Raw genomic sequence first — 576716 nt, 5'->3', positions numbered from 1 at the left:
AAGCAGTTGGTTCCCACTATACTGACTGCGTGGCGAGTTGTGGGGGCCAAGTCGGCGCCCTGTTCAGGTGTTAAGAACTGCGGACTGTGGGAAAGTGTTGGCCCCGGGGAAGTCCTTGCAGGCAATGCCCTACCTTATCGCGGTGTGTCTACCCTGCCAATAATGACATAGGGTGAGTTGAGTGGCTGATTGGAGCCGTGGCGCATGTACAACCCCCAGTGATCCATCCGGGCCTAGGTGCTGGCCGTGGGGGTCAAGCGAGAGGTCGTGCTGCTGTTGAGGAGACGGTGGGAAGTCCCAGGCCTGGGCCCTCCCCCCCCTCGCCCGATGATCGCGAGGGTCCTGAATTTTTGAGACAGGGACGCGATCCTCCAGGCGGCACGAGCGGGATCCCCCCTGCGCTATGAAAATGCGACGCTCTCCTTTTTTCTGGACTTTACTTAAATGATGCAGAAACAACGACAGAGCTTCCTGCCGGTAAAGAAGAAACTCAGGGACAAGGGACTGAAATACGCTATGATGTTCCCGGCCCGCCTGCGGGTGGAACTCAACGGAAAGGCCTGGTTCTTTGATAAACCTGAGGTGGCATCAGGCCGGTTGGACAGCAAGCGCCCGAGCAAATCGGAGGATCGAGATCGTGGTGGAGAAGACGAGCAACAGTAACGAGAATAGATAAGGCTGTGGGAGCTATTGTGTAGTATTGTACGTCGGGGTGGGGTGGCTCCACAGCCAACTTTTTGTTTAGGCCTGTTTAACTGAAATTAGTGTGGAATGACCAAGATTCGAATAAGTGTTTTAGGAGGCTGTGGGGGGGGGGGGGGGGTTTCTCTGGCCCTCCTTCCATTTTCTACCTTTAGTTAATTTGTAGATTAGTGTTTGGGCGATGGGCACACTGCTAGTTGGGGATGGGCGTCAGCCATATGCAGGGGTGCAGGGAGGGGGAGGGGGGTTGAGAGCGAAGGGGTTTTTTTGGTATTGGGATTGCATTGTGTGCAGTTATATTTGCAAGTCTTTTCCATTTTTTTCTTGCATCCGTTGACATAGCTATGATTGAATTGATTCTGTACCATTATAATGTCTGCAGTTGAACGGGGATCAGGGATAAATGTGCTCAGTTGGAATGTAAACGGTCCAGGGGATAAAATTAAGAGGGGAATGGTAAACCAGCTGATTAGAAGAAATTCCCCAGATGTGGTGCTACTGCAGGAGACGTAATCGTTGCATGGCCTTACCCAAGGGGGGTTACAAACTCATGGCTCATGCCGGATTCACTACGGGATCTAGAGGGACAGGCATCTTAGTTAAAAACTCCTTACCCCTCACCATCCAGGCCACATGGGCTGATCATCGAGGCAGATACATTGGCATATCTGGGCTGTGGGAGGGGAGAATCGTTACTTTTATGTCTCTATATGTTCCACGGGGTCTGCAGGCAGACACTTTCCGAGACCTGGGTGCAATCTTCCTGACGCTGCCCGTGGGCCTACTGGTGATAGGTGGAGACTTCAATGCGGTGAGAGAGATAGACACCCTGCCCGAACTCTAAGGCCGTCCCAGAAGTGGCTCTCAGACTTCCTAGAAACAACTGGGCTTATCGATGGTTGGAGGTTGAAAAACCCAACATGGTGCACCACACGCACGCATCGGCAGCTCACCACACCCGCTCTAGAATAGATTATGTAGTGATACCGGCGGCTCAGGCGGCGACAGTCCGGGAGGTGCCTCACCTGGGGCATGGAATCTCTGACCATTCGCCGATTTGGCTCTAGGTGGAGGTTGGCCAATCTGATGTGGGTAAAATAGCCCCAATTAATGCATGGCATCGAAGGGACACCGCCATCAAGAAGAAAATCGTCACATTTACGGAAAGGTACTTTCATGAGAATGCAGGATCTGTCGACTCTGCTCAGACCCTGTGGGAGGCGTACAAGACGGTTATTCGAGGGAAGGTTTTATCATTAGTAACGGGGAATAAGAGGAAGAGTTGAGCCGAAGTAGACAGGGCAGAGGCGGAGGAGACCAAGATGGAGATTGAGGTGTCCAGTGATGTGACCCCTGAGGGTACACAGAAGTTGAAACTCCTTCAAGATGAATACAGGGACCTAGCTAGGGATCGGGCCAAAACACTACACGCAGATACTCAGAGTAGGATATATGAACATGGTGATAAAGCAGGTAAACTGATAGCAGTTGCAGAACAGTGATTCGGATAGAAAAACTGACCCGCAAATTATAGCTAATGAGTTCTCTGACTACTATAGTTCAATGTATACGACTGCAGGGGTCTACACGGAGGAGGACAGTGCAAACATGATACACGACATTCATATGCCCACACTATCGGAAGATGATCGGAACCATTTAGATTCCCCTTTCACAAATGATAAAGTGGCACAGGCCATCAGAGGCCCGAGGCGGGAAGGCCTCGGGCCCGAACGGAATCCCAAAAGAGTTGTATAAACTGAGTGCGAATAAACTTGCTCCGTTCCTTCGTGCCATGTTTGTAGAGAGTACGGAGGGGGTCAGCTCCCCTATGATCAGCGAGTAGCTAATATTGTCGTGGTCCACAAAGCGGGAAAGCCCAGTACGCTCTGCTCCTCATATAGGCCCATTTCGCTACTAAATGCTGAGCCTAAAGTGCTGGCATAGCTCCTGGCAACGAGACTAGCTAAAGTCATTACTACCCTGGTTCCCTCCGGATCAATCTGGCTTAATGCCACATCGAAATATGGCCCTTAACTTACGAAGGCTACATGGTATACCGGGTGGCGCCCAGAAGATACACAAACCGGCGGTCCTGGTGTTATTGGATGCCACCATGGCCTTCAACAGGATTGAGTGGCCCTTCTTGTTCGAAGATGTGCATCAGCCCTGAGTTCATCAACTGGGTCCGTCTCTTGTATATAGATCCTCTGGCAAGGGTTGTGGTGAACAATCATAGATCAGCTGACTTCCATCTGGGCAGAGGCACTAGACAGGGGTGTCCCCTGTCCCCACTTCTTTTTGCTCTGGCTCTTGAGCCGTTGGTGGCGTGGGTCCGGTGGGACCTGTCTATCAGAGGGCTGCGTTGGACACCGGAGTGAGAGGACAAGATCTCGCTCTAAGCAGACGATATCCTGCTTTACCTTACCTCTCCCAAAGAATCTCTGATTTGTTTTCTCGATGTATTAGCTATATTTGGGAGGTACTCTGGTTTTGCAATTAATAGATCGAATTCAGTACTCTTTGTTCTTAGTGGTGATACTCCAGTGGTTCCGAGTTCCTGCCCGTTACAAATTGATCCGGTAGGATTCCGTTAACTCTGTATTTATGTGACGTTAGACCCGAAGTTGAGATACGCAAAAACCTTGCCCCCCCCCCCCTGACCCGGCTTAGGAATTATGTGGACAGATGGAAGGTGCTACCGCTCTCCCTCCTGGGTAGGGCGGTGCTCTTCAAGCAGATGGCCCTTCCCCGATTCCTATACACGCTTTAGAATGCAATGGACCCGGTGCCGTCGTCCTACTTTAAGGAAATTGAGGCCCTTCAACGGCAGCTTCTTTGGGAGGGCAAGCCTCGCATCGCCTTCTCTAAACTTTCTCTCCCCTGGTATGATGGGGGAATCGGTTTGGCAGATCTGCGGAAGTACTACTGGGCCTCCTAACCCGGCGGTAAACCACACTATTTACGGGTCTCCCGGAGACCCCGGATATGTGATGGACCGCGGACAGGTGCCTGGGGGCGACTTTACGAGGGCACTATATTCCAGGGCCAGCCGATTTCCCCTTGTTGGCCCACCGGCCCATGCAGTACAGGTGTGGCACACGGCTACTCGAAATCTTAAGTGGGACGGTAAACTCACCCTTGCGAACCCAGTATGGAACTTGGAGAGATTGGGTAGCTTGTGGAAAACAAACGGTTTTGATAAATGGGATCTCATCGGGATCTCACAGATCAGGGACATTTGGGGGAAAGACACTGTGCTCACATTCGGTGCTCTTCAAGAAAAGTATCAGCTACAAGAGAGTGAGCATTATCGATACCTACAAGTTAGACACGCCCTACTCACCATATTTCAAGAGGCACCGTGCTCCCAGACGCTTCCCCCCTGGAAGATCGAGTGTTAGATGGTCACCTCCCGGAAAAAAACATATTGTTGATATATAAAAAACTAATGAATAATATGGGAGACCTGCTGGCAACCATTAGGGCACAATGGGGAGCTGACGGCTTTGAATTTTTTTTTTTTTTTTGTGTGTATCTTATATAGCGCACGGCTACCCCAACGGGGTGTCCCGGCGCTTGCATTGGGAACCCGTCCTGGCTTTTCCCTGTGAGATAACCCGTACTGGGCATCCCCAAGGTGAAAGACAGGCATCCCGCCGCGGGGGGGCCGTAGTGGAGATTAAGCAAGCTATTGCCCAGAGTTGCAGAGTGTGAACCCGTGATTCGAGAAGGCACCGAAGTGAGAATTATCGAGTCCGTGGACACTTGGGCTCAGACCCTGCCGTGTCGGGAATTGAACCCTGGTCCCGGGTCTGACCTCAGCTTCCGGGTATGCCTCCTCTAACCATTGAGCCACACTTCTCCAATTAGATGATGAGGGTCTGGAGGGAGGCTGCCTCCTCTCCAAAAGTAGTGGCTATTCAAGTGAGACTCAGGCTTGTGCAATTAAAGATTCTCCACAGGTTATATGTCACGGGGCACCAACTAGAGCACATGGGTGGGGCAGAGAGCGGAGAGTGCCGGAGGGGGTGCGGGGAGATTGGAACCCTCATGCACAATTTGTGGCATTGTGCAGAAATACAGGAATACTGGGTCAAAATTCATGATAAGATGCAAGAGGTGTTGGGGGTGGAGTTACCACGGGAGGCTCAAAGATGTATCCTAAATGTCTGGGAGCCAACAGATTTGATTGTGTATGGTAGACAGTCGGCGACCCTTGTGTGTATGATTGCTAAGCGTAACATTGCTCAGTTGTGGGGTGCCTGCCAACCGCCCTGGGTTGAGAAGTGGATGGAGGACCTGGATTGATGCGTGTATAGGGAGAGGACTGTCGTAGCTAGGGGCTGTCCTGCGAAGTGGGGGTAGGTTTGGGGAACCTGGAACAGTTATCGTGGGGATATATGTGTTCCTCCAGTTGTTAGAGACGAAAAGGCAGCGCATGATTCCCTGTGACCCCTAAAATGCTATCCTGTATGTATTATCCTGTAGTACGGAAATGTATGTATGACAAATGTGGAAGCAGTAAATGTCACCGATGCCTTTTCTTTTTGGTTTTGTTAATAAAAAGATTTTCACAAAAAAAAGCCCAAAAAGGGAGATAATTGGCCAACAGAAACAAAAGGACTAAAGTTCAAATTGATAAAAAATAAATAGAGACCAACAAGAACTAGTAAACAAACCAAGGAAGTAAAGAAGAGAATAATAAAGCCATTTTACATAGACCTAAAAGAGTAAGAAGACCAAATCAAAGATACAAATCACCTGATAGGGTGTACATTTCATTATCTGACATACCAGATGTTGAAAGTAACTTAGAAAATCAAAGTGACTCTGTTGAGAGAAAAAGGCAGAGGAAAAGAAAATAATTGTGTTAAAAATGAAAAGGTAACACTGAAAACTGAAAGAAAAATTCAAACTGAACAAAGATAAGGAAACATAATTAAATAACAGATATAAAGGACACATATTCTCGTGTGGAAAGTAGCAAAGAGACAGTATAGAAAAGGATAAGTAGAAGAAAAATGCCTCCAAGTAATACGTCCAAATGTGGGATGTTACGTAAATGGTGTAGAATGTGGTTAACACGTACTGCTTTATTAATGCTTATATAGATTATTTTAGCAATGTTGATTCCATTTCATTCATGTTATGAGTATTCATATAGAAATCAAGGTAATAATAATAGTGAAAAGATGCATAATACAAAGAATGATGTAGAGTTAGTAGATAACGCTGAATTACATAAAGATAGATTTATTAATGATTTTTCAAAGAATGTTTTTTCTAGACTGTTAAAAGAATATGTAGAAACTATGGATGTCCAAAACTGCTATGTCTGTATGCAGTTGCCTGCGTCTGTATCAGAGGTGGTAACCTACCATCACCTTCCTTTGACTTATGGGATGACTTGTAGTGTAATAGCTGGTTTGTTTTACAAAACTGGGAAATTAGAGTATTATTATTCAGATGTTGATGAAATTTTTGCTAAGGTTCCTCTAGTACATAGAATGAACAAAGTGAAACCTGCTAAAGTTTTAGGTGAATTTTTCTTAGAAATGAATGAATTGACAATGGACTATGGGGAAGATTTACAAGCCCCTTGCGCCACTTTTGCGTCACTTTTCCCATGTTAAAAATGACGCAAAAGTGGCACAAGGGGCTTGTAAATCTGCCCCTATGTGTTTAAGAACAAGTTGACATGTAAATTGAAGAAAACAGAAAAAGGATTTTTAGAAATGGCAGAAGACAGGAGATAAAAAAAAAAGCCACAGCAAGTGAAGTGAAACCATCCTCATTGAATTTTGATGAAGAAAATGTTGTAAAAAATTATGCTAATGTAGCGTTAGGTATCGATCTTCCCCAACAGGGAAAACGTTGAAATTCGACGAGATAACACAGTGTAGGATGATTATTTTGGGGGATGGGGATTTAAAGGGGGAAATGATACTGTTTTTTCATGGATTGTATTTTATATGTGGTAACAAAGCTTATTATAGGTTGCCTGACCATTGGTATGGGGCATGTTATGTAGATTTGGTCTTTCCTAAGATTTATCATGTAGATAGAGGTACTAATGGAATTCATGAGATAGGTAAACCATTAATAAGTAGTAGAAAGGAAAGTTTTCTAGAAATAGTAGGTGATATTTTTGGAGCACTGATACCAGCAGTGGGTATATCATTTAATGCAAACAAAATTCGAAAATTGTCAACTATAGTAGATCGTTTATTGACAAGTACAGCTGGAGGATTTTTAATGGTAAATACAGAAATGGTTGCCATGAGAGCTATGGTAATGCAAAATAGACTTTCTATTGGTATTTTATTGGCAAAAGAAGGAGGAGTCTGTGGAATATTGAAAGTATAACATTGTTGTACTTACATTCCTGATAAGAGTCAGAATATTCAAAGATATATTACAAATATTACTGAATTGCATAAAGAAATGATTCCACTGGAGGTTGATGGTGTTCTAGAGAAACTTGGTAAGAGGTTTTCTAAGGTAAATAATTGGTTTGCTGAAATAGGTAATGTTGTAGTTATGCTTGAGTTGGTACATTCCGACCACCCCTTCCTTTCCCCTCCCATTGGTATCACCTGTGAGAGCTCACCTTACAACGTTGTGAGTGAAGAGTTGTGGGAGACCAGGATGGTTAATAAAGTTGCATCATAATACTCCTGCTCTTGTCATTTTTCAACTTCTAACACTGGCGACGGCTCCTGCGTAGGGGGCAGTTGTGACCATCTCCTCTCTGTATATTTCTCCAAACCACCTTGCTGCCGGATTCTTTGTGTACTTTTAATCCAGAAACCGTGTGGGACACTCATTCATTGTCCGTGACCTGGGTGGGAAATAACCCATGTCTATGTGAGCGATGCTCTGCCGGCAGTAGAAGAATAATTTACATCGGAGCACAACATGAGCAGGATAGCTCCTGTGCAAGCTCATCGGTTGATGCAGGTTTCAGTCAGAGTGCTGTCACGGAGTGTGTTGTGTCTTCCGCACAAGCAGTGAAAAAACAGCGGCTACGTCGGGATAATATTACTGAAAGCATCTAGTCAGGCGGATTGAAGAGGTCATATGTGTCGAGAGCTGGAGCTACACATGCTAATTGGGCTGTCAACGCTCTGGCATATAGCAAATCCTGACTTTCGGGGGAAAGTGCGCCGGAGCTGCACTCTTCAGCAGAAGAACAACCGCGAGGGAAGGTGCGCTGCATTCTTGTTCCTCGAGCAAGACATATGGCAAATCCTGACTCTCTGGGGTGAGTGCGCTGGAGCTGTTCTCCTCAGCAGTGTATGTCCGTGGGGGAAAGTGCGCCGCATTTTGGTTACTCGTGTGAGACGGACCGGATCGCCTCAGCGTTATCCTGGCAGCTAAGATTTTCATCAGATGTCATTCCAGCAAACGGCTAATCTGATGACCAGCGCCTGTCTGGATTTTCAGTGTACGCCATGTTTTGAGGCGTTTGCAGTCCACACATCCTGTCAGCGATACCGGAATCTCCTGTCAGAAAGGGAAGTACGTCAGTTTCACCTTCCCTGAGTGCATGGACTAGGTGCAGTTCCAATTTTAACCTGATAGTGGGAGTGCTATACTTCGTTGGGTTTCCGTTCCCACACAGACTGTTTACTCGGAAATTTCATCAGTACAGTTTCCTACAGAGTGTTTACAAGGGCGGAGAGTAGTAATTTTGACTGGTTTGTTCTGCTGTGGCCCCTGAACATAGTATATAGCCTTTGCTATTGTGTACATCGTAGTAAGGTACAGTGTGCTAACATCTCACATCTCCACGCTTAGACTATTGGGCAGTTTACATTCCTTCCCTGCTATTTTAATATCTTCTCACCTCCTGTAACATTTCCCTGTGTTCCAAATTTAGTTCTCTATCAGTGTTATCTGGTGGGTTTTAGCCAGTTTCTTCAGGATCCTCCACTCTCTGTGGGTGGTAGCCCCACCCTCCCACTCCAGATCATTTACTCCTGTAGGGTTACACCAGGTTGGTGGGGAGGGGTGTTGGTGTGTATCTTGAGACCTCTGGTAACTTTGGTGGGTCCGGAGTTTCCGCCTGGGACCAGTTGCAGCTAATCCCTACCATCCTCATGATGGCGGCTGCAAGCATGAGCCAACCACCCCCTTTCCTAAATGAAATAGGTGAACCGGAAATCTGTTGGAAGAATTGGTTCAAATTATTTGAATCATACATTATAGTCATTGGGGGAGAACGTTTCACACCCTTGCGTAAGCAACATATACTTCTCCACAATTTAGGAATACATGGAAGAAAAATCTATGAAACTTTACCTGAACCTGCTGGCGGAGGGGAAGGGGAAAATGTAGATGTGTTTATGTGTACTGTGGAAAAATTAGAAACGCATTTTGGAGATAAAATAAATGTGTTCCTGGAACGCCAAAAATTCTTTAACAGGGCACAAGGTAAACAGGAATCAGTCCAGAATTACATTGCTGCTTTGTGGGGCCTCACACAACTGTGCGAGTTTGGCAACCTCACAGATTTACTCAAAAGGGACCAGTTGGTGCGTTGCACTAATAACACACGCATCCAAGAGAAACTTTTAGCAAAGAACTCCTGCTTGAGAGAAGCTGTGGAGATTGCCAAATCCATTAACCACACTGCCCAAGTGCATAAAAGAAATGAAGCCTAGCAGCGAAGTAGTAGCAAATGTCAAGAAGAAAGACGAAGAGGGTGAAGTGTACAAGGTAAAATTTAAGGAAAATTTGAACAGCAGAGCAGCTGAGACAGATAGTAATTTAAAGTGCTACAGGTGAGGTAGTAGCAACCATTTTGCTAATAACCTGAAGTGCCCTGCGAGAAGCATACCATGTAAAAAATGTAACAAGAGGGGCCATTTTGCAAGAGTATGCAGGGAAGGGGAACCCCACATACGAAACAGTGAGAAAGAAGGAGGGAGAGTCCAGATTAAGGAGGTAAATTGTGTGTCACCTAGCGAGAAGAAGTATGTCCTACAACTTAAAAGTAATGCAGGATCGAATAACGCCATCTACCCTAAATGTGAAGTACTATTGAACAACAAGAATGTCACCATGTACGCAGATTCATGCTCTCCTTTCACCCTAATAAGCAAAGAAGACTTTGAGAAACTAGGGGAACAATCTATAACATCCTTACAGGAACCTGACATCTCACCCACGGGGTACAGCAAGGAACCTATACCCCTGATGGGGATGAAGGAGATGAAAATCCAATTCAAAAACAGCAGAGCGGTCGGAAAAATATACATCATAGAGTCTGGTTCAAATCTATTAGGGTGGCAGCACCAGAAGGCACTAGGTATCATTCTGGACCCCAATAGCAAAGAGCAAGTTCTACTCACTGGGGAAACCAGCAAGGGTGTCACCATCTGTGAAGAGTTTCCCGAATTGTTCAAAGAAAATTAGGCTGCCTCCACGAATTCCAACACAAGATTAAACTCAAATCTAGCGTGAAACCTGTAGTCCACAAACTGTGCCCAGTGCCATAACTAATGAGGGGACCCTTGGAGGAAGAACTGAATAAGCTGTGTGACATGGGAACTCATACAACCTGTAGATGGCTTGGAATGGTTGGCCCCTGTGGTCCTTGCAGCCAAAGCCAATGGGGAAGGTATCCGCTTATGTGTGGACCTACGCAGTCTCAACGAAAACATTTGGGTGGAGAGGCACCCTCTACCCAACATAAACTAAATGCTCAGCACCATGGGACAGGCAATATTCTTCAGTGTGATCGATCTGTCAATGGTGTATCACCAGGTGGATCTGCACCCAGAGTCAAGGCCTCTCACTGGGTTCATAACCCCCCATGGGGCGTTCATGTTCAAGAGGATGCCTTTCGGACTAGTGTCAGCTGCGGTGGTCTTCCAGAAAATAATGCAGCACTAAATGGAGTTGACCATTCAATGTGTTTCCAAGACGACATCTTGGTCTATGGACGCAGTGTAGAGGAACATGATAACACCCTTAGATTGGTATTCAAGAAGTTAACAAGTGCTGGACTAACGGTACGAAGGAACAAATGCAGAATAAGAGTAACTACCGTTGATTATTTGGGACACTTAATTTGAGAGGATGGGTTCAGGCCAAAAAACAACTTACTCAAGGCAGTAAAGATGCACCTTACCCAAAGAACAAAGAGGAACTCAAGTCCTTCCTCAGGCTCATGGAGTACATGACCAAATACATTGAAAATGTTGTGGCAAAATGTGAGCCGATACGTGACATATCGAAGAAGAACAGGGAGTTTGTATGGGAAGAGGAACACAAAGGTGTCATGGACAGTAACTACACAAAATATCGAGTAAAAATATCGAATTACATAAATACCGACTTCAAAATATAGAATGGACAAAATATCGAATGGACAGAATATAGTCAGCAAAAATATTGAATTTAAGGTAAGTAATGTAATATCGATTTTTATAAATATAGAAAGTCAAAATATCAAAGTATATAATATAGGTTATTAAAATATATCAAATTTTTAATAATATCGAATTTTTTAGAGTGTTTTGTATGTTAGTACATGTGTGAAAAGTGTATATTTTTTTGTAATTTATTTGAAGTAATGAACTTTATGTTATTTAATTTTTGCGTGATTTAATTCTGTAGCGGTTTGTGGGTTTATAGGGGAATAGGATGGGAAGTAATTTAATTGTAATTAATTAAATATTTTAATTTATTTATTGGTATATATTTTGAATAAATTGTTAATTATTTATTAGTTATTTGATAAGGAGACTGCAGGTAGTCCAAAATTCAGCCGCTAGGGCCATTTATGGACTCCCCAGACGAACTAGTGCCTCTAACTTGTTGAAGGAACTGCACTGGCTCCCTATAGCCAAGAGGGTTCTCTTCAAAAGCCTGACGTTAACCTATAAGGCTCTTCATGACTCAGGCCCTAGGTATATTAGAAAGCGCCTTGCTTTTTACAAGCCGAGCAGAGCTCTGCGATCTGCCTCCTTGTCTAAAATGGTCGTTCCATCCATCAAGCGAACCAGACAAGGAGGGCGTTCCTTCCACTACCTGGCACCGCGCGCTTGGAATGAACTTCCTATTGTTCTTAGACAGGCCCCCAGTCTGTTGTCTTTTAGAAAGGCATTAAAAACCTGGCTTTTTACTAGTTAATTTTGCTGTTCCTTTTTTGCAGTTATGTTCCTTTCCATTAAAGGACTTCTTCGCCAAAGCGCCGGGACACTCCGACTGGAGTAGCCGTTGCGCTATAGAAGAGCCCAATTAACATAACATAACATAACAATTAATTTTTAATTGGTAATTAATTAATTTTTAATTGGTAATTAATTTGTATTAATTGATAATTATGTGAATTTTATTAATTTATTTTCCATAGCGGGTTGTGGGTTTATAGGGGAATAGGGTGGGAAGTTACTTAATTGTAATTAATTAAATGTTTTTATTCATTTATTGGTATTTATTTTGAATTAATTGGTAATTACATTTTATTTGTTAACTAATTGTAAATTGGTAATTAATTTGTTTTAATAGTTAATTAATTTTAATAATTAATATTTATTTGTGTTTTTAATTTATTGATTATTATATTATATTACATTGGTATTTACTTTTAATTCCTTTTGAATTGGTATTGATATTACATTTATTTTTATTAATATATTAAATATTTACTTTCCCTACTGTTAAGCTCACTAGAGTGGGAATAGTAGTTTTTAATCCTACGCTATCCAATGCTTTCCCTACTGTTGCACTCTCTGGAGTGGGAATAGGAATTTTTACCCCTACGCTATCCAGCGCTTTCCCTACTGTTGCATTCACTGGAGTGGGAATAGTAATTTTTACCCCTACGCTATCCAACGCTTTCCCTACTGTTGCACTCACTGGAGTGGGAATAATAATTTTTTCCCCTACGCTATCCAACGCTTTACCTACTGTTGCACTCTCTGGAGTGGGAATAGTAATTTTTACCCCTACACTATCCAACGCTTTCCCTACTGTTGCACTCACTGGAGTGGGCATAGCAATTTGTACCCCTATGCTATCCAACGCTTTCCCTACTGTTGCGCTCACTGGAGTGGTAAAAGTACATTTTACCCTCCTGCTATCCTACAGTAAAAATATTGTATGTTTTTTATTAATATCATGTGAATATATATATGTTTAAAAAAATTAAATTTTATGTTCTTTTAGCTTAAATTAATTATTTGATAATTTTAAGGTTATTTAAGTATTTTTAAGTATGCTTTAGTTAATTATTTTTAATATTTAATTTATTTTAAATTACTTTTAAGACATTTACAAAAATTCGATATTTTGACTAACTATATTATTTTTAAATGATATTTTTAATTCAATATTTTTGTACTTGCCTGTCTGTAGATAGGAATTCGATATTTTTGTAGTCGATATTTTATCCTCGATATTTTTGTATGTCTATATTTTTGTACTTGATATTATTTCAGTGATCCGTCATGGACGGACTAAAGGAGGAAATCCTGCACTCACCGGCATTTGGTACTTTCAACACCAGGAAGAAATCCATCCTAGCAACAGATGCATCAAACAAGGGTCTAGGGGCAACCCTCATACAAAGAGAAGGAAAAGAAGAGAAGGTAGTTGTGTTTGCGTCCCGTTGCCTTACTAGCGCAGAACACAATTACTCCATAATTGAGAAACAAGCGCTGGCATGTTTCTGGGCGGTGAGACATTTCAGATTCTTCTTGTGGGGTTTGCCATTCACCATCAGGATGGACCACAAGCCTCTCACCTTCATCTTAACCGTGAAAGGAATGGAGAACTGTACTCATCGCATAAGTAGATGGATATTAGGGCTTGAGAACTTCAATTTCAGAGTGGAGTACTTACCAGGAGACAAAAACAAAATTTCTGACTACTTATTGAGGTCACCCCTGCATACAGAGGTGCAAGAAGAAATACTGGATAACCCCGTTATGGTGGTAGATGACCCGGCCATCTCAGAAGGAGAATGGGACAAGTCTATGGAAGAAGATAAGGAGCTACAGAGGCTCGGAAGTAAGTAAGTGAGCAAGTAAAGGGATGGCCAGAAAAGAAAAAAGAGCTCGAGGAGGAACTCAGGGAATACTGGGAAATCAGAAACGAGCTGAGCATCATGAGGAACAGAGTGCACCGCCAAGGCAGGGATCCGTAAAAGGATTATAAAATTGGTACACGAAGGACACTTGGGGCGCAGCATCACAAGCAGAGAGTCAAGGCGACATTTTGGTTTCCCAAGATGGACACCATGACAGAACAGGAAGTCAATGATTGTGTAAGCTGTGCCAAAAGTGACAAGTCCAAGAAAGTACATAAAGCACCAATATCTCCAGTCAGGATACCGACAGAACCATGGAACAAACTAGCTATGGACATCATTGGACCAATGGACAACCTGGGTATTCAAAGGCGGTTCATGATCATGCTAATCGACTACACCTCACATTGGATCAACCAGAAGTTCGTGCCTCGTGCCGATACTAATACAGTTCTGGAATTCCTGAAAGATGCATTCTCTAAAGAGGGCATACCTTCAACTCTTATCACAGACAATGGGGTGCAGTTCACCTCACGAGCCATGAAGGAGTTTTTAGACAACTTGAGCATTAAACATGGATTGACAGCACTCTATTGCCCAAAAGCCAATGGCCTTTTCGAACGAGCTAACAGGATGATAAAAGAACACATTCAATTAACTGTGGCCAACAGTCACGATGTAGAACGATACTTGGGGAATTGCTTGTGGGCCTACCACTCCTCCCCTAACCCAGTGTCATGTGTTTCCCCATTTGCCTCACTCCGTAGGAGAGAACTATGCACCAAGGTCAACCCGGGTTGGCTGGAGGGAGACAGGGAGGCAGCTCTTGACCAGGAAGAAATCTTCAGGAAGGTAGAGCTGCATATAACAAAATACAAAGGGTGGTATGATCAGAAGCACAGGGTAAAATTACCAACATGGGAAGCCGGCGATGTGGTACAGGTTAAAAGAGATACTAAGGACCGACACAACCAGAGTAAGTTCTATCCCCCGTGTCGCATTGTCAAAGTTTTTAACAACGTCGTACAACTCGAGAATGGGCAGTTGTGGAGCTGTGATAAAATTGTAAGATCTGTATTGTGACTGTAATGTTCTCATTTCTCATATTCTCTGATGTATAAGTTACGTGTATCCTCATGTTCCTGAGCTTCCTGCTTTCCCCTGCCAACTCTAGCATTGTTACGCTTTATATACATCCCCTTCATTGTATAGGAAAGAAGGTGTGTTGTAGTGATGCTCGAGTTGGTATGTTCCGACCACCCCTTCCTTTCACCTCTCATCGGTATCACCTGTGAGATCTCACCTCAGAACGTTGTGAGTGAAGAGTTGTTGGCGTCCAGGATGGTTAATAAAGTCACATCATAAGACTCCTGCTCTTGTCATTTTTCAACTTCCAACAGGTAATTCATTGATAGGGAAAATATTAATACCAGCAACAATATTAGTAATGATAAGATTAGGATGTGTCTGTATAAGAAGAAAAAGAGCTAAGTGAAAAATAAAAATAAATATAGAAAAAGTAAGCAAAGAGAACGTGGAATGGAAGAAATTGAGTTGGAGGAGTTAAAGGAGAAAATGTATAAGAATTCAGGAGGTCAAATCATAAAAGATACTAAAGTCTAAAACAGAATAGCCTGAAATATATTCTTGAAGAAAATTTAGGTGGGATGATTGTGTGGTGATAAAATCACCAAAGGGGAGTTGATGGAGCAGGGGAGAGACAAACATTTTTGTGTATCCCTTGTAAAGTCAGACTCTCATAACTATAACAAAAACATAACAGTGTGAAGCATGTAAGCTAACCAACAAAATGTACTTAGACATTTTACATTACATGTGGGAAACTAATGGCTATTTGCAAAAATAATATACTTTAAGTAGTGTAATTATATGTCGTGGCAAGAGCAGAAAAATGCATTTGGTAAGTGAAATGACGCTACCTGTGATGCTTATGCTAGGTAACAACTGACTAGAAACATTAGAATGGTAAACAGAAGGGCTATAATATAATTCTATACCTAATTTCTGTTATGTTTATTTTCGCATTTGTTCTCATTGAGGCACACGCGGCCTGTCTGTGGAAAATGGCTGATATTTGAAACGTTAACATCAGTTTGAGAGAAAAGGCCTCCACGCATGCGTGTTGTGAAAACAGAAGTAAATAGAATGGCCTATACCCAAAGCAAATGATGTCAAGGTCAGCTTGGCCTAGGGCACGGAAGTGTGCCAAAGGATGCCTCCATCTAAAACCGTGTGAAAGGAACAGTGATGGAGAAAAATATCAAATTGTGTAACAAACGAAGAATGACAAGCATAAATTGGAGATGAATGCCTTGAGAACGTTTTTAAGATGACTTTGCTAAAAAGTAAACTGGTTTAAGCGAGGATTGAATGAGGTGATTATCACTACCCTCTAATGGACCAATCAGAATGAACGGTGGACCCTAAAAGTTTCAATTTTAAGTTAGTTAGTTATAGAAAAAGGGTATAAAAGGGCTAGTTCGAGACAGTGAAAAAGCATGCTCCAAGGATTTCATTTTGCACCACGACATGCTGTCAGTTTAGACAAATTTTATGGTGCTAGAGACTGTGAAATATTTTGGGACTTTAACTTTTGATGGAGCAAAGAAGATGATCAAATGCAGAATTTTTATTTTGGAAGGGAGGCATTGAGGAGAATAGAGAGAAAGTTTGGGAACCTGTGTGAATCTGTTATTTTCATATAACAGACGGGTAATATATTTTTCTAAAGTTCATTTTCTATAACATGTACTAAATACATTGCTTAAACTTTGGTTGTCATAATAAACTTTAAAAGTTCCTTTCCTTAAATGGAGTAGATAAAATGTAATTCAATCTTAAACTCAAGTCTGATTATTTTATATAAATGTCACGACAGAATAGTATATGTTAAATGTTTATAGGACTATTATGATTGAGCTAGTCTTAATCGCCATCAACTGACTTCCACTAGCTTGGTCTATCGACCAGATTGGCGGAGTACCTTGATGTACATGTGTCCTATTTTCAAGTTAGCATGATGATCAAAACTTTATAAATGTATATAATGTATAAAGTGTAGAATCTAGGTACCCCGCTAACCAGCAGCTCGCCTTCTTTTAGTTGACTTGGGAGCAGTGTGATGTGTGTGTATGTGTGACTCGCAGTGGAATGGGCCCCACCGATGAGTAAGAAAAGTTGCTCCGGAGTTAAGTGACATGAATATAGAGGGTTGTTGGGGAGCTCCGCTGGATCACAGTCAAGTCTTCCAAAGAGCCCCAGTGTAAATTGAAGTCACCCAGGAAGATCTGTCTGTCACTTTGAGACAATTAGTTACTGATAAAGTCGGTGAGTTCCTCCAAAAAGGGAGAGAAGTTACCGGGTGGATGGTAGATGACATGGAACCTGAAAGGTAAGCAGTGATGTGCTTGAAGTTCTAGGGAAAGGCATTCAATGTACAGAAGAGGATGGTAGAAAGGGTTTTAATTTGAAGGGAGTTTCTGAAGATGATAGCGACACCTCCCCCAATTTTGTCAGTTCTGTCTTTTCTGAGGATAGAGTAATCGGTAGGTATTAGAAGATCAAACAAAGTCTGAGAGGAGTGATTAAACCAGATCTCAGTGAGGAAGAGCATGTCAAAATTGTGGTGGGTGATAGTGTCGGAAATTTCCAGTTTGTGCTTGATTGCAGATCTGCAGTTGTGGAGCAAACAATGTAGCTTTGACGCAACTGTTTTGGTGATGGGCTGTTTAGGCTATTAAGGGAGATAGGGATAAGATTTTTGTATGAGGGTGCCAGGGAAAAAGAGGAAAGCTGGTTAGATCTGACAGAAGAGATGGTCTGAATAGAGAACTGATTAGGATTATTAGGAAGGGAAAGTAGAGAGGGATTGACATTGGTAGTCTTGTATCTCGCCAGTAAGTTGGCGATGTCTGTAGAGGACAGACTGTGGTTGGCTTTATTGGGGCGCAGGAGCAAGAACTCCTCGGGAGGTTGTTAGGGAAGTGGGATATCTTAGCACTTAGAAGTGAGATGGACGCAACAAGCTGGGAAATGGAAGAGATGAGAGAATCAAGTTTATTTTCCAGGGAGAGGAGGGCTGAGCACGAAGTGTTGGGCGGCTCGCTGGTTAAGGGAGGGAGTGCAGTAGATGAGGGAGGACAGGGAAAGGGGGGAATGGGGGGTATTGGGGTGCAGGGGTCGAAGATAAGGAAAGATGGTGGTGGAGAGGAGTGGATGGTGTTACAGTGATATTTTTATGGTGTTAAGCATAGGGGTAGAGTATAGATCAAAAGTAGGAGGAGGCAGTTTAGGAGTGGAGAGGAAGAGAGGGGGGAAAGGAGGGTGGTCAAAGGAAGGCCGGAGATATGGGAGGATGAGAGGAGAGGTGGCTGTACTGGAAGGGGAAGGAGGGGGGCAAAGGAAGGCCAGAGGTAAGAGGGGAAGAGAGGAGACTGGGCTGTTCAGGGAGCAGAGGGAGGGAGGGTCAAAGGAAGGCCAGAGGAATTCGGGAGAAGAGAGGAAAAAGTGCTGGATAGTTACTGTATGCTATGAAAGGTGTATGTAGGGGAACAGGCACCAGGCAGAGTTGGGGGCATTGGGCTAAGTTGTAGTTGGGGAGGAGTATGGGACTGTAGGGTCAGAGGGAGGGAAGAGGGTGGGAATTACCGATAGGGGAGACAGGGTTGTGAAGCATAGGAGGAGTTAGGGGAGGTAGACAAGAGATGGAAGGTGAAGGAGAAGAATTAAGGATAGAAGGGAAAGGAAAAAAGCGGAAAGGGATGAGGAGAAGGAAAAGAGAGGAAGAAAGGGGGAGGGTTGGGAAAGTTGACCAGTAAACCAGGTTGTAAGAAAGGTGTATTAAGTAGGGGGAGATGGGTAAGATTAGAGGGCTGGAGATGGCATTGGAATATTGGCAAGGTGCAGGGTGGGGAGGGGGAGCCGGAGGTAAAGCAGATGAGATAGGGGAAAGGTCAGATTGGGAAGGGGGAAGAATGGGAGAGGAGGGAGCAAGAGAAGGGGGAGACAAGAGGTAGACCTGTGTATGTATGTGTGTATGTATAACACACTTGTAGAGCGCTTCTGTCACCCAACGGGCATCCTGGCGCTGTGTCTCCCGGGAGAGCGGCCTGAAGGAAGAACTACCTTTCCCAGTGGGCCATGTACACTCACATGACTTGAGCCACCGTGGCCATCTTGGAACGTCTGGTATAACTTTCTTTGTTGTGCTTAGGCAACTGTGCTGGAACTGAACCTGGCTACATGGATGTGAGTATTGAAGCATCAAGACCTCTCAATCATAAAGGGTTGCATTATGGACATTAGGATTTATACAGAAATATCCTGAAGTTGTGTGTGGTTTGAAAATTACCTTTCAACTATTCTTATCACACTTATCTGAACTGTAAAGACTGGGGTTGTATGTTCCGAAACAGTTCCCCACACCAACTAGGATGGATTCTTAAAAGGTAATTTCACATTATTTGTGCATTTCCATACTCTACCTCAGACAGAACCGGAGACTATGTTCAGTTTGATGGCTAAACTGAAAAGTGACATTCTAACAGAGTCTCTTTTCTATGGATTCCTGAACTACTGACATCATATCCAGGTTATTCTCTCTAAGAGACCTTTTCCCTGTAGCTGGAATGTTTGCGTATTAAGAATATGCACCAACCTAACCCTATCATAAAATATCTTGTGTTTTATGGACCTCTTTTCCTGAGTGTTCCACAACCTTGCTTCTTCCCATACTGCATCCTACACCCAACAACCAAATGATGTCCCATTCATATACGTCCCTTCTATTTTTCAGGTAGAGATCAGAACCTAGGGGTGGGTGTGGGTATACAGGGGACAGATAAATTTCATGAGTACTGACATCCTTCCATTGAAAGTGCAGCAGCGCAGAGGGACTCCTACTCCGGAACACCCAGGACCGCCTCCCTCGTGCCCCAGTCTTCTTCCTTGTCCGGTTAACACATATTCACAAGTAACAGGAAAGGGAATGTGGAGTTGGTTCATATAGTCTCTATGATGCCACATCGCAGGCTTAAGGTAAGGTTCGCGGTGGCTTGACAATGAAAGACTGAAACTTTGTTGAAGCTTCCTAGGGGCCATTCATGTTCTGTATGATGATGCCAATAGATCATCATTTCATCACAGATGAAACTTTGCATCTGGCCAATCTGAAGCCTAGGACTTCTTCTCAGAGTGTACAGATTCCAGTCTATCCGTACAGTAACTCTTATATCTAGCTTGAGGTAACACACTGCTAAATTTCTTTAGACTGACTCTCTCCACCTCATTACCATCAGCAAAGATGACAAATCAGAGACATCTACAACCAGATCTGAGAAGAAATCTTGGGCCACAAAGTAACTCTATCAGAAGGACACATAGGCTCCTGCAAAAGAGAACACGCATTTCACCCCCAGAAGACTACTTGGGACAGCAAGCATGTTGCGTTGAGAGACTGCAGAGGCTTCTTTGAAATAGTGCACATCTCCACTGCTCCCAAATGTAACAGACCACGTGCTCACGTGGCATACAATGAGGGAGGAGTTTCCGCAAAAAACCAACAAGCATATCTAATGATCGACAAGGAGCTTTCGAATGCACAAATAATTGACAGAGAACCTGCACCATAGATACATTGAAGGAAGTTCTTATCAAAACTGGTTGGTAATATCAGAACTGAACACGAGACACAAAATGTAAATAAAGTGAGTAAGTAGAGCTGGTACACTTAGCACAAAGTCCTGTGTCCAATATGGGGATGTCATTAATGAGATGTTTTTAATTTGTGTATATGCAGAACAGATTGTGTCCTGAAGAAGTTTTTGTCAATTATTGAAAAACATATATGTTGACATTTCTCAAAACCTGGTGCAGCAAGCACTTTGTTAGATGCAGAAAAGTCCAATGACATAAAATCCATTGGAGGAGACTGTGCAAACAACACACTTGTAGCTAATGTGATGGGATAAAGTGAGAAAGTGGCTCACACATGAACGGCTCCTCCGTTGAGGCGGAGGAGAGTGGCCCCACTCACTTTCTGCACGGCAAAAAAGGAAAAATAAAATGAAATACTTACGTGATGTTATCATTTTATTTTTCTGTGCTGAGGTCGTTTTGTGGGCTGGGCAGCAAAGCGGGGAAGAGTAGTGGCAACCTCATAAGTGCACATGAATGTTTGGCCGTCCTCTGGGTCCGGCCGAACATTGGTGCGCATTTTGCATGTTCTCCACCCTGGCTGCATTACAGCCTGGGTGGAGAACATGCCCAGGCTCCCGTTCCCCATCTGAGCGTCGAACCATGGCGCTCAGAATAATCACACCGCTGCATGGCAGCATTGTGATTGGCTTAGGGGAGCCTTGCTGTTTCCTGTTCGAACAGAAGCAGGTAGAGGACGGCAAGGATGGAAGAGGGGTGGCATCTGTCCAGCCAGCTGGCAGGTAAGTAATTTCTTTCATTATTTTTTTAACCCTCCGCCCCATTACTGTTTCGCGGGAGCAGCCACAACTGGGCTCACATCACTCATACAGTGAGAGGTCTAACTGACATTTCCTTGATGTTAAATAATTCTACTAGGTTTTCTATGTGAGGATAGAAACCTCTGGTGAAGTCACAGCAAGTTGGAGATATTTTAATTAAATTCTCAAACATGTGCAACATTCCGTGTAACCTGTAAAATGTTGTCGTCAGTTCTTATCCATTCAAGTCACAGTCAGCTTATGTTGGCACTGCCTTCCTTTTCATAGTTACGTACCAATTGACAGAAATACTTTGACAAACAATGTTTGGTGTCAAATACAATGCATGGTCAAGAACGGGCTTTGGCTCTCCCATTGCGGTGCCTTTCTAATAGGCACCACCCTGGGAACTCCAAAGGACCACCCGCCAGACCACGAGATAACTCGTAATCTGTCGGGTGGGCGGCGATGAGGTTTGACGGTGAGCAAAAGGAAAACATGCTAAGCAACCAAATATAACCTAACCTTAAAGACATGCACTTACATTGTATACCAATGCACCATACACAGAACACACTCTTTGCTCTCAAGTCCACTCCACAGCGATATTATTTTCAAACAGTGCTCTGGACATGAATTTAGTGCTTAGGAAAAGTGAACTTGGAATACAAACATAGGCATCTAATGGTGAATACGGGAGTGTTTGGCACTTAAGTGGCGGCAGCTGCTGGCAGGCGGTGTGGTTTTTTTGAGCCACTTCCATGTGGGTTGAACAAAAAGAGAGGAGGACTGAGAGCCTCATCTAGAAGGCCATTCCACCACCAGTGCATCACTTTTTTTGACGCACCGGCAACGCAGTGTGCCTGGCCCTATTTACACAGCCATGTAACTTCAAACATGGGCCCCTTCCACACATTACTCTGAGTGAAAGGGGCCTTCCATGGGTGTTGCTGCTGGTGTTCATACACAACATCCATGGAACCTGACACATTCCCAGATTTACAAAGTTTTGTAAATCTAGCATTGCATCATAATCCAACACCTCCCCAGGGGAGACGTAGGAATGACACAATGAGGAGAAATACTTTTATTTCTTCTCCTCTTTCTATGCTTGCTGCATAAAAAGAGACAAATGCCGTAAATTATTGTTTTTGTGAAAGGAAGGTGTCTGTTCCTGCACAAAGATAATCATTCCGCAATTTTGGCACCCTTGCAATATGACGCAAGGGTGCCTGCGCTGGTGCATGGCTGTCAATTATGCGCTAGCGCTGGGGAAAGCAGACAGATTCGTCATATTGTTGTTAATATGACATATACCTGTGCTTTTAAAATGACCCAGATCGTGCAGAAGAATGGCTTACTTGTAATTATTTGTAAATGAGGCCCTAAGAGTGCAAGACAGTACAAAGAAGGATTGCACGGTGTGCTGGAGCTGAATGCTCAAGGCTCAAAGATGGCGCCAGTTTAAGTAACATTTTACCCTTACTGGGGCACTGCTGTAGGCGGAAGGGGCATACTAGGGTGACCCATAAAGCTCTAGGTGGTGCATGGATTAATATTTAGGTGGCAAGTCCTGTGAGCTGATAAAGTCCTTAAGAGAGTTATTTGGTGTGTGGCAGAATGGAGATGAACAACATAGCAGGTGGTGAGATATTTATTTTATTCCTCTCATTATGCTGGATTTCCTTTGTGGGGGAAGACACACCTTAGATATGCATTAGTGATGAGTGGAATACTTGTATTAATCTCAGCCACTGTTAGTTGCTCAGGTTACATCCCAGGCTATACTTTTTTTGCCCCACATCGCCACAGCCAGGAGACAGCCAAATACAAATGAGCCTGGTTCTACTCCAATAGGACTCTCCAGCCACAACTGGCAGGCCAGGTCCCATCTGATCAGGAACAGAAGCAGCCTCATAACTATTTTTGGCCTACTTAAGCCTCAACAATGAGATGTAGCTTGCTTTTGTTGCACAGTGTGTGAGAAAGTGCCCTCTTTCTGCATGGTTGCCCCCACCTTTTGCTGAATTGCTGATGTACTTTGACTGAGTGTGCCCTGGGCTCCTGCTATGTTCTTTCCCTAAAACTGCCTGGAAGCCTAAATCCAAATGGCATCTCTGACCACAGGTCAGCCCCTGGTAAATGGTACCACAGGTACCCAGGGCACTGTGACCAGAGATGGCCTCTAAGGGCTGCAGCACTTATTGTGCCACCCTTAGAGGTCCTGTACCCTGACACTCATGCACTGCCTTTGCAGGCTGTGTGTCTTGGTGCAGGACAAAGTGAAGAGTCGACATGGCACACATCCCTGTGTGCACTGCCTACAACCCACTGCCCTGGCATAGATCAGTCACCCCTCTTGCTGGGTGCACTATACCAGTGGTGAGGGTACAGTTGCATGAGCCCTGTACCCCTACAGTGTCTAAGTCCATTCTTGGACATTGTAAGTGCAGTGCTGCCATTAAGAGTATATGGTTCTGGGACTTTGTCATTACGAACTCCACAGCACCATAATGGATAAACTAAAAACTGAGAACTTTGGTATCAAACTTCTCAGCATATTACACCCACACTGATGCCAGTGTGGGATTTAATAAAAAATGCACACAGAGATACCCAGTGAAAACGAACCCACCACTAATGTCCAGGCTGAGTGGCTGCTTTCAGCTGCCACCATCAGATATTTTTCTGGACCCCTGGGTCGAGAGCCTGCTGCTCTCTGGGGCCTTTAACAATGCACATCCTGAGACGAGGTGCCAAGCCTCCTCCCCCAGGATGGGCAGGGTTCATGAAGGGGAAGCTTCAAAGGCTTGCAGCCTTTGTGAGCTTCCCCAGGCTACATGCTGCTCTCAGCAGCTGGTCCCCGCTGGTTTTGACCCCCACTTTGGGTGGGAGAACCGGCGGGAAAAACAAGTGAGGAAGAGAGGTGTGCCCACCTCTGCCAACTCCACTCCTCAGGTGGGGGAGGTGAGGTGAAGCACAACTCTCAGACCGGCCCATCTTCAAAATGGGGGGACTCACCCAACCAGGGATAGGCTCTTGCCTCCCTCCCACTGGAGGGTGGCATAATAGGGGGTGTACCCACCCCCGGGGAAGGGAACCATTGGTCCCTGCCTTTTACCTACCTGTAATGCCCCTAAATCTAGTATTTAGGGGCACCCCTGAACCTTGCTTCCTTAGACAAGAACCTGCAAGAAGAAGGAGGAGGACAGAACATCCGTGCAGGAGCTAACAAGACGAAGACGTCCACTGACTTGGCCCCAGCCCTACCGGCCTGTCTCCACCTCGAACCTGCTCCTGGGAAATCCCAGTATGTCCTGCATCCAGCAACCTCAAAAACCCCGGAGGACCAGCCTGCCTTCAACTCCAAAGACTTTGCCTCCCGTGCACACTGGATTTGTTCATCTGCGACCTCTGGCCTTGGCCAGAAACCGTGAATCCGCACCACTCTGCACCCACTGTTAATGGCCCGAGCTCGAGTGGGCAAACACCACGAGGAGGTCACCCCGGCAATCCTGACCCAAGATACGGCATCACCTGACATGCCTCTAGTCGATGCCTGCAGCCTAAATACAGAAGGCCCCCCTAACCGTGACCAGGAGCTGGTAAGAAGATCTGACCCTAAAAGGCACCCCTGCACCACCCGAGGCCCCACAGCCTTGTGTGCCCAAACCAACGGTGCCTAGCCAACCCTTAACTTCCCAACTTACCTCTCAAAGTGGTCATCATACCCAGAAGACCTTTGTCTCCCTGCCTGCAGTGCTTTTGCAAACTGGAGGTTCTCTATTGAAACCAACAGGGCGTCCAACGTCAAAACAGCACCCTGCACCCGGCCACCCTAGTGCCGCTGAGGGTGCACCTTTGGTGCTAATTTGTTTCCCATTTGCCCTGAGCTAAAATCCAGGAGCTTTGCTTCCACAACCCAGTGGTCTCCTTGCCAGCAGCAACCAACCGGAGGCCCCCTATACCCCATTGGATAACATTGGGCCTCAGCACTCTGCACCTGCCCACCCTAGTGCCGCTGATGGTGTAACAAGAGTGCATCCTCAACCCTGGGAAACCCCTGAGTCTACCCCCAGAACCTCAACTCCCACTACCAAATACTTATTTCAAAACCGATAACACTATTTTCCTCCATAGGATAACATTGATTGTTTTTCTGTGAAAAGTTTCTAAGTGTGGAGTTTAAGATATTAAGAAATTCTTTATAATTGCACAATCTAACAAAAACGATTTTACTTACCTGTTTTCAGGAAATGTCTCACAGTAGTATCTAGGTATACTACTCTGTGTAAGCCTAGTAATCTCAAAAGTTACTTACCTGCTATTTTACTAAAAAATCTATTCAAGTCTATGAACTGCATTTACTAAGTATTGCATTTCTCTGCATCCAAACTGTAAATCAAATCAAAGTGCATATACAATTATCATTCAAACTGTATTTAAATTGAGTTACTATTGTAAAGTACTTATTGCTTACGGGTGCCAGGCTTGCTTGGTTCCAGAAAATAAAATAACTACAAGAATATTTTTCTACAAAAACAATTGGTCTGAAGTTCAGTATTTGAGTGTGTGAATTTATTTGCTGACTGAGTGTGTACAACAAATCCTTAACACTGTCCTGTAGTGTAGTTCCTCTAATCCCAATAGGCTCTGCACATTGGAATAACATAAACGGTAGTTTAGACGTAGGACTGAGGTCTACTAGGTCTCTACTGAATATGTTAGACTAATTAGGTATGCCAGCTAGCTCAGAGATCACTAGAAACGTTCTCGAATTAACAGGGAGGAGTTAACTTCCCTGATTAGACAAGAAGGGATTAGCTTCTGACAACCGCATAAACATGACAACTTTGCTCCCTCCAGAATAAGGAGTATATCTCCAGAGTAGTGTGAAAACAATAGATAGCTATTTCACTCAGTCAATCGTGCATGCTTAGTTTCACCAGAGTGCAGAGAAAGAGAGAGACGGGCGTTTTCAATAAAAGGTGTTGTTTATTGAGCAGTCTTCTTTCTCATGCAAGAGAAGTGAATTGCCACAATTGCAATACTTGTCATAAATTAAAGTGAGTATAGTAAAAGGAGTATTATGAAATAATACTGTAAAAGCATTGATATGGTTTCTGAGCCATATGAAACTTAAAACGGATAAAATATATACAGTTATATACAATGATAAAAGTTGACTAAACGTACTCAACTGGTGCTTCTAAAATACGCCTACCCCAGTGTACCTAACCTAAGCCTAGTATGTGGGAAGGAGTAAGGAAGTTGCAGTTTAAGTTAAGTTAGTTTTGCCAAGAATCTGAATAAAGAATTCTCTAAGGATCTAATCAGCTCCGTACCTTGGTTTTAGAATGAATGAGGTCTTGTATCTTGTTCTCAGGACTCGATCTCCCAGTAACCCGCAAGGGTGACTGAAACACTGGAGCTGGATTTTCTCGACAGGAGAAAAGACAGCGTCTTTCTCAGTGCGTCAAATGGGAGGGACGGCTTCCTTCGGCACTCGCATCAGCTGGGCTTCGGGTAAGTAGATAGCTGCTCTGCTCCAAACCACTGTGTGTTGCTTAAGGCAAATGCTGGTATATTTATACCTGGAAGGTGCAGTGTTTGGCGTAAGGTTGGACATAAGACGTCAATAAGGACTGTCACTAAGAACTGGCAGTTCTTTCAGGACTCGCAGGAGTTCTAGGACAAATCAAAACAAAAGCAGGGGAAATTCCCGGGTTGCTGGAGGTTTGGTTTGTTTAAAGAACTTGTTGTACTTTCTAGGAGTCTAAGGAAGTAGCCTTGCCGTATTTGGACTGCATTGGCTATGACTAAATATGGATATGATTCTTATGCCTTTATAAAGATATGATTTGTTATAACCACATAAGGGCATAAATCGGGAATATTTAATTAGGGTCCTAGATACGTTCACAACACCCACTCCATGTATAATGTCCAATATTACTAAATACTAAGCAATATATAAACATATAGGAATGCATGTGTTTTCCAGCCCACCCCAAAATACATCAAATGCATTTGAAATGGTATAGATACACGAAAATTGAGTATTATACTGTACGCTTTCAAGCAGTGGTATCATTCAGATAACATTTTGTTCATTTAGAATGGTGACTGAATGAATCACGAAAATTATATTCATGAAATGGCTCTTAATACAGAAAAAAAAGTTGAGACAATTTCATCACATATTCATACAAGATTGTACATGTGCTAGAGGCTGATTTCAAAATATTGTCTCTAAAGTCTCTAAAAATTGAAGTTCTGTTCTCTAAGAATAGTTCTACTTTAAGCAAAGTATCATGTGCTAAAAAAAAAATTATTTCGCTTTCATGGAAAAAAATAGTTCCAAACTTTTTCAGCAGTGCTGTTTATCAAAACTGAAGGCCGAATTCAGAGTTCAGGGAACGCTGTGTGCTCGCTTTTTCAAATATTATTCTCGTTGTTAGGAGAGAACATTACCTCAGCTAGACCAGCAAAAAATGTTTCTACAACAGTAGGTGGAAGTTGGGCCAACGCTGAAAAATCAGAAATAGTGCATATATGCGATGCATTGCCATCATCGGTGTGTAGATCAGCAATGTTCACAGAAGGTTGTACCTGTGTGGTGCCGCTTTCATCTCGTAATTCACCGCCACCTAATCGTAATGGTGAAGTCTCAACGAATGCCGTCATCAGAATCGGTAGCCGCTGGGGACAACACGTTGCATGAGTCGTTACCGGACAAAGCAAAGCATCGATATCCATTGGTACTGCTGATGGTAGTGTGAGACAGACGTCCAACACGGTATCGTATTGCTAGGATCGTTTCTTCCATCGTAGCCTGAGTTTTGTCTGTGACTTGGCTTGCCATATCGGAGCAGAAGGAACAAAAATACAATTCCTGCTACGAGTCTCAAAATAAGAGGCAGGCCACCGAAAAGAGAATGCACAAAATTCGGGAAGATGCCCAGAACTGTTTCAAAGGGTGCAAACAGTCCCGAAAAAATTGTCTTAAATACATGTGCGATGCCACTGGTATCTGACATGTTTAAGATTTGGCTTAACATTTCTACGAAATGCACGGGGCAATTTGTCGATAATAGGGTATGTATCTCTTCCGCTGTCCTTGCAACTTGCAGGTCATACGTCTCTTTGGACGAGGTTAAAGGCACTGTTGTTTGTAAAAGAATAGACTTCATTCTGCTTAAAGTATCAATTTGAATAGAAGAGATATTCACAGAAGGCCATATTGCTGCCTCCATGTCTGGATTGCTGTTTGGATAAAATACTTGCATACAACAAAGGACCCTGGAAGTAACGCTCACAAGATAGGCTTTTTCTGGCATCATGCCACAACAGCTGTGGTCACTTAATATAACGTAGCTACCGTTGGAAATTTGTCTGAAAAAGGGCTCTATCTGTGTAGCAGGGGTGCCGTGCAGATGGCATGAAAGGTTGTTTGATGAACCTTTACAGGCTCCATGCAAGTTAATACCTTGACACAGAAGTGTACCGCTTAGTGATTTTTTACAATTGTCACCACTAAGAAATACCTCTTTTTTCCCTTCACTATAACATCTATGTGTATAAGGTAAATTCCAGGTTGACTTGATGTATCCTTTACCCAACCTTTCATACAGGCCTGCTGGTACATACTTTTGGCAGTATTGAAACTGAAAAGTTGTTATCGGGATTGTAATGGTGCCATGTATTATCCATTCAATGACAGGTCTTTCTGACATTGTCAATGGTAATCTTTCTAGTTTTTCAATGCTCAGCACCGTATAGTCTGCTCCTTTTTGTGCCAACAAGATTTGTCTATCAGTAAGGTTAAAGATAGAAATTAATGACGTTGTGTTGATTAGACGCCATGGCACGTAGCCTGAACGGAGGTTTTGTAACGTGCAGCCTAGCTGTACAATAGAACGTAATTGGGATTGACCATGTTGTAACATTAGCATATCCTGTTCTATTATATCAATAGCAGATGATACAATGCTGTCCAGTGAATAAATTCTGGAGGACAGAGTCGTTAACCCATTGTCCACTACAGAAAGTGATTTTTCCAAATTAATACGATCAATTTCTCGTATTTTTTCTGCAGTTTCAATTTGTGTTACTTTCCAAGCTTCATTGTAAGCTGCGTATATACCGGCGTATATGAAACGTTTTTGACGCTGTTTTCGAGGTCCCATTATGAAATCTCGCAAGTCAGCACCTTTTTTAAGTAAAGTTAAGTGTTGCTTAATTTCAGGAAGTGTGGATCTCTGTAGCCAATCGAGGCATAGTTTTCCTAGTTGTAACTATCCCTGGATGTTGTCTCTGGGAATATATTGGGTCTGGCCTGTTCTGTTTAAACCCCTGTATTTTGTTCAGGAATCTATCTTGACAGTTATTTGTGTCTGTGGGCCAGATCAACCATTTGTTATAATCAGGAATTGTTCTGTTTTGTTTTAAAATATAGGACACGTCTAATCCCTCATCTGTAGTTGTGTTTCTATCAGGCATAGGCTTTGGTATAGACAGGTTGTTTAAATCTTTTATCTTGGCTAAACCAAGACATGTTGTTTGTTGAATAGTGTCATTCAGGAACATTATTTGTTCTGGGATCATGCAGGCTTTAAACAATGATTATAGACCTTGTACCTGCCACTCTTTTGTACCCCAGATGTTTTTTGTCTCAATGTTATTTTTCCAAAATTCAAAACCAAATGTAGACATTTTTTCATAATTTTTTTTAGAATAAATCAGATTAGTATTTGTCAAGATGTTTTTCACTCCGGTCTTATTTAACATTTTGTAATAAAACGTTTCTGGATTAGTATAATTAAATCCTGAGAAGTATGGAAATTTCTCATAAAATGTTTTTGAACTGCCTTTTGGCGGAGTTGGACAATGTTCCCACTGATTATAATTGAAAACATTTCTAGGATTAGCAGATTAATGCAGATAATGATGCCCAAAGTGATTGAAACAATACATTTCCTCATAATTCGATGAACCCTGTAAATAATCATGTTCTGTCAATTTTGCTGACATTTCTAAATCTGACATCATATTATTAATATTTTCAAAGTCCCAATCATCAGAGAAAGCACTAGGTGATACAAAGTCACTTAAGGAGATCTTAATTTGGTTTGGATATTTCAAGAGCTCAACCGGGCCATAGATTTAATAGTCAGTTTTGTCCCATGCTAAACCACCAGGTATAGGGATGGCTGTGATGTTCACTGATGATAGTTCTCTTTTCTCGATGTGAGAAGATCTGTGTGGTTTCAGGACCAAGTTGATGTTCTGCCTTGCTGTGTCCATTGTACTATATTTTCCATCAATAAATCTACCCAAACTTAAAACCAAGATGAGCAATAGAAGTAGGAAAAGTACACCTAACACAATCCATAATTTAATCCATGGTGAAGTTAGATATTTTTCTCTGAGTTGATGAAAGAGCTCTGTGATTTTCTTTTTGAAAGTTTTTGTTGCTGGCTTGTCTCCATGTTCACTTGGATCATCGGAAAAGTCATCAAAATTGATAAAGTAGCCAGATGCAGTTCTGTCAATTGGTGGAATTGCTTCCGGATTTCCATTGATCGTTGGATTTTCTTTTGTTACATTTGTATAGTCTGAGGCTACATCATTGTAGACAGGCGTTTCTTGACGAACTGTTGCGATTTGGGTATCAAGAGGCAAAAGTTCCATGGCTTTGTTGCATAGTCCTTTATTATTCACTGAAGGTTTATCAAATGTGATTAATCTCTCAGTTTGAACCTCTTGGATCGTATCAAGATTTGGTCTTCTGCTATTTCTTGGGAGTCCACTGGGCCTACTACTTATTATTGGCCACATGGTTGTGGTTTCACCAGGTCGATTGATACAACTCGGTTCTCCTTTTTACCAGCAAGGGGCGGTACTACTACTGATCTTGTTCCGCTGACAGCTAAGACAGGTACTGCTTTTCTGTAAGAAGGCCCAAATTCCTTCTTCACCACGATCTTTTCTCTGACCAGATCCCCAATCTTTGGAATCCAGACAGGTCTTGCTGGGAAAGGTGGTTTTTCTTCACTGGTCGTTGGCTTTAGCTTTTCGTTACTCAGACTTTTTCTTGTTTCATTTAAGTCCTATAAAACAGCCAAACGATCTTTGATATCAAAGGTTTTTTGTTTCACCACTGAAGTCTGAAAATCTAAATCCTGGATGATCATTCTAGTACCAAATAAAAGTTCGTACGGACTGATACTAGAGAATTTCTTGGAATGTTATTAAGACTACGTTGGACACTTGTTAGATGTTTGACCCACCCGTCACCCGAACCTAATACCCTCGCTGATATAGATTGCTTTATGTCACGGTTTTTTCTCTCCACTACCGCATTCTCCTCAGGATGGAATGGACTAGAATACCGCAATCCAATGCCCATGCTGGCCATGGCCTCCTTGTAAGCCCAAGAGCTAAACACAGGACCCTGGTCAGAATGTAGCATGCCAATTGCGTATGTGCCGATAAAGACTCGCAAATCTTTTATAACAGTTCTGGCGTCAGCCGAGCGCTGGGGCCACATCCAAATGAATCTGGTCTTAATAATTATGGGATCGCATTCTTCCGTCTGGATGTCTGCGTATAAATAGCCTGATGCTGTCTAATAGAGGTGTCTGGACAGGTGTCTGGTCCGGTTCACAACTGCGATCTCTGTTGCAGTCTTGACAATTCATTGCAAAGTTATAAATTTGCACGCTCATCCCCGGCCACCAGTATTTTGATTGTAATTCTATTAGAGAATTCAGGATCTCTTGGTGCCTCAGACCCAAGCCCATGTGTGCTTCTTGTATCAAGAAGACTCTCCGGTTCGTGTTTGGAATTACTCTATCCCCCACTCCAGAGGTTTGAGCAAACGGAACGGAGTTCGCATCAATTATGTATGTATTTCCGAGTGGATAATTTAGAGGTAACGCCGCATAATTGCCTTCCATTGAAGCTTTTACTGCAAGCAGCGTTTCGCCATCTATTTATTTTTTCGTACGCTTTTTTGTGGCTACAGAAGCCGAGTGATCAGCTGCCGCTGTGGCTCTGTCAGCCAATGAATTCCCTGCAACGTGAACGTCATCACGTTGAAGCCTCTGCGTATGTATCACGTGAGTCTTTTGTAGTTCTTTCTGCAAAAGAACTACTTGTTCCCATAGTTTTTTATGCTTTATTGTGGCACCTGTCTCATCTTTGTAACCCTTTTTAATCCAGGTCTGCATGGAATTATTGTAAGACCGGACGCAGTAATGCGAATCGCACACTATTAGTGTCGGGATCGGCATTTTCAAGCGCCATCTTTAGAGATCTTATTTCAGCTCGCTGAGCTGTACAGTTTCTAAGTGATTCAGTTTTAGTGACCATTGGTCTGAATTTACCTAAGCACCAACGACCTTTAACAATCACGCACGCAGCATTGTAAATTTGTTTTTCCGCAACGTAGTGTTGTGCAAATCTGTCCGTGTAGATTACACATGTGTACTGTTCGAGAGGCAGAATTTCGATTGACAGAGGGCATTCATGTTCGTATTCCAGATCTTCTAGTTTTTTCATTTGCGGATCAAAAGCGTGTTTCACGTCTTCTGTAGCAAGAGAATTTTCCCATTGTATCCATTTTGGATCTAGAGCTATAGCATTTGGAATGCCAGGTCTTGCTACTGCTTCAAGGGCTGATGCTGCTGTAAAAGATATCCTTTTCCCTTGGGCTAGGGCTCTTTCTTTTGCTACAGCAGTTTGAACCGCAGTGAGAATTTTTTCAGTAGAACTGAATTTCATTTCAGCTTGTGTGTACAAGTGTGATTTGTAAGCTATTGGTACCGTTTCTCCCTCATTAGAGGTCAGGTATGTGAATCTGAATCTTCCTGGGATGACTCGGATTACAAGGTTGCGTTCGTTTGCGCATGTTTGCAGTTTTGTTTTAGTTAACATGTCTGTCTGTAATGATTTTAAAATTTCTGTGTGTTTTTGAGTCCAATTAATTGGTTTAAAATCAGGTTTTATTAGTTCGTAGAGAGGTTTAACTCTCTCTGCATTATTTAGAATGTATGTTCTTCGCTTGACATTTTTTCAATGTCTGGATGTGGTGTGTAGCTGGCTAGGACCGGCCAAGTGGCTCCTGGTCTACCTAGTGGACCGAGCCTGGTAATGTGATTTTGATGTTTTAGGGCGCCATTAAACCAGAGCAGGTGCTCTTGGTATGTTAGTGGAATTTCAACTTCCTCGAAAGGAGAGTATTCCTCTGGAGATTCCGCTATTTTGTAGTAGTGAAACTCATGTGTTACAGCATGTGCTGCCGGAAAATTTATCCAGGAATAGAATACCTCTGTCTGCCGATATTCATGTGCCTCTACCACAAATACGACTGTACCACCTCTTGATGTTACACCATTCTCTATAAGTTTTATAGTTATGGTTTTTCTTATATTGACCGGGATGATTATTGCATCCGGGTCGTTATTTTGGACAAGTGTGTCGTCCGCTACGAGTTGAGCTGCTAGTCTAGCTCTCTCCCTTTCGTCCTCACTGTCCGACATTTTTACTGACAGAAAGTTTGCAGAGCAAGTTTTGAGGAAACAAAGATTAGGTGCACAATATTTTGGAACATTGTATCCTTCAACGTTGACTAAACCAAAAACTAATACATAGGAATCTCTTTCTACTAAGTTCTGGCGGATATTAACCTTTCACCCACTCCAGACGTCTTTGGAGTTTTTATGGGAAAAAGGGGTCTGTGTGAAAAGTACGACTGAGTTACTCTAGTATCTTGCGTTAGATTATCGCCTTACCAAACGTTGGGCGCCATGTAGTGTAGTTCCTATATTCCCAATAGGCTCTGCGCATTGGAATAACAAACGGTAGTTTAGACGTAGGACTGAGGTCGACTGAGTCTCTACTGAATATGTTAGAATTAATTAGGTATGCCTGCTAGCTCAGAGGTCACTAGAAACTTTCTGGAATAAACAGTGAGGAGTTAACTTCCCTGATTAGACAAGAAGGGATTAGCTTTTGACAACCGCATAAACATGACAGCTTTGCTCCCTCCAGAATAAGGAGTATATCTCCAGAGTTGTGTGAAAACAATAGATAGCTATTTCACTCAGTCAATCGTGCATGCTTAGTTTCACCAGAGTGCAGAGAAATAGAGAGACAGGGGTTTTCAATAAAAGGTGTTATTTATTGAGCAGTCTTCTTTCTCATGCAAGAGAAGTGAATTGCCACAATTGCAAAACTTGTCATAAAGTAAAGTGCGTACAGTAAAAGGAGTATTATAAAATAATACTGTAAAAGCATTGATATGGTTTCTGAGCCATATGATACGTAAAACGGATAAAATATATACAGTTATATACAATGATAAAAGTTGACTAAACGTACTCAACTAGTGCTTCTAAAATACGCCTACCCCAGTGTACCTAACCTAAGCCTAGTACGTGGGAAGGAGTAAGGGTGTTGCAGTTTAAGTTAAGTTCGTTTTGCCAAGAATCTGAATCAAGAATTCTCTAAGGGTCTAATCAGCTCCGTACCTTGATTTAGAATGAAGGAGGTCTTGTATCTCGTTCTCAGGACTCGATCTCCCAGTAACCCGCAAGGGTGACTGGAAACACTGGAGCTGGATTTTCTCGGCAGGAGAAAAGACAGCGTCTTTCTCAGTGCGTCAAATGGGAGGGACGGCTTAGTTCGGCACTCGGATCAGCTGGGCTTCGGGTAAGTAGATAGCCGCTCTTCTCCAAACCACTGTGTGTTGCTTAAGGCAAATGCTGGTATATTTATACCTGGAAGGTGCTGTGTTTGATGTAAGGTTGGACATAAGACGTCAATAAGAACTGGCAGTTCTTTCAGGACTCGCAGGAGTTCTAGGACAAATCAAAACAAAAGCAGGGGAAATTCCCGGGTTGCTGGAGGTTTGGTTTGTTTAAAGAACTCGTTGTACTTTCTAGGAGTCTAAGGAAGTAGCCTTGCTGTATTTGGACAGCATTGGCTATAACTAAATATGGATATGATTCTTATACCTTTATAAGGATATGATTTGTTATAACCACATAAAGGCATAAATCGGGAATATTTAATTAGGGTTCTAGATACGTTCACAACAGTCCTCTGATACTGCCTTACTGCTCGACCACACTACCACAAATAGAGAGTAAGGTTCTAACTAACTTTACCTCTGCCTACCTTTGAAATTCCACTGGACTATGTGCACATTCTACCTCATTTTCGTGTAATATATACAGAGCCAGCTTCCTACACAGTGAGCATGGACTCCCGAATGGGCATACCTGTCGTACTTAGCATATTGCACTGAAAGAAACAAAAGGTGATGTGTTGAATTCTTGAAATAACGTTAGCCATTACTTGGGGTCACATCCCAGTTTATTGTTGTTTTACCCAACACGCCACCTAAGACTGGAATCAGTCATATACAAACCAGCCTTGCTCCTGCTGCAATAGGAACAATGCAACTTCCCTTCGGATTGGGAGCCCAAGCAACCCCTGACCAGTTTAGGCCTAGTTAGGCCTCATCAGTGAGGTATAGATTGAGTCCAATTGCACAGTGAGGATGGGAACCACATCGGGGCATATCCCAAAATGGCTTAAAAAAAAGGTTTTAGGGGTAATCAAAAAAGGTGTTTTTTGTGAAAACCCTGTAGTACAGCTATGAGACTCTTCTCATTTTAATCTTCTACATTTTCCTTTCGGTAGGAGCATTACTTAAGGCCTAGTGTTCAGATCTCCTTCTCCCGGCCGACATGTTGATAACTGAATTATGCTCTGCGTTACATTGTTTGTGAAAAACTAGCTAATTTCCAACACAAGTTGAAAGATTCCGCAGGCTGGTCAATGACACTGATAGAAAGAAACAGTTCAGTATTGTATGATCTTTAAGCAGTTAAGATAGAATTAAAGAGGATTTTTGATTAAAGGACATTCACCCAAAGGGCTGATCATGAATTACTAGACCGTAGGCAAGGTAAAAGAGACTTTTTTAAAGCATACGACAATTCCAGAAATTGATTGCTGAAACTAGTCGGCCTGAAGAAAAAAGAGCTACCATTTTTATAGGGGTCTAAATGACAAATAAAAGGCATATTGTCTCCGAATCCAGACATCCCGAAAAGTGTAAAGGACCTAATTGACTTAAATGTAAGAATAGATGAAAGGTTAACATGTAGACAATTTGATAGGAAAAGATCCAAATTTAGAACAGGAATGGCCAAAAGAAGTTCCAAGAAAGTAAGAACCACCCTTTCCCCTCTTGAACCTATGCAAATAGGCACAGCACATCCACCCTTATCTAAGGAAGAAAAGATCAGCCAAAGCCTTAACAACTAGACAGATGTAGTGATCATTTTTGTCTCAGACTATACTTTTGTTCTGTCTTACAGACCAAGGCAACAAAATCAGATCTCATTGTCTCATAGAAGTTGTGACAGTGATGAAAAGGAACAAACAGTTTATCCAATAATCTCAAAAGAAAAAAAAATTGTTATCCATTTCAGAGAGTGTTGAGAGAAATATGTCAGTGTCAGAAAAGGTGGATTGGATAGACAAGCATGAGCACTGAAAATCAATTACCATGGTTTGACCAATGTCTATAATGAACTACGGTGGAAATTAGAATTCAGGCACTGAAGAAAGTACATGATTCAAAGTACATGATTCTCTAATGTCAGGTCATCCAGGTGTTACCAAAACAGCCAAATTAATCAAGAGACAATTTTGGTGGGTAAACATGAATATAGATGTAAAAGAGTATGTTTCCACTTGTGACATTTGCTACAGAAACAAGAATTATCATAATATGCTTCGTTTTGTGTCCTGTGCGTGGGGGCCAGCGGAGAAAAGCAGCCTGAGGACTACCCGACCCACAAGCGACCGGCGGACTTTGAGCCCCTCTCCCTTGTCACCGGAGGCTTCATCTGCGGCTCGCGGCTCCCGCTCCGCGGGAGACGCTTTGTCTTGTGTCCTGTGCGTGGGGGCCAGCGGGGAAAAGCAGCCAGAGGACTACCCGACCCACAAGCGACCGGTGGACTTTGAGCCCCTCCCCCTTTCCACCGGGGGCTTTATCTGCGGCTCGCGGCTCCAGCTCTGCGGGAGACACTTCGTCTTGTGTCCTGTGCGTGGGGGCCAGTGGGGAAAAGCAGCCAGAGGACTACCCGACCCACAAGCGACCGGCGGACTTTTAGCCTTCCACCTTGCCACTGGGGGCTATATCTGCAGCTCGCGTCTCTCGCTCTGCGGGAGACGCTTCGTCTTGTGTCCTGTGCGTGGGGGCCAGCAGGGAAAAGCAGCCAGAGGACTACCCGACCCACAAGCGACCGGCAGACTTTGAGCCCCTCCCCCTTGCCACCGGGGGGTTATATTCATCGACTTCACGATGTAAATACCTTGCTGCAGGCAGAACAAGGACCATAGATATTCATACAGTTGCAATCCCAGAACATTAGCAGCATACCACCGCGCTCGGAGGTCTGGTGTGGGGGCACTCGCGAGCCGCCATTTTGTGTATTCCTTTACGATCCGAAACAGGAATGCTTTAAAGATCACACCCGAACACACATTCCAAATTCCCCATCATTTGCTTTCACGGATAACAGCCGACCCTCATCTTACGATTACTTGCGCTCTGTGTTAGTTTAAAGCGCCATAGCCCTGGAACCACCTCATTTAGGCTCCGTTCGAGTTAGAGAGATGCGATCAACCAGCCATCGGCTCTGCCGCACATCATACCTCAGGGACCCCCCACGGCCGTCGGCAGTTTAGTCTTGGCCAGTACTGGCATCAGCAGGTCAATCGTCATCGTTGATGTTGGTCCAGGAGAGCAGGCGGTTGGTGCAGATGGTGGTCGTTGGGGCGGAGGTCTCAGTGGTTGTCGGGGTGGGCGTGGCGTTGAAGCTGTCGTGGATGTCTGCGATCTTGCGGTGTAAGAAGGTGGCCAGCGAGTTGCACAGGTCGTGCAAGGGTGGACCATCGTTGGTGTTGGAGCTGGGGTTGGAGAGTTCCTTCGCGATGTTGAAGAGCTCTTTGCTGTTGTGCGCATTGTTGTCTAGGCGGTCTTTGAAGGAGGCCTGTTAGAACTGGGGGTTTCTAGCTGGCAGAGGTAGGTACCACTGTCCAAATTGGGACCCTTGCTTCTAGTCAGGGTAAGGAGAAAACACTGTTTAGATAACCTCTGCTAACCCCCTTGGTAGCTTGGCTCAAGCAGTCAGGCTTATCCAAAAGCAATGTGTAAAGTATTTGTACTATCACTCACAGTAACACAGTGAAAACACCACAAACTGACTCCACAACAGTTTAGAAAAATAAAGGTATTTAATCTAAACTACAAAAGACCAAAATGACACAAATCCAACATACACAGTTCAAGAATATGGTTGCAAAAGAGTTCTTAAGGTTGCAATAAAATAATCCACAGTTGCGTGAAAAGTTCACTGTTGCGTCACATTTTGCCAACAGTACCTTTTAAAAGCGACAACGTTCCAAAGCAGAAGCTGGTGCGGTGAAAAACAAGCGATGCGTTGCTCCTCAGACCCTGGGGAGGCAATGCAACAACCCCGCTGCAGCAGCGGGCGTGTTGCGACAAATCCGGTCTGTATGGGGAGGAAGGCGGACTTGTATGAATTCCGGTGCGTAGGTTCCGTAGGAAGTTTTCTATCGCAAAGGCACTATGCGATGATCTTTGGAGTTGCGACGATCTCCGGGGCGACTATGCGCGGACCAGCGGTGATCTCTCTCTCGCAGCTCCTCGATGCGATGGCTTCTACGACGACACTCGCAGCGACGTGATGCAGTCCGCAAGCAAGCGGTGCGGCAATCTCACCCAGCGACGACAGGCTCTGCGACGACACTCGCAGCAATGGTAATCTTCCTGCACCGGTCTGGTGCGTCCCACAAATGAAGGATGCGCCGGGTCTGGCAGCAGCAACAGGCGCTGCAACGTAGAGGTGGGAATTTCCTCGCACTGTCGGGGATGCACTCCGCAAGCGAGCGATGCGACAAAACTTGCAGAAAGTCTTTAAAAGCTTGGTTTCCAGCTTCCCGACACAGGTACAACTTCCAGAGGCACCAAAACTGGCCCAATCCCTCTAGGAAGGACAAAACTCTCTCAGCAGAGTTCAGGGAAGCTGGGGGCGAAGTCCTTTTGTTCCTAGGACTTCTTAACAGGGAGCCAGCTCTTCTCAGGCCCTTGGAGATTCCTTCAAGCAAGGGGACACAGCACAAAGCAACGTCCTTCCCCTCTCCTTGGCAGCAAAGCAACAGCAGGTCAGTTTCAGCAGAGCAACAGCAGGACAGTCTTCCTTCTTCAGTTTCAGCTTTCTCCTTGGCAGAGGTTCATTCTTGATTCCAGGATTATCTAATTTTCTGTAGTCAGGGGTCCTGTACTTACACCCCTAATAGTCTTTGTTCCCTTTGTGCAGGAGGGCTCTGAGCCTGGTCTGAACCAGTTTTGGGTGTTCCGTGAGCACTTTGTTTTCCTGGCTTCTCCTTTCCTTTCAGAGTGAGGTGCAGGGTCGTCAGCCGCCCAGCAGTAGGTGGAGCCAGCATTGTGGAAGGCAGGCACAGCCCTATTCAGGCCTAGGTGCTATCTCCTCCCACCACTCAAGTTGCAAATGCAGTCATTCAGCCTAGGGCTGACTCAGCCAGCCTCCTGGGGAATCCCCAGCCCCTGTCACTCGCAAACCAGACAGTCAATTCACAAACAGGCCAAGGCACACAGAAAGGTCAGACAAGAGAACAGCAACTTTCTAAAAGTGCTGTTCTCAAACACAGGATTTAAAAACAACCTTTCCTAAAAGATGTGTTATTAAATTCTGATTCAGGGATACTAGACTTTTATGTCCTATCTTGCTCCTATGGGAAGATATGCTGGTAGCCACTGTAGCCAGCATCCCCCATGATGGCCTATGGGGCAAGATAGCCTTACAATAGTGAAAATCGAAAATGGCTGTAATTCACTACCAGAGCATGTCACCTGCACAAGTACATGCTCTACCTTTCACATACACTGCACCCTGCCCAGGGGGGTACCTTGGGCCTTCCAGTGAAGTAGTGTGGCTCACTGGTTAGAGGTGGCAGACCCGAGAGCAGAGGACGGCCCGGGACCAGGGTTCGATTCCCGGCGCGGCAGGTTTCTGGACCAGGGTCAGCGGACTCGATAATTCTCTCGCCTCGGTGCCCACTCTGATCAGCGATCACACTCGGCAACTCTGGGCATTAGCTTGCCTTATCTTCACTAACGGCCCCACCAGACCGCCGGGGATGCCTGGTCTCACCCTGGAGATACCCATTAAGGGACCATCTCTCAGGGAAGCCAGGAAGGGTTTCGCAGTGGTCGAAGCGCCTTGGGACCCTACGGGTATAGCACGCGCTATATAAATGCCAATACATTCCATAGGGGTGACCAATATGCACAGAAAGGGAAGGGTTAGGCCTGGTCAGAGGGGACACTGACCAGGAGGACATGACAGTTCACAGACTGCACACAGGCACTGTGGTGGCAGGCCTGAGACACCATTTTTGGGCTACTCATGTGGGTGGCACAATCAGTGCTGCAGGCCCACTAGTAGCATTTGTCATCACCAGCCCTGGCACACCCAGTGCACTTTACTAGGGACTTCTTGGTGATACAAATATGCCAATCATGTATATCCAATCAATTCAATTCAAAATTCTTTATTTCAGCTTTGTTGCCATAAAAGAAACAATGCATATACATTACAATTAAAAAAAAATAGAAACAATACAGCATGGAACTTTAAAACCATTAGATAAAAAGGATACATTTCACGTTAGAAGACAATCAATGCACGGACAACATTAAAATTCTAGGATGGACCCCCCACTAATTTCTAAAAGGTAGACCAATTCTATCTCTAGAGTTGACCCCAATTACAATTGGTGTCCCATTTTTTTCCTTTGGAAAAAAATAGAATGTAAAAATCTACTAACACTAAATATTATTGGTTGAGTTGTGTTAGTTGTAAGAATTCTCAAAGCCTGTGTACATGATCTCACGCCTAGCAGTAGGCATATTGGTTTGATCCATCTTTTCCTGGCCTGTGCGTACACAGGACAAAAAAAGAGGATATGTTGCTCGTTTTCTATCTGGTGGCATTCGCACATGGAGCAGAATTCATCTATCGCTGTGGATGAGGTGTTTGAGCCCCTAGCCCAACGTGCCAAAGTTGTCTTTATTAAGAGGTTTCCATATCTAAATTTAAAAAATAAAGTTTTGGCAAGAGGGGGCTCTATTTCATCCATAAAAGTCTCAAATAATGGCACGTCCTTAAAAGTGAGGAATTTTGTTACTAAAGTCCCACCAGTTGAAGCACTTATGATCATGTTAGCAATAAAGGTCCAAAAGGCCCTTTTTTAAATTAATTTCGAGTTGGGTGGAAGTTGGTCGGGGTTCTCCCAAAGATGTTTCAGACCTATTTTGCTAAACCAAGTTTTAACATGTTTGAACCATGGGATAACTTTTAAATTATCAAGCTCCATAATTTCTTTTAGCCCGTCCCTGTAATCTTGTAATTCCGGGACCCGCCATAGTCTAACCCACAGCAACAATGGGAAAATTATAATGTGGTGATCAGTTCTTTTGATGTTTAGGTCAAATTGAAGGGGCACTAGGGGAGTGCCTCTCGGGACCCTTACCAAACTTCTCGTAAAATTATTGTCCAGGACACTAAAAGTGTCCTTGGACCCAGGGCCCCAACTTTCTGCACCGTATAGCACTGCTGGTTGTACTTTAAATTTAAAAAGTTCAATCGCCGGGGACACAGCTTTACTAGTGCTCAGGCTTTGTTCCCTAAGGATAGGTTTTACATTCTGGGAAAATGTCAACTTACTTTTTTCCATTTGAGCTCTCCAAGAAAAATTGGAGTCTAATGTCACCCCTAAGTATGAAAAATGGAGGACCGATTCTAGTTTTACTCCTTTTAAGGTTAGACAGCCTTTATCTGATTTGGTTGGATTTAGGGCCATACATTTAGTCTTTTTCCCATTTATCTCCAGTCCCTTATTACCGCAATATTCACTGAAGGAGTTCAATAGTGCCTGGAGACCTCTTTTAGTTTGGGAAATCAGGATAGTGTCGTCAGCAAATAATAGGGATGTTACCTTTTCACCGTTCAGTTTTGGGGAGTCGTTTTTGCATCCCTCTAAGTATGAGGGGATGTCATTCACAAAAAGAGAAAAGAGCGTGGGGGCCAGTACGCAACCTTGGCTCAATGGGGATTTTTTGGGTTAATTCACCGTTTGGGCCCCATCGAATTCTCGCGAAATTTCCTTCATGTAGCTCTTTAATCTGAACTAATAGATTGTTAGGCAGCCCTACTGCACTCAGCGTTTTCCATAGGAAATTGCGGGGTACTAAATCAAATGCTGCCCTTAAATCAACAAAGGCAACATATAAATGACCCCTTTTAATCTTTACATATTTCCAGTAAAGGCAGCAAAGTCTAAAGATCTGGTCTATTGTGCTAACTTTGGATCTAAATCCAGCTTGGTATCTAGTTAGAGTTGCATTTTCCTCCAGCCAATCACTGACACGGAATAAAATGTGTTGTGCGTAAATTTTCTGGAGTATATCCATTAAACTGATTGGCCGGTAATTAGAGGGGTCCATCCTATCTCCTTTTTTAAAAATTAAAACAATTTCGGCTCCCTTCCAACTTTCAGGGAAGTCTAAAGTACGGGATAACTTATTGCACAAATAATTAATGTATGGTACCCATACTTTTAAGTCGTGCTTATATAAGTCACCCGGGATCTTGTCTAGACCTGGGGCTTTACCATATTTTATTCGGCTTATTGCCAGCTCGGTTTCACCTAATGTAAAGTCCAGATAATCTGTTGGAAGTTCGTAGCTTGGGGCATTCATGTCTATGTGGGGGTCATCATATTTTTTATAAAGGTTAGTAAAGTGGTATATCCAGGTTTGTTCGTCCAAATAGACGTCCTTAACCAATCACAATATCAATTTACACAGGGAGCACTTAGACTCTGACACTGATCAGCAGTGGCAGAGTGTCCAAAGCATCTAAACAAGCAAAAACAAAATCCAGCACAGCAGCAAAAATACAGGAGGTAGAGGCAAAAAGATAGGGGGAAACCACGCCAAGGATGCCATATCTAACAAGGCCCTTTTGGTGGATCTGATGAGGTGATGGTGTCTGCGGGTGGCGTTCTTGTGGGCTGCGTGGCTGTCCGGTGTTCGTTCATGGAGCCAGATCTTCTCCAGCTTTCGGCAGGTTTGCTTGGAGGCCCGGAGGTCTTCAGTGAACCAGCTGGCTTTCTTGTTGGTGTGACTGTTGTAAGGTTTCTTGATCGGGGCGAGGGTGTTGGCGCAGTCGTTGATCCACTGTCTGGGGTTGCGGGCAGCGGGGTTGGTGGGGTCGGCGGGTGGGCTCTGGGCGAGATTGGTGGTTAGCTGTTCTTCTGTGACTTTGCTCCAGCTGCGGCGAGGCATCTGTTGAGTGCGGCGGTGCGTGGTGGGTTTCTTGAAGGTGAAGTGGATGCAGCGATGGTCGGTCCAGTGGAGTTCGATGGTGTGGTTGAAGGAGACGTGGGGGTTTGCAGAGAAGATGGGGTCAAGCGTGTGACCGGCGCAGTGGGTGGGTGTTGTGACGAGTTGTCTGAGTCCAAGGTTGGCTAGGTTGTCAATCAGGGTGGTGGAGTTGGTGTCGTTGTTCTCAAGGTGGAAGTTCAGGTCCCCCATGTAGTCCATGGAGACGAGGGCGTGTGTGCTGACAAAGTCGGCGATGGAGTCGCTGAACTGTGGTCGGGGTCCGGAGAGTCTGTAGATGAGGGTTCCTCTGAGGGTGGTGTTGGGGTCGGTGTGGATCTGGAAGTGCAGGTGTTCGGCGGTGCTGAGGGTGTCGTCAGTGTTGGTCGAGACTCTGAGAGTGTTCCTGTGGACGATGGCGATTCCTCCTCCTGCTCCGTTGGTGCGGTCCCCGTGGGTGATCTTGTAGCCTTCCGGGATGGCTATGGCTATGTTGGGGCCTGAAGCGGGGTTCAGCCAGGTCTCAGTCAGGAAAGCAACGTCTGGGGAAGTTGAATCGAGTAGGTCCTAGAGTTCAACGGTGTGTTTGCGGGCAGAGCAGTGTTCACGGGAGACAGAGTCTTTTCTTTTGAAGGCAGGGCATGGCCTTGGGGTTTTTGAGGCTGCTGGCTGCAGGACACATCAGAGTTTCGCTTCTGCAGGTTCCAGGTGCGGACAGGCCCGCAGGGCTGGGGCCAAGTCAGTGGGCGTCCTCCTCTTGTTAGCTTCGGCACAGCTGTTGAATCCTTCTTTTATATTTTCTTTTTCTAGTCTCTTGTCTGAGAAAGCAAGGTTTGGGGTGCCCCCTAAATACTATATTTAGGGACGTTACAGGTAAGTAAAGGTTGGGACCAATGGGTCCCTTCCTTGGGGTGGGTATATCACCTATCATACCACCCTCCAGTGGGACGAGGGCATATGCCTTACTCTGGTTGGCTGGGTCCCCCTATCTGCAAGATGGCGGGGACTGAGAGTTGTGTTTCACCTCGCCTCCCCCACCTGAGAGGTGGAGTTGGCAGAGGTGGGCACACCTCTCTTTCTCACTTGTTTTTCCCGCCTGTTTTCCCGCCCAAAGTGGGGGTCAGAACCAGTGGGGACCAGTTGCTGAAAGCAGCAAGTGGCCTGTGGAAGCTCATAAAGGCAGCAAGCCTTTGAAGCTTCCCCTTCGTGGACCCTGCCCATCCTGAGGGAGGAGGCTTGGCACCTTGTCCCAGGATGTGCATTGTTTCAGGCTCCCAAGAGCAGCAGACTCTTGACTCAGTGGTCCAGAAACATGTCTGGTGATTGCAGCTGAAAGCAGACACTCAGCCTGGACAGTAGTGGTAGGTCGTTTTTCAGGGGGCATCTCTATGATGCCCACTGTGTGCATTTTTCATTAAATCCCATACTGGCATCAGTGTGGGTTTAATGTGCTGAGAAGAGTTATATAAAACTTCTCAGTTTTCAATGTAGCTATTATGGTGCTGTGGAGTTCATAATAACAAATTCCCAGCATGATATACTCTAAATAGCAGCACTGCACTTATAATGTGTAAGAATGAACTTAGACACTGTAGGGGTACAGGGCTCATGCACCTGTACCCTCACCACTGGTATAGGGCAGCCAGCTAGACGGATGACTAATCTTTGCCGGGGCAGTGGGTTGTAGGCAGTGCACACAGGGATGTGTGCCATGTTGACTCTTCGCCTTGTTCTGCACCAAGACACGCAGACTGCAAAGCCAGTGTGTGAGTTTAAAGGTACAGGACCTCTAAGGGTGGCACAATAAGTGCTGCATCCCATAGACGACTTCCCTGGTCACAGTGCCCTGGGTACCTGTGGTATCATTTAACAGGGGCTAACCTGTGGCCAGAGATGCCAATTGGGTTTGGGTTTCAGCAGTTTTAGGGAAATAACGTAGGCCCTGGGTACCTGATTAGCAGGAGCCCAGGGCACACTTAGTCAAAGCACATCAGCAGTTCAGCAAAAAGTGGGGGCAACCATGCAGAAAGATAGCGCGTTCTCACAACAAGCTATCTTAAAGTCTTGTCTGATTCCTAACAAATTCTGGAGCGTTGGTTGTCAGCAGCATGCTGGTCAGGAGGGGTGCCGGGAAGGATGGGGGCACATACTAGTCCAAGAGAGGAGGCTTTCTCAGTGCCATTTCGAGAATTGGTCTTGTGTGAAAGCCCTTCTTTACGGACTAATGACACCATCCTGTAAAACTGGGCTTATTCATATTGCAGGCTTGCATTATTTGCACCACATGTTAGATAAAAGGGAGGGCTGAGTCTTGAGTGTTGGGGTACTGGGCCAGGGAGAAATCTAGCCAGGATGCTCTAGTGTCTGCAACCTATGTCCAACCGTGAGAGAGCGGGGTTTACAGTTAATCGTCTTTATTCTATCAGGCTCCCCAAAGGTCTCCAGGTGAGCCTTGGCCCCCACCACTCCATTCAAGTCGGCCCCTGTTTTATCTCTGCCAGGTCGCATTGGTTGCCCAGAGTGGCACGGCTAGATCATTTCAGTGTAGATAGGGTCCACTTACCCCTGGGCCATATGCTCACATTTTTTGCAGTTGCCAGGGACATTTAAATGTTGGATGGAAGGAGTCAGGCCCTGGTATGTATGTGACAATCGGGACAGGCACAGGGTTCCAAAGGGACAGCGTGCACTAAGGATCGGTGTGTAGCTCCCCAGAGGGGGAATCTGAAGGAGAGTGTAGAAATGGGAATTTTGCGTATCCCACCGGTACAGTGACACCCTCAGTTTACGGGTTCACAAATGAGGATCAATACTGTAGTGAAAACAAAATACAAGTTTATTACAATCATGAGCGGGCTGCGTCTTACAGACACTGCAAGTGTCTGAGCGGGAACTGTTAAGCATACATTTCAATGAAGCATTTATACAGTTACTTCAAGCCTTGGTGCAGCATGACACTCACTGGAACTTTCCTGTCCTGCCCAAATGCAAAGCTGCTAACTCTTGATAAACCCCCACCCATGTTATTTCCATAGATAGATAAGGAATGTTTACAGGCGTTGGTGGTTTTGTGGTTAGGAACATCTGCGTGCTCGGGCATTTCAACAGGGCCAAGCCTTTATTCTTGCATGCAAGTATGTCGGTACAACCAGTTCTTGGAAGACACGTGATTACCTGGAAAGTCCCTATCTTCACAAAATCCCTCATAGAAACACAAAATGGGTGTCCGTAGGCAAAATGGATGGCAGCATAGGCTAACGTAGCCTGATACATATTTTACTGTTTAACAGACCTCCTTTTAGCCAATGCTAAACACATTTTGTCTAATCAGGTGGCGAGGCAGTAAGATAAGAGGATTGGGCAAGTGAAAGCATGCAAGCATAAGAAGCATCGGTAGGGGTGGCAAGTGAGGTAAGAGTGTGTGGTTGTACTGCTATAACTTGGGCCACTTCACCGGCATCATCATATTGACTTCCTATATCTATATTCATGAAATCGTCTACCTTTTGCTGAAGCTTAAGCTGTCTGTTAACATCATGGATATTTCTTTTCTTAGGGATACAGGACATACACAAAGAGGTGGAGAGGGAGCAAATGATGGGCATACACTGAATACAGAGGCAACTGCCTAGGATACAACCAACAGCGCAGGCTGCCATAATGAGTCATTTTCACCCCCAGGATGTAAGGATACCCCAGAACCAACCGGACCAGGTCCATGTTCCTGTGTCTTGGTGTATTTCGGCCGCCATAATATGTAACTTAGAGATAGCCTGGTAAACGGAAGGTGCGTTATCAGGTATATAAACACAACAATTGGCGCCTATAATGCGGCATGCACCACCGCGATCCGCAAGGAGGACATCTAGAGCGATACGGTTCTGCAAAGCCACAAGTCTAGTAGCTTGGAGTTCCTTAGTAATGTTGCTGAGAGCTGTTGTCGTCTAGTTAACTGCTGCTTTAACTACTGTGGTGAGTCTTCATATGTTCCTTTTATTAAGAGGCGGGCCAACAAAGAAAAAGATACCTACATTTACATCAACGTACTCGTGTAACGAAGTGTCAGCCTGATCTACTGCACTGACATCTATCATTCTTTTGGACCTGGCTAAGGAAGGACTGTGAGGCTGTAGTCGGGTTCTGTGATAAGAAGCAGGGGCCAGATAGACGGGAGGGAGGAGAAAAGACACATAGCATGTCCCGACCACCCCTGTGGTAATAAAAAATAACCCTTATTTCCGCAAATAAAATATGTAATATGAGACGCCAGAATACTACTATTGTTGGGGCCTGTCAACGTCAAAATGGTACTGCAGTAGCTATTACCTATGGGAATGATGCTGACATTCCTTACACAAAGGGGGGTCCGCGTTTCTGTTACTGTTATAACCAGGAGCCCTTTCTCTGATTTAGTTTATATCATTTGTGGTGCAAAAACGTATTTGGTGGTAGAGTTATGGCCACGTATTACTCAACCTCTAGGTCTGATCCCCTGGCCAGCGGAATGCCCTCTCCATCTGGGTAGCAATGCGTATTGAGCTGTTTATTGAGGCCCCCTACATCAAAACTAGAAACGTTGTTCACGTATGCCGCCCACAGGACCCCGAACCCGGTATAAGAGGTGTTCCCCCTTTCTCCTGGTGTGCATGTAACATTCCACACACCCAACAGTTGGACATATTGGCAATGCTGTGGGTGTAATGCAATACTTGGATGAATTAGTTGTTTGTGTAAGAAAGCCTATTCCTTCCCTCTAGCGGCGGAAGGGTGAATTGGTGATGTTCTGGGGGTGTGGGTGTCGGGGGTATAATTGTGTGCACAGGGAATTTTGCATGCAAAATCCAAGCTATCACAAAAATACATATGACACAAAGGGGAGATGTTATCAAACAAATAATTGTCCGCTTATGCTTGAGCCACCTAGATGTAGGGTGTCGGATAATCAGGCGATCATTCTCCATGGTGGACAACTGCAATGTTGGGTTGGAATGTCTCTAACCAGTTCGTTACTTACGACTTGTAGAATAAATCTGTAGATGTCCCTTCTCAACATTTGCAGTCGGTGCCCAACATATATGGCATTCAGTGAGAAAGATGAGAAGAAAAATAAATCATTGAAACATACAGATGCAATTTCGTTTTGTGGCGGACTTCGAGGCCAGGAGCCAAACAAAGTCGTTGGAACTTGCGGCCCAGGGGTGACTATGGTGATGTAGATGTATATCCTATCTGGTGTCCATTTGGCAGTTTTGTCCGTGTCATTTGGAACGTTTATTCAGGAAAGGTCATCCACAAGTTCATCTGCAATAGCTCAAAGGACCGTCAAGTATATTGCACTCTTTAAAGGGTGCAATTCGGGCCCTCTCTAATATCCAGTCGGGTCGGGTATGGGAACTGATGATGTGGTCCAATGCAGGCAACAGCTATTTTACTATACACTGGATTCCTTGGCCAAGTAGTTGAAACTGTTGATTCTATTTCAAGTCCTGGACAGAGTATTGTAATGTGAACGCCAATGGTGCCCGTAGTGTTTTGCACTGTGAATCCTCTTATTCTTTCCATTCAGATACTGCAGGACAGATTCCACAAGTCTGGGGATGGAAATGGTGGTAATCAGGGTATCTCATGGTTTCAGGATGCTCAGGTCACAAACCGCACCGAACCTAGTTCGGCTGCTTCCGTGGTGCAGAGTTTCCTGTCAAATAGACCCTCTAACTGGACCAGACTCGCCGGACCCTTTTTCCCTGATGTCTCTGTTCAGTTGCTGTCCTGAGATCTCAGGTTGTTCCTGTCTCTTCCGATTGTTGTCAGATCCGGGAAGAGTAGTTCCTCAGGAGTGGCAAGGTAGTGGTCCGTCTTTTCCTCGTTGCTAAGAACGATATGTGTAATTCCTGCGTTCTCAGTTTCCTTTGTCTAAACCAGGTCCATTGGCACCTTTTTGCAGTGCGAGGCGTGGACCCAATGTCTTCTGTTGGTGACTCGAAGTGCCGTCCGTGTGGCCAATAGGACCTGCTCGGGCACCTTCCAGGAAAGCTCCAGGTTCTTTGAGCACTGAAAGTTCTTGGTCAGGACCCAGTCGCCGGATTGTAACAGGTGCCTAGGACCTTCAGAGTTGTCAGGCAGTGAATCGTGTACCTGTTTGTGAATCAAAGAAAGATTGTCTGTCAGTTCCTTCATATAATCTAGCAAAATAGGATAATCAAGTTCTTTTATTTTCTTGGGACGTGGAGGACCCCATACATTCATTGTTCTTCCAAAAACGATTTCATACAGAGTGAGGCCGGATCTACTATGTGCAACAGCGCGGGTCGACATGAGTGCTAGGAGTAGAGCATCTGGCCATTTAAGTCCTGTTGATGCCTGTATTTTGGCTAGTTTGAGTTTCAGAGTTTCAACATGTCTTTCCGCCAATCCTGCAGATTGCAGATGGTTTGATAGCAGAGTGAAACTTCTGATGAATGCCTAAACTCTCAGTAATCACTTTGATGACCTGTCCCATGAAATGAGGTCCATTATCACTCCATACAATTCTACAAATTCCAAATCGTGGGAAATATTCTTCCAAGAGTATTTTGGCTGTGGTGAGTGCAGTGTTATATTTTGTAGGATAAGCCTCAACCCATTTGCTGAAAGCACACACTATTACCAAAACATATTTCAGATTATTTCATATTTCGAGTTCAATGAAATCCATCTGTAGGACCTCAAATGGTGCACTGGGTGGGGAGAACCCTCCTTTTGGGGTGGCTACTCCTTTTCCCGGATTGTGTTGCAAACAGATCATGCAATTTTTAACATAATGTTTAGCTGTCCTTTTGATGTCTGGGTGTTCCCATACCCGCTCTAATTGTGTGACTATGCTTTTTGCACTAATTTGGGCTGGACCATGCTCCATGGTTACGAATGGCAATACCTAGGAGCTAGGTAAATTCCACCTGTTCCCATCCGGGCCTTTTCTCCAACAATTTTCACTATCCAATATCCCTGTCTTATCCCACCGTTCTATTTCTTTTCCTGTCGCCATCTGTTGGATCTGCCTGACTTCTTCTTTCACATTAGTAACTTTCTCTATGGTAGAGTACATCACATACATTTTTTTCTGTTGGCTGCGTGCTGTTTCTTTTGCTGTACTGTCAGCAAAGGCATTGCCTCTGACTACATCAGCTACTATTTTCTGGTGAGCACTACACTTAACGATGGCCACTTGTTTCGGTAATGTTAATGTAGTTAACAAGTTTTGAACTAATTCCCCATGTTGTATCTTGGTGCCAAGTGATGTCAAGAACCCCCTCTTCTACCATAGGCGTCCGAAATTGTGTGCTACTCCAAAGGCATACTGGCATTCTGTGTAGATGTTTACAGTTAAACCTTGACTGAGCTCACAAGCCCTCAAGAGTGCAATGAGTTCTGCTGCTTGCGCAGATTTGTAGGGGATGCGAGCTGTCTCCACAATTGTTTGCAATGTAGTGATAGCATAAGCTTCTGTGGAGGTGCCGTCAGGTAACTTAAATCAGGATCCATCTACATATAGGTCACCTTGGGCATCAGGCAGAGGGGTATCAGTAAGGTCCACTTGAACCTTCATTTGCTCCTCAGTGGTAAAAATGCAGTCATGTATGTCACTAGGTTATTTGGAGGGTAATGGCAACAAGGTAGCTGGATTCAGGGTCAGATAGCGGTTAAGTGTGATGTGTGGTGCTAGCAAGGTGAGTTTGTACCCGGTGAGGCGAGCACTTGTCAGGTGTTGTGTCTTAGTTTGGTTTAGCAACACATCACCCGAGTGGGGAACAAGAGCAGTCAATTTGTGGTCCAGTACAAGTCCTATTGAATGCCTGATTGAAAGGGCAGCCGCGGCCACAGCCTTCAGGCAACCAGTGAGCACCCTGGCCACGGGGTCCAAAACTGCGGAAAAATATGCGCAGGGGCATTGGGACGGACAATGTGCAAGTTTTTCGTTCATGTGTGTAGAGAAAAAATGGTTTCGTGTAATCAGGTTTTCCTAGTACAGGGGCAGAACATAGTGCTGCTCGGAGTTGTTGGTATGCGCTTTGACCCTCTAAGGACCAAGGCAAAGAAAATGAGGTATTTTTAGTCGTGAGGGCAAGAGGGGGCTTGATAATGAGGGAGAAATTCGGAATCCAGTGTCGACAATAAGATGTTATGCCGAAAAATGCCCTAACCTCTTTTTGTGTTTCAGCAATGGGTGTGTGTAAGATGGCTTTGATTCTGTCTTTAGTCAATGTTCTCCCCTCCTTCGACAAGAGGTGACCTCTGCTTGACAAAACTGTAACTTTTCTTTGACACTTTGTAGCCCAATTTGGAAAGGCGATGTAATAACATCAACGTAACCTTGGTACACATTTCTGTGTTGTCGGCTGCTATGACTAGATAATGGACATATTGCAATAAGGAAGCACCTGGTGGTAACTGCAAGTTATTAAGTTGACATTTGAGGGCTTGGCTGTAGATGCTTGGGTTCTCTGTATAGTTTTGGGGAGCGTGACAGAAGTGAAAGGACCCAAACAAATACCTGCTGGAGGGCGCAATGGGGATGGAAAATAATGCATTTATGAGATCAACGATAGACAAAATGCACGCTGTTGGTGGGATCATTGTCAATAGTGTAGTAATGTCTGGGACTACTGGAAACTGTGGCACTACTATTTTATTTATTTTGCACAAGTCAATAACAAATCTATAACCTTTATCCGTGGTTTTATCTGAGGTGGAACATTTTAAGAATAGTAAATTAGGACTAGTACAAATATTGCTGTCTGTTTCTTCTACCACCCCTCTGGCAATTAGTTCTTCTATTATTTGGACTAATGCGCTTTCACCTTCCTGTGATATATTGTACTGTGGTATTCAAGGCAAAATTACATTTTGTTTAACCTGTATGTGTACGGGTTCAATTGATAATAGCCCAACATTAGGATCACCATCTACCCACACAGACGGTGGCACGGTGGACAGTTTATGTGGTAATTCATTGGTAATGTATTGCTTACCACAGCCAGGCTTACCATACGTGATATAAACACCATCCGGTGAACCATAAATGCGTGCAAGGAAATGTTTGAGGAAGTCTAATCCCAGCAGATTGTCAGGCCAATTTGGTGCAAGGTGGAATGGTGTGTTGGTGGTGAAAGGACCAATAGTAATATCTAGGGGCTTGAATATGGGACTAAGAATTTGTTTTCCAGCGAAACCTAAAGACAAGTTGTTATAGCCAGACAAGGGAGTCCCAGGGATCAGTTGTTGGGAAATTGCACTTTGTGTAGCCCCAGTATCTACCAGAAACTGTTGCAAGCTCCCCAATATTTCAGAAGTAACATATGGGCCCACCTGATCTACCGGTATAGGAACTGATCCCTCCACTTGTCCTACGCTGTGGTACTTAAAATACATGCCTGTGACATCTGAGTTATTAAAGTCATCTGCATAATAAATCTTTGTTGGGCCAGTATTGTCAAAGTGATTTCGTCTGTCACTAACAAGAGGTCGTTGAAGTGGACCTCTTGTCATTCCTCTTGTCATTTCTCTGCCTTGTTGGCGCAGTAATGGGCATTCGGATCGACAATGTCCTTCCTTTTACAGTATGCACATTGGTTTGGCCCTAGTGGGTCAGCTGTCTGGGAGTCTTGCTTGAACCTTCTCTGGGGGTCAGCTTTGGAGGCCCCTCAGCCCCTACCTCTCTGGCAATCCATAGGCTTGTTGTGAAAATATTTTGGCCTTTAGTTCCATATTTTTACCTTCCTTTTTGTCTCGTTTGTCATTAATTCGATTTTCATTATACAGGGCCATGTCCAGAATTCTATTCGGAGTGGAAGTGGCCCATGTACTCTCGGCCAATCGTATATTTTGTGAAATATCAGGCAACAGGTTGGCTACAAATTTGTCTTCAAATAGGTATTTGTCTGTGTCAGAGGCTGTGTCCTGACCACTGTAGTCATGGAAAGTGCCCTCCAACCTGGTAAAGAAATCAGGGACCTTCTCATCTTTCCTCTGCTTATAAGCTACTAATTTTTCCCATGATATCTTCTTCGGGGCACTACCGTCTTTATTTGGGTAAGCATCTTATCTGGTAAATGTAGTATGACCTGTGGTGGTTTCTCCCCTGGTTTCCTATTGGCATCAGCGGCTTCTAGTTGTGTCCAAGTGCCACTGAAGTCTGCGTGGTCCTGTCTACGAACCATATGCCAGAGGTCAGGGGGCAATGTGAGTCCAAAAAACATGTCAATGTCTGCCAGGGTCATGACACAAGAGGTCAATGCAGCACTCATTTCTTCATAGAATGCTCTTGCGTTTTTCCTAGGGTTGGGCAAGGAAGCTTTAAGGGTCAGTACGTCCGATCTCTTCCAAGGGGAGTAGATCCATTGGAACAGAAACCTGACCATCTCCTGAGGCTGGCTGAAACACAGGAGTCTCTTCCTGCATAGGGAAGGCTCTGGTTGTACCCAACATGATTCTCTTTAGACTCTTTTTATGAGTAAAAATATTCTCCACCGCTTGTTTTAAGGGAACAGTAGTCAACGTGCCTTCATTCGACATTCTCCATATTTTACTCAAAACTTTAGGGGCCTCCTCACCAGTAGTGGTCCGCCAGTCCCCTATTATTGCAGTGGCCATTTCTCCTACCATATATTGCTGAGCCATTTTTGGGTGTTGTGTCAGAGACATGAGAACCCCATCCAGATGTATGTCATCATCTGGGACCCAGTCATGGGCCCGAGTCGCCAATATTAATGTGTCGTTTTCTGTAAGGGCGGATCTATGACTTCGTCTATGGGTGGTGTGTGTAAGTCCGGGTGTGGTAATCCTACTGTTGGACACAGGAGTTGCGTCGGGAGTAGTGGGTAATAGGGGATACATTGGTGGTATTTGGATTGGCGTAAAAGGTGCTGTCGGGCCGCAAAATCCCTGTTGAGATTCGGTGCATAAGGGGGCGTAGATGGTTGACAGAGTAATTCTTCAAATTCCCAGTCTTCATCTTCTAGACCCTGATTGACCTTTCCATCTTTCGCCACACATACCCTTTGCATTTGAAGTCTAAACAGTCTATCTTCACATTCTATATTTCCTTCTTCTTTTTATTTCAACTCTCTAATTTTCTGTAAAATTCTTTGTTCTTCGGACTTCTTCCTATCTCTTTCTTCCTTAGTTTGTTTCTGTTTAATTTGTTTTCTCCACAATCCTAAGGTGTCAAACATACTTCGTCTACTCTTTCTCTTAAAGAGTTCTTCTTCATATTATTGTAATTTATTTAAATCAAAAGTACCATTAAGTGGCCACTGTAAGCTTTTATCTGTCTTTGTATATTTGTTCCATAATGTACTGAACAATATGGGAGAAATACCTTGTTTAATATACATTTCATGATTTGGAGTACCTTCTATAGGCGCCGGCTGTCTTTCTTCCAATATTCTATTTTTACTACAACAACAACAACACAATGTACTAACTTTACTAAAAATAGGCAAGTTTGTCGACCCCTTATTAACAATGTTGTCCAGAGAATCTTATATCAAAACAAAACACAAAATACATTCCTCACATTACCTGCCTAAATCATTTACAAATGTTTTATCAAGACAAAGTCAAAAAGACAACCAATATGATCCTACCTGTTCGCAATTCTTCAACTCCCACCTGTTGATCCTCTGATCAATAGATCACCGTCAGATTTCAACCTAAGAGCCTCAGTTGAGAACCACAGTCGCCACGAATGTTAGGTCAATTGGCTGAAAAATCACCTTGACCGTGAGAACAAGACTCCTTTTGCGGGACGCCCCTCTGTGTTTCTGTCCTTTCGAAACAACCTCTTTCTGGTCCAGCCGCGGTCTTCAATGGGGCCCCCGTTGGGTGGCAATTGTAGAAATTGAAATTTTACGTATTCCACCGGTGCACCCTCAGTCTACGGGTTCACAAATGAGGATCGAAACTGGAGTGAAAACAAAATACAAGTTTATTACACTCATGAGCAGGCTCCATCTTACAGACACTGCAAGTATCTGAGAGGGAACTGTTAAGCATACGTATCAATACAGCATTTATACAGTTACTTCAAGCCTTGGTGCAACACTCACTGAAATTTCTCTGTCCCGCCCAAATGCAAAGCTGCTAACTCTTGATAAACCCCCACTCACGTTGTTTCCATAGATAGATAAGGAACGTTTACAGGCGTTGGTGGTTTGATGGTGAGTAACATCTGCATGCTCGGGGAATTGCAACAGGGCCAAGCCTTTATTCTTGCACGCAAGTATGTCGGTACAACCAGTTCTCGGAAGACACGTGATTACCTAGAAAGTCCCAATATTCGCAAGATCCCTCATAGAAACACAACACGGGTGTCCGTAGACAAAATGGATGGCAGCATAGGCTACCTTAGCATGATACATATTTTACCATTCAACAAGAGGTCCACTGTGGGTATGCGGGAGAGGTCCAAATCCCACCAGATCGTCCGCCTATAGGCCCCTCAGAGCTCTGTACCCCAGTCAGTACCACTCACTTGCCCCTGCTTCACAGGAAAATTTGTTGGCTTGTTCTTACTAGTGGGGCGCCAGGTTCTGTGTTCAGGGCTGGCCGTGCTGGGATCAGTCCACAAACAAAGTCACCTGTTGATCTTGCCTGCTATCAGTATGAGGACGAGGTCAGATTCACCAGGATATCAGATATAATTAACTTCAGCCAGGAGCTTATCATAATTGCACCCCCCATGTTGGTCTACTTGACCACTCCTTCTGCCCATCCGACATCTCTTGATTTGTAGATATGCTTTTTTAAAGACAATAGGATTATTAATTTGCTAGTATAGCCAATCTACTCAATAGTAGGAACTGATCAAGATGAAACTCTATTTATTTTGCATGAACTAGTTCCTCTTGTAACGATTGCATCTGATTCTGCAAACATCTGTTTTATCATGTTGCAGCTGTTAAGATATTAAACTCAACTATGTCCTTATCGGAATTACTTGCATTAAAAAAAAACATCTCAGTGGTATGTGATATTTGTATGGCTATGCAGGATGATTTTTATTTATATGTCAATTAGCAACTTTATTTTCCTGGTCCTATTGTTGGTATTTTTTGCATTTTTCTATTTTCCAGGCTGAAAGGTGACTAGTGTTGCAAACCATGTCAGCTTCATGTTTAGATTTGTATATTATTTTGAATTAACTGTATACAACATGTACAAATTACTTTATATGTTTGGTGAGATCCATTGGAATAAAAGCCATTTTAGAAAACTGCAGTACGAAGTCCACTTAAATAATCCATATGAAACAGGAAAGCAGCTTCATTTGTCAAATGAAGTTGGTCAAAATAAGAAATTCAATCTTATTTCTACTATAAAGAATGACTGTGAATCTGTAAGGAAATATTCTCTTCATTACAACTGTTGGTGCCTTAAAACTTTTGTAAGTAATTTCAATTTACACTTAAGCCAGGGAGGTAATTGGCTCATTTTAGGCATTATTTAGAGCCTGATATGGAGTTAGGTGAATGGGTTACAAATGGGGTGGATATCCATTCTGCTGTATTACAAGTGTATTGTAGTCAATGGCACTTGTAATAAGGCGGACATGGATATTCTCATGTTTTGGAGGAGTAATCTGTACAACAAACTCTAAATCATTCTCCTAATCGCCCTGATTACATTGGATTTCTTAGACTGTATTCTTTTTATATAGTTTCATCTTATTGCCAATAAATATTTTCAGATAAACTGGTTGACCTTGCGCTGGCCTTATTTAAGAGATTTATCACCATGATTTGGAAGTCTGCTCGACCACCCACAGTACTTAACTGGCTTAAAGTGACATATAAATAGGCCCTGGCCGAAGTGGACAGCATGGTGTGTGCTGTTCAGCTCCGATGGGGTGTCGAAAGAGTCGCCACTCTTTGGGACACCTATGTCCCAAATTGTTTGATAAAGTAAATCCATCTCCCCCTTTAATGCATATCCTCAAAATAAAATGGTCCTGTCGATGACTACACTGCCTGGTCAGGGTAGACCTGCTCTGATACCATGGGACCACCTGACTTGGTACTTACACTTTTCTCCATGTTAATTCCCATAGGAAAGTTTAGACATGGCTACAGTCTGAGGGAGCTGTGTTGCAGAGAGGTGTTCAGAGGCCACGCCCCTTTTTACACCTCTCTGCAACGCAACTCTGTGGCGCTTACTGGAGGTGCCTGGTGGGCTAGTTGGTCCCCAGGGACCCTCAGGATTGAAGAGTAATTAATTCCCCAACTTAAAACGCGCCACAGGGCCTGTTTGCACACATGTCACCTCAGGCCCGCCCCCTCACTTCACCACTGTGCAAACACGCTCCATTGCGCGTTTTAAGAGGTAGTTTTAATCCCCCTGCCCTATTATGTACTAGGGCCTTACAGAGGAGGTCATGCTAATCACAGGGGTATCCCAACGCATAGTGTTCCCTAGTGTATGTAGGTGTTTCACTGTATTCTAAGTGTCTTTTAGCATACCACTGGCTCTAGGCGTAGTTAGTCAGTCAGTTACCACCAGTACCCGTCTAAAAAAGTTTTGGGCACAGGATGATTTTGTAACAAGGCCTCTTTCTGCTCTTCTGTTGGTTCTTTCTGCACGTCTTGCTTCTTCCTGCACTTTTCTTCGTCTTTGTGGACTTCTGTTGCTTCTTTCTGCATTTCTTTTGCTTCTTTCTGTGCGGTTTTTCTTCTTTCTTCACATGTCCTACTTCTGTAGGCATAGTTAGAAACCAACATTTAAAAAACCTTTGAAATTCACTTAAGAAAACAGAGGTTTCTGCCACATTATAGTTAGAAATTAGCATTAAAAGAACCTTTGAAATTCACTTTAAAAAACCATAGGTTTCAGGTATTCTATAGTTATAAATTCGCATTTTAAAAAATTAGAAATTCACTGAAAAACCATAGGTTTCAGGGGCGTTATAGTTGGACATTTCACTCGTACAAAACCAGAGAAATTCCCCTGTTATAGTTAGTTCAGCTAACTATAACTCGCGCCCCGCAATGCAATGCTGATGACGTTACATATTACATCACTCATGACATGGTCAGTGAAATCACTCATGACATCTCAAATGACATCACTGATGACATCATCCTTGTGATAGAGTGGCAGACCTCCTCTCACCCTGACATAACCTTTGATACACTTACCCTAAAATACTAAATACCATTTTCAAAGCAATGGACACGCTAATACCAGTTACAACATACCCATTCACTAATTCCAAGATGTACACACACATCCACTCATTCACCAAAAGTCCTATAGAGTCATTCAGACATGCACTCACTCATCAAAGGTACTCATACACCTATACATACACTTACACACCGCCACTCATCCACAGAGTTACTCACACACAGAGTCAAACATGCAAAGAAAGTATCAAACATCCATTTACTTGCCTATACAGTTATACACACAACACCACACTTACTTTTACAGAAACTAACACATACTTACTCTCTTAAACAATCACTTATAGAAACACATACTCATTTATACAGGTACTCTTCCAATCTCTCACTCTCACATATTCTCACTTACTTACACCAATACTCACATATACTAGTTTAAAACATATGTAGTTAATCATAAAGACACTATTGAGACAGTCATTCACTCACCAACACACCCATACACACACTCATCCACCCAGTCCTGCACGCATGCTGTCTTCAACACATACAGTGACTCACTCATCCATGCATCAATGCACAAATACCCTCAACGAACCATACAGACACTCAGACACTCATACTGATACTCAAATAACCCATATAGACACTCATGTAGCTATTCACCAACCCATGCTGCCACTTATTCACAAAATGAGAGATTGATACAGATATTTACACATTTAAAGATTACTCACTAACCCATGTATTCACTAAGATACACTTAATCAGTCAGTTATACAATCAGTTTCACACAAACAAATCATCCATTTAGACACTTATATACCCACGTATTCTTCCATCAACCTCGACATATGCATATATAAAACATATTTATATTTCACTAAAACACACATTCACTAGATGATGTCATCGGTGATGTAATCAGTGATGTCGTTTGAGATGTCATGAGTGATGTCATGAGTGATGTCCCTGACCATGTCATGAGTGATGCAACATGTGACGTCATCAGCAGTGCATTGCGGGGGCGCGAGTTATAGTTAGCTGAACTAACTATAACGGGGGAATTTCTCTGGTTTTGTACGAGTGAAATGTCCAAAAACTATAACGCCCCTGAAACCTATGTTTTTTTCAGTGAATTTCTAAGGTTTTCTAAGTGCTCATTTCTAACTATAACGTGCCTGAAACCTATGGTTTTTTAAGTGGGAAAAAAAAAAAAATATATATATATATATATATATATATATATATATATATATATATATATACACATATATATATATACGTATATCTATATATCCACAGCAAAAGGCAACTTCAGCGAAGAAACCCTGAAAGGACACAATGGGGTGAAGGAAAACAGACCGCTTTTATTGAAAGGAAATTTCGGCATGATGCATTTCGACAAACTGTCTTCGTCAGATGCCTAGTTATGTCAGAATTAAAAGTCCCGCACTTTTAAGTACCTCCTTGGCTCCTGCCAAACATTGGAGTGCAGCTGGCTCTGATTACATTAAGAGTCTTTACCTTGTTAAATGTGCTGAGTTGGAATGTGAATGGGCTGGGTGATCGCATAAAACGAGGGGTTGTTTTACAAATGTTTAAAAGGTGTGTGCCCGATGTCATCTTGTTACAAGAAACTCATCTCATTGGCAATACGTGCCACGCACTCAACAGGAAAGGTTTTAAAATGGTGGCACACTCGGGGTTCTCTTCGGGGTCCCGAGGGGTGGGGATCATGGTGCGCATGTCTCTCCCGTTTGAGGTGGAGACTAGTGTAATTGACGATAGGGGACGATACAATGCCGTCACGGGTAGATGGGAGGGGCGTACCCTGGTTATGGTTTCTGTTTATGTCCCCCCTGGCTTACAATCAACGACCTTTCAGGATCTCGGGAGCGCCATTTTGGGCCTGCCGGAGGGCTTGCTCATAGTTGGTGGAGATTTCAATGCAGTTGCATCGGGGACCCTTGACCGTTTTCCATCCAGAGATCTTCGCGGTGCGCAGTCTTGGCTCCCTGACTTCTTGAACACCATGGGGCTTATTGATTGCTGGAGGCTTCTTCATCGGCAATATTCCTTTCATTCGGGTGCCCACGGTAGCCTCTCCAGGATTGACTACATTTTGGCTCCGGCTGCCCAGGCTTCGGCCGTCTCCGGGGCCCGCTTGATGGCCAGAGGCATATCGGACCATTCCCCGGTCTGGGTGTCCTTTGATTTTGGTATCGTGGCAGCCTCTAGGGTAGCGCCGGTCAATCCATGGTACTTCCGTAACCCTAAAACTCGTGACCTCCTGGCTAAAGCCATTGACCTGTATTTTTCCGAAAATACGGGCTCGGTGACGTCGGCCCTGTCCCTATGGGAGGCCTTCAAAACTGTCCTGAGAGGAGAAGCTTTCTCCTTAATAGCCGAGGTGCGCAGACGCAGAGATGAGGATGTGGTGCGGTTGGAGTCTGAGATTGAGGATCTTGATTCTCAACTGGAAACCGATCCGGCGCCTGCCCTGTTACATGCTCTCTCTCTCAAGCAGGCGGAGTATCGAGCCACTGTTATTGACGCAGCCAAGGTGATGGGCAGAGAACAGCAAGGGAGGATCTACGATGCAGGGGATAAGGCAGGCAAGCTTATTGCTTGGCTGGATAAGAAGGAGATGGCTTCTCGAGTGGTGCCCGAGGTGCTGGGTGACGACGGGGTGGTTGTTACTGACCCCATCGCTATAGTCACAGCCTTTGCCGACTACTTCGAATCTGTCTACACAACGGTTTCTGCCACGACTGAGTCGGATTCGGCTTCTCTTCTTGAAGGGATAGAGCTTCCTTGCCTGTCGGAAGCCGAACGCGACGACATGGACAGAGGCATTACGGCGGATGAAGTGGCGCTTGCGATACGCTCCTTGAGATCTGGTAAAGCTCCCGGCCCCAACGGTCTTCCGGTAGAGCTTTACAAGATTAAGGCTGACACCATTGCTGTACCCTTGCGACATATGTTCCTGGAGGCGCGCGAGGTCGGTGAGCTCCCTCTGGATCAGCGACTGGCCACTATTGTGGTTATTCTCAAGGAGGGGAAGCCCAGAGACCTTTGTAGGTCGTATCGCCCGATTTCCCTGCTGAATGCCGAGCCTAAAATTCTGGCTAAGTTATTGGCCAACCGGCTGGTGGGTGTGATCGCTGCTCTGGTTCACCCAGACCAATCGGGATATATACCCCATCGTAACACCGCCCTCAACCTTAGGAGGCTCCACGCGGTCATGGCACGAGTTGGCAAACTCTGTGAGCCGTCCGTCTTGGCATCGCTGGACGCAACGATGGCGTTTGACTCCCTTGAGTGGAATTACCTGTGGGCAGTATTGACTAAGTTTGGGTTTGGCCCCGAATTTCTAAGATGGGTCAGACTTTTATATGCCTCCCCATTGGCCAATGTCACGGTCAACGGACGTGTATCAGCTTCCTTTGCTTTACGTAGAGGCACCAGACAGGGCTGTCCTCTGTCGCCGTTGCTTTTTGCACTCGCGCTTGAGCCACTTGCCGCTTGGATACGAACCCACCCAGACATCTGTGGGATTAGGTGGTCGCCTGGCTTTGAGGACCGCGTGTCGTTATACGCGGATGATATCCTGCTCTACCTCACCTCCCCTTGTAAGTCCTTGATTGTGGCCTTTGACGTGTTGGGTACTTTTGGTAGATATTCGGGCCTGGTCATTAACTGGTCGAAATCTTACCTCTACGTACTTAGCGGAGAGACCCCGCGTCTTCCCAGGGGCTGCGCTATACAGATCGCGAGGCAGGGATTCAAGTACCTGGGCATTTATATATCAACTGATGCCCGGACGCGATACTCCAATAATTTGCTTCCCCCTCTTGCGCGCCTTCGGCGCGACGTGGAGGGTTGGCGCAAGCTGCCGCTGTCTTTGCTTGGACGCGCAGCATTGTTTAAGATGATGTCCCTGCCCAGATTCTTGTACGCGCTCCAGAACACACAGGACCCCGTCCCTTCCAGATACTTTAGGGAGGTTGAAGGTTTGCAGCGGGCCCTCCTGTGGGAGGGTAGGCCGCGTATTGCTGTTGCCAAGTTGACTATCCCTTGGTACGACGGCGGTATCGCTTTGCCTGATATCCGGAGGTACTACTGGGCCTCTCAACTTGCCGCTCTTAACCATGGCCTCTATGGACCGGCTGACAGTCCGGGGTATGCCATGGATCGGTGGCTCCTGGACGATGGGAAGTACTATAGAGCACTATACTCAAGATCTCTGGATGGAAGAATGACTGGTCCCACCAGGACCGCTGTGCACATTTGGAGGGCCATTACGAAAGCAGAGGGGTGGCAGGGTAGGCTTACTATGGCTACTCCACTTTATGACTCTGACTTGTTGGGCAGGATGTGGCATACGAAGGGGTTTGACCGGTGGGACCTCATTGGAATCTCCAAAGTCGACGATATGATGGCCAGGGGCGAGATAAAGTCTTTTGACGCTCTGCAAACTGAGTTTCAATTGGGAGCCACAGAATATTTTAGATATACTCAATTGCAACATGCCCTTGTGGCAGCATTACCGGTAGGAGAGAAGGTCCCCGAATCGTCCCCGCTGGAAGATAGGGTACTGGATGGCCATATGCCAGACAGTGCCATCTCCCTGATCTATAAAAAGTTGATTAACGTTCGCACGGATCTTCTGTTGGGTGTGAGAGACCAGTGGGTGCGTGATGGTGTCGAACTGGACGATGAGGACTGGCAGTGTGCGGTGTCTTCCCCTAAGGAGGTGGCAATTTTGGCCAGATTGCGCCTGGTTCAATTGAAGATTCTCCACAGAGTCTAGGTGACTGGCCCCAGGTTAATTCATATGGGACTCTCAGTGGACGGTCTTTGTAGGCGTGGTTGTGGAGAACTGGCCACATTCTTGCACATCCTCTGGGAATGCCATGCTATAGCCTCTTACTGGAGACGAGTGCTTGCGGTGATGCGTGAGGTGACGGGTGTAGACCTGCCGGCGGAGGCCCGGCGCTGCCTGTTGAATGTGTGGGGCCCCACGGACTACAACAATGCCCAAACTCAATGGGTCACGCTGGGGAACATGGTGGCGAAGCGGGACATCGCCCAGAAGTGGGGGGCCCCATCTCCCCCCTCCGTGGAATTGTGGAAGACCAATATGGATTGGTGTATGCTCCATGAGAAGACAGTGTACGTGGCCAGGGGTAAGCCTAGGAGGTGGAGAGCGGTCTGGGGGGCCTGGAATGAGTACAGGGATGACATTTGCTTACCTCCCGATGCTGACCCGATAGAGGTTTGTCTTTCTCCCTAGCCCTCCCTTCCAACCATCTTATCATTTTGCTGGTATCCTGATTCTCTTCCCCCCGTAATCGTTTGTTTTATACAGTATAGCTGCTCTTTGAAGCCGCTTGGCCCTGCCTACCTCCCGGGACTATGTGTTGTCGCTTTTGCATTATTCCTTGCCTATTTCCCTTTTCTTAGTGTTCTTTTTCGTTAGTTATCTTATAGGTTTATTGTTCCCATATTATAAAATTAAACCTGATACGTTTCTTTAATCTGTCTTGTGCGCACCTTATATCTGTTCTCTATAATGCTGCCTAGCCTCAGGGATGTAAGGCTGAATAGCTGTGTGCTTTGGATCTTAAATAAAGGTTTTCCAAAAAAACAAAAAAAAAAAGAGTCTTTACCTTTCGGTCTAATGAAGAAAATTACACTTCCCAGAAATCTGCAGAATGATACTTGACTTTCGTGGAGCCTAGATTAAATCAGCAACCGATGCTGCTCATGCCTTATAGAGGTGAGTATTCCAACTTTTCTAATTCTGAAACTGATGTTATGCTCGGTTCTCCTCCGTCCCCAAACGCTAGCCTCCAATACCTCCGCCAGCCGGGTCACGTAACAGGGATCAGTGCCCCTATTACCCCGTCAGATCCGGGTTGCTGCTTTGCAAAAACCGCTTGCTGGATCGGTTTACGAGGCGGTCCGGGGAAGAAACCAATACCTTGGATACCACAACTCTCGCCAGAGAATCCCGGACTCTTGACAGCGGGTCCTTTTCCGCACACTACTGGCCTGCGTGCATAAGATCCACAGCAAAAGGCAACTTCAGCGAAGAAACCCTGAAAGGACACAACGGGGGTGAAGGAAAACAGACCGCTTTTATTGAAAGGAAATTTCAGCATGATGCATTTCGACAAACTGTCTTCGTCAAATGCCTAGTTATGTCGGAATTGAAAGTCCCGCACTTTTAAGTACCTCCTTGGCTCCTCCCAAACATTGGATTGCCGCTGGCTCTGATTACATTAAGAGTCTTTACCTTTCAGTCTAATGAAGAAAACTACAGTTCCCAGAAATCTGCAGAATAATACTTGACTTTCGTGGAGCCTAGATTAAACCATCAACCGATGCTGCTCGTGCCTTATAGAGTTGAGTGTTCCAACTTTTCTAATTCCGAAACTGATGTTGTGCTCGGTCCTCCTCCAGTCCCCAAACGCTAGCCTCCAATACCTCCGCCAGCCGGGTCACGTAACAGGGATCAGTGCCCCTATTACCCCGTCAGATCGGATTGCTGCTTTGCAAAAACCGCTTGCTGGATCGGTTTACGAGGCGGTCCGGGGAAGAAACCAATACCTTGGATACCACAACTCTCGCCAGAGAATCCCTGGACTCTTGACAGCGGGTCCTTTCCGCACACTACTGGCCTGCGTGCATAAGATCCACAGCAAAAGGCAACTTCAGCGAAGAAACCCAGAAAGGACACAACGGGGGTGAAGGAAAACAGACCGCTTTTATTGAAAGGAAATTTCGGCTTGATGCATTTCGACAAACTGTCTTCGTCAGATGCCTAGTTATGTCAGAATTGAAAGTCCCGCACTTTTAAGTACCTCCTTGGCTCCTCCCAAACATTGGAGTGCAGCTGGCTCTGATTACATTAAGAGTCTTTACCTTTCGTTCTAATGAAGAAAACTACAGTTCCCAGAAATCTGCAGAATGATACTTGACTTTCGTGGAGCCTAGATTAAACCAGCAACCGATGCTGCTCGTGCCTTCTAGAGGTGAGTGTTCCAACTTTTCTAATTCCGAAACTGATGTTGTGCTCGGTCCCCCTCCAGTCCCCAAACGCTAGCCTCCAATACCTCCGCCAGCCGGGTCACGTAACAGGGATCAGTGCCCCTATTACCCCGTCAGATCCGGGTTGCTGCTTTGCAAAAACCGCTTGCTGGATCGGTTTACGAGGCGGTCCGGGGAAGAAACCAATACCTTGGATACCACAACTCTCGCCAGAGAATCCCCGGACTCTTGACAGTGGGTCCTTTCCGCAAACGACTGGCCTGCGTGCATAAGATCCACAGCAAAAGGCAACTTCAGCAAAGAAACCCAGAAAGGACACAACGGGGGTGAAGGAAAACAGACCGCTTTTATTGAAAGGAAATTTCGGCATGATGCATTTCGACAAACTGTCTTCGTCAGATGCCTAGTTATGTCAGAATTGAAATATATTCCATATAATTCCATAAATCCCATGGTGGGTTAGCTTGAAAGGAAAGCCTCCGTATTCCAGCCAATATTCACTCCGAAGTACGGTCTTGCTGTTCCACTTGACGCCACTTAACACTCTGCATGGCGTTCAAGTGGAAGTGGAAGTGTTGGAAGATGCTGTGTTTTTTGCCACTTCTGAAGAATAAAAGGTCGTAATGCTGATGTGAGGTACCTCAATTTTTGGGCATAAGCATATGGAACATATAGTGGCCCCGCCTGGGTCACGAGGCACCCCGCCGCTGAACAGCGGCTCCTGAACGCCATGCAGAGTGCTAAGTGGCGTCAAGTGGAACAGCAAGACCGTACTTCGGAGTGAATATTGGCTGGAATACGGCGGCTTTCCTTTCAAGCTAACCCACCATGGGATTTAAAAACATTAAGGAGACGGAGTGGCTATTCATGCTTAATTGAACACTACAAAGACCATAGTGCTTCATTGCCACGCCCACTACGGCGTTCACCCATAAAGCACTAAAAATACGGCACCAAACTGTATCGCTTCGCCTCCTGACTTTACCTGTGATCAAAGGCTATGGAAGCCTGAAACGGGTCTGGATACTTGCTTGTGGCTGTTAGAAGATGCTGTGTTTTGTTGCCACTTCTGAAGAATAAAAGGTCGTAATGCTAATGTGAGGTACCTCAATTTTTGGGCATAAAAATATGGAACATATAGTGGCCCCGCCTGGGTCACGAGGCACCCCGCCGATGAACAGCGGCTCCTGAGCGCCATGCAGAGTGTTAAGTGGCGTCAAGTGGAACAGCAAGACCGTACTTCGGAGTGAATATTGGCTGGAATACGGCGGCTTTCCTTTCAAGCTAACCCACCATGGGATTTAAAAACATTAAGGAGACGGAGTGGCTATTCATGCTTAATTGAACACTACAAAGACCATAGTGCTTCATTGCCACGCCCACTACGGCGATCACACATAAAGCGCTAAAAATACGGCGCCAAACTGTATCGCTTCGCCTCCTGACTTTACCTGTGATCAAAGGCTATGGAAGCCTGAAACGCATCTGGATACTTACTTGTGGCTGTTGGAAGATGCTGTGTTTTGTTGCCACTTCTGAAGAATAAAAGGTCGTAATGCTGATGTGAGGTACCTCAGTTTTTGGGCATAAGCATATGGAACATTTAGTGGCCCCGCCTGGGTCACGAGGCACCCGCAGCTGAACAGCGGCTCCTGAACGACGTGCAGAGTGTTAAGTGGCGTCAAGTGGAACAGCAATACCGTACTTCGGAGTGAATATTGGCTGGAATACGGTGGCTTTCCTTTCAAGCTAACCCACCATGGGATTTAAAAACATTAAGGAGACGGAGTGGCTATTCATGCTTAATTGAACCCTACCAAGACCATAGTGCTTTATTGCCACGCCCACTACGGCGGTCACCCATAAAGCGCTGCAAATATGGCGCCAAACTGTATCGCTTCGCCTCCTGACTTTACCAGTGATCAAAGGCTATGGAAGCCTGAAACGCGTCTGGATACTTGCTTGTGGCTGTTAGAAGATGCTGTGTTTTGTTGCCACTTCTGAAGAATAAAAGGTCGTAATGCTAATGTGAGGTACCTCAATTTTTGGGCATAAGTATATGGAACATATAGTGGCCCCGCCTGGGTCACGAGGCACCCCGCCGCTGAACAGCGGCTCCTGAGCGCCATGCAGAGTGTTAAGTGGCGTCAAGTGGAACAGCAAGACCGTACTTCGGAGTGAATATTGGCTGGAATACGGTGGCTTTCCTTTCAAGCTAATCCACCATGGGATTTAAAAACATTAAGGAGACGGAGTGGCTATTCATGCTTAATTGAACACTACAAAGACCATAGTGCTTCATTGCCACGCTCATAACGACGATCACCCATAAAGCGCTGCAAATACTGCGACAAACTGTATGGCTTCGCCTCCTGACTTTACAGTGATCAAAGGCTATGGAAGCCTGAAACGTGTCTGGATACTTACTTGTGGCTGTTGGAAGATGCTGTGTTTTGTTGCCACTTCTGAAGAATAAAAGGTTGTAATGCTGATGTGAGGTACCTCAATTTTTGGGCATAAGCATATGGAACATATAGTGGCCCCGCCTGGGTCACGAGGCACCCCGCCGCTGAACAGCGGCTCCTGAGCGCTGTTAGACCTGGCACCTTGGCGTGAGTCTCCCTTCCACTTTTTGCTGATGTGCCTCCGATGTTTTGCTGGTTTTCCGATACTCAGGGCACTGCGCCACGGCTGATCCGTGCCGCAGTGCAAGTGCTCCTTACTGTAAATTGTACATGCGATTGGTATCCATGATTGGTTCTTTGGATTTACTGTTAGTCCCTAGTAAAGTGCACTATAGAGTGCCGGGGCTTGTAGATGCCAATACTGCTGGTGGGCCTGCAGCGCTGGTTGCGCCACCCATCGAAGCAGCCGTAAAGATGTGTCTGGGAACTGCGACCGCAGAACCCGCGTGCGGTCTCGTACTGTCACGCTAGCTGGGCAAGTGTCCCCACTTGCCAGCACCGACCCTTCCCTTGACTACATGTTAGTCACCCCTATGGTAGGCCTGCGGGCAGGGTGCGTTGTAGGTGTAAGGTAGGACAAGCCCTGATGTGCGTGGCATGTCCTAGTAGTGACTTACAACCAAGACCGTATTTCACTATTGAAGGCTACCTGCTCCATTAGGCCAGACTGAGCTGCGAGGATTATTACACCCTATAATCCCCGCAGGCTCAAGGAGCATGGTAGCGAGTCATGTTTAGTATGCCTGAACTCAGGATGATAAAATATTTCTTGTAGTCAAGTTTATTTTAGTATCCTGGGTTTGCAAATGCTACTTTTAGAAAGTTAACATTTGCTTGCTTAACCATTTCAGCCCGCCTCTGCTGGTATGTGTATCTGACTGTCTGGGATGTGTGAGTGACAGGGCTGGAGGGATGACAGGTGGTGAATGCGCAGATTACACCTTAGTGGGAGGTAGGAGTGCCTCTTGACTCGAAATGTAGCTGTGCTCGACCACCACAATGCTGGCTCCACCCTCCTGGGGAGCGGCGGATGACTCTGCCGACGCCTGGCCCAGGAAGGGCGAAGCCCCCATCAACAAGGTACTCTGGCCACCCCTGTCCGGACAATGCTGGCTCCACCTCCTGTGGGGCGTCTGATGCGCCTGCCCCTCACACTGAAAGCAGAAGCCGGAGTACACCCACCGGGGTACTCAAAGACTGAGAGTGGCTATGCAAAGGCCCCCCTGGCCTGCGAGAACAAAAGAATTGGCCGTTAAAAGAAGGAGCCCTGCTCCTTGAAAATTAAATCCTGTTTGGGCCACAGAAGGACTCTGCCCTACGAGAAGGACCGTGAGAGACAAGGAAGGGTGCTGACTCTTGCCTGTGTCTGGTGCCTTGCTGCTGAAGGAGAGGAAGGAGAAAAGACTACGAAAAGACTTTTGCTTCACTTTGTGCCAAACTCTGCTAAAGAGATCTCCAAGGGCTTGCAACTGAACTTGCCCCCTGACCAGCGTCCCAGGACCAGTGGACGCTACCCCCTTGGAAGAAAGCGACTGCGGGTGCTGACCAACACCGCAGCACCGACGGAGGAGTCTCCTCCAAGGCAACGACATCCGCCTGACCACCGTGATCGGGGCCCAAAGCAACAGCGAGAGCAAAGTAAGGACCAGCCACCGCTGGCCCGAACACCGTGACCGCAACTGCACCGGGAGCCCGAGAGCAAAGTGAAGGAGGACCCGTCCGGTCCGAGCTCTCGAGGTGACTGCATAACGAGCAGCCACTCACCTGCAAAGACGGACAGTTGCCCTGTGAGAATCCGCAAGGTCGGTAGCCTGCCCGACAGCCCAGCTGTGAGCCCACAGCTGCACCGGCACTTGGCTGGGTACGTCCTGCACTTGGGGACCGTACTGCCACTTGCCACCGCCGCACAGCCACCGCCTCCAGGGACGGAGCGGACGACGAGGAGAGGACCCTGCCGCCACAGAACACCGCTGCCCCGGATGACCAGTGACCTGCTCGGCTGAAGAGCCGCAACGATCAGCGACCCCGGGAAGGCAACGCGACGTGGGACAGATCCCCTGGAAGCCGCCGGCTCCACAAGAACTTTGGTTAACACCGGCCTACGGGCCTCAAGAGAACTGCATAAGAACTGTGGTAACCTGAACTAAGTAAACTTGCAACCGTTATCATAAAGTACGTTGACTGTATTCCCAAGCCTGCTTAAAATCTATATAAAGATATATATTTTTACAGAATACAGTCTGGTCTCGTTGTGTGGTGGGTTGGTTGTAAAGGTGTACTATTGCAAGTGTTTAACCCTATGTGCCCCAAGGATTAGCCTACGACTGCTTAAGCCACACTACCTAGAGGGTAAGCAGAGGTTGTCTGGAAGGTAACCCTCAGCCCTGACGAGGAAGAGAGAGTCCCTGCTTGTCGCTAGTGTTGCACTGCGCCAACTAGAGCCTCCTCCTTCCTACATTGGCAGCAGCGAGAGGATTTCGAATTTACACTTGCGATATCTATACCTGAGCTTCTGACCACTACACAAGGATTACGGTCCAGTTACTTAGCCACAGACTTTGCTTTTTGAATTTTGCCGAAAGAAGATTCCGAGTGCGAAAACCATGCCGGGCACAAAGAGCCTGGATGGAGCGGAGTCCACGACCTCCGAGGTGTTGGAGGTGGAGTGGGACGCCGCGAAGCTGGATAAATACACCAGAGCTGAACTGAAGTTTTTTTGCAAGAAACTCAAGGTTCCGCACGTTGGTTGCAAGAACAAGCCAGAACTCTACAAGGCCCTGAAAGCCTGGATAGAGTCCAGAAAGGCCCCGGAGGATCAAGACGCCCTCGCGGAGCAAGACGCGACGGAGGAGCAGAATGCACTTGGGGACCTGACTGACCTCGAAAGGCAAGACAGCGTGCACAGCTTTGGAAAAGGCCTGTCGCCAGAGGAGCTGGCGGACAGGAAGGAAACGAGGAATCACGAAAGAAAGCTGGCAGAATTGAAAATCCAGCTGGAGCTTGAAACGAAAAGAATGGCGCTAGAAGAGCGAAAGCACCAGATGGATTATGAAGTAAAAATGAGGGAGATAAGTCTCAAGGAGAGAGACTTGGATCGTCCTCCCTCTGGTGGCAGCGCATCGCCAGTGCAGGTAGAGTCAAGAGTGCACATCCCGAAGGACGTAGTTAAGGAGTTCTTTAAGGGGGATGACATAGGACAGTGGTTTAGGGCATACGAGGTAGCCATGTCCTCCCACCGGGTCCCTGACAAGGATTGGGGAGCGGGGTTGTGGGGAAGGTTCCTTAGCGAAGGGAGAGATACCTTGCTAGATTTGCCCGTAGAAAATCAGAGATCCTACGCCCACATGAAAGAAGCTTTAATGAACAGGTACGGGCTTACCCCTGAAATGTATAGACAGAAGTTTAGGGGATGTACTAAGCGGCCTGGGAATACGTATGTGGAGTATGTGACTTACTTTTGCAGAGCACTGGATGGTTGGGTGAAGGGTAGCAAAGTGAATGATTTTCAAGGTCTCTTTGATTTAATTGCATGGGAGCACTTGTCTGATCACTGTTTTCCTGAGCTACGCCAACACCTGATCGATAGCAAGCTGTCCAACCCGAGGAAGCTTGCTGAGGAGGCGGACCGCTGGCTCAGCACCAGGGTCCACAAGGGTCCCGTGGGAGACTCCGCCAAGAGTGGGCAGGGTCCCCAGCAGAAGAGTGGGGGGGACAAAGGGGGAAAACAGAAAGGGTTCCAAAAAGGCCCCCAAAGTAGTTCCCAAGGGAGCCCGCAGCAGGGTTCTCAGCCTCCCCCACCTCCGAAGCAGAATGGGGCCCGACAGGTAAACCTGGTCCAAAGGGGCCCTTCAATTGTTTCAAATGTGGCGAGCCTGGGCACATATCCAGTGACCCCAAGTGTCGCCTGTTTGGAAAACCCGCACCCACTGGTGCTCCGCCCCGACAAGTGACTAGCGTTCACCTGGAAGAAGAAATGATGGTCCTGGGGGGTGGAGATCCCGTTCACATGACCCTAGTCTCGCTAGGAGACAGTGAGATGATCCCTACGAACTACCTGCCCTCTAACACTAAGAAATATGGGCAGGTGGTGATCATCAATGGTAAGGAAGCTGAGGCGGCTCTTAGAGACACAGGAGCCAGTGTGACTGCAGTGAGGCAGCACCTGGTGTCTCAAGAGCAGGTTGTACCCCATGCCTACTGTAGGGTTATCAACGCTGATAATTCAGAGAGTCAGTGTCCGATGGCTCAAGTGCCCTTCGAGTGGGGGGGGGGGGTCTCTGGTACTCTGCAGGTCTGTGTAAGAAAAACCATGCCTGTTGACTGTTTGCTAGGGAATGACTTGGAGCACTCCCCTTGGGAAAAGGTGGAGAAGACGACTCACCTGCGGATGGTGGGTCTGCCTGACTGGGCGTGCGTGACCACCCGGTCGATGGCAGCCAGTAGGGGTGATCGAGAGGTCCTGGGGCCTGAAGGAGAGGCCCAGGAACCGGCCTTAGGGAGAAGGCGCAGGGGGCGCGGGAAACCGGCTCCTGAAGTTCCCACGGTCCAGGAGGAAGCAGACCTTGAGGGGGATGCCCTGGAGCCTACAGGGGAACAGATCGCCGAACTGGGGGACCTGCCTGAGCTGACCCATTGGCAGCAAGAAGGAGGACCCTCCAGGGAGGAATTCTGCAAGGAGCAGAAAGAATGCCCTTCTCTCGTGGGTATGCGGCAGCAGGCTGCAGACCAGGCCAATGGTGTTCAGGCCAAAACACATTACGTGTACTGGGTGAACGACCTCCTGTATTCGGAGCCTAAGGCTGCTGAACCTGGGTCAGCCCGTGTGCTGGTGGTACCCCAGAAGTTCAGAGCCTTCCTACTGGGTCTGGCTCATGATGTGCCTTTAGCAGGACATTTGGGGATGGACAAGACCTATGACAGGCTTGTCACCCACTTTTACTGGCCCCAAATGCATAAGAGTTCAGATGCTTATTGCAGAACCTGTCCAACTTGCCAGGCAAGTGGGAAGACGGGAGGGAAGAACAAGGCTCCCCTCCAACCCTTCCCTGTGGTCGGTACGCCATTCCAGCGAGTGGGTATTGACATCGTTGGGCCTCTGGACCCCAAGACAGCCATGGGCAACAGGTTCATCCTGGTCTTGGTGGACCATGCCACCCGGTACCCTGAAGCCATCCCTCTGAGGACAGTGACGGCTCCCGTGGTGGGGCGTGCACTGATGGGAATTTTCTCACGAGTAGGATTCCCTCTAGAGGTGGTGAGCGACAGGGGGACCAATTTCATATCGAAGTATATGAAGTCCCTTTGGCAGGAGTGTGGCGTAACGTATAAGTTCACCACGCCCTACCATCCCCAAGGTAACGGGTTGGTTGAAAGATTCAACCGAACCCTAAAAGGCATGATCATGGGCCTGGAAGGCCCGATGAGGCGTAAGTGGGACGTCCTCTTACCATGCCTGCTCTTTGCCTATCGCGAGGTGCCACAGAAGTCCCTAGGGTTCAGCCCCTTTGAACTGCTGTACGGTCACCCCGTGAGAGGACCGCTGAGTTTGGTAAAGGAAGGCTGGGAGCAATCTCCCAGGAAACCTCCCCAGAATGTATATAGCTACATGCTGGGCTTCAGAAACCAGACCAGACGCTTCAGACAACTTGCCGAGGCAAATCTGGAAGCGAGCAAGGAGGAAATGAAGCGGTGGTACGATCAGAATGCCACTCTGGTCGAGCTTCAGCCTGGACAAGAGGTGTATGTCCTGGCCCCAGTGGAGCCCTGCGCCCTTCAAGATAAGTGGACAGGCCCATTTGAGGTTGTGGAGCGCAAGAGCCCCGTGACATACTTGGTGGACATGAAGACGCCCAGGAACCCTTTGCGGGTCCTACATGTCAACCGCCTCAAGCCCCACTTGCGAAGGTCCGAAGTGGGCATGTTGTTGGCAACCGATGACGGAATGGAGGAGGAGTCGGAGCCTCTCCCTGACCTCTTGGTGGCCTGTGAGAAAGATGGGTCAGTGGATGGAGTTAACCTCTCACCCACCCTGACCGCCGAACAACAGGAGGACTGCCGCCAGTTGCTGGGGCAGTTTCCAGACCTGTTTTCCCTGGTTCCGAGTGTCACAGATTGGTGCGTCCATGATGTGGACACTGGAGACAGCTTCCCTGTGAAGCACAAGGCTTACAGGGTGACTGACAGGGTCCGGGCCTGCATCAAGGAGGAGGTCTCCAAGATGCTTGCCCTCGGGGTGGTTGAGTCTTCCAGCAGTCCTTGGTCCAGCCCCGTGGTCTTGGTTCCGAAGGCTGCTGCGCCGGGAGCCACAAAACCGAACTCCGGTTCTGTGTGGACTACAGAGGACTCACTTCAGTCACGAAGACTGACGCGCACCCCATCCCCAGAGCTGACGAGCTCATTGATCGGCTAGGGGCTGCCCGGTTCCTCAGCACGTTTGATTTAACGTCTGGGTACTGGCAGATCGCCTTGACCGATGGGGCAAAGGAGAGGTCGGTATTCTCTACACCAGATGGGCATTTCCAGTTCCGGGTTATGCCATTTGGAATGAAGAATGCCCCTGCCACCTTTCAGAGATTGGTCAACCAGGTGTTGGCTGGACTGGACGAGTTCAGTGCCGCCTACCTGGATGACATCGCGGTGTTCAGCGGCACCTGGCCCGAACACCTGCGACACCTCTGGGAAGTGTTGATGGCCCTGCGCAGAGCAGGCCTCACAATCAAGGCAAGCAAGTGCCAGATTGGGCAGGGTTCAGTGGTGTACTTGGGACACCAAGTTGGGAGTGGCAAGGTAGCACCCTTGCAGCCCAAGATCGAAACCATCCTGGCTTGGGAACCCCCCAAGACCCAGACTGCAGTGAGAGCCTTCCTGGGGCTCACTGGGTATTACAGGAGGTTTGTCAAGGGCTATGGCACAATCGTGACCACCTTGACAGAGCTGACTTCGAAGAAGCAGCCCAGGAATGTGATTTGGACTGACACCTGTCAGAAGGCTTTTGACACCCTGAAGACTGCCATGTGCACGGCGCCCGTGCTCCTGGCTCCTGATTTCTCCAAGGAATTCATAGTGCAAACAGACGCTTCAGAGCATGGTGTAGGGGCTGTTCTTTCACAGATGACTGAGGAGGGCTTTGACCAACCCGTAGCCTTCATAAGTCGGAGGTTACTTCCACGGGAAAGTAGGTGGAGTGCAATAGAGCGTGAAGCATTTGCTGTGGTCTGGGCCCTGAAGAAGCTAAGACCCTACTTGTTTGGGTCTCACTTCCGAGTTCAGACGGACCACAGGCCCCTCAGATGGTTGATGCAAATGAGGGGTGAGAACCCGAAACTGTTGAGGTGGTCCATTTCTCTACAGAGTATGGACTTTACGGTGGAACACCGCCCTGGCACCGATCACGCCAACGCTGACGGTCTGTCCAGATTTTTCCGCCTTAGTGATGTGGAACTCCCTGGGGAAGGGTAGTTCCCCCCACATTTCAGCTGGAGGGGACACATGTTAGACCTGGCACCTTGGCGTGAGTCTCCCTTCCACTTTTTGCTGATGTGCCTCCGATGTTTTGCTGGTTTTCCGATACTCAGGGCACTGCGCCACGGCTGATCCGTGCCGCAGTGCAAGTGCTCCCTACTGTAAATTGTACATGCGATTGGTATCCATGATTGGTTCTTTGGATTTACTGTTAGTCCCTAGTAAAGTGCACTAGAGAGTGCCGGGGCTTGTAGATGCCAATACTGCTGGTGGGCCTGCAGCGCTGGTTGCGCCACCCACCGAAGCAGCCGTAAAGATGTGTCTGGGAACTGCGACCGCAGAACCCGCGTGCGGTCTCGTACTTTCACGCTAGCTGGGCAAGTGTCCCCACTTGCCAGCACCGACCCTTCCCTTGACTACATGTTAGTCACCCCTATGGTAGGCCTGCGGGCAGGGTGCGTTGTAGGTGTAAGGTAGGACAAGCCCTGATGTGCGTGGCATGTCCTAGTAGTGACTTACAACCAAGACCGTATTTCACTATTGAAGGCTACCTGCTCCATTAGGCCAGACTGAGCTGCGAGGATTATTACACCCTATAATCCCCGCAGGCTCAAGGAGCATGGTAGCGAGTCATGTTTAGTATGCCTGAACTCAGGATGATAAAATATTTCTTGTAGTCAAGTTTATTTTAGTATCCTGGGTTTGCAAATGCTACTTTTAGAAAGTTAACATTTGCTTGCTTAACCATTTCAGCCCGCCTCTGCTGGTATGTGTATCTGACTGTCTGGGATGTGTGAGTGACAGGGCTGGAGGGATGACAGGTGGTGAATGCGCAGATTACACCTTAGTGGGAGGTAGGAGTGCCTCTTGACTTGAACTGTAGCTGTGCTCGACCACCACAATGCTGGCTCCACCCTCCTGGGGAGCGGCGGATGACTCTGCCGACGCCTGGCCCAGGAAGGGCGAAGCCCCCATCAACAAGGTACTCTGGCCACCCCTGTCCGGACAATGCTGGCTCCACCTCCTGTGGGGCGTCTGATGCCCCTGCCCCTCACACTGAAAGCAGAAGCCGTAGTACACCCACCGGGGTACTCAAAGACTGAGAGTGGCAATGCAAAGGCCCCCCTGGCCTGCGAGAACAAAAGAATTGGCCTATAAAAGAAGGAGCCCTGCTCCTTGAAAATTAGATCCTGTTTGGGCCACAGAAGGACTCTGCCCTACGAGAAGGACCGTGAGAGACAAGGAAGGGTGCTGACTCTTGCCTGTGTCTGGTGCCTTGCTGCTGAAGGAGAGGAAGGAGAAAAGACTACGAAAAGACTTTTGCTTCACTTTGTGCCAAACCCTGCTAAAGAGATCTCCAAGGGCTTGCAACTGAACTTGCCCCCTGACCAGCGTCCCAGGACCAGTGGACGCTACCCCCTTGGAAGAAAGCGACTGCGGGTGCTGACCAACACCGCAGCACCGACGGAGGAGTCTCCTCCAAGGCAACGACATCCGCCTGACCACCGTGACCGGGGCCCAAAGCAACAGCGAGAGCAAAGGAAGGACCAGCCGCCGCTGGCCCGAACACCGTGACCGCAACTGCACCGGGAGCCCGAGAGCAAAGTGAAGGAGGACCCGTCCGGTCCGAGCTCTCGAGGTGACTGCATAACGAGCAGCCACTCACCTGCAAAGACGGACAGTTGCCCTGTGAGAATCCGCAAGGTCGGTAGCCTGCTCGACAGCCCAGCTGTGAGCCCACAGCTGCACCGGCACTTGGCTGGGTACATCCTGCACTTGGGGACCGTACTGCCACTTGCCATCGCCGCACAGCCGCCGCCTCCAGGGACGGAGCGGACGACGAGGAGAGGACCCTGCCGCCACAGAACACCGCTGCCCCGGATGACCAGTGACCTGCTCGGCTGAAGAGCCGCAACGATCAGCGACCCCGGGAAGGCAACGCGACGTGGGACAGATCCCCTGGAAGCCGCCGGCTCCACAAGAACTTTGGTTAACACCGGCCTACGGGCCTCAAGAGAACTGCATAAGAACTGTGGTAACCTGAACTAAGTAAACTTGCAACCGTTATCATAAAGTACGTTGACTGTATTCCCAAGCCTGCTTAAAATCTATATAAAGATATATATTTTTACAGAATACAGTCTGGTCTCGTTGTGTGGTGGGTTGGTTGTAAAGATGTACTATTGCAAGTGTTTAACCCTATGTGCCCCAAGGATTAGCCTACGACTGCTTAAGCCACACTACCTAGAGGGTAAGCAGAGGTTGTCTGGAAGGTAACCCTCAGCCCTGACGAGGAAGAGAGAGTCCCTGCTTGTCGCTAGTGTTGCACTGCGCCAACTAGAGCCTCCCCCTTCCTACAAGCGCAATGCAGAGTGTTAAGTGGCGTCAAGTGGAACAGCAAGACCGTACTTCGGAGTGAATATTGGCTGGAATACGGTGGCTTTCCTTTCAAGCTAACCCACCATGGGATTTAAAAACATTAAGGAGACGGAGTGGCTATTCATGCTTAATTGAACACTACAAAGACCATAGTGCTTCATTGCCACGCTCACTACGACGATCACCCATAAAGCGCTGCAAATACTGCGACAAACTGTATGGCTTCGCCTCCTGACTTTACCAGTGATCAAAGGCTATGGAAGCCTGAAACGTGTCTGGATACTTACTTGTGGCTGTTGGAAGATGCTGTGTTTTGTTGCCACTTCTGAAGAATAAAAGGTTGTAATGCTGATGCAAGGAACCTCAATTTTTGGACATAAGCATAGGGAACATATAGTGGCCCCGCCTGGGTCACGAGGCACCCCGCCGCTGCTTGTCGCTAGTGTTGCACTGCGCCAACTAGAGCCTCCCCCTTCCTACAAGCGCAATGCAGAGTGTTAAGTGGCGTCAAGTGGAACAGCAAGACCGTACTTCGGAGTGAATATTGGCTGGAATACGGCGGCTTTCCTGTCAAGCTAACCCACCATGGGATTTAAAAAAATTAAGGAGACGGAGTGGCTATTCATGCTTAATTCGATCACCCATAAAGTGCTGCAAATACGGCGCCAAACTGTATCGCTTCGCCTCCTGACTTTACCAGTGATCAAAGGCTATGGAAGCCTGAAACGCGTCTGGATACTTACTTGTGGCTGTTGGAAAATGCTGTGTTTTGTTACCACTTCTGAAGAATAAAAGGTCGTAATGCTGATGTGAGGTTTTTGGGCATAAGCATATGGATATGGAATAAGCATATGGAATATATATATATATATATATATACACGACGAAATACAAAAGCGGCAAAGCGGAGGCGTGTATGCGGCCAAAGAAACATACTGCGGTGAGTGAAAGTGTTCAAGGGCAGCATCCTGATAACAGGCGGTGGGGAGGACTTTGGCAGTAAGCGCGAACGGAAAACAATATCTGTTTCGCACTTTGAAATACACAATTACAGAATTGAAGGTCAATCAGCAGGACGTTAGCAGTATAAAAATGTCGGAGGAGACAGTTAAAGAAAGGGAAAAGGCTTCGCTGGAGCTTCTGCACAATCTGCCTAATGTTGCTAGAAAGGAAGTAACTGCAGGCTCTGCATCAAATGCGCAACAAGCACCATTAACAAGTGAAACACAAATAAAAAGTCTAATGAAACGCATGGAGAAGTGCATGAAGAGTGAGTGCACGAAGTGGTGGGAGCATAAATCGCTTTCAATGTATGTAGCAGAGGGGCGGGTCCCACGGGGGCTGAGAATCCTTTTGACCCCCAGCTACGATCAACCACATCAAGACATGTTAAAAGAATGGGGTTTAACTAACCTAGAATCATCTACCAAGTTGATTAACATATTAATCAAATATGCTGAAATAGACCGTCTGCAATTGCTAAAAGATATGGAAAATATCAATGAGGAATTGACTAAATTTGAACCCAATGAACTGATACCGAAATTAAAAAAGGAAATTCAGGAGCGCCTTAAAGTACATGAGGACAAAATCAAAACAAGGAAAGCATGGAAATTTGCACGCGATAAGGACGATTTTGAAAATGGGAAAATCTATACTTTCGCACGCAAGTTCGATAATGCGAGACGCCTAAAAGCCAACCCAAAAGCGACCCCAGTCACCATTGCAACAACAGAAGGCGGCACCAATGCAAGCCATGACACAGAAGGGGGAATTAGTGAGACTGAATCCAACAGCAGCAATGTAAGCAGTCTCTATTCGGATGAAGATCCCAGGGGGGCAGCAGGTGGCTCAGAACCAATCCATGTCCTCAATGTCGGCGAAGAGGTTGATTTTTTAGTCAACGCCCGGTTACAAAGTCTGCGCTCACACAATCAACAGGGGCAATATCAAAAAGGGCAAGGATCAACAGAAACCAGAAACAACGGCGGAAAAACCACAAAGCCAAACAGCAACAAAAAGAAAAAGTTTTGGCGGAAAAACAAAAACCAATAGGAACAAATAACAACACCATTGTGAACCCATCAACTGTGGTATTAACAAAAGCTGAGGAACAACTGCTAAGTTTAGGTCTCACATACTGCCTGTAACAGACTTTAACTATACCTCTACCAGAGTTGATGTTTTCAGATATATAAGAAAACTTAAATTGCGTAAATGTTTCAATATTAAAGATGGCCTCAACGAAGTAGAAAATGCAGCAAGTGCACCGTTAACAACTTTAAAGGCTAGGGATGCGAGAGGGCTCCTAACTTTGCAACAATTGGAGAGCTCACAGGAAAATAGTGATGATAATATGGAGCAGTCCACACAAGAAGAACTGAGAGAAGCATCCATATATCAAGTTGGAGCAGGCGCCAGCCCATTCAAACCAGCCTCCAATTTCATGCCAACCATGCCAAGAGACGCCATCAATTCTTTTCACGAAGTAGTCACGGCAGATCTCAAGAGACTATACCATCAAGTCAAACACCGAAAGAGAATCAAAACAGACAAAGAAAAAGAATATTGGGCATTAATCAACAAATTGAAAAATGATCATCAAATTATCGTATGCACCGCAGATAAAGGAGGCAATATAGTCATCTGGCCCCAGGTTCAATATGTGGAGGAAGCCAATAGACAGCTTTCAGACAAGGTGTGCTACGTTAAAACAAACATGCAAGAATACAACTTGTCTAGAGATCATTTAAAAAAACTTCTCTATAAATTCAAAAGGCTAGAACTTATTTCAAGTGAAGAGTTTAAATTCCTTCATGTTGAACATCCAGTTTTGGCCAAATTCTACCTGATTCCCAAAATACATAAAGGCAGGTGTCCGGTGCCGGGCAGACCCATCATTTCTGCCATTGACAGTGTAACAGAACATCTGGCACAGTATACTGACTATTTTTTACAGTCTCTTGTTACTAATCTGCCTACGTATATAAGAGATACGGGACACTTTTTTCAAAAATTGAAAAACATTGCTTGGTCAGAAGACTGTATATTGGTAACATTGGACATCGAAGCCCTCTACAATAGTATAGATCATGGTAGAGGGCTGGAAGCACTGGATTATTTTTTAAGCACACGGCCAGTGCATTGTTACAACCATAACAAGATGTTGAGTGAATTTGTAAGCTGGTGTTTGCATCACAATTATTTCTTGTTTGGTAAAGATATCTATATACAGAAAAGGGGTGTGGCCATGGGGGCTTGCTTCTCTCCCAGCTACGCGTGTCTTCACGTTGGCTGGTGGGAGAAGCGGGTCCTCATGGAAACACACCAGGCGGTGTTTGCAACAAATGTAGTCATGTGGGTTCGTTTTATAGACGACTAGCAGCCCGCCCCAGCGTTACCTGGGGCAGAAAGGGGCTGGGGGCAGTACACCCGCTCCCGCCCGACCCCCTCCCGCACCGACTCCCTCCCGCCCCGACTCACTCGCGCCCCCCTCCCGCCCCGACTCACTCACGCCCCTCTCCCGCCCAGACTCACTCGCGCCCCCCTCCCGCCAAGACTCACTCGCGCCCCCCTCCCGCCCCGACATTTTCATTTACTGCTGCCTCCTTCTTTCCTCCCCCTGCATCATAGTCTCACTTTCCCTTTCCTTACCTGTGCCGCCGCTCCTCACTGCACAGCCGCTCGTCACTGCACGGCCCTCCTCCTTTGTCATCATCACGCACGTCGTGTCGCGGCCAGCGCTAGGTCCCGGCCGGCACTACTTTCAGGGGACTACTTTGTTTACACACGTAATTTTTTTCATTTACTTTTTTATTTTTATTTATATAGCCTATGTCCATCTACGTACCCTGACATTTTCATAGATGTATCGGGTGTGTAGATTGGCGCTGTGGTTCCCGAGTTTACCTGGCCAAAAGGTGCAAGTTCTCTCTTTATAATAGTAGTATAGATGTGTTTTTAATCTGGAGAGGCAATGAAGAAAGTGTGAAAGAATTTATTATAACACTAAATAATAATGAGGACAACCTGAGGTTCACGCATAATATCAGCAAAACATCTGTGGACTTTTTAGATGTCAGGGTCTTTCACAAAGCGGGACAACTAGCCACCACTTTACACAGAAAAGACACATCTGGTAATACAACCCTACATGCAACAAGTGCCCATCCTCGCCATGTCATTGATAATATTCCATATGGCGAACTTCTTCGGGTGAAGAGAATCTGTAGCACTGATGAGGAGCTTAACACATGTACAGCCCAAGCGTTAGACAGATTCAGGGAGCGAGGATACAGAGGAAACATACTTAAAAAAGCGGTTAACAAAATAAAATCAAGATCAAGAGAAACCCTATTTACACCAGTGGAGGTAAATAAGGTCCCAACAGGAGGTTCGGCTGAATCTCCAATCAGATTCATTACCGCATTTAGTGGCCAGGATAGAAAAATCCGGTCCATTCTCAGCAAAAGTTGGCCTATCCTTAAAACTGATGCAGTATTATCTCATCATTTACCAGCACGGCCAGAGATTACGTTTCGGAGGGGACCCTCCCTACGTATGCACATCTCTAAACCTTGCCCCGAACTACCCATAAAAAAAGCTTGGTTTCCACCTCGGGTAGGATTCTACAAATGCAGCAGCTGCAGAGCCTGCAAATTTGGAATTAATACACAGCAATATTACACCCCATTCAGTCCAGTACCACAACCTATCAAGGGAAATTACGGTTGCAAAACAGAGTATGCTGTTTACGTCCTGGCATGCACCTGTGATCTCAGGTATGTGGGAAGCACCAAACTACCGGTGCATGCCAGGATATTGCAGCATATCAGAGCAATCGTGAACAACGATAGCTCCTATCCGGTAGCTAGACACTTCAAGAGTGTACATAACAACAACCTCCAGTGTCTTAGCTATTATGTTATCACCTCAGTACTCAAACCCAGAAGGGGAGGAGACCGTGATAGGATGCTTAGGCAATTAGAGTCCAAGATGATCTTGGAATTGGATTCTAAGGTACCCAATGGACTCAACACCACGGAAGATCTGTATCACTTTTTGGAAATGTTAACAACTTACAGACTCCGTGGGTAGGTGTATTTGAACTATATAGCAACATTCAGATTGTGAGCTGTGCTTCCAGCAAGCCGCATACAATGAATCAATATCAGAACTATGTCTCTGTCCGACACCCAGATCAGATTTATTTACATCTCTCTTTTTTCTTTTTTCCTTTAAACTGTTAATAACGGGGGTGGACCTTGGTTCTCCCGGTGAAAATTCAGTCACTTTATTGAGTTATTTTGAAAGTAGGTCACATAGGGGTTGCCTTCTATTCTTTGATGTCCCCGAGTGTGAGGTTAGTTGGACTCAGAAAATGAGAGGATTCAAAACTGCATCTAAATATTTTGCGTAATATTGCAAATTTTTTGGCGTGATGTTGCACATGAGAGTGTCAAGTTTACAACAAGCCATTGCACTTTGATAAAATGTAATGTAAAGATGAAATTACATATACATCTTTCTATCCAAACATAATAGTTTTTAAGTATGTATAGTTGTACTTTTAAACCTGTATTAGTGGAAGAAGGCAATGGACTTTTGCATGTTTTATTGAAGTTGGTTTTATATCTATTTATATTGTAAATAGGATAAAATATAATTTTTGGATATTGCAATATATTTATTGGCATTATTTTGCACATACTAAATAAGCGCAAGCACATCGCACTTTATTGCGGTTTTGGTGAATCGAAGAAAACAAGCATTCATGCTGATATTAAACAAATGGATGACATCCTTATGAAATAACAACATATTATTCCAACTACTTACAAATTTAACCATGGTTATTTCACGGTTTATTGAAATGTGACCTACGAGTATTTCTTTTATGTTTATTATTTGTGCATCACATGGTGTATATGATTTGGTTTAAAAAGAGGGCATGATGGGAAATATTTTTTATGTGAGCAAGGGCAACCGCCCGAAACGCGTCATCTGCTAACGCTGCTGTGACCTCCATGTGAATAAAGTACCTTTTGCCAGCACTTCTGGGATTCGTTGGTCTTTTCCTTGAGCAGAAAAACAACTGGTGATTCAAGGTGAACCTACATCGCTTGATATATATATATATATATATATATATATATATATATATATATATATATATATATATATATATATATATATATATATATATATATATATATATATATATATATATATAGATAGATATATATATATATATATATATATATATATATATATATATATATATTTATTTATTTATTTATTTATACCCGGGCTTTATGAGTGCTGGTTCCCTCCAGTAATAATTAGAAACAGACATTGAAACGGGTCCCTATCTTGTCCTTTCTGTCATGACCTTAACTGCAATGGCAAAAATATAGGTCTATTTTTGAATAACGGATGTGAAAAACGTTTAGGTCAAAGATTAGTTTCTGGTTTATATTTTCCATTTTACTTAATAGCGTATTCCCTGAATGTGTTAGCTATTTCCAGGATGTTGTGTTTCTATATTTTGTTTAGCATATTACACTTGTATAGGGCATACTATAAACTGGTCCTACTCCATGTATTTCGAACTGCCACAACTGAGCGCTCTGTAGTTGAGGCTTAAAGCAGAGCCAGTTTCTCACAATGGGTCAAAAATGTGTTCAGAATTTCAGAATAGATGGTCATCCAATCCTTGGCCTCTCTACACAGGGCACAGAGCAATGGTCACGTATTCAGATGCAATTCTACTACTATGAGGATGTCTGTGAAGGCTGTGTTAGACCTTTCATCTTTTGGGTGGTCTTCCCTATTTTTTCTCTCTTTCTGCCTCACATTTTTCCCACCAATTTTTTTTGTGTGGCCATAGGTCTTCCGGGCGCCTCACCACTTCCAATCAGTGCTGAGGCGCAGGTGCGCCTTTCTAAAATGGTGGAATGGGTGAGCTTCGTAAAATGGTCGCCTGTCAGAAATTACCTCAGAGCACTAGCCCATAGGATAGCATTAGGGGGTTCCAGAACCTTCCAGACCACTCTAGTGACCTGGGCTCAGGCTATTTAAGGGAGAGTACTGGGCCGCCATTTTGTCACACTGCTGAGTTGGCTGGAGTGCGGACTACAGCGTCAAGGAGATTGTGTCACAGGCTAAACTGACTGCTCCCAGGGGCTGCGGGTTGGTCTGAGGGTGCTGCCCTCCTACCTATTGATCTGGCCCTGTCTTAGAGAAGAACAGAGAGAACAACGCCCCAGTGTGTCCACATATTAACCATGCTCATGACGAGCTCAGCTCATCATGCAGTACACTGCTTGTGTGCTCATGACGAGTTGAGCTCGTCATGAACAATGGGAATCAAGCACTTTCAGCACTGAAGGAGAATTACTTTAGCATTGATGTGGTTAAGCGGACTGCTCCTTTTTGTCAGCTGGTGAGAGAAACCTTGACCCTGCACCTGGAACCTAGGAGGGTTGGCGCTGTATGCTGAGGGGGCATTGGACTATCCAGAAGGGGGAGGGTTAACGCTGTGCAGGGGTCCCTTTCTGCGACCACTGAAGTGAGGCTGGGACCCAACTTTTACCTTTGCCTCCTGTCTGCCCCTTGACGTTAGTGCGCTGTAATTGCCCTACGTGTCAGCCTCCAGCCTGGTGTCCTGTCAGCACACCTTATCGCCAGCGCTGCACTGTTTATTTTATTTATTTATTTGGGCATTTGTAGAGCACCTGGTTACGCCACTGGCGTGTCCCCGCGCTATGATAAGTGGAGTGGCTGCCCCCCCCCCCTCCCACAGAAGGCTACCTGCTAAAAAGGTGGGTTTTGAGCTTCTTCCTGAACAGGGCTTCAGATGGTTCTAGTCGCAGTTCTAAAGGCAGGGCATTCCAGCATCTGGGAGCGAGGTATCTAAAAGATCTTCCTCCCATACGCGCCTTCCTTACTCTGGGAACTTTTAGCAGTCCAGTCTGCGAGGACCGTAGATTGCGTGTGGGCTCATAGCAGGTCACCAGACTCTGGAGCGGAGCAGGGGCTTTACCGCTCAGAATGCGGTGGCATGTGGAGAGGGCTTTGAACTCCACCCTCTTCTCCACAGGGAGCCAGCGGAGGGTTTGGAGAGCTGGTTTGGAGGGTGACCTCCTGGGGAGCCTGAGTACAAGCCGCGCCGCAGCATTTTGGAGCACTTGCAGGCGGCCCATGACCCTGCCCGTGGCCCCCAGATATAACAAGTTCCCATAGTCAAGTCACGAGGTGACCAGGGCGTGCACCAGCGTCCTTCGAGCAGAAATGGGGAGGAGGTCTAAAACTTTCCTTAAGGCTCTCAGAACACCAAAACACACCCCCGTCACCCGGCTGACCTGGGGACCAAAGGCAAGATCCATATCCAGCCACACACCGAGGTTCCTGGCCTCCCAGCAGGGGACGGGGACTTCACCCAGGCAGGGCGGCCACCACGCCGACGACCAAGCAGATGGCCCTCCCCCCACCACGAGCACCTCAGTCTTGCTACCGTTCAACTTTAAACAGTTTGCGGACATCCAGGTTGCCAGGTCTTGCATGCAATTCCTGAAGATGTCCACTGCAAGGTCGGGTGCACGCGATAGGGAGATGACCAGCTGCGTGTCATCGGCGTAAGACACCAGGCGTAGACCGTGTCCCTCCACAATGGCTGCTAGGGGGGAGACATAGATATTAAATAGGGTTGGGCTCAGGGACGAGCCCTGAGGCACGCCCTGGCCCAACTCAATCTTCTTCGAGTAGCAGTCACCCAATCGGACCTGAAAGCACCTGTCAGACAAGAAGGACCCGATCCAGCCAAGCGCTTCTCCTGTGACCCCTCCTTTATTCAGACACTGTAGCAAGATGGAATGTGCTACAGTGTCGAATGCCGCGCTTAGATCAAGTAAGATCAAAGCCATGGTTTGGCCCTCATCCACACCCTGTCGTAGCGCTTCGACCGCCATGAGAAGCGCAGATTCCGTCGAATCCCCTCCTGAGCGCTGAAGCACCGAGACTGTTAATTACTTCTCCGCCGCTGGCCAGGGTGCTGTGAGGGGCCGAGCCGTGTGGTAGAGGAACGACGTGAGGTCTGAGGGAGACGCTGGGCGGGGTCGCTTAGCAACCGGAATCCCGCCTAGCACGTCACCTCCCCTTCTCTGAGCCGGAGCTTCCTCAGGAGAGGGGAAACCACTGCGGACCTTCAAGAGGCCGGTCCAACTGCCCTCCGAGGTTTCCGGAGGCCAGGAGAAAGAGCGAGAGGAGGCCCACAGGCAGTGGGGTCTCCATTGGCAGCGGCGACATGGCTTCACTGCAGCCCCTACCCCCGCCTCAGGCGAAGTGCTGTAAGGCCTGAGCTGGAGGACAGGGGAACATTGGCCCTTCAAACTCACCCCAAGATTAACAGAAGCGCTGGACGGGCGCAAAGGTATCAGGAAAGGCCTGGCTGAGGGTGGGGTTTGAGAGGCTGAGTACCTTAGAGAGAAGGGGGAACTGCTATGGACGGGGCTACTAAGAACTGAGCCCCTAAGTCGATCCTCTCTCCCCTATGGTAGCGTGACTGAATCTTTTAAAGAGAGTGGGTACCTGACCCCCCTGAAATGAAGCAACTTTGAGCACTTTCTTGCGCAGGAGCTGTGTGAAGACAGCGCACCCCGACTAGAGTACCACTGATGAACTAAGCTTAATGTAATTACCTTCTTGGTCTAATCTGTTGCATATACCTACTAATTCAATATTTAATGTATTTACCTGCTTGGTTTAAACTGCTTCATGTACCTGTTGATTTATGCTTAATGTACTTACCTGCTAATTGCCTATTTAATGTATTTAAATACCTGTTTTCTTTGACTACTGCGAGGTAACGCAATGCAATGTACTGATTAATTGATGCAGTGAATCCAATAATGAAATGCCCGAAGTCCTAATTTATTAACTATTGGAAACTTCACCCCCTTTTTAATGCAAAAGGATAAATACTCTCTATTCTCTATTTAACTAAGATGGTGTGGTGTCATTTTTGGTGGGTTTGCGCTGGGGTGTTGTAGTGTGTGCTGCGCAAGTCCGTCACAATTGCCTTCTGGATTTAGCCTTCCCACTCTGTGCCATGCTACCCTAAGTGGGCCGGTGGTTCTGGTTCCAACAGACGGTCCCAGCGAATTTCCCATGTTAGCGCCACCTAAAACAGAACCAACACCTAACCATGAAAGTTGGGAGATAGTGTGGCATAATATCCAGAGCCGCCGACTTCCGAGTGGGGGAACCAGGTTTGAGGCTTGGGGTCGGCTCAACATCCTGTGATTCTGGGAAAATCACTTAATCTCAACGTAAATGAATGTGTCCTTAACTTGTGCTCATGAAAAGCACCGGTGTTGATGATTAAGTACGGGTGATGAGCACCGGAAATCCCTGGCTCAAATTAAGCACTACGCATGTCACTTTGGTTGGTTGTCTTGCGACAGCCAGCCTTAAATGTGCATATTAAACACTCAAATCCAAGCTGTCTTAGAATTCTGGGTGGAGAGAATGCACAGGGCCCCATTGCTTCAAGGAGCATCGAACCAGTGCATTCCAGCCAATCCTGTTGCTTCTTTCATGCATAAGCAGCATGAGAGAAGCAGCAGAATTGGTAGAGAAGAGTTGACTGGCGTGAGCTCTGGGAGCCTGTGCTGCTGAGATGAAGAGGTTCACCGAACACGAGGCACTAGGTAAGTTAATATTTTTTTTAATCATTTAACTCCCTGACAGGCACTGTGAAAAAGTCGCAGCGACTTCAGTCTGAACTCCAGAGCTTTCAATCGTGGCCTTTTATATACACTGTTTAAAACAGTCCACAATTGAGAGCTTTGCCTTGAGCCTAAGGGCACTGCTGGTTGTTATTAGAGCCTGCCAGTGGGTTAATATTTGGCCTAACTATTCTTATTACAGCTGGCCGCCACTCCATAGACCACAAGCCCATCCGTAGGCCTCAGTAATATTTAATTTACAGTATCACTTTTCCAGAATTTAAACATTTTCAATATTAATTATTTTATACAAAATTGTTGTTGTTATTTATTTTATACAGCTAAATACCATTGAAAAAGCCAGTAGTCCGGGCTAATTTTAAGTGTGTGTCCGTTGTTGCGTTATATATATCTGGATGCAATAACAGGAAGCACAGCAGGGAACCAAAATACTGGTTGAGTGGCACTGGTGCTTTATATGGGAAGGTACTGTCCGGTACTGAATACCTGCACTTCTTTCATTTGGAAGGGAGATTACCTACACTTCTGCAATATTTTCAATGGGAGAATACCGGCACTTTTCAGTGCAAACAGGTACTTTAAAGAGTGAGTACCTGCACTTCTATATTTCCATTTAGAGCACTGGCTGATGGCACACTACGGGAATCACAGAAATGTAGTTAACATGTTCAAGCCAGACACTTAAATGCATAGGCTTCTGTAGTATTAGGCATGTTATGCATTAATACGTTCTTATATATATTGTGGCGTTGAAATGTTAGGGTAGTTGGAGAGCTGGTGTTCAATCTCTAGGGATCTTTTCTACAATCCTTCTTGAGGTTGTTCACAATAAAGAATCTTGAACTTTACCTGGATTTAAGTCGTTACTACAGCAATTTGACAATGACCTGAAACAACCTCTGGAACTCACAGACTCGTATTTGGCAACCTTCATTTGAGGGCTACCGCCGACTCCAGAGAAAGGTGTGAGAGTCATCAACAATAGTGCTGAATTGGATGATGGCATTATTTGTCATATGAGTCGTATTGCACTGGCTAAATAGTACAATGGTAAGGTGGAGAATTCGACAAGTAAGAGTGGAGTTGGTTCTTTAAGTAAGTTTTGGTGGTTAATTGCCTTACCTAATTGTGTACAGGGGGAAGAGCACTTTTGAGGCTGTGGCCAGAACTAGGAATTTGGATGTGAATATTCAGCCTGACAGTGTAAGTGGGAGCAAACCATGGGAAGCTGAGATTGGTAGGAGTGATTTACAGGAAGGTTGTGACAGCATAGTGATAGTGGTAGTGATAGTTGTGTAAAGACAAGCACTTTTAGAAGAACCATCAAGAAAGCTAAGAAATTTGAAGGCTATGAATGCAGTTAAAAACATCCTTTAAAAATAATATGGAATGTGATCAGCATTATTGTTATTTGAGTGCATAGTATTGTGTTATGTTCTTTTGAGCACAAGTATAATTTAATTACGTTTCTCTATAGAAAGGAGGGGATATGTGTAGTATTAAGTATGTTATGTATTTATGAGGTAGAATTTAGATTGTTGAATGTTGGGTAGGTTCTTATATTTATTGTGGGGTTAGAATGTTGGGGCAGTTGCATAGCTTTTGTTGGATCTGTAGTAATCTGCTTCTACAATTCTTCTTGAGGTTGTTCTCAATAAAGAATCTTGAACCTTACCTGGATTTACGTCATTACTACAGCCATGCCCCTTTTAGAGATCCACTCCAACCCTCTTTATTTCATCATACCTAGAGCCCTGGTTTTTGCCACAGCTGATTTTAGTTCCAAATCCGGCTATTGGAAAGTGGGTTATTGGCTGGGGTATGTATGCATCTACTACTAGTAATGAGACCACTAACACAGTAGAAGGTTCAGTAAAGGTCTCAGTAAATTAGCCCTTTGCTCAACCCTTGGGAGCTGACAACGAACAGTCAGGCCTAACTTTAGGAGACAGGAGTGTAAAACATGTAAAAACCCCAATACATCAAATAAGTAATACACAACACACAATAAAAATCCAATGTAGGTAACCAGAGATATTATTTTTACAGATTCCTAGTGCTTAAAAGACTATAGCGCCACTCTGGGCCATCTGGTTGTGCTTGACAGGGACAAAGTCAAAGTTTGAGGCTGACCACGATGGAGCCCTGCTCGGATACACCAAGTGGGAGTCCACAGACAAAATGTTACCTTCACACTTAGAAACTTTTCTGGAGCTTTTTATTCTGATGACAAATCCTGGAAGTCTGGAGCTTTCAGCGGTATGAACCAGAAATTCTGGCCAAGTCGCAGTTGAAGGTGGCCGGCTTGACTCTTGACGTCAGGTCGGTCACCTTAAGGAGCTTTTCCCCAAAAGTTCTCCAAACTTAAGGAGGTGCTTCCGGAAGGTCTCCTTGTAGGTTTAAAGTGTCCACATAATCAATCTAAAGGTCTGGAATCTCCTAGATGGTCTCTGAAATGCTTGGACCACAATTCCTACTATGCACCTGGCCAAACCCTTTAAAGTCCAATGGATACAATCCAGGGTGAGGACTCTTAGTGGAGATGATGCAGATGGGCTTAGTTAACCAGTCATTCAGAGTACCGGCTTTTAGGTGCAAATCCAGATTCCAGCAGGGCAGTCCTTCTTTTCGTTGCATTTTCAGGCAGCAGATCTGATAACTCAGCAGCTCCCACATATTTTTTCAGTATTCTGTGGTGACAAGGAGGGGGTTCCTCTGTCCAATAAAATGCTGGGTGCCACACATAAACATGTAATCTTCCTCCAAAGTGTGGTATCTTCTTGTCCCACAAAGCACTGTACTTCCAGAATCCAATATGGATGACTTCTCTCCAGAGGGGTAAGAGCTATCTATACCCACCCACAGTGTGGCTCATTTACATTAGCTTCCCTTCCCCTGACCTCTGCAAATTCCTGTCATAAGCCTCGCACCTGGCTCGGGCACAGGATGTGGGGGTAGGTATGCCTGGCATTCCTTACTGACCTGCTCTCTGTTTGAGAGTTTGATGTACCCAACCCTATCTACAGGACCCTTCCTCCCCGGCTGCAGGGCTAACTCCATCTTCTCAGGCCAGGCCACTTGCCACATAATCAAAGAAGCCTGGCTAAGCATGACCAATCAGCAGAGACCACTAGAAGGCTGGATTTTTGCTTACAGAAGAGAAAGTTCCATAACTTCTATTCTGTACTAGTAAGGATAAATTCAACAGTGGCAAGTTGTTGCAATTATGATCACCAATTTTTTAAATCCTGGAATGATATTTACTCCTTTCCTAGCAAAAGTTACATCTACATGAAATATTGCAATGTTATCTCATTGAGCATAGTATCTACAATGGGCAGTTTTTCCTCGCCAGGGCATATACAACATATTTTATAATGTCCCTGCTTGTAGTTACAAACCCCCCCAACACACACACTCATCCTTGGTATACCTAGAGGAGACCTGGGGGGCCTAATATGTGAAAATAAGGAAGATTATCACTTTTAAAGTACTATACTCCAAAGTTGAGTTTACTCACGATATACTTTTAAAGACAGTCTGCAAAGCCAGGTTTCCTTTTAAGTGACAGCAAGCACTCAGCAGCGCACACAAGTGCAGGATATCTGCTGGGCCTCTAAACCTCCATGCCCCATTATATACTAGGGACTTCTAGGTAGATTGCATCCCTGGGCCTATTATCTACTTGGGACCTAAAGGGTCTGTCATTGCCAATTGTAAGAATACCCCATTACATGTACTTTTTTACGCAAAAGCAATGGCCCCATGCCTTGTTAGCAAAGCCCAGGGTACAGTTGAGTCAGTTAACAATAGTATCATTCATAACTGAATCATGGTTGGGAGATGATACGTCTCCAGTCCTACATGAAGCCGTTCCTCTAGGCAATCAAACGATCACACAAAAAGGTATGAGCAAAAAAGGAGGTGGCCTAGCTGTTGCGTTCAGGCAAACATTACTTATCACTAAGGTTAACGACGTCTCCATAAAAGATTGTTAGGCCCTTTTCATCAGATGCAATCCTACACCGTCTTCCTCCTGTAACTTCCTGCTCCTTTACAGACCTCCACCTAGCAATGCAACATTCCCAGACACACTTCTAGACACAGTTTCAAACCTGATAACATTACACTCCAACATATACGTTCTGGGTGACCTCAACATTTGGTTTGACAAACCCAATATGCCCCATCCCAAAACAATCACCGCTGGACTAGATGCACTGTACCTGCATCAGGTCGTCCACAAACCCACACACATCGCTGGACACATCCTAGATGTCATTTTTGCTAATACAGAACTAGTTACCTTTCAAACAATGCCTCCAGTCACATGGTCGGACCACCATTTGCTTGCCTTCCAACATAAAACAACCCTAAGCAACGCACCTAAAACCACCTTACGTTCACCAACTATTGACCTTGGAACAAACTCAATTTGGAACACTTAGAAACACAAATAACATCCAGTGCAGATCTAGAAACAATAAATTATGGTTAAAAACTATAGGAGTAGCTACAGGAAGCTTTTGGTATCCCGGTACCACTAAAAACCACACAATAGAACAAAAGAAAACAAGCATCTTGGAGAAATACAGAGATAAAACAACAAATTAGAAAGCTGAAATGTGCCTGGCTCAAAACAAACGCCAATCAAGACAAACTTTGCCTACAAAGAATTAACAGATTATACAAAAAGCAAAGAAAAGATACTATTCAGACAGAATTCAAAATGCTAAATGTGCAAATAAAGAATTCTATCAAATTCTCAATGAATTTCGTAAACCAAATTGCCTAGAAGGAGCTCATCCCATTACTTAAGATTCCACAGACAAACTGGCAATTCATTACACAGACAAAGCAGACACGATGGACTCATACTTAAAACAAAGACAAAGCCTCAGCACACATTTTTTACAAAAGAACAATCCAAGAATACTCTAACCCAATCTCTCCATTCTTTCCAACACATTTCACACAATTAATTTATGGACCTAGTCAAAGCAAGCAGGCCTGCAATCAGCCCTTCTGACTTGTGTCCACCGCAAACCTTCAAGACAATTCTTCTAACAACCTCTGCTGCCCCTTCAGTAAGAGGAATCATCAACAACTACTTAACTACCGGAATATTTCAAGAAGAACTCAAAAAGTCATACATATGCCCATTACTGAAAAAAACAAACTTGGACCCGCTAAATCCTGACACCTACAGACCGATTACAAATGGACCTTTCCTGGGCAACCTGATAGAAAAAGCAGCGTTCACCCAGATGTCACAATTCATGGAAGAGAATGCTATACTTTCAGTCTTCCAAACAGGATTCCATACAATAAGAGGCACACAATCTGCCCTCCTTGCTATCTGGGATGACCTGAAGAACACAGTTGACCGAAACGGGTTTGGTGCGTTACTTCTCTTGGACCTCTCGGCTGCCTTTGACAAGGTTGACGATGACACTCTGATACAAAGACTCTACAAAGTTGGCATAGAGGGGACTGCTCTAGACTGGATCACATCCTACCTTCACAACAGAACTAAAGCCATTCATACCCCTCCTTTCTCCTCCAAACCGTACTTCACAAAAACAAAGGTCCCTCAAGGCTCTAGAATCTCGCCCATGCTTTTCAACATCTACATGAAGTCATTACCGCCACTGAACAATCATTTTCACCTCACATTCGATAACTATGCAGATAATATACAAAAACTCCTTCAACTGGAATGCCCCTAAGACATTGAATTTCAGAATTTATTTCATTTGCATAGTTACTAAAAACCATTGTAATACAGAAAGTTCAATTAAAACCGTAAGAACATAATAAAATATAAGGTGCATATTTATAGTATCCATAAGCATTAAAAACTTTAAATAAGTTGGATTACTAACAGTTAAAAAAAACACTTTGGTGCTAGTGCAGATTGTTGCTGGTGTAAGGAATGTAGTCAATGCAGTGTTTGTTGCCAAATCAATCACTGCAATCAGTGCAAAAAGGTACTTTACGGTGTTTCTAAGCTGCTAACCACAATAGGGGCATCCCAGTTCTCCCTTAGTTGGAGCGGTCTCTTTTCTTTAGTTAGGTAGATGGTGCTAGGATCGCCAGTGTAAAAAGTTGCCGACAATTCTTAATAACTAGGCCTACGTAAAGTGATTACTGGTAGGTTTGCTCTGAATCCCAGGTAAGGCGTGATCTTATTGTGAAATTTTTTGCTCGACTAATGCAAGAAATCTTATTCGTCTGCAATTTAGTTGTGGTGTTCCTGGATCAAAGCACGCCAGAACTGCTTGCCTCCTTTAGCGAATTCCCCTGTGGTTGAAGGGGATTTTTAGCAGCTGTCTCCTTTCCTGCCCCATCTCCGTACAGGAGCATAGTAGATGGATGATATCTCCCTGGCCATTTTTGCACAGGTTGCAAGAAGTTGGAGATGAAGCCCGCAGCCACGGTGGAAGGTTCTGAATGCATGGGATCATGCCAAGGAAAATTTTAAGAATTTTATTTTCTGTGATTTTGGATATCCCAGGTTATTCAAAGTCATCCATGCATGAGATCTGGCTAAAAAGGTGGCTTTATCCCCCACCAATGACAGTTGTTTTAGGGATTTCCAGACCAGCTTTTTAAAGCATGGGTGATGGATCTGCGTGTTCCAGAGGACAGAGATCCCAGTGCTTGTGAGAGCCTCCTGAAGGTAGCTTCTTGCAGGGGAATTCTCCCTCTGTTGGATGTCTTGCCATAAGAGCTGTTTAGAATGTTTGAGGCTGATAATCTGATCTTATTCCAGCAGATGATGTATATACCGTACCTGGCCCATGATTGCCTCAATAGGCCAAACTCGAGCCTTAGTTGCGCCGGGGAGGTGTAAATTGGGAGGCTAAACATGGTTCTAAATGCTTTGACAAGAGTTTTGTCCAGTTACTTGGTGTCTCGATCTCGCCTTATTTTGCTGCCATAGGTTACAGTGGGTAGAATTTTTGCCTGTGCTACTTTTAGGAGGGGGTTTGCGTTGGACCAGTCAGTTTTGATGTTAGATTGTTTAATGTTAGTGCTAGCACCTGCCCTTTTCTTTTAATCTCTTCTTGATGTCATGCGAAGGATCCTTCTTTATCTATGTAAACGCCTAGGTACTTGTAAACCGCTGCTGGTTCTATTTGTGTGCCTCCCAGGTACCAGGACCTTTCTTGTTTCGTCTTCTTATTAATGGTCCTTATCCTTGTTTTTTAAGATTAATTGTCAATTTGTTTCCTTTGGCGTAGTCCTGCATTTCATTAAGATTGTGTTGCATGCCAACTGCAGTGTGGCTTAGCAGAATTACGTCGTCGGCTTACAGGAGATAGGAAAAAGTTGTACTCCCCCACAGCCTGGGCATGTGAGAAAGGTTTGAGTTTATTGTTTGTGGGAGATGTGCCATAAATACATTGAATGAGGTAAGTGCCAGCACACAGCCCTGTTTCAGGCATTTGTTTGTTGTTACTCTTCTCGAAAGGTGGGTCCCTGTTCCCAGTTTCACCTGTACCCAGGTGTCTGTATAAAGAAGTGTTAACATTTTTAAGAGGGGTTGTGGAATTCCCCAGAGGGCTAGCTACCCCACAGTCTTGCCCTATCAACATTATCGAATTCAGCGCTCAAGTCAATAAAACAAAGGTGCAGCTGCATTATCTTGAATATTGCAGAGAAATTGATAGGATGTTGGTTGTTGTACCTGTTTTTTTGCAGAAGCCTGTTTGGTTTAGTGGTATTATGTTGTTGGCATCAACCCAGGCTGTGAGTTCCTCCAACACGGTTCCCGCAAAGTATTTGGCCTTTTTGTCAATCAGTGCCACCAGTCGGTAATTACCAGGCATGGCCTTGTCACCGCTTTTGTTGATTGGGACAATTGTGCAGTCTTTCCAAGATTTTGGCATTATTCCCATTGATCTCACTTCTGAGAACAATGGTTTGAGAATGCTTGCCCACACTGCCGCCCTCTGTTTGAACAGGGCCGGCGGAATTCTGTTCGGGTCCGGGACCCCATCCTTTCTACCCTTTGCGATCTGCGGCCTAACTAGGAGCATCCCTGCAGCATTTGCTGCTCCTCCGGCAGTTGATCTATGTGGGAAGATGTTTGTAGGACTCTCTTCTTAGTTGGAGTGCCCTACGAAAGAACACCCAATAAGGCCTTGTTTTGGGAAATTGATAAGGAACCCGCAATTCTGTGATTGAAATGATCATATAAGAAACGGGCCCGGGTTTCCTCTAGTATGTGGGAAGAAGTGCCTCTATGCTACGGGGCAATAATAGTATTTACCATTTTCAAAAGTGGGTGCTATTGTTATGGTTTATGTTGTTGAGGAGCTTTGCCAAGATGTCATCTTCGTTATTTTTGTTGATATTCCCTTTCAGTTTCTTTAGCTTTGTTCTCTGTTGTCTCAGAGAAGAGAGGAGACTTGTGTTCCCTGGGTAGTGCCACAGGGATCTAATCGAGCCATTTATAGTTCTTTTAAGGCCCTTTATTTTGGCCCATTGTGCTGTTGTTAGCCTTTTATCCTGCTTGGGTGCCAGAGGATGGTTCATTTTAATTTGGACTCAATATTTTCCGCCGCAAATGTAATTCTCTTGCAGTTTGATATGTAGCTGGAGACCCAGAGTGGTGCTGGCTGAATGCAAGTAGGTACAATTGCAGCTATGGAGATTTCTTGTGGGCGATGATCACTGTCCCCTTTGTCTCCCATTCTGAAGCAGAGTATGAAAGGAAACAGTGAGAGACTGACAAACGTATAGTCCAAAATCAAGCAAGTTGATGCGGAAAAATGACTCAGTACGGGGGTAGGGTCATTGGCAAACCTTCCATTTAAGGTCCTGAGGTTAAGATGTTCTAGGTCCTCTAGAAGGCGTCGGTTTTTTTGTTGTGCTTTCCATGGGTAGAGCCACATTGAGTTGGTATGTTAGAATTGAGGATTGGAGGCTCGTTTCATTGCCATCTGACATGCCTTAGAGATATTGGTTCAAGTCTCCTGACAGAATGACATTGGGCGTTTCTACACTACTTAAATAATTTGTTATTTGGGCAATTAGCTTCGCAGAGTCCGTTTCTGTTTGGATGATGTATGCATTAATAATCACTGCATCATCTTGTGCCCCTTGCAGAGAAAGAGTAAATGCAACTGCTGCAGCAACCTCTGTGGCAGGTCTGACTGTTGCTGCTGACACTATGGTAGTTGTAGATGTATAAGTTGTCAGCTGCCTGAGAGATGCCCATATTTCCCGCCTTTTGTTGCTGGTGTGGCAAAGCATAGGAACCCTTGTAATTGTAGTGGTTCTATAAGCCATGTTTCCTGCAGCAAGATTATATCCAACGAATTGAGGTAATGCAGGAATTCCAAGTCTGAGATTTTTGTTGCCAAGCCATTGACGTTCCATGAACAGAGGCGGACCTCAGACATTAGAAACTCACTAATTTTCAGTTGTCTCAGAACCATGGATCAATGAATGACGTGAAGCCATCTCAAATTGAGTGCTTCCAAAAAATAAATACTCACGTGTGCAGATTGGAAACATTCTGACCTGCTCGCGACGTGGCCTGAAGATCTGGGAACAATGCCTAAAGTATCGAAGGAACTAAGAAACCTCTGAATGACCATGGACTTTAAGCCATTGATGAATGCCCAAGTGGACAAACTAGCATGATCAAGCTTTGTTACTAAAAATCCCTGCAATGAATCTTCTCCCATTTGGGATTTCCACACAAGGTCAGGCTACCATCTGCCTTGTCCTGTCCAAACTTGATTACACCAATAGCCCCTACCATGGATCACCTTTAACGACCATAAAAATACTACAACAGATTCAGAACTCGGCTGCCAGACTACTCTTATATATGGTCCGCAAGACCACATCTCTCCTGCCTTGAAAGCCCTGCATTGGTTACTGGTTGCTAGAAGATCCACGCTCAAGCTCCTTTGTATCACCCACAAAGCGATACATGGAACGGGACCACTGCTCGCCAGGAATCAAATTACCAAACACATTCAACAAAGGAACCTACGCACCAGAGTAGCACCTCGCCTCAAAATACCAAGATACAAGAAAAAAACATGGGTGGCACAGCCATCTCTGTTCAAGCAGCCAAACTATGGAACTCTTTACCTCCCCCATCATAAGATCCACAGATAACTAGCTTATCTTATTTATTTATTTATTTTATTTATTGCTATTTTTAAAGCGCGCAAATACCCATACGGGTGTCTCGGCGCTAGTGATCAGAGAACTCCTTGCTCTTTGAGGGTAGTTAGACAGAGGAGAAAAGCCATGTCTTGTGGCTCTTTCGGAATTTGATGAGGGTGGGGGCAGTTTTGATATGCAGTGGGAGGGTATTCCATAATTTGGCAGTAGCTGTAGTAAAGCACCTGTCTCCCCAAGTGGCTTTTTTTGTCCGAGGGACAGACAGCATGCAAGTAGTAGAGGATCGAAGTGTTCTGCGATGCTCCAGAGGATGAAGAGCTATTTTTAGGAACTTAGGCCCTGGGTAATTAAGGATCTTGTAAGCTATACAAAGAGCCTTGAATTTTATTCGGTTCCTAATTGGGAGCCAGTGGAGCTCTTTGATGCAGTGGGATACTGAAGTGAATTTGGGGATTGAAAGTAAAATTCTTGCAGCCGCGTTTTGGACGGTCTGGAATTTGTTAAGGACTCCTTCCTGCGCATTAAGAAGCAGAGAGTTGCAGTAGTCCGTTTTTGAGAACACAAGAGTACTAATGAGAGTTTTGCCAGCTGACTGAGGTAGATATGGAAGAAGTTTCTTGATTTTTTTAAGTATAAAGAAAGCAGATGATGTCACGGCATTGGCGTGGTGGTGGACGGTCAGTTTGTTATCGAAGATAACTCCCAAGTTACGAACCTTAGTCACCGGTTCGGGGGGGGGGTCCTAGCTCCGGTGGCCACCATTGTGGGGACCATGCTGGTTTCAAGCTCCCGAATGTCATCACCTCCATTTTATCGGAGTTAAGCTTGAGGCAGTTTGATGACATCCAGGAGCTTATTGCCTTCATACCCTCCTGGAAGTTGGCTGCTATGCTAGCTCCGTTATCATGTACTGATACATCTTCAGAAAACTACTCAAGAATTGGCTTTTACCCACATCACCACCATATGCAAACAGAAATATACAGCATATCTCCCTGTATATAAGCATTTATTTGCACTATAGATATGTACTATGTATGTGCATTGCTTTGTATAAACATGAAGAATAATTATGTATTTTAAAAGTAGATATTCATTCGCTCTGCTTAACAAATGTACTTATTACTGATAGTTACATTATTCTATTGTCGCAGGGATTCCGTGCTCAGACAGAACTGTGCATAGAGGCTTGGAACCTCAGTGAATTAGGGTGTACCAAAACTCACCTTAGTACCCAAAAATCCCCTACCAGACTAGCTACAGTGTCTCATTGGTTATCACAAACTCCCAATGCTTAGACAAACCAGAACATGAACTTAGTACACCTCCGGTAATGTGGAACACAAGAACACTCTTTCGTTATACAATTATTTCAGTCCAGAACAAGGAGTATAAGAGGACACATGCATATTTGAAATGTTTATTCACTAATGCAGTGTTCTCAAACGCAGTATCTTAACTAATACAAGCAAACATATTATAAGAAACAAAATAATCAGCATAGTCACTAGTCCATAGAACACAAATGGTGCAAGCATAGTATTATGCTAAAATAAATAGGGTTTAACAAAACCTAATTCTCACCCTCCCTAGCTAGTATATTATATTATATCTAGGAAGGTCTCTTGTGGGTTTTAGCAAAACGGCCCCATACCTTGAGATCCTAGTGGTAAGAGATCACATCATCAGCAACCAGCTCTCTGCATGCGAAGCACCATCAAGTGTGTTTGTATGCTCTTGTGCAAAGCAATATAAGACATGCCTAAAGCCAGAACTTGGCTGCAGCTGCATGTATGTTATGTCTAGGAACGTGCGAAGATCAGTGCTCACAACAACTACTGTGTTGAGATGTCCTTGAAGGTTTCAGCACTCACTGTGCAGACATACCTCGCCAAGCAAGACTGATATCAGTGCAACAACATATTATTCTCGCATGAATCGAAAACATTTTACTAGGCTCAAACCTAAAGCAGTAGATATGTGCCGTGTGCAAAAGCAGCAGAAAGGTAAAATGGCGTTTAAACTCCTAAAAAGCTCATGCTAACTTAACACAGTATTCAGGCTACATATATCAATATATCACCCTCCCTTGATCCGAGCACGTATCAGATAAGATAAGATAAGATAAGAAAAGGGACTCAATTGTTGAAAGCAGAGTTCAATAAAACGTTCAGTAAGAAATCGAGTAGGTGAGGAAAAAAAAATGTGTCCGCCCAAAAATCCAAAATCTCACCAGCACGACATCGCAATTCCCACTGTCAGTAAAGCCAATAGATCTGATTAAAAAAAATGTCCATCATAATTCGAAAAAATTCTGAGAGAAGAAGAAAAAATTCATGACATCAAAGGCCCCAATAGTAGTTAGCCTAAAACGGAGTATGAAAAATAAGCAGCAACCGCTTCCAAAAGGAAGTCACTGTTATCGTCCGAAAACAACTCAGCCATCCAATTTAATAGAGAGAAAGAACATACATGCTCTTCAATTACCGGAGCCTCTAGTACCATCAGAGGACAACTCGGTGGGTTCTCATTGAAGCTGTGTGCCAAGAAATCTTGCGCCGCTGCGAATATATTCCAACGACCCAGAACTCCATGCATCGCTGCAAAGGCCATAATCCCTCCATCAGAACAAAGCAATTCATGAGCAACTAAGGGACTCATGAGATGATCATAATCCACTTCAGGAGACATCAAATTGCAGAGACACAAATCCAGGGCCCACGTGAAATCACAGCTCTGGCAATGAAATACAGGCTGGACACGGGTGAAATAGGAAAATCGAAACGATAATCCATATGATGCACTCAGGGTGGCAAGTGGCAGCACACCATAGTATTCAAGCATCCTGTTGCGAAACAGTGCTAACCGCTTCCGCTCGTTTGCGAACACAGGACGGGCATCCATTTTTAATTAAACAAAACAGAAATAAAAAACCAGCAGCCAGCGCCAGTAGAACAGGAAGACCACCGAATAGGCTGAAGAATATTGAATGGAAGAAAGCAGGAATGACTCCAAATATTTTTGGGAAAGAATTCACTAGACCACTGCTTACTGCTTTAAAAAAAATGAGCCAGCCCGAAGTGGAGGATGCGTTAAAGATTGTATGAATCAGCTCACCAAAAAGTAAAGGATGGTCAGTATTTAACAAGGCATGCACTTCTGTGCGGGTGTTAGCTACGTGAAGGACAAATGTTTCTCGAGCAGATGTCAGGGCAACTTCCTTCTGTGACAATAAGGCTCTTATTCTGCTCATCTTATTGAACTCAGACTTCAAGGCCGGAATCCTTAGCCAGATGGAAACAACCAGGTTCCCATACGGGGGTGGATACAGCACATTTTTACAGTGAACTACACGTTCACTGACTGTTACAACATAAGCTATGCCTTTCAATAACCCACAACAATCTTCATTATTTAAAAGTAAATAACTCCCGTTTGCCAACAAGGTGAAAGTCGGGACTATATCAGGCACTGGTGTACCTTTCAAAACACATGCCAAATTAGGGCGGTCTTGATTACAAGAACTATGCAATTGGATGTGTCTACACATCAATTAGTGATCTGGCGTTTCTGTGAACTCATCACCTTTCAGATAAACCACTTTTCCATCTCTAAGACACCTATAAGTGAAGGGGAGAGACCAGGCTTCATGTAAGTAGGAGGTGCCTAGCGTTTCGTATCTGCCTATCGCAAAATACTTCATACAATTTGTAAACTGGAAAAGTGCAAAAGGTAAAGTAATCAACGCGTGGATTAGCCACGTTGCAGCTGTGGTCTCTGCCACTGAAAATGGTAAAGACTCTAATCGTTCAATGTGTAACATGGAAAAAGAAGCATCTCTCATGGAAAGCAAACGTTGTTTTTCGGTTAGATTAAAAGGTGCAAACAGAGATGTGACATTAACATAGGTCCAAGGCACTTTTTCATTTTTCAGCATCTGTTAGGTCCACGCAAACTGCATAACAGAACGCAATTGATTTTGACCATGGTACAAAACAGACACTTCATCTTGTACAATTTCAACAACAGACGACACAATATTATCCAATGTGTAAATTCGGGAGGAAAGGGTGTTAATACTGTTATCCATAACAGCAAGCACTTTTTCCAAGTTAGCCTGGTCAATAGCCCTAAGGCGGGTTGCCGCTTCAATCTGTAATGTTTTCCAGAGTTCATTATAAACGGCATAGATCCATCTTTTAGATCTACCATTAGCCGGGCCTTTTATTAAATCATTTAAGTCAACCTCGTCAGTCAGTTTAGACAAATGTAATTTTACTGACACCAATGTAGAGTGTTTGAGCCAATTCTGACACAATTTGCCTACTGAATAAGTGGTTACAGAATGGTCACTGTCAAAACGGGGATCTACTCTGATCTGTGTGAAACCCTCCGCCAGGCCCAGAAAACGATGCTGGCACGAATCAGCACTTCTGTGCCACATCAACCAACCCTTTCGATCCAAACTGAATATGTTAAAGGATGCATTTAGCAAAAGGGTCTGCAACTCTCTAATTGAAAATTTTGTAGAATTTTCTAAACCCGAATATTCTTCCAAATCAGGGAAGGAAGGAGTATTTAATTTTTTAGAAGTAGCCAATCCAAAGCATGTTGTCTGTGAGATGGTAGAATTCAAGAACAACATATGATTTGGGATGAGACATGCACGGTGCAAAGCCTCAGTGCCTTGTACATGCCAACTTTTAGAACCCCAAACTGATTTAAGGTCAATAGTTTCCTTTCACAACTCGCAGCCACCAATAGCTAGCTGGTCTAGAAAGGACTTTGAATACAATAACTTAGTATCGGTAAGTCTAACTTTGGGCCTGGATTTATCTGTTATTTTAAAATAAAAGGAGGAGGGATTGGACTGATTAAAGTCAGTAAAATAAGTGTACTTTTTCAAAAACATGTTTGAGCTGCCTCTTAAAGGAGCCGGGCAATGCTCCCACTGGGTATAATTCACAGAACTTCTCCTAGAATTAGTTATGTGCAAGTAATGATTGCCAAAATGTTGGAAGCAAAACAAATCCCCATAATTAGCAGATTCTAAATAAAAATCTTCAGCATCAAATGCAGCATAATACTTTAAATCAGCAAAAAAAGCCTCTACGGCCTGAACGTCCCAATCATCAGAGCGTATGTTTTGTTGAACCACATCCCCCATGTTAACTCTAAGTACATTAGGAACATTAATAACTTCAGTCGGACCATGGATTTGAAATTTACTGCATCCCAGACAATTCCATCCAGGACAGGCCTCGCAGTGATGTTAACAAGGACTAAGTCTCTTTTCAATCTGTGGGCTGAATGTGATGAGGAGTGGGGAGCCAATGTTCCATTAGTATGTCTAATGCATGTTCTCTCCTCGATATAATGTCCATTTATAAATTGAAAAAAATAAAACACAAAACCGATTGACATAAAAAGATAGAGAGCAAATAGCCCCAGCCAAATGTAAGTCCAAGGGGGAATTAAAAAATGTTTTTTAAACAATGTCACGTAGGCTCTCAGCCTTGTGGGCTTCCCTGAAGTATGTGAAATAGTATTGAATGAAAATCTGGATTCTGTGGCTAAACGAGTTTGTATATCAGGCATGGACAAATCAGTTGGGTAGGTGTAGTCTGTATCATCAAGGCGAGTACCAGGCAAAGCACTCAATAAAGGACTTGAAACTGTAGGCATCTCGAGGACCACCTCCGGTGCACGATCCGAAGCAGTGGCCAAAACAGAATTTCTCACTATCGATGGACATGAGACTGCCGGTGTCATGCTAAGAAGAATCGGCCACTCTGTATTTTGACATTGTCAATGGAGATATACCTGTTCTCTTTACGACCTGGAAGTGGTGGTAAAATGACTGTTCTTGTGCCCTTCATTCCAAGCACGGGAACCAGAGCACGGTATGAGAGACCAAATTCCTTTTTGTTATCGATCTTCTCCAGAACCAGTTCTCCAATTTGGGATAGCCAGCCAACTACCGGGATCTGCAACGCATCATCCGAGGTGGAGGGCAAATGTTCCTTTGCAAGACTGTCTCTGGTCTCTTGTAGAGTCTGTAAAACATTGCAATGTTCATCTACATCAAAGGAGGCATCCGAACCGACCGCGTCTAGACGGTCAAGGTCCAGGACATACAACTGGATACCAAAGAGCATTTCGTATTCGGTCCGCCCACCCAGAGACCTTCTAGGGAGATTATTAAGAGCATGCTGCACGCCATTGAGATGGGCCAGCCAGTTTCTGCCAGTGCCTATAACTCGAGCTGTCAGTGATTGCTTTAAGTCATGGTTCATTCGTTCCACAAACACTATTACACTCAGGTCCGTATGGTGATGAAAACTTGACTCGAAGCCCCATTGAACTCATGGCATCCCTATACGCCTTAGAGGCGAAAGCAGGACCTGATCCGAATGGAAGGTACCACAGGCAAAAATTCCTACAAAGACACGCAAATCCCTGATGACAATCCGTGAATCAGCATTGCGATGAGGCCAGACCCAAACAAAGCGTGCGCATGAATCAACTGCTACTAAGATGTACTTATACGCAGTATCAGAAGAAAAAGGACTGCAGTGATCTAAATAAACACAACCAAATGGCTTATTAGAAATGCACAACTGTGTCTGGGGCAGACGCGTAGCAGTTGAAGGATTAATCTGCTGGCATATGTCACATTGAAGGACAAAGTCACGCATCTGTTTGTACAGGCCTCGCCACCAAAACGTTGTTGTAACTGAGACACAGTAGCTGAAACGCCCGCATGCGCAGACGTAATCCCTTCATGGGCCGCCGTGATCAGTGAATGTCTGTGATCCGAGTTGGGAATCAATCTCTCTCCAACTTCAGGTATTTTCACATAAGGAACCTTATCGGGACTTAAGTGGTATGTGTACTTCGAAGGGAACCCCTGAGGATATTTATCTCCCTTCTCGGTGGCAGCAATAGCCGCCAAGATGTCGTCATCAATCTTACTTTTGGACCGTGTGACTGCTGCAACTAAATATGTTGATACCGCTGATTTCCCTGCTTCATCAGCAAGCAAATTGCCGACAGCGTGGACTCCAACGCGCTGGTGACCAAGAGTATGAATTACAAACACGAGTGGTAACTGCTCTTTAAGCTCAGCCACTCGGACCCAGATCATATTATGTTTTATTGTGCTACCTTTGGAATCACGAAAATCATTCTGAATCCAAAAGAACAAGTTCTCATTGTAAGACTGGACACAGTAGTAAGAATCACTTTGTCACGAAGGCCTGATGGATCCACAGGAGTCGACGCTAGTCCCAACGCCCCTCCCCTTCAGGAGCCACCCGACAATACAATGTCTAGGTAACCACTAAAACGGAAGGGAAAGGGGAAGTGGACAAAATAACAAAAGAAAAGAGAGACTGCCTCCGAGTGATACACTCTTCGCGTTGGTCCTCTGGGTCTTCTGTGTAATACCTGTAAGGGAACCCTAATTAATACAAATACATTCCTAACCAACATTTGAAGTCATATTCAATACTATTATAACGCTTACCCTTGGACCTTAGGCATTTGCTTCTCTCTCTCTGAATTTCAATTGAACTCGGGTTTCTTATAACCTGTGTAAACACAGTATCATTAGTGTTCCTGAATTACATTGGCATGACTCTATGATATCTCTTATTACGGAATGTATACCTCTCAGAATTGAAGAATGGTCTGTAACTTAAGTCCATAAACGAAGAGTTCCGTAGTTCACCAAATATAAGTTCTGTGGTTCACTTATGATTCCAAACCTAACTAGGTGTAAACTATAATAGGAAGAAGACAACTTCTGGCAGACGAGTTAAGTCACTCATTAACCACTTGAATATAATGACGCCACAGAGAAGCGCTGAATGCAGTTCAAAACAAAAGTCTAGAATTATAGTTGGAGATTCTAACTTCATGGTCCCATGTTGTGCATGCGAAAACTGAAATACTTGTAGTCTGAAGAAATTGAAAGGCTTCTCTGAATTTCGGAACTCCAGGAATTCACTCTGACTCCGCGAACGACTTCAGTTGAAGTGCGCAGTTCGTTATCGGAACGCGCACCTCACCTGCAACATCAGTCGCGAGCTGAGAAGCACTAGACCGGCAACTTCGAACTCTGCCGCGTCCTGACTCTTCCGCCATGTGTGTACTGCTACATTGAAGCTCAATCAAACACCGCTTAAGAAAGATTACTGATACCACATGACGTCTTCTCGAACGCGAGTGTTTACATCGCGTTTGACCTCCCAACGTCATTTTAGGGTTTTCCCTTTCATGTTGAATAGTAGCTAGACAAGTCTTGACAGTACCTCCCTCCAAAGTAGGGCCCCCCAATTTTGGCTTATTAGGGAATATTCTGTGGAAGGTTTGAGTTAATCTTGGAGCATGTACATTTGATGAAGGTTCCCAGGATCTTTCCTCTGGTCCATAACCTTTCCATTCAACCAAGTAATATAACTTTTTTTCTGGAAATTTTAGAGTCTAAAATTCTGCCAACTTCAAACTCTTCTCCTGATTCTACATTAATGGGGGAAGGAGCCACCTTAAGCCTAACATTTTTTGGATTCTTTTTAAGAAGGGAGACATGAAAAGCTGGATGTATTTTCAATGATTTTGGAAGTTGTAATTTAACTACCACTGGATGTATGATTTTCAACACCTTTAAAGGACCAATAAATCGGGGTTGAAACTACCTATTTCCTTTTAATCTTAAATGTATGGTAGACAACCATACCTCATCACCCACCTCAAAACTTGATCCTAATCTCCTTTTTTTATCTGCTTGTCTTTTGTATGACTCCTTAGCCTTGGTTAAGTTTTTCTGGGCCTTGTCGTAAGCTACTCTCAATTCTGTCATGACTTCAGTGATTGCTGGCACTGTTTCATCCATTTTACCTAAAACTAGTCTCTGGTGTCTTCCTGAATTTAGATAGAATGGGGAATACCCAGTGGAATCATGCACCTCATTGTTATAGGCAAATTCCGCTGACCACAACAACTCGGACCAGTTACCCTCCTGTTCCAACAGAAAGAGACGAAGGTACCGTTCTAATTCCTGGTTGACTCTCTCCGTCTGACCATCTGTCTCCGGATGGTAACTGGTCGAATATCGCGTGTCAACCCCTAGGCTATGCATGAATTTTTTCCAAAATTTAGATATGAATTGAGTACCCCTATCTGATATAAGGATTTGTTGAATTCCATGAGCCCGCACTATGTTTTGATTAAATAGCTGAACTAACTGGGGAGCAGTGGGAACAGTCTTTAAGGGAATGAAGTGTCCCATCTTAGAAAAGGAATCAACTAACACCAAAATGACCGTATGACCCAAACTAGGTGGAAGATCTACAATTAAATCTACTGACACTGTATGCCACGGACCTGGGGCATTAGGCAAAGGCTGCAATAACCCTTGAGGAGCACTTCGGTTAGGTTTCCCTTTAATACACAATTCGCAGGTGGAAACATACTGTCCTACCTGAGCTGCCATGCCTGGCCACCAAAAATGCCGTTTTATCAGTTCCAGAGTCTTTTTAACTCCCTTATGACCAGCAAGACGATCATCATGACAACTTTTCAAAGCTTTTTCCTGCATCTCTTTGGACGGTAGGTACGATTTGCCATCATAGAAAGGAAGGCCATTAACCAGAGTTTTCTTGTCATTAGACATAGCCCAATCGGTAAGTTCTGTGGAGTGATTCTTCAAAATTTCTTCTGTAAATTCTTCTAGCTGGATAACTCCAATTACCTTTTTCAATGGAATGATTAGCTCAGGAAGTGGTGGTTTAGTTTCTTCAGAAGAATTCAATCTTGACAAGGCGTCAGCCTTGCCATTTTGAGATCCCGGTTTGTAAGTGATCACAAAATCGAACTCTGAGAAATACAATGACCATCTCAATTGTCGTGGCGTGAGAGTTTTTGCAGATTTAAAAATTGCAAATTGCGGTGGTCAGTGAATACTGTCACACAATGTCTGGCCCCTAATAGGTAATGACGCCAATCTTGAAAGGCTTCCTTAACCGCTAACAACTCCTTGTTAGCTATGGAATAGTTGCATTCTGTTTCAGATAATTTTCGTGATCGGTAGGCTACAGGGTGAAGTTGTCCAGTTAATTTGTCCCTCTGAGATATAAACGCCTCCTGTAGCGAAGTCTGACGCATCGGTTTCCACGTCCTGACTCTTCCGCCATGTGTGTACTGCTACATTGAAGCTCAATCAAACACCGATTAAGAAAGATTACTGATACCACATGATGTCTTCTCAAACGCGGGTGTTTACATCGCGTTTGACCTCCCAACGTCATTTTAGGGTTTTCCCTTTCATGTTGAATAGTAGCTAGACAAGTCTTGACACACTTACGATAAGAGTTGTCACACTAGGATCAGCGTACTCCAATGCAAGCATCAGAGCACAAAGCTCTGCCAATTGTGCGGTGCAGTCCCCTAGAGTCTGCGTGTGCACGGCCCTGGACTTGATCTCATCGTTCACCATGGCACCTACCACAACACAATGGCGCATGTGGAAACGTAGGCGTGTTTAGAACCATGCGCAACCTGCGCCGAACCATCAGTGTATATGATGCAATGGAAATCCTCCAAAGGCCGCATAGCCAAAGGTGCAGGATGAACAAACTCATATTGCAAAAACTCCTGCGACCGTAAGGAGGCATCAAAAAGGAACGTGACATCCGGAGACGTCAATGATGCAGCCCATTGTATCCACCGAGGGTGCAAAGCTTTAGAATTTGGTACACTGGCTTTCGTAACTGCTTCCAAAGCAGGACACGGGGTAACAACCAACATGCGGTTTCCCTGTGACAGAGCGCCTTCCTTCAGAATCGCCATCTGCACAGCCATTCAAAACTTTCTCCACAGTGGAAAATCGCATTTCAGCCGAAGTGTACAAGTGTGACTTGTAAGCAATAGGTACTGTATCTCCTTCGTTAAAAGTAAGGTACGTGAAACCCACTGTCCCTGGGATGATTCTTATCACCAGGTTGGTGTGATTATCACGAGTCAGTAAGTATTTAGAAGCGAGCAGATCAGCCTGCAAAGATTGCAGTATAGCCGAGTGCTCAGGCAGCCAGTTTGATTTTGTAAAATTTGGTTGTATCAAAGCATACAAGGGCTTGATACGCTGGGCATATTCAGGTATGTATGTCCTCCCGAAGTTCAAAAAGCCCAGCAAGGACTGTAATTTTTGCAGAGTTGTCAGAGCGCGCAATTGTGCGCATTTCTCCAAGAAGTGAGGATCCAATCCTCGTCCTTCATTGTTGAGCTCGTAGCCCAGGAACAATACTGTATACTCAGCAATATGCGATTTTGCAAAGTTGAATTTGTAACCGAAGTCCGCAAAGCTACAAATTAAACGGTCAACTCGACACAGATGCTCCCACAGTTCATCATCCGTGAGATAAATGTCATCCACATACGAACAAGCATCTGGGTCAACTCTCTCTAAGAGAGAGACTATTGCGGGCAGCAAACACTCCAGGACTATTTTGTAGCGCATCGGTAAACGTTTGAAATGTTTTTGGCCACCGCCGCAAGTAAAGGAGGTCCATTGGGAACTAAGACCATCCAAATAGTGGGCATAAAAACCGTTGGAAATGTCAAGCGTGGTTTTAAACCGCTTACGCACAAGACTATCCACTAAAGCAGAGCTGTGAGTAGTATTCTGTACTGCACAGGTACGGCAATGCGAGTTTAAATGCCGGTAATCCAATACCAAACGATATGGACCGTCAGGCTTGGTTACAGTAAAAAGAGGATTATTCATTGGTGACACACAAGTTTCAATAACACCCTGATATTCCAATTGTTCAAGGATTTCCTCAACGAAAGCCTTCGCTTCACGCTTCAAGGGATATTGGGGTTGAGGCTGAGGCATAGACCGCAAAGGAATCTCGTGGTGAGGGGATAATTTATCCCATCCACAGTGAGTATGGTACAGAGCCGGCGCAAGGGCCTTAGCCCACTCTTCTGCAAAATTCAGCGCATGCTCCTTCGAGACTGTGTGCCCGAAACTAGGGAGGATCACCTACTCCCCTCTCGGAGCTGCGAGCACAAAAGGTGGGGGCCAGTCAGCCTCCGCTAACAAAATATCATAGGTAGTTGTAAGATTCTTCCAAAATACCCCTTCTATGGTGCGTTGAATGTCACCTTCAATGAATAAGACTATTTCATAGATCCTGTCAGGGGGAGCTACTCTAGTGTCAGCTGTTTGCACAACAACATAACGGTCAGTCGCTGTCACCTTCAGTAGTGGAGGCAGGGCTATGGCTATCTCCGCTGCGCTGTCCAGCAAGGTCAGAGCCCATGTCTGATTCTGAAGCTGGGTTCTCACTATCTGTGGTATGTCTATGTACTGTTAAAGCAGCAACTTTATTTTTCTGAAACAGGGGAATTTTCGGTGTAGAATCGTCCTGCTTGCCTTTGCCGTCTTTCGGGCGGGGCTGGTCGCGTCCTTGCTGGCCGCCCGACCCTTGCTGCCTCCACCACCACCGGATGTAAAAGCCAATGACTCCGGAAAAGAACGAGGAGAGCATTGATCAGAAACCTGAAAACGATCAGGTGATTTAATCATCGCGTGATCGCGCAAATCATAAACACGTTCTGTGGGCGCAGGCAATGGAGACGCAGGACGTGACTCCTGTTTCTGTTGTTGTTGCTTTCCCTGTTTTTGTTTTTTAGGCCAATTTTGTTTTTTGGACTTGGGCTGGTCGTCGGTTTCCGACTTCTGCCCTTGGGGTTGTTTTTTCTCTTTAGTAGAAAAAGGCTTGAGACCCCTACTATTGCGGCCCACGGTTTTGTAAGCCGTCACAATAATCCTCGCCAACTGCCGGGGTTTTTCGGCAATGGGAATCGCCTGCAAAGCATTGCCAACCTGAAAGTTCACTGCATCTCCCTTGATATTAGCAAGTATGAGATCGGAAACCACATCAAAGGTGCCACAAAGACCATACCCAATTCAACCGCAGCCTCCGGTCCGTGGTCATCTTGAACACGTTTAAGGACCGTCGGCAGGACAGACATAGACGGAGTGCCATAACACCTCGCATAGACCGCCGCGAATGTTTTACCCCAGGTCTCACAGTCACCGATTTCGGGAGTCAAATCCTTAGGTAAGCTAATTGTCAGAATCCTGTGTTTTTCACCAGGAGACGTGTTAGGAAATACAGCTTCCAGCTGGTCAAAGTTCTCGGCAAGTAGGAAAGGAAAATCATCCTGTTCCTGGGGACGCTTGCCCATTACAGCGTTGACCATAACGGGACTGAGCTTCATTCCGCCCTGCCCGGCAGGAAGCGCTGCACCACCTGGAGCCCCGCCCGGGAGATTGCGGGCTATGTATTGCACTAACGACCTAATCACGCTAATTGCGACTACATGTAGTCGTCTTAATTCAGCTACGTTACATGCTCCGTGAAGAGGATGAGGTGTAAAACCAGCCAAAACAGGCCAAGTTGCGCCTGGAATGGACAATGGACCTAACCTCTGAGCTGCTAAAGCATGGGGTAGGGCGCCATCAAAACAAACTCTATGCTGCCAAGTATCTATAGGAATCTCCTGTGCCCTATACGGAGCATATTCCTGTGGCACAGCCTTGGGAGTGTACGCGTCGAACACACGAGTATTTGCATTCATAGCAGGAAGGTCACCCATGAGTAGAAAATCTCATACGGGTAAGCCACCTCTGCACTCACTACCATGATCACGGCCATATCATCTTCGGGGACATTATAATTCTGCAAATGATTGCGCACCGCTATGCAGCTATGTTGCGCAATGTCCACCGCAGCCATATTGACACAGAAAGAAAAAAGGTACAATGTAAACTTTGTAGCACAACTGGATAGTAACTCAATGAAACCGTTTTAGAAAGATTCAAGCTTGAAAGGACCTATACGTATATAGGTAGGTTTGTTCGACACCACTGTTAACCGGAAACAATAATGAAGGTGTTAAGGACTGAATGATGTACTACTCAAGTATCATGCTACAAGACCACCAACGATCGGGCGCCATGTCGCAGGGATTCCGTGCTCAGACAGAACTGTGCAGAGAGGATTGGAACCTCAGTGAATTAGGGTGTACCAAAACTCACCTTAGTACCCAAAAATCGCCTACCAGACTAGCTACAGTGTCTCATTGGTTATCACAAACTCCCAATGCTTAGACAAACGAGAACATGAACTTAGTACACCTCAGGTAACGTGGAACACAAGAACACTCTTTCGTTATACAATCATTTCAGTCCAGAACAAGGAGTAAAAGAGGACACTGCATATTTGAAATGTTTATTCACTAATGCAGTGTTCTCAAACGCAGTGTCTTAACTAATACAAGCAAACATATTATAAGAAACAAAATAATCAGCATAGTCACTTGTCCATAGGAAACAAATGGTGCAAGCATAGTATTATGCTAAAATGAATAGGGTTTAATAAAACCTAATTCTCACCCTCCCTAGCTAGTATATTATATTATATCTAAGAAGGTCTCTTGTGGGTTTTAGCAGAACGGCCCAATACCTCGAGATCCTAGTGGTAAGGGATCACATCATCAGCAAACAGGTCTCTGCATGCGAAGCACCATCAAGTGTGTTTGTATGCTCTTGTGCAAAGCAATATAAAACGCGCCTAAAGCCAGAATTTGGCTGCAGCTGCATGTATGTTATGTCTAGAAACATGCGAAGATCAGTGCTCACAACAACTACTGTGTTGAGATATCCTTGAAGGTTTCAGCACTTACTGTACAGACACAGCTCGCCAAGCAAGACTGATATCAGTGCAACAACATATTATTCTCGCATGAATCGAAAACATTTTACTAGGCTCAAAGCTAAAGCAGTAGATATGTGCTGTGTGCAAAAGCAGCAGAAAGGTAAAATGGCATTTAAACTCCTAAAAAGCTCATGCTAACTTAACACAGTATTCAGGCTAAATATATCAATATATCACTATGTTTTTAACATGTATACGAGTGACTGCATAAATAAGAAAATCTTTTATCATAACTATTTATCTACAATTGGTTCACTAGTGATATATAAATATATGTATATATGAGTTAAATTGATTTTAAGTACAACACTTGATTTATTTGATGCATCTTTAATCTACGCATATTACCTTCTTTTATGTAGCTATATACCTTCAATGCACTTATGGATCTATATATTTATTACTTTTCTTCTAATTCAGCATATCCAATGCACCACCCTATTTTTCACCATATACACCATTCAATATATCATCTACCTCAACTCTCTGACTCATCTCAAACCTTTTCTACTACTCTTTCCAATGCACTGCCTTATCTCATGCTATACCTCTATCAAGATTTCCTCTACCTCCACTCTCTCATTCATTCTAACCCCCATACCACTACTATGATCCCCAAAATAACCTTTCTAGACTCTTTCCTACTCTATCCCTCCTTGATTCATCGCTTACACTATTTCGAGCTCCCAAAACAAGCCTTTCTAAACCCTTCATTCTGACTATTCCCCCACCACGTCTCTTTTACTCATCCCATGCCTCTCATACTGCAATGAGCTCCAAAACAAACAAAAACTAAATTCGGAATCTTTCCCTCTTCTATCCATCCACTATCCTTTTCAATCCAAATAACAGACTAACATATCCACCACTCAAATTACTTTGATATTTTTACTATACTCATTCACCACTAATCCTTTATGGGTTCACGGGTAAAATGCTACTCGCCAAAAAAGCACTTCACAACACCTCATCAGGGGTAGCAATCACTATATAAATGCAAACCTTTTTAGGTCTCGCCTTTTCCATTCCGAAGGAATGGAAAATGGAGAGAATTCAAGTGCTCAAAATACTCGTCAAACCAAGGGTTTTTTCGTGCGGTTTTTTTCGAGTTCACGTGGCCACAGGCACGCGCTTTTGGCCCATAAACTTTCACGGCCATCTGTTCCCCAGCTACAGCACCTCCCCTCTCTCTCCCCGCACACAGCCTTACTTGGATTTCTCCTCCCCCCTCCCCAGCCAGCTACCCCCAGGTCGTGTTCCCTCCCACCTTTCCTCCTCTCTGTCCCTCCTTTGTTGTTCTGTCTTCCCTCTTTTAATTCGTTCCTCCTTTCCGTCTTCTCTTTACTTTCTGCCTTCTTTAGTTTATTCTATCATCCCTCTCTAACTTTTTTCTCGCTTTCTTGTATATTAGTATTGTTTTGTAATTGGTGCATGTATCGCAATCAACATTTGTATCTAAGTATGTGTCCGTGCAGGACTTGTATGTCACTGCATTTGCTGTTACTTTTCAGAACGTAGTTTTCGTCAATAAATAATAATTGCTACACAAAAAATATAGTCCAGCAGACGATGACATAGCTGGCGTTGTGCCACATGAATGTGGTCTAACAATGACCTTTTATGTCTGTCAGTGCCTTAAGTAAAACCCGTTTTTTGCAGTTACAAATATCAGCTTCCCATCCGAATCTCCCTTTAAAAAGCATGTGCTTTGTTGGGATCATCATTTTGGACTCTGTATATAAAGGGCCCGTTTTACAAAATGTGTACGAAGAATGCCAAATAAGAAATGAGTAGATTTGGTGGTTTAGATAGATTTCCAAGGGGCATCGGTGCGTCCAGACTTTTTTTCATAGTGCTTTTTTGTTTTAAAACCCTGTGTCCAGACGTAATTCCAATAGCCACAGTGAAGATCAATGCATTTATAGATTTCATTGGGTCGGACAGTTGAGCAAAAGCTTTGACTGTACAATATACATCTTGAAGGGTATTTCTTCGAGTTAACGCGTTGGACAGCGTACGTGATTTCCTACTTAAATGTAAAAGGGTAATCCCTGATGAGGCTTTTTCATGTTTAAATTCATGGAGGCCATGGACAATGTCATGATTTTCATTTAAGTTGTTTACAATGCAGTTTAATTCGGTGTTTGTCTTGGAATTATCATCTGGCGTTTCCTACCTCAATTTACTTTTTTCAAGCTAGTGCAGATCTGATCGCTTGTAAATTAAACATTTTAAAATCCTTTATTTACTGCCCCTAATCTTGACAAACATCATATGTGTTTCTATTTATCCGTCAGTTTGTCTTAGGGGCGAGCAGTAACTGTGGTACGCCGTGTTTATGTGGTTTGTTACGGACCAACAAGTCTTTCATTCACAACTTGTTATATATGGCTGGCCGGCCGTACTTTCAGTTTCCCGGCCGCTCTTGTTTCGTGGGGCGTGCATTATCAGGTACGTGTTGGTGACGATTTACACAGAACGCTTGTTGATGACCCTGGTCTGCTCAGCGAGTGCGCACTCCCGCAGATCGACTTTCTGTTTGGCGTGTTTCCCGCCAGGCTTCTAATTACATCACTTTTTTTTTTTTGCCCGGGACCCCTGCCAGCACATTCTCAGATCCCACAATGCTGCTACGCAATGAGGCTTATCCGCCCTTTTTAGTCCCCTTGTATGCACAGGCGTGTCATTTATTTATTATGTCTGCATCTAAGAACAGGATGCTTGTCTCAGACTGCAACTTCTGAAAGTTGGGGTTATTCAGCTGAACGCGAGCAATGCCTTCTCCTTTGCGATACGTGCATTTAAAGCAAGCCATATATGGGTACTGTGTACTTTTCGTTTTGAGAAGGCGATATTCTGACGACATGGGTCTGTTTGTTTTCTGGATACCGTTATGCAGTTGAAAGGGGAGGGTTTATGGAGAGTGCATACTTTCAGACATATTCTGGATGTTTTTATTTTTGCAGTCGCAAAGCAACCAAACTATTGTCTGTCACAAACGAAACATGACATGTAATTTCGTATTTTTTATTATTAACTATTTGATTCTAATAACTATCCATTTGTCCTCTGGAGGAAGTGACACCACCTGCGTCCTTTAATATTCTTGTCGTTCACCTGTGTTTTAAGTCAACGATCCTGACTGAGCATGCCCCAACTCTTTCCTTCGTAGTAGGACTGACCTTTGCGCCACACCCGTGATTTCTGCGACCTCTATGTAAATGTCACTCGACACCGGGAGAATGTAAATAGAGCTCTTATCAACTGGCATGCTTTTGGTTATATTGTCCCTGTGGTGCATGCTGCTTTCCTGGCTGAAGTGCCTTGGGCTCAGTTGTATATTGAGATTCTTGCAAGATACACTTGTTTTTGGGGCATTTTTCTTTCGTAATTCCACTTAAAGCTTTTAATGACCGTCAATGATTACAACATGGCTCGAGCCCAAAAACATAATGTTACATTCAACCAGGGTTATGATCATTTTACCCAATAGTATTTTGGATACTATGATTTGTAGTCTTGCTTTCATGTTGCATCTTTGAGCCGCTTAACTGTAATGATCTATTTCATATTGGTTTTACTTGATCAATATAAATGGATCGTTGTTCACTACATGCAGTCAGTCCAGCGCCAAACGACCCGCACCGTAATCAGCAGTTGAACTAAGCCAGAACACAATTTGCAGTTTTTTAGATGTTTCTCACTTCAGAAGGTTTGCTGGTTTGTGGCCAACTAATTATGTCATTTGTATAGCTTATTTTTGGGCCATTTATTAAAGTCGTTTTTCCATCACTAAAACTTTCACACAGTCATTTTGGCTAGCCTCCACACAACCACACACCCAACCACACACACAACCACACCACACACACAATCTCACACACAACCACACACAACCACACACCCAACCACACACACAACTACACACACAACCACACACAACTACACACACAGCTACACACACGCAACCCCACACACAACCCCAAACACCCACACACAACCCCAAACACCCACACACACCCCCAAACACCCACACACACACAACCCCACACACAACCCCACCACCATATACGCATACAACCACTCTCACATACAACCACACACAACCCCACCACCACTCACACATACAACCACTCACACATACAACCACTCACACATACAACCACTCACACATACAACCACCCACACATACAACCACTCACACATACAACCACCCACACATACAACCACCCACACATACAACCACTTACACATACAACCACTCAAACAACTACACACACAACCACACACAACCGCACACACACATCTGTCGCCCTCACTCTATCTATTCCCCTCACTCTATCTATCTATTGCCCTCACTCTAACTCTCTGTCACCCTCACTCTCTATCAATCTATCTATCGCCCTCACTCTATCTATCGCCCTCACTGTCTATCTATCTATCGCCCTCACTCTGTCTATCTATCTATCTATCGCCGTCATTCTGTCTATCTATCTATCGCCCTCTATCTATCGCTCCACTACAGCATCACTCAGGGGCACCACAGCATCACTCAGCACCACCACAGCATCACTCAGCACTACCACAGCATCACTGGTTCAAATATGTTCTCTCAATGTTTGAAGCTTTATTGCAAATGTCACAAAAAAAATGTTAATATTTCACTTCTGTTCTTGGATTTTAGTCACTGAACATAATCTTCACAACAGTTATTTGCAAAAGTATAAGCTATTGCCATTAAAAATTACAATCACTTTTATTTAAGTATTAATTATTTTAAAAAATTAAAAGCCAATGTTAATTGTAATATCAATACATCTAAGTAAAGGCAATACAAAACATGTGCCCTTACAAATACTAAAAGTGTCACATATGCTAAAGTTAAAAGTATTGGCATTGTAAATCACAAAACATAAATATAAAATGTCATTTACAAAACCAATAGCTCCAACTTTCCTACTGCGAGACCTATTGGCAACGCCAGTGCTTGTTCCCTCTTTTATCCCTCCACTATCCTTCTCAATCGAAACAAGCATTGGAAATGCAATAGGTCTCGCATTAGGAAAGTTTGATCTATTGGTATTGTAAATGACACTTTTTTTATTTATGTGTTGGTTTTGAAAGTAGCAAAATTAATAGCTTTGTCAGTTACAATGTCAATAGTTTTAACTTTTGCAAATGTGACACCTATAGCATTTGTAATGCAATGCGTGTTGTATTTACGTGACTTAGATGTATTGATATTACAAATAACAATGGCTTTTAATTTTGTAAGTAATTAATACTTAAATAAAAGTTATTGTAATTTATAATGGCAATAGCTTAAACGTTTGTAAATAACTTTTGTGAAGATTATGTTCAGTGTATTTTATTGTGACGACAATCCAAGAACATTGCATTTGCACCTACACACACACAGCCACACACATGTAGATGTGGTGGTGGTGGATCTGGGGGATATGGTGGTGGTGGATGTGGTGGTGGTGGTGGATGTGGTGGTGGTGGATGTGGTGGTGGTGGTGGTGATGGTGGTGGATGTGGGGGTGGATGTGGGGGTGGTGGTGGATGTGGTGGTGGTGGTGGAGGTGGTCGATGTGGTGTTGATGTGGTGGATGTGGTGGTGGTGGATGTGGTGGTTGTGGATGTGGTGAAAGTGGTGGTGGATGTGGTGGTGGAAGTGATGGTGGTGGGTGTGGTGGATGCGGTGGTGGATGTGGTCGTGGTGGATGCGGTGGTGGATGAGGTGGTGGTGGATGCGGTGATGGATGTGGTGGTGGTGGATGTGGTGGTGGTGGATGTGGTGGTGGTGGTGGATGTGGTTGTGGTGGTGGTGGTGGATGTGGTGGTGGTTGTAGTGGATGCGGTGGTGGTGGATGCGGTGGTGGTGGATGCGGTGGTGGTGCATGTGGTGGTGGCTGTGGCGGTGGATGTCATGGTGGATGTGGAGGTGATGGTGAATGTGTTGGTGGATGTGGTGGTGGCGGTGGATGTGGTGGTGGTGGTGGATGTGATGGTGGATGTGGTGTTGATGGTGGATGTGGTGTTGATGGTGGATGTGGTGGTGGATGCGGTGGTGGTGGTAGTGGTGGATGGGGTGGTGGTTGTAGTGGATGTGGTGGTGGATGTAGTGGTGGTGGGTGTGGTTGTGGTGGTGGATGCGGTGGTGGTGGATGCGGTGGTGGTGGATGAGGTGGTGGATGAGGTGGTGGATGAGGTGGTGGATGTGGTGGTGGATGTGGTGGTGGTGGATGCAGTGGTGGATGTGGTGGTGGTGGATGTGGTGGTGGTGGATGTGGTGGTGGTGGAAGTGGTGGTGGTGGAAGTGGTGGATGTGGTGGTGGATGTGGTGGTGGATGCGGTGGTGGTGGTGGATGTGGTGGTGGATGCGGTGGTGAAGTGGTGGTGGATGTGGTGGATGTGGTGGTGGATGTGGCGGTGGATGTCATGGTGGATGTGGTGGTGGATGTGGTGGTGGATTTGATGGTGGATGTGATGGTGGATGTGGTGGTGGTGGTGGATGCGGTGGATGTGGTGGTGGTGGATGTGGTGGATGCGGCGGTGGTGGTGGATGCGGTGGTGGTGGTAGTGGTGGATGGGGTGGTGGTTGTAGTGGATGTGGTGGTGGATGTAGTGGTGGAGGGTGTGGTGGTGGTGGGTGTGGTGGTGGTGGTGGATGCGGTGGTGGTGGATGTGGTGGTGGTGGATGTGGTGGTGGTGGATGTGGTGGTGGATGTCATGGTGGATGTGGAAGGCAGCAAAAATGCTTGTTAGTATGGAGTGCTAAAAGGTAATATGCGAGAAAGTTATTTCAAAAGTATTGTGTGTGTGAAGGAAGAGTGTATGGGTGAATGGCAGAGTATGGATAAGGAAGAGTGGGGGGCAAAAGATATAAGAGCAGCAACTTGTTGATAGTAAAGTTATGGAAGGCAAAAGGAATGTGAGCATATTTGTAGAGGCGAACTAAATTGTTTTTGTGTGTTGTCGTGTTATTTAACAGAAATAACTAACAATTGTAGCATTGTAATAACATATAAAAACAAGTAAACAATAATGAGAAGTAGTAGAAATACAAAAGTTGCAGTACAGCTCCAAATTGTTATATTAAAATGGATGCTGTAGTAGGTAGAGACAGGGAGGGAGAGAAGAAGATAGTAGCAGTTGCGTAAGAGTAAGGTAGTATTGTGTGCAAATGGTATGATGTATTATAAAAAAACAATAAGGGCTTAATGGAGAAAGGGAGGGTTAAGAGCACAGAAGATGGCAAGCAAATAGTAGTGGCATGTAGCTAAAGCAGAAGGGACTCAAGAAAAATGGAGGTAGGGAGGGAGAAAGCAGGAAGTGCAGTATGGTAAAGTGTTAGTTTGTGTTAAAGCAAATAGTAGCAGATGCACTGAAGGCGCCTTGCAGTCTGTATTTTTTTTTTTGCAAGTAAATGGTCCGGTATTTAATTAAAATAAAAGAAGGGACTTGTAGGACACAGGATGAAAGGAGCGCACAGGACGTTAAGCAAATAGTAGCAGATGCATCGAAGGTGCCTTCCAGTCTGACAACACAGAATAGATGGTGAGGTAGATTAGGTTAAGGAGAGGCCGCGCATGAAGTAATGAAGCGGACGCGCTTTGTGGTGGGGGAGGGGGGTGCATCTGTTCTGTTAAAGTGTTCATGAGTCTGTATGAACGGGCTTATATGTTTGTGTGTGAATTTTATAGTTGTCAAATTCATTGTAGTTGAGAGAGGCAAACAGAAAATACAGAATGACAGAAAAGAGACGGGTGAAAAGGAAAGCAAAAAAGAGACGGAACCAGCTTTGCAAAGGGGCAGATGGAAATGATCTAGACAAAAGACGAGAGGGAAATCTGAGCAATGCAGGCAGAGAGAGAGTGAGGGTTCGAGAAAAGAATGAGGCGTTGCGGTTCTCTTTCTCCCTCTGGTCCCTCCTACCTGGGATGATCCCTCGCTTGTGAAAAAGGGAGAAGAAACGGTTTTCACGTGAAAGGGCATGTTTTGGGATCAACTTCAACTACACACGTGCAAATTGTGAGATCGGGAAATGCATTGTGTCATTCCTTCAGAGGAATAAATGGAAAAAAATGCTTCAGTGCGGCAGCGCTGATTGAGGCGAGTATGTAAGAGGAAAACAGCTTAGGGAGCCACTAGAAGCTTTGCCTTCATCCAGAGCGATTCTGGCGGGCTGAGATTGGGAGGGTTTCAGCGCTGCTAACTTTTCGCTGGGATTTCACGTGGTGCGTGCGCACACAAAGAAGGGAGGGGTAGTGAGAGAGAGGGAGGGGGAGAAGAGAGGGGGTAGTGGTACACGAGTGCAAATTGTGACAGATGCATCGAAGGTGCCTTCCAGTCTGACAACACAGAATAGATGGTGAGGTAGATTAGGTTAAGGAGAGGCCGCGCATGAAGTAATGAAGCGGACGCGCTTTGTGGTGGCGGGGGGTGCATTTGTTCTGTTAAAGTGTTCATGAGTCTGTATGAAGGGGCTTATATGTTTGTGTGTAAATTTTATAGTTGTCAAATTCTTTGTAGTTGAGAGAGGCAAACAGAAAATACAGAATGACAGAAAAGAGACGGGTGAAAAGGAAAGCAAAAAAGAGACGGAACCAGCTTTGCAAAGGGGCAGATGGAAATGATCTAGACAAAAGACGAGAGGGAAACCTGAGCAATGCAGGCAGAGAGAGAGTGAGGGTTCGAGAAAAGAATGAGGCGTTGCGGTTCTCTTTCTCCCTCTGGTCCCTCCTACCTGGGATGATCCTTCGCTTGTGAAAAAGGGAGAAGAAACGGTTTCCACGTGAAAGGGCATGTTTTGGGATCAACTTCAACTACACACGTGCAAATTGTGAGATCGGGAAATGCATTGTGTCATTCCTTCAGAGGAATAAATGGAAAAAAATGCTTCCGTGCGGCAGCGCTGATTGAGCCGAGTATGTAAGAGGAAAACAGCTTAGGGAGCCACTAGAAGCTTTGCCTTCATCCAGAGCGATTCTGGCGGGCTGAGATTGGGAGGGTTTCAGCGCTGCTAACTTTTCGCTGGGATTTCACGTGGTGCGTGCGCACACAAAGAAGGGAGTGGTAGTGAGAGAGAGGAAGGGGGAGAAGAGAGGGGTTAGTGGTACATGAGTGCAAATTGTGAGATTGTTAAAAGCATTGTCTCATTTCTTCAGAGGAATAAGTGACTCCGGGGAAAAGGGAGGGGGCGGAGCGGGTAAAAAAAAAACAAGACGGAAGGAAGGCAGAGAAGGGGAGGGGGGAGGAGAAATGCGACACGGCGGGCAGGGGAGGGGGCGGAGCGGGGAGAGGGTGTGAAAGCAGCAGGGGCCTGGAGTGCGGCTGAGGGAACTTAAGAAATGCGACACGGCAGGCAGGGGAGGGGGCGGAGCGGGGGTGTGGGAGGAGTGCGCCTGAGGGAAAATACATGCAAGCAGGCAGCTGGGGACATGTGCACGCGCTTTTAAGCTCAATGCGCATGCGCATTGAGCTTAAATTTCACGGGCACTGCAAGGAATCGCCACGATTCCTTGCAAGTTGGTTAAAGACTGTTCAAGCCCCCATAGTCTCGCAAGCTCGATGCGCATGCGCATCGACAGGCGAGACCTAAAAACTGACCAACATATCCAACACTCAAGTGACTTTCATATTTCACTATACTAATTCTTCAAACTTCACTTTTGTTAACTAATGCCCCATAGGCTTTCAACCAGTCTCCTCTCAGCTACCTCATGTATTTTGGTTCACCAGTGTCACTTTTGATCCATGTAACTTATTGTTTGCTTTTGTATTTTGTTCCCTTTGGATTTTGTTCCTGTATATCATTATTGGTCCTTCTGTGAAGCGCTCTGACACCTTCGGGTAAAGTCCGCGCTATATAAAATTGCATAAATAAATAAATAAATAAGTAAAGAGTTGTGATTAGAAACCTGGTTTCCGTAATTAAATCTATGTGACAGCGTAACCGATCAGCTCTGTTTCACGTTTATCCATCAGTATTCTCGCTGCTATATACGTTACTTTCGTGCGCTTTTCTTATTATTTTCGCTCAACGAACTGCTCCCTCTACGTCGCCTCCGAGAATGCATTTAACGCATTCTCTCCATAGAGACGTCACTGTCCCTCCTCCCGGCTGCGCATTTGTAGTAAATCCTCCTGTCATATGATCGGCTAGTCACTCACCCTGCGCCAAAGGCGTTACTTCTTGTATTCTATAAGCTAGTTTACGGCACTGGGAGTGCGCGGCCGGGGCATGCGCCTTCTGTACTGCGGTAGTGAACTACGCACGTAGCGGGAAGACTACGATTCTCTGCAGCTGCGGCAGGCATTCTCCCTGTCAGCTGCCTTCATCGGATATGCGTGTTTTACGTAGCGCGACCCAAGATGGCGGGTTTGAGCGAGGAGGAACGGGCAGAGGAGACCAGGCGGCGGCTTAGGCAGCGTTAAGAGCGGTAAAGCCGGAGAGAGAGCAGCAAGGAGGGCCGAGCCTGACCTAGCGCCCCCGGGGCCTTCAGGCCTCCCCGTGGGGCTCCAGTGAGGTACTACCACCTGTCCGGTCCCAGTGCTCCCCCTGCGGCTCCTACCCCCTCCCTCGGACTGTCGCCACCCACTGGGCCGTCCCTGCCTACAGTGAACCCCCTTAACCTATTACTACTTCGTGCTCCCTCTGACCTGTCACCCTTATTACGGCATTCATTGCGCCAGGCCTGAATCTGCCCTCGCCCGTTAATCATCGCAGCCCTGCCCTTCTACGTGGTTTACGACCCCTATACCCCAATCTAGTGCCTGCGTCTGTCCCATTTTTATTATTTTTGTTTTGGTTGCCACCTTTCCCGACCTTGTGCCTGCTTCTGTAACCGCCCCATTCAGCCCCTGGAGCTCCATACCCATCCTCCCTGTCCTGTTTATAACGGCCTACTCGTCCCCAGTCCGCCTTCCTGCCTTTGCTGTCGGCCCTTTCTCTTTAAACCCGCGACCGTAGAACGCCCTGCCCGTGTTCCCTTGGACTCCACGTTCACACCAGCCTGTGCCCCGCCGCTAGAGAATGATGAAGCTGAAGTCCAACCAGACGCGCACCTACGATGGGGACGGCTACAAGAAACGCGCGGCCTGTCTGTGCTTCAGGAGCGAGAGCGAAGAGGAGGTGAGAGGTCACATGGGGCGGAGGGTGTGATGGTGCTATGGGGCGATAGATGGAGGGGAGAAAGGGTCCAGGATAACCTAGAGCTTAGGATAACCTCTAAAAGGGTCGGGCGATGGGGGCGGGAGTGGGGCCGTCAGTTCACTAGGGGAAGGTGTAAATGTAGCATAGAGAAAAAGTGGCCAGCTGATGGTATACACTGGCCTGTAGGTGCGATGGAAGGTGTGGGCGAATAGGTGAAGTGAACTGAAATGTACATTTTGGGAGGTTAAGAGAGATCATTGTAAACGAGGAGACGGGGGAGCAGAGGGCAGTGGGCTGGGCTTGAGCTAGACATAAAGCATTGGTGCCCCAAGAGAAGGAGGTGAATAGTTTCGGAGGCGCTCTGACGGTGAGACATTTTCGTCGAATATGATGAAGTTGACAGAGGAGCCTGGAAACAGATTCGGTGGTCTTGAAGAGTGGAAAAGATTTTACAGCGGTTGCAAGAACAGAGGGATATATAAGTAAGGCCGTCCTGTGGAGAATCCTTTGGTAGTCAATGGACTTATGTAAAAGTCCGCTAAAGGGACTAAAGAAAAAGGAAGCTTTAAAACATCTCCGATGAGGACGGAGAACGAAGCTGAAGAAAATAACAGTAAGTATGTCAGGGATGCTTAGGTAGTAGTTGAGGAGAAGGACCTATCTGGTGCTGTGATTACTTTGTGAAGGTAGTTGGGTTGTCAAACATTCGTGGTTAGATCAAGAGAATCGGAGCTGGCACAAGGAGCAGATGAGTACCTTTGAGGGAGGGTACAATAATGCCAAAATAATTGTGCTGAACATGGAGATCTTTTTCTGGTATGACCTCAATGATATTAACTTCCCCCAGAGTCTACAAAATATAATGTCCACGTTTTGCTACTGCTATTTGTCAAATTAGATGTAGGTCTATCTAGCAAGTGAAAGTAGATTCCCTTGCCCTCCATTTAACCTTTGCCTTCGATAATCAGACAGGAGGGTTGCAATTTCAAAGGAGTCTAATTAGATAATAAGGTGATAAACATGTATCTACTCCATACATTTAAAGGGAGTTGTACATAAAAGGGATGCCAAGGAGATATGTAATGGTGCTCCTAAAACCATTTTATTTATGATTTGTGCCACATAGGTTCACCCATTTAGTGATGGTTTACTTGGAACCTTGCTTTCTGTTATCTAAATATTTTTTTACACTGGTGTAGTTTTTCCTTCAGGTATTTAATGATTTACTTTTTATTACGTATGATAAATTTAGGGCAGATAATGTTTGCCATGTCAAATTATTTTACACTTTGCCCTACCTATTTTCAATACCACATGCCTGCCATGGAGTCAACATTTATCAGGTTTTTGCTTTACCCATGTTTCTATCCTTAGCTTTATTGCTTCTTTAAAAAATGTTCTCCTTCAGACAGCTTCTCTGATTTGTTAGCCTTTCTTAGACTCTATATACAGGGCGTTAGTATAACCGTAGGTCACCGGGGAGAAGTCTTGCATGCCTCCTTAGGTTTACATATCAAAGTAATTGTTTCTATCTCGTTGTTTAAAAAAAAAAATCTATCTATCCGTAGTTCCACTCTTAATTGTAAATGTCCAGGATGTTTGATCATTTTACAGTACTAAAAAAGGTACTGCAGCTATCTAAGCAAGCATGCTTGGCTTCAGTGGCATTGTTTTGTGGCGATGTCGGCATAATTGTTGGCAGGTATAAAGCCTCTAAATTAATTTTAGCTTTACGACTAATGCATGTGCCCAGTAGCTGCAACCAAAACTGTGCTGAATCTCAACATCGTACTTCTGTCGCTACCAGTTTTGTACGAAATGAATCATTTTAACTCTGTATTTTGTGAAAGGTGGTTTCTACTAGGATAAGTATTGGTACTGTCTCATGACTGATAAAGCCAATGTTTTACATTTGCCAGTAATTATGCTTAACATATTGACTTGTAGATTGCAGTACCATACTGTGTACAAATCCCAGATGAAAATTCCCCAGTTAGATTACTGTTGAGTGGCAAAGTTCGTAAACAATCTATTAGAAACGAAACGCCTTGCCACTCTTTTTTTTCTCCACTCTGATTTTTAGGTCGAGCCTAGACAGCTTGCATGCGGCGTCTACAAGACATTCTGTAATCACTGTATGGCCTTTCATCCCGCCTATTGGCTCTTTTATTGGTTGCTTGCATTGTACTTTAGAAAGCTTTGCTTTCTATTGGTTAATCTTTCGTTTTTGGTCCTCCCTTGGGTGCTTTGTTCCGTCCCAGCGGATTTTACTCATTGTTCTTGTTTGTTTGCAACCTCAACGCTTTCACGGTTTCTCCTGGCCCGCCGTCGCACACAGCAGCAGTAGTATTTCACTCATTGTTCCTTTTTGTTCTTATGGTAAGTATTTGTGTTTACGAGCTTCAATGCCTTTTAGAAATGTATTGAACTATTTCACTGCATCTGTGTGGAATGGAAGTCCTTCCTCAGTCTTTTGTATGAATTCATGTTTTGCTGAGAGATGAAAGGCAGCATGTTTTTTTTTTTTTTTAAACTCTTTCATTTGCTTACATGTGCGCTACATTATTTCAAACATTTCTTCAAAGGCTGCGTTTGTGCAGTGAAATAAAGTACTGGGTTATTTTACAGTGGTTTCTTACTTGTTAAACCGAGAATATTGGTACATTAGTTGAAAAACAGTTGCTACAATAGAGTTGCTCTCTTTGGTGATTGCTTTTGTGCGTTTAATTATGGAAGTCTGCCCACAGTCTTTTGCATGAATTCATATTTTGAGTGCCATGGGCAGCCAGGTATCAATTTTAGTCCATAACACTTACTGCAGATTTGTGGCTTTGTAGCGCTGTAAATAGCAGGCGTGCTATTACCTGAACTAGCAACAATAATTATATCAACTTACGAATTTTGAGGCTGCGTCAGTCATAATGGAAATCCACCCAGGAGCCATTCGATTGTGTATGCTTTTAGCTGACACGCGAATTGTTCACCAAGTTATCAGACGAAAGAACATTCCTTGTGAACCTTCCACATCACTTGTATGGGCACACTAATGTATTTAGATTAGGTGAGTGAATAACACTGCTTGTTGACATAGTGCATATCGCAAACTGAATTGTTTCTAGGTGGTTAAATAATGAGTATTGTAATTTTCAAACCATGTAACCAGAAGTACAGCAAGGGTTTGGGAGGCTTTCGAGATTTTTACTTGTTACTTCTGTTTTGTGACCTTGTACACTATCCAAATGGGTTTTAAGCCCTGGATGGTGAATACACATGCATAGGTAGCCAATGGCAGCGCGTCATAAAGATAGATGTGACAAGTTGTGTGTGTGTGTGTGTGTGGGCGACTGTGTTTCACACCTGTAGAGTCCTGCGTGAATATATGGCACAAGTTTTATTCTTATGAAATTACCAGATTGTGTCACTGGAGTGTGATGTCACCAACAGACTCGTCTGTGTGCTTCCAATTTACCTTTGTGAGTGAGTGTGCAAACTCCATGTTCATTCAGGCGTTGGCTTCTCTGCTTAGACTGTCAGTGAATGTGCTGCTGAATGCCACTTTGGTAGTAGTTAATGCAAAACAACACCTGCCAGGCTGAATCTTTAAAGGAACAATCCAGTGTAAAGAAAGATAACAGTAGACATATATATATATATATATATATATATATATATATATATATATATATATACACACACACACACAATAGGCATTCCAGAATGTTCATTTGTTTGATGTCAGCTGAAGTTTTGAGACCAATTGTGACAATAATCATGTGTTGCCCCTTTGATATCATTTCACAGAGTACTGAAAAATATCAACATTGCTAATGTTGAATATAATTCATATTCGTATATGGTGTTTCCTGCTGCAGCCTTTGGCTTTGTAGTTCATAACTGCTGAGTATCATATTAGGCAATTAGCTGCCTTGAACATATTAACTGCAGAATGAGCACTGTTATGGTTCAATAAGGTGACCTAGTCTGAGCTCCCAGATATATGCAGCTGTGCAACCGGAGCACTTTCCACATAATTATTAGTTTGTCATACTTTCCACATAATTATATTTTGAAGAGTTGAACAACAAGTAGTTTCTAGCTCAAAGGTATAATAATATATTAGTATTCACAGCACATAGGTTCAGATACTGTGCCTGGCAGTTTTTAAAGTTAACTGGTCCCCTTTCAGATGTTGATTGCTGTAATTAGCCATTTAAAGAGGTGACAGTTTTGCCCAGATAGCAGGAACTTCTCCAATTTGATGATCTGGAAAAGGATGTTAGCCTTCAAACAGGATACAAAAAAACGAATACAGTGAAATAATTTGGTGAAAACAATCATTCCTTCTTAATGGTTACTGCATGCACAGTTAACCTTGGACCGCGCTGATGCCTCAGCGTGGCGCAGCACCACTGCCTCAGCACCACCGCCTCACTGTCCCTCAGCATCACCTGAGCCACACCTTAGCACCACTTCAGCATTAGCGCAGCATCACCTCAGCACAGCACTAACTCAACATCACTCTGCAACAGTGCAGCACCACAACATCACTCTGCATCACCTCCGCACCAGCTCAGCATTACTCGGCCCCACCTCAGTCTGCCCTTGGAATCTGGCATCTGTTGATTCTCCCCTACTGTTCATCTATTGATCCTGTTGTAATTCAGGTACTGGTTCCCAACCTCTACCCCCATAACAAAAAACAAAGAAACTTAAACAAACGAGAACTAAAACAGGCAGGAAGAAGTTACCAGCATTAAAAGGACAAAAAAAGTAGAAGACATTTTTATGTTAATTGTTTTTTTAAAGGGGTCGTTCAGTTGTACATAATGTCTTTTTGGTTATATATAAGATAACAAAAATCCATATGACACTTTTTTATTGTACCTTTTCAACATACTGCACAGGAGCCCCACCGCTCTGGCTAAACACTTATAAGGTCCCAAAGGCAAGACCTTTTGGCTATGCCAATGCTTTTTTTTTGACAGAGAATGACAGTTGTCTGTATGAAACGTTTCAAGTATTTCACATTGAGTTAATGGACTTTCTGCAGTGGTTGGAGTGCAATTAAAAAGATCACAGTTTCAGTTTGGAGATGGACAGGCCCAGCTTTTCACCCTTGAAATGAATACAATTATTACAATTTGGGCGCGTAATAGTTACATTTGTTTACCTTAAAACTAGCATCATGCGGTGAGAGTGACTTTTGTTTACAGTGGCAACAGGCGCGCGCGTGCTGTACACAACACATTGGTTATTAATCATTGTGGCAGTGCTGTCAATACAGCCGAAATCTCCTTAGAGCACTAGAGCACCGAAATGAGCAGCGCTATACATTTGTACTGTACACAGAAGACTGCGTCTTACCCTGCTTTCTTTGCTAAGTCTCAATGTATAGAAGTCGTTGTAGCCTTTGTCTTTCAGATGTTAACATTACCGGTGAGTTGTTCTTTGGATGTTTATGGTGAGCGCCCTTCTCACTTCCTGTTGAGGGAAAGTCTCATAATTGAATATTTATTGTGATATCTTTGCTTCGTTTTCACCATTTACCCGGTTACCCTATACGAAACACTGTTAACCAGCGATTCCAGTGCTCTATTTCCAGTAGTTTGTCTCGATAGTCTCTAGTTTCATGTGCCTCCCACCGACACCCTGATGCAGCAATATTTTAGACGATTTACTATTGATGTTCAAGGATTATGCCAATGTCTTCTAGTGATGTAACCAGTATTTATTCTTCGTGTTATACATTGTTGTACCCATAGGACCCACACCCAGTATTCATTTTCTCTCCACTGTCTGTCAAATGGCCCTCTTCTGCTTTGATAACATTTCAAAGTTATAACCTGCATTCTGTGCCACTTTTGATTTTTGCACTTCGTTGAATTTAAATTTGTTTCCAACTTTTTATATAGCGTTGGCATTTTTTTTTTCTTCAACTTTTTATGCGGTTTTTGCTTACAGCAGGTTTATTTTTTCTCTAAAAACCATCATGACTTCCAACCCATACACTTACATAAATCACATCACGTAGGAAAGAACTCGTGACCCTTGAACCCTAGACTAAATTCTACTTGTACCCCATTTGTCACCTCGTTTATGAAATGGCTGGATTTCCCTGCACCCGTTGCCAGCAGTCACTGAGTCAGCATAATATTCGGTTTACCTCGCTACCTTTCATCCCAAGGCTGCTCACGTATATACACGACCGTTCTCTGCAAACAGTTTCAAAGTTCGCGTTGTAGTCTGACTACAACACTCCACGCGTTGTAGTCCACTCCAATTTCTGAGGCTTGTACCAATCACCTAGTTTTGTTTGTCCAGTACGGCTTTCTCGCTGGGAGCCCTTGCTATTGTGCAGTCTCTAACTCCCTTATCTTACATTATTTGATTTAACTTTTCTTTGCAAATGAGTCCGTGATTTTCCACAGCAATATTATCAGTTTGGTGGGACTATGGTGCTGCTTCCTCTATGCTCCCTGTTTTGATATGGAGTACGTTTTCCGGTCCTGTACAAACTCTCCTCTCCCATATGAAAGCTGTATCACCTTTATCCGTGGATCCATGTCAGATCTGCAAGTAACTACCGCAAGCTCCCGCTGCCCTCTTTATTCGGCGTCGGCCTGCTTATTTTTATTTATTTATTTATTTTATATGCTTATAGAGCGCCAGAATAGACCCCCAAAGGGGTATCTCCGCGCTATAACTGCAGATGAGGGTGAGATATAATAGTGTGTCCGAAGGTAAAAAGGACAGTTAGTTACTGGGAAACAGGTACGTTTTTAGGTTTTTCCGAAACATCATGTGGTTAGTGAGAGACCTCAGTTCCGGCGGCAGTGAGTTCCAAAGTGTAGGTCCGGTATGAGCCAGTGCGCGACCACCTGGCCTGGTCTTCTTAACTCTAGGTACTTTCAGTAGTTGCTGGTTACTGGAGCGCAAGGAGCGCCCAGGGGTATAGGGCTGGAAGATGTCAGTCAGATATTTAGGGCCCTTCCCTGTTAAGCTCTTGTGGATGGTACAAAGAGTTTTAAACTGGACTCGCTTCTTTACTGGAAGCCAGTGAAGTTTGGTCAGTAGGGGGCAGGAGGGTGTCCTTGGTGGAGCGTTCAGGACAATCCTCGCTGCTGTGTTTTGGATAACCTGCAATTTCTTGAATTGTTCCTCGTTAGCTCCAAGGAGCAATCCATTGCAGTAATCTACCCTACTGATAACACGAGCCTGCACCAATTTTTTTTCTGTGGTGATCCGGTAAATAGGGGAAGACTCGTCTTAACATCCCTATAGCCCGGAAGCAGGTACCGGCTACTTGATTGACATGATCCTTGAAAATGAGTTGTTGGTCAAATAACACTCCCAAGTTTCTAACCTTGCTTTTGGGGGTGGGGACAGGTCCTAGTTCTAGGGGCCACCAGTCCGATGACCAATGTGCCGTCGCTTGGCCGAACAGCATCACTTCGGTTTTCCCGACATTACACTGCAGACAATTAGATGACATCCATTCTGCAATGGCTCTCATGCCATCTGCAAAGGATCTTTTTATTGCAGGTGTAAGATTTTTGAAGGGAAAAAGGAGTTGGGTGTCGTCAGCGTACGACTCGGGGGTGAACCCGAAAGATCTTGCTAAGTTGGCAAGGGGGGCCACTTATATGTTGAAAAGTGTGGGGCTCAGACAAGAGCCCTGTGGCACTCCCTTGTTGAGCTCCCTGTGAGTGGATTTATGGGAGCCCAGCCTAACTTCTTGGGAACGCCCAGACAGAAAGCTCTCCAACCACGCCAAAGCCTCTCCCTCTATTCCTACCTCCTTTAGGCGATGGAGAAGCACCCTGTGAGACACCGTATCAAAAGCGGCGGAGAGATCCAGCAGCACCAGAATCATAGAGCAACCATCATCCAGTGCCATTTTGATGTTATTGGTCACTGTTTGAAGTGCTGATTCTGTGCTGTGGTTCGGCCTGAACCCAGATTGAGAGTGGTCCAGGCCTTCCGTCGCTTCAAGATGTTGAGAAAGATAGGTGTTCACGTGCTTCTCCGTGATCTTGCCCAAGTATGGTAGAAGAGAGATAGGACGTAGGTTGGAGAGGTCTGTCCAGGGAGATGATGCCTTTTTTCTTATCGGGTTCACCACTGCCTTTTTCCAGTCTGCTGGGACCTGGCCTGTCCTAAGGGAGATGTTAACCACTTCCAGTACGTGGGGACCCAGCAAAGAGATCATAGGGCCGACCATTTTCGCAGGAATGAGGTCATTAGGGGATCCTGTTTTTATATGATTGCAGACGGTAAGGAGCTCTGTATTATCAATGGGAGGGAAGGACGTCAGAGAAGGTTTATTGTATATGGCAGGAGTCGGGGTTGAGCATATATTGGTGTTATTTATGTTGTTATTATTGGCTGCTACTATTCTTTCATAGATGGTATTTATTTTATCTTCGAAGAATAGAGAGACTTTATCGCACAAATCCTGCGAAAAGTCATCGGAGCTTTCACATGCAGTAGGTTTTATGAAATTCTGCAAAATATTAAAAAGTTCCTCAGAGCAGTTGCCCGCTTCTGCTATCTGTTGTGTTAATTGTTGTTTCCTGGCCAACTTTATATTTCCATAATACTCTGATTGAGCATTTAAAAAAGTTGTTCGGCTATTTTCTGTTTTCGTTTTCCTCCAAGCCTTCTCAGCTCGTCTGCATTTTTGTTTCTCTGCTCTCAATTCCTTAGTATACCATCTTTCTTGTTTCGACACCGGATGTTGTTTATGTCTTTTTAAAGGAGCTATAGTGTCGATGGCTTGTTTGATAGATTCATTGAGCTTGGCTAAGGCCATGTCTGCTGTGTCTGATTCCTGAATGTTGGGATCTATCCATGCTTCTTGGACTTTGTTAACGGTAACTTTGTGCCATTGACGTCTCCAGGAGGGGGAGGAAGGAACATTCTTTGTAGGTCTTACAGGAGTTAATAATATGAATTCCAGCAAAGAGTGATCTGTCCAAGATGTATCTTTGGCTGGTGAGCAGATTATTTTGGCACAGTTAGCGAAAAGTAAATCAAGCATGTGTCCTCCTTTGTGGGTAGGTCAGTGATTTTTTAGTTCTAAGCCCAAATTCGAGAGATCTGTGATTAAAGCCGTGGATTCGGTTAATATTGGTCGATCTACGTGTATATTAAAATCACCCAGAAGCAGAAAATCTTCTTTTGATTTTAAGTGGGGGGCTAATATTTCTTGAAGGGTGAGTGTAAAATTAGGGTTTGATCCTGGAGGGCGATAAACCAAGGCCCCTTTCCAGGTGAAATGGTTTGTTAGAAGGATTTTAAAAAACAGAATTTCTAGCTGCGAGGTGTTGTTCTATGATGGTTAATTGTATATGGTCCCTGTGTATAATTGCCAATCCGCCTCCTATTTTAATGTCTCTGTCTAGATGTTTAATCTTATATCCGGAAGGAATCCCCATTGCTATTGCTCTGATTGTATGGGGTTTTAACCATGTTTCCACAAGAAAACATATATCCGGTTGGTTGGAGTAAATTAAATCCCAAACCTGGTGTTGGTGTTTGGGTAAAGAGCGTACATTTAGGAGGAAACTCTTCAAACCCTTGGGGGGGGGGTATTGGAGTCTGGGGAGGGCGCATTACTGTTAGATAAGCGCCGACATTGAAGACAGGAGAAACCACCCTCAATACGCTGCCAAGGTATGATTGTACTACAACGAGTAGGTGGTCTAAGGCTTAGTAGCGTTTGGGCGGTATAGGTAAACGTTTGGTGGCCCTTACCGGTGGTATCTCGTAGAGCAGGGACAGGGTCCATCGCCCCTCGCCCCGTCCTGTCGCGGACGGGCGCAGACGGGCTTTTCTTCGGCGCTTCTTAGGCGCGCTCGAAGGCGCCCCCTGCGCGCAACCGCTGCGCGCTTGAAGGAAGGGCGTGGCTAAATAGCCCGGAGTGAGGTAGCCACTAGAGCGCTAACCTCAGCTCCGGCAAAACCGGAAGTGCTGCCTGGCTCTTGCCTGTCCGCCCTCCGCACAACGGCACTGCTTGCCGAGTCGGACCGGGGCGGGCAGGCTGCAATATCGAGCCCAGGCAAACTATTAGTTGGGAGAGAATGCAGGTATTAAAAGACACGAAAAACTGTCAGATCGGAACTGCTTAATCGGAACCTCTCTAATGATTGATCATGGCGTTCTGATGTAAATACTGAATAACATGTATTGGTTCAACTGCTGTGTGTGTATGTATGTATATATTGTGTGTTTGTAATGGTTTATTTTTGTGGGAGGGACTTCTGAATGTGTTATCACAGTCTCAGTTTTGCCCCTCAACTTTCCACTTTCATTGATTTGACCAGTTTCCACATGTTTTTTACTTGCACCCCAGGCCTCCTTTACGTTTCTTGCCACGTTAGATATATTTTTGTTTATCAGCTACTGTTGTTGCTTGGATTACCGAACGTTTTTCTTTTTGCTGATGATTATTCTAATATGCTTAACTACCTTGAAACAATGCTGTAAAGCGTTCCGATACCCACGGGTCTGATCAGCGATATATAAAACTCCTAAAATAAATAAATTACTGCCAATACCATAATACCGGGTTGGCTTGTCAGCATTGATTTAATTGAACAACTTGGCAGACATTTTTGATCTTTGTTGGACCTGGCCCTGCTCAGGTGCGGGTGGCATGACCTCGTAGTAGTTGGCAGCCATCTTGTTAAGTAGCTTTTCGATCCATTCCCCTTATTATTTATCTGACCCGGGGAACATAGGAGAAATATGAGACGGACACCCCTAAATTCGGAATTACGTGATACACTCTTTAGAAAGAGTGCTCTCCACCTACTAGGTCTAGAAATAGGACTTCTGGACTGGGACTATCTTCCAGGCAACCTAGCTGGACGATACTGCTAGGATGTGTATTCCCTGTCTGGAGACAGTGACAGGGCCTGGGGAAACTCCGCCATTTGGTATCTGCTGTCTGCCCTTTAGATTAGAGGGGAGGAGTAGTTTCGGGGCTGCTTCCTGGCCCCCACAATGCCCGCGCCGCTTCCTGCTGGGCGGCTGACGACCCTGCCTTCCTGCTTCAAAGGATGAGGTGGCCCATGACGGGAGCCACCCCCAACCGGGCCTAAGGGAGGGAAACCCCCGGCCTACATGAAAGGAGATAAAAGACATTTTGAGGGATAAAAGGAGGACACTGGAACTAGAGAATCAGATCTGCTAGGGGAATCTCCGAAGAGGTACCCCCGGGAGCCCTCCTAAGGCACGACGAGTGTGCCCATCACCAAGAGCACTGCTGATGCTGTCGCGGCTCCAAGACCTCGCTATCCACAAGGGCCCTGCTGACGCTGTCGCGACCCCAAGCCTTCACCATCACCTGAGCCATGCTGACGCTGTCGCGGCTCCAAGTCGTCGCTATCCTTAAGGGCCTTGCTGACGCTGTCGCGGCCCCAAGCCTTCGCCATCCCCTGAGCCCTGCTGACGCTGTTGCGGCTCCAAGCCTTAGCTATCCACAGGAGCCCTGCTGACGCTGTCGCGGCTCTCAACTTGCACCACCACCGAGCCTGCGGACGCTGTCGCGGCTCCAAGCTATTACCAACCCCCAAGTCCGACGGACACTGTCGCGGCTCACGCCTGTCTTCCACCTGTACGGACCAGCAGCAACATAGGGTGCTTTCCGCACTCCTGCCCGCACTGCTGAGTGCGTCACGAACTGTGAGAACTCCACATCGAGTACCCAGTGTACTCCTACCCGCACTGCTGGTGCGCCACGAACTTTGAGGACAGAACCAGGATCGCAAAGCCTACTTCAGGCCGCACCGCTGGTGCGCCACAAACCCCGAGACTAGAATCACAGCCTCATCGGAGGTACTGTGGAGATTGTATGGTTATTCACCTACTGAGAGAGTTATATAAAGAAGTCTATATTTTTACTAGAACTCTGTGTCATGTCTATTTTGTTGTGGGTCTCCTCGACCACTATGTGCAATCCGAAATACTTGGTCCGCTAACTAAAGAGAATAAACCTGCCTGCCCTCGCTACCATCCTCTCAAGGGGAGCAGGCATCATTTGGGGAAGGGCCCCTCCCTCCCTTCCTGTACGTGGGAGTGGGGTTCCTACTGGACTGGGGTGCGACCCTCAGCCAGGTGGGGTTTCCATTTCTAACACTGGTGGCAGCGGTTAGGATAAGAACTTACGACTCTGAAGAGACGAAAGTGCCTTTAGGATTCCATGTACCAAGAAAAAGTAACTGTTACCGAAGGAGTACAAACTCCAAACCACCACGCTTGATGTGGTTAGACTTTTTTTCCGAGATGCCGGCTTTTGAATTCATGAGGAACCGTGAACATTCGCTGACCAGGAGAGTCACCGAGTCCATGGCATCTAGCATGGGTACTTGTCAGGAAGACGGATTCCAAAAACCCTTTACAGACAGCGTACATGGGCGCCTGGGCTCAGAGGGGAGGAGGGACTCTTCCCCACCCGGCATCAACGATCCTCCAGCCAGGGGGCTGTCACCTGCGGAATGGGAAGACGGAGAGAAAGACAAGGAACATCAGATCGCAATGATAAACCTAAGAGCGTAGAAAGGGACAAACGCCTCCAAGCCCCGAAGGAGGAATCTCAGAGGAAAATGGAACAAATGAGAATTGCGCATGAACTAGAGATGGAAGAACTTGATGCAAAACAAGAGGCGGGAGGCCCAACAAAGCATGACGTATAGTACTTTCCATCCATGAGCATCATAATGCTCATGGATGGACATCCATCCATCCATCCATGAGCATTGCGGAGGAGGTAACCGAGCCCCGTGCGGCAGAGGACAGAGAATATTCCCCTCCTTGGGCTGAGTGGGAAGCAGAGTGCACATTTTTAACTGCTGAGGCGGAGAACTTGAATGCCGCAGCAGACCGCCACGTTGGCCCCTTTCCCCGCGCTGAGGTTGAAAGGATGTAGGCTTCAGTTAGCAGCAACCCAGCTCCACTGGCCAACACTGGGCTGAAAGAAGAATCCCGCCCAGGTGGCGGCAACAGAAATGCCTCCGTTTGTGCGAACTTTGTAGTAAACTACGACCCAGCTGGTGGCCGCCGAATTTTATTCCTAGACACTGAACTTCAGGATGAAGTCAGCCCAGTGGGCCACCGCAAACTTCTGTTCCATACAGAACTAAAAGAGAAACTCAGGCCAAGGGAGGGCCGCAGCCCCGTAGCAAATAGAAGAAGGGGTCTAAGACGCACGGCCACCAAGAGGTAGGCCCCCCCCCCCCCCACTGGAGGGAGGGGCACCACATCCCCCAGGGAAAATGAGAGAATAAGCTAGCTCCTGTGGGACGCAGGGTGTTAGAGAAGGAGTCAGGGACTGACCCGCAAGTTGGTGGTTCAAGGGATAGGGGCTCCCGACTGACTCCCGAGGAAGAGCCCAGAGAGAGAGGTTCACCAAGGGGTACGGGCCGGGCACCCGAAAGTCAGGTCAGAATAAAAGAAAGGGTGGTAAAAAACGACCAGGGACTGTCCAGCCCGTATCAGGATAGCGGTGTAGAATATATAGGAGAGGTCCTACCCGGTGGGGTGAAGGGTAGCCCAGGAGAAGAACCCGATGTAAATATGGACGAGCCTAGCTCAAGTACTGTTGTTCCAGAGCCTTGCCAAACCCTGTTAGAAAACTAGTTCCCTGTCCTCAGGGAACCCCGGTGGCAGCCATTATTTGTTTGAGTCCCAAAGGATTTGGGGAGGGCCTTGGATGGGATCCCCCGGGAGTAGGGGAATGCGGAGCAGCCATACGTAGGGCCCCCGTAGTTCTAGTGGCCCGCAGTCCTTCCCCGAGTGGGAGGGTACCAGCATCTGAAAGGGGGTGCAGAGGGAGGGAGGCCTCTCCTCTACCCCTAGTTGAACAGGGGGGTTTGGACCCCAGGTTAACTATTTTATTGCAAGAGCAAGATACCCGTCTAGTGAATGAATTAAGTTCGAGGGGCACCTCTCCCGGTGAGAGGGTACAGAACCCCCTAGAGAAAAGCTCAAGTGTGGGACCGCCCACCGCCGCCTCCCAAAGAGCGGCTTGACGAGGGCCCTTTGACGGCCGGTTGGTGCCCGGTGAGCATACCTACCCAAACCGTAAGGGAAGTGGAAAGAAGATGCCCAGCACCTGGGGCTACCGTCCTCCACTCTCCGACTCCCCCAGCAGTAGGGAAGATTAGCAGGTGGGAGGACTGGCTCTTCCCCCAAATAGCGGCCATTGGGCCCCTTAGTTGGTTGTCTTGTTTGACTGGGGGTGGAAGAGGCTACGCCCCGGCGTTAGCTGGATGTGTACTATGGATGCGGGGGGACCGCCTTGTATGCAAACAAAGATTAGGGATTACCCCGATAATGGCCCACAGGGAGAATACTGGATGGGAGGACTGGCCCTCCCCCCTGTTAGCGGCCATTGGCCCCCCTAGTTGGTTGTCTTGGTTGACCGAGGGTGGAAGAGGCCACGCCCCGGTGTTAGCTGTATGTGCACTATGGATGTGGGGAGATACCCCTCTATGCAAACAAAGATTAGGTATTACCCGGATGATGTCCCCCAGGGAGGATACTGCTTACATGGGCTTTGGACTGGAGTAGACTGTTGTGGGCCAGGTCCCATGTTATATCGCCCACCACAGGGAAGCCCATCCTAGTAGTGATTGGTCCCCCCTGTGTTTGGCTGGAAGGGGGTTGTGTTGGACCTGGCCCTGCTCAGGTGCGGGTGGCATGACCTCGTAGTAGTTGGCAGCCATCTTGTTTAGTAGCTTTTCGATCCATTCCCCTTATTATTTATCTGACCCGGGGAACATAGGAGAAATATGAGACGGACACCCCTAAATTCAGAATTACGTGATACACTCTTTAGGTAGAGTGCTCTCCACCTCCTAGGTCTAGAAATAGGACTTCTGGACTGGGACTATCTTCCAGGCAACCTAGCTGGACGATACTGCTAGGAAGTGTATTCCCCGTCTGGAGACAGTGACATGGCCTGGGGAAACTCCGCCATCTGGTATCTGCTGTCTGCCCTTTAGATTAGAGGGGAGGAGTAGTTTCGGGGCTGCGTCCTGGCCCCCACAATGCCGGCTCTGCTTCCTGCTGGGCGGCTGACGACCCTGCCTTCCTGCTTCAAAGGATGAGGTGGCTCATGACGGGGAGCCACCCCCAACCGGGCCCAAGGGAGGGAAACCCCCGGCCTACATGAAAGATCAAAGACATTTTGAGGGATAAAAGAAGGACACTGGAACTAGAGAATCAGATCTGCTAGGGGAACCTCCGAAGAGGTACCCCCGGGAGCCCTCCTAAGGCACGACAAGTGTGCTCATCACCAAGAGCCCTGCTGACGCTGTCGCGGCTCCAAGTCCTCGCTATCCACAAGGGCCCTGCTGATGCTGTCGCGGCCCCAAGCCTTCGCCATCACCTGAGCCCTGCTGTCACGGCTCCAAGACCTCGCTATCCACAAGAGCCCTGCTGACGCTGTCGCAGCTCTGAGTCCTCGCTATCCACAAGGGCCCTGCTGACGCTGTCACGGCCCAAGCCTTCTCCATCACCGAAGCCCTGCTGACGCTGTCGCGGCTCCCAGTCTCTGCTATCCACAGGGGCCCAGCTGACGCTGTCGCGGCCCAAAGCCTTCGCCTTCACCTGAGCCCTGCTGATGCTGTCGCGGCTCTCAGCTTGCACCACCACCGAGCCTGCGGACGCTGTCGCGGCTCCAAGCTATTACCAACCCCAGAGTCCGACGGACACTGTCGCGGCTCACGCCTGTCTTCCACCTGTACTGACCAACAGCAACATAGGGTGCTTTCCGCACTCCTGGCCGCACTGCTGAGGGCGTCACGAACTGTGAGAACTTCACATCGAGTACCCAGTGTACTCCTGCCCGCACTGCAGGTGCGCCACGAACTTTGAGGACAGAACCACGAGTACGAAGCCTACTCCAGGCCGCACCGCTGGTGCGCCACGAACCCTGAGACTAGAATCGCAGCCTCATCAGAGGTACTGTGGAGATTGTGTGGTTATTCACCTACTGAGAGAGTTATATAAAGAAGTCTATATTTTTACTAGAACTCTGTGTCGTGTCTATTTTGTCGTGGGTCTCCTCGACCACTATGTGCAATCCGAAATACTTGGCCCGCTAACTAAAGAGAATAAACCTGCTTGCCCTCGCTACCATCCTCCCAAGGGAAGCAGGCGTCATTTGGGGAAGGGCCCCTCCGTTCCTGTTCGTGGGAGTGGGGTTCCTACTGGACTGGGGTGGGACCCTCAGCCAGGTGGGGGTTCCATTTCTAACAATCTTTTACACTGATTAATTTTTCCGAACGATTCAGGCCTTCATCCTGTAAAATCATTTAGATAGTTACTCCTGTTTGAAATGTAAGTTGTGTTGGAATTAAGCCTTTCATTATGTTACCCATTTTATAATCTCTAAAACAAAGATTTCCCCCACAAGGTAAATGGCTCACAACAACACCAGCTTTTTAGGGCTCGGGCCTAGCGTACACTGCAGATGCGGTGTCGCGCAGTGAGAGTCCTTTTCCCGTCGTTTTGAAAATGGACCTGGAAATTCCATGCTGCTCGTGCGTGTTATTTCCAAGGTCCATTTTCATTGGCCTTTGCGTGCGTGCTGTTTTTTAACCGAACATGCAATAAGCCATAGGCGGTCGCGTAGCTCCGCCTATGGCCTATTGGTGTCTGTTACGTGCACCAGAGGCCATATGTTTTGAATTATCACAGCTTGACAGCCGCGATAATTTAAAACATATGCTCGCAGTGGCGTGCGCGCCACTCGCAGGCTTTTTTTTTTTTTTTGTAGTTTGCGATCGCTTTAATTTCTCGCAGATTCGTCTTGAGCTAATTGCTACTCTCTGTACTGCAGAAGTATTAAGAATAAACGAGCGGCTAATGATGCACTTAGCGCTGAATGCTGCAACATTGAAGAACTCTTGTAGTTTCTATGTTTTCCAGAGGATGCGTTTCCAGTAATTGACTCGAGCGGAGGCAGAGCAGAGCGCCTATTTCAAAATTACATCTTCTGTTTTTTCGAGAATTGAATTTGCTTCAAGTCCTCCATCACCAACAAATATGTTCTAAAAAGCAACTTTTTAAACGGTTTAATTCAGTTCCCTACGTTTGTGAAAAGACTCTGGTGGTTAACCCGCTCTGGGCTCGCGCACATTTCTTGGGAGCAGGGGCGTGCTTATTCCGATATTTGAGCCGAAAGAGAGGCGGGCGAGCGATGCGAAGGCAGGATGTTCTGTGATGTTCTGCTGTGGGTGCAGTTTTCGTCCATGGCCCGAGGGGTGTTCCCGGCAGACCCGCTGTGCCAGAGCAGAGGTGCTAGGAACCCCAGCAGCATCTGTTGCACACCCCCCTTTCTCACGGGTCCTGTCTCAGCCATATACATTGTCATCCTGGCTCCTCCCTCCGTCCCTTCTTCTAGCCTGACGCTGACCTTGGTACTTTTTTTTTTTTTTTTTGCGTAAGACCTTTATTAACACAACGCAGTTTACACAGCATGAGCCTACAACCCTGGGGCCGGCTCGCCACGTTAGTATGATCATCAAGCAAATCTTAAACGTATCTCCAAGAACCGCACAGTACTTCAAGTTGAGCCCCCCCATACACCTCCCTTATGACTCTCAGCCGACAAATGATGTGAGTTTCACATTTTATCATTTTATAGATAAGGAAAACAGAAGAACAACATGCCCCAACTAAGACCAAACAGTACCATCCCTCACATCCTAAACTTCAATAGTGATAGTTATTCCAGTTCTCACCAATAGTCTGCCGCCTCCAGGCATCACTCAGCGCATCAGATCCCAGACATGCCCGAATGGGACTAAAGCTATTCGATTCTTCCTCACTGTCCTGCAGTGAGGTGAGGTAGTCCGTCAAGAAACACCAAATGTCCTTCGGCCTGGACTTCACTGGCAGTAGCTCCTCATAAGTTTGCAGGTTGTCACGACAAGTGGACATGTCATGCAGCCATGTTTTCTTCGTCGGCACCTTGCGACTGTGCCAACATTGCGCCACCTGTCTTTTTGCTAATAGTAAAGCAATCGCACAAAACCTGCGCTTCAAAGCCCTAAATTGGGGCACTATGCCTAGTAAACAGATCCGTGGTGTGCACTGCACCTCCTCCCCCCATCATTACAGTTAGTGTGGCAGTGACCTCCCCCCAGTACTTCTCCACCTTAGCGCAGTTCCAGGCTAGATGTGCAAAATCCGCACCCTCCCTGTTACACCTCTTGCACCTGTCCTCCTCTTGTAAACCGAACCGAAGCAGCTTGGACGGTGTATAGTAAATTTGGTGAAGAAATTTAAAATGGATAATTCTTAAATTGCCGTTGGGCGTCAGTATCTGTGTTAGAGCACAGGTGGCGCCCCATTCCTCATCCGTCAGTGGAGCATCTAAAAGTGCATCCCACCGCCCCTTCGCCTTCCGCGCATGTCCCGCTAGTTCTGATTGTGCCGCAGTGTATAGCCTGGATACCAAGTGTGAGAGGTCATTAGTGGTGATCAGTAATTGCAGTGGTGCAAGGCATTCTGGCTCTGTGGGGAATGTCGGGTAGTGTTCCCTCAATGTCCTAGTCAGTCTGTAATATGTAAAACGAAACATGGGAGTCTGATTCTGAATGTAGGACAACTGGTCTGGTCCCACAAACGTGCCTTCCTTAAATACATCCCCCATCTTGTCAATACCCGCCCTGCTCAGCAGTGACATACCAACCTTCTCCCCAGTGACGGACAATGCCTGATGGTGGTGTAATGGCATGGCCGGTGCGTACAGCGGAGTTTTGTGAGCAAGCTGCCCTAGCTTGTGCCATGCTTTGACCGTGGTCTACAGTATTAAAATCATTGGCATGTAAAGGTGGCCGTGTATGCGAGACGATAGCTGAGAGAGGCACAGGATACGCATCCCCCACCTCTATGGCCGCATGTGTGAGGTACGGGACCGAGTGGTACCAATGTGCCGCATATTGCGCCTGCGCGCAGAGGTAGTAGAGGAGAAAGGCACACTGAACCCCCCCTTGTGCAAAAGGAAGTGTGAGGGTCTGCAAATCGATACGAGCCTGTTTGCCCGCCCATATCAAGGTCCGCACCAGGGAGTTTATTCGGCGGAACATAGCTTGTGGCGGCGTGATTGGAATGTTATTAAACATGTATAACAGTTTGGGCAGCACGTTCATTTTGACGATAGCTATTCTGTCGGCTAGCGACAGCGGCAGGTGAATCCAGCGTTGAATTTTGTCCTCAAGCCTGGAAAGTGCCACCCCATAGTTCGCACGCAGCACCACCTCCGGGTCCCTGTAGTACATGACCCCCAGATAGCGAATCGGCTCTTGTTGCCACTCCAACGGGAAATCCACTGCAAAGGGCGTCGTGGTGTCAGTGAGGGGTATTATAGAGGATTTAGCCCAGTTAATTGCCAGCCCTGAATGCCCACCGAATCTGATGTATTCCCTGAGAAGCGGGTTAAGATGGGTCTCAGTGTCACGGACATACAGTAGCATATCGTCCGCATAAAGCGATATGTGAAGTGGCCTGGCCACGAATTGCAATGCAGACTCCTTATAATTTTGTCGCACTATGCAGGCCAGCGGCTCCAGTGCTAGAGCGAACAATAGAGGCGAGAGCGGGCAGCCCTGCCTCATGCCCCGCTCGATGCCAAATTGCTCCGAAACATAGCCATTGATTCTGATTCTGGCACGCGGTTGTGTATAAAGCAAGGAGACCCACTGCACAAACCGCTTAGGGAACCCCATTCTATTTAGGACGGTGATCATGTAGCGCCATTCAATGGAATCGAATGCCTTCGCGGCGTCAAGCATGACCGCCACCGCCACCGCCTTGACCGAAGGCTGAAGGTAATGCGAGAGTGCAAACAGGGACCTAGTGTTATGTGAGGTGGACCTAGTGGGCACAAACCCAGATTGATCCGGAAGGACCAGACGGGTCATCAAGGGGGACAAGCGACCTGCTATGAGTTTCGCAAGGATTTTCGAATCGACGTTGATCAGGGATAGTGGTCTGTAGGAATCGCACTCCTCTGGATCTTTGGATGGCTTTAGTAAAGCAATGATCATGGCCTCGCGCAATGTGGGGGGAAGCACCGACTTCTCAAAGGAGGTGCCATACATGTCCACTAAATAAGGAGCGATAATGTCCGCAAATTGCTTATAGAATTCAGAAGTGTACCCGTCAGGGCCCGGTGCCTTGCCATTTGGTAGAGAACGTATCACCTCGGTCACCTCCTCAACAGTGACGGGTCTAGCCAAGTACTCCCTGTGCGCATCCGATAGCCAGCCAATCGCCACGTCATGTAGGTATTCATACGTGTCTTCTGCTGGTGCTGTGGGCTGTGACCGATACAGTGAGCCAAAGGAGTCTACAAAGCATTTCAATATATCCGTAGCATGTGTTTGCATTACACCCTCCCTAGATTTCACTCTAAGTATCGTTGTTGGACCCCGGCCCTCACAAATTTTCCGAGCCAGTATAGCCCCTGGCCACCCGCCAAAGGTTCTAGCCACCTGTTTACGATCCAAGTACTTTATTTTGGATTCCAGGAAATCCGCATGTTCAGTATTCAAATCGCGCAACCGGGGTAGGAGGGAAACATCCTGAGTAGCCACATACTGCGACTCCAAGTCCCTCATCTGTTGTTCGCAGCGGCGGAGTTGGACTCTGATATCTTTGAGGGCTCCTATGGTGGTGCTAATACAGACCACTCTAATCGTGGCTTTGAATGCCTCCCAGAGAAGGCATGGATCGTCAGTTGCCTGTGCATTAATGTCAAAGTAGTCCTTTATCGCTTTTTTAATGGTGTCTACGTACACTATGTCTGAGAGGGCCCGGGAATTAAAACGCCACTGGAAAGGAGTGGGTGTATAACGAGGAATTTCCAATTGCAACAGGACCGGACTGTGATCTGATAATGTGCGGGGCAAAACCTGCAGCTGACGAACCCATACAGCCAGGCCTACGGAACCTAGCCAGTAATCCAACCTGGACCAGCTATTGTGTGCCGCTGTTATGTGCGTGGCCCCTGGCGTTCCAGGATGCTGTAGCCTCCAGAGATCCGCCAAAGCCAGGTCTTTCATCATGTGACAAACCATTTGCCGCGACTGTTTGTGTTGTTCTAGGGAGTTAGAAGAGCGATCCAGCCCATCCTGCAGTGTCATGTTCCAGTCCCCCCCACACAATGTTAGTGCTATTATGTTTTTTGCAAGTGGTCCCAAACTTCTCGGAAGAAGTCCGGAGCGTCAGTGTTCGGCCCATATACATTAAAGAACGTCACCCGTTGGCCTCTCAGTGTACCAGTCACTAACACGTACCTACCAGCGGGATCTTGTGTAACGTGTTGAGCTTCAAAGTTAACCCCACGCTTTATTAAAATGACCACCCCATGGGAATAGGAAGAATAGGAGGCTTTGTATGTCGCCTCCGCCCATCTCGACCCCAATTGTGCATGCGTGTGTGGTGCAAGATGTGATTCCTGCAGAAATGCTACATCTACGTTTCACCGGGTAAGGCTAGCAAAGACCTGTCTGACTTTCCGGGGCTTCGAGAAACCCTGAATGTTCCAGGTAAGAACGTTCAGGCCCCTCCTGTTGGAATCTCTAGAACCCATTGACGTCAATTAATGCATCACATGACATACGTATACAGTCCCACGCTGCAAAAGTTATCCGATCAGGCACAACATAAAGCACAAGCATAGCAATGGCAGGCAAACCCAGTGAGGAAACAAAAAAGATAGACATACGTAATACAGTTGGTCTTTTTGAACCTGTAAACAGCCCCCCTTCCCTCATCCCACCCACTCCAGCAACCCCAACCTGCCGAAGCCAATACCCTTCAGAGCACCATTCCCCCAAACATACAACCAGAAACACAGTACCCATTCTCAGAACTCTTGGTGGGTAATACCCTCATGGAGGTCCGCCAGGAGCACAATACTTCACCCGATGGACGGGTGTGGGCGACACACTACAAACTTTATAAATGCGTGGTCTAAATGCCCATTAACCGCTGTCCCCTCCACTCTCCAAGCACATAGCAACTTTGCTTAAATATAATCAGTGACCTGCCCCCCGCCCTCAACAGCAGTGGTTGGCGCAACCCACATCACTCCAAGCGTTCAGATCGCCCCATACATCGAGTGCATGACCATAATATTAACGATAGGGGAGGCATGTAGAAGCGGGTGTAGAACTGCCCGGCGCCATTCCACCAGGCCGTCTATTGCACATTGCAAAATGTATTCGCGGCCGCTGCACCCCAGTATACACAGTTAGGTGGCGCCTCAGCTGCCACAGCGGGAAGAATCATACTAATCCGCCACGTGGCAGAAACTGCGCCAGGTAGGCCCCATAGCATGAGCTACAACAACGCAAGGGGGGGGCATGGCAACATGGGGCAGCCATATGCTATCGTCACAGTGCAATAATAGAGGTGTGCAGCAGTCCCCGCTGTTCCAATAGCCGCCAGCAACACAGTTATACAGTTGGTGTAGTCCTGGCGCCATAGTCTACGTCTAGGAGTTCAGCACCAGACGGGCCTGTCCAGTGTAGCCATCTGCGGCCATGTAAACACGCTTACCAGTTAACAGCACAACACAACTCACCGCTGTCCGACGGGGAATCACTGCAGTGGTTTCAGTCCGAGTCACCTTGTCGATCGTTTTGCGAGCCCGCTCTCGATTCACGCTGCACCTTTTTAACAAAGTCTTGGGCCGCCTTGGGCGTTGGTAATACTATTGCCTTCTCTTTCCATACCACTCGGAGACGAGCTGGGTATTACATGGAGTACACAATGTTCAGGTCCCGCAGTTTTGCTTTCATGGAGATTGGATCGCCAGTAGGATTTTCTCAATGTTGCTGTTGGCTGTAGGCTCGGTGGCGCCGCCATCTTCCACCACCTCCTCTGTGGACTTCGCCGCCCTCCTGTTTTCAAAGGAGATTTTTGGCTGCTGCTTGTCCGGTTTCTCCATGGTGGCGTTCGGGGACGTCGCCTTTCTGATAGCGGGCCCACTCGCCCTCGTGACTCTCGCCACCGTCTCCGTGATGTGCCGCTCAGGGTGTATAGGAGGTCTCACTTTATGCCCCCCCTTCGACCGGGAGGACAGGGCCACAATCGACCCCCAACTGGTCTTGTGGATATGGGACAGCGTTCCGCTCACGTCTGCAGCAGCGCGGTGTAATGCGGTGAATTCCACGTTGCAGCGAGGAATGCGCAGAGTCACGCTGTTCCCTCGTTCTCCACCCTGTCCGGCGAGTCGCGTGAGGTCGGTGCCCCCCCGCCTAATTGTGAACGCTGGTATCAACTGGCACCTACTCAGAGCGGGCAGCAAGTGCTGTAATTCTGGCAGGCAGCAGATATCGATGTGTAGTCGCCGGTCATAGAGCTCAGGCTGACCTGATTTGCGCTGATCGGAGATGGGGTGACTATGTATTCACTCCGGTGATAGCCGCTGCCATCTTGTCAGGCACTCAATGCTGGGACATAGTAGAAGAACCCGGCGGCGGGGGCCAGTACAGATCCGCTCACAGGTCCAAGAAGCAATCACCAACCTCTGGAGCAACGATGCGGGAGTCGTAGGCTGACCCTACTCCGACGACTCCACTGTTATCAGGAGTTCTCCAGCCGCCGTCCGCCATCTTGTCAGGCGATCGATCTCGCCGCCTCTGAGACACGGCAAAAAGATATCAAACACCGGGCGGCGGTCCGCGTTTTTCACAGCGGCAGATGCAGCATATCTTCCCACACCCGTGGGTGGTCTTGGAGAGTGGGTTAGTGGGGGTCACGTCGGCATTAGCTTAAATCGTGGACGGTCGCCCGGCGGAGCTGCAGCTCAAGCATCCATTCTGCTGTGCGCCCCCTAGCGCCTCCCGACCTTGGTACTTAAACTGGCTGCCCCTTCTCCGTTCCCACCTCCACCGCTGTCAGTGCGTGTGTACCCACAGTGCTGCTCCCATACTGTGTACTACAAACCTAGGGTACCCAGATAAAAAAAAATCAGTGCACCGACTATACCCTACGCAACCGGACCGAGCAGCTGCCGCCGACGGGAATGGTTCCAGAGAGCACCTAAGCGAGGTCTTTGTTTTCCTGGGTGCACAGAAGGTGCCCAGATTAACAGGGAAGGATTTTCGAGTCATGGCCGGGCATTGCTAAGCCCCTCGGAATGGCTAGGAAATCTGATTGCGTAACAGCTCCCACCACCGGGGCTGTGCGGGCCAAGTTACGTTCTCTCTCGACCTGCTATATAAACAGTACATAGAAACAGGCAGGAGTGTGTGTGTGCGCGCAGGGTGAGCAGTGTGTGTAAGTGTGCAGGGTGAGCGTGGTGTGAGTGTGCAGGTTGAACGTGGTGTGAGTGTGCAGGTTGAACGTGGTGTGAGTGTGCTGGGTGAACTGTGTGTGTGTGTGTGTGTGTGTGTGTGTGTGTGTGGAGTGAGCAGTGTGTGTGCAGGGTGAGCACAAAGGACGAGCTTTGGTGCCAGTGAAGTCCAGTTTTTTCAATGGGACGTTGTTATAGGCACCTAGAAGACCTGGCACATGTTACTTGAGGCGCACTGGTGTGGTGGTGTTAAAGACAGAGGCACTGCTTTCAGAGTCTTTGACTCCTAAGGGGGACTCCAATCACCTGCCAGCTCTTTCACAGGAGCGCAACATTTCCATGCTCCTTCGTCTGACCAAGGCTTCCATTCCAGACGACAGACCCCGATGTCTCACAGAGGATCACACAACACCCAACACCCCACCAGCCGTCTGTGCACGCTTTCACCAGGCACCACACACCACCAGCCGTCTGTGCACACATCAATTGTTAACGCATCCACAACGAACTATTGTAGCAATCACAGTATGGCACACTTTACTTTTAAAGATATTCATCTAAAGCGCAGCATGCCACCATTGCTACAATTCAAATCCAACCCACATAATTCCACTACACACCACATGTGTACACTCCATAACACATGGCGAAAAGACATTGCCATTTACAATGCCAATAGCTCAAACTCAAATAAATCCGAGACCTATTGCATTTCCAGTGCTTGTTTTAATATTCAAGTCAATTCCTAGAGGAACATCAAGTATTATGATGTTTACAGAATGCTAGATGACAGCCCTTTGCCTGAATTTATTGATGTATTCCACAAATGTGCAGATGTGACTGCAGGGTCTAACGCACCCAAAATATCTAGCTGTTGAGAATCTGGAATTCCCAGCAATATTTCTTCAAAAGATTTGTTTTACTAATTGAGTATAGAATTTTATCTTCAATATTCGGAAAGAAGGTCAGAATGAATGGCAGTTTCATCACAGTACATAGTGCTTCAAACTGTGCATTTGACAACGGGAAGCCGCTGGAGTGTGCAGGAATTGGTATAACGAAATTGTGGCCGCTGAAATCAGTTGGGCGTCGTCCTTCTTGAAATTGCTCAAGTTTTTGAACTAGCTGGGCTTGCCTGAATACTTACAATTGTAGTAGACCAGTTTAGATGTATTCATAGTTGAAGTCTGCTCCTCAGAACATGACACGCATGTATCTACTTTTAAGCATTTTCAGTTAAAAATGCAAGTTCAATACAGAATTCTTCTGAGAAGTAAAGAAAAGCTGACTTAAAAGAAATACATGGGCTGCATTCTTTAATTAAGCGGAGGTGGTGAGTGGTCCCCCTTCCCCAGGTCATTTTCAGCCCTCGGGACCCCATCCCCCAGGGTCCAATTTATGCATAAGGGGAGGGAGGGGCCCCCCTTCCTAGCTTTCTTTTGGCTCCGGGGACCCATCCTTTGGTGCCCACGGTATATTTTAAGGGGAGGCACGCTCCCTAAGCCTTTTAGTCTGCTCCCAGGACTCAGCAGTTTCACTGCCTGCACCAGCGCAGGCAGGTAAACTTGTCTTTGCTCCTGCCTGGTGGTAGCATTTTTAAAACCCCTGCCAAACGGGAACAAGCACAAAGTCTGCTCCTCACTGAGCAGGAGGTTTTAAAAAATGCTCCGGAGTAGTAGGAGAAGACTTCAGAGCGGTTTCCCTGCCCTCACTGATGCAGGCAGGGAAACAGATCAACTTATTGCTACTGGTCGGAGGGAGCAGCTTAAATAATTGCTTCCTGCAGGCGGGAGCAGTACTGGCAAATCTCAGCATGCAGGGAAACGGCTGGGGCCTCAAAGGTCCTGATACTACACCCCCAACGTAGTGCATGGTGGGTGCCCTGGGGGGCACCCACCTTGAAACAACGTGGGCACTGGGGGATGGGGTCCCCGGGGGCCATAGTAGGGTCATGGAGGGGGCCGTGCATGCAGGGAGCTAGCGGGGGCCACAAGGGTCCTGGGCCTCCCTTGTGCCCCTCCCTAACATTGTGCATGGTGGGTGCCCTGGCTGGGCACCCACATTGAAACAATGCGAGCACTGGGTATGGGATCTCCAGGGCCATAATAGGGTCAGTGAGGGCAGCCGCGTGAACACCACTCTCTTTTAAAGGAGCTACTGATTGAAAAATTAAGTCTGTAAGTAGAAAAGTAGGTACTGTACTGTAAACCGTGTTCTCTCTATGGAGAGAGATTACTTGGTTTTACTGTCTGCTGAAAAAGAAAACAAAGAATTAACCCCTTCCATGCTGATGACGGCCCTAATCCGTCATGCATTTGGGGGCCGTCATAAACCCATTGACTCTTTAAAAGTCCAGCACAGCAGCAGAATCGGCCCAGCATGGAAGAGGTTAATAAATAAAATAAACTACTTGAAGACAAGAAAATTGTTGAAATAAATATCGCTAGAAAATTAATTCTAGTAAAGATAAGAAGACTAATATTACAGCAGTTGTCGCATTCAAAAAGAAAAGAATAGAAGATACTTCAATTAAAAAATACTGTTAGGTGAGCTGGTAAATAGAATAATAATAATTAGGTTAGGCTTAACTTAATTAATTCATTGTATGTTCATATACAGAACACCAGACAGCAAAACTCAACCACAACGAAGAAAGGCTAGTTCAAAAGGATTTAGGAGTACGTCATTTCCAAGGGTACAAATATTAATATCTATAGGGTTTTAAACGGATATAGAGTAGACATTAGGTACTAAGTATTTGTGCTCTGTTAGTTTCCTCCGGTATCTTTCGAGAGATAGTCTATAGAACGGACTGACAAGAAAAGGGTGCTGAAAAGGAAATCTGGAGGTCCAGAGCCAGCCTCTTCTGTTTTTATTTTATCCACTCCCCCTTCCCCCTTTGGGGTTGTTTGGAGACGTCGGTCTCTGAGGAATCCTAGCAGGGAGTTGGGAACAAGCATCTCTGTTCCTATGCAAGTATACAGTACGGGTCTTCTGTTTTTAGTATCCTGACAGAATACGTGTTGACAACCTGAGTGAAGATTGTTCCGCTCACCAGATAGAAAAGGAAAGTGAATGTGATTTACGATTTCACCAGTTGCTCTGATATGGACAGATTGACGTCATTTGCATATGGCATCTAGTTATGCCCTGAATAAGTCCATGTTGATGCATGAAACGCCTAGGCTGTTTTATGCATCTTGATCGGATTTAACCTGAAATGAATAAAAGAAGGATTTATAAGAACACGTCATTGAACATAGATATGATTTTTTCCTTGTTGAGGTTATAGTGGTGCACCTTTGCTTTTTTTTTATGCTGTACTTATTGCTCAGAAGTTAACGTCCTCCTTGCACTGCCATATCTGAAAATACTTTTTTTAAAAGTCTTATTGTGGTCTTATCAAGAACATTGGAGGTCATGGAGCACACCCATTGCTTACCATTGGTTGGCTATTTTGTCCCTTTCATTTACCTTCTTGTTGGTGTCCCAGATGGTCAATCTTATGTTTCTCCCAACGAGCGCAACCTCTTTACTATCTCATTTCATTACCTACCTGTTATGCTTCTACTGCTTGTTTTTCGACCACTGCTTTTTTGTGTATGTTTTTTTCGGAATGAGCACTATATAGGAGGGAAGCCACAATTAAAGAGGGCAGGACCGTTTGGGCATGGCGTTCCCCTCCTTTTTAAATTGAATAGAATCCGTACGGCAGAAATAGCCAGGCCTAGAGATAAGGGTCAGCAGTTTGTGGCCGATTGGGGAGCGGCGGGGTGGCAGAGAAGGAAAAGGATTCTTTTCTTTCTTACGCAGGGAAGACCAGGACAGTGTCCACTTCTCCCACTTCTCCTGCTCTGCCACTGCTGGCTGCCTTCCCTTCCCGTTCTTCCTCTTCTTCCCTCTATTTCTGTCTCTGTTTTGCTCCTCCTCACTTGCTAAATGAAATCCGAGACTTCAAAAAACTACTCCTACCCTCTCTTTCCTCTCCTTTCCTTCATGCGTTCCCCTGTGAAATGGATCCAAAAAAGAAAAACTCTTTTGCTGGATATTTTTATATTCCAAAGTGCAGCCTCGAGAGAAAGAAGGGAAAAGATTTGAAAAATGGCAAAATAAAGCAAGACGGAGTGGTTGCAAAGTGACCAGATTGGTTTTATTCACACTGAAACAGAATAGCGCCACTTTACAGAGTTTACCAGTGAAACATTTACTTTTGTTTTCTCTCTTCTTTCAACAACATTGTTTCCCCCGGTGGGTAAGTGCACCATTCCTGGAGGTACTCCAATACCTGGTTGATGCATGTAGTGAAAAACGTTTCATGGGATCTTTATCAGCTGTTTTTCGTATTTTAGATTATAAAATGTGTAGAGCGGCTCTGTGTACATGGTTTTTAGGTCTCGCCTACTGCTGTATTCAGAATATGAGCATGGAGCAACGCCCTTCTTTTTCATTTGTTTCTCTTACAGTCCTTTTGAAATGCCAGCTTTTGTTTGGCGGATAGGCTTAGTTGTCCCTCCTTTTGGACTTTTGTATCCTCCCATGAGGATTACCCCCATTATGCGTCAGGGGTATTTAGAGAACTTTGATTTCACTCTTTGCTTTTTGTGTGCATGCCTCTGCTCCTAAGTGTTCTGTTTACTTCGCTTCTGGCAGCTTCATTTGCCATATTCCCACCCTCCTCCCCTAACACTGCTCGCCCACCCCCACCACCTTTCGGAAGTCTGCTTAGTTAAAAAAAAAAAATTAAAATACTGCTTCACACTTAATCTACCTGTGCTGTATCTCCCCACCCTCAACCCACAACACTGCTTGACTACTTCTCTGAGATCAGTTTTTATTTATATTAATTCGAATTAGGAGTGCTTGTGCAGGAGATGAAGTGATTTGCCAACAATCACAGAATGTTGAGCCGATGCAGAGGCTCCAATACAGATCCCTAGCTCCTGAGTCGACAGCTCGAACAACTACACCACATCCTCTCTCCTTCTGGGGATAGCCTGCCACAGAATAACCGCTCTGAGCCTGAACAGAAATAAAACTAGTTTTCTATAGGTTACCTCGCTCCTCCTCTTCTTTTTTTTTTTTTTGCCAAGAGGATTGCTTTTTTCCATTTAATTTAAAATACCGCTTCACACTTAATCTCAATGTGTCTCTCCCATCCCTCTCATCCCTCCCATGACACTGCTTGCCCACCCCTCTGAGTTAGCTATTTTTAATTGTTTATTTTAAATTAGTAGAGTGCGGGCACGTGAAGAGATTGTAGAGGGGACGATGTGTACACAGTTGGCTTTGCAATAAACAATGTATTTTAAAACTGTGTTGCACACGTTCATTCAGTGTGTTTATAAATTCGTCTGTAAATGTGCTAGTTTCTTGGCGTACCGCTTTACACTTAATATCCTTGTGCCGTGTCTCCGAATCCCCTCCCACAACACTGCTTGCCCATCCCTACAAGATCGTTTTATTTCAAACTGGCGCTTTCTATAAGAGAACGTGTTTTGTTCTGTCTCAGTGCTGTGCCTGTTTTACTAACTGCGCACATTCTCTTTACAAAAACAACACATTTGTGTTGCTTTTTTTTTTTAGGTGCTCTGGAAGGGTTGTTTTTTTTTTTTTGTTTTTTTTTGCTTCGCCGGCTGCTACTACTTCAGTCGGTGCCTGGCCCCTCCTGAATTGAAAGTGAGCACACCTAGTAGTTTTGTGGTGCCATTTTAGGCTCCCACGCCATCACCTGAAGAGGCAAAGCAGCCGCTGTGTAGCACTTCTACCACTACACTATAACATCTGCTAATGGAGGACCTCTGAGTCGCATCCCTCATTTCTTTTCAATGATGTCTACAGTTATATGCATGATATGGTCATGTTATTGCTGTCACTCTCCAGTCATTATAGAATTTACTACATCTGAAAGTATCTCCCTAATCCAATATTGGGCAATGTACCCTTATTTTGCCATACATAGACTGAATGCATTTGACGGTAGAGTCAACTAAACACAGAGGGATACAATTCTTTATATGTACCACTCACAGATTAGTTAGCAGTTTTAATTAACACAGATTATACTGTGTGTAAACAATGGATTTCTGTTTCCCTTTGTTTCTGACTGCTGTGTGTGTTTTTTCTATGCTGGCGAACGCTTACATTTAATTAATTCTGTGCCACGGTTGCAGTTTTTCTTCTATGTTTGTGGCATATCTTGGTTTTTCATTTTCAAAATCTGCTCATCATTAACCCTGGGCGGTGAACTCCGCTTGCAGAGTTTGTAGAGTTTCCCCGCACTCTGCATTACGCAGAGCTTGCGGAGTTCCGAAAAACTCCGCTTTGTGGAGTGGAGGTTTTTTCCCTCGCTCATGTTCACCAATGTCAAGTTGGGGAGCGAGGAAAATCCCCCTCCCGGCGAGATTTTTCCTTGTTTGCTATCACCAACATTAAGTTGGCGAGCGTGGAAAATAAACCTCCCGGCGAGATTTTCCAACGCGGGGCCAGGGGGGAGGGGATCTGGGTCAGGTTTCTCATTGCGAGTGGTTGCGTATGCTCGCGACTGCTCGCATTGAGAAACTACCATTCGTGTTGAGAAAGTAAGAATCTAAGCAAGCAGCAGAAAAGGTACGCTTGCGCTGTTCATGGTGCTGTACGCGTGTAGATTTCAGTAGTGCTACTCCGCAAACTCCGCAGAAGGGTACGCATCATATCCTGTCACCATAAAGAGCTTTTCTTTCGGATATTGTCCTTTTGATAATCAATACTTCAGTGTTACAACATATCAGGAAGGGACAGCAGGTTTTGTAATTGACTTGCACTAAAGGTTTACCAACGTGCTCGCTAAGAGTTATCAGCTGCATATTGATCTGCTTGCTATTACGGCAGAGTTTGTTTATTCTACATGTGCAAAATCAATGGTTCTCTTGTTCATAAGTCGGTGCTGGAAATGAAGAATTGTTCGATAATGCACTAGCTGTAGTGTAGAAAAAGGCACCATAGGCCTTAATTCAGGAAATCAACCATGGTTTGATAGGAAAAAACCCACTAATTTGGTTAAAATAGGCACCTCATGTCCATTTGCCTCGGTGTCACTCTACCTGCTACACCGTTGATAATGACATATTATAAAATAAATGAAAATGAATACAAACTTTACCTCCCCTATTCAAAAAGAAAAAAGCCTGGAACCCCAACAAAAATACTTTTTGGACGAGTAGATTAGCGATAGGGCTACTCTGTGTGTCCGTTGACATGAAGTACCTCATTTCTTTTACAGTTGAATAATAAATAGTGGTTAGTAAGTGACAGATATAAACGAAGTATAGGTAAATACAAGGATGTATTTACTGACTATATACCTCACAAGCAATATGAAATGTTGTTGCTTATCATATAATACAAGTTACTGATGAATTCTGCATTTATTTATATTATTACTTGTGGACGTGTAACAAAATTCATAAGGAGAGGTGAGCCAGAACAAGGCAAGGGGTTTGGCTTGGACCCATGGGCCAACGTCCGAACTATTGGGTAAACCACCCAAAATGTGACATGTAAAAATATGGGAAGACCACTTGGTGGCCCTCCCTCTTCAGTGTTCTCTCTCGCTCTTGTAGGTGTACTCCCTCCAAATAACCAAAGGCTATTTCTCTCCCAATTCCTGTGTTGCCTCTTTCTTGTAGGTGTTCACGCTTCCTTACAGGTGTCCCATATCTATCCACCCCTCTCCTGGCCCAATGTTCACTCTACCTGACAAATTTTCAAGGGCTCCTTCTCACCGCATGCTGCCTGGTGGCCCCTTTTTCCAGGGTTTCTCTCTCCGTATCTAGTGTCCAATGTTTGTCTCTTTATCTCCCTATCCCTTGTGTTGTCTCTCTCTAATGGCATTCACTCTCCCTTACAGGTATCCCATACAGATTTCTTTTCCTTCCCTCCCCTTCCCTCGTGTTCATTCTCACTTACATATGTCCCATATTGAGCCACTTCACCCCGTGCCAGGTCTTCTGACAATCATTCATGATCTGCCTATCTCCTTGTGTTTGGTGTTCATTCTCTTCAGATTCCGTGATAAGTTCCCGAGGTTTGCCTGTTATCTCCCCATGCCTTCTGTTCTCTCTCTCTTTCAGTTGATCTCCCTGGTAGGTGCCCCCTGTTATTACCCTAAGAGGTGTTTTCTTTCTTCTTATCATGCTCTCTCTGTTTCTGTCAGCTTTAACCCCCAGCCCCTCGTGTCCTCTCTCCCTTGCAGGTGCCACAGATTTAGTTCCATCTTTCCATATCATTTTTGCCAACCCTTCTCTTTCCTCTACCAGATTTCTATTTTACACACTGTGTTCTCTGCTAATGATCACAGGCCTCTCTCTCTCTCTCTTTCCTCTGTCAACTGTCCTTAACCGCTCCGGCCAGATGTTCTGTCTTATATACAAGTGTTCTCTCTACCTCTTTCCTTCACACAGTAAGTGTCCTCTCTCCCATTCCAGGTTTCCCCAGTGTTTTCCAGGTATTGTCTCTTCATACCAAGTACCTAGGCAGACCCATCTCTATCTTTCTCTTCATGGCAACAGCCTCAGCATGGTTCTGTCTTTCCACACCAAGTAGTTATCATAGCTAACTCTCTCTTCACATCCGAGGTGCTATTTCTCTGTTGCTAGAGATCTCCGATTAGCTCCCTCCCTTTCTGCTAGGAACACTTCCCAACCTATGCCAGTGAATCCCTCCCCGACAGACGTATCGGTGCCCCAAGTCTAGCTATTTCGCTCTGTCCATCGCTGTCTCTCTCTGCATCTTAGGGTCTGTGTCTCCCAGTATCTGATTCACTATGTCTGCATCTCCCAAGGTCTGTCTTTCCCAGTGTCTGCGGGTTCTGTGGTCCATCACTGTCATTGTCTCCCAGTGTTTGTGATTCTCATGTGTCTGCCTCTCTCATGTGCATCTTCTATGTGTCTGCATCTCCCATGGTCTGTCTCGGATTCTGTGGCCCTTCTCTCTATCTCTCGTAGTGTCTGTGTCTCCCATTGCCTGTGATTTCCAAAATGCATATCTCTTCCATATGCTTGTATCTCCCATGCTCTTGTCTCTCCCATGTACATGTATCTCCTGTGGTCTCTCCCCCAGTGTCTGCGGGTCCTGTGGTCCAGATCAGTGTCTCTGCATACCACTCCACAACATACCATTCCACATAAATACACTCCATAATACACACTCCTACTCAACATAATTCCAGTACACTCAATACCATATTACTATCCACATATCTCTACATATCATACCTCATAATTCCACTACACAAATCCTCTTCACAACACTCCATTTCACAACTAACAATTCCAATGCAAACCACATAATTCCAGTACACACCACATACTTGCACGTCATATCACTTGGGTAAAATACATTGTTATTTATAGCTCCAATAGCTCTAACTCAAGCAAATGCAAATCAGATTGCATTGCAAATGCTTGAAAAACCATACTGCTTACGTTTTGTAAGGATATGAGCAATGGACATGGCAACGGTTCCCTTCCGGGCCCTGTAGTCAAGTCCTTAACTTTTCAGCCAAAAACACTCTTTGATTTCTGAAAAATTAGTGTAAAAGCGTCAAGGTAAAGTTGTTCCTACTTACATTTCACATGCTTTACTTACTCTTTTATTCCCTATGAGTGTTTGCTTTTTCCAGGGTGTTCTTTCTTTTTATTCAATCTGCATATTACTCCGGTCTAGTGCATAATTTGAATTGAATCGCATCCAGCTGTTTATAGTGGAATACAATTGGGTTGTAGCTGAAATTCAGAACAAGTTTCTCTCAGTGGGGCAGTATTGTGTTTATTGGGGGAGAGGATGTGGCACTATGGCCAATTTTGTAACTGGAGAACCAGGTTCTGCCTTCATGACCAGACCACACTCCTGAGGGAGCACATTCCTTTGCTAGACCTTAGAAGACCCAGCAAGACCTTAGAGTCCCTGATGTCTTAGCCCCAACAGGTGTACTCTAGTGTTGGAACGTGTGGGTTAACCTTGAAGGCCTGTCCACCACTATCTATACTGATGCTCATTGCCAGTCTTGCGGGCAGGCCTACGAAGCAGCGCACCCTGGAGCAACAATGACTCAGTCACTGTGAACACTGGACCCTTGAGGCCAGTCTGCCTCACCCATTGGTACCTCTGTTGGCCTTGTTTCAGCAGTAGTAGTGCAACTCACCAGGGATCGAAAATGCAGGATTTGCATGCAAAGTTCATGGGATCTCTGCTTCTTGCACAAGCACTTTTTAACTTGTTCTGCCTGCTTTGCGGCAACTGAAATTATGCAGCAATGGAGGACAAAATTATGTCGCAGTGTTGACTAAATTCTGCAACAAAAGAAGGCTGAAGCGTAATGCAGTTCATTTTCTGATACTTAATTGTTTTGACATTTGTACTCTACTTAGTCTGTGCAAAGATTTTTCCTCAGTATCAGTGTAACATACAAATGCAGCAGTGAAAAAGGTCCCCAGTCAACCTTTGCAAAGAGCTTTCCACTTCGTAGGAACATTAGTTAAAACATTTTTTTTAGTAACGTTTGATCTGTTTGAGCTACAAACAATACTTTAGTTCAAATTGTCAGATTGTGCAGTAGGTGATGCATTATGTGGCAAATATGGCAGAGCCATAATTATGTGGAAAACTTTTGCAAATTAGGATATATTGCCATTGGTGTTTGAACTGGTCTTGTGAAAAAAAAGTGTTGATGGTGGCATGGCTCGGATTCCACTTTTAAGCATATTTAGGACATTCTGAAATTGGAAACATAATCCACTTTGTGAATGTAATTTAATGTCCATAACCTATAAAAAAACCTTAAACATGTGTATCCCATTGGTTGACTTAAATAACATAATAAGCTGTAACTGGTCAGTGAAATGCCAAACCAATAATAAAAATTGGGATGTTTTGCTCTTTCCGGCCACACCCCTAACTTCTCCTACTGACCCAATCCTCTGGTTATTTCCACCCTCTGATTCTTCCCCCACAGTTCCCCCTACTTTCTTCCCTCACTTTGACCAATGTGTTGTGAAGCTGTCTCCCTTGAGTACTTCTCTCCCCCTGCAGTGTTGCTCACTGTCACCAGTGTGCTTCTCCCTTCCCCCTGCATTTTGTGTACCCTTTTGTGTCCTTCGGTTTTTTTACTGCTCGTGTACTTCTTCCCGCTTCATGTTGCTCTCACATGTTGCTTCTCCTCCCCACCCCTGTCCTCCATGTTACTTCCGCTCCCCCTCCAGCCTGCCTTCTGTCTCCCCTCCTCACCCAGGGCGAGAAAGCAAAAGACAAACAATTGATGGACTGAATGCAGAACAAGTCAAAACATTCACCCCCTGTCAAGAGATCTGGGTTAAATCCATCATTCTTTTGCTCACCATGCCACTCCAGTTTGGACATCGCCATATGCAAATCAGTCTTGTCCCTGTGCGTCATGGGAACAGTCCAGCCGAACTGCCAATCCAGATCCTCCCTGGACTGGAAAAAAGCATCCTAGGACCGGTTTCGGGGTTTCACGCCTCATCAGCCAGGATACCTTTAATCCAGTGGCACAGTGAGCCCGGGACCCACGTCTGGGTATACCGGGTGCACTTAGGGCGAGAAAGCAATAGACTAACAATTGATGGACGGAATGCAGAACAAATCAAAACATTCATGCCCAGTCAAGATATCTGGGTTAAATCCATTATTCGTTTGCTCACCATGCCGCCCCAGTTTAGACCTGACGACATGCAAATCAGTCTTGACCCGGTGCCCTCTTTTTCTGTTACATTTCCACCTCCCCCCCACCCCCCCATGTTGCCCTCCTCTCTCCCCATCCAATATTGCTCGGCAAAGAAAAAAGACAGTAACTGCATCATTTTGTAGGTGCTCTCATGCATGTTGACTGCATGCAAAATGATGCTCCTGGCCACGTGATAGGCATTTTTTCATATTTAGCCACGCAGAACAGCAACGGGGAAACTGTACAACATGGCTAAAAACCATTGACCAAGCCAATATGCCTCAATTTAGACCTCTTGGCTTTGCCAATGTTTTTCTTTTCGCGCATGGACTTAATGGAAGTGCATGTGGTTTTTCGATTTGATTCCCTTGTGTAGGGCCCCTCTGCATTCCATGTTGCTTGAGAGGCCTGTGTGCGTGCTTCTCCCCACTCCCTGCCATGATGCCGTCGCCCTCATGTCGTTTCCGCCCTGACTTCCTTTTGCTTTCTCACCTGTGTGCTTCCCAGCCTATCCCACGTTGCTCTCGCCCATTGCTTCTTCTCCCTATTCTCCTCCTTGGTTCTGCCCCCCGTCCTCCTTCCCATTTCTTCTCTTCCCCACCCATGCCATTCGTGATGCTTCACGCCACTCGCCTTCTGTCACCTTTTGCTTAGTCTCCCCATTGCTGCCCTTTGTTGCTTCTGTCTCCCCATGTGTCTACTGCTTTTGTGCTTTTTTAAAATTCACGGATGCAACTCGATTAAAACAAGCACTTGTCATTTTGTAGGCAGGTGTATGCGTGGCGCGATCCCTGTGACATAGCGTATTTTTATATATATTTTAGTTACGTTTTTTTTTGCCATGCTTCACAGCATATGGGATGCTGTGCATTAAGGCTCAGAACTATTGGCAAAGCCAATAGGTCCCAAAGGTGAGACATTTTGGCTTGTCAGTGCTTGTTGTGGCATAGTGCAGCATCCAGTGTCAGGAGAATAATTGAGCAGCACAAGAGTCCTCAGCAGCTGTGTCTTAATGGCTGTTTCGATGGTGTAGCACTTGCTGTACGATTTACACATTTCAGAGGCAGTGTGTCGTTGTAGGAAATTGATTCATTGTAATTAGTTGGTAGATTATTGGTTTAGCACAGTGTGTAGCGTGACCTGTTGTAAAGTTTTTGCTTAATAGCGTGGACTGACTCATCGTGTAAAAGTATGCCGGGGTTGATAGGGTGGCACATTACGAATGATTAGTTGTCAGTCTGGTAAAATCCAATTGCATGGGTATTGCACAACAGGTTATATCTTCTATCTCCGTTTATAGAGCAATGTATTGACGGACTGCCTGAATGAGAGTGTACAATATGTGGTCAACCGCACCAAAAGGTTTTCCCTGGGTTACCATGAACGTACTAAGTTTATTGAAGTATTAGCACATCATGTACGTATGCAGTTATTATTTTTCCTCCCGGTTTTTGTTAAATAGTGCAAGCTCGACCCAGAGTTATTGGAGCGCTTCATAGGAGCACCAATTACTTCACACTAGGACACGTTCATTAGGTCTCGCCTGTCAATGCGCTTGCGCATTGAGCTTGCGAGAATATAGGGATTTAACGAGAGCTTAACCATCTCGGGCGATTTGATGCTGTGCCCGTGAAAAGCAAGCTGAATGCGCAAGCGCATTGACCGCAAAGCGCGTGCACATCAAAGCCATCTGCCTCCCTCCCATAGGCATCACCCAGCGTGCGCTCTGCCTCAGGCATTTCTCCTCACCTAATTATTCACTGCCCATGGCCGGCCGGACGTACTTTCACTTTCACGGCCGCCAGGCCGTGTCTCGTTTTTAACTTATTTAAAATAAAACTTGTTAAGCTATCCAAGCATTCCCACTTACACCGCAGACGCTCTTCCCCTCTGTGTTCAATCACTCTCACTTTTACGGCCGCTAGGCCGTGTCTCGTTTTAACTTATTTAAAATAAAACTTGTTAAGCTTTCTAAGCATTCCCGCTTACACCGCAACTGCTCTTCCCCTCTGTGTTTAATCACTTCGGTACACAAGCTTCTCAAGTGGATTCTCCTTTGCAGGCTTAGAAATTGGTTGTTTTTACTGCGGTGAGTGTATCCTAACCCCCTTTTTCTGCCCCATGATGCATTTGTGATCTGCTTCACGAGTCTGAAGAATCTGTGTGTTTACTGACAGCCGGTTTTGCTTATATCTTAGCTAATTCATAGAGCACATACTGAGGCTGTCTCAGATCAGAAATCGGGGTGGTTGCATATTACTATCTCAAATCGGTTGTTTGGTCGTGTTTTCACCTAACTTCCCCTGCATTTAACCCATCACGTCCTCCTCTAAGCTCCTGCGACTAACCTCATGGCCCCCCTCCTCTCTCAAGTTCTATTCATTTTCAAACAGGCACTTTGAGTTTTATTTTCTCAGTTTTTTGCTGCAATTATGTAGCGCAAACTCGATTCCAATGGTATTGGAGTCCTTACATGAGCATCACTCACATTGCACAGGAACACTTTCATTTTGAAAACATGCTGCACAGCGGCATTCGGGATTTTAGCTAACACAATATATAGTAAACTAAAAAACATCCCGCTGCCTAGTTTGCCACCTGGCCAGCCTTGATTCTGCACCCCCTCGCAGCTCAGTAGAATGCCTTCCCTGGCCACTTTTTATAAAGGGGATGCCAAAATGCGGACACTCCTCAACCCTCTGCTTCACATGAAAATCTGCGGCTCTCCTGGGACAATAAACCACTCCAGAACAAACATGGAGTTGTCATACGCGGCCATCTATCTCAATTAAAGGCCACATAGCTTCTCTAACCTCTAGGAAAATCTAGCCCTGCTATTTAATTTTGGTGCGGGATTACTGTGTAAAGAAGGTTTGCATAGCGTCTCATCTGACTAACTAGTGCTTTCGTTTAGCATTGTATGTGTTTTCATAGGCTTGTGTGTATGTCCTTTAATGCATGTGCATGCTTGTCTTTTTCTGTTCAGTTCCCGTGTCAGTGTGTGCTTACCCGGATTTCCGTTTGTCTAATTTATGTGGCCTTTGTCAACGAGGCAATCCGCTACTCTGTCCAACGTTTATGAAGACGAGCATTACTGTGAAGGCGCTCGCCGCATATATAATTGGTTTGGGGCTGGAGTACTTTAGTACAACGCTTCCGGGCAACGTATGCCACGGTGCTGCAGAGCCAGTGGTGTCGTACCCTCCTTTATTAGCACCCCGCCTCCATCAGTCCCTTCATCCTGCATTCATGGTCCTGTGTGTAACATATTGCAATAGTGCCTAAAAACAATTCTATCACTATGCCGTTGTTCTGACTTGTTTTTATTATCCTTTTAGGCTGTTTTTTGCATTTCCTAAAAAAAAAAAATTCTCTGTGGAACTTTGGCTTGTGTTATAGTGATTTAAACGTGATTGTAGATTTTTGTTTTCGCTTTTGCGTACACCTTTTCTTTTTGTAAAAAAACGAATTTCCCGTCAGTTGTTTACTTATTTGCATCTCATTGATGCTGGGAAGGAAGAGATTACTATCTTTAGTGGCGATCCTCAAACACTTTATTATAATTATCTTGCCTGTTTTGTTTCTCAGCTGGCATGTCAAGCTGACATTTCACACTCTACCAGACTTTCTGCCGTCCTGTTTTTTTTTTCTTCTTCATTCCTTTTAGCATCCTATGCCCAATTGAAGCGTAATGCAACGTGGCTGCGCGTTGTATGCACCCGGTCAAAAAAACACTTATGTTATGGTGTACATCAGTGCAGCGCAGCGCATTATGCAGTCTTAGTTCTTCCCTGTCCTTCTATGAAATCATCTAAAGTGGCACGTCATGTACTGACTTTGTTAGGCTACTAGGGTGAATTAAGTGTTGTAAATATTTAAACAAATTAGAATAATTAGCCAGCATGAAATGTGTTCACATGTCGCATGGCAGTGCATTTTCACAAAACTAAACGTTTGTATTTACAAGCCTGTTTCTTTTTATAGTCATGTAAATACAACACTTACAAATGCTATAGGTGTCACGTTTGCAAAAAGTTAAAACTATTGGCATTTAAATGACAAAGGTATTAATTTTGCTATTTTCAAGACCAACACATAAAAAAAATTTCATTTACAAAACAAATAGCTCCAACTTTTCTAATGCGAGACCTATTGCATTTCCAATGCTTGTTTTTTTGTAGGCACAGGAAGATCAAGTGATATCCCCAGGATCACATGTTAAGCTGACTTTTGTTCGGGATAGGTTTTATGTATTTTTGTTATGGACGTTCATATGAATGTTTTCCACCTCATCTTATTGGGCATTCTTGTCCTCTTTCATTACACAAACATTTCAAGCAAAAATTATATGAAAGCTACTGCCGTGATATAAATCTACTAAATATGTATTTATGCCAATTCGTCGATCTGCTCATTGTGCAGATCAGTATGCACATCGGGCCCGGTTACAGGAATTTTCATCTGGATGGGCCAAGGGTTCGTTCAGGTGGGCCAATGTAGGCCCAATTTTTTGTCGATGCTGTAGGTAGCCTAGAAGCCCAAGATTACATCACATCTTGTTCCAAACCGGCATATAGAGCACCCAGAAAGTTATTGGAGAGCAAGAGCTGATGCCTATACTCCACAGCCAAACTCTTATAATTTCCAGGAGGCAAGGCTTTAGCACTAGAATTCCAAGCAGATTGAATAGTAGTTGAAGGTTAAGGAGATCCCTTTTACCACACTTAAGCCTTGGCATTTCGCCCTACGAAGATTGGCACTGAAAGCTGGAGCCTGAAGCCTGGCTCTGGCTCAGCTTGAAGTCCTGTTGGAACTTCAAGCCCATAATGAGCTTGAGCGTTCATTACCTTCTGCCTGCCACCCTCAATCTGCCCAGGATGTGGCGTTAGGGTGAGAGACTTCAACTTTGGAACTGAACAGCTAGGCTCGAGTGTCCGAGCTGGCTCAAATATCCTGTGACGCTGGGCAAATCTCCAATCCCAAAAAGAATTGAATGTGGCCTTGTATAATGTAACTGGTTTATGTAAAGCTCTTCAATATCTCCAGGTCAAGTTCACACTATATAAAAACAGCAGAAAACCGCACAGAGGTAAAAACAAAGCACTACATAAAAGCAGGGGCGGCTGGTGACATTTGACAGTGGTGAGGCGTAAACTAATTTGCATATTGCACCCGAGCGAGCCCGAACCTCCTTAACGGGGGTTTAGGGGGGGGTCACAGTTAGCCATTTTTTTTGCTATGCTTTACCGTGTGTGAAGTGCCCAGCCAGTAACTGTGTGGTGTCATTCCTCTAGGAGTATTTTATAGGAATATATCCTATTGAACAAATTGTTAGGTAAACGAATGTAATTGAACTATGGAGAATGTGAGGGAGTCAGATTCTTTGCTTGTGCATCAATATAAAAAAAAACAGTTCAAAGAATGCCCCAAACACAAAACATTAAAACAAATAGACTAGATTACAGTGGTGAAATTATGCACTGACATTTGAACCAAACAATGGATACAAAATGGGGTTTTTGCACTGGTCCCCGCTGTGCCGTTTTCTTTTATTTACTTTAAGCCATGTTGCACAGTGCAAGTGCTGTTTTACATGTCTAAAAACAATGCCTTGCATAGGCAAAAGGTCTTGGCTTTGCCAGTGCTTGTTTCCCATTTCCAGCTCTGGTTAAAAGAGAGACCTAGAAATAGTCAAATGCATTTTGTTGTTAGCCAAACAGCAAGATATGTCATATGACTTATCGCCACCTGCTCGTGCCTCCATGTAAATAAGGGGAGCTTGAGCTGCTTCTGCTGCACCTGTGAAGTGCCTTAAAGAAGGTCTGAAAACGTTTTAATATAGAAACACCAGCATGTTTCCATCCATCCATTTTGCCACTCATGCTTTCATTCGTTTATATGGCTACCCAGGATTGGCTGGGGGGGGGCACCATGACTGCTTGCCCAGTCGCCCTGTGCAACCCCGGGGGCTGCGGCCCGCACCCTGGTCCCCTCTCTAAGGGGAGCTGCACAGGGAAAACAATCTGCGCATGCGCTGGCTAGTTTCTGCCCAAAAATCCACTTGCGCAGCTGCAGCAGGCCCAGCCTCCGAACCCCCCCCCCCCCCCCAGAATTCCCCCCCCCCCCCCCCCCACCCCCCCCCGTGCACTCCGGAAAAGTCTGGTGTCTCCCGGATTCCCGGCCGGCGGGTAGCGCGATTATTTTAATATTTGTATTTATATTTTAGTGACGCGGTGGGTCCATGGGGCTTAGTAGGGCTACGCCCCTACGCCCCAATGGACGCACCGCGCCTGCATAAAAGGCAGAGCCATTTAGTAACGGATTTGTACGAAGTGAAAACCTAAAACCTGGATAAATTGCAGATTGTGTGAGCATGGGCAAATATTTTATATCACCAAAACTAATTTTTCTTAATATTTGCGCATGAAAGGACATTCAAATACATGAAACAGAAATCCAATTATACAAACACCTGTTGTGTTTGATTAAATAGACTAATGTTGCTCTATATTAATCTGGGGTAAATTGTAAAATTGATACTTGTATAGCGCACTACTCGCCCGCAAGGGTCTCAAGGCGCTTGTACGAATACAGCTGTGGAACCCATCCTGGCTTTCCTTGTGAGGCGTCCACTCCTGGGCACCCCCAGGGTGGAGGCCAGGCATCCTTAGCGTTGTGGGGACATTTGTGGAGATTAGGCAAGCTATTGCCCAGAGTTGCAGAGTGGGACTCTATGATTAGAATAGGCACCGAGGCGAGAATTATCAGGTCCGTGGAATTTTGAGCCCAAGACCCGCCGAGGCGAGGAATTGAACCCTGGTCCTGGGCTAGACCTCTTCATCGGGGTCTGCTGCTCTAACCGTTGAGCCAAAGAACGATGGATTTAACCCAGATCTCTTGACTGGGGGTGACATGTAAGATTTATTCAGCATTCTGTCCATCGTTTGTTTGCGTAGCACTTTTAACCCTAAGTGGGATGGGTATGCCCAGACGTGGTCCCTTGCTCACTGTGCCACTGGATTCAAGCTAGCCTGGCTGATGAAGGGTAATACCCAGAAACCGGTCTCAGGATGCTTGTTTCTGGTCCAGGGAGGACCTAGCTTGGCAGTTTGGCCTAGACTGTTCCAATGAGGCACAGGATCAAGACTGATTTGCATATGGTTGTCTCTAAGCTAGGGTGGCATGGTGAGCAAAAGAACAATGTATTTAACCCAGATCTCTTGACTCTGGGTGAATATAGCATTTATTCAGCATTGCATCTATCATTTGTTTGCGTAGCTTTTTTCACCCTAAGTGGGATGGGTATGCCCAGACGTGGGTCCTCTGCTCACTGTGCCACTGGATTCTAGCTAGCCTGGCTGATGAAGGTGACATACCCAGAAACCTGTCCCAGGTTTCTTGTTTCCAGTCCAGTGAGGACTTGGATTGGCAGTTTCAGTCTGGACTGTTCTCATGAGGCACAGGTTCAAGACTGATTTGCATATGGCTGGGTCTAAACTGGGGTGGCATGGTGAGCAAAAGAATGGATTTAACCCAGATGTCTTGACTGGGGGTAAATGTATGATTTATTCAACATTCCCTCCCATCATTTGTTTGCGTAGCACTATAATATTCTGGGCCACATACAACGTCCACGTGACAATGGCCTTACCTGTTGCTTCACTAATGCCACTGTCACCAGTGTGAGTCCGGGGCAGGAATGACTCAGCGCACGTTTAAAAAAAACTGTCATGTAGAATAAATACTATTTAGTGCAGCGCTATATTGTCACATATAAATGTCAAAGCTTCCACGTGTTAAAGAAATATACTTTTTTGAATTTTTAAGAGACTATCATTTTTTACGTGATGTTTGTTGTATATTTTACATAGCAAACATTTTCAGGGCTCGGCATGTACATGAGCTCAAAGAATCCAGCCAGAGCCCTACCTCGGCTCTCCAGGTTAACGTGTTTGCTCTTCCACCTCTACCCCTAAAACACAGCGCCCAATTTCAGTTTTAAAAAGACAATGAAAACAACCTTTCGTAGTTTCATCTATAGTTATTGCTGTCTGATGTCAGGTCTTGTCCATTAGTTAAAATTGTTCCTAATTATCCTGTTTTTCCAACCAACAACCTTTCGTAGTTCCAACGTTGAGATTCAAGAAGCAGTTAACACGCGTTTTCTCCGTGGCCTCTTCTGTAGTGACTGGGTGGGCCAAAGGTCATATTTGGGTGGGCCTGGCCTACCCACTCCCCTCTGCTAGAACCGGGCCTGCTGCACATTCCAGAATAGTCACAGTAAGGTTTGTTCTTTATGTGTGCAGTCTTATACAATCAAGCGGTGGTACTCTAGGCCATATGCAGTGAATAACGGATTGGCTGCGCTTGTTGTAACGTGTCTTGAGCGAATGAGGGCAGTAAGCTGATTTGTAAAGTTAAATCTCCACAGCAAGTTGAGCGATGCTAAAGAATGTCACTGTGAAAAACCGGTTTCCTTAACAGTTTGGAGTGGAATTTATCTTAAATGCCATTGCCTGAAGTTAAGGAAAATAATCCTTTAGCACTGACTTGCGTACTAAAAAGACGTTTTCTATTTGCGTAGTTACAGGAAGAATGAAGTAGGAACACTAGACTGCTTTTTTTTGGCTCTACCTAGGTTGTAGTGCAATGAGTCAAGTGGGTGTAACGCTTCTTAAACGTTCTTTTGGAAACCGTATCATTTTAGAGTGCAAAATATTTGAAGCACCTCCGCCAGACTTTGGCCCTTGTGTAAAGTTAATGATCTTGTCTCTTCCGACGTGAGAACTTAAACACCGCAATGAAGTATGGGCACTCGGCACTCCAAACAAGGGCACAAACTTTGATCTAGATATTCTTAATCCTTAGCGAACTATACACGTGGTAGACTTCTTCATGTAATAAGGTAGGATATGCTTTAAAATAAGAATATTCTTTATTTCTGTTCAAGAGCAAGCTTATTTCTGTTCGCCGTTTAAGCCTATTTAAAAAAAAGTCTTCAAAAGGCACCTAACTGAGGACATTCCACAACCCCTCTTGTACACTCAGCATTACAAGACCCTTTCATGTCCTCTTCCCCCAGCCCCAAACCTCCACTCGCCCCAGTTCTTGTTAGTGTGTGGTTAGCACTTCTGTGCAACCTACCTTACCCTCTCGTGTGGACTGCTGCCTTTTGAAGCGCACATAGAAGCGAGAACCAGCAAAGCCAAAAGCAGGGTGACTGGAATTATGCGGCAGGAGAGGGCCACATTATGCGGCAGAGCTGAGTAAATTATGTGGCAAGAAAAGCCATATTATGCGGTTCGAGGCATGTGGGCTGCTGAATTCATATCTGTGCATAGGTCGCAGCCTAGTGTTGGGTCCGGATGATTGCACATTGTTGACCTGGAAGAGTCTTCGAAGTATCACAAGATAGGTGGCTCCTCCTCTGGACTACAGTGCGCATGGGCATCCCCTCCATCCTCAGATTGTTTTTTCCGCCATTGGGTTTGGATGTTACTATCTTAGCTCAAGTTAGGAAAACTTTCTACAAAGCCAAAAGACAGCGTCGATATAGTTTAGTTCGGTACCAATAACTTTGCTTCGGAAGGACATCGAGGAATCAGCCGGTTTTCTTTCCATACTCGACCCGATCTTCGACCTACGATGGAAAGAAGCCCATTCAAAAGGTGTCCTCTTTGCAATGCAAAATACCCGCACATCGATGTCCACCCGGTGTGCAACAAGTGCCTGTCCCCGGATCACAACGAGGCCAACTGTATGGCCTGTACCCGGTTCAGGTCGAGGAAAACTCTTCGGATTTGTCGCGCGGCTCAATTGGAGTCGCAGAAATCAGCGCCTAAGCCAGTAAACATCTTCAGGACCGAAGACGAGGAGGTCGTTGATCTAGATGATCAGGGTGAACACTCGGATCCTGTTTCGAGCCATGACTCAGAGTATGACGCCAAAGATGAAGAAATATTAGAAGAGGAAGAAAACATCGTCGATAGGTAGGAGACGACGTAGAGGCCCTTGGGGCCGTAGAAGATAGCTCGGGCGAGGAGCTAGGCCTCACCGTCGATACGGGAGTCCAAGATAAAGCACTCCATTAGGCTCAGGTCGAGGGATCGCCACAAGGCCTTACCCGAGATCTACCGACTCGTTCTATAGCCCCGCATAAAGGCCCTGCTACGGACACATATAAAGAGCCATCGGTATCAAAAATGCCATCGGTCGATCCAAAGATTTTGAAACCGAAAGCTTCACTGCCAAAATTGAAACCGAAAGCTTCACTGCCAAAACCGAAACCGAAAGTGCAGCTAACTCTGGTCGGTTCCAAGGCCTCAAACCCCTCGGAGCCGAAGAAACAAAAAAAGGACGTCGATACCGACAAATTCAAAAAGGTCATCGAGCCGAAGATTCGGGCGCCGAAGACCAAAGTCAAGGCTGTCGAACCAGCCAAGTCGGCGCCGACAAAGTGCTCGATCCTCGGTCGACGCCTGCAGCCAAAACAAAGACCGGCTCCAAGGACCCTGTCGAGTCGACACAGCCGACCCCATTAGTGTCCAAAGAGGTGTCGGAATCACTCCAACGCATCAGGGAAAAGGCTACAACGGTCAGACCGAAAAAGACCCCAACCCCAAAGTTGGTCGGAAACGTTCCAACCACTCCGACACCAATCAAATTTGGGTTGCCACCGATGGTGCGACCGAAGATGTTCGAACCAAAAAAGGGTATCGGAGCCAATAAAGGAGTGTCGATGGGGCTACAGAAGAGCCTGAAGAACAGGAGTCAAGGCAGTTCGACTCGGACACTGGTAGATTGTCCTTGTATAAAAGGAAAATAATACCTGAAACACCCATGGAGACATATAGGATTCCATTAAAGAAGAAAAGGGATTCAGCCACATCGCCAGCTCTTGTGGAACCTCTGCAATCCTATGGACAAGAACCTCACTCTTTTTCACCCACATACTCAGATGTGGGTGCAGGGGATGACTAAGACGAGGATGACACTTATCATGTGGACACTGATCCCGATGATCAAACCCAACCATGGGCGGACCCTGCTGACCCAAAAGATCCGCAAAATGCCCCTGACACTCATGCATACAATGTAAAAACATCTCCTACTGAGGACACTACTGCCTTTAACGATCTTATTGAAAGAGCAGCAGGTAACCATGATGTACAACTACATGCTGACCCGGTTGAAGAAGATTTTTTGTTCGACACCTTTTCCACTTCGGAAGGAACCGTCAAGACTCTGCCCATGCTCAAAGGGGTCCTTAAGCATTCTGGTGACATTTTTAAAGAGAACACAAGGGCACGGGTATTAAACCTTAGAATTGAAAAAAAATATAGACCGGCACCTGTGGACCCTACTTATATAAAAGGACAGTTGCCATTGGACTCATTAGTTGTTTCTAATGCACATAAGAGGGCGAACTCCCAAACTACAGGTGACGCTCTCCCTCCTGACAAAGAGTCAAAAGTACTGGAAACTTCAGGAAAAAGAGTGGCAGCGCCGGCAGCTAATATCTGGCGCATTGCCAACACTCAGGCACTCTTAGCCAGATATGACAGGTCCCATTACGATACCCTTGAGACACTGTTGCAACACCTACCAGATCAGTACAAGGAGGGAGCAGAGCTACTAATCCAGGAAGGCAAGCTTATCACTAATGCTTCCATTAAGTGCGCGCTAGACGCAGCTGACACTGCAGCCAGGGCCATTAACAGTAGCGTCATGCTAAGACGACATGCCTGGTTGAGAATCTCTGGATTCAAACCAGAAATACAAACTACTATCCTCAGTCAGCTGGTTAACCCAGACTACTTATTTGGACCTGAGGTTGACACCACCCTTGAAGATTAAAAAGGACAACGAGACTGCAAAGTCTATGGGGGCTCTGCAGTCACAGCAGTTTCGGGGTGGCTCTTTTCGTCGCTCCAATACTAGAGGACCTTCAAGAGGCCAAAACACACAGCAAATACAGTATAATAAAAGAGGTACACAAACCACCTACAATAAACAGAACAGGGGTGGATACAGAGGAAACAACAATTCCAGATCCTCTGCCAATAACAAACAGTGACGCCCTGTCGCTGCCCCCGACCATATAACACCTGTCGGGGGGAGACTCCAACAGTTCCTGCCGGTCTGGAAATCCATCACCACAGACAGGTGAGTAAGAGACATTGTCCAGTACGGGTACTGTCTAGAGCTGATATCCACTCCACCCAACATACCACCAAGACACCGTCCTATGTCCGCAGAGCACTTGCACTTATTGCAGCAGGAGGTCGTCAGCATGCTGCAAAAAGGGGCCATAGAGCTCGTGCCTGTAGAAGACCAAGGCTCAGGGGTGTACTCTCTGTATTTCTTAATACCCAAAAAGGACGGGTCTCTCAGACCCATACTGGACCTCAGGCCTCTAAACAGCTACATTCTGTCAGAGCATTTTCATATGCTCACTTTACAGCAGGTTCTACTGTTACTCAGTCAGGGAGACTTCTTCGCAACACTAGATCTAAAAGATGCGTATTTCCATATACCCATACACCCATCACACAGACAGTATCTCAGGTTCACTATTCAAAATCAACATTATCAGTTCAAAGTCCCCCCTTTCGGAGTAACGACGGCACCCAGGGTGTTCACAAAGTGCCTGGCGACAGTGGCAGCACACCTAAGGAGACAGCACATACATGTCTACCCTTATCTGGACGACTGGCTTATTCAAGCAAAGACGGCCCAGCAGTGTGCCAGCCACATGTCCCGCACCATTCATCTCCTTCACAATCTGGGATTCTCGCTGAATTATCCAAAGTCACATCTTCAGCCCGCCCACGTACGACAGTACCTGGGCGCGACAATAAACACTCTGGCAGCCAAAGCTCAGCCAAATTCAGTGAGGATAGACCGCATGCAATTGCTGATACAAAAATTCAGACCCCAACACTCGCTTCCAGCCAGGGTGTTCATGCAGTTGATAGGCATGATGGCCTCCTGCATCTTCATAGTCCCGCACGCGAGACTGCATATGCGCCCGCTTCAGGAGTGCTTGGCACGTCAGTGGAATCAGGCTCAAGGACAGTTGAAAGACCTAGTGTTGGTGAGCGGTCGGGCATACAACTCTCTGCATTGGTGGTACCCACAAAACTTTTGCAAGGGCCGACCGTTCCAGGAGCCTGTGCCACAGATTATACTGACGACTGACGCATCTCTCCAGGGATGGGGAGCTCATGTACTCCACTACACAGTGCAGGGACTATGGACAGCTCAGCAAAAGAAGATGCACATCAACCTTGAATTGATGGCAATCTTCATGGCAATGAAAGCTTTCAAAGTACACTTGTGCAACAAGGTTGTGTTGATCCGGACGGACAACATGACTGCCATGTACTACATACAAAAGCAGGGAGGTACACACTCTCCACAGTTGTCTCAACTGGCTCAGAGCATGTTGAAGTGGGCCATTCAGAGGAACATCTTCCTCATGGCGGAACACCTCCCGGGCAAAGGCAACCAGATGGCGGATCTGCTCAGCAGGCACAGCCACCAGATGCACGAGTGGGAGATGCACCCATCAGTCCTCCAACCGTACTTCCAGCAGTGGGGTCATCCACAGATAGACCTATTCGCCACAAGGGAAAACGCAAAATGCCAAAGCTTCGCCGCCAGGTTCCCACATCCGCAGTCACAGGGCAATGCGATATGGATGAACTGGTCAGGCAAATTTGCGTACGCTTTTCCCCCAGCACCTCTAATACCGCTAGTGGCACGCAAACTGAGGCAACACTCGATGACACTCATCCTGGTTGCTCCAAGGTGGGCACGCCAACCATGGTACACCACGTTTCTAGAACTCTCCGTGGTACCGCATCAAAGGCTGCACCTCACATCCAGGCTTTTGACGCAGAGCCATGGCGACATTCAGCATCCAGATCCGCAACAGCTCAACCTGGCGATCTGGCTCCTGAAGTCTTAGAATTTGGCTACCTCAACTTGCCGCCAGAATGTATGAATATCATCAAGGAGGCAAGATGGCCCACAACCAGAGCATGCTATGCGGCTAAATGGAAAAGGTTTGTCATATATTGTAACAACAATGACATTAACCCACTGGATGCATCTATTCAAAACATTATCTGTTATTTGTTGCACTTATACAGATGTAATCTGGCGTACAGATCCATTCGTATACATTTATCCGCAATAGCAGCTTATCTGCAAAACAGGCAGCACCTCTCACTATTCAGAGTGCCTGCCATTAAGCTTTTCTGGAAGGACTCAAGAGTGATCCCTCCCAGACACCCACCTTCACTAGTCTGGAACCTCAATGTGGTCCACACCAGACTGATGGGACAACCTTTTGAACCTCTACATTCTTGTGAGATTCAGTTTCTAACCTGGAAAGTGGCTTTCCTAGTAGCCATTGCCTCACTACGAAGAGTTGGTGAACTCCAGGCACTAACCATTCAAGAGCCGTTCATACAAGTCCACACAAATAGAGTTGTACTACGCACCAACCCTACATTCATGCCTAAGGTGATTTCGCAGTTCCACATGAACCAAACCATAGAACTGCCAGTTTTCTTTCCTAATCCAGAAAATGTCGCAGAGAGATCCCTACACACATTAGATGTCAAGAGAGCTCTTGTGTACTATATAGACAGAACAAAGGATTTCAGGAAAACAAAACAGCTTTTTGTTGCCTTGTCTCCACAGCATAAAGGCAACCCCATTTCCAAAGCAGGGATAGCCAGGTGGATCGTTAAGTGTATACAGATTTGCTATGCTAAGGCTAAATGCACACTAACCATTCCTCCAAGAGCACACTCCATACGTAAGTTAGGAGCGTCCATGGCTTTCCTGGGGAATATTCCTTTAGAAGAGATATGTAAGGCAGCCACATGGTCCAACACACATACATTTACAAAACACTACTGCGTAGATGTACATTCAAAACAGCAGGCTGCTGTTGGCCAGGCTGTTCTCAAAACTCTTTTTCAGACTGCTGCAGCTGGCATGGGCAGCCGCCGCTAACAGGAGGGACTGCTATGCAATCTATGCAGAGATGTGAATTCAGCAGCCCACATGCCTCGAACCGAATATGCTACTTACCAGTATGCATCTGTTCTTGGCATGTAGGGCTGCTGACATTCATATCGCACACCCTCCTCCCCGGCGCCTGTAGCAGCTGTAGCATTCAGAATTACTATGTAGCATGGACATCACTCACTGTATTACGCTCCATCTCTGCCAGAATTGCGAAAAACAATCTGAGGATGGAGGGGATGCCCATGCGCACTGTAGTCCATAGGAGGAGCCACCTATCTTGTGATACTTCGAAGACTCTTCCAGGACAACAATGTGCAATCATCCGGACCAAACACTAGGCGGCGATCTATGCACAGATATGAATGTCAGCAGCCCTACATGCCAAGAACAGATGAATACTGGTAAGTAGCATATTCGACATGTTGCGGCACATTTGGTAATAGTATTGCTTCATAATTTTTTTATTTTTTGCACTTGTTTACACTATGGACATTGGTTGCAAAACTATGGACATTGGTTACCACCCAAGTATAGCAATGAGCAACAGAATGGTGACCAGTCCAGCTTTACAAAGGGCCTTCCACTGCACGGCAACATGTTTCGCTGCATTGTTAGTAACTTTTGAACCATTTGAGCTAGAAACTGTCTTTCCTTTGTTAAAATCAGCACATTGTGCAGCAGATGATGGATTATTTGGCAGATGTTGGAAATCTATACTTATGCAAAAATAACCGTACCATACAAATGCATAATTCCATCGGCCCTGGCCAGAAGTTCTCACCGCTATAATGCGAGTGCCAACCTTTCGGCTTTGCCAATGTTTGTCTGTAACTTATTGTTTAAAAAATTGAAAAGAAACTTTGAAAATGCTGGCGGAAGAGCAAACTCGTATCTTATTATATTATAATAAATTGAATGCTTTAAATCTTCATAAATAGCATGGTTTCTTTTTCAAACAAATGCATTCTAATAGATTGCCGAATGACAGAGAAAAACTTCCTTAAATGTGAGAAGTAGGAATAGACACATGTTTCAGTCAAAGGGATCTTAACCAAGCAATGCTCCAGGTCATTGACAATCGCAAGAAGAAGAAAAGGCAACCAATGATGAGCAATGAGTGGACTTGAAAGCTCATTACCGAGGCAAGGCCTATTGGCTTTGCCAGCCTGTGTTTGTCTATTGTAACTCTGGAGCCTTTTTGTAGTAGTGAAAAAATCATGAATCCAATGAGCACTAAGCTAAACAGAAGCTTATCATAACCAGCTTGCAGCAGAAGTTCAGTCCATCACTGTGGTGACATTGTGGTTCATGATCTGATGACTTGTTTGAAATAACGAAAAAGTAAGTGATGAGTGAACTAAATGCCATTACACTGCAGCTGTCACATAAGCTCATTCTTCAGACCCTACATAAGAAACTTTAGTCACTATAAAACACTGTGACAGCACAGCAGCCAGACAGATATCAGAACTGTAAAAGAGAAACCTTTATTACACTGGCCACAAGCAACCTGTAAGAGTACACCAAAGGCAAGACTTAACAAGCATTGGCAAAGTCATAGGTCTCGGCAACAGGGAAGCTGTTAACCTGTTGTATGGCTGGTGTTCATCACGACAGTCATGAAATAAAAGCACTAGGACTCTGCCAGTGCTTACCGAATTATGAGATAGGGCTGCCATTACCACATGTTTGATTATATGTCACTCGGGCAACAGTGCAGTATGACTGTAGATATGCTTCAACTTAGAAAATGTCAGCATTCACTGATAGTAAATTAAAGGTAGATTGCATGCGTTAGTTCACTGACCTGAGGCTTTAAAGAATGGGCAAGTTGATTGTTGGCAATGCTTATATCTATTATGAAAAATGGTATTCGGGTCCAACAGCGGGACCTGAAAGCCCATGATTGTGGGGTACAACGAGCAGAGATGTGGTGGCTTCTCCCCGCAGTCACCCACTTGGGGAGTACAGACTTTGCATACTTTTGTCACGGACAAAACACACTATGTGGAAGGCAAGAAACTACCAAGACCATAAGGCATAGGAAACTCGCAGGGGCCGGTCTTCAGGTATTTAAGTTTCCCTGGCTGCCGGGACAGTCGTATAGCCAGTGATCAAGGGCGTGGTAAGCCCGAAACATGTTTGGCCACTTCTGCGGGGGGAATGAGCGTGATGTTCTTGTTGCCCACAATTAAAGCAACGGACTATCTCTCAGGTGTGTTGGCGTTTCTACATGGGCAAAAATGTGTTGGATGGATATATATATATATATATATATATATATATATATATATATATATATATATATATATATAGTTTTAAGTCAGCTGGCCTCTTACACTGACCCACGATGTATGTGGAGGTGAAGGCCAATGGATCAGCCAATTTTACTTACTGGTTCCTTCAGCTAGCGTGACCTCACAGAGCCTGGCACATCTTTCAAATCCACCTTAAATAATTTTCATTTCCCCATTGGTAAAGTTGGTTTAAAGTCGGCTTAATTTTTATAAATTTTTAATGTTCACTTTAAAAACGGATTATTTATTTTGCATGGACCTCCGGGGCCCATTTTGGTGTTGATTTATGGTCTATCTCCTTTTTAGGGCTCGCCCCACGCTATGCAGTGCGCAGCACTGCTCGCGCAGGTGAGCTGTTTTGTAGGGGGTTTAGAAACGGACCCTGGAATCGCACACGCTTGTGCGTGTGCTTCTCCTTTTGGGTTCCGCTATTGGGCTTTGCGTGAGTAGTTTTTATTTTTTATTTTTAACAGACCATGCAATAGGCCAAAGGCGGGCGCATTACTCCGCCCATGGTCTATTGGTGTCTGTTAAGGCCACCAAAGCACATACGTTTTCAATTATCGTGCCCAGACACGGGAGCGACAATTGAAATCCTATATCTCGCAGTGACGCGAGCCCGCACCACTAGCAGGTGTGTTTTTTGATTTTTTTTTTTTTTTTTACAATTCACTGCCGCTTGTTTAACCCCTTTACTGCTAAGGCTATTTTACTTCTTTTATGTAATTTCCATTGAAATCAATGGAAAGTCCATGACGAGTTACCCTTGTCATTAGCGGCGAAGAGGTTAATGAAGTCTGCAGTCTGTGCCTGGTTTTGTGTATCATGAAGGGGCAACACTGCCATTTTGGTGGTCGCAGGAAGTTTCATTGTTGTATTAAGTCCTAAGATTGAGAGGCAATAGGTTCTAAGGGTCTTAACTTTCCGTTTTGGTCATTTCAATTCCCCTTCACAGTGTCTGGTTGATCATGGGCAGCATAGGGGGTTGGTTTTGGGAAATGTACATCAGTTCAGGTCCTTTCTCACTACAATATATATTTTTTTTATTTATTGACTCTTTGCAACGTAGGAGTCATCCAGTGCAAAAACACATGGGTTCAAGACCGGAATCTTAACAATTGCAGTGTAATATAGTAATTCCCCAGGTCGTTCAAATATACGTTAACATCACATTGTTTCTGGTGCGAGCGGAGGGGGAGGGGCCCCAAAGGTATCCGGTGAATGCAGGCGTCTTGCCGGCAGTAGGGCAGGGGTCAGAGGGGCTGCCCAGCAACTGCAGACTCTTGGGACCCTGTGGCCGCGGTCTCAGGGGACCCTGGGGCCGAGCTCTTCACTGCCACTCCGTCACCCAAGCGGTCCACCTTATCTTCCGCATCTCCAAGTCCATCTCCATGTGCTTGTCAGTGCAAACTCTCCTGAAGCGACACTCCTATGCAACTGCCTACCCCAACAAGTCCACACTTCACTTATCCCACTTAGGCAGTGTCGCTTGTGCCCAGTGAATAGCAACACGGTATATGGCCAGCATCAATCCTAATTAAGCAAACCTATATTTCTTTATTTTACCCTTCTTAAAAAGCAGCAAAAAAACAGGAGGAAAGGTCAGATCACCGGTTCTAGTTTTTTTAGTGGGGATGGGGGATACCCAAAAGTAGCAACCTACGCTCTATACATATGCCATGTAAGAAATTAAAGCAATCCTATTAATGCAGGGTTGAAGAAGGGTACTGACATTCCTCATCCACTAGATGGTCCTTTAAACGATTTGAGAAGGTGGGACCACCTGGAGACTACACAGGAACGAAGCAACAGATAGGAGGACGCTGCTTTGCAGAACAGACTCTCGCAAAGATTTTTATTCAAAGCGAGACAGCGTGCTCTGTACAGCTACTGGGCAACAAGTTTTCTATGCTCTCATGGAATGTCCTCAGCATTAATTTCTTGGGTGGGAGAAGGAACTCGTACCCCGCTAAGTGGGCAACATTTGTTTCACGTGTAAGGTTCCTAGGCTTGCGCTTTTCGGGGTGTGGCAGTTGTCAAGATGCCGTTCCATCAGGCCAATGTTTTTATCAACGGAAGATGGCATTCTGGGACTGGTGGTTTCGATTTTAAACTGCCCATTCAGGCAAAAAAAAACCCACACAAAATAGGGTTACACGAAATGCCAGGTTCAGGCTATGGTGCCCCACTCGACACTGAACCATTTTGTAAAAACACATAATCAGTCTAATGAATCAACTTGGTTCGTGGAATTCCTGCAACTGCTATTAAAAACACGCCCTACGAGTAGCATCGTCATGCATCAAAAACAAATAATAAATTGCATGGACTTCGCTCACTTTAGGCACCGTCCTCTTCTGGGGAACAGTTTACCAACACTTATTATAATCTACGGACCTGCACTGAGTTCCCAAAATCCTTCAACCCCCACCCCACAACACACTTAACATAAATACCTTTGGCCATGATAGTTTAGCGCTAGCAGCAGACGTGGGTAACTCGCCAGGGAAGTTGACAAAAACGCTGAACAGAAAGTAAAGTGACGCGGTCCCTTTAAATGTACCAAACGTAAGTTGCCACTCGATTCTTCGTTAGACCAACCATCTCGATTATCATTGACCGTTGCCCCTGCCTTTCAAGGTTGATTTAAAATTGTGGTTGGTTATAGGCAGTGACTAATCTCACCTCTACATAAGGTTACGCCCTCCGGGTCTCGCTAGCCCTTTAACTCTGTGTGCCTTTTCAAATCCCCTTTCCCTTATCCGATTGGTTGTTGGTGATGAACGTAGAACAGACTCGGTTGTCATGGTTGAAAAGGATGTCTCTGAATAGTAAGATGTAGAGGAAATACCTATGTAGCACGTGGAAATACGTTGCAATGGTTGTAACCTTCAACAAAGCCAGCAACTTTGGCTTTTGCATAGTGAGAGTTGCCTCTCGCTCCACGTCAGGACGGAGACGTGGAATAGTATGTCCCTGTTAAAAGCGTGGTTAATAGAGCATGTGGGAACGCAGGAGTCAGAACTACAAGAAACAAGCATTTGCAATGCAATAGGTCTCGCATTTTTTTTTATTATGGCAGATGTAAATATTTTCATAATAAATGCCACGCAATGGTCAAAAAGCATAGGGCATCTTGCAATAACGTAAGGTCTGAGGTTCCATTATGCACTTGATTGCCAACAGATATGATGATAACTGTGTGAATTAAAAGGAATACTCACAGTGAATACAGGCCAGAGCCGAGCAGTCTTGAGACAATGAACCTACCCATTAAAAAGCTCCTGTTCCTCATAGAAAAGGCACCTTTTAAAACCATGTTAGTAGTTTCTTAACTAAACAACAAGTGCAGCTCTTTTATTTGTCTAGTTGTAATCAAAACTCATTTGAACTAGCATTTGCAATGCAATAGGTCTATCATTATTACAGTTTGAGCTATTGGTGCTGCATTATTTAGCAATGCCAATAGCTCAAACTTAAATAATGCGATACCTATTGCATGCAAATGTTTGTTAAAGTTCCTATTATAAAGACAGTAAAGCAACCTGTGGTATGAGTGCTTGGTTAATTAGGGATTTATAATTTCTCCTTCACAAATAATACAAATTATTGGTAGAACTGAAAGTCTTTGTATTTAAAAACTAACCAGTAGAAAGGCCACAACAGTGAATCTTTTATAAGTTTATTTTTTTAATTACAATGAAGCAGGGGGCATGTTTGAGCGGCAGCATGCTTTTAAAAAATGTTTTTTTTACGTTTGTGGCATAATGTGCTTTAAATAAATAATACAAATTAACCATTGCACCATCTTGCTGAGCCCATCTTATGCGTGTTGCCAAAATTTGCTATAAAGTGAGATGTGTTTGGTAAGATCATTACATTTAAGGGAAGTTGTTCAGGTTTGTGTGCATGATTTTTGTGCATTATTGTTATAGAATAGAAAGAATACCGAAATATATATACCACATGAACAGGAGATCTCATCCATTTATATTGTAATTATTTTAAGGAACTTCTAATATAGGTCACAACTTCTCCAATTCAGAAAATCCCTACAGACATGACTTAAGCAAATCCTAAATAAAGACAAAGAAGTTGTCTGACAATTCCTGCCTAGAGACATAACTGCAAAGTGAGAAATAAGTTAGAGAGCAATACGAAAATATTATCTAATACATGCTTCATTCTATAGCTCAGCGTTTTTCTTTGTTGTTGTCCATTCTCCCGAAGATGCAGTTCAAAAGGTGTGTTCCTGTTTTCTAGCAGAACCACGAAGCTACAAATTCTACTGTTACCCCTTAACACACTATGTGGTTGTGGGTGAAACAATTTAATCTTTCTTTGACTACACTCTAATTTTTGTGTGTGGCATACTTTATCCTCGAACAGTGAAGGGAGTATGTAACCTTGTGACAATGCCTAATGCCCATAGAATGATGTATTCAGTGTATTTATTTAAAGAAAAGCATGTGATATCACAGAAATACAGCTTTTACTATAAAATTAGTAATGCAGGTCTGTACAGTGTTTTGCAGAAATCAGCAAAAATTCGAGGACAGCAGATATTTCTGAGGATTTGTCTTTTTAATTGGAGGATTGAAGGTCTTTGAAAAGACCACTCTTACTATGTTTAATTCTTGCCTACAGACTTTTATCTTGCTTGTTATACAATAGCTGGCCTCCCTCTTCATCCTTATATCTATCCTGGAGCATATTGTTTTAACCAGCCTTTTTGATTGGCTATCTTGTACCATTCAACTGCTCAAAGTTAGAGCTATTATTTTATATTTCATTCAGCACTCCATTAGGGCGCATGTGTTTTTTTGCGCTCTTCCTCGTGTGATGCTTCACTTCTCAAATATCTGCCCCACGCTCTGTGTTGCCCCCATCCCTTCCAGCTTTTCTGTAAAAGCAGAGTGACAGTTTTATTTTTGTTCATAGGGAGCGACTGAATAACAGATTTTGGGAGTTATTATTGTTTTATTCCTTGCATTCCACAAAATTGCATAAAAACCCAGGCTTTGCCACACCGACCTTCATGGAGCTGGGGCAGGGTCTGTCTGCTGCCGCCACTCAGCCTGTGTTTGAGGTAGAAGGTAAGTCGCATGATGAAGAAAGATATGTTTTTTCACCAGGAGACTCCTACATTTGCTTCCTGGTTTACCATAAAGTGACAAATGGGCAGAGCACGTGTCAGTTTGAGTTCTGTGGAAATGAAGTTAGGCCATGGCAGGCGTTTTCCTTAAACTTCCTTGTTCTTTTAAAATACGCTCAGAGTGTCGTCCGTAATAAGTGTTTGGGGAAAAAAAACATGCCATCTGTGAAGATTGAACATTTTGAATTTGTGGTACAGTTTTGAGAGAACTGATAGGTTTGCTTTACCTCGAGTAGTTCGTAATGTTTATTTTTCTTTTACTTTTTTTAGGCCATGCTGTACAAATAAGCTTTGGCAAAGCCAATAAGTTGGAATTCTCAAAGTCGAAGCCTATTGGCTTTGCCAGTGCTTATCTTAAATAATTGTAAACCTTTGCCTACATAGTTAGTAACACAGTCAAGGTGCCTCTAGTTTGTTCATGATATCGAGGTTTCATCTGGGTTTTTCTCTGTGATTGTTAGTTTGCTCCCAAAACGTTCCTTCTTGAGTGTTCTAAGGGTGTCTAGAAGGCAGTTGCACATAATACACGCCTTCACCTTCTATTGTAAGTTAAAACAAACCAACAATTAGTTATTTTATTGGTCTGAAAATTGTACTGCTTGGCTTGGTTTCAAAGTCTTCAGTTTGTTTCCAACCATCTCACAACAGTAGCCTGTCACTCCCAAAAAGTCCCTTTAAAAGATGGTACCCCTAATCATGTTCGCAGATGATACTTTGATTTTAGCCAAAACGGGGCAGGGGCTTCAACTGGCCCTGTCTCGCTTTGAGGAGTTCTGTAGCGATCATGATCTGGTGGTCAACGTAGAAAAGACTACATTTATGGTCTTGCATGGGGCTAGGCCCGTAACTTCAAGAGTCTTCATGAGCGGTAGAATCCTGGAGCAGACTAATGTCTTCACTTACCTGGGTGTTACCTTTGGCGAAAGATTGAGCTGGTCGCCACAATTGAAGCTAACGGCGCTCAAACACTCACAATTATCAGGCGCACTAATCAAGGAACATAGGCAGTCACTTACTAAGCCTATAGCCCCAGTTGTTAAAGTCTACAATACGAAAATAATTCCTGCAATTCTTTATGGGGCAGAGATATTGGGAGCCAGTAACCTGTACCCACTTGCGCTAGCTCAGAGAACATTTTTAAGATCAATTGTGGGCCTCCCAAAATCTAACCCACGCATCCCGCTTCTGTAAAATCTGGGTTGTTGTGCAATAGAGGACATTGCACGATACAGGATGTTGGCTTTCTGGAGAAGGCTCTGGATAACACCATAATTATTTTTATATGCAAAGGGTTTGTTAGAAGTTAGGGGACTGGATGGCTCGAGCAAAATCGCTTGGCTTGTTAGTATTAAATCTTTACTTACAAACATGGGGATGAGGGACCTATGGGATCGTCCAGAGTCTGCTGCATTTCTACCTGAAGAAATGTTTAGAGCAGCGTACTGCAATCTCATTAAAATTAGGAGGTTCTCCGCTCTGGTTAGCTCCTCCCCGACGAGTGATTTCTGTGAGTTTAAAGATGAACCTAGTATGGAAAGCTACTGGGAACTAATAAAGAAACCTAGGGATTGTAAGCTTTACCATCAGTTTCGAGTTGAGTCTCTCCCACTAAAGAATTTCATGTGTAACTGGGCAATGGGGACAAATGCCCGTTTTGTCCTGAATACATTGAAAACATTGGGCATCTCCTTTGTTTGCCCTGCTTACCATGAACCACGTAATAAGTGGCTTAAACCCCTTTGCAGATCTTTGGGAACCAGCTCAGCCTTGTATGCTAAAAGGCTGCTGAAAATTGGCTGTAATGACATTCTAGTTGTAGCGGTTGCTAAATTTCTGAGTTGGTCTTGGCCCATCCGGGAGAAAAATAGGGGGGCTCCTACTGTTGGGTTGATCAATTCCTGAAAATGGCATTTTATGAATTGATGTATTGGTTTTTAACACTAGTTTTTAAACCAGTCTATGAATGCGATATATTTAATCTGGTCTTATTGAATATTTTATTATGTAATACTTGCTATTTATTTTTTTAGTGTGAATAGGTAGTTTTTCATAGTGTTTACAGTGTATAATATGAAATATGTACCTGTATTTTTGTATGTCTTTTAAGATGAAAATCGCAAAAAAGACTTTTTGAATTGAAATTGAAATAAGCTTTGGCAAAGCCAATAAATTGGAAATCTCATAAAGTCGAAGCCTATTAGCTTTGCCAGTGCTTATCTTAAATAATTGTAAACCTTTGCCTACATAGATAGTAACAGTCAAGATGCCTCTAGTTTTTTCATGATCTTGAGGTTTCATCTGTGTTTTTCTCTGTGATTGTTAGTTTTCTCCCACAACGTTCCTTCTTGTGTTCTAAGGGTGTCTAGAAGGCCGTTGCACATAATACACACCTTCACCTTCTATTGTAAGTTAAAACAAACCATCAATTAGTTATTTTATTGGTCTAAAACTTGTACTGCTTGGCTTTGTTTCGAAGTCTTCAGTTTGTTTCCAACCTTCTCACAACAGTCGCCTGTCATTCCCAAAAAGTCCCTTTTAAAAGAGGGGATGAAAGGATTTAAAGTTATCTCCTATGTTAAACATCTACTTACCCAAGCTTGGAATAAGAATTAAAGAAATATATTGAATTAAATGCCTTTGGTAAAGTCCATCCCCACCACCCCTTCTTAATACCAAATCAAAATTGCTTAGCTTGCTTGTTCAGCTCGGATTGTAGAAGCTAAATTACAGAAATGTCAGCTTGAGATAAAATGGCTATGTTCCATATGCAATTATTGAATTAGGATACTTTGCACATCATAGTTTACTAGTTTACCATGTCAAAAACTATTAGTCTAAAGAGATCCTCCTATCCAGTTCCCTCTAAGAACTCTATTTAGAATAGCGGCTAACTTAAGAAATCTGAAGTATGACTCCATCATCCCACAGGCTTGAGGAAATCACATTTTCACTAATAAACTAAAAATAAGAAAGTCATTAAACTTGGTCATTAATTAAAAATGGAAGCTATTGGTCACTATTGAACTTGAAGACTCATGTCGACTCTAATGATTGCTGATATAATTTGAATTGCTTGCACAAGAAAGCTGTTAAAGGCTAAAACATTCTTGTCAAGTGTTACGTTCTGCAGTCTATTGCAGTCCCTGCAGAGTTGAAGAAGGTGGCAGTAACCTTCTTCTTAAAGTATAAATGAAGCTAATTAAAGCCAGGCAAATTTTGTTGCGTTATTTACTTGCCATTTCTCACTAAACAGTTTGAGTGTTAAGTAATAATCCTACTTCAGAATTTCTTTTGAGGACAGTCTTATCAAATCATTTCTTTTAATGGTGATGAGTGATTTCCGATTGTTGGAACCTCGATATGGCTTGTGGGGTGCTGGTTCTTTTGGGCTTATCAACAGTCTTCAATGCTTTAAGCCACCAAGTTCTTCTAAGTCAGCTCAGGCACAAGTATCCTGATGATATTAGTAGAGCTGAAGAGAAGTTGGAGATTTATGGTACTGCCGTACAGTGGATTCAGCCTTCCCGATTACAAGAAGTCAGGTTGTTTTTCTACATACCTCCTCCTCACCTATTCTGGAAACGGCAGCAGAGTCCCGCATGGCTCTCCAATGGTCCCTTATTTTCTGCTTATAGCATTCACAACGGACCATCTTATCCATTTATTTGTGTTAGAAAATTGTAACTGTGCTTACAATGCCCACATTCTCATGCGTTAAATTATCGGAAGTACAAATAATTGTCTACTCTAAAGCCTATCTATGGACTATAGACAAATACATGTACCAGAGTTGGTTAAATGTAACCCTTCAATGGTAGAGCAAAATTCCTTGTCACACGAACATGCATTATTGTCAAACTTGAACAGATAAACCAGCAATAATTGTAAGTAACAAGGAAATTGTATAGGAAAGTGGTAAAGACTGTCTTCCACTGGCCATGTCTGAACTGGGGTGGCGTGGTGAACAAAATAACGATGGATTAAACCTAGATCTGTGACTGGGGGTGAAAGTTTTGCCGATGTGCAACATTCGGTCCATCATATTTTGTGTTTTGCTGTTCGCCCTATGTGGGAAGGGTATGACCAGACACTGGTCCCGTGCTCACTACGCCACTGGAGTCAAGCTATCCTGGCTGATGACGGCGGATAGCCAGAAACCGGGCGTAGGATGCTTGATTCGGGTCCAGGGATGACATGGCTTGGCAGTTCGGGCTTGACTGTTCCCTTGAGGCACAGGGTCAAGACTGGTTTGCATATGGCATAACTTGGGTGTCGTGGTGAGCAAAATAACGATGGATTAAACCCAGATCTGTGACTGGGGATGAAAGTTTTGCCAATGTACAACATTCCATCCATCATCTTTTGTGTTTTGCTGTTCCACTACTTGAACGCCATAAATCAATATTTACCCATAAACGAACAAACCCTATCTAGTTAATGTACTAAGAATATTGCCACCAGTCGTCATCTGGGTTTTCTCTAAGCTGTCTTGTATTTAGACTGTATAGATTTTTGGATGCTGCAGCTCAGTTACTTACACAGATACCCCACCAAAAACCAATTCATGTAGTATTCAGGATCACTGGCTGCCATTGGAAAAAAGCATAATATTAAAACCTCTTCTCATTCATTTTCTAATTTATGTGGTTGTGTAACGCAGGCCAGTTACACATGTGACTGAGCACTAAATAAGGTGGCATAATTATAACTTTCAGTTACTAATGTCCCCATGGAAAATTGTGCTAAGAATACTAGTAATTTTAAATCACTGAGCATAAACAATCAGATTTGCATGTTGAGGCAACTGCATGTTACGGCTCTTCAGTCATTGCTAGGACGCAAAGCTGACATAAGTGGCCTATGGATTGCTGGGTTGTGCACCAGTCAGTGGCCGGATTGGGGCAGAAAGAAATCGAGAAGTATGTCTGCAAGCCTTTAATATTGCAAAATACTTAGTTTTTAACCAGTTTAGTGCGTCGAACATTCCGCCCCAGTGCGGACGTTGGATCGTGCTAACTGGATTCGGACGTCCAACGGTCGTGCTCAGCACCAGCGAGGTAGTGCACGCGACGACCGTTGGACGTTCGCAGCACGGAAAGGGTTAAAATAGTGTTAACATCCATAAAGAGAAGTCAGAGTAATGAGAATTAAGATAGTTTGGATTTAGGAGAAGCCCCATAAAAATTAATATTTTCGTAGCAATAAATGTTCTAAGTGGGCAGAATAGTGTTTGAGATTGAATATAAAGTATGCAAGACTTTAGTAAAGGGTTTGTATTTCTGATTAGGAAATAGGAAAACCATGAGATTCTTCTTGATGGTGAATCCATTGATCAGTTTGGAAGGACTAAATCTCCATACATGAGACACATTTTAAGAAATATTGGGGTAGCTGTAGCCAGACCGGAATTTCTTGCTGCTAAGGGAGCACTCTATTCCCAGATTAGCAATACGTGCCTTAGTCTTTAAAACTAAACTGCTAATCACCCCTAGGTACAGTGTTAGGAAGAAGTAGTGGCGGTAAGGGGTAGTGGCAGTTCCTCCTGACCCGCTAGCTCGCCGGAGGCCATTGCATAGAGCCTGTGCTTTAGCTTAAATGTGCTCTGTAATTTGCTTGTGAATTGCTAACTTTGTTTTATCTGTGTTCAAAACGGAAAAATGTTTACATTTTTAAAAATACACTTCACATTATTGCACTCACTGCTGAAAGCCTATTTGTGTGCAGTAGCCGCATTTCTGTTCCCTTCCTCGTTTTCCCTCTGAATTGCAAGGGGGAGGACACCACTTCCTGTCCAGCATCTGCTTGGCGGTTAGCGCTCTAGTGCCTGGGTCTCTCGGGGCTATTTAGCCCTCGCCCCTTGCTGAGCGCGCAGTGGTCGCGCGCAGCGGAGCCGAAGCTACGCCAAAGAGTGGCCCGTCTGCGCCCGTCTGCGACAGGACGGGGCTAGGGGCCACTCATTCTGTCCTTCTTCTACTATCCACCATGGCCCATTTAGAAGACACATGTCTCGGGTACACTTCTCAATCCTTATTAGCTCTACGACCTCAAGGGTTGCAGAGGTGCGCCCGTGATAATTGGCCATGTTTCGAAGGGCCTTTTTCCTGCATTTCATGCAGGTTCCAAGCCACATCTACAACTATTATTAGTGGATATTCCAAGGAAAGTAAACCAGAAACGAAAGGCTGGAAAAGCTTTCTATTAAATGCTCGATCACTTCCCGGACACCACTCCGAGATATGGGACACTATCCAGAGCCTCAAACCGGAGGTTTGTTTCCTCACGGAAACATGGTTAAAGCCACATACCATCCCGTCCATTACTTTGGGGATTCCCCTAGGATACAAAATCTTAAGACAGGACCGCCCGGACAAAATTGGTGGCGGGATCGCCATCATACATAAAGAAAGGCTTCAAATCTTAGTGATAGAACAAATCCTACAACCTTCCATGGAAATAATGATTTTTAAAATAAAAACAGGACCCAAGGATCACTGGAAAGGTGCCTTAGTGTACCGGCCCCCTGGACCTAATGCTGGCTTTACCCTGGCCCTAACCGAAATATTAGCTCCACATATGAAGGCCAAAGAGAACTTAATCTTACTTGGAGATTTTAACTTTCACGCTGATGTACCGGAACACCCTGATACAAAGTTCCTTTTAGCTGATCTCACCCTTCTAGGCCTTCATCTGCGAAACCTTGGCCCCACTCATAGGGGAGGCCATACTCTGGATTTAATTTTTACTAATCACCCTACCATACACTGCCATCCCCCCAAACTCATAAATTGGTCAGACCACAGTATGTTGGAATTTTCCTTCATGCATCTAGCCAAACCTATTGACCCCCCTGCCACTCTGACTATCAAGCGGAGACCCTGGCATAAAATCACTCCGGACACATTTGAACAAATCTGGAAAGAACCAATAATATCAGATTCTGATAATACTGAGTCGGCTCTATCCAAACTCCACAATGCACTCCTGGATGCTATCAATTTTTTGGCCCCTCAAAAATGTATTTAACAATCTTCTACAGCCAAAAAAGAGATATGGTATACTGAAGCATTAAAACTAGAAAAACAAGGATGCAGAAAGTCGAGAACTCTGGAGGAAAACCCACACTGACGCTAGTAAGGAACACTATCTGCAGGCTATGTCCATCTATTGTAAAAACATTAAAAAAGCTAGAAAGACCTGCTTAACATCACAGCTAGCTGAAGCGGGCAATTCCACCAGGGAATTCTATAAAATCTTGCAGACCTTCACTAACCCTGTGGTATGTGAAAGCCCGACGCATTCTCCCAAGAGCTGTGTAACCACATCTCTCAATTTTTTGAAGATAAAATTGAAATTATCTACAATAAAATCACCGCGGCTAAATACCCTATGGACACTGAGGCCCCAAGTACCCTTCATCGGGGGACACAAAGGGACACCTTTCATGACATAATGTCACTGTCAGTGGCTTCAGGAATGTCACTTTTAAACAACATGAAAACAGTCTCCCCCCTTGATCTGCTTCCTGCTAGACTGACAACCACTTTGAGCAGGACACTATGCCCAATCATCTATAAAATCTTGAACCTTTCTTTCAAAGAAGGGCAACTCCCCCAGCAATGGAAAGAAGCAATAGTGAATCCTATACGGAAAAACTCAGCCTTACCTTGGACGGAACTCTCTAACCTCCGTCCCATCTCTCTATTGACCTTCCTGAGCAAACTGGCTGAGAAACATGTCAACATCCATATCTCTAGTTTCATAGAGGCGACAGGGGGCCTGGACCATTCACAATCTGGATTCAGGCCCAACTACAGCACCGAATCAGCACTCCTCTCCGTGACCGATAACATCAAGATGTCACAGGATAGAGGAGGCTCAATGATTCTGGTGCTGTTAGACCTGGCGGCCGCTTGTGATACTGTGTCCCATAGCATACTTCTGGGCCGTTTGCAGGGAGTGGGCATTGGAGGACAGGCTCTGTCATGGCTGGAGAGTTTCCTTTCCGGGCGATCACAATCTGTCAGCTTGGGCCCCTATCGTTCCACCTCAAGGGTGCTCACGAAGGGGGTGCCACAGGGCTCATGCCTAAGCCCCACATTGTTTAATGTGTACGTGGCCCCCCTTGCTGAGATTGTGAGGAAGTATGGATTCACACCGGTGTCTTATGCCGACAACACCCAACTCCTCTACCCTTTCCATTCTCTTAACTCGGATGTTAAGGACAATTTTGCTGAGGGCATGAGGGCAGTGTCCAATTGGATGGCCTCCAATGTAATGTCGGGAAGACGGAGGTAATGCTTTTTGGGAAAGCTACCATACTCTGGTCTCCCGACTGGTGGCCTCTGGACCTGGGACCAGTACTCTGCCCAAAGCTGACCGTAAAAAATCTGGGTGTGAAGCTAGACCAAAATCTAACCTTAAAGGAACATGCAAATTTAATCTCTGGAGCATGTTTCCACACCATTGGCCTGTTAAGGCGAGTCTTCCCTCTCCTGCCTGATGCGTATAGAAAGACCCTTGTACAGGCCCTGGTGATAAGCCGGCTGGATTATTGCAACGGGCTCCTGATACTAGCTAATGAGGGTGCCTTAAACCGGCTACAGGTGGTCCAAAATACGGCGGCAAGACTAATCCTGAACGCTCCCACAAGAACTCCCTCTAAGCCCCTATTGAGAGAACTCCACTGGTTACCGATACGGCAACGTATCAAGTTTAAAATCTGTTGCACTGTGCATAAATGCCTTTTTGGAGATGGCCCCAAATACCTAGCCCAAAAATTCCAGCTCTATAAACCTGATCGCCTTCTCCGATCAAGCAACCAACTGCTATTAAAATCCCCGCTCATTAAGAAGACCAGGCAAGGTGGCCGTGCTCTCTCCCTTATGGGGCCAACCTTATGGAATAAACTGCCCCTCAGCCTCAGACAAAACACCAATCGCATATCCTCCAGGAAAATGCTCAAGACAACCTTGTTCCTGGAAGAATAATGGCTCATAGCTCATTTATAGAGATACATACCTTACCATCCTGGCGTGCAAAGCGCGGAGATACCCCATTGGGGTCGATTCTGGCGCGATATAAGAAACTAAATAAAGTGTTTTGACTGCCTGCATTAAAGTTCTTAGAGCATCTGAAGGTAAAGGGTTGAATTGAGCTGGTGTTCTGTTTCTTTGTGTGGTTTTACTGACCCTCCTTTAGCCTTTTAGTGCTTCTTGCCTGATGTGTGTTCTTTAAGGTAGTAGGTGCTTTGGTGTGTTGCTTGATTGTGCAACAACAGATTATATGTTTAATATGCACTACTGAGAGAAGGGGTTAAGGGAGTTTGCGCCGCAAACCTTTTTATTACCTGTATTACAGGATGTGATTGGGCAGAGGTTGAGTGCTTCTGCTGAAAGTGTTTGTATTGCTTTGTTGGACTTGTGGGACTGCTTATGCCCAGTGCAGCAGGACAGAGTCGGTTATGGTGACAAGCCAATGATCGATCATGCAGGTCTGATCTGTTTACTACAAACACATTGCAACAAAGGCAGTGGGTCTAGCGTTTTTATTGTGAAAAGCATATGTTAGATCCAGTAGGCATTATAGCATGGATTGATATTACACTAGGTTAAGACCTGTAGACAGATTATTGAAGTATTTAAATGTTTTGATGTTTGCCCAACACTCAACCTCTGCCTAATCAATTTCTACCAAATCCTGGGGTTAGAACATTTTCATTGTGATAATCCTTGATGGGTACACTTGGGGGTGGAGGTCGTGTATTATTTTGCCAACTGTTATTTTAGCACATCATATTTGTAATATGATGCCTGTATGTCTGATGGTTGCCTTGTGGGTAATCTTATGCGGAGTACAATAGGACTGTTTTGGTTATGGTGACAAATGCAATGGATAAAGGTGATATGCCGGATTAGTATGTTGGGAAATATTATGTCCGATGTCATTGGTCTGATCTGTTTATTCTGAAAAGGTACAACTAAGGCTTAACTTATTAAAGGCTGTAGAAAGACATTTGATTATTCCCAATTCGCAGGTGTCTGTAGTAGGCAATGATTATGGTGTTGGAATTTCTTTACGAACCATGGACTAGAAGTTTTGTACTTTGCTCAACCTTGATTAACTTGTTAACAGCGGCCGAGTAGGTACCATGGGCTCTATGGCAAGCAAGGAAAATGGGCTCCCCAGTCCTTTGATTTGATAGTAATCTACAGCTATAATTGGGCTGCATTGGACTCTTCAGACCTCTGGGCCCTAGTACTGTTGCACCTACTGCCCTATTGATTGTTAAACCATTCCATTCCTTAAACATTCCCTTTTCGGAGGACTTGTGTATTGCGTTGCCAATCGTAATCTGTTATTTGGTACATATTTGTAGTTCTATGACTGTATACCTTATGTCCTTGTTGGAAAGCATATGCTAATGCAGTAGTCATTAAATATTAACAGTGACAAGCCAATGATAATCGGTCTGATTGGTTCATTTGGAAAATTACGTCTGTGCCCTAGGTCTGATCTTTTTATTATGAAAAGTTACAACAAAGGAAGTAGACTGGACATATTTATTATGACGGCATATGTTAGTATGAATTTGTAGAGCGCACGTTCACCCTGGGGTTTCTTGGCACTTTGTACCGCTGGGGAACCCGTCCTGGCTTTCCCTGTGAGATGGTTCCTATTGGGCATCCCCAAGGTGAAGCCAGGCATCCCCGGCAGCGAGGGGGCTGTTGTGGAAATTAAGCAAGCTATTGTCCAGAGTTGCAGCGTGGGACCCATGGTTAGAGAGGCACCGAGGCGAGCTTTATCGAGCCCGCTGACATTGGTTCCGTACCCTGCCGCGTCGGGAATTGAACCCTGGTCCCAGGCCGACCTCTGCTTCTGGGTCTGCCGCCTCTAATCGGTGAGCCACACTTCTCCATATGTTAAAGCCAATAGGTCTTTACAGTAGGTTGTTATTGCACCATGTTAAAGCCTGTAGAAAGGTAATAATTTACAGGCGATCTCACAGATTACCTTAGTAGGCAAGAGTTTTGAGTTTAATATTTCCTCCAACAAACCTCGGAGTAGAAGATTTTTATTGTTCTAATACTTGCTAGACTATTTTCGGACGGCCTGACAGGAGGCTCACAATTTTTTTCTCTACAATAACCGTTTCATCTGATGTAGGGTCGTGGGAGTACCTTCTAGTAACAGATTGTGTACCAAGGTAAAATAAAACCATGGTAACACATTCCAAGCATTTAATCTTGGGGCTGTGTGGCACAGGGACATCATGACGCATGGGTTCCTGGCAAATCTACGTGGTGGCATGTATACTGATTATCATGGTGGTTGTGTAATATGCTTTATTTGTGTAATCAGTCTCCTGACACAATGGCAAAAAATGACCGGGCGATGGTTTAACATGACTCGAAAAAGACAGATGTGCCACATGCTTCACCAATATTTGTTCTGGGTAAAGTGAAGCAAGAGCAGCTGTGTCTAAGCTGCTTTGACCTTGATGTTTGCTGTGCTGCTGGATACCCCTGCACAGACACTGTGCAGATGCAGACACTATTTTTTTTATGGTGCTTAACCCCTTCGCTGCGGCGGCTATTCCGCCTCCGCGCTAAAGGGGCGGGGCGGCCGCGCGGCGGCCGCATGCTGGTGACAGAACCGCTCCGTCACCAGCCGCTGTTGAGCTATGCTGGTGACGGAGCGGTTCCGTCATGACCCGCCCCGCTCATTAGAACGCCTGCGCAGGCGCGAAATCAGCGCAGCGCAGGCGCGACGGCTGGGCCATGACGGAACCGCTCCGTCATCAGCACAGCCCAGCTGTAGCTGATGACGGAGCGGGTCCGTCATCAGCAGGGGAGGGGTTAATAAACCAATTTAGCCCATCCCAGATGCTACATAAAGCACGAGTTACTATATCCAATTCAATAGTACTCCAGCTTACTTCCCTTGTAAGGATGAAAAGTGAATCCAACTTCCCAGGATTCAAACTTGCGATCTTATCAACGTCTTTTACATCATGTTGAGTTATTCCCCTGCATAATGTAGACCAGGGGTGTCCAACGCACACCCAGAAGGGACGGATTTATTTTACATTTCCAGAATAACTGACTATGTAAATGAGTGTCCTTTGAATTCAGTACATATAAATTAGTCGGTGTGGACATCTGAAAATCTGGCTTGGAGCCAGCTCTCCTGGCTCGGTGTTGGACATGTATGCGGTAGAGACACACTCTTTGTAGAGACTCTCTCAGGGGTACACACAAACATCCTGCAAAGAGCGAGAGACTGCAGAGAAGCAGGAGCACTCGTAGACCATGCAGACACACCCTGAACACTTCATGCATGCAGCACACACCTCAAGCGGGTATACTGTAACATCCCACTGATAGAGCATGACCAGGGGATGACCTGGGGCAGTTGCATGTCATAATGGATGAGGTTGGGTGTGAATGAACTTCATAAAAACGAGTTCCCTGTGCTCTCTGGGGACTCAGTGGCCATATAGCTAAAATCAGACGATTTCAGAGCTGCATTAAAGGCTCTTTTATGTCGGTTTCTTAATTATGTAGGGTTGCTTCTGTTGGAACTACTTTATTAGCCGAGGGTAAATATATGTTGGAAAGAAATGTTGGAAAGATATTTGTGCAGAAAACCTGTGTTGCTACGATTTACACAGGCCCTCACAAGTACTTCTGTGGAGATCTTCCAGTCTAATGCTCAAGGCTTCACACTTTCACTGTTGATGGCATAACTTTCTGACAGTCGGAGTAGATTAGTTTTACAAAACCCCGAGTAATTGGTCTGGATGGAATCTCTACTTGTCTGATGCAAGACGTGAGCTACTGTGTTGAATGGGTTATTCATGTGTGCAGCATGAGTATGTTGTACTTTTCTGTATGGGGAGTTAAGTTAAGAGCTGGTCTTGCAGATGATAGAGCAGCACCACAGGCCCTGTGCAGGCGGCAGCACTTTGACAATCGTTTCCTGTCTTAAAGGAAAGACCTTATCTGAGGGGAGCCTAGGAGTAAACAGCCAGGCATTAACCCCTTCCATGCTGATGACGGCCCCCATCCGTCATGCATTACAGTGCTCGTGTGCTCATGACGGCTGGGGGCCGTCATAAAGCCATTGATTCTTTAATAAGCCTAGCACACGAGAAAAATCGGCCCAGCATGGAAGGGGTTAAGGCAAATTTAGCTCTCATTGGGCTGATTCACTAGACTGCGTCTTACGGAAACTGACGGCTTGACCCGGAGAGTCAGAAGGGAGCTGCTTAGGCAGTAAGTAGCAACACACGTCACCCATAAAGTCTATTGTTCTTATAGGATGCGTTGCAGTATATTATGAAATACTTAAGATGCCGAGAAGAAGCCTTTTCCTAAGCTTGTTTGGCCCTGATTCATTGCGTCACCCAGACAGGTGGGATGCATGATGGTGGATGTTTTTGGCCCACAACTACAATGGAGGCTCTTGATAATGGGCCCCTATATGCCATTTAGCATGTAGTCTAGGTCCTGTGTACTGTGCCAGTCCACAGTAACAATCCACACATCAGGAACTGAACAGGCATGAAATAATAGAAAACATCTGCCACATATTACTCTCCTCTGAAGGACACATCTGCAGGGGACACTGGCAGTCATCTAAGGGAAGATTGTGACAAAGCCCATCACAGCAGGTCCACTACAACCTGTACCCCCATATTATGTGTATTCAGTCCTAGAAACCTAAATAACAAGCATTTGCAATGCAATCGGTCTCTCGTTTGGGACCTTATATGCATTTAGCTATGCAGCACATTAGCCTGGGTGCAGAAATGTCTACCGCTCTTTAACATGGAGGGAAAGTAAGCACCAAACTGCATGACACGCCAGGTATGGGAACACATGGAGAGAAATATTGCCTTTCAGCTGAAATGGTAGAGTCCAAAGCTCTGTTTGTAATATAAAAGCATGGCCTTCGGTGGCCATATCACTGAAAATACAAGATTTGAAAAATATATTATTGTCTACTGGTGCTCGTGGAAGTCCATTTCTATGGACTGTAATGTAGAGAATGCTAAAGGGATTCTGGTATTTGACTGACCTCTGCTGGTCGTTTCTATCAAAAAAGTTAAATAGGTGCAGTTGCCAGAAATTTTTTAAAAAGAAAGTCCCTCAGTAGAAAGTGATTATGGTATTTTACTGACCTCTGCTGGTCGTTTTCTGTCGACAGTTAAATAGAGGCAATTAAACAGAAAAAAAGTTCCTAAGTGGAAGCAGACCATTCCTAGGGCTGATCTCCAGAGCCCACAGAGTACATACACATTAGTATATTCTTAATATAATATATACTTCTCGCGCACCCCCGCATACCCAGTGTTGACTTTCTGGTGGCCCGCTCTCTTAATCTCCCAGTACCTCTTACTGTGGTTCTCATGTACCGCCCCCCTCAAAGTATGCCATTGTTTGTGTCCACCCTGCAGGATCTCCTGGCCACCTTGGCGGTGAATAACTCTTCGCTGCTCCTGCTTGGTGATTTCAACTTTTGGCCGGGCGACCCGAGGGAGGACTCCTCATCTAAAGATTTCTCTACTACACTTCAGTGTCTTAATTTTTCATCTCATGTTTCGGCCCCTACCCACATTCAGGGCCATATCTTGGACCAAATTTGTTCCTTACGCTGCAACCTCTTACCCACTTCTATTCTCCCCTGTGTCTGGTCGGACCATTCCATGATCTCCTTCTCCATCTATCTAGGTCAAGCTGAGAAAGCCCTCCTGCCTAAAAGCATCTTGGCTCGAAGCTGGAACCAGACTGACCTTAACGCTCTTTCTTCTTCATTGTCCTCATCTGCTCCTGACCTGACTGACCTGTCCCTGGAAAGTCAGGCGGATGTCATCAGCACTTGGCTTTCTTCTGCTTGCGACCAGGTCGCTCCACTTAAAAAGGTTAAATCTGTTCGCCCTCATGACGCTCACAAGTGGTTTACCAGCGACCTTAAATTAGAGCTTAGGCGCTCGGAGCGTCATTGGCGACGCAACTACTGCCCTACCCTCTGCCTCAAACACAAAGCTCTCCTCAATAATTACAAAAAAGCCATTTTAGCGGCCAAAACCAAATACTTCACTGAGAGAGTGGCCCTCTCGGCCAACAAATCCCGTGAGATTTTCTCACTAGTTCAGTCTTTCCACCTCTGATCGCGCCTGCCTCTCCCCTGCTCCATCCCAGTCTCTGTCCCTCTCTGAATGATTATTTCATCAGTAAGATCATTACCATCAAGGCCAACATCCCCATCGTGTCTCCACCTGAACTTTCGGGCTACCCTCCTCTGTCCCCTTCCGTTCTGGACCACTTTCAACCCATTTCATCTGAGCTCTTCCTCGACCTGCTTGTCAAGGTCAAGTCTGGTTCTCCTGCGGACTGTGCTCCCGCACGGATTCTCAGAACTCTCTACACTAGCTGCCCTGTTTCCCCCCCCCCCCCCCCGCCCTCCCTCACTTTCCTCAACACTTCTCTGGCTTTGGGTTGTGTTCCTTCCCCTTTTAAATCTGCTATAGTTTTCCCTATTTTGAAAAAAGCTGGTCTTGACCCTTCTCTCCCATCTAATTTTAGGCCGATCTCTCTACTCCCCTATCTAGGGAAGATTCTCGAAAGCCACGTAACATCCTGCCTCTCCACCTACATTGAGGAGAATCATCTCTTGGCCTCCCACCAGGCGGGCTTTCGTCCCGGCCACTCCACTGAGGGTGTGGTCCTCGCGGTCCTGGATGAACTCAAGGGGAAAGCAGACAGCAACCTCCCCCAAGCCTTGGTCCTTTTGGATTTGTCTGCTGCGTTTGACACGGTCGATCATGCCATCCTTCTCGACCGTGTCAGCGCAGCGGGCATCCAAGGCACTGCCTTCTCCTGGATCGCATCCTTCCTTCAAGGTAGATCGCAGGCAGTTCACCTCTCTGGCTTTTCTGCTCCCCCTCGCCCTGTCACCTGTGGGGTCCCTCAAGGCTCTTCCCTTTCCCCACTTCTTTTTAACCTTTATATCCGCCCCCTTATCTCTTCTCTTCTCGAGCTGGGGGTCTCTGTGTACAATTACGCAGATGACCTCCAGCTCGTCTTTGATCTTTCATCCCCAGCTGACTCTTCCCAAATTTTGTTCCACCCTTATTTTCATTTCCCAGTGGATGAGCTTCAATCATTTGAAGCTCAATCCGGACAAGACAGAGCTCGTCCTTACTGGAGGTTCTTCCAACCCTTGGTCCCCAGCTCACTGGCCCCTCTTTCGGTCCCCCCCACCCCAGTTTCCTCTGTTCGGATTTTGGGCATCAAGATCAGCAATGATCTGACCATGCATGCCCAAATCAGCTCCGTTGTGTCTTCTTGTTTTTCCTCTCTTCGTTTAATCCGCAAGATTTCCCGGTTTTTTTCTGTTGACGCTCTCAAGACCATCATTACGGCCCTCATCACCTCCCGCTTGGATTACGGGAATGGCTTGTACGTAGGCATCCCTGCCTACGAAACTCGCCGCCTCCAGGCTATCCAAAACCAGGCGGCCCGCCTTATCCTTCGCCTCCCCAAATGCTCTCACATCACTCCCGCCCTCAAGTCCCTCCACTGGCTCCCGGTCCATCTTAGATCTTACTTTAAACTAGCCTGCCTGGCCTTTCGGGCGCATGCTCGCTCTGCCCCGCACTTCATCAACTCTCTTATCACCTCTCACACCCCAAGCCGCACCCTCCGCTCTTCATCACTTTCTCTCCTTCACGTCCCTCGCTTCCGTAAATCACGTACTGGGGGTACCCGATTCTCTGTGCTGGCCCCTCAGTTCTGGAACAGCCTTCCTCTCTCCATCCGCTCTATTCCTATTTTTTCCCACTTTCGCAAAGCCCTTAAAACTTTTCTTTTTCTTCAGGCATTCCCTGGCTATATCTCTTGGGTCCCTCTGTAGATACTGATGTGTTTTCCAGCGCCAGGAAGCCGCTTGGCCGCAGAGCGCTTTATCAAGTTTCTTTTTCATTTCATTTCATTTAGTATATACTTAAGTGTGTGTATATATACAAAAGTATAAACTCAAGTATACACAAGAGGTCTCGAATGCTTGACCTAAAAAGCTCCGAATTGACAAACCTGTGTGGTAACCAGCTTAGTGGACTGTGAAAATATCATAAATGGACCTGCAAAAGCGATTAAAGCTGCCGGCTTATTGAAAGTCCTAAACCACGTGCCTATCTCAATACTTCATCCATTACACTTCTAAGTGTTGCATCCTATAACATAACTGCTGCTCAGACTTTATGCTTAGGTGGGTACACTTGTAGGATCAAAACAAAGGTAACACTCTTACCACACACTCTACAATGTGAAATATTTTACCCATGTGGGCATGTGCTTCAGTGCCCCACATAAGAGTATCAAGTGCCAAATCAATATTAGTCAATTGCTTCCTCCTCTGCAGGTTAGCGCCAACCAAGTCCATGAGGAGCATTGCCATCCAGCAAGAAGTTTTAAGTACACTTGTGAAAAATAAGTACTCTGCTGCATCTAATCGACATATGCCCAATTCACAGTGCATATAAGCAATATCTTAGTCCCCCTACAGATGTACCAAAATGGACAACTACTTTACAAATGATCTCCAGCTACATGAGCAAAGCCAACTTCAGTTTGTTGTATGCTAGTGATCTCCCAGAACATGAGCGTGGGAGTTGAATTGAGGGCAAATGGGCCACTGGTATTTGAATGCTTCAAACCTGTGTCCCATGTTGGGTGGGGGACATGTGTGGGAGACAATGGCCTCTAAAAACTATTCTGCGCACATGGGTGGGATTGCAGATGGGGCCCAAATATAAGTGGGCATTCCACTTGATAAGCAGCTGTTCTCGATCTCACAAGTGAACACAGTGATCAAGACCCTGAACTGCCAAATTAACAAGTGAAGAAAGATTCTCCCTCACATATAGTATCTCAACTGAATTAAGATAGCCTGATGGGCTAACTGTAATCTGGTGGGCTCGGTTCAGAGATTACTGAATCTGCGAAATAAAACTGCCAGTTGTCCTCAACCTAAAAGCGTACAATCGCATCATTCCATTAGTGAAGTGCCACCATTGGCTCCATTTTGGGGAACAAATAAAGTTAGATAGCATGGACTGCAGGTAAGAGCTGCTGAAGTGGAATCGTATTATACATGCACCAATTGACCGCTCACAACAGCTATACTTTGAATTACTGCTTCTGTACTGGCGTAATCTGCCCAAAGAGCGAAAAACATGGACAAGGAACAGTCAGTGTACCGCATTCAGTACATCTTGAAATTCAGGCTTAAACTCAACCCATTTACCTACTCTTTAGGAAAGACATGTCTGCTTGATTATTATTCCACCCACATCCCCTGTCCAATTCAATTTTTTAGGTCTCGGCCTAGCGGTACACTGCGCAGCAGTGTTCCACAGCCAGAGTCCTATTGTACGCGTTTTGAAAATGGACCTGTAAATTCCACACGCTCATGCGTGTTTTTTCCTTTCCGGTCTGCTATTGGCCTTTGCGTGTGTTTTAAGTTTTAAAGCGAGCATACCATAGGTCCGAGGCGGACGCATAGCTCCGCCCTGGCCTATTGGTGTCTGTTACTCGCATTTCCTGACATGCTTTCAATTATCGCAGCCAGACACTGCCCGATAATTGAAAGCATATGTCAGGAAAGGCGTGCGCACCACTCGCTGCTTTGTTTTTTTCCCCTCGATTGCTTTGTTTCCCTCAGGCGGCCGAAGAGGCACGGAAAAGGCAGGCTGCAGAAGAGAGAGAGGTACGGTGCTTAATGTGAGCCTTTGGTTTCTGGTGCTGGGCACAAGCACTTAATTGGTTTCCGGTGTCAGAAGCACTTCATTGGTTTCCTTCAATAAATAAATTCCATACAAATCCTCACCTGCATACATACAATTAAAAGAAATTTATAGTGTATGGCTATTCGACTAAGCAAACTCCAGAATGTAATGAACGTATACGTTTTGCTTATTTTTTTTTTTTTTATACTGCTTTCATTGTAGGTTACCAATCTCTCCTAAAATACTCATGTTTAAGTAATTGTAGGCCAGTGATTTATTGTTTTTAACGTAAAAAAGTTCTTTACATTACTCTCACTTTGGCCTGTAGAGAGCAACGCATATGTTTGTTTAATCATTCACCAGAAGGCAGCCGCGGGGCGCATTCGAAACGTATCTGCAGGAGGAAGCTAACGGAAGGTTAAAGACGTGGACAGCGGACTGTGAGAGGCGGCTCAGGGGCACGCAGCAAAAATAGCATGCGTGCCAGATGACGCCATCTTACACTGGCGACAGCTGAGGGTCTGTTGAACATGCAGGCAGGAATATGCCGCTGGCACAGGCGTCTGATATACTGTGCAGGTTCTGTGGTGCTTTTGGGGAGGGAGGGAGGGAGGGAGGGAGGAAGTGAGTTGAGTGTGGTTAGTGTCAAATCAACTAGCACATTAAGACAATTACACAGGGTCTCAAGTGAGCACTTGCTCAGTGCATCGTGAAACCAGTATAACAGCAGTAAGGTCTCATCGAGGGTGTGGGAAAGAGAAACATAAGATGAAATGAAAACTGCCTTGAAGTGTCGGCTATCTTAACGTAGGCAACTATTGTCTGTATGTATGTATGCATGTATATGATGTTTGTATAGCGCGAACCAGGGCATAATGTGACTGTGATTTGCAGATTAATAAAGCGCAGCTTATCACCCGTGAGTCTATCCAAGTGCTGTCCATGGGCACCGGGAGATTAAGTTATTTGCCCAGAATCACATGATGTTGAGTAGACGTTGAGACTCTATCGTGGATCTCCAACTCCCGAGCCAGCAGCTCTGGCCGCTGTGCCACATCCTTTCCGACGTATGCCACTGCAACTCTCTCCCCTGTTTCTAATGTTTCTCATTTTCTGGCATTCATAGGCCTAACTGAAGCATGCCAAAGTGCTTGGCATGGACCTCTCTGTGTTCACGAGGCACACCTCTGGCACCCCCACCCTTAGAACACGGGTTATGGTCCCCGAGGGTTACTTTTGTCTTAGGTGACTGTAAGGAGAGCAGGCCTGCCCAAAGTGTCGATGACTCTGCGTTTGGAAAGATGCTATCGTAGGCCTGCTCTCTGACACTTAGGTGTCTTCATTGCCTCAGCTATACAATCTGCAGAATAAAGGGAGGATGATTAGTCCTCAAAAGGGGGTGTATGGCGCCTGTCTGATAAACATGCATGCAAATATGATATGGCAAAAGTTGTGTGTGTTTCCTGTTATCTATGCTGTGTGTAGGCAGTTGGGCCTTTTTTCCCCCCTCATTCATAAATAAGCGTTGCGGGTTCAGTGATGTAGGCTTTGCGGGTTGAGTGATGATGTAGGCTTTGCGGGTTGAGTGATGATGTAGGCGTTGCGGGTTGAGTGGTGCTGTAGGCGTTGCGGGTTGAGTGCTGCTGTAGGCGTTGCGGGTTGAGTAATGTAGGCGTTGCGGGTTGAGTGGTGCTGTACACGGTGCACGTTTTCAGCAGGCACACTCCTCCAGCCGTCAGTGCACGCTTTTACCAGACATACACACCACCAGTTGCGTGTTGAGTGGTGCTGTAGGCGTTGCATGTTGTGTGGTGCTGTAGGTGGTAGGGAATCAGTGGTGCTGTAGGCGTTGCGGGTTGAGTGGTGCTGTAGGCGTTGCGGGTTGAGTGGTGCTGTAATTTTAATTTGTGTAATTTATATAGCGCGCAGCTACCCCAACGGGGTGTCCCGGCGCTTCTGAGTGAAAGCAGAGTGATAGTCCTGGGGGAATTAACAAAAGAGAAAAGTTTTTAGTGCCTTACGAAAGAGTAATTCTTCCTGGATCATCCTAATTGCGATCGGGAGTTTGTTCCAGAGAGTTGTGGCACAGACCTGGAAGGTTTTACCTCCAGAACGTGCTTTCCGGAATCTTGGTATGGAAAGCAGATGTTGGGAGTTGGAACGGAGGTTCCGAGAGTTACAATAAGGACGAATACTAACAGAGAGGTAGGCCGATCCCCTACCCCTAGTTGCTCGATGGGCTAAGGTCATGGCTTTGAATGCAGCTCTTTGATGGATTGGAAGCCAATGTAATGCTCTGCGATGTGGCGAAATATGGGTGCGTAGGGAAACCCCGCAGACCAGCCGAACAGCCGCATTCTGGACTGTCTGGAGCCGATGTAGGAGGCCCGCGGGCAACCCTAAATACAGGCCGTTCGCATAGTCCAGGTGAGATGTAATCAATGCCTGGACTATGGTTTTCCTGGTATCACTAGGGAGATAGGTGATGAATTTCCTAATCATCCTGATCTTGGAAAAACAAGCGGCTGAAACGGTCTGTATTTGGTTGCTAAAAGAAAGATTAGAGTCCCACTTGACCCCTAGATTTTTTACAGAGTCCTTAGGGACTGTAGGCGTTGCGGGTTGAGTGGTGCTGTAGGCGTTGCGGGTTGAGTGGTGCTGTAGGCGTTGCGGGTTGAGTGGTGCTGTAGGCGTTGCGTGTTGAGTGGTGCTGTAGGCGTTGCGTGTTGAGTGGTGCTGTAGGCGTAGCATGTTGAGGGGTGCTGTAGGCGTTGCATGTTGAGTGGTGCTGTAGGTGGTAGGGAATCAGTGGTGCTGTAGGCGTTGCGGGTTGAGTGGTGCTGTAGGCGTTGCGGGTTGAGTGGTGCTGTAGGCGTTGCGGGTTGAGTGGTGCTGTAGGCGTTGCGGGTTGAGTGGTGCTGTAGGCGTTGCGGGTTGAGTGGTGCTGTAGGCGTTGCAGGTTGAGTGGAGCTGGACTGGGAACCAAAACCGGCCCTGGCAAAGTGCTAGTCGCCCCCCCACCCCCTCCCCCGGCTGTTGTGTGTGCCGCCGAGCTCTTTGTCAGGGCCAGATTTCGGCCGATTTAGTTACAGGGCCGATTTTGCAGCTATGCTGCAAAAACGGCCCTGTAACAAAATCGGCCCCCCAAGGGCTCAAAACCGGCCCCCACCAGTCCGGCACACCGGGGGATTGCCCGGTGCCCGCTACGGCCAGTCCGGCCCTGGGTGCGGGTTGAGTGGTGCTGTACGCGGTGGGGATTGAGTGGTGCTGCAGGCGTTGCAGGTTGAATGGAGCTGTACGCGGTGGGGATTGAGTGGTGCTGTAGGCGGTGCACGTTTTCAGCAGGCACACTCCACCAGCCGTCAGTGCACACTTTCACCAGGCACACACCACTATCCGTCACTGCACGCTTTCACCAGTCATACACACCACCAGTTGTCAGTGCACGCTTTCACCAGACACACACACATCACTAGTTGTCAGTGCACGCTTCCACCAGGCACACCCACCACCAGCCGGCAGTGCACACTTCTACCAGGCACACACGCCATCAGTGCTCAATTTCTACAGGCACACACACCACTAGCCATCAGTGCACACGTCATTTGTTAACGCATCCACACTAACTATTGTAGCAATCGCAGTATGGCGCACTTTACTTTTAAACATATTAATCTAAAGCGCAGCATGCCACCATTGCTACAAAAATAAATTTAAAAAAATTTGGCCTACAATTAATAGACTTTTGTTGCAGTTGGTGTTGCAATATTTAGCAATGCCAATAGCTCAAACTTAATTAACCTGAGACCTATTGCATTGTAAATGCTTGTTTTTTAAAGGTCTCAGCTAGACCAAAGAGACTTGTTCAATCTGTGTGCTTCAGCTGGCTGTAAGGCTTCCCATTGTTCGCTCCATCGTCGTGATCAAATCCTTTGCCCCCTTTTTCCATGGCATTACTAAGTCCTGCCTCTTCCCTCCCCCAGAAAAATGTCATTCCCTTTGGTATCGCTTTGTTCGCCCTCCCCTAGAGCATGGATGAAGTACTTGTGTCCATTAACTGCTTCTATTTCGGGCGCTACTTTTTTCTGTTTTGAAGCACTCCATTCGAGTGTTTGTTTTCCCTCGCTTCATCCTCAGTCTCCTGTTTAGGTCGAGCTAGAGAAAGCAATGCCCGTTTCTGGGAATATGGACATGAGTCGGACGCGCGCTGTTTCTGTCTCAGATTTGTCCTTGTGAGCGCGCTTTTGCTGATGGCTTCTTGCTGTGTGGGCGTGCTTTCGCTTTCGGTTAACGCGCTCAATTAGCACAAACGGACACGCACACACATCCCCTCCCTGCCTCCCCTCCCTTTCCCACCCACCACTTACTGGGCTCTTTCTGCGTGTCCATCTCAGTCTCGTTTCTCCTTGATTTCAGCAGCTTCTGCTCCAAGAAGGGATCCCCAGGGCGGTACCACAGGACGCAGCGCTGGACCACGGGTCGCAGCTCATTCCTCCTTGAATTCAGCGCCAGGGCTATTTCCTAGGAAAACTTCTATGCTCTAATCTAATCGTCGATCAGTGCCTACTAAGAGCCAATCCTGTGCTGACGCCACTCTGAGCGCGCGCTTGTGAGTAGCGTTTCGGGCAGGCGTGCTCTTGTTTTCTCTGGGTCTGTGTTAAGAGAAATTGGTCTGTATGATTAATACTTGTTCTGTCTTGGATTACTTTAATTGTCCGTCAGTGTCATTAAGGCAGCTGATGAATACATTTTAAAATATTTGCTACTGATACTGGGAACAGTACTGGCTTTAACTGGCTTTCCACATTTTTGTACCGGTAGGAACTTTTAAAATACCGGTCATACCGGCATGAAACCGGCCAGGTGGCCAAACCTACTCATGATTGACAACTCGCCCACTCCTGCCGTTTCAGTCTGCGTAACATTGCAAGTTGTTTTTCTTATTTTAAACATCCTGATCGTGTTTAAAGGGAAAGTAGCGTGTCTGAAAGCAGTGTGAGGCTGGCCAGACGCCAGGAACCAGTCCCAGACTAGGCGGGACGTGGATAACGGGAGCGCGCCCCGTCTTCCTGGAGAGTGCTGGTCTAAGATCCCGGCCCGTGGCCGCGGTGCACTCAGGCTCACTGGCCGCGACGGGTGGCGGTGTTCATGCTTCAGGCTGCCGTGGGGGCGGTGTTCATGCTTCAGGCTGCCATGGGGTCAGGAAGTACAACTGCCCCCTACGGCCGAGCTTGTCGTCGTCATCCTCCTCCTCGCAGTGCTTCGAAGCCCAGTGGTAGCAGGGGCTGAGACTGACCCCAACCCGCTGGCGGCATGTTGGGGGGCCGCTGTCCTCGCGCTGTGCCGCCTGGGGCTGCTCTTCGAGTGCACCCCGGTGCTGCTGAGGTGTTTCGGAAGCTGGAAGGCGCCGGCCGGGAGCAGCCGCAGGAGAGGGCCACGTCTGGCAACCAAGTTACACACCAGAGCAGGGTAAGATCACACTGACATATTTGAAAGTGCTTTAAGCGCGATAATGAAGTAAAAAGTTACTTTGAAATACAATATTTGGGCGAGAGCACACTACGCTGTATTCTGAACTTACCTATTTTAAAGCACTTCGTGCGCAATAATAAAGGAAACAATTTAAGAACAAACTCCGGACAGGATGCAACCCGAAATTGTACGGTGTCCGTCTGCTTGCTTTAAAGGTTGACCTAACTATTGTAATTTCTGGTCATTTGCACTCTTTCCCGAAAGCACTCAGCTGACAATATCACACTTACAAGGAAAAAGTGAAAACCAGCAGTCCACTACACCTCTCTCCCGTCAGGTGTGACATCCGACACGGAAATATGACTTCTTTACCGGACGCTTTGATCTTTTGTCTGCAGAGCCCCTGATTTACAATAAATAGAAACTGCAAGTAGGGTAGTGGGTGGGACTGACCCCAACGAGGCTGGGCCTATGTTATGTTATGTTATAACAATTTATTATGCGCACAGCGACTCCAGCGAAGGAGCATCCTGGCGCAGAGACACGGAGCAAACATAACACAACAAGGAGATAATGCCACAGAAAAGTGCAAGAACAGACTAAAAAAACAGGAGGCTAAAACAGGAAGGTCTTTATGGCTCTACGGAAAGACAGCAAGTCCTCAAGCAGCCGAATTTCAACTGGGAGGGTGTTCCAGATTAACGCGGCTCTCACCCTAAAGGAGCGGCCCCCCATCCTGCTGAGCCTAAATCTGGGGACAACAGCAAGGGCCTGACCTTGAGATCGAAGATTGCGGGTAGGGACATAGAAAGAAATAGAGTTGGCCAGAATCTCAGGGCCTATGCCTCTTAAGATTTTGAAGGTCAGACACAAGACCTTGAAAAGAATACGCTTCCTGACCGGAAGCCAGTGCAGGGAGCGGAGGACATGAGACATCGGGCAGAACTTAGGTAGTCCAACAATGGCTCTCGCCGCGGCGTTCTGCACCCGCTGCAGACGAGTTAACTCAAGCTGGTTCGCCCCAGCCAGCAAAGAGCTGACGTAGTCCAGACGAGAGATGATGGTTGCCTGGACCACAAGCTGTCTGGTAGGGGCATCAAAGAACTTAAGCAACGGCCTTAATCCTCTTAAGAGTCCAAAGCAACAGGCTGCGATTTTTTTGGTGTGCCCTATAAATGTGAGACCAGCGTCTAACCAGACCCCTAGGTTCTTCACCTCCGGCACCGGGGTCGGAGTGGGGCCCAACTCCGAAGGCCACCACTGATCGCCCCAAAGCTCCACTCCCTTCCCGACAACCATAACCTCTGTTTTTGTGGCATTAAGCTGGAGACAGTTACCTGTCAACCAGCTGGCCACCGCCTTCAGTCCAGACTGAAACCTGGGGGCATCCTGTTCCGCATCCCCGCTGAGAGTAACCGCCAGCTGTGTGTCGTCGGCATATGAGACCATGGTTAGGCCCCACTGCCTTGCGACATCAGCCAGCGGTCTCACATAAAGGTTGAACAACGTGGGACTCAGCGAGGACCCCTGCGGAACCCCCATGGCCAGAGGCTGGAACCTGGACTTGAAGGGAGGGATGGCAACACAGAAGGAGCAGTTGTCTAGGAAGGAGCGGAACCATTGCAGCGCCTGGCCACCGATACCAATCTCCTCGAGCCGCTGAAGGAGGATGCTGTGCGATACAGTATCGAAGGCGGCGCTGAGGTCTAACAAAATCAGCGCCGCCGTCTGACCAGCATCCAACCTTGCACGGAGATGTTCCACCATCACAAGAAGGGCAGTCTCCGTGCTGTGGCCAGCACGGAAGACATTCTGTGTGGGATCGAGGGCATTGGACCGGGGGCTAAGTGTTCAGACAGGGCCAGATTGACATGGGCCTCTGTCAACTTAGCTGGCCAGGGTAGCAGCGAGATTGGGACGATAGCTTTCCGGCTTAGACGGGTCAAGAGAGGGTTTTTAAATGATCGGAGACACCACCGCCTGCTTCCAGCTAATGGGGACAACCCCCGTCTCTAGGGAGAGATTGACAAGGGAGCGTATAGCCACGCGTCCCAAGAAGGTCTGGTCTCGAAAGAGGGCAGGCCTCACTGGATCGGATGGAGACCCAGATTTAACTTGCGTAGCAAGTTTGTCAAACCCTTCCAGAGTGAGAGGGGGAAATGAGAGCAAAGCGGGCTGGTGAGGTGTCTCCTTAGGACCACCCAGCACTTTACCAGTGCTCGGGAATGTCCGATATATGGCCTGGACTTTTCCCAAGAAATAGGAAGCGAGGGATTCACAGTGTGTGACAGAGCTCTCAACCGTGGAGATAGACCGCTTAGACATAAGATCTTTCACCGCCTTGAAGATAGCCTTCGACGGGTTAGTGCTGTTCCGGAATTCCTCGGCATAAAATGCCGCTCGGGCACGACAAATGGCCCGGTGATAGAGCTTGACGGACGCGACATATGCAGCTTTTAACTCAGCCCCATAAGTCTTCCGCCAAGCCCTCTCCGCCCGTCTACAGGCTCCCTTCAGAGCGCGCAGAGCCTAGGGAAGGAGTAGGAGATGGCAGGGAGGTGAACGCGACCCAAATGTATTGGACCACTTTACACGAGCTCCAGGAACGTTACACAAGTTCTTACAATGCTGTAAATGTTTTCTATGCCTAGTGTTTTTTTGTCAGTGCCACCTCTTATTTTATTATTTCTTAAACTATCCCGTTTGTGTCTGTAACGTGTACGTTTGTAAATCTCCTCATGTAACATACTTGCTTTTAGTGTAAAGCGCTCCGACATCTTTGGGTAAAGTTCGCGCTATATAAACATAAAAAATAACACACGTGTTTTATTGGGGTTAGACACGGGGCGATAAGTGATTTGATCACAATCACAGGATGTTGAGCCCACGCCGATATGACAGTTTTTTTCAACGTAGATTACCATAAATGAAGTCTGCAGTTTTCTATCACCTAACAATGTTTCCCTATCTTTGCAACAATCGCCGTACAGTCAGTGAAGTATTTGTTCTCACACTGCAGCGCCATGTTTGTCCATAACGTGACTAAGAAGAAGATTAATTGCGTAAATGAAGGCTGGCTCTCAGCTGCTCTTAAAACACCCCCCAGGGCGCGCGCCATTGCTCCACTTATCATGGGTTCCACCTTCGCGTGGGAGGCGCTGAACGTATCTTCAAGTGCTCTTATTCAGGTGTCTTGTTGACAGACAACTGTTTGCCGGGCTTGGGTAGAGTACTTCCTAAGCAAGCGTCACATGTGCGAGGAGCGAGACGTAGTGCATATGAAACATTTGAATTGTGCATACACACCTGCATAGTCTGTTTATGTGCATTAGCTTACTTTTGTTTGGAATGATTGAAAACAGCCACATAATTCCAGTCCCAGTCAACAGCATGATCGAAAAATACCGTGGCTTTGAACATCCCATAGGAATGAATGGGCCCAACTTGCATTGGCAAAGCCAACAGGCTTGTTCTTGTTGTCTTTCGTGGCTAACACAATCCAAGGGCGAGGTGACCGATTGTGTCATATACTGGAGGTTATCTGCCACCCTGATTAATAACTGTGTTTTCCCCAGCCCAACCTACACACCGTTCACATGGGGGGGAAACACTGCGTGAAGGAGGGTGGGAAGCAAGACTAGCAGATTGCGTCAAAGGGTTCAGTGTAGCTTGCTAAAATATAGCTTTTTGAAGACTGTTCGCCACTGGAACTGGTCACCAGAGAAACTATGCAGGGCTAAACTTTCTAATGATTTCAGACATTGGAGAGGCGCGGAACACAACAGTAATATGGTGCACATCTGTGGGACGGCACGAAACTTGATGAATACTGGCTTTAGGTATGGGGCTGTTTAAAAGTTGCCCTTCATATGCCCCCTGCCTGCATGGTGCTGCTGCATGATGTTTCATTTTTACCAGCACTAACAAGACATGTAAGATGATTGGCAATTGCATTGGGCATTGCTAGATTCGTTATCCTACGTCACTAAAGGACAAGTACAAGCCTGACACTTTTATTTAAGTATTAATGATTTAAAAAAATTAAAAGCCATTCTTATTTGTAATATCCATACATCTACATCACGTAAATACAAAACATGTTGCATTACAAATGCTATAGGTGTCACATTTGCGAACGTTAAAACTATGGCAAAGCTATTAATTTCGCTATTTTCAAAACCAACACATTAATAAAAAGTGTCATTTGCAATACCAATAGCTCAAACTTTACTAATGCGAGACCTATTGCATTGCAAATGCTTCTTTATTTTAATTTTAATCTAGTTTTGCATATGCCGAACAACTGAAGGTGGTATTGTAGTGCTTTCACTTTCTACTAGTCACATTCTGGAGCACTTTCAGTTACTTTACACTATGATAGATGGGCCGGACTGGCCATAGCGGGCGGGGGGGGGGGGGGGGGGGGGGGCTGGTCTGGCCATAGCGGGCACCGGGCGTTTCCCCAGTAGGCCGCTAGGGTGGGGGCCGTTTTTGGGCCCCTGGGGCCGTTTTTGTTACCGGGGGTCGGCAATGTCGGCACCTAGTAACAAAATCGGCCGTCGCAAACTGCTGCACTCCCCCCTGACCCTGCTAAGCAGTTTGCCAGGGCCGGTTTCTGTACTCAGTCTGGCTGTTTCGTAGGCACAGGATAAGTAATTTGCCTAGAATCACAGGATGTCGAACCTGGTTTCCCAGCTCCATAATTGGCATCTCTGGCTGTCGTGCTACTGTTTGTTGTTTATGACTAAGGGACCCATCTTCCTGTAGGTGGGACCAGCTTCAGGCCTTGGGAACATCAGGGGACCGTGATCCCTGCCCCTTTCAACTCTTCTCCTTATTTGACGTACTCGGATGTTGCTGGGTCATTGCTACCTCTTCTAGCCTGGTAAGATCAGTGTGTGTGCTAACAGAAAAATATTTTTACAGTGTATCCATCCCCTTTGGTTGACATTCCGCTATCTTTGTTGTGCAAATCTTGCTACCTTCAAACTTTCTTTCATTGGCCCTGTGAATGCAGTTTGACCACAGAATAAAGTGAAGTGCATCCGTTCTTCTTAAATTATGGCAGCCCTGCCTGTCAAATTAGCTGCTCGTAAGAGCATTATTAAATGTCTATTTTCATTATTCTTTACGTGTCACTTAACTGTTAGTTGGCAGATTTCCAGACTAAAAGAAGATAAAGATATATATGCCAAGTGAGCAACTGCATCTGACTAGATGGACCACTGTTCTCCCTCAGATGCTTACAAGACTGTAAAGCGCTACAATGCACTCTGTCAATACTTGGTGACTGCAGATGAGCTTGGACTACTAATTCCAGCCTCCCCCATGCTTGCAGTCGTTGTGGGTTGGCGTTTGCGGTTTATGCTTGATATTGTTTTTTTACTCTCGTAGTGTTAATGTTCCAGTAGTAATGGCCAGTAGCGAACGCTGTCATAACGAGTTGCTGTGTGTCCCCCCGCCCCCTACTTTTCTTTCCCGCAGACTGTTAAACTTTCTTATGTGATTCCAGCATTTTTGCAATTATTTAATACACTGGTGTTGCTGCTCGCAGTGCGATCACTTCAGAGGGTGGGCAGGGAGGAAAAGGATTGCCAGTTATGTCACTGCAACCAAGAAAATGAGAATAAATCACAGGTTCCCGGATTAAATTGGATGCTTTTGGGGTTTATGGCTAAAAGATGTTAACATTAGCAAAGCCAATAGTACTCGCGTCACTGCGACCAATTTGGCTTTGCCAACGCTTGTCCTATAAAAGGGCCAGATCCAAGCAACTACAACTCAAAATTGTGTGCGTCTTTTAACAGTCCGCCCCAATCAACAGGGCTACCTTCCACCTCATCCCTCTTCCGGCTAAAATTTTGCTTAGAAGTAATCGAGTCCAACAGTTTCTTTAAAATGGCACACATTTAGATGCATAAAGAAAAGAAAATCACTAATTTGAGGATGTCTTCCAAAGACTGAAATGAGTTCATATAAACAGTTTGATTAAAGTTGCACTTTATAAAATCGCTTAAATAAATTAACATGTTGCGGTAAGAGATCTGTGTTGAGCAACAAGAGGGCTGATTCATTTCCAGACTTTTAGGTAGGAGCGCTTACTTGAGGTGTTCTATTTTGCCTTTAATATTAATGTAGCTTACTTTATGCTGTTAATGGTTAGTGACATGAATGAAGCTTGATTTTAGCCTCTGTGTTGTCTTAAAATTTAGAGAACACATGCTTGAAGCAACTGTTAGTCCAGAGCATTTGATTGTGAATCGAGTATATTCTGCCGGTTCCTGTAGTTGTATGAGATCTCCCATTCTATTCTATGGCACGAGCTTAAAGCAGTGATAATCCTGTACACTTTTTGTGGAACATGGCTGGAAATATTAGAGCGCATTTAATGAGGTGTTGCACTCCAAAGATCACTTGTTGTAATAGTTGTGTTTTTTGTGGAACCGTTGTAGATCAGCCTTGGTTGGAACAGGCCCTAAGATTTACCTGGATCACCGCCAAGCCGGCTGTCGAGCTGGCCTCCGAAGTAATGACTGCTGTTTTTAGTGTTGACACTACCTAGAGGAGTTTGCCAGATTGTTTGGCAGGGGTATTGATGTGCTATATTTGATCTCTTTTACAGTTTGGCTCATTAAAGAGGAGCTACATTTAAAATAAGCAGTTATCTTATTTAAACTCTATTAACGGACAGCCTAGTGTTTGGTCTGTTTCGTAGTGGTTTTAGGACTTTAAAATATGCAGTTTAAAATTTCAAGGCAACATGTGATGTGTACACCTTTCATGATTACGCTTTTGTGGGCTCAAGTGGGCTACCAGGGTGGGAAATATTTAAATCTGTGCCTGTATGCTACTTTGAAGGCTCGGGAAATCCCACTGACGTCTTTGGAATACAATTTAAAAGCAACACAGCCATTTCAGTAAATAAGTGCAACTGGTGAGGTACTCTGATTATCATAATCGGATGATAGAATGAACAGGAAGTACATCCGGTTTGATTTTAGGTCTTGCCTAATCAAGCCCATGCGCTGTGCTGCAAGAGTTATTGTTTACTATTCAGAAGCATTGTAATCCACCTGCAGCGTTGTTTTTGTTGTCACTCGTTTGCATCACAACAAAGAAAGGGAAAGCAAGGAAGGGAAGCTCTGTAGGCTTCCCTCCCTTTCTTTTTTTAGGTCTCGCCTGTCGATGCGCATGCGCATCGAGCAAGCGAGACTATTGCGAGTTATCCACACTTTATCCACACTGCAAGGAATCGTGGCGATTCCTTGCAGTGCCCGTGACTTTTAAGGTCAATGCGCATGCGCATTAAGCTTATGCGCATGCGCATTGACCTTAAAAGTCACGGGCGCGTGCATGTCCCCTCTCCGCCCCCTCCCCCGTTCCGCCCCCTCCCCTTCCCGCCGTGTCGCATTTCTCCTCCCCCCTCCCCTCTCTTCCCTCCGGCTTGTTTGTTGATTTGACCCGCTCCGCCCCCTCCCCGCCGTCTCGCATTTCTCCTCCCCCCTCCCCTCTCTTCCCTCCGGCTTCTTTTTTTGTTTATTTTTTCTATCACTGCGTTTTTCAAGCCACCCGTGTTGTTTTCCGTCGCTATTGTCCAGGAAACTGGGATTCATTTTTTTGTTTATTTTTTCTATCACTGCGTTTTTCAAGCCACCCGTGTTGTTTTCCGTCGCTATTGTCCAGGAAACTGGGATTCATTTGGCTTCCTCTGGAAGGCTGCCCTTTGCTCTGCGTTTATACAAAGGATAACTGCCCACGCTATGGCTGAAGCAGGTGCCCGCCCCGGAGAAGCGGGGCTGAGACGCAAACGGCAAGTATTCCTTAGTTGAACTGCTGTACAAGCATCTTTTCCCTCAAAATATAGATATTGTGCAAGGTAAAGTTGTGTCTTTTGTAAGAACGCATGCTAATGTTTTACTAGCACTTATAGTTTTTATTTTTGCATTTTTTTGCACAACTGCTATAGGGTATGTATGCTCACTCTTGACTATGCTGTTAAGCCTTTCGGATAAAGTAGCATTGGTGCGAGACTGGCAGCGCACCCATCCCGTGAATGCTGGGTGTGGTGACCAGTTGCTGTGATCTGTATCGCATTTTGTTTAGAGTTGTTTTATGAGTGTTTTTTTACGTTCTTCTTTGTTGCAACAGTGACTTCAACCTTTGATGTGAAAGGTGGCAGTGACACAATGCAGAGCCCAAACTATGGTTTTAGTTTGTGATTTGCTGCCAACGTCTACTTCTGTCGATATTAATTGCCTAAAATCGTATTGGTCTTCCTTCAGACACTTTCAAATCCTCCTATTCATCAAGTGATTGAGGTCAGATTCTTAGGTGTGTTCCCATAATTTCTGGTAAGGCATGAGTTTAAAGGCTTTTATGTGTTTTGTAAGAACATGATTTTAGGGTAAGTTACCCGTTAGATTGAAACGTTCATGGAATCACTAGTCTTGAAGGCAGGAATTCGAAACTGCTCCAGTAGAGCGGTTTCAAACTCTATTAGAGTACATATTTTTTAACATAGTGAAGTCTGCGATGCAGCAGAATGTAACCTAGAAGGTTCACCAGACGAAACATCCACTCTACAAGCTACCCTGTAGAGACCACGTGTGTGGCCTCCTGTTGAAGTGAGTTGATGGCTGCAGAGAGCAGTCTGAAGCCTGTCTGCTCAGCATGGAGTCAACCGCGATTGAACATTTCTTTGTGATACATACATTCCTTTCCGTTCTCATGGGAGCCACAGATCTGGACTTGTTTGCCTGAGTGAATGCGTGTAGTTGCATGACGTGACTGAATTTGTTGGTGATCTCTCGCTGAAACTATTTAGGATAGGCTGACCGACTACCAAACCGGTTCCTTTTATGTAGTGCACTGCAAAATATATTTCCCTGGAAATTGAGGCGGCGATTAGGTCGTTGTAAACTTCCCCCAAGTAGCTTGCATATAACTTGAATTCCTGAGGGAGATTTGAGGTGGTCAGCAGTAAGTTGTGAGCACCTGTCGTCCGTCAGAACTGTCTGCATGTGGCACAGTTTTTGACACATTGCAGTAGAGGGGTATGGTGCACCCAAATTGAAAACCTGGCGCTCATGTTGACCCCTTCGGAGCCCACTGTCCAGGGAGTGCCTATTCTACTGTTGTTAAAGGGCACTGAAGAGCATGTTCACATATAGTGTATGTCTGTTTTCTATTCCCGAAGCCTGAACAAAGGCGCTATGACACCAAATGTGTTTGTCTGATTGGCTTATGAATCTAGGGTTTCCTCAAACATTACAAGACCCTCACTCACCCTCACTCACCCTCACTCACCCTCACTCACCCTCACTCACCCTCACTCACCCTCACTCACCCTCACTCACCCTCACTCACCCTCACTCACCCTCACTCACCCTCACTCACCCTCACTCACCCTCACTCACCCTCACTCACCCTCACTCACCCTCACTCACCCTCACTCACCCTCACTCACCCTCACTCACCCTCACTCACCCTCACTCACCCTCACTCACTCACCCACACTCACTCACCCACACTCACTCACTCACTCACCCACACTCACTCACTCACCCACACTCACTCACCCACACTCACTCACCCACACTCACCCTCAACACCTCAGCCTCACCCTCACTCACCCTCAACCCCTCACCCTCACTCACCCTCAACCCCTCACCCTCACTCACCCTCACTCACCCTCAACCTCATGCTAAAGATTTAGCAAAAAACCCATAAACAATTCTAAAAGCACTAACTCTAATGCTGCGAGACCTATTGCATTTCTAATGCTTGTTCTTTCTTGTGTTAGCTCCCTCTTGGAGCATGGACCAAGTGCTGTGTTTTTCTTAGTCTTTGTTCTTCCTCGATGTTTTGCAACGTGCCATTTTTTGGGTATTATTTCTGGATGTGTAATGTGCTATCTTACATTTAACACTGGCATATTGTTTATTTATGTTGCTTTTACGCTATCTGCTTTGTCGATCACACCATTGGGCAGAATAAATTATGCTTTGTTACAAGTATGACGAATGCTCTAAAAAAAAAATGTACATTTATTTTGAAGAATGCTTTCAAAAGATGCACTTTTATTTACATGTTTTTTTTGTTTGTTTTCAAAACTGTTTTATTTTACATTGGGTTTTGTTTACAATTTGGCAATTCATGACACTGCATGTATTTGTGCGATCTCTTTAGTTACATACACCCACACTGCTCTTCGCCATGCCACTCTCTGCCATGCCGCACCGTGCCCAGTGCTTAATTTGTAAAATATGAAGTGCAGGTGCTCAGTCTTTACCGAGGCCACACCCACTTCCCCAGCTCTGCCCACTCTCCCCAGTGGCCCCACCCACTTCCCTTTATTGGCTCCACCCACATCCACAAGCCTCAACACATCGGAGTCACCTCCTCCCTTATTGACTTACGCAAGAAGATGAAGGGCTGGCTCTTCACAAAAGCAAATCAGGCACCTCACACCTACACACCTTCCCAAATCCCTGGATACCCTCCTGGGTGATAAGTGCACTATACAAATCAATAGAACATATTGGAAGCCTGTACAAAAACTTAAAAGTGAACTCATTTTAGAGAAAGGTCATTTGAGACTTGAGGCAGTTTTGCAAAGAAAAGAAAATGTGCTTGCACTGCGCTGTTTAAAAGAAAGAAAAGAAGGAAGGAATACATTATAGAAGGCAGTAACAAATGCAGGCCGGAACAGGAAGAGGAGCACTGGAGTAAGGAAATAAGTAATGGATGAAAGAAGGAGGAAATAAGAAAAGATGTGAAGGGAAGAAATTAAGGGATAGAGGCAGAAACACACCATGTATGTTTGTAAAGCACATATTCACTAGAGGGGGCCTTGACACCAAAATAAAAATGTTATTCACTCAATTGCACACATTTTATCTAAAGATGTAAGACTGAGTGGCCACACCAAGATTTCAATTTATGACCCTGAGATAGAACACAGATTCCTGGAGTAAATAAAAACATATGTGCAAGAAGGAAAACATTAAAAGTGTGAGAGAGAGAGGGAGGAGGAGAGGTCTAAAGGCAAAGATAGATGCAATAGACAACGTGAAGGGAAATGTGGAAAGCATAGATTGGCATTGCAAGATTGGAGTGGAACCTGATGAGAAGGAAAACTGAGGAGAAAGGCAAGGGAAGAAAAGCGTACAGTGGGGAGCATGTGAGAGTAGAGTGGAATGGAAAGATGGAAAGGTGAACAATGAAAAGCATTTAATGAGGGGAGGTGGTGATTAAGAGAACGCAAATGTAGGGCAGAAAGTGAAGTAAGATTGGAGAGAAGTAAAGGAGTGAGGTGTGAAGGGGTGGACGAAAAGCAGATACTGAATTGAGCAAGCAAAGAGTACACCTCTGCTTTATTAAATACCGTATTTTCCGGCGTATAAGACGACCCGGCGTATAAGACGACCCCCTACTTTCATGGACAAAATGTAGGTTTCATGATATATTCGCCGTATAAGACGACCCCCACTTCCTAACGTCCTACAGTCCCCTTTCTATCTCCATGGACTGAGGAGATCATGTGGTACTGACGCTCCTCTCCTTCCGATGAGCGTAAGAATTGCGGAAGGAGAGAGAGATCAGCACACGTGGAGGAGCGCCTCGTCTGCCTGGGGGATGTGCAGCTGCAGTCCAGGTAGGGTTCACGGCGCCATTTGTTTTCTTTTAAAGCTTGCGCAGTGTTTGAGTTGCCTCTGGCTGGCGAGGGGCTGATATCGTGTTGCACAGTGCGATCAATTTATTTTCAAGACCGCCTACGTTCTTTGTTCTGTGCTGGAGTTCCCGCGCCATTTGTTTTCTTTTAAAGCTTGCGCAGTGTTTGAGTTGCCTCTGGCTGGCGAGGGGCTGATATCGTGTTGCACAGTGCGATCAATTTATTTTCAAGACCGCCTACGTTCTTTGTTCTGTGCTGGAGTTCCCTAAGCGGCACCCATTTCAATTGAGACGCGGTCTGACACCTTCGGGTGAAGTCCGCGCTATGTGAAATAAACCGCCAATTTTTGTATCCGGCGTATAAGACGACCCCCGACTTCCCAGAAAATTTTAAGGGGTTAAAAGGTCGTCTTATACGCCGGAAAATACGGTATACAGTCATTAATTATATAAAGTTGAGATGTGACAGGAGTGTCTCATTCTTGGCCTGTCTCATCAATGCATAGCAATGTTGTCCAAGACATACAATAGCGATTCTTTAACTGTGTTAAGTTTTGTGCCATAAAAAGATGTTTTGTTATGTCACAATAGGTATTCCTGATAAAACATAATAAAGTGTCAGTTATACCATTGGGATTACACCTTGATGGAGAACCACACTCTCATGCTTCAAACAAATATTTCTATTACATGTTCAGACTATAAGTGGCAACATCCCACTGCCACCTATTTTCAAATGCAGTCAGACATTCAACTCCATTCAGACAGACTTCCACACATACTTTTTTACTAATAAAGCACAAAATTCAACTGTCTGCCGCCTGTGCTATATTAGGATTGTAATTTATGATCAGCGAGTGACAAAAGTACATCTGTGACAAAAAACATAAACCCACTGATCTATCCACATAAATATAGTTGTCATCTGCTTGGTACATGTTCTACATTACCCCTCTGTGCTACAGTCTAAACTTCAACTAGACAAAACTCTGATCTCTCTCCAACAGGGACATAAGGCTGTAAGTATGCAGCAGGGGTTTACGGGACATGGGTCTTTGGAGGTGAAGAGAAGGTGTGGGGAGATAGATCTCAGCAGGCTTGTGGGGGTGGGGGAAGGTAGAGAGCGCCCAACACAGCCAAGCCCCTCTGATAGCACGTTTTGAATCAATGCTATTTTTCTCCAGGTCTAAGCTGAGAAATTCCCTGGGAATACTCTCTCTGGTTAGGGGGTAATTGGGAAAGCCTCCTGGTTCGAGTGGCCAAGACTGAGTAGGGCTTTGCGGTCTCACGTGTGAACTCAAAGTATGGATACTCAGGGCCCAGTGCAAGCCTTAATACAAAGCGATGGTGGGGAGGGGGGCTCTGAGAGTGAGGGAGGGAGCCAAGGGGTACTGTAACAGGAGTGAGCGAGTGTTGTTGCAGAGAGGTGCATTGTGATACAGAGGGGAAGGGGACTGTAAGCAGAGGGGCACTGAGATACAGGTGAGAAAGGCACTGTGGAGAAAAGGGCACTGGGCTAGTGGGAGAAGGCCACTGTGAAGAAGGGGGCACTGTCGGAGGTAGCGGTGGGGCACAGTCACAGTGGCAGGGATGTGTGGTGTTCTTCAAGGTGCTTGTGGCTGCAACGGTGCCCATTGCAGAAGGGAGAGGGCGGGTGTGATAGAGACGAGATGGTACTGGGACAGCGAGGAGTGTGGTGCTAATACACTGACTGGCAGGAAGAAATATTTTCACTTTCGGACCACCCTCGGCTGCTTACCGTATTTTGTTATTACGCTGCAAGGCCTTGTCTGGGCTCCTTAGTGTTGGACTTGGCCCTTCTGGCAGGTCCACCCCAGGAGTTTTTGCTTGTTATATGTAACCTGGGGATGGTGATTCCCTTTCTGAGTGCGTGTGGTGAGAGAGGCCTGCCCTCCTATAGGAATGCATGGGGAATGTATGTGTCCCTAGTAGTTCCTGATGCGTGGGGCGTGCAGCGTCGAGTCTGGTATGTGCGAGCTCGTGAGATTGAATGCTGCGCAATGGTATATGCGGAATGAGTGTGCCTAGTGTAGAAGTGCCACTTGTAGAAGTTGGCATATTTGTGTAATTTGTGTCTGGCGTGTGATTGGCTGAGGCGGGCTGGTGAGCCTGGCTCCAAGAGTCTGGGAGGGTCTGCCCCGGTGGTGAATGGAGTGTTTAGCATGCTGATGTGAGGGGAGGAGTGAGCCTGGGCCTGCTTGTGGATTGATTGTCTGGTTTGAGGGTCCTGAATGAGACTGGGTTTTCCCCACACAATGCTGGCTCCACCCCCTGGGGTGCGTCTGATGTCCCTAGCCTGGCCAGTGAAAAGAATCCCCCATAACCAGTTCTAGCTGGTTCTCCCCCTGCCTGCCCCTTTAGACAAAGGATGTTGGGTATAAAAAGGGTGCTGTGACACTCTGAAAATGTTCTTGTTTCTGAATTGAATCCTGACGCCAGGGGCGTGCTGCTGCTTGGGCTTAGGGGAAGGCTTGCCTCCCAGAGCCCTGCCCAGCCCCTGGATCCCTGATGGATGCCTGGAGGACTTCTGGAGGAACCCCCCTGCCTTGCTGGGCTATTTGGGGGACTTTGCTTTGATGTAAAAAGGAGAGATTCCCTTGAACAGAAATTAAATTAATAAAACTTTATGGACAAAAACAATTACAAGATTAACGTATATAAAAAAAGACCAATTTATTGATCATACAGTAATTAAAAAAGTGGACAGTTAAAAGACCACTTGACACAGATTTTTAAAACAATGAAAACAATAAAAAACTTGACATTCAATATTGACCAGCAAAATTGATACATGAAGACAGATAACAGTAAGACATTAAACTCGTACAATACTAAGCGTATATTCAAACTCTATTTCTGACACCAATGTTATGTACACAACAATGCAGTGTATCAACAAGGATATCCGAGTCGAGAATTATACTGAAGAGTGCGTCCACGCGTTTCGGTGGTTTCTCACAATTCTATCCACCTTTGTCAAGACTACAATTGATATCTGTCTTAGTACAGGGGTCAATATAATCTCCCTTTAAATCCACTTTTGGATGTTTTGTCAAATTTCCATTATTTTCCACAATAAAATATGGTGTAGGCAACGAAATACTGGCTTCATATATCCATTTTAAAATTGCGTCTCTTTATCGAGTTACAGGTAAAAAGTCCTGTTACTAGAGAGCTAAACATTGGCAGTAGTTGTTTCAAATAGTTAAGCCTCGTAGTGCGCTTTTCTTTCCATTTAAAAGGGAACCAGGGGCGCTTACGTCCTGTCCTTGCGATGGAAACAATTGTTTCACTATAGAATCGCGAAGGACTGCCTGCTTCTCTGGTTGCGTGGAGACTTTGCTTTGAACTATGCTGCATCCCCCGAGGAACTTGACTGCTTGCTATTGCCCTAGCGCCTGAGGGCGCTTTTCGTGGACCCCTGGCGCTTGAGAGCGCGATCTGTGTGCCTAGCACTTGGGAGCGCTGTCCTTACCAAGCCGGTGCCCACCCGCATTTGCCCCGTCCGTGTGAAGGGCCCTGGCCCCCCAGCAAGTGCCTACCTCGCTTTATGTCATTTAATAGTCGAGGGAGCCTACCCCCTCGTCATTTCCTCCGAGTTCACCGCTGCCGGCCCGGGACCCCTCGTGATGTATTCCCCGGGCCGTGCTGGGATTGGCTGCCGGCCCGGGATTCCCCCGTCGTGTCATTCCCCAGGCCGCGCCGTGATTGGCTGCCAGCCCGGGATGCCCTGGTGACGCCTTCCCCGGGCCACGCCGTGGTTGTCTGCCAGCTCGAGGACTTTAAAGTCTGGCCCCCGTCAACACGAAGAAGCAGGTAGCGGCGGGAGCCTACTCCGCGCCCCTGCGTTATCACCAGATGCCGCCCCGTGAGTGCAGAGAAGGGGAGGGGGCGTCGGGGCACATTGCCGGTGCCGCTCCTCCCCTCCAGTGGATCGCCCGTTGTGTGCAGAGGCCCGTGGGGCCCCCAGTGATATAGAGTCCCCCGAGAAGGACTCTGCCTACCTTTTCCCTGCCGAGCCTGCGAGGCTCGACTCCAGCATCTTCATTTTAGAGCCCAGAGAGGCTCGAGTGCCAGTCCTTGTTGAAGAGTCCCGAGAGGCTCATTACCCCGTTGTTCCTCGAGCCCGGGAGGCTCTACCTTTTGGCGCTCATTCCTCCGAGCCTGCGAGGCTCCCACGATGGCCCTATCCTCTACAGCTGCCCAGCACTTCGTGGGATAGCTGCCACGTGTAGGTTGTTCCGGGCTACCTGCAGCCTGTCCTGACATTGAGACTTTGGGCGTCCTAGCCCCCGAGAGGCCAGTTGGCCTGTTGAAAGTTATGAGCTAATGATAATGTGAGTCCTGAGAGTTACTCTGTGTTGCACCCCTGAAGGTGTTTTTAATGCGTTATGTGCTTTATCCTTGTTCCCCCCTGGATACCCTATGCCTCATGTATGTTGCTTCTGGTTAGAGTGAGTTCTACTGCTAGTTCTATGAAGCTCCGGGTTGTTATGTGTTCTAATGCTAGCTCCTGGTTGTTATGTGTTCTAGTACTAGTTCTATGAAGCTCCCAGTTGTTATATGTTCTAATTCCAATTCCACCAAGTGCATATTCCTGGCCGTGGCCCCCCCTGGTCCTGTCCTGTACATAGTCCCCTGTAAGTTCTGCCCGTGCCTCTGGCACCTTGTCAAATGTGTGTTCCTATCTAATGTGTTCTTTTAATACAAAGACTATTTTCATATATACCTTGTGTGGAGTTCCTTTTGTGGGGGGCCCTGGCGGTTGTTGCTGGTGGGTGCGTGCGCAAATACTTTACACATCGCCTCCGAGATAGGCCTGACTGCTCATGCCAAGCTTCTAAGGGGGTGAGCAGGGGTTGTCTTGGCGGGTGACTTCCTTACCCTAACTAGGAATGGTGGTTTCTGCCTGACCCTGGCGCAAGCCTTGGCCAGCCAGGAATCCTATTTCTAACACTGAGGCAGGCAGCTACTGGGCAGTTTCCTGCGGGTGCGACTGTGCAGGAATGTATTGATGGTGTACCACGGCCAAGCACTATTCTGTCATGTTGGAAATGGAATCCCCACCTGGCCGAGGGTCGCACCCCAGTCCAGTAGGAACCCCACTGCCACGTAAAGGAAGGGAGGGGCCCTTCCCCCAAATGACGCCTGCTCCCCTTGGGAGGATGGTAGCTAGGGCAGGCAGGCTTATTCTCTAGTTAGCGGGCCAAGTATTTTGGATTGCACATGGTCGTCGAGGAGACACACAACAACATAGACACGACACAGAGTTCTAGTAAAAATATAGCTTTCTTTATACAACTCTCTCAGTAGGTGAATAATCATACAATCCGCACAGTACCTCCGATGAGGCCGTAATTCTAGTCTCAGGGTTCGTGGCGCACCAGCGGTGCGGCCTGGAGTATGCTTCGTACTCCGGGTTCTGTCCTCAAAGTTCGGGGCGCACTAGCAGTGCGGGCAGGAGTACACTGGGTACTCTGGGTGGAGTTCTCACAGTTCGTGGCGCCCTCAGCAGTGCGGCCAGGAGTGCGGGACGCACCCTATGTTGCTGCTGGTCAGTACAGGTGGAAGGCGGGCGTGAGCCGTGACAGTGGAAGCTCGGGTGATGGTGAAAGCTTGGAGCCGGGACAGCGTCCGCAGGGCTCGGGTGATGGTGCAAGCTGAGAGCCGCGACAGCGTCAGCAGGGCTCTTGTAGATAGCGAAGGCTTTGAGCCGCGACAACGTCAGCAGGGCCCTTGTGGATAGCGAAGACTTGGAGCCGCGTCAGCAGGGCTCTTGTGGATAGTGAGGTCTTGGAGCCGCGACAGCCTCAGCAGGGCTCTTGGTGATAGTGAAGACTTGGAGCCGCGACAGCGTCAGCAGAGCTCTTGTAGATGGCGAAGGCTTGGAGCCGCGACAGCGTCAGCAGGGCTCAGGTGATGGCGAAGGTTTGGGGCCGCGACAGCGTCAGCAGGGCCCTTGTGGATAGCGACGTCTTGGAGCCCGGTCAGCGGGGCTCTTGTGGATAGCGAGGTCTTGGAGCTGCGACAGCGTCAGCAGGGCTCTTGTGGATAGCGAGGTCTTGGAGCCGCGACAGCGTCAGAAGGGCTCTTGGCGATGGGCACACTCGTCGTGCCTCAGGAGGGCTCCCGGGGGTACCTCTCCGGAGGTTCCCCTAGCAGATCTGATTCTCTAGTCCCAGTGTCCTTCTTTTATCCCTCAAAATGTATTTGATCTCCTTTCATGTAGGAATGGGGTTTCCCTCCCTTAGGCCCGGTTGGGGGTGTCTTCCGTCATGGGCCACCTCATCCTTGGAAGCAGCAAGGCAGGGTCATCAGCCACCCAGCAGGAAGCGACGCCAGCATTGTGGGGGCCAGGTCGCAGCCCTGAAACTACTCCTCCCCTCTAATCTAAAGGGCAGACAGCAGATACCAAATGAAGGAGTTTCCCCAGGCCCTGTCACTGTCTCCAGACGGGGAATACACATCCTAGCAGTATCGTCCAGCTAGATTGCCTGGAAGATAGTCCCAGTCCAGAAGTCCTAGTTCTAGACCTAGGAGGGGGAGAGCACTCTACCTAAAGAGTGTATCACGTAATTCTGAATTTAGGGGTGTCCGTCTCCTATTGCTCCTATGTTCCCCGGGTCAGATAAATAATAAGGGGAATGGATCGAAAAGCTACTAAAAGGATGGCTGCCAACTACTACAAGGTCATGCCACCCGCACCTGAGCAGGCCAGGTCCAACATGTCACCTGTAGGATAAGTCGTGTGTAAAATACCGCACACACAACTCACCTAACCTTGCAGCTTTGGCTACACTGGAAAGCGCAGACTGCTGAGTAGCGCAGCTGGAATTATGCTCCCAGGTCATCGTTCATGCAGTTTATACTGGGCGTGACACAACACACCTGCCCTTCCCCCACCTTAAGACCAGGCACTGGTGCCCGTCAAAGCTAGCACACTAGCATCATGCACAAAATCGGAATGTGCAGCTGCACAAGCCTCGCTCGAGGATAGGGCTTTTTAATGGCCTGTGCACAGTGCGGGCTGTGCATGGGAGAAAAATGCAATAGACCCGGCCCTGAGAAATAGGTGCCAGTGCTCAGTACCTGAAAGCACCTGCACAAATCAAGCACTGACCGTGCCACTATAAAGCACTCCACGCCTCTCCACACAATACCACTCTATGCCACTCTCCACTGTGCCACTCTTCCCCACGCCACACCACCAACTTTTAGCCATGCTGAATAGTAGCCAGGCTACTGCACAAAATGTCTAAAACACATTAATTTTCACATAGGAGAGACCTATTGGCTTTGCCAACGCTAGCTGTGGTGATATAGATTTGGCAAAGAGTGGAGAAAAGTCTTAACTATTCTCCTTTTTAGGTCGAGGACCATAGGCTGCCCTTGCGCAGTTCGGTCTGAAGATTTAATGTTTTTTAGTTAGGGGGCTTGAACCCGCCCCTCTTCTCCATTGGCTGGCTTCCTAAACGTAGGCCAGCCATTGGAGGAGAGGGGTGTCACTCCGTTCAAGCCCGTCTCTTTCGGATTCGGGGGCTGTTAGAAAGGCGATCCTAGGTGGGAGGCAGAGGCTGTCTGGCTGACCACCCCGAGACCCACCTCTCCTTCTGGAGTTGGCCGAGCGTTGTCGAGAGGCCTCCTGGCGAGGTTCATACAGGCGAGCAATCACACCACTACAGATGGACACCACACAAGGATAGATTCTTAACGTCTTTATCAGCAATCAAGGCAGGTTATCTCCGCAATATATGTACAAATGGATCGAGGGAACCTTAAGGTCTTAGTAACTGTAGGAAGGGGGTAACGGGACAGTCTTGGTACCAGCCTGGTACAGGGATACCCTACGCTCACCTCTCAATCCTTGAGCTGGGGGTTCCTCAGGGTCGGGCTGCGGCAGCGCCAGCAGGGCTCAGAAGATGGCTTCAGCGAGGTCGGGCCGCGGCAGCGCCAGCAGGGCTCAGAAGATGGCTTCAGCGAGGTCGGGCCGCGGCAGCGCCAGCAGGGCTCCGAAGATGGTTACAGGGTTCGAAGTAGGTGAGTTCTTCTTAGGGTCTCTCGACTCAAGGATACAACTACTGACCCATTCCAGAGCTGCCCCAGATATAGGTCTGGAGTCCTTTGATGTCCGGACCCTCGCACCTGGGGGTCAGAGGGGCCGGGATGAGAGTGTCCAGACACCCAGCAGGAGGGTGGAACCAGCGCCCAGGGAGGCCGGAGGGCGATCGAAACCAGGTGTCCGGGGACGGCTGGAGGGCCATCGAAACTCCCCTCCTCCTTGATCTGTCAAGTGGCCGTTCTACCACCTGGTCGGATCTTGGTGCCTCGATGTCGGTGCTTTGTTGGGGCCGAGGCCACGGGGCCCGGACGGGGAAGGCCCCATGAGTGGCGGCTCTCGTGAAGGTTGGAGGGGTGTATCTTCAGACCAAAGGACAGGGGTTGATGTCGTCCTGGGCCCGCCATGCGGGAGGAGTGGGACCACGCCACGAGGCCGGTTCCAACAGGGGCGTGTTTACCTTCTTTCTGGTTTTCTTTCTTTCTTACCATTGGCTTGAATTTTACCTTTCAGCCAATGGGAAGAGGAGAGAACGAAAACCACACCCCCGAATTTTGAAAATGACGCTGGTTTCTCTGAGGCATTCTTGCTTCGCCTCGGAGAAACGTGGTGGCGCTTATTAAGACTTCTGTGGCTTCATTATTTAATTATTTGGCAGCGCATTGGCTCTTCTGGTGGTGCTTCAGCCCCTTCCCGTGCCTGCCCCGTTTCACTTCAGCCCCTTCCCTTGTCCGCCCCCGTGAAAACTTAGCAACCCTCGCTGACCGTGAATTGAGCTATGTGTATGACAAACGGAAACCTTCTGACAGCTGGAAAGAATGATATTTAAAATACTTGCATGTTTTAATTAACTTATGAGGAATTATCATAGCCCTCCCAATCAAATTCCAACGGCTAGAGCGGGGGAGCTGTGGCAAAGTGTTGTGCCGTTCTTAGAGAGAGGGCTCACGCTTGCTTCAATCTGCCTACTCGCAATATAGAATACAGAGCATTAGGGAACTAATGTTCCCAGCCACCGCTGGTTTCCGCTTTTCTCTGGCTGGCTGCTGGGAGTTGCAATTCAAAACTACGCCCCCTCATGTTCGTTCTACTTTAGTGAAGAGAGAAAAGACTCACACTCCCAGAATTACCTGCGTGCATCCTGCTTCCTGCTCGAACATATTTTCTCGCTGTGTCAGATTGTAAACAGCACGGTTTAGAGGCAGGGGCCGGCAGACTTCTGGAAGATTGGGTCTGTGCAGGTGCATTCAGCGGCTGTGAGTGGGAAGTTTATAGACGGCAGCTGCCGTAGCAGCGCAGAGTTCAGGGCCCTATGGACGACAGCAAGGTAAGCGCCAGCAATGCAGCCTCAGGGTGACGCCCCCTGCCTATAGAGATGTCCACAGAGCTCAAGCTCCTGTCTGCCTTGAAAGCACAATTTTATGCTTGCTTGTACGCTGCCCATTTTGTTTAGGTTAGTAATGAGAAAGAAGAATGCTTTGTGTAAACGGCCAGGTCAGCATTTGCCTAGCACAAACTTGAAATCCGTGTGTGCATGCCTGTTAGTAAAGTTTGTTATCCGCTATCGTTTAAGGGGAGAGTGATGATACTTTCATTGATAGACGACGATGAAGTAATGCGCTGCATAAGGAAAAGAAGGCACGACTTGTGAACAACACTGAGGATTGTAGCGTGAGGGTGTTTGTGGCATTGACTACAGGAATTATGTGGCATGTGAGGACCACATCAATTGATTAGGTCGACTGCTTTATCTTAACATGTTATTAAGTATTGTGTGCCACGTTGGGTTCATTAGCGTTATCATCTAGCTACTTTTTAATGCACAACGGTATTACTATTACAAAAGGGCTTGCAATACTGCAGATAGAACGGGAGTGCAACATGTTTATCCACCTTTGCCAAATGTAAGAATGTTTACCATTAGTTGATGCTGTGCATTTTATTGCCAATTCGCTTCTTCCACACTCGCCCACTGCCTGGTGTGCAATCCAGCATCCTTCCTGTAATCACCTGTTGGATCTGGCCTCGTGGCGTGGTTCCCCCCGCAAATCAGCTCCCCATCAGCTCAGCTCTGTACATAGGGACTCCCTAGCTCCTCTACCCATGTCCGACCCCATGGCCATTGTCCGTATCGGCCTGTCCCCGGCCACCCTGCCAGCCCGCACGCCCCAGACCCGCAAGGCCCCAAAGGCCCATCGGCAGCCATTTTCCCTTCCCCAGATCCCTGATGCCGTGGGCCTATCCTGACCCCTGCCCCAGCGTAGCGTAGGCTCCAGACGCGCCAGCCCCCGTTGGGACAGTGAGGGCTACCCTAGTGAGAGGAGGCAAGGAGTTTCGATGGCACCTCCGGCTGCCCCTGAGAGACCGGTTTCGCTCGCACCTCTGGTCTCCCCCCTGAGGGCCAGTTTCAATGTCCCCTCTGGCCTCCCCGAGTGCTGGCTCCAGACCTGCTGGGCGTCTGGGAATTCCCGAACGCATCCTCAAAGGGATCAAAGAACCAACCGCCGGACCTCGCCCCGGGCCACCCCCACAGCCTCGGACCCCCGCCTTCCAGGGTCCGGACATCAAAGGGTCACTGAACTATATCAAGCGTCGCCCCTGAACTAGCGGGCAGTTGTATCTTGGACAAGGAAGCCCTGCTGATCTGATCACGGCTGAACTGAACCTCGTGAACTCTTTGAGCCCTGCTGACGCTGTCGCGGCTCGTTCTCGGAACTGAACCATCGGAGCCCTGCTGACCTCGTCGCGGCTCAAGCTTGAATCTTGAAGACATCTACGGAACTCTGAGCCCTGCTGACGTGGTCGCGGCTCAAGGAACATTCTAGTCCGGCTGGACTATCGAAGTCACCACCCCGAAGAGACTATCCTCAAGTGAGTAGGATCACCAGTGCGTTTACCATCTGCTGTATCCCCCCGGCTCGAGAATTGAGAGCTGTGCGCAGGGTATGCCACGTGCTGGGTTACGACCCTAAGACTGTCCCGCTACCCCCTTCCCTAAAAGACTTGACTCTCTGCGATCCTTCGACCATTGTACATAAGTGTGATATTGCTATCTTCGTGTTTAAAAAGAAGTTCCTAACTTACACCTCGTTGTTGTGTCTGTTCGTAAGTGTGGTGTAGTCCTCGTGTGTACGATTCGCTACTGAGGTCTTCCCCAGCGAAGGTCTCTCATAAGGCTCGGCAGTATTGGTGGGAGAGGTAGGTCACGGAGGAGCTGGGTAGACATAACTCGACTTCTGGGGCCGCCCCTTCTAACCCTTTGATATAACACTGGGCGACTTAATTGATGAAAGGAGCCCAAGGTTTTGGTGCGCTGCCACAAGCTGAAATAGTGCTAGGGCTCGAGATACAGAACCGCACTGAAGTAGGCAGCAGTGTTGTCATCCTGTGTGGGGGTGGGTGGCTCTCTATGGGGGTGGGTGGCTCTCTGTGGGGGTGGGGGGCTCTCTGTGGGGGTGGGGGGCTCTCTGTGGGGGTGGGGGGCTCTCTGTGTGGGTCGGGGGCTCTCTGTGTGGGTCGGGGGCTCTCTGTGTGGGTCGGGGGCTCTCTGTGTGGGGGTGGGGCTCGCTGTGTGTGTGTGTGGGGCTCGCTGTGTGTGTGGGTGGGGCTCGCTGTGTGTGTGGGTGGGGCTCGCTGTGTGTGTGGGTGGGGCTCGCTGTGTGTGTGGGTGGGGCTCGCTGTGTGTGTGGGTGGGGCTCGCTGTGTGTGTGGGGCTCGCTGTGTGTGTGGGGCTCGCTGTGTGTGTGTGGGGCTCGCTGTGTGTGTGTGTGTGTGTGTGTGGGGCTCGCCGTGTGTGTGTGTGGGGCTCGCCGTGTGTGGGGCTCGCTGTGTGTGTGTGTGGGGGGCTCGCTGTGTGTGGGGCTCTGTGTCCGCGAATACTCTCTACTACTCTCTAATGCTCACCTATTGCCATTTTAAATGTCAATGCCATTTATTTATGTTTAAAAAAAAAAAGAAAATAAATGTCATGAGGAATGCCAATAGCTCTACCTTTAATAATGCCAAGACCATTGCATTGTAAATGCTTGTTTTATGTCTCATACCTTCGCTTGAAAAAGAGCAAAAGGTGTTTGCTGTGTGTGTGCTCTCTGTGTGTGTGGGGCTCGCTGTGTGTGTGGGGCTCGCTGTGTGTGGGGCTCGCTGTGTGTGTGGGGCTCGCTGTGTGTGTGGGGCTCGCTGTGTGTGTGGGGCTCGCTGTGTGTGTGGGGCTCGCTGTGTGTGTGGGGCTCGCTGTGTGTGTGGGGCTCGCTGTGTGTGTGGGGCTCGCTGTGTGTGTGGGGCTCGCTGTGTGTGTGGGGCTCGCTGTGTGTGTGGGGCTCGCTGTGTGTGTGGGGCTCGCTGTGTGTGTGGGGCTCGCTGTGTGTGTGGGGCTCGCTGTGTGTGTGGGGCTCGCTGTGTGTGTGGGGCTCGCTGTGTGTGTGGGGCTCGCTGTGTGTGTGGGGCTCGCTGTGTGTGTGGGGCTCGCTGTGTGTGTGGGGCTCGCTGTGTGTGTGGGGCTCGCTGTGTGTGTGGGGCTCGCTGTGTGTGTGGGGCTCGCTGTGTGTGTGGGGCTCGCTGTGTGTGTGGGGCTCGCTGTGTGTGTGGGGCTCGCTGTGTGTGTGGGGCTCGCTGTGTGTGTGGGGCTCGCTGTGTGTGTGGGGCTCGCTGTGTGTGTGGGGCTCGCTGTGTGTGTGGGGCTCGCTGTGTGTGTGGGGCTCGCTGTGTGTGTGGGGCTCGCTGTGTGTGTGGGGCTCGCTGTGTGTGTGGGGCTCGCTGTGTGTGTGGGGCTCGCTGTGTGTGTGGGGCTCGCTGTGTGTGTGGGGCTCGCTGTGTGTGTGGGGCTGTGTCTGTGTGCGCGCGCGCGCGCGGGGCTGTGTCTGTGTGTGCGCGCGCGCGCGGGGCTGTGTCTGTGTGTGTGCGCGCGCGCGGGGCTGTGTCTGTGTGTGTGCGCGCGCGCGGGGCTGTGTCTGTGTGTGTGCGCGCGCGCGGGGCTGTGTCTGTGTGTGTGCGCGCGCGCGGGGCTGTGTCTGTGTGTGCGCGCGCGCGGGGCTGTGTCTGTGTCTGTGTGTGCGCGCGCGCGGGGCTGTGTCTGTGTCTGTGTGTGTGCGCGCGCGCGGGGCTGTGTCTGTATGTACGCGCGCGCGGGGCTGTGTCTGTATGTGCGCGTGCGCGGGGCTGTGTCTGTGTGTGCGCGCGCGCAGGGCTCTGTCTGTCTGTCTGTGTGTGCGCGCGCGCGGGGCTCTGTCTGTCTGTCTGTGTGTGCGCGCGCGCGCGGGGCTCTGTCTGTCTGTCTGTGTGTGTGTGCGCGCGCGCGGGGCTCTGTCTGTGTGTGTGCGCGCGCGCGCGGGGGGCTCTGTCTGTGTGCGCGCGCGCGGGGCTCTGTCTGTGTGTGTGTGCGCGCGCGCGGGGCTCTGTCTGTGTGTGTGTGCGCGCGCGCGGGGCTCTGTCTGTCTGTGTGAGTGTGCGCGCGCGCGGGGCTCTGTCTGTGTGTGTGCGCGCGCGCGGGGCTCTGTCTGTCTGTGTGTGTGTGTGCGCGCGCGCGGGGCTCTGTCTGTGTGTGTGTGTGCGCGCGCGCGGGGCTCTGTCTGTATGTGCGCGCGCGCGGGGCTGTGTCTGTATGTGCGCGTGCGCGGGGCTGTGTCTGTGTGTGCGCGCGCGCAGGGCTCTGTCTGTCTGTCTGTGTGTGCGCGCGCGCGGGGCTCTGTCTGTCTGTCTGTGTGTGCGCGCGCGCGCGGGGCTCTGTCTGTCTGTCTGTGTGTGTGTGCGCGCGCGCGGGGCTCTGTCTGTGTGTGTGCGCGCGCGCGCGGGGGGCTCTGTCTGTGTGTGTGTGCGCGCGCGCGGGGCTCTGTCTGTCTGTGTGAGTGTGCGCGCGCGCGGGGCTCTGTCTGTCTGTCTGTGTGTGTGCGCGCGCGCGGGGCTCTGTCTGTCTGTGTGTGTGTGTGCGCGCGCGCGGGGCTCTGTCTGTGTGTGTGCGCGCGCGCGCGGGGCTCTGTCTGTGTCTGTGTGTGTGTGTGTGTGTGCGCGCGCGCGGGGCTCTGTCTGTCTGTGTGAGTGTGCGCGCGCGCGGGGCTCTGTCTGTGTGAGTGTGCGCGCGCGCGGGGCTCTGTCTGTCTGTCTGTGTGTGCGCGCGCGCGGGGCTCTGTCTGTGTGTGTGCGCGCGCGCGCGGGGCTCTGTCTGTGTGTGTGCGCGCGCGCGCGGGGCTCTGTCTGTGTGTGTGTGTGTGCGCGCGCGGGGCTCTGTCTGTATGTGCGCGCGCGCGGGGCTGTGTCTGTATGTGCGCGTGCGCGGGGCTGTGTCTGTGTGTGCGCGCGCGCAGGGCTCTGTCTGTCTGTCTGTGTGTGCGCGCGCGCGGGGCTCTGTCTGTCTGTCTGTGTGTGCGCGCGCGCGCGGGGCTCTGTCTGTCTGTCTGTGTGTGTGTGCGCGCGCGCGGGGCTCTGTCTGTGTGTGTGCGCGCGCGCGCGGGGGGCTCTGTCTGTGTGTGTGTGCGCGCGCGCGGGGCTCTGTCTGTCTGTGTGAGTGTGCGCGCGCGCGGGGCTCTGTCTGTCTGTCTGTGTGTGTGCGCGCGCGCGGGGCTCTGTCTGTCTGTGTGTGTGTGTGCGCGCGCGCGGGGCTCTGTCTGTGTGTGTGCGCGCGCGCGCGGGGCTCTGTCTGTGTCTGTGTGTGTGTGTGTGTGTGCGCGCGCGCGGGGCTCTGTCTGTCTGTGTGAGTGTGCGCGCGCGCGGGGCTCTGTCTGTGTGAGTGTGCGCGCGCGCGGGGCTCTGTCTCTGTCTGTGTGTGCGCGCGCGCGGGGCTCTGTCTGTGTGTGTGCGCGCGCGCGCGGGGCTCTGTCTGTGTGTGTGCGCGCGCGCGCGGGGCTCTGTCTGTGTGTGTGTGTGTGCGCGCGCGGGGCTCTGTCTGTGTGTGTGCGCGCGCGGGGCTCTGTCTGTGTGTGTGTGCGCGCGCGCGGGGCTCTGTCTGTGTGCGCGCGCGCGGGGCTCTGTGCGCGCGCGCGGGGCTCTGTCTGTCTGTGTGTGTGTGCGCGCGCGCGGGGCTGTGTCTGTGTCTGTGTGTGCGCGCGCGCGGGGCTGTGTCTGTGTCTGTGTGTGCGCGCGCGCGGGGCTGTGTCTGTATGTGCGCGCGCGCGGGGCTGTGTCTGTATGTGCGCGCGCGCGGGGCTGTGTCTGTATGTGCGCGCGGGGCTGTGTCTGTATGTGCGCGTGCGCGGGGCTGTGTCTGTGTGTGCGCGCGCGCAGGGCTCTGTCTGTCTGTCTGTGTGTGCGCGCGCGCGGGGCTCTGTCTGTCTGTCTGTGTGTGTGTGCGCGCGCGCGGGGCTCTGTCTGTGTGTGTGCGCGCGCGGGGGGCTCTGTCTGTGTGCGCGCGGCTCTGTCTGTGTGTGTGTGCGCGCGGGGCTCTGTCTGTCTGTGTGTGTGTGTGCGCGCGCGCGGGGCTCTGTCTGTCTGTGTGTGTGTGTGCGCGCGCGCGGGGCTCTGTCTGTGTGTGTGTGTGCGCGCGCGCGGGGCTCTGTCTGTGTGTGTGTGTGTGTGTGCGCGCGCGCGGGGCTCTGTCTGTCTGTGTGTGCGCGCGCGCGGGGCTCTGTCTGTCTGTGTGTGCGCGCGCGCGGGGCTCTGTCTGTCTGTGTGAGTGTGCGCGCGCGCGGGGCTCTGTCTGTGTGAGTGTGCGCGCGCGCGGGGCTCTGTCTGTCTGTCTGTGTGTGCGCGCGCGCGGGGCTCTGTCTGTGTGTGTGCGCGCGCGCGCGGGGCTCTGTCTGTGTGTGTGTGCGCGCGCGGGGCTCTGTCTGTGTGTGTGTGCGCGCGCGGGGCTCTGTCTGTGTGTGTGTGCGCGCGCGGGGCTCTGTCTGTGTGTGTGCGCGCGCGCGCGGGGCTCTGTCTGTGTGTGTGTGCGCGCGCGCGGGGCTCTGTCTGTGTGCGCGCGCGCGGGGCTCTGTGCGCGCGCGCGGGGCTCTGTGCGCGCGCGCGGGGCTCTGTCTGTCTGTGTGTGTGTGTGCGCGCGCGCGGGGCTGTGTCTGTGTCTGTGTGTGCGCGCGGGGCTGTGTCTGTGTCTGTGTGTGCGCGCGCGCGGGGCTGTGTCTGTGTCTGTGTGTGCGCGCGCGCGGGGCTGTGTCTGTATGTGCGCGCGCGCGGGGCTGTGTCTGTATGTGCGCGTGCGCGGGGCTGTGTCTGTGTGTGCGCGCGCGCAGGGCTCTGTCTGTCTGTCTGTGTGTGCGCGCGCGCGGGGCTCTGTCTGTCTGTCTGTGTGTGCGCGCGCGCGGGGCTCTGTCTGTCTGTCTGTGTGTGCGCGCGCGCGGGGCTCTGTCTGTCTGTCTGTGTGTGTGTGTGCGCGCGCGTGGCTCTGTCTGTGTGTGTGCGCGCGCGGGGGGCTCTGTCTGTGTGCGCGCGCGCGGGGCTCTGTCTGTGTGTGTGTGCGCGCGCGCGGGGCTCTGTCTGTCTGTGTGAGTGTGCGCGCGCGCGGGGCTCTGTCTGTCTGTCTGTGTGTGTGCGCGCGCGCGGGGCTCTGTCTGTCTGTGTGTGTGTGTGCGCGCGCGCGGGGCTCTGTCTGTGTGTGTGTGTGCGCGCGCGCGGGGCTCTGTCTGTGTGTGTGTGTGTGTGTGTGTGCGCGCGCGCGGGGCTCTGTCTGTCTGTGTGTGCGCGCGCGCGGGGCTCTGTGTGAGTGTGCGCGCGCGCGGGGCTCTGTCTGTGTGAGTGTGCGCGCGCGCGGGGCTCTGTCTGTCTGTGTGAGTGTGCGCGCGCGCGGGGCTCTGTCTGTCTGTCTGTGTGTGCGCGCGCGCGGGGCTCTGTCTGTGTGTGTGTGCGCGCGCGGGGCTCTGTCTGTGTGTGTGTGCGCGCGCGGGGCTCTGTCTGTGTGTGTGCGCGCGCGCGCGGGGCTCTGTCTGTGTGTGTGTGCGCGCGCGCGGGGCTCTGTCTGTGTGCGCGCGCGCGGGGCTCTGTGCGCGCGCGCGGGGCTCTGTCTGTCTGTGTGTGTGTGCGCGCGCGCGGGGCTCTGTCTGTCTGTGTGTGTGTGCGCGCGCGCGGGGCTCTGTCTGTGTGCGCGCGCGCGGGGCTCTGTCTGTGTGTGTGTGCGCGCGCGGGGCTCTGTCTGTGTGTGTGTGTGTGCGCGCGCGCGGGGCTCTGTCTGTGTGTGTGTGCGCGCGCGGGGCTCTGTCTGTGTGTGTGTGTGCGCGCGGGGCTCTGTCTGTGTGTGTGCGCGCGGGGTTGTGTCTGTGTGTGTGTGTGCGCGCGCGCGGGGCTGTGTCTGTGTGTGTGTGCGCGCGCGCGGGGCTGTGTCTGTCTCGGTCTGTCTAGCTTTGTGTGTGTGTGGCTCTGTGTGCGCGAATACTCTCTACTACTCTCTAATGCTCACCTTTTGCCATTGTAAATGACAATACCATTTATTTAAGTTTTTAAAAAAATGAAAAAGTCATGAGCAATGCCAATAGCGCTACCTTTATTTATTTATTTATTTATTTATTTATTTAAACTTGTAAGGCACACAGCTACCCGCAATGGGTTTCCCGGCGCCAAGGGAAAGACTGCAGAAGAAAAACTACAAGACTTAGAGGGACGGCTGTTCAAAGAAAACAGTGCTTACTTAAAAAAACCTATTGCTGAAAAAGCCAAGTTTTTAGTTCCTTACGGAACTTAACAAAGTTAGTTTCCAACTTCAGACTCACAGGCAAGGTGTTCCTGGTTTTAGTGGCCAGATGCGAAAAGGAGCGGCCGCCCATCTTCACCAGCTTAAATCTAGGAACGACAAAGTCTCCCTTACCTGCAGATCTAAGGGTACGGCTAGGAGTATAGGCATGAATAAGATTTTGTAGATATTTGGGAGCAGAGCCTTGTTTAATCTTGAAAATATGACACAAGGCCTTAAACTTAATTCTATTTTTAATTTCTAGCCAGTGCAAATCGCGATGGGCAGGGAGTGCTGATACTCTCCTGGGAACATTGAGTAGCAGCCTTGCGGCCGCATTTTGGGCTTCCTGAAGTTTTCTCAGCGTAGTCAGATCAGCGCCAAGGTACAGGACATTCCCGTAGTCCAGGCGTGATGTTATCAAAGCCTGGACCACTGTCCTTTGGGTGTTGGTCGGGAGCATCCACAGGGTTTTTTGGAGCCATTTGAGAGTGGCAAAACAGATGGCAGCCACTTTGACAGCCTGTTGACGCATTGTAAGCTTGTCATCAATTAAGAAACCGAGGTTGCGCACCTGAGCCACAGGCTTGGGAATAAGACCCATACTTTCGGGCCAATGTTGTGGCCCCAGAGATCTTTGTCTTTACCCAGGATTACAATCTCGGTCTTATCACCGTTCAGCCTCAAGAAGTTTTCCTTCATCCAATCAGCCACCCGAGACAGCCCCAGTTTAAGAGTTTAATAATGCCGAGAACATTGCATTGTAAATGCTTGTTTTGTTCTTTTTTAAGCGAAGGTATAAGACCTAAAAGGTGTTATCCCTCCCCCCAAAAAGAATGTTGGTACATTTTCTTATAAGCCAAGATTAAATAATGGCCGTAATCCGAATAAAGGTTTTCCTGCCGGTATACTTGTCACTTACATGAGGAAGGCATGACATCGGGTTCAAAGGGGAGGTTTGTTGAACATGTGAAAAATATTTGGTAATAAAGAAATCCATTGAAAAATACATGTTCTGCCGTAAAGATTGGAACACTACTCTTTGGTATAATCGGTGAAAAGGAGTTTTCAGGGTCTAGAAGAGATAGAAATTGTCAAGCCGCAGTTCATACTGTGAACACTTATATTGAAAACCAATTTTAAATCAGAATCATTATAGCCAAGATCGTTCAAGGATGTCACACCCGGGTAATGAAGAGGTGGCAATTTGGTTTCTACCAGAAACTGAAATTTGTAAATTTTCCTGGAAAACTTAATCTCCGACTCGTGCCAAGTTATTGAAACCGTAAGGCTTTGGAGTTTATATAGCCTATTTCTACATATAAAATACTCATCAATTTACTTGAGACGTTATGTAGGGACATGAAGGCTTTCTGGTTCCAGTTAGTTTACCTGCCTGCATGTGAATGAGAGTAGTTCTGATACAATTTGTCCTTTAAAATGGGAAACCCATTTAATGGATTGGTAGAAGAAATTGTCGAGGACAGTGACGTTACTCGTAATAGTAAACCAGAATCTGTGTCATACATCCAAAGTTAAAGAGTCGGAGACAAAAAACAAAAGCTCTGCAAATATTCAATTCTTTGATTATTCAGGTTTATTTGATTGCATATATGGAACTAGGGTGAATTCCTAAGTAAGTAACATACAGCCAACACGTGTTTCCCCTCTATGGCCCATAAGCCTGGGTATTTTTCAAGGCTGTAAGAAAAACAAACCCATACATCAAAAGAATAATAGGAACACGGAAATAATCCATGTATCCAATTGGAACAAGTTTGTCAAGACCGCGATACAATGAGCATACAAAAAGATGGTTATCCATCGGTAGCAGTGTTACATAAAGCGAAAAATAGGAAAATTAAATATAAGAAACAAAAAGAAGGAATACAGTGAGGAAATGAAAATGAAACATTGAAAGGTTGTAAGATTTTTTTTTTTTTTTAAACTCTTGTGCATATCCTCTCATCCACCTCTTTCTCCCACCTTCCTAACCTCCTCCTGAAGTTCCTATTCATCCTTCTAGGGCCATCTTCTACCCCTTCTGCTATACTCCTCCTAATCTGTGTCTTTTGATTACCATTCTCCTACCTACTGAGCTTCTGGCTGTGTCCCTGCGCTTTCTCCCTCTGCTCCTCTTTACTGCAGTGACCCTTACCGCTTCTGTTTACCTCATCCTTCTCAGCACTTATTTCTCATCATGCCATGTCTTACTCCGTCTTCTCTCTTCTGTTGTGATACCCTTCCCATCTCAGCAGGCATTTTATAGGTGCTTTTGCCTCACCTCATCAACATCAGTGCCACACACCTACTGCTCTAACCTTTCTTTCTTCTACTACACCTATACCCACCTCAAGCCAACATTTCACTTCCCGTCTTAATACATTCTTTTTCTGCCGTTTTCATACACAATTCCTCCTAATGCATGTTTGAATATATGCATGCCTATTTGTCTAATGCTTAAACCATTCATTGTACACAACTGTTCTTGCATTAAGTTGAAGCAGCTATTACCACCTGGGTGCAGCAGGCCGTCTTCACTGCATGACCATCTGCTTAGCTTGTAGAGGTGATGCATCTGGGAGTTGTCAGCATTTCAGATATAAAGGTTTATAGTTCCCTTGATTTAGCTGTTGTCATGAGAACTGCGGACTCTGGATCACTGCGAACATTTTGCAAGCATTATAGTTCTCATGAGGTTATTTCTTTCGTGAATCTTAAAGCAGGTGGGGTGGGGATTGAATAGAGTACAGACAATCAATCAATCAATCAATCAAGAACTTGTAAGGCGCGCTACTTAGCCGTGAGGGTCTCAAGGCGCTGAGGGAAGGGGGTGCTGCTATTGCTCGAAGAGCCAGGTCTTGAGGAGCCTCCTGAAAGTGAGCAGGTCTTGGGTCTGTCGCAGATGGGTGGGGAGCGTGTTCCAGGTCTTGGCTGCGAGTGAAGGAGAAGGATCTGCCGCCGGAGGTTGTTCGTAGGATGCGTGGGACGGCGGCGAGGGCGAGTTTGGCGGATCGGAGCTGGCGGGCGGGGGAGTAGAAGGTGAGTCTGTTGTTCAGGTATGCTGGTCCGGTGTTATGGAGTGCTTTGTGTGCGTGGGTGAGGAGCTTGAGGTGATCCTCTTGTTGACGGGGAGCCAGTGCAGATCTCTTAGGTGGGGGGTGATGTGGCTGCGTGGAGGGATGTTGAGGATCAGGCGGGCGGAGGCGTTCTGGATGCGTTGCAGCCGTTGTATGTGTTTGGCTGGGATTCCTGCGTAGAGTGCGTTGCCGTAGTCCAGCCTGCTGCTGATGAGGGCTTGGGTCACCGTTCTTCTGGTTTCGGTCGGGATCCACTTGTAGATCCTGCGAAGCATGCGGAGGGTATTGTAGCAGGAGGAGGAGATGGCATTTACCTGCTTCAACATGGAGAGGGAAGAGTCTTAGGATGAATCCTAGGTTGCGTGCGTGGCCCGTGGGTGTCGGTGCTGTTCCCAGTGTGGTTGGCCACCAGGAGTTGTCCCACGCAGAATTGGTGGGTCCGAGGATGAGGACCTCCGTCTTGTCTGAGTTCAGCTTCAGATGGCTGCTCCTCATCCAGTCTGCGGCTGCCTCCATTCCCTCGTGGAGGTTGGTTTTGGCGGTGTGCGGGTCCTTGGTGAGGGAGAGGATGAGCTGGGTGTTGGTGTAGGAGATGATGTTCAGGTCGTGCTGGCGGACCACTTGTGGGACGGGGGCCATGTAGACGTTGAACAGGGTCGGGCTGAGGGATGAGCCCTGGGGTACGCCGCAAATGATGGTGGCTTCGGATTGGAAGGGTCGGAGGTGGACTCTCTGGGTTCTGCCAGAGAGGAAGGATGTGGTCCAGTCCAGGGCCTTTTTCTGGATTCCGGCTTCTTGGAGGCGTGTTCTTGGTGTGCGGTGGCAGACCGTGTCGAAGGCGACTGACTGGTCCAAGAGGATGAGGGCTGAAGTTTCGCCGTTGTCTAGTTGGCACCGGATGTCGTCTGTGGCGGCGATGAGGGCTGTCTCGGTGCTGTGGTTTTGTCTGAATCCGGACTGGGATGGGTCTAGGATGTTGTTGTCCTCGAGGTGGTGGGTCAGCTGTATGTTGACTATTTTCTCGATGACCTTCGCTGGAAAAGAGGGCAGGGAGATGGGCTGGAAGTTCTTGGGGTCCGCTTTGGGCTTCTTGAGGAGGGCTTTAATTTTGGCGTGCTTCCAGCTTTCCGAGAGTGTCGCTGTGTCGAAGGAGATGTTGATGACCTTCCGTAGTTTGGGTGCGATGGTTGCGTCTGCCTTGTTGAAAACGTGCTGCGGGCAGGTGTCTGACAGAGATCCTGAGTGGATGGAGTTTATGACCTTGCGTGTTTCAACATCGTTGTCGTGGGACCAGGAGGTCAGCTGGCTGGTGTGGATGGCGTCCAGGGTAGGGGCTGTCGTGGATGGGGTGTTAAAACTGCGTGGATGTCCGCGATCTTGCGATAGAAGAAGGTGGCCAGTGAGTCGCACAGATCTTGCTAGGGCGGGATGTCGTTTGTGTTGGCGCTGGGGTTGGAGAGTTCCTTCACTATGTTAAAAAGCTCTTTGCTGTTGTGTGCGTTGTTGTCGAGGCGTGTTTTGAAGGAAAATCTCTTGGCTGTTCTGATGAGGTGGTTATTTCTGTGGATGGCGTCTTTGTGGGCTGCGTGGCTGTCTGGAGTGCGGTCGTGGAGACATTTCTTCTCCAGCTTCCGGCATGTACGTTTGGAGGTCTGGAGTTCTTCGGTGAACCATGCGGCTTTCTTGCTAGAGGGTGATTGAGTGGGGCGAGAGTGTTGGCGCAGTCGTTGATTCACTGACTGAGGTTAAGGGCGGCGCGGTCTGGGTCAGTGGGATCGGTGGGTTGGTTCTGGGCGAGGGTGGAGGTCAGCTGATCTAAGGTGACTTTGCTCCAGCAGCGGCGAGGCCGCTGTTGGGTGCAGTGGTGCGTGGTTGGTCTCTTGAAGGTGAAGACAGATAATCAATATATTAGATGTAGCAGCACAAATGTTTGCTCCAACAATTGGCGCTGCCTTCTATTGCTGTGTTTTAATTGGAGTATGGGTCATAGATCTTAGATTGCCATGTGGCTTGACAATTTTTTTATGGTATTTGGACAGTCAGTATTTTTTAATTTTAGCCTGAGAGAAATTGTGGCTCCCTGTGACTTGATTTGATATTTGTTTGGCGAACAAATCATCCCGAGGGGATCTGTCTGTGCCAGAGCATTCCGAAACAGATTATAATCCCATAAAAAGATTAAAAATCATACAACCAAGTTTTCAAGAGTTTTCTTAAAAAGGATTAGGTTTGGACACGAGCGAAGGGGCAAAGTTAACACGTTTCAGTGTTTGGGGCCCAAAAATGAGACAGGCCACAAAATCTAGGTCTATGAATAAGTTTCGGGCATAGTAGTATTTCTTTGGACATTGTGGGGCTTTGTTAGACACCGTATTTTCAGTAGGCCAAGGTAACTGATAGGCTATCACTGAAGCCAATGTGGCCTTTAAGACTATGTGAGTGGGGGAAGGTTATATTGAGCCTGAGAGATGAGGGTATGAAAGGTAATACAGTTGCTAAACGAGACGGTCCCTGGTGACAAACCTCAGAAACAGGTTGGTCGGGAATGACCTGAACTGGAAATATGCTAGATACCCCATATGGGCTCAGATCAGCCCTCAGTGGGAAGTCTGGGTCTAATGGTTGTGCTAGTTTCCTTCACTGGGCTCAAATCTGCCCAAAAATGGAGATTCACCGGCAGCATGGAGCCCTTTTGGAACGAGTTCTCAAAGGAGTCCCTTTGAATTTGCTGTAAAGGGCTGTGCAGTTCTTGTTTTTTGATACACTTGTTGATCATGATTTATCACTTGAGTGATCACCTCTAAAGAGCACTGAACCTTTATTATTCACCAACATTCACTATGTCGCTATATGTCTCTAAATATTTCATAAACTCTATTTCGTTCTTTGCATCTAAAGTGTGGTTTTTAGGTCTCGCGACCTATCAATGCGCGCATGCGCATTGAGCGGAGGGAGAATTAAAGTGCTCAAAATGCTCGTCAAACCAAGGGCTTTTTGGTGCGGTTTTCTTTGAGTTCATGTGAATCACGTGACCAAACAAGCACGCGCATCAGCCTCCCTCCCTCCCTCCCTCCTAATTGCATTTTTTCACGGCCGCACAGCACATCAAAGGGCTTCTCCCAGCGTGTGCTGTGCGGCTTCTCCTCCCCTAATTATTCATGGCTGGCTGGTGGCCGGCCGTACTTTCAGTTTCTGGCGTTCTGTTTACTTTACTACCGTTTCTCGTTTTATATTCGTTAGTTTATCTAACCACCTTATGCAGCTTTTCTGAAGTGATATTTTATCATTACAGACATGTTTTTGAAGGTGAGTGGATGGAAACGCTTTGTGTTGATCACCATCCAGTGAATGCAATAAAAGTCCCTGTCAACATCCCACAGTAAGAGCCATAAGTGATCTGGGGCTTCTATAAAACTACTGCGGTTTCATGCAACTCCTCACGACCTCGTGCTGAGGACTCAGCGCACGAGTCGCTCCATTGCTTCCCCAATCACTGCCTTCTCCCAATGACCTGCAGTTTCCACCCCCTCCCCAATCACCCACCACCCACAGCAATGCTTATATGCTCGGCTAGTTGGTGACTCTGCTTTCATGTTTAGCGAGCGTCATGTGAAGATCCTGACTACGCAGTTGCCGAAGATTTCCAGTTCTTCTAAACAGCGTTAACTGCGGTTAGACAACAGAGCCACTTCAGAGTCCATTCTTGTAGGCGTTGATCACCATCCAGTGAATGCAATAAAAGTCCCAGTCAACATCCCACAGTAAGAGTCATTAGCGATCTGGGGCTTCTATAAAACTACTGCGGTTTCATGCTACTCCTCACAACCTCGTGCTGAGGACTCAGCGCACAAGTCGCTCCATTGCTTCCCTGCCTTTTTTAGGTCTCGCCTGTCGATGCGCATCGAGCTTGCGAGACTATGGGGGCTTAAACAGACTTTAACTAACTTGCAAGGAATCGTGGCGATTTCCTTGCAGTGCCCGTGAAATTCAAGCTCAATGCGCATTGAGCTTAAAAGCGCGTGCACATGCCCCCAGCCGCCTGCGTTGCATGTCTTTTCCCTCAGGCGCACTCCTCCCACACCCCCGCTCCGCCCCCTCCCCTGCCTGCCGTGTCGCATTTCCGTCTTGCCTCCCTAAACTACTCGCTGCCTCCTCCCACTCTCCTTAATCCGCTCTCCCTCTCGTGAAATCCTTCTGGTGGGTGATTAGCTGGTTTGTGTTTCACCAAAAGAAACTCACCAATCCTGCCTGCCGTGTCGCATTTCCGTCTTGTTTTTTTAACTTGTTCTCTTCCCTTTTACCCTCCGATTTCCCACCCACTCCATTCGCGTGCAAACCTTTTCCTTCCTCCATTACTTTCACCTCCTCTCTTTCTGATAGTTTCTATCCCCCTGTCTCGTCTTTTTTAGTTTCTCTCATCGCCCTCACCCCTCCTCCCCGTCTCGCGTCTCGCCTGCAGCTGCACTTACTGCAAAGCCGAGGACACCACAGGCTGCCTGCTCCCCACCCCACATCCCTGCAGCTGTACTTACTTCTGAGCCGAGTACACCACAGGCTGTCTGCTCCCCACCGTTCTCTTCCCTTTTACCCTCCGATTTCCCACCCACTCCATTCGCGTGCAAACCTTTTCCTTCCTCCATTACTTTCACCTCCTCTCTTTCTGATAGTTTCTATCCCCCTGTCTCGTCTTTTTTAGTTTCTCTCATCGCCCTCACCCCTCCTCCCCGTCTCGCGTCTCGCCTGCAGCTGCACTTACTGCAAAGCCGAGGACACCACAGGCTGCCTGCTCCCCACCCCACATCCCTGCAGCTGTACTTACTTCCGAGCCGAGTACACCACAGGCTGCCTGCTCCCCACCCCCCTCCAGCTACACTTACTTCAGAGCCGAGGACACCACAGGCTGCCTGCTCTCCACCCCTCATCCTTGCAGCTACACTTACTTCCGAGCTGAGGACACAACAGGCTGCCTGCTCTTTGCAGCTGCACTTACTTCCGAGCTTAGGACACAACAGGATGCATGCTCCCCGCACCCCTGCAGCTGATCCACGGCATGTGTGAGTGATTAACTCAGCCATACCATTTTCTTTGCTTTCTGTGTCCTGTAGCTTTAGTTACTGACTAAATTCGGGACTAAAAGTCCCAGAATGCAAAGTGTCTTTGAGGACTGTGCGCACTGCTGACATTGCACCAGATATCTCAGATATGCTCTGCTCGGTCTAAGGTACACTAATACTGTCTTGCACTCAAGCTGCCTTTGGAGGTAACCGAGCTTCTTATGTGTGCCAGTAATGGACACACTAGGCACATTTCTTTCCTTTGTAACCTGGTGCTTTCAAATGTTATTTCTCGAAATGGAAACAACTCGAAACTACATTATCCAGCATGCACAGACAAGCGGAATGGGTGGTTATTCGTATCTGAAAATCGTTTACTGTAAAGTGAACATATTCTAAACATGTTTTGTCAAGAGCCATGCTACACGTACTTCCAGTCATAATTTCACATTGCATTTATGCAAAACAGACCCATACAACGCACAGTTGAAAACAGGCCTACTGTGACTTGCACCATATTAAGTATTAGTAGCTCATCAAGGTGTGTCTTTTCTAGCAGCCTGGTTTTAATGGGGGCAATTCAATCCTAAAAGCTCATGAGGAAAAGGCCTACAGCACCACACGAGCTGCTTAGACCTGCCAGGAGACACTTTGAGGGCTGTCCTCTTTGCTAACCTGTTTCATTGACCTTCCTGGGTGTTGCTGGTTGGCTGCAACGATCAGGCACACCACCTTTACCCAGAGTTTAGGGTAGTGTGTTGGCTCTGCAGTAATGTCCTGCATGTTGGACATGTGCACTTATTTATTTCATCAATACCCCTGCAGTCTACTTATTGGCATACATCACCCTGAATGCGCGACTTCACGTAAATACACGTGCTGCAGGTCTCGCCTCAGCTCAATTAGACACACTTGGAGCGCTAAAAAGGCTGCCACAGATGCAACCACCCGAAAGAGCAAACCGTTGCTTTCTTTTAACAAGCTACAGAGTTAAAAGAAAATGCACGATCTTCCATGGAGCAGTCATGTATTAAAAGCAGCCTTAATTGAAATTAACAGGACAATATTTATTCTAAAATACTATCCCAGTCACAATTGCTGGCCGTGGAGTGTTTGAACGCATGGTTTTATTTCTACCTGTAAGGGTGTAGCTGAGATGTCATTCGTAACTGTTTCCTGGCCGCCTTTATGTATTAAAGTGGGCAGTGTGTACATTTCATGGTGTGGCCTTTCTGTGTGGTGCTACAAATCAAGGAGAGTGAGACTGCGCTTCATGGGTTCCAACTGCTTTCATACATAGAGGTTGGTGGTTCTAGTGAGCACATGAAATAGGCGGAGTACCTCATTTTGTTAATTACTAGAAAATGATTGACTCACAAAGATTGGGCGGGGTTTACGCTCCTGTGATCTGTTACCTCCTCAGGGGGAAATACTACATGTGCTTTTCCCATTCCCCCACATTGCTGGCTTCTAAGAATTGCAGTGCTTTTTCCACCTGTTGGGTCACATTGTGGCTGATTGATTCTCCTTTCGCCTTGCTCAGTCTTTCAGATTTGGAAAGTAAATAACAAGTTGACATTATTACAGCTCTCTGCATTACTGTGACGCATTCCTCGCTTTGCCATAGCACTCTACTATCAGCGCACTAAGAAATTGAGCTGGGAGAAGTTGCAGACCAATGCTAGCTATTTCAACTAAACGCAGAAAATGAGAAATTGAATTTTACATGCCTTGTTATATAAAGCCAGAGCCGCTGGAATTGTGCTAATAGGCTTAACCTAATCATGCTTCCAGTTTAGCTGCGTTATGTGGCATTCTGGGACGTTACGTTTCTTTTATGACATTTTAATATTTTTGGGTACTGAGGCAATACAGACATCAATCCTGCACATTCAGAAAATATCATATCCTGCTGCAAGGGCTTAACGATTTGCTGAGCTAATGAGGGAGAGGGGCTTTAATGATTGGTATACTCCGTGGCACAAAGGCTGTAAAGTTTTAAAACATCCCATCCACTGAGGATAATAACATCTTCTAAGTTAGCCAGGGAGAAAGAGAAATACACATATTGGAATTTTGGAGCTAAAGTTGTATATAGTAGCTTTTGTTGGTCTTCTGTCACACTGTTGTTTTTAGGTCTCCTCACTCACCGCTCTCCCCACTCACCGCTCTCCCCACTCACCGCTCTCCCCACTCACCGCTCTCCCCACTCACCGCTCTCCCCTCTCACCACTCTCCCCCTCTCACCACTCTCCCCTCTCACCACTCTCCCCTCACCACTCTCCCCTCTCACCACTCTCACCACTCTCCCCTCTCACCACTCTCCCCTCTCACCACTCTCCCCTCTCACCACTCTCCCCTCTCACCACTCTCCCCTCTCACCACTCTCCCCTCTCACCACTCTCCCCTCTCACCACTCTCCCCTCTCACCACTCTCCCCTCTCACCACTCTCCCCTCTCACCACTCTCCCCTCTCACCACTCTCCCCTCTCACCACTCTCCCCTCTCACCACTCTCCCCTCTCACCACTCTCCCCTTTCACCACTCTCACCACTCTCTCTCCACTCTCACCACTCTCTCTCCCCTCTCACCACTCTCTCTCCCCTCTCACCACTCTCTCTCCCCTCTCACCACTCTCTCTCCCCTCTCACCACTCTCTCTCCCCTCTCACCACTCTCTCTCCCCTCTCACCACTCTCTCTCCCCTCTCACCACTCTCTCTCCCCTCTCACCACTCTCTCTCCCCTCTCACCACTCTCTCTCCCCTCTCACCACTCTTCTCCCCTCTCACCACTCTTCTCTCCTTCCTCTCTCTCCCCTCTCCTCTCTCTCCCCTCTCCGCTCACTCTACCGCACTCACTCTAACGCCCTCACGCCTTCACTCTACCGTCCTCACTCTACCACTCTACCGCCCTCACTCTACCACTCTACCGCCCTCACTCTACCACTCTACCGCCCTCACTCTCCCACCCTCACTCTCCCACCCTCACTCTCCCACCCTCACTCTCCCACCCTCACTCTACCACCCTCACTCTACCACTCTCACTCTACCGCCCTCACTCTACCGCCCTCACCCTACCACTCTACCGCCCTCACTGTACCGCCCTCACTGTACCGCCCTCACTGTACCGCCCTCACTGTACCGCCCTCACTGTACCGCCCTCACTCACTCTACCGCCCTCACTCACTCTACCGCCCTCACTCACTCTACCGCCCTCACTCACTCTACCGCCCTCACTCACTCTACCGCCCTCACTCACTCTACCGCCCTCACTCACTCTACCGCCCTCTCACTCACTCTACCCGCCCTCACTCACTCTACCGCCCTCACTCACTCTACCGCCCTCACTCACTCTACCGCCCTCACTCACTCTACCGCCCTCACTCACTCTACCGCCCTCACTCACTCTACCCGCCCTCACTCACTCTACCGCCCTCACTCACTCTACCGCCCTCACTCACTCTACCCGCACCCCTCACTCACTCTACCGCCCTCACTCACTCTACCGCCCTCACTCACTCTACCGCCCTCACTCACTCTACCCGCCCTCACTCACTCACTCTACCGCCCTCACTCACTCACTCTACCGCCCCTCACTCACTCACTCTACCGCCCTCACTCACTCACTCTACCGCCCTCACTCACTCACTCTACCGCCCTCACTCACTCACTCTACCGCCCTCACTCACTCACTCTACCGCCCTCACTCACTCACTCTACCGCCCTCACTCACTCACTCTACCGCCCTCACTCACTCACTCTACCGCCCTCACTCACTCACTCTACCGCCCTCACTCTACCACTCTACCGCCCTCACTCTCCCACCCTCACTCTCCCACCCTCACTCTCCCACCCTCACTCTACCACTCTCACTCTACCACTCTCACTCTACCGCCCCTCACTCTACCGCCCTCACCCTACCACTCTACCGCCCTCACTGTACCGCCCTCACTGTACCACCCTCACTGTACCGCCCTCACTCACTCTATCTACCGCCCTCACTCACTCTACCGCCCTCACTCACTCTACCGCCCTCACTCACTCTACCGCCCTCACTCACTCTACCGCCCTCACTCACTCTACCGCCCTCACTCACTCTACCGCCCTCACTCACTCTACCGCCCTCACTCACTCTACCGCCCCTCACTCTCACTCTACCGCCCTCACTCACTCTACCGCCCTCACTCACTCTACCGCCCTCACTCACTCTACCCGCCCTCACTCACTCTACCGCCCTCACTCACTCTACCGCCCTCACTCACTCTACCGCCCTCACTCACTCTACCGCCCTCACTCACTCTACCGCCCTCACTCACTCTACCGCCCTCACTCACTCTACCGCCCTCACTCACTCTACCGCCCCTCACTCACTCTACCGCCCTCACTCACTCTACCGCCCTCACTCACTCTACCGCCCTCACTCACTCTACCGCCCTCACTCACTCTACCGCCCTCACTCACTCTACCGCCCTCACTCACTCACTCTACCGCCCTCACTCACTCACTCTACCGCCCTCACTCACTCACTCTACCGCCCTCACTCACTCACTCTACCGCCCTCACTCACTCACTCTACCGCCCTCACTCACTCACTCTACCGCCCTCACTCACTCACTCTACCGCCCTCACTCACTCACTCTACCGCCCTCACTCACTCACTACCGCCCTCACTCACTCACTACCGCCCTCACTCACTCACTACCGCCCCCTCACTCACTCACTACCCGCCCTCACTCACTCTATCTACCGCCCTCACTCACTCTATCTACCGCCCTCCCTCTATCTATCTATCGCATCACTCAGCACCACCACAGCATCACTTAGGGGCACCACAACATCACTCAGGGGCACCACAACATCACTCCAGGGGCACCACAACATCACTCAGGGGCACCACAACATCACTCAGGGGCACCACAACATCACTATGCGCTACAACAGCATCACTGAACGCCACAGCATCACTTGTCGCCAAAACATCACTCAGCGCCACCACAGCATCAATCTGTGCAACCATTCAACAACTGGTTCAAATATTTTCTGTCAATGTTTCAAGCTTTATTACAAATGTCATAAAAAGATGTTAAATGTTTTAACTTCTGTTCTTGTTAAAACATTGATTTGTCAGATCAATACATGTAAGACAGGGGAAAACAGAACATGTACCTTTACTAATGCTATAGATGTAACATTTGCTAACTTTATAACTATTGGCATTTCTAATAACAAAATTAATACTTTTATATTTTGAAAAAACATAAACAAAAAGTAAAAAATATTTACATTTTCCACACCAAAAGCTCAAACTTTTCTATTGCGAGACCTATTGCATTTCCAATGCTTGTTGTATTATGATGCTCTTCATATATTTGGGTTCGCATTTTCCCCATGAGCATCTCCGGGCCCCAAAGAGGTGATGGTTGCAAAAACTACGTCCTCACTAATGGGCTCAGCTGCAGTGAAGCCCTTAGATACAGTGATGCCGGTGCACAGCCCTTTTGGGTTCACGCCGGTGCCGTCGACCAACTGCGGAGCGACATCTGTTCCTACTGGATGTTTCACTGGCCCCAATAGGCTCCGAATCGCAGTCGATGCATGACCACGCCGAAGTTTGAGGCATCAACATCCCCTCAACTCATGGTTATCAGTATCGCCGACATCCAACAACCTTCCTCTTTCTCATCCAGAGGTTAAAACGGCAGTGTCCGCGTCAATTGGCACAGTTTACAGAACAAACAGTTTGTGGACGGAAATGAAGGCGTTCTTTTTGTGCAACCAGTGCCCAAAGATCCTCCTATGATGGATAGCTGGATTTCAGTGTTGGACGAAGCAAGCAGGTTAGAATCATCTCGCCTTCTATCTCCTCTTGGACTGGTCTCGAAAGCCAGCTCTTCCTTGGCCAATACGTTAAAATGGGTGGCTGATCTACACACAACCCCCCCCCCCCCACACACAACCCCCCACACACACAACCCCCCACACACACAACCCCCCACACACACAACCCCCCACACACACAACCCCCCACACACACAACCCCCCCACACACACAACCCCCCACACACACACAACCCCCCCCCACACACACACAACCCCCTCCACGCACACACAACCCCCCCCACACACACACAACCCCCCCCACACACACACAACCCCCCCCACATACGACCCCCCCCCACACGACCCCCCCCACACACACGACCCCCCCCCACACACGACCCCCCCCCCACACACGACCCCCCCCCCACACGACCCCCCCCCACACGACCCCCCCCACACACACGACCCCCCCCACACACACGACCCCCCCCACACACACGACCCCCCCCCCCCCCATACGACCCCCCCCCACACACGACACCCCCACACACACACAACTCCCCCCACACACACAACTCCCCCCACACACACGACACCCCCACACACACACAACTCCCCCCACACACACAACTCCCCACACACACAACCCCACACACACACACAACCCCACACACACAACCACACACACACACAACCCCCCACACACAACCCCCCCACACACAACCGCCCCACACACAACCCCCCACACACAACCCCCCACACACATACCCACACAGACAAACCCACACACACACTGCCCCCTCACACACTGCCCCCTCACACACTGCCCCCTCACACACTGCCCCCTCACACACTGCCCCCTCACACACTGCCCCCTCACACACTGCCCCCTCACACACTGCCCCCTCACACACTGCCCCCTCACACACTGCCCCCTCACACACTGCCCCCTCACACACTGCCCCCTCACACACTGCCCCCTCACACACTGCCCCCTCACACACTGCCCCCTCACACACTGCCCCCTCACACACTGCCCCCTCACACACTGCCCCCTCACACACTGCCCCCTCACACACTGCCCCCTCACACACTGCCCCCTCACACACTGCCCCCACACACTCAACCCCCACACACACCACTCCCCCCACACACACCACTCCCCCCACACACACCACTCCCCCCACACACACCACTCCCCCCACACACACAACCCATAGCAAAGCATAACAAAACATAGCAAAACAAAACATAGCATAGCACAACAAAACATAGCACAGCGCATAGCATAGCATACAAAGCATAACAAAACAAAGCCTAGCATAGCACAACAAAACATAGCACAACAAAACATAGCACAACAAAGCATAGCATAGCAAAACAAAGCATAGCTTAACAAAACACAACAAAACATAGCATAGTAAAACAAAACAAAAACATAGCATAGCGAAACAAAACATAGCATAGCATAGCGAAACAAAACATAGCATAGCGAAACAAAACATAGCATAGCGAAACAAAACATAGCATAGCGAAACAAAACATAGCATACAGCATCATTCAGCACCACCACAGCATCACTCAGGGGCACCACAACATCACTATGGGCTACCACAGCATCACTATGGGCTACCACAGCATCACTATGGGCTACCACAGCATCACTCGTTCGCCACCACAACATCACTCGGCGCCACCACAACATCACTCGGCGCCACCACAACATCACTCGGTGCCACCACAGCATCAATCTGTGCAACCAATCAACAACAACTGGTTCAAATATGTTCTCTCAATTGTTCAAGCTTTATTACAAATGTCACAAAAAGATGTTAATATTTCACTTCTGTTCTTGGATTTTTGTCACAATAAAATACCCTAAACATAATCTTCACAAAAGTTATTTACAAAATTTAAGCTATTGCCATTATAAATTACAATAACTTTTATTTAAGTATTAATTATTAAAAAAATTAAAAAACATTGTTATTTGTAATATCAATACATGTAAGTCACGTACATACAACACATATTGCAATTCAAATGCCATAGGTATTAAATTTGCAAAAGTTATAACTATTGGCAGTGTAAACGACAAAGCTATTAAATTCGCTATTTTCAAAACCAACACATAAATAAAAAATTTGTCATTTACAATACCAATAGCTCAAACCTTCCTAATGCGAGACCTATTGGCAACGCCAGTGCTTGTTCTTATATTCATCATTTTGTAGGCATGCACATGCTGTTGTGACACGTGCGCTCCTAGGAAATGACCAGTAGCTACTGCAGCAGCGTGTCTTTTTAGAGGGAAGCCTATCAGACAACACATCTGTCTGGTTTGCCAAAGACTTCTTTGGAACATTCAGAAAACTGACCTAGGAGTCTATTCCACCCGTTGCTTACCATTGGCTTTGTGGTTTGTAATTCCCATTTTCTGGCTTTCTATTTGCTGGCTTTATTTGTTTTTGGCTGTCCAGCTTCAGTTCGTCCTTTACGTTGCCAAAAACTAGTTTACTGTATTAGTCCACAAACTCTCATTCTGTAAACAGGCTTTTAAATCTTGTTATCTTCTCACATTTGCGGTGCATTCAAAGACAGAAGTCCAATGTCAAGCTGTTTTCTGTGGGAGCTTCTTCTTTTTCCGACTTCAAATTGCGAGATTTTGTGACAATGTAAGAGGAGAGGGTGTAGGGTATTTTTTGTTTTTTTAGCACACGACAAAAAAACGTATGATGTTTCAGAATATATCAGAAAGAGTACAAATGAGGCACATTTCTTTTTGTAATTCTGAAGTGTGGTGGACAGATTTTTACATATGATTGAAACACATCAATACGCTTGGGGATATTTGCACACCGTTTGTGTGCAATAAAAACGTATTTCGGTGCAAATCCAATGGTTATTTAAATTGAAAATGTGTAGTCTGTAATGGCAGTGCGCTCTCTCACCATACATACTACACCACTCCGCTCTACTCTATGCTCTTCCACTGTATGCCACAAAACTCAATTCTACGACACTCCATTCTGACATGCCACTTGACTCCATTCTGACATGCCACTTGACTCCATTCTGACACACCATGCCATCCTAGTCTATGCCACTCACTCCACAACACACCACTCCATGCCCCTTCACTTTACACCACTTATTCCACTACTCTCTACACCACTCCAATCTACCCAAATATATTCGCTCCACTTCTTTACAATCTACCCCAATATACTTCACTCTACACCACTCCAATCTACCCCACCCCACCCCACCCCACTCCACTCAACAATCAACTCCACTCTCCTCTACTCCATCCCACCCCACTCCAATCTTCTACTTGAATCTACCCTAATCTAGTGTACCACAATCTAACTCACAGCACTCTACTACACATCACTCCAGTACATGTTACCTCACCACATTCCAGTTGACCTCACTCCCTTCTCCAATCTACTCCAATCTACTACATTCAAATATACCCCAGTCTGGCCCACTCCAATGTCCCCCAGTCTAACCCACTCCACTGCACAGCACTCCGACCATTTTACCTCGCTATATTCCAGTTTACCTCACCCCACTCAAATCAGATCTCCCCATCACTCAAATCAGATCTCCCCATCACTCAAATCAAATCTTCCCTACTCAGAACTACCCCAGTCAAATCCACTTGATCCATTCTACCCCACTCCACTATACCCTACTCGTGTATATGCCATCTACTCCCCTCCCCAGACTACCCCCCTCAACCCAGTCATCCACGTCCCACTCCAGTCTACCCCACCACACCCCAATCTACTTAATTCCACTCAAATCTACCCCTCGCTGCTCCAATCGACCCACTCTACCCCACTCCAGTGTACCCCAATCCAACCCACTTCACTTAATTACTCCACTCTGCACCACTGCAATCTACTTTAGTTCATTTTACCCCACTCTCCACCCCACTCCAAACTCTACTGCAATATAACCAACTCATCTCCACTCTACCCCATCCCACTCTTCCACAATCTACCCACCTTCAGCATACCACAATCTACCCACCTCCAGCCTACCAGAATCTACCCAGTTATCCAGTATTTGGGTGTCTTTCATAGATTCACATGCCTGAATCATTCCCCGTCGTCGAGACGGGAGCCTCCGGTATATAAAAAAGTAATGTCCTAAGACATACATAAAGAGATTAGGTCTAAGGGGCTCGCCTTAGTAACCTATCTAGGTCCTTATGCAGGAAGGACCAAACAGAGTAGGCTCCAGGGTCCCACCTTGGTAGCCTATCTGAGTCCTTTTGTAAAAAAGGACCAAAGTAAAAGAAACAACCAATCAGCAACTACCTCCCTCTAGAACCTTCCTGTGAGGAGCCTCAGTCTCTCAGATTTTCTACCGCACGTTGTGCTAGGGAGTCTCCACCTGAGTTCTCCTCAGGAATATTGGATTTTCTTCTAACTTCACAGTTTTTTCGACTTTCTTGCTATGGCTGATGTCAAGAAGAGAGCACTTTTCCGTCCCTGTGCCTCCTGTGGTAAACTGAGGCTTCACGTGGACGACGAACACGAGGAATGCCTATATTGCCTCTATCCTCACCACCAGTCCATAGACTGCAGGATCTGCCGTAAGTTCTCCGTCAAGACCCAGAAAGACCGGGAAGGGAGACTTCTAATTTGGCTAAACAGGCTTAAGGACAAACCGGAAGGCGACCTCATTTCCGAAGGTGAGAGCATGTCTGGCGCCTCACAGTTTTCTCTGAAGAGGCCTAGGGCTTCCTCGCCTGGCCACTCAGCAACCCCTCCTAAGAAGTCCAAAAGGTCTTCAGAGGGCAAGCCTACCGTGTCTAGCAAGGACCTTCCTGTCCCCAGAAGCAACCACTGCTTACGGTGACGACGGCGCAATCGGCGACCACCTCATCGCTAAAGACAGTCTCTACATCGACAACGACGGTATCGACGACGATGGCGTCGTCGGCGTCATCCTCATCAACGACTCTAACACACTCGTCGTCAGCTGGAAGACCGCTTTCATCCTCCGCTCCGTCGACGACACGACCGTCGACGAGGACGTCGACGACGGCACCGTCGACGAGGACGTCGACGACGAGGACGTCGACGACGGCACCGTCGACGAGGACGTCGACGACGGCACCGTCGACGAGGACGTCGACGACGGCACCGTCGACGAGGACGTCGACGACGGCACCGTCGACGAAGGGCACTCCCTCGACGAAGGGCGCTCCGTCGACGACGGCCGCGACGACGAAGCAGTCGACGGCAGAAAAGTTAACTAAGGCACCGTCGACGAGAACGTCGTCGACGGACGCACCGTCGACGAAGACCATACCGACGGCTGCTGGTACCTGGAAAGAATCCGAGCTCCTATCACATGCGATGGACACTCAGACATCCCATGTCTCCATCAGAATCACCAAAATACCGATTACTCCGGAGATGACATCGCCTAGTAAGGTCCAACAGCTGACGCCATCCTGCCTCTTACAGGACCAGGAACCGGAGGAGGAGATGTTTACCCAGGCCACTAGCCCCTCAGACTTGATTGTCAAGTGCCAGAGTACGGACGAAGAGCAGGAGGTTGAAGAATCAGTTCCTCCAGCTGTGTCTACCCAAGTTCACACCCAAGTGACCCCAATGGTGTGCTTGCCAGCCTCCTTAGTTTCAGACTTGCGCTTCCTCGTTCAGGACTACAAAGAGCGGTTTCCACAGAAAGCCACCTCTGCTGTTCCGCCAACTCCGCAGCCAGCTGTGACCGTTCCTGTGCAGGTGCCAAGACATAAGCCCCCTCCACTGGTTCTTCCTAGGACACAGGACCCTGCTCAAGACCCCGTCTCGTCCGAGGAAGAGGAAAGGGAACATGAAGAAGGGGAAGTCCGAGATGATGATACGGACGTGGATGCAGACCAAGACTATGTCACTCACTCTCCAGCCTCTCCGGAGCCGCAATCCTCTGAGTCTCCACCTGCAGATATTGGAGGTTTCCATAACCTCATGGAAAGGGCAGCCAAAAGATTCCACATGTCCATGGAATCTCAGGAAACTGAATGTTTTCTCTATGACTTTAAAGAACAAACAAAGAAAACTACAAGATCGATCCCGATCATTGATTATCTACTTAAACAGGGCAAGCAGCTCATGCAGTCTCCAGCCTCCCTGCAGGTAATCGTACCCAGACTGGACAAAAAATACAGAGCTACGTCATCAGCTCCAGCATGCCTTACGGGTCACCCCAAGGCGGACTCTGTGGTCACCCAGGCGGCGCAGAAGAACTCGCGTAACCCTGCATCGCCTTTATCGACTCCACCAGATAAAGAAGGCAGGAAGTTGGATGCAGTTGGGAAACGTTTTTCCACTACCTCTGCGACAACGGTGAAGATCGCCAATTCCATCGCCCTTCTCGGGCGTTACAACCGCCAGCTCTGGGCGGACATCGCGCCCTACATTGCCGACCTGCCAGACGATCTTAAAGCGGAGGCACACTCGCTCCTCTTCGAGGGCCAAACATCGGCTTCAGAACTGATCGACTGCGCCATTGACGTGGCCATAACTGGATTCAGGCAGCTGGCGGGCGCCGCTGTCCTAAGACGCCAAGGCTGGCTTAAGGCCACCTCTTTCAGACAGGAGGTCCAGACCAAAATTTTAGATATGCCTTATGATGGTGATCATCTGTTCGGCGAGAAGATTGACGAAGCCCTCACTGCAATTAAGAAGGACACCGACACAGCCAGAGCCCTAGGCACTCTGCAATCTCGCAATCAGTCCTTTCGTACCAACAGGGGGAGGGGACAATCCTCCTATAGAGGCTCTTATCAAAATAAATCCTCTTACTCATACTCACAGGGTAAGACGCAATTCCCACAGCGCCAAAACCAGTCGGGACGTCAGTCCTCCTTCAGCAAATCGTCCTACAGAGGAAAAGGGCAGAAGAGACCAGCAGGCAATCGCCAATGACTCTACCAATTGGCCAGCCCCTCCACCATCGCTCTCTTTGCGACTTGGAGGAAAACTTTCTTTTTACCTTCAAAATTGGCGGCAAATAACAACGGACCGGTGGGTTCTACAACTTCTTCAATTCGGCCACTCTCTGGAATTCCTCTCAAACCCCCCACGGACACCACCTGTCAAGCGTCCTCACAGACACCTACGGCTGCTTCTACAAGAACTAGCTTCCATGCTCCAGAAGGGCGCAATAGAAAAGGTTCCACACGCCCAGAAGGGGGAGGGCTTCTATTCCCACTTCTTTCTCATCCACAAGAAGGGGAAGAAATGGCGACCGATCCTCGACTTGAGAGCTCTCAATGTGTTTTTAAAGAAGCAGTCGTTCCGGATGGTCACGCTACAAGAGATCCTGGGACTCCTGGAAAAAGGCGACTATATGACATCACTCGACCTACAGGACGCCTATTACCACATCCCTATTCTCAAGGGACACAGGAAGTTCCTAAGGTTTGCAGTCGCAGGGGTACACTACCAATTCCGCGTCCTCCCCTTCGGCCTCAAATCTGCTCCAAGGATCTTTACGAAATGCCTTTCTCCTGTCGCAGCCTATCTCCGCCAGCAGGGTCACCAGGTCTTCCCTTACCTGGACGACTGGCTGGTAAAGGCTCCGTCGAGAGCAGCCGCAGCAGCATCTTCCAGCGCCTGTCTGCATCTTTTCCGCCGCCTCGGCTTGACCCTCAACAAGGAAAAGTCATCCCTAACACCAACCCGAGTCATCACCTTTCTAGGAGCGACCCTGGACACGGAATGCACGAAGGCCTTTCCATCACAGGAGAGAAAGTTGAAACTCATCTCCTTGGCCAGGTCAGTGGCATCCAAAAAGACTCTGACCGTCCGTATCTTCAAGTCGCTCCTCGGCATGATGTCGTCATGTATCCTACTCATCCCGCACTGCCGCCTAAAAATGCGCCCCCTGCAGGAAGAACTGTCAAAACAGTGGACACAAGCGGCGGGATCCTTCGAGGACCGCTTACGAGTCACCCAACCTATGATCAACAGTCTACAATGGTGGAGATCAGACAAACACCTGTCGCAAGGACTGCCGTTCCTGCTTCCGGCGCAACCGCATATCATCACCACGGACGCATCCTTGGAGGGCTGGGGTGCAGTCCTGCAAGAACTACAGACCAACGGAAAATGGACGCCACAGGAATCCAAGCTCCACATCAACATTCTGGAGCTACGGGCAGTCTTCCTGGCGCTCCAGTCGTTCCTCCCGCGCATCTGAAACTCCCCAGTGCTAGTCAGGACAGACAACACCACGACGATGCACTACCTGAACAAACAGGGAGGGACGCGCTCGCTCTCTCTCTCTCGAGAATCTCAGAGAGTTTGGAACTGGCTTCTACAACATGGCATCACCCTCAAAGCCGATACGTTCCAGGCAAAGACAACGTCCTGGCGGACGCCCTCAGCAGGGAACAGTCCCTGTCTCACGAATGGGAGTTAGACGAGAGTGCACTGGACTACATCTTCGCGAAGTGGGGGACACCACAGATAGACCTCTTCGCCACCAGGGAGAACGCCAGATGCCCAAGCTTCGCAAGCAGGCTTCCCCAACCAGGATCACTAGGGAATGCATTTTCCATAGCTTGGCAGAACGTGTTTGCTTACGCCTTTCCGCCATTCCCACTGATACCCAGGGTAATCAGGAAAATGAAATCTGAGCCCTGCACCCTGATCCTCATCGCCCCATCCTGGCCGAGGCAACACTGGTTCATGGAGCTCCATCGTCTATCGGTCCATCCACCTCTTCGCCTTCACAGCCACCCGACCCTACTCACGATGTCTCACGGGCAGGTTCTCCACCCGAACCTGGGCCCTCTGAAATTGTCAGCCTGGCTCATGACTACCGCGAGTTCAGTCATCTAAACATACCACAAGAGTGCAAAGACGTCTTGTCCAACGCTAGAGCAGACAGCACAAAAAAGACTTATACTCTCAAGTGGAAACGCTTCTGCGTCTGGTGTGAGAAGGAAGGTCTACATCCCTTCCAGGTCACTCCCCAACAACTCCTGCCATATCTCCTACACCTGGCGCACTCAGGCCTTGCCCATGCGTCCATCAAGGTCCACTTGGCAGCAATTTCTAGGTTCACTCGAACTTCTAGGGGCCCCTCCCTGTGGTCGGACAGGCTCATTAAACAATTCCTAAAAGGCCTTTTTAGGTCCTTCCCTTGACCAAAACCTGTCCCTCCAACGTGGCAACTCAACGTAGTTCTTCACCAGTTGATGAAGCATCCCTTTGAGCCTATCCACAAATCGGATATCAAATTCCTGTCGTGGAAGACAGCCCTCCTACTGGCACTAACCTCGGCCAGAAGAGTAGGCGAATTGCAAGCCCTATCCATCCAGGACCCGTTCTTACAATTCAAAGAGGACAGTCATCCTGCGTACTAACCCACGATTCATACCCAAAGTCCCTTCGGACTTCCATTTGAATGAGCCCGTGGTTCTTAAATCATTCTTTCCGAATCCATCTACTCCGGCTGAGAGATCACTGCACTCTTTAGACCTTCAGAGATGCCTAAAATTCTATCTTGATAGAACAAGACAATTCAGGAAGTCATCCCAACTCTTCGTCGCATTCAGCAGACCTAGGAAGGGCATGCCCCTATCAAAGCAAAGTATATCAAGATGGATCTCTTCAGCTATAACTCTCTGCCACGAAAAGGCAGGACGACCCCTGGACTCACGGGCCAAAGCCCACTCCACCAGGGCCATGTCTACGTCTGTGGCACTATTTGCTGGAGTGCCACTCCTGGACATCTGTAGAGCGGCAACCTGGAAGTCCCCGCATACCTTTACCAGGCACTACTGCTTGGACGCCGAGCTGACGAAAGACGCAGCAGTGGGCAGAGCAGTGCTTCGCCATCTATTCCAGTGAGGTGAGCCCTCCTACTTCCCGCCATCCTTGACTGGTATGCACATTTCTTTATTACTAGATTCTGCATGACATTGTATGCTGTTGCTTATACAGTCACAAATGTTCCTTATTTGCAGGTGTATACGTTCTGTATCAACACAGGATGTGCATATTGTATTGCTTGCTACTCTGATTCAGGCATGTGAATCTATGAAAGACACCCAAATACTGGATAAGAAATGCGTTACTTACCTGTAACTGCAGTTATCCAGTATTAGTGTCTTTCATAGATTCACATGCACCCTCCCGCCTCCCCTGGCAGGACTCACCTCTCTCTAACAGGTTTACACCTACCAACTTGGTGCGTACGAAAATCTGAGAGACTGAGGCTCCTCACAGGAAGGTTCTAGAGGGAGGTAGTTGCTGATTGGTTGTTTCTTTTACTTTGGTCCTTTTTTACAAAAGGACTCAGATAGGCTACCAAGGTGGGACCCTGGAGCCTACTCTGTTTGGTCCTTCCTGCATAAGGACCTAGATAGGTTACTAAGGCGAGCCCCTTAGACCTAATCTCTTTATGTATGTCTTAGGACATTACTTTTTTATATACCGGAGGCTCCCGTCTCGACGACGGGGAATGATTCAGGCATGTGAATCTATGAAAGACACTAATACTGGATAACTGCAGTTACAGGTAAGTAACACATTTCCTCTAGCCTACCACAATCCATCCCACTACAATCTACCATACTTCACTCCACTTCACCCACTCCACTTCACCCACTCCACTTCACCCACTCCACTTCACCCACTCCACTTCACCCACTCCACTTCACCCACTCCACTTCACCCCACTCCACTTCACCCCACTCCACTTCACCCCACTCCACTTCACCCCACTCCACTTCACCCCACTCCACTTCACCCACTCCACTTCACCCCACTCCACTTCACCCCACTCCACTTCACCCCACTCCACTTCACCCCACTCCACTACTCCACTTCACCCCACTCCACTTCACCCCACTCCACTTCACCCCACTCCACTTCACCCCACTCCACTTCACCCCACTCCACTTCACCCCACTCCACTTCACCCCACTCCACTTCACCCCACTCCACTTCACCCCACTCCACTTCACCCCACTCCACTTCACCCCACTCCACTTCATCCCACTCCACTTCACCCCACTCCACTTCTCCACCACACTCCACTCTACCCCACTCCATTAGTCCACCACACTCCACTCTACCCCACTCCATTAGTCCACCACACTCCACTCTACCCCACTCCATTAGTCCACCACACTCCACTCTACCCCACTCCATTAGTCCACCACACTCCACTCTACCCCACTCCATTAGTCCACCACACTCCACTCTACCCCACTCCATTAGTCCACCACACTCCACTCTACCCCACTCCATTAGTCCACCACACTCCACTCCAATCAGGGATGTGGAATTCCTATAGCGACTACCCAGAACATATTGTTTGGGGTCAAGGGCAACAAGTTTTCATGTAGGCCCACCCCCTGCAACACAAACACTTTTGCTGCCAGTTTGCAGTACCACATTATGGATCAGGCACTTTCTGCAGTTAAGGTAATATTTTTGTCCATATGCTAATGCTGTACAAACTTGTATTTATGATTCATTAATTGAAAGCCTTTATTTTTAAGGTGAGCACTCCAAGTAAATGTTGTAAGCTCTGACTGCACTACTGACAGTGGTTCCAGTATAAAAATGTGTACACATCTTTTCAAAGATTAGCAATATGAGGCTATGTTTAATGCTCCCAGAATGCTCTCTGATTTGATGCAAATATTTGCAGATGCTTGAATGCAAGACTGTTGATACTTTGGTTTCATAATAAAATGTTCATAAAAAGATGAAAGCAGAAAAGAAACATTTAGCTAAAGCACTGTAAAATTGCAGGTACAATTTCTTTGCAGCATCATTTAGTAACTTGTTGATGCAGGCTAGTATTTCCCAAATATATTCATAATGGAGAATCGGTGTAACCACTTTCAATAAGATTATAGGAAACAAAAATAAACTAGCATTGGCAAAGCCAGTAGGTATGAAATTGGTAGTCCAGCTTTTTTAGTTTTGTTAATGTGTGCATGGTTTTGGCATGGTTTTTGTAAAACCTTATTGGTGTGGGAGCTGCCAGGCCCTCACCATAACAAACATTGGCAAAAGCAAAAACAGTTTTTGGTCTTAAAAAGCACGCACTGCCACAGTAGTTACTGGCACTGAACAAAACTGCTTTGTGTGCCAATATGCTCCTTGTGAAAGATCAGAATGTTGTCATTGTAAAGCCAGCCGACACAGAGATGGACAGAATTTTAGCAAACTCAAAGGGTCATGGTCAACACCAGAAAAAACTAGGGGCCCAATTTTTAAAGAAAGTCTCAAAAGTTTACCAATGGTATATGCCCGTGTTAAGTACAGCCATATGACATTCGTGAATTCCCAAGAATGTACAGAAGTAGGACAAGATATAGTACTCCTAGAAAATATTTGTGAACTGCATTTTAGCATTAGCAAACGTGCATGTGAAGATTTGCTCATGCGAAAATTTGAGTGTTTGCCAGTTCACTTTTCTTCCTCTCACTTTTTTCCAAACTCTGGAAGAATGTACATATCAGCCATTGTCAGTACATTTTCTCAGTATGGGAAAAGATTAGAGAAGAGTTGTTGAAAACCTTTAAGACATGCAAGTTAGTAGGTTTGCACAGACTCAAAAAGGCATTCTAACCCTGTAACTATTGCTTACCACCACTACCTTCAGCCCCAGTATGTAGATCTGCGGAAACGTGGCAACATAAGGGAATTGATTATTTCAGGGCTCATACCATAGTAGTGTTTAAATATTTGCAGAGAGGGTATATCAGAACTCTTATACAATGAGATTGCTACCATAATTTGTCACCGCACTACATGGCACCATAGGGACAAGTGGAGTTTGTTACAGGCAAGTAGATTTATGAAGCAACCTGCTCATGGACAAGTAGATATTTTATTAAATTCCACACCTCTGTCCAATCTACCCCACCCCATTCCACTCCATTTCACTACAATCTACTCCACTCAACTCCCCCCATCTTCCCACTCCAATCTGCTCTGCATCACTCTATTCAATCTAGCCCAGTCAATCCCAGTACAATCTATCCTACTCAAATCTACCCTACTCAAACCAAAGCGACCCCACTCTGCTCCAATCTACCTAGTATACTCCACGCCACCCCACTCCAATGTACCCCAATCCAACCCTCTCCACTCAATCTACTCCACTCTACTGCACTGCAGTCCACCCTACTCCATTTTATCCTATTCCATTCCAATTCACCTCGGTCCACTTAAAACTCCACTGCAATCTAGCCATCATCTCTCCACTCTAGTCTACCCCACTCCACCACAATCTACCCCACTCCAATCTACTCAAATGTACCACACTTCTCAAATATACTCCAACCCAATCAGCCCCAATCCCCCTCTCCCCAATCTACTCTGACTACACGCCAATCTACCTCATTCAACCCAAAGCAGCCCACCCCACTCTACCCCACTCCAATATTTTCCTCCTTTTGGTAGCTGTTGCATCACATCACCAAATCCATTGGCAAAGTCATTAGTTTCCTAAGGTCAGACCCATTGGCTTTGCCAGCCCTAGTTGCAAATGTTAATACTGTACATGCAAAAGTTTCACCTCCTTTAATATCAGTTGAATATCTAAATACAACATTCTGCAACTGCACTGCATCACGTGGTAGCTTTTTTAGCAATCCTAGCTCGGGTTGAGCTAACATTTTTTTGCCTTAAAATGCACAGTATGCACACACACCCCACACACACCTCAGACACACCCCCCACCTCCACCCCACCACACACACCACACACACCCCTCCACCCACCCCACCACACACACCCCTCCACCCCCCACATAGCACCCCCCACATAGCACCCCCCACATACCACCCCCCACGTACCACCCCCCACATACCACCCCACCCCCCACATACCACCACACCCCCCACACAAACGCACCCCCCACACAAACGCACCCCCCACACAAACGCACCCCCCACACAAACGCACCCCCCACACAAACTCACCCCCCACACAAACGCACCCCCCACACAAACGCACCCCCCACACAAACGCACCCCCCACACAAACGCACCCCCCACACAAACGCACCCCCCACACAAACGCACCCCCCACACAAACGCACCCCCCACACAAACGCACCCCCCACACAAACGCACCCCCCCCACAAACGCACCCCCCCCACAAACGCACCCCCCCCACAAACGCACCCCCCCCACAAACGCACCCCCCCCACAAACGCACCCCCCCCACAAACGCACCCCCCCCACAAACGCACCCCCCCCACAAACACACACCCCACACAAACACACACCCCACACCCCACACGCCCCCACACACCCCCACCCTCTCCTAACCCCCTACCACCCCACCCCCTACCACCCCACCTCCTCCCCTCCCGTCCACCCTCCCCACCCCTCCACCCTCCCCACCCCTGCACTCACCTCCCCACCCACCACACCCCCTCCCCCCACATGCAAAAGTTTCACCTCTGTTAATATCAATTGATTATCTAACACAACATTCTGCAACTGCACTGCATCACGTGGTAGCTTTTCTAGCAATCCTAGCTCAAGTTGAGCTGACTTTTTTTGCCTTAAAATGCACAGTATGCACACACCCCCCACCCCCCCAACACCCCAACACCCCCTGTTCTTAGATGTATCCCAAATGCTCCTCCAAGCACTCAGACCTGCTATCCTCTCCAAACAATTTATGTTACAGTTCTTCTCCTTTGACAATCTACCACCTGTCTCCGGACCATCCAACTGAGCACCCCAACCTAAATTGCTCCTGTCACCTGGGGGTGACAGGATTTGCCATCACCTCCCCCCACTGGCAATCCATCACGTCAGACAGGTGAGTTTTGCAGATAGTTCGAAGGGGCTACTTCCTCCCATTCAAGACTACCCCCCCCCCCCTCCATGCCACCGCCTTTCGATCGCATGTTGCAGGATCATTTGGCAATTCTCTGCCAGGACGTTTCATCTCTCTTGGGAAAGAGAGCTATCGAAAGGGACCCTGCGCCAGAAGTTGATTGTTGTCCCACTACTTACTGGTGCTCAAGAAGGACAAGTGCCTGTGTCCTATCCTAGACCTCTGGGCCCTCAACCGCTTCCTCCGGAAGGAGAAGTTCAAAATGCTACACTTGACTCAGGTCCTATCTATACTAGAGATTGGATCGTGGCGTTTGACTTTCAGGATGCCTATTTTCACATCCCTGTCCTGCCAGCCCACATGCGCTACCTACGGTTCACGGTAGGTCACAAGCATTTTCAGTTTACCAGTTCCCCCTCGGGTTTTCACGAAAGTGATGGCAGTAGTCGCAGCTCACCTTCGCAGATCAGGGGTTCCAGTTGTCCCTTATCTCGACGACTGGCTCTTGAAGGCGGGCTCGCCCCAGACTGTCATTTTCCCACCTCCAGACTACGACGGACCTCGTGCATTCACTGGGTTTCACTATCAACGTACCAAAGCCACACCGACTCCCTCTAAGTTGCTCCTTTTCATCAGAGCTGTTCAGGACACAGTGCAGTTTCGGGCCTATCCTCCCGAGCAGTGAGTCTGGGATATTCAGGCTAGGATACCATTGTTTCAGCCTCTATCCTGGATTTTGGTGAGAATGACCCTGAGGCTGCTGGGCCTCATGGCCTCCTGCATCCTGCTGGTGGATCATGGCAGATGCAAATGCAGGTGCTACAGTGGGACCTGAAGTTCTAGTGGGCGCAGCATCAGGGGAATGTCTCTGACTATGTCCAGACTCAGAGCGAACTGCGCATCGACGTCATGGTGGTTACGGATATATCACTTCTGGGATGGGGTGGCCACCTGGGAGAGTCGGAGATCAGAGGAGTCTGATATGGAGCCCTGACTTTGCCACAGACCAACCTGTTGGAGCTTGGGGTGATTCGCTTGCCACTGAAGGAATTCCTTCCCTTCCTCAAGGGGAAGGCAGTGCAGGTGTTCAGACAACACCACTGCAATGTAATACTGCAACAAACAAGGCGGGGAGGTGTTTGTGGACCCTTTGTCAAGAGTCTCTTTGCCTTTGGACATGGCTGTAACATCATGGCATGATCCTGGTGGTTTAACGCCAGAGCGGACAAACTCAGCCCTCTGTGCCTGGTGGATCACGAATGGCGTCTTCACTCAGAGATTGTGCAAGGTCTCTTTCAGCAGTGTAGATCCTTGGGTTGATCTGTTTGCCACCGACGAGAAAGTGCAATATCAGCAGTTTTGCGCTTTGGAGTTTCCAAGGCCGCACTCGCTCAGCAACGCTTTTTTTTGTCACGAGTGGAAGTACGGCCTCCTGTACGCCTTTCCGCCTGACTTCCAGGTCTGGCCTTGGCCCGTCCTGCTTGGCTTCGGGACGGCCGCCTTAGTTTGCTGCCGTCGCCCATGGAGGAGCTGCTTTCTCCACCGCAGAGCCCTATGGAGGCGGGTGCAGCCTTTGCTCACGCGTTGTCCATGGCCGCGGGCATTTTGCGCATGGGTGACCCGGTTGCTTACTTTCCGGCGAACCATCTCTTGGAGGTTCTCCACCAGGGCTCTGGTGGGAGGGAGATCGTATTTCCCTTTGAGGGTTCGCTCCTTTCTTCCCTGACTGGGGCTTGGAGGCGTCCCGCCTCGGGGGATCCGGTGCCTCACCTCCTTCTGCACCGGCATCTTCCGGCGCTGCGTGACCCGGCGTGCCTTTCCCTCCACCCCTCTGCTGCCAGTCCGCTTTTACGGACCGCCTTTCCTTCCCTGCTGCCACTATTGACTCTGCTGTCCCAGGAGGCCCGCTGGCTGGATTCTTGGGGGCGCAACATGTTCGCCTCGACCACCGCTGCCCTGCGGGCCCTTAACACCTTGTGTGTTTTTGCTAGGGCCTCCACTGGTTTGTGGGACTTGGCTGAGTCTCTGGGAACCACAGCCTCCCTTGAGACGGTCCAGGTGGACTTACGGCATCATGCTGTGGATGGCCGGGAGCTAGTGGCGTTTATTCTTCGCTCTGCTCTAGACATATCAGAGGTACTGGGCCCGGCCATGGCTTCCTCAGTCGCCCTCCGTCGCCATGCTTGGCTTTGGGACGGCGTGTTCCCTGAAAATATTCGGCAGCGGCTCATTGATCTTCCGTTTGAGAGCAGCCTGTTGTTCCATGCCCTGGCTGGCTCCGCCATAGAAAGGTTCCTGGCAGGGCTCGGTCGTCCTCCTCCATCTTATCCTCCTTCTCCTCCTCAGCGACTGCTGAGTTGGGATGGGTCTGGGCCTTCTTAGACCGCTTGTTCTGACTGTGTAATGTGCTTTCGAGCCATTGAGTCCTCCTTGGGATTTTGGCATTGTTGGCTGCTGGACGGCTCTTTGTTGCCTATGTGTGTGTTTGCAGGAGTTGTTGCGCAGACTCAGCCCTGAGATTAGGCCTTCTGCTTTGCTTGGGCTGCTTGTCAAGCCTACTGCGGGGTGTTTTTCCCTGTGGTCCTTTTGTTTTTTCCTCTGCTGCGGAAGTTCTTCCAAAGAGGGTTTCCGTATCTTGGGACTTAACGTACCCTATGTGGGGTAGTGGTAGCTGTTCTATAGCCTGCGCTCTGCTAGGGAGTTCTGGTCGCCTTCGGGTGCCGGTTCTCCATGGCGTTGCTGTATGTTGCTTTTGCTTCTTTAGGTCGTGTGCGTGGCCCCTCGTAGTGTTGGGGCCGTGCATTTTCTCACCTTCCTGCCCCTGTCCTGAGGGCCACAGGCTGTTCTTCTGGCAGCTTATGACTGTTGGCGCTGTTCTGGCTGGTCTGTTGCCTTCCATCTAGTGGGAGCTCGCCTTCCTTCCCTCTTATTCTTGGGCTCTTTGGGCTTCTTCTGCTTCTTCCTCCTCTTCCTGTCTTTGCATTGGATGGAAGCTCTGTTGCCTTGTGAGGAAGTGTGGTGCTTCGGCCCCTCTAGCCTTGCCCTTGGTTCTTTCTCCTATGAGGGTACGGGCCTCCTCTGTCTCTTTTTCCTTATATACCCTCCGGGGTCGATGGTGTTCTCCTCCTGTTCCTCTTGCCTGGCGGGGGTGAAGTTTCTCTTCTAGCCCGTAGATCTGGTCCCCTGTGGGACCTTCTTTTCCGTCCAGGCTGGTGGGGTCATTTTGCAGACACTCCTTACCTGTGGGTATTGCTAGGGTATCTATTCTTCGTGAAGGAATTTGCGGCTAGTAGTCTGTCAGATGTACGAGTTACTTACCTTCAGTAACGATGTATCTGGTAGAGATGATTCTAGCAGCAGATTCCTTCACGGCCCACCATTCCTCCCCGTTCTGCGAGGACCCTTTGGTTGGTCTTCGGTTCTCTCCTCCTGGTAGGGGGCTGTGTCTCCTGTGAGTACCTTCTTCTTTGGCTCCTGACGGGTGGCTCTGTCTGGTTGCCGTTCATTCCTACTCTTGGTTCCTTGAAGGTTTGTGTTACGGTGCTTCTGTGCCCACTGCTCTGGTTACTACAGGTTTTGGGGAGGGTTCCCTTCAATCTCTGTCCTTCCTCCCTTCGCTTCCTGTTGCTGCTGAGGGTCCTTACCCCTCTGCTTTCCTCCGAATAGGGGGTCATCTGGCTAGACCATGCCTTTCTTTCCTGGGGGTGGTTGCCCTCTATGGGCAGTTTGGAAGTTTGGGTTTCTGTCTGTCTTGGGACTGGCCTTCCTTTCTTCTTTCTGGATGGGGATGGTGGGCCTGTTCAAAGCAGAGAAGGAGTACCGACCGGACTGCACTGTCAGATAAGTTTTTTAATCCATTCCTATAGCAGAGGTTGATAGGTTGGGTGTTCCAGAGTTGAGGGTCTACTTCCCTGACGGGCTTTGGGAAACCAGGGGATACGCACAAGTCGGAGGTCGTTCGATCTCCGCAAGCACATTAAATGCCATGGGCAGGGCCTTGATCTTGATCCTTTTCACTACTGGAAGCCGATAAATCTATCTCAGATGCAGCAAAATATCATGGCAGAACGGGACCTGCTGATAAGCCTAGCTGACATATTCTGTATGATCTGGTGTCTATGGAGAGGCAGGTAACTCCCCCAAAAAGGCTCTTCGCATAATCCAAGAGGAATATCACAAGGGCGTGGATTTACTGTTTTTGGGTCGCAGTTGGACGTAGGTGTCTCAGGTACCTGACTGATATGAGCTTAAAACATATCGATAAATTCCTGATCTTGGAGACCAAAGAAAGATCTGAATCAAACAAAAGCCCCACATTTCTTGGCAGTGAAGCCAGTACCAGAGGTGGATTCCATTCAGCTTGCCACCAGAGGTGGACCTTTTGGTTGGAGAAAATAACCTCTGATTTATCTGTTTTTAGTTTTAAAAAGTTTAAATCCATCCATTTCACAGTGTCTATTAGACGGTCTTTAAATTTAAGAAAGGAGGATGCAGAGTGATCTCGGAACGAGAAACTGTTGCGTGTCTGCATAAGAGACTACCTTCACTCCCCAGGATTTAGCAAGAGTGACCAGGGAAACTAGGTAGAGGTTAAAGAGTAGCGGTCTAAGTGCAGAGCCCTGGGAGACCCCGCAGCCCTGAAAGCCACGTTGACTTTGCCTGTTCAGCAATGTGCCACCATGTAGAAAGCTCCTGGTAGGTCCAGCAACACCACCATCGCAATGGAGCCGCAATCCACTGTTTCTCTGATCTCTGACACTTCTGTAAGGCAGTCTCCGTGTTGTAAATAAGCATGGAAGCCTGACTGCGTGTCATGTAGCAGACCATTTGCCTCGAAGAGGGAAAATAGTTGGCGATTTGCTAACTTCTCTCTGAACTTTGCAGGGGCAGGCAGTAAGGAAAAGGGTCTAAAGTTGCTGAGTACACTCTGGTCCACGTTGGCTTTTTTTTTAAAGAGAGTTGGCAGGAACGTTTGTTTACATGTGGTGGGGAAGATACTGGATTTCAACGAGAAGGTCCATAACATTGAGATAAGGATTAAGTGTGCTGCCAAACCAAGAATTTGAGGGGGAAGGGTTGCTCAGGGGAAACAGATCTCATTTTATTAGTTTCTCAAGCTAGTCTTCTACCAGACTAGTGCAAAATTCTGAGAAAAATACTGGCAGGCGGTGCCGTGTATTAAATGTGCCAGCAGTTCTTGGAAAGGTGGACTAAAGTTTTTGGCTAGTTTGATCAAAGACATTTGATAGCTTAGTGCATAGATCATGCGAAGGGATATAGTGATCTTTATGGAATTAGGGAAGGTGAAGGATTTGACCATCTTAGAAACTTCTCTAGGAGAATTGGAGGCAGTAGCAATCAGCCCTGCGAAGTGCTCCCTCATAGAATTTCGAGTAGTTTTATATACGTTTCTGAGAGCTGATTTGTACAACTGTTTAGCTTCTGGGTCATATGACTTTCTCCAGTTGTTCTCAAGCTTTTGCACCATCTTTTCTCTGCTCTTGGAGTAGGGGAGAACCAAGGTGCAATGGTTTTGCTCGTTTTGCCATATGCAGTTTCAAGGTTGCAGTAGGATCCAGTGCTAAGGAGGTCCATTGGATAAATAGGATTGCGTTGCTGTCTGGATTGCCTGAAAAAGTGGGGAGAGTAGATTAAAGAGATGGCAGAAAGGACTGCTTCTTGGCATTCCGTCAAGTTTGTCCTGCCTTGTGATTGGGGGCAGTGACAAGTGGAGTCAGGTTGAGGCCTGCCATGGTCTGCATCAGCGGAGAGGCTTGGGGCATCTGCATGCGTTTTAAAATCTACCAAAACTGCGAGGTTGGCGTATTGTAGAGGTAATTGAGCAATTGCATCGTAAAGCTGTGGGAGGCAACTATTGGGGCATTCTGGGAGGGGGTGTTTATAAAGTAGCAAACCAGCGAATGAGAATGTAGCGGTAAGTTTGATGCAGAAGATTAGTCCCCCAATGCTACCAATATGACCCTCTGTGGAAGTAGAAACCTCCCAGGTATCCCTGAAAATGATGGTGATGCCGTCTCCTGTCTTTATTCCACCCTAGTTCGCACATAGGACCCAATGACCTTGGGGTGGAGGATTGCCAAGACCAGGTCCGTATTGGTTCCTTCCTTCCTTATGCTAGGTTTCAGTGAGAAACATGAAATCCGATGTATTGTCAGATAGTAGAAGCATTATGTCTGAGTGTTTGGGAAGTGACCTGCAGTTAATAAGGCAGACCCTGTAGCCCACTGCTCCGTGAGATACCAAGGGTTGCGAAGGTATGCCGTCCCCCTATCTTTCTGGAATGTGCCATATTACATTCAGGGAGAAATCACATGACTTTCTTCTAGAGTCCAGGGTACTCTCAGCACTGAGGCCATGGGGTGAGGCAAGAGTGCATGGGCCAGAGTTCAGGGATAAAATTGCTTCTCTAAAGAGGTGTCTGGGAGGGAAACTAACAGCATGGCTGGTGCAGTGCGTGATCCGGGTGCAGATTGGCTTGCCATTGGCAGGGCGAGCCCTCTGCATGTCCGCGGCATGAGTCTCCTTATAAAGATGATTGGTAGCAGGTGTAACAACCACTAGACTGCTCACCAATCCAAGAGGACGCTCGACAATGGCCCCTCAAGGCGGGTAAAAATGGCGCTCAGGTCAGTGCGCAATAATAAAAGCCTCCAACACTGAAGAAATCTAGCGAGTGATGCTTCTGGGAATTGTACAGAATTAAAGTGCAGTGTGTAAAGAGATTATGCCACTGGTAAAGTAGGGAGTGCGTTATCAGAGCAACTTTCCTCAAGGAGCAGCGTTTCACATCTGTTTCACCCAGATTATTTTAACTTCAACAGTCGGCAAGTTCAAATGTATAACAAGTAAAAACATTCAGCAAATTCAGGCATATCCTTCTAAAACCAGATTTTTTATTTTTTATTTACACATACCAAATTAAAAGCAGACTTTTAAAAAGTATATGCTGTAATCAGGAGCCCTCTTTTGTTAGACACGCAGTCAGCCGTTCTAGCCAATCAGGATGACATGAAGATTACAGTAGACAAGAGGGGTGTGGCTATCCTAGTGATAATGGACCTACCATCTACAACAAAATTGTATTAATTTATTTTCTAATCGTAGATTTTCAGACATTGAGCTTATTGTACTGTAAAGATTAGGGTACAAACGTTCATGGCTTTTCTACTCCCTAACAATTTGGTAGGTGCACTTTACATAATATTGCAATTGCCACATCATCTTTTGCTTACTAGTTTATAGTGTTGCCGCACTCAACCCCATGTATTGGTTAGCAACTTGAAGAGATCTCAAAGGTTTTAGAACACCATACACAGTACCCTTGTCCATCAAATAGCCCACCAAATGGTACCATAAACTATCATTTACATCCCATTTCATTGAGCTCCCACATCAATGTTTGCATGGCCTGGAGCATTTAAAGCGCACCAGCCCATTCTTGCATTGTCCGAATAAACCAAGATTTCCGCTTTTGTGCAAGTAATTTTTTTACGCCAAGAGCATATTAGTTGTCGGTCTCCGATAATCTTGTGATGTTCGTAGGTCTGAGGCAGAGTATGATCGTTGCTGGATCTATTCGCACTGGATACCCAATCACCCCTTTTATGTGGTTTATTATCTGTTTCCAGAATTTTTTTAACCCTGGGCAAGACTACCATACATGTAGCACATCCCCTTCTTACCCACTGCCCCTCCAACATAGGCCATCTATTGTTCCATACGTTTCGTTTTAACTTTCAGTAACATGCTACACCATCATAAGTTTATACATCAGTTACCTTTTTTGTACACTCTTGCACAAGAAAGGCATGTCAGCCCAAAGATGTTTCTATTGAACTACATTTTCTCATTTATACCTAGTTAGGATCAGTACCCACAGCCATAAAAATATTATAAATATTTGAGAAGAAACCTTTATTTTTAATATATGTAGTAAAAACTTTCTCCCACACCGCCTTTTTTTTTCTCTAGGCATAGGATGTCTCAACAGGAAGTAATGCATGTGATCAGTTTCTCGTACATTATACTTTTGCTTACATTGATTCAAAGATTTGATATTACCACCCTGAAATAAATCTCTTAGCATCCCGCGCCCTCCTTCAGTCCAACTCTCAAACTCTGCTCTATGCTCAGTGGTGAAATAGTTCAATTTAGCCAAAAGCAGAGTAAAGGGGAAAGGAAAGGTGGTCCACTTCTGGTTTCTTGTGACAGTACGCCATATTTTTAAGGCTGGCTTCAAAATCTGAGAGTAATGGCAAACTGGTGGTATCTTATTTCTAGCTCGCCAATGTTTTGCCCAAGAAGCGTGGCCTATCGCTGCGTCATCCATATGGATCCAGTAGGGGTGTGGATTTGAATAAAATATCTACTTTTCCATGGGACAGGTTGCTTCATAAAACTACTTGTCCTGTAACAATATCCACACCCCTTTGTGCCATGTATGCAGCAACACATTATGGCAGCAAAGACATTATATAAGAGCTCGGCTAATAGCCTCTCTGATTATGCCAGAGCTCCTACCATAGTAGGGCTTGAATACTTGCAATTCCCTTATTTTGTCACCTTTCCACAGATTTTCATACTGGGGCTGAAGGTAGCAGTAAGCAATTAGTTACCCATGGTTGAAATGCCCTTTTGAGTATCTGCAAACCTAATAACGTGCATGTTTTATGGGTTTTCATCAGCTAGTCTCTAATAACTTCCCCTATAGTGAGGTTGGAAATGTACTCCTGGCAAGGGCAGAAGTAAAACTTCTTCCAGGGTTGGGGAAACAAGCGGTTGGTGGTAAAGTGAACTTGTTACAGCTCAACAGATTTTCACGTGAGGAAATCTACACATGGCTATTTCCCAGTGCTAAAATGCAGTTCATAAATATTTCTAGGAGTATGATTTCCTGACCTATTTCTGTAAATCCTTGTGGGTTCACGATAGCCATAAATCAGCACTATTTCAAGGACATATAACATGGGTGCACTTATCTGACTTTCTTAACATATTTGGCACCTATTTAGGTCTGGTATTTTGGGTTTTATAAAAATTCTCTCTATCTACCGTCTTGCTTCACTGTGAGTGACCGCATTCTGCTCTTTCACAAAAAGCATATTGGCATCCAAAGTACTTTTGTTCAGTGCAAGGAACTACTGTGGCAATGTGTGGCTTTTGAGAACAACAATATTTTTGCTTTTGTCAACATGTGTAATAATGATAAGGCCCCGGCAGCTCCCACAACAATAAAGTTTCTAAAAACCCATGTAAAAACGAGATACGCATTGACATAACCAAAAGGCTGACCACCAAGGTCTTACCTATTGGCTTTGCCAATGCATGTTTATTTTCATATTTCCTATGATTTTGTTGCAACTGGTTACACTGATTTTCCATTATGAATATTTTTTGGCAGTACTAGCATGCATCAACACATTTTGCTAAAAAATGCTTCAAAGACATGGAACCTACAAATTCACATTAGTAAAGCAAAAAATTTTTTTGCAAGTTGCATTTTTTTTTATGAGCATTCTATGCTGAAAGGAGTCATCAGTCTTGCTTTCAGGCTTTTGCATATATTTGCATTTTTTCAGAGAGTATCTTGGAAGGACACAGTTGGTATACACATTACTTTGTCAAAGGAATTAGTAAAGTCCATGTATCATTTCACTCTCTCCAAACCCTTGCTTACCATGAGTGTTCGTAAATTTCCTGCCTTGGGCAAATTTACTTGGACACAGTCAGCAAATGTTGAACAAGTTTGTGGCTCAGTGCTCCTGGTTACATTTGCTCTAGCTTTCTCCCATTTTTAGGTCTCGTCTAGCAAAATCAGCACATGCACTGCTTCGGCTTGGCAAGAGTATTGTTGTCGGTTTGGTGCGCGAAGGGAGACAAAACATGTGCGCTCCCGAATAGGCAATGTGCACGCGTAGGGCTGGCGCGTAAAGCACAACGCGTGCATGGCATGCTTGCGCTTGCGCTTTCTCTCCTTCCCTCCCCCTAGCCCCCCCACCCGACAACACGTGCATGGCACGCTTTCCCTTCCCCTCCCTCTCCCCCTTGATCTCCTCCCCATCAGTCACTGGTTGTTTTGGGTGATATGGAAATTAAAAGTGCTCACAGGTCTGTGGGTGGCAGTCTAACTGTGTACACTTTAAAACGATAACGGGTTCGCTGAATGTCGTGTCATCACCAAGGTAAGAATAAAACGGTGAGGTAGCTTTTAAGAGGGAAAATACTTTTGCTTTCTGCTGGCTGCACAATTGTTTATCGAGAGGCAGACATAGGTTTGCATGTCATACTTCAAGGAAATCGAGAGAGCATGGCCGACTGGAAATCTATCCGAGCACAACAGCCGAAAGTCATGCTATGAGGTTGTGGTAAGCACACAATGCTGATTTCTAACATCATACAGTGCTCGTCCGAACAAATACTCTCGCCTGCACTTTTATAGCACACAATGCAATCTATATTTAGGCGCTACATTAGTATCACTTACGCCCAACTCAATCCTCCTCGTGTTATTGACTTTTCAAAAAAGAAAACCTTGATTGGGCCGTGCTATGAATAGAACTGTTATTTCACCTGAGAAGTGCGGAACCGACCACGCTGTCTATTACATTCTGCTGAAGAACGTTGTGGCACATATCGAAAGAGTCCCCTCAAATCTATATCACGTAAAAAATGAGTAGAGATTTTCCAGTTTATTTTGCGGTACGCACCGATAAAGTTTTTAAAGATCGGAAAGAGTGCAAATGTAGAGCGAAAGAGGGGACGGGCCAAGATACAAAAACTTTAGGGACAAACCCACTTCCGTTATCACTCAGCTCTTTTATCTCCTGGTTCAAAGAAAACAATTAATCAACTTTAAAGCCAACATGTACTAAGAGGAACATTGAGTGGATTTCTAGGGGGGGGGGGGGGGTAGTTGTGCCATGCACCCTTCAGAGCCTTATTGCATCCTTGTAGCTTCATGTGTACAAATCTGGGTTTAAGAGTTGCATAAAATCGGTTTATATAAATGTACATTTTCAGTTTAAGCTTGAATGTTAGTCTTGAGATAAATTAGACTGTTTGCTTTCATAAGTCTGGCTTGTGGACACTGGTGTGTTGATTACTTGTTAATAATTCTTTAAAATAACAGTAAGGGGCTTCCATTCGGGCTAGAGGAATATTTCTCTGACCAGATGTGTTTGGCTGTTCTGCATCTCCTGTCCACCGATTCTACTGTATTCACCTATCTGACCATGCCATTATCTAACCAAACTAGACTGTTAATCTTTAGTCGTGCCAATTTATAATTTAGTTATGCATCATGATCATTAGTCTTCCTAACTGGTGCATATTGTTCTCTTTGCTCTGCAGTGCTAGTAACATACACTCGTTGCTATTAAACTATCCTTGAATGTTAGTCTTTAGATGTGTATGCCGCGCTGTTTTGCTTGTGTATATCATGGCCAGTGCTGCCACAATTTGTTCATTATTCTTTACTCCCACTATAACACAGATGCTCATTAAGCGCACTGATGCTTCGAGTACTGGGTCTAATAGTGCTGTATCAAACTTCTGCAAATATTAAGAGTTCTTAAATATGTCCACTAGTACTGGTCTTTGCAGATTCTAAACGATTTCCTCTGCTCCCCCAAGTGTTGGCTTCTCATTTCATTTGATGCTTTTCTGTACCTTTGCATTGTTTCTGCCTCCTGGGAAAGTTGAATGACCTGTCTCGTTGGTTAGGGTTTCCCTGGAGACATTTTCTAATGTTTTTAATGTCTCTGTATACGGTCAAAGTACATTTAAATTTCTCTAAAATCGGTGTTACCGAATTTTTGCCCATCTGGCTTGTCTGTTGTGACCTGCAAGGCAACATGCAACAGACCACATACCTCCAATCCACACCACAGATTTCTACATAATGCGACAAAATTTAACAGCATACCACATAATGCACTCCACAACATGCCACTCCACAACACCAATACCATTCCACATAATAAATTCCATAAAACACAAACTCCACATAATTCCAGTACACTCAATACCATTTAATCAATTATCCACATAATTCCACAGCACACCATGCCACATATTTCCACTACACAACTCCACACCACACAATTCCATGCAACACAATTTCACAAACAATTACAATACAACCCAGCTTTCTCTCGCTCTTCCACAAACCCTTGCATTCTCTCCCCCGCACAACCACTGCCCTTCTTATCTTCCCCCTCACACTACTCCCTCTCATCTCACAATCCCACTACCTCCTCTCGTCTCGCAATCCCACTGCCCCCTCATCTCGCAATCCCACTGCCCCCTCATCTTGCAATCCCACTGCCCTTCCATCCCTCCCTCACACTTTCTCTCTCCTCTCCATACTGCCTGTTCACACATGCTTACCTTGCTGTAACTCCTCTTGCAGTGCAATGGTCCACCTCTTTCCCCCATACCTCTAGGTACCACTCCCACTCATCCCTCCTTCTCCTACTCCCTCACTCTTCCTGCCTCTTGCATATGGTTGACTTCATGTCTTCAAGCACATTTTCTTTACCGTGTCTTTTCAAGGTTTTGGTCCCTCAAACCCACGCGGTCCTCCTCTTGAAGGGTGCTTTCTGCATACACAGCTGCTTCCTCAAATGCATCTGTGGACTGCTCTCCCCTTATTTCTTTCTCTCATACTCTTTTTGCTCCTCTATATAGAGTTTACCACTTCATGCACAAACTACCTATCCCTTACAATCTTCCTTTCTATCTAGTCTGTGCAGCTCTCACTGCTATCTGTTCACCATACCACATAATTACACTACACAAATAGACTACACACCACTCCATTCCAATCTAACCCACATCATTCCACTCCACACCACATACATCTACTCTACTTCAAACCAAAAAACACACAAGTAAAAGCCATTGGCTTTTACAACGCCAAAAGCTCTAACTCTTGCAAATGCGAGACCTATTGCATTGCAAATGCTTGTTCTTTAGGTTTTCAAGATTGTCTGCTCTCCTTTTTAGTCTGTGATTGGGGACTTTCCCTCAACGGTCTCTGAATCTCCTGCGCTTCATCCTGCGTGCAGTGTGTGTATGGTTTTAAGTCTGTTTGAAACCACAGAGCAACAGGAAATATCTGTTAAAAACTAATTTGCCTTCTGTGAAGTTGGGTAGTCACTGATTCAAGTGTTCATGGCTTATTCAGAGTGGCCCATGGGGATCTTGCAATAATTCCATGGACTGGTCCTGGAAATATAGATGGTCAATTTGCCTTGCGTCCCTTGTCATCCTATTCTTTAGTGGAGAGGAGCCCGCCTGCGTATATTATTTCACTCCGTAGTGCCCCAAGTGTGCCCTCTCGATGAGCCCGGACAATACGAATCTTGTCTGTCTGACCCTCCTTTACTACAAAGCGTAACAGAACGTCGAGGATATCATCACCTTCATTTTCTGAACAATGCAGATTCGCACATTCTCGTCTTGAACTGTCCTCTAGGTCCGTGTATTTGTTTCCAGAGTGCCTTGATATTTTATTTTATTTTAATGTGGGAGTCTTTAATTTTCTTGAAATCTTGACTCCAAGCGGCAATATAATTTGATCGTACATGGCTTACATTTTCTTGGTTACTTCAGTGATGCCAGAAACTAAACTGGCTTTCAGAGCCTGCATTTGCGTGCTAACCATGTTCGATAGTTTGTTGTATAACTCTCCGAAGTAGTTTTGGAAATCTTCCTTTGTTATGGATCCCCAAGAGACTCTTTATGGAGGTCATTGCTGCTCATTCAGGTACTTGAGGTGTTCCAGATGTTGTCAAACTGCGGTCGTCCCTTCGTTCCTTTTGTGCTTTTGAACTTTTCGTCATTAAGTGAGCATAAAGCCGGCTAGCGTTCCAAGATAAGATGTTTTATCCTAACTTAAATAAGGATGCAAGAGGCTCGGGGGAGTGGGGGGGAGGGGGCAGGTAGGCTTATTCACAAGCATGGAGCGATGTGTGGCACTTGAAGCAATTGTTTGATTCCTCCATTAATCGTGTAGACCAGTGGTTCTTAACCTTTTGACTTCTGTGGACCCCCATTTAATCATTATTGAAATCCGGCGAACCCCACTCAGTCATCATTGGAAGGTGGGGGGTCCCGTCTGAGCATTTTTGATGATTTGAACTGCAAAACAATCCACAAAAAATACTGAAACAAGTATTTATCAAGCACACGCAGAAATAAAAAAATATTTTATTCAATTTACAAACATCGTAAATTTAAATAGGAATATGGAAGCATTTCTCATTTTAATTGAGACCACTCATAGTTCATACTATATTCTGTTAAATGCATTTGCAAACTACCGCAAATCAGTCTTGAGGATTCTAACTTAATTTTTAGCCTCCTTTTTCAAATTCCTACACACAGGACATTTACATTTTTTTTAATTGACACCTTGCCTCTTTATTTTGTAAACACTTTATCAACCTTTTAATTTTATTGAGTTTTCTAAGGAGTCACAACCCCCTAAGAAGGCTTTGTATACCCCCCAGGAGCAGAGCTTAATATGTAAAGTATGTGCAACGCCCTGCCCATGAGACTACTGCAGCGTACACCCCCATCGCCCCTGTCATAGCTGCCAAAACCATTCTAACCAACTCTGTCGCCTGCAAGTGAGACAAATCAGATTATTCCAGGTCCCCAAAGCTAAAGGAATGGCTGGGGAAGCAGGTATTAGTAATTTATAATGTACATTGCATTCATAAATTACAGTTGTTCCACTCGTCACTAAATTAGATGAGTAGCGCCACCATGTGGCAGACTGTCATAAATTGGGTGTTTGCCAAATCAAGGCCAGTGTCAGGCACCGGAAACCAATTAGTTGTGAGTGCCTAGGACCGCAAACCATCGGCTCAATTTAAGCACTGCCCTGTGTCCCTGGACCACAGAATAATAACAACTGGTGTCGAGTTTAACGCTAAAGTGTGACACAACTTACTTGCCCATTATGATGGTAGGTCCCCTCCAGTGAAATTCGTGGGTTGAGGCATTTGGAAATCTTGGGCATGAGGCATCATCATAATCTAAATCTTACTGTTGAGAGAGATTAAACTTTAAAACCATGTGGAGCATCTCAATCCTTGGAGGATGGCCTATCCTCTTGTTCTCGCCAATGTTTCTGAGCTCTTGCTGCCTCTGTGAGGTATCTCCAATACCATATGCAAAGTTGGGCTTGTCCATCTGCCACTTTTACCTTTTCCTGGTTGCTGCATTCATGAAAGTTCCCTCTTGCTTTCGAGTTCACATTATGGGGCCGATCAGGATTGCGGTTTTTCCGCATCCTCGGGGCCGGCGGAAGCCACCGCCGGCCCCGAGGATGCGGAAAAACCGCAGCGGACTGACCAAGGACCCACCGCCACATTAGGATGGCTGGTGGGTCCTGGTTTCCGTCCGCAGCTTTTCCGCCGCGGTTGGCTTACAACCGCGGCGGAAAAGCTCTAATATGGTGACGGTGTCTCTCAGACACCGTCCACCATATTAGGATGGGCAGTGAATTATGCTTTTCCGCGGCGCGTTTCCCGCCGTGGAAAAGCATAAGGAACTTCACTGCGGGGGCCCGTTGCGGGCCCCCTAGGTGAAGGGGGGGTGGGGGGTGCACATGGGGGGTACCTATGGTACCCCCCTGCATTTGCATGCAGAAAGCGGCAGGCACCGCACAGTGCCTGCCTCTTTCTGCATGCAAAAGCAATGCGTGCATTTTTAACATTGCCGCGGGTGCAGCTTGAAGCTGCACCCGCCGCAATGTTAAAAATAGAGGATGTGACCGCCAGGGTGGCGGTCACATCCTAATTGCACAGGAGGGAACTCCGCATGCCATGCGGAGGTTCCCTCCTGCTCTGGGGTCGCGGACGGACGCAAGTCCGTCCGCGATCCTGATCGGCCCCTAAATCTATAGGCCCCAAGATGGCCATCGCTGTTCTTGGCCTCCTTTCAAGCTTAGTTTTTCACTTTCGGGGGAAGGACAGCCCTAGAGGCACACCTTCTCTGCTGGTGCAGTTGCATCCCGGGAGCTGTTTTATATCTTACCACGCTTTTGGTGGTTTCTGTAGCTGATCTTTATGGCCTTTACATGGATTCTGGGATTGGGGCTCTGCAGTCTGACGCCATGATCGTTTGGCTTCCGGCAACACCCCTCCCACCAAACTTTTGACTAGGTCCACCACTATGCGCTCCATGAAGTCTGAATATTTGAAAATGCTGTAAAGTGGTTTAGAGACCACGCGTAGAATAAATGCCACCTTTCACATCTGCCCCTCACATTTAAGACTGTAGTAGCCTCTTTGAGTCCACTTCTACCTAGCCCCCCTACCGGACCTGATCACATCTTTCAGCCTCACCTATTAAAAGTATGCAGATAACGCAGAAATCATTCTAAAAATGGATGGCCTGGAAGAAATCTACAACTCAAACCTTTACAACTGCCATTGATCCATAAAAGCATGGATGGTCGGGAATCACCTAAACTCTGTACTACAAAGATATGATTTGAAGATGGTAGCAAAAAACCAACCTACTGCCAGAGGAACTTTAGGCCCTGCCAACATCAGAAAATGTAAGAAACCTAGAGAACGATTGATTCAGACGTATCCTTGAAACCACATGTCAACAAGGTGACAAAGAACACCTTCTACACAATCAATACACAGCATCGCACCTTCCTATACCATGGATTCGCAAAACAAAACTTGAAGCTATCTTCGCATTTTTAACCTCAGAGCTTGAATATGCCAACAGTCTATGCCTTGCTGCCCTGAGTTTCACCATACAAAAAAATCAATTCTTCCTATATGTAGAAGACCAATGTTAAAGGTAGTCTGCATTTTCTACGGAGCATCCAAGCATACGTGGAAATTATTTGGATTTAGAAGAATAATCCGTTTGTGGAGAAGCCTTTGAGTAGAGAAAGCACCTCAAATTCTCAACTCAATCCCTCACCATCAATAATGAAGATTATTGAACATCCCTCTATCTTCTTTGTCTGTATTTTGTTTTTACGATGGCCATGTTACTTTAAACAAAAAGTTTGGCCTGAGTAGTCCATAAAGTGCAGGCAAGAACAGGTGCCTGCTAAAGGAGAATGTACGCATATCCTGTACTCTGATACATCTGTCTTTTTGTGCTGTAGAGCTTGTTGAAGCAGAAATGTTTGTTATAGTTTTGCTTTGCTTAAGTTTACACCTGAACTGTAAGAACGGGAATTGTAATGACTGAATGTGTCTCTAGCAGAATGCTTATAATCTCTGGTGGCTTTCTTGGTCCGTGTATACTCTGAGCATTGCCAGCTGTTCAAGCCTTGATATACTTGTTGGAATGAAGGCTGCTAGTATGCCAAGAGTGCCCTGGGGGTAAGGCTGCCTGATAAGCAAAGGGAGGCGCCCTACCGTTGACCTTTATTGTGCCTGGAATTGTTAGACATTAAAGCGAATGGAAGCTGCTGATACCGCCTTCTCATCGTAGTATCACCATTTCTGTCCTCATTGTTTTGAAACGGTCATATGGATGGATAGCATTGCACGTTTGTATTACGGTTCATTGTACTGCATTAATTATGCAAGGCCTGTCTTCTTGCAACGAATAGTGATTACATTCATTTGGGACAGGCTACTGTGTTTTAAGTTTGTTTTGGTAAGTGTTCAGTCTGGAATGGAGACGGAGATTAATTTTACAAATGAATGTTTGAGAATTGTCAGACTCGTAAGATTTTGACTGCATTATGTCACTGTGCAAAAACCTTTTCTTGGAAAATAAGCCTACTGGGAAACTACAGTACAAGCTCTCACAATTGGTACAGAAGACCTAATGCATGCAATAAAAGCAGTTTAAGCTTCCAGCACACACTAAACTGAACCAAGTGCGAAATGGGAATGATGATTGCCTACTGGCAAGTACCCCAACCGTAGGGCATTTTTCATGCTAATACAGATGGCAATGTGTGATTTATTTATAGTGATTTATTTATAGATATTTTTTGCTGAAGAAAGTGTTTTTTAGGTCGGGCCTAAAACCGCATTTCCGAGAGCTTTCGTTACTGTACAAAGGGCTTAGAGGCCACCCACTATGGCTTTGTCACTTTCACTTACTTTTACAGCTTCCTTAGGCTTTCCTTCCTCTTCTTGTGTTTGCCCTTTCCGTGTGGCATGGATACATTGTTGTCCTTCCACTGCTCACTTTTTCTCTACAAGAGTGTGTGTTGTCCAACTGTCTCCCTTGTGTACTTCTCCTCTCTGCGTTCTTTCTTTCTTGTCCACCCCTAGTTGCTAGCGTGCTTCCCCAGCCCCTTTAGCCCATTCTTCATATCCCATGTGCTTCCTCCAGCCCCTCCCGCACACCCACTGTTTTGCATTTTGTTCCCCAGATCCTCTCACCCACCCTCTGTTTGTGCGCTTGTCAGTTTGGTTCCCTAGCCCTTCCCGTCCACATTCCAATCTGGTTTTGCAGTTCCAAAGTTGGCAGCTCTAGCCGGTTGTTGCGATTTCATCATTCACCCCACCGGCTGAAACACTAGTATAAAAAATGCAGGACAACAGTATACCGGTCATATTGCCTGGTATCAACTTTGTGGGGATGTCCTATCCTCTTCGCTAAATTGTAAGATAATGACAAGACTAGATGAGTAGTAAAGAAACGTATCGGGTGAGCGAGCAGTAGTACAGCTACACAGCTCCAACACTTATGTTCTATATTATAGTGCATGCACAAACGTTCTCTCTTTGTCCCTCATTACTTTTCCTTCTGTCTCCGGGTGAGCCACAAATGCAATGGCCAGAATGGAATGAGTATTTCGTCAACTGTATTTCTGCCCTGAAAGAGACTGAGTTTTCTCCTACGAGGAGGAAAAAGAAAACTTTGCTCAATATTTTAAGTGCAGAGGCATTATGGGTCTGTAGGCAAATGGAAAAGAAACTTAAATTGTCTGGCAACATAGATGTGTTTGAAGACTTAGCAGCACAAACAGCTTGTAGGTAATAACTATCGGCAGATATATAATTTTTTCAAAGGAAACCGAACAGATTGAAAAAGATGAAGGATTTTGTCTGCCCTTAAATTTGCAATTTAACGCACATTTTGTTTCTTTACTGGAGGAACATTTCCGTGATCACATAAGGCATACAAACAATTCTAACAAACAAGTTATGGGTGTGTGGTGATGCTTGAAGGAAAGGATTGTGATTTGAAAGAATGCGGAAATGTCTAAAAGATGTGTCCAGTTTGCTATTAAGAATCCCTAGGCTTCTGAATTGGTTTCAGTGTGTAAAGTTTCTGGGACCTCCTTCAAAAATTGAACATGAATTGGAAACCATTAGGAAAAGGCCCTATTGCCAAGGCTCCTGATGACAACTCTAGCAATGACAAGCAACCAAGCTGTTTCAGATGTGGGAACAGAGGACATTTGGCCAGATACAAGAATTGTCCTGCTAAGTCCAAGTGTTCTTTTTGTGGATTCAGATGTTGAACAGGGGAATGACTAAGAAACAAGTCCTGAAATTATTTTGAGTATTGATAGTCCAGGACGTGTAGGATGACAATTGTATGTGTGGAGATAAAGATTGTGGCTCACTCAGGCTTAACATACACAATTAAGCAACAATCAGTGTGGTAAGACAAGTGTGTAAAAGGTCTGGGGGTTAGGTCTACTGATATACACCCCATCGCATTCACAGGTGAAAGAATCCCCATGTTCGGTTTTAGGACTCTTATCTTGGACTATAAAGGTAGGAGAACAGAATTTCATGTGGTGGAGAGGTCCTTCAGTTTTAGGTTGGGTTGACAGAGGCATTAAAAATCACTCTTAATCAAGATAAAGTCTTGTTGTTAAGGGACCTTGTGGTGCACATGGAGGAGTAGTTACGTTTTCCCAAGGTATTTCCAGGTACTGTTGTGAGGGTTTTTGCAAAGGATTGTTTTGAAAGATGATGTGGAACCTGGGTCAAAGTAAGGGGTAGGCCCTGGAGTGTGTGGGATGATGTGGCAAAAGGGTTAGACACACTAGAGAGAGAAACAATTATTGATGCTTTAGAGCGCACAGAATAGTTGGTGCCCTTGGTGGTGGCCAGGAAGTTCAATTATATTATGATTATGATTATGCATTGAATTTACAGATCTAAATGAGAATTTAGTTGTGGAGAAGTTTCCACTCCCTAAGATCAATGAACTCTTGCCAAAATCCATGGAAGTCAAGGGGTATTAAACATTGTTGTATTTGGCTGAAAGGATGGATGTTCACTCTTATTGGCTTTTCTAATAACATTTGTGAGAATAATATTGGGTAATGTTATGTTTATAATAGTTGTCACTCAAATGCTATATGTTCTTTATATTTATATTTCCATTGTTGTGCTTCTATGCAGAGGAACGTGGAAGTTTTAATTGTTAGATGTTTTTTTAGGTCAAGCCTAGACGTGCAAGCAATGCAAAGCATTGCTTGCTGTCTGCTCGACAACTATTGCTGCCCGTTTCTGGGAATGTAGACACGAGTCGGACGCACGCTTTTCCAGTCTCAGTTTTGTCCGTGTGAGCGCGCTTCTTAGACGCGCTTGCGCAGACGCACACACAGTCCCTGCTTTCGCTTTGCTCGCATGCAATAACGGCGCACGCGCACACACACACACACACACACAAACACACACACACAGCCAGCCCCCACCACCCCCCTGCGCGCACACAGGCGCACACACACGCTGCTGCCCCCCCAACCCCCTTGCGCGCACACACACACACACACACACACACACACACACATAAAGACACGCACACACACACACACGCATACACACGCCGCCGCCCCTTACCCCCTGCACACACACACAGACACACACACCTCCGCCCCCCCCTTACAACTAAGCCCCAGTCACCGCATCGCCGCCACTCCTGACTTCTGCATCCACCGCAGGGCTCTCCCTCAGGCATGGGAGCCCCGCGTCACCAATGCTGCTCTCTGGCACTCGGTGGATGCTGGCTTCACGCAGAAGGCGGAAGTCCCGCCCCACGACCGGCTTCACGCTGCCGAACTTCCGGTTGCTAGTTTTATCATTGTCTTAAATATATAGATGTAAGTTACTTCGTTGTGAACTTCTTCAGAGAGTTACTACGCGTTTTGACATTGATGATTGACAGGAGGGAAACTGTTTAACTGTGCTCTTATGCTATGTTGGATCAGTAGCAGTGCATTGTGACGCAATCATGATTCGTTACTATTTAAAAAGTCATATTTTCAGCAAATTCCCCAATGATGATCCCATGTAGCTCAATGTCTCTGATGGAAATACCTGGGTTCCTTGTTTTTTAATTTTTTTATACACGTGTATTGAAGGAGGTAAGAGGTAATGTCACTGTGCTGTAAAGCATGGATGGGTTTAAGTGAAGAGAGCAAGAGAGCATGCTCTGTGTATAGCCCGACCTTTGAGTTGATCTGTAGACGCGCGGGCCTCACAGCAGAAGTAATGTAAGCTGAGGGATTGAGGGTGTTTGAGGATGAAGTCTGCTGCAGTGCAAAGGCATACAGTTTGCCCATGAGTCGGCAATACCTTATACTTCCATGTCCGACGGGAGCTCAGTGTTAAGTCGCTGCTCTACATCTGACGCTGGTTGACGTACATTTAGGGAATAACCTACTTTGAACCCAGTGCTGTCCTGAAGCAGAAACCTCTCACTAACTTGTTTTTAAAGGGTTCCATACATGCCCTCCTGCGTGGACTCCTCCCCCTCCCCCCCCCCCCCCCCCCCCCCCCCCAATCGCGGACGTCCAGCGCCTCAATGCCCTCTCTTATGAGTATGTGCGATTTCCCTCACCCCCTCCCCTCACTCTTACTCTCACATTGGAGGAGAGGTGTTGGGTGGGGGCTTTTATTCATGTCTGGGCTGCGGCCCCCCGTTGCTCACACTGAGGGCTGGCTGGCGGTGCTGCGGGGGAGGGAGGGGAGCTGGCAGTGAAGCAAGGCGGAGCAGGCTGGCACTAGGCAGCGCGAGATCCAAGGAGGGGGCAAGACTGGGCAGGGTAGGAAAAGGGGTGTGGGGGACCAGAGCGGAGAGTCGTGTGTGAGACAGTGAGTGTGTGTGTGTGTGTGTGAGAGACTGTGTGTGTGTGACACACTGTGTGTGTGAGACAGTGTCACACACACACAGTGTGTGTGTGTGTGTGACACTGTGTGTGTGTGTGTGAGACACTGTGTGTGTTGGACCCGGCCTCGTGGCGTGGTCCCCCCCGCGAATCAGCGCCCCATCAGCTCAGCTCGGTACATAGGGACTCCCTAGCTACCCTACCCATGTCCGACCCAATGCCCATTGTCCGCATCGGCCTGTCCCCAGCCACCCTTCCAGCCTGCATGCCCCCGACCCGCAAGGCCCCATAGGCCCATCGGCAGCCATTTTCCCTTCCCGAGATCCCTGATACCGTGGGCCTAACCTGACCCCTGCCCCAGCGTAGCGTAGGCTCCAGACGCGCCAGCCCCCGTTGGGAGGGTGAGGGCTACCCTAGTGAGAGAAGGCGAGGAGTTTCGATGGCACCTCCGTCCTCCCCTGAGAGACCAGTTTCGCTCACATCTCTGGTCTCCCCCCTAAGGGCCAGTTTCGATGTCACCTCTGGCCTCCCAGAGTGCTGGCTCCAGACCTGCTGGGCGTCTGGGAATTCCCGGACGCATCCTCAAAGGGATCAAAGAACCAACCGCCGGACCTCGCCCCCGGACCGCCCCCACAGCCTCTGATCCCCGTCTGCCAGGGTCCGGACATCAAAGGGTCACTGACCTATATCAAGGGTCGCCCCCGAGCTAGCGGGCAGTTGTATCTTGGACAAGGAAGCCCTGCTGATCTGATCGCGGCTGAACTGAACCTCGTGAACTCTTTGAGCCCTGCTGACGCTGTCGCGGCTTGTTCTTGGAACTGAACCATCGGAGCCCTGCTGACCTCGTCGCGGCTCGAGCTTGAATCTTGAAGAGATCTACGGAACTCACTGAGCCCTGCTGACGTGGTCGCGGCTCCCCCTGAACCTCCTACAGAGTGAGCCCTGCTGACGCTGTCGCGGCTCAAGGAACATTCTAGTCCGGCTGGACTGTCGAAGTCCTCATCCCGAAGAGACTATCCTCAAGTGAGTAGGATCACCAGTGCGTTTACCATCTTCTCTATCCCCCCGGCTCGAGGATTGAGAGCTGTGCGCAGGGTACGCCACGTGCTGGATTACGACCCTAAGACTGTCCCGCTACCCCAATCCCTAAAGGACTTGAGACTCTCTGCGATCCTTCGATCGTTGTACATAAGTGTGATATTGCTATCTTCGTGTTTATAAAGAAATTCCTAACTCACCCCTCGGTGTTGTCTGTTCGTAAGTGTGGTGTGGTCCTCGTGTGTATGATTCACGACTTGAGGTCTTCCCCAGTGGAGATCTCTCCATAAGGCTCGGCAGTATTGGTGGGAGAGATAGGTCACGGAGGCGCTGGGTAGACCTAACCCGACCTCTGGGGCCGCCCCTTCTAACAGTGTGTGTGTGAGACACTGTGTGTGTGAGACACTGTCTGTGTGAGACTGTGTGTGACAGTGTCACACACAGTGTTACACACACAGTGTGTGTGACAGTGTCACACACACACAGTCACACACACACAGTGTCACACACACTGTGTGTGTCACTGTGTGTGTGTCACTGTGTGTGTCACTGTGTGTGTCACTGTGTGTCACTGTGTGTCACTGTGTGTCACTGTGTGTCACTGTCTGTGTGTCACTGTGTGTCACTGTCTGTGTGTCACTGTCACTGTGTCTGTGTGTCACTGTGTCTGTGTGTCACTGTGTCTGTGTGACACTGTGTGTGTGTGACACTGTGTGTGTGTGACACTGTGTGTGTGTGACACTGTGTGTGTGACACTGTGTGTGTGACACTGTGTGTGAGACACTGTGTGTCACTGTGTATGAGACAGTGTGTGTGTCACTGTGTGTGTCACTGTGTGTGAGACACTGTGTGTGTCACTGTGTGTGTCACTGTGTGTGTCACTGTGTGTGTCACTGTGTGTGTCACTGTGTGTGACACTGTCTCACACACACACCGTCTCTCACACACACACTCTCACACACACACACTGTCTCACACACACACTCTCACACACACACTCTCTCACACACACACACACTCTCTCACACACACACACTCTCTCACACACACACTCTCACACACACACACTGACACACACACACACACACACACACACACACACACACTGTCACACACACACACTGTCTCTCACACACACACTGTCTCTCACACACACAGTCTCTCACACACACACACACTGTGTCACACACACACACACACACACACACACACACACACACACACTGTCACACACACACACACACTGTCACACACACACACTGTCTCTCACACACACACTGTCTCTCACACACACTGTCTCTCACACACACTGTCTCTCACACACACAGTCTCTCACACACACACACACACTGTCTCTCACACACACTGTGTCTCTCACACACACTGTCTCTCACACACACTGTCTCTCACACACACACTGTCTCTCACACACACACACACACACACTGTCTCTCTCACACACACTGTGTCTCTCACACACACTGTGTCTCTCTCACACACACTGTGTCTCTCACACACACACTGTGTCTCTCACACACACACTGTGTCTCTCTCACACACACTGTGTCTCTCTCACACACACACTGTGTCTCTCACACACACACACTGTGTCTCTCACACACACACACTGTGTCTCTCACACACACACTGTGTGTCTCTCACACACACACACTGTCTCTCACACACACTGTGTCTCTCACACACACTGTCTCTCACACACACTGTCTCTCACACACACTGTCTCTCACACACACTGTCTCTCACACACACTGTGTCTCTCTCACACACTGTCTCTCACACACTGTGTCTCTCACACACACTGTGTCTCTCACACACACTGTGTCTCTCACACACACTGTGTCTCTCACACACACTGTGTCTCTCACACACACTGTGTCTCTCACACACACTGTGTCTCTCACACACACACTGTGTCTCTCTCTCACACACACACACTGTGTCTCTCTCTCACACACACACACTGTGTCTCTCTCTCACACACACACACTGTGTCTCTCTCTCACACACACACACTGTGTCTCTCTCTCACACACACACACTGTGTCTCTCTCACACACACACACTGTCTCTCTCTCACACACACACACACACTGTCTCTCTCACACACACACTGTCTCTCTCACACACATACACTGTGTCTCTCACACACACACACACACACACACACTTTCTCTCTCTCTCTCACACACACACACACTGTGTCTCTCACACACATACTGTGTCTCTCACACACACACTGTGTCTTTCAAACACACACACACACACCGTGTCTCACACACACACCGTGTCTCACACACACACCGTGTCTCACACACACACCGTGTCTCACACACACACCGTGTCTCACACACACAGTGTGTGTCACTGTGACAGTGTGTGTGACAGTGTGTGACAGTGTGTGACAGTGTGTGACAGTGTGTGACAGTGTGTGACAGTGTGTGACAGTGTGTGACAGTGTGTGACAGTGTGTGACTGTGTGTGACAGTGTGTGACTGTGTGTGTGACTGTGTGTGTGACTGTGTGTGTGACTGTGTGTGTGACAGTGTGTGACTGTGTGTGTGACTGTGTGTGACTGACACTGTGTGTGTGACACTGTGTGTGTGAGACACTGTGTGTGTGAGACACTGTGTGTGTGAGACACTGTGTGTGAGACACTGTGTGTGTGAGACACTGTGTGTGTGTGAGACACTGTGTGTGTGAGACACTGTGTGTGTGAGACACTGTGTGTGTGTGAGACACTGTGTGTGTGAGAGACACTGTGTGTGTGAGAGACACTGTGTGTGTGTGAGAGACACTGTGTGTGTGTGAGAGACACTGTGTGTGTGTGAGAGACACTGTGTGTGTGTGAGAGACACTGTGTGTGTGTGAGAGACACTGTGTGTGAGAGACACTGTGTGTGAGAGACACTGTGTGTGAGAGACACTGTGTGTGAGAGACACTGTGTGTGAGAGACACTGTGTGTGTGAGAGACACTGTGTGTGTGAGAGACACTGTGTGTGTGAGAGACACTGTGTGTGTGAGAGACACTGTGTGTGTGAGAGACACTGTGTGTGTGAGAGACACTGTGTGTGTGTGTGAGACACTGTGTGTGAGAGACACTGTGTGTGAGAGACACTGTGTGTGTGAGACACTGTGTGTGTGAGACACTGTGTGTGAGACACTGTGTGTGTGAGACACTGTGTGTGTGTGAGACACTGTGTGTGTGAGACACTGTGTGTGTGAGACACTGTGTGTGTGAGAGACACTGTGTGTGTGAGAGACACTGTGTGTGTGAGAGACACTGTGTGTGTGTGTGAGACACTGTGTGTGTGAGACACTGTGTGTGTGAGACACTGTGTGTGTGAGACACTGTGTGTGAGACACTGTGTGTGTGAGACACTGTGTGTGTGTGAGACACTGTGTGTGTGAGACACTGTGTGTGTGAGAGACACTGTGTGTGTGAGAGACACTGTGTGTGTGTGAGAGACACTGTGTGTGTGTGAGAGACACTGTGTGTGTGTGAGAGACACTGTGTGTGAGAGACACTGTGTGTGAGAGACACTGTGTGTGAGAGACACTGTGTGTGTGAGAGACACTGTGTGTGTGAGAGACACTGTGTGTGTGAGAGACACTGTGTGTGTGAGAGACACTGTGTGTGTGAGAGACACTGTGTGTGTGTGTGACACTGTGTGTGAGAGACACTGTGTGTGTGAGACACTGTGTGTGTGTGAGAGACACTGTGTGTGTGAGACACTGTGTGTGAGAGACACTGTGTGTGAGAGACACTGTGTGTGAGAGACACTGTGTGTGTGAGAGACACTGTGTGTGTGAGAGACACTGTGTGTGTGAGAGACACTGTGTGTGTGAGAGACACTGTGTGTGTGAGAGACACTGTGTGTGAGAGACACTGTGTGTGAGAGACACTGTGTGTGTGAGAGACACTGTGTGTGTGAGAGACACTGTGTGTGTGAGAGACACTGTGTGTGTGAGAGACACTGTGTGTGAGAGACACTGTGTGTGAGAGACACTGTGTGTGTGAGACTGTGTGTGTGAGACTGTGTGTGTGAGACACTGTGTGTGTGAGACTGTGTGTGTGAGACTGTGTGTGTGAGACTGTGTGTGTGAGACACTGTGTGTGTGAGACTGTGTGTGTGAGACACTGTGTGTGTGAGACACTGTGTGTGAGAGACACTGTGTGTGAGAGACACTGTGTGTGTGACACTGTGTGTGTGTGACACTCAGTCACACACACAGTCACACACACACAGTCACACACACACAGTCACACACACACAGTCACACACACACAGTCACACACACAGTCACACACACACAGTCTCACACACACAGTCTCACACACACAGTCTCACACACACAGTCTCTCACACACAGTCTCTCACACAGTCACACACACAGTCACACACACAGTCACACACACACAGTCTCTCACACACACAGTCACACACACAGTCACACACACAGTCACACACACAGTGTCTCACACACAGTGTCTCACACACAGTGTCTCACACAGTGTCTCACACACAGTGTCTCACACACAGTGTCACACACACAGTGTCACACACACACAGTGTCACACACACTGTGTGTGTGTGACACTGTGTGTGTGTGACACTGTGTGTGTGTGAGACTGTGTGTGTGTGAGACTGTGTGTGTGTGAGACTGAGACTGTGTGTGAGACTGTGTGTGTCTGTGTGTGACATTTGCGAGAGATTAAGCTATTGGCATTGTAAACCAACACATAAATAAAAACGTTGTCATTTACAATGCCAATAGCTCTTACTTTTGCAAAGGTGAGACCGTTGCATTGTAAATGCTTGTTTTATATTTTGTAGGGAGTGTTGTAATTAGTGTTAGGAGTGACGAGAGTATTCTGTAATGTTGGGGAAAGGTGGAGTGGGGATGCATTTGGAAAAAAGATTGAATCTGTGTGGATGTACTACTGCTCACCCTGACCATCTATTACCGTACAACTCATCCATCCTCTGCATTATCTTACAAGCGCCCCCTTGTTTTATTGTATTAGACTTCCTGTTCGTTCTCCGTACGAGTGAAGGGAATTACCTGGACAAGTTAACATTGCGGTAATCTGGCCACAATGCTACGAAAATCAGTGGGGGGCTAATTTCCATATGCAAGTTACAGTGGGGGGCTAATTTCCATATGCAAGTTAGTGACATCCCAGGTAATGTCACAAGCCATTTAATACCCTTAAAATAATCCTTTCTTAAAATTGAAGGGGAGTATTTCTAGAAAACAAGGTAACCACTATGCAGAAATGTGATCGGTCAATTTTTTGATTTTTACTACTTACAAATCACTTGTAGATTTTTCTCATCAGTGTGTAACTGAGCTCCGAAATGGACAAAAAAGCTGCTATTTTTAAAAAGATGTGCAGAACTTGGTATAACCTCCTTAAAGTGCGTTTAGAGAGTAAACAAAAAGTGCTTATGTATTTGTTGGCAACACAAACTTGGCGTTAATGCTTGTTTTCGGTTGGTGCTCTGTATTCACCTTCAGAGCACAAAAGCCTTCACATTTGCAAATGGAAAATGTCTCCTTGATAAAGCGAGAATGAGCGATGTCCCTCTTTGCCCTCTCTGTGCAGCCTCAAATAAAGGCAGGAAGGAGCGCCGTTAAATTTGCCCCACAAAACTTGGATTCCCTACCCAAAGGGGACAGGGAGCCAGGGGCAAGGTGATGAGCCTGCAGTGGTCACTATAAACCACTGTGTTCTGCGGCCTGCACAGCTGTCCAAGAAACTTTTTGAGGATTTAGAATTTAAAATAAAGCGTACTCTTGTAAAGTCCTTAGGTGATTTAACTTCATATTTAGCATTACTAAATGATCCTACCCTAGCAGAAACCTGGGTATTTAGTTACTACCTTAATAGTATTGGACTTCTTGTTGTGTTCAATTGTACACTCATGATAACTATTGAGTTAGCAATGCTTTAGATCTAGACTCGCAAGAGAAGACCATAAGAGCTAAACAGCTCTGGGTCTGGATTGCTGGCTCCAAAAGACTGCTGGTAGACTTTTAGCTCACTTTGGCCCACCATGCGTGTGAATGTTAAGTTATTTAATTTGATAAAGCTCAGCTAATTCCCAAAGACGTCCTTGTGCTAAAACCTAATTGAACTAGATACAAGCGCAAAGAGTTACACTATATAGATAAGGAAATCTTCAATCTTTCTGACACTGCCACTGTTATTGGCAACTCCTAAAGATCTGATCACTTGACTGTGTAACTCATTCCAAATCGAGGCCCCAGTAACTACGCTCCAACCCCCACCCCCCTCTTTGGAGTGATGGAGCAAGCCACTGGACCTGCCACTGACTGATGTGGACTGGGTATTCTGTTGGTCCCAAACAGGAACAATAACTTGAACTTTAAATTACTCATCCATTTTAAATACTTAAACCAATTCCACCAAACTGAGTCTTCAGAGGTGTGGGCCGAAGGGAAAAAGCACAACGTGTGACATCTGGCACTGATTTCAGACATCTAGATGGTACTGTCCCAATGTCATGCGACACAGCCGTATTATTATCAACACATTGTCAGTCATGATTTCAAATTTAGTGGTTGCTCCCGCCTCCCCAGTCCCCTTTTCTTCTCTCATATTCTCCATTCTGTGATTGTTGGGACTGCTTAAAAATGTACCACGGACGATGAAGAAATGTGTTGCTGCTATTGCACTCCTCATGGGCAAAAGATTAGTGGCAATGTACTAGTGAAAGGGGAAAGTACCAACTGAAAAACAATAGCTCTCAGATCTTTCATACTGGAAGGAGCAAGTAGAAACATGCTGTGGAATTACCGCTGCTGTCTCAACTCAAGCACCTATAACAAAGCTTACCACTAAGAATGCTTTAAATACTGGCACCAAATTACTGACTACATTTACTGAAAATGACAGGACGCTCAGGTGAGTTCAATCCTGCTGCTTCTTTGTGCAATATTCAATTGTAAGGCAGGGGAATAATAATTTTTTGTCTCATGTGTGTCGTGTATCAGGGCAACCAATGTTGTGAAAATGTTGTAATTGATGCACTGCATATTTTGGTTAATACAAAATACAGTAAAAAAAATGTTTGAAGGTCCTCAGATTTTTTTTTTATGCTGCAATGATTAGAAGTAGCTTTCAGCGAGAGGGGCATTTCAGAGCTTGGCTAAGAGAAATCAAAAGGTACAGCCACTCCTCAGTTTTCAAAAATAAAGAATCACGCAAATGTAGTTAAGAGAAAAAAGTAGCAATCCATTGAAAGCATTACAGAAATTTGTCCAACAAATTTGCAGAATCAGACTTATTTACTGCATGTTAACCACATCGCTGCGGCGGCTATTCCGCCGCAGCGCTAAGTGGGTGGGGCGGCCGCATGCTGGTGACAGGACCGCTCCGTCACCAGCCGCTGTTGGGCTGTGCTTGTGACTGAGCGGTTCCGTCATGGCCCCGCCCGCTCAATAGAAAGCGCTGCGCAGGCGTGAAATCAGCGAAGCGCAGGCGCGGCGGCTGGGCCATGACGGAACCGCTCCGTCATCAGCACAGCGCCACCGCAGCTGATGACGGAGCGGTTCCGTCATCAGCATAGAAAGGGTTAAGTAAGATGTAATATTTGGAAAATAATTAATTTTTGCATGGTGAGCCAGTGCAGTGGGCACCTGTCAGGGTAGATGTGAGCCTGGCGGTTGAGAATGAAAACCATGCACACTGCTGTATTGTTTATTAAACCGTTTCTCCGGGGCTCCAATGTACAGGCTATTGCAGTAATCAAGTCTGGAAATAATAGCCTCAAACAACTGTATATGGCAATCAAGTAGAAGACCTAGATTAAGCCCTTTCCCCATTTTCAAGAAAACAGGTGGAGGAGATCCTTTTAACTTGACAACCCAGGTTTCTAACCATGGAGCTGGTAGTAGAGGGAGCCTGGTGGATCTGAAGGACACTAGTCATCTGATCAGATAAAGTTAGATTGTCCCAGAGCCAGCACTTCAGGTTTGTCAGTAATGAGCTCGACATCATAAGGGGTGTTAAATTTGGTATGATAGTTTCTTGTCCATGAGACAAGTTGCTTCCTAAATCTACATTTCCTTTAAAAAATCCACGGGCCATGTAGTGCGGCGTCTAATTATTGCAGCATTCCCTTTACATTGGTGCTGTAATAAGCCAAGGCTCATACTATGGTAAGGTTTGAATACTAACAATTAGATTGTTCTGCTGCCTTTCTGCAGATCTACATACTGGGGCTAGAGTTGGCAGTAAATAATAGTTTCAGAGTTGGAATGCTCTTTTCAGTCTGTGCAAATCTACTAACTTGCTTTTAGGGGTTTTTACCAGCTCTTCTCTAATCTTTTCCCATACCGAGAAAGATTGGAAATTAACTCCTGACAAGGGCAGAAGTAAAACATCTTCCACAGTTGGGGTGGAGGGGGGGGAAGGGTTGAGGGAAAAGTAAACTTGTAAACGCTCGGCTGATTTTAGCATGAGTGATTCTACACATGTATATTTGCTTGTGCTAAAATTCAGTTCACAAATATTTTCTAGGAGTATCATTTCCTGGCCTACTTCTGTAAAATTATTGAAAGCTGTAACTCTGCACTAATCAAGGACATACACCATACATTTTTGTGACTTTCTTTAAGAATTGGGTCTCTAATTAGGTCTGGATTTAACCAAGACATTTTGTGTTTATTCAAATTCATTTTCTCTCGCGCTCCATTCTGCTCCTTCACAAGGAGCATATCTACACACAAAGTTGTTTTGTTCAGTGCCAGGGACTCTACAGCAATGTGCTTTTTTGAAACCTAAAAATATTTTAGCTTTTTGACAATGTTTGTTATAATAGTGAGGGCCTGGCAGCTCCCACAACCATAAAGTTTTACAAAAAACATATCTAAACAAGACACGCATTGGCAAGACCAAAAACTGACTGCCAATGTCAGACCTTTTGGCTTTCTAATGCTTGTTTATTTTCAGGTTTCCCATAATCTTGTTGAAACTGGTTACATTGATTTTCCTTTATGAATATTTTTGGAATTACTAGCATATATCAACACATTCTACTAAATGATTCTTCAAAGAAAAGGTACCTAATATTTCGCAGTAGTTAAGCAAAAGATTATTTTTTTCTAGTTGCATTTTTGTTAACATTTTATTTTGAAAGAGATGAGTCCTCAATCTTGCTTTCAAACTTATGTGAATATTTGCATCTAATCAGAACATTCTGAGAGCATTATACGTAGCCTCGTATTGTTAAACTTTGCAAACGGGTGTACACATTTTTATACTGGAATCACTCATTTTTATACTGGAATCACTACAGTCAGAGTAGTCAGAACTTTCAACATTTCCTTATAGTGCTCACCCTAATAATAAAAGCTTTGATTTACTGAACCATAAATAGAAGTTCAAACAGCATTAACATATGGACACAAATATTACCTTAACTGCTGACAATGCACTTCTCTGATCCAAAATGCCGTAGTGTAATCTGGCAGCCAAAGGGTTTGTGCTGCAGGGGGTTCGACCTACTTGTCCCAGTGGCAAAATAAATATGAAAACTTGTTGCCCTTGACCCCAGACAATATTTCGTGGGCTATAGGAATTTGACATCCCTGAAGTGACTCAGAGCAACCGGATAGCCACCAGCTGCAAAATGGGGTCTATTGGGAAGATTTGGAACACCAAATTCTAGGTCCACCAGAGATTGTTCAGATGACACACACCCTACATTTGTTTACATCCTCGATGACCTCTTATTGTTAGGGCCATTTACCAGTAATTGAGACAGAAACAATATAAATGAATGGCTTGCAAATCTGTCACATGCTTCTATTCACAAACACATCCAGCTCTCATTGTGCACAGCAACAAACAGCTACATTGATTTACTTTAATGTGCTGATTGTTTTTTCATATAGCCAGTGCCACTGAAGCCCGCCCACCATACTAATGGGCCCCTTAGTTGTCTGATGTTTTTTTTTTCTGACCTGAAAGTTATGTCACAGAAATGCACCAGGTAGGAAACTGCATCCTGTTGATGTACTGAGGAAAAGCATCATGAAACAAGCATTAGAAATACAATAGATCTCTTTTTCTTTGCGTTAGGGCTATTGGCATAGCTCAACAGCTAGCAGACAGAAAGTGCCACTTTGCAGGTGCCGATCAGACCATTTCTCCGTGAAACGGCCTGAAAGCCTAAAACAATGTTGATAGCCTACAAAATAAAGACAGATCAGGATGACCAGGAGGAACCGTGGATGTATTGGGATGGCCAACACAAGCAAACAATGAGTGAAATCGTTTGGGCGTGACCAAATCATGCAAAGGCTGGAGAATCGGACCCAGTGCACAAATAAAAATCCAGTATTTCTAAATGGCACAACCACGAACAAATGGCAATTCATGGGCATGCCAAAAGCTGATATAGGAGATAACCGCTCTTGCAGACAGCTCATTCGCGCTGCTGATGCTTGACCTAAAGGATGGTGTAAAGCACTGAGCATTATTCTAAATACTCAATTTTCTGCTGCTCTAAATCATTATTGATTAAGATAAGTAACATTTATGCCACACAGTAATAGTAATAGAGATTATTGTCAAAGTTTTAGTCTGTACATAAAATGGGGCGAATGATTGTTAATTAGAATGAGTGTTGTACAAGACAGGGTGGCAGAGCTTTCATATGATACATATAACATGCAACACAGGCCTGATTATATGAAAAGGTGGCTGCATTTAACATTAGAAAATGGGTGCAATATGTGCAGGTCTAGAGCAAACAGTTTGAATGGTATTGCGAACGAGTCTGTGATCGTCATGTGTGTTTTTTTCTTTGAGAAACATTGTTTTCTTCGTCCGTTCATACTAACAAGACAGAAAAAAAAATGCCCACTTCTTTGGTGCATGTGTTGTAACTGAAGCTGCAGAGTAAGCAGGGGTAAATAGTTGGAAAAGGAGATGATTTCTCAGTTGCCCAGAGGACAGCTCTAAGTTGCATTTTAGGCCTCAATACCCTGATGCAAGGGCCTTACTGTGTGCTTAGGTGGAGTCAGGCGCGCCACTGGACCCAGCCTCCCCCTCCAGTGGGGAGGAGGTGGTTCACCCAGTAGTAGGTAAACTGATTAATGGATCCCTTCCTATGGAAGCATGCTGTGATGGTCCCACTTAAAATAACTTTTTTTTAAAAGCAAGCCCTGTTGGATCCCACTGAGCCTGAAAATTACTGTCTTGTTTCGGTGTTAGCATTATTTTCCAAAATCACTGAGTAGCTTGTTAATAAGCAGCTTTCGAGCTTTATAGAGTCAAAATGTACTCCAAGTGACGCAATCAGGCTTTTGCCCCTCTCACAGTACTGAATCAGCCTCTTTGCTGGGGCCCAAGTCGATCAGTCAGATTCTGGACTCCGGCGGTTCTGCAGCACTGCTGTTATTCTATCTCAGTGCTGCTTTTGACACTCTCCCATTGCATCCTGATTGAGAGACTTTGGAACTGTGGGGTGGTCCATAAAACATTGAGCTGGTTCGCCTCTTTTCTGCAGGTGCGTACCTTTCAGGTATAAAAACTGTTTGTCAAAAGTGCTCCCATTTAAACGAGGAGTGCCACATGGCTTGTCTTTGAGTCCAACCTTGTTCAATGTGTTCAAGCGACTGATTGTGTAGGTCATCAAATTCTATGGGTTTAATTTCATCTCCTATGCGGATGGCATGCACCTTATCACGTAGTCTCAGAACTCTTCCCACATGGCTCCATCCTTGTGCCGCTTACTTGTAGAGGTTGCCAGGTGGATAGATTGGAACTGTATTGAGCTCAGTGCTGAAAAGATCAAACATTGGGTCCACTGCATGGTGGTAATGGATTTGGGTCCACTGCCTAATCCAAATACCAAGGTTAAGAACATAGCTATTTGGTTTGATATAAAACAGTTTTTTGACAGTCAAATTAATGCAGTTCAGGCCCTGATTGTATCGAGGCTCAACTACTGCAATGTGTATTATCTCCAAGTCCCAAAGGACCGGATCAAGAGACAAGAGACTCCAAAGAGTGCCTTATGCTGCTGCGCTTCTCTTGTTGAACCTTCCAATGTGTTTGAAGATGGAGGCCGCACTTAAGATTCTGGCTTTCGGTGAGGGTCTTCATTTAAAGCATTGTTATTGTCACAAGTAGTTTGCTAATAAATGACCCTGGTACCTTCAATCATTGGTTAGACCATATGTATCTACAAAAAATGTAAGATCAGCTGGGCATATGTTGGTGTATGTTCTTAAAGTAAAGAAATACGAAAAAAGGGGGGTTGGGAGAGCCCACCTGTAGTCAAGAAATAATAACGTAATCTGAATCTATAGAAATATGTAATACAATTGTGCTACAGTATAACACTTGCTGTCTTACAAGTGTAGGTTAGACAAAAAAAGAAAATGCTGCCAAAGGCGGTAGCAAACACTGTGCACTGATGTCCCTGGGGACTTTCACAGGTTATAAAACAATATTCAACAGTCAATAACAGCTCGTAAACAATACTTTGTGAATTGCAAAATGATTGTATTCATCAATGATGCATTATATCAACCATCGTGGTAATATATAGAATGATCGCAATAGCGTCATATAATCAACTAGAATATTACAATGTTTGATCATTACATCATGAACATTACAAATGATACAACATTAAGGTATGACAATAATCCAATTCTTGCGAACAGCCCAATGAATTTCGGGACAGTGTTGTCCCTTCTTCAGGGGCAATCTACGAAGAAAACAAAGTACAACTCCTATCTAATGAAATGCAATATGGCTTAATACACTTCAGACAACCGCTAAATGGGGAGAATCCAATCAAATATGTACAAGAGGGAAAACAAAATAACATGAACATTACTGTCGAAATTGAGCTAAATAGAATAAAAGACCTGTAATAGTAAAAACTTAGAGTGTGAAATATAGGTGTATAGAGTTATGGTGGAACTGATACACCACCCAAGTCGCCCACAGAAAAAAAACGTGAAAACGAGAGTGCAAAATACAGTGAAAACTAAAACAATGGCAACGAACTACATCTTAATGCTGAGTGCATGGTAATAAAAATCATGTTGAGTGAGGTGAAGGAAACAAACACCACGTGCGTACACTTGAGTGAAGATATCATGAACCAAGCAGGAGCGAACCACCGCAACTACCTGGCTGAATGGAACTGGCAGATTATAAAAGAGAAACCGTAATCACTAAAGCCACCTGACCAACGTGTCATGTTACTCTAAAAATACCATGTGCATAAACAAACACCCACCTGTTGCTCACAGATGAAGATACAGCTTAAGAGTGAAATCGTCTGCAAGGTGTGTTGCAACTACAACCAACGTTCGAGAACAACACGACGTCAACAGCAATTCCGAGGCAGAAGACTCCGAAGTCGAGGACATCACTCCAGCACAGCGGGTCGTAAGTAAGACTGTCGACCCCGACCCTTCCTCGACACACCCAAAGAAGGCCCCGGTCACACCCGAGCCCACACCAACAAACTGCTTACTGCCCCACCTTCGGGCCCGGCTAAGAAGCTAATGAAGCCTTCAGGCGACTCTGGCTCGTCGGCCTTCGCACGGTGCCGGCACACACTTACCGGCACCAAAAAAGACAACTTCACCGGCCACGCCGACATCCAAACCATCGGCGCCGAAACATACCACTACTCCTTCGACACCGAAACCCAGGTCGGAACCAAGCAAACCTGCTTCGGAGTCCAAAAAACCACCGGAAAGGAAAAAAACATCGGATCCAAAAAACATACCGGAACCGAAAAAACCCTCGGAGCTAAAAGAGTCTTGCTTCTCCGGTTAAAGACATTGCCAAAAAGCCAAAGCAAACAGCTTTGGTGCCAAAATCTTCTTCCGCACCAAAAGATTGGCCTCCTGCAGAGGACTTACCATATCCAGATCCTGCTCAAAAGACTCTAGCTAAAGATCTAATCACTGGACAGCTGATTTTGGCTTAAAGCGACCACTGGATACACCAGCTCCGCATTCAAAGAAGGACGACATGGCTACCTCTCCCTTAAGACTTCCTTCCCCTTCTCTTTCACCTATACCATCACCACATTCTCCCATACCACAACATTCCCCAGCATCCTCTATCATACCAGACGATGACAACAGGGATGATCGCTCTGATGACATGGGGGTAACATGCCTGATCAGCTACTCCTACAGGATCACCTGACCAGTGGGATGATTATAACACCCTAAATGTCCCTCAGGATGACCTATACTCCTCAAGGCCTTCCCCACCAGAAGACACTATGGGTTTCAATCATTTCACAGGGCTGCGCAATATCATGGGGTAGACATATATACAGACTCTGTAGATGAAGACTTCTTAATGGATACCTTTGATAGTGCACAAAGGTCCTCATCCATTTTACCAATGCTTAAAGGAGTGATTAAGCATGCTCCTGAAGTCTTCAAAGACCCAGTCAGAACTCTGGTCATTAACCCTCGCATAGAGAAAAAATATAAAGCTGCTCCCTCAGACCCATCATATATTAAAGGTCCTGTACCACTAGACTCACTTGTAGTTTCCAATGCACGCAAGAGAGCAAGCTCACAAACATCAGGTGAAGCTCCACCACAAGATAGTCTAAGCTACTTGACGCATCAGGGAAAAGAACAGCGTCTCAAGTAGCAAACATGTGGAGTATCGCCAAAAACACAGGCATTATTAGCCAGATACGACAGGGCACATTATGACGAATTAAAATCATTAATGAGGCACCTCCCTGATAAGTACAAAGATAGAGCAAATTAAATTATCCAAGAGGGGAAAAACATCACAAACACCTATTCGGTGTGCACTGGATGCAGCAGATAGGGCAGTTAACACCAGCGTCCTATTACGTAGACATGCCTGGCTACGCATTTCCGGGTTCAAACCTGAGGTACAAACTGCCATTCTTAATCAGCCCTTTGATGAGCAACACCTATTCAAACCTAACGTAGATGTATCACTTGAAAAAATGAAAAAGGATACAGATATAGCCAAATCTATGGGAGCCCTGCAGTCGCAGGCTCCCAGACGTTCATTTCGTCCCTCATCTTATCGAGGTGCCACCAGGGGATACTCTTCGGACTCAGCTTCTACCTTGTACAAAGCCCATACAAAGTCCATATACAGCAAGGGCTACCAAAGGGGTGGTTACAGGGGTAACAATAACAAAGGAAGAGGTAAAAATAACAACTCCCGCTCTGCCTCTATCCCTGCTCAATGACTCCCTTCCCTTTCCCACATCCCACTCCACTCCTGTCGGGGGAAGACTTCAACAATACCTGCCAGGTTGGGAAATCACATCAGACAGGTGGGTGCTCCAAATAATTCAGTCAGGTTACTGTCTAGAACTAACATCCACCCCTCCAAACATACCACCGAAGCAAAGTCCAATGTTACAAGAACATTTAACACTACTCAGACAGGAGGTAATATCCCTCCTGCAGAAAAATGCAATAGAAATAGTTCCAGAGCATCTGAAAAACAAAGGAGTATACTCACTATATTTCCTAATACCAAAGAAGGACGCTCTTTAAGACCCATCCTAGACCTCAGGCCTCTAATCATTTACATAGTCACACTCCATTTTCTCATGGTCACACTCCAACAAATCCTTCCACTTCTGGTTCTAAACGACTTCCTGGTCACCCTAGATCTCAAGGACGCCTACTTCCATATTCCCACCTACACAGCGCACAGAAAATCTCAGATTTGTGCTAGACTGGCAGCACTACCAGTTCAAAGTGCTCCCATTCGGAGTCACAACAGCGCCAAGGGTGTTTACCAAATGCCTAGCAGTAGTAGCAGCACACTTAAGAAAACAACATATTCATGTCTTCCCATATCTAGACGACTGGCTCATAAAAGCCAGCTCATACAGTACAACACACTCACGCTACTATTCAACTGCTTCACGACTTGGGATTCACAGTAAATCACACCAAATCGCATCTGCAACACTCGCACATACAACAGTATCTCTGCGCTATAATAAACACCCAACTAACACTAGCTTATCCCTCTCCAGGCAGGATAACAAGTGTACAAACTCTCCTAACAAAATTCAAACCGCAACACTCGCTACCAGCTCGAGTGTTCATGCAGATCATAGGAATGATGGCATCTTGCATATTTGTAGTACCTCACGCAAGACTGCAAATGCTTCCACTTCAAAAGTGCCTAGCACGCCAATGGAACCAGGCTCATGGTCCACTAACAGACCTAATGTTAGTAGACGGTCGGACTCGTCGTTCTCTGCAATGTTGGAACACCAAAATCCTTTCCAAAGGGAGACCGTTTCTAGAGCCAGTTGCGCAAATAGTCATGACAGCGGACGCATCGCTCTCCGACTGGGGAGCTCACCTACTGCATCACACCATGTAAGGCAGGTGGACACCGCAACAGAAGTTACTCCACATCAATCATTTTTAGAGTTGCTAGCTGTGTTTCTAGCCCTAAAATCATTTCAAATGCAAGTATCCGGCAAAGCTGTCCTAGTCCGCACAGACAATATGACAGTGATGTACTACATAAACAAACAAGGGGGAACAGACTCCCTGCCGCTCTGTTAGCACAGCAGATAGATGGAGATGGGCTATACCGCTAAAGATCTTCCTGTTAGCCCAACACGTCCCAGCAGTACGAAACACTATGGCAGATCTGCTAAGTCGATAAACACAGCAGATCCAGGAGTGGGAACTTCATCCGCAAGTTCTTCCGCCGTTCTTTCAAATGTGGGGAAAACCTCAGATAGACCTCTTTGCCACCCACGAAAACGCAAAATGCCCAAGCTTTGCCGCCAGATACCCACACCCATTGTACAAAGGCAATGCGATATGGATGAACTGGTCCAAACTATTTGCATACGCTTTTCCTCCTCTCCCACTACTTCAGTTAGTGGTACGCAAACTACAACAACATTCCCTGACGCTCATTCTAGTCGCTCCAACTTGGGCCAGACAACCGTGGTACACCACACTGTTGCAGATGTCTGTAGTACAACACCAAAAACGAAACCTATATCCACGCCTATTAACACAGAACCATGGAGAGATCAGACACCCAAACCCAGCTCAGCTCAACCTAGCGATCTGGCTCCTGAGGTTATAGAGTTTGGTTACCTCAACTTTCCTCCAGAATGCATGAACATTATTAAAGAAACTAGACGTCCCACTACTAGAGCATGTTATGCTGCTAAGTAGAAACGCTTTGTCATATACTGCCAAAACAACCAGATAAATCCCTTAGATGTGTCTATTCAACACATCATAGGATATCTATTACACCTTCAAAAGTGTAATTTAGCCTATACGTCGATCAGACTACACCTTGCTGCCACTGCAGCATACTTACAAAATAGACAACATCTATCTTTTTAGAGTACCAGCTATAAAAGCTTTCATGGAAGGACTCAAAAGAATAATTCCTCCCAGAACGCCATTGGCACCAGTGTGGAACTTGAACATTTTTTTTACAAGAATAATGGGTCCTCCCTTTGAACCATAACATAAATGTGAATTGCAATTCCTAACCTGGAAAGTAGCTTTCCTAGTAGCAATTAATTCTCTCAGAAGGGTTAGTGAACTACAAGCATTTACCATTCAAGAACCTTTTTTGCAAATGCATCATAACAAAGTGGTTCTAAGTACTAATCTTAAATTCCTTCCTAAAGTCATTCCACCATTCCATCTAAATCAATCCGTTGAGCTGCCCGTATTTTTCTCGCATCCTCAAACAGTCGCAGAAAGAGCTCTACACACATTAGATGTCAAAAGAGCATTACTGTTCTATATCTAAAGTACACAAACTTTTCGTACAACAAAACAACTTTTTGTGTCTTTTTCACCGCCACATAAAGGCAACCCAATATCTAAATCAGGGATCGCCAGATGGATTGTCAAATGCATACAAATATGTTACCAGAAAGCCAAACGTACGTTAACAATTCCTCCAAAAGCCCATTCAACAAGAAAGATAGGGGCTGCAATGGCATTCTTGGGGAACATTCCCCTAGAGGACCTATGCAGAGCAGCTACATAGGTTACACAGCACACATTCACAAAGCATTACTGTGTAGATGTGCAAACTAAACAACAAGCCACTGTGGGCCAGGCTGTACTCCAATTACTGTTTCAAACAACTGCAACAAATAATGGTAGTCGCCGCTAGGTGCGAGTACTGCTATACAATCTATGCATAGTGTGTAATCTGCAGCTCCTATGCCTCAAACGGAAAATGCTACTTACCAGTATGCATCTGTTCTTGGCATGTAGAGCTGCAGAGTTACACACGCCCACCCACCTCCCCGGCTACCTTTATCTGTTCCAGTATTCTCTTAATTAGATACCAATCACATGGACATCTCTACCTCTTGTACAGCTCCATTACTTCCCTAATGGCGAAAAACAATCTGGGGATGGAGCTGATGCCCATGCGCAGTATCATCCATAGAAGGGGTCACCTATCCCATAACTTCCAAAGACTTTTCTACAACAAAACAAACTGCAAACATCCGGGCCCAACACTAGGTGGCCATCTATGCATAGTGTGTAACTCTGCAGCTCTACATGCCAAGAACAGATGCATACTGGTAAGTAGCATTTTCCTTTCCAATTTTATGTAGCTGTGATCCTCTAAAACAGGCCCAATGAGGCTTGAAGTTGAACATCCATAGAACACATTCCAGATAGAAAATATAGGTTAGTAATGCATAGTTACTGATTCAGAGACTTTCGACAGTTCCACCAGAAGGTAGGTATATTAATGTTGTGGCAGGAAAAATCCCTCTATGCCTCTGATTGATACACTGGTGGTGCTGCTCTAGGCATGCAACCAAAATCTTCTACATGTGACTGGGTATGACTTAACCTCATGCGCGCTAGTGTTATTCCGCTCGCACGCTGAGATTTGCGAAAACGCACTTTACGTGACGAGCTGGGCTCGCCATCAGCGTGCGAGGAGGCTACGCCATGACTAGCCCAGCTCGTCATCAGCCTGGAAGGGGTTAATTCGCCTACACAGTCTATGTGCTGCTGCAGAACACCAGTGATGCAGGCATGGAAATGGATAGCCTCTTCTGGTTTCTATTAGGTCATTGGGGACATATGAAGATCATTTGGACTGTTACCCTGAATCATTAATATCCAATGCTGCAAATGCTTTGTTCAGTACCTGAGACCTTTTGTGTGAAAGAGTGAATTCTCAGAAAGCTGAATTTAACTGCAAATTGAATTCAAACTGAAAAAGCTGTGGGAGGAAGATTCCTGGCACACCTGACATTTAGGCTGCCTCTCTTAGGAAAGTATTTAGTATAGTCCGTATGTGCCTTGTTACCTTCTGCAAAGGTATAAAGTGGCTTCCCGTAAAAGGCAGTGCTCTAGGAAACAACTGAATCCTAACTTGTTAATGTTAACCAAGTCACTCAATTCTTCTGTAACGTTGATGTTAACTGGTAATTTGGGGGAGGAGTGGGATTTGTATCAGCAGAGTCAGTATGATAAAATTGCTCTAAATCCAGTTTAATTTACTTTGATAGGTACTTCTGGTCAGCAGCAGTCGTCACCCAGATCGTTGGATCGTTCCTGGAGGTGGCATGGAGCCAGAGGAGGAGCCCAACATGGCCGCTACACGTGAAGTCTGTGAAGAGGTATAAACCGTGCTGTAACAGCATGCTCTTTTCTGTTGTGTGGACCTCTGTGCATAACTGATGTCTTTAGTTCTGCAGTTAGCATGGGAACAGACAAGAGTATTGTCTGTTTCTCTAGAATATTGTGGTTACGAAGAGTGCTTCGTGAAGAAGATAATGATAGTCATGTGTAGACAGTGTAATTCGTGGGAGGACGCAGTGACCCAATCGGCCCAGCCTGTGATAAAACTTCTTTGTAGGGATAACCTTCAATGTTCATACTTACAAGCTGCACAGACTCAAAGCCGAGAAGGTCACATACACCCAGTGGCTGATATGGTTTAACTCTTGTGATAACCTAGGCAACTGAATTCTTGCTGTTGAATTGGGATGTAGTTCCCAATAAATATTCATGAGGGTGCAAGAAACTGCATTTACGCAGCATCCATGTGCGTGTTTGCTTGCCAAGTAATTTCAGAGAGGAAGCTCACTCCTGAAACATATTGTAGAGACAATGGTAGTGTCTTTTTATTATTGATATTGCTGGTGTACCAATTAATAAGTATTTTTCTAAAGCACAGCCAATGGATTAACTATAAATATTTGCAGTGCACTGCAATGATCTTTTATTAGTGTAGGCCATTTAAGGAAGTGGAAGTGGAAACTGGAAGCAAAGAACAGTTGCAACGCAAATCCACTATCTAAACCCAATTTGTTTATTGTACCCATCCTCTGGATGCAGAAAGGGGTCACTTCTGAAAATGTAAAAATATTTTAGCATTGCCCATTTTTGATATCTTTCAGGGAGTAGTTGTTCATTTTCCGATTGTCTAAAAACAAATTCTCAACCGCAAACCTGCTGTTGAAGACCAGTTGAAGCAAGGCAGTGCAATAACTGAGCAGGTGGCTCTCACAAGGCCTGCATGCTTTGTTTTAGGAATTTCAATCCGTGAGTTCTTGTCCTTGTGAATGTGACCTTCATTTGCCGAAAGCACCCCTCTTACTGCTGGCCACCATCAACAATGCAACGAGATTCCACTTGTCCTGCTTACTGTAAGCTTAATTCAGGTCCTTGTATTATACCAGTCTCTTTTTGGGGCTAATTGAAGACTGCCTCCCTGGCACTAGGGTGTCCTACCCTCCCTTTCAAGAGCTAAATCTTGGGAGTACCTCTTTCATTGAAATACCAGGTTGCAAGACTGGAGGTCCTGGAAATGCATTCAGACTTCCTAATGAAATCGGTTAACAAAGTGATGTGAAAGTTAACATTTGCATTACTTCAGTGAGTCAGTCGTCCGAATATAAAATTGTAGAGCGTAAGTGTTTTTTCATGCTTACGTCACAGCGAGAAAGAAACGAAAAAACACGCCCCCAATTCGAAAAAGACGGGGCTTAAACGGAGTGACGCCCCTCTCCTCCAATGGCTGGCCTTCGTTTAGGGAGCCAGCCAATGAGGAAGAGGGGTGGGTTCAAGCCCTGTACTTAAACATTAAATTTCCGGACCGAACTGCGCAAGCGCAGCCTACGGTCCTCGACCTAAGAAGGGGCGGCATTAGCCTTTCTTTCTAACATCCCTATCCTATGTAAGGCAGCAACATGGCCATCAGTACATACCCTTACAAAACACAATTATGAGGATTTCTGCAAGTTAGGAGGCACCTTCCAAAAGCAAGTATTTTCACTACCTAATCAATGGTCAGCATGTGAATCCATAAGTGACATATGCTGAAAAACGTTAAATTACTTACCTGAAACCAGTTTTGCAGCTTGAGGCTATTCTGGATTCACATGCAATCCATCCCCCTCCTCAGTGGAGTGGAGAGGGGTGAAATCTCAAAAATAAGCTGAACTAAAAAAAAAACCAATGTATACATCGGTAAGACACAGGGAAGGGATGGATTTTTAAGATGGCGATTTTGATGAGCTCCATTTAATGGGCGGGAGGAAGTCTGTGTGGCTCCCCTCAGGGTGACACCAAAAGAGAGGTTAAAAAAAAGTATAGATTTCTACTGGGTACCTTTTTAACTGCAGATTGTATCATCTTGTGAATAGCTTCCAGGTGCAATACTGTATCTGAAGCATTTTCTTCGGCTATTCCCTTGAGTGTTGGCCATTTTGGATCTCTTCCGCTCCAGATATGCCGTCAAGGGCCTCTATATAGACGCCATGTCCATGAACTGACGCCAGTTCCTTTCTTTCATTGACTTCTGACATGGATCCGGAACTCACTTCTTAGAATGCTGTCAGACTTAACAGACCCTATGATAAATCTTTTTCCAGTTTGTGAGGGACATGTCCCCTCCAAAAGCAAGATGGTTCAAACCTTGTGGTGATTGACACAAACAAAATGTCAGTGACAGACCCCCCACACCACTTTCCCGGGCAGTCAAATCTACTTAGATGAACCCGGAGGCCATCCTGGACCACAAGGCCAAACTCTGTTGCGGAACATCGCCGAAAGGCACAAAAGGCCCAGTCCTATGTGAAGTGATTCGAATCATTAGGTAAGTCTAAAAAGAAGATACACAAGAAGTCAAAACACTGCTCCCCTTCATCCAGCCACTCCCAAGCTGACAACTGTGTCCTACCTCTGAACTGATCCTGGCCCTGATGCCAATGTGACCAGAGTTCCCTGGTCCATTGACAATGCTGCAGCAAATGCAGGACTTTTGCGGTTGTTTGATACTCTGTTGGATTTCTTTAGAGTGCTTTCGGGCCCCAAGTATCTGAGGGGGCCTCCAGTCGGTCCATGGCTAGCAGAGTTCTCTCACACAGCCTGCCCCTCAATCCTGTTCTGGGGTTAGCCCAGACTCTGTGGCTGATGCCAAGCCTGATGCCCCTTACTGTGCATCAACCGAAACCAAAGCTAAGAGTCTCAACATCAGCACCAGAGTGGGAGCAAATAGTCTTTTCCGACATGAAGACAAATACTCAGTGACTCCCTTACTTAAGTCACAACTTCCTTGCCACTTAGATGATTCAGAGACACTTCCCTTGCACTGCATACTGCCTTGCCCTGATGATGACCATATTTCACAAATTTATGATGAGAATCTATTTTTGGACCTTCAAGATGCCAGTGATCTTATTACTTCCTCTGAAACTGGCCTGCAGTCACCTACTCCTCGGCCCTTCAAAGGAAGACTCTGCCTCCTTAGCCCCGATCATTCGGAGAGCGGTAGAGTTCCTAGACCTACAATTACCTACCACTGAGGTCAAGAAAAACGTACTTATGGACTCTGCAGCCCGAGCAGGCCTCACAGGAACCACACCTGCCTTTTAACATGGCCGTAGCACCTTGTTAGGCACTTGCACAAAGGCATGTTCTCCAGTATTGGATCTTTCATAGGTTCACATGCTTGAATCATCCCAGTTGTTGGAGTCCCATGATATACATATAAAAGCAGTAGATAAAACTACCCTAGGCTACAATGCAAGGAAGAGTCCGTTCAATAGCCTATTCATTTCGTTTTGTAAAAAAAGAACCAGACTTGAGTAGTAGCCAATCAGGTGTCAGCACCCTCTAGAACAATCCCAAGAGAGCTAGGTTCCTCAGAATTTCTACCGCACATCGTGCGAAAGGGAGTCTCCCTGAGCTCTGCTCAATTTTCTCTTGTTTATCCAAATTTCTAACCTGAATGTCGGAATCTTCAGAGAAAGGTCTAGCGGGTCGTGTGGATCATGCGGTAAGAAGAGGCTGCATGCTGAGGATCCAGATAAGAGCTGTATCTACAGCCTTATCCTCAACCTAAGGTAAAAGACTGTAAAATCTGTAGAACATGTTCTACAGAAACCCTCAAGGACCGAGATCAATCAATCAATCATTGGATTTGTAAAGCGCACTACTTACCCGTGAGGGTCTAAAGGTGCTGAGGGGAGGGGGTGCTGCTACTGCTCGAAGAGCCAGGTCATGAGGAGCTTCCTGAAGGTGAGCACAGTGGTGGCTGGTGACATTTGAAAGTGGTGAGGCGTAAATACTGCACTGTGGCGAGCGAGTGTAGCGCGCAATCCTCAACCACCTATGGAGGGTTCGGGGTTTCTCCCCTGAGAAAAGTTTGAAAAAAGAGTGGGCAAATGGTGCATTTTCAAGCTAATTTGAGAAAGAGGTGGCTTGGCGAACACATCTCTGGGAGTAGCCTGACATTGCTGCAAAATTCGCCTCCACACTTCATGGATGCCAAAGACTCTCCCTTGTTAATGGCACTCTTTGATATGCTGCCACGTCCTCCGCTGCACCACTTTCTGTCAATACTTGATTACTGCCAATTTTCACGAGAATGTAGGTGTTGAAGTGAAGTGTTAGTGATCACAATTTGCTTTTCACAGTTGGCTGCTTTTTAATACATGCTTTACATTCTAATACAGTTCAGGAAATCTTGTTTTCTGACTTTAGGGACTTTATGGCAAGTTACGGCCTCTCAGCGCTGCTTGATACTTCACAGGATACTTTGAAATAAAGCGACTACCTCTTGCACTTGCTCTTGAATTAGCTTATTTTTATCCCTTGCGATTAGCTCATTCTCCGCTTCCCTTGTGTGCCACTCTTAGTGCCGGGCATTGAGGTTCAGGTAGAGCTGTCTCAGTGAAAATGCTCACAGCAGCAGGGTGCTTGGAGCGGTTCAGTGTACTCTGGTCCCTCGAGGACATGGATGGCATACTAGAAGAACCTGGTGCAGTCGCAGTCCCATAAAATACCAAGGCAACAATAAACAACGTGGCAAAAGTGAGATGTTGAACCAGCAGCTATGCCGATGTTCCTGCTACTGAACCTCTTTGCTCTTTCCTGCACTGTCCTGTGTCTGTCCTGAACCTCGTTGTTCTGTCCTGCACTGTCCTCTGTCCTGAACCTCTTCGTTCTGTCCTGCACTCAGTCACTGGGGCTTGTGGTTCCTTCGACGTACTGTGTAGTGATTGACTCCAGCGAAAGCAGAAAGATCTGTGGGGCTCGGTCATGGGTTTGACACTTCCTCTCACAGCTGTTACAGTCAATGTAGTTTTAGGGTTAGCAACCACTATATTGTCTCATTTCACAGTTCATCTCATTTTCCCTGTGCATGGTGGGGGGGGGGGGGGAAGGGGGTGCATCCAGAATTACAGTCTCTTCCAATTGCTTCCTTAAGGAGGGGTACTTGATGGCTTCCTTATTCTACGCCTCTGGTGAGGCTGGGGACCACCTGAGACTGGCAAACCTCTGCACACCTGCGCAATTACCTAAAATGTGGTCACACGATTTTGTACTCGGTAAACCACAAGACCCTCAGATGATAGCGGATGAAAAACCACTTAGTTTCCATCTCTCTAAATTCCATGAATCAATCATTTGTTTTCCCATGGGTCCAACCCAGTGAAGTAAGGTGTAATAACAAAAATAAGATACAAAATAAAGCAAACAAAGAATATCAACAGAGCTAATACATTCGGTGTAATAACACAGTTTGTTGGAAAATAATTCCTATAAACAGTCTCCAAAGTTAGGCTAGAGTCCGGACTGAACCTTGTGTAGCACTCAGCAGAGTGCTCTGCCGGGAGTCCTCTTTTACACAAGGCGCTGTGTGGCGGCCTGTGCACCCTCTGCCTCATGTACGCCATGTTGCAGAAGCTGATCTTTAAATACGCATGATGTGTGTGACTGTGCATGTGTATATAAACTGACAGGTCAATACGCTCATGGTTGATTTTATACATGCATGCCTGCTTTTAAGTATACTGCATCCACTTATTTGAGTATATACGCTGTTACGGCTCATTAAACACATATGTAGACAGGTGCAGACATACATATATATAAAACAATAGTCTACACACTCTCAGTAAAATGCAAATATACGATATAATGTGCATGTATGCACGCATAGTTGCATTAAATGTGCATTATATGCTTTATGTGCACATATCTGTCTAATTAAATATGTAAATACATACATAAACACACATCCATACAATACATGTGTATTAGCTACGCATGTGGGCCTTTATATCCAAACTTGTGCATACTCGAGCAGGTGACTTTCTGCAGGCTGTGCATTGAGAACGCACTAATAGTTAGATATGAGGTAAGTAAATAACATTCCTGTAAACATTGTAAAAACATCTAGAAGGTTGTTCAACTGAACACTCTACGGCGCTGAATCCATCACACTGAGATTCTGTCACGAAGAAAGACCCTCCGACGATTCCAATACAAGAAGTGTAAACACATTACTTCTGCAGTAGGTATTTTTGAAAACATTATGGCAGGATTAAAATAATGGATCTGGTCGGTGGCAGAGTAGATAACATCAAAATGTTTCTGAGGTGTTCCTTTCAGTCACTGAGCGGTGCAAGGAAAGATTAACTCCTATTCCTCGCAAACGTTCAAACGTTGCACACTTGAGGCGAGTGGTTTCTGTTTTCTTTACATGCCAATGCCAACAGTGCCGATGGCTAGAGTATGACTCGGGTGGTACGCGAGGGGAGGTGGGGGTGGGGGGGGGGGGGGGGGTTTATTTAATTAAAATAAATAAAAACAAATAAACTTACCAAGATGAGGCATCTCTTCTGCCGGTCCCGCGTCGCATCACATCCCCAAGTCCTCTTGTGGCAAATGATGTGACTGGATGCGACTGGGGCAGCTACTCAATTGTATCCTGCCATTTGACAGGGCATGGGGCGACCATACGTCACCGCCCGAGCAGGATCCTATCTTCAGACTCCTGTACTACATTAGGCATGCGCTGCATGCCTAATGTAATTTCAATGGAGTCGGTGCTGAAAAGCGCCCCACGCAGATGCGCAATCGAAGTCCAGTTCTGGACTCCTGCTGCTCTCGCCTGCGTGCGTGCACGTTTATTGTTGAATGACTGGTTGTGCTCATGCGCACTTGAGGCTCTGAAGCAGCTGCCAGCACAGGCCAGGAAATGTAAACAGACGAATTGCGCCTGCTGTCCGTTTACATTTCCTTCTGCCCGTGGGCATTTTTTCTTGTTGAATCTGCTTAGTGGGGCGCTGCCCCGACGCCCCTATGGACCAGCCGCTCCTGGGTGAGCAGGTTCTGGGTCTTCCGCAGATGGGTGGGGAGGGTGTTCCAGGTCTTGGCGGCGAGGAAGGAGAAGGATCCGCCGCCGGAGGTTGTTCGTTGGATGCGCGGGACGACGGCGAGGGCGAGGCTGGCGGAGCGGGGGTGTGGAAGTTGAGTCTGTTGTTCAGGTAGGCTGGTCCGGTGTTGTGGAGTGCTTTGTGTGCGTGGGTGAGGAGCTTGAAGGTGATCCTCTTGTTGACGGGGAGCCAGTGCAGGTCTCTTAGGTGGGTGGTGATGCGGCTTCGTCGAAGGATGTTGAGGATCAGGCGGGCGGAGGCGTTCTGGATGTGTTGCAGGTGTTTGGTCAGGATTCCTGCGTAGAGTGCGTTGTCGTAGTTCAGCCTGCTGCTGACGAGGGCTTGGGTCACCGTTCTTCTTCTTTTGATCGGGATCCACTTGTAGCTGGAGGGTAGATTATTGATTTGGCTTCAGAGACTTAAATCAAAATCTGATGCCCTCTCTGAGGAGGAGGATAGCTCTACCTCACAGATTTTTAAGGAAACGTCTAAAAGGAGAGATAGACCTCTTGATTCTCCTGAGGTTTCCAAGAAAGACTTCAAAAAGGTCTCGTCAGACAGATGAAGGCACCTCACAAAAAGGAAAGCTTCCATTTCCTACTGAGGAAAAAAAACTCAAAAAGGAAAAGCACTCTTTTGTTCACTCTATGAAAATTTCTGTCTTAAAAAAGCTGGTCACTGACAGCGTTCACTTCTGGATCACCTTTGACGCAAAAATCACCTTCTACACACCCTTCTCCTACCTAGTCAAAAAAATCTACCTAGTCGACGACTAATTCGACTAGGGACCACCAACGGCACCTCCAGTGATGACAATTGCTTAGACACCGCGGACCAATTAATCGCCGATGGTGACTCTGACGACTACAGCCATATAGTCAGCGTCCTTTTCTACGATGATGGTTCCTTCGACGATGGTGGTTCCGTCGACTACCTCGTCTACGTCGACTATTATATCGCCGACGATGCTAATGACTACTTCATCCGTTCTGGTCATGTGCTATTCGACGCAGACTCTGCTACCGTCTAAGAAGCTGAAGACGCTTAATCCCACGCCTGGTGGTAAGCGTCCGTAGACCTTACAGCTTACACCTATGTACTAGTCAAAAACGTTCTTGTCAACAGTCGACGAGGCATTTTTTGCACAATCCAGCGATTGTTTCACCTTTACAACCTTCAACTTTTTTAAATGAGTCTGGTGACGATGGGATGTTTGGCCCTGCTGATATTCCTTGTTAATTGCATTTAAAATATCAAGAGGAAGATGACTATGAATATGAGGGTTACTACCAACAAGAATATCACCCTCCTCACGCAAAGATTCAGTATTTGGAACCAGTCAATGAGCATATGGTTCACCTTCCTGTTACTCTGGGACAAGACCTTCAGGAATTATTACATGACTATTGCACACGCTTTCCTTTAGCGGCTGTTCATCCACAGCCACCACCGCCTGCAGCTCCTCCACCCCGTTCCTCTGTACCTTTGTCTGCACCCTCTCCTGAGAGGGATACTTTACTGCAACATCATCAGGACACTTCTGATGGAGAGATTGAGGACAATCAACCTCAAAAAGATGGGCAAACAGGAGATGAATGGGAGGACTACGTTCTATCGACGCCTGTGTCTCCTTCCCTGCAAACTGTAGAGTCTCCACCAGAGGATATAGGTGGCTTTGACACTCTAATAGAAAGAGCAGCATCACGTTTTCAACTATCTTTAACAGTCAAGCAATCGGATTGCTTTCTCTACGATTTCAAAGATCTGTCCAGGAAATCTGTTGGATCTATACCTATTGTAGATCACATCTGGGAAGAAGGTGTAAAAGTAATGGCCAAAAGATAAGAAGGTAGTCCCAAATTGGCAATTTGGGACTATCTTCTTATCTTTTGGCCATCCTCTCTAGGTTGCATGAAAATAACTTTGCTCAGGTCCGGTGTGGCAGTAATGGCGAATTGACGCGTCCGTTTCCTGTCCAAAAGGGAGTCCGTCAGGGGTGTGTCCTGGCGTCCACGCTATTCAGTCTCTACATTAATGGTCTTGTAGATCATCTGAATGGCGTGGAAAACAATGATGCCCCTAAGTTGATAACTGGTAGAGTGCCCGCTCTGATGTTCGCAGACGACACCTTGTTGCTTTCTCGATCATCATCGGGCATTCAAAGGATACTCAACGGCTTTGTGGAGTTCTGTGAGCTCAGGGGACTAGAGATCAATTTAGACAAAACGAAATTCATGATCTTTAATCCCCCAAAGAGAGTGCTGTCAAATCCGTCTCTATATGGCACCCCCCTTGAAAGGGTCCAAACATTTGTTTACTTGGGTGTCACCTTGACGGAACACTTTGAATGGAATATGCATATAGACAAGTCTGCACTCAAGTTATCCCAGCTGGCGGGAGGTTTGGGTAAGGTGTTTAGGGAGTCAACATTTAGACCAGTGTCCCCAGTACTGGAGCTATATTCCCGACAGGCAAGAACTGCAGCAATTTATGGGGCGGAACTTTGGGGGCACATGAAGTTAACCACTCTTAAAAAGGCAGAGCAGTTGTTTATGAGAAATCTAGTTGGGTTACTACTGAGCACACCGCTGATCCCCCTTAGGTTTGATCTTGGTATAGCTTCAATTGAGGAGATTATAAGTGCAAGGCCAATCATGTATTGGAAGAGGCTGTGGTCAGCTCCTGAATTGGCCACCTATAGGGCCGAATTCTGTGAGGTATGGAGTGCTCTTCGCAACAAGAGGATTCCATGGCTCCAGTATATTAAATTTACTGGTGACCAGCTGGGTTTTCCTGAACTGTGGGAAGCACCACAGTCCTTCTGTATGGGGATACCAAAAAAGGACCTCCACTCACTGATACATAGACAGTACCATGATACATTATTGAGCTCTGCGCTATTAGGTAGGCTGACTACTGAGCTCCTCCTGGTTAAACCGGAACCGAGAACAGAGGAATTCATGGACTTGATTGAGCCACCACTTGCCCGAAAGTTATACCTTCAGCTCAGGCATGGTACACTACCAATTAGGTCATTTTCATCCAACTGGTTATCTTCTAATATTGCATCATGTCCTGCATGTGATTATAAAGTTGAAATGTCCTGCATGTGATTATAAAGTTGAAAATATAACGCATGTACTATTTTTCTGCCCTGCCTATCATGTAATTAGAAAATGTTGGCTGATCCCAATATGTAGAAACTTGGGTTTTGTGCACTTTACTCAAGCGTGTAGGATATTAACATAGACACCCAACCTTCTATTGTGTTTGCGGTTTCTCGCTATCTGCTTAGCATGTGGCGTAGGAGGCAACCCTTTTTAGTTTAAAATGTGGCGCATATGCTTTTTTCTTTTTAAATTATTGTGTAACTAGATAGCTTTGGTCTAATGCTTTTTTAAAAACATTTTATGACTATTTATTGTATTATCAACACTTGTACTGATGTATTTATATGTACTTTTATGGTCAGTTTGACCGAAATAAAGTTATCTAAGTAAGTAAAAGTAATGAGGACACCTGCCACAGTTATCCCTTGTCTTACCCAGGATCAACAATAAGTATAAGGCTCTGGATGATGCCCCAGCCTTTCCCTCCTAGTAGGGCATACTAAGCCTGACTCCGTTATCTCCCAGGCTGCTCAATGGAGATCGATGAACCCTCTACCGCCCATTACTGCTCCGCCTGACAAAGAAGGAAGGCGCTTAGATAACATTTGCATAATATTGACAGCCACATTCGGTGCAACTGTTCGTGCTGACAAAGCTCTTGCAAATTTAGCCAGGTACAATCAACAAATGTGGTCGGACATTGCTCATTTCTTAGTTCTCCTTCCAGAGGATAAAAGGATGGAAGCTAGAAAGATCTGGCTAGAAGGGGAGAGAGCTGCATCTGAAATCATTGATGCTCCTATGGACATTGCTTCCTCTGCCTTTTGTCAGCTTGCTGGAGCTGATGTACTCAGACACCAGGGTTGGTTAAAAGCAACTATGTCCCACCCTGAGGTGTAAAGCAGAATTTTGGACATGCCGTTTGATGGTGAACACTCTGTGGCAAACATATTGATGACTCTTTGCAGACCATCAAAACGGACACTGCTAAAGCTCGGGGAACTCCAATATAGAAAGACCCTTCTCGTGGAGCACGTGGCAGAGGAACCTATTCTTTTCGTGGAGGTTACCAGAGATATCAGCCTCAAACATACCTCTTTCCAACAATCCTACCAACAACAGCAATACCCTGCATCACCCCAGGCTGCCTATTCCAGACAACCTAGACGAAAGCAGCAAGTTCGACCCAGGGATTCTGGACGGAAGCAGTGACGACGCCTCGCCGCCTGCCACTCTTCCTTTGTCTTTGCCACTGAAGAAAATTCCCTTTTCTCATTGCCTTTATCATTGCCAGAAAATAATATCAAATAAATGGGTCCTGGATATAATAAAGTATGGCCATACCCTAAAGTTTACCTCGACACCACCTCATCATCCGCCTCAAATCAATACCACCACATCTTCAATTGCTAAAGGAGACTTTACTAATGCTTCAAAAAGGGGATACAGAATGTGTCCCACGCTCTCAGAGAGGAAAATGCTTCTACTCCTGCTTTTTCCTTAAAGAAGAAAAAGTTGGAGGAATAGCGTCCCATTCTAAAACTCAACTGATACCTGCTGAACAAATCCTTTCACATGGTCATTCTCCAGGAGATACTACAACTTTTGAACCATTCGGATGTTTTAGCAAGCCTAGATTTGGAAGATGCATATTTCCATGTCCCTATCCATCCCAAACATCGAGAATTACTACGTTTCTCTGTGGCCGGTGCACATTATCAGTTCAAGGTACTTGCCTTCGGTCAGCTCCCTGGGTTTTCACCAAAAGCCTAGCTCCCATGGCAGCATACCTAAGATTGAAAGGCCTACAGAGTTTCCCATACCTCGACGATTGGTTGGTGAAAGTTTTCTCTCTTCGTCAAGCTTCAGAAGATATTTCAGTCTGCCTAACGCTCTTCTGCTCACTAGGCTGGCAGTCAATCTTCAAAAATCTATTCTAGCTCCTCCTCATTAGTTAACATTCCTAGAAACAACACTGAACACTCTCCAAAATAAGTCATTCTTATCAACCAAGAGAAGGAAAGCCATTCTATCTCTGGCTCACGATCTCTACAAAACAAAGTTTGTTTCAGTCTGTCTCTTCAAATCCTTTCTCGGAATGATGTCTTCCGCCATTTGCATGGTACTTCATGCTCGTCTAAGGATGAGGCCATTTCAAGAACAGTTGGACACCCAATGGCTTCAAGTAACAGGTTCATTCGATGACATCATTCGGGTAACTCCGATCATGAAAGAGGCAATTCTTTGGTGGCAATCTCACAGTAATCTCTCTCTGGGACTGTCATTCCTTTCTCCTCTTCCAGAGTTTGTTCTGACAGCAGATGCATCTGGCTGGGGAGCGCATCTGCAAGACCTCCAGATATGTGGCAAATGGAGGGTCTCTCTCTCTCAAATGCATATCAGTTTTCTGGAACTGCGGACGATTTTTCTAGCCCTCCAGTTATTCCTCCGAAGTATAAGAGCATCCTCAGTCCTCATACTCACAGACCATACCACCTGCATGGATTATATAAACAAGCAGAGAGGAGCAAGATCTCCAATTCTATCCTGGGAAACTCATGAACTCTGCAACATCAAATAGCTGACTAAGCGGAGCATCTCCCAGGAATAAAGAACAACCTAGCAGATACCTTGAGCAGGATAAATCAATCAAACCACGAGTGGTAACGCAAACAACTGATTCTAGAAAACATCTCCCAGAAATGGGGAACACCCAACTTGGACCTATTTGCATTTCAAGGGAACCAGAAATGCCGGTTCTTTGCCAGCAGGGAACCTCTGTTAGGGTCATGGATGAATGTGTTTTCGATAAGATGGTAAGGAATCTTTGCATGCTCTTTTCCCCCAGACCCTCTAATCTCCGGAGTGCTGATGAAGATGAAACTGGAACCATGCCAACTCCTCATTGCTCCGCGTTGACCACGCCAGCACTGGTTCACTGAGCTACGCTTGCTGTCACAATCCAAACCTTATCGCCTTCCATTGTCAACCACTCTGCTAACGATGAACAAAAGGGCAGATCCTGCATCGGCACCCAGCTTCTCTTCAATTGCATGTCTGGAACCGGAGTTCAATGAGTTCAAGGATTTAGTCATCCCTCAAAACTGTAGAGCTATATTGTCCAGAGCAAGAGCTGAGTCTACTACTAAAACGTATTGACTAAAATGGAAACGTTTTTGTTCTTGGTGCCATCGGAATGACATTCATCCTTCTCTCTTCCCCAGAACAAATCTTGCCTTATCTCTGATAAGGTCTAGCGTGTGCTTCAGTAAGGGTCCACCATGCGGCCCTTTCCCAAAATAGACGCACGTCTGACGACTCTTCTCGCATCATCAAACAGTTCGAGAAGGGTCTATTCAGAACTTTCCCTGCTATCAGGCCTCCTCCACCAGAATGTCTCCTTAATGTAGTCCTGTCCTAGCTAATGAAACCACTGTTTGAGTCAATCCACAAAATAGAGCTCAAGTTTCTCACATGGGAAGTGGTTTTGCTTCTCGTGCTTACTTCTGCTAGAAGAGTAATCGAAATTCAAGTCTTCACCATTAAAGAACCTTATTTAACCCCTTCCATGCTGGTGACGAACCCCAGCCGTCATGCACTACGGTGCTCGTGTGCTGATGACGGCTGGGGTTCGTCATGGCCCGCCCGTGTTCTGCCGACGGCCGCACACGGGGAAAATCGCGGCCGCACGGAAGGGGTTAAGTTTCACAGATGACTATGTGATGTTATGAACAAACCCTAGATTCATACCAAAGGTACCATCTCAGTTCCACCTTAATGAGCCTGTTCTACTGCACACTTTTTTCCCACATCCTTCTTCACTGGCAGAGAAATCTCTTGACTCCTTTAATGTAAAACGATGCCTTAAGTTTTACTTGAAAGGACAAAGCAGCTGCGCAGAACAGATAAACTTCTATTATCTTATGGGCCTGCAAAGCTGTGTTCTGCTGTCACAAAAATAACTATTGCACGATGGATCACTGCTACTATCTGTGTCATGTTAAGACTGGTAAACCGCTTCCAACCAAGACCAGAGCTCATTCTACAAGAGGAGAGACGAGTGTCCTCTTATGCTGCTCTTTTCGCTGGTGTTCCACTGGACAAGATTTGATGTGCTGCTACTTGGAAGAAAGCTCATAACTTCATGCGGCACTGTTGCCTGGACATGGAAACTTATTGTGAAGCAGAAGTGGGACAGGCAGTCCTATGTCATTTAATCCAATATGGTAAGTCTCTACTATTAGTTTTTTTTTTTGTTTTTGCTGCTTTGCGTAATGTACTTGTATTTAGTTCCAGATTTGTTTGTGTATATATATATATATATATAATGCGCTAACTTGAGCTGATTAAATACTTGCACGAAATGGTCCGTGTCTGCGTCTCCTTGTTCTGGGGAAATGCCTAAGTGAAGGAAGCAAGACGTGGTATCCTGTATGTATGTATGTATGTATGTATGTATGTATGTATGTATGTATGTATGTATGTATGTATATACATATCTCCTCTCAAATGAAAAGAAGCAGAAACCTCGGCGGGGGTGAAAGGCAGCTCCGTTTATTAACAATGGTAAGGCGAATGCATTTCGGCCGGTGTGGCCTTCGTCAGCGCCTGCAGTAAATGTATGAAGAGCCCCACGTTTCTGCAGTTTAAATAAGTCCAACCGCACTAAGATAGGAAGGTGGGTGGCACCTGAAACTATGAAAGATACCAGTACTGGAGAACCGTAGTTACAGCTAAGTAACTCATTTTATTCTCCACAAGATATTATGCAGTAAGGAGATATATATATATATATATATATATCTCCTTACTGCATAATATCTTGTGTATGCTTCTTTATTGGCATGTATATTGTTACCCACCATCTTCTAAGGGTCAAAGTATATATTACTGTATTTCTATACATGCATATTTATGTAACTGCTAGCTACTCTGATTCAAGCATGTAAATCTATGCAAGATCCAATACTGGAGAATAAAATGAGTTACTTAGCTGTAACTACGGTTCTCCAGTACTGGTATCTTTCATAGTTTCAGGTGCCACCCACCCTCCTCCCCTGAGAGGCTTCCCTTACTCCTCAAGGTTTATAGTTTCACGATTGTGCTTGGAAATCTGAGGAACCTAGCCTCTCTTGGGATTGTTCTTGAGGGTGCTGTCGTCTGATTGGCTATTACTCGCGTTTGGTTCTTTATTACAAAACTAAATGGATTGGCTATTCCACTGACTCTTCCTTGCATTGTAGCCTATGGTAGTTTTATCAACTGCTTTTATATGTATACTGTGGGACTCCCAGTACTGCGGTGGGCATGATTCAAGCATGTGAATCTATGAAAGATACCAATACTGGAGAACCGTAGTTACTGGTAAGTAACTCATTTTCATCTTGCCTGCCAGTTAATAGACTGATATCCAGGAGATGCGGCACTACCCCTAGTGAGTCAGACATTCTCCTGCAACACCCCACAACAGAGTCTGGTGGTCCAGGCCTATACCAGCATATTTATTTCTGTATCTAACAAATAAAATACCTGGTGGAATAATGCCAGGTTGTGAATCCAGAATAACTTTAAGCTGCAAAGCTGTTCTTACAGGTAACTTCATTTCTGGTCACATTCTTTTTCCACTTGTCTGTAATCCTGCCCATCTGGGAAGAACACAGCAACTTTTCCCATTTAAGATATATGGAGCCGAACCCCATGTGTTAAAGTAACAGCCAACTCCACTGCATCGGAAGCTTTCCCAAGATCTAACAATGCCAATATGCATTGTTCTGCCACTTACATGGGGCTGTGCATAATATGCAAAAGGTGCTGTATAACGTTGTACTGTTTAGACTAACTCATCCTGAATCAAGGACCCACTGCATTTCAACAGCCTCATGACTAGTGCATTGCTTAATATCTTTACATCTAAAGTTATTATGGAAATCAGGTTAATAGGAACCTATGCCATTTGAATCCCTAGTATGTGTTTAGAATCAGTGAAACCACATCTTCCCTGATTGTGTGATGTAACATTCCTCCTTTGTATACTTGATGGAAAACCTCAGACCCTCTCACAGCACCCCACAAAATTCCCCAAAAACTTGATTGGAAAGCAGTCAATACCCATTGTCAGTCAATCAATCAGGGGTTTATAAAGTGTGCTACTCACCCATGAGGGTCTCAAGGCGCTGGGGCGGTGGGGGGCAGCTCCAGAACAGCCGAAGAGACCGGTCTTGAGGCTCTTCATGAAGGTGTGCTGAGTTGAGGAACGTCTGATGTTGACTGGGAGCTCGTTCCTGGTCTTTGTTGCCACGTAGTAGAAGCCTCTTCTGCCTGCTCTGGTTCTGCGGAAGCATGGGGTCTCTGCCAGGGTGAGGTCGGCGGAGCTTAGGTTCTTTTTGGGTGCGTGAAACACTTTTGTTGAGATTTTTGGGTCCGATGTTGTGGAGGGATTTGTAGGTGTGAGTGAGTAGCTCGAAGGTTACTCTCTTCTCGATGGGGAGCCAGTGGAGGTCTCGTAGGTGCTGGGTCATGTGCTTGTGTCGTGAGGTTCCGAGGAAGAGTCTTGCGAGTCATCCCTCTGTATTGACTTAGGGGCCCCTAGCAGCTCTTCTTTACTAAGTGGAGCATCCATCATGTCTCTTTGATCTTCCATAATCTTGAGCAGTGCTAGATCCTCCCAAGTACCTTTTTAATGGTGTCTTTTCCTGTCTGATGTGATTGAGAAATATCTGTTTGAAGCACATTTTATGCAATATGTTTATTCCCTCCTCCACAGAGTTTTAGCTGCAGAATCTGGATGCATGATGTTTCTCCATTGATTTCCCAATTTGTCAGTGAATCTTATCATAATTGTTGTTGTTAATTGGTAGTCCCTTCTGTTCAATGAATGATCTTTCAAGCGGAAGCCTCATGTCATATACTTCAGTCAAACATTATTCCTGAGCACTTCTTTAAATGATTTCTATTTGTTAACTCTGGACCCACATGTACCCCATTTTAGAGCAAAGTCTTGCATGATAATCTCTTATTTCCCTCACAAAATCTGGGTTTAGAGGGATTCAGCCCTGTGCTGCAAAGTTGTTGTTTTACACTTATGAAATTCCTTTATGTACTGTAGTTCAAAGAGTAAGTGATCAGATAGTAATGTGGGTAAAAAGTTGAGTTCTAACTAAGACTAGGTATTATGTGTTGGCGAAAAGGCTGTGTCCAACAGATGCTGCAGTCTTCAAACCTCCTAGTATTTCCACTTCTCCCCATGACAATACATCTTCCTTCTATGCAAGTTTGGTATTTTACTTGGGTGTGTTATCTGTTCCTCAATGTCTACAATACAGAGTCTAGAGATCATTGCTCCATTATTGTTTGGAAAGAGCACTGATGGTTTGGGGCACACATGCAAACATGGCACATGGCCCTTTTATCAAGGGTCATGTGTGGCTCACCGATTAGAGCGGCAGACCCTGAGGAAGAGGTCTGGCCCGGGACCAGGGTTCAATTCCCGACGTGGCAGGGTCTTGGCTCAATGTCCACGGACTCAATAATTCTCGCTTTGGTGCCTACTCTAATCATGGGTCCCACTCTGCAACTCTAGGCAATAGCTTGCTTAATCACCACAACGGCCCCGAAAAGCGCTAGGATGCCTGGCTTCACCTTGGAGGTGCCCAGTAAGGGGCATCTCACAGGGAAAGTCAGGAAGGGTTCCACAGCGGTATACAGCGCCAAGATACCTTCTAGGTGATAGTGCGCTTTACAAGTATACACACATTTACATTTACATAAAGCAGTACATGCTGACCTCGCCTTGTTTCCTGTTACCAACTCCTTTGTCTGAAATGAAGCCCCACTGACACCAATATTAACATCTCTCTAGTCTGTGTAGTAGGCTGAGGCTGAGGCATGTGTGTCTATCTATCTCTTATCCCCTGTGAAGAGTCCGGACTCGTTTGAGAGGTGAAAAAAGACTCCAGTTTATTTACGAGGTCGCGTTTCAGGCGTGAGCCGAAACAAGACCTGTTTGCTTTGCGACCCGGTAAATAAACCCAGTCTTTTTTCACCTCTCAAATGAGTGCGGTCCCTTAATTTGTGGAGCTTTGAGCCTGATATTATCATGAGGACCCACCACCATGTATCGGACCGGCACCTGTTCCGGAGTGCTACGAACGTTCATCGGTGGACTGGAGTATGTATGTGTGTGTGTGTGTATATATGTATATGTATATATTTTTCTTCTTTTAATTGAGGAACATGACCTTACACAAATGGTTTTTAGGGGTCAAGCCTGCGAGGGTATGCGCTTTCGAGTCACTATTGTTTACAGAAAGGGCTTGAAGCCCGCCCATTGCTTGCCATTTGTAGGCTTCCGTGTCATTCTTCTTTCAAGTCTCCTTAATTGGTCAGTGCCGGGCACACATCACTTACGATCATTTATGTGGAGCACGGAACAAGCACAGATTGATTCAACTTAATCAGTGCCCGCCAATGCTCCAGATGAGAATTGAGGTACTATATGTGCCCCTACCCCTTCCTCTCTCCTGCCTGCTGCACCCATCATAGCTCTTTTTTTATATTGTTTTGTAATGTCCACTATAGCACCAACATCTTCCCCCCCCTCCACCCCCCTCATAGCACTGGGTGCAAGAATGTGTTCTGACATGTAAGGAGATTGGAAGATTTCATGATTGGCTATGACTTGTGGAGTGAAAGGGCATCAAGACTAATATTAGTAGATTTATATAGTCCGGTTTATCACCCGTGAGGGTATCCATGCGCTGTCCATGGGCACGGGGAGATTAAGTGATTTACCCAGAATCACAGGATGTTGAGCCAATGCTGAGATTCAAACCCGGATCCCCAGATCCTGAGTCTGCAGCTCTGGCTGCTGCGCCACATCCTCTCCCTTCATGTCAAGCTCTGCTCTGCTAAGGACTCCTCCCCAGACAGCCAGCCTTTCTGAGGCTTCTTAAACGAGCACGTCTGTTCTCGCAAAACGGTGAGGCAGTATTTGCTAGGATTCCGTGCAAAATCCAAGCATTCTTTTTTTAGTATTTCTATAACAAGGCGTGAGAAGTAACTGGGAAAGTTATACTATTTTGTTTAACCTTTCTGAGCATCCTTTGTTTTCACATTTCTGTTGGTTGTTTTATACTTGTGGTGATTGCGTCTTCTTTCCGTTTATAATCTTCAAACTCTATGCCTAATTCCCACAAGTCTTGATCAGTGAAGTCTACCACTGCAGACACCATGCTATGTTTTTTCCTTTCTTTGTCGAATGCAATATAATACTACTTCCTTGTTAGGTCTCCCCTACTGGAGCCACAGCTGTGTTGTCAAACAGTTATTTTTTCAAATGCAATAATACCTAGTGGCCTTTTGGGTCCGCCCCTTGCGCATGATGGGATAGTTAGGCCACCCTGTGTGGCTCTGTTCAAATCTTTTTTTAAATTGATTGTTCTTAAGTGCCGGTCGTTCATCTTGAAATGGTAAATAATCACTCCCCCCCACCCTTGAAGTTTTATATAGCGCAAACTTGACCCGAAGGTATCCTGATCAGAGTGCTTTACATGAGCACCATAAGGACACATTTATTTTTGTTAGGCATTGGGAGATTAAGTGATTTGCCCAGAATAACTGGATGTCGAGCGTCATTGCTTGGACGCAAACCCGTTCCCCATATTTGAGGTTGACCTCCCTAGTGGTTAGGCCGTACCCTCTCCCCTATTTTAAATATCTTTATTGTAAATAAAGCCACTGCATGACAGTGTAGCTGGAAGCAGGTGTATGCATCATCAGCGGTTTTGTAGTTTTATGTCTCGCCTAGACAGTGCTTGTGCGGTCTCTTTGAGACCTGCTGTATTCAGGATATGGTCATTAAGCTCAGTCCATCTTTACAATTAGGTCCTCTTCTGTAGTAGGGTATCTCTGTGTATAGTCATAATCTAGGGAATAGTCCCGCCCATGTGCGTGGACCCCGGCAATCAAAAATAATCTCTTAAGTTGTCAAAATAATGCAGAAACTGCAAAGACACTTAAGAGAGAATTTAAAGACAAATAATGCAGCCTATATCCACAGGCTACACTGTCCAGTACTTCAACTAGAAATTCCACCAAAAAAACTCCACACATAAAACAGCCTGCAGTTTCTACCATAGAGAAACTTGCCTCCCCCAGTCAAAGACTCTGGAATGATAGAGAGGAAGGTAGGGACAGACAAGCCCCATAGGCTGCCATTATGTGGCTTAAATAGGATACTGTGCCTTTAAGAGAACTTTCCAGAACTTCTCCCAGTATCCCAGAATGCATAGCAGGTCCCTCTACTTTCAGTTCTTTTTTCCGGCTCCTGCTTACAGGACCCTGGCATTGAGCTCTCCCTTTTTCAAGGGTTTATTGGAATTTTTTGACACTTTTGACTTTTAAAAGTGTTGCAGTTTACTTATTGGTGTTCTCTTCTCCTGTTTTGTGCTGTTTTTGGCGTTTTAGGGCTCTAAAATGCCTGGCCTTTTTGTTAAGTGCCCAGCATGTGAGCGGAAGAAGGCCAAGAGTGACCCCCATGATGTCTGCATCGTGTGCCTTCCAGAAGATCATGTCCCTGAGGATTGCGTCATCTGCCAGCAGCTTACTGCTCGGACTCTGAGGGACAGATTGAAGATCAGGCTGGCTGGCCTGGAGGATAGGCGTCTGCGGGCTGCAGGTGGGTCTGGGCAGGCTGGGAAGGTTCCCTCTGCCTCTGCTGAGGCCCCTGGGGGGCTCCCCGGGGGCAGGAAGTCCAGCAAACGGTCCCATTCTCCGTCGACGTCGATTGCATCGACGTCGAGAGGGATGATGGCGGCGTGCTCACCTTCTCCCCGGGGCTCCGGGTCGAGACGGCGTGACGGCTCGACGTTGAAGGAGAAGCCACCGTCGACGTCACCGTCTTCGTCGACGTCGAGATCTTCTTATCGACGCCGAAGGCGGAGTGACGTGCATCGGCGCTCGCCGTCGAAGCGGCACTGACGCTCGCCGTCGAGGCGACACCGTCGATCGCTGTCGAGGCGACACCGCCGATCGACGTCGAGGGGCTCCTCGACGTCGAGAACATCAAGACGACGGCGACGTTCGTCGTCGAAGGAACGCTCGACGTCGAGACGGCACCGCGCGACGTCGCGGAAGAGGAGGTCGACGTCGACGCCGAGGAGCAGAGGGTTGACGTCGAGGAGGCGGCGATCGACACCGGAGCCCAGGAGGCGTCGTTCTACGCCAGAGAAGCGTCGCTCTGCGTCCAGCAGACAGCGGTCAGCGTCTAGGAGTCGGTCACCCTCTCCTAAACGGCGCAGGAGGGATTCTAGTCCCAGAAGTCACGCTGCTTCCAGTGGAGGGCGCAAGAGGAAGCGGTCGCCCGCTGATGGGACTGGCTCTCCGCATCCTTCGCCTAAAGGGTCACCGGGCTCGGTGTACTCGGAAGTCTACACGCCATCTCGGCCAAGGACTTCGCCTCCTCCTCCTGTTCCTAAGGAGGACCCTCCACCCAAACCGCCACTGCCTTCAGGAGACCCTCTTCCACCTCCGGTCCCTCCGCATGGGCCCACCCCGCAGCCGAAGGTTCCTCCGCCGAGGTCCACTTCCCTGCCGTCCCTGCCTGTTCCTCCTAAGGGGACTCCAAAACTGAAACCCCGGGAGGAACCGACGAAACCCCGTGAGGAACCAAGGAAGACCCCTCCACGTAAACCGAAGGAGCGCCCACGGGCAGGCAGGTCTCGCTCTCGCTCCAGGAGGAAGGAGAGATCGCGAGGCAGATCATCCACGAGATCGAGACACCGCCGTAGAAGGCGCGAATCTCGCTCACACACGAGGTCCTCTGGGACCAGGGATTATTCCCCTACCCTATCGGGGTCACCGGACACGAGAGTGTCCCCGATAGATGACCTGGTGGCGTTTCAGGACGTCCTGTTGAGAGGCGCTGCGAAGTTGGGCATATCTCTGACGGTGCCCACTCCGAAGACGTTGGTCATTTTCGAGACTCTACATCAAAAGCACCTGTCTCGTCCTCTCCTGCCTCTGGTGCCGGGCCTGGAAGAACCGGCTATGGCTCTGTTTCTCACCCCTGTGGTGACGAAGGCGGCTCCATCAAGATTACCAAAGAAGTACCGGGCTCCCGACTCGGATCCGGCCTTTTTGAGAGCGGAGCCTCCGCCTGACTCTGTCATCGTCACGGCGGCTCGCAAGCAGCATGCCACCACTCCTTCCTCCACGGTTCCCCCGGATAAGGAGTCAAGGTGGATTGATTCGGCGGGGAGAAAAGTCTGTGGAACTTCCGCTACCTCCATGAAAGCGGCGAGTGCCACGGCTCTGTTGGGCCAATACGACCGCGCCCTTGGGACTCCCTCGAGCGCTTTGCGGAGCATCTACCTCGGGAGCAGCGTGAAGACTTCATGGAAGTACTAAGTGAGGGGATGCTGGTGGCCAACCAGATAATCAGCGCGGCAGCAGACTCTTCCCTGTTGGCGGCGCACGGATTTTGCCACGGAGTCAACCAACGGCGCCACGCATGGCTCCGGCTTACGTCCCTGAAACCGGACGCACAGCAGAGGGTGGCCAATCTGCCGTTCTCCGGTGAGACCCTCTTCGGGAAGCATGCGGACGATGAAATGGCCCGCATGAAGGCGGAGGCCGAGACGCTGACGGCTGTGGGCCTGGAAAAGCCCAAAGAGACCAAGAAGCAGTACCGCCCTTTCCAGCGGCGGTTCGGCGGACAAGGCCGTGGACGGGGACAGGCTTCGGGACAATCGCAACAGCAACACCAGTTCCGTAAGCCGTTCCAGAAGCGCCAGAAGGGCAGGGGAGGCCAGCAGTCGGCTCCGGCGCCCAAGGGCCAGGCTGGGTCTAGGCCCTAGGAACCTACTTCCCCCGGATCTGTTACCCACTCCGGTAGGGGGAAGCATTCAATTTTTTCTGGCACAGTGGAGAAAAATTACTCAGGACAAGTGGGTGCTGAATATTGTTTGCAATGGATACAATCTTCGGTTCACCAGCCCTCCTCCAGCTATTCCCCCGGTCAGCTCAGCTGCGAGAGCTTCAGGTGGAAGCGGATATCCTGTTGAGGAAAAGGGCGATAGAGGACGTACCTCTGTCTCAGAGAGGAAGAGGTCTGTACTCCCGGTTCTTTCTGGTTCGCAAGAAGGACCAGAACGAGTTCAGGCCCATTCTGGATTTGCAACAGGCAAACAAATGGATTCGCAGAGAAAAGTTTTGCATGCTGTCGTTGCATCAGATTTACCCTCAGTTGCACCAGGGAGACTGGCTATGCGCCATAGACCTACAGGATGCTTACTTCCATGTGCCCATTGCACACAAACACAGGAAGTTCCTGCGGTTCCAAGTCGGCACCAATCACTATCAATACACAGTACTCCCATTCGGACTGAAGTCTGCACCGAGGACGTTCTCGAAGTGCATGGCGGTGGTAGCAGCGCACCTGAGGAAGAACAAGGTGTTCGTCTACCCGTACTTGGACGATTGGTTGATCAAGGCATCCTCCTTCTCGGAAGCGCGAGCACACTTCCAGAAGACGTGCGTTCTCTTGAACAAGCTGGGGCTGCACATCAACATGGCCAAGTCCGTCCCGACTCCGGTCCAATGCATACAGTACTTGGGAGCCTCCATCAATACGCTGTCAGCAAGCGTGTCTCCTTCGGAAGAGCGACGATTATCACTCCTTCGGAAGGCTCAGGCTCTTATGACTCCATCTACAACAGTGAGGACGGTGTCTTCTCTACTGGGATCGATGGCCTCTTGTATCTTCCTGACGCCACACGCACGGCTGCACATGAGACCGCTGCAGGAGTGCGTGGAGGACCAGTGGGATCAGAGGAAAGGATCTTGGGACGACAAGATTCGCCTGTCGCTGCATGCTCTTCAGTCTCTGAAGTGGTGGTGGTGGTCGGCGGAGAATCTCCTCAGAGGGGTTCCCTTTCACAAGGACATTCCCACGCAGACTGTCGTGACGGACGCGTCTCTTCTGGGATGGGGAGCGCACTCCGGGACTCTGCAGATTCAAGGAACGTGGTCGCCGATGGAGGCCACGTATCACATCAATTTCCTGGAACTCAAGGCTGTTCACTTGGCGCTGAAGGCCTTTCTTCCGTCCTTCCAGTCCAACTCTCTGCTTGTACAGACGGACAATACTACCACAATGTACTACCTCAACAAGCAGGGGGGCTCGAGATCGCGCACTCTGTCGCAGGAGGCGCAGACGATCTGGCACTGGCTCCTAGCCAGAGGACTGACGATAACGACTACCCATCTACCAGGTGTGCAGACTGTTCAGGCAGACGCACTGAGCAGACTGCTTCAGGAAAACCACGAATGGGTCATAAACGACGAAGTACTAGGAGAAGTCTTCGCAAGGTGGGGAACTCCAGACGTAGATTTGTTCGCCACCGCCGAAAACAGCAAGTGCAGAGACTTCGCCTCCAGATACTTCCAACAAGGGACGCTGGGGAATGCGTTATGGATCAACTGGACGAACAGCTTTGTACGCCTTTCCTCCGATTCCCCTGATTCCGGCGGTGCTCATCAAGCTGGCCCGGTCCAGAGCTCGGATGATACTCATCGCCCCGGAGTGGCCCAGGCAGTGGTGGTTCACGGACCTACTTCACCGGTCTCTCCTTCCTCACATTCGGTTGCCGTGCAGGCCGGACCTTCTCACGAAGTTCGGGGGACGGATGTTACACCCCAACCTCTCGTCTTTGAGTTTGGCGGCATGGCTCCTGAGAGAGTGCAATATGGCCATCTGAATCTGCCCGATGATTGCATGGACATACTGCAGGAGTCTAAGAGACCTTCCACTAGGACTTCATATGCTTACAAGTGGAAGAGGTTTTGTATCTGGTGCCAGTCTAAGAACCATGATCCTACGACCTGCAAGGAAGATGTCATCCTTCCTTACCTTTTACATTTGGCGCAGTCTGGCCTTAATGTCCATTCCATTAAGGTACATCTTGCTGCATTGACTGCCTACAGGAAATGCCCTTCACAGACTTCCTTTTTCCAGATCCCTGTGATCAAAGATTATCTGGAAGGTTTGAAGAAAGTATTCCCTCCTGTCAGGCTTCCCTCGCCTTCATGGGAATTGAATGTGGTGCTGTCCAGATTGATGAAGGAGCCTTTTGAACCTATTCATAAGGCTTCGTTGCAGCACCTGTCCTGGAAGGCGGCGTTCCTCGTGGCCATTACATCGGCCCGCAGGGTGAGTGAAATTCAGGCGTTGTGTTGTAATGAACCTTATACTGTATTTCATGCCGCTAAGGTTGTTATGCGCACTCACCCTAAATTTCTTCCCAAGGTTATTTCTGATTTTCATGTCAACCAGACTATAACTTTGCCTACGTTTTTTCAGAACCCTTCATCCCCAGCGGAGAGGTCTCTCCATTCCCTGGATGTGAGGAGGGTGTTGAAATTTTATCTGGATAAAACCAAAGATTTTCGTAGGTCTGACCAGTTGTTTGTCAATTATGGATCGGTCAGGACGGGTCTTGCGACCTCTAAGCAGTCCATCTCTAGGTGGATTGTGTCCTGCATACAATTGTGTTATCAGAAAGCTAATAAGACCTTAGGAGGTAAGCCTAAGGCTCATTCCACCAGGGGCAAAGCTGCCACAACGGCTCTGCTCCGTAACGTGCCGATTGCTGAAATATGCAAGGCAGCCACTTGGAAGTCGGTTCATACCTTTGCTAAGCATTACTGCCTGGACACTGACGCCAGGGCAGACGCTCAGGTTGGGCAGGCTTCGCTGCGGAATTTGTTCGCATAGTAGTGGCGTTATGTATTATTCTCCACCGCCGCTTTGGTGTGGGGATGGGCTTGCCATTCTATTCACTAGATTATGACTATACACAGAGATCCCCTACTACAGAAGGAGTAGTTTCTGTCCTGTAACTCCAGTTCTGTAGTAGGGGTATCTCTGTTATAGTCATAAGCGCCCGCCCTCCTCCCCGGTGGAGATTTTTTCATCATACAAGAACGCGACAGGTCTGGCGTGCTTCGCCTTCAAAAAGAACTGAAAGTAGAGGGACCTGCTATGCATTCTAGGATACTGGGAGAAGTTCTGGAAAGTTCTCTTAAAGGCACAGTATCCTATTTAAGCCACATAATGGCAGCCTATGGGGCTTGTCTGTCCCTACCTTCCTCTCTATCATTCCAGAGTCTTTGACTGGGGGAGGCAAGTTTCTCTATGGTAGAAACTGCAGGCTGTTTTATGTGTGGGGTTTTTTTGGTGGAATTTCTAGTTGAAGTACTGGACAGTGTAGCCTGTGGATATAGGCTGCATTATTTGTCTTTAAATTCTCTCTTAAGTGTCTTTGCAGTTTCTGCATTATTTTGACAACTTAAGAGATTATTTTTGATTGCCGGGGTCCACGCACATGGGCGGGACTATTCACTAGATTATGACTATAACAGAGATACCCCTACTACAGAACTGGAGTTACAGGACAGAAACTACTCCTTCCTGTCCTTTGTAAATAATGGCTTTTGATTTGTCAAAAGGCTTAGTAGCCCCTCATTAGTTCTGCCCTCTCTTCTGTTACCTCCCATAAGGACAGCCCCTCTTGTGTCCTTACACTGTGGCTTTCATAGGCAGTGCCGCAGAACTATTTACTTAATTGTTTCACATTTCAAATGATTATTTCTGGCACCCATCTCACGGTCGCCGCACTGTTCAGTAACTTTTTTTCTCCCACATTTTAGATGTTCATTTCTCCCTCAGCGTGACACCCATCTCACGTTCGTTGTGCTGTTCAGTAACCTTTTTCCCCCCACATTTCAGGCGTTCATTTCTCCCTCAGCGCCAGTCTTGCGGCCGACGCTCTGTCCAGCTGAAGCTGTTTTAATGTGGTTTCTGGTTGCCACCGAGGCTCAAAAAATGCAAAAAAAGCAGTGACCGTTCACATAAAAAAGGAGCAAGGAAGAGACTTCCATCCAGTGGTGGTTAGTGTGTGAAACCAGAAAACCTGGACTCTACCCTGGTTACCTTGGTTTGAAAACTGCAGGGTATTACACTCTGCACAAGCTGCTTCTTAGAATGATATCCTGAGCTGCGCTCACTCAGCAGCACTGTTTGCTTTACCGTGAAAAAAAAGACCCCCGGCGGGGTGGCCCCACATCAATAAACACTCTGTGACAAGTGCAGGTTGCATGTGCATATACTTGTCATGGTCAGAAACGTGAAATCCGAGTCTGGCAAGAATGCCTTGTCAGATAGAGGCGAGGAGGGGTGGTAGGGCTGACTTTAGGAAGAGCATTTCTATAAAGCTGAAAAAAATCCCAGACCCGGCAGCAACTGCTTCTTGCCAGTCCTGCAGGTTTCCAACTCTCCTTCCTTGTGCCTCATGCTGCTCTTCTCTTCCTAACTCTCTGTCCTTGTGCGTCTGCTGCTCTTCTTTTCCTTACTCTCCGTCCTTGTGCCTAACGCTGCTCTTCTCCGCTTCACTCCATCATTGTGCCTCAGGCTGTTCATCTCCTCACTCTCCGTCCTTTTGCCTCATGCTGTTCTTCTCCTCCTCACTCTCCATCCTTATGCCTCATGCTGCTCTTATCTTCCTTACTCTCCGTCCTTGTGCCGAACGCTGCTCTTCTGTTTGCTCTCAGTCCTTATGCCACAGGCTGCTCTTCTCCTCCTCACTCTCCATCCTTATGCCTCTGCTGCTCTTCTCCACCCGACTCTCCGTTCTCGTGCCTCACGCCGCTCTTCTTGCTCTCCTTACTTGTGCCTCACACTGCTCTACTCACTCTCCTTTCTTCTCCCTCACGCTGCTCTTCTCCTCACTCTGTCCTCGTGACTCATGCTTTTCTTCTCCTTACTCCCTCCCTTGTGCCTCATGCTTCTCTTCTAACTCCTTCCTTGTGCCTAATCTTCTCCTCACTCTCCTTCCTTGTGCTTCACACTGCTCTTCTCCTCCTAACTCTACTTATGCTTCATGCTACACCACAACTATTACAATCCATTCCACATAATTTCACTACACACCGCATACATACACTCCATAACACATTGGTAAAATACATTGCCATTTACAATGCCAAAGGCTCTATCGAAGTCCAACAACTATTGCATTTCCAATGCTTGTTTAGCTTTATTATTGGCTGCCCATGTGTACGCCTGCGCTGTCATGCATTGGTGGGTATTTTGGGATTCCTCTTTTCTTTACTTTTTTTCCCTTCACCCTAAAGGTAAAGCAAACCGTTATTGGCTGATTCGCTAGTTCGGCATAGGTGAGACCTGTTGGCTTTGCTAGTGCTTGTTTTTTTGTCCCTTAAAATCCATTCAGATGGCAAATAGACTATATTCTGCCAATAGGAACGTTTAAACGTAACGCATTGGCTGAAATCTGATGGTGAGAACTGAGGTGACCTTGAACTCTTTCTTATGTATCCTTTCTTAACTAGTGTGCAATGTTTTTTTAAGTGTGGGAATGACATTCCAGAATACCACAGTGAAACTTGTACGTAGCACAGACAGCGAATGACCATCTGTCATAAATTACTTACTTTCAGCTTGCCTTCTTTTAAATTTCAAAGAAAAACTGCGAAATTCAAATAGCCTTTATAACAAGCATTTACAATGCAACGGTCTTGCCTTTGCAAAAGTTAGAGCTATTGGCATTGTAAATCACAACATTTTTATATATGTGTTGGATTTGAAAACTGATAAATAAATGGCATTGTCATTTACTATGCCAATAGCTTAATCTCTCGCAAATGCCAGACCTATTGCATTTGCACACGCAGAGCCACTCGCACAGCAGAGCCACTCGCACACGCAGAGCCACTCGCACACGCAGAGCCACTCGCGCGCACACACACACACACACACACACACGTGTGAAGCAGGAGCCCCGAACAGCACACAGCGAGAGTCCAAATGGTAGCGCTTAGACACCCACACTCCTCCCCCCCCGGTAGCCAGAGACCCTGTGCAGCAACAGCAGGGTTCTGTCCGGGGAGATCTCGAAGGCCCGCAACCAGCACTCAGACAGGCCGCGGGGCTGGTCGGAGCTCTGCCCGCCACCCATCATGTCGTACAAGCAGGGCTTTAAGTGGGCCGGGTCTCAAGGGGTCTGAGCACCGGGAGTTTTTTAGAGGAGGCCTCGAAACGGGTCTATATCGGGCTCTGTTTTGAGCCCCGGCACAGGCGGTCCGTTTTTTTCCAGACTGCAGAGACAGCAGTTTACTGTCACTGCAGTCCGGAAAAAAGTGCGCAAAGCAGCCAGATAGAGACCCGTTTCGAGACAACAAGCAAATGGATGTGCCCTGCCAACACTGCTCACTTCTCACAAATGGAGAAGTTATGGCATGACGTCATGCCAGGTGAGTTTTGTGGGGGAAGGGAAATCCTTTAGAGAGAGTCATTTTCTCTCTGAATTTCCCTTCTCTTTCTGAAACGCAAGAGCAGCAACATTGTGGTAGGGTCACCAGGGCTTTAATTGGAAGCTTTTTCAATATTATATGTAACAAGATATAGTTGCAGCTTATTAATCTTATGCAACTAATAACCATTGACAAAGCCAATAGTCCTTACTTGTTGTAGGTATGATGTTACTTGTATCACATATCTGGATGCAATGACAGAAACAGCAAAACACAAGTTGGGCGGCACACTATTCTAAACACAGATTTTTAGCACAAGTGTTTAAAAGCCACGCCCCTAATTAGTGGCCACGCCCCTTTGAGAGACCCCCCCAGTTTTTTTATCCTACGTAAAGCCCTGCGTACAAGTACAGGCTGCGGCTGCGCTCGCTGCTGGTCAGGACTTGCGCCCGTCGGGGGTGAACCGCGCCTGGTGCACGGTAAATCCCTTCAAGTGCAAGCTCTGGATCAGGAGGCCGGTGCCGCCATCCACCTGGAAGAGCCTAATACTGCGGTCCAGGCCGGCCGCCAGCAGCACGGCCCCCGGTGGGTGGAAGTGCACGCTGCTGAGCCGCGCCTCAGAGGGTCGCGCATGGATAGCGGGCAGACACCTCTTGATGTGCAGGTAGGCAGGGTTTGGGAAGCCCAGAGTAGTTTTCCAGTGCCCTGTTCCAAGCTGTCCTCCTCGTGGTCCTCGGCTGGACCGCACTCGGCCCAGGCCGGGTCCCACCCATGGCTCTGCTGAAAGCGGTGCATAGGCAGTTTTGGAGCTGCCCCCGTGGCAGTGTCTGCTCCACAGAGCTCCGTGCCAGCTCCCGGCGGAAGCGGTGCCGGAGATCCACTGGAGCAGAGTCAGCCTCGTTCTCTTCCTGCCATGGAGGTTGCTTGTTGAGTTTCCGACGCGGGCAGCATCCTCTGCGCAAGACTCGTCGCTCCCCGGGCCCTCATCCTCCCTCCCAGGAACCAACACCTCTGCCGGCCGGTCCCTGCGAAGGGCTTCGAGTAACTCCTCCGGGTCTCCAAACACAGCCTGCTCCAAGCAGCGCTCGGTGGCACCGATGGGGCTGGGATCCCGTCTGATTTTTCCCCCGGCGAAGTTTCTGAGGACCATCTGCCAGTTCCTCGGACTCAGCCGGGCAACTTTTACGCTTCTTAACGCCTCCGGTGTCTCCCATTTTCAGACTGACACACATGCGTGCGACTTGAAGTAATGATGCGCCGTCTGATGACATTAATTATGCGATGATGGCGAACGCAAGGCTCTACCCAGCCAATAGGCTGGAGAAAAAAAATAAGCCCAGTCCTTTTCAGACTGGGGGACGTGTTTTTGAGAATGTAGAAAGAAAGTAAAAAACATGCCCCCAATCCGAAGATGACGGGGCTTAGATCCAAAGATGAACGTCACTGGGACCTCTTCTACAATGGCTGGCCATCGTTTAGGAGGCCAGCCAATGGAGAAGAGGGGCGGGGCTCTACCTTGCTACTCAGTCATTAAATCTCGCCAGCAAGGCACCTACGCTAGCCGAGACCGAAAAAGCATGATTCATCTACACCCACAAAGCCATAGCTGTCTTTAGTCTGGAATACGAAGCGCTGATCGTTTTGAGTAGGAAATGTTCACATCACACGGGTCACCATACATAAATACATAGTCCCAAGTTTACAGGCGCAAATCTCTGTACGAACGGTTTTCGAGCAGAAGACTACAATGTTGAATTCTGCACTGCAATTGGCAAGTTTAATAGCTACGTTTGCCGATTGTAATTTAGTATAATTGTAACTAAAAAGACAAATGTGTTGCAATACATTATTTTCCTGCCCAAAATGCAGAAATGTATGCCGTTGTATACTCTCCTTTATGTTTCAGTGTGCACCCAGGCATTAGGAAGCAGGCAACTGCAGAAAGTCTGGTGGGGTGCTCTGTTACCAGAATTCGCTAACATCCAACTCCACTTTCAGTCTCAACATTTTAAAATCCTTATCATACCAATACTTGTATGTATAACGTTGTATCTGGGTCCTGTCTTTTCTTCTTTTCTCAAGTTGTCTTTGCTGCATTTTATTCATGATTCGGAAACCTATTTCAGCAACGCTTGGAGCGGATTTAAAAGTGGCTCGACGAAATTTCATTTGCACTCGAAATGCCTGAAGTTGTTACTCCATTGCACCACGTCGTATAGTCGAGATTGTGTTCGGGATTCGCAAAGGAAATGAAGCGAAGTTAACCCAGGGGTGTTTACTTAATTTCTATTTTGAAGTAACTTGTGTGCACTGACCCTGTTAAGTGTTGCCTCGCAAAAATGCGGTAGTGCTGGTCAGCTTTGTTCAAACGAGAACTTTTAAAAGTACGTTTATAGAAGTGTTCTAGAACACTGATTTTAACAATCTGAGTGTAAAGTAGAAAACACGTTTGTACATTTTATGGACAGTCATGTTCGCGATGGGTCTGTGCATATTTGTGTATGCAGCTTTTATGTTTGCTTTCCGAGTGTACATTTTTTTGCTTAGCCATTGTATTCTAGAAACATTCTGAAAAAAGCAGGATCTGATGTTTTAAACTTTTTTGGGGATTGTAGGATAAATACAATGGCACAACTGTAAAGTTACTTTTGCCCTGTGATTGGTTTGTATCGACTGCATTGTTTTTGTTTTTTTGTGTGTGAAAAATCCATTTATATAAAAGCAAATCCAGTAACCGGATTCAACCCCCCCCCCCCCCCCCCCCCCCTCCCTTCACGGTACACAGCTCTATGGCTTAGATACCCGCCACCCCCTCTCAACACAATCCCCAAGGATGGGAAACCGGAAACAGTTCTGAACTTTTGGAAGACGGGAGGGAGTGACCCTCCCGGCCGTATTTATTAAAATATGAAACAAAATTAAAACATTAAAATAACAGTTTCATATTATGTACAATTTTATTACGACATTGCGATGTTTGGCTAACCTTAACATATTCTCTAATACAAAGGTTCTCCTAGCCGAACTAACATCCTACAAAACATTTAACTTGAAATTTTGAAATTGTACATCCTAACGTTTAAGGGCCAACGGCAAGGTCGTAACCGGTGTCAAGATCCCTAAACCAGAAATATCCCCCTCACTTGTGAGGGGCGACCGCACAGAGGTGTACCTCAAGTGCAACTACCAATTTCCCTTGACTTGACGGGGGCCCCAATAAACTCGACGCCACTTAAAGGTCGTCCGAGGACTCGTGTGAGGTATCTAGAAGGTAGCGTAGACCCCCCCCCCCCAAACCCCACACAACTTACCACATCTGCCGTCGCAGATGTCCTGGCCCCGGGAAATTCTCCAGGAGGGGGCTGTAGCCCCTCCTACCCAGGAAGGGGCCTTGACCGCCTTTCCTTTCCTTTCGGCGGCCCATCCTTAGAAGGGACCGCCTCCCCGTTGAGGGGCCAATGGCCACCTCCCCCGAGCGCTCCCATCCGTAATGGGTGACGCCCACTCATAGGGATCTTCCAATTAGTGCTCACCGATCATGACCTTACCGCCACAGGCCGGATAGTTGACCGGCTATCCGGACCCCCCACAACACTCCTACCTAAAGGTCATGTCTTAAAGTCTTTAGCCAAGCTATCAAGTCTCCTATGAGTAACTCGTTCCCCACCCGGGACAAATGAACACCATCCCCCAAATACATACTGTCACCAGTAATACAATCATGCGAAATAGAATGCAGTGTATTGGAACGGAACAATCTACTCACTTTGTTATTAATTTTCCTTACTGAATGATACAGAGCAGAAACAGAAATAGCCCCCCGCCATACTTTTCGTGGGATCATATGGGACCATGCAATTGTGCACCCTGGAACTCTCCTCGCTAACCAACTTACAGTGGAAAGCATCGCCTCAAGAAGAAGTCGTCTACCAGTGGTGACCAAGTCATTGCCCCCAAGATGTACTATGACTATAGACGGCGGTGACCTCGTCCGCCCTAGCAAACCCTCGAAAAATGACTGAAACTGGTCAATACAGAGTCCGCCCCTTCCGTAGAAGGACACACTGTACCCGTATTCCCCAGCCACGTGAATCATGTCACCTGCTTTGAATACGTCCGCGGCACGCCTCACGTATGAGTGGCCCACGACCCACACCTCCTTTTTCACAGCCGGTGAAGTCTGACCGCTGGCCCGGTGTTGGGTCGACTGCATAGTCCGCCCCGCCTCGTAGGCTTGCGTAACTGAAACCAAACAAAAACAAGAAGCGTGAGTACAACATTACAGCTTCACAACATGGTCAACCGCACATACCTTTTATAACAATTGGAGGACCAACGCCCCACACGTTTAACTTGTTTGACATTCAGACCCCTGGCTGTAGCCTCTGTAGCAGCCCCTATCCGAAAGGAATGGGTCCCAAACTCGCCCGGGTTCAAGCCCGCAGCGGTAATCGACATCGCAAGCACCCGCTGAAACTGAAACCTCGTCAGTGGGGTGGCGTCAGCGTGTCTCAACAAGGTCCCCCCCCATGATGCCACCCTTTGTGCTAAATATTCCTCTACACAACTCACCGGGCACATGGAGGACCCGGGAATCCTTTGGATGATTATGCAATCACCCATCGCACCCTGATCGGTCTTGGACCTGACAAACGAGACAGTCATTGTCCCCCCTCTGACCTGAACGTGCTCTCGGCACAATCCCCCCATCACGTCCTGCTTGTTCCTTGCCACTAGTTCGCTTACCCGCATAGCCCCATGGAATGCCAGCGTAAAAGCGGCTCGGAATAACACTGTTTCATACTGGGATGAACACGTTGCAGGGAGTATGGATAACAACAGGGCCAACCTATCCAAACCTATCGGGCGCCTTTCATCTACTCTGCGACCCTCAAGGCGTTGCCACCCACGTAGCGCTTTTTGCACAACGAAAGACTCTGTCGGGTCCTGGATCCCATGAGCCCTAGCCACAAAGGAAATGGCGGCCCGATGCCTCTGGGCCGTAGCCACTGATTTGCCTGCCTGATGTAAAGACAGCAGGAATTTCACTACCAACTCCTCCTGGCCCCAAAGCTCCCCTCTAGCAGCCCCCAAAAAGGCCCAATAGGAACGGAACGCCCCTTCATATGACTTCCTCGTCCTGGGTGCTAAACTCTCTCCCACGAGGTTACGAAGTTCGGGGCACCGAGAGACCAGAGAGCTTCGGGAAAGGGTGCCGCCACCGGGTCCGCTGTGGGCAGAAAACCCCAGAAGGCCTGCATACGAAAACGAGAAAGCGCATCAGCCGCCTGGTTCATCACCCCCGGCACATGTCTTGCCTTAAATAGCACATTCAATTGCATACACAGTAATACAATTTCCTTGAGCAATCTCAGAATCCATTTGCATCGTGCTGCCTGGCTATTGATACACTCAACCACGGTCATGTTATCAGACCAGAATACCACAGAGTGATCTCTGAACCCCTCGGGCCAAGTTCTCAGGGCCACCAGAATGGGGAAAAGTTCCAGAAAAGCAATGTTACTTGTCAGTCCACTATCATGCCACCATGACGGCCATTTTTGTGCCGACCACTGAGTGCCGAATATGGCACCAAAACCAATGCTCCCTGCCGAATCTGTCCACAGCCCCAGCTCCTCAGAGGACACCGCTGGTTTGTTCCAGACAATTCGACCATTGAAATCCGCCAGAAATGCCAACCAAATGCGCATGTCCTGGCGAACCTCTGCCGAGAGCCTTGTGCGATGATGACCCTCCTTCAGGCCGACCATGGCTTGAGCGATCGAGCGGGAAAAGGGGCGGGCCATCGGTATTACTTTTAGGGCAAAATTCAACTGTCCCACCAATTGTTGTAATTGATGTAGCTTAACCTTAGACTCACTTATACACGTTTGCAGGCATGCCCTGAATCTTAACACTTTGTCTCCTGGTAAACGAAAACAACCTTCTTCAGAGTCGAGCTCGATCCCCAGAAACTCGAGGCAAGTCGAGGGACCCACAGTCTTACCTGGTGCCAATGGCACGCCAAACTGATTCATCAAGACACAAAATTCAGTCAAAGCCTGTCCACATTCCGGATCCCCGGCTGCCCCCAGAAACAAAAAGTCATCGAGATAATGCATAACATGTTGAAACCCCGTCTTCTTTGTGAAGACCCATTGCAGGAAACAACTGAACTTTTCAAAATAGGCACAAGATATAGAGCACCCCATTGGCATACACCTATCCATGTAATAGTGACCCTGAAACATGAAACCAAGGAGACGCTGATCGTCTGGATGTACCGGGAGCAACCGGAACGCTGACCCGATATCAGATTTTGCCATCAGCGCACCGGGCCCCAGGCGATTCAATATGGCTACGGCCTCATCGAAGGATGCGTACCGCACCGAACACACTTCCTGGTCTATCGCATCGTTTACGGAAAGACCACGTGGAGCTGATAAATTATGTATCAGCCGAAACTCACCCGGGTCCTTCTTGGGGACCACCCCTAAAGGGGAACAAACAAAGTTAGCTACTGGTGGCACATTAAATGGACCGGCGACTCGGCCTCGAGTAACCTCTTTCCCGATCTTTTCCTGTACCACGGTCGTATGTTGCAAAACCGATATTTGGTTTTTACATTTCGCTATACCCTGAAACTCCCCCACTGGGATGCGGAAACCATATGAAAACCCGTTCCGCAACACCCCAGCGGAAGCGTGATCCGGGTATTCGCTGAGCCAGGGAATCATTGCCATGGTATCAATCGGAGTAGGTAAAGGCGCCCCTCGGACTATATCAGACCTGTTTGGCGCCTCCTCTACCCCCGTTATCACCCGTTTTGGCTCTGCACATGGACTCAGGATGGGATGATTGCCCACACCCACCACATTCGTGCCTAAACTTGCATGACCCCTGGGGCCTCGTACATTTACCCCTGTTAAAGTTCCTACAAATCCCCCTTTTTCCTGTGTTGCCGCTCGGCCTCGAGTGGTTGTCGTTACTCGTACCTGATCGAAAGGGCGTCCCAGCATATTGGCGGGAGGATTCACCCACGCTACTCCCTACCAATGGCAACTTCAACATACCAGTATCTTCCATTTTGGACCAAGACACAGAATCATAACAATCCCAAGTTAAGTTTTTATCATGTTCTTTCGCTTTTCTGAAAATATTATCGTAACAGAACCATTGATTGCCCTCGTGTGATACAGAATACCCCATGATCCGTGTCTGATAAATCGGCAATTCGGACAGCAATTCGGGCCTACGTTCACCCATGATGGATGTAAAAATCCCCCACGCTCTGCCCCAAGTGCCAATGTTTTCATTCACCTTAAAGGCGGCCATCTTTGCGCGCCAAACACTCGGATGCATGAGCTCCTTCTGGCTCTTAACATGCTCCATCTCATAATGATCGGTAAGCAACGAGAAGATGTTTATATACTCCTCTGCCCATATCTTCTCCTTAATTGCCAGAGGGACATGCTGACCCAACTTTTCCCTTCGTGAGGGTGCAGACTCATCCCTCGCAATCGGCAATGGCCGCTTACCTGAACCGGAAGCTGTATCTGTGACTGGACCTGTCCCAGGTGGCTTCTCTACTGCTGCAGCCGGCGATGGTGCCTTCGCCGCTTCCCTTGTTTCACGCAGTTGCTTCATCAACACCTGCGCGTCGTCAGCCGTGGCGCCCTTGCTATCTTTACCCAACCACGCTGCTAATTGTGCTGCCAGCTCGGGCGGCATATCCTCCCCGGACACGGGGGTGACCACCACGGGAATCGGATTCCCCTCTTCCGGCACAGGAGTTGGTTCTTCGAGTGGGGTACAGGGAACCGGGATATCTCCCCCAGCTGCTCCCCTTCTGGGCCTCTTGCCTTTTCCTCCCGGAGCTGCTCCTGCCAAAGGACGTTTCGGTCCCCCTTCCTCGTCTTTATCCGCCATTCGCCTCTTTAGGTCGGTCACCTCTTTCATAAGAACACGCAGCATCTGGTCGGTAGTCATTCGCTTTCCCGCTTTCTTGGGCATTCTCCAACAGAGTATCTGCAAAACAAACAAGAAAGATTACAACGCTCAAAAATGGCTCTTCGTTCCGTCTCGAGCTCACGTGCAGCGAGGTGGTGCAGCTTCAGAGCACAGGAACAAGAGGATGCTTCCTTGGCTTGTTGCTCCTTTTATCCGTCTTCAGGGCGGGCGTAAACCCGCCCCTGCCTCCCCCAAGGGCGTGGCCGGCCGCGTCAGTGTCTAGGCCAGCCCATTCCAGGGCGGGAAAAAGGCGCGCCCCGGCTACGCCGCTTCGGGCATACCAGCCGAGACTCGCCTCCCGCCCAAGATGGCTTCCCGGGGGGATCGTGGTACTCCGCCATACGTTCGGGGGGACCGAATGGTCGCCCCTTTCCATTATTCCGACTATCTAGATGTAATGGCGGGCTTCGCTCGCGTTGCCGCTTTCACGTGGGTTTGGCTCGTGGGTTCGACTCCTGTCCACATCACGAGCCAAAGCCTGAGTCTAGTGTGTTTACTTTTGAAAATATGTATACACGTGCCACGGCCCGTGTATACCCTGTTGTGTTTTGAATTGCTTCCCTCGCGCATGGACGGCTGAGTCTTTCCGTTTGCCATTGTAACCACCGGCTTCACGGAGACCAGACGTCCATGACGGGTGGAGTCATCATTGAAGAGAATAAACTTCCTTACCTGAACCTACCGCTTCATCTTCTTTTATTACATATTTTGGCGACGATCGGGAGACTCCACCCCACCCACGCTGATCTTTTTCCGGATTCAGCACCTCGTCAATTTCGAGTGATGTCATTGGTCGGATGAAACTACCGCTTTTCCAATCAACGGAGTTGCCTTTCTAAATTTCGTCTTTCAGCGACTCCTATTGGGCGGTTACAATCACCTTCTACTCGATCAACCTCATTGGATGTTCCTTTATTCAACAACTTTACTGAGGTATTGGTGAAGACTGAAGACACGACAAGGTACTGTGTTGGTTGAATGTGTTTCTTTAAGGAGCGCATCTTCAGCGATACGCACGTTGTGATTGAAAACATTGCGTGTCACTACAGCGACACGCACGCTTTCGACTTACAACGCTCTTGAGATTTATTTATTTAATTTCGCTTTAACACTTATCCATCGCGTGTCATCTCCAACGATACGCACGTTGTTATATTGACATTTAACCATTGTGTGTTACTTCAGCGACACGCACGCTTTCAACATTTAATCACAGGGTTGTGCACCGCGTATCACAGCGATACGCACGCTTTTCATTTCAGAATTAGCATATTTACAACAGTACAGTCGTATTTAAAGCTTTAATCTTCTCCTTTGTTTAAATTGCATATCCTCATTTTAAAACTTTGGTAATGTTTAGATGTCTATGATTTCAACAAGTTATTAACCTTTTACTTCTACATTGGCATTCAACATGGCTAACAACCAGTGGCACCAGATTACTCAACCTCCACCTTTCTTAGACAAACCTGGCACTCCAGACATAATTTGGTCTGAGTGGTTTGGGTTATTTGAGAACCATTTAGTGGCTATTGACGCTGCTGAATATTCTGACAAAAGAAAGTTCGCTATCCTTTTTGGTTGTTTAGGGCAAGCTGGTCAACGAATCTTTAAAAGTATTGTTCCTATAGCACCACCCATTTCACATGATGAAAGTGGGGATAACCTTTGGAACGTTTACATTGAAGCCATTGCAAGGTTAAAAAAACAATTTTGTGATGAACCTAACATTATGTTAGAGAGACACAACTTCTATGCCAGGAAACAAAAAGAGGACGAGAAGGTGGAAGAGTACATCGCTGCACTCAGAGTTTTAGCAATCACTTGCAATTTCGAACCTTCTCCTGATAAATTTATTAGAGACCAGTTCGTATTTAATTGCGCATCAAGGAAGATTAAACAGAGAATTCTGGGGTGCAAGAATCCATCTTTAAGTGAAGTCATAGACCTTGCACTTAGCATTGAACGTTCTACATTAACCAGCAAAGTTGTTATGGATCAACCTAAGCAGGGTGTTAATGCTATAGACTGTTATGACTCTGATGAAGGAGAAACTCTGTGTGCCATTGCTAATAAAGGCAGAGTTCAATCCAATAAATTTATCCAAAGGAAAAAAACTTATTTTTGTTATAGGTGCGGTTCAAAGGATCACATTGGGAACGCCCCAAATTGCCCTGCTCTCAAGAAACGGTGTTCTATTTGTAAAAAAATTGGACATTTTCAGGGGGTTTGCAGATTCGCGAAGAAACCTCCGAATGTTAATATGGTAGACTTTGATGCATGTACTGAATCTTTTAAGAACATTATCGTAACTCTTGATGCTAATGGTGACATTGATTCTATTAAGGGCCCACTATGTGCAGCTATTATTGATAATGTGCATCTTCAAGTCATGGCGGATTCAGGCTCCCCATACACTATCCTTAGAGATTCAACTTTTTACGAAAAATGGGACAAAAGAGTCGAACTGATTGAATCTGATGTTAATCCACTAGCATTTGGGGAGAAGAATATTAACATGCTAGGGTATTTTGAAGGATTAGTCCAATGCTTGGGGAGGGAGACCGTCACTAAAATTTATGTAGCAGAAAAAGGCAAAGACATCGTGGGCTGGAAAGACTTAGCCAGGATGGGTCTCTATTTAGTTCCAGGTGATGAGAACCCTTTCAAAGTTGGGAAGTTACCTACCTTTAAAACTGATTTACCTGTTGCTGTAATTGATGATCATAACACAAAGGTTCAAGAAATTTTGTCAGAATTTAAACCAGTGTTCATGGAAATGGTAGGGAGTGTCAAAGGATTTGAGCATAAGATTAGACTGATACCCGGGGCACAACCAATTGCTCATAAAGTTAGAGCTGTCCCACTGAGCGTCAGATCTGAATTAAAAATAATGTTGGATGATTTGTGTAAACAAGGTATCATTTCCCCCATCAATTCTTCACAATGGGTCGCACCAATTGTAGTCGCACGCAAAAAGACAGGGGAAATTAGATTATGTGCGGATTTACGCTCATTAAATAAGAACATTATCGTTGACTGTCACCCGCTACCAAGAATCCACGAGCTTCTGGCTAACATAGGCGACGCTAAATGGTTTTCTTTGATCGATCTGAGGTCAGCGTACCATCAGGTGTCTTTAGCGAAGGAATCCCAAGAGCTTACCTCTTTTATTACTCCTTTCGGAGCTTTCAAATTCCTTCGCCTCCCTTTTGGGTTAGCGTCTGCTGGAAGCGTTTTCCAGAAGCTGATGGATGTGTTGTTTCAAGGTTTAGCGGGTGTGCAGGCGTACCTTGATGACATTTTGATTTTTGCCAAATCATTAAACGAGCATGACGTTATTCTCAGAAACGTGCTTTCAATTTTAATGTCTAGGAACATGACTGTTCGCGCAGACAAATGCAAGTTTGCAGTTAACAAGATTGATTATCTGGGGCATACAGTCTCTGACCAAGGTATCACTCCCAAGTTTTCAGTCATTAGAGCCATTGAAGACGCAAAACCTCCTCCTGATAAGGATGCCTTACGATCCTTCCTAGGACTTGCAGAGTATTATGCAAGGTTTGTCCAGTCGTATTCCCAAATAGTGGAACCTTTAAGGAAGCTTTTGAGGAAAGGGTCTAGTTTCGTTTGGACACAGGAGTTAGACAAGGTTTTTTGTGAGATCAAGAAGATGATTGTTTCTGCTAAAGCCATACATGCCTTCAGAGAAGATGCCATCTCAGTTATCACTGTGGATGCGAGTATTTCTGGTCTAGGGGCAGTTCTTACACAGAAGGTGAATGGTCAGGAACAAACTGTGGCGTTTGCATCTAGAGCACTCAAAGAGTTCGAACAGAGGTACAGTACTATCGAAAGGGAAGCTCTGGCTTGTGCTTGGGCGGTCCACAAGTTTAAAATGTACATTTGGGGTAGGAGATTTGAGTTGGTCACTGATCACAAGCCACTAATTTACATCTTTGATAAATCCAGTTCAGCGTCCATGTCAGCTCGACTGATGAGATTAGTCTCAAAATTACAAGAGTTCAATTTTTCTGTTAAGCATATTGTTGGTGGCAAGAATTTTCGGGCTGATTGCCTGTCTAGAATGGCTATGGAGAAGGACGATGAGGAGGATTTTCTTGTAGAGGACGTCGAATGTGTTACCATTGTGGATGCAGTGGATGAAATTAGTGATGTGATTTCTGAGGGTGATTGGAAGGAAGCCACTGCTTTAGACAATGTGTTGTTAAAAGTGATAGAATTTACCACACGGTGTTGGCCTGAACCGAGAAGTTTGAATGGCGATCTACGTAGTTTTGCCCAAATTTCTGAGGAACTGTCTGTTGAGCACGGCGTAGTACGAAGAGGTGAGAAATTTGTCCCTCCTTTTAAACTGAGAGAGTCTATTATTAATAAGGCTCACCAAGGGCATCTGGGGACAACTAAAACCTCTATGCGCATTAAGCAACACTATTGGTGGCCCTCAATTGATGTCCAAGTTAAAAATTTGATTGACTCGTGCCCGGAGTGTTTATTATCCGATAAACATTGGCGCACACTGAAAGTTCCCCTGCACCCCACGGATTTCCCTAACTCTCCCTGGGAGAAAGTTGGGGTAGATTTTTCGGGGCCATATTCCATTCTCCAACAGGAGAATAAGTACATTATTCTTTTGGTGGACTATTTTTCAAAGTGGATGTACTTTGATTTTGTTAAAACTCCTGATTCAGATTCCACAATAACCTTTCTCAAGAGGGTGTTTGATTTGGAGGGATCTCCCAAGTTTATCGTCACAGATAACGGGACTCATTTTGTTTCGGATAAAATGTCCAAATTCTTGAAACAATTAGACATCAAACAACTCAAAGTCTCTCTTTATTCTCCAGCTTCGAATGGTCTTGTCGAGAGGGGGAATAAAGTGATCAAAGAGGGTGTTCAGACGGCGATTTCTTGTGGTTACAATGTGGTCGAATTCGTAAAACAAAAAGTATGGCACTATAATACCTCTCCTCATTGCGTGACTGGGGTCTCCCCGTTTTCATTACTGAGAGGTAGAGAGAATCGTTCTGTTCTATTCCCTTCCTGGTTGCATCAAGACTCTGCTGGTAAAACTATCGATTTGGATTCTGTCAAGAAATCTGTTCTAGAAAAACAGTACCAAATGAAGTTACAGTTTGATGGTACCTCAGATGGTAAATTGGTGGACCTGCTGGTTGGTGACTGGGTTTTAATCAAGAATCCAGGTAGGGTAGTTAAAGGACGCTCAAAATTTTTTGCACCCATTCAGATAGTTAAAGTGAGTAAGGGAGCAGCCTTTCTGGGAAAAAAGGGTTGGTGGAACAAACGCCAACTAGTGAAAGTCTCTGATCACCAAGCAGAGATTATCAAAGGAAGGAAGCATAATGGTAACTCCGGTAATTTGGATTGGAGTTTTTGGATGGATGCCCCTTCTGTTTCCGGTGTTCCTAACCTTTCCTTTTCACAAGCCCCTCAGTCTGCGGGGCAACCCTCAGGGGAGGTTTCTCTGGATCCCCCAAACGTTGTTGTTAGCCAGGATGTCCCTACTCACACAAAAGTTTCTTCTTTCGGCAGACACATCAGGGCTCCTGAGAGATATAACGAGTTCATTAAATTTTAGGCATTTGTGTTACTTGTGGTTAGATCCATTTTAATTTCATATGTTTTCTCTTTCCATTTTATTGACTGTTGTAAGGGGGAAGGTGGTGTAATGGCGGGCTTCGCTCGCGTTGCCGCTTTCACGTGGGTTTGGCTCGTGGGTTCGACTCCTGTCCATATCACGAGCCAAAGCCTGAGTCTAGTGTGTTTACTTTTGAAAATATGTATACACGTGCCACGGCCCGTGTATACCCTGTTGTGTTTTGAATTGCTTCCCTCGCGCATGGACGGCTGAGTCTTTCCGTTTGCCATTGTAACCACCGGCTTCACGGAGACCAGACGTCCATGACGGGTGGAGTCATCATTGAAGAGAATAAACTTCCTTACCTGAACCTACCGCTTCATCTTCTTTTATTACACTAGACCTAGCCATTGCGTCACTTCACAGTATCTTCCTTAAACATCTGACATATCGCCAGATATGGCCCAGGGTACCCACCAATATCCTTCCAATACATTCCACACAAAAAAATAACAATACAATTCCACCCGGACAGATACCTCATTCAATCAATCCCAGAAGCTTAGCCACCCCTTGCAACTGCATTGTTAAAAGCATTGCTAACCTACCCAACCAACCTACCTGTCAATTAGTGAGCTGATGCATGTATTGGTTCTCTGGCATTTGAACGTAAATTTGCTCGCCCATAAAATAGTACCTAAATCATTTATTTAATGGAGCCAAAGGGTGGGACAAATAACCAGCCACTCTTCGGCTTAGTAGAAGTCAGTGGCTCTCTAAGGTGACATCTATTTTAGTGAATTTTACATTATGCTTGAGAGAAGAGCCACGTGAAGATGGCAGGAGCATAATGTGCTGCGACAAAAGGATAGCAAAGCAATGTAAAAAAAAATCAAGAATGTACTTGACTTTAGTCAACCTATTAGATGCCTAGGAGTCGCCTGGAAGTAAAATGTTACTCGAGAGATGGGGCTTCACGTTTTTTTTTTGTAGTGCTAAGTTTTTTTTCTGATACTAAAGGTGCCGGCATTCTTGTCAAACTTCAATGCGTTTGTTAAATATAGACGGAGGAGAAACAATCTTGAGGGAAGTGCTCCATTGTAAAGGATAAATTGAGTTAAAACTACTCATCTGTGGCTTCATGCAACACATTTTGAGAAATTGTTGGCAAATGGGGGTTGTCTGCTGTCTGATGGCAAAAAGAAATGGCAAGAAAATTCATACATTGACAGGATATTGTCGCCACCAATCAAAAAACATAATCGCCATTTCTGATAATAACCTGATCCGCATGCTTTAAGTTGTGCATCTCTGCTTTAGACTGTAGGCCAAGGAAGTGCTTACCTAAAGCAATGTGCCTAGTAACATCAGCCTCGAACAGGAAGGAGCTCCTTGTGAGTTCAGTGTAATTGCATTTATGTAGCGCTTACTACCCCTGACGAGGAGTCAAAGTGCTTTTTTGGCGAGTAGCACGCTACTCCGGCACCCATAAAGGATTAGTGTTGAATTAGTGTACTAAAATATGAAAGTAATTTGAGTGGTGGATAGGTTAGTCAATTATTTGGAATCCGAAGGATAGCGGAGGGAGAGAAGAGGGGAAAAACATTTGCTTTTATATAGCGCTTTTTACCCCTGATGGGGGTTGTTGAAGCTTTTTTTTGCTGAGTAGCACACTACTCCATAACCCATAAAGGATTAGTGTTTAATTAGTATAGTGAAATATAAAAGTAATTTCACTGGTGGATATGTTATTCAGTTATTTGGATAGAGAATGGTAGTGGAGGGATAGAAAAGGGAAAAAGGTTTGCATTTATAAAGTGCTTGCTACCCCTGATGAGGTGTTGAAGTGCTTTTTCGGCGAGTAGCACTCTACTCTGGAAACCATAAAGGATTAGTGTAGTGGAATATGAAATTTGAGAAGTGGACATGTTAGTATGTTATTTGATTGAAAGGGATAGTGGAGGAATAGACGAGTGAAGGATTTAGTCTTCTTTTTTTTGTTGTTCATACTAGTAGGAGGAGGCGTGGGATGAGTAAAAAGGGTTGTGGAGTGGAAGAGTCAGAGGGAAGAGTTTAGAAAGACTTGTTTTGAGGGATCGGTGTAGTGAAAGAGGTCATATGATGCAAGGAGGGGTAGAGTAGGAGAGAGTCTAGAAAGAGTTATTTTGGGGGTCATAGTAGTGGTATGGTGGTTGGGATGAATGAGTGGATGCAGCGGATATGTTGATAGAGCTATAGAATGAGAAACAGGGCAGTGCATTGGAAAGAGTAGTAGAAAGAGCTGTGAGATGAAAGAGGTGAGGTAGAAGATATATTGAGAGAGGCATAGGGTGAGAAATAGGGTTATTGCATTGGGTATGCTGAATTAGAAGAAAGTGTTAAATATATAGATTCATAAGTACATGGAAAGTATAAAGCTGCATAAAGGAAGTATATGTAGATTAAGGATCTTAATAGAGGTATAGGATGAGAAGTAGGGAAGTGTATTGAATATGCTTTTTTAGGACAAACGTAATAAATATATAAATCAAAGTACATGGAGGGTGTATAGATGGATAATGGAAGTAAGTATATGTAGATTAAAGATGCATAAGATAACTTTTGTTTTAAAGTATTCTTAAAACATTTTTTTTAAAGATAATTATTCTACATGTTTGTACAAAGCAATACACATATATAGGTACATATCTATAGTGCAATTAAATACTTATATACAGAGGGATATGCTGTAGATTTCTGTTTGCGTGTGGTGCTTATGTGGGGAAGCGCAAATTCTTGAGTAGCTTTCTGAAGATAAGGTGGTTGTCAGTCTATCTTTTGTTGGGGCTAAAGAGTTCCATAGTTTGGCTGCTTGAACAGAGAAGGATGTGCCACCCATGTTTTTTTTGTTTGTCTTGTATCTTGGGATTTTGAGGGGAGGGTGCCACTCTAGAGCGGATGTTCCTTTTATAGAATGTGTTTGGTGATGTTATTCCTGATGAAGAGTGGTTCCATTCATGTGTCTCTTTGTGGGTGATACAAAGGAGCTTAAACGTGGATCTTTTGGCAACCGGTAACCAATGCAGGGCTCCCAAAGGGAGGGTGATGTGGTCTCATGTTTGATAAGCAAGAGTAGTCTGGCAGGTAAGTATTGAATCAGTTTTAGTCTTTACATGGTCGTTAAAGCTGATCCGTGGTAGAGGCTATTGGTGTAATCCAGTTTGGACAGAACATGGGAGATAGTAGCTTGGACCTTGTGTGGAAATCCCAAATGGGGGCAGATTCGTTGCAGAGTTTTTATAGTAACAAAGCTTGATTTTGCTAGTTTGTCAACTTGGGCATTCATCGATAGCTTGGAGTCCATGGTCATTCCGAGATTTCTTCTACCTTCGATACTTTAGCCAGTGATCCCAGTTCATCAGGCCAGGTGGCAAGCAGGTCATAATGCTTCCAATCGCCACACAGGAGTATTTCAGTTTTGGAAGCATTCAATTTGAGATGGCTCCAAGTCATCCATTGATCCACGGCTCCGAAACATCTGAGAATCCGCGAGTTTCCAATTGTCTTTGGGGCATTCAAGTTAAAGGAGTATTTGTGTTATCTGCATAGGTATAGCACATGAGGTGAAATTGATTGATCCATACTGGTAATGATTTCAAGTTGATGTTGAAAAGCATGGGCGAGATGATCGAGCCTTCAGGGACCCCGGCTTTTGTGGAGTATGGTTTGGACGAGAAAGGTGGGGTATGGATGACATTAGTTCTGTTTCGAAGGTAGGACACGATCCAGTCTAGAGCAGTTCCCTCTATGCCGCCTTTGAAGAGTCTTTTTATCAAAGTGTCCTGGTCAACTGTGTCAATGGCAGCCGAGAGGTCCAAGAGGAGTAACGCAGCAACCCCATTGCGGTTAACTGTGTTCTTCAGGTCAACCCAGATAGCAAGGAGGGTAGATTCTGTGCCTCTTCCGGACTGAATCCTGTTTGGAAGTCAAAGTATGGCATTCTCTTCAATGAATTGTGACATATGGGCGAACGCCGCTCTTTCTATCAGTTTTCCCAGGAAAGGTCAATTTGTAATGGGCCTGTTTGTCAGGGTTCAGCGGGTCAACGTTTGATTTCTTCAGTAAAGGGCGTATGTAGGACTTTTTGAGTTCTTCTGGAAATGTTTCGGTAGTTAAGGAGTTGATGATGATTCTTACGGAGTGGCAGCAGAGGTTGTTAGAAGAATTAATTGCCTTGAAAGTTTGCGGTTGACACGGGTCAGAAGGGCTGCCGGCAGGCCTGCTTGCTTTGACCAGGTCCATAAATTTGTGTGAAATGTGTAGGAAGGAACATAGAGACCCGGTTAGAGTATTCTTGGATTGTTTTTTGAAAGGGTTAGTTTTGTTGCTCTGTCTGTTTTAAGTATGAGTCCAGCATGTCTGCTTTGCCCTTGTAATGATTTGTCAGTTTGTCTGTGAAATCTTGAGTTATGGGATGAGTTCCTTTTAGGCAATTTGGTTTACAAAATTCATTGAGTATTTTATAGAATTCTTTATTTGCACATTTAGCATTTTGAATTCTGTCTGAATAGTATTTTTTTAATTTTTTATAGCAGACGTGTTTAATCTGTTAATTTTCTGTCAGCGAAGTTTGTCTTGTTTGGCATTTGTTTTTAGCCAGGCACGTTGCAGCTTTCTAATTTGCTGTTTTATGTCTTTTATCTCTGTATTTCTCCAAGGTGCTTGTTTTCTTTTGTTATGCTATGTGGTTTTGAGTGGTATCCAGATATCAAGAAAGCCACTAGTATGGTTGTTGAACAGTATTTGTTTCTAGATCTGTATTGGATGTTGCGTTTCTAAGTGCTCCAAATTGAGTTTGTTCCACAGTCGACAAGTGGATGCATGTAAGGTGATTTTAGAGGAGTCGCTTAGTGTTTTGTGTTGGAAAGCAAGGAAAGGGTGTTCTGACCATGTGACCGAAGTTATAGTTTGAAAGGTAACTAGTTTGGTATTGGCAAAAATGTCATCTAGGATGTGTCCAGCGATGTTTGTGGGTGATCTGATGCATGTTCAGTGCTTCTAGTCCAAGGATTGTTTTCGGACGGGGCATAATGGGTTTGTCAAACCAAATGTTTAGGTCACCCAGAAAGCATAGGTTGGAGTGTAGGGTTATCAGGTTTGAAACTGTGTCGGGGAATGTTGCCTTTCTAGGTGGAGGTCTGTAAAGGAGCATGAAGTTACAGAAGGAAGATGGTGTGGGATTGCACATAATTCTTTATGGAGATATCAACTTTAGTGATATGTCAGTCCGAAAATTCTTTATTTCGGGGTGAGCCATAAAAGAAGCAGAAAGAAATAAAACATTACCAAAGATTTAAAACCGTTAAAAACCAAACAAATTCCATTATTTACAGAAATGACAATAATAAATAATTTAAAAATCATTACAATTTTAAAATTTTTGTCCTGGCCCACCACATAAACGACAGAAAAACCTGGAAACTGCAAATACAATGTGCAAGTCCGTATTAGTTTTTAAAAGTTTGTAGACTTCCTTACAGTGCCCAAGTTCTTGCACAGGTTTTAAGCTTTGCCGTATTTTGCCATATCCTCGGCAGAAAAAGAGCACATAAAGGTCAGACTCCTCTTTGGCTGGACAAGCAGGGCAGCCCACGTCCCACCCTGGTACCCACTGATTAGTGTATGCATTGAGCGGGAGACGACCATGTCGAAACTGCAAATAAAGTTTCCTAGCCAGGGTTGGGTAAATAACCTCAAGTACAGTCTCCAGTATGTATGTATATTTCACATCTAGGAATATAGACAGCCTGGAGCCAGCCCTAGGACTGAGATACAATTGGTACATTTGAACATCCCAATATCTTCTTATCAATATCTTCTTATCAAGACCTTCCTAGTAATGCTTGCACAGGCAAGTCTGGGATTTTCCCACAAATCACAAAATCCTAGTGCAGTCAAACAGTTTTTAACATACATAAGCCATGGAAACTTCCTGTTCCCCTAAATACTAAGGATCTCCTCTAGCTCAGTTCTATATACAGCGAGTTCCGGGGAGCCCATATCCTCCGCCAAAAAGAAGTGGCCTAAATCCTACAACCTGGGTGATTGGTCTTACTCTTAGGTCCATGCCGAATGATAATCTCTAGGAGATAAGGGGGTATCCCCAACTCCCACAACACTCTCCACAAGGTCTCCCCGGGAACCAAGTCAAAGGCACTCCGCAGGTCAACAAAGACCAGATAAAGCCTCCCCCCCCCGATACTACTGCTTTCCAATAAAGGAGTTGTAGCTTAAATATCTGGTCCATAGTCGAAGTTTTGGTTCCAAACCCAGCCTGTAGATGGGAAATTATTTTGTTTTCATGCAGCCAGGTCTGGACTCTGTCAAGAATAATCCTTGCAAAGGCCTTTTGAGATATGTCTATTAGACTGATAGGTCTATAATTAGACGGTTGAAAAGGACAGCCCTTCTTAAATACTGGGATTACCTGAGACCCCAGCCACGATTCAGGCAAGTTCATCCCTTTTAGGATGGCATTAAAAATCAGTAACTGGTAAGGGGCCCAAATTTTAGGCTCTTTTCTGTATATCTCACCGGGGACATTATCCATACCTGTGGCTTTTCCTGTGGGAATTTTTTAAATTACAGTTTCTACTTCAGCCAGGGAGATTTGTGGGGAGTCTATATCTGTGGTAGGCAGTATGTCGGGAGATGTTACTACCTTGGCGCCATTGTCTTGTGTTGAAGAGTTCAAGGCTTGATAATGGGTAACCCAACTCTCTGCCGCTATGTTCACGTCCAAGGGAGTCTGACCCTCGCTGCTACCGGTCGCGACAATGTTCAAGAATGATCTTGGATCCTTGGATTCCAGGGCTGTTTTTAACCTGTCCCATTTATCTATTCCCCAGGCAACCTTGGCAGAAGCAATACTGTTCTTGTACTCGGCCCTAGCTGTTTTGATAGCACTCTGGGATTTTCATTTAATAGCCTCTGTAGGAAGGTGGATATCTGACTATGGTTGCCCCCAACTTTTTGCCTGGTGTTTTGCTGGTTTTTCGACTTAGTTGACCTGGGGCCATGCTATTTAGGACCCCAGGCCCACTGCTCTCTATGTAAAATGGATTCCATGTACTCTAGGTACATATCTAATTGGATACTGAGTCACCTTATCAGCCCCTGTACAGTGTACCTTGGGTACCCAGGGCATAGGTGCACCCAGGGCCTACCAGGGGCTGCAGCATGTATTATGCCACCCCTGGCTGGCCATCCAAATCTGACACAACTGGCTGCACGACAGCTGGGGCAAGGTGGTGTAATCACCCTTTGCTTTAGATATAGTATTCCTATATCTAACCCTAAAATGGACACATATATTCCTATCATCACTCCTATGGCAGGCCTTATCAATCCTGAAGGCAGAGTGCTTGGAATTATGTGAGATGGTGCTCTGGCATGAACTGAGCCCGTTTGCAGCTTGCGGAACCAAGTCCTAATAGCTGTTCCATGATAACGCTATACCATATACTCTTAAGTGCATTATGAACCTCGCGGTCAAATGCTAACTTTGTTATAGCATTATCAAAACATGTTGAGTAAGGTGTCATACGAATTGGAATACTACCCCCTCGCCAATTCTGGCGACGGGGGTAGCATTCCACCCTTCTAGAGGGACAAGACATGTATGTAACTGTGAACCCCGGTTAAAGGTAACTCGGGCCTCAGCATCACAAAACGGATGCTGCCACCACAGACACAAGTCTGACCTCCTGCTGCTGGGAGTCCTTCCAGCGAGGGAGGCTCGGACAAAGGGTTTCCTGCAATGGGAGGTGCCAGCACCACCACAGACAGGATTTTGTGTATTAGGTAGGACAGGGCTGAAAGGAATGAGACCTGCCTGGGGCACACAAGGTGTCCCTGTGCATACACCGGTCCGAACCAGTTCCTGGGGCACTCCAGCCCCAGAGCTGGTGCAAGACAGGACAAAGGAAAGGGGGTGTAACCACCCCCCCTTCCTGGTCCCACCCAGAGGAGGGACCTAGTCATAGTGCAGCCCCCTTTAGCTGAATAAAGGTAGGAGCTGGTCCCATTCCAAACTAGATTATCTTGACAACTTCCACGGAGAACTCTTGACCTTCTCCCTCCTGAACCATCAGAAGACTGAAGAATCTCCCCTATGGTCAGGGAGTGACCATCCTGCTTCGCAGGCACCATCAAGCTCCTGTGCGGTTTGCTGCAAGTCTTCCCATCCCGGAATCCGACGACCCAGCTCCCCAAGACCCGGACCTCCAGACTCCTCTGACCTCTACCCACATCCACAGCACAGCTGGGACCCGTGGGTGCGACGAGCAACGTGAAGACTGCCATCTTGAGAAACCTACACGACCGCCGAGGGATCCTCGAGTGAGTGCACTGGGGTTTGAGAAGCCCCACACCGACGCAGCTCCTGCACCAAAGACCAGCCCCCCAGCATCCACGAGATCTGCGTGGGGCCCTTTTGCCTGGTTGCTGCATCTCCTGTTGTCTGGTCACTTGCCGGCTGGCCAGTGACCTCCGAGAAGACGATCCGAAGATTTCACCACTGCTAGTCTGGTCCCCCAGACTGGCCCTAGCTTCCTTGAAAAAGAGGAGCCCCCCGGACCCTCCTGGTCCGCACCAGACGCCATCTTTGTTCCACCGCGTGGCTTGCATTAGCCAAGGCCTGTTGACCAGATCGACGATCCAACACCGGCAACAGCAGCAGACTACGTGGGACAGCTCGTGCCTCCAACCTGGTCGTGAAGAACAGCTCCTGGTCCGCGCAGCTACAGAGAGAAGCGACCCTTCTTCCACCTGAACGCGGCAACAGCATCTGGTTCCCTCCTGGTTCCAGCACCATCACTGGCTAGTGATCAAGACTCTGTCCCCATCCCTTTCAGGACTTCTTCTTCCCAGTTCCATCCTTGGAACCGCCGGCCTCCTCCATCTGGCTGCCTGCCAGCAACTCCTTGTTTCAGGCATCACCGGGATCAACGCAGCAAACCCGACACCACTTCAGCCCTATGCACCCGCAGCCTGTGGGTTAGGTAACTAAAGCTTCTAGGTGCTGAAGTCTGTGTTCACTATCCTAGTGTCCAGGTCCACTGTTGTTTTTCCTCCATCCAGCCGGGTTCGTCCGGAATCCGTAACTTTCTAAACTGTAGCATCCATAGACGTTGGTACGCATCGCGCGTGAGAGTTTCCACTCTGCACGTGAGACCCGTGGGCCTCCTGCTCCTTACTTACCTAGTTTGTAGCGTAGTCCCAGCGATCCTCCAGGCTCTGGATCGCCTTACAGTACTTTCTTTCCTCGCATTCCATTGTTTTGAGTATATGGTTTGCCGTGCCCCCATGGCGCACTTGTAAATATTGTGCGAACTCGTATTTCCTATTTAGTATTGTCATGTGCTCAGCCCTCTGACCTCCTAAAGAGTTCAGAGGTGTATGTTAGTTAATAAATAACTGTTTATTTTCATAACAACCTGTGTGGTGTCCTTTCATTTGATATTCAAGCGGTTATATGTGGTAAAACAGCTGGCTTCACACGCCATTCAGAGTTTAGCCTAAAGACTGCTCTTGTCCACGCTACTAGGATAGCTGGTCTATAAGGTTGACTTTACAATCAATCACCATAAGGGTTGTTTGGACTGATACAAGGTGATCACTAGAATTAGTGAGCATCATATATCAGGCCAACTTCTCACAGCCTCTATAAGAGTTTTCTTTTCCTGTTTACAGCTGCTATTAAACCATGTAACCTTTTGTTGACTCCTACTGACCCACGGACAGGGTCTGAAAAATTCTTCTCTTAGTTCACAGTAGATGGAATCATGAATGACCCCCTAATCTACTGTAAGTTTTAGGTGAAGCCCTGTTGTCCACCAGGTCTGACAGGGTCGTTAGGTCAGGAATTATACTTTCATAAAGTAGAGCTAGCTTCACTTGACAGTTTTCCATCTGCGCCCACTTAACCTTTCTTTTGTTATTGGAGAGAAAAAGCCCATCCCTGGCACACTGATCTAGATCTCTTGATCCCGTTTCTACAGAGAACTCAAGGGTTGCTAGCAGGGCATTGTGATCTCTCTTATGCCTGGGTAGGATAATAAATTCGGTAACGAAACACCAACCTCTGGATTCTATTAGAACATAGTCCAGTATTGACTCGTGGCCCACCCTGTTAAAACTATATGTTCGAGGCATGTGGGCTGCTGAATTCATATCAGTGCATAGATCTCCGCCTAGTGTTGGGTCCGGATGATTGCACATTGTTGTCCTGGAAGAGTCTTCGAAGGTGGTTCCTCCTTCGGACTACAGTGCGCATGGGCATCCTCTCCATTCTCAGATTGTTTTTTTCCGCCATTGGGTTCGGATGTACTTTCCAACACTCCAAGTTCGGAATTAACTAACTCTTCTCTAAAGGCCAAAAGGCCTTCGGATCCATCGGTATTGTTCAGCGTTCGGTACCGATATACTTTCTAAACATCTATTGCTCTTCGGTCGTCGAATCGGGCCGTGAGGCCTTCTCGACACCACGTGGACCGACCGTCGATGGAACGAAGTCCATTCAAATACTGCCCGCAATGCAACTCTAAGTTCCTGCACACTGATAGGCATTTGTTGCACATGGGATGCTTATCTCCACATCACAAAGAAGATAGTTGCCTGGCCTGTGCCCAGTTCCGTTTGAAAAAGACTATCCGGAATCAACGGGCGGCGAGGCATGAAATGCAGCGGTCGGCGCCAGAGCCCGATAATATCTTCGACGATGAGGAAGAACTAGCTAGCTCCGAAGACTCGGATCAAGACGAAAACCAATACTCTGAGCACGACTCCGAAGATTACCTCGAAGAGGAGGACCAAATCGTCGATCTCGAGGAATACGATCAAGACATCGTAGCTGTTGAAGACTACTCCGATGACGACGAGGGGCGAACCGCGAGTACACTGCCCCATATAGACACTGTACCGATATCAGAGACGCAGGTCGAGGCATCGCCAGCAGGCCTTAGCCAAGATCAACATTCTAGTTCTACAGCCCCGCCATACCGCCTGGCTAAGAACATATTCAAAGAGCTCTCTGAGACACGCCATACGGCACCGGTTCCATCGAAACCGAAACTGGTCGACAACAGTCTTCGAACCAAAAGTAATTCAGCCAAAGGTCGTAGAGCCGAAGGCCGTAGCCCCAACACAGCCTTCGAAGTTAAAGACCATTGAGTCGACATCAAAGATTAAAGCTGTCGAGTCGAGCTCAAAGCCTAAAGCCGTCTAGTCAACATCGCGGCCAAAAAACGTCGAGTTTGCGCAAAAGCACATCGAATCGACCCCAAAGACAAAGCCCGTCGAATTGAGCAAAGGAGCCTTAAATATCGACAAGGGGATAAAAACAGTCGACAAAAGTAAAAGGCCTACGCCCAAATCTAAAGTCGAACCGAAAGTGAAACCTAGGGTGGACCAAAATAAATTGGTTGTGCCAAAACAGCTCGAACCAAAAAAGAGCATCGAGCCAAAACCACAAACACCTAAAACACCTAAAGAGACCGTCGAACCGACCAAACCGCTCGGTCCGAAAAAAGTGGTGAAGCCAGCCAAAGACGTTCAACCGACAAAATCTGTCGACAAACATCAAAAACCAATCCAACCACAAGAAACAGTCAAACCAAAGGATACTGCACCAAGGCCAAAAACTGTGGAGGACGAGCTTATTCACCCAGACCCCTCCACAGAAGACCAGTCAAAACTGTATATTAACAAAGTGACTGTTTACACAAAAAAGAAAAGGCCTCTGCCAATAGAAGACTTACCTAAAATACCACTCAAAAAGAAAAGAGACTGTGCTACCTCTTCAATACTTTTTGAACCTATCACTCCAGCTATGCCTACAACCCCATATTACCCAACATCAATCAATCAATCAATCATCGCATTTCTATAGCACACTACTCACCCAGAGGGTCTCAAGGTGCTGGGGGAGGGGGGGTCTGCTACTGCTCGAACAGCCAGGTCTTGAGTTGCTTCCTGAAGGCGAGGTGGTACTGGGTCAGGCGGAGGTGGGTGGGGAGGGAGTTCCATGTCTTGGCGGTGAGGTAGGAGAAGGACCGTCCCCCTGTGGTGGCTCTTCGGATGCGGGGGACAGCGGCGAGGGCGTGGCTGGTCGATCGAAGCTGGCGTTTGGGGGCGTAGAAGTTGAGGCGGCTGTTGAGGTATCCTGGGCCTTGGTTGTGTAGGGCTTTGTGTGCGTGGGTGAGGAGACGGAAGGTGATTCTCTTGTTGACCGGGAGCCAGTGCAGGTCTCTCAGGTGTCCGGAGATGTGGCTGCGACGGGGGATGTCCAGGATGAGTCGTGCTGAGGCGTTCTGGATCCGCTAGAGTCTCTTCTGGAGTTTGGCGGTGGTTCCGGCGTAGAGGGAGTTGCCGTAGTCCAGACGGCTGGTGGCGAGGGCCTGGGTGACCGTCTTCCTGATCTCGGTGGGGATCCACCGGAAGATCTTACGTAGCATGCCCAGGATATTGAAGCACGACGAGGAGACGGCGTTGACTTGTCTGGTCATGGAGAGGGAAGAGTCCAGGATGAAGCCCAGGTTGCGAGCGTGGTCTGTTGGTTTGGGTGCGCTGCCTAGGGCGGGGGGCCACCAGGAGTCGTCCCAAGCGGCGGGTGAGGATCCCAGGATGAGGACTTCCATCTTGTCCGAGTTCAGTTTCAGGCGGCTGTTCTTCATCCATTCGGCTACCTCTTTCATCCCTTCGTGAAAGTTGGCTCTGGCGGTGGCGGGGTCGTTGGTAAGGGAGAGGATCAGCTGGGTGTCGTCGGCGTCGGAGATGATGTTGAGGTTGTGCTGGCGTGCGATTTCTGCGAGGGGGCTCATGTAGACGTTGAAGAGGGTTGGACTGAGCGAGGATCCTTGAGGAACGCCGCAGATGACTTCGGTGGCTTCAGATCTGAACGGAGGGAGGCGGACTCTCTGTGTCCTTCCGGCGAGGAAGGAGATGATCCACTCCAGTGCCTTCTCCTGAACTCCGACGTTGCTGAGGCGTTGTACTAGGGTTCGGTGGCAGACAGTGTCGAAGGCCGCGGAGAGGTCGAGGAGGATGAGGGCCGCTGTTTCTCCATTGTCGAGCAGCGCTCGGATGTCATCGGTGTCTGCGATCAGGGCGGTCTCGGTGCTGTGGTTGGCCCGGAAGCCAGACTGCGAGGGGTCGAGGGATCCGTTCGTCTCGAGGAAGGCGGCCAGCTGCTTGTTGACGGTCTTCTCGATGACTTTTGCAGGAAACTGGAGCAGCGAGATGGGGCGGTAGTTCTTAAGGTCGGTGGGGTCGGCCAATGGCTTCTTGAGTAGGGCGCTGAGTTCGGTGTGCTTCCAGCTCTCCGGGAAGGTAGCGGTGTTGAAGGAGGTGTTGATGATGTCCCGCAGGTGGGGTGCGATGACAGCGTCGGCCTTGTTGAAGACTTGGTGAGGGTAGGGGTCGGTCGGAGATCCGGAGTCGATGGAGTTTATCGTGCGGACGGTGTCTTCGGTGCTGATCGGAGTCCAGCCTGACTACCACCCAGATGAAGATCAGGATGCAGATCTGGGGTTTGGTTATACACAAAACCCAACTGGAGACCCCAACATACAGCCATGGGGTGTAAGAGGAGAACCAGACAATGAAGGGACTCTGCCCATTACAGAACCTGCAGTTTACCCAACTAAGCCATCGCCCACAGAAGATACAGTGGCCTTTAATTCTTTACTTGATAGTGCAGCTACCTACCATAATGTAGATATGCACTCTGGTGCTATTGAAGAAGACTTTCTCTTTGATACACTAACAACATCTGAGAGACATGTAAAAACACTCCCATGTTGAAGGGCGTCTTAAAAGATGCACATGACATTTTTAAGGACACTGCTTGGGCACGGTTCATAAACCCTAGAATTGAAATGAAATATAGGCCTGCACCTATAGATCCTACATACATCAAGGGCCAGCTACCCCTAGACTCCCTAGTGGTATCCAACGCATGTAAACGGGCTAATTCCCAAACTACCGGAGAGGCTGCTCCTCCGGACAAAGAGTCAAAAATCTTTGAGGCATCAGGCAAGCAGCTCAAGCAGGAAACTCATGGAGAATTGCCAATACACAGGCCTTGCTGGCCAGATATGACAGGGCACACTACGACAGCTTAGAAGAAATTCTCCACTTACCTGATCCTTACAAACAACAGGCAGATGAATTATACAAGAGGGAAAACTCATCACGAATGCCTCAATTAAATGTGCCCTAGACGCGGCGGATACAGCGGCCAGATCCATCAATGCAAGCGTGCTGCTAAGGCGACATGCATGGCTCCGCATATCGGGCTTTAAGAATGAAGTTCAATCCACAATTCTTAATCAGCCTGTCAACCAAGACTTTGTATTTGGTCCAGCAGTTGATTCAGTTCTGGACAAAATGAAAAAGGATCCGGAAACAGCAAAGTCCATGGGAGCTCTCCAGCCCCAAAAACACCGGGGCTCCTTGCGTCGCTCCAATTATAGAGTAGGAGCGCGAAGTAATACATCACAGCAATCCTCCAGCTACAAAAGTAACACGCAATCCACATACAACAAAACACAAACAGGGGTGGGTACAGAGGCAATAACACCAAAGGAAGGGGTCGTGGAGGAAATGCAAATAGATCCTCCACTAACACCAAACAGTGACTTCTTGGCACTACCCCCAGACCATACAACACCGGTCGGGGACGACTACAACAAGTTCTGCCAATCTGGTTAAATATCACAACAGACAAGTGGGTCAGGCAAATTATCCAACATGGCTATTGCCTAGAACTCACCTCAACCCCACCCAACATACCACCCGTGCACCGTTCAATGTCACAGGAACATATAACACTACTGCAGCAAGAGGTCATCAGTATGCTGCAAAAGGGGGCCATAGAACCAGTCCCACTACATCATCAGGGAACAGGAGTATACTCCCTATACTTCCTGATTCCAAAGAAGGACGGGTCTCTCAGACCAATATTGGACCTCAGGCCCCTCAACCGGTACATTTTGTCAGGGCATTCTCATATGCTCACTCTCCAGCAAGTCTTACCATTGCTTCGCAAGGGAGACTTCCTAGCAACTCTAGACCTCAAAGACGCATACTTTCATATACCAATACACCCTGCTCACAGAAAGTATCTCAGGTTCACCATTCAAGGACAGCACTACCAGTTAAAGTCCTTCCATTTGGTGTCACAACAGCTCCACGAGTCTTCACCAAATGTCTAGCTACAGTGGTTCATAAACATTTAGCATACTTTATGCTCAAGAGTACTTCAGGTTATTCTTACTCCCTGTAAGATTTACAACACTAGCTACAGTGGTGGCACATCTCAGAAGGCAACACATCCATGTGTACCCATATCTGGACGATTGGCTAATACACGCGCCATCAGCCCAACAGTGTGCCAACCACATGTCAAAAACCATCCATCTCCTGTACAGTTTAGGCTTCTCGCTAAACTACCCAATATCACACCTGCAACCCTCCCATGTACAACAATACCTGGGAGCAACTATAGATACACTGGCAGCAAAAGCATATCGCAACGCAGCACGGATCAACGGCATGCAAGCATTAATCCAAAAGTTCAGGCCCCAACACTCGGTACCAGCTTGAGTGTTTATGCAACTAATAGGCATGATGGCCTCGTGCATATTCATAGTCCCTCATGCCAGACTACACATGCGTCTGCTCCAAGAGTGCCTAGCAAGGCAGTGGAATCTGGCCCAAGGGCAATTACAGGACCTAGTGTTTGTGACCAGTCGGGCATACAACTCTCTGCATTGGTGAAATCCACAAAACCTTTGCAAAGGACGACTGTTCCAAGAGCCTGTCCCACAAATAGTGTTGACCGCGGACGCATCCCTACTAGGATGGGAAGCCCATGTCCTACACTACACAGTAGAGGGACTCTGGAATGTACAACAAAAGAAGATGCACATCAACCTTCTAGAGCTGATGGCTATCTTTCTAGCTCTAAAACCGTTCAAGACACACTTATGCAACAAAACCGCGTTCATCCGGACGGACAACATGACGGCTATGTATTACATTCAAAAACAGGGAGGAACACACTCACCAAAGCTGTCGCACCTAGCTCAAGCAATGTGGAAGTGGGCCATTCAAAGGAATATGTTTCTTATGGCAGAGCACCTCCCAGGCAAGGACAATCAAGTAGCCGACCTGCTCAGCAGGCACAGTCCACAAATGCACGAATGGGAGATTCACCCCACAGTGCTCCAACCATTCTTCCGGAAGTGGAGACACCCGGAAATAGATCAGTTTGCCACAAGCGAAAACGCAAAATGCCAGTACTTTGCCGCCAGGTTCCCACATCCGCAACGCAGGGAAATGCGATATGGATGAACTGGTCAGGCAAATTTGCGTACGCTTTTCCCCCAGCTCCATTGATACCGCTGGTGGCACGCAAGTTGCGCCAACATTCGCTGACACTGATCCTAGTTGCTCCCACATGGGCGAGGCAACCATGTTACACAACGTTCCTAGAGCTGTCGGTGGTGCCCCATCAAAGACTACTACTCACGCCCAATCTTTTATCTCAGAGCCATGGAGAAATCCAACACCCAGACCCGCAACAGCGGAACCTGGCGATAGTGCTCCTGAAATCTTAGAATTTGGATATGTGAACTTGCCTCCAGACTGCATGAATATTATCAAAGAGGCAAGAACAACGATATTAACCCACTTGATGCTTCTACTCAAAACATAATTTGCTATCTCTTGCACCTACAACGCTGCAATTTAGCCTATTCATCCATCAGGATACATTTAGCTGTGTTAGCAGCATATCTTTAAAACAGGCAACACCTTTCACTATTTAGGGTGCCAGCAATCAAGGCGTTTATGGAAGGACTCGAACCCATAATTCCTCCAAGACACCCATCTTCACCAGTCTGGAATCTCAACATTGTTTTACCCAGACTTATGGGACCACCTTTTGAACCACTACACTCATGCGAAATACAATTTCTTACTTGGAAGGTGGCTTTCCTTATTGCCATTACTTCGCTTCAAAGAGTTAGCGAGCTGCAAGCCCTAACTATTCAAGAGCCATTCATTCAAATACATGCAAATAGAGTAGTTCTCAGAACAAACCCTAAATTCATGCCAAAGGTGGTATCCCATTTCCATATAAATCAAACCATCGAACTGCCAGTGTTCTTTCAAAATCCACAAACAGTATCTGAAAGGGCCTTGCATACTCTAGATGTTAAGAGAGCTCTGCTATACTATATATATATATACACAGAACTAAGGCATTTCGAAAAACAAAACAGTTGTTTGTTGCTTTCTCACCGCAACACAAAGGCAACCCTATTTCAAAATTAGGTATAGCCAGATGGATCGTTAAGTGCATCCAAATATGTTATTTAAAAGCCAAACGCACCTTAACAGTTCCCCCTAGGGCGCATTCCACACGCAATGTAGGGGCATCCATGGCTTTCCTGGGTAATATTCCTTTACACAAAATTTGTAAGGCAGCCACATGGTCAACCACACATACATTTACAAAACACTTGTGTAGATGTACATTCAAAACAGCAAGCTGCTGTAGGACATGCTGTTCTCTAAACTCTTTTCCAGACTGCTGCAGCTGACACAGGTAGCCAACGCTAAGGGAGATACTGCTATACATTCTATGCACAGATATGAATTCAGCAGCCCACATGCCTCGAACGGAATATGCTACTTACCAGTATGCATCTGTTCTTGGCATGCAGGGCTGCTGACATTCATATCGCCCACCCACCTCCCCGGTGCCTGTCGCAGCTGCAGCATTCACTCTTTGCATGGCCATCTCTTACTATACTATACTCCATCTCTGCCACAATGGTGAAAAACAATCTGAGAATGGAGAGGATGCCCATGCGCACTGTAGTCCGAAGGAGGAGCCACATATCTTGTGATACTTCGAAGACTCTTCCAGGACAACAATGTGCAATCATCCGGACCCAACACTTGGCGGCGATTTATGCACAGATATGAATGTCAGCAGCCCTATATGCCAAGAACAGATGCATACTGGTAAGTAGCATATTCCTTACCAGGCAAATCTGAACTAAGTCGACCATTACAGGCACGTAGTGAATGTTTCAAGGGGAAAGCTTTGATTTTTAGCGCCAGAGAAGACCAGGCCCTGATCGGAGTTGAATTTATCTCAGGAATGGCCCCCACCAAGTCTTCTTCTCTACCACAAGAGTCATCAAAGTCTTTTAGGGGTTCATATTGGGAGTTTAAATCACCACCGAAAAGAATCAAGCCATCTTCTAGGTCCCCCGACATTACTATATCTAGATGGTCTATTGTTGGTGACTCCTTTCCGTTGTTCACGGGCCTAGAATACACATTAATCAATTTGATTTTGTAATCCTTTTTAAAGTACAAGATAAGGCTCAAAATATCTGGCCAGTTTCCTCTAATTGTGGGACAGTACATCCTAGATGGGTCCCAATCCATATAATTAGCCCTCCGGATGGTCTTCCCTGCATTTTAGACACGGCTGGTTTAAAATAGGATGCGAATCCCAGACGAGTGTGTTCCTCAACAGCCCAGGTTTCTTGGAACATGCAGATGTCACAGGAATCTACCAATATTCCCCAGTCCGGGCAATTCAATTTATTTTTGCCTGCAATGTTCCATGAGAGGAGCTTCAAATTTAGACTGGGTTTTGATGTAGAAATGGAGATTTTATGGGTCCCATCCATAGCAACCACATTTAAAACCAACAAGTGAGAACAAGCAGTGTTAGGGGGTGCTTCCGCCTTGTTAGAGGACCCTTTTTCTCTGGTGGGCAAATGCCCACTTTCAGCCTGGCACTTAACCCACGTCAAATTTTGGGTCGGAGAAACAGGAGGTGAGGCTCGTACAGGACAAAGATAGACATCACTATGACTGGCGTCAGATTTCTTTCTCAGGGTATGAACTATCCAGACTTTGCTGTTCACTAGCTGTCCCAGCTATTTCTCTACCCTTTTGAGTCTCCAACAGTCCGTCTACTTGCTCTAAGTGCCCATATCTATTTTGTAGAGTTAGAGTAAACTGGATGGGATTTTGGGGAAAAAAATTCTGTACCCCTTGTGGGCGCACTCGGCACCAATCATGTAAACCAGTACCCTAATCATCACACTTGTACTAACATTGTTGGGCACATAGAAGTAAGTAAGAGGAAGACATGTAATACGTCCCCATCTTGCTTGATGGTCAGAGATGGAGTGTAGGAGATGTTGTGTAATGTGTGGCTTTCTTAGATGATCTATTATGCACTCCCCTTTAATGTCTTTTGGTCTATTTCCCACCCAACTTACTCTGCTTGTCAGCAGAATATCATTTCCACTGACAAATTGGCCCCTACTAGAGAAGAAATGGAGGCATTTATTTTTTAACTCTGTGTGTGATTCCTTTGCCCCTGGACTAAGAGGCGGGACTCCAGAAAGAATTACACAAGGAACTGAAACTGGGGGAGATTTTGGGTAGGCAACTCTGGGCGGGATAGCTTGCCAGCCGAGACCAACCTGGCGACAATATTTGTGGTAGCTCTTGGTCAATCAGCCTCCGGGTTCCCTTCATTTACTCTTTTTCCCATTGGGCGATTAGGTTCCTTCTCTCTACAAGTAATGTTTTTTCCCCCGTCCCGACCAGGGATGCTCGCCCCTGTCTCTAATGACCCCGAGCCCACTGCCTCTTCTAAGACTGGTGGGATGTTTCTAGCTACGGTAGCGGGTAGTCTCTCATTGCTAGGCCCTTGGAAGCTGATTATTTTGTCTATATGCCCGTGAATGTGTGCCAATTCTTCCCTTACTATTTCTCTAATTTGTACTTTTAAAAAACTTAGCAGGGAGGGGAACCAGGTAGGTTCTAAATCAACCTTTTTACGCTTTGCCTTACTCTGCTTGTTGTGGTCTAGGCCACTCCCTACGAGTTCTATGGAATCACCGTGGGTGGTTTTCCTCTTGGTCCCAGCTCTTGTGTTTCTACTATTGGGCTTACAAGCAGTGGGTTTCTTGGCTCCTCTGGCCGGGCCTTTTTCTTCGCTAAGATTTTTGGGGTGGTACCCACTCCCTTATCTTGTGGAGTGCTATGGCTAGGTTGTTCCGGGGTAGGGGAAGGGGAATTGGAGGTAATTAAGAGGTTGGGAGGTGTACACAATGGTTGGAGGTCTGGGGTCAGGGATAGCCTACGCGCTGTGCGTTTTATGTCCGTTGCGACCACCCCTATCTCTCTATGGAGCATTTTATCAATGGATGTTTGGGGAAGAGAAGGGGGTACTGGTCGTGGAGGTGCATGGCACTGGATTTTTATGTTATGTTTCCCCATGTTAAAGTACACAATTCCTTGCTGCGATACAATTCAATGTAAATTAATAAAATAATTCAATTTAGCTTAAGTATTCAATGTACAATATGTATCTAATGGGAAGACACACGGTTAACCAGGCAAAGCGTTTGGGGCTCCAAATTCTTAAATGACCTGTAACTAACAAAGTTCTTTACGACCAGTACTTAGTAATTTGATGGCCCTACCCTTGCGTCCAAGTGCCTTTGTGGGTTCCGGATAAATCTTTCGCCAAGTGGGGTGGCCCAGCCCGGCCTCTTCCAGCCACTGACGGGCAAGGACGGGCCCGGGCTTGGCCCAGGGAGCGCTAGGGCATGCCCGCGCGCGTCCCTCACCACGCGAGGCTGTGCGTGTTTGTAAGCGCCTCCTGGCTCTTTAAGATAGTGCCTGTGCGCCGCGCCCAGCAGGCATGCAGTGGACAGTAGTCCGAGACCGTCTGCGTCACCACCAGCGGAACGGTCTCCCTGGGAAGTATTGCAGGGCGGCATGAGGGGCTTCCAAGAGCAGTGCCCACCAGGTAATGACCCAGGAATACAGATGACCAGCAATGGATTTTGCGGAACAGTGCCGCGGGTGGCTGTGTGTGTTTTTAAGCGCCTCCTGGCGCTTTGAGATGGTGCCTGTGCGCCACGCCCAGCAGGGATGCTGGGAACAGTAGTCTGAGACCGTTCGCGTCACCACCAGCGGAACCCCCGGGAAGTATTGCAGGGCGGCGTGAGGGATTTCTAAGAGCAGTGCCCACCAGGTAATGACCCAGGAATACAGATGACCAGCAATGGATTTCGCGGAACCTCTAGCAGTCTCAGCAATTAAGGCAGGAAGCAACAATGTTGCGGCGTTCTGTTTTAATTAGATTTCTTACCGCCAAACTAGAAGTCTTAAATTCTCGGGCGGTTTGAGGAATTAAGATGAATTAAGGCGAAACAATATAGCGACTCGCTTTTACCAAACTTTTGCAGCCCCTCTGAAGCCACACGTCGTCTCCTCTTCCCATATCCTCTTCCTGAATGTGTTGCACAGATTCCACTACAGGAGTTTTTACAGCCCCTCTGAAGCAGTTCGCCGTCACAGCAATTAAAGCGGGCAGTTGCAATGTTCTGTTTGTAATTATAATTCTTTACCGCTAAACTAAAAGTCTTGAAGTCTCAGGCGGTTGGATAACTTAAGATGAAAACAATATAGCGGCACGCTAGTAAGTACTTTTACCAAACTTTTGCAGACCTTCTAAAGCCATTCGCCATCTCCTCTTCCCGTAAGGCTCCCCTCTGCGATACTGCAGCCTCCGTCTCAAACCGCCACAGCTGAAGCACTCTCTTCATGTTTGCATGAACACAACAGCTAGGCCACTTCTTTTTTTTTTTGCCTATATCATTTTGGGTGATCGTTTGATAACCTAGAGGAACAGCTTCATGCAGGACTGGAGCCGTATCATCTCCCAAGTATGATTCAGTTATTAATAGTATGTCTGGTTTTGCGTCAGTGAGGAGGTCGTAGATGTGATGTTTGTTTTTAGAGAGCGATTGAGCATTTACTAGTAGACACGTTTAGAGAATGTGCTTTGGTGACAGCGAACATTATTTTGTAGACGAGTGATCAGTATTGTGTGGGTTTGTAGCAGGTGTGTTTTTAGTTCTGGTATTAGTTGTGTGAGAAGTTAGCCTGGCATATGATGTCAACTAGTTCTAGTGGGCAACTTGCGCCAGTCTAATCAACCCTTATTGATGGTTGTTGTAAAGTCATCCTTATAGAAAGCTATCCTAGGGGTAGCAGTGACGAGCAGTCTTCAGGCTAAGACTTCAGAGAACAAATTAAGTGAGTTGTTTTACCAATTATAATCCCTTGAGTACCAAATGAAAGCACACCACAGAAGGTATATATCAAATATATATGTATTTATTCTAAACACAACCCCTCTGCACTCTTTATGAGGTCAGAGGTAAAAGTACAATACAAATTACTTAATTAGCATACAATAAGTTGCACAGTATACATTTTGCCCTAGGGGCCTCACAAACCATATACTAAAATAGTGGTATAAGAACCACGTGAGAATTAAAAAGCAGGCCTGGGGCCTGTGGAATTGCTGGGGCTACTCTAAACAACCAAAGGTTAGGAAGTAGGAGGCCCACAGGAGCCGCGTGCAGTGACTAAACACAGCCGCGGGTTACCATTGACTTTCTATGGGAAAGTACCAAGTTGCAAATTTACAATTTAAGGACACTTCTAAATAAACTACGATGGAACCCTTTTGGACTTAGACACTAGGAGGGCCAATACCCTCAAGACTACCAGAGTACTCTTGTTACCTCACCCACAGAAGCCGGGTGCATAGTTCTCTTTTGGTGTCTGGTTTTGTCGTCCATTTCAATGGAGATCTGCAAAGAAGTGCTGCAGGCGACCAGAGGAAAATTGTCCGGGTGGATCCAAGGGTGGATCGAAGATCTGTAGAACCTGAAAGCAGAAGGGACAGAGTCTGGGTCACTTGCCAGTGACCAGGGCGGCGATAGGAATTTGCCACCAGATGTCGGGTGATTTCAGGTGAGGAGGTGAAGCTTGTCTCTTCAGCCACGAGGACCAGGCGGCGTCGAGGACGACCAGGAGCTGGATTCGAGCTGTCCCACGAAGGATCTAGTTGACTACGGTGTCTGTATCCGGACTGGATCCAACAAGCCTTGGCAAACTCAACCCACGCAGGATGTCGAGATTGGCTTTGGTGCAGACCAGCAAGTTCTGAGGAACTTCTCCTTTGCAGGGAAGTTGGAGCAAGCCTGGAGCAACCAGGAAAGCAAGTTGGATTCAAAGAAAAGTCTTTGTGGGGCTCACTAGCCAGCGGGCAAGGAACAGCGAAGACGCGCCGAGCTGAAATGCAAAAGCGGGGCCCATGGGACACTCGTGAAGTGGGGGCCTCTGAGCTTTGGCGCAAATGGTGCTCGGGTCTGGGGCTTCAAGCACACAAATGCACAACTTCGTGATACCTCATGAGATAGGTGCAGCTTGCAGGATGCAGGATGTCCAGGAGTTCCGGTCCCACGTCTCTCGTGTCCGCCACGGGTCTCCGCTTTGCTGTGAGCGAAGGTCTGGGTCAGATGTCTGGAAGTCAGTGTCCTGTGTCGCAGATTCTTCGGGATCTGGCGGGTGTAGGAGAGTAGGGTCTGCAATCCTATGATCACCACAGATTTTTTGCTTTTTGCTTCACTGGTTTACGACTTTCCCTGGCTGTGGGCCTGCTAATCAGACCCACAGCCTAGCTGTTCTCTCTAAATTGACACACATGTACCTTAGGTGCATTTATCAATTGGTACTGGGCCACCTTATCAGTCCCTGTACAGTCTACCTTAGGTATCCAGGGCATAGGTGTACCCAGGGCCTACCAGGGGCTGCAGCATGTATTATGCCACCCCTGGCTGGCCATCCAAATCTGACACAACTGGCTGCACGATGGCTGGGGCAAGGTGGTGTAATCACCCTTTGCTTTAGATATAGTATCCCCATATCTAACCCTAAAACATGGACACATGTATTCCTATCAGTCACTCCTATGGCAGGCCTTAACAATCCTGAAGGCAGAGTGCTTGGAATTATGTGAGATGGTGCTCTGGCATGAGCTGAGCCCGTCTGCAGCTTGCGGAACCAAGTCCTAATAGCTGTTCCATGATAACGCGTACCATATACTCTTAAGTGCATTATAATCCTCGCGGTTATTTGCTATCTTTGGTATCGCTTTATCAAAACATGTCGAGTAAGGTGTCATACGAATTGGAATACTAACCCCTCGCCAATTCTGGCAACGGGGTTAGCATTCCACCCATCTAGAGGGACACGACATGTATGTAACTGTGTACCCCGGTTAAAGTTAACTCGAGCCTCAGCATCACAAAATGGATGCTGCCACCACAGACACAAGTCTGACCTCCTGCTGCTGGGAGTCCTTCCAGCGAGGAGAGCTTGGACAAAGGGTTTCCTGTCAGGGGCGGTGCTAGCACCATCCCAGACAGGGTTTTGTGTATCCCATGTAGGCAGGGCTTAGAGGAAGGTGACTGCAAGTGGCACCCTGGTGCTCACTATGCATCTGCCGGTTTGAACCAGTTCCAGGGGCACACCAGCCCCTGAGCTGGGGAAAGTCAGGACAAGGGAGAGGGGTGTAACCACCCCCCTCCTGGTCCCACCCATGGGCAGGACCTAGTCGCGTGCCTGCCCCTTTTTTTAGAATAAAGGTAGGAGCAGGCCCCCTTCCCAAATTAGATAATTCTGAATCTTGACTACTTTCCACGAAAGGACTCTTGACTATTTCTGAAGACTCTCCCTTGTGGCTAAGGAGTAGCCACCCTGCACCCGCAGGCACCATCTAAGCATCGCGGTTTGCTGTAAGTCCATCCTCCGGATCAAGACTGACCAGCTCGACGAGACCCGGATTCCCTGGCATCTCTGACCTCTACCTGCATCATTAGCCCAGCTGAGATTCGTGGGTGTGACGAGACCTGATGGGACCGGCCATCTTCAAATCTGCACGACGCTTAACCAGCACGACCGCCGAGGGATCCTCGAGTGAGTGCTTTGGGGTTTGAGAAGCCCTGACCCTGAGCAGCTCCAGCACCGAAGTCCAGCCCCCCAGTATCCACGAGATCTGCGTGGGGCCCTTCTGCTCTTTGCTGCTCTCCGCGTTGTCCTGTCGCTTGCCTGCTGGCTAATGGCACTCCTGACGACGAACCACGACGATTGCACCGCTGGTCTGGTTGCTCCAGACTGGCCCTTGCTCCCTTCCAAGAGAGGAGCACACCGGACCCTCCTGGTCCACTCCAGACGCCATCTTGACTCCACCGCGTGGGCTTGACTTTGCCAAGGTTTGTTGCCCCAATCCTGGGTCCAGCATCGCCGACCGCAGACCCCTTCGTGGGACAGCTCGCACCTCCAGCCTGGTCGCCGACAACGCCTCCTGGTCCGAGGGACAGCAGAGTCCAGCGTCGCCCACTCACCTGGTCGAGGTGACTTCATCCGGTGCCATCCTGGTGCCCACCTAATCACTGGCTAGTGATTAAGAACTGAGTCCCCTCTGCTTTCAGGTCGTCTCCATCTTCGATCCAGGCTTGGATCACTCCGGACATCTTCACTGGTCGCCTGCCAGCAACTTCTTCTTTCAGGCTCCATAGACTTCAACGAGGATTCCCGACGTCTTTTGAACCCTATGCAGCCCCTGGGCTAAGTAACCTGAGCATTTCGGTGCTCCAACGTAGGTTCACTATCTAAGTGTCCAGATCCTTTGTCGTTTTCAGTCTATCTAGTCGGATTCGTCCGATAACAGTAACTTTACAAATACTAGCCTCCATAGACTTTATCCCGCGTGAGAGTGCACACTCTGTACCCGATCTCCCTAGGCCTCCTGCTCCTAACCTGAAGGTTCAGTAGTGTAGTCCTAGCGATCCTAAAGCCTCTGGATCTTGTTACTTACCTGCTAGTATTTCGCATTCCACTTTTAGTTTATATGGTTTTTCGTGCCCCTCGGGCATTTGTGTAAATTGTGCGACTTAAAGTATTTTCGTAAGAGTTTTGTTGTGTGTTTAGCTCTCTGACTCATAAAGAGATCAGGGTAGACTTGTTATAAATAAATATCCTTTTATTTTCATAACAACTTGTGTGGGGTCCTTTCACTTGGTGTTCAAGGGGTATATGTGATGGTATAACAGCTGGCTTAACACGCCCTCTAGAGTTTAGCCTAAAGACTGCTCTTGTCCATGCTACTAGGATAGCTGGTCTAGAAGGTTGACTTACAACCAATCATCAATAAGGGTTGTTTGGAATGATACAAAGTGATCACTAGAATAGTGAGCACTATATATCAGGCCAACTTCTCACAGCGGGAGCCTCGAAAATGCAGACCGGCAAAGTTGCTGTTGGTGCCTGTTTGAACAGGGTGGTCACTCCTTGACCACAATGGAGATATCTTCCGTCTTCCAGTCGAAATGGAATGTCGAAGGTCCAGGATATATATTTCAGAGTTTCGTCCAGGGTAATCTAAAGTCCTATGGACTAAGTTTCCTATACTTATACTAAGTTTAGGGGCTGGACTACCTTTAAGGTCCCTCCTATGGGTGGACCTGGGAAGGGGGTGGTTGCACCCCTTTCCCTTTGTCCAGTTTCGTGCCAGAGCTGGGGCAGAGTGCCCCACCAACCGGTTTGAACTAGCAAATGCATGGAGCAACTTGTGTGCCCCAGGCAGTGTCTGGAAAGCATTCACTGATAGCAGCCCTCCCTGCCCAAATACACTAAAGCCTGTCTGGGGAGGTGCCAGCACCTCCCTGGGCAGGAAACCTATTGTCCAGGCCTCCCCTGCCTGAGTTTCCTCCAGCAGCAGGAAGGCAGACTCGTGTCTGTGGCAGCAGCATCCATTTTGTGATGCTGAGGCTCTGTTTAACTTTAACCGGGTAAACCAGTAAGTACAGGTCTTCTCCCTCAAGAAGGGTGGAATGCTACCCCAGCTGCCAGAACTGGCGGGGGTAGTATTCCAAAGTGTTTGCCACCTTACACAACATGTTTTGATAAAGCCAACCAAAGTTCGCATTAACCGCGAGGATTGTAATGCACTTAAGAGTATATGGTATGGCTATCTCATAGAACAGCTATAAGGAAATGGTTCCGAAAGCTGCAGAGGGGTTCAGCACATGCTAGGGCACCCTCTCACATAAAACCAAGCACTCTGCCTCCAGGATTGTTAAGGCCTGCCATAGGAGTGACTCATAGGTTTATATGTGTCTATATGTATATATAGATATAGGCATACTATATCTAAGTAAGGGATGGTTACACCACCTTACCCAGGCTGTGTGAACAGACCTGTGGTGTCAGTTTGGGAGGCAAATCAGGGACAGCACTGTGAGAAGTTGGCCTGGTATATGATGTTCACTATTCTAGTGAACACCTTGCACCAGTCCAAACAACCCTTATGGTGATGGTTGTAAAGTCAACCTTATAGACCAGCTATCCTATAGGTAGCGTGGACAGAACAATCTTAGGCTAAAAGACTCTTGAGGGTGTGTAAAGCCAGCTGTTTTACCACATGTAACCCCTTGAATATCAAATGACAGGACACCACACATGATATATATAAAATATATATATAGTTATTTACTAACACACTCCTCTAAACTCTTTGAGATCAGAGGCAAAAGCACATAACCAGTTATACTCAGAAATACTTTAAATAGCACAATTTACAGTTAGGCCCTAGGGGCATGTAAAACCATATACTAAGTAAGTGGTATAAGGACCACGACTTGGGAAAGAAGGCCTAGGGCATCGCTGAGGCTACAGTATCTGACCCTTAGGTTAGGAGTAGGAGGCTCATAGGCGGCGCGTGCCGAGTCGGTACTCTGACGCTGAGAGTCGGTACTCTGACGCTGAGAGTCGGTACTCTGACGCTGAGAGTCGGTACTCTGACGCTGAGAGTCGGTACTCTGACGCTGAGAGTCGGTACTCTGACGCTGAGAGTCGGTACTCTGACGCTGAGAGTCGGTACTCTGACGCTGAGAGTCGGTACTCTGACGCTGAGAGTCGGTACTCTGACGCTGAGAGTCGGTACTCTGACGCTGAGAGTCGGTACTCTGACGCTGAGAGTCGGTACTCTGACGCTGAGAGTCGGTACTCTGACGCTGAGAGTCGGTACTCTGACGCTGAGAGTCGGTACTCTGACGCTGAGAAACGTAAAGGGTAAGTAAATGAAGGTTTAGGATACTTCCGGTCTAGCTAGAAGGATACAACTAAAAACCTAGACACTTGGATAGTCAATACCCTTGAGAGCACCGAAGTACTCGCGTTACCTCACCCACCGGAAGTGGCTGCATAGGTGTGAAGATGTCAGGTTTCGCCGTTTAAGTCTATGGAGCCTGTGAAGAAAGATGCTGCAGGCGACCAGGAGGAAGATGTCCAGGAGGATCGAGGATGAAGAGGATTGAAAGCAGAGGGGACAGAGTCTGGGTCTCTAGCCAGTGACCGGGTGGAACCAGGGAAGGAACCAGACGTCGTCGAGGAGCAATCAGGTGCTGTGGGTGAAGCTTGTCGTTGCAGCCACGCAGACCAGGAGGCGTCTAGGACGACCAGGTGCTGGAGAGGAGCTGCCCCACGAAGGTTCTCGCAGATGGAGGGGTCGGCTTAAAGATCAGAGCCAACAAGCCTAAGCAAAGGCAACCCACGCAAGATACACAAGGAGCTTCTGGTGCAGACAGGAGGGTCTGTGGTACTTCACCTTTGCAGGGAAGCAAGGGCCAGTCTGGAGCAACCAGACCAGCGATGGAGTTTCAAAAAGGATCGTCGCCCGGGGCTACTAGCCAACGGGCCAGCAACCGGACAACGGGTCAAGCAGAACACAAGCAGAAGGGCTCCACGCAGATCTCGTGGAGTGTGGAGGGCTGGTTTTCGGTGCAGGTGGAGCTCGGTGTCGGGGTGTCTCAGTCCCCAGGGCACAGCTTCGAGGAGGCCTCAGGAGCTGCGCTGTTAGCAAGTTGTCGACTTTTCAAGATACCTGCTTCCACGGGTCCCGATGCCTTCCACGGGGCTCAGCTGTTCTGGAGTCGTGCAGTGGGGTCAGAGGGATCCAGGAGTCAGTGTCTTGTCAGGCTCTGAGTTGCTGGATGGTGCCTGGTTTCCCAGGGTGGTCACTCCTTGGCCACAAGGGAGATTCTTCAGTCTTCAGCTTGGATGAATGTCAAAGGGTCCAGAGTTTCGTCTTCAGTCAATTCCAGGATTTATCTAATTTCTCCTGGGTCAGCTCCTACCTTTATCCAACTAAAGGGGGCTGGGTTTCTCACTAGGTCCCTCCTATGGTTGAGACCAGGAAGGGGGGTGGTTACACCCCCTTTCCTTTGTGCAGTTCTGCGCCAGAGCTGGGGCTGGAGTGCCCCAGCAACCGGTTTGAACTGGGGTATGCATGAAGCACCTAGTGTGCCTTAGGCAGTGTCTCAATCTATTCAGCCCTCCCTGTCCCAATACACATCCTCCTGTCTGGGGTGCTCGCACCCCCCAAGCAGGAAACCTATTGTCCAAACCTCCGTGACTGGAAGGACTCCCAGCAGCAGGAGGTCAGACTTGTGTCTGTGGCAGCAGCATCCATTTTGTGATGCTGGGGCTCTGGTTAACTTTAACCGGGATAGTCAGAACTAACATTTCTTCTCCCTCTAGAAGGGTGGAATGCTACCCCCGTCGCCAGAATGCACGTAAGAGTATATGGTATGGCAGTATCATAGAACAGCTATAAGGACATGGTTCCGAAAGCTGCAGACAGGCTCAGCTCATGCTAGAGCACCATCTCACATATAACCAAGCACTCTGCCTTCAGAATTGTTAAGGCCTGCCATAGGAGTGATTTATAGGTTACTATGTGTCTATATGTAAGTAGGTATAGGAATACTACACCTAAGCAAGGGGTGATTACACGACCTTGCCCCAGAAGAGTGATCAGCCAGTTGTGTCAATATGGATGGCCAGCCAGGGGTGGCATAATACATGCTGCAGCCCCTGGTAGGCCTTAGGTACCCAGGGCATAGGTGCACCCAAGGTACACTATACAGGGGCTGATAAGGTGACCCACTATCCAATTAGGTATGTACCTAAGGTACATGGAGTCCATTTTAAGGAGAGAGCAGGTAGCCTGGGGCCCTGAATAGTAGGATCCCAGGCAAACAAAGTAAAAAACCAGCTAAACACTAGGCAAAAAGTTGGGGGCAACCATAGTCAGGTATCCACCTTCCTGCACACATGCTGCAGCCCCAGGTAGGCCTAGGGTGCACCTATGCCCTGGGTACCTAGGGTTCACTTTAGTGGGGGCTCACAATGGTGACCCAGTAACCAATCTGGTATGTACCTAAAGTACATGGAGTCCATTTAATAGAGAAAGCAGATAGACTGGGGCCCTGAATAGCCGGGTCCCAGGCCAACTAAGTCGAAAACCAGCAAAACACCAGGCAAAAAGTGAGGGTAACCATAGTCAGATATCCACCTTCCTACAAGCTGTATAAGGATAGCAATCGTGTAGCTGTTCTGCAACGTGGTCCTTGTCCATCGGGCTAAGAAGGCATTTTGATGGGTCTGTGTGCGTAGGTAGTGGAGACGGTGTTTGAGTGAGTTGGTGTGCTGTGTTGTTTTTTGTGATAGAACCTTGTTGTGCAGTAGACATGGAGAAGCAAAGTTGTGATGTGTGGCACATTGCCTATATTGTTAGTGTGTTTTTCGGGCGGAAGTGTACGAGTTAGGGTTGGTGGTGCAGCATGTGGGTCATGTAGAAAGGCTCTAAATTGTCCAATGGGTTAGAGGTGGTTAGAAGAGAGTTGCTGTGTTGCTGTATGTGTGTTAGGTGTGGTGGAAGAGAGAAAGCTTGGCATTGTAGCTTGTTCATTTGTGTAGTTTGAAAGGTGGGTGTATGATTGTATTTTGTGACTGTAAGTAATATGAGGTGTTGTGCTTGAGAGATTTTGTTGTGCTGGTGTTCATATGTTTTGTTTTTGAGGAGTAGTGAAAAGAGGTGCTTATGTATTTGTTTTATGAGATGGATTTGTTTGTATAGTATTGTTTGTGAGTGGTAGTTGTAGGGTAAATAGTTTATAGAAAAGGTGAGGTAGTCTGAGAGTGGACTTTGGCCATGTAGTCAGTTTCCCAGAAAGAGGCAATGGACTTGAATGTTTGAGAGAGACTCTAATGCACTGGTACTCGTAGTACGGCCCGCGGCCCGGCAATCCTTCCGTGGCGGCCCGTGGACCATGAGACATCGTACCCGTGTTTCCAAAGAGTGTCTGCAAACATTTTGCTGCTCTTTGGGGGCCGGGCGATATCATTCCAGCGAGGCCAGAGTAGAGCTGCAGGGGCGCTAAACGGGGGTGAAATACAGCAAAGCCCCATTCACATGCAAATGGTCTTTTTAAAGACCTGTAAAGCCCTAGGGTGGGGCTGTGTGTCTGTGCGAGCAGGGAAGCAGGCTGGGGAAGCTGTCTCAGCCCGGGTGACACACAGGCAGGGTGGGCTGACAGAGGGAGGTAGAGGGACAGAGACAGAGGAAGGGAGACCGAGACATGGAGATCGAGAAAGGGAGACAGAGGGAGGAGGGTGACAGATGGAGACTGAGTGAGTGAGGGAAGGGAGTGAGTGAGTGAGGGAAGGGAGTGAGTGAGTGAGGGAAGGGAGTGAGTGAGTGAGGGAAGGGAGGGAGGGAGTGAGGGGAGGGAGTGAGTGAGGTGAGTGAGGGGAGGGAGTGAGGGAAGGGAGGGAGTGAGTGAGGGAAGGTCAGTGAGGGGAGGGGAGGGGCATGAGGGGAGGGGCGTGAGGGGAGGGGCGTGAGGGGAGGGGCGTGAGGGGAGGGGAGGGAGGGGAGGGGAGGGAGGGGAGGGGGGAGAGGGGAAGGGGGAGGGGGGGAGGGGGGAGGGGGGAGAGGGGAGGGGGGTGAGTGAGGGGAGGGGGTGAGAGGGGAGGGGGGTGAGTGAGGGGAGGGGTGTGAGAGGGGAGGGGGGTGAGTGAGGGGAGGGGTGTGAGTGAGGGGGGGAGTGAGTGAGGGGGGAGTGAGTGAGGGAAGGAAGGAGAGGAAAGGAGGGGGAGACAGTCAGTCAGAATGAGGGAGGGATAGGGAGAGAGTGAGAGTCAGAATGAGGGAAGGATAGGGAGAGGGAAAGAGTGAGACAGTCAGAATGAGGAAGGGATAGGGAGAGAGAAAGAGTGAGACAGAGGGAGACCGGGGAGTGGGAGAGGTGTGTATGGCGGGTCTGGTAGCTCAGTGGAAGAAGGCGTCCGCTGCAGGGACCTGTGTTCAACCTCATGATCACAATTTTTGTTGTTGCTCTAGTCCCGCCCCCCTCCCCCACTGACCCCGCCCCCACCGGTGCGGCCCTCGGACACAAACCACACTGTAAATTTGGCCCAGAGAGAAAGTTTGTGAGTACCCATGCTCTAAGGCATTGTTTTTTCCTGTTTTAAAAATAAATATATATATTTGTTTGCTTTCTAAGTGTAACTCAGTCACGGAGAGCCTTCAAGTGATATAATAGTTCTTTGCAATGGATGTGTGGAGAGCTGGATATGTCAGAATACTACTGCTCCCCAGTAGTATTCTGACATGTGCTTTCAGCACTTCAGCATTGCTTGTAAATGTCTTAGTGCACTTAAAGTAGTCTGTAATCGGACTGTGAACATGTTCATCATTGGTGGGATCCTTGAGTATTCTGTTTTTTGTCCTTTCTTCTTCATAATTGGTTGTGAATTGCATGTGTGGCAAAATGAGAGAGCTTAACCAAAGGTCTAAAACCACTTCAAAGTTGTCTGCTCATTTCCATTTGTGAGTGTCTGTGCACGTTCAAGGGCACTGCTCTTCAATGTGCATTACTGGACATCTCTACTCAGGGTTGTTTTAAAATCTAGAAATCAATTGCTAACAGGGGGGACAGCGGTGTAGGCTGACGCACAGATAACCCTTATCTTAAAGTATTGATTCCAGAAGTTAAGAATGGAGTGCTAACCATCAAGGCCATTTCCCGCCCCTTCCCCAACCAGTCACCTGGGAAATTATATGTACAAGATTGTGGGGGAACCTGCATAGGTAAGTCCCTCCTCCCATGAACTAACCATATTAAAAGTATTGAATTGCTCCCAAAGTACATATGAAAAAGTCTTTAGGAACTCGAGGAAACATTTAGTAAATAGCCATGTATTTGATGAGTTAACACATAATATCTACAAGATGGTTTTGCAGTTAGACACCATTAAAAATAATCAAGGTAGCAAGCTTCCAGTTTCCAATGAAAGTTAAGTGTTTTGACAGATTGGTATCATTGCCCCATAGTCTTGCTTCCTTTAAACAAGTCCATTAACAGTAAAGTCTCCGATGTATGGGAGGGTAAAGGCACATGTTGCTATCAAGACTGGTCCATGGACATGTCCAACATGAAGAAAACGCCTACATGTTTCATCCCTAAATAGTTTCAGACGTTGGGAAAATTCAAATAAGCATTTATTAAACTCCAGTTTAAACGAAAGGTATGAATGAGTAAAGTTATTTGGAAATGAGGTCCAGTACTAAGTATAATCGTATATTAGTATGGTATGCAGGCATTAGCCAAAAGACCCCTATGTGACATTGGTGAGTAATGGAATCCAGTAGTTCAATTCTCCATACAGTAAGAGGGACTGCAGGCATTAATCTCTGGGTTCGCATTTTCTTCTGAAAGCTTTTCTATTAGGAAACGACTTTCTGATGTGTTATTACTTGTTTGTGCTGAAATTCAACGTGCTTGCTAAAAATTTCTTTGATCTGTAGTGGAAGCGACTGGTACTAAAGCATATATGACTATCAAAGATAAATGACCCGCCCCAAATGTGGTTGTGAATACAGTTTTTCCGATTAAGAGATTGAAGTTAAACCTTCGGTCATTCTAAGAAGCTTGGTTCTATAATGCGAGCCCTAGCCTCCATCTTCCTCCTAAACCTACTGTGTTACTCTGTTTTTCAAGGTTCCCTTCTTTGCCACTGAAATTCTTACTGGGCATCAAAACTTCTTTAATTGAACAGTTCATACTGATGTGTGATAGGCTACATTGAGAGCTTTCCTTTTCTAAATGTTTGTACGACACATAGACTCCCAAAAATAAGCTCTTCGTTGTTGACCATTTGCTTCTGCAGTCAACTGTTAGACCAGCACTGTGGGAAGGACCAACGACTCCTCAAGTTTTAGCTAAGGAGCCTAAAGCATGAGACTCCCAAGTGTACAAGTCTTAACAGAATGCCTCTATTAATGATGGGTATTTGTAGCATTAGTGAGGGTGTGTTCTAGTCTACCAACATGTGACATTTTAGCAGCAGTTAGGAAAGTGCACATTACTTCCCAGTCCTAGGTTATTCCCATTTTCCTTATCCTATTATACCAGGACTCTAAACACATCAGGTAACTTCCCCTCAGGTGTGCTTGAAAATCCTCTATACATTCGGTCACATGTCTTTTTGAAGTGTTTTCTCTTCACCATTTCGGAGTTCTTACTTTTCAAACGCAATGGGAGTATAACATTGTTGGTGATCTATGCTTTAATTCTTCTCTCAGACCCTAGTTTGTCTTTTAGAAATTTAGAAGTTTGAAGAACTTTTAGAGCAAATAGAATGTGTTTTGTTCTGGGAGTTATTCGGTTGGTTTCTGAAACTAAATTGGGTTTTGGTTTTACTGCTGTTTTTAATGGCAGCCTTTGAAAATGAATCTGCTCCATCAGGGTTTCACTTTAATCGAACTGCATTTACCAGGAAGGAGGGGGTCAGTGGGGGTTGTGGTTTTTTGCCTAGAGCTCTGCTCTATCAGGGATTTTTTCATTAATCCAAGTATAATTTACAACTAAATCGGTATCATCCAGCCAGCAAAATCCTGCCTATGAGCCTTTTATGGAGCACTCTTAAAAGTAAACCAAAAAACAAAATAGTCGCAACTATGATCACAATGTGGATTTTAATAGTCCACACTATTTCCATTGAAATACAAAGATTCCAAGTTGATATCCTCTTTATTGATTCCATTGTTGATTTATTGGTTGTGTGATTCAGCAAACATCGGCTTACACTTGTTTCGTCTTCATCAAAAGACTTTTTCAAGGCTTGAATAAGAGTAATATACAAAAGTGCCTAGATGTTTGTACCATAATAAATTAATGACAAATAAGTTACATTTGTATTGGCTTATTCAAAGAGGGAAACAGCTGAACATCTCATAGCATAAGAATATAAGAAAAAGGAGAAAAAGAGGCAAATGTGATGAGCCAAAACCAAAAGGTTACGTGTGCACAGAAAATTTCACCCATATTCTATAAGACTGCTTCTAGAAATGGTGCAACAGTCAAAGTCCATAAAGATAGAACTATTCTCATAGTGGAGGTATTGTGAAAAAGAAGACCACCACAACGCAGATCCCTAGTTGTGATGCAAGAAAGTGATTTCTATTGTAAAAACCACTGCTTCAAAAATGCTTGTTTTCTAAGGCATCACTGGCCTTTTGGTACAGTTAACCCGAAACAGCAAATTCCATATCGACAAGTCTTTTATGATATAAAGAACTCCAAGTCTGTAGAACAAAATAAACAAGATATTATAGTCTCTTTCCATTTTATATTAAGGCAAAACACAAGCTCCCTAGTTAAAAGACCATGTATTCGTTAAAAAATCGAAGTAACAATAAAATATCGGCTGCCACAGCTAGTACTTTCATCAATTATAGCACCAGCTCGACGGCTTAGTGCTGTTTGTTCAATCTTAGATGTACTATAATATTTTTGAGTGCATCTCTTACTAATCATTTTATATTTGAATGCACCCTACATTTTAACTTAAACTCCACTAAAATGCTGTATTGCTAATAATCTCTATTAGCAAAGAAATCTCGAAACTGTATTATATACACAGTAAGCATCATGAAGAATTATTTCTTGTTTACCATCGGTCGTACAGTAGATATAAAAGTTTATTAAAATAATAAGTAAGCATGTCCACTTTTCTTAAAGCGGACTGCATTGCTCAAATAAATGAATAAAGAAATGTGGCCGCTATAGGTAAAGTGGACCCCATTAGTAAATAAAATAAAAGCTGGCAGCGTGCTGCCACATAGTTGGTGAAATAGTGGCAAATCCTTAATCAAAATAGTGCTCACAGCCAAGATAAAAGCAGACCGTGTAACAAGACAAGTAAAAAGTCCAGCCTTTATGGGAGGTAACAAATGCAGAAAAGGGGGGACCAAGGAGGGACTAACAAGCCTGATAAAGACTCTGAAGCCAGCGTTTACGAAGGACAATGACACAAGCCAATTAAAAATGTGGGCCGGGCTTCAAAGCCATACTCCAATGCTGCATACCTCACAGCAGCGCATGCGCTGCCCAGGCTCGACTTAAAAATGTGAAAATCGTATGGGGATGCCAACTAATCTTATACACTCAAGATCTAGTAAAAGCCACTGCCAGTAGAAGGAGGACATTTCTCGACATGAGACATCGAAACTAAGGTTCAGCATCATTCATCCTGGAAGATGCAAAATAATCTTTAAAGGCAAACCAACATATTTGAAGAGCCTAACGTTTTACAGGAGTTTCCAGACTTGCTCTAATCTCAAGATTGAAACAAACCAATCTCACACTTCAATTGCTGAAAATTCACAGAAAAGTGGCCTGAGAGATATGCTCTCACAACCAAAGAAAAAGGGTTATCAGCATTATTTCAGAAAACGAAGATGGATAAATGCAACAGTAGTATAGGAAAAAACACTACGCACAATAAGTAGAGTTTAAATCTCTATAGTTCCGAAATCCTGGAAAGGGTGCAGACCAATTATTCATAAGCTGCCACTCCAGTTCAACACCCAAAAGGTGACTGCAATACATGCCATGTTTTCTGTGCAAAAAGGATATATACAGCAAGATAGGTCCGTTACAAATTCTAGAAATTTTTCGGGAACATAGAAACAGGGTGAGGTATGGAGAGCAGCTCCAGATTGCCAAAATTCCCCTCCTTTCTCAGCCATATATTATCGTAAATCTTCTTCAACATGCACAGAACACCCTGTTTAGCTGGTCTCCTGGACAGACACTTGTCGGAGTCACAAAGAGAATGCTATAATCGAGAATATGCTATCCTGACATGATTTTAAAGTCTACCGAAACAGGATAGTGTCACACATAACACACCTCCTCTTTAGACCAAAAATGGCTTGTATTTTAAATTTGATAGTCTTTTTTTGATAGAATGCCATTGGTCTGGTCGGTCTTGTTAGGAGTATTGCTTTTTGAAAGTCCTACTCTAATAGTGACAATGTTTGCCACATTTTGGCTCCTAATTTGCCTTGTTTCTGTGTGGGCAGTTCTGTTTTTTAAGCCTACTTGCAGCGCATGTGTTAATGGGTTTTTATAGAGCGCACAGCTACCCTAAGCCATCCCAGCGCCAACTCCTAGAACATAGTACACCTAATGGGGGGGGGGAAAGCCTTGTCTTCAAGGCCTTCCTGAATGTCAGCAGACTAGGACAAGGGTTGCAAAGACGTAAATAATTCCAAGTCCTTACAGTGCCCAGGATGAAACTTCGGCATCCGCGGTATGCTTTTTTTACTTTTCCGACTGTCAGGAGCTTTGCACTGGAGGGTAAGAGTTGTGCTGGGAAGATATCAGGCCAGTTTTTGTCGGAGGAAAGCAGGGCCAGAATTTTGGGACGCCTAATTGGCTATGCAGAGCTCTTTGAATTTATTTCTCTTTGTGACTAGGAGCCAGTGGATTTCTGAGATCACCGGTTTGATGGGGCTGAATTTAGGAGTTCCAGAAACAAGTCTGGGAGCTGCATTCGGAAGAACCTGAAGCCTATGAAGATTGATTTGTAAAAAAGAATTACAATGCACACTCACTGATACAGCTAATACTCATAGTGAATGTGGGACCTTCTCAATAAAAATGACTCCATTGATGACCATTACCGGTCTCCTTATATATCGTCCCCCTGGAAACGCAACTTCTTTCTGTAATCAGCTTATAGAATTAGCTACTCAATTAGCGATAAAACACCATAACTTCATGATTTTAGGTGATCTGAACCTTCATTTGGAAGATAACAATGCTAAAGAAGCTCAAATACTTAGAACTGCTTTACATGCGATAGGAGTAACATTGCTATCAACCTCCCCCACGCATCAACAGGGACATCTTCTTGACCCAGTTTTTTCTACCTGGGAGGACATTGAAATGCTCCCCCCAACACCTATCATATGGTCTGACCACCACCTGATTACTTTTAATATTCCCATTAACAAGAGTAAGCTAGCCCCCAACAAACCTCTGTTTACAATACGACGAAACTGGAAAAACTACACCCCTGAACGTATGGTCAGCGAATTACAGAAACACACCCCGCCAATAGGACATTCCTTACAAGATACCTGGAAGAATTATGAAACATGGCTGAGCAAGGCACTAGATATTATTGCACCGTGGACTTCCAAACCCCCTGTTAGAAGAACCAAATCTGAACCCTGGTATACGGAAAAATTAAAACTTGCGAAATCACACTGTAAAGCGACAGAACGCAAGTGGAGGAAAAACTACTCTCCTGAACTTAAGGAACTATATAAACTAGAGTTAAAATCATACCAGAAAATGGTTAGAGAGGAGAAAAGTTCCTTTTACCAGACAAGAATTGAAAAGGCAACTAACCCCATGAAAGAACTTTTTAGCATTTATAAGGAACTTACAGACACCACCACCCTAGATATGCAGGACACATATTCTGATGACATATGCGACCAGATAGCTGACTTCTTTGTCAATAAAGTCGAGAAAATACATGCCACTTTTTCAAAACCTGTCATAGAAGGAAAAGAACCACTCCTTACCCAAAAAACCATTCTCACACGCTTTATCACTCCTGACAAAGAAAATTTGGTCAGCATTATCAATAGTATCCACTCAGGATCCCCTAATGATGTGTGCCCTTTAGTTAAAATTAAAGACATCATGAACAACGGTCTCATTGATCAAATCAGACACTTGATCACTCTGTCCTTCCAAGAATGCTACGTCCCAGAGGCATGGAAGACAGCACAAGTTATCCCTCTCAAAAAAAAACCAAACATTCCGGTTACTCAATATCAAAATCTTAGACCCATCTCCCTCTTGCCACAATGCGCTAAGATTATAGAAAAAATAGTCAATAAACAACTGATGGCTTTTCTAGAAGAAGGAAACATACTTCATCCGACACAATCAGGTTTTAGACCTGGATACTCCACGGAGTCCGCGGTTCTTTACTCCACGGAGTGCATTCGCAAGATGGTAGATGAGGGGGAGACAGCTGCACTTGTCATGCTTGACTTAAGTGCAGCTTTCGACACTGTGCTTCATGACACTCTGTTGTCCCGACTATCAGACATTGGAGTAAGGGATCATGCCCTTGCCTGGTTCAAATCTTTTCTCTCCAAAAGATCATTCCGAATACATTGCCCACCCTTCAAGTCATCTTCTCGCGACGTCAGCTATGGGGTCCCACAGGGCTCTAGTTTGAGCCCTACCTTGTTCAACATCTATATGGAATCCCTAGCTCCAGTCGTAGAGAATTTTGGGGTGGGCATTGTCAGCTATGCTGACGACACCCAGCTCATGTTCAAGCTCACTCCAGACAGCGAAAAATTTGCCACCAATTTTTCTAGCTGCATGGCTGCGGTCGCCACCAGGATGGATAATAACTGCCTCCGTTTAAATGGTGACAAAACGGAGGTGCTAGTGGTAGGGAATAAAACCTCAATATGGTCCCAGGCTTGGTGGCCTACTACACTGGGCGAGTGCCCCCACCCAGTCGAAAAGGTCAAAAACCTAGGAATAATGATTGACTCGGATTTGTCGGGAAGATCACAAGTTAATAAAACAATTGGCAAATGTATGGGCACGTTAAAAATCTTGCGTAAAACTATTGATCTTATTCCCATTGAAGCAAGGAAAACGCTAGTGCATGCACTAATAACGCCCCACCTGGATTACGGAAACGTTCTCCTTTTAGGTGTGAACCAAAAACAACTGCACCAGCTTCAATGCATTCAAAATGCGGCTGCCCGCATGGTATTGGGTGTACCAAAAAGAACATCCGCTACAGCAACCTTGTCTAAGCTACACTGGCTTCCAGTTAGAGAAAGAATTAGATTTAAGAGCCTCTGCTATGCCCATAAAATTGCACACAACAAAGGACCTACCTATTTGAGAAATCTTCTAACTATCCATCGCCCTACCAGAAACCTCAGATCCTCGGGTATGTCACAATTCAAACTTCCCCGGATCAATAGAGCAAAACTGGGTGGCCGCTCCTTTCGTTTCCTTGGAGCAAAACATTGGAATGCCCTCCCAGTTCATCTGAGAATGGAACCATCAGAAATCCTTTTTAGAGCTAAACTAAAAACTCATCTCTTCCCCCATTAACATTTTTCTGTTCTCTGTCTCGGTGAGCTGTAAGGAGTTTTTGTCAGCAATTAGCGCGGGGATACACAGTTGTGCAGCCATGCGCTTTATAAAACGCTTTATTATTATTATTATTATTATGTTGCTGTTGGATGTTCATGTACAGAATGTTACAGTAGGCTATTCTGGACAGAATAAGCGAGGACCCTACAGTTTTTTGGGCATTAACATAGCGCACTGCCTTTTTATAATCTTTGACTGAAAGGCATTGTTGCTTCCACTGCCTGTTTTTCAAGCACTCCTTTTTAAATCAAACCTAGTGTTGCAGCGCATGCCCTGTTTGCTTTGCGAGGCATGCTGTAGTTGGGTATGTTTTAGAAGTTGGGTGGAAGTACCGCCCATCTTTTTCATTGGCTGGCGTCATGGTAAACGCTGGCTTCTGATTGATGAGGCTTCTTAGTCCCTCCTTGTTACTGCCCTGTCTCCTTTTGTGACCGCCCATCAGGACTGGATGTTTTACTTGCGGCGTTACTGTCTCCTTCATTAGTCGGTAAGCACTTTTTTCTTCATTCGGACGCAAAATGCTTGTGTTGTATGGATTCCTGGCCAAGGAAGCACCGACTGTCCACCTATTTCCCCAATGATGAGCCACGGGTAATGAGCTGCATGTCCACTGGGATGGGGCAAGCCTAGCATCCGTGTTTTGGGGGTGAAGAAATGTGGATGGAAGAGCGAGGGCAATGGACTCTAGACAAAGGCAGGCTTTGGGGGTAGGTTATGTGAGCTCTTCCTTTGCATGCGTTGCTGGTTGTTTACTCCCTGGGCCGGGGTGCCTCTAGGCACACTGCTGCCTCCCCACGCTGGGAGGCCATGTTTGAGCACGCTCAGCGGCCAGGCATCCTCTGTACCAGAGTATGCAGTCCACGTCTACTTCTGGGTCGCGCCCATGTCCATTACAGGCATAACTTACCGTTGTGCCTGCACGCCGAGGTAGTTCGTTATTTTCCCCAAGCTGCGTTCACGTCGCTGTGCCTCTTCCCCTTTAACTCCCCGCTGTTTTTCCAACGGTTGTCATTGTCCTCTTTCCTACAAAGTCAGCCTCTCTCACCTTTTCTCACACTTACTCGCAATGTAGATCTCTACTCCTTTCCTCCCCACAGTCTGTCACATATTCCCATGCCACTTGTTCCCACAGTCTGTGACATATTCCCACTTCACTTGTTCCCACAGTGTCACATATTCCCACATCACTTGTTCCCACTGTCTGTCACCTATTTCCCCTCACTGTCTGTCACCTATTTCCCCTCACTGTCTGTCACCTATTTCCCCTCACTGTCTGTCACCTATTTCCCCTCACTGTCTGTCACCTATTTCCCCTCACTGTCTGTCACCTATTCTCACTCGCGGTTTGTCACCTATTTCCACGTCACCTATTCCCACTGTTGGTCACATAGTCCCACTTTCTCCCGGTATCCTTTTCCCACAGTTTTTTCTCCTCCACACTGCCTCTTTTCACGCAGTCCCTTTCCTATTGTTGGTCTCTGTTCCACATTTTCGCACAGTCTGATTTTCTGGCCTCCCCTTTTTTTCCACAGCCTGCTTCTCTTCCCTCCCACCCTTAATAGTCTCTCTCTACCCCCACTTTAACCACAATATGCCACTCTGCCACCCCCCTGCTTCCATAGTCCCTGCCCCACAGTCTGCCCCATTCATGTTAATAACATTTATAGTGTAAATTACTGCCCAGAAGGGTATCCTGGCATAATCGGTAATATGACTATTGAAGTGGCTAGCAGCTAGAAAAGCTGTCTAGTATGCACTAGCCACAAAGCAAGGGGATTTAAACTTATTTTATGGGAATTGGTAAAGGTAATTGCAGAGCTATAGTCCTGTGCACAATGCTCTCCATGGTGACAGTAACCAATCTCATGAAATATTTTAAAACCAAATCCAGCCAAGTGTTAGACCTGTTTGGTGCGTATATTAGAGGCCAAATATGCAAATCTCCTTGAGGTCTTAATTATATTCTTCAAATTCCGTGTGAAGCTATACAGCGTACATAGTTCAGTGATACATATAATTATACAATCATAATATGTATAGTTTACATTTTTATGGATAGTTTTCAGGGTCTCTCGGAGTTAAAACACATAGGTAAACACTGGTAAATTTTACAATCCTACATTATATTTGATATCCAGGACCTGGTATAGCCCATGTGTTTACAACACTTTGATACATTTTCAAGGCTATTACTGATTGCTTGTTTAAGTATATACGTATAGGACAATCTCTGTCTTCTCAAAGATGTTGTTAGAAGCAAAATTTCTTTTGGTCACCCAGGAGAAAATATCTTCAGTAATAGGATGTGGTCACTGCTCTTATACAGGGATATCTGTAATTGAATAATGACTTTCAGAGAAGATTGTGTTTGGTAAGGCTCCTCCACATGATTGGACGGGCAGATGTGGTGCTGAAATCGTGCATAAGACATAAAGCGAGTTAACTATAGCCGTCAAGTTGAACCCATAATAGTTGACAGAGGTGACCGTCTATCTACTTGGGTTACTTGAAAGTAACTTAAGAAGATAGCGATCACCCTGCAGAGTGCAGTATTAGAGAAGTGAACACATCACATTACTGAAGATATATGCTGAGGTGTGACCAAACAAAATTTAGACTCCTTCCAACGAATATACATGGGTGGATGAAAATGAGCAGTTTGCCTATGTACTTTAACAAGTAATCTGAAATAACACCACATCTAGAGGGATTCTGAGATGATAACAATATGGTCAAAAATAGCCTGAAAAAAGCAGCAAAGTGTTGTGTGACGTGAAACGTGGCAGCTGTACCATCGCCTGAATATTGAACGTAATAAAGGATTGAGCAGGGTTTTTAATTCTAAGAGATCCTAAAAACTGTTTTAACTAGGACTTTAAGTACACTTCCTTGCATCTTTCACCTCGCCATCCCCTATTCGCACACAGTGCACTCTGAAATACTGCTTTTTCGTTTACTTTTGCACTGTAAATAAAATGACTGCTGTGTACTACTTTCGCACGTTTGACTAGAATCAGTTACAATTGCCATTCATGACCATTTCTCTGTGCGATCTACAGAATAATGGGATGTACGCATATTCTGATTACCTTTATGCCCCACTGGCAGGCACTGTGAAACTCTTGGCTGTCTTGAACCTAAACTCTAGGGATCTCGAACGTACCGCTTTAGCTGAGCGCACAGTTATGGCAGAAAAATGTCCCCTGTTTTTTGTGAAATTCCCAGCAATTGTTTAACGGTTTATAGAAAAATGACCTGCAGACAGAGTAAAATCTTGATGTAAATTCTACACAAATTCAATGCACTGCATTATCAGTAAAATATACAGTTGCAACACCGCTTTATAAACGCCCACCCACAACCTGACTCAGACACCTACAGGCGACGCAGCTCACAGTAAGCGCTATTAAAATGTAATATGCTGCGTGAATAGAAAACTACAGAAAAGCAACCTGGAACATGCAAATATTCTTGGATAAGTAAATTAAGGTATACATGTAAAACGTGGTAGAAGCTCTCTCTCCGACATTAAAAGCTGGTGTACTATCTAAAGAAGACCTAGACAAACTTCACTTCCAAGGGCAACGATGCTGCCATGTTCTGAACTCTCTACAGACTAATGCCTTAGTTAGGCAATAGTTCGGCACAAGCTACACATTTGCTTGCAGTTGTTACTTTGTTAAAAAGTGCGGAAGGGCAATTCGCAATGGAAAAGGCAAAGTTAAATTGGAGATACCTTCACAACATCAAGTTTCTGGGACTATGGTAAGATTTCTGAATCTAGCAGCAGACAAAGACTACGGACATCTGAGAGTGAAGTGGGACGTGTCGAAAAGTCATTAGAAGTGCTGAGAATCAGAGTGGAGAATTTAGTGGCACACTTAATCAATATGATGTGAAAAGATTTACTAGAACATGGCGGTTGGTTCTCTTGTACTTGACTGACATTAACCCAGTGCCAAATCTCCCGGTTCACTACCCTTCCGGTCTTATGGACTTAGGACCAGCCGTGTGACATATGGGGAAAAAAGTGCATTGAAAGTAAAGTAAATCTTCTAGAGGATATAGTGTTACAAGCATTTGCAATGCAATAGGTCTTGTATGTATGCACATTTGAGCTATTAGCACTGTAAATCACAATGCCTTTCATTTATGTTTTGGTTTTTAAAACCTAAATAAAAGGCATGGTTATTTACAATGCCAATAGCTTAAACTATAGACCTATTGCATTGCAAATGCTTGTTTTTTTAGGTTGAAGCCAACCAGACAGCACAGACATTCAAAAAGCTGACCTAGGAATGCATTCCATCTGTTTCTTACCATTAGCTTTATAACTAACTTTCTGGCTTTAGTTGCTTTAGGCTGTCCAGCTTGAGTGCGTTCCTCCCTTTGCCTAGCCTTGTTTACTGTATTCTTCCATGAACTTTCTTTCTGTAAACAGGCTAGTAAATCTTGTCACGTTTGCTGTGCAGTCAAAGGCAGAGGTCAAATATCAAGCTCCATCTTCCAAGTGAGCTGTGTTTACTTTTCTTTCTCTGACTTCAAAGTGAGAAAATGTGCGACAATCCTGCTGACTACCCATGTAAGAGGAGAGGGATTAGTATTTTTCTTTCTTCTAGCTCACAACAAAAAATGAACTGTGCTGATGATTCAGAATTAGTACACATGAAGTACATTTACTTTTTTGTAATTTTGAAGTGTGGTGGAAACAAATATTTGAATATGATCAAACTACATAAGTAGACTAGATGATATTTGCACACATAGTGTGCAATAAAACCATATTTCGGTGCAAATGTAATTGGCATTTCAATTGAAAATGAGTAGTCTGTAATAGCAGTGCGCTACCACACCATGCATACTCCACTCACTCTATGCCGTTCCTGCCACTCCACCCTGCGGCATGCCACTTCACCCCCCCCGACATGCCGCTTCACCCCCCCGACATGCCGCTTCACCCCCCCGACATGCCGCTTCACCCCCCCGACATGCCGCTTCACCCCCCCGACATGCCGCTTCACCCCCCCGACATGCCGCTTCACCCCCCTGACATGCCGCTTCACCCCCCCGACATGCCGCTTCACCCCCGACATGCCGCTTCACCCCCCGACATGCCGCTTCACCCCCCGACATGCCGCTTCACCCCCCGACATGCCGCTTCACCCCCCGACATGCCGCTTCACCCCCCCGACATGCCGCTTCACCCCCGACATGCCGCTTCACCCCCCCGACATGCCGCTTCACCCCCCCGACATGCCGCTTCACCCCCCCGACATGCCGCTTCACCCCCCCCGACATGCCGCTTCACCCCCCCGACATGCCGCTTCACCCCCCCGACATGCCGCTTCACCCCCCCGACATGCCGCTTCACCCCCCCCGACATGCCGCTTCACCCCCCCGAAATGCCGCTTCACCCCCCCGAAATGCCGCTTCACCCCCCCGACATGGCGCTTCACCCCCCCGACATGCCGCTTCACCCCCCCCGACATGCCGCTTCACCCCCCCGACATGCCGCTTCACCCCCCCCTGACATGCCTCTTCACCCCCCCCCTGACATGCCTCTTCACCCCCCCCTGACATGCCGCTTCACACCCCCCCTGACATGCCGCTTCACACCCCCCCTGACATGCCGCTTCACACCCCCCCTGACATGCCGCTTCACACCCCCCCTGACATGCCGCTTCACACCCCCCCTGACATGCCGCTTCACACCCCCCCTGACATGCCGCTTCACACCCCCCCTGACAGGCCGCTTCACACCCCCCCTGACATGCCGCTTCACACCCCCCCTGACATGCCGCTTCACACCCCCCCTGACATGCCGCTTCACACCCCCCCTGACATGCCGCTTCACACCCCCCCCCCCGAACATGCCGCTTCACACCCCCCCCCCGAACATGCCGCTTCACCCCACCGGACATGCTGCTGGACATGCCGCTTCAAAATATACAAAGACCCAAGAAGGAGAGTGGAACGAGCTAATTCAAAATCTTTGGTGAAACTGCTTTGGCAATTGATTTTTCTTTTGGTACTTCAATGTTATTTGGCAAAGGCCTGAGTCCGCTTCACCCACAGTGGTACCATCAACTGCTTGTCGGGTAGAAAAGATTTTTCAGCAACATCATCCAAAAAACTTTCAGCAAGGTCCTTTTCCGCAAGTGGTTCTGGGCACTGCATGCAGTACTGAGTCGTCCTCCAAACCAGTCAGTAGATGGCCCTGGTAAAATGAAGGTGATCCCTTGACTGGTAGCATCAGGCATTACCAACTTTTCCTGAACTTGTTTTTGAATCCCTCTTACCCAAATATAAAATAGTTTCACTCGTGGTAGAAATGCAAGACTCCATTTAGTGCCCACTTCTTTGAAGAATGAAAATCCCGTGCTGCAGGTTTTTCCCAACCAGCTGTCATAGAATGAACGAAAAAACACTGGCGATAGCTTTGGTAACAATCTTTCCTTTAATGCTGCTCAGCCCTACTGCTATAACGGCTCAAGGACGGCTCTGATTACATGCTCTTCGCCAAAGAATCTTAGTGTTCATTGAGCAACTGAACCCAGTGTATTCTCTTACCCAGCACAAACCACTTTTATCCTAGTTAGTGGGCATGCCAAAGATTTCTTTTGGGAATTGAAAGGAGAAGTCGAGAGGTTGTAACCATCTCCTACAAAGGCCAAAGGGGCCGGGAAAGCTGGAAGGAAACAGTCCATTGCAATGCCAATAGACCTTTGTGATTTATTGGATTTGTCAATGTTTAGCTGTGCTGCGTGTCTAAAGTTAACAAGCCTTTACAATGCAACGGTCTCGCCTTTGCGAAAGTTTGAGCTATTGGCATTGTAAATAACAAAATAGTTATTTGTGTTGGTTTTGAAAACAGATAAATAAATGGCATTGTCATTTACAATGCCATTAGCTTAATCTCTCGCAAATGCGAGACCTATTGCATTTGCACCCACACACACACACACAGACACACACACAGACACACACAGACACACACAGACACACACAGACACACACAGACACACACAGACACACACAGACACACACAGACACACACAGACACACACAGACACACACAGACACACACAGACACACACAGACACACACAGACACACACAGACACACACAGACACACACAGACACACACAGACACACACAGACACACACAGACACACACAGACACACACAGACACACACAGACACACACAGACACACAGACACACAGACACACACAGACACACACAGACACACACAGACACACACACACAGACACACACAGACACACACACAGACACACACAGACGCAGACACGCAGACACGCAGACACACACAGACACACACAGACGCAGACACGCAGACACACAGACACACAGACACACAGACACACAGACACACAGACACACAGACACCCACTCTGTGTGTGTTGGACCCGGCCTCGTGGCGTGGTTCCCCCCCCCCCCCCCACGCGAATCAGCGCCCCATCAGCTCAGTACATAGGGACTCCCTAGCTACCCTACCCATGTCCGACCCAATGCCCATTGTCCGTATCGGCCTGTCCCCGGCCACCCTTCCAGCCCGCACGCCCCAGACCCGCAAGGCCCCATAGGCCCATCGGCAGCCATTTTCCCTTCCAGAGATCCCTGATGCCGTGGGCCTAACCTGCCCCCCTGCCCCAGCGTAGCGTAGGCTCCAGACGCCCCAGCCCCCGTTGGGAGGGTGAGGGCTACCCTAGTGAGAGAAGGCGAGGAGTTTTGATGGCACCTCCGGCCTCCCCTGAGAGACCGGGTTCGCTCACACCTCTGGTCTCCCCCCTGAGGGCCAGTTTCGATGTCACCTCTGGCCTCCCCGAGTGCTGGCTCCAGACCTGCTGGGCGTCTGGGCATTCCCGGACGCATCCTCAAAGGGATCAAAGAACCAACCGCCGGACCTCGCCCCCGGACCGCCCCCACAGCCTCGGACCCCCGCCTGCCAGGGTCCGGACATCAAAGGGTCACTGAACTATATCAAGGGTCTCCCTGAACTAGTGGGCAGTTGTATCTTGGACAAGGAAGCCCTGCTGATCTGATCGCGGCTGAACTGAACCTCGGGAACTCTTGAGCCCTGCTGACGCTGTCGCGGCTCGTTCTTGGAACTGAACCATCGGAGCCCTGCTGACCTCGTCGCGGCTCGAGCTTAAATCTTGAAGACATCTACGGAACTCTGAGCCCTACTGACATGGTCGCGGCTCTCCCTGAACCTCCTACAGAGCGAGCCCTGCTGACGCGGCTCAAGGAACATTCTAGTCCGGCTGGACTGTCAAAGTCCTCATCCTGAAGAGACTATCCTCAAGTGAGTAGGATCCTCAGTGCGTTTACCATCTTCCGTATCCCCCCGGCTCGAGGATTGAGAGCTGTGCGCAGGGTACGCCACGTGCTGGGTTACGACCCTAAGACTGTCCCGCTACCCCATCCCTAAAAGACTCGAGACTCTCTGCGATCCTTCGATCATTGTACATAAGTGTGATATTGCTTTCTTCATGTTTATAAAGAAGTTCCTAACTTACCCCTCTGTGTTGTGTCTGTTCATAAGTGTGGTGTGGTCCTCGTGTGTACGATTCCCTACCTGAGGTCTTCCCCAGCGAAGGTCTCTCATAAGGTTCGGCAGTATTGGTGGGAGAGGTAGGTCACGGAGGAGCTGGGTAGACATAACCCGACCTCTGGGGCCCCCCTTCTAACAGCCAGGTCTTGAGGGTCTTCCTGAAGGTGTTCAGAGGGGGCACATCTGATGTCTGCTGGTAGCTGGTTCCAGGTCTTCGCTGCAATGTGAGAGGAGGATCTTCCGCCTGCTCTGGCTCTTTGGATGCACAGAGTTTTCTGTCAGTGCGAGGTTAAAAGATCGGAGGTTTATTTTTGGTACGTGGAAGTTCATTCTGTCGTCTAGGTATTTGGGTTCGATGTTGTGTAGGCATTTGAAGCGTGAGTGAGGAGTGAGTTAAGGAGAACCCAGAGGAGATATTACATGGAAATTGGATATAAGACGTTGGAAGGTATATGGTCCATATGGAAGTCTGTTAAAAAAGTTCTAGATATACCCACTATGCATTATCGCACACCACTGTGGAACTCAACACTCTTTCCAAACCTTAGTAGCGATGGAACGTGGCGTCATTGGGAGAGTCATGGTATTGTGGAGCTGGGGCAAATAATGACCAGAGATCATTGCAGAACGCTAGAAGAACTCACATACCACTACTCACTACAAGGCTATCAAGAGTTCAAATACCTACAGATAGTAAATAGAATTAAAGCAATTAGGCCATGCATCACTCAGCTTGGGAAATTCGAACTAATTGAGTATTTGAAGTCAGGAGGTCATAGAATTAGAGATATTTATAAAATATTTAACAACGTATCAATCGACGATATTGGGAAAATTGAAACTACATGGTCCCAAAAATTGGGAGATCCCGAAGTAGACTGTGATAAAGCGTTAGCTATGGATAAGAAGTTCCTGCGTTCCTCGAATCTCAGGGCCCAACACTTCAAAACTCTATTTAATTTATACTATACGCCCGAAAAATTATTCTCTTGGGGGAAAGCGATAGATAGCAACTGCCCCAGATGTGGTAATGGTACAGCATATCTTATACACATGTTCTATGGTTGTGAAAAATTAAAAACTATTAAAACCGAGATAACACGCTTTTTAGAGGGGCTACTGGACGTTAAAATTAACCTATCCCCTACTTTGATAATAATCGGTTGTGATATGAAACTAGATATGAGTATTGAGGCTGAAGCTTTAGTTTTCATTTCCGTAGCAGTCCTCAGGATTTTAATCAGTGCAGCCTGGAAGGATACAGAAGCCCCAACTTTCCAAATGTGGTTGTGCAGAATGCTGGGTATACATAATATTGAGGAAGCATTATATGAGTTAAAAGGAGTAAAGCTAAAGGACATAGGCAAGCGACTTTGGGCCCCAGTGACGACTTGGAGGACAGCAAAATTACAAGTGAATGATTTACTGGCTGTTTAGATATTTAACATGTCAACTGACTCTCTACTGTATAGTACTCTTTACCCTTTTTCGTATGACCTAATAATGTAATGCTTCTAATTATGTATTTATGTATTTACGTATGCTTCTTTGAATATGTATTTACCGGTATGAACTCTCAATAAAATATAAAAAAAAATAAAAAAATGAAGCGTGAGTGAGGATTTTGAAAGTGACTTTTCTCCACGGGGAGCCAGAGGAGACTTCGTAGGTGTTGACTGATGTATTTGTGTTGGGGGATGCCGAGGACAAGTCTGGCGGCGGTGTTCTGTATTGTCTGGAGTTTGCGAAGTAGGGACTTGTTGATGCCGGCGTAGAAGGAGTTTCCATAGTCCAGTCTGCTGGTGATGAGTGCGTGGATTACTTTCTTCCTTGACTCAGGGGGATGCACTTGAAGGTTTTGCGGAGGCTGCAGAGGGTGTTGAAACAGCTGGAGGTGACAGCGTTGACCTGTCGGTTCATGGCGAGTGATGAATCTAGTACGATGCTGAGGTGCTTGGCCTGGTCTGAGGGGGTAGGTGGGCTTCCATGGGCATTCGGTCCCAGGTGCTGTCCCATGCAGAAGGGGTGGTACCGAGGACGAGGACTTCTGTCTTCTCTGCATTGAGCTTCAGGCAGCTGATTGTCATCCAGACTGCAATGTCTTGCATTCCTTTCTGGCAGTTGAGTTTGGCTGTGGTGGGGTCTTTGGTGAGGGAGAGGATGGGTGTCGTTGGCATAGGATACAATGTCGAGGCTGTGTTGTCAGACGATGGCTGCGAGGGGGGCCATGTAAATGTTGAAAAGGATGGGGTTCAGTGATGAACCCTGTGGGACTACGCAGGTGATTTTCGTGGGGTCGGAGAGGAAGGGTGGGAGTCTGATCCTTTAGCTTCTTCAGATGAGGAATGATCAGATCCAGTCCAGGGCTGTTCCTTGTATGCCTGGGTCATGTAGTTCGGCGACTAGTCTGTGGTGGGAGACGGTGTTTAAGGCCGCTCCTAGATCAAGTAGGATGAGGGCTGTGGAGTGGCTTTGGGCCAGGAGGGTGTGGATGTAGTATGTGGCAGTGAGTTGGGCGGTCTCTGTGCTGTGGTTGCTTCGGAATCCGAATTGGGACGGGACGAAGACTGCGTTCTCTTCAATGAATCGTGTCAGTTTCTTGTTGACTGTTTTCTCTACAACTTTGGCTGTGAAGGGGAGGAGTGAGATGGGCCGATGGTTCTTGAGGTTGCTGGGGTCAGCTGTGGGCTTCTTGAGCAGGGGTCTGACTTGTGCCCGCTTCCAGTCATCTGGGAAGGTGCCTATTTTGAAGGTGGTGTTGATGGTGCGTTGTAGTTCGGGTGCGATGGTGGCCGCAGCTCTGTGGTAGATGTGATGAGGCAGGGGTTGATGGGGGCCCCCGAGTGGATGCTTTTCATGGTGGAGGCGGTGTCTTCGGCCGTGATCGGCCATTAAGCAACGTAATGCCCCTTTCCTTTAATGGTTCTCACGATTTTCATAACGTGAAACCTCTTGCTGTCATAATTTTCACAAAACTGCACTATACAAAGCCCCGGTTTACTGCATTTGGCTTACAGTATTCTCTATGTTTCTTGATAAGTTATGAGCAGTGCACCTACTTCATTCTTTGGCTAAAGCAATTGCTGCTTAGTCAAATGCCCGTCAACAAGATGATCATCAAAGAGGCAGATATAAGCCCCTCTCTGCTACTCTCCATTATTGTTTGTGATTGTGAGCTCTCATTGAAGTCTAAAGCTTTCTCAAGCCAAATGTAAAAAGGAATAGCGTTTTATATGGCATACTTTTTTGTACAGAAGACGACCTGTGGTATCCGACCAGTCCAAGTACTTAATGAAATTATCAAGTTCCTTCTAGCAGAATCCTTGCAGGGGAGTTTAGCTCAAAGGTTAGAGGCCATAAAATGGTCATGTTATGATGGGTACTGCTAACCTCTGATTCCTTACCTTATGAATACCTTACCTTATGAATACCCTCAGGCACTAGACTGGATCTGGAGATTTTACAGAGCACTTCTCCTTTTCTCCAGTAGATGTGTAATCTGCTCAATTCTGCCCTAGAAGTGAGGCTGGATCTACATAAAATTGACTCCTTTGTGTGCTCACGTATTTCCTTTCTGCAACTTTGCACACACACCTGTAGCGCACTCTTAAACTTTTACCTCCTCTCTTGGTCAATTTTTTCAAAAATATTTTTCACATTTTTTCAAAAACGTACAGGATTTAAGTCTTGTAGTAATGGTCACAAACATATGTTTTGGGCAGATTCCCACAAATTCTCCCTTTGATGTTTATGGTCGTCACACGGTTCTAAGTCTTGCTGCAACCCCAAGACAATCTGGGACCCTGAAGCCAAACTCTACATTGTCGAAGATCAAGGAAGGCATTAAAGTCCAGCCCTTAGTAGAAGACCCGGACCCACTCTCAAGGCCATTCCTGCAAAAGATCTTACTTACATTCAAAACTATTAGGTAAGTTAAAGTTAGAGTTAAAGTTCAAAAAGAATACAAGAAAATAAAGCAAGATTCTTCTCTGGCCTTCCGCTCTAAAATCAAGATGCATGGTGTCTTAAAGTCCTGGCCTCCTATTAAGGAACCGATTCCCCAATCTTTCTTGATGCATTCCAAATTCCCGGGTCCAACTGCGACTCCCCAACTAACAGAGGCTTTTAAAGAAGCTGTTTAGCATGTTTTCAGCACCCTTCATGCTCCCTCTGGTGCATCTGCAGGCCCCATGGATCCAGAGAGGCCTCCAGTTGTATTATCAGCAAATCCGTCCTCCAAGCTGTCTGCCTCTCTGTCTTACTGCAGGGTCTGCCCTGTCTCTGGGGCTGACACCCACCCCGACTTTGAATCCAGCGCCAGTCGACAGTGCTAGAGGAAGAGCAGATTATCTTATCTTAACAAAATCTGTCCCAACCTCGGCTGAAGTTATCATGCAGCAGTCCTGACTCAGCTAGTCGAACCTCATTCTGACTCAAACAGGACACTATCCCTGCCAGGGATTCGCCTTCAAATCATCCAAATCTGTTTAGATCAGACTGATCAAAGCTCGCAACTTTGAAGATTTGGTATGATGACTGATATTAAGTTGACACTCTGTACATGGATTTACAGGAGTCTAGTGGAGTTGAATACCTCTCCTGACTTGTATTTGAGTCTTCCCATCCCCCCTATCTCCAGCCCGGTCCCTCAATTGATGAATCCGCCCCTTTTACTGTGGACTTCTGGAATTCAGCTGAAGTATTGGACGTACAGCTCCCATCTACTGAGGTCAAGACTAATGTGCTCCCAGAAATTCTACTGACTGGGCAGGCATCTATGGAACCCCATCTCCCTTTTTATGAAGCTCACCTGGACATAGTAATGAGCACCTAAGCCAAACCTTGCTCTTACTCCTCAATTAAAAAGGCAAAGGGCTAGACATTACTGTTGGACCCGGCCTCGTGGCGTGGTTCCCCCCCCGCTAATCAGCTCCCCGTTAGCCCAGCTCCCTACCTAGAAACCCGTAGTTGCCCTGCCCATGTCCGACCAAACACACATGTTCCGCATCGGCCTGTCCCCGGCCACCTTCCCAGCCCGCGCGCCCCAAGCCCGCAAGGCCTCGTAGGTCCATCGGCAGCCATTTTCCCTTCCCGAGATCCCGGATGCCGTGGGCCTAGCATGACCCCAGCCCCAGCGCAGTGTAGACTCCAGACGCGCCAGCCCCCGTTGGGAGGGTGAGGGCTACCCTAGTGAGGAGAGACAAGGAGTTTCGATGGCACCTCCAGCTACCCTGAGAGACTGGTTTCGATCACACCTCTGGCCGATCCCCTGAGGGCCAGTTTCGATTGCACCTCTGGCCTCCCCGAGTGCTGGCTCCAGACCTGCTGGGCGTCTGGGAATTCCCGGACGCATCCTCAAAGGGGATCAAAGAACCAATCGCCGGACCTCACCCATGGGTCGCCCTCACAGCCTCGGACCTCCCCCTGTGAGGGTCCGGACATCAAAGGGCCACTGGACTATATCAAGGGCCGCCCCGGAACTAGTAGGCAGTTGTATCTTGGACAAGGAAGCCCTGCTGATCTGATCGCGGCTGAACGGAACCTACCGAACTCTTTGAGCCCTGCTGACGCTGTCGCAGCTCGTTCTTGGAACCGAACCATCAGAGCCCTGCTGACCTCATCGCGGCTCGAGCTTGAACCCTGAAGACATCTACCGAACTCTCTGAGCCCTGCTGACGTGGTCGCGGCTCCTCCTGAACGTTCTCCAGAGCGAGCCCTGCTGACGTTTTCTCGGCTCGAGGGATATTCTAGTCCGGCTGGACTATCGAAGCTACCAAACCAGAGAGAACCATCCTCAAGTGAGTAGGTTCACCAGTGCGACTATCACCTCCCATATCCCCCCGGCTCGAGGATTGAGAGCTGTGCGCAGGGTACGCTACGTACTGGCCTACAAGAATAAGACTGTCCCGCTACCCCCACCCTAAAGACTTGAGACTCTCTGCGATCTCTCGATCATTGTACATAAGTGTGATAAATACTTTTGTTCGTGATTATAAAGAAGTTGATAACTAACCCTTTGGCGTTGTGTCTGTTCATAAGCGTGGTGTGGTCCTCGTGTGTACGATTCACTCCCTAAGGTCTTCCCCGGTGGAGACCCCTCTCAAGGCTCTGCATTATTGGTGGGAGAGGTGGGTCACGGAGAAGTCTGGTAGACCTAACCCGGCCTCTGGGATCGCCCCTTCTAACAATTACAGACCTACCACAGGGGATCCTACCTTCCTTTCTCAACATCCTGCACCCAAAAGCCTGGTTGTCAAGGCACATACGAGCAGGCTGAGCTTGAATTTGTTCTCTACAACTCCTTGATAAGGCATCCAAATGTATGGAGGCATTTGGAAAATAGATGTTTTTTTGTTTTTTTTAGGCTTTTGAAGTTGCCAATTGAAAAGGGAGGTTTAACTTTTCCTGACTTTAGGGTATACTTTTATGCTACCTTCTTTCGTCGTATACGTAGTCTCCTGAAAAACGAAACCTCGTTATTTTTTCATCCTTTAATGTTGGGACCCGATTGTAATCAATTCTTATTCGTATTTCGAGTTCAAGATCCAAATTACTTTAAAAGAGTGAAATTTAAGACTGCCAGGCATATCAAGAAAATTTGGGATCAAATTATGACTCTAGATAAGATTTCCTTTTATAATGCTGAACTTCAACCTTGGGGGAACCCAGGATTACCCAGTATCTTCTCGGATGGAGTAGGGACCTTAAGGGCAGGGCATGGTATTAATACATTAGGGGATGTTTATGGTTCAAGTGGCTTCTTAAGCTTTGGTACACTAAAACTCTTATTTAAACTAAACGATGGTATGTATTTTAAATATATCCAGATCCAAGATTTTCTTGTTCGAAAAATGAAAATTGAAGAAGTAGTTCATTCAGATACTTTAAAATGTTTGTACTTGGACAGAACAAAGTCGCTCATAAGTGAGAGTTATAGCTATCTAATTTTAGGTAAGATAGGCGATTGTGAGAAAATAGCAGCTAAATGGTCAAATAGATCAGGAATAAACATTAGCCCTAATCAAATTTCATCTTCACTTTGCCAAATTAATCAGGTAGTCCAATCATCCAGTTTTATAGAACTATTAGTCAACTATATTATACCCCACAAAGAATCACTAGTTGGCTATCAGGAAACCAATCAAACGATCGAACCAAATGTCCGAAATGCAATCTTTAAGCAGCAGGTATTGAGCATATGCTTTTTTCTTGTCCGGAGCTAACCCTATTTTGGAAGGGAATAACTGGTGCTTTAAGCAATAAACAAATTATAACTCCGCCGCTCTCTGCGCATTTGATTCTATTAGACATTCAAGACGTCCATTGTCATCATAAAGACCTGATATCTATAGTATATGCTTGTGCCAGGCTAGTTATAGCTAGATCCTGGATCTCTAAGGAATGTCCAAACGTAATGGAGTGGTGGAACTTGATTAATGAAATCTACACAATGGAACTAGCATTAGAAAAACTAAGAAGTCCCAGGTCTCTGAAAGGGAGGGAAAAAATCTGGGGAACGTTCATTTAATTTATGAAATATGGGATATAGATATGGTATGTAGATATGTGATAAGACCAGTCTAAACTTGAATTTGTATTTGTCAAAATATATTCTGAAACTATGTATTGCCGCCCTCTGTTTTATGTACAAAATGGTAATTTATATTTTTGTTTCTCTATGTTTTATTATGTAACTTTAACGATGATGCTCTTCTTGTAATAGCAATAAAAATATTTTAAAAAATTAAAAAAAGGAAAATAGATGTTTTCTTCAGTTAGTTTCTCCCTTCAGTGGGCCAGTGTTGACTACCTCTTAGGAAGACAATCGCATGCTTTGTGGAATATATGGTCAGCGAGATTTTGGGGACAGTCCTGGGTGAATTTTAAGCCAATTTAGAGCATATCATCCAGGACCATGGTCATGATGTAGCAAAGTATATCATTTATTCTGTTCTGGACACTACCAGCTGCTTAGGCAAGACCGTTTGTACTAGTATGGTGCCATGTGGCGATGCGATCGGTGGATTTTTCACGTGATGTCCAAGCGTCACTAAAGGATCTGCCATTTGATGGCACTTGTTTCTTCAGAGATAAAGCAGACTCTTCACAGAAGCGCGTCAAATAAAGCAGGACCATATAGCACTCCTTCTGTCATTTTAAACCCATTTAGCAGGTTCCCATCAATTCCTCCCCTTTCAAGCTCTAGAAGGGGTTTGAATCAAAGACCACCCCGTCCTTTTTGAGGCCGAAGTCAGGGATTTAGCAGTCCATGTCCAGACCAATAGAGGCAGCATGCTACCCACAACAGTCTAAAGCTTTCAAGCTACTTCAGTTTGCCCTCAGCAGTGCATGAGCACTTTGTTGAAGGCAGGATGGTAGAGCATTAGATCTGAAATTGGTTCTAAAAATAGTGCAGCAGAGTTATGCTCTGCCATTCACTGTATATTTCACCCATACCTGAGAAGCTTTTGGAGGACAATTTTTCTATTCTGCTGCAGGAAGTCCATGCTGTTTTGTCCGAAGGAGCTGTAGAGATGATCAGCGCATCAGAAGTAGTGACTTGATGTTACTCAGTTATTTCCTGTGCCGAAGGATGGAGGCCTTCATCCTTTTTAGATCTTCACCATGTCAATTTCCTTCTGAAAAAGGACAAATTCAAGATGTTATTGCTGACCCAGGTTCTATCAGTTCTGGATTCAGGAACCTAGATAGTAGCGCCTGTGGTTCAAAGTGGACAGAAGCAATTTCGGTTTTCATTGGTCTCCCTTTGCCTCACCAGTGCCTCTCCGGTTTTTTCTAAAGTGGTGGTGATGTTCGTTGCACATTTTTTGGGATTGAGTATACTAGTCTTCCCCTTCTCAACAATTTGATGTTGAAGGCCGACCCGCACAGTCCGTTGCAGACCACCTCCAGATAACTAACCTCCTCACATCATTAGGTTTCTTTATCAATTTGCTGAAGTCAGATGGGACACCTTCTCAGTGCTCCCTTTCATCAGAGCCATACTGGTTACAGTGCAGTTTCGAGCCTGACCTCCAGTTCAATGTGTGCAGGACTCGCAATGTTTCAGCCTTGGATTTGCGTTGGTGACTACTAAACTTCTTGTCCTCCCTCATCCTGCTTGTCAACTATGCCGGGCGGCACATGGGAGTTCTGCAGTGGGAACTTGAGTGTCAGTGGCCATTCCCTTCATGGGAATCTGAGATTCAATCTTGATGCCTTAGGAGACGCAAAACATCTGTAGTGGTGGCTGGATGGTTGCAGTTGGACCAGTGGCAGAGCCCCCTTCACATCTCATCTAGAGATGACTGTGGTGACCGATGAATTGCTGCAGGATTGGCTAGGTCACCTGGGAGAGGTAGGGATCAGAGGATTCTGAGGTTTGTTTGAAGCCAATCTACACATCAACCTCTTGGAGTTTCTTGTAACTAGCTTGGCATTGATGGCCTTCCTAGCCTCCATCAAAGGGAGGCTGGCTCAGGTCCTCACAGACAACCCTCCACCATATGGTACTGCAACAAGCAGGTTAGAGTGGGGTGCTGGGTCCTATGCCAAGAGGTGCTACACTACACTCTGGTTGTTAATCATCTGGTGGGGATCTTTAACTACCAGGGCGGACGAAATTAGCCAGCCATGATTAGCAGATCACAAATGGCAGTTACCTCTTGAGTTAACATAGGGCATTTTCCAGCAGTCCTTGCTTGATATCTTTGCCACAGTCAAGAAAATGCAATAACCGCACTAAAGCATGCTGGAGTTTCTAAGAGGACTATCTCGGAGATGCTTTCCGCCTAGAGTGGCCTTCCCAACTCTGCTTCTCTTGCCTCAAGTGCTGAAGATCAGGAATGACAGTGCCCAAGTCATCCTAGTGGCTCTGGATTGGGCCAGGAGAGGGTAGTACCTGAAAAATCTGGCAAAGCTGTTTCATGAGGATCTGCAGTGCAACACCAGAGCAGGGTCTTGCATCCGGGCCTGCGCAACCTACACCTCCAATGTGTGGAGATTAAGTGGCAGGAGTGGACTGCATTCAAACTACCTCCTGAAGTCCTAGATTTCATTCTGTCTGCATGAAGTCTATCCACAAAATCTGTTTATGCCTAGTGTGGTTCTTGCCGCCATACAAACCCATTGCTAGCAAAGTTGTCAGATGTTTTGTTTTTTATGTTGTCTTTAGTCTAGTAAGAACTTGCAGCGGGCAATGGTAAGGGTTACTTGTTTGCCATTTGGCCTTTTTAAATTGACCACACCAACCGTCTAAGTTTCGATGCTTTATCTGAAAGGTTTGATCCACATTTCCCCCAAGCCCCTTTTGGCCACAGTGGGTTCTTAATTTAGTTCTCTCATTTCTGATGTGCTCCCCATTCGAGCCAGTGCACAGCTGTCCATTTCATTGTTTAACTCTCAGAACGGTCTTTCTCTTTGCTATTACTTAATCTTTGAGGTTAGGGTGGCTTGAATAGTAGGAAATGACTAAAAAAGGAAGTTAGAACTGGTTCGGACGAAGAGGGGGATAACAGTGTAGAATTGGCAGATTTGCTCAGGGTGAATGAACCTACTCACAGCGCAAATGTATGTATGCCTTCGGAAACCTGAGCCAAATAGGCTAGGATGTTGATTCAGTAGTTGGCGATTGTGATGCAAAATGGGCTGGGGCATGAGACCGTGTAAGCAGGTATTGAGGGTGGCGTCTTAGCTTATGGCATAAGCTGTTGGGTGTTAGTGATCTAATTTTATAGGTCAAAGCCTACCAGACAGCACCACTGTCTGGTGTGCTACCAGTATGTTAGGGAGGGTCCGAAAGCTTCTCTTGGCATGCATTCCGCCCATTACTTACCATTTGCTTTGTATTTTGTAACTCACATTAGCTTGCTTTCCATTTGCTGGCTTTATTTGTTTTAGGCTGTCTAGCTTGAAACTTTTCCTTCTATGGATCGTAGCCTATTTACTCTATTCCTCCAGAGCTCGCTTTTGGTAAACAGGCATTTAAATATTGTTCTTATCTTGTCACATTTGTAGTGCCTTCCAAGACAGAGGTCAGATGTCCGGTTCGGTCTTCGAGGGACCTTGGTGTTTACCTTTCTTTCTCTGACTTTAAAGTGAGAGGATTTGTGACAAACCTGGTGTTTACCCATGTGAGAGGAGAGTCTATAGGATGATCTGTTCAAATAGTTCAGAATATATCAAAATTATAAAAGCACAAATGAATTACCTTATGTTTGTAATTCTGAAGTTAGGTGGAAACACATTTTTTAATATGGTCTAATCCGTACACTTGGCGATGCCATTTCCACACATCATTTGAGCGCTGTGTACTTTTTTCAGTTAAACTCTTTCTGTGCGAATAAAATGGTAATTTCAATTGAAAATGTGTTTTCTTTAACAGTGTACCACACCATGCATACTCCACTCTACGCCAGTCCACTGTACAACACTACTCCATGGCACAGACACTTACCTCTGTGCCGCTTTCCGCTCCCCTCTGTGCTGCTCTCCTCTGTGCTGCGCCCCTCCGCTCTACCCTAGACCCCTCCGCTCTACCCTAGACCCCTCCGCTCTACCCTAGACCCCTCCGCTCTACCCTAGACCCCTCCGCTCTACCCTAGACCCCTCCGCTCTACCCTAGACCCCTCCGCTCTACCCTAGACCCCTCCGCTCTACCCTAGACCCCTCCGCTCCGCTGCACTCCATACCCCTCCGCTCCGCTGCACTCCATACCCCTCCGCTCCGCTGCACTCCATACCCCTCCGCTCCGCTGCACTCCATACCCCTCCGCTCCGCTGCACTCCATACCCCTCCGCTCCGCTGCACTCCATACCCCTCCGCTCCGCTGCACTCCATACCCCTCCGCTCCGCTGCACTCCATACCCCTCCGCTCCGCTGCACTCCATACCCCTCCGCTCCGCTGCACTCCATACCCCTCCGCTCCGCTGCACTCCATACCCCTCCGCTCCACTCCATACCCCTCCGCTCCGCTGCACTCCATACCCTTCCACTCCGCTGCACTCCATACCCCTCCACTCCGCTGCACTCCATACCCCTCCACTCCGCTGCACTCCATACCCCTCCACTCCGCTGCACTCCATACCCCTCCGCTCCGCTGCACTCCATACCCCTCCGCTCCGCTGCACTCCATACCCCTCCGCTCCGCTGCACTCCATACCCCTCCGCTCCGCTGCACTCCATACCCCTCCGCTCCGCTGCACTCCATACCCCTCCGCTCCGCTGCACTCCATACCCCTCCGCTCCGCTGCACTCCATACCCCTCCGCTCCGCTGCACTCCATACCCCTCCGCTCCGCTGCACTCCATACCCCTCCGCTCCACTCCATACCCCTCCGCTCCGCTGCACTCCATACCCTTCCACTCCGCTGCACTCCATACCCCTCCACTCCGCTGCACTCCATACCCCTCCACTCCGCTGCACTCCATACCCCTCCACTCCGCTGCACTCCATACCCCTCCACTCCGCTGCACTCCATACCCCTCCACTCCGCTGCACTCCATACCCCTCCACTCCGCTGCACTCCATACCCCTCCACTCCGCTGCACTCCATACCCCTCCACTCCGCTGCACTCCATACCCCTCCACTCCGCTGCACTCCATACCCCTCCACTCCGCTGCACTCCATACCCCTCTACTCCGCTGCACTCCATACCCCTCCACTCCATACCCCTCCACTCTATACCCCTCCACTCCATACCCCTCCACTCTATACCCCTCCACTCCATACCCCTCCACTTAGCTGCACTTCTTACCACTCCACTCCCCTCCACTCCATACCCCTCCACTTAGCTAACTTGTTACCACTCCACTCCATACCCCTCCACTCCATACCCCTCCACTTAGCTGCACTTCTTACCACTCCACTCCATACCCCTCCACTCCATACCCCTCCACTTAGCTGCACTTCTTACCACTCCACTCCATACCCCTCCACTCCACGCTAGGCCACTCCACGCCCCTACTCGCATCTCTACTTTACACCAAAAACGTTTAGCCTTGCTGAATAGTAGAGCATGGCGAATACACATTTGCAAAGCCAATATCTTTACATAGACGAGACCTATTGGCTTTGCCAATGTTTGTATTTTCCAGCATTGCAGTAACTGCTATTAATTTCCAGCCTTTGTTGTAGGCCCCCCTTTTTAGGTCTTGCCTAGCGATGCAGCCCATGCGCTGCACGTCTTGGCGAGATCTATTATTGTCTATTTCTTTGTCGAAGGGGGACAAGACATCTGCACGTGTACGGAGGACAGGTGATGTGCATGCGTACGGCTCGTGGCGTTAGCACAAGGGACAGCAGATGTGCACGCGTACAGCTCGCGGCGTTAGCACAACTCCTGCTCGCACTCTCTCTCCCTCCCTGTCTCTATCAGGCCCCTTCTCCTTTCATTATATGCCGCCCCTTCTTCAAGAATGGTTGCCGCACCTTTCATTTCTCTGGTGCAGCTTGCCAAACTCTATTTTTTCAATATTATGTGCTTTTTGTAGGCAGAGCGGCGTGCTGCGCTACTTATGAAAAACGTACAATATTGAAAGCATAGCGAGGCGCACTTTTCTTTCCTCTGGCGCGGCTTGCTAAACTCTATTTTTTAGGGCTCAACCTCTGCCAATGCACTTGCACATTGCAGATGTCGAGACATATTGGGGCTTAACAAGAGCTTAACCAAACGAGCGATTTGATGCTGTGCCCGTGAAAAAAACGTGTGCACGCATCAAAGCCACCAGCCTCCCTCCCACAAGCTTCCCCCAGCGTGCGCTCTGGCATTTCTCCTCCCCTAATTATTCACTGCCCACGGCCGGCCGGCACATCAAAGGCTGCTCCTCCCCGTGCGTCTTGTCACCCTTACTCTCCCCTATTCTTCCCTTCTTGCCTCTCCCCGCCCCCCCTCCCCACCACAGCAATGCCGAGGGCTTGTTTCACGTGTTGGCTTTGGTTGCACATCCTATTTTACATTTGTACAGTGTTGACTTCGCTGTCTATAGATTTAGCATTGCTTTGTGTAGTTGTTTGGCTCCATACGCATTGAGATTCTCTGTTGTCGTGGATTTTGCTTGGCCTACGGATGTGCTTACATAAGTCTTGTATAGCTCAGTCTTGTTATCGGGCTGTGTTTATAGATTTTGTTTGGCTTAATATGCATGTGTAGTTCCTTCTGACTGTACAAGTTTTACGTATTTCTCCTTGTCCTAGGTGGATTTTGACCTTTTCCCAATGCCTGCACAAATAGTATAGCTTTAATGTGTGATTCGACTTTGTGCGTTAGAAGTGTGAGTTAAGCCTAGACGGCGATTACAAAATCTCTTGTTACGGGAAAAAAAATCCTAAAGGGGTTAGAGTCCTGGCATTACTTACCTTTACTTACTACTAGTTGTTTCCCACGTTACTCGTGTTTCCTTTCTTCCTGTTGGTCAGTGCCTCCTCCCTCCAGCTTCCTGCTTGGCTTCACGTCTTTGTTCTTGCTGTGGTGCCTGGCTCAAGTAATGTTTTCGGCATCCAATGTCCTTCCACTGGCCTTGAACTTGTAATATCCATGTTTTTTTTTACTGTCCAGTGTACACATTCTATTTTGTTGCTTGCCTGTCCCTACCATGACCTCACGTCTGTCGCTGCATGCTTCTTCCTCTTCGTTGCTGGCCTGTCTCTCACTACCTAGAACCTATCACTGCATGCCCCTTCCCCACCCCATTGCTAATTGCCTCCCTCCATCATAGCTTGTTTTATATTGTGCAGAGTCCACTGGAAGGACTTGGAGTGATTTAGATGAGCACCAGTTAAATCAGGCTCCATTTGCTGAATTCTAGACTCCCTCCTCCATTGCCCAGAGGCGCTGACAACCGTCCGCCATCGCCTGCTCTTTACACTCGCCATGACTCATGAGCACGCTGTGCCTCTAATTCGAGGGGAGGAGGCGGACATTCTGTCCCCAGCAGGGCGCCTCCTCGCCAGACTGCGCTGTTTACTGTAGCTGCCGCTTGTTTTCACTGTTTAGAAACGCTGCAAACAAACAGGACGTGTTTATCCGATATTTTACTTCCTGAGGCGTAAAATCTTCTGCACAGAAACACTTCTAAGATTCTCACCAAACAATAGTGAGTAAAGATACTCCACTGCCCACAACAGAAGAACTGAAATGAGGGATGCGCGGCCACTCTTATCTCTCCGCTCTCCTTACTCTCACCACTCTCCCCTCCCTCTCACCTCAATCTCCCCTCTGCTCACTATCCTCACTATCCCCACTCTCCCCTCTCCCCACTCTCCTCTCACCACTATTCCCTCTCACCACTCTCCCCTCTCTCCCCGTCACTCTCCTCTCCCCTCTTCTTCCCTCTCCTCACTCTTCCCTCTCCTCACTCTCCCCTCTCCTCACTCTCCCCTCTCCTCACTCTCCAATCCCTCTCTCCCCTCCCTCTTTCCCCTCTCTCCTCACTACCCTCTCTTCACTCCCCTCTTTCCTCTCCCTCTCCTCTCTCCTCACTCTCCCCTCTCCTCACTCTCCCCTCTCCTCACTCTCCCCTCTCCTCACTCTCCCCTCTCCTCACTCTCTCCCCTCCTCACTCTCCCCTCTCCTCACTCTCCCCTCTCCTCACTCTCCCCTCTCCTCACTCTCCCCTCTCCTCACTCTCCCCTCTCCTCACTCTCCCCTCTCCTCACTCTCCTCTCCTCACTCTCCCCTCTCCTCACTCTCCTCACTCTCCCCTCTCAACCCTCTCCCCACTCTCCCCTCTCAACCCTCTCCCCACTCAACCCTCTCCCCACTCAACCCTCTCCTCACTCAACCCTCTCCTCACTCAACCCTCTCCTCACTCAACCCTCACCTCACTCAACCCTCTCCTCACTCAACCCTCTCCTCACTCAACCCTCTCCTCACTCAACCCTCTCCTCACTCAACCCTCTCCTCACTCAACCCTCTCCTCACTCAACCCTCTCCTCACTCAACCCTCTCCTCACTCAACCCTCTCCCCTCTCAACCCTCTCCCCTCTCTTCTCCGATCTACCCTCTCCCCTCTCTTCTCCGATCTACCCTCTCCCCTCTCTTCTCCGATCTACCCTCTTACCTCTCTTCTCCGATCTACCCTCTTACCTCTCTTCTCCGATCTACCCTCTTACCTCTCTTCTCCGATCTACCCTCTTACCTCTCTCCTCTCGTCCCGCTACCCTCAGCACAACCACAGCATCACTCAGGGGCACCACAACATCACTATGCGCCACTACAGCATCACTAAACGTGACCGCATTACTCATTTCCATCCCAGCATCACTCAGCACCACCCCAGCATCACTCAGCACCACCACAGCACCACTAATCATCACCACATCATCACTCAGCGCCACCCCAGCATCACTCAGCGCCACCCCAGCATCACTCAGCGCCACCCCAGCATCACTCAGCGCAACCACAGCATCACTCAGCGCAACCACAGCATCACTGGTTCAAATATGTTCTTTCAATGTTCAAGCTGTTTTCAAGCTTTCACGCTTTATTACAAATCACAAAAAGATGTTAATATTTCATTCTGTTCTTGGATTTTCGTCACAATAAAAAACACTGAACATAATCTTCATAAAAGTTATTTACAAAAGTTTAAGCTATTGCCATTACGAATTAAATAAATTATTTAAGTATTAATTATTTAAAAAAAATAAAAGCCATTGTTATTTGTAATATCAAGTGAAAGGAAGTTATAGCTAGAAAATGTTCTAAACGATGATTAGCTGAAAGAATACCCTTTTATGTCTCAGATATAGACATATGTGAGATAAGCACTCTACAACAACCTAATATACAAAAAATATATACTTATTTTGATTAGTTTATTTAGATTATTTTTTCTTTTTGATTTATACAGAGTTCATATATAAATAAATAGAACAATGATATAATAGTGCATTTGAAAAACAAATTCATAACATGTGGATAAATTCATACACCATCAAAATATATATGTAATATCAATACATCTAAGTCACGTAAATACAAAACATGTTGCATTACAAATGCTATAGGTGTCACATTTGCGAAAGTTATAACTATTGGCATTGTAAATGACAAAGCTATTAATTTAGCTATTTTAAAAAATAACACATAAATGAAAAAAATTTCATTTATAAGACCAATAGCTCAAAATTTCCTAATGCGAGCCCTATATCATTTCAAATGCTTGTTTAATATTATATGCTTTCAGTAATCAGCGGTACAAAAGGGGGTGGTGCTGGACTGAGCATCTGAACCAATCAAACACTCACACCCAGTCAACAGATCTGGGTGTAATCCATCACCGTTCTTTAGCCCGCTCTGCCACCCGAGTTCAGACATGGCCATATGCAAATCAGTCTGACCCTGTGCCTCATGGGAACAGTCCAGGCCGAACTGCCAAGCCATGCCTTCCCTGGACCGGAAACAAGCTTAAGAGGACCGATTTCTGGCATTTCAGCCGTCTTCAGCCAGGCTTGCTTGAATCCAGTGGCAAAGTGAGCAAGGGACTCATGTCTGAGCATACCCTGCCAACTTATGGCGAACATCGTGGTACAAAAGGGGATGGTGATGTACGGAGCATCTGAACCAATCAAACACCCACAACTCAACTCAAACAATGTTTTTGCATTTGTCACCCCGAGTGGGATGGGTATGCTCAGACGTGAGTCCCATGCTCTCCACACCACTGGACTCAAGCTATCCTGGTTGAAGACGGCTGATAGCCAGAAACCGGTCCTAGGATGCTTGATTCCGGTCCAGGAAAGACATGGCTTGGCAGTTCGGGCTGGACTGTTCCCATGAGGCACAGGGTCAAGGCTGATTTGCATATGGCCATGTCTGAACTGGGGTGGTGTGGAGTGCAAAAAAACGATGGATTTAGGCCCAGATCTCTGTACTGGGGTGAATGTATGACATTGTTCTGCATTCTGTCCATCAACTGTTGTTTTTGCATTCAGTAATCAGCGCAGCATTCCGCTGGTGCCGTGCTGGTTACGAAAAGCATATCATCATATTGAAAAAATATACAAATATATCTTGTTTAATGTATCCATCGCTCTCTGCCTGGGACTGACGCCTCTGAAGCACTGGTTCCTTTCCCTGTAAACAGGGCTGTTAAATCGTGGCCGGGTGGGAGTAGGTTTGGCTGCCTTTTGCTTGAAATCAACTGTGACAACTGCTTCCCAGCTCCGACTCGACCCCTTACAGACTGCAACTCCTTACTCCTCCCCTCTCAGCTCGGACTCCTTTCGATCTCAACCTCTTCCACCCCCTCCCCCCCTCCCCTCCAAAGCCCAATGAGGGGAGTCATTCTCCTGCAACAAGAGTCCAACTCTACAACTGCTAAACAGAGCCATGCTGCCATTTGAAAAGTCTGGTGCCACAGGAGTCGTGGGTATGCAGAGAGCTTCACATCACACTCTACAAGTAAACACCAAATAACCAAGTAGCCCGTAACACTTGTCAGCCACCAGCCCAGGCACAGTAGTCCTGCAATAGCACACCATCAATTGACCTACTGAACAACACTGTCTAGCCGTGGCTCACTCAGGTCACTGCAACATAATCCTTTGCCTACATGCATGAAACACCACAAGCCACGATAAGTCAAAAACAAGCATTTGCAATGCAATAGGTCTTGCATTTGCAAGAGTTTAAGCTATTAGCAATGGAAATGCCTTTTCTCCAGTATTAGGGTGTCTTTCATAGATTCACATGCTTGAATATTCCCCGTCGTCGAAGTGGAAGTCCCACAGTAAATAAAATAGCAATAACATACCACTAACATATGTATGTAAATACATAACGCATGAGATAATACTAGAAAATACATAATAAATACACAAAACCAATTCCTACATAGGAATACATGGTAGAGAGAGAAAACACGTGTAACACGTTCCTGTCATTATGTTAGTCCAAACTACAGCCAATCTGGCGCCAGCACCCTTCCAGAACCTTCTCCTCAGAGCTCAGACTTTCTACGGCACATCGTGTGAAGGGAGACTCCCTGAGCTCTGCTCAGTTTTCTCAACTTCAAGTTTTCCAGTCTTCTCAGCATGTCTTCAAGTAAGTAGTCTTTTTTAGACCTTGCTCTTCTTGTGGGAAATTGCGTCTTTACTCTGAGGACCCCAACAAGAGTGCATTTATTGTCTTTATCCCGACCATGAGGTTGGTAACTGTAAGTTTTGCAGGACTTTCTCTACAAAGACCCTTAAGGACAGAGAAGGCTGTCTCCTCATTTGGCTTCAGCGACTTAAGGATAAGGATTCTGCACTGTCAGATGCAGAACGTTTGCAATCTGGACCTTCAAAAGCAGCCTCCAAACATAGTAGTGTGCAGGCTATGCCTTCACCTTTTCTAAAGAGGAAGAAACTTTCCCGGTCTGTGGCTCGTGCGGTGTCTTTTCCACCTCCTACTACCTCTACGCCCACGAAACCTAGCACTCGGGCATCTTCTGCTGCCTTCCATCATGTTTCTGCTCCGAAACATATTTCATTGTTGACTGGAGCGGCGACGATTGTCCAGACGACGAGATCAGGCGTCTCCGGATCGTCGGCGACAGGGACGACGATATCTGCCTCTGGATCGTCGTCGACGTCTTCCATGTCGACTAAGGTATCGCTTAGCTTCAAGATTGTCTCGTTGCCGATACCTATTGCCTCGTCGTAGACTAAGAAATTTGCTTTGTCGTCAGCAAAGTCATCGTCGACGAAAGCTCAAAGGAAATCTTCGTCGTCGGTCCTGTCCACCACTGCTCCGTCGACGGCGGCTTCATCAACGCCGACGACTTCATCGACGACCTTACCGTCTACGATGGTTCCGTCGACGGCGGCTCCGTCAACGGTGGATCTTTCTGCTTCATTGCCTTTGGTGCCCTTGTCTTCCAACGGGTCTGGCTCTTCCACCGCCGACCCCTTGCACCATCGCCGTCAACGACCAGTTGACTAACTATCCATCCCAGATCCGCAGCCTTCCTCACCCATGTTCGCCACGGGCTCTGAGCAGGATTCTGACTCTGACAATGATATGGGTGATTCCTTCAGAGTGGCACGCAGACCTTCGGATTTGATTATTAAGTGCCAGGATTGCGGTGATGATGATGACGACCAGTATTCTCAGGCAGAAGAACAATCTGTACAAGTTCCAACTGCGACACTGCCTTTGTCGCTCATCTCAAATCTCCAAATTATGTTGGACTACAACCGGCGTTTCCCGCCTTCTCCACAGGGTTCGCCTATGCCTCATCTGCCTGCGGCTGCGGCGGCTCCTGTCCCGCCACCATTGCCACCAACGCCTTCACCACAGGTTCAGACATCATTGAAGATACACACTACGGTGTACCCGGTTGATGATGATGATGACGTCATTCCAGAACGGGAAGATGGAGAAGTCCACGATGATGATGATGACGCCGCCACCCACATGGCTGAGTGGGACGACTACCAAATCCAGACGCCGTCCCCTCCTCCGGTAGAGCCCGGGGATTCGCCTCCGGTGGACATTGCAAGTTTCCATCAGCTGATGGATAGAGCGGCCCAGCGCTTCAAGTTACCCAGAGTCCAGCGGGAGGAGGACTGTTTCCTCTATGATTTTAAAAATCAACCATTCAAGCAAGTCCACACTATATCCATCATAGACTTTATATGGACTGAAGGGGTGAAACTCATGCAAACTCCAAATTCGCTGCCAGCTCAACTGCCTCGCCTTTAGAAAAAATGCAAGGCGCCCATAGGTTCTCCAGCATGCCTTGTCGCTCATCCAAAGCCTGACTCAGTGGTCACTCAAGCTGCACAACGTTGTTCCCGTAATCCGACATCTCCAATTTCAGCTCCTCCGGATCGTGAGGATTGTCGCCTGGACGCTATTGGACGCAAATTCTCCACTATGGCATCCACTACGGTGAGGGCGGCTAATGCTTTAGCATCTTAGGCCGCTACGACCGCCAGATGTGGTCGGACTTGTCTGCCCTGGTGAACCTCATCCCAGACTCTTCCAAGGCTGAAGCTTTAAAGATTCTGCAAGACGGCGAGAGGACATCGGAGGATATTGATTGCGCAGTTGACATTGCGTGCACTGGCTTTCGTCAGCTTGCTGGGACAGCGGTCTTGTGGAGGCAGGGTTGGTTACGGTCCACCTCTTTCCGCCAGGAAGTACAATTCAAGATCCTGGGTATGCTGTACGACGGTGAGTTGCTTTTTGGAGCGCACATAGACGAGGCTTTGCAGTCCATTAAAAAGGACACCGATACTGCTCGCTCATTGGGGACTTTACAGTTTCTGAAGCAGCCATTTCGGGGTGCACGCGGACACGGCACCTCCTCAACTTTTCGTGGAGGAAACACTCAATATCGCTCCTACCACCAAGGTAACCAACGTTACTCGTCCAACCAACAGCAGTCCACCCAACAGCAGTCGTCCAGATCCTACAGGGGAATATCCTCATATAAAGGATCCACTCCCAAACGTCAATGACTTGTGTATTCCCCCAAGTGTTGGAGGTCGAATCTCTTTTCTCAGTGGTCCTCCATCACCTCGAACCGCTGGGCTCTGGACATTGTGGCAAAGGGCCATGCTCTAGAGTTCATCAAGATTCCTCCTCCCACTCCACCGTCTGGCCCGCCTCCTCATCACCTCAAGGAGCTTTTCCATCAAGTTTGTGTTCTAATTCAGAAAGGTGCCGTCGAAGTGGTTCCCAAGTCTGAGAGGAAAGGGTTTCTATTCCCGTTTCTTCCTAATACTCAAGAAGACTGGAGATTGGCGACAGTTTCTGGATTTGCGAGCGCTCAACAGGTACCTCAAGAGCCAATCCTTCCACATGCTTACACTAGTAGAGATCCTGCGTCTTCTCTCCATGGGCGACTTTATGACCACCATCGACCTTCAGGATGCTTACTTCCATGTTCCAATTCTTCAAAAGCATCGGAAGTACTTGCGCTTCCAGGTGGGACGGAGAGACTTCCAGTTCAAGGTGTTGCCCTTCGGCCTCCGGGCCGCCCCTCGTGTCTTCATGGAAGTATTGGCTCCAGTAGTGGCTTACCTGCGTCTCCAAGGCGTCCAAATCTTTCCATATCTGGACGACTGCCTCCTCAAGTCAGTCTCGCAGACAACTGCTTCAACACACTCGTCCTTGTCGATCTCTCGGCCTAGCCATCAATGCCGACAAGTCTCAGGTCGAACCGGCTCCCTGCAGGAATTTTCTTGGAGCCACTTTAGACACAATGCTTTCAAAGGCATTCGTGTCCCAAGAGCATCAACAAAAGATCCTCCGCTTGGTGTCTCTGGTTCGGGCAAGACTGTCCATTTCTGTCCGGATCTTAGTCATTTCTGGGGATGGCATAGTCTTGTATTGCACTGATCCCAAATTGCAGACTACGGAGTCGCCCCATTTAGGAGGAATTGGACGTACAGTGGCGTCAGGTCACCGGTTCTTTCACCGACCTTGTGGGTGTCACCGCTCGCATGAGAACAGCTCTCCAATGGTGGGCGCAACCGTCCAACCTTGCAACAGGGACTTTTCCTCTTTACCACTCCAGAACTCATGCTCACAACAGACACCTCATTAGAAGGCTGGGGTGCTCACCTTAAAGGCCTCTCCATCAAGGGCTTATGGTCTCTGCTTCAACGTTCCTGGCACATCAACAGGCTGGAGTTGATGGCAATTTTTCTGGCACTCAAGTCGTTCCTTCCTGTGATTCAAGGGGAATCGGTGCTCATTCAGACGTACAATACCACCAGTATGCACTATGTCAACAAGCAGGGCGGAACCAGGTCTCCACTCTTCTCTGCTGGCTCAGTCGATTTGGGGTTGGGCAATCTGTCATCAAGTTACCCTGGCGGCGGTGCATCTGCCGGGCGTCTCCAACATCCTAGCGGATTCCCTCAACAGGTCCACGTCATCGAACCACGAGTGGGAGTTCCAACTCTCGACCTCATTTTTCAACGATGGGGTCGTCCGTCTCTGGATCTCGTTGCAACCCTGAAGAACCGGAAATGCCCATCTTACGCAAGTTGGCATCCCCACCAAGGGTCGTGCGGGAATGCCCTTTTGATGAATTGGTGCGATCTATTTGCCTACGATTTTCCTCCGATTCCGTTGGTGCCTAGTGTGCTGTGGAAGATGCGGAGGCAGCCCTGCCACATTCTCCTGATCGCCCCCAGATGGCCCCGACCGGCTTGGTTCTCGGAGTTGCTCCTTCTGTCCCAGTGCGAGCCCATCCTCCTTCAAACTCGACCGAACCTCCTCACGATGGACAAGGGTCAGATTTGCCATCCGAACCCCTCCTATGCATTTAAATATCTCGCCTGAATGCAGAGACCTTCTCGCTCAGGCCAGAGCTCCATCTACCATGAAGACTTACAAGCTCAAATGGAAGAGGGTCTGCCATTGGTGCGGGCTACAATATCCATCCTATCCATTCCACTCCGGAGCAGCTACTTCAGTTCTTTTTGCACCTGGCTCAATCCGGGCTTTCCCATGCTACTTTGAGTGTTTTCTTGGCGGCAATCTCTCGTTTCCAGCAGGATGGCTCCTCCTCTCTCTGCTCTTCCAGAGTTATTGGTCAGTTTTTCAAAGGACTGTTCCGGAAGTTCCCACCTCTTCGACATCCTCCTCCCACTTGGCACCTCAATGTCGTCTTGGGCTCGAATGAAGTCGCCATTCAAGCCTATCCGTAGGGCGGACTTAGAGTTTCTGACCTGGAAGGTAGCCCTTCTCCTTGCTCTGACATTATCTCCTCATGTGAGTGATCTTCACGCTTTCACTGTTAAGCCTCCTTTTCTGCAATTCAAACTTGACTGTGTGGTGCTTCGCACCAACCCAACTTTCCTGCCGAAGGTGCCTACAGATTTCCATCTAATGAACCTGTTTTCTTAAAGACTTTCTTTGCTGATCCTCAATCTCCGGCAGAGCAGCGATTGCACTCTTTGGACATCAAACGATGCCTTAAATTTTACATCAGCAGGACAGCCCCTTTTCGCAGATCCAATAACTGTTCATTGTCTACGGAAGCATGCGTAAAGGGCGCCCTGTTACCAAGTCAACTATTGCACGTTGGATTTCTTCAGCCATTGTCTTCTGCCATCGGCAAGCCTCTACAATCTTCAGTGAGGGCTCATTCCACCAGGGCGATGTCATCCTCTACCGCCCTGTTTGCTGGTGTGCCGCTTCATCAGATTTGCGGAGCAGCCACGTGGTCCAACAGGCACACGTTCACGAAGCACTACTGCCTGGATGCCATCAACGAGGCGGATACAGCAGTGGGACAGGAAGTAGTTTTTTTAAATAAGGTGAGCCTCTGTCTTTCCTCCTCCACTATGGTTTTCTATGATTGCTATCAGTACTTGCATGACTGTATTATTATGGTTTCATTGGTTTCTCCATGCTGTTACATACAATCGGGCCTCTTCGACTGGTACTGCTCTCTATTCTATTCAAGCATGTGAATCTATGAAAGACACCCTAATACTGGAGAAGAACAATTGTTACTTACCTGTAAACAGGTGGTTCTCCAGTATTGGTGTCTTTCGTAGATTCACATGCGACCCACCCACCTCCCCTCAGAGGCTCGCTTCTCCTCATCAACTTTTGTCACTCTTGTGCTACGAAAATCTGAGGGTCTGAGCTCTGAAGAGAAGGTTCTGGAAGGGTGCTGGCAACTGATTGGCTGTAGTTTGGACTAACATAATGACAGGAATATGTAAAGTGTTTTCTCTCCCTCCTATGTAGGAATTGTTTTTGAGTATTTATGTATTTTCTAGTATTATCTCATGTGTTATGTATTTACATACATATGTTAGTGGTATGTTATTGCTATTTTATTTACCGTGGGACTCCCACTTCGACGACTAGGAATATTCAAGCATGTGGATCTATGAAAGACACCAATACTGGAGAACCACCTATTTACAGGTAAGTAACAATTTTTCTTATTTAGGTTTTAAAAATCAACACATATGTCACACAATGTCAATAGCTCAAACTCTCCTACATGCGAGACCTATTGCATTGCACATGCTTTATTTCTCTGCGTCCATATTTTTGTATGGGCGATTAAGTCCTTATTACTGTAGCAGCTAGTAGTGTTAAACTATCGTATAAATTAAGTGAACTGCCAATGCTGAAAATGCTTGTCGTGTCTTTTAAGCAAACACCTTGCAGCTGTTAGGTTTGTAACTTTCAAAATGTTTTTTTTGTTTTTTTAAACAGGCTGGCGTGAAGGGAACCTTAGGAAGACTAGTTGGCGTGTTTGAGGTACATTTTAATATATTAATGTTTTTACGAAATGTTCCAGTTAATGCACTCAAATAGACCTCCATAGCTCCCATAACTGTTAGCTAGTTTCAGGTCTCCGGCTAAGCATGTATTGATGCCATAGATAGTGTGAAGATATGCCATGTTTACGTACGTACCCCTTTACTTTTCTTGCTTAGCTTCCTGTGTCACCTTTTTTCATTTTAAATATTTGAGATACTTGGTCAGCAACACTGTACAAAGTTTGACCTTGTTACAGCTGCAATATTTCAGTACATGGGATCTATACAGCACCTAGTACCTGTTCTAAGGTAGGTAACTTTCTCTGTTTATTTTCATTTTTTCCCTACCCAATTTCTATTTTTCGAGGGAGAAGGACATACATATCCTGCTTGTTTAACCTCAAATGAGCAGTCCAAAGTTTTGATGGGTCTTTCAACAGATTGACCCATTCTGTTAAAAAGTTACATCTTGCCTGCTGTACTTTCTATCGACTTCTGTTCCATAGCATTAGATGTTCCCATGAAGCAGTGGCTTTAATCTGAATTTTTGTTTTTAAGATTCAGGGCCATGGGTCCAGAAGGAACGGTTTGGTCACGGATTTTCTCTGTGTAAATGATTTTGATTGAGACTTTTAGGAAATTCATTTTATTTAGGGGCCTTAAAATTTCGGCATGGATCTGGTCCTACGATGGACACCCATAAATCCACTCTCCTTTGGCGAAGTTTGTGGTATAGTCATGTGTATCTTGTATATGCTTTCATGCATCAGTAGTAGTGACATAGTAAAGTTCTATGATGAAACATCAAGTTTCTCTTTGAGAACATTGATTTCAAAGAGAGAGAAGTCATTGGGGCTGGGTGTGATCTGGGCGTGATCTGGGCTCTGTTCTGTTACATACTCTTATATATAGATAAAAATATAAAAATAGATATAGATATATCTATAAAGAATACATTTGTTCATCTTCCTGCGACTATGTGATCAATACCAGTTGTTCACTGAAACTAAGTGTGCAGTGTAACAATTACTGTGTCCTTCAAATCTGCAGCCTGGATTTGTCACGGCAGGGCATTACTGCATCCTTTAATCGCAGTTATTGCACAATGTAACCATTCCCCTCTAAACGCTCTGATACCAGATACCTTTGGGTCAAGTTTGCGCTATATTAAACTCTGTTTAAAAAAAAAAAAAAAAAAAAAAAGCAGGTAGCAATGCATTAAAATCTTAATGATATATATGATTGTGTGTGTGTATGTATGGTGTGTGTGTGTATATATATATATATATATATATATATATATATATATATATATGTATATATATATATATATGTATGTATGTATATATATGTATATGTATGTGTGTATATATATATGTGTGTGTGTGAATGTATGTGCTTCTATTGTACACAGTTTCCACTGTGTAGATCTGAAAAAAACAGTGAGTTATAGATTCCTTACCTTAGAATTAACCCAGGCGTCGGACTTGTTCTGGGAGGCTTTTCATCAGCAGTACCCCTCCGCGTAAAAAAGGTTGCGTCAGGCGGCTCCGTATTCTTCGTTGGCATTGTAATTTCCGTAATGATGTCGCGGGAGCTCTTTAGACTCCGCCCTCGCGGGCTGACAACAGTTCTTTCTATTTTTGCGCCAGTATGCGCAGATCCGGAGAGAGCTGTACCCCCAGTCACTTTTTGACTGACTTTTTTCGAATTTTGTTGACTTCTTTTTTGAGTCTAACATCGACTCCTGGTGCATGAGTGATGCCCGGTTTCAAGGCCTGCGGTTCCTGTACCCGACTGATGTTAGTGACGGATCCGTAGCGCGTGTGCCTCTACTGCCTGGAGCCTGACCAGGACCCCACGTCAGACTCCGTCTGCTGAACCATGGCCTAGAAGTCTATGCGGGAGCAGTCCAGAAAGCTACTCTAAGCCCGGCAGTCAGCTCTGCGTCGTTCGAGGTCCCGGTCGCGTGGGAGGCCGATGACCGATCGCTCTGCCTTCATCACTCCTAGTAAAAGTCTTCGCACTCGGGGTCAGGTAAGTTGAAGCACAGGAAGAAGTCGAAGCATAAAAGCTCCTCGACTTCCCCTCGTCCGTTGGCCGGCGCGACAAAGGGTGCTGGTGCTGCCCCTCCCGTGGCTCCGCATGCGGAGGCTATATAGGGTAGACTCCAGCCTGACCGGGAGCGACCCCTGCCCAGCGTAGTCAGTTCTACGAAGCAATGCATGCCATCTTTCGGAGCCTGACTCTGCCCGTGCGCCTTCGGCCCCCCGCGGACTCGGCTGGGGGCCTCTAGCTTCGGCTCCTCAGGAACCCCTTGGATCCAGACCTGGATCAGGATCGGCGCCGGTCGACCTCATTACACCTCCATCAGCGCAGATTTCACCTGCACCACCTCTGCAGTCAATGCCGGCTGGACCTCCAACTGGCATCAACCAACGCCAGATCTGGCGCCGATGGGTACTTTTGTGCCTGCATTCCACCCTGGCCATTTTCAGCCAGTTTGGCAGGCAGAGGAAGGTGAGGAAGACTGGGAGGGGTCTTGTGACCCTTTAACTGACCCGTTGGAGTAAGACCAGAACTGAAGAGAGGAACTGGGGGATGCCAGTGATCTGGACACCTCACCAGACCTTGGCATGTTGTCTCCTTCTACTGTGGCTACAGAGGAGGGAGCGTCTTACACAGTGGTGTTGTGTAGGGAGACCGAGGCCCTAAACCTAGAGCTAGCTACTGTGACAGTCAGGACTAACCTCCTGACAGAGGTGCTTCAACCGGCAGCAAGCTCTTTGGAGCCCCTGCTGCCATTTAATGAAACCCTCATGGACATCCTTTTGGGCACCTGGTCCAGGCCCAATACAGGGACTCATGTGGATAGCATGGTTGCCCGATGCCACCGCCCAGCCCCGGGCGACCCCACTTTCCTCTGCCAACATCCTTCCCCTGAGAGCTTGGTAGTCCAAGCTTCAACGTCCGAAGCGCATTCCCTAACGCACCACCGGAGATGGAATCAAAGAAGCTGGATCAGCTTGGGAGGAAGTTGTTTTTTTCCTCCAGCTTAGGGCTGCTGTCGGTAAACACTGCATGCCTGTTGGGCCGTTATTCCCACTCCGTGTGGGATACGGTGGCGCAAGTGCTGACTCAGTGTCCAGAGGATGCTCAGGCCGTACCCTTGCGTGTTATTGCCGAGGGGAGAGACGCAGCAAAGTTTACCATCTGCTGTCGACTGGACACTGCCGACTCACTGGGTAGGACCATTTCAACGTCGGTGGCTCTTCGTCGTCACGCCTGGTTGAGAATGGCTGGCTTTTCTGGTGATGTCCAGAACACCTTGATGGACATGCCCTTTGATGGCCTTCGCCTGTACGGCGACAAGGCAGACAGTGCTCTAGAGCGCTTCAAGGACTCTGGCTACGGCCAAGTCCTTGGGCCTCTCCACCACGGACCCTGCACGGTCTGCTTTTCGCCCTTTTCGTGGCCACGGAAGGGGTGCCCCAACACGTTCCTTTCAGAAGCACAGGCCAGCGCTAGCTGTTCAACCTCAACACGGCCGGGGACGTGGGAACTACCGACATGGTTCTGGGGTCAGCGGGCGGGCCAGTCCACCACCGGCCCCTTTGCAGTAGCCTCCAAACCCTCCTATTCCGACCTTTCAGACGCCAATGGGCGGCAAGATCTGCCATCACCTCCTCCACTGGCGCACCATCGCGTCGGACACGACTTGGGTTTTGCAGATAGTCCGAAAGGGCTACTCCCTTCCCTTAAAGACTATCCCTCCACCCATGCCACCCCAGTACCATTGCATGTCTGGGGATCACCTGGCCCTTCTCCAACAGGAAGTGCTGTCTCTCTTGGCCAAAGGAGCCATTGAGTGCGTTCCTGCCCCAGAAGTATTTTGTGGTTACTGTTCCCACTACTTTCTGGTGCCCAAGAAGGACAAGGGCCTGCGTCCTATCTTGGATCTCAGGAATGTCAACCGCTTCCTTCGGAAGGAGAAGTTCAAAATGTTGACCCTGGCTCAGGTCCTGTCTGCCCTCGACCCTGGAGACTGGATGGTATTGTTGGACTTGTAAGACGCTTATTTCCACATCCCTGTCCTGCCAGCCCACTGGCGTTACCTCCGGTTCACGGTGGGCCACAAGCACTTTCAGTTTGCGGTGCTCCCCTTTGGCCTAACCAGCTCCCCTCTGGTGTTCACGAAAGTGATGGCGGTGGTCACCGCTCATCTGCACAGATCAGGGGTTCCAATCTTCCCCTATCTCGACGGCTGGTAGTTGAAGTCTAGCTCGCCCCATGCAGTTTTCTCCCCCTCCAGACTACGGCCGACCTTCTGCAGTCGCTGGAGTTCTCAATCAACGTGCCGAAGTTACACCTGACCTCCTCTCAAAATCTCCACTTCATCGGAGCGGTTCTGGACACGAGGTAGTTTCCGGTTTATCCTCCCGAACAGCAAGTCCGGAATATTCGGGCTATGATTTCGATGTTTCAGCCTCTATCCCAGCTTTCGGTCAGGATAACCCTGAGGCTGCTGGACCTCATGGCTTCTTGCATCCTGCTGATCGATCATGCCAGGCAGCATATGCGGGCTGTGCAGTGGGACCACAAGTTCCAGTGGTCGCAGCATCAGGGGAATCTGTCAGATTGCGTATAGATCTCGGAGGGCACTGCTCGACAATTGCAGTGGTGGCGAACAAATTAGGAAAGGGTCAACGGCAGATCCCTCTCCCTTCCCCAACCAGAACACATAGTGGTGACAGACACATCCCTTCTGGGATGGGGTGCCCAGATGGGAGAGGCAGTAATCAGAGGCCTCTGATCTCCGGCGAAGTCCGAGCGCCCCATCAACCTTCTGGAGCTTCGGGTGGTCCGTCTTGCACTAAAAGCATTCCTTCCCTATGTCCGGGAAAATGTGGTGCAGGTGTTCACGGACAACACCACTCCATGTGGTACTGCAACAAACAAGGCGGGTGGGGTTGTGGATCCTATGTCAAGAGGACCTCCGTCTCTGGACATGGCTGGAACATCAGGGCATATCCCTGGTGGTTCAACACCTGGCAGGTGCACTGAACGCCAGGGTGGACGAAGTCCGCCGCGGGTCCATGATGGATCACAAATGGAGTCTTCACTCTGAGGTGGTGCAAGGTCTCTTTCAGCAGTGGGGAGAGTCTTGGTTAGATCTATTCGCTACCGAAGAGCACGCGCAATGTCGGCAATTCTGCGTGTTTGCATTTCCAAGGTGGCACTCGCTAGGTGACACTTTTCGTCGCGAGTGGAGTTGCGGTCTGTTGTATGCCTTTCCGCCGATACCACTTCTGCCCAGAGTGCTGAAGATCAAGCGCGACCGGGCCCAAATCATTCTTGTGGCTCCAGATTGGGCACGAAGAGTCTAGTATCCCGAGCTGCTCAACATGGCCATTGATCCCTTGATCTGACTGCCACTTCGGGAGGATCTTCTTTCGAGCAGCAGGAGACGGTCCTCCAACCGAACCTATCCAGCCTCCACTTCCTTGCATGGCAATTGAGCGGCGACAGTTGATGTCATTTGACTTGCCTTATGAAGTCTGTGATGTAATCTTGGCAGCTAGGCGTCCCTCTACTAAGACTGTATACGCCTGCCGATGGGATACATTTGTGGCATGGTGTACATCAAAGGCAGTGGATCCCCTTTTTGCCCCTCATTCTGAGGTTCTCTTGTTCCTCCTGTCTTTGACCCTGCTAGGCTCTGCTCTGGGCACTCTTAAGAGCTACCTCTCGGCCATTTCAGCCTTCCCCAGGCTTCCTAATCAGCCTTTTCTTTTCAAGACCCCTGTTGTAAATAGATTTCTTAAAGGCATTACTCATCTTTTTCCTCCTATTCCCTTCGTAATGCCTCAGTGGGACTTGAATTTGGTTCTTATCTGATGTGCTTTCCCTTCGAGCCGCTACTTAACTATCCTCTCAGACTCCTCTCTGAAAATGCTTGTTCGAGGCAAATGAGCGGCAGATTGTACACTATGCATAGATGGCCATCTGGTGTTGGGCTCGTATGTGTTAGACCCGGCCTCGTGGCGTTGTCCTCCCTGACCCGTAGCAACACCCTTCTGAGATTTACACCACAACAGACCCCTTAGTCCCCCGGCCTAGCCAACCCTTCCCTCCATGTTACCCATGACCATCCCCGGACTTCCCAGTGTGCCCACTTTTCGGCACCTAAGATGGCTGCCTAGGCTGAGAGGCGCCACCCTGGCTGGAGGACAGTTCGCTCCCCTTGAGTGAGAGAAGCAGGAGCAGTACCTTTCACACCTCCGGCCTGGACCCAATACGGGACTACCCCCGCACCAGTCAAGGACCACCCCGCCAGAGAGGAGGGGGAAATCAAGGAGGACCCATGGACGCCCAGTCTGGTCCCCAGCGTAGCCCCCCCCCCCCCCCCCCCCCCCCGAAAAAACACACAGCTGAATTTCCCCGCACCTCCACCAGCTACGGCCGGTCCCCCGGAGTGACCATCGCATGTTTTAGATGTTAAAAGCCCGGGCACTACGCCAGTGATCCCCAGTGTCGCATGGCTCCACGTATCCCTACCACCACTCCCCCGGCTAGGCAGTTTGCGAATGTAGCTCTAGGGGAGGAGTTTGAGGACACAGAGGAATGTTAACCTGCTGCCATGGCCTTAGTATCCCTGGGAGATAGAGAGATGGTCCCCGGGAACACCCTGCCTCCCAACACCAAGAAGTACCGCCAGTCAGTAATAGTGAATGGCCACCGAGTGGAGGCCCTCCGTGACACCGGAGCCAGCATCACAGGTGTCCTTAGCCATTTAGTGCGAGAAGACCAGATCCTCCCCAATGTCCTGTGCCCTGTGATTTCAGCGGATAACTTTGAGAGCTTGTGTAAGGTAGCCCTGATACCCTTTGAATGGGAAGGAGTAGCAGGAAAATTAAAGGTAGCAGTACGTGTAGGAGAGTAGGGTCTGCAATCCTATGATCACCCCAGATTTTTGCTTTTTGCTTCACTGGTTTACGACTTTCCCTGGCTGTGGGCCTGCTAATCAGACCCACAGCCTAGCTGTTCTCTCTAAATTGACACACATGTACCTTAGGTGCATTTACCAATTGGTCCTGGGCCACCTTATCAGTCCCTGTACAGTATACCTTAGGTATCCAGGGCATAGGTGTACCCAGGGCCTACCAGGGGCTGCAGCATGTATTATGCCACCCAAATCTGACACAACTGGCTGCACGACAGCTGGGGCAAGGTGGTGTAATCACCCTTTGCTTTAGATATAGTATTCCTATATCTAACCCTAAAATGGACACAAGTATTCCTATCAGTCACTCCTATGGCAGGCCTTAACAATCCTGAAGGCAGAGTGCTTGAAATTATGTGAGATGGTGCACTGGCATGAGCTGATCCCGTCTGCAGCTTGCGGAACCAAGTCCTAATAGCTGTTCCATGATAACGCGGACCATATACTCTTAAGTGCATTATAATCCTCACGGTTATTTGCTATCTTTGGTATCGCTTTATCAAAACATGTTGAGTAAGTATCATACGAATTGGAATACTAACCCCTCGCCAATTCTGGCGACGGGGTTAGCATTCCACCCTTCTAGAGGGACACGACATGTATGTAACTGTGTACCCCGGTTAAAGTTAACTCGAGCCTCAGCATCAGAAAATGGATGCTGCCACCACAGACACAAGTCTGACCTCCTGCTGCTGGGAGTCCTTCCAGCGAGGAGAGCTTGGACAAAGGGTTTCCTGTCAGGGGCGGTGCTAGCACCATCCCAGACAGGGTTTTGTGTATCCCAGGTAGGCAGGGCTGAGAGGAAGGTGACTGCAAGTGGCACCCCGGTGCTCACTATGCATCTGCTGGCTTGAACCAGTTCCAGGGGCACACCAGCCCCTGAGCTGGGGAAAGTCCGGACAAGGGAGAGGGGTGTAACCACCCCCCTCCTGGTCCCACCCATGGGCAGGACCTAGTCGCGTGCCTGCCCCTTTTTTTAGAATAAAGGTAGGAGCAGACCCCCTTCCCAAATTAGATAATTCTGAATCTTGACTACTTTCCACGAAAAGACTCTTGACTATTTCTGAAGAGACTCCCTTGTGGCTAAGGAGTAGCCACCCTGCACCCGCAGGCACCATCTAAGCATCGCGGTTTGCTGTAAGTCCATCCTCCGGATCAAGACTGCCCAGCTCGACGAGACCCGGATTCCCTGGCATCTCTGACCTCTACCTGCATCATCAGCCCAGCTGAGATTCGTGGGTGGGACGAGACCTGAAGGGACCGGCCATCTTCAAAACTGCACGACACTTATCCAGCACGACCGCCGAGGAATCCTCGAGTGAGTGCTTTGGGGTTTGAGAAGCCCTGACCCTGAGCAGCTCCAGCACCGAAGTTCAGCCCCCCAGCATCCACGAGATCTGCGTGGGGCCCTTCTGCTCTTTGCTGCTCACCGTGTTGTCCGGTCACTTGCCTGCTGGCTAGTGACCTTCCTGACGACGAACCACGACGATTACACCGCTGGTCTGGTTTCTCCAGACTGGCCCTTGCTCCCTTCCAAGAGAGGAGCACCCCGGACCCTCCTGGTCCACTCCAGATGCCATCTTGGCTCCACCGCCTGGGCTTGACTTTGCCAAGGTTTGTTGCCCCAATCCTGGGTCCAGCATTGCCGACAGCAGACACCTTCGTGGGACAGCTCGCACCTTCAGCCTGGTCTCCGACAACGCCTCCTGGTCCGAGGGACAGCAGAGTCCAGCGTCGCCCACTCACCTGTTCGAGGTGACTTCATCCTGTGCCATCCTGGTGCCCACCTAATCACTGGCTAGTGATAAAGAACTGAGTCCCCTCTGCTTTCAGGTCGTCTCCATCACCGATCCAGGCTTGGATCCCTCCGAATAGCTTCACTGGTCGCCTGCCAGCAACTTCTTCTTTCAGGCTCCATAGACTTCAACGAGGATTCCCGACGTCTTTTGAACCCTATGCAGCCGCAGCCCCTGGGCTAGGTAACCTGAGCATTTCTGTGCTCCAACGTAGGTTCACTATCTAAGTGTCCAGATCCTTTTTCGTTTTCAGTCTATCTAGTCTGATTCGTCCGATAACAGTACCTTTACAAATACTAGCCTCCATAGACTTTATCCCGCGTGAGAGTGCACACTCTGCACCTGATCTCCCTAGGCCTCCTGCTCCTAACCTTAGGATTCAGTAGTGTAGTCCTAGCAATCCTGAAGCCGCTGGATCTTGTTACTTACGTGCTAGTATTTCGCATTCCACTTTTAGTGTATATGGTTTTTCGTGCCCCTTGGGCATTTGTGTAAATTGTGCGACTTAAAGTATTTTCGTAAGAGTTTTGTTGTGTGCTTAGCTCCCTGACTCATAAAGAGTTCAGGGTAGACTTGTTATAAATATATATCCTTTTATTTTCATAACAACTTGTGTGGTGTCCTTTCACTTGGTGTTCAAGGGGTATATGTGATGGTATAACAGCTGGCTTAACACGCCCTCTAGAGTTTAGCCTAAAGACTGCTCTTGTCCATGCTACTAGGATAGCTGGTCTATAAGGTTGACTTGCAACCAATCATCAATAAGGGTTGTTTGGTATGATACACAGTGATCACTAGAATAGTGAGCACTATATATCAGGCCAACTTCTCACATTGGTGAGCAGCGGTTGGGATTTGAGCTTGCTGTTGTTTTACCACACGTATCCTAAGAATATCATTTGAAAGATCACATAAGTACCAAGGTACATATAACTTAGCTTAGAATACTCTGAGTTCTACTGAACCAGCTTTTGTAGTTTAACAGGGCTTAGCACACCCTGACTACAACTCTTAGCAAGGGATCAGTAGGCAAACAAATAGTGTAGGTAAGTGCACCACTTACACCTCACTAGAAAAGCATGTCTGACAAAGGAGAAAACACAGAAGCTCCCCTTATGTCAGTTGACCCTCCACAGGTCATGTCAAGATATGCAGCTCTTAGCTTCCAGGAGATGAGACAAGTGTGTACCTCCAGGAAGCTAAAACCGGGTTCTAACCCTACCATCCCATTTCTGATAGGTCTCTTTGAGACTTATGATGCAAGGAGGGCTTCTAACACAGGCCCTTCTAATCCAGATGGGAGTATGCCCCCCTTAGAGGGAACCCTTGGGGACCCTGACCTCAACCTCAATGGAACAGGAAGTGAAGATGAGGAAGAGGATCAGGAGTTGTCAGGGGATGAGGCAGACAAAGGTCAGGTAGTAGTCAGTAGACTCACCAGGACCAACTTAAGCAGGCATGAAAATGGACTTGGGGGGCCCCCAGGCCCACTCTCAGGCAGGCTTAACATTGGGAATGGACGAGTTAGATCTCTCTCCAGAGGCTCTAACAGATCCATTCATACCAATGGCTCTCATGCCTCTTCTCACAGAGGGATGACATCCCCTCAGAGAAGAGAACATGAAGCTAAGATGAGGGAAGTCAATCTGAGGATTGAGAGGGAAGAACTTGCCCTTGCCAAAGAGAGACTTGCCTTTCCTAGAGAGCAGAAATTGAGTGGGGCAGACCCCACTGGTGGCAGCATTCTCCCTAGAGAAAAAGACAGGAGTTTAGACACTAGACACCGGAGTAAGATAGTGCCCCCCTTTAAACAAGGGGATGACATCCACAAATGGATGACTGCTTTGGAGAGGACCTGCACTGTCCAGTGCGTCCCCCAGAGTCAGTGGGCAGCTATCTTGTGGCTCTCCTTTGAAGGCAAAGGTAGAGATAAGCTCCTCACTACTAGAGCTGAGGATGCTAACAATTACCAAGTCCTGAAGAATACACTGATTGATGGGTTTGTCTTAACAACTGAGCAGTATAGGTTGCTGTTCAGAGACACCCAGAAAACTCAGTCTCAGGATTGGGCTGACTTTGTCGATTGTGCCACTAAGGCTTTGGAAGGCTGGTTGCTGGGTAGCAAGGTTACTAATTACACAGGGTTGTATAATCTTATCATGAGAGAACAGATTTTAAATAACTGTCAGAACCAGTTGTTGCATCAGCACCTTGTTGGCTCAGATCTGACCTCTCCCCAAGAATTGGGAAAGAAGGCAGACAGATGGGTCAGAACAAGGGTCAAGCAGAACCAGACTCAGAACCAGGGTGGTCAGAAGAAAGCAGACCAAAAGGGTAGTAACAAGAGTGAACAAAATGACCAGAAGTCTTCAACAGGTCCCCAACAAACCAAAGAGGGTGGGGGTCAGGCTTCACAGCAGAAAAAGAAGACTCAAGAAGGCCAGTCAAAAAGGTGGTGCCAATACAAGTTTCAAGTTTAAATACTTTATTCAACAACATTGTCATAAAAGCATATAACCCTAAACTAAACAGAATAAATACTACGCTAGAATTTTAAGAACAAGTTAAAATACATATTAAATTTCATACATTTTATACTTTGTTGACGAATAACTCAGTAAAATTCTACATTTGTAAAATCGAGTCACAGCACAAGGTCTTAGAGGAATAAATTTGTCATTGTAGATAGTTAATTACAGTTTTAAAGTGCGCATACGTATTATCCAAGCCCACCCCATATATTTGGCTACAGCAATTGCAAGATTGGGGGCGCAATTTGATTTTAGAATCCTTAGCGCCTCTGAATATTTCCTTGTCCCCAAATTCCTGCAAGCCGGCTTTAACCATCTGCTTCTTGGGGCAGCATATAATGGGCAAACAAACAGAAAATGTGGGATGTCCTCTACATGTGCTTTACAGTAAAAGCAAGTATTTACATTACCGGAAGACCATTTGGCCATGAAGCCATTAAGGGGTAAAGAGCCAATTCTAAACTGAAAATACAATTTCCTGTCTAGAGGCTTAGCAATCAAATCCCAGTACTGTTCAAATTTTGGAGTAGTTTTAAATTCCAGAAACTGGGATGTCAACACGGATGGTTGGTTGGAAATCAGTACAGTATTATTTATCATGTCCCAATACATTTTTTTCAATGAAGTCTTAGATGGAAAAGCATGTGGGTCTACTGCGGTCCACAAATGCTCAAGGTGCAGTTTTTGAAGTAATTTCCTTACTTCTTTGAGCCAGGGTACTTTATGAAACCTGTCAGAATTAACAACATCCAAAAGGGCAGCTGCGTAATGACTCAGTTCAGGAGTAGTTTTTACACGCCTCCAATAGAGATGGGGACGCAGTCTGACCGTATCCTCTATCTTTTTACTCCCGAGATCATATTGAAGCGGGGTCGAGGGGGTACTCTGGGGGACACCAATTATTCGACGAAGGAATTTGTTTTCTGCAACTACTAATGAGTTCAAATTGGTGAAGCCCCATAATTCTGATCCGTAAAGACAGGCGCCCAACACTTTCATGCTGTAAATCTCCATTGTTGGCTGGATAGGTCTTGTAAATGAAGATTTGGGGTTTTGGGCTATTGCCCCTGCCAGCTGATTAAATTTTAGCACCACAGAGTCCATGTGAGATTTCCAGTTCATGTTGGCATTTAAGGAGATGCCTAGGTAGGTAAAAGCATTCACTTCCTCCAGTGAGGACCCATTATAGTTCATTTTCCCCTTGAATTTCCTGGCGGGATTCAGGTTCATTAATTTAGTCTTTGTTGTGTTTATTTCCAAGTCCCGAATCCGACAGAAGTCACCGAAAGCGTTTGTCTTTTGTAATCCGCTAGGGGTCCGCGAGACCAGCAAAGTCTCATCTGCAAACATTAGTACTGGAACTCGCTCCCCATCTAGTAATGGGGCATCTGTCGGAAATTGCTTCAAAAAGTCAACTATGCCATTAATATAGAGGGAGAATAAAGTGGGGGCCAGAACGCAACCCTGCCTCACTCCTCTATCCACAGGGAAGGATTCCGTGACATCTCCCTGTGCACCCCATCTAATCCGGGCATAGTTGGTTCGAGGCATGTGGGCTGCTGAATTCATATCTGTGCATAGATCGCCGCCTAGTGTTGGGTCCGGATGATTGCACATTGTTGTCCTGGAAGAGTCTTCGAGGTATCACGAGATAGGTGGCTCCTCCCCTGGACTACAGTGCGCATGGGCATCGCTTCCATCCCCAGATTGTTTTTTTCCGCCATTGGGTTCGGATGTGTTTCGGTTCCCTCTGTCGGAATCGATAGTTGTAAACTTTTCTAACTCGAGACCAAAAGGTCTTTAGGCTGAGCGTCGGTATCGTTTCGTTCAGGGTTTTGTTTGTTCTCAGCTCCGAACTCTTGCTACCCATCCGCGTGCTCTCGGCGCGGACGGGCCTACTCGACGCTCCAGACGTGGAACGGACTCCGTTCAAAAGGTGCCCGGTGTGCACCTCCAAGTATTCACACCTCGATGTGCACCCTGTGTGCAACAAATGTTTGTCACCGGACCATGATGAGGCCAGGTGCATGGCCTGCTCGAAGTTCCGGTGCAAGAAGACTCTCAAGATTCGTCGGGCCGCTAGACTCCAGGCCAAGCTAGCGGCAACATCGGCGCCCCCCGGACGACATCTTCGAAGAATCTGTTGAAGACGACGATGTCATGCAGGTTTCGGACTCTGGCCCCGCGTCTGAAGGTGATGCCTATGACGCGGGAGACGAAGACTTTGACGAAGCCGGCGACGAGGTAGGGGACGACTATGGGGCAATTGCCACCGTGGGGGACAGCTCGGAGGAAGAGCGTCCCCAGACTGACTCAGGGGTCAATCCCCTTCATACGGCCCAGGTCTAGGGATCGCCTTCGGGCCTTACCCAAGACCTCGTTACTAGTCCAGCAGCCCCGCCTCCGGGCCCGGTCACGGACATTTCTAAGGCGCCACTTCCGTTAACGAAAACGAAAGTGAAGCCATTGAGATCCACTCCTCCGGTTTCGAAACCGAAAGTGAAGGCTGCGCTGGTGCAGAAGGCTCTGGAGGCGTCGACTTCCAAAAAATTCAAAATGGCCGACCTGAAGAGCCGTGCCAAAATGGCCGACCCGAGGGCCTCGGGGTCGACGCCGAAGACTAAGCCGACCGACGCGGCCGCGTCGGCGCCGAAGATGGTCGAGGTCGATGACCCGAAGAAAGCTTCGAAGAAGCGTCCGGGCGATTCCACTGCTCCGCCCGTCGGGGACAAGGACCGTGAAGTGTCGGCTCCGAAGACGATGCCTCTCGCCGACCTGTCTCCCGGCTCGGGGAGATCGATCGAGCCGGTCAAGCCCTCCACGGCCTTGACGAAGAAGGTCGCTGAGTCCCTGCAACGGATCGGAAGGACGCTGTGGTTCCCGAACCGGGGGATGTGGTGCCGAAGCACTCATCAAAGCCCACAAAGGCGCAAACGCCTATCTGCTTCACTCTGCCGCCGAAGTCGGCGCCGAAGGCTTTCGCTCCGAAGCACGGGGCAGGTGTGCCCTCGAAGCAAGTGTCGACGCCCGAAGCGGCACTGGTGGTGTTGAAGCCTCGGCTCCTGCCGCTTGCGGAGGAAGAGCGTCGAGAGGTCATCATCGACGCCAATACCGGAAAACTGTCTCTCCTCAAAAGGAAAATCACTGCGGAGCCGGTGTTGGAACATTTTCGGATTCCTCTCAAAAATAAAAAGGACTCTGCTGGGTACTTCGGCCCCGATCGAGCCTGCCTCTCCACAAGCTTTAGACCATTTGCCAACGCGTTCCAACGCAGGGGATGGTGACGATGAGGAGGCCGAGTACAACTATCCGGCGTACTCGGATCCGGAGGAGGAACATGAGCCCTGGTCTGCCGGCGGCGACCCGGACGACCCGCAATCGGGTCAGGAACCGCAGCTCTTTGCTGCAAAGACCTCACCGACGGAGGACTCGGCAGCCTTCAACTCTTTGATTGAGCGAGCTGCAGCTAACCATGATGTCGAGCTGCACTCAGATCCTGTGGATGTGGACTTTTTGTTTGACACTTTCTCAGTGGCTGAAAAGTCAGTCAAGACATTGCCAATGCTCAAGGGAGTGCTAAAGCACGCGACTGAGGTCTTCAAAGAGCCCACCCGGGCGCGTGTCATCAATCCTCGCATTGACAAAAAATATAAGGCAGCGCCCTCGGATCCAACATACATCAAGGGACACTTGCCACTGGACTCGTTGGTGGTATCCAACGCACGCAAGAGGGCGAACTCGCAGACCACTGGTGACGCTCCTCCCCCAGACAAAGAGTCTAAAATATTTGAGGCCTCAGGGAAACGGATTGCTGCACAGGCAGCTAATATTTGGCGAATCTCAAACACGCAGGCCCTACTTGCACGCTACGATAGGGCTCATTATGACACCCTTGAAACACTGCTGCAACACTTGCCTGACCAGTACAAGGAGGCAGGGGAAATGTTAATTCAGGAAGGAAAGCTCATCACAAACGCTTCCATCAAATGTGCGCTGGACGTGGCTGACACAGCCTCCAGGGCAATCAACACTAGTGTGTTGCTGAGAAGACATGCATGGCTTAGGATATCAGGTTTCAAACCGGATATACAAACAACCATCCTGAACCAAACAGTTAATCCTGACCACCTGTTCGGCCCTGAGGTGGATGCGACACTGGGAAAAAATGAAGAAAGACACAGACACTGCTGAGTCTATGGGGGCCCTCCAGTCTCAGCAGTTTCGGGGTGGTTCCTTTCGCCGCTCCAATACCAGAGGCACCTCAAGGGGTCAGGCATCGCAGTCCACACAGTATTATAAAAGTAATACCCAAACCTCGTACACCAACAAGGGTAGAGGTGGCTACAGAGGCAACAACATCAAAGGCACGGGACGTGGAAACAACAGCTCCAGGTCCACCACCGCCAACAAGCAGTGACGCCTTGTCACTGCCCCCCGACCACACAACACCGGTCGAGGGGAGACTCCAGCAGTTCCTGCCCGCGTGGAAATCCATCACCACGGACAGGTGGGTCAAGTCTCTTATCCAGTACGGTTACTGTCTGGAACTTACTTCCACTCCACCAAACATACCTCCAAGAAGCCGTCCTATGTCCGGCGAGCACTTGCACTTGTTGCAGCAGGAAGTTCAGGTCATGCTGCAAAAAGGGGCAATAGAGCTCGTCCCACTGCAAGAAAGGGGTACAGGAGTTTACTCTCTGTACTTTCTAATCCCCAAAAAGGACGGATCCCTACGGCCCATCCTGGACCTCAGGCCCCTCAACTGGTACATTCTCTCGGAGCACTTCCATATGCTCACGTTGCAGCAGGTACTCCCTCTGCTTCAACAGGGGGACTTCCTGGCTACGTTGGATCTAAAAGATGCATACTTTCATATCCCCCTGCATCCTTCCCACAGGAAGTATCTCAGATTCACGATTCAAGACCAGCACTACCAGTTCAGGGTTCTGCCGTTCGGGGTCACCACAGCGCCAAGGGTCTTTACGAAGTGCCTGGCGACTGTGGCGGCGCACCTACGACGCCAGAACGTCCACGTCTACCCTTACCTGGACGACTGGCTCATTCAGGCAAAAACAGAACAACAGTGCGCCGACCACGTGTCCCGCACCATTCATCTCCTGCACGATCTGGGATTCTCTCTGAACTACCCGAAATCCCATCTCCAGCCCGCCCATGTACGGCAGTATCTGGGCGCGACAATAAACACTCTGGCAGCCACTGCGCAGCCAAATTCAGTGAGAGTCGCCAGTATCCAAACGCTGATCCAACGATTCAGACCTCAACACTCGCTTCCAGCGAAAGTGTTCATGCAGTTGATAGGCATGATGGCCTCCTGCATCTCCATTGTCCCGCACGCGAGACTACATATGCGTCCGCTTCAGGAGTGCCTAGCACGTCAGTGGACTCAGGCTCATGGGCAACTGACAGACCTAGTGTTGGTGAGCGGTCGGGCATACAACTCTCTGCATTGGTGGAATCCACAAAACCTTTGCAAGGGCCGACCATTCCAGGCGCCTGTGCCACAGATTATCCTGACGACGGACGCTTCTCTCCAGGGATGGGGAGCGCATGTACTCCACTACACAGTGCAGGGACTATGGACACTACAGCAAAGGAAGATGCACATCAATGTGTTGGAACTGATGGCAATCTTCATGGCCTTGAAGGCGTTCAAAGTACATCTGTGCAACAAGGTCGTGTTGATCCGGACGGACAACATGACAGCCATGTACTACATTCAGAAGCAGGGAGGCGCACACTCTCCGCAGCTGTCTCATCTGGCTCAGAGCATGTGGAAGTGGGCCATTCAGAGGAACATCTTCCTCATGGCAGAGCATCTCCCGGGCAAGGACAACCAGATGGCGGACCTGCTCAGCAGGCACAGCCATCAAATGCACGAGTGGGAGATACATCCATCAGTACCCCAACCGTACTTCCAAAGGTGGGGTCATCCAGAGATAGACCTGTTCGCCACAAAGGAGAACGCAAAATGCCAAAGCTTCGCCGCCAGGTTCCCACACCCGCAATCACAGGGCAATGCGATGTGGATGAACTGGTCAGGCAGATTTGCGTACGCTTTTCCCCCAGCACCTCTGATACCGCTGGTGGCACGCAAGCTCAGGCAGCACTCGATGACTCTCATCCTGGTTGCTCCAACGTGGGCTCGCCAACCGTGGTACACCACGTTTCTGGAACTCTCCGTGGTACCGCATCAAAGGCTTCATCTCACTCCCAGCCTTCTGACGCAGAGCCATGGCGACATTCAGCACCCAGATCCGCAACAGCTCAACCTGGCGATCTGGCTCCTGAAGTCCTAGAGTTTGGCTACCTCAATCTTCCTCCCGATTGCATGAACATCATTCGGGAGGCAAGGAAGCCCACTACTAGAGCTTGTTATGCGGCTAAATGGAAGAGGTTTGTCATTTACTGTGTTAACCACGATATTGACCCGCTAGATGCTTCCATTCAAAACATCATTTGTTACCTGTTCCACCTGTATCAATGCAATTTGGCGTACTCTTCCATCCGCATTCACCTGTCTGCTATGGCAGCATACCTCCAGAATAGACAACACCTGTCACTTTTTAAGGTCCCTGCTATCAAGGCTTTTCTGGAAGGACTCAGAGTCATTCCACCAAGGACTCCACCAGCTCCAGAATGGAACCTCAATGTGGTTGTTACAAGACTGATGGGTCCTCCCTTTGAGCCACTGCACTCTTGTGAGCTTCAGTTTCTGACTTGGTAGGTTGCTTTCTTAGTAGCAATTACATCGCTACGGAGGGTTAGCGAGTTGCAGGCGCTCACCATCCAAGAACCTTTCTTCCAAGTACATGCTAACAGGGTTGTGCTCCGCACTAACCCTAAATTCTTACCCAAGGTTGTATCTCAATTCCATATGAACCAGACAATTGAGTTGCCGGTGTTTTTCCAAAACCCAGAGACGCTGGCGGAGCGGATGCTCCACACCCTTGACGTTAAAAGAGCCTTGATGTACTACGTGGACAGGACAAAAGATTTTCGCAAAACCAAGCAGCTTTTCGTTGCTTTTGCCACACACCACAAGGGAAACGCTATCTCCAAAGCTGGGATCGCTAGGTGGATCGTGAAATGCATTCAAATCTGTTACGCTACAGCTAAACGCACTCTCACTATCCCACCAAGAGCCCACTCCACCAGGAAGTTGGGGGCCTCTATGGCTTTCCTAGGTAACATTCCCTTAGAAGATATTTGTAGAGCAGCCACATGGTCTACCACACATACTTTCACTAAACATTACTGTGTAGACGTGCACTCCAAGCAGCAGGCAGCTGTTGGTCAGGCTGTTCTCAAAACACTTTTTCAGACTGCTGCAGCTGGCACGGGCGGCCGCCGCTAATGGAGGGACTGCTATGTATTCTATGCACAGATATGAATTCAGCAGCCCACATGCCTCGAACTGCAAATGCTACTTACCAGTATGCATCTGTTCTTGGCATGTAGGGCTGCTGACATTCATATCGCCCACCCTCCTCCCTGGCGCCTGTAGCAGCTGCAGTACTCATATATGTATATGCTCATAGCATGGTCATCACTCACATACTTCACTCCATCTCTGCCAATGGCTAAAAACAATCTGGGGATGGAAGCGATGCCCATGCGCACTGTAGTCCAGGGGAGGAGCCACCTATCTCGTGATACCTCGAAGACTCTTCCAGGACAACAATGTGCAATCATCCGGACCCAACACTAGGCGGCGATCTATGCACAGATATGAATGTCAGCAGCCCTACATGCCAAGAACAGATGCATACTGGTAAGTAGCATTTGCATTCTCGTGCATCCTTACAAGCAAAGTCAGTAGTTCAGGGCTTATTCCGAGATCCCGCAAGACATCCCATAGCTTTTGTCGGGGAACTAAATCAAACGCTGACTTAAAGTCAACGAAGACAGCAAATAGTGGACCGTTTAGCAAGGTTACATTTTTCCAGTACATAGTTAAAAAATGGAATACCTGATCGACAGAGCTGGTTAAAGGGCGGAAACCAGCTTGATACGGGGAGAGGATATCCTTATCTATCCAGGCTTGTATTTTGTTTTGTATCATCCTGCCCATCAGTTTTTGTGCACAGTCGATAAGGCTAATGGGCCTATAGTTGCTTGGTAAAGCCTTGTCCTCTTTTTTATAAACGGGTATTATTTCCGCTCCTTTCCATGTTACTGGAATCTTTGCTCCTTGTGCGATGGCATTGCCAAGCCATGCAAAGTATTTGCACCAATTGGCCCTGTCCAATAAAAACACATCCGCCGGTATTCCATCAATTCCTGGCGCCCTTCCTCTGGTTACTCCATCCATTGCCTCATTTACGTCTTTCAATGTAAATAGTTCATGGGTATAAAATACCCTTACTGGAGGGGCTTCAATTTGTGGTAACAAATTGTCTGAATATTGCGGTTTAAAAAAGTCCACCCAAGCCTCTTTTGCTACATGGTTTTTCGGACAATCAGCTATTCCCCCAGAGCCCCACTTTAAAATGGCCCAGAACTCTTTCTGATGTTTATCGGCACATGCTTTCTTCAGGTCTAACCATATATTCTCATCCCACAATTTTTTTACCTTGATTTGTGTTTTTCTGTATTCATCCATGGCCTTTAAAACTCCTGTTTTAGATCTCAACGCTACACTAAGATTTTGTCGCGCTATTCTACAGGAATGGTCATACCATCCTCTTTTTATTGGTGGTCTAACACCCTTCCTGTTTTTTTTTAAAGAATAACTTCTGTATATTAGCGAAAAACTTTGGCTGTGACTCTTCAATCAATTGTTTAAAATTTATTTCATTAATAAGAGTCTGTAGTCTGGTTACCTCTTCAGTAACTATCCCCTCTAGGGCCTGCATATCCCCAGGTTTATCTACCAAAGTTGTCCATTTAATGTGACGGAGATTGTTAGACGTAACAACGTCTAATGACGTAAGATCCCTAACCGGGTTTGTTGAGTTTACACTTTGTTCCAGGTTGAAGAGCAAGCACAAAGGATTGTGGTCGCTCTCCAATCTTGGAATCACCTGCATATCGACCACTTTATGCCAACCTCTGACATCTATAAGAATATAATCTATCCTGCAACTTTATCTTGAATTATCAAAAGTGTGCTTACCCTGTGGGTCAGAGGAGGTGCGGCCATTTACTGCCCTCAGTCCTCTGGATAGGCATAAGCTTTTAGCCTGTATTGCCACTTCTGTCCACTTTTTTACCAGCGGGAGGTCTAATTGAGGAATTCCCCATTTAGTGTCTTCCTCTTGAGCCAGATCGTTATCCTCACATCCTAGAGGTTCAAATGTTGTGTTCAGGTCTCCCCCCACCAAGATAGTGTACTGCGTAGGTAGAGTCTCTAAATCATTATCTAATGCTCCTATCACATCGGAAAATGTGTCCCCTTGGGTTCCCCTTGCATAGATGTTATATATTGCCAGGTTATAACCATCAGCCCAGGTGAGCACTATAAAGAGTAGGTCACTGTTAATAATATGACTTTGCTTGATAGTGCATTGTAGGGATTGGCGTATCCATATAATTAGACCCCCAGAAGGCCGCCCCTTAGTATTCTTTTTCGCAGGTACATAAAAATTTAGGAAGCCCTGGCGAAAAACTGGTGCCACTGACCATGTTTCCTGCAGCATGATAACATCATGATGGTCAATGAACTCGCACCATTCGGGAGTCTCTAGCTTATGGTGGATACCCGCTATGTTCCATGAAATGAGCTTGATACTACCTTTCAATTCAGTATTCCCCTCTTGTAAAAGTATGCTATGATTAAAGGGGAGCAAGGGGGATAGAGGGGTGGTTTCCTCATTGTTGGTAATGGTATGAATAACCGGTGGACTGTACACTACTATACTAGGAGTGTAATCTCTATGATCGGGAATCTTACCCTCACAACAATTTGTTTCTGGCTTCATTAGAGTACTATTGATTCCGTGGTTAACCTCTACAACCTTAAATTTTCCTGTGCTCCACAATTCTTCCAGTCAATCACATTGGCTTAAACCCGAGAGGGCAGAGAACCTATTTTCTATCGAGAAACCCCAATTTCTGTTTTCAGGGATTTTGGCTTTTCTAAGTACAGGGTTCCACTTGGTTTTCAGCATTGTTGGATTTAAGATTTTAGATAAAAGAAATCCAACGTTAGTGGCACTATTTCGGTAGATCTACGCTGAGGGGGGTATATATTAGCTAGAATATTTGGCAATACTTCTGGGTCTGAGAAATGTAGCACCACACAATCCCCCTTAAATTTTTTGGTACCACCCCCAATCCATTCAACCCTTCTAGCTTTAACTACTTCTTGTGCCAGCTGGTCCCTACCTCCCGGTTTAAAAGCCATGTTCTTTGATAACCAATGAAGTGATTTGTTTATCAAAGAAGGAATGTTCTCTACTTGCCCTGGTTCCAGTTGAGGGACATTTGCTAGGACCAATATTAATGGAGAGGCTTCCACGATTAATTCAACGGGCCCCTTCTCTAAATTGTCATCTTGTTTTGTACCTCTAAAGCTCGGCCCTGCTAAGTCCCCATTATTAATATCTGGATCTGGGTCTCTCAAGTCCCCCCCCCCCCCCCCCCCCCCCCCTTGCGCTGGTCTCTTCATAATGTTCCGGGGGGTATTTGCAAATAAGTCTGACCCAGGAACAATTTGGGTAGTTTTTGGATCAACTCTAGGTGATTTTAACAGAGGGGCTTTCAATTTTTCTTCTAATGATTTTTGCAAAAGTACCCCCAGTCTGTTAACCTCTTCTGTGAGCTGGTCTATTTTGCTTAGGAGCGGTTTGGTTATAGTTTTGATCTTGTTATCTACGGCATTCAGCAACTTCTTAAATTGGTCTTCATCCAAGTGGACCTTTCCTCCTGCATTGCCCCTTGTATCATCTCCACTATTTCCCTGAGGGGAAGCATCGGGGCGCTTTTTACTTGATCGAAGGCCACCCCGTTTAGGTATATTCTTTTCCCCTCCCCTTTGTTACTCTTGGGGCTGGGACCGATGTAGGGGCCTCCTCTTCTAGAGTAATAATGTCAATATCTTGCACGCTCTAGGGAGCTGGTTCAGAGATGGCTACTAGAAGCTGGGTCAGTGGATTGTTATCCGGGGTCTGAAACACCTCATTACTGATATCAAGAGCGGGAGTAGGTAAAGGTGTGTTATCGATGAGCAAGTCTGGCGAGTAACTCAATCCCAGGGATGATCTCCTGTCATGATTAATTTTGGCAACTTTCTGAACCATGTAATTGTCTATGGTGTTGATGGAGACTAATGAAGATTTAGTTTTAGACATTTTCCAATCAACTTTACCAGGATACAACTATGCAGGTCCGTGGGGCGTTAAGTCAATGTGGTATCCCAGGCACATACAATAGTTTGTGGGAGGATTTAACTTACTTGAGTATTTTTGCGCAGAGTTCTGGGCCCTGCCCCTGCCGATGAGGGCCGTAGAGGGCCCGCCCTTTGCCCGGGCTTCGCTCCGGGCGTCCCGCGAGGCGGGGTTGTCAGGGATTTTATTGCGCCTCCTGGCGCGTTCTCCCCGCGTCTGTCGTCAGCTGCTACGCGCCGCTGCGAGGCCTGCAGGGTGTTGTAGTCCCCGGAGCGGCGGCGCGGTGTTTGTAGGCTTCGTGACTCTTGGCGGTGGCGGCTGGTACATGTGTCTGCTCTCTGTGACTCTCGGCAGTGGCGGCGGTAAGTTAGGCTCCCCTACTATAGGTGCCAATACTGTAAAGGTAAGACTCACTGGTTTAGTGAGTGCACCAAGAAAGGAGGGCAAACTCCTACCACTACAGCCCCTAAGGCACCTGCGCCCCCTAGTAGTGGTAGTGCACCTCCCAAGGGATTAGTTGGGTTAACCTTGGGAACTGAGGGGCATGACAACCTAGTTGGCACACTCACTCAGGCTGTCCTTGTCTGTACAGGGGATGTGGATATATCCCCTGATGCCAGTCCCAATACTTTAGGCAAATACAGGCAGACACCTTTAATTAATGGAAAAGTGGCTCAGGCCTACAGGGACACTCGTGCCAGTGTCACAATGGTGACACCTAATTTTGTGGACCCTGGACAGATCAAGCCAGGTACAGATTTCCTGGTGATCAATGTCACTATCAATCATAGTATGGCAGTTGTTGATTTCTCCTGGGGAGGGGTAAGTGGCCCAAAGAAAGTTGTGGTTAGTTCAGACCTCCCAGTAGAATGTTTGTTGGGCAATGATTTGGAAACATCACTATGGTCAGAAGTGGAGCAGAGGACTCACATGGAAATGTTAGGCTTGCCAGCACATGCCCTTGCTGTGACTAGGTCACAGGCCAAAAGATGCCCCACTGAACAGGTGCTGGATCCTGGAACAATGGACCAGACACCTCCCAAGAGAAGAAGCAGTAGGGTTAAGGCATTGCCTTCCCCCTTGCCCCAGGTTGTGGATCAAGTCTCAGAGGAGGCTGACCTCAAGGAACTGAGGGAAACTGAGCCTAAAGAACTTGAACCTGATCAGGTTGAGTTTCTGGGCTCAGGGGGACCCTCCAGGGAAGACCTGGGGAAGGCACAGTTAGACTGCCCTTCTTGAACCCCTCAGACAGCAGGCTGCTGCTGAGGCTGCAGGGAACGCCACAGGGTATACTGGGATGATGGACTCCTGTACTCTGAAGCAAGAGACCCCAAACCTGGTGCAACCAGGAGGCTGGTCATCCCCTTGTCACAGAGGTTTCCTTCATACCTTGGCCCATGAGATTCCCCTTGCAGGACACTTAGGCCAGAATAAGACTTGGGACAGGCTTGTCCCACACTTTCACTGGGCTCACATGAATGAAGATACCAAGGAGTTTTGTCGCTCCTGTGTCACTTGCCAAGCCAGTGGTAAGTCAGGTGGCACAACAAAGGCCCCCTTATACCACTACCTGTGGTGGGGGTACCCTTTGAACGAGTGGGGATTGACATTGTTGGTCCAATGGAACCCAGACAGCATCAGGGCACAAGTTTATACTGGTGGTGGTGGACCATGCCACCAGGTATCCTGAAGCTATTCCCCTTAGGACCACTACAGCACCTGTTGTGGCAAGAGCCCTAGTTGGAGTGTTCTCCAGAGTGGGCTTCCCTAAGGAGGTTGTCGCTGACAGAGGTGCAAACTTCATGTCAGGATATCTGACTGCAATGTGGTGTCAACTATAAGTTCACCACACCCTATCACCCACAGTGCAATGGGCTTGTTGAAAGATTCAACATGACCCTCAAAGGGATGATTCATGGACTACCTGAAAAGCTCAGGCGTAGATGGGATGTCCTGATACCCTGCCTCTTGTTTGCTTACAGAGAGGTCCCACAGAAGGGGGTTGGCTACAGCCCTTTTGAACTTCTGTTTGGGCATCCTGTAAGAGGACCCCTTTGTTTGAAGGAAGGATGGGAGAGACCTCTCAAAAAGCCTGCAGCCAACATTGTGGACTATGTACTTGGTTTCCGCTCCAGGATGGCTGAGTACATGGAAAAGGCATCTAAAAACCTTGAGGCCAGCCAAGAATTACAAAAAGCTTGGCATGACCAAAAGGCTGTCCTGACTGTGTACAAGCCTGGACAGAAGGTGTGGGTGCTGGAGCCAGTGGCCCCAGCAGCACTCAAAGACAAATGGTCTGGGCCCCACACAATCATTGAGCAAAAGGGAGAGGTCACCTACCTGGTGTACCTTGTAACTCCCAGGAGCCCCCTCAGGGTGCTCCATGTAAACAGGCTCAAAGCATATGTCGACAGGAAGGACATGAGCTTGCTCATGGCCACAGATGAGGGACAGGAGGAGGAGAGTGACCCTCTCCCAGACCTGCTCACCCAGAACCCTGATGATGGGTCAGTAGATGGTGTTTTCTTTTGTGGCAGCCTCTCTGAGCATCAACAAAAGGATTGCAAACAAGTTCTTCAATCCTTTAGACATATGTGCTCTCTGACACCCAGTCAGACCAATTGGTGTACTCATGAGGTTGACACTGGGGACAGTCTGCCAGTTAAGAGTAAAATCTACAGACAGCCTGATCATGTCAGAGACTGCATCAAGACAGAAGTGCAGAAAATGTAGGAGCTGGGAGTCATTGAGCCCTCAGATAGCCCTTGGGCTAGTCCAGTAGTTCTAGTGCCAAAGCCTCACACCCAGGGTGGTAAGAAAGAGATAAGGTTTTGCATAGACTACAGAGGCCTCAATGCAGTCACTAAGACTGATGCCCACCCAATACCAAGGGCAGATGAACTTATAGATTGATTGGCTTCTGCCAACTACTTAAGTACATTTGACCTGACAGCTGGGTATTGGCAAATCAGGTTAGCTGAGGAGGCCAAGCCCAAAACAGCATTTTCTACCCCTGGTGGGCATTATCAGTTTGTGGTAATGCCCTTTGGTTTGAAAAATGCACCTGCCACCTTTCAAAGGCTGGTGAATCAAGTTCTCACTGGGCTGGATGACGTCTGTGCAGCATATCTTGATGATATAGCTGTCTTTAGCTCCACCTGGGAGGATCACCTGGTCCACCTGAGGAAAGTGTTAGAGGCACTGCATAAGGCAGGTCTCACTATCAAGGCCACTAAGTGCCAGATAGGGCAGACACAGGTTGTATACCTGGGCCACCTTGTAGGTGGAGGCCAGGTTCAGCCATTGGAGAGCAAGATACAGGCCATCAAGGACTGGGCTCCTCCAACCACCCAGACTCAGGTTTCGAGCTTTCTTGGGCCTGACTGGATATTACAGGAAATTTGTCAGAAATTATGGATCTATTGTGACTCCACTTAATGACCTGACAAGTAAAAAGATGCCAAAGAAAGTTCAGTGGACAGCAAGCTGTCAAAAAGCATTCGATGACCTAAAGCAGGCCATGTGCACACCACCTATCATAAAGAGTCCAGACTACTCCAAAACATTCATTGTCCAAACAGATGCTTCTGAGTTGGGTGTGGGAGCTGTTCTATTTCAGCTGAATTTTGATGGTCATGACCAGCCCATTGATTTTATTAGCAGAAGGCTGACCCACAGAGAGAAAAATTGGTCAGCTATTGAGAGGGAGGCCTTTGCTGTGGTTTGGGCCCTGAAGAAATTGAGGCCATACTTGTTTGGTACTCATTTCAAGATTCAGACCGACCATAAGCCCCTCTTGTGGCTAAATCAGATGAAGGGTGCAAACCCCAAACTACTTAGGTGGTCCATTTCCCTACAGGGGATGGATTTTACAGTGGAGCATAGACCTGGCACTAATCATGGCAATGCAGATGGGCTCTCCAGGAATTTCCACTTCGAGCAAGAAGACTCACCTGGTCAAGGTTAGCTTATTGTCCCAAGGTTTGGGGGGGTGGGGGTCATGTAGGAGAGTATGGTCTGCAATCCTATGATCACCCCAGATTTTTGCTTTTTGCTTCACTGGTTTACGACTTTCCCTGGCTGTGGGCCTGCTAATCAGACCCATAGCCTAGCTGTTCTCTCTCTAAATTGACACACATGTACCTTAGGTGCATTTACCGATTGGTACTGGGCCACCTTATCAGTCCCTGTACAGTATACCTTGGGTATCCAGGGCATAGGTGTACCCAGGGCCTACCAGGGGCTGAAGCATGTATTATGCCATCCCAGGCTGGCCATCTAAACAGACACAACTGGCTTCACAACAGCTGGGGCAAGGTGGTGTAATCACCCCTTTGCTTTAGGTATAGTATCTCTATATCTAACCCTAAAATGGACACATATATTCCTATCAGTCACTCCTATGGCAGGCCTTATCAATCCTGAAGGTAGAGTGCTTGGAATTATGTGAGATGGTGATCTGGCATGAGCTGAGCCCGTTTGCAGCTTGCGGAACCAAGTCCTAATAGCTGTTCCATGATAACCTCGCGGTCAAATGCTAACTTTGGTATAGCATTATCAAAACATGTCAAGTAAGGTGTCGTACGGATTGGAATACTACCCCCTCGCCAATTCTGGCGACGGGGGTAGCATTCCACCCTTCTAGAGGGACACGACATGTATATAACTGTGAACCCCGGTTAAAGTTAACTCGAGCCTCAGCATCACAAAATGGATGCTGCCACCACAGACGCAAGTCTGACCTCCTGCTGCTGGGAGTCCTTCCAGCGAGGGAGGCTCGGACAAAGAGTTTCCTGCCTTGGGAGGTGCTAGCACCACCCCAGACAGGATTTTGTGTATTAGGTAGGACAGGACTGAAAGGAATGAGACATGCCTGGGGCACACAAGGTGTCCCTGTGCATATGCCGGTCTAAACCAGTTCCTGCGGCACTCCAGCCCCAGAGCTGGCGCAAGACCGGACAAAGGACAGGGGGTGTAACCATCCCCCTTCCTGGTCCCACCCAGAGGAGGGACCTAGTCGTAGTGCAGCCCCCTTTAGCTGAATGAAGGTAGGAGCTGGTCCCATTCCCAGTTAGATTAATCTTGACAACTTCCACAAAGAACTCTTGACCTTCTCCCTCCTGAACCATCAGAAGACTAAAGAATCTCCCCTATGGTCAGGGAGTGACCATCCTGCTTCGCAGGCACCATCAAGCTCCTGTGCGGTTTGCTGCAAGTCCTTCCATCCCGAAATCCGACGACCCAGCTCCACAAGACCCGGACCTCCAGACTCCTCTGACCTCTACCCACATCCACAGCACAGCTGGGACCCGTGGGTGCGAAGAGCAACGTGGAGACGGCCATCTTGAGAAACCTGCCCAGCGCTTCCAGCACGACCGCCGAGGGATCCTCGAGTGAGTGCACTGGGGTTTGAGAAGCCCCACACCGACGCAGCTCCTGCAACAAAGACCAGCCCCCCAGCATCCACAAGATCTGCGCAGGGCCCTTTTGCCTGGTTGTTGCATCTCCTGTTGTCTGGTCACTTGCCGGCTGGCCAGTGGCCTCTGAGACGACGATCCGAAGATTTCACCACTGCTAGTCTGGTCCCCCAGACTGGCCCTAGCTTCCTTGTAAAAGAGGAGCGCCCCGGACCCTCCTGGTCCGCACCAGACGCCATCTTTGTTCCACCGCGTGGCTTGCATTAGCCAAGGCCTGTTGACCAGATCGACGATCCAACACCGCCAACAGCAGCAGACTACGTGGGACAGCTCGTGCCTCCAACCTGGTCGTGAAGAACAGCTCCTGGTCCGCGCAGCTACAGAGAGAAGCGACCCTTCTTCCACCTGAACCCGGCGACAGCATCTGGTTCCCTCCTGGTTCCAGCACCATCACTGGCTAGTGATTGAGACTCTGTCCCCTTCCCTTTCAGGACGACTTCTTCCCAGTTCCATCCTTGGAACCGCCGGCCTCCTCCATCTGGCTGCCTGCCAGCAACTCCTTGTTTCAAGCATCACCGGGATCAATGCAGCAAACCCGACACCACTTCAGCCCTATGCACCGCAGCCTGTGGGTTAGGTAACTAAAGCTTCTAGGTGCTGAAGTCTGTGTTCACTATCCTAGTGTCCATGTCCACTGTTGTTTTTCCTCCATCCAGCAGGGTTCGTCCAGAATCCGTAACTTTCTAAACTGTAGCATCCATAGACGTTGGTACACATCGCGCGTGTGAGTTTCCACTCGGCACGTGAGTCCCGTGGGCCTCCTTCTCCTTACTTACGTAGTTTGTAGCGTAGTCCCAGCGATCCTCCAGCCTCTGGATCTCCTTACAGTACTTTCTTTCCTCGCATTCCATTGTTTTGAGTATATGGTTTGTCGTGTCCCTATGGCGCACTTGTAAATATTGTGCGAACTCGTATTTCCTCTTTAGGATTGTCATGTGCTTAGCCCTCTGACCTCATAAAGAGTTCAGAGGTGTATGTTAGTTAATAAATAACTGTTTATTTTCATAACAATCTGTGTGGTGTCCTTTCATTTGATATTCAAGAGGTTATATGTGGTAAAACAGCTGGCTTTACATGCCATTCAGAGTTTAGCCTAAAGACTGCTCTTGTCCACACTACTAGGATAGCTGGTCTATAAGGTTGACTTTACAACCAATCACCATAAGAGTTGTTTGGACTGATACAAGGTGATCACTAGAATTAGTGAGCATCATATATCAGGCCAACTTCTCACAACCTGTAACTATGCTCTGAAACATGCTTGTCCTCCTGTAAAGCGCTCTGATACCTCCGGGTCCAGCCAGCACTATATAAAACTTTTCATATAAATAAAATCAGCCGCTCGCCTAGAAGGAAAGAAACAAAAACCATGAGCTATAGTTGAAACCCACCATCATGTTGTATATAATGATAATTCCCTTCATCAGGGACAGTCATTAACCACTTTCCAGCATGGCAAAACATCATTATAGATGAACGTTGTAGAAAATCCTTTTTCTCTGAGAATGAGAAATGCACCTACCAGTATTCCATGTACAAAATGAGGCACACCTCTTCATCTAAATAGACTGCTTTACCAGATTTGAATACTTCGAAGTGAAGACTTGGTAGCCAAGACACAAATAGACAATGGAATGTATTTCTAGTTTCAAATAAAGAATGTACTGTAAGAATTTAGACCTATTCCATAGCTAAAGACCACTATAGATGGTTGGAACTGGAGAACTAACAATGTTGGCACTATGCCAGACTTTCCTGAACCTTCAGTAGGGAGCACTGCCACAATTCAAATGTTCATACCATCAATGAAACTAAGCATAATGAAGATTTCAGATTCATAGTCTACAACGTTTTTTTTTTTACAAATTCAGAGGGCCCTGCTTTTCAGCCTTAAAGGCATCTTCCAGCATGGTTTCTGAAGGATAGGTGGTGGTAGTGACTTTTCTGGAAGATGCAGAGAACCCTATTTGGGCTTGCAAACTGGGCCAAGTAAACCCATATACTCTTTACTGCACTTGATAATCAGGTTAGCGAAAGCATGCTGAGGCTTCTCAGGGCGATTGTGTGTATAGGGGAAAGGGGGGAAGGTGACCTCAGAGCTGTCAACGCAGCAGTGAAACAGACACCATCAATGCATTGTCCAATGCCGATCTTATTTAAAAAAAATATTTTATCACAGTAAAATGTAATCCGAATGGGGATTGTAAGAGTGAAGTCAAATAATTTCAAAAGGGAATCGTTAGGCCCACCAAGAAGGAGTGTATACAGCTGGCGAGTGATTTGAAACAAGTAGTCATAGCTTGATAACCCCCACACCCCCTCCCAAGGGAGGGATAAGGGCTGGCCATATCAGACACCACTAGGTAGGATAGGGTACTCAATCAAAATCTATGGGCCTATAGTGTGTATATAGGCTTAGCCTAGAGCAAGTGACCTGTGGCTGCGTGGGTATCCACTGCAGCACCCACCCAGATGTTCCAAACACGCAGGAGACTATTGTGAGAGGTTGGCCCGATATGCAACGTTCGCTATTCTAGCGACCGCTATGTATCGTTCCAACGACCCTTATGGTGTTTGGTTGTAAGTCAACCTATAGACCAGCTATCCTAGTAGCGTGGATACGAGCAGTCTAAGGCTAAAGACTCGAGAGGGCGCGTTAAGCCAGCTGTTTACCACACATGTACCCCTTGAACACCCAGTGAAAGGACACCACACAAGTGTTATGAAAATAAACAATATATTTGTTAAGAATCACAACAGCCCTGTACTCTTTATGAGGACAGGGTACTAAGCACAAACCAAATCTCTTTAGCAAATACTTCAAGTGCACAGTTTAAAACAAGTGTCCGAGGACACGGAAAGGTTAAGGCAAGTCGGAAGCGAGGGACTCGGGACCCTAGAGTAAGGAGGCTATGCAGGCACCGAAATGCTGAGTTACCTAGCCACGAGGGCTGCGGCTGCACAAGTCTTACAGGCGTCGGGGTCTTCGCTGACGAGCCGGGAGAAAAGGGGTTGCTGGCCGGCGACCAGTGATGAATAGTTCGTAGAGATCCAAGCCTGGATCGGAGATTGATGGAACCTGAAAGCAGAGGGGACCAAGTTCGTACTACTAGCCAGTAGTCAGAGGGTACCAGGAAGGCACCAGTTGGCCGTCACCTCGACCAGGTGAGTGGGCGACGCTAGGCTCTGCAGTCTCACGGACCAGGAGGCGTTGTCGGCGACCACGGTGGAGGTGCGAGCTGTCCCACGAAGGATGGCGCTGTTGGCGTCTTGAGTGGACCAGGAGGGTCCGGGGTGCTTCTCGAAAAGATGGAAGCAAGGGCCAGTCTGGAGCAACCAGACCAGCAGTGATGATTCTCGGATGTCGTCACAGAAGGGCACAAGCCAGCGGCTAGTGACCAGACAACGTGCTGAGCAGCGAGCAGAAGGGCCCCACGCAGATCGTGGAGATGCTGGGAGACTGCACTTCGGAGCTGGAGCGGCTCAGGGTCGGGGCTTCTCGGACCCCAGAGCACTCACCAGAGAGTTACCTCGATGGTCGTGCTGGTTTTTAAGAGCGTGCAGGTTCTGATGATGGCCGGTCCCTCGAGGTCTCGTCGCACCCACAGATCACAGCTGAGCTGATGACGTGGGTAGAGGTCAGAGGTGCCAGGGAAGCCGGTTCTCGTCGAGCTGGGCCGTCGGATTCCTTGAGGAAGGACTTACAGCAAACCGCAGAGTTCTTAGATGGTGCCCGCTGATGCAGGGTGACTACTCCTTAGCCACAAGGGAGAAATCTTGAGAAGAGTCTTGAAGTCCTTTCGTAGAAAGTATTCTTGATTCAAAGATGATCTAATTTGGAAGGGTCCCCGCTCCGGCCTTTATCCTAAAGAAAGGGGTGGGTACATGACTAGGTCCTGCCCTAAGGGTGGGACCAGGAAGGGGGGTAGTTACACCCCTCTCCCCTGCCGGACTTTCCCCAGGCCAGGGCTGTCGCCCCTGGAACTGGTTCTAACCGGCAGATGCGTAGTGAGCACCGGGGTGCCACTCCGCAGTCACCTTCTCGCAAAAGCCCTACCTACCCAGAATACACAAACCCTGTCTGGGACGGTGCGAACACCGCCCTCGACAGGAAACCCTTTGTCCAAGTGCTCCTCGCTGGAAGGACTCCCAGCAGCAGGAGGTCAGACTCGTGTCTGTGGTGGCAGCATCCATTTTGTGGAGCTGAGGCTTTCGTTAACTTTAACCGGGGTTCACAGTTACGTACATGTCGTGTCCCTCTAGAAGGGCGGGATGCTAACCTCGTCGCCAGGGTTGGTGAGAGGGCAGCACCCCGATTCGTATGACACCTTACTCGACATGTCTTGATAACGCGGCACCGAAGTTACTGATGTGGTACGCGTTATCATGGAACAGCCATTGGGTCTTTTCTCCGCAAGCTGCAACCGGCTCGGCTCGGGCCAGAACACAGTTCACGCGAGCCCATGCACTCTGCCTTCAGGATTGTCAAGGCCTGCCATAGGAGTGACTGATAGGAACTCGGGTGTCCATTGGAGGGTTAGATATAGAGCTACTATATCTAAAGCAAAGGGTGATTACACGACTTCGCCCCAGCTGTCATGCAGCCAGTTGTGTCAAATTTAGGAGGCCAGCCAGGGGTGGCACAATACATGCTGCAGCCCCTGGTGGCCCTGGGTACACCTATGCCCTGAGTTACAGGGTCTGATAAGGTGGCCCAGTACCAATCGGTAAATGCACCTAGGGTACATCTCGTAATTTAGAAAGAGAACAGCCAGGCTGTGGGTCTGATTGGCAGGCCCGCAGCCAGAGAAAGTCGTAAACCAGTGAAACAAAAGCAAAAAATCTGGGTGATCATAGGATTGCAGACCCTACTCTCCTACAACTATGACCAGAGATCTAGGCCAGGCTTGACTGGTGCTGCCCTTTCCCCTGTTGACGTGAGGTGGGACTTGTGCCCCACCTCTCGGCACTCTGTCAGACCAACTGTACAAGAGGGGTGCAAGTGTGGGTGGGGCATCTCTGGTCTCACCTCGAGAATCCAGTGGCATCTGCGTATTGTTGGGAGGGGCACAGCAATTTCGAGAGGTAGATAATGATCAGTTACACGGGCTGTTGTAAGATCACATCAATGAGCAGTCATTAAGAATTTTGCAGCTGGAGTGACCGGCCTTACAGTGAAAGCACCCTGCCAGGATTTCAGAGCATTTGTAGAAATTAGCATGAGGGGTATTCATGGGGGGCAGCCATGTGTCCCCTGCTCGGTCTCAGGCAGCCAGCCAACTCAAATGAACGTTGAATCTTTGCAGAGACAACATGTGCATTCTGCTCGGTAGGTGGTTGGGGGAAGGTGCAGAAAGGTGCAGGACCCAAAACGTACAGGACCCAAAACGTCTGCAGCAACCTCGACCACAGACAGCCTCAGGAGGGCTGTGTTTCCCCTGGCCCCCAGGTGCACCAACTCAGAGGCTCAGGGCTGCTGCACACCGCTGCAGCTGCAGATCCTATGGCCCATCCACTGTACCGGATGGGTTCCTCCAAGTCTATGCCTGGTTTGTGTGGCTCTCACTTAACTTGGTGTACTGCGAAGTGGTATAAGTGTCTGATTCTTTGCCCTGCAGCTCCATTAAACATGAAAACCGGTTATTATCAATTATCGATTGTAGATAGTGGGCATTGAGCTGATGCTGGACGATAGCAGCTCTTGACAAAGGATTTTGATGGATGGTTCCCTCCAGCACCAAGAGCCTGTAGTGTATGTGTGGAAGTAGAATGTGGATAAGGGTAGAGAATAGAGAATGTGGAATGAGGGAGTTTTGAGCAGGGGTGGAGAGAGGAGTAGTCTGTTTGGGATTTATTATATAAATAAATGATTTAACCTACCTATTGTGTACGTGATCACACCACAGTTTTGGCGATGAGATTGAGCCGGACAACTGCAGACTGAAGGACACACATGGGCACAGCTTTGTTAGTAGCCTGTTGTGCGCACAGCCAACGGTGACCTGCATACTTGTCTGGAGGGATAGTTGTTGTCTGAAGGAACAAGGACAGTAGCAGTGCACATGAGTTCTGTTCTGGCCTAATTTTTCTTCATTTTGAGGAGCAGTCATTGGGTCTCACGCGTGACACTTTGCGATCAATTGGAATGCTGCTTTGTACACGCGAGGAGGAATGCCGCAGTGCGAGACCACTGAGTACGTCATGGTGCGGAAGGAATGATGGGGAGTTTCAGACATGCCTATGTTGGCTCGCCGGTCACGTAGGTCAGGTTGCTGCCATCTTGGATAGAGTTCTTTCAAATGACCACTTTACACATTGAGAAGGATTGTGCAGATTTTTATCCTAATCGTTCTGTGTTCTTCATCGAAGTCATTTCTTTCGGATTACTATATACTGACAGTTACCAATATATTTTTTGAGGTGAGACTTTATTCTCTATGCATTGTTGAATATTCGGTGTTGAGCTACACCTTGCAACCTCAAAGCAATTGTAGAGTTTTGGTTTTTAAAATTTATTTTTTATTTTTACAGAATCACAGCTTAGTGGTGAAAAATGGACTAAGAATCTATTGGCAACCTTAGGAATAGTCCACTACTTCAGTTCTTTTCACAGTGGTGAAGAACAGACTAATGATCTTCCTCCAACCTTAGGACTAGTCCAATCTGGTTATCACAAATACAGTGATAACTTTTAATTCTTATGAAGAGTTTGTGTTGTCGGGGTGACCCCCTTTAACATGGTTCCAGTGGAAAGAATATTTCTTGATATACATTTCAACTGTTGCCTTGGGTGGAACTTTAATGCCTGAAGGAAAGAAATGGTTATTGTTACATGTTAGGTCCTGAGGGTTTAAGAATATATAGTCAGTCAACCAAGGAAGGTGTAGTTGTAGATGGTAATATATTTTTTACAGAGGCGTTGGCACGACTAAATAATTATTTTTCACTTAAAGTATACTTTGGTATCACACATTTTTAATTGCTGCACATAATTCAAGAAAACAATTAAACTGTTGATGAATGTTACATCTTTAAGGAAATTGGCATTGGATTGTGGTTTGGTGCTCTGCAGAAAGAGCTGACCAGGATCTAGTTGTCCTTCACATGCATGATCTTGCAATACAAGAACATTGGTGGGTGAATGGTGATGCTAATTTGAAGAATGTGACAGCTATTTTAAGGAATGCAGAATTATCAGGGTTGTGTCTAGATGCTGTTAAAACAAGCAGTGGGACTTTAGAACACGATATGGTGGCTAAAGTTTATTCCACAATTCACTTTAGCCAGCACTTTAGAAAGGTAGAATTAAATGGGAATTCCACCTTTCATTCTGCCACTTGCACGAAATTGAAAGCTGATAAGCATGTACAAGTAAAAGAAAAACCTAAAGATTCCTTGCAGTGCTAGCACTGTGACGGTACAGCCATTTTGCATCTAGTAAAGGGTGTCAAGATTTAAAACAGAAATGTGCTCGTTGTGGAAGAGTTGACATTTTGCACATCTGTGCAAAATGAAGGTTAAAGGTTATGAAAAAGTCAAGTGCGTTGTGATGGATAAAGCCGAATCATCCAGTGATAATTCAGGTAGACGAGAAATTTTGAACATTTTGGAAAGAGTAGTTCTAAATATAGTCGTCATGACTAAATTGAGAAATGAGCCTTTGTGTCATTGAAATAGGGGGGAGTTATCCGTTTTGTAGCAGATTCGGGTTTCACCTATATAAACATAAACAAAAGCATTTGGAAGAATGATTGAGAGAAGAATGATTCCTAAACTCTGAGGCAGATATTCCAGAAAGTTATTGTGGGGAAGCAGTTGACATATTGGGGTACAGACATAGTATTAAATCCGATCAGTAAGGAACAAGTGTCAATTTTAAATTAGTCAGAACCAGCTGGGAAACGTTACTAGATACATTTCCCAATGCATTTAATTGGAAAATTATTTTACTTAATTACTTAAGAATGCTGATCCCAAAATTCACATGGTTAGGAGCGTACCCATGCTACTCAGACGTGATGTGTCTAAGGAGTTAGTATGGTGGATAGAAGTGGTAATAATAGAACCGATTGAATCTTCTGATTTGATTGCACCATTAGTCGTGGCTCACAAAGCCAGTGGTAAAATCAGACTCGGTGTTAATCTTTGTGACTTAAACGTAAGTGTCCTTCTTGACAATTTCCATTACCTAAGATAAATGAGATGTCATTGTCCAAGGGAATAGCAAAACACATCAACCGTTTTTGCAATTGTCCAAGGGAATGTAATTATTATCTTCAATAGAATGACCGCAAAAAATACACTGCATTTATAACTCAGGAAAGATGCATCCAATTTAGAAGACCTTGACTTGGCATGTGCAGCAGCAGTCTTCAAGAGACTTATCTTCAATCTCTTTGGCAAAATGGAAAAATATTTTCAGGATGACATTCTAATTAATAATGAACAAAAAATACTGATCACGATTACAAATTAGAAAAAGTGTTTAGCATTCTGAATTATAAAGATTACCGGTGGAATATGCAAAATGTATTTTTTTGCAAGCACAGTACAATATAGAGTGCTTTGATAAGCAGATATGGTTTAAGCGATGTAGGAAAGATTGTTTATTATTAAGGTTCATCATTGTGCTGAAGTAGGATGGCCATGAACTTGGGTGTTTTGAAACCATTCTGGGAGGTTTGCAACAAATTATCTGGAGATGGACAGCTTTGTCTAGGGAAAGAAGACACTTGTTCCGCCGACTACATTAAGGAAAAAGATGATCTTGATGAGCCATGATGGTCACTTTGGTATTGTAAAGACCAAGGTTGCTGTAAGTAAAGTTTATTGGTGGCTGGGAGTGCATAATGATGAGATGTCGGAGAATGCTGTGAATGTTTGGTTGCGGATAAATAGCTCAAAACTTTGAGACCACCCATTGCACAGTTTGTGCGTCCAGAAGTTCTTTGGAAAAGTATAGCGATAGACGTCCTGTGTCGTATTGGAATTCAAAACAAGTATGACATATGGTAATGGATACATTTTCTAGATCGCCGTATTTTAAAGTAGTTTACTAAATATACTCTTAATGTGCGTTGAGTTATTTGGATGATATGTTCCAAAGTGAAGGTTTGCCGCCTTATATTTTAAGTGACAGTGGTGTTCAATCCAATAAAGCAAAGAATTACTCGGGAAGATGGGGTGTCATATCTCATAGGACTACTTCCTTGTATAATTCCTGTAGGATTGGAATGGTGGAACACTTTAGTGGTTTTAAATTCAATTTGCCCTCAAGAATGGTTTTGATTGGGAGATGCAAGTTATGAAAACTGTATTGTCTTACAGACAACTGAGTTTGCTGCCACAGGCTATTCCATATTCGAACTCATGTGAGGCAGAAAAGCCATGTCTAAATTTAACCAGGGGTTCTAAGACAGTTAATTGGGAGAGGTTCAAAAGAAACTGTGAGGCGTGCATAATGAATACAAGACCTACTTTAACAAAAAATGTGGTATTAAGCCCTTTGAAGTAAAAGTGAGTCAAAATTAAGAATCCTGGTAAAGTTCCCAAAGGGGTAGGTACATTTTTTGATCGTCAAAGGGTCATTCAGGTTCTTAAATTCTAAAAGGTTTCAAAGATGGTAGATGTTGGAGTGGTGTGGCTCACTGGTTAGAGGCGGCAGACCCGGAAGCAGAGAACGGCCCGGGACCAGGGTTCAATTCCCGACGCGGCAGGGTCGTGGACCAGGGTCAACGGACTCGATAATTCTCGCCTCGGTGCCTACTCTAACCAGGGATCACACTCGGCAACTCTGGGCATTAAGCTTGCCTCATCTCTACAACGGCCTCCCACAGACGCCGGGGATGCCTGGTTTCACCTTGGAGATACCCAGAAGGGACCATCTCACAGGGAAAGCCAGGACGGGTTCCCCAGCGGTCTCTAGCGCCAGGACACCCCGAGATGGGGTAACAGTGCGCTTTACAAGTATCATCATTACATTTATATCAGTAGAATGGCACCATGCATTACAGGTAATGTAACCAGTACGTTCGAGGCATGTGGGCTGCTGAATTCATATCTGTGCATAGATCACCGCCTAGTGTTGGGTCCGGATGATTGCACCTTGTTGTCCTGGAAGAGTCTTCAAAGTATCACGAGATAGGTGTCTCCTCCCCTGGACTACAGTGCGCATGGGCATCCACTCCATCCCCAGATTGTTTTTTTCTGCCATTGGGTTCGGATGTGTTCGGTTCCCTCCTGTCGGAATCGATAGTTATTAACTTCACTTTGCTTAAGACCAAAAGGTATTTAGGACTTGCGTCGGTATTGTTTTTCGTTCGGGTTCGTAACTTCTCGGCTCCGAACCGACGTTGCTCTTCCACGTGCTTTCGGCGCGGAGGGGCCTACTCGACGCTCCGGACTCTTCATCCATCATGGACCGAAGTCCATTCAAACGATGCCCGGTGTGTGCCTCGAAGTACCCACATATCGATGTACACCCGGTGTGTAACAAGTGCTTGTCACCGGACCACGACGAGGCCAAGTGTATGGCCTGTTCCAGGTTCCGGTCCAAGAAAACGCTCAAGCTCCGTCGAGCTGCGCGCCTGGAGGCCCAAATTCTGCCCCACCACCTACGGACATCTTCGATGCTGGGGATGTCGAGGACGACGATATACAGGAAATCACGGAATCTAACCCCGCGTCGGAGGTCGAGGACGAATACGACGCAGAGGCCGAGGATTTCGATGAAGTCGAGGAGGTAGGGGACGACGACTGGGCCCTTGCTACCGTAGAGGATAGCTCGGACGAGGAGCTTCCTCAGACTGACTCCGGGGCCGTCCAAACTCATGAGGCCCAGGTCGAGGGATCGCCTTCGGGCCTTACCCGAGACCTTGATGTACGTTCCACAGCTCCGCCTTCCTGCCCGGCCACGGACATTGATACAGAATCACTCTCGGTGCCTCCAAAACCGAAAGTGAAACCTACGGTCTCGGCGCCGGAGGAAACGAAACCGAAAGTGCGGGTCGCACTGGTCGGGTCGAAGACTTCGGAGGCCTCGGCGCCGAAGAAAACGAAGATGGCAGTCGAGCCGAAGAGCCATATCAAAATGGCCGACCCGAAGGCTACTGCTTCGAAGCCGGAGGTTAAGGGGTCCGACGCAGCCGCATCGGCGCCGGCAAAGTTCGACTCGAAGGCCAGAAAACGGTCAACGACCCCAAAAGGTCCCCTCTCGACCCGAAGAAGCGGCAGGACGACCCGAAGTCCCTCTCCGCCTTGCCAAGTGCGTCGACTCCGAAGGGTGCATCCTCGGTCTCCGCTCCGAAACCAGCCGCTAAAGACTCTGTTGAACCGGCGCGTCCATCCGCCTCGTTCACTAAGGATATGGAGTCCCTGCAACGAATCAGGGAAGGGGCCGCAGCAGTCGAGCCGAAGGACCCTGTGCCGCCCAAGCCTCAAGATAAACCTGCGAAGGCGCCGACGCAATACTTTTCACCTTGCCGCCTAAGATGGCGCCGAAGGCTTTCACGCCTAAACCAAGGGCCGCCGTGCCCGAGAAGGTGTCTTCGACGCCGAAGCAGTTGTTGGTGGTCCCCGGCCCACGGCAACCACCACTTGCAGAGGAGGAGCGTCAGGAACATTTTATCGACGCCAACACGGGCAGACTTTCCCTCCTAAAGAGAAAAATCACCCCTGAACCACTTTTGGAGTCTTACAAGATTCCACTCAAAAGGAAGATGGACTCTGCTGGTACTCCTGCCTTGATTGAGCCCATTTCGCCACAGGCTCACAAACTCTCGCCCACTCATTCCAATGTCGAGGCAGGTGAAGGCGACGACGAGGATGAGTACAGCTATCCCATCTACACAGACCGTGAGGATGTGACTGAACCATGGACTGCTGGTGGCGATCCTGGGGACCCGCATTCTGGACAGGAGCCTCAGCTTTTCTCAGCCAAAACTTCCCCCACTGAGGACTCTGCGGCCTTCAATGCCCTCATTGAGAGGGCAGCAGCCAATCACAACGTCCAGCTCCATGCTGACCCAGTGGACGTCAACTTCCTCTTTGACACCTTTTCGGTCTCTGAAAAGACTGTAAAGACTCTGCCAATGCTGAAGGGTGTTTTGATATAAGCACAAAAGGGTGGTTGGGCCCAATGGGAGGGAGGGTAGGTAGGGCCTCACTGAAATACAACAAAATATTCACCTATGCCTCCAGTCTCTGAGTTGAACAACACTTTGTTGTGGATAAACAATAGTTTATTAGTTTACCCTTGACATTGATTTATGTCTTTGACTTATACTTTAGTTAGCAACAATTCTTTTCATTGTTTCTTAAACGACAGACAGAGATCACCATCAACCTCATATCCAGCCATAAAAATACATACAGTGGTTTATGCATATATACAGTGCGAAAATGAAGTTAATGAACAAAATCAAACACAATTAAGGAAGAATATTCAGAAACATAACATGGACAAAAATTGTCATGAACACAAACTGAAGAGAAAACAGTTCACAAGAACCGATCACAATTAGAAAGCGTGCGAGAGTAGGCAGTTTTTTTCAAAAGTGCTACTCTCTACTCATCTCAAGCATAATCAATATGGACTATTCACGAGAAAAAGCTTGATTTGCGCAAAAGTCTTGAAATCTCTTAATGATAGTGAAAAATGCCGACGCGTTTCAAATCCTGGGGATTGTTTGCAGGATTTTCATCAGGGCGCTGTGATTGTGGTCCATGGGGAACTATTTGTGGGGAAAGGAAAGACCGTTTTTAGTAGGGTTGTTGCCTCTAGCCATTTAAGACATTCAAAAGCACGGGTGGACATGCGGGTTACCTTATCATTCAGGTGCCATGGGTTCTGGTGGACTTGAAGGATCGTCTATGCCACGTGTGGTTTGGGCTGCAACAGAGCACACCGTGTAAGAGTCATGCAGTGAAGGGAATTTTGTTGAATGGCGGTGGACTACAGGTAAGTGAAACGGTACCTTTGGATGGAGCCGTCCTTCGGCGGGGGTGCCGGAAGCGGAGCTGTTACTTCTCCACGCTAGCGTAGTAGATCTGGAATTTTAAAGGAGGGTTTGGATGAGTCAATGTGGCCGTGGCCGCATTTAGAAAACGGAATGAGTGTATCGCCAGGGAACTTACTTGTTTGTGGGAGCGCATTGGCAGGCTCGCCGGTAATGGAAACTTTTTTTCAATGTGGATCTACAAGGCAAGGAGGGAAACGGGTATTATTTATCTTCAGGGATGCAAAAGGCATTCTGTCATATGGACGGGTTGCGGTGCTTGAATCTTACCGTGCGGTGGCACAAAGAGCTCTGTTGTTTGACCTTGCTCGGAACCGGCACACTGTTAGTGTTTGCGGCTGTTCCGCGCCTAGCCGAGTTCCTATAGCAAAAACCATGTGATGTCACCTCGTCCGATAGGAGACAATGGCCACTTATGGTGCATTGTGGGTGTTGAAGTGCAGGATCGGATTTAGGCCCGATTAATTTCACTGAGGGAGTTGAGACCAGTGTTGACGCTGTCAAATTTGAGAATTAAATATGCCTCTTTGCGAAGTAGCATATTTTCTACATCAGGATAGCGCTTAGGGTCAATCCAAACCAGTGCGGTCCATTTGATGTCATTTTCAGTGTGATTGTTGTTCATAAAGTGTTCAACCATTGGCGCAGATATGACTTTTTTCTTGATGCGAGAACGATGTTGGGTGATTCTCGCATTGATGGGTTGGTTTGTTTTCCCGATGTATACTCTGTTGCAAGGACAAACCACTGCATAGACGATGTTTCGTGTTTTGCAATTTGTAAACACCTCGTGTTTCCACTTGGTGCCATGATTTTTTTTTTTTTAAGTTTTTGAAAACCTTTATTGTGCTCAAAGACAGTACAAATACGGGCCACAACCATCCGGTCGGCCACGGTCAAACATTTAGCACTGGTGCATGCAATACGGTGCCAGGGTAATGCGGTACGACAATAATTACAATACAGGAACAGACTGGAAAGCGCCGTCATACCTAGGCAAAGGAGCAATGCAGGTTATTTTCAATGTCTTTTTTCTGTGCAACTATTAGGATCAGGTCACACTACTCCGCACTTAATACAACGAAAAGGAAAAACAAGGACCATGTAGGCGGGACTCGCCAAAGAAAAGGACATCAAGTACCGGCAAAGCAATTCGCAACATGCAAGTCCCAACCAGAGGATGGCCACAGAATAGTCAGATCACAGGAAGCTGCCTCAACAACCCACCTTCAATGACACCACCACCCATCCCCCAGCATACCTAACACGGGCCTAAGAAAAAGGGAAAATCATAAAGAGCAAAAAGGAAAAAAGAACCATAGAAATAAAAACTAAACTAACAGTTAACCCCCCACCCTACACACATGCAGAGGCTATGGCCTATCCCCCCCTAGCAGAGTGTCTGTCGCCCCGTAAACCCGAAATATAGAAAGATAAGAGAAGAGAGATAGAAGAGAAAGCGAAAGTAAAGTAAAAATAAAAAACAAATTCCAAAGACATAGGGAGTGGAAACAGGACCCCCGTCCCGAAACGCCCCTAAGAAAAGATCTGGGAGGAGGAGCAATGAAACATGCGCGCAAGCTCCGCCGGTCCAATAAGCAATCCCCACCCCAATAATAACATCAGTAGAACTGCAGCAAGCAATACAGTGGGGAGTGAGTCAATGCGCAAACAACCATAAGACCATCCAAGTTCAGAGTCCACCCTACCTCCGCACACCCGCCCGGGTACCAAGCAAAGAAAAAGGGTCCCCTATCCCTGGCCAGTCCTGGGGCTCAGTCTCTCACCCCTACTGCCCACTCGTCCATTGTAGTGCAGGAGAACAAAGAAAGATGGCCGCTCAAGCGAGGGGGGAGGTGCACAATCGAGGGAAGAAAGGTGTCCGGTCCCGGGAGAAGAATCCACCTCGGTCACTGTCCGCTCTGGCATGGTCCAGCCACGCAGCTCACAAAGCAAAGCAATCCAAATCCAAGGCAAGTATGCCGGCGGTGAGGCAGGAGGGCAACACACTGGTATCCTGGGCCATGATCCCTCGCACATCAGCACACAGTCCAGCATGGAGCAAGGGGGATACACTGTTCCGTCGGTGATAATAGTATGAGGCAACAGACCCTTACCGGCTCCTGCAATGGCTACAGTATCCTCCACTGCGGTCTCCCGAGACAGTGTTGCGGCGTCAGACTGTAGCAACTCCCGTCCTGAGTCTCGTTGAAGATAATGCCCCTGTTTCAGGCCGGGCTCCCGGGTACAGGCGTCAAGTTGTGCCCCCAGTGCATTGCAGCTGCCCCTTAACTCCAATCGCAACTCGCCCAGGGCTGTAACAACGTCAGCAAGGGTGAGTGTAGGCTGGAAAGACCCCATGGTTGCGGTCCCGTGGGGGGGAGTTGTTCCAATCCCTGCAACGCTGGGGAGCTCGCTACTGTGATAAGGGGGCCGTGTAGACTGTGATTCAGCGGCGGGCCGTCCGCTGCGCCATCTTGTTCCCTGTCCGACACAGTGCGGGGAGAGGCAGGGGGGATCAACGGGACGCGGTCAGGCGGACTCCGGACACCCACCGGCCAGCAAGGATCCGCCCGTCTCGGTGGACCATCCGGGGGTCAGCCAGTGCGTGGGGAGGCTCACGGATTAGGGTCAGGTCAGCCGTCACTAGCTGGAGGGACCCGGAGCACAAAGCAGAAACATGGCGTCCAGAGACAAAGGTCCCGCTAGCGAGTCGCCCAAGCCGTCCGGCACCCCGCAGCTCAGGAGGTGTGCAGCGGTTCCCGCCGGCCGGCTGCACGCCGGTCGCGAGTGCAGAGGGGAGCGCCGTCCAGCCGTGTCTTCCCGGTCACGGAGCAGCTGCGGGAGGGGGCGCGAGGGCAGCAGGGCGCTGCAGAAGAAGCTGGATCCCGGGCCGGGGCGCGTCCGTCTACAGCGTCGGACTCCGGGCGGGTGGAGAGGTCGGCGGAGCACCAGCAGCAGCAGCTCCGTCTCCCGCACCTTCTGGAACCAAACTGGGGTAGCCGGACAAACAGGATCGTGGTGCGGGAATCCGGGGCCGGCGGAGCCGAGGGCTGCGCGTCGGTTCAGGTCGCCATCTTGGCTCCTCCTCCACTTGGTGCCATGATTGATAAAGGTTTACAAAAGGGGGTGGTGATGAACAGAGTGTCTGAATTGAGCAGACCACTCTTACCCAGTCCAAAGATCAGGGCTTGATCCATCACCGTTATTTATCTCACTGCCCCATCCCAGCTCAGAACCTGGCTATATGCAAATCAGTCTGTCCCTGGCCCAGTGCATCATGGGAACAGGGCAGACTAAACTACCAAGCCAATTCTTTACCAGAAAGGAGACAAGCTACCGGGGACCGGTTTCTGGCATTTCAGCCGTCTTCGGCCCGGCTTGCTTGAATCCTGATGGAGCAGTGAGAAAGGGACTCATGTCTGAGTATACCCTGCCACACCTATAGTGGCCAAAATCGATTTACAAAAGGGGGTGGTGATGAACAGAGTGTCTGAATTGAGCAGACCACTCTTACCCAGTCCAAAGATCAGGGCTTGATCCATCACCGTTATTTATCTCACTGCCCCATCCCAGCTCAGAACCTGGCTATATGCAAATCAGTCTGTCCCTGGCCCAGTGCATCATGGGAACAGGGCAGACTAAACTACCAAGCCAATTCTTTACCAGAAAGGAGACAAGCTACCGGGGACCGGTTTCTGGCATTTCAGCCGTCTTCGGCCCGGCTTGCTTGAATCCTGATGGAGCAGTGAGAAAGGGACTCATGTCTGAGTATACCCTGCCACACCTATAGTGGCCAAAATCGATTTACAAAAGGGGGTGGTGATGAACAGAGTGTCTGAATTGAGCAGACCACTCTTACCCAGTCCAAAGATCAGGGCTTGATCCATCACCGTTATTTATCTCACTGCCCCATCCCAGCTCAGAACCTGGCTATATGCAAATCAGTCTGTCCCTGGCCCAGTGCATTATGGAAACAGGGCAGACTAAACTACCAAGCCAATTCTTTACCAGAAAGGAGACAAGCTACCGGGGACCGGTTTCTGGCATTTCAGCCGTCTTCGGCCCGGCTTGCTTGAATCCTGATGGAGCAGTGAGAAAGGGACTCATGTCTGAGTATACCCTGCCACACCTATAGTGGCCAAAATCGATTTACAAAAGGGGGTGGTGATGAACAGAGTGTCTGAATTGAGCAGACCACTCTTACCCAGTCCAAAGATCAGGGCTTGATCCATCACCGTTATTTATCTCACTGCCCCATCCCAGCTCAGAACCTGGCTATATGCAAATCAGTCTGTCCCTGGCCCAGTGCATCATGGGAACAGGGCAGACTAAACTACCAAGCCAATTCTTTACCAGAAAGGAGACAAGCTACCGGGGACCGGTTTCTGGCATTTCAGCCGTCTTCGGCCCGGCTTGCTTGAATCCTGATGGAGCAGTGAGAAAGGGACTCATGTCTGAGTATACCCTGCCACACCTATAGTGGCCAAAATCGATTTACAAAAGGGGGTGGTGATGAACAGAGTGTCTGAATTGAGCAGACCACTCTTACCCAGTCCAAAGATCAGGGCTTGATCCATCACCGTTATTTATCTCACTGCCCCATCCCAGCTCAGAACCTGGCTATATGCAAATCAGTCTTTCCCTGGCCCAGTGCATCATGGGAACAGGGCAGACTAAACTACCAAGCCAATTCTTTACCAGAAAGGAGACAAGCTACCGGGGACCGGTTTCTGGCATTTCAGCCGTCTTCGGCCCGGCTTGCTTGAATCCTGATGGAGCAGTGAGAAAGGGACTCATGTCTGAGTATACCCTGCCACACCTATAGTGGCCAAAATCGATTTACAAAAGGGGGTGGTGATGAACAGAGTGTCTGAATTGAGCAGACCACTCTTACCCAGTCCAAAGATCAGGGCTTGATCCATCACCGTTATTTATCTCACTGCCCCATCCCAGCTCAGAACCTGGCTATATGCAAATCAGTCTGTCCCTGGCCCAGTGCATCATGGGAACAGGGCAGACTAAACTACCAAGCCAATTCTTTACCAGAAAGGAGACAAGCTACCGGGGACCGGTTTCTGGCATTTCAGCCGTCTTCGGCCCGGCTTGCTTGAATCCTGATGGAGCAGTGAGAAAGGGACTCATGTCTGAGTATACCCTGCCACACCTATAGTGGCCAAAATCGATTTACAAAAGGGGGTGGTGATGAACAGAGTGTCTGAATTGAGCAGACCACTCTTACCCAGTCCAAAGATCAGGGCTTGATCCATCACCGTTATTTATCTCACTGCCCCATCCCAGCTCAGAACCTGGCTATATGCAAATCAGTCTGTCCCTGGCCCAGTGCATCATGGGAACAGGGCAGACTAAACTACCAAGCCAATTCTTTACCAGAAAGGAGACAAGCTACCGGGGACCGGTTTCTGGCATTTCAGCCGTCTTCGGCCCGGCTTGCTTGAATCCTGATGGAGCAGTGAGAAAGGGACTCATGTCTGAGTATACCCTGCCACACCTATAGTGGCCAAAATCGATTTACAAAAGGGGGTGGTGATGAACAGAGTGTCTGAATTGAGCAGACCACTGTCTCTCACCACCCCTTGTTGTAAATATTTTTGTCCACCCTAAGCGTGGAAGGGTATTCTCAGATGTGAGACCCTTGCTCATTGCACCATCAGGATTCAAGCAAACCGGGCCGAAGACGGCTGTAATGCCAGAAACCGGTCCCCGGGAGCTTGTTTCCTTCCCAGTGTAAGAATTGGCTTTCGTAGTTTGGTTTGCCCTGTTCCCATCATGCACTGGGACAGGAACAGACTAATTTACATACAGCCAGGTTCTGAAACTGGGATGGTGCAGTGAGCTAAAAAACGGTGTTGGATCTAGCCCTGATCTCTTGACTGAGTGAGAGCTTTCTGCTTAATTCAGAGACTCTGTCCCTCACCACCCCTTGTTGTAAATATGATTGATAAAGGTGTCGCCCTCTAATGTGGTGGAGCATGATACACAGTTCCCACATTTGTGGTGCCCACGAAGAGGTTTCAGGTTCCACTGAGCTATGAGGTCACTTCTCGGTGGAGGAATGAAGCTATCTGCTTTGATGAGATGTTGACCAATGCTCATGTTTTTCCGCATTGCAAAGATGGGTTTTGGAAGGGGGTACTCGAGAGATTCCAATAAGTGCCAGTTATTGCGAATGATATTTTTGAATTGGTTTGTATGTTGACCAAACGTGGTCACACATACCAATTGGTCTAATTCCTTCTTTTGTTTTGGCTGGAGAAGTGTATCCCTGGGGGTATATTGTGCCCTATTCTTGGAATGTTTAAGCAATTTTTTGGGGTACCCTCTTTCGACCATCTCATTGCAAAATCTGGTTGCGTGTAAGTCAAAATCTTTAAGGTCGCTACAATTGCGTCGAATCCGTAGTAGTTGGCCGTAGGGTAAATTATCCTTAAGGCATTGCGGATGCGAGCTGGTGTAGTGAAGGATTGTATTCCTGTCAGTTTGTTTCTTGTGCAAAGAGGTCGTCAACTTGGATTCACTGGTGGCATAGACGATCCTTCAAGTCCACCAGAACCCATGGCACCTGAATGATAAGGTAACCCGCATGTCCACCCGTGCTTTTGAATGTCTTAAATGGCTAGAGGCAACAACCCTACTAAAAACGGTCTTTCCTTTCCCCACAAATAGTTCCCCATGGACCACAATCACAGCGCCCTGATGAAAATCCTGCAAACAATCCCCAGGATTTGAAACGCGTCGGCATTTTTCACTATCATTAAGAGATTTCAAGACTTTTGCGCAAATCAAGCTTATTCTCGTGAATAGTCCATATTGATTATGCTTGAGATGAGTAGAGAGTAGCACTTTTGAAAAAAACTGCCTACTCTCGCACGCTTTCTAATTGTGATCGGTTCTTGTGAACTGTTTTCTCTTCAGTTTGTGTTCATGACAATTTTTGTCCATGTTATGTTTCTGAATATTCTTCCTTAATTGTGTTTGATTTTGTTCATTAACTTCATTTTCGCACTGTATATATGCATAAACCACTGTATGTATTTTTATGGCTGGATATGAGGTTGATGGTGATCTGTCTGTCGTTTAAGAAACAATGAAAAGAATTGTTGCTAACTAAAGTATAAGTCAAAGACATAAATCAATGTCAAGGGTAAACTAATAAACTATTGTTTATCCACAACAAAGTGTTGTTCAACTCAGAGACTGGAGGCATAGGTGAATATTTTGTTGTATTTCAGGAAGGGTGTTTTGAAGCACGCAGCTGAGGTGTTCAAAGAGCCCACCCGGGCGAGGGTCATCAACCCGAGAATCGACAAGAAGTACAGGGCGGCGCCCACTGATCCAACTTATATCCAGGGACAGTTGCCTCTGGATTCCCTGGTTGTCTCCAATGCCCGCAAGAGAGCCAACTCACAGACTACGGGTGATGCTCCTCCCCCAGACAAGGAATCAAAAGTCTTTGAGGCTTCAGGGAAGAGGGTGGCAGCGCAGGCAGCCAACATGTGGCGTATATCCAACACGCAGGCACTACTGGCACGTTATGACAGGGCACACTATGATACTCTAGAAACCCTTCTACAGCATTTGCCAGATCAATATAAGGAAGCAGCAGAAATGTTGATACTGGAGGGAAAGCTTATCTCCAATGCCTCCATAAAGTGCGCCCTAGACGTGGCTGACACCGCCGCACATGCTATTAACACTAGCGTTGTGCTTCGTAGACATGCATGGCTAAGGATATCTGGGTTCAAGCCGGACATTCAAACTACCATCTTGAACCAAACGGTCAACCCAGATCACCTGTTTGGCCCTGAGGTTGATACCACCCTTGAAAAGATGAAGAAGGACACCGACACCGCAAAATCAATGGGTGCCTTGCAATCCCAGCAGTTTGGGAGTGGGTCCTTTCGTCGCTCCAATACTAGGGGCACCTCAAGGGGTCAACTCTCGCAGTCAGCGCAGTTCTACAAGAGCAACACCCAAACTTCTTATTCCAACAAGGGTCGAGGTGGTTACCGTGGCAACACCAAGGGCAGAGGACGTGGCAACAACAGCTCCAGGTCCTCCACCGCCAACAAACAGTGACGCCTTGTCACTGCCCCCCGACCACGCAACACCGGTCGGGGGGAGACTCCAGCAGTTCCTGCCCGTGTGGAAGTCCATCACCACGGACAGGTGGGTCAGGTCACTTGTCCAATTCGGTTATTGTCTGGAGCTCACATCCACTCCACCCAACATACCCCCAAAGCACCGTCCTATGTCCGGCGAGCACTTGCACTTATTGCAGCAGGAGGTCGCAGTCATGCTGCAAAAAGGGGCAATAGAGCTCGTGCCCTTGCAAGAAAGGGGTACGGGTGTTTACTCCCTGTACTTTCTTATTCCAAAGAAGGACGGATCCCTCAGACCCATCCTGGATCTCAGGCCCCTCAACTTTTACATCCTATCAGAGCATTTCCACATGCTCACACTGCAGCAGGTTCTCCCACTGCTTCAACAGGGGGACTTCCTGGCAACTCTGGACCTGAAGGATGCCTACTTCCACATTCCACTACATCCTTCACACAGAAAATACCTCAGGTTCACCATACAAGACCAGCACTACCAGTTCAAGGTTTTGCCTTTTGGGGTCACCACGGCACCCAGGGTTTTCACAAAGTGCCTGGCGACGGTGGCGGCACATCTAAGACGTCGAAACATTCACGTCTACCCCTACCTGGACGACTGGCTCATTAGGCGAAGTCGGCCCAGCAGTGTGCCGACCACGTGTCCCACACCATTCACCTTCTGCACGATCTGGGTTTCTCACTGAATTATCCAAAGTCCCATCTCCAGCCCGCCCACATACGGCAGTATCTGGGTGCGACTATAAATACTCTGGCGGCCACAGCACAGCCGAATTCAGTGAGAGTCGACAACATTCAGTCGCTGATCCACAGATTCAGACCTCAACACTCGCTTCCAGCAAGAGTGTTCATGCAGTTGATAGGCATGATGGCCTCCTGCATCTCCATTGTCCCGCACGCGAGACTACATATGCGTCCGCTTCAGGAGTGCTTAGCACGTCAGTGGACTCAGGCTCACAACCAGTTGAAAGACCTAGTGTTGGTGAGCGGTCGGGCGTACAACTCTCTGCATTGGTGGAATCCATGAAACCTTTGCAAGGGCCGACCGTTTCAGGAGCCTGTGCCACAGATTATCCTGACAACGGACGCTTCTCTCCAGGGATGGGGAGCGCATGTACTCCAATACACTGTGCAGGGACTATGGACGCAGCAACAGGGGAAGATGCACATCAATGTTCTGGAACTGATGGCAATCTTCATGGCACTAAAGGCCTTCAAAGTACATCTATGCAACAAGGTTGTGATGATCCGGACGGACAACATGACGGCAATGTACTACATTCAGAAGCAGGGAGGCACACACTCTCCGCAGCTGTCTCATCTGGCTCAGAGCATGTGGAAGTGGGCCATTCAGAGGAACATCTTCCTCATGGCAGAGCATCTCCCAGGCAAAGACAATCAGATGGCGGACCTGCTCAGCAGGCACAGCCACCAAATGCACAAGTGGGAGATACATCCATCAGTACTCCAGCCGTACTTCCAAAGGTGGGGTCATCCAGAGATCGACGAGAACGCAAAATGCCAAAGCTTCGCCGCCAGATTCTCACACCCACTGTCGCAGGGCAATGCGATATGGATGAACTGGTCAGGCAAATTTGCGTACGCTTTTCCCCCAGCACCGCTGATACCGCTGGTGGCACGCAAACTCGGGCAACACTCGATGACTCTCATCCTGGTTGCTCCAACATGGGCTCGTCAGCCATGGTACATTACGTTTCTGGAATTGTCTGTGGTACCACATCAGAGGCTACGTCTCACCCCCAGCCTTCTGACGCAGAGCCATGGCGACATTCAGCACCCAGATCCGCAACAGCTCAACCTGGCGATCTGGCTCCTGAAGTCCTAGAGTTTGGCTACCTAAACTTACCTCCCAATTGCATGGACATCGTTCGGGAGGCAAGGAAGCCTACTACTAGAGCCTGCTACGCGGCAAAATGGAAGCGGATTGCCATTTATTGTGCAAACCACATTAACCCGCTGGATGCTTCCATTCAAGACATCATCTGTTACCTGTTCCATCTGTACAAGTGTAATCTGGCTTACACTTCCATCCGCATTCATCTATCTGCGATGGCCGCGTATCTCCAAAATAGACAACACCTTTCACTCTTCAAGGTGCCGGCCATCAAAGCTTTTTTGGAAGGCCTCAAATGAGTCATTCCGCCACTGACTCCACCAGCTCCTGAGTGGAACCTCAATGTGGTTCTTACCAGACTGATGGGTCCTCCCTTTGAACCACTGCATTCCTGCGAGGTTCAGTTCGTGACGTGGAAAGTGGCTTTCCTCGTAGCCATTACATCGCTACGGAGAATCAGTGAATTGCAAGAGCCATTTATCCAAATTCATTCCAACAGGCTGGTGCTCCGCACTAACCCCAAGTTCCTGCCCAAGGTTGTGTCTCAGTTCCACATCAACCAAACAATCTAATTGCCTGTTTTCTTTCCAAATCCTGAGTCACTGGCGGAGCGGATGCTCCACACCCTTGACGTTGAGCGGGCCCTATTGTATTACATTGATAGGACCAAAGATTTCAGAAAGACTAAACAACTTTGTCGCCTTTGCGCCACACCACAAAGGTGACCCTATTTCCAAGGCTGGTATTGCTAGGTGGATCATTAAATGTATCCAGATCTGCTATGCAAAAGCAAAACGCACTCTTACCATCCTGCCAAGAGCCCACTCCACCAGGAAGTTGGGGGCCTCTATGGCCTTCCTTGGAAACATTCCCTTAGAGGACATATGTAGAGCAGCAACATGGTCTACCACACACACATTTACTAAACATTACTGTGTTGATGTGCACTCCAAACAGCAGGCAGCTGTAGGGCAGGCTGTTCTCAAGACACTTTTCCAAACTGCTGCAGCTGGCACGGGCGGCCGCCGTTAATGGAGGGACTTCTATGTATTCTATGCACAGATATGAATTCAGCAGCCCACATGCCTCGAACTGAATATGCTACTTACTAGTATGCATCTGTTCTTGGCATGTGGGGCTGCTGACATTCATATCGCCCGCCCTCCTCCCCGGCGCCTGTAGCAGCTGCAGTATTTACATGTATACTCATAGCATGGTCATCATTCACTAAATTTCACTCCATCTTGGCCACAATGGCTAAAAACAATCGGAGGATGGAGTCGATGCCCATGCGCACTGTAGTCCAGGGGAGGAGCCACCTATCTCGTGATACTTCGAAGACTCTTCCAGGACAACAAGGTGCAATCATCCGGACCCAACACTAGGCGGCGATCTATGCACAGATATGAATGTCAGCAGCCCTACATGCCAAGAACAGATGCATACTAGTAAGTAGCATATTCATTATGAATATTCGCAAGTACATGAGCACATGATAGAAGCTGCTGTTATGATTATGATGAAGTCTGTGACCTTGATGTCAACAGTGGGTGGAGCAATGAGCTGGAACCTACAAGTGGGAGTGAAGTGCTGAGTTCCAATTTGCACAGGTCCAAATGATCTGCTGGAGTTCCTTTTGACTCACAAGAGGGAGATTCTTCCAAAAGTTCCTTTTGATTCCCAAAAAGAAGGTTCACCCAGAGTTCCAATTCCTCAAGGCGCCGACTGGCTTGCCTCTGGCACGCCCATGTGCGCGTCCGTGTCAGGCTCCGGAATAAGTAGAGACCGGAAGACTGAAAAGAGGGAGGCACACGAGACTAGAATGTCAACTGGCCAAAGATGGTGGGCTTTGACCTCCAGATTCTCCTTCCAGGCTGCTCTCTCTGCTTTCTGAAGTACAATAAGTCATTACTGGTGTCAGATTATTATTTTTTTTTGTTGTTGCAAGAATGCGTCCCTGCATGGTAAAACTTTCTATTACTCTTATCAGTATTGTTTTCCCTGCACGGGGCATACAGAGGATTAAAGCATGAGAGTTGCTAACTTTTCAAATCCCCCACACACCCATCTCAAAAGGGGATTTCCTCTTTCAGCCAATCCTCCTGTTACTCATACTCACTCATCCGAAGGGCTGATCTCCTTGTCCATTGATCACTGGCCCAGCCAAACAGTCGAGGGTAAGGCCATGACAGTGCTATTTGTACTATTTCTCCGTGTCGTTACCGGAGTAGTCCCATTGAGTCAACTGCAGGTTTGGTGTGTGATATCAGAACATACATCTACATATGACATGTAGGGTTTAGCTGTATTGGAGCGGCGACATTTTGAAACTGAGTTACAAAACAATTAAGTCGTTATGACCAAACAAGCTGGCATCACATTTACCGAGTTCTGCACCATGATGCTTCCTAGTCTATTTTACTGCTTGTCTCTACACAAGGGCTTTGCACCCACACGAGCACCATATTATTTGTAGCATCTCATGGTTTTAATAATTCTTATTGGGGTGGTATAAACCCTTTGTCGAGTAGCAATGTTATTATCAGTCTGAGTCTTTTGATGCAGCCATGTGGTATTAGATCTTTCTGAATGCTACCAGTGAAAAACCAGGACATCGCCATGCAAGTTTAATGTTGAGGTTGTTATGCTGGTCTCGTGACATGAACTCAGGAATTGCCTCTTGGTGAGACATTGACTTGGACCCAGACGTTCCTTCTTGCTCCATACGTTGATTAAGATGGCAGAAACCAATTTTAAAGTTTGTTCCATTCATTGTCATCACTGAGCCCTGACACATGACTCCTAAGTCACAACACCACACACTGTTGTTCATAAAATAACTCACAAAAGGTAATGGGAGCTGCTTGCAATGTGCCTAACCACTGGAAATCGCTCTGGGTAGCATCCCAACGCATTATTCTTTGGCTCACCATGCCACGTCAGTTTGGACCCAACCATATACAAATCAGTCTTTACCCTGCTCCTCATGGGAACAGTCCAGCTCGAACTGCCAGGCCAGGTTCTCCCTGAACTGGAATACAAGCAACCCAGGACTAGTTCTGCCCTAGTAATGGGGTCATCAGCAAGGAACATACTGGTTCCAGTGACACAGTGAGCAAGTGACCCACGTCTGGGCATGTCCATGCCGCTTAGGGTTGTACATGAAACACACAAAAGGTGGTGGGTGGAATGCTTGCAATTTGTCTAACTACTGGCAATTGCTCAGGGTAACATCCCAACCCATCATTCTTTTTCACCACACCAACTCAGTTTACCACCAGCCATATGTAAATCACTTTTGACCCTGTTCCTCATAGGGACAGTCCAGCCTGAACTTCCACGCTCTGCCTGAGCTGGTTTCATACCTATTGCAAGTAGCCTCCCAACATCTTTTGTTTGTTTCATGTACCACCCTAAGTGACATGGGTATGCCCTGATGTAGGTCCCATACTCACTGGAAACAACTGTAACCTTCTCTGTAGCTCTTAACTAGGGCGAAACTGGTTGTGGGTTGCTTGTGTTCCGGTTTAGGGAGGGCCTGATTGATAGTTCTGGTTGGACTACTCCTATTGGAGCAGGGTCAAGACTGATTTGCATATACCTGTGTCAAAACTGAGATTGCATGGTGAGCAAATGAAAGATGGGTTGGAGTGCTACCCTGAGCTATTGCCAATGGTCAGACTTATGGCAAGCAGACTCCCTTCACCTTTTTGTGTGTTTAATATATCAGTTAAAACGGGTATCAAAAACAAAGCCATAAAAATCCCATAACCACAATAAGAATGGGTACATTTTGGAGTTGGTAATTCTAGTGGTATTCTTAAAGAAACCCACATGCACCATCCAATAATTGATGAGCAAATTAGTATGTACACTTATGCAAGATGTGACACAGAACTAGTAATATCTGAATACGTGTAGTGTTCAAAGATACAGGTTTGTCAAACTAGTAAGAAGGTTAGGGATCTGCATTTGTGAGCACAAGTCCACAACCGAAAGTCTAGCCTAACTCAGAACAGGATGAACTATAATCCTAAAATACCACAAATGAGGTATCAAGTTTTTGAAAAAATCTATATGCCTCAGCGTGCAAATTATATTTCTCCAGTTCGAGATTTTCTGGATCGAGCGCGTAATCGTTTTTGTCCATAGGACTTAAATGAAACAGAACAATTATTGTGCTTATTAGAACCGTAAATGAAAATCCTGAGCAATCTCCAGATTAGAAAAAGACATGGTTACCAATACCGAAAAAGTTGGATGTTATATGCAATATAAAGAGATCAATGATGCACACAACCAAATCTCTTTGAAGTCTAGAAGTAAAATAATCATGAACCATGGTCATTCAGAACACGCTTGGCAATGACCACAAAACCATTGCCCAGAACTCAAAACGTTACAAACTGAGAAAATCAAACCAATTCAGCTAAAGCTCCCTTGAGCCATGGAATGAAAATTTGTTAAGCTGCACCATCATTTTAGATCTTCTTTGAAATGGAAAGGAAGTTCCTTTGCACCATTAACAGGGAAGATAGTTAAAGCTTACGGATCTGTGGCAGAGAAATCTCGTTCAAGACTGCTGTTATGAAATTCAATTGCTTTACAAATGGGCAATAGTTTCTCATCCTTGTAAAACAGAAAATCTTATGGGGAAAATTTTGACAGGTCGAACTTGACACTCTCATAGGCATTTGGAACAGGAACAGCTGTTGCCATATCTCATTCTTTTGGCGAAGTCCGGATTGACACACTAATCCATCCAGGTACACTTGGCAGAAATTTCCAGGTTTCTAAGGCAATCCGGGGAACTTTCTCTTCGGTCTACCAGACTAGTAAATTTATAAATGAGGTCTCTTCAGGGCTTTTCCACCAATAAAATGTCCTGCAGTAGCTTGCCAGTTGAATACGGTCCTCGCTTTGAGACGATCCATAAAAGAGAAATGAAATACATCTTGAAAACTGCGCTATTGTTGGCCTTCACATCGGCTAGGAGAGACAGCGAAATTCAGGCTTTCGCAGTTTCAGAACCTTTTCTACGGTTTAAGGAAGACAAAGTGGTGTTAAGAACTAAACCAAGAATCGTACCTAAAGCTTTGACTTCATTCCACCTGAATGAGCCTGTAATCTTTTCAACATACTTCAAAAACCTTTTATCTCCGACATAGCGGAAGCCTTCGCGTCCTATTATGAGGCGGTGTATACTCCGCTATGCACCAGATCCGAATCAGACTGTGCGGAGTTCCTTCGGGACTTCGCGCTTCCCACGCTGTCTCAGGAACAGACAGACAGCTCAGAGGCAGACCGTACGGCCTTAGAAATAGGGGACACCCTTAGCGCGCTCCAGGCGGGCAAGGCGCAGGGACCCAACGAGCTCCCAGTAGAGATAAACCGCACACCAATGTTGTCCTAGATCCCATGAGACGCATGTTTCTAGAGGCGACAAGAGGGGCTGCTCCCACCGGATCAATGGGAGGCCACTATAGTGGTCATCCATAAGGCCGTGAAACCGACGGAATACTGTTCCTCATACAGCCCCATCTCGCTCATCAACGTGGAGGCCAAAGTTTAGGCAAAACTTTAGCGACGTGTCTAAGTGCGGTTCTGCTTGATTTGGTGCATGTCGACCAGTCTGGATTCATGCCCCATAGGAGTACGCGGCATAACTTGAGGCGCCTCTATGGGGTGTTATACATGACTGAGGATGTGGGCGACACCCAAACAGCTTTGATGGCCCTGGACGCCTCAATGGCCTTTGACAGTATTGAATGGCGGTATCTGTTCATGGTCCTGCAACGGCTGGACTTTGGGCCGGTCTTCTGCAACTGGGTGTGTCTGTTGTATGAGAGACTGGTGGCCAGAATCAGAGTGAACGGAGTTATGTCTCGGGTGTCCCCCCTGGGGCGTGGTACTAGGTGGGGGTACCCCATCCCCTCTCCTTTTCGCCCTTGCACTCAACCGCTGGCTCATTGGATAAATAGGGATCGGTTGTTTTGGGGCTTGGCACTCACGGATGACTGGGAGGAGCGTATATACTTATATGTGAAGTAGTGTGGCTCACTGGTTAGAGGCGGCAGACCCGAGAGCAGAGGACGGCCCGGGACCAGGGTTCGATTCCCGGCGCGGCAAGTTTCTGGACCAGGGTCAGCGGACTCGATAATTCTCTCGCCTCGGTGCCCACTCTGATCAGCGATCACACTCGGCAACTCTGGGCATTAGCTTGCCTCATCTTCACTAACGGCCCCACCAGACCGCCGGGGATGCCTGGTCTCACCCTGGAGATACCCATTAAGGACCATCTCTCAGGGAAGCCAGGAAGGGTTTCGCAGCGGTCGAAGCGCCTTGGGACCCTACGGGTAAGTAGTGCGCTATATAAATGCCAATACATTTACATTTACATATTCCAATGATATCGTCCTCTACATGGCCAGACCCTACCAATCTATGGCGCAGGCGCTCCACCTCTTTGAGCTATTTGGCAGTTATTCTGGCTATAGGATTAATTGGTCTAAATCCTTAATCTACCCTCTCTCGGGCAAACCTCCCCCCCCCCCCCCCCCCCCCCCACCCCTCGAGGGTCCTGTCGAAATGCCCGGCCCTCGTAGTCACTGAGGGATTTAAATACCTCGGAGTGTATGTCACTAGTTACAGGACAGTGTTTTTTGTCAAAAACCTGGAACCACACCTGGCTCGGTTGATGCCGGATGTTGCCCATTGGCGCTTCTTGCCTCTTACACTGATGGGACGCGCCGCGCTCTTCAAAATGTACATCCTGCAGAACTCCCCTTACCCGGTGCCAGATCGGGTATTCAGTTGTATATCACAGGCCCTGCGGACGTTGCTCCGGGACGGGGGCAACCCTAGAATCACGCTTAACAAACTCAAGAGAGGGGTGTATGACTGGCCCTACCGGATGTGAGGCTGTACTATTGGGCGTCCCAGCTTCAGGTCATTAACGATTGGGTCTACGTGGAGGCCTTGGAGCCAGCCTACAGGGTGGACAGGTATGCCATTCCAGATGGCAACTGCGAACCTCTCCTATACTTGCGAAAGCCGCAGGGTGACTTGCCTTCGCATACAGGGGTGGTACTGCAGTGCTGGAGAGATGACAATAGATTCCTGAGTTGGACGGACACTATCACTGGCAGAACCCCGCTCTGTTTCGGGGACCAATTGAAGGAGGTGAGGAGGCTTACGGGCTTCAAGGGCTGGAAGTTGATTGGAATCAAATACCTTTGGGATATCTGGAAGGGGGGGGGGAGGCTCAGATCCTTTGACTACCTAAAAAAGGAGTACCAAATGCATGACTCAAAACACTACCATTATCTGCGTCTCTCATGCATTGTGCGCCCACATCCCATTGGAGACATCAATTACAGAGTGCTTGCCCATGGAGGACAGGCTCCTGCTGGACCCCATCTTAGAGAAGCCCACAGCAACCATCTACAGTAAATTGATTAATAATATGCCTGACCCACTGCTGTCTCTGCGGGCGAAATAGGAGGGTGACATAGGCAGCCTGGAAGACAATGATTGGCAGGACGCCCTGCAGAGCCACACACACAGAGCCCCTCCCAGACAGAGCCCCTCCCAGACAGAGCCCCTCCCAGACAGAGCCCCTCCCACACAGAGACAGAGCCCCTCCCACACAGAGCCCCTCCCACACAGAGCCCCCCCCACACAGAGCCCCCCCACACAGAGCCCCCCCACACAGAGCCCCCCCACACAGAGCCCCCCACACAGAGCCCCCCACACAGAGCCCCCCACACAGAGCCCCCCACACAGAGCCCCCCACACAGAGCCCCCCACACAGAGCCCCCCACACAGCGCCCCCCACACAGAGCTCCCCCCCACACAGAGCTCCCCCCCACACAGAGCTCCCCCCCACACAGAGCCCCCCCACACAGAGCCCCCCCACACAACCCCCCCCACACAACCCCCCCGACACACACACACGGAGCCCCCCACACACACACACACAGCCCCCCCCACACACACACACAGAGCCCCCCACACACACAGAGCCCCCCCACACAGAGTCCCCCACACACAGAGCCCCCCCCACACACACACACAGAGCCCCCCACACACACACACAGAGCCCCCCACACACACAGAGCCCCCCCCCACACACACAGAGCCCCCCCACACACGCAGAGCCCCCCACACACGCAGAGCCCCCCACACACGCAGAGCCCCCCACACACGCAGAGCCCCCCACACACGCAGAGCCCCCCACACACGCAGAGCCCCCCACACACGCAGAGCCCCCCACACACGCAGAGCCCCCCACACACGCAGAGCCCCCCACACACGCAGAGCCCCCCACACACGCAGAGCCCCCCCACACACGCAGAGCCCCCCCACACACGCAGAGCCCCCCACACACGCAGAGCCCCCCACACACGCAGAGCCCCCCACACACGCAGAGCCCCCCACACACGCAGAGCCCCGCACACACGCAGAGCCCCCCACACAAACACAGAGCCCCCCCCCACACAGAGCCCCCCCCCACTCAGCGCCCCCACACACACACAGCACCCCCACACACACACAGCGCCCCCACACACACACAGCGCCCCCACACACACACAGCGCCCCCACACACACAGCGCCCCCACACACACAGCGCCCCCACACAGGGAAGAGAGGCCAGAAAAAACGATCACACATACAGAGCCCTCTACACACGCACACACACACACACACACACAGCCACCACCCCCCCACACACATACACACACACACACACACACAGGGAACAAAGTTCTTGGTACATTTGGAGACCAGGTGAAATCTATGATTTTAAGGGTGGCTGGTGAATGGGTAGAAAGGTTGTAGCTTAGTCATCAGAGGGGGTTAAATTATGTTTCCATGTTTTTTTATGTTCTATTTGGTGTGTGGGCAAAAACAAAACTGCAGGAAACCCCAACAAAATAGCTCGATCGTCGAAGTCTATTCATGTCACATGTTCAAATCCCGGCAGATTGACTCCCCTTGTCTCTCTTTTTAGCTTGATAAAATGAGTATCAATCAGTTAAATACCAATTCGACCTATTATTTAAGTAGCAAAATATTCAGTTTTTTTCCCGTGAGCAAATAGAGAAAATGACAGGTGAGAGAGGAAGAGGTTGAAAAGGGAGTGGACAGTGAGATTATGTGAGTGTGCAATTTCTAACTTGAATGTTAGAGCTTTCAATCTCAATGATATACTTTGAGGGAGCTGAGAGGATAGTGCACATGTTTCTGACGTCTGTGCAGAAGGCTTCATGAGAGTCCTGAACAGAGGACCAAGAGAACAGAATCTACTGGGAACAACATTCTAATTTTTCTTCATTTTAACAAAACAGATCCCGTACTTTTTGTTTAGAAACAACTGCTCCTGAACGGTTGACGCAGATCTTGAGTTGCCTCCGGCTGAAAAGGACAGAGGTCTCCTGTACTATGAAGTAAGAGGAGAGAGGGTAGATAAAGAAGAAACAAGCCTTCTCTCTAGGAGGCCTGCTACCTGAAAGAAAGGTAGATCTGTGCAATTTATTAATCAGGAAATGTAAAAGCTCCTGGGCAATCTTTTGTCTACGGTGTACAGTACATTTATATGTAACAAGTTTGGCGGAATCCCGTGAGCTATTTACTCGGTCTAGAGTCTGCATTATGCTAAAGATGGTGTCATCTTATTTTGAGTAGATGTTTAAAAGCAAGAAACAAGCGAAGATACAATGTGCTCACTGTTAATTCCACATCAATCAGAGGGTGCAGAAATGAGTCCTACCTTTGATGTACTCTCTTTAGGTTTTTTTTCAGCTGTTGTGAATGATTTTTTTTTAATGGGTTTGGAAAGGATTTATTTAAAATAATATATATTGCGCGGCTGAAATGTACGTTGTTTGCATGCTGGTGACGTGGATTCCCCGCGGTGCCATGTGCTCCCTGCAGGAGCATCTGTCGGTCTCAAACAACCCGCAGGCCGAGCACCTGTCAAAACACAGCAGTGTGACGTCCGCAGAGGTGTGGAGTACAGGACCCATAAGACATTTGCGGGTGGTGTGGGCATCTACCCCCTACTGATGGATGGATGGATGGATGGATAGTTGAATAGGTGGGTGGCTGGGGTGTCGAGCTGCAGCAGGGCGGCGGCCGGCCTGGGTTGGGGTGTTATAGTGGGGGAGCCCAGCACAGAGGGCTCATTGTGGAGCTCCAGCTGGCCGCCCCTCAGCCTCTTGTCTCCTAGCTTCCCATTCACTGCCCATTGTCCCTGGGCCTTCAATGAGACCGTACCACTCGGTGCATCCGCGGGACTGGTGGGGAGGCAGGGGAGTGCGCCCGGCCATCTGCAGAGCCCCAATAGCCGTCCCAGGGGTGCTGGCACGGCCTTTCATCCCCGGCCCTGGAGACCAGGTACAGCGAGGCCTCCTGCAGCCCCCGAGGCCGTCCAGCCGCGGCCGGGATTGGCACCGCCCACCCCTCTCCTTACTGCAGGATGGGCGCGCCCGTGATGCTGGCGGACACTGAGCATGTTATACATGGAGGCGGCGGCCCTGCTCCCACCGAAAACAATACGAAGGATCCGGCGGGCGGCGGCGACGTAGGCGTGGGTCTGAGGCGGGCGAGGGACAGAGGTGTGGGACGGAGGCGCACCGCCGCGGGAGGGCCGGGTCCGAGGGTACCGCTGCCTGGCTGTGATGCTTCATGGAGGCGTGCCATGGAGGAGCCTTAAAGTTGCTCCATCAAGGCGCCTGAGGGGATGAATCTGAAGGTGGCGTCGAGGAGCATCATTGGACTGTCGCACTGAGGAGCATCACAATTATTGAATATCAAGCCGTCAGGAGGAAAGTGCAACACCACCACGTTTCTCCAAGGCGAGGCAGAAATGCCTCGGAGAAAGTCATTTTGCGATTCGGGGGCGTGTTTGTAGCAGTTGAGTGACGGATGACGTCACGGCTTAAAAACTGCAAAAAACACGCCCCCGAATCACAAAAAGACGGGGCTTGAACAGAGTGACGCCCCTCTTCTTTAATGGCTGGCCTCCGTTTAGGAAGCCAGCCAATGGAGAAGAGGGGCGGGTTCAAGCCCCCATACTGCCAAAACAAAAAATCTCACTCTGCCCACTGCTTATGCAGTGCGACGGAGGCAGAGACCTAAAAAGGGCTATGTTCTATCAAGGAGCAGTGTAGCTCAATGGATACAGTCAGCTATCACTTTTTGCCACGAAAAAGCGGGAAGACCATTATCTGCGAAAGTTGAAGCGCACTCCACAAGAATGATGGCTACTTCTACATCTGTTTGCTGGAGTATCGCTTCCTGACATCTGCAGAGCAGCAACATGGCCGAATATACATATCTTCACCAAACACAACTGTTTGGATATGGCACAGAAAAGTGATGCTGCAGTTGGACAGACTGTCCTGAGACACCTGTTTCATTAAGGTACAGGTTCTCGCAAGTTTTTCTTTGACTAACAACTGCTTCAGATGTAATGTGATATTTTCATGGTTTATGCTATACTCTTAATGTTGGCTATGGCAGTGTACGTTTTTATTACATAACTTGTTTACCTTAAACTTGTACACCTTTAGAAGAGTGTCTTCGCCTAACCGGCTTCATTTAAGAATTATTACTGCTAGCTACTCTGATTCAAGCATGAGAATCTATGAAAGATTCAATACTGGAGAAAAAACAAACTACTTATCTGTACACTGTGGTTCTCCAGTTTTAAAACCTTTCATAGGTTCACATGAATCCCGCCCACGTCCCAGTTTAGGTTTGCCACAATATACCTCATAAGAATATTCATTTATTCACACTTATGTTCAAAATCTTCGGTATGGTGGCTCTGCAGGGAAGATGTGGTCTGGGGCTTGACTCTGATCGGTTGAAGTTTGGGTCTGTTGTAATGATGTGGATTGTTACACAAATTCACTGGTTTTCTCCATACTTTCTAATGTACTTCTAATAGGGATAGCTTATTTAAGTACCGTGAAACTCCAACCATGACGAAGGGTAGATACAAATATGTGATTCACGTACCATTTCCTAACCTCCACCCTCCCGTTGTTTATGTCCCTCCCCCAACAAAAAAGTATAACTAACTAGCATTAGAACAGAAAGGAGGAAGTTGCCAGCATTGCAAGGACAAAAAAACTAGGCATTTGTTGTTTAATTTTTTTAATAGGGTTGTTAAGTTTTTTACATAATGTCGTCTTGATAATATATAAGATACCAAAAATGCCTATAACACTTTATTATAACTTTTTAACATGCTGCATGGCAGCCACAATGTTCTACAACATAGCTTAAAGACATTGGCAAAGTCATTAGCTCTGGCTAAACACTTATAAGGTCCCAAAGGCGAGACCTATCCGCTATGCCTGTGCTTGTTTTCTTCTTACATATGTTTGCGGCATTTTTTTCTCCAGAAATGTAAACATTTCTGCAAAACAATTAAGAGTTGCCCGACTAATATAAACATATGCTCAGAAAAGATTTTTGGATTTTGTATCCATGAGCTGAAGTCTCCAGTCAATAAAATCCTTATTCTCTGATGCGCGGTCTGATTTCTGTTGAGCATGTTTATGATGATACAATAGGTAACTGTTGCACCTGCAACATATCCTAACAAGAACTTAATTTTACCTCCCTTAGAATCGGGACAGGAAGCATCGGACATACGTCTATGTCCTCATAGTCACAGAAGTGCTGGATGACTGGGAAGATTCCGTGAACATTGGTAAGTTTGTTAAAATGCCCAGTTCCTTTGTCTTACAGACTGACCTTGATAGAATTGTGATTGAGATTCCTGAGCAGACATGACTGGGGAAATACTCCAGCTACTGAAATGTTTGCTTACAATCATGCTTGGAACAGTAATGCAAATTCCTTGGACAGGCATTGTATAATTTTTAGGGCCCCAAGTCTATTCCAATCTGTCTCTTTCCCCAAAAAGAGTAATTGAAAGTGCTAGGCCAGAGTGATACCATGAATGCTTCTTCCTCATTGGCTTGATCAGTAAGATAAATATGTGGACTTATTTGCAAATGTTTTGTCCCTTTCTATAATGCCATATGAAGGAAAAAATAATGCAACCTGTCTGGGTTGCAAGTGATAGCTATTTGGGTTAATTAGTATCTTAAGTCAGTGCTTTTACTCGTCCCATGAGTGGGAAACTGCTGGAAGCTATCACCCCATAGTTGTTTGTGCCAAGGGTTAGCAATCCAGACATCTTTGCAACTCATTTGAGCAGCAAGTGTGAGCACTTCACTTTTTGGATGAGCAAGAGGGGTTGGCACAATTTGTACTAGATGTGGCCATGTCTGTATTTTGCCCACAAACACACAGTGGGTCTTCAGAGGTTCATGGACAACCTAGGCATATTAATGGATTCACCCAGACCTCCCAGGTCTCACTTCTCCCATTCTTAGTTCTGCAGAGGGACCATGTATGTTTCTCCTGAGGAGAGACCTTCTGTCCAGTGAGGAAGGAAGAGAGCTTTACTTTTTCACATCACTGGACTGAGGTTGGTGTTCAAGTGGACACTTGACGTTTGTATTCTGTTAATGTGTGAATCTGTTAATAAATGTGTCTGGATCATGTTTTGCAGATCAGATCCTGGGCATTACCCCCCATCTAGTGTTATATTTGGAAATTGTCATGCTGTTAACTTCACTAGATATAATTTCTGAAGAATACATCTTCCTGCAGATTCCCCACTCTAGAAATTGTTCTTCCAGGCATTTGCCTAGCCTGGAAAAGGTTTTCCCTAGCAGTATCCTCCTGTGCTGCCAGGAACCGCCATACAGGTTCAATAGTGACTTCTCCGGATGTGTACCTTGCCCTCTGCTCGAGAGTGTGGAGGTCCAGGCATCTGCCGGCAAAGTTAACACTCATGGATTCTCTGTGACTCCTCACTCTCCGAGAGGGAGTTGAAAAGGATTGAGGCATTCGGAAAACAAATGTTTTCCTCAGCCAGCGTGGTGTTGAGATCTATCAACGCAGTCTACTTTTTAGTGTTCTATGCATGCCCCTTTGTGGCAGTTCTGGAGGGGTTTTAAACCTCTTTGGCTCAAACCATTCAAGACAGTCATGATGTAGCAATGCACATCAGTAGGGCTGGCCAGGATATAACTAACTGTTTGGGGCGTGCAGTGGGCATTAGTGTGGTGTTATGATGCTTGACTTGGACACAATCCACTGCTTTTTTGGGGCATACAAGCATCTCTAAATTATATACCTTTTAATGGGTCCTGAAAGTTTGGAGAAAAGGCTGGTTCCACTCACAAGCGCTTTAGAGAGAGTAGAGCCACGGTACACTGCTTGAGCCTTTACCATAGTCAGTCAAAAATTTACTTTATTTGGTTTATCACAACCATAAAGCATACATGTACAAAAATTACATCAGGTTAAAAGTTCATGTGGTTAAAATTTGTTTTTGCATTCATTAATTAAATACTTCCTCCCAGGCCTTACCTGTGGTCTGTTTCTATTTTACCATAGCAGTTTGAACCCTTTTGAGGCGACTCCAGGATGATGACGTTTATCTATTGCCAGACTTTGCTACCACTGCAGCAGCCATCTCAGTACTTTCGGGGAGGAGGATAGGGATCAGAGGGACATTAGTTAGGTCACCAGGGACACTGTTACACTCAATCTTCCTCCCCTGCGGCATCAGCCACTAAGGCGCTTTAGTTTGCTCTTAGCTGCACACAGCCACCCTGTAGGAAGCAGAATCATATATTTTCTCCCAAGGGGGCAGGACTATTGATGGTCCAGCAGGTCTTTTCTCTGCCATTCCTTTCCGACCCTGCAACAAATGATGGACGGAATGCTGAATGATTGACACTCTCGACCAGTCAAGAGATCTGGGTTAAATCTATTATATTAATTTATTTTTATATAGCGCTAAATCACCAACGGGTCCCTAAGCACATTTAGAGAGGGAGAGGCCAGACCCGTTGGCTGTCGTATCAATGGCAGCGGAGGGAGGGGATAGTTAAACGATATTAAAGGTCTCCTTGAAGAGGACAGTCTTGAGTTGCTTCCTGAGTGGGAGGCGTGCCGGTTCCATACAAAGGTGATCCAGCAGCTGATTCCAAAGCTGTGGGAGTAGGACCGAGAAGGCTCTACCCCCTTTGGATATAGTGTTGCAACGTGGAATGTACAGGCGCAGGGCATGTGATGATCGTACGGCCTGGAACGTAGTTCTTGAGGCGGTCTTTGATATAGGTAGGGGCATTTCCATAGATTGCTTTATGGGCAATACAGAGGCCTTTAAACTTCGCTCTCTGTTTAATGGGAAGCCAGTGTAGCTTACATAGAGGGGTGGCATGAGCTTTTCTGGAGAGCCTGACTACATCCAGGCTGCGTCGTTCATCACCACTTGTAGCTTATGGAGGAGACTCTGGGGGAGGCCGATGTAAAGGGCATTCCCGTAGTCCAGTTGGGAGAGAATTGTGGCTGATACAATCATCTGAAGTGATGTCGTTGAGAGGATAGGGACAAGCTTCCGCAGCTGTCTCATGAGCCCTATACAGGTTCTGACCACTGTGGGGACTTGGTTGGCCATGGACAGTTGGGAGGCTATTTCCCAGACTTTTCATGACTGGTGCTGGTGTGGGTGTTGCCCAGGTCTTGGGGCCAGAAGAGATTGTTCCTGGGGTTGTTTTTTGTGGGATCACAAGGATTTCAGTGTTATCTGGGTTGATTTTAGTGAATTTGTTGTAATCCAATTCACTATAAATCTAAGTATGTCGTGCGCCAGCTCCTGGGAATGGGTAGAGGTGTCCATCTTAAGGATGAGTTGAGTGTCAGCCGCGTAATTTAAGATATGTCAGTCCATGCTGGCTAGGGCTGCCACCAGGGTCTGTAAGTATATGTTTAAGAGGAGCGGGATAGTGCAGAGCCCTGGGGGACTGAGAGAGCCCCTGTTCGTTCTTTTGCCCACTGTGCCACCCCAGTTTGGACCCAGCCATATGCAAATCAGTCTTGACCCTGTGCCTCATGGGAACAGTCTAGATCGAACTGCCAAGCCAGGTCCTCCCTGGACCGAAACAAGCATCCTGGGACGACTAACCTACTCATGGAGGTGCTCCTGGTCCAATCCCTCTACAGGCCTCCCTGTAGATCGGAACGTGGCCCGACGCCACCGCCTGTCTCCGGGCGACCTCGACTTCCTGTCCATTCACCCCACCCCCGAGAGCCTGGTGATCCAAGCCTCTACCTCCCAGACCGCATTCCCGACCGCTCCTCCGGAATCCAAAAGATACGATCAGTTTGGGAAGAAACTGTTCTCCTCACTGAGTTTGGGGTTGCGGTCTGTCAACACCGCCTGCCTTTTGGGCCGTTACACCCAATCTCTGTGGGTGCGGTTGCGGAAGTGCTGCCGCAGTGCCCGGTGGAGGTCCAAGCGAAGCTTACTCAAGCCTTAGCAGAGGGAAGGGATGCAGCACGCTACTCCATTCGGTGTGGACTTGATACCACGGACTCGCTGGGTAGGGCGATTGCGACGACGGTGGCGGTTCGCCGCCACACCTGGCTGAGGTCCGCCAACTTTTCGGGGGATGTCCAAGCCACCCTTATGGACATGCCCTTTTATGGCCGTCTCCTCTTTGGCGACAAGGCGGACAGTGCGCTGGAGCGTTTAAAGGACTCCAGGGCTACGGCCAAGTCCTTGGGCCTCTGCCAACGCTAGCAAACTTCCGCCTTTTGTGGCCAAGGAAGGAGCGCCCCCACATATCCAGCTAGCCACAGGCCGCAGAACTGGACTCAACGCGGTTGCGGATGTGGTAACCGCCGTGGCGGTGCCAGGGGACACCGGCAAGGTCAGTCCACTCCTGCCCCCATAGCCTCTGCCTCAAAATCCTCCTAGTCAGAGTTTTCAGGCCCATTCGATGCCAGTGGGGGCAGGGTTTGCCATCACCTCCTCCACTGGCACCCTTCATCACATCGGACAAGTGGGTGCTACAAATCGTCCAAAGGGGCTACTCCCTCCCCTTTGAGGCGACCCCTCCAGCCATGCCACTGCAGTACCACCGCATATTGGGGGATCACTTGCGACTTCTGCAGGAGGAAGTTACGGCCCTCTTGGCCAAGGGGGCCGTCGAGCGCGTTCCTGGGCCAGAAGTAGGACGTGGTTGCTATTCCCACTTTTTTTCTGGTACCCAAGAAGGGCAAAGTAGGCCTACGCCCTATCTTGAACCTACGGAGCGTCAATGGCTTCCCCTGGAAGGAGAAGTTCAAGATGCTGACTTTGGCTCAGGTCCTAGCTGCCCTGGACCCAGAAGACTGGATGGTAGCGTTGGACTTGCAGGACGCGTATTTCCACATCCCCTTCCTGCCGGCCCACCACGTTACCTGCGGTTCATGGTAGGCCACGAGCACTTTCAGTTTACCGTGCTCCCCTTCGGCCTTACCAGCGCCCCACGCGTGTTCACGAAAGTGATGGCAGTGGTCGCAGCTCATCTGCGCAGATTAGGGGTTTTAGTCTTCCCCTATCTCGACGATTGGTTGTTGAAGGCGGCTCGCCCCAGACAGTCGTCTCCCACCTCCAGACTACGGCCGACCTCCTGCATTCTCTGGGCTTCTCCATCAACGTGCCAAAGTCACACCGGTTTCCCTCACATAAGCTCCTTTTCATCAGAGTGGTTCTGGACTCGGCGCAGTTTCCGGTTTATCCCCAGAACAGCGGGTACGGGGGATAAACCATCAGGCACTGATTCCGGTCTTTCAGCCTTTATCCCGAGTCTCGGTCAGGTTGACGCTGCGGCTCCTTGGGCTGATGGCCTCCTGCATCCTTCTGGTGCTTCATCCCGGTGGCGGATGTGGGCTCTGCAGTGGCACCTGAAGGTTCGAGGCATGTGGGCTGCTGAATTCATATCTGTGCATAGATCGCCGCCTACTGTTGGGTCCGGATGATTGCACCTTGTTGTCCTGGAAGAGTCTTCGAAGTATCACGAGATAGGTGGCTCCTCCCCTGGACTACAGTGCGCATGGGCATCAACTCCATCCTCAGATTGTTTTTTTCCACCATTGGGTTCGGATGTATATTGGTTCCCTCTAGTCGGAATTGATAAAAAACTTTCTTAAGGCCAAAAGGTCTTTAGTTTCTTCGTCGGTATAGTCTTGCGTTCGGTGCCTGATTCTTCCAGCTCGGTTCAGAGCCGGATTCCATAGAACCGCGTGCTTTTGGCGCGGAGGGCCCAGTCGACGCCACAGACCCTATTGACTACTCATCATGGAACGGAGCCTGTTCAAGAGATGTCCCGTCTGTAACTCCAAGTATCCCCACATCGACGTCCACCCTGTGTACAACAAGTGTTTGTCGCCGGATCATGATGAAGCCAGTTGCATGGCTTGTTCCCGTTTCAGTTCCAAGAAGACGCTTAAGCATCGACGCGCTGCGCGCCAGGAGGCCCAGCAAACTGCACCGGCGCCTGTGGGCATCTTCGATGCCGGGGATGATGAGGAGGGAGCTGACCGGGAAGTTGGTGAAAACCTGTCTAATCCTGCGTCGGAGGTCAACTATAACTACGACGCGAACGCTGAAATGTTCGAAGCTGAGGAAGTCGTCGACTAGGTAGGAGACGACGATGGGGCCTTTGGGGCCATGGAAGATAGCTTGACCGAAGAGCTATCTCAAACTGACATTGGGGCCGTAACGCTTCAAAAGGCTCAGGTCGAGGGATCGCCACAAGGCCTTACCCAAGATCTTACAATGGGTTCTACGGCCCGCCTTCGGGCTCGGCTACGGACATTACTATTGAGCCGCACCCTGCAAAATCGAAACCGAAAGTAAAACCAACGGTCTTGCCGCAAGCGAAAGCTCTGGTGTCCCCCTCGAAACCGAAAGTGCGCATTACTTTGGTCGGATTGAAGGCCTCGGAGCCGTCGGCGCTGACAAAGCAGAAGGGTGTTGTCGATCCAAAGACGCAGGTCAAGGGCGTCGAGACGAAGTCTGCCACGCCGAAGACAAAGGTCAAGGTGGTCGAGCCGAGTAAATCGGCACCAAAGACGGTCGACACCAACAAAGGACTCGGTGATCCGAAGGTTCTCGAGACTCCGCGTCAACAAGACAAGGCCAAGAACGGCGCAACCCGCGAGTCCATGCCTAGTGGTGCCTCGAAGGATCCCGTCGACTCGGCGCGGCCGTCCGCCGCTTTCTCCAAGCAGGTGGCGGACTCCCTAAAGCGCATCAAGGAGAAGGGCTCGGCTGTCGGCCTGAAAGATCCTCCACCTTCGAAGCCGGTCGAGAAACCTCACAAAGCGTCGACGCCAATTCACTTCACGTTGCCGCCGAAAGTGGCGCCGAAGGCTTTCATCCCTAGGATGGGCGCCAGCGTGCCCGAGAAGGTGCACTCTGTGCCGAAGTCGGCGACAGTGGTCCCAGCCTTGAAGCATCGACAATCTTCATTGGAAGAACAAGAACACTTTATCGATGCCGAAACGGGCAGACTTTCCCTCCATAAACCGAAAATTGCCCCGCAACAGCCAATGGAGTACTACAGAATTCCTTTAAAGAAAAAGGATTCCACTTCAACTCCTGTTCTTGTGGAACCACTTTCTCCACATGCCCATGATGTCTCACCCACTTACTCTGACGTGGACGCTGGGGAAGGCGATGAGTACAGCTATCCTGTCTACACAGACCCTGAAGATACCAATGAACCCTGGGCAGCTGGTGCTGACGCAGGTGATCCTCACTCTGCCCCAGACACAACTCTATGCTGTGAAAACGTCGCCTACAGAGGATTCAGCAGTGTTTAATGCCCTCATTGAACGGGCGGCTAAAAATCATATCTGAAAGAGACACGTTAGTGATAGATTCCTTACCTTAGAATATCCCCAGGCGTCAGACTGGATCCGGAAAGTTTTGCGTAGCAGTACCCTTGCGCGTCGGTAGGCGTCGTCTGCGGCTCCGCGTCCGTCGTGGGCGCCGTGATGACGTCGTCGGAGTACTTAAACGCCGCCTCCGCGTGCTGACGTCAGTTCTTCTTTTTTCCGCGCCAGCCAGCGCAGATCTGGAAAGAGCAGTTCCCTAGTCACTTTTTGACTAAACTTTTGTGATCTTTTGATCCATTTCGAAGTCTTTACGACTCCGACGGTGCCGTTAGGGATGCCCTGCTTCAAGCATTGCGACGAGTGCGACCGTACCATGTCGGTCACGGATCCCCACCGCCTGTGCCTGATGTGTTTGGGCGTCGACCATGACGATGAGGCCTGCTCCGACTGTCGGGCCCTTTCAAGGAAGGCCAGGCGGGAGCGGTCCCGCAGGCGACTCGAAATCCGCCAGTCGGCCCCGCGCCGTGTGAGGTCCTCGACCTCCCGTGGGACCGGGACCAGGGACAGGTCGCGGGGACGGAGCCGTCACAGCTCCGGGAGTCGGCGCCACTCCTCCGGGTCCAAGTAGTCAGGTAAGAAGCATAAGAAGTCGAAGAGACATCATCGCTCTTCTGGCTCCCCCCGACGCTCGCGCGATGCGGCCCGGGGTTCGGGTGACACCGCCCATGCGGCTCCTCGGGAGTCGCGGGCGCCGCGTCCGGCCCCATACCCCCCGGTCCCTGGGCTGAACGCGACGCTGGAGGAGATCGAGCGTTTCCTCATGGCCATGAGGTCCCTTTCTCCTCCGACGGGTTCCGCGGCGCCTTCGGGCCCAGTGAACCCGTCTGGGGGCCCTAGTGGGTCGGGGGCTACGACCCAGACGCCGTCGGGTGCTTCGGCCTCGACGCCGCCGGCGCCGCAGGGCCCCACGATCCCGACACTACCGGTGCCCTCGGGCCCGGTGCCGCTGGACCCTCCTCGGGCGATGGATCGTCTCCGGTGGACCTTACGACCCCCCCCCCGGCGTCGGTCCGTGTGGTGTCCCCTCCGGCGTCGTCCTCGGGCGGCGCCGTCCCCGATGCCTCCTCTCAATCGGTTCCGACGTCGGGACGACGCCTATCGGCGCCGCTCTCGACGCCGTTCGGAGATTTTCATTTCTATGAACCGTCCTCATTGACTTATGACCCTGAATCTCAGGAGATGGGGGAAGAGGAGAATTGGGAGGAGTCTGAGGACCCTCTGACAAGGGAATGTCAGTCTAACATGGACTGGACAGGAGACCTTGGGGAGGCCAGTGGCCTGGACACCTCTCCAGACACTGGATTCGTCTCTCCTCCTACCGTGGCTTCGGAGGAGGGCGCTACATATAGTGTGGTGTTGATAAGGGCTGCTAAGGCCTTGGGCCTTGAGCTCCCCGTCACGGCCGTGAGGACTAACCTCCTCACTGAGGTCCTTAAGCCGCAGTCATGCTCCATGGAGCCTCTGCTGCCGTTTAATGAGGCCTTGACGGACGTTCTTTTGGGCACTTGGTCCAGGCCCGCTACAGGTTCGCCTGTAGATAGGAACGTGGCCAGACGCCACCGCCCGGCCCCGGGCGACCCATGTTTCCTGTCCACCCACCCCACCCCCGAGAGTCTGGTTATCCAGGCCCTTTAACTCCCAGACCGCCTTCCCGACGGCTCCCCCCGATCGGGAATCCAAGAGGTACGAGGCCTATGGCAAGAAAGTGTTCTCGTCCCTTAGCTTGGGACTGCGGTCTTCCAACACTGCATGCCTCTTGGGCCGTTACACCCACTCTCTGTGGGAAACGGTGGCGGAAGTGCTGCCAGAAGTGCTGCCAGAGTGTCCATTGGAGGTACGGGCCAAACTCGGCCAAGCCCTACTGGAGGGCGGGGACGCAGCGAAGTATTTAATCAGGTGCAGACTGGATACTACTGACTCGCTGGGCAGAGCGATGGCTACGACAGTGGCGATACGACGCCACGCCTGGCTGAGATCCGCCAACTTCTCGGCAGACGTCCAAAATACACTCATGGACATGCCGTTCGATGGCCGTCGCCTCTTTGGCGACAAGGCAGACCACGCGCTTGAGCGCTTTAAGGACTCCAGGGCTACGGCCAAGTCCTTGGGCCTCTCGGCCCCGCGCCAGCAAATGGGTGCCTTTCGCTCCTTTCGTGGCCAAGGAAGGGGCGCCCCCACACGTGCCGCCAGCCACTCGCCGCAAACTGTCGTCCAGCGCGGCGGCGGCCGTGGAAACCGCCATGGAGGCGGTCGGGGAAACAAGCGGAGCCAGTCCACACCTGCCCCCGCAGCATCCGCCTCTAAACCCTCCTAGTCTGTGCATTTCGGCCCATGTGACGCCAGTGGGAGGCAGGGTTCGCCATCACCACTCTCACTGGCGCACAGTCACTTCGGACAGGTGGGTGCTGCAGATCGTCCGAAGGGGCTACTCCCTCCCCTTCGAGACGACCCCTCAAGCCATGCCACGGCAACACCACCGCGTATCGGGGGATCACTTGCGGCTCCTGCAGGAGGAAGTTTCGGCCCTCTTGGCCAAGGGGGCCATCGAGCGCGTTCCTGGGCCAGAAGTAGGACGTGGTTGCTATTCCCACTATTTCCTGGTACCCAAGAAGGGCAAAGGGGGCCTACGCCCTATCTTGGATCTGAGGAACGTCAACGGCTTCCTCCGGAAGGAGAAGTTCAAAATGCTGACACTGGCTCAGGTCTTGGCTGCCCTAGACCCAGGAGACTGGATGGTAGAGTTGGACTTGCAGGACGCGTATTTTCACATCCCCGTCCTACCGGCCCACCGGCGTTACCTCCGGTTCACGGTAGGCCTCGAGCACTTTCAGTTTACAGTGCTCCCCTTCGGCCTTACCAGCGCCCCACGGGTGTTCACGAAGGTGATGGCGGTGGTCGCAGCTCTCCTGCGCAGGTTAGGGGTTTCAGTCTTCCCCTACCTAGACGACTGGTTGTTGAAGGCGGGCTCGCCCCAGGCAGTCGTCAGCCACCTCCAGACTACGGCGGATCTCCTGCACCGGCTGGGATTTTCCATCAATGTGGCGAAGTCACACCTGTGCCCCTCTCAGAAGCTCCTTTTCATCGGAGCGGTTCTCGACTCGGCGCAGTTTCTGGTTTACCCGCCCGAACAGCGGGTTCGGGATATACAGGCTCTGATTCCGATCTTCGGGCCGTTATCCCGGGTTTTGGTCAGGTTGACGCTGCGGCTTCTGGGGCTGATGGCCTCCTGCATCCTTCTGGTGCATCACGCACGGTGGCGGATGCGGGCTCTGCAGTGGGACCTGAAGTTTCAGTGGGCCCAGCACCGGGGCAACCTGTCCGACCATGTCCTGATCTCGGAGGGCACTGCGAGACAGCTGCAGTGGTGGCTCACGGACCGCGATTGGGTCAACGGCAGATCCCTCTCCCTTCCCCAACCGGAGCACGTGGTTCTGACTGACGCGTCCCTCCAGGGCTGGGGAGGCCACTTGGGAGAGGCGGAGATCAGAGGCCTCTGGTCTCCGGCGGAGTCCCGGCTCCGTATCAATCTGTTGGAGCTGCGGGCGATTCGTCTGGCACTGAAAGCATTCCTCCCGTCTGTCCGAGGGAGTGCAGTGCAGGTGTTCACGGACAACACCACCGCCATGTGGTACTGCAACAAACAGGGCGGTGTGGGGTCGTGGACCCTATGCCAGGAAGCTCTGCGCCTCTGGCAATGGCTGGAACATCAGGGCGTGACTCTGGTGGTTCAACACCTGGCAGGTTCTCTGAACGCCAGGGCGGACAAACTCAGCCGTCGGTGCTTGATGGATCACGAATGGCGTCTGAACTCGGACGTGGCGCAAGGCCTCTTTCTGCGCTGGGGAGAGCCTTGGTTAGATCTATTCGCCACCGAAGACAACGCGCAATGTCATCAGTTCTGCGCGTTGGAATTTACAAGGCGGCACTCGCTCGGAGACGCTTTTCGTCGCGAGTGGAGCTGCGGTCTGTTGTACGCCTTTCCGCCCAGAGTGCTGAAGAAGATCAAGCGCGACCGGGCACAAGTCATCCTTGTGGCTCCGGACTGGGCACGAAGGTACTGGTATCCCGAGCTACTCAGTATGTCAGTCGATCCCCCGGTTTGTCTGCCTCTTCAGGAGGACCTTCTGTCGCAGCAGCAGGGGACGGTCCTCCACCCGAACCTGTCCAGTCTCCACCTCCATGCATGGAGATTGAGCGGCGTCAGTTGAGGCCATTTGACTTGCCTCCTGAAGTTTGCAACATCATTCTGGCAGCCAGGCGTCCCTCCACAAAGACGGTATACGCCTGCAGGTGGAACAGATTTGTGGCATGGTGCACAGCAAAGGCTGTGGATCCCCTCAATGCCCCTCTCTCTGAGGTTCTTCTCTTCCTTCTTTCTCTTGCCCAGCAGGGCTCTGCTCTGGGCACTATCAAGGGCTATCTTTCGGCTCTTTCAGCCTTTCTGAGGCTGCCTGACCAACCTTCTTTGTTCAAGTCCCCTATCGTAAATCGATTCCTGAAGGGCATCACTCATACTTTTCGTCCTGTTCCCTTCGTGATGCCTCAGTGGGACTTGAACCTGGTTCTCACATTTCTGATGTGCGCTCCCTTTGAGCCACTTCACAACTGTCCTCTTCGCCTTCTTTCTTTGAAGACTGCCTTCCTGGTAGCCATCACCTCTGCCAGGAGAGTGAGTGAGCTCCAGGCTCTTTCTTGTAAGCCTCCTTTCCTTTCAGTCCATCCGGACAAGGTTGTTTTGAGGACTAGGTCCTCCTTCTTGCCTAAGGTGGTCACGGCCTTCCACATTGGGCAGTCGTTCACATTGCCCACCTTCTTTCCGCCTCCGCACCCCTCGAGAGAGGAGGAGAGGCTCCACCGTCTGGACCCAAAACGTGCGCTCTCGTTCTATCTGGATCGCACACGCCAGTTCCGGGTGGACGATCAACTCTTTGTTGGGTACGCGGGCGCTAAGAAAGCGAAAGCGGTGCACAAACGGACCATCTCTAGATGGATTATCATGTGCATCCAGACGTGTTACTCCTTGGCTAAGAAGGAACCCCCTGTTGGGCTGAGGGCTCATTCCACTCGAGCCACGGCCACTACAACTGCCTTGGGCCGAGGTGTGCCCTTGCAGGACATTTGCCAGGCAGCTACGTGGGCCTCAATGCACACGTTTGCAAGGCACTACTGCCTGGACAGTCAAGTCCGAAGGGACTGCTACTTCGGCCGTTCCGTTCTCCAGGACTTTCTGTTGTAAATACTGGTTCGCAGACCCACCACCACGGGGATGGTATTGCTGGGGTATCTATTCTAAGGTAAGGAATCTATCACTAACGTGTCTCTTTCAGATGCACAAGTTACTACTTGTGTAACGATATATCTGTAAGAGACATTAGTTAGTGATAGATTCCTTACCGACCCACCCATCCTCCCCGTTCTGCGAACCGAAATCTAGGGTTAAGGTCATCCCCTTTCAGGGCCCTAGTTTCTTGGCACCAGTGTCGGTTTTTGTCATGGCTCTGCGCTTCTGGCGCGGAAAAGCTGTGGCTAAGAACTGACGTCAGCACGCGAAGGCGGCGTCCAAGTACTCCGACGTCGTCATGGCGCCGACGACGGACGCGGAGCCGCAGACGACGCCTACCGACGCGCAAGGGTACTGCTACACAAAACTTTCCGGATCCAGTCTGATGCCTGGGGATATTCTAAGGTAAGGAATCTATCACTAACTAATGTCTCTTACAGATATATCGTTACACAAGTAGTAACTTGTGCGACGTCCAGCTCCATGCCGACCCCATTGAAGCGGAATTTCTTTTTGACACCTTTTCCGTCTCGGAGAGAACTGTCAAGACTCTGCCTATGTTGAAGGGTGTCTTAAAACATGCTGGGGAAATCTTTAAAGAGCCTACCAGAGCCAGGGTGATAAACCCTAGGATTGAGAAGAAGTATAAACCAGCGCCTACTGATCCTACTTACATCAAGGGACAGTTGCCTCTGGACTCTCTTGTTGTTTCAAATGCCCGGAAGAGGGCTAATTCGCAAACAACGGGTGATGCTCCTCCCCCAGACAAAGAATCTAAGGTGTTTGAGGCACCAGGGAAAAGGGTGGCAGCCCAAGCGGCCAATATCTGGCGCATTTCAAATACACAAGCACTTCTAGCAAGGTATGACAGGGCACACTATGACACACTGGAGACCCTGTTGCAGCACCTGCCAGACGAATACAAGGAGGCAGCTGAGATGCTCATCCAAGAGGGGAAGCTGATATCCAATGCTTCTATTAAATGTGCACTGGACGCGGCTGACACTGCGGCCAGAGCTGTCAACACTAGCGTCATGCTGAGACATGCCTGGCTCAGAATCTCGGGATTTAAGCCAGAGATACAGCTCACCATTCTTAATCAGAGAGTGAACCCTGATCATCTGTTTGGCCCAGAGGTGGGCACTACCTTGGAAAAGATAAAGAAGGACACTGAAACTGCTAAGTCCATGGGGGCCTTGCAGTCCCAGCAATTCAGGGGTGGGTCTTTTCGTCGCTCAAGCACTAGAGGCATTTCCAGAGGACAGCTCTCCCAAACCACGCAGTACTACAAAGGCAACAGGCAGTCCACATACACCAAACAAAGTCGAGGTGGATATCGTGGTAACAGCTCCAAAGGCAGGGGTCGTGAAAACAACAACTCCAGATCCTCTGCCACCAACAAACAGTGATGCCTCGTCACTGCCCCCCGACCACGCAACACCGGTCAGGGGGAGACTTCAGCAGTTCCTGCCAGTCTGGAAATCCATCACCACAGACAGGTGGGTCACACAGCTCATACAGTACGGTTATTGTCTGGAGTTAACATCACTCCACCCAACATGCCCCCAAGACACCGTCCTATGTCCGACGAGCACTTGCACTTATTGCAGCAGGAGGTCGTCGTCATGCTGCAAAAAGGGGCAATCGAGCTTGTGCCTGTGGAAGAAAGAGGCACAGGAGTTTACTCGCTGTACTTCTTGATACCAAAAAAGGGCGGGTCCCTCAGACCCATACTGGACCTCAGACCCCTCAATCAGTACATTCTATCGGAGCACTTTCATATGCTGACCCTGCAGCAAGTACTCCTGTTGCTCAGTCAGGGGGATTTCCTCGCAACTTTAGACCTAAAGGATGCGTATTTTCACATTCCGCTGCACCCGTCACACAGAAAATAGCTCCGGTTCACCATCCAAAACCAACATTACCAATTCAAGGTTTTGCCTTTCGGGGTCACCACGGCACCCAGGGTGTTTGCCAAGTGCCTGGCGACGGTGGCAGCGCACCTACGGAGACAAAACATTCACGTCTACCCTTATCTGGACGACTGGCTCATCCAGGCAAAGTCAGCCCAGCAGTGTGCCGCCCACATGTCCCACACCATTCACCTTCTTCACTATCTGGGTTTCTCACTGAATTATCCAAAGTCCCACCTGCAACCCGCCCACATACGACAGTATCTGGGTGCGACGATAAACACTCTGGCAGCCACAGCACAGCCATATTCAGTGAGGGTCAACAGCATTCAATCGCTGATACAAAGATTCAGACCTCAACACTCGCTTCCAGCGCGAGTGTTTATGCAGTTGATCGGCATGATGGCCTCCTGCATCTCCATAGTCCCGCACGCAAGACTACGTATGTGTCCGCTTCAGGAGTGCTTAGCACGTCAGTGGACTCAGGCTCACGGACAGTTGAAAGACCTAGTGTTGGTGAGCGGTCTGGCATACAACTCTCTGCATTGGTGGAATCCACAAAACCTTTGCAAGGGACGACCGTTCCAGGAGCCTGTGCCACAGATCATCCTGACGACGGACGCTTCTCTCCAGGGATGGGGAGCTCATGTACTCCATTAAACTGTGCAGGGACTATGGACACCACAGCAAAGGAAGATTCACATCAATGTTCTGGAACTGATGGCGATCTTCATGGCACTAAAAGCCTTCATAGTACATCTGTGCAGCAAGGTCGTGTTGATCCGGACGGACAACATGACGGCCATGTACTACATTCAGAAGCAGGGAGGAACACACTCTCCACAGCTGTCTCATCTGGCTCAGAGCATGTGGAAGTGGGCCATTCAGAGGAACATCTTCCTCATGGCAGAACACCTCCCAGGCAAAGACAATCAGATGTCGAACCTGCTCAGCAGGTACAGCCACCAAATGCACGAGTGGGAGATACATCCGTCGGTACTCAACCTGTGCTTCCAAATGTGGGGTAATCCAGAGATAGACCTGTTCGCCACAAAGGAGAACGCAAAATGCCAAAGCTTTGCCGCCAGGATTCCACACCCACAGTCGCAAGGCAATGCGATATTGATGAACTGGTCAGGCAAATTTGCGTACGCTTTTCCCCCAGCACCTCTAATAACGCTGGTGGCACGCAAGCTGAAGCATCACTCAATGACTCTCATCCTGGTTGCTCCAACGTGGGCTCGCCAACCATGGTACACCACGTTTCTGGAACTGTCTGTGGTACCGCATCAAAGGCTGCGCCTCACACCAAGGCTTTTGACGCAGAGCCATAGTGACATTCAGCACCCAGATCCGCAACAGCTCAACCTGGCGATCTGGCTCCTGAGGTCTTAGAGTTTGGCTACCTCAACTTACCTCCTGACTGTATGGACATCATCCGGGAGGCAAGGAAGCCCACCACCAGAGCATGCTATGCGGCGAAGTGGAAACGATTTGTCATTTATTGTGCAAGCCACAACATTAACCCGCTGGATGCATCTATTCAAAACATCATTTGTTATCTCTTACATTTGTACAAATGTAATCTGGCCTCTGCTTCCATTCGCATACATTTATCCGCAATGGCCTCTTACCTCCAAAACATACAGCACCTCTCACTTTTCAGGGTGCCTGCCATTAAAGCCTTTCTAGAGGGACTCGAACGAGTCATTCCTCCGCGGACGCCACCAGCTCCGGAGTGGAACCTCAATGTGGTCCTCACCAGGCTGATGGGTCCCCCCTTTGAACCACTGCATTCCTGCGAGCTTCAATTCTTGACATGGAAAGAGGCTTTCCTTATAGCGATTACGTCTCTACTACGAGTTAGTGAACTCAAGGCACTAACTATCCAAGAGCCTTTTATTCAAATTCATTCTAACAGGGTGGTGCTTCGCACTAACCCTAAATTCCTTCCTAAGGTAGTGTCTCAGTTCCATATCAACCAGACTATAGAACTACCTGTGTTCTTCCAAAATCCAGAGTCACTGGCGGAGAGAATGCTCCACACACTTGACGTCAAAAGGGCCCTAATGTATTACATTGATCGGACCAAGGATTTTAGGAAGACTAAACAACTCTTTGTTGCCTTTGCGCCACAACACAAAGGTAATCCCATTTCCAAGGCTGGTATAGCCAGTTGGATCGTTAAATGTATTCAGATCTGCTATCTGAAAGCCAAACTCACTCTCACTATTCCACCACGGGCCCACTCCACCCAAAAGTTGGGGGCCTCAATGGCTTTCCTTGGAAATATTCCTTTGGAAGACATATGTAGAGTAGCCACATGGTCTACCACACACATATTTACAAAACATTACTGTGTTGATGTACACTCCAAACAGCAGGCAGCTGTAGGGCAGGCTGTTCTAAAAACTCTTTTCCAAACTGCTGCAGCTGGCACAGGCGGCCGCCGTTAATGGAGGGACTGCTATGTATTCTATGCACAGATATGAATTCAGCAGCCCACATGCCTCGAACCGAATATGCTACTTACCAGTATGCATCTGTTCTTTGCATGTAGGGCTGCTGACATTCATATCGCCCGCCCTCCTCCCCGGCGCCCGTAGCAGCTGCGGCATTCACACATACTTCTAGCATGGTCATCATTCACTTAGTTTCACTCCATCTTGGCCACAATGGCTAAAACAATCTGAGGGTGGAGTCGATGCCCATGTGCACTGTAGTCCAGGGGAGAAGCCACCTATCTCGTGATACTTCGAAGACTTTTCCAGGACAACAATGTGCGATCATCCGGACCCAACACTAGGCGGCAATCTATGCACAGATATGAATGTCAGCAGCCCTACATGCCAAGAACAGATGCATACTGGTAAGTAGCATATTCGTTTCAGTGGGCACAGCATCAAGGCAGCCTTTCCGGCCACGTCCGGATCTCGAAGGGTACTGCAAGACCGTTGCAGTGGTGGCTCACGAACCACGATTGGGTCAGGGGCAGATCTCTCTCCCTACCCCAACCGGAGCACGTAGTCGTGACTGATGCGTTCCTCCTTGGATGGGGGGGCCACATGGGAGAGAGGGAGATCGGAGGTCTCTGGTCTCCGGCGGAGTCCCGGCTCCACATCAACCTTCTGGAGCTGCGGGCGATCCGGCTTGCACTGAAGGCATTCCTTCCCTCTGTCCTGGGAAGTGTAGTGCAGGTGTTCATGGACAACACCACCGCCATGTGGTACTGCAACAAACAGGGCGGGTGGGGTCGTGGACCCTTTGTCAGGAGGCTCTGCGCCTCTGGCAATGGCTGGAACACCAGGGCGTCACCCTGGTGGGTCAACATCTGGCAGGTTCCCTGAATGCCAGGGCAGACGAACTCAGCTGCCGGTGCATGATGTGGCGCAAGGCCTCTTTCAGCAGTGGGGAGAGCCTTGGTTAGATCTATTCGCCACCGAAGAGAACGCGCAATTTCATCAGTTCTGCGCGTTGGAATTTCCAAGACGGCACTGGCTCGGAGACGCTTTTAGTCGTAAGTGGAGCTGCAGTCTGTTGTACGCCTTTCCGCCTATACCACTTCTGCCCAGAGTGCTGAAGATGATCAGGCGCGACCCGGCCCAAATCATTCTTGTGGCTCCGTACTGGGCACGAAGATACTGGTATCCCGAGCTACTCAGCATGTCTGTCGCTCCCCTGATTCGTCTGCCTCTTCAGGAGGACTTTCTGTCGCAGCAAAAGGGGACGGTCCTCCACCCGAACCTCCATGCGTGGAAATTGAGCGGTGGCATTTGAGGCCATTTGACTCAACCCTATACCTCTTTTCCCACACCTCTTTATCTTTCTATACCTCACCTCTTAATTCTTCTCACTTCTCGATCCACCCACTCTTTCTCACCATTGTCCCTCCCTCATTTCTCTAAGTTACATCTCACTCACCTCCTCATTTATTTCTACAGTCTAATCTCACTCTTAATCTCTCTCTCCTATCCTCTCAATTTACATCGCCATTCATTGCGTTGTCACCTGTCCACTGTCTGTCTACCACTCTTCCCTCCACCTCTGTCTTACTTCTTTCCTACTACCCCTCTCCTTCTCTACCTCTTTTTTTCTGTCCCTCTCTCATCTTTCTGTGCCCCTTTCCACTCTCCCTTCCTCACCGACACAACAGCCATCCCTCTACTTCTCCCTCTCCTTATGAACTTTGTATATCACCTCTTACTCTCTACCTCAACCACTCTCTAGCTTTGTTTCACCTTCAGCTCTTTCACTACCTCACCTGTCTTCTTGCTTCACCTCTTTTTCTCAATATCTCCTCTTTCTGCCCTTCAACACTCTTGCTCTACCTTTATTTCTACCTCTCTTCTATTGAGGGCCACTCTTCATGTTCCCTATAATCATCAAGGTAACCTATGAAACTTACAGCATTTAAAGGCAGAGCATTCATGATTTAGTTTTGGCACCTCCTGCGATCACTGCTTGGGAGCGCTCTATGCAGGCCCGGGCCCGAGCCAGAGCCCATGGAGCAGCCTTACAAAGACGGACGGGGCCTGCTGCAATACCTGCTGGCAGCTAGCTGGAATGCCACCCTGCCCCTGGGTGATTTCCACACTGCTTTGACGTCTGCTAACGAAACACCTGTGGCGCAGTGGCGGCCTAGTCTGATACAAATCAATGCCATTAATCCTAAGGGCATTGTACATGCACACTGTGCCTTGCTCCGTAAGCATGATTGCTCAGGGCAGGCCTTGGACTCGTCACTCAGTGGTTTACTTCACAGTTCACTTATACATGTGAAGTGAATTGTGTAGTGAACCACCGAGTGACAAGTCCAAGGCCTGCCCTGAGCAATCATGCCTATGGTGCCGGGCACTGTGTGCAAGTACAATGCCACTGCCCAGCCAGGAGAAGGTTGGAAGAAGGACAGGGGCCGGGCAGGCCTTTAACTTAACCCCTGCCGGCCCTATCAGGATAACTGATCTCTATAAGCGTTTTTTTTTGTTTTACAGGTTTGCAATTTTTTTTAAGTACATTGAACCCTCGTCCAGCTAGGCTGTGGTTCACCGCTCTGGGGCAATTTAACCCTGTGCTGATGCTGGCATAGGCCACTCCTGAGTCCCAACCACCCGGAGTTAATGTAATTTACGTAAATGATGCTTTAATCATGTATTCAGAAATTGCTTTGTCTGTGCTGCACACAGACACACACATTTAAACTTTATTCTGCCACGCTTGTCCGTAACAAAGGAGCAGCGACTGCTCTACTGCACATCCAGAGGCCGGGGTCGGCCATCATCGATTCTTCATATGGAGCCGGAGCTACCACGCCAGTGACCGTCGCTGCACCCACCACGCTCAAGAAAAGACAAAAAGCAACATTGGTTTGGCAACGGCTACTACTCACGGTTACTGGTGGTGGTGGTGGGTGGCCAAGCACTGGCCTGCCTTTATAAACTGATAGCGATAGGTGGCCTAGGCCTGCTGCTGCCTGGACTCCTCTGGGTAACTACCTGAACCGCTGATGACTCTTGGCGTGGTGCGTGTGCAGTGTGCCTGGGTGTAACAGGTTGAAAAAAAATCTAAGCACGCTGCCGCACAGCCCCTACCCCCGCAGAACCAAACCCAGCCCAATCAGTGCCCCCCCTCGCCCCCCCACTCGCATCACTGAACTAAGGACCCCCACCTAACTAAAGCAAATTGCAATGCGCATCGTCACGACTGACTAAACAGTAAATAAATTATGGTTGGAGTGAGTCTGACGGTCTGGACCAGTAGGATGCCAGGTGCTATTGCTTCAAGAGGGTTTATTTGCTACTTTTATACATGGACTGCATTTGTTCAATTAACCTTACCCGGCATCCCCCACCCAGACCCAGAAGTCGGTAAAAGTCGACCTTAATTCTCTACCAGGCAATGCATGGATTTACGGCAGTTACAACCGCCCTGAAACGCTGCACATACCTACGGGCGTCTTAGAGAATAACATGAAAAGTAAAGCAGACAATGAGATCAGACGTTCATTGGAGTAAACACGTGGCATGGCCCATAGAGGCGTGGGAGATACTATAAGAAGATTTTTGCAGTCTTGAAATTTTAGTTCAAACTGCAGAACACTAATTTGGAGGTATGTGTTATCTATTAGCTGGGGAGGGAGGACAGCGCACTGAGCGCAGTGTGGTGCACACGAGGCACTTGGCACTCACCTTGGACTCCATCTCTGAGTCCGAGGAGATCTTGTCTACCATATTCTGCCAGTCTTGTCTTTGCACAGTGACTGTGACTTTGTCCAGCAGCTCCTGCATCATCTGGTGCAGCTGCTCATTGGTGGCGTCGAACTGCGTGCGACTCACCTTACCCTCCAGTGCGCGCTTGTCTGCTTTCCGACTAAAGAAAGAAATAAGGGTAGCTGGGGAGGAAGGGTGAAATGGCACCCAGAGTTCAATTCTCGAACAAATCACAGTTTGACATGAAAATATTGCAACTGCTTTTGAAAGCCAAATAGACCCGAGCCACTGTCTGCTGCACACAGCAGGCACATTAGTGCACCATGGGAAGTGGCACCGGGGCTCAAGGCTGTTAGTGGCTCTCTGACCTCCAATTATGTCCACCAATGAATCATAAGTGATGCACCGAGTCAGTGAGGTTATTTTATATACTGTCTACGCCGCAGTCACATATGACGTGCAGAGTAGCAGACGCCTGGTGTAGACCTGGCCCTGATAAATAAGTGCCGGTGCTAAGCACCGGCACAAATTAAGCACTGTCTCGATGACTGGCTATTGATGGCAGGCTTGCCACAGTTAGTCATGGACTACGTTCGGATTACAGCGAACCTCTTGACATCATTGGGGTTCTTATTCAACAAGCCGAAGCCACACTTGCTCCTTCGCAGAGGGTTCTTTTATAGGCGGTATTTGGACACAGTGCACTTCTGGATCTTTTCTCCATCACAATGAGGCCATGACATTAGGGCTATGATCCTGATGTTTCAGCCTCTGTCCTGGATCTTGGTGAGGGCAGGTTTGAGGTTGCTGGACCAGTTGGCCTAATGCATCCTGCTTGTCCACTTCACCAGGTGACGTATGCGGGCTCTGCACTTCGATCTAAAGTTGTCATGGGCCCAGCACCAAGAAAATCTGTTGTATGTCATCTAGGTTTCAGAGGAGACTCTACGAGATCTGCAGTGGTGGCTACTAGACCTCAACTTGACCAGCTGCAGACCCCTTTCCTTTCCCACACTGAGTTGACTGTTTTGACTGATGTATCCCTGTTGGGCTGGGGTAGTCATTTGGTAAGAGATAGTCAGTGGACTCTGGTTGAATCTCTGCTCCACCTAAATCTGTTGGAGCTCCAGGCCATTTGCTTCATGTTAAACTCCTTCCTACCATCCGTCAAGGGGAGGCTGGTACAGATTCTCACGGACAACCCCACTGAACAAGGTACAGCAACAAGCAGGCCTGAGTAGGGTCTTGCACTAAGTTTTTTGCCTCTGGAGTTGCCTGGGCTTTTCCCTGATTGTGAACCATCTGGCAGGATCTTTGAGCACCAGAGCTGACAAGCTCAGCCAGTGGTGCCTATCTGATAATGAACGGTGATCACATCAGAAGGTAGTGCAGGACATCTTCAAATATTAGGGTGAGCCCTGACTGGGTCTTTTTGCCAGTGTCTAAAAAGTGTATTGTCAAAACTACTACACGTTGGAGTTCCCAAGAAAACTCTCCTGGGGAGAACCCTTAAGGCTAGAGTGAAGCACGGGCCTGCTATATGCCGTTCCACCACTTTCTCTCCCGCTCAGAGTTCTGAAAATCAGAAACTACGGGGTCCTTATTATCCTAGTGGCTCCAGATTGGGCTAGGAGAGTGTGGTACCCAGAGCTTCTCAAATGTAGCATTTGTCCTCCGGTTAAGGTACCGTAGCAGGAGAACGGTCTGTCACAGCACCAGCAAAGGACTCTGCAACCAAGCCTGCACAGTCTATATGATTATACATGGAGCTTGAGCAGCAGCAGTTGTGTACATTTGATCTTCCATGCGAGGTGGTAGATGTCATCCTCAATGTACAGGCGTCTTTCAACAAAGTCTATTTGCACTGGGTGCTGGGATAAATTTGTGGCTCGGTGTGAAATCTGCAAAAGAGACCCTTTATCAGCCAAACTTTCTAATATATTATTGGTGCTTTTGTCCTTTGCTAGGCAAGATCTTGCAGTGGGCAGTATTAACGGTTATTTGTCAGCTCTTTTAGCTTTGTTGCATTTGCCGGATCAACTGTCCTTTTTTAAATCACCTGTTATGTTTAATTCTTGTAGTCTCTCCCAAACGATTTTTGATGCCACAGTGGGATCAGTTTGGTCCTAACTTTCCATGTGTGCTAACTTCGAATCCGTGCACAGCTGCTCAGTACCACTTTTCATCTCAAAACAGTTTCTCGTAGCGATCACTTATGCATGTTGTGTAAGTGAGCTCTAGGCTCCATCTTTGCAGCTTAACGCCCGATAAACTGATGTTGAGGACCAGGGCTTCATGCGATGCATTTAGCGAACAGTCACCTTCCCAATATTCTTTGATTCACCTCATGCGAAAGAGGAGAGACTCCCATCGACTGGATTCCAAGAGCTCTGAGCTTTTGTGCTTTTCCACCCGATGAGCTTTGGTGTGATAATCAGCTCTTTTTTTGGGACTCTTCATAACTAACAACGGCAAGGCTGTGCAAAAGACTTTCATGGTGGACAGGCCTCTGCATTAACACTTGCTACCAATAAGCCAAAACGCAGCTTCTGGAAGGTCTGAGGCCTCATTCCACCTGGGCCACGGATGCTACCACTGCATTGGCACAACACGTTCACAAAAAACTGCTGCCTGGACAGCCTTGAAGGTCATTCCACCTTAGAGGACTTATTGTTTTAGCCCACTTTAACAAACACCCTACCTTTGGAAAGTACTGTTTTTGGTGTCTATCCTAAAGGTGAAATATCTGCAGTTAAAAGCCTCCATCAGAAGAACAAGTTACTTAACCATCCGTAATGATCTTTCTGGTGGATACTCTATCTAACCACAGATTACTCACGGCCCTCCCACTTATCCATTCTGTGGATTTGTCATCTAAGTAGGTCCAGACATGCATACTGGTACCTCCATTTGTTTTTTTGTTGCTCCGCATCTAAGGTCGTGGAAAGAATCAACCAAAGAAACTGACGTCAATGTGCAAAGGTGGCAATTATATGCAGCTTTTCTCTGTCATTTCCCAGCTACAAGGATGCCAACGCGTAGTCGAACAACCCTACAAAGCAGCACACAGAGTATCCACTAGAAAGAGCTTTACAGAAGAGAAGTAATTTGTTCTTCTGGCAGCCTGGCCCTCTGCTGTACTAATGCTTCCTGTACCCGAAGGTTTCATGGCTTGTAAGGAATTGTTGGAACCTACAGGGATCATCTTGCCACATCACATAAAAAAGCACTTAACCTTGTTGGTCAATGACAAATTGAATGTGTCCAAACATTACTGGAAATGTAGTCTGGATGCATTCCACTGGCTTCCCTAGAGATGCCGAAACCATGCTTCTGGACATAACCTTCAATGGTGAGTTGCTATTCATAAACAGGAAATTCCTCCTAGAGCTGTTCAGAAACAGCTTTGTCTCTTGCACTAGACTTGGCCTCCCCAGCATGACAATCCCACTAACAAGCTGGAAAATGTATTAGTTACTCCAGGGCAGTATGTCCCTGCAGAAGCAAACTTCTCATTCTAGTCATACACCTCAAGAGTTACACTTCTGCTTTTGAGGCAGGAGTGGATCCAGGGGATGATATCAACTGCAGCATACTCCTAGTTTGCCCCAGTATTGGAACTTTCATAGATTCCCATAGCTTGTATCATTCCCCGTCGTCGGAATGGGAGTCTTGGTAACAAAAATAACATAGCAGTAGGTACAAAAGAGAAAGGAAAAAGGCCTAGGCCTCATTCCCTTTTGTAGCATATCCGCCTCTTTGTAAAAGAGACTAAACTAAGCCTCAGCCTATCAGAAGAGCCTCACCCCATAGAACCCTCCTGAAGGAACCTCAGATCCTCAGATTTTCTACCGCACGTTGTGCTTAAGGAGTCTCCTTTGAGCTCTGCTCATTTTCTACTCTTTTGAGAATTTTCTTCAACTTTTTTCTTCAGGATTGTTAAGTGTTTCTTCTGAAATGTCTGACAAGGAGAAGAAGGCCCTTTTCAATTAATGTTCTACCTGTGGCAAGAAAAGGCTGTATGTGGAGGGCAGGCATAAGGACTGTATATATTGCCTGTATCCCGATCATAAGGCTGCGGAATGCAAGATCTGCCGCACCTTTTCTTCTAAGACCCCCCGGGACCTAGAGGGTCGCCTCCTCACTTGGCTCCAGAAATTGAAGACCAGAAAAGAGACGGTGTCAAGTGACAGTGAGGACTCATCTTCGGCAACATGATCCAGAAGGTCAGTCAAAAGGGGTAGGGTTTCCCCTTCACCTTCTGTGAGCGTCCATTTAAGGCCTCAAAAAAGACCCCCCGTGAGTCTGAGCGCCAAAGTCCTGTCAAATCTCCTCACCACGGTGTAAAGGAGTGGGAGGGACCTTCTACACCTTCAGCAGTGGTGGAGACTGCTTCGACTTTCAAGAAACCATCTTCTCTGTCATCTGAGAAGTCGGAGAAAAGCACCAAGTCGTCGACGACGCAGCAGAAGGCTCCGTCGACGAAGGCGTCTAAATCCAAGGTGACTAAAGTGGTGCCGTCGACGGGCTGTCGACGGCAGTCTTTGTCGACGGGATCGTCGACGGTGGTGACAGAAACGTCGACGGGGATATAGACGACTGTAGCGGCGACGAGGATTTCGTCAACGACGGTGTCGGCGACGAGTGCTTCAACGACAACCATGACGACTGCAGGATTGTCTACTCTCGTCGACTATGCCCATCTCGTCGTCGGCAGTTCGTCCGTCGACGGTGACTCTTCCATTGACTACCTCGACAACGGTTTTACCTTTACCTCCTCCATCGACCATGGTACCGTCGACGATGCAGTCGTCTATGGAGAGAATAACTATTTCCTTGAAAAGGATAACTCCGGACATTACATCTCCAAGTAGGGTTACCCCCTTGCCTCCCGCTTTGTTACTAGAAGAGTAAGAGGAGGATTCTGATGAAGATGATCAGGACTCTTTTGGGTATGCTCACAGTCACTCTCAACTGTTGATAAAAAGTCAGGAAACAGATTCTGAAGGAGAGTTTCTTAATGAATGTTCTTACCAACATTCTTATCAACGTCAGGAGTCCGCAGGCCAGGAAATGGTGTCTGTTTTGGCGGATCTCCATAGTATGCTGCAGGACTATAAAAACAGGTCCTCTCAGGTTGCGACTCAGGCTGCGTCTATCCCGGCATTTCATACTATACCTGCCCCTACAACTCCATTGATGATTTCTCCAGAGTTGCCAACCCAGGTGTTCTCTCAGCCACAAACACCTGCTTTGAATATTCCTTCAACACTACCGGACGTACAGGATGATTCCTCGGATGAGGATCAGGATATTGATAACTGGCCTAATCAGGGCTTACAGTGGGATAACTATGTGATCCTGGATCCAGCGTCGCCTAATCCAGATCCGGTGGATTCTCCCCCAGCGGATGTCAGGGGTTTCCATAAGCTGATGGAGAGAGCATCTAGCCGATTCAAGCTGCCTATGCCTTCCGTACAGACGGAGTGTTTTCTCTATGGTTTTAAAGAGCCTTATAGGAAGGTGACCCGATCTATACCCATTGTGGAGCATGTGTGGGATGAGGGTCTCCAGGCTATGAAAAACTCTGCTACTGTTATTCCAGTCCTGCCACGCCTGAAAAAGAAATATAAGGCGCCTGAAGATGGTCCAGCGTCCTTGACTGGGCAACCTAAACCGGACTCTGTGATATCGCAGGTGGCACAGAGTAAGTCCTGCAACCCTTCAGCATCCCCTTACAACTCCTCCTGATAAGGAGGGCAGGCGTCTTAATAAAGCAGAAAAAAGGTTTTCGTCAATGGCTAGCCTCTTGGTGCGAGCGGCAAGTGCTTTGGCGATATTGGGCAGGTATGATCGCCAATTGTGGTGTGACCTTGCACCTTATTTGGAACAACTTCCACAGGAGGCAAGAGGTGAGGCCAAGAAAATACTGCAAGAAAGGGAAGCGACATCGGCTGAGGTGATAGATTGTGCCATGGACATCACCACAACGACTTGTCCATTATTGGCTGGAGCAGCGGTTCTTCGTCGCCAGGGATGGCTCAGAGCGACGTGGTTCAGGCCGGAGGTCCAGAATAAGATGTTGGACCTCCCTTTCGACGGAGAGGCATTATTCGGAAAACACATAGATGATGCCCTCCAAGAGATAAAGAAAGTTAAAGAGACGGCTAGGTCTCTTGGTACGCTTCAGTACCAGATAGCTCCATTCAGGGGTGCCAGAGGGAGGAGTACCACATCATAAAGAGGCTCATACCAACAGCAAAGGTACTAGTCATATGGATCAACATCGCAGTCGTATCGTCAGCCCTATCATCAAAAGCAAAGTCAAGCCTCGTCTTTCTCTAGATCGAATACGAGAGGGAAGCAGAACCGCCAGGGACGTGATACGTCCAAGAGGCAAGAGCGATGTTCTGGCTCTGCCTGCTGTACCCACCTCCATGACAACATCTGTAGGGGGCAGGGTGTCTCAATTCCTCCGCAACAGGACTCTGATAACATCAGACCGTTGGGTGCTGAACATAATTCGAAAGGGCAATACTTTAGAGTTTCTCAAATTCCACCTTCCAAGCCCCCTGCTGCCATTCCTACAAAACATCTACGTCTCTTGCAGCTCGAAGTTCATCAGATTCTCCTAAAGTTCCCTTATCTCAGAGGGAAGGGATTCTATTCCAGGTTCTTCCTGGTAAAGAAGACGCTGGAGAAATGTCACCCTATTTTAGATCTCAGGGAGCTAAACACCTATCTCTTTTCCCAATCCTTTCGGATGGTTTCCATTCAGGATATATTGCGTCCCATCAATCCAGGGGATTTCATGGCCACTCTCGATCGCGAAGATGCGTATTTTCACATACCCATTCACCCAGCGCACAGGAGGTTTCTACTGTTTACAGTAGCCAAGAGCCACTTTCAACTCAGGATTTTACCATTCGGACTTCGCTCTGCCCCAATAATCTTTACCAAGGTGCCAGCACCGGTGGCAGCTTTCCTACGGAAACCTCATTTTCAGGTCTTCCCATACCTAGACGATTGGTTGCTGAAGCCCCCGTCCAGGGAGGCTGCGAGTGAAGCATTCAACTCATGTACGAGCTGATTCCTATTCTCAGATTCCGTCCAGGACAGCACGTTTCCTGGAAGCCATCTTGTACACGAATCTCACCAAGGCTTTTCCATACTTAGAAAGGCAGGAAAAACTGCAATCCATGGCGCTGCTATTGAGAAAAAAAGTGTCTTTCAGTACGCCGTTACAAATCCCTTCTTGGGGTAATCTCCTCATGCATACCTCTAATACCTCACTGCAGATTGCGGATGCGGACTCTTCAGGAACAGCTAGACAAACAGTGGAGGCAGGTTCACGGCTCATTCGACTACAAGGTGGCGATGTCTTTAGCAATGAAAAGAGCAGCCGTGTGGTGGACAAAACAAGAAAACCTTGGTAAGCAATCCTGCTCCTCAAGTGGTGATAACATAACTTCACTGGACGGCTGGGGTGCGGTGCTTCAGGATATTCATGTCAGCGGGCATTGGTTGCCCCAGCGCACCGTCTACTTTACATCAACCTCCTAGAACTCAGGGCTATGAGGCTAGCATTACAGGCGTTTCTTCCACGACTGCAGGGGTCGGCGTTTGTCGTCCAAACGGACAACACCACGTCCATGCACAACATAAACAAGGAAGGGGGTACCAGATCTCTTCTGTTGTCTCAAGAGGCCCAGAAGAATTGGGAATGGGCTATTCTTCACGGAATATCGCAGCAGGCAGAACATCTACCAGGAGTTCTAAACGAAAAGGTGGACAGACGCAGTAGGCTATCGTCAGTCATCCACGAATGGGAACTGAACCAACTGGTCTTGGAGATTTTTCAATGGTGAGGCAAACCCTCAATAGATCTATTTGCCACCCCGACCAACAAGAAATGCTGGTCTTACGCAAGCAGGCTTCACCTTCGAGGGTCATTAGGGAATGCGCTTTTGATAGCTTGGTCAAGAGCATTTGTGTACGCCTTTCCACCATTCAGACGATCCCGAGGCTTATCAGGAAGATGAAAACAGAAACGTGCAAGATGATCTTCATAGCTCCTGCTTGGCCGAGACAGTTCTGGTCCACAGAACTTCACCTTCTGTCTTTCGTCCCTCCTCTTCCTTTACGGACGATTCCGGATCTTCTCACAATGTCCCACGTGCAGATTTGGCATCCGGATCCAGATTCATTACACCTGACTGCTTGGCTCCTGAGCAGCGAGAATTCATGAACCTTCCCATCTCAAATGAAATGAGAGAAGTTTTGTCTCGGACTAGAGCCCCTTCCACAAATAAAACTTACCATTTGAAATGGAAAAGATTTTGCATTTGGTGCCGGAAGGAAAGTGTTGACCCTTTCTCTTCTCATCCTCATCAACTTCTACCTTAAATCTATCCTTGGCTAAGACAGGATTGGCTCATTCATCCATAAAAGTTCACTTGACAGCGATTTCTCGCTACAGACGCTCTGCATCTGGACCTTCTCTCTGGTCTTCAAGAATAATTCAACAATTTCTCAAGGGCTTGTTCCAAGTCTATCCCCCGGTGAGGCCTCCGCCTCCTACTTGGCAAAATCCCTTCGAACGTGATACATCGGACGGACATGAAATTTCTTTCATGGAAAATGGCTCTCCTTCCTGCCCTCACATCAGCGAGATGCATTGGGGAATTGCAGGCTCTCACAATACAGGAACCTTTTTTCCAGTTCAAAAGGAATACTGTGATTTTAAGAACTAATCCGAGGTTCATACCTAAAGTGCCTTCAGGCTTTCACCTAAATGAAACAGTGATTCTCAACTCTTTCTTTCCTCACCCTTCCACACCAGCGGAGAGGTCACTTCATTCTCAGGATGTGCAGCAGTGCTTAAACTTTTATTTGAATCGCACCAAGGGATTTCGTAAATCTTCACAATTATTCATCGCTTTTGGTGGTCCTCGCAAGGGCCTTCCACTTTCAAAGCAAAGTATTGCAAGATGGATTTCCAATGCCATTCTATATTGCCATTAAAAGCGGGTAAGCCGCTGGACAGCAGGATTAGAGCACACTCAACAAGATCCGTGGCTTCATCTTCAGCTCTTCGCGGGAGTACCTATTAGAGACATTTGCAGAGCTGCGACTTGGAGCAGCGTGCACACCTTTACGAAGCATTACTGCTTGGAATCCTTGACACAGGAAGACACAGCTGTGGGCCAGGCAGTCCTGAGGAACCTCTTCTACTAATTGGTGAGCTTTCCCTGCTATCCCTCCTTCCTATTTCTGCACATTTTGTATTTACTGTTGATACAGGTTATTTCAGTATATGATTTACTTCTTCTTTCATGATGGTAAGAATACAAACATACTTCTTTATGTCACAAAATGTGCTTTCTTTCTTACGGCTAGCTACTCTGATACAAACTATGGGAATCTATGAAAGTTCCAATACTGGGGCAAGAAAACCAGTTACCTGTAACTTTATTTCCCCAGTATTGGTAACTTTCATAGATTCCCATGCGCCCACCCGCCTCCCCTGGGAAAGCTCTGCCTTCAGCAGATGTGGTTACTGTTACACAACGGCTACGAACATCTGAGGCTCTGAGGTTCCTTCAGGAGGGTGCTATGGGTGAGGCTTTTCTGATTGGCTGAGGCTTAGTTTGGTCACTTTTAAAAAAAAAAGAGGCGGATATGCCACAAAAGGGAATGAGGACTAGGCCTTTTTCTTTCTCTTTTGTACCTACTGCTATGTTAGTTTTGTTACTGAGACTCCCATTCTGACAACGGGGAATGATACAAGCTATGGGAATCTATGAAAGTTACCGATACTGGGGAACCAAAGTTACAGGTAAGTACCTTGTTTTCATACTGCTATTTGAAAGGAAGAAATTATAGGACTTTTTGTAGTAGTTGAAACCCTATTATATCATTAATAGCTAGAAAGGAAAAACTTGCTGTAGGAGCTAGGAAAATATAACTTAATTCCTGCTCGCATCTTTGCCCCATGGTAACTGTTACGATCAAGAATATAAATATTGGGCCTACCTGCAGGCCTCTGTTATGGCTGCCAGTATTTTATTTCCTCTGGAGTAATTTTGCACACAACTTTTACTACTAGTTGGGAGTGTATTTTTCATATAAAATTATGTTTAAAAATTGGTTTTTCTAATGTAATTACATATGAATGCCCGTTTACTGACTTGGCCCAAGGTAACCGTTTAAGTAGTCAAGTTAAAACAAGCTTTATTCGATTGTTAAAATCATAAAAGCACAATCAAGCAATAAAAATACAGTGTCACATTTCATCAAGTTAAAAAGACATTAAACTTTTATGATAATATCAATACATACAGAAGTTATTAAAAATGGGCATGCTAAAAGAACAGTTTAAAAACAATAAAAAGAACACCAGGTATACGATCACCCTGCCAGGTTATTCGGGGATAGCTTCCTGGTCTTAACACGCATAGCAGCTACCAGGAAGCTAGCAACCCCTAAAATTACCCTTGTAGATCCTAGTAGTTGTAGGTGGAGGAGAGCTGGGCGTACTTGTAAAAAACCTGCATCTCTTAGAATTGGGGCTAAGAATCGTCTTCTGCCCTCCTTGAAGTGATCACAGAACATTACAAAGTGCATAAGAGACTGCTCTGAGAAATTGTCACAACTACATGGGTTCAGTGTGTCAGGTACCCCCCACACTGGAAAATCACCTAGAGAGTATTGTATGATGTTGAACCTGAATCTAATAAGGAGGTGATGGTGGAATGGTTTACTGACAATTTTCAGATAGGGTTCAAGAGAGGGAGTAGTTAAGAGCAAAAAATTCGCTCTTACTTTTGGCTTAAATAGTTCCTCTTCTTCCCTAGCATGGTTAGCCCTAAGCAAAAAGTTTTTCTTAATCCATTTTACGTCTCCTTTAACTATGGTGTTCGGGTGGTTGTAAAGATCTGGCCTACCCATTTTATTCAGTGTGTTCTTAATGTATGCTAGCCAGGGAATTTTAGAGACCTTGTCTAGCGCCATGCAGTCTTTAAGGATGCAGTGGTTCAAAGGAATATCATTGTTTAACCAAGTTTTTGCCCAATAGACTAGAGGGGCCAGTTGTAACTCATCGGTGACATAGCCTATTCCTAGCTCAGTATGCAGGGAGAAAACTAGTGTCGATTGTGGGACTCCTAACAATGTTCTGAGGAAATTATTTTCCGCAATTTGTATTTTACCTTGTGGCGCAAAGCCCCACAAGGGGGTACCATACATGGCTATAGACAGACATTTTGTCTTGTACACTTTCAAGAGGGCATCCATTGGACGCGAACCCAGTCGCTTTGCAAAGCTCATTAGAGCTGAGGTTGATCTCTTAACTGCAAGGCTTTTCGCATTTAATTGGGTGGTCCAGGAGCCCCCCTCTTCGAAGATAAAGCCCAGGTAAGTGAAAACTGGTACCCTGGTCACCCCCTCACCAGTGCAGGTAAACGTCTTTAGCTTTTGAGTTTTCATGCGTTTCCCTGCCACCATTATATGTGATTTTTTATTGTTGATTGCCAGGTCGAGTGATACCATGAACTCTCCAAATGCATCAAGAAGTTTCTGCAAACCTACCCCTGGGCGGGCTAAAAGCACCGTGTCGTCCGCGTATAATAGTACGGGCACCAGGGAGTCCCCCACTCGTGGAATGTCAGGTGTTGAAACCACCAGTTCTTTATCCAGTGCATTAATGTAAAGGGTGAATAGAAGGGGGGCCAGGATACATCCCTGCCTGACACCCCTTCTAGAATGGGAAGGCCGGGTACAGCTGCCCTCCCGGTCGGTTCTTATGGAGGCTGACAAGTCAGTGTGGAGTGACGCTAGGAAGTTAACCAGCGGGGGGTCAATACCCAGGCTGGCCAGTATGGCCCATAGCTTGGATCGATTGACCAAGTCAAAGGCCGAGGAGAGGTCCATGAAAGCCATGTATAGATTTCCCTCTTTGGCCTTGGTGTATTTGCCTACTAGCATAAGGAGGTTTAGGCACTGATCCATGGTTCCTCTCCTGGCCCTAAACCCATACTGCAGGTCTGAAAGAACACCCTTCTCCTTTATGTAATCCCCCAGTCTGTGTAATATGACCCTGCCCAGGATCTTGACGGCAGAGTCAATCAGATCTGCTGGAACGCCATCTGGGCCCGGGGCCCTACATTTTATCATTTCCAAGATGGCCCTAGTAACCTCATGCTCGCTAAATTGCAGGGGGACAACAGGGACCATGAGCCAGTGGTGACTGTCTAGTGCTAGCAACTCTGCGCTGTTATATATTTGACTAAAATGGGCAACCCAGTCTTCCTCTGGGATCACACAATCCATGATAGTTTTCCTCCTCGGAGAAGTAGGAGTGATTGATCACTGCCCAAAATTTGGAACTATCTTTCAAGATATTAATTGATGTAAGATTGTCCCAAGCCTCATTTTTTATGGACTTTTTCGATTATTGATGGTTAGTCTGTAGAGTTTCCTGCACTCAGTCAACGGCTCACGATTTCTTGGCTGCTGTTTGAGGGCTGCCATAAGCCCCTTGTGAGCCTTAGAGCATTCCCTATCGAACCACTTTGGGCGGGTATTTTCAGCACGCTTCTTCCTGAATGTTAGATCAGAATTCACTTGTGTACAAATGTTAGAAAAAGAATTAATAATGTCAATGTCAGCTGCCGAACTGTCTGTGCAAGTTAACAAATCTGCATGAACATTTGCTTTAAGATGCTGAATAAATGTGTCCGGGACCACCTTGGACCAGTTTAACCTTCTTCCCCGGTCCTTGGGAACGATGGAATCGCAACAACCACCCAGACGCTCAACCTGAGTTGTGTTGTTGTTCCCAACATTTAAAGTCAGAATCAAGGGATTATGGTCACTAAAGGCGGAAACCTTGACTTCCAGGCAGGATACCGCATCAACTAGTCCCGCTGAGATAAAGATGTAGTCTATAACAGTGTTTGCATCTCTTCCTGTGAACGTCGCTGCCCTGTTCTCCCCCTCGGGCCCAGCAACTTCAAACAGATTTACGTTGGCAAGTAATTCTTCCAACTCCATCCCCTGCGGTGTATGTTCAAAATGGGGACTGATGGAACACGGGGGTGCCAGTTGTTGTTTAGAAAGACAATCCCAACCACAGGGGTGAATGTTTAAATCTCCCATAAGCAAAATTTCGAATAAAGCTGTTTGATGAGACTTGTAATGAGAAAGAAAAAAGGATAAGGACCTTAAATGTGTGTTATATGATACCTTATCCGGTGCATTATAAAAATTAACAATTAAAATTATTGGGAGGTTTGGCCTAGCCCATTCTACACATAAGATGTTATCTGCTGATGATTATATTTTCTTCATGGAGCCTGCCAGTTTGATAGAGATGATTGTATATAAGCCTCCTTTGGGTCTCCCTCCCAGCCCTGCGGTCCCTTTAACAAAAAAGCTACGATAACCATTTAGATAAAAATTTCCATTTGTATCCCATGTCTCCTGGAAACACATGATGTCAGGGTGGGTTACAAAATAAACCCATCTTTCGTCCAAGTTTTTCTTTCTTAGCCCTGCTATATTCCAGCTAAGTACCATTGGTTTGTGGCAATGACTATCTAGCATGGAAATCTCCTGACCATTCGAGTGGGTGGGTGATAGTCAGTCAGTTTAAGTAAATTTGGGGTTATAAGAAGATTCCGCCACAAATGTTATTGATTTCTCTCTCTTTAGAATAATTTGCATATAAACGTTTGCTGCTATGTGGTTTTATTTTTGCACAAAACTGTAAGTTTTATGAATTGCTTTTGTATGGAAGTTATTGCAAATGGAGTGTGTTCTTAGCTCAGTTTATCTGTTGCAGCAAAGGATTTAAATATCTAAACGATTTTACTATTCTGTTATATTTGTGGTAATCCTTTTTGTATATTCTATTTTATTTTAATTCGGACCTCATCAGAGATCCAAATCTTAATAAAAGAATTAAATTGAAGTCTCCGCATCTATTGGCACTCCACACTCAGTTGCCACGGCCTCTCCAGTGTACTCCGCAAGTTGTTCTGGCCCCCAATTACCAAATAGTGGTTCTTCTCACATGGCGGTTGAGTGTTGCCATCTAGAATCCTGATATATTCCTTTTGTAGTCGCAGATGTGATCTTGGCAGCCAGAAAGCCTGCTATCATATACCGAGGCAGCTTTTAGTGGTGCTTGTCAGAAACCTTAAAGTCATCTACATCTTGCCGCTCTGCCGTGTTGTGGTTTGTGTCGTTTTTTTTTTGTCCCTTGTACTGTAGGGTCTGGCAGTGAATACAGTTGGGGGCTATCTGGCAACCTTTTATGTTCATTCCTAAACAAACTTCCTGTTTAAAACAGCCATTAGTTATGTGTCTTCTAAAAGGTTGACTTGACTCATCCTTATCAGTTTGTTGTTCCTCAGTGTGATTTGAATCTTGTATTTACTTTTTTGATGGCATCCATCTTCAAGCTGATGCACAGTTGCCTCGTTTGACTTTTTTTTTAACTTGAAGACCGCTTTGTTGATCAGAACAACTTCAGCACATAGGGCTAGGGAACTTTTCGCCCTCTCACGTTGTCCCTCTTTCATAGATTTCTACCCTAAGTCCTTCACACCTGCCTATCATTCGGTCTTTCTTTTCTCCTCCTCATGCAACCAAAGAGAAGATTTCATAGAGCGGACCGCATCCATGCAGTGTCCCACAGATTTAATAGCATTGTTTTGACAGAGTGGATGATCGTATCTTTGTGGGCTTTCCAGGAGCATAGAAGGGCAAGGTAGTGTAAAAATGCACTATTTCTCATTGGATATTCCTTTGTATCAAATTCGGTGACGCCTTAGCTATTCATACTTTTTCTATTGTGGCCCTGGCTGTTTCAACTGCAGTCTCCATTCCATTCAGTGACTGACATCTGCTGTCAGGTTACATGTGCTTACTTTTGCAAACTACTACTGCCTCACATCTATTAACGACACTACTTAATCACACTTCTCAGGGTGGTATTGCTTTGAGGCTCGTTCATGGGGTGAATTTTTGGTGGATGCTCATGACCACAGGTTTCTCACCTTGGTGAATACCTCAAACGTTAGACTGAATTGTTTTTATTGTTTCAGCCGTTTCCTCACTCTGGTAGGTGGCATTGTATGGCTCTGTGTCCGCCTCAGAAGTGAAGTCAGAGATGCATATGTGTGTTAATGTCAGTTCCTTTCTTTCAGCGCCTTCCGATGCGGAATCGTAGCTCGTTCCCTTGTTTTAGTCATGACGAACAACATTCCAATTCAAAATTTTGACAGTATGCTAGGGACATATCACCCCCTTTTGGTTTGTTATAATCCTTTTAAGGATTATCGCAAACAAAAGTCTGAATGACCCTCACCAGGTGTGTCTCAGATGCTCACTTGACTCAAAGTCTTGAGAAAACTGTTCTATTATGAATCCTAAGGTGATCTGGGAATGCAAATCCAGAATCTGTCTAAGTCGAAGGTGCCGACGAGTTCCAGCAACAGCCTTTTCACTCTGTCTTCAGGTAAGTCCAGATCAGTAAAGAAACATAAGTAGTCGAAGCGGAACACTCTTTAGCACCCACTTCTCATTCTGAAAACGTTACAGGGATGTCAAAGTGCCACTCTGTCTTGGTCACAAAGTCGTACTGAAGAACCAATACCCCTGTGCTCTGACATAATCTCTGCATTTTCAGCACCTTTCGGCTCTGGCCAGAGCTGCAATCCTGAATTCTGAAATGTTTTGTTCTCAAAATATCCTTGGTGCAATGCTCGGAAACCTGTCCCCTCGTTTAAAAAAAAAAAAGGGCCAAGTTCCAACCCTTCTGCAGGTATATTGGACAGTTGTCCGTTAGTGACTGCATAACTATGATCTGTGGTGTCTTAGACAAGACTTTTTTTACGTGCAAGCTTGGCCTTCAAATGAATCTGAAGGACATCAAGATGCTAAGTTATTCATGGGCTGTTCCTGAGATGACCCTCCGGAGCTAGAACCAGGTCTCCTTCCATGTTGCTCATCCTCCCTTCTCTCTCGATAAGGGCGAAACACATTCCTCAGAAGGAAGTCAAAGTATAGAACCCCACCTCTGGCTTCACTTCTGGCTCCTTCATTTATGGAGCCATAGTTAGTGGGGATATCTCCCAAAGGAGCATGTTATTCTGCCTCCAGCTTAGCCATACTTTCAGGAACTAGGCACCAACCAAGCCTTCTTTTGGCAGGCAATGTTGGATATGCTCAGGAGGACTGTGATCCCCTCTGGTGCACATCCCAGCGCGTTTGGACTGTATGGTCCTCGCTCGGTAACTCTCCTTCATTGCAAAGCATGCCCCCAATGTCCTATTATTTGTTTTTGCTGACGCCAATTGACTTCGTTCAAATATCTGGACTTTCTGTAGCATCATGGTGCTGCTTACACCACCTTCACCCCAGGAACCTTCCCTACCACCAGCCAAGCACCTGATTTCCATAAGAGAGGTACAGTGCCTCCTTAGGGAAGAGCAATAGAGAGAAGGAAGTTCACAGAAGAAATATTGTGATACAATCCCATTATTCAGGTCGGACTCTGACTAAGGACATTCCCTGGTGGGTTAGGGCAATATGGATGAAAAGTGATCCCCTTCTTCTGAGGTATTGAGTCTTTCAGTCCTCCAGAATACCAGATGGTTGGATATATCCCCTAATAATGATAATGGTCCATCTACTGGGCCAGCATCAGCGGAGATGCTGTCCTTTCGTGCAATCCTTAAAATAGCAGAGGTGGTCAACCTACCTCTCACTTCTGTCAAGCACCACCCTACCATTCTTACTGACATCCTCCATTCAGCATCAGTGGACCCGCTGCTCTCTTTCAATGAGACTCTTTGGAAGGCTGTGAGAGAACCCAGGTCGGAACATTGTACAGCAGTGAGCTGTACAGTAGCAAGGCTCGATAGACGATTACCAGGAAACCAAGCCTATAGCTTCATCCTTCACCAGAGAGGTTAGCGTGCTAGGCCTCCTCCACACTGAAACTGAATTCATGATCATTCCCTACTTGTCCTGACACAGAATCCTTAAACTCACAGGGCTGGGTAAGAATGTGTTCTCTGCCGGCAACCAAGTTCTCCATTCCTTTGACAGCATGCGTCTTTGGTTACTATTCTCATGCTCTCTTGTGTATGACCAGAATGATGGTTTCAAACTTGCCGGATCATCTCAGACCATTTTGCTGTGTTTTTTACTTATGTACCGCAATTGCATTTCATATGCATTATGCCGGGTCTGGTGGCGCAGTGGACAAATGCATCCACTGTAGGGGCCTGTTTGACCTCATGGTCACAGGTTCTAATCCCGGCGGGTCCACTCAGCCTTTCATTCATCTGAGGTTGATAAAATGAGCACCATTGAGTTGGGTAACAATATCTGTTCAGCGTTTTGAGATTTCGGGTGATACGTGCCCTGTACAAAGTACATGTTATGTTATATATTATTTAAGTGCACGTTTCTCATTTGTAAATGTGTACACCAAATATTGTAAGATTTTTTAGCTTGGGTCCGCTATTTGAATGTTTTCTTCAATTCAGCTATGCTCTCGCCTATTAATAGGCAGGTGGCCCGTCGAGGCAGAATGGCTCCTGGCGATTCTGATTTTCTAGCTACACATCAAGTTAAGGAGTCCAAGAGGCAAGTGCATGTTTTCTTCCACCAGTGACACATTGATGTTCGTTTGCTGGGTTGTTCCAAACTTAAATGGAGGAGCACCACCCAAGACCTGTCGATGTCACAGAAAAGTGGGGAGAGAGAAGAGTTGCACAAGAAAAGGAAATTGTCCTTTTCTAAGAAGAACCCTCACCCACCAACCTAGTTGGTGACATGCTTTATCATCGGGATCCCACGCGAACAGCCGAATGCCATCTGGGTGTGCTGCGACACCCGACTACAGTGGAGCGGGTTGTGTTTTTTGTGTGAGATTGTGAGTGAAAAAAGCGGATTAAAAATTGTCCTGGTATAACTCAGTAGAATTTTTTTTTATTCTAGAGCTACTGGACAATATTAAAAAGGTATACCAGATACATGTATAGGTATTACTGCCCCATTGGTATCTGTAAAAATTGACGGTCTACATGTTTCAATCTGTATCAGGAAATTGCCAGGTTTTCGTCAGGACCAAAGTGTACGTGACCTGGGCGGTGTACACATGCTATGGTGAACCCCACCCTCGATCACAAGAAGCCAACCGTATACTCGCAGTTGACGCCCTTTCATCCAGTATGAGAAAGAGAAAAAACCTGCAATAATATAAAATACAATGACAAGCAAACACATGACATGCTTGTAACGCAGTGTCAGGATGATAAAGTGCTCCTTGCTCTCCCAGTGTAGAGTAATGCCTCAAAAAAGCAAACTCCTAAGTGTCTGGCTCCTTAAATGAGACAGTGACACTTTTCTATATGTGCGTATTATTCTGTGACCGACTGAGTCACTCGGGGAGAAACATCCACTCTTAGATAGTTGGAGGTGGTAAATTGTGCACAACAGGCAGTACTAGCCGTGAACTGCAGTTGTATCCGGTTACTTACACAATATCAATTCAGAATTGTGCGTGTTTACTTTTACACCACTTTCATACATTACGAAGTGGGTGACTACGCTCTCAAGACATAGGTGAAGGCGTCATGATCCATGCTAGCATGCCAGTCAACACAACGTAACATTCGAGATAACAAAGAAACCGTGGAAGAAAAGGAAGCTTACTCGAATTTCCAGTTTAGTGTGCCTAATGGGAGTCTGGATTGTGACGCTAACTCTATTGACACGATTGAAACATTAAAGAGTGTTGTAAGTATCACAAAAGGGGGACTCAGGATAATGAAGAGTTAATATTGAGTCCACAGTGCAAGCGGAGCCCACCCGCATCCAGACTGACAGCGGAGCCCACCCGCAAGAATATAGAGTGTGGAGCTATATCGCAACACTCGCCGTATTTCCCTTGAGTGAGGTGAGATGATTATAGTCAGTGCGGAGCCCACCCGCGTCAGGAGTGCGCTCAAGGCCTGCATGTGTCAAGAGTGCTCACTGTCCCCAAGTTAGACATCCGCCGTTGCGCCTAGTAAGTGATCGCGCTCCCCGTGGTAACCATTACCAGAGTGATACCGCTGCTGAAATGCAGTTCGGATCGCTTCCGGGTGGGTGTGGCCACGTGATCACATGGCTCACGTCTAATGTGTCACTGCAGCGGTTGCCAAGGCAACGAAGGTAAACCTAAAACCTGTTGCGGGACGTCCTAAAGAAAATAAACAGACGCATGTGATTATGGAAGCGTTCAGTGAATGCTTCCGCCCTCGAATATGAGGTAAAGTCAGATGGAAAAGGGGGGCATATAAATAAACGCATGTGCTTACAAACACGTGAAGTCGAGGTAAAGTCAGTGGGAAAAGGGTGTGCATAAAAGTACACACGTGTGATTACAAACGCGTGAAGTCAACCCTCAAGCCCTCGAATCTTAATTAAGGATGCGAGGCAAAGCCAGTGGAGCTAATATAAATGGATTAACTACAACGGGTCAAGAGGCTGAGGCCATTTTAAGACCAAAGCATGAATTAGCTAATTTGCAGGTCATAGGTGTGAGGTAAATGGACCTTCAGCACATAAGCTAAAGTAAAAAAAAATAGTGGCAGGTGTGGTAGGGCTTAGTGCAGTTCCTTTAGATATGATTGGTGGCCCACTCTGTGCTCGGCTCTATAGTTCTGATAGGGCATTTATTCAAGAGGAAGGGTCAGTGGGCTCATGGTAGAGGCTGCAGCTGGAGACCCTTGTGGTGCGGTGCAGCATAGTAGTTGGCGCCTGGCGTGGAGGAACAGTAAGCGACTACACGATCGGGAAGGACAGGCATTGAGGAGCACTGAGGCCTGGAGAGACCCAGGTGTACGCAAGACAAGCAGATGGAAGGCTAAGGTAAGCACGTTGAGGCCTTTATACAGCGAACATGGTAAAAAAAACACTACAAGAGCGGCCCCCATAAATGTAGGGTGCTACCCAAACCTGGACAAGAAAAAGCTGCCTATGTAATCAACTAGTTCCCTATGGGACGGAAAATGTGAGGGGTATACTGCCGCGTGAGGCAAGCCACAATGGAATCCCCCATTGCCTCTTATCTGTGCGTTCAAGGATGTATGTATCTGAGAATAACCCTCAGGTGTTGCTTGTGAGCTTAGGCATGATACCTATTTTACATACCGTACAGCAGCTAAAACAGAACAAGAGTTACTATACCAAATGCCCACAAGTTGCAGTCTTGTAGGAATTTCAGAGTGCAAAAACCTGCCTTCAACTTTATACAATATTATCTAAAGTGTGTGGTGTAACATCCGCCATTCTCATTGACACAGCGTCCGACAGACCAGCTGCCGACGATTCCTCATCCTCTGAGGAGTGGGATAGGGTATCTTCTTCGTTGGTCAAGTCTGCAGCTTCAGCCATCTTCTCCGCTACTCTGACTGCTTCCCGCCTCTCCCACCTGATATAATCTGGGCCTGGTGCTGTTGCGAGGCCAAGGTTCTGCTTGCTGGGCTGCTGATGACTATTCTTGGTACCGTTGGCATAGCCATTCCTAGTCCTTGTTATGCCCGTTGTGCGCAATCCTGAGAACTGGCCTGTGGCCTCCCGCTTCAGCCGACTCCATTGTAAATGTGCACCGCGCTTACGGGAGTTCCCTTGGCTGCTGCAATGCTGCACTGTCCGTTCCCTTAAGCCTTGGGCGGCGCCTCTTGCCCTTTGCTCTCACACTATCAGGAGAGTCGCTCGTATTTACAACCCACTGCTGTGCGAAGGTTTGCTTAACAACAAGGGGTGGTGATGGACAGAGTTTCTGAATTAAGCAGAATACTCTCACCGAGTCAAGCGATCAGGGCTAGATCCAACACCGTTTTTTAGCTCACTGCACCATCCCAGCTCAGAACCTGGCTATATGCAAATTAGTCTGTTCCTGTCCCAGTGCATGATGGCAACAGGGCAAACCAAACTACCAAGCCAATTCTTACACTGGGAAGGAAACAAGCTTCCAGGGACCGGTTTCTGGCATTTCAGCCGTCGTCGGCCCGGCTTGCTTGAATCCTGATGGTGCAATGAGCAAGGGACTCACATCTGAGTATACCCTTCCACGCTCGTTGGTCAAGTCTGCAGCTTCAGCCATCTTCTCCGCTACTCTGACTGCTTCCCGCCTCTCCCACCTGATTTAATCTGGGCCTGGTGCTGTTGCGAGGCCAAGGTTCTGCTTGCTGGGCTGCTGATGACGATTGTTGGTACCGTTGGCATAGCCATTCCTAGTCCTTGTTATGCCCGTTGTGCGCAATCCTGAGTACTGGCCTGTGGCCTCCAGCTGCAGCCGACTCCATTGTAAATGTCCACCGCGCTTACGGGAGTTCCCTTGGCTGCTGCAATGCTGCACTGTCCGTCCCCTTAAGCCTCGGGCGGCGCCTCTTGCCCTTTGCTCTCACACTATCAGGAGAGTTGCTCGTATTTACAACCCACTGCTGTGCGACGGTTTGCTGGCTGCTACCCCGCTTCCCTTACTGGCCAGGCTTTGTCATCCGCTCCGTCCCCAAGCTGACAGCTCTCAGCTTGCTAAACCCTCCGGGTGCAGGTATTTGTAGCGTATGGAACCCGCGGCTTGGGGCTCGTCAATGTCTGTTGCAGTCACGCCAGCGCCCACTATCAGTGCACGCCACTGCAGCCACTTTGTCCGATACTTCCAAGAGTAGGTCCATGTCTGGGCCATTATCAGGGGCGTGCCCGGTTCTGTTTATCCCCGCGCCTCCAGTCTCCTCACACCTCCGTAACGCCATGCGTAGCTCCCCCTCGTTATTTGTTGAGCCGCAGATGGCCCAGCACACGCGGTCAGTCCTTTCTTCAGCAGCCACAGACACTCCCTCAGAGCAGGCTTATCCCCGGCTTCTTCTGGGCTATACGCCTCTTCCCGGCCTCCTGATTTCGGTGCTCCGGTCGCGGACTTCTGACATGTAAACTTGTGTCCACCGGACTCCAGAGGGGTTCGCCGAGCAATCTTATGCAGTTTTTTGGTGCAGGCGCACCACGTAGATAAATTGCACTAATTATGGGAATATATGGCGGAGTGAGATCAAGACGCGTCCGCCATGTTGCCCCGGTAAGCCAAGTTCTAGATGTATACATGAACAATGCCTATGTGGAGTGGAATTAAACATATTTCCAAGCTACTGTGTGGTCCCATCTATGTGCATCGCATAGTCCCAAACTATCCTAAAGCCATTAATATTACTCTCTCCTTTTTTTCATCCTCCCACTATGCAGTGGGATAGATGCAGATTTTGTGTTATCTAATACACAATTGAAATACCCCCCCGGCCACCTAAAGTCCTTCCTAAATACCCATCTTTAATGTTAGTTTAATAAAGAAAGTGAGGATAATCGTGATTGGTAGCATAGTAGTACAGATTGTTCAGTGTGCTACCTTTGCTTACCTGTCCTATTTTAATTTTTCCTAGACTTCAGCTTTCACTTTAGCAGTCTGCCATGTTTTGTTACTCAGTGCAATCAGCTGTCACCCCTATTCGCTCTTCTGTCGAACTGGACAAACCTGTGTTGGAAGAGAAGGGAAGTGCCCTTTTGAAAGACTAGTCCAAGGCAATTATGTGTGATGTTCCTCCTGTCCCAGTACTACAGGGCGTGATTTAAAATGGAAACCATGCAACCAGCTGTAATGCTCTGAATACTGACGCTCAATACTTCATGAGGTCTACACGATCTTTCTGAACGAGGCTAAATTTCCTTCCACAATATATTTTAGCTTTCAAGAGAGCAGTTCTGGGTTCTGAAGAAGCAGGTGCACCCAAGAACCTGCAAGAAAGAAATACTGCTTTACAGTTATCTAGCTAGATTGTATCCAGTGTCCTGCTCAGACTCCTTTACTCTTTTTCTTTGAGAGCCTAAAAAGATGTTTCTCCTGTCGGAATTCAGTGTGAATGAAATGTCTTAAGAGGCTGTGCGCAAGGTGGCTGTGCAGCAGCAGTCTTGGAAAATGCCACTGTAGTTGCTATATCTGCTCGATGGGTGAGAGAGCCTCAAGAATGTTTTTCAATCCTAATAAGGTTTATCAGTGGGTTCATCCTTGCTTTCGAAAGTTATCTTTGATTTTTTCATATCAACTATGTCACTGTCTTCTTGTTGATTCCAACCATCAGAGCAGAAAGGCCCTTGCAAACGTTGGATATGAAGAGAACTCTTATTAGACTAAAAAGTAGCTCTTCATTGATTTTGAAGCTCTTCACATGGGACTTGCCACCTCAAAAACGGCCATTGCTTGATTGGTATAGTCTCCGAGTCTTGTATCTTCATCTATCCAAAGGGCATCCTCCTTTTGCAAAGTAAATCCAGGCCTCATTCCATCAGAGGAAAAGCAGATTTTTCTGCTCTGGGAAATGTGGTTCTTCCAAAATTTGCAGAGCTGCCACCCGATGATTAAGCCATACCTTTGCCAAGCTTTATTTTACGTAGAATCTTGATTCCAGAGTAGAAACTGTAGGGAAACCGGCTTTCCTTTGTAACTTATTTACATAATAATTATTTCTGTGGTCTTGGTTTCTCGCCTTTGAGGTCGATTTAGGCTTGCTATTCTGCAGCAACATTCATGCATTTTGGTGAGATTCTAATAATGAAAGAAAATGGGTCTTCTCTCTCAAACTAGAATTGTCACAACCTCCAGATGGTACAGTATAGTATTTGATTGGGGTTCTTGCTGTATCCCCTCTCTTTGTATTTCGAAAACGTTGCTGCCTCGCAACTGTGCTTTACGGGATTGATCAGCTTCCAGGACACTTAAAGCAGCAGGGGCAGTTTTTCCCTCGTGTACAGGAGCAACATTCCATGCCTTTTTCTTTTAATATGTATGATTAGTGTGGTAGAGTCAAATGTATTTTATTACGACTAATTTAGATAATTATGTGATGTTGAAAATGTTAAATGATATAAACACGTGTTACTGTAGGCATTATGTTTGGGGTCCTGCACATATGGAGAAATACTTTAGCATTCAGGTATTAAATGAGCATATCCATGGAAAGCAAGGCTTACGGGTAATGTTTACTGTTCATCAAATGAGGTTCATCACTGCAGGGCTGACAACAGCCTGATAGATTGAACACCGTAAATTAAATCACTTCCAAAGGGTCAACAAACCTCTAGAGACCGCTTATGGCCCATTGTACAATTTGAACATTAGTCCCCACTACGCTTTTTGAAGGAATGGTCAAAATGCGCTCACTTGAAGAAAATCTGCCTGGCTGCCAGTACAGAAGCTTAAGGCGCATACCTGCCTATTGTAATGAGACAACAGTGAAAATTTGCCTAGCTCAGTGAAGGTAAGTTTCAATTCTATTAAGAAATCCGAGATGAGGATTGTGCTCTCCTTCTTTGCTTCAATCCTATATCAAAAACACAGCAGCCATTAAAGCACCATAAAGTACTTTTTTCCATGAATACCAGGGAAAACAAAAGCCATAAAAGTCCATAGGTTCTTCTTTAATCTCTGTAGTCTCCCCCAACGTAGTGCTGTCACTGCCCATTTTCCATCTTTCTTTGTGCAAATCACGCCTTAAGTTTCTTTTCACACCTTGTTTTGTTCCATCATTTCATGCAAAGACATGCTGCGTCAGTGACTATTCCATTACCCCTTTTTTTACACAAGGACATAATCGGTCAAAAGGCTAGAGCCAACAATGCATTAGACAGTCATAGCCAGTTTACTTTGAGACATATTCTTAATATTGCATTGTAAATTGAAAACCAAGTACTTCAGAACGGGATGGGGTTGCGTCTGCCTTCATCGTCGTGTGGGATAATCCTCACCTTAGAGTCCTTAATGGAATTGAAACTTACCTTCACTAAGCTAGCCACATTTTCTTTCTATGTTTGGACTGGAAGCGAGGATTATGCTAATTCAGAGATACTCTCCACCAATTGGGCCACATCCACTACTGGCTTAAAATAGAATGAAGTAGTCTGAAGAACAGACTGCTGCCCGCATGACATCCACTAAGTATGCCCCCAAACAAAAGGCTTTTGAAGCCATTGCTTTACTTGCTGAATGTGCTCTGAACAAGTTTGTGTCTATGCCAAGAACATCACCCATCGTACCCAATGTGTTTAAGTAGGGGAGGATACTGCTTTGTATGATTTTCTCAATACAGTGAGAAGTTGTCTTTCTCCCGGAGGGCAAACCTCTTCAGTCATTTGCTCATATGCTTTGAGCCAGTGAACCACACACAGTTTGGTTAAATCTGCAAAGGCTGGTTGAGAAATTGTACGCTTATTGGATTTTTTACGCCTACTCGCTGTGTAAACTACTCTCTCTGGGGGGGAACATCCAGGCCGTTAGGACCAAAGCTTGACCCTTCCAGGTAGGTCGCTCCCCCTCCGCACAGCACCGCCTGTGCCCGCGCTGCCCCCGTGTCTCTCTGCCCGGTTTTTCCTTCTGCTTTCCTTGCGGCCCCCGTGTCTCTCTGCCCGTTTTGCCTTCTGTTGCTTATCTGCCCCTACATTTCTGTGACCTTTCTCCCCTTTCTTAGGACCTTTCTGCCTCTGTGCCACTTGTTTTCCCCCATTTTTTTGTGACCTTTCTGGTGAGCTTTCTGCCTCTGTGCCACTCGTTTCCCCCTGTTTTTTGGGACCTTTCTGCGCTTTCTTGGGACCTTTCTGCCTCTTGTGTCCCTCGTTTCCCCCTGTTTTTTTGTGACCTTTCTGCCTCTGTGCCACTCGTTTCCCCCCATTTTTTGTGACCTTTCTGCCCTTTCTTATGACCTTTGTGCCTCTGTGCCTCTCGTTTTCCCCCCCCGTTTTTTGTGACCTTTCTGCTTTTTTGTGACCTTTCTGCTTTTTTGTGACCTTTGACCCTGCTCGCAGGCAGGTCACCCCCACGCCGCTGCTAGTCACCTGACTGCCTGGTTCCTGCCTCCCTGCTGCCGCCTTGTTTCCTGGGTTTTTACCTCCCCTCTGCCCTGTGCACCAGTTCCCCCTGCCCCCGCCGCTCCCGATCCGGCCCTTTCCCGCCGCTGCTTCCCTGCGGCCCCGCCCCCCTGCACACCCATTCACCACCCCGCTCCCGCCTCCCAGCTGCTCCTCCCTCCCAAGCCACCGCATAGGCAGGCCGAAAAGCGGCCGTGCAGTGGGCATGCCGCTGGCGCACCTAAGGCAAGCCCATCCGTGCCTGGACCGCACCCAGCGCCAGAACCCCTAGAACCCGCGAACGCCACGACACCAGAATCCACTAAGACGCCAGCACCCTCCATGCACTCAATGCCAGCTGAAACCACACCTGCTTCCAGGCAGCCCCAAAACGGACCCTTCTCCTGCCACACCTGCCTCTTCACCTGCGACAGAACCACCAAACCTCCAAAGACTGGACCCAACCACCTCCGCTGCATACTCCTCAACACCCGCTCCGCACGCAAACACGCCGTCGAGCTCTGGGATCTGCTCGACACCTCTGCCCAAGATGCGGCCTTCCTGACCGAGACCTGGTGGAACGACTCCTTGGCGCCCGAAATCACCATAGCCATCCCAGATGACTACAAGATCACCCGCAGGGATCGCACCAACGGGATCGGAGGAGGAATAGCCAGTATCAAAGCACATTTCCAGGCCCTCAGGCCTGGAAATGTGCTTGGATACTACTGCTGATCAAAAAGCCAAATCTTGACCTTCTTATTCATCCAAACTACAGGCCGATCTCTCTGCTCCCGGCGCTGGCGAAAGTAACCGAGAAGCATGTACATCGGTCGATCTCCAATTTTATAGAGGAGAACCACCTTCTTCACATGTCTCAATCTGGCTTCCGTGCTAATTTTAGCACGGAGACTGCCCTTCTCGAGGTCACCGACGCCATTAGGGAGGTGTTAGATTCTGGAGTTAAGGCCATGTTGGTTATGCTTGATTTGTCGGCGGCGTTCGACACCGTGCCCCACGAAGCCCTCCTTTTAAGACTCTGGGAAATTGGCCTTCGGGGGACGGTGTTGAGCTGGTTTAAATCTTTTTTGACCGGCCGCCGGCTAATGATCTGGTCGCCCCCTTATTCCGCTGATATGCCGCCGCTAGAGGTGCGGGTACCCCAGGGTTCCATTCTTAGCCCCATGCTGTTTAACATATTCTTCATGGCCCCTCTGGCGGTGGTTGCGGAATCCTTTGGCGCCCAGATCATATCCTATGCTGACGATACCCAGCTTCTGTTCACATGTGACAGAGGTGGGGTCTTCGACGGCACACGGATTAGAGACTGTCTTGATGCTGTCTTCGAGTGGTTCCGGTGTCATGGCCTTAAATGCAACTCCGATAAATCGGAGCTGCTTTTTTTTGGCTGTACTCCCGATCCCAGCTGGAAGGCCTGGTAGCCACAGGATATGTTTCCCCCGGACAGTGCCTCTGTCAAGGCGAAAAATCTTGGAATTCTGATTGACAGTGACCTATCCTTCAGGCCCCATATCATCGGGCTTTTGGGGAAATGTTTTGGCATTCTCAGGATGCTTAGAAAATTCCTTCCTTTGCTGTCACTTCACCACAAAAAAAACATTGTGCAGGCTTTAATAGGGTCGCGTTTAGATTATGCGAACGCCCTCTATTTAGGTCTCCCCAAATATCTTTTGACCCGCCTGCAAGTGGTGCAGAACTCTGCGGCTCAAGCCATTTTTGGGCTCCCGAGACGGGCCAGTGCTGCCGAGTTACTCAAAGCTTTGCATTGGCTGCCCATCTCTAAGAGAAACTTATTTAAAAGCCTAACCTTGGTTTTTAAAGCCCTTCACGGTATTGGCCCGAAGTACATCGGGAAACACTTCTCTCTCTACCTGCCTAGCAGGGCTCTGCGATCTGCTTCTTTGGCTAAAGTGGCTGTGCCTGCCATCAAGCGTTCCAGAACTGGAGGCCGGGCTTTCCGGTATCTGGCTTCGCGGGGCTGGAATGAGCTACGTTTGTCTTTACGAAGGGCAAATAGCCTCCTTGCTTTTAGGAAGGAATTAAAAACTTGGCTTTTTTCTGCATAGGGTTTTTCTTTGGTCTTTTTTCTTTCAGTTTTTAGTTGTTGTGTTGTCACTCTGTATCAAGTTCTCTTCGCCAAAGCGCCGGGATGCTCTTCGGAGTAGCCGTGCGCTATAGAAGAAAATAAATAACATAACATAGTCCACTTTCAAGGTCTCCACCCATGCAGACGACACCCTCAACACCGCCCAACACCTGCACTTCCGGATCCACACCGACCCCAACCCCACCCTCAGAGGAACACTCATCTCCAGACCCCCCGGGCTCAGTTCAGCGACTCCATCGCCGACCTTGCCAGCACCCACGCACTCGCCTCCACGGACTACATCCTCCTCGGGGACCTGAACTTCCACCTCGAGAACAACAACAACGCCAACTCCGCCACACTGAACGACAACCTCTCCAACCTCTGCCTCAGAAAACTAGTCAAGGCACCCACCCACGCCGCCGGCCACACGCTGGATCCTGTCTTCTCCACAGGCTACCACGTCGCCTTCGACCATACCACCGAACTCCACTGCACCGACCACCGCTGCATCCATTTTACATTCAAGAAACCAACCACGCACCACCGCACCCAACAGCTGCCTCGCCGCTGCTGGAGTCAAGTCACTGAAGACCAGCTGATCACCTCCCTCGCCAAGAACCCACCCACCGACCTCACCAACCCAGACGCCGCAGCCTGAAACATCAGACAGTGGATCAACGACTGCGCCAACACCCTCGCCCCGCTCAAGAAACCCTCCAACAGCCACGCCACCAAGAGAGCCACCTGGTTCACCGACTAGCTCCAGACCTCCAAACGCGCATGCCGGAAACTGGAGAAGATATGGCTCCACAAACGCACACCGGACAACCACGCAGCCCACAAGGACGCCACCCGCAGACACCACCACCTCATCAGATTAGCCAAGAGATCCTCCTTCAAAGACCGCTTGGATAACAACGCACACGACAACAAAGAGCTCTTCAGCATCATAAAGGAACTCTCCAACCCCAACGCCAACGACATCCCGCCCTCACAAGAACTGTGTGACTCACTAGCTATCTTCTTCCACCGCAAGATCGCTGACAACCACGATCGCTTCAACACCACGACTACGCCAGACTCCACCTCCCCTGTGAACACCACCAGCGCCAACCGCCTGACCTCCTGGTCCAACATCAACGATGACGAGACATGCACGGTCATGGACTCCATCCATTCAGGTTCTCCGTTTGACCCGTGCCCACACCACGTATTCAGCAGAGCAGACGCAGCCTTCGCACCTCAACTACGGAAGGTCATCAACATCTCCTTTGAAACAGCGCAATTCCCGGAAAGCTGGAAGCACGCCGAAATCGATGCCCTCCTCAAGTAGCCCAAAGCGGACCCCAAGGACCTCAAGAACTTCCGGCCCATCTCCCTGCTCCCGTTCCCGGCAAAGGTCATTGAGAAAATTGTCAACATGCAACTGGCCCGCCACCTGGAAGACAATATCCTGGACCTGTCCCAGTCCGGATTCAGACGAAACCACAGCACCGAGACAGCCCTCATCGCCGCCACAGACTACATCAGGCACCAACTAGACAACGGCGAAACATCAGCCCTTATCCTCCTGGACCCGTCAGCCGCCTTCGACACGGTCTGCCATCGCACTCTAAAGACACGCCTCCTAAAAGCTGGAATCCCAGAGAAGGCTCTTGACTGGACCATGTCCTTCCTCTCCGGCAGAACGCAGAGCGTCCGCCTCCCACCCTTCCGATCCAAAGCCACCAACATCATCTGCAGCGACTTCTAGGGCTCATCCCTCAGCCCAACACTGTTCAATGTCTACATGGCCCCCCTCGCACAAGTGGCCCGCCATCACAACCTCAACATCAATTCCTACGCTGACGACACCCAGCTCATCCGCTACCTCACCAAGGACCCACATACTGCCAAAACCAACCTCCATGAGGGAATGAAAACCATCGCCGACTGGATGAGGAGCAGCCGTCTGAAGCTGAACTCGGACAAGACAGATGTCCTCCTCCTCGGACCCACCCCCTCAGCCTGGGATGACTCTTGGTGGCCGGCCACACTGGGAACAGCACCAACACCCACCGACCATGCACGCAATCTAGGATTCATCCTCCACTCCTCCCTCTCCATGTCTAAGCAGGTCAACGCCGTCTCCTTCTCCTGCTTAAACACCCTCTGCATGAACGGTGACACAGGCCCTCGTCAGCAGCAGACTAAACTACGGCAACGCACTCTACTCAGGAATACCAGCCAAAAACCTACGACGACTACAACGCATCCAAAGCGCCTCCGTCCGACTGATCGTCAACGTCCCCCGCCGCAGCCACATCACCCCCCACTTGAGACCTACACTGGCTCCCCATCGACAAGAGGATCATCTTCAAGCTCCTCACCCACGCGCACAAAGCACTCCAACGCCCGACCAGCCTACCTGAACAGCAGACTCTGCTTCTACACCCCCACCCGCCAGCCTCGCCGCTGTCCCCTGCATCCAACGAACGACCTCCGGCGGCAGATCCTTCTCCTACCTCGCCACCAAGACGTGAAACACCCTCCCTACCCACATAAGGCAGACCCAATACCTACTCTCCTTCAGAAGACTCCTCAAAATCTGGCTCTTCGAGCAGTCTCAGCACCCACCCTCTCCCCTCTGCGCCTTGGGACCCTCACGGGTAAGTAGCGCGCTTTACAAGTACTCGGATTGATTAATTGAAAGCTCGTATGTCTAGCACTCTCCTGCACAATCCAAAATAACATTGCCGACTTGGCCGAAGTTCTTTCCGGGACAGAAACTGATTCCGCTGCCATGACAAAAAAAGTTCAGGACCCGGTTAACATCCCAAAGCAGTGTAGTGCGGTCCCGGTGGAAGATGGAGGCAAATGGCTCTAAGCAACCTGCAGACAAAGGGATGCTGTCCAATTGGGGCACCATCTAGGGGGGCATGACCCACTGAAATGACAGAGTGGAAAGCATTACTTGAGCGATACGCTAGCCTGTCGTGTGCCAGGCTGGAGAAGAAATTAAGCACTTGGACTAGACCAGCGCCCATGGGATCCACGCCCTGTCGCGGACACCAATGTACACATCTCGTTCAGGACTAGGGGTTACGTTTAGTGTTACTGTCTTCCCAAGGTCTGGAGAGGGGGAACTCAGTGTAGCGTGAAAGACCTGGGAGTTTCCAGCATTCTCTGTAATCTGCCAAGCCATCACATGTAAAGACCACTCCACCACCAACTTATTGGCTTGAGATCTGAACTCGGCAGACTGCGAGGAAAGTGGGGGGAGTTGGATTGGAGAATCCCAACCAAGTTCCAGAAGAACAGGAAACCTCACTTGATACTTCCATATGGGGGTTATCATGACCACCTCCACTTGTTGCCTGCGTACCTGAGAGGCAGCCTGGATGATCGAAAAGAGGGTAAAGCATAGTTCTTTTCCTGACTCCAACCTTGGAGGAACGTGTCTGCAGCCTCCACTTGCAGATCCGGCCTCCAGCTGAAGAAACGTGGCAGTTGGTGTTTGAGGCAAAATGCAAACAAGTCTGTGGAGAACAGACCCCATTAAGTGGCCAGTTTGCCAAATACCAAATACCTAAGAGTCCAGTCTTCAAAGACTCTAATCCTGGAAGTGTCGGGAGTGCCAGTCCGCTATATGGTTCACTTGGCCTGGGAGGTATTCTGCTGTAAGGGAAACCTGATTCACCAGGCAGAAAGTCCAACATTTCTTTGCTATATATGCCAGTGCTCTGGACCTGGCTTAGCTGGCGCATAAGCCTTGGTGAATTTGGCGCATTCCCTAGCAATTTGATCAGAGAGGCGTTGTTTCATGGGCCATATGAGGTCATTCACTGCCCTGTAAATTGAGGTGTAAACAGCCTCGTAAAAATCTTTGTTTGCTGGGGAAACTACAAAGAGTCATCCTCCTTAAGTAGCCTGCGAGTGTTGCATGGTCATTCTGGCAGCAATGATATGGAGCACTGTGCGCTAACCGCATGTCTTTAGGCACCTGGGGAGCAGCAAGGCCTAAGGCCTGACTGAATATGTGGGCTGAAGAGGCCCTGTCAATACATACGCGTGCAGAGATATTATGATGACCCTGGGGACACAGACATCGTAAGATATTAAGGGTAATTGCGCTGCTTGTGGGTGTGTCCCAGCACTGGCTTTCAAAGGTCTTAAACCATGTGCAGACTCCACAGGGCTTCAGAAGAACCACTACCAAATACAGACCTCACAGGGTCGTCCAGCAAGAAAAATTAGGGGAAATGCAGACCATCACTGAGCTGGGGTCACCCTGAGCAGCGGGAAAAAAGACTCGGTCAGTGCCAGGCTCTGACGGAGCATGCCCCACTCCCGATGTGAGGGAGACCTGCGCGCGGAGCCTGAGCACCTCGCCTGATGCATTGCTCTCTAGGGTTCTGAGGACTGCGTCACTGTCAACAATGGGTGTTTAAGTCGCGTAAGGAGCGCAGAAGTGGTCCCACAACAACCAGGGAATCTGAAAAGAGAAAGCGTGTGTGCATGCATGTGTTAAGCAAGACACAAGCCTAAAATACCCTTCAGAAAAACACCAAAGAAGTTTTAAGCGAGAGCGAAATAAAACACTATTTAACTGGCTGCGGAGCAGCGAAGAAAGAGGGGGAATGGGCAGTGACAGAGGACAAAGGTGGGAGCTGGCTGCATAGATGGAAGAAGGACTTATGAACTTTTGTTTTTTGTATTCGCTTATGTTCATGGGAAAAGTAGTGCTTTAATGGCTGCTGTGTTTATGATATGATTAAAGCGAAGAAGGGAACAATTCTCGCCTCTGATCCTGACATAGAATTCTTGGTTGATATACTTAAATATCCTGCTAAAAGGTGATACTGTCGGCTTTCTTACACTAGTCACTCTTTTAGATTTAACATCCAGTACGTTTTGAAAAGAACATTAGAAAAAGTCTGTTATATTGATTTGTATACAAAAGGGGATGATGGACGGAGCGTTTGAGCAAATCAAACACTCACCCCCAGTCAACTGATCTGGGTTTAATCCATCACCATTGTTTAGCTCACTCCGCCACCCCAGTTCAGAAGTGGGGGTGAATGTTTTGGCAATGTGCAACATTCCGTCCATCATCTTGTGTGTTATATTGATTTGTATAGCGCACTAATCACTCGAAAGGGTATCCAGGCACTTCGGCAGGTGTTCAGGTTTGTGCTCCCTAAGGTGCTTATATGAAGAGTCAAGTATTCAGCTTCTTGCGAAACTCAAGAAGTAAGGAGGCTTTCATGTGTGGAGGGAGGTTGTTCCATGTTTTGAGTGTGGTGCAGGAGAATGAGCGACCTCCCGTTTCGCTTTTGTCGATGCAGGAAATGTTTGCGAGTGAGTGAAGCAGAGCATAGGTGTCTGGTGAAAGTGTACGCGGCTGTTCAGGTATTCTGTGTTGTGTAGGACAATGTATGTGTGCGTGAGAAGTTTGAATTGGCTGCACCTGTGAATGGGGAGCCAGTGAAGCTTCCTGGGGTGCAGTGTGAGTCAAATGTGGTGTTAGAGGTTGAGTATGAGTCTTGCAGTGGTGTTCTGGATGGGCTGGAGACTGTGTAGTACTTGTTTTGAGATTCCGGCACAGAGAGTGTCACCGTATTCCAGCCTGCTGGTGTAACAGTCCGCCTGGTGTTTTGAGGCAAACATTTGAAGATTTGTTGCAGCATGCGTAGGATGGGGAAGTAGGAGGGGTCGTGTTGAGCTTGTCGTCTAAGGTGATCCTTACTTTCCTTGCGTAGTCTGTGGGTGTGGGTGTTAGTACTAGCATCAACAGCCACCAGGTGAAGTCCCATGAGGAGGTCTTGTTGCCAAAGAGCTTAACTTCCGTATTATCAGAGTTGGGCTGCAGGCAGTTGGTTTGCAGTCTGCTACCATACTCCTGCAGTTGGTGAAGTTGGTTCTGACAGTGGTTGTTTTGTCCGTCAATGCGAGGATGAATTGGGTGTCATTGGCGTAGCAGATGATGGTGATGTCTTGTGATAGGATGATGTTGGTAAGTGGTTTCATGTATATGTTAAAAGGGGAGGATGTGAGGGACGATCCCTGTGGGACTCTGCACATCAATTTCTTGATCTCTGATGTGAAGGGTGGCAACCCGACCCTTTGGGTTTTTCCTGTGAGGATGTATTTGTGGTATTAATACTAGCATTGCTTTAAAGGTAATAGTCTTTTTGTAAGAATCAGTTGACTCCTTTGTCCGAATCACCATCTTTGACTGAATAAGGGGCGTAAGACTTATTTTGTGCTAGTTACCGTTGGTGGATGAAATCGGTCATCTGATGTTGTTTTCTTGTGTAGGGCTTATGCCATCCTTGGACTAGTTCAGGGCACTCATCCAGATCAGAAGATGAAAAAAGGGGCTGGTGCGGTAAAAGAGCGAAGTAGATCATTGACTAGTGTGCCAACAGAACATGTTATGCTTATTTGTATGGCCCTTATGCATTCAGAGGCCACTTCTGATGTGGGGAGGCAAAAGACAGGGCTGGACAGGCCTTTTATTCCACTCTGCATTTCCCGCGTTGAGCTGGACCCCTGGAGGCCAGTTTTGAAAACGCAGGGCTGCTAGTGGTATCTTGGTCACCTTCCCCTGCTCCCGTGGCTAATTGTAGTAGACTTTGGGTGGCTTCAAGACAAAACAAGCATTGGCATAACCAATAGGTCTCGCCTTTGGGACCTTATAAGTGGACTACTGTTAACAAGTAGGCAGTAGCGCTTTTGAAAAGCACAGCGCTCTTAAAAAAAAAAAAAAAAAGTATGCAAAAGCGGGCCCTACTCCTACTCGAAGTATTGAGATCCTGAAAAATACTCCTTTAAATGTACTCCTGTATTTGGAGTAAATTTAGGATTTTCTATAATTCTTTCAAAATAGCAGAAGTACTTTAGGAAAGCTATGGCAATCACCTTTTTCGCGGAGTTCTCACCACTGTAAGCATTTACATAAGCCAATGTTTGTATGATGTACATTTAATGTCTCTATAAATGCCTATCAAGAGTGCATTTGCCTATAACTTTTCTCTCCATTAATGTATGGAAAAACTTCTTACTCTAAACCATTGCCATTTGTGAGAGGTGTTCTGTTATTGTTTCTAACCAGGATAGCGATGTGTGCCTTCCTTTGCCAGGAGTAAACCTCTGACCATGGTCACAGTCCTCGGTATCCCCACCCTGGAACACCCACTGCCTGCTCGTGGGAGTAAAATAACTCCCACGTCGAATTACACATTGGTGGTCTAATTTTATGCCTCAGTAGTTCAGTGTATGAGAGTGAATTCATGTTTTGGAAGTTTGCCACATAAATATACTCCCATAAACCATGTCTTTTGCGTACTTTAGCTGAATCTAGGTGTGCCAATGCGTGTTTCGGTCAAGCAGGCAGTGCTAAACCTGTTAGCAGAGTTTGCCTTCTTTCACCTGGACAGTTCACGGATGCAAATACCACCTCAAATGCTTAATTTGTTTAGGAGGGGAGGGTGTTTATATATCGTGAAGAATACCAGAAGGTATCAGAGCGCTTTACACAAGCAGCAGTCGCGTTACAGACTAACACATTCATTTTGTTAGGCACAGAGAAATTAAGTAATTTGCCCAGGATCACAGGATGTTGGGCGTCCTCGCCCAGAATCTTCAGCTTCGAGGTCGACTGGTCTAGCCATTAGGCCACATACCATTCCCAAGACAGGGTGGTTGCACTCCAAAACCTACGAGGGGAAAGGGTGTGCATCATAAACCACAGGCAGGCCGCTCCAAAGCTGCAGATATATTGTAATTAGTAACCCAGCAGACTGCAGAGCGCTAATCCGGCCACTAAACTGCAAATTGCCGCTCTGCTTACTTTGTCAGACAGATTTCTATACCAGGGCTGACGGAAGGCGTCCTGGGGCGCGCGCTGCACGCAGCAGAGGTTCTGCTGGCGCGCAATTCCGCCAATCAGCGGCCAGCCCCAGGGCACGGCGGCCATTCTTCATTAGTGATCCCTCTGGTTTCAAGGCTGGAGGTATGTGTCTAGAATAAGCACAGATCTGTTTCCTAGGAAAGGACTTCTCATAATGATAGGGCTTGCAGGACTTTCTAGGAAGAACTGGCTGTTAATGTATATAGGTGGACGTTTAGTTGACTGGTTATAAGTGGCTTCTGATGGGTTACTGTTTTTTTCATCAAAACAAACAAGATGATGGACGGAATGTTGCACAATGGCAAAAGATTCACCTCCAGTCACAGATCTGGGTTTAATCCATCGTTATTTTGCTCACCAAGCTACCCCAGTTCAGACATGGCCATATGCAAATCAGTCTTGACCCTGTGCCTCGTGGGAACAGTCCAGCCCGAACTGCCAAGCCATGTCTCACCTGGACCGGAATCAAGCATCCTAGGACCGGTTTCTGGCTATCAGCCGTCTTCAGCCAGGATAGCTTGACTCCAGTGGCCCAGTGAGAACGGGACCCACGTCTGGGCATACCCTTCCCACATAGGGTGAACAGCAAAACAAACCAGATGATGGACGGATTGTTGCACAATGGCAAAATGGTGATGGATTAAACCCAGATCAGTTGACTGAGGGCGAGTGTTTGTATTGTCAACGCTCCGTCCATCACCCCCTTTTGTTTTTCTTTGTTCGCCCTAAGTTGGCAGGGTATGCTCAGACGTGAGTCCCTTGCTCACTTTGCCACTGGATTCAAGCAAGCCCGGCTGAAGACGGCTGGAATGCCAGAAACCGGTCCTGGGAAGCTTGATTCCGGTCCAGGGAAGACATGGCTTGGCAGTTCGGGCTGAACTGTTCCTATGAGGCACAGGGTCAGACTGATTTGCATATGGCCATGTCTGAACTGGGGTGGCGGAGTGAGCTAAAGAACAGTGATGGATTAAACCCAGATCAGTTGGGGGTGAGTGTTTGTATTGTCAACGCTCCGTCCATCACCCCCTTTGGTTTTACTGTTTTTTTCCTCTTTTTTTTTTTTCTTCTTTTTTTACACTCTAGCAGTATTGTGTTTTTAAAAAACCAACACAGGATCATATGGTGAAATACATAAAAAATCAACTGTGAGACACCACTAACTAGTCCCAGGATGAAACTGTAGTCAACTGCAGTGTTATCCTTTTTTGTAACTTTTTTTCTCTCAACATAAAGGACTGTTTACTTGCCGAAAAAAGTATTACAGCTATAAGGAATACTGGACGTTACTGTAATCAGATCGCAAAGTTTGGAAAGTCAATTTAGCCTTGGAAAGACATTCAGTTGCGGCTGTGGAAGTAAAATCTTCAGGTTAGAGTAATTCAAAGCGGACCGTCCAATTTCTTTGCACCAGGATATACATCCAGGTGCAAAGAACATTAAAACTAAAAAAACATTTTTGTCTGTTCCAGGTACACTAGTCTATTTGAAAGAAACAGGTTAGTATTAGATTCCTTACCTTAGAATATCCCCAGGCGTCAGATTGGATCCGGAAACTTTTGCGTAGCAGTACCCTTACGCGTCGGTAGGCGTCGTCTTCAGCTCCGCGTCCGTCGTCGGCGCCGTTGTCGTCTGGATGACGTCACCGAAGTACTTAGACGCCGCCCTTGCGCGCTGACGTCAGTTCTTCTTTTGTCCGCGCCAGCCGGAAAAAGTAGTACCCATAGTCATTTTTTTGACTAACTTTTTCAATCCTTTTTGATCATCTTTCGAAGTCACTCGACTCCAACGGTGCCAGTAGGGATGCCTGGATTCAAGTCGATTGTAGCCTACTGATGTCGGTTACCGACTCCCATCACCGGTGCCTTCACTGTCTGGGCCCCGACCACGACGACAAGTCCTGCTCCGACTGCCGGGCCCTGACGTCCAAAGCTAGACTGGAGCGGTCCCGCAAGCGGCTCTAGCTCCGGCAGTCAGCCCCGCGCCGCTCGAGGTCCCGGTCCGGAAGGAGGTCGAGGCACCGGTCAAGGGGTCGGAGTCACCACAGTTCCGGGAGTCGTCATCAGTCTTGGGGCTCGAAGTCCTCAGGTAAGAGGCACAATAAGTCGAAGAGGCGACATCGTTCTTCTGACTTCCCTTCTCCTCCCCCCCCCCCCCCCCCCCTCCCCCCCTCCCGGACGCTCACGCGATGCCCCCGGGGGGGAGTTCAGGTGACACCGCCCACGCATCGCGGCCTGCTCCATACCCACCGTTCCCTGGGCAGAACGCGACGCTGGAGGAGATTGAGGCCTTTCTCATGGCCATGAGGTCGCTCACTCCTCCGTCTGGTTCCACAGCGCCTTCGGGCTCGGCCCGACTAAGTCCCCACGCGGGCCGGGTGCTTCGGACCCGGCGCCGTGGGGTGCTTCGGACCCGGCGCCGTGGGGTGCTTCGGCCCTGGCGCCGTCGGGTCCCGTTGGATCCGGATCCAGGTCCTCGCCGGTCGACCTTACGACCTCGCCGACGCTGGCCCCCAGGGTGTCGCCTCCGGCGCCGTCCCAGGGAGACGTCGACCCCGGTCCTACCCTTGATTCGGGTCTAAGCGGCACCACTCGGCGCCGTATTCGACGCCGCTTGGAGATTTTTACTTCTACGACCAGGCCGCATCCTTTGACCTGGAGTATCAGGAGATGGGTGGCGAGGAGGATTGGGAGGGGTCCGATGACCCTCTGGCATGTGAGTGCCAGTCTTCTCCGGACTGGGCAGGTGAGCTAGGGAAGGCCAGTGGTCTGGACACCTCCCCAGACACTAGTTTTGTCTCTGTCCTACCGTAGCTACGGAGGAGGGGGCTGCCTATAGTGTGGTGCTGACACGGGCTGCCAAGGCCTTGGGCCTTGTGCTCCCCGTCGCCGCCGTGAGGACTAACCTCCTCACTGAGGTCCATAAACCACAGGCAAGCTCGGCTGAGCCTCTGCTGCCGTTTAATGAGGCCTTGTCAGACGTTCTTCTGGGCACTTGGTCCATGCACTAGACCGCATTCTCGATGGCTCCCCCCGATCGGGAATCCAAGAGGTACGAACAGTATGGTAAAAAGATGTTCTCCTTAATTAGTTTGGGGTTGGGGTCAGTCAACACCCCGTGCCTCTTGGGCCGTTACACTCACTCTCTGTGGGACACGGTCGCGGACGTGCTGCCACAATGTCTGGAGGGGGTCAAAACTAAACTCACCCAAGCTCTTGTGGAGGGTCGAGATGCGGCATGGTATGCCATCCGGTGTGGGCTGGATACCACGGACTCGCTGGGCAGAGCGATGGCAAAGACGGTGGCGATTCGTCCCCACGCCTGGCTGAGGTCCGCCAACTTTTCAGCCGATGTCCAAAACACCCTTATGGACATGCCGTTTGATGGCCGTCGCCTCGTTGGCGACAAGGCAGACAGTGAGCTTGAGTGCTTTAAAGATTCCAGGGCTACGGCCAAGTCCTTGGGCCTCTCGGCCCCGCGCCAGCAAACTGTTGCCTTTCGTGGCCAAGGAAGGGGCGCCCCCCCTACACGTCCTGCCAGCCACGGCCCGCAGACTAACATCCAGAGCGGTGGCGGACGTGGTAACCGCCGTGGCGGCGGTCGGGGACAACGGCGAGATCAGTCCACACCTACCCCTGCAGCATCCACCTCAAAACCCCCCTAGTCCGAGCTTTCAGGCCCATGTGACGCCAGTGGGGGGCAGGGTTCGCTAACCTCCTCCACTGGCGCACTGTCCCATCGGACAGGTTGGTGCTGCAAATCGTCCGAAGGGGCTACTCCCTCCCCTTCGGAGCGAACCCTCCAGCCATGCCACAGCAGTACCACTGCGTGTCGGGGGATCACTTGAGTCTTCTGCAAGAGGAAGTTACGGCCCTCCTGGCCAAGGAGGCCATCGTGCCGGGAGACTGGATGGTAGCGTTGGACTTGCAGGACGTCTTCATATCCCCGTCCTGCCAGCCCACCGGCGTTACCTGCGGGTCACGGTAGGCCACGAGCACTTTCAGTTTACCGTGCTCCCATTCGGCCTTACCAGCGCCCCACGGGTGTTCACGAAAGTGATGGCGGTGGTCGCAGCTCATCTGCGCAGGTTAGTGGTTTGTCTTCCCCTACCTCGACGACTGGTTGTTGAAGGCGGGCTTGCCCCAGACAGTCGTCGACCACCTCCAGACTACGGCCGACCTCCTTCACCTGCTGGGGTTCTCCATCAATGTGCCGAAGTCACACCGGTGTCCCTCTCAGAAGCTCCTCTTCATCGGAGCGGTTCTAGACTCTGCGCAGTTTTGGGTTTATCCTCCCGAACAGCGGGTTCGGGATATTCAGGCTCTGATTCCGATCTTTCAGCCGGTATCCCGAGTCTCGGTCAGGTTGACGCTGCGGCTTCTGTGGCTGATGGCCTCCTGCATCCTTCTGGTGCATCACGCCCGGAGGCGGATACAGGCTCTGCAGTGGGACCTGAAGTTTCAGTGGGCCCTGCATCAGGACAACTTGTCAGACCATGTCTTGATCTCGGAGGGCACTGCAAGACAGTTGCAGTGGTGGCTCACGGACAGCGATTGGGTAAGCAGCAGATCCCTCTCCCTACCTCAACCGAAGCACGTAGCTGTGACGGACGCGTCCCTCCAGGGCTGGGGGGGGGGGCCACATGGAAGAGGCGGAGATCAGAGGCCTCTGGTCCCCGGCGGAGTCCCGGCTCCACATCAACCTTCTGGAGCTGCGGGCCATCGGTCTTGCACTGAAGGCATTCCTCCCCTCTGTCCGGGGGAGTGTAGTGCAGGTGTTCACAGACAACACCAATGCCATGTGGTACTGCAACAAACAGGGCGGGGTGGGGTCGTGGACCCTATGCCAGGAGGCTCTGCTCCTCTGGCAGTGGCTGGAACATTAGGGCGTGACCCTGGTGGTTCAACACCTGGCAGGTTCTCTGAACGCCATGGCGGACGAACTCACCCATCGGTGCATGATGGATCACGAATGGCGTCTGAACTCGACCTCTTTCAGCAGTGGGGAGAGCCTTGGTTAGATCGATTCGCCACAGAAGAGAACGCGCAATGTCATCGGTTCTGCGCGTTGGAATTTCCAAGGCGGCACTTGCTCGGAGATGCCTTTCGTCACGAGTGGAGCTGCGGTCTGTTGTACGCCTTTCCGCCTATACCACTTCTGCCCAGAGTGCTGAAGATCAGACGCGACCGGGCCCAAGTTATCCTTGTGGCTCCGGACTGGGCACGAAGATACTGGTATCCCAAGCTACTCAGCATGTCTGTCGATCCCCCTATTAGTCTGCCTCTTCAGGAGGACCTTCTGTCGCACTAGCAGGGGACGGTCCTCCACCCGAACATGTCCAATCTCCACTTACATGCGTGGAGATTGAGCGGCGGCAGTTGAGGCCATTTGACTTGCCTGTAATGTCATTCTGGCAGCCAGGCGTCCCTTCACAAAATCGGTATACGCCTGCAGGTGGAAAAAATGTGTGGCATGGTGCACAGCAAAGGCTGTGGATCCCCTTTCTGCCCCTCTTTCAGAGGTTCTCCTCTTTCATCTCTCTTGCCCAGCAGGGCTCTGCTCTGGGCACTATCAAGGGCTACCTCTCCGCTATTTCTGCCTTCTTAAGGCTCCCTGATCAGCCCTCTTTGTTCAAGTCCCCAGTTGTAAATAGGTTTTTGAAGGGTATCACTTATATGTTTCTTCCTGTTCCTTTCGTGATACCTCAGTGGGACTTGAACCTTGTTCTGACCTATCTTATGTGCGCTCCTTTCGAGCCACTTCATAACTGTCCTCTTCGTCTCCTTACTCTGAAGACTGCATTCCTGGTTGCCATCACCTCTGCCAGGAGGGTGAGTGAGCTCCAGGCTCTTTCCTCTAAACCTCCCTTCCTTTCTGTCCATCCGGTCAAAGTTGTGTTGCGGACGCTACCCTCTTCCCTGCCCAAAGTAGTCACAGCCTTCCACATCGGGCAGTCCATCACCTTGCCCACCTTCTTTCCGCCTCCGCATCTCTCGAAAGAGAGGCTCCACCGTCTGGACCCAAAAAGTGCGCTCTCATTCTATTTGGGTCGCACACGCCTGTTCCGGGTGGATGACCAACTCTTTGTTGGTTACGTGGGCGCTAAGAAAGGTCGGGCGGTTGTTAGACCCAGCCTCGTGGCGTGGTCCTCCCTGACCCGTAGCAACTCCCGTCCGAGCTTCCACCACAACAGACCCCTGAGTCCCCCTGCCTAACCAACCCTTCCCTCTACGTTAAGTCCTGACCCTTCCCGGACTTCCCAGCCCGTGCCTCCATCTTCCCGGCCCGTAGGTCCTGTGTGCCCACTTTTCAGCACCTAAGATGGCCGCCCGAGCCAGCACGACCTAGGACGAGAGGCGCCACCCTGCCGGGAGGACCGAGCGCTCCCAGCGAGTGAGAAGGGGAGGAGCAGTATCCTTCACACCTCTGACCTCCCCTCGAGAAGTGGGTTTCGATCGCCCCTCCGGCCGCCCGGAGGGCTGGCTCCATGCCTGCTGTGTGTCTGGGACTCCTCCTTAAACCAACTGAAGAAATCAAAGGGGCCGCGTGACAGGAAACCCCAACAAGCGGCCCCCAGGTGCCAAGCCCCCTGCCGACCAGACTCCGGAGATCAAAGAGGAGCAGTCCTATAACTGGGGTTGCTCCGTGACTATTGGAGATTCGACTCTGGAACATCGAGAGCCCTGCTGACGTGGTCGCGGCTCGTTTGGCAAAGAAGGACTTCTGCTGGAACCACCTGGGCCTGCTGAGTGACCCGCGGCTCTCTTGCAACGTTGAACTACCTGAGCCCTGCTGAGTGACTCGCAGCTCCCCTGAAGATCGTAAGAACTCCGACATCGTGCTTGAGCCCTGCTGAGTGACTTGCGGCTCCCCTGCAACCTTGAACCACCTGAGCCCTGCTGAGTGACTCGCGGCTCCCCCGAAGATCGTAAGACCTCCAACATCTTGCTTGAGCCCTGCTGAGTGACTCGCGGATCCCTGACTCTCCCGGTCCGGCTGGACCCTGAAAGATCGCCCCGTATCCCCCGGCTCGAGGATTGAGAGCTGTGCGCAGGATACGCAACGACATTGACTCTGATCCTAAAGACTGTCCCGCTACCCCTACCCTGACCAAGACTCCTGAAGCTCTGCTACACTTGTAATTACCAGCTTTTCTGATTATAAAGATCCCCTTGAACTACGAGATAAAGAAACGTTCTTAAGAAGCTACGGTGTGATGTCTCTTTGTCATGTGGTGCTTGTGTAGTGTGTACGATCCTAGAATCGAGACTCTCCCCCTGAAGAGTCTCTCCCTCCAGTGCTCGTCTTCGCACCTAGGGAGGTGGGTCCCAGGGTGGTCAGGTACACTTCCTGCCCTCCCCTGAGGTCGCCTTCTAACATCGGTGCACAAGCGGACCATCTCTCAGTGGGTCGTGTTGTGCATCAAGGTATGCTACTCTTTGGCTAAAAAGGAGCCTCCTGTTGGGCTGAGGATCCATTCCACTCTGGCCACGGCGGCTACTACTGCCCTGGGCTGGGGGAGTCCCCTTGCAGGACATCTGTCAGGCAGCTACGTGGGCCTCGCTGCTCACGTTTGCAAGACACTACTGCCTGGACAGCCAAGTCCGGAGAGATGGCTTTTTCGAACTTTCCGTTCTCCAGGACTTTCTGGTGTGATCATTGGTTCGCAGACCCACCACCGGGGTTGGTATTGCTGGGGTATGTATTCTAAGGAAAGTAATCTAATACTAACCTGTTTCTTTCAGATGCACAAGGTACTTACCTTCGGTAACGATATATCTGTTAGAAACAGTAGTTAGTATTAGATTCCTTACCGCCCCACCAATCCTCCCCGTTCTGCGAACCAATATCTAGTGTTAAGGTCATCCCCTTTCAGGGCCCTAGTTTCATGGCACCAGTGTTTGTTTTTATCATGGCTCTGCGTTTCTGGCGCGGAAAAGCTATGTATAAGAACTGACGTCGGCGCGCAAGTGTGGCGTCTAAGTACTCCGGCGACGTCTTCCCGGCACGGATGCGGAGCCGCAGATAACGCCTACCGACGCGCAAGTGTTCTGCTACGCAAAAGTTTCCGGATCCAGTCTGACGCCTGGGGATATTCTAAGGTAAGGAATCTAATACTAACTACTGTGTCTTACAGATCTATGGTTACCGAAGGTAAGTAACTTGTGCGTTAGGAAGCACCCAGAGTATTGTACATGATATTTTATTAAATGATGTTAATTAATTGAAAGCATATGGCTGCCACATTTAGGAGGTGGCATATGTTCTTATTTTCACTATTTTTATTTTTGTGGCATATACTAGTAGGAGAAAAAATCACTAGTTTGCTACAGCCAGACCAACAGACATAGACTTTGACAATGCTTGTTTTAGAAACCAGTGGCTGTACCCCAAGCAGCTCAGCAGCAACCCCGCTCCACTCCCTGTATTTTCCTGTAGCATGCTGCTCGCCCTCTGAGTGCCCAGTTGTGCTGCTAGTTTTGGGCTGCCCTAAGCAGGCTGGTCTCTTTTGAGGAATGCGAGCCTCCAGAGGGGCTGGGGAGGGGGTGGTTTTTCTGCACAGTGGTGGGAGGTGAGGGCAATTTGAACTGGCAGGAGCTCTAAGCATCAAAGAGGGAGGAAAAGAAAGTTTAAACAAGCGCAAAAATGAAAGTGAAAGCGACCGCGCTGTGATTAATTAGTAACATGAGCCACGATAAGGGCGGAATGCAGCTGGCACAATGTGCGCTGCTGCTTGCTCCCAATAACCAAATGCCGTGGGAGGGAACCTTTGGAGAAAAGGTGGGACATGAACCCGCGTTTGCCCATTTGTGTGCTTTCATTATTGAATGCCACATGCAAAGGCCAATAGAATGTGTGTGATTTACCAAACTCACACAGAGAAGTTTAGGGGAAGTTTGGAGTGCTCACAAGAAGCCTCCCATAGAGCAGCGCTTGCGCGCTGCGCTCGACTTAAAAAGAGGGAGGGAGAAAGTAGAGCGAAAGCGATGGAAAGAGATTGATTGCGAGGAGACGAAAGAAGCTTGTTTGGTTTCAGCATTTTTGCCAGTGTTGCTTTTAGTTCCTGATTCCGACCCAGAGCACGTCCAGCAGATGAGGCATATAGAATAATGCAAAAGAAAAGGCAGTGTATATTCCATCAAGACTAGATTGGAAGCATTTGCAGCCTGGCCATAAAATAAAATGAAGTGGTAATATGGCCAGGACAGTAGTTTGATGGTGGCTACTTGTCACTTTCTACAGTCTGGGGACCAATGCTCATGTTTTGTTCTCTCTCATCAGTACGTTTGAGTTGAAGTGCGATGGGATGAATATGTTAATGACAACAACTGGTGGCCTATCATATCTACATGCTGCCTTTTCCCTCTGTTTTTGTGAGCTTCTAGTTACACAGTAGCATTGGTGACAGAGCAGCACAAGTCCACGGTACTATATATGCCAAGCACTCCTGCAGCACAATGGGTATTGGCTAGGCACCACCGTGCTGTTTGTGGTCTATGGGGACTATTATACGTTTTATAGTGTTTGAGCACTGCACTCTTGATTTCAGTTTAGAACCACAAGTTTCCTCTATCCAAAATGTTCTCTGCAGCATGAAGTCTGGTTGGACTACTTTTTCTTGAATTACTGTGATATCTCGCTTGGTAATTAGCTTACAACCCTTATAACTAAGAGGGAGCCAAATATAACAATAACAAGCATTGGCAATAACTGTAGGTCTGACTTGTAACTGAAAGTGCCTCTTCAGTCACTGGCGAGTTTAGGCAGTCAATAACTCATCATACATGCGCCCTTTACTCATCTATGCACTCATGCATCTGTTCATCCACCCCATTGCCTCAATCTTGCATTCACTAATGTATAATTAAACCCACTCAACATGCATACGCAAGATACATTTGAAAAAAGGTAGAAGTAAGAGTGTAGGAGAGTAGGGTCTGCTATCCTATGGTCACCCCAAATTTTTGCTTTTTGCTTCACTGGTTTATGAATTAATGTGGCTGTGGGCCTGCTAATCAGACCCACAGCCTGCTGTTCTCTCTCTAAATTGCAGCCAATGCACCCTAGGTGCATTACGAATTGGAACTGGTTCACCTTATTGGCCCCTTTAACAGTGTACCCTAGGTACCCAGGGCATAGGTGTTTCCAAGGACTACCAGGGGCTGCAGCATGTATTGTGCCACCCCTGGCCTGGCCTCCATATTTGACACAACTGGCTGATCACTCAGCTGGGGTAAGTTGGTGTAATCACCTCTTACTTAGATATAGTATCCCTATATCTAACCTTAAAACTGGACACACATGTTCCTATCAGCCACTCCTATGGAAGGCCTCATCAATCCTGGAGGCAGAGTGCTTGGAAATATGTGAGATGGTGCTCTAGCATGAGCTGAGCCTGTCTGCAGCTGTCGGGAACCACTCCCTTAGCTGTTCCGGGATATTGCCATACCATATACTCTTAAGTGCATTATAATCCTCGCGGTTATTTGCTAACTTTGGTTTGGCTTTATCAAAACATGTCGAGTAAGGTGTCATACGAATTGGAATACTATCCCCTCGACAGTTCTGTCGACGGGGATAGCATTCCACCCTTCTAGAGGGACACGACATGTGTGTAGCCTTAACCCCGGTTAAAGTTAACCAGAGCCTCAGCATCACAAAATGGATGCTGCCACCACAGACACAAGTCTGACCTCCTGCTGCTGGGAGTCCTTCCTGCGAGGGAGGCTTGGACAAAGGGTTTCCTGCCTTGGGAGGTGCGAGCACCACCCCAGACAGGGTTTTGTGTATTGGGTAGGACAGGGCTGAATAGATTGAGACATGCCCGGGGCACACAAGGTGTCCCCGTGCATAAGCCAGTCCAAACCGGTCCTGGGACTTTCCAGACCCAGGCCTGGCGAGGAGCTGGACAAAGGAAAGGGGGTGTAACCGCCCCCCTTCCTGGTTCCACCCAGAGGAGGGACCTTGTAGGTGATCCACCCCTCAGATTGGGAATAAGAGTGGGAGCAGTGCCATTGCACAGCAGATCATCCTGAAATCAACTTTACACGAAGAAGACAACTGGACTTCGACATTCTGCTGCACAGAAGACTGAGGAGAATCTCCCTTGTGGCCTAGGAGTGGCCACCCTGTGAAAGCAGGTACCAACCAGCGAATCGACGTCTGCTTTGCCGCCGCCTCCCGCCGGAACCCGAGCCCAGAGCTTGACAAGATCCAGACTCCCAGACTTCTCACAGCCCGATCCACAGTCCCTGCAAAGAAGGGACCCGTGGAGGCACCGAGAGACGTGGGACCGGACATCTTGGAAGACCCCCAAAGAGCTGACTGCGCAGCATCAGAGGCATCCTCGACGTTGTGCTTTGGGGACTGAGAACCCCCACCACCGAGCAGCCCTTGCACCGAAGATCAGCCTCCACGATCTGCGTGGGGCCTTTTGCATTGTGCCACTCGACGCGCCATCCGGCCACTAGCCACGTGGTCAGCGGCCATCTTGGCGACGAAACCAAAGAACTACACTGCGGGTCTGGTTGCTCCAGACTTGCCCTAGCTCCTGTAAAAAGGAGCACCCGCTCTGACCTTGCTGGTCCGAGTGATAAGCCTTTTTCGACTCCTGCGTGGCTTGCATTAGCCAAGGCCTGTTTGCTCCGATCAAGTTGCTGACACCGCCAACAGCGAGAAGCCTGCGTGGGACAGCTCGTGACCGACTCCTGGACGTCCTTGACCCCCGGTGTCCACGTGGCTGCAGCGAGAAGCTACACCTCAACGCCTGTTTGCACCGACATCGCCTGGTTCCAATCTGGTTCCACGGTAGTCACTGGCTAGTGACTTTGAACATTGTCCCCTCTGTTTTCAGGTCTTCACAACTTCAGATCCACCCTTGGATCCACCGGAACTCTTCACCTCGAGCCGCCTGCAGCATCTTCAGCTCCAAACACCATCGACCAGCGTGACGAAACCCGACACTACTTCGACCCTATGCACCCGCTTCCTGTGGGTGAGGTAACTCCGCTCCGCCGGTGTTCCTACACTGGTACACATCTCTAGGGCCTGTGTCTCAAGTTTCAGCTTTCTAGGTCACTCGGAAGGTTCCGAACTAACTAACTTTGTACTTTTTACGCACCATGGACTTTGCATTGGTGAGTGCGTGCACTTTAAACACTGCACCCAAGTCCCGCGGGCCTTTCCCGACTTAGTCACTGCTAGTCCCGAACAGCTCCAGCGATTCCCAAGGCCCTAGGCCTGTTTCCTTTTAGATTGGTATCTCTTATACCACTTTCTTAGTATATGGTTTAGGTGGCCCCTAGGGCTCATCCATATTGTGCAACTTTTGTGTATTTTAAACTGTCTTGTGTTTAACGCTTGTGCTTCTGTGCTCATAAAGAGTCCAGGGGATATTTGTAGTTAATAAATCTATATATATTTTCAATATATATCTGTGTGGTGTCCTTTCATTTGGTATTCAAGGGGGTTGTGTATGGTAATACAGCTGGCTTCACATGCCTTTCAGAGTTTAGCCTAAGACTGCTTTGTCCACGTTACCACTAGGATAACTGGTCTATAAGGTTGACTTACAACTGATCATCATAAGGGTTGCTTGGCATGGTACAAAGTGATCACTAGAAATAGTGAGCATTATATACCAGGCCAAATTCTCACAAAGAGTAAAGGGTGTAGCCTAAATGAGAATGAGGCAGTTAAATGCTTGCAATGATCGATAATTAAAACATTCAACATAGAATCAGTGGCATCTTGGGTTGATATTGTGCACAGTTTAGCCCACATTGTAATACCAGGCCTGCTGCCTTTATCATATGCTTTTCACAATATATATGTCAGCCGTACTCCCCATTTCATAATTTTTCATAACAAACAGATTAGACCTCGGGCATTTCACATACCTTTTTAGGTCTTGCCTGTCAATGCGCTTGCGCATTGAGCTTGCGAGAGATATAGGGGCTTATCGAGAGCGTAACCAAAACGGCGATTTGATGCTGTGCCCGTGAAAAGCCAGCTCAATGCACAAGCGCATTGACCTAAAATGATCGTGCACATCAAAGCCAGCCATCTGTTCCCCAGCTTGGTGACGCCAGCAGCCCGTGAAAAGCCAGCTCAATGCACAAGCGCATTGACCTAAAATGATCGTGCACATCAAAGCCAGCCATCTGTTCCCCAGCTTGGTGATGCCAGCAGCTCTTCAAAGATATCTGCTCCTCCCCTAATTATTCACTCAGCCGTACTTTGTTTCACTGCCGCCAGGCCGTGTCTCGTTTTAACTTGTTGTGCCTTTCTGCCCCTATTAGACTCGTATCCGCTCCTCCCCTAATTATTCACTCGGCCGTACTTTCTGTTTCACGGCCTCTAGGCCGTGTCTCGTTTCAACTTGTTGTGCCTTTATGCCCCTATTAGACTCGTTTTCTCATTGCTTGTTGAGTTAGTCATGCCTTCTGCATTTGGACCCATCAACTGTTTTCTCTTCTCCCAACATGGCCCCTTAACATGCACTCATTGTCTGGAGTCTAGAAGCAGCAAACCTTATTACTCTCAGCACTTGTATTTTCCTTTCATGTAACAGGATTGGGAACTTGATTTAGTCCTCCGCCCTCCCCGGACTGCTGCTGCTTCTTGAGCTGACCTTTTCCGATAGCCCCAGCCGGACGTAAGCTTTGGACATACCTGCTCCGCTGGAGCCGATCAGCAGCTCTTCAAAGTTATCCGCTCCTCCCCTAATTATTCACTCGGCCGTACTTTCAGTTTTAATTTTCTTGCTTTAGATTTACCTCTCTAATTTAATCTTTCTCTTCCCAGCTGTGCCTCTTGCTTTCACTCCTTTTCCCTCGCCCCTTCCCTGTTTTGATGTCCATAATTTTGCCCCTCTCCCTATACCCGTAACATAGACAGTTTATGTGCAGATATACATTTTATACTTTACCTATTTCGTGTAGGAGCTACCCGAAAGGGCACACGGTAGTTGAGATCATGGGGTCACATCACTTCCAGACCCAAGCTGCTTTCTCTACCACCACCGATGTTTACCGTTCAAGTACTTTACTATTGTGAAATATTGCCTACGAATGTGAATTGAGTTATTGTTTTTGTGAGCTTGTTTCTCCCTCTCCCCATCTCCCCCTCTGCCTGCTCTCCTCTCTCTCTCCCTCCCCTCTCTCTCCCCTCTGTCCTTCGATCTCGTCCTCCCCTCTCTTCTTACCCTCCCTCTCTCCTCTCTCCCTTTCCCTCTCCCTTTCCCTCTCTCCCTTTCCCTCTCTCCCTTTCCCTCTCTCCCTTTCCCTCTCTTCCCTCTCCCTCTCTTCCCTCTCCTCTCTCCCCGTCTCCGTCTCTCTACTCTCTCCCCCTCTCTCTCCTCTCTCCCCTCTCTCCCTCTCTTTACCCTCTCCCTGCTCTCCTTTTTCTCCCTCTCCCCATCTCCCACTCAGCACCACCACAGCACCACCACAGAACCACTCATCAGCACCTCTCAGTACCACCACTCAACACCACCACAACATCACTCAGTGCCACCACAAAACCACCACAGCACCACACTGCACCACCACAGCACCACACTGCACCACCACAGCACCACTCTGCACCACCACAGCACCACTCTGCACCACCACTGCACCACTGCACCACTCTGCACCACCACTGCACCACTCTGCACCACCACTGCATCACTCTGCACCACCCCAGCATCACTCTGCACCACCCCAGCATCACTCTGCACCACCCCAGCATCACTCTGCACCACCCCAGCATCACTCTGCACCACCCCAGCATCACTCTGCACCACCCCAGCATCACTCTGCACCACCCCAGCATCACTCTGCACCACCCCAGCATCACTCAGCGCAACCCCAGCATCACTCAGCGCAACCCCAGCATCACTCAGCGCAACCCCAGCATCACTCAGCGCAACCCCAGCATCACTCAGCGCAACTCCAGCATCACTCAGCGCAACTCCAGCATCACTCAGCGCAACTCCAGCATCACTCAGCGCAACCCCAGCATCACTCAGCGCAACCCCAGCATCACTCAGCGCAACCCCAGCATCACTCAGCGCAACCCCAGCATCACTCAGCGCAACCCCAGCATCACTCAGCGCAACCCCAGCATCACTCAGCGCAACCCCAGCATCACTCAGCGCAACCCCAGCATCACTCAGCGCAACCCCAGCATCACTCAGCGCAACCACTGCATCACTCAGCGCAACCACTGCATCACTCAGCGCAACCACAGCATCACTCAGCGCAACCACAGCATCACTCAGCGCAACCACAGCATCACTCAGCGCAACCACAGCATCACTCAGCGCAACCACAGCATCACTCAGCGCAACCACAGCATCACTCAGCGCAACCACAGCATCACTCAGCGCAACCACAGCATCACTCAGCGCAACCACAGCATCACTCAGCGCAACCACAGCATCACTCAGCGCAACCACAGCATCACTCAGCGCAACAACAGCATCACTCAGCACAACCACAGCATCACTGGTTCAAATATGTTCTTTCAATGTTTCAAGCAGTTTAAGCTTACAAGCTTTATTACAAACTAGCAGCCCGTCCCAACGTTGTCTGGGAGCAATTAGGCTTCAGGGCCCCCGCCCCGACATTGTCCGTGGGTCCCCTGGAGCCTTCCTCCATATATTGCAGTATTATACCTCGGTTTACTTTGTACGCTTTTGTAACCTGCACACGTAACTTTTTCCTCCTGTAATGCACCGTTTGGCTCACTTTTTTAATGCTCAGTTTGCTTCCTCTTGCTACCTGCACACGTCACTTTTTCCTCCTATACCTCTGTTTACTTTCTACGCTTTTGTAACCTGCACACGTAACTTTTTCCTCCTGTAATGCACCGTTTGGCTCACTTTTGTAATGCTCTGTTTGCTTCCTCTTGCTCACGATGTATGCTTTTGTAACCTGCACACGTAACTTTTTCCTCCTGTAATGCACCGTTTGCTTCACATTTGTAATGCTCCGTTTGCTTCCTCTTGCTCACGATTTTCATTTTTGCTTCATTTTTCCGCTGCTCATAAATAAATAAATAACCTACCTCATCCGCCGCTCACCGCTCCTCCCCGCCTGTCCGCCGCTCCTCACCGCTCCTCCCCGCGCCATGTCCACCGGGCCTTCTCGCGCTCTTGGACGCTGCTCCTCACGTCGGGCACGCACGTCGCGGCCAACGCTTTTTCCAAGGGACTACTTTTTTTTTCTGTACATTTTTTAAATAACTTATATTTATTAAGTTTATATAGCCTATGTCCATCTGCACACCCTGACGATTACAACGATGTATCGGGTGTGTGGATTGGCGCTGTGGTTCCCGAGTTTACCCGCCTCAAAGGTTCAAAGTTCTTCCTTTATAATAGTATTATCGATAGATCACAAAAAGATGTTAATTTTTCACTTCTGTTCTTGGGTTTTCGACACAATAAAAAACACAACATAATCTTCACAAAAGTTATTTACAAAACTTAAAGCTATTGACATTACAAATTAAATAGATTATTTTAAGTACTAATTATTTAAAAAAATTAAAAGCCATTATTTGTAATATCAATACATCTAAGTCACGTAAATACAATACATGTTGCATTACAAATGCTATAGGTGTCACATTTGCGAAAGTTATAACTATTGGCATTGTAAATTACAAAGATATTTTGCTATTTTAAAAAACACATAAATAAAAAAAGTAATTTATAAGACCAATAGCTCAAACTTTCCTAATGCGAGACCTATTGCATTTCCAATGCTTGTTCTAAATAGACCTCCAACGTTTATCATTGGCTTTTCCCCATAACCCACTCATGCCTAATGTATTCTACAAAGGCGTCCCCCTAAGCAGCTATATTAGGTGTATATGCAGTCATAAATATGCAGAAAATTACAGTTGGCAAAACAGTAAACAAAAAAAAAACTAGTGGGGATAGTCATGGTGTAAATCATGTATCCATCCAAGTTGGATAGAGAGAGTAACCAACACAACACCCTTGCCTAGCACCGAATTTGCTAAGTTCCATACATAAATGACCAGTCTGCAGTCTATAACATAGTGTAATCATATTCTGCCGTAAAAGGCCTACTTCCGTAAGTAAATGCTTTTCATAATAAATAGTTTTGGGCCTACTGCCCTTTTTGTAATATTTCACAATAAACAGACTAGCTTTTGGACGGCCATGCTATCTGCTTTGAAAGGAGCCTCCTGCAGATGTGGCATCAAGGGAGCCAGCCGGTTGAGCATGAGGTTGAAAATTGGGTTCTGTCGAGCAATGTACTTGGATCTCATAAACGAACCTGCTTCACGTTTTGCAAGTACATGCAACTTGCATCTTAGTACCCTTCCAGTATATTTGGTTCCCATGTTAATAATACTTGAAGATTTACAGGACTTTGTCTGATAAATACTTGCCCAAAATACTTCTAAGTTAACATCGGCTTGTTTATACAACGTCACTAGATTTGTTTGAGCCCTTTGTTCCCCAGAGATATCTACTGACAAAAGATTGCACTGCTTATCAGTCGTCGAATTGAGTATGCATACCAACGTTAATCAGTTCACTTGTAGCTATAATACCGGCCAAGGGTATTCCTGGTCAACCCTGCATTTTTGTGTAACATGATTAAGAAGTGAAATGTGTTTTGTTGTGCATTTGTAGCTAGGCCGGCTTGTCCCGTTCTAGTTATGGCCCCCCACCACACAGCAAGACCAGAAATAAAAAGTAGAGTGCATTAGAATGGTTCCTAAAACGTGTGCTTTTTGTTTCTTTTAATGCAGTGGATGATCTCTCTCCTCCCTCTTCCCACACAGGAAGGAAGAGGGAATGGTTCAAGGTGGAGGATGCCAGACAAGTCCTGCAGTGCCATAAACCTGTTCAAGCCTCTTACTTTGAAACTCTCCGGCAAGGTCGTCTGGCAAACAACGGCACGCCTTCATTGGGCTCCGCATACACCGCTTCCAGTCAGAGCTCGCTGTCCGATATCAGATGACGGAGAGTCTTCAGGAATCTGAAAACCATTTTGGATAAGACTGAAAAGCCTGCCTTTCCTATACCCTTCTTTCTCCTTGTCCCCTTTTACCCTGCCCCTGTGTTGGGCAAGACACGGGCAGGAGTCCCGCCAAAAGCAGTGTTTGTTGAGAATGTTGCAGTTTAGTGCGGAATGGAATGTCTCCCTTCCAGGGGCCTCGTGGCTTCCCATTCCCATTTCTGCGCTCTCCCGAGGATGATTTTGTAAAATAATTATTTGTGCATGAAATGCCCCTCTACCACACTATCCCAGTCCTGTGTGCTAGAAAAATAGAAAAGTATTACCTCTACTGTACCTGCCCCCCCTTGAGACGATATTACAAACTGCTATGGAATGCAGCTTCTTTTCAACGCCCAAATGCCAGTTTGACACCCGCACCATCTGTATGTGATGATAAATCAGTTTTCTCTTTTTCCATCTTCACATTGTTGCCACCTGCTAGAGTCCTTCCCATCAAACTTGGAACTTAGCATTCTCCTTCTGTCTAACGCTGTCTCCTTCAGGCATGTTAAGTCCAGAGCCGCCCCACCATTGACCTTACTCCCGTTTGATGACCTGCGGGCCACATATCCCCTGCCTCATTCATCTACCTATAATGCTAATGAATCCAATTCATGCAGTTGCAGATATCTACAACACACACAAACTGGCAGTAGTTCTCCCACTCCAGCCCACCCTCTTCCCCGTTTCGATTTTGGGTGATAATTTTGGCAGATATTTCATGCACAGTCTTGAACTTTGTATAGTGGGGCTCCATATGAGCTATACAAACATGAAACTATAGTAACCCCTACCTTCTATGCATCAGGGCGGGATCTGAGACGCAAGATATTGAAGCACTCTTCTAGTCCTGGCACAGGGTACTGTAGAAAACATTAAAACTATGTAAATGCCTTTCTTTTTTTAATTTGTTTGTGGTGAGACCTTCCCCTTTAAATGCTTTGCTATTTTTATGGCTCTTAGCAGGTGCTGGCACAATTGAACTACCATCTACAGCGAGTGTTAACATGTTGCCGGCCTTTTCTGTGGCCAGCAGGGAAGTCTGCTGTTCCTTCATTTCTTGGTGCTGCGCGTCATTCGTTTGATCTTTTAGGATTTAGACCTCCATTGCAGGGCCATGGTGCATCTCCCAAGAGGCATCTCCCAAGGGACAACTGACCTCCTGAAGGCAGGGTTAGAATACTAACATTGTATATTATTCTGAGGGCACCACTTCCTACTGCAGACCTATGCACTTGCACACCGGTCCAAGCCTGCTCCCGGATGCAGTTCTTTGGTGTTTATATCACGGTGTACATGCAGCACCGCTTCTGGCGTAATTGCCGGACGTGCTATTTTTAATGTGAAATTCATGGTGTCTCTTTGCCAACAGTACTTTGGTCCTGTGTATGTTTTTGCGCGTGTTATGGTTAGTGGATGGACCGGTATCTTCATTTTGAAAGGAGGAGAGCGGTATACAAGAGTTAGGTAAAAGGAAACCTGTTTTTTTACAGTGAAGTTATTGCCTCCCACACCCCCTTTCTTCATACATGCTAAAGATGCTGCTCATAATTTTCATGAGAACGGCCATATCATCTTGCATCATTCAGATGCCAGTGTTATTGTGGCTAGAGTAGTGTGCAAAAAAATTATTTTCAGTCACTAGTTTATTTTCCTTCACACGATCATAAGGCACCCTTTGTTTTTTTAAATTATTAATACTCTGAAGCATGTTAAACCAAGGTCACAGAGGACACATATACTGTGTGGATTACTGTGACTTGAACAGCCAGCCAGCCAGGCAGTCCATAGTGACAACCTATGACATAAAATAAGTTTTGAACCACCACCTCCAAAATAGTTAATCCATTGTCTTATAATATAAATGCTTGGTTACTTCCGACAGATTAAATCCTTTGATGGCCTAAGAGCCAATGGTAAGACATCTTTGATTCATGCAAAGGATCCCAATGTAAATTCAGGCTTTCTTTTTTGACAGCTTGAACCAAACCTGACTACTTACCTTAGCTACAGATGACTATTGAAATTCTATTTGATGCTAGTTTTGGCTGTGTCTGGAGCTTCTTTTTGTTCGGTGAGCAGTGTAGGCATTTTCATAATTTTTAAGAATCATTAAGGCAAAGTGAAGGTTGCATGGTTCACCTTACCCTGATCATCTCTGTGCCACTGAATGTTGAAGCAAACAACATCCTGACCTCCCCACACCCAAGAGTTGTGATGCTGCCACTAAACATTTTGTAACCGTAGAAGTCATTTTCCTGCCTAAAATCAGAGATGAGTGTTGTTTCAGTCCTTTTTACCTCACAGTGAAAATGGTTCTGCCCTCATGTAATCCTCCTATTTAAGTAGTTCCTCGTATCTGTATAGCCCTGCGTCGTAGTCTACTCTAGTTAATGGCTTCACTCCTAGTGATGTTTTGCAAAACGAATCTCACAAAAACTCTTACTGTTCAGCAGTACCTCATCTTAGTTATGATGTTTCATGGCCTGTTTAATATTTATGGGCACTACGTTGCCAGAATGTGTTAATTTGCTTTTCCTTCCCCCACACCTTTATTCCAAGTTTAAAATGCTTGTTACAACCTCTCCTTGGCACACACAGGTTACATTTACCCTTCCTTAAAGTATGTAACTAACATAACTGATTTATAATTTGGAGGCAAGCACATGTCCCTTTCTTCTGGAAAAGTACTAGAATGTTCTGTCAGTTCAAAACATTAAAAATACTGGAAACATGAGATTGCCTGTGGAAAATTAGAGTAATATTGTGAAAAGGCTGCAGCTACTCCAGAATTTCCACATTACCTTCTACTGCGCTGATTAAGTCTCTTGCAGTGTAACTGAGCTTAAGGCATTCCGTATCAAAATACTCGAGGTACTCTTGGTATGGTGCTACTCGCAAGCCTCTCCTCGCTTTCCTTTCGGTACTGTGCTGTTCGAATCTATTGTTGTACCATATTGCTTGATTCACTGTATGAAACTTTTAAGAATGTCCCCTCCACAATCTTGGTTCTACTGGAAGTGGTTAAAGGTGCATGCATGAATTCATGTTGAGAATTTCCATTGTAAATTGTCATGTAGTGGAAGGTCTTTTGCAAGCAGGCTACTGTGGCATAGAACTGTATGCACACTGTTGGCATTCTGCCTCGCGTGTAAGATGAGGACTCCACTCTAAGATGTACGTGCATGTTCCTATATCAGTCAGAGAGCATCACATACTCGCAGCCTTAATCCTTTTTGTTGATTGTGTGTGTGCGTGCGTGTGTGGAGGGTCTCGGTAAGTAGGGCTGGTTGTTCCGATCCTCTCTTCCGCCTACAAAAATAGCATTTAAAAGGTAATTACAGCCTTCTCTGTGATACTAGGAAGGACTGCTGCTGATTTTTTTTTCTCTCTCTCATTAAAAAAATAAAAATCTACTCTGGAACCTCTCCCGACCGGATCTCCCCACCTGTTTTTACTGGGCTGTGAACAGAAATGTTATATATAGGGTAGACTGTTGTTCGTTGACTTGCTAACAGATTTTTGTTTTTGGGTCAAGACAATAAACTGTGCCAAGAACGTGTTTTTAACTTGACTGGCAGTGTTTATTTGGCTGGTGTGGGAAAATACTGACTGGTGCTACAGAGGTGTGAGAAGACCGCTATTAACCTTCCAACGTTTTTATTATGCTAGCCAGTGTAGCTAAGCTAAAGGCACATCAAAAATGTTATCTACACATTAACAATGATTTCACACTGTTTAACATGAAATCGTATTTTTCAAAAGTACCATAAAACTGAAGCAGCGATCAGAAGGCAATTGATGGAAGCAGAAGGCTCCAGTTACAATAATTCTAATTTTTATCATCTACATCACTAGTTCGATTTTCCAGCTAGCCAGTTATCTGGCACCACAGCATTTTAACTTCCTGACCCTGGGAGTAAGCTCATTTTAGCCAGGCATACATACGCCCAGTGTTTTGGGGATTATCATCGATATGGTAGCCCATTCTGTGCCATCCTCACAAAGTTAACACAAAAAGGGCAACTGCACCATAGGCAACCATAGTGCCCTCCACTGGTGTCGAATAGTACCAGCGAACATGTTTCAGCTAGAGTACATAGTCCAATAGTAGCTCCACTCTCCATTTAACACAAATGTAGGTTCTGACCGAAAGGACCTGATAAAATTTTAGTATCAGTTTGTGCCTTTCCCTCAACTTCCAGTCTCGCAGTCTACCAAAGGAAACCACCGCCTCGGTCACGGCCTTCATTCTTGCAAAGAATCAGTAAAAGCCAACAATACTGATTAAGAACCTGAGAAAAAACAATGTATAAATATTGAAGATGTGAACTTTAACTGGGAGCAGTATAAACTTTTGAAGCAAAAGGAATTAATCATAAAATATTTTGTATCCAAAGTATAAGCATCAAAAATGCTCTTTCAATAAATAAGATTGGCCTATGCTCCAAGAACAAATCTATTTCATGCTCACAAGGTGTTTATGATAATTTTATATTAGTGTCATTTTAATATGTCTATGCTATTGGAATAAAAGCCCTATTATATGTATCCTACCTTATACGATGCCTAACAATGTGTGGAAATAAGCCACCTCCCAGACCTTGCTTTTCAAGGTACCAATGAAGTACTGTGCCTTTAAGAATTCAAGAAACTGTCTGCCTTCCATTCATGCGGTGGTAAGTCATGCAATTATTTTTATCGGGCTCATAGTGAAGGACCTGTAATCCTTTCCTGATGGTTTTTTTTACCGGAAATTAATGTTTGGTCGGGTTTTGCGCGTACTCAACACGTTCGATAGTTTGCTCTTAACAGCATGTTTTGTAAGAAAAGAGCCTTTCTTTTTCATTAAGGGATTAACTCAATTAAGTGTAACCCATCAGTGTATATGTTTGCTCAGTGAGAGTTGCCCTTTTTGGATTGAAGTAGTCCTGCAAAGATTGGCATGTTGTATGTTTGGCTTTCAGACTCGCTCCTTAAACTGTAAAGTATGTCTGAAAGTGCCTTACAGGAGACTTAAGATAGGGAAATTGTGCCTTAAAGCATAGGAAGATACAGTGCAAGTTATCATTCATCAGAGTGACGGAACTTTCAGTCACTTTTCTTGTATGTACGCTCTGGTGGTTGGAGGTCTGAACCCTTCTCCAGGATAAGAGACACTGCCCTAATAAGCAAGTAGTAATTTGACTACCTGCAGTGTGTTCTTGGGACTCTGATATGGTTAGGCGCGTCTACTTAGTATGAAAACTGAATACCTCACTCCATAGGTTGTCTCTGCTGGATGATGTGTTAACTTTTCAGATAGTCACAAATAGAGTTGCAAAGATGCTTAATATTTCAGCAGTCTTATGGTGTAAAATACATCTGTTTTTGGACTACTAAACCTACCAGAGCAAGAATTGTAAATGGCATAAGTTCTAAGTTCCAGGCCCATTGTAGTTTACCTTATGCACCTTCCTTTCTCAGCCTCCTAACTTACTGGTTATCACGGCAACCAAAAAGCATAATTATCTAGATGTTTGGTTCTTACCCTGTGGTCCAAGGATCCATGGGGTCTGCGAGGCCTACTCAGGGGGTCTGCAACTGTTTTACAAAATTAAATAATATTAATACATTAAAGTTAATAAAGCATATACAATTAAGCAAAATTGAAAATTTGAAAACTTTGATTATATTTGAATGTGATATTTGAGTATTTGTGTGGCTTATACTTGTTTTTGTAGTTTTGTGCATTGTGTATAGGTTCAAATCATAGAATTAGCTTAGTAAGAGGGTTCCTGGCTTCTAATAATGACTAAGTGGGGGTTCCTGGATTTTACTAATGAATCAGTAGGGGTCCACAGAAGTCAAAAGGTTAAGAACCACTACTCTAGATTAAACCTCTATACCCGCAGTCACTTTACTGCCTTCCCCAAGAAAGAAAGAACCACTGTTCACTTTCGAATACGCAAAAGGGAGTTGAGGATTTCAATTTATAATTTCTTCAGTCTCCTTCCCAGAGAGAAATGTGATGATTTGAAGGATGTTAATGGCCTCTGACCAGACTGGAAATTGTGCCAAGAACTCAGCATTTCTAACGGCACTGGAGATTGATCATGGTTTTTCAACCCACTATGTAAAGAAATTCAGTAATAGCAGTTGTGAGTATTTATGCAGACGCACACTAAATATGAAGTCTGCAGTAGCTGTAACTCTTTTTACTAACCCTTCACTAACGCATGGCGTTGTTGCGCACCGCTTGTTGCTCATTGTATGTATATATCTGAAAGAGACACGTTAGTGATAGATTTCTTACCATAGAATATCCCCAGTCGTCAGACTGGATCCGGAAAGTTTTGCTTAGCAGTACCCCTGTGCGTCAGTAGGTGGCGTTGTGTGGCTCTGCGTCGGTCGCTGGCGTCGTATGCGCTGAGATGACGTCCAAGACTACTTAGGCGCCCCTCATGCACGCTGACGTCAGTTCTTTCTTTTTCCGCGCTGAAAGCGCAGATCCGGATTGAGCACATGCCTCAGTTATTTTATGACTACTTTTTGAGACTTTTTGTCTCCCTCTCGTCTCCTTGTGCATGTAGGGATGCCCGGCTTTAAGTCTTGTGTGTCGTGCCGCTGTAATATGTTGGTGGCGGACCCCCACCATATCTGACTCTACTGCCTGGAGACCGACAATGACTCCCGGGACTGTTGAGACTGTCGAGCCATTGCCCCGAAGGCCTTGCGGGAGCAGTGCCGTAAGTTGCTGGAGGTCCGGCACTTCTCTCAACGCCGCTCCGGGTCTAGGGGCTGTTCGTGGGACCACTCGCAGGACCGGAGCTGTTGCTCTTCGGGCTCAAAGTCTTCACCTTCAGATTCCGAGAAGCAATGCCATAAAAAGAAATCGAAGAAGCGTGTTCGCTCTCAATGTCCCCCCGTCGCTCCTCAGAGGCAGACGAGGGGGACAGGGTCTCCGCCCTGCGGCTCCTCCGGAGCCTGGGAGTCCCACGAGTCCGTCTGCAACTCCTGTACAGATGTAAGAGTTTCTTGCTGCCATGGACTACCTTTTCAGGCCTCGGGCTCCCGCCAGCGCGCCTGCAGGCCCCGCGGTCCCGTGTCCAGATCCTGTTGGCCTGACGGTACCGCCTCTGGCGCCAGCCCCGGAGCCAATGGGTCCAGTGCCCTTGGCTCCGGCACCACAAGGTGCAGCGCTACTGGCTCCGGCCCCAGGTGATGACCTGAACTCCGGCCCCAGGCGATGACCTGAACTCCGGCCCCAACGCCGCCACAGGCACTGCACTGGGTGCAGTTTATCCCACCCCTGCCCCGGTTCTCGGACCTTTTCGTTCCTGCCTGGGATCCGCATTGGAATGTGGCTCCGGCTCGGCCTCGGCCGATGCCGCTACCGGCTCCGCTTGCCCCCTCTTCGGCCCTGCCGCTGCAGCCGGCTCCTTATACTCCGGAGCCGGGTGAGGACTGGGATGGCTCCGAGGACCCCCTTGCGCGGCAGTCTGACTCCGAGCAGGATTGGGTAGATGACCTTCAAGATGCAGGTGAGCTTGATGTGTCTTCTGACCCAGGGTTTGCCTCACCTCCGCCTACTATGGAGGAGGGCGCGTCCTACACTATGGTGTTGCGTCGGGCAGCGGAGGCTCTCCATCCCGACCTCCCTACAGTGGCCCTTAAGACCAACCACCTTACGGAGGTGCTCCAGGTGGCGTCTACGTAGTCTGAGCCACTGCTCCCTTTCAATGAGGCCCTTACCGAAGTCCTCTTGGGCACTTGGTCGCCCGGCCCCTGGTGATCCTGCCTTCTTGACCACTCCCCCTACACCTGAGAGCCTGGTCATTCAGACCTCAAAGTCCGTGTGCCTTTACCACGGCTCTGCCGGATAAGGAAGCTAGACCAATATGGCAAGAGGTTGTTCTCAGCCACCTTGGGGTTGCGGTCGGTTAATACCGCCTGCTTATTGGGCCGTTACTCCCACGCAGTGTGGGATTCGGTAGCAGAGGTCCTGCCTCAGTGTTCTGAGGAGGTCCAGGCTGTCCTTTCCCAAGCGATTGCAGAAGGCAAGGATTTGGCGAAGTTTACCATCAGGTGTGGTCTGGACACGGTTGATTCCTTGGGCAGGGCAATTTCCATGACTGGTGTTGCGGCACCATGCCTGGTTGCGGTCTACCGGGTTTTCACCCGATGTCCAGGGCTCGCTCATTCCCTTTGATGGCTCCCGCCTCTTTGGCGACAAGGCTGACTGTGCCCTGGAGCGCTTTAAAGACTTGCGGGACACGGCCAAGTCCTTGGGCCTTTCTACGAAGAGCCCTGCCACGCCTGGGTTTCGTTCCTTTCGTGCCCAGGGCAGCGGCACCCAGGCATGCTCTTCCAGCAAGCTTGTGCAGAACCAGCCTCAGCGTGGACTCGGCCGTGGATTTCGCAGGGGCGGGTCTGGTATGTATGTATGTATGTATGTATGTATGTATGTATTTTGGATTTATAAAGCGCACTGTAACCCAACGGGCATCCTGGCCCTGCGGTACAAAGGCTCCCTCACCACAGATACCAGGCTCACTAGTTGCTAATCTCGGCCAGTACTCTAGGGAAAAGCCAGGTTTTGACTTTGCCCCTAAACTTCATCAGATCCTGCATCTGTCTTAACTCAACTGGCAGACTATTCCAGAGGCGTGCTGCTGCATAGCTAAAGGCTCTTCCGCTGGATTTAACTTTCTTGATCTTGGGTATATTCACCAGATTAGTCGCGGAAGACCGAAGGCTCTGTGTGGGTTTATACCAGATAAACTTAGACTGCAGTGGTATTGGTCCCATCCCGTGCAGTGCTTTAAAGACAATGCACAATGACTTGAATTGAATCCTCTGGAGTATCGGAAGCCAATGCAGCTCCGACAATGCCAAGGATGTAGATGACTGTCGTGGTCTAGACTGGGCCAGTTAAGCCACCACCGTCTGTACTCTCTGGAGTCTCCCAATCGGGTACCTAGGTGTTTCCAGCAGTAGCGCGTTTCCATAGTCAAGTCGACTCAGAATAACGTTCCTTACTACATGCGCTCGCACCTGGTATGGGAGTAACGGCAAGATATTCCGAGAGTTCTGATGAACAAAAAACAGCTTCCCACAATCTTATTGACGTGGGTTTCAAGGTTCAATTTATCGTTAAAACTGACCCCAAGATTGCGTACAGTCGTGACTGGTAGCAAAGGTGACTCCGTGGCAATGGGCCAAAAACCCATAGGGCGGGAAAAGGGGACTTTACCTGCTGCACAGCAGAGTATCTCATTTTTTTCACATTTGAATTGTAAAGAGTTGTTTTTCAGCCAGTGCATCGTTTCTAACATACACTGATACAGGCATGGAATTTTTCCAGCAGGACTGCAAGGTTTCCCTCCAATGAGACAATAAGCTGTGTATCGTCATCGTAGTTTACCAAGCTAACCCAATAGGACTTAATAATCGAGATCAGGGGGCTCATATAGGTGTTAAAAATTGGGCTGATTGCAGAGCCCTGGGGGACCCCATGCCTAATCTCCGTAAGGTCCGAACGATAAGGGGGATGGGTGACCGCCTGTCGGTCAAGTATGATCAAAACCAATCCAGTGCTACAACTCTCACCCCTACTGTTTCCAGCCAGGTCATAAGAGCTGTGTGGTTAACCATATCTAACGCGGCAGACAGGTCCAGTAGGATCAACATAGCTGGTTGTCCTCTGTCTGCTCACATTCGAACGTCTTCCAAAACGTTAACCAAAGCTGTCTTCGTCCCACAGTCTGGGCTAAATCCAAACTGCACATCCTCCAGCTTGTTACGCTCCAGAAACTGGGAGAGTGCCCTACTGACCAACCGTTCTATAATCTTTACTGGATATGGGAGAAAGGATATTGGCCTGTAGTTTTTTGGGCATGCTGGATCAAGTGTCGGTTTTTTCAGCAAGGGTGTAATAATTGCTTGTTTCCAGCTTGCCGGAACCTGTCCACTGCTCAGTGATAGATTACACAGCTGTCGGAGTATGGGAAGCAGCTCACTTCCCAGCTCCTTCCAAATTTTTGGATGGGGCGTGGTACAAAGGGGAGCCTGAAGAAACTCCTGAGGCTATCTTATTAAACTCTTCCTTAGAGGGAAGCTCAAAGTGACCCAAATAGATTGCCTGGTCCTCTGGCTCAACCCCTCTTTCCCAGCTCTTTTGCTTACCCGCAGACTGTTATCCATCTACCTCGCCGGAGATATTCACTTCGTCAATTTCCAGCCCTTCTATGATTTTTCTTATTTTGTCGTCCAAGAATGTAGCTAAGCTCTTACATAGCTCTTGACTAGGTGGGATGCTGTTATTAGTGCATTCGGGACTAGCAATGTCCCTCATGATTTTAAAAATAGCCCTACTGCTGGTAGGCGCCTTAAGGATAGTTTTGGCATAGTAGTGTGCCTTAGTTTTCTGAATTACCTTTTTATAATTGGCTAACTTCTCCTTCCAGAGGGCTTTGTCTATCTCTGCATATGCCTTACTCCATTGTCGCTCTGCCAATTTGCATTCCCTTTTTTTTGTCCTTGGTGTGTCATTATAAAATGGGGCGGAGGGTCTCCCCAACTTCCTGATTTTCTTAGCCGGGGCAATCTGGTAAAGATTTTCAGTGATATGTTCGCAGAAGGAGGCATAGTTTTGTTCCATTGATTTCAGGGGGTCCAGAAGCCCATTTGCCTTAAATATCGGAGATGAATCAGCCCTCTTTAAGAGGCTCTTCCAGTCCCTGCCTAGGAAATTTCTTCCCCTTACTACATCAGCTCGCCCTGCTTTAGGGATCACCAGCCGAAATTGTACCAGATAATGGTCCGACCAGCCCACCGAACAATGTTTTCCACCTTAATAAATTCTTTCTCTGCAAAAATCCGATCCAGAGCATGGCCCCCTTTAGGAGTAGATTCTAGAACCTGTTGCGTTAGATTTAGATTATCACATGCCTGTAATAGATTATTATACCCACAGTCCCGGCTCCCATTGGCCCATAGATTAAAATCTCCCAGGGCCACTACTCTAGTGTGGGTAAGTACCATATTGCTAAATACATCAATCATGCCCTGTTGTAGTTGGAGACCGAAGGCCCCCGGGGGTCTATAACCTAGTATACCCGTCCAACTAAGCCCATTGTGGCCTTTAAAGGCTGGGACCCAGCCACTCAATGCCTGGAACCTCATTGATTTCCAACAATGAGATATCCCACATCTCCTTGAATATAATCCCAACCCCTCCTCCTCTACCATTTAGTTCTAGGGTTATGTATAGCCCTATAGCCAGGTGGGCAAGTCAGGCCCAGTTCCAAATCGGACCCGGGTTGCATCCATGTCTCTGTCATAAACGGGATATCTGGCTGCTTAGTTTCTAATAACAGTTGGGTGTGCATATGATGTTTTGATAGTGACCTCACTTTGAGCAGCCCACATCTCAAAGACTCCATACTGACATACTCTGACTCTGAGCCAGCAGTTTTTTCCCACGCAATTTCTCCTTTCCCCTTACGACCAATGTCTCTCAGTTGATGCCCTGTGTAGCTATGCTTTGTAGTCCTATTAACCTCACTAACCTGACTGGCAGCCTGCCTGGCGCTGAGCGCTTTCGGAGCGTGGACGGGCGCTGACGGGCTTGCCTTTGGCGCGCTGCCGGCGCGCCCACTGCGCGCCTCTGCTACGCCCTCGTTCTGACATGTGTTTAAGTACCATGTGGTACAAACAGACTAGACTGCTCAGCCCACTGGAACCACGGAAACCAGAAGTGAGGGAAATGAAAACTGCCCTAGGTCCATCCTCCGTTCAAACGGCACTTGCTGCGACAGACCAGGGTCCTGGTAACCAGCGTGTGGGCCAATTCACTTCCCCCCCGCTGCTTCCGCCTCTAAGCCTTCCTAATCCGAGCTTCAGGGAGCACCCCACTCCGGTGAGTGGCAGGATCTGCCACCAATGGCGCAAAATTACATCAGACAAGTGGGTGCTGCAGATAATCAGCCAAAGTTACTCACTCTCCTTTCTGCCCTCCCCTCCAGCCATCCCAACTCCGTGCTACCGCATGTCGGGGGGGATCATTTGGCTCTTCTCCAACAGGAAGTTGTGGCCCTCTTAGCCAAGGGGGCCATCGAGTACGTTCCTGGGCTAGAAGTAGGGAGTGGTTGCTATTCCCACTACTTTCTGATCCCCAAG

General features: G+C 47.5%; 1 protein-coding gene and 1 pseudogene across 2 annotated transcripts; one reads left to right on the top strand and one right to left on the bottom strand.

The window, feature by feature from the left end:
- The first annotated feature begins 124272 nt into the window (after positions 1-124272).
- On the top strand, positions 124273-568116 carry NUDT3 (nudix hydrolase 3). Of its 2 annotated transcripts, none has more exons than XM_086923201.1 (5): positions 124273-125089; positions 308785-308895; positions 426131-426175; positions 489984-490068; positions 564337-568116. In XM_086923201.1, the coding sequence occupies exons 1-5, from the start codon at positions 124991-124993 to the stop codon at positions 564513-564515; spliced, it is 519 nt and encodes a 172-aa protein (XP_086779327.1). In that variant the 5' UTR covers positions 124273-124990; the 3' UTR covers positions 564516-568116. The 2 variants fall into 2 exon arrangements, with proteins under 2 accessions (XP_086779327.1, XP_086779326.1); XM_086923200.1 differs by having other exon boundaries at positions 124289-125089; positions 564304-568116.
- Positions 337949-339616, bottom strand: LOC147712521 (U3 small nucleolar RNA-associated protein 18 homolog; annotated as a pseudogene).
- Positions 568117-576716: the final 8600 nt, after the last annotated feature.

Source organism: Lissotriton vulgaris, chromosome 5 (assembly GCF_964263255.1).
Source record: "Lissotriton vulgaris chromosome 5, aLisVul1.2, whole genome shotgun sequence".
Classification (NCBI taxonomy): Eukaryota; Metazoa; Chordata; class Amphibia; order Caudata; family Salamandridae; genus Lissotriton; species Lissotriton vulgaris.
The sequence above is the reverse complement of the archived record's forward strand: the minus strand, read 5'-3'. Positions and strand labels throughout refer to the sequence as shown.

Coding starts and splice junctions, on each gene's coding strand:
- NUDT3 (XM_086923200.1), top strand. CDS start 124,991: ATGATGAAGCTGAAGTCCAACCAGACGCGCACCTACGATGGGGACGGC. Junction 125,090..308,784: donor GGAGCGAGAGCGAAGAGGAG/GTGAGAGGTCAC, acceptor TTACTTTGATAG/GTACTTCTGGTCAGCAGCAG. Junction 426,176..489,983: donor GACTAGTTGGCGTGTTTGAG/GTACATTTTAAT, acceptor TACCTCCCTTAG/AATCGGGACAGGAAGCATCG.